The following is a 490,126-nucleotide window of genomic DNA, read 5'->3' on the forward strand; positions in this document are numbered from 1 at the left end:
CCTCCCAATCCACTATCGGTACTTTTAGGTACCACTAGCACCGGTCACCGTTTTCGTCGAACCCGTCGCTTGCGATGAAGGATTCGGCTGCTAAATTAACCCACAGACACAGCCCACTTAATATCTCGCTGGATCTTCTCAGTGGGTCGCTTTCCGACCCGGTGGTAGATTTTGCGAAGCACTGCTCTTGCTAGGGCTAATGTTAGCAACGTCCTTTGGTTAGAGCCCTGTGAGGTTACTCACCTGATATAACCCTCTAGGTTAACAGGTAAGGTAGGAAAAAAACATACCATTGCTAGCTAGTTGCAAGTTTATCTAACAAGTAATAGACGTGACGTGAGGCATTTTTAATCACGTACGAGGTGCAAGATTGTCGCACCTGGTCAAAAGCCAGGCGCCGAATGTCAGTTCCATTAAGGTAATGGATATCATCCCGGTGAAACACTTGAGCAATTAAACTAAGCGGTCGGTTTGTTCATTGTATGTTCGCTGCTTTCGTAAGAGCTGATAATCTTACAGAACAGAACTGAAAGTTTCACTACAAGTATAGTCTTAATAAGTATAATATTCTCTTGTTCTGTTTTTATTTGTATTTTCGCTACTTTTACTGTTCAGCAAAACGTTCTCTGGTAATTTTTTATAAATAAAATAAATTTCGATTCCATTGAACATTTTTCATAAAAGTCAAAATAAAATTTACCACTATTCGTAAAAGCCCAAGTCCTAAATAAACAGGCCTTTTATTTCTTTTCATTTTAAATATTCGCTATTTAATTTATGCCTTAAGATGCCTGATATAGTACCAAAACTCGTATATATGTATCGTATATATATAATAATGTATTATCTATATTACACCGCAACATACCTGCTATATTTTTACATTTTCTAGAATTTCTGTAAATTTAACGGTTGTCTGGAAGAGATCGCTTTTAGCGATAAGACCGCCTATTGTTTTTTTTTTTTTTTATGATTGAAGGATTACTGCTGGCTTTCCAGTTTCACCAGGACAGGTGGGCGAGCAAAGGCTCACCGCCTATTGTACAAACGTATCTGCTTTTTTTGATTGTTTTTTTAATGTAAATTGTGTTTTGGTGTGCAATAAAGTGTATTCTCTCTCTCTCTCTCTCTCTCTCGTCGATTTATTAAATTGTGAAAACTAAAAACACGAATATAAAATTCTTTTAACTTTATTTTTCAAGAGGATTACTACCGATTACTAAATGATCTTCAGTTAGTGTAATTCAACTATGTTAATGTCCAAATGGGAAATCAAAAAATGTTTTGTTCATTTATACACATAGTTTATTTTGTTGTTAAATTGTGCTAAATCAAAATTTTCCATTAAACTTTTCTTTACTTTGAAAAAACCTTTACTCTGTAAGGATGTTTAATCTTGTTTATTTTCCTCTGGGAAATCAACCAGCATGTTGTTACTAATGCCGTAAAACTGTGTCGAAGGTTTGCGATGTGTCAGGAATGATAGATTTGAGGTTTAATTTTTTTTTTTAATTAATTAAAATCTAAGATAACGTAATTTTCTTACACCACGAGAACAAAAATTATTACGTCGTGTAAATGCTCCTACAGTTTTGTTTACAGTGATTTTTGATATTGTACTTGCAGAGGCTGAGTAGTCTGTTTGCTGGGACCCATTGATATCAGAACGTGAACATAGCCAACGATTTTGAGAATCGAGTGAGAATAATTGAAATCGAAATTATATTTTCTTATTTTTTTTATTTATAACTTTATATACTAGACAGTATAAAGGCGGACTTAAAGCCATAGGCATTCTCTGACAGTCTACCTTAGGGGGTGCAGAGATGAGCCTTGGTAGGTGTAGTGTGATAGTGATATTACTTAAACATATGTGTATATATAACATACATAATATTTATAGACACAAATACATCATATAAAATATATATAAAAAATAAATATTATCAATTAAATGATTCTGCTAACTCTTTGAGAAACAGTTCTCAAACCCTCGTCTTAAACGCTTCACGTGTAGTGGCCAACCTTATTTTGAGTGGGAGCGCATTCCATAGAGGAAAAGATTAAATAGTGAAGGAAGAATGTAAAAAGTCTGTGGAGGACAGCGAAGAAGAAGATTGTAAGATGAACGAAGATTTCGGCTGTGGTCAGACCCTAAGTATTGAAAGGAAATAGTTAAATAAGCAGGTGGGTTTGGGGAGTGCGACAAAATTTATAAAAATTGTATGACACCTGTTTAGTTTTCAAATCGAATTGGATGACTGATACGCGTTGGAAGTCTTCTATATCGTTCCCTTACTGCTGAGGATCGCGACCACATGTGACTTTCCTCCACTGTGCCCGATCATGGATGGCACGGACCGCATGGTACAGACTACCACCAAGTGCTTCTCTTACTAGATCTGACCATCTGGCTAGTGTTCTGCCCACGGTATGATTGCCTTCTATGCGACCTGCAATTATGAGCTTCTCTAATTCATGTCTGGAAGACCACATGATGTGTACGTAGAAGCTCATAACACGTTCCCGGTAGATAAAAGAGCCCCTTTTTGGGATGCTTCGCTCTCTTAGAATGGACTCGTTAGTTCTCATAGCAGTCCACGGTATTCGTAGCATCCTCCGCCACACCCACAATTCAAAGGTATCGATCTTTTTGCCATCGCGGCTTTTCGTGCACCATGTCTCCGCTCCGCTCCGCTCCGTAGAGGAATATGGGATGGACCAGTACCCGCACCAAGCGCACTTTGGTTTTATAGCGAATGCTACATTGGAAGTAGGCTGCTTCAATTCAAATTTAAAGCATTCTCTCTTCAAATTTACCAACATATAAAGACTTTCTGAAAATCGGTAATATATAGTGTTTGATAATATATATATATGTCGGCGACAGCGCGAGGGATGGCTGAGCGGTAGTTTCCGTCATCAATCGTATTTGGTTGCACTCAGTTTATAAAAGTCAATAAAACCTTTTGAATAATAATTATTGAAACTCAACACACACAACTTTCACAATGACAGGATAAACCGACAGTTTCGTTGCACATACCGACAGACCGACTGACTGACTGCCAGAGACTCACTGACTGAGACGGACCGACCGTCCGAAACGGACTGAATGACTGTCTGACACGGAATGCCACGACTCTGTCCACGTACCGCCATTTTATACTGTGGCGTTACGGAGTCTACCCTTCATTTTGTGATATTTATCAAAACAACATTTCATCATTTAAAATAATAATCAAAACCACCGTCTTAATATTACTAAAAGTCGTTATCCACGACACGGCCATTCTGTCACTTTGACGTTATTGTAACGTTGATATTCCGAACTATTGACCCGGATGCGACATATATATAAAGTGTTACAGGATATATATATATATATATAAGGATTGTGTGGTTTTATGAAACCACGGTAAAAGTGAAACTTTTTTTCACATTATAGACATTTAACTCTGACAAACGATATTTACATTAAACACTGACAAAGACAAAAACAAAATAGAGTGGAGCACTGGTACAAATGTGTAATAGTCTATACACTACACGGTCAGCTGCTGCGAACTATAGGAGCTGCCGACCGTCACGCGACACGCAACACACAGACGAAAAAGTTTGAGACGATGTAATAATTAAAGTTTCACATTAATAAAAACATAAAAAGTATTATTATAAAAAAAGCGTGTATAGCTACTTGAAAATAATTTCTTTCGTCGTTCTAATATTAATTTAAAGAAGGTTATTTAAATTCGTATCCGCGCCGCGGGATCCTTTCAATTAGAGTTCCAAATCCCTTCTGATTAAACCGAGAGCTTCCGTTTTGGAACATAAACTCCAGTCCGCAAAACGTATTCTATGAAACAAATATAATATTATGATTTGAATATGAAATTTTGTTTTTAAATTAATTAACGATTTTGCGGAACTTGATCCGTTAAAATGTTGTGTTGTTTTTATCGATTTCGAATTCGACTACCTTACACTAGATACTTACAAGATACAATATACTAATTCACTGTAAATTTATAACAAATAAATACATTTTTTAGCAGCGAGCTCACCTAATTTGGTTTGAACAGGTTGGGGACAAAGTCTTTTCGCATTATAGTATGTATGCAATGAACTATCATTTAAAGGTAAAGATAATTTAAAGGTATTAATAAAAGTTTAAATTTTAAAGAAGATAATTCTAAATTCAAATTAGGAAAATGTGTCATTTTTATTTATTTTTCGGACTGTCATAATGAGTGAATGAAGAAATTCGATACATTTTAAAATGTTATTACAAAAAAGGTAAAAATGCAACGCAAGCCGCGAAAAACAATTTGCGATGTTTATGGACCTAGTGCAGTGTCTGTGAGAGTAGCACAAATTTGGTTTAAGCGTTTTCAATCCTGAAATTTTGATGTCAAAGATGCACGTCGCTCTGGTCGCCTTATTACGGATAAAATGGATGCCCTTTTTGAAAAGATAGAGCAAAATCGGCATATTAGTAATTACAACGTAGCTGAAGAACTGGGTCACGTACGACAAGAGCGTGCGAAAAAGGTCGTCAAAGGCCGGTCATGCTTCACAGACTGGTGAAACCCGGGTTAACTCGCAACAAGGTGGTGCTGTGTGTGTGGTGGGATTAGTAGGGCATTATTCATTATGAGCTGTTACCAACAGGCAGGACCATGGATTCTGAACTCTACTGCACCAGTTTTTTCAAATGCGTCAAAACTGTTTTGTGGTCAATTCCCAGTTCTTCAGCTACATTGTAATTACTGATATGCCGATCTTGCTCCACTTTTTCAAAAATGGCATCCATTTTATACGTAATAGGGCGACCAGAGCGACTTGCACCTATCAAAATTTCCGGATTGAAAACACCTAAACCGTGCTACTCTCACAAACACTGCACTCGGTCCATAACATCGCAATTTTTTTCGCGGCTTGCATCCAATTTATCGTTTTTTGTAGTAAAATTTTAAAATGTATCGAATTTCTTCATTAGATTCACTCGTCTAACTTTGATACGTGATATCAGTAATATCTGTGTAGCTTGTATTCCTTAAAGTTTCAACATTAAGAACTAAATTTATGTTGATTTATGCATTTCCATTCACCTCCAAATGGCAACTGCCATTATGGGATACCCGAAACTGAGTCAGTACTGTTCGCATAACCGAAAAATGATTAATTTTCAACATCTCACGACAGAAATACGTAAAAATTCTCTCCACGTTTAGTTGATCACAATTTGATTGCCGAAGGACTGTACCTAGCGCGGATTCGCACGAGACATACTATGTCTTGCGTTTTAACTGCGCGGTTTCAAACGCCCACGCGAAATGAAGTCTTTTTATCGAAATCAATCGGCTCCATCGGGCAGAGACTGCGATTTGCTAAAATAAAACATTTGAAGACGTATTACCTACAGCTTACAAAACGGACACTTTTTTTTTCTTACACCCAACGTCCGATCCCCTCCGAGGCCAGAACCCGGATGAGGTAGGGGGGTTACCGCGGTCAACACTACAACCAGACGGCGCGGCTCACCCCAAGGACGCCCAGCCGACGGAGCCTTCGAGGCGAATCGAAGGCTCTGAAACGTCAGCCGTCTCGGTACGGCAGCCCGTCAGGCCGCCCAGACGGTGCCGCTGGTGTCCCGGAATACCCCGCTGGACCACAACCAGCCTGCCGGGTCGGGACGCGATACACCGTCGACCGGTCGCTCTATTACTCCTCGGCAGCGCGCTAGAGTGCTGGTAGCGCACGGCGCGGCCTCTAACCCCTCAGGTCGCCCCTTGACCTTCAGCGGGGGGAGGCCGCCCCCTACAGGGGCTGGGAGGTACGGGCGTATTCCCGCCTCCGGCCCGCGGCTCGACGGCGATGGATCGGTGCAGAAAGGGAAGAGCTCTCCCTCTCTCGCTCCGCCGCCTCCGATGGTGGACTCGTAGAAGTCGAGCATCGCCTTCACAAAACGGACCCTAATTTAATTTAAGTTTTTATAATTTAATTTACTTGATTAGATAAAAGATTATAAAAATAATTTACACAAGAACTTCGAAAGTAAAAAATCGTACTTAAAGATGATGTATGTATCTCTAATCATTACATTTATTTATTTATTTTGTTCTTTAATGTAAGTAAAAATGTTAACCGACTGAGGAATAACATTAAAAATTGTGTTTCCAACTTGTGACGTGACATTGCTTTTTTTTAACCTTTCGCATTCATTAGCTCCAAACTAGGATTTTCTCCAGTATAATAGTATACATTTTAAATCAATTGTCTATGGTCTGTGGTCCCCACGATTTCAAATTGTTATCTATCTACCCATAACCGCGATTTATAATGCAACCATAAAAACTTCAGTGCGAAAAAAACTACCCTCAGTTGCGGCATTGGTAAATCTTCAAAATTTATGACCCCTATCCGGTTTTATTAGGGATTGGACGAAAAAGCCCAGATGTCTCTGATAATCCATTCTAGAAGACGAGACGATCGTCCCTTTCTCCGGAGAACTTTTATTCATAGGTTGTAAACGGTAACTGATATGATACGAGATGAAAAACACTTAAATTACATTTTTTTTTTTATAACAAATCAAAGGTCATGCAGCAATACAATGCGATGCGATTTAACGCGATCAAAAATTAATGACATATCGTCGCTGTCAAACCAAAATCTGCTATGTGCAAAACCTCTATTTTGATTTAACGAGTAAAAACATTTTCGTGTAAAATTTTATATAAATGGTTAATTTTTAAGAACTATATCAAATGAAAGCTATAGATAAATATTAAAGCATAGAGCATAGACACATAACAGTTTTTTATACAGTAGATAGATAGGGCTGTGAACTATACGAAAGGGTCAAAAAGTAAAAATCTCAAAAAGTGCACATTACAGATTTTGGCTTGACAACGACGATATTCTAATATTCAACGTCATCGTTGCTATTGATCTGATGTGACCTGAGAATGCAAAGCTACATCCTGTATGCGAATAAAAATAGTTCAACTGATGCCAATAGAAGTGCCGGACATGAGAACAGTTTTGATAGTGCCGTAAAGTAGGAGTTCAGTTCTCCCTAAATCAGAGAGTGACTCGTGACTCCTCTATATTTTTTTAACACTCCAGCACTAAGCTTCAAAGACGTTTTATGCGGGAACAAAAAAGCGAGCTTCACAATATGATCACGAAGAATCTGGTATAGTTCGAGAACCGTGAAATAACCGAGTTGAAGAATATTTGCTATTAATCTAGATTTAATAATATTTTAAAGGCGTTACGGGTAGCTCGTATAGTTGGTTGTTTTGGTGCGGGCTGTATGGGCCGGTTGCTGATGATAAAGAAACCTTCTGCTTTTTGCTGCAATACGGTTTATTTGTATGTTTATACACTTGATATTTTATGGATATAATAAACACGTCCGCTTGCGGTGAAAAGTAAAAAAGGAAGAGAGTGACATCAAAAATGTTGCCAATCATATAATTTTATTTTCCATACTAAAATGTTGGAGTTGCCAACAGACGTATGACCTAAAATTTAAAAAACAAAGCCACCGTCGCTTGAAACCTGTGTTGTCAAATCCCCCGGATCCACTCTCAGTGCTTTTAAGCTCTTCAAACACCAGTCACCGTCCTCGTCGAACTCGTCGACTATGACTACACAGCCCACTGAGTTTCTCGCCGGATCTGCTGAGTCGATCGCAATTTTAATCAAGCAGTCAAGACATAGCTGGAATAGCCTCTAAGGCTATCAGCCAATAGGGAAAAAACTCACATGACGTCCTACCATCAATAAACTACGTTATTTTAAGTACTTTACGATCGTCCTTCAAACAAACTTTGTCTTAGCAAAGTGTAAGATTATAAAATTGCTAATGAAATTGATTCAGGGGGAGATTGGAGAATACTTTTAGAAGAGATTTTGACTAAATTTGGTCATATCAACAAGTATCCATTGACGGAAATGCTCCTTACTCACTCATTGACTGATGCGTAGACCACCTTCTGTCATGAATATTAGCAAAAGAAGTCAGATGCCTAGTCGCGAATTTACATATTTGCCACAAGTAGACTATTCAAAAAATGTAGTTGAACAACAACTTTTGAATTATTGCGATAGAAAAAAAATTGTTTTGTTATAAAACTAATATATGATCTTTCCATTTATCACAAAAAAAAAATGTTTTCAAATACCCAATTGTCTTACAATGGAATTCTACTCTCCAAACTGGAACTCATAAATATGTCGCGCCTTTAACTAATGTCTTAACGAAGAAATACATAGTGGAATTGCTATAGGATTACAATCAAAATAAGTTATTATGAATGTAGGTTTGTATATCTGTTTGATAGTGTTACAATTATTAGCACTTCGTTAGTCTAATATAATTGAAAATGACAGCCATTTCTGTTATTTCGCCGAAGCGTTCTGGTGTCAGACTGGCTCATAGATTCTTTAAATTGAAAAATATGTTTGATGAATCTTGACGAATGAACGTAATTTTGAATAAACAAAGATAATAAACAGAATGGTATATGATATCCATATAAGCAAGTGCGTTAAGGTTCAACAGAACATTGATTTAAATTATACATTTATTCCGGATTTATTGTATACTAGGCGTACTCGGCCGCTTCGCTGGGCATTTAAAATTAACATTATTATTTATTGTCATTATTATTATTATAGAGTCCAACACTCATATAAATATTAGCCCATCCATTAAGTACATGTCTTTTCTACATGGATACCAAGTTTATTATGGGGTCATGAAATGTGAAAATCGCAGTGAGAAGCCGTTAAATATATAATATTGTGTGTAAACTATATTAATGTATAAATCTACAGTGGTTTTTACGGATGTTCCGTTATAACTACTGAACCATGCATCTGATTGACTTGAAACTTGGTATCCATGTAGAAAATACATATACTGGATAGGAATATTTATATGGGTGTTGGAATCCATAATAATAATGACAATAAATAATAATGTTAATTTTAAATGCCAAGCGAAGCGGGCGAGTACGGCTAGCTTATTGCTATATTACTATACTATAATATTATAAAGAGGAAAGATTTGTTTGTTTGTTTGTATTGAATAGGCTCCGAAAGTATTGAACCGATTTGAAAAATTCTTTCACTGTTTGGAAGCTACACTATTCCCGAGTGACATAGGCTATAATCTTTTTTGAAAAAAAAATAGGGATCCTTACTAAATCTCCAATAATGTAATTCAAGGTGTAAAAAAATTACCTAAAATATTCTTTACATCGCGTGCCCTGCGAAAACTATTGATGATAGAATAAAATAACGTACTATGACTTTGTAGAACACATTATTTACAACTAGTGCCGCGACAGCATATATCTAACTATTATAGTTATGCCGCAATAAGTGTTCTTTTATTTAAATAAATAAAACGACGTCAAATATCGTTTAAATTTTCGTTAAAGACCCGAGCGGAGCCGGAGCGGGCCGCTAGTTTATTATAAAACACAAATGACAAAAATGGAATTAAGTTCCGAACCATTTCATGATTCATCGGAGCGGCCCGCCCCACTTGTTCAAGAGTTGAATGCGAACGACGCGGCGAAGCGAATGCCCAAGTCCGATGAAACTTTCCTCTTAACCTCCCAAACGAGCTCTCTTTGAACATGCCCAATGCTCTACCGCACAAATGCAGCTCCAAAATGAATTTGCAGTATTGCGTGTTTGGAGAACAAACATTCGTCTCAATTTCATTATGAATACATTATATTTTCATCTGCGGAGGTGTTAATGATGTTTTTTGTTTTGGAACGACGTTCCTTATGGGACGATGCGGAGAGGTACCCTAACTGGGAAAAAATGTCCGTAACGTAAGTTTTTTATTAGTAATGCACACAGTGTACGACTTAACTTTGTAATAACGTACAAAAAATAACATATTTTTTTATCATTCATTGATCACGATCTCAGAGCGTTCGTTTGCGCAATACACTAACTCGTATGCAAACAACCGTGAATGAAGTGTACCACAATAAGTTCGCACGTTACCGAATGACCGTGGGTTGTTGCCAAACCTCCAGTTTTATTTCCTTTATACCTCGAATAGAACTTAAAATTACCATTTTTATAATAAGGAACTTCGTTCCTATCCGGTGTCCCACGACACCACACATCTTTTTTTGGTCAGGAGTAAATCGCCGGACTTCCGCCCTCCACTGGGGATGGCGGGTGGAGCATGTTGGAGTCGAACCGACTAAAACCTCCTGTCGTTCAACAACCAACGTCCAAACCTCGCATGAGACAGAACTCATGAAAAGGCAAAGGGGGAAAGTGAAGCGTTTAGTGCGGAGCACATCTCTCCCATCACCCTCCCACTAGGGACGCCGGACCGGCGGTCATCAGCGCCACGACCACCAGCCCTCTCTGTCGGCGGTGCTAATGATGATAATGATGATCTGGAAGGACAAATTATAAATAATGTAGATGAATATTATTTAATTATTTATCCAGCAAACCTAAACGCCAATGTGGAGATAGACTATCCTATAGATCAGCCTTTCCCAAAGTGGGCGATAACGCCCCCTTGTGGGCGCTCCGGGCCTAAAGGGGGGCGGTAACAGACCCAGAAAAAAATGGGAGCGTTGTGTAGAAGCTTGGGAGGTGATTTGTAATTTCTTCTAGGAGGATTCTTAGACACCGACTGAGAGCTCTCGTTATAGTGTTTTGAAGTATGTGAAAAAATGGGGGCGCTAAAAGATAACTTATTCTCAAAGTAGGCAGTAGACAAAATAAGCTTGGGAGCCCCTGCTATAGATCGTCAAATTGCGCGTTCGGTGTAATACGACCGAACATCTTACCAAGCCATTTTTTTTATTGCCCTTGTAGGTAGACGACCATACGACACACCTGATGGTGAGTGGTTACCGTCGCCCATGGGCTTCAGCAATGCCAGGGGCAGAGCCAAGTCGCAGCCTACTGCAAAAAGCAATAACGCCACACTGCACTTTTATTTAAAGTTGCAGTTGAACAAACAGTAACAGTAGTCGTACAACAACCTGGTTCCGCGGAAGTCGGGTTCGGTCCTCGCGACCTTAAAATTTAACATTAACATTTAAACTTAATTAAAGTTAAATTAAGTTAAATTAAAGTTAATTTAAGTTAAATTAAAGCTAATTTAAGTTAAATTAAAGTTAAATTAAGTTTAATTTAAGTTAAATTAAAGTTAATTTAAGTTAAATTAAGTTTAATTTAAGTTAAATTAATTAAAAATTAAAAAAAATAAGTTAAAAAGTAATTTAAGTTAAATTAAGTTTAAATGTTAATGAAAAACATAGAATTGTTTACGCTAATACCAAATTAAACGGACCCTTAATTACAAAGATAAATGTCGCTTATTAAGCGAAATGTCGCTTAAACCAAATAACCTTTTAACCCTCGATATATTAAGCGACTTATGATTCATAATTACCGAGGTCATTTCACTTCAAATAATTTACCAATCTCCAAGTCGGCGGAACAATACTTATTGTCCTCGAACGGAATAATGTCCAAATTGCTGAACTCTGTAAACGGACCTCGAAATCAAAATTGCAAATTAAATTCACTGCCTACTGAATAGAGTTCATTAATCTCCCCGATTCAGAGAAATCACTTAAAGTAAACAAGAACTGTATAAGCACAGTAAATTCCCGGCAGGGCTTCCCCCCAATGAAATACGTACATAATGACGAATTACTTTCACTATGAAGGATTAGTGCCGCGTAATAAAAACCAAACCTCTAAAAATTAACTATATTGCATTCTTATTGGTAGAGTCAGTAGCATCGCCCTACCTATTTTTGCCGCAAGGCAGCCAACCTTTTCGGTTCCATAGATGGGACATCCATTATACTAGTCTTAGACCTCATGTCTTAAGAACTGCTTAACACCAGATTAAGGGTGAGGTCGTCCACCCATCCACACAAAGAGACAATTATAAAATATATAAAAGCTTTTTAGCATTTATTATTGTCTATTGTCTCCTCGTAAGATTTCTGTGAGGACCCAAAAACAGTTTTCTTATAAATCCAGCGAAGCTTGTATGATTATATATTGTCTCCTCGCATGATTGTTGTTAAGACACAAAAATGGTTTTCCTTTTTTTTCCTCCCTGTACTGATAGCCTTGAGAGGCTATATTAGCGTTACCGGACGAGTAGGTAAGCTCACGGGGCTTAAACCTGGCGAAGTTGCCAACACTGATCCTAGCAAGAGCAGTACTTCGAAAAATCTACCGCCGGATTGGAAACGCGACCCACTGAGAAAATCCGGCGAGAAACTCAGTGGGCTATAGTTTTGCTACAAATCCAGAGAAGCTTGTCAAGTACCGGCAGGCAGCACTAACGGGTTTCGAGATTTCATTAAACTATCGTTTTGTTTTTTTTTACAAAATCAAAACAGTTACTGTAATTCCAAACATGAATCGGTAAGAATTATAACATTAATGGCGCGATTTCAATTACGAAACGTATAGATGACTCGATAAGTTTGGCCAAGGTAAAAATGATTCATTCTGTTCATGATTCACATTTGTAGACTAGTTTATTTATTTTTAGGCTTCTTTGGCTTAGTGATAGTGGCTTAAAAGGTGATGATTATTTTGATATCGTTACAAAACTTAATTTACGCTAAGTAACTAAATACGTAGTGGACCGAAAACTTGCATTCAGAATTACTGTTAACATGATTTATGGTACTGGTGGAAGGGCGTATTGAGAAAACCCAAGGTGTAATACAATGTAGATTGTGACTACATGTCTCAAGGTGAATGCCGGTATTTGCGTTATCGCAGATCGACGATGACCTAGTCAACCATCTATCTAGTAAATAAATCTAGTAAAAAAATATATATATGATTTTGCCAGATCATAAATACAGTAACAATTTTTTTTTCCGACATCATGTCTTAATCGTACCAAAATCCAATTTCACTGGTAAGTTTCAGTGGCAAGCTGAAATCGCCATTACTAGCTACCGAAACGAAGTTTAATGACAATCAAATGGACGGCTGACAAACCTTGATTTTTATATAAATATCGATAGATTTAAGGATTAAACGCTTCAAAATAAAGTTATACTCACACTAAGTCAGATATTGATTTTTAGATATGTTCATCTTAAGTCAAACCAAGCCAACCAGTTAGCCATCACCCATCGCCACTACTTCAACGTCATAAAATCATCACAGAAAATTACATTTCTTTATCACAAAATCCCAGCAAATATGTACAATGTTGACAAAGGATAGTATTTTGGTCAAAATAATCAATAACATGATAACGTTATCTAAAATAAATCCAACGATGTAATATCGTTTCCAATGCCAAACCAAGTTCGCGTCCATTATGTTAACGATAGTTAAATAAATAAAAAATAAAAAAATTGCTCAGTGAAAATGGGTGAAAGAGCTAAAAGTCACTTCGGTGATTTTAAGAAGACACATTTCGCCAAACTGCACGAGAGGATACAAAGGAAATATGAAGAGATGCAATGGAAACTGGAGAAATCAAAATCCGTTGACGTACTGTCGACGCTTAAAGATGATTATGCCTTTAAAGAGATCAAATTCGCAAGCACTTTGGATATAACTGCGGAGTCGGACGAAATTTTTGAAGAAGTTCAGAACCATAGTTCCTTGGAAAAGCATACATTGCTAATTAAAGACATGAATAGGAATGACGCTAATCTTGAATATGTTGATTTCAAAGAAGCTAGTATTTCCGAGTCCGAAGGGTTTACTCCTCTTGAAAAGTACGAAAATGGCAGGGAAGATAAATTCTTTGGAGATGACTTTTCTAAAATGAGTCTTGAGTCGTAAGTGCATACTTGAAATATACCATTTAAAAATAACTTCTAATATAAAACTTATTACAATATTGACATTTTTAAATTTCGTAACATTTTTTATTTTATTCTTGTTTTTTTTTATATATTAGTTTCTTGTGTACTTGTGTTTGTTTAAATTCAGCTTCCTTAACAAAGTATAACATGTTCCAATTTAAAAAAAGGAAAGAAATAATTTGCTAAACTCAAGTACATAACGATTGGTCGGTCTGATACTCGTGTGCGCGTCACTCTGCAGGTGCTGGCGGAAGATCAGCGCCGCAGTACCGATTGTTTCTTTACTGTTAGGCATACAAAATCAAACAGGTCGTCGTACCCCCTTACGGGGCACGGGACGGGCTTCGGGGCGAACCCCACTACCCAGGCAGAAGCTCCCTGCCACGCAGGGCAGGGGCGTGTATGCTGCTGGAGGGACGTTGAGAAGGGGGAAGCTCTTCGCAGCGTGTTGATTTGATTTGATTGTTAGGCATTGCTGAGCCGCTAACCGTTTCCAAGCCTCGTTATTTTTGTTTTTATTTTTTGTACCTAATTTATCTTTGGAATAAATGCTTATTATTATTATTATTAATGAACATAAGTATATATCATAAGTATGTTAATGTATATTGTTAATAACAATTCAGTTATTATTAACAGATTAAATGAAGTAGCTTCAGGGAGCGACGGTGAGCTCACGCCCCCGGCGACTCCCCCGAAGATTTCGATTCGCAATAGAATTGGTTCAAAAATATCCGCTGTCAAGGAAAAACGTTGGCGAGAGGAAAAAGTAAAAAATCCGAACAAGGACAGGAAAAGGGAACATCGTGACAAAGTTGAAAAGGTCTTTTTGTATTTACGTTTCAAGTCGTTCCGGATCTCGGTTCTTAAAGCTCTTTTAAATGTTTACAAAACTGCTATTTCCCGGGAGCCGTTTTTTTAGCATTCGAATTTATTGTGCTCCGAACTAATTTATTGAAATCGATCCGAGTTTGAGGGGCAATTACATTATCTGGTGGATCGTTTACTAAAACTTCCTTTCTTTTGCAGTTTATTTTGAGTAATACGACTAAACAGGATTTGAGGAGCTTAAAGAAGACTAAATTGGGTACTGTAACAATTGCACTGATCGACGCTACAGATTTAGAGACTGAAGGCCCCGAAGAAAGAACCCGTATGTTATTTTGTCGATTTAGGTACAACCAAATCATAAGTTATCATGACTTGAAAAAATATCTAAGCTTAAAAATTTCCTTCTCTTATCGAAGCCAAAGATTGCTTGATTAGCAAATACATTAGTTCTAATCTGTTGCAGTGATAAGTGCGCAAAATAAACGTATTGTAACTGTTAAAAATAAAAAAAAGATTATAACACTAATTCGATTAAATTTCTGATGGTACAAAATGTAATGCGATGAGAAAACGATGAAAAGAGAGAAAAATCTTATATATAAAAACTTCTTCTTGCCGATTCATTATTAAAGTACCGCCTTTTTCTTTTAATTTACAACTCTAAATGCCCACTCAGAAATAAACAACACACAGTTAACATTACGGTCACAAATGTTTGAAATTAGACCAACTTTGATTGACTGTCTTGATAAAAGTTTAACATGAATTAGCGATCTCTTAGTAGTACAGGTGAGACGGAATGTAAAATATGTATCCTTTGTATCATTTGCCATTATAACTTGAAATAACAAGCTTGAACTTTACAGATTGGGAACTGAGAAACATAAGTCAAAGACAGCAAAAGGGAATACAACTAAATTGAAATGGCAAGAACTATTCAGTTTGAGTATGTACGAAGACCATTTGCTTGAGTTGTCTCTGTGCGATAAAGATTTCTGTATTGGCAGGTAATTATAGAAATCAATTCCATTTACTGATTGATTTTATTTTCTTAATTAATCGAAGTGAAACATCATTTTCGCCCACGTGATCCATACCTTTCGTAAAGCTTTGAAATATTTGTAAATACGTAAATATGACTGCAAATAATCTGAAGCCGTGCTATCCCGATATTTGATTATTAATGTTACGCGCTGGGATTCGGGATAAATAAAATTTCACCAAAGTACAACTAAAAACTGTATTCAACACTTAGAACACTTAAAATACTCAACAAACACTTTGAAACGTTCAAAAAACACTTTAAAACTCTCAATTCACTTGTTCCGCTTCGCTTCAGGTGATCCGTTCGCTGTTTCGCTTCGAGTAGTTCCGATTACTGACTGACTGCGTGCCATCCCTGCAACCCTTTTATAGTCAATACCTCATCCCTAGAATTATCAAGAATATTCCACACATCTCTAGTAGTAGTTTCCACTATCTGTCAATAGATGGCGTTGTACTTCTTGAGCGTTCTATGTGCTACTAGATACTTCTATATTCGTTCGAGTATTCGGCGATAGATGGCGTTACTCATAACATTAAGAAAATAATTTTGCACATTCAAAAATAACTAATCAATACAACTTTGACCTAGTGCGAATTAATAGAATAAAACAAAAGGCTGTTGCTAATGCTATTGCTGGTAGTAACAAACAAATCGTTACAATAAAACGTTTGATAAGATTGACCCATTTAAGGATGAGATCGATATCTCGTAAAATTTGCTGATATAGATAGCTATTTACTAATGTAACCTTTTTATTTTAGGACTATAATAGATCTGAATAATTTGGATAAAGAGAAGACACATGAAATGCGTCTCAAGATAGAAGGGGAAATATCCGTAGTACAAATTTTTCTATTAATTACAATCAGCGGTATACCGTTACACAATACCATCGCAGATTTAGAAGATTATGAAGCAACAACCAAGGAGCTCGATGTTGTCAAAAAGAAATTTGTAAGACCACATAACATATTTTTTGTTTCTTAAAATAGTTCTGTTGAGATTTAAAGAATTGGTCAGGCTTAGATTTGTAAACTATCATCATCATTAGCATCGAGACCTATATTCTCTCTTTTTAATTGGCGTAGATAGGTAGATCAGTTATTACCAAAATCCAAGGAAATTACGATGTACATATCTCTTTAGCCTTGATCTCTGAGTCTGTTGCAATGAAATCAAAACTGTTTAGAAAAGATACTTCAAATGCGTACTTATATCCTATTCGTCAGGGCACGAGACACTAGGAGTGGGTAATATCGGTTTTGCCGCGTATCGAATCGTATCTATATATCGAGGATCAATATCGGATATTGAATCTATATATTTTCTGAATCTATATATTGATGGATGCTAGTAGATTTTCTCGATTCATGATATTTGAGATTTGAAACGATACGCTGATATAATATCGTAGTAGATATAGATTTTAGTCAACGTTATACGGTTGGTTTTCTGATATCAATTTATAATATGATCTTAAAGTAATAAAAAGAACATGAAAATAAAGATATCAAAAAAACTTTCCTTCATGCTTTTACCAGGCTTAGGACTGGCTACATTATTTTCAGTTTTTAGTATTTTGTGTCTTAATTTAAAATTACAAAATATACCAAAAGAGTGTAGATTTCAAAAGTTTAATACAAACACAAGAAATAAACTCAATTATTTGGATTCAACTAAAAATAGAAAAATGTGTACTTTAAAAATCAAACACAAAAAACTTTTAAGTATTTATAAACACTTGTCCAAAAATTCTAGTTCAAGGTCAAAGCGCGTGAAATTAAATTCAACGATGCAAATAGGCTATACTGCATTCAAGTTAAGGTCGAAAGTTGAAACTTCTTTCCTTAATTGTATCCTGCTGATACGCTAAGAATAATCTACAGACATATGGACTTAAATATAAGGTTTACAATTGTATGGATAATGCCTGTTTCTGTTTCATTCATCACATGATATCCCTATCGTGCGCTCACTCACTCTGGCCGATTCGATACGAACCAAACGAATATTGCTGATATTAACGAATCGGTACGATATGCCGATGCGCATCACATCGAGCAATATCGTGTATCGGCTGATATCGAAATATAGATGTCGATTCACGAATCGGTACGATATGGCGATGCGCATCACATCGAGCAATATCGTGTATCGGCTGATATCGATATATAGATTTCGTGCGGGGCGATATCGGATTCAACGATATTGCTGCGATATATAGATATTGAATCTATATACGATTTATATCACCCACTCCTACGAGACACGCGGTTTCCCATGCAAATTTCGAAAGTGACATAATTTAAGTCGATCTGAAATTTATGCGTTCTTCCCCTTATTTACAACACGTATTGCTAATTTTAAGGCATGGTACCATATCGGGAATTCAAACGAAGTTGGCTGGTTATCTGTGTTGGTATACGGAGCTAAAGGATTACATGCTCAGGACACGTGTTGCATATTAGAACTTGATAATGAAAGGTTACAAACACATACAGAAATCAAAACGAATGAACCTAATTGGATGAAATTATTTAGATTGTGAGTATCTTGTGTTAAAATGCCTCTGCTAAAAGAGGCGAATGAAACTTGTCTTTTTCAAGTAAGGATTATTTAATAATAGGTATAGTCCTCGTTGTGGAAACAATAGTATAAATCGTCGCACATAATCTTGTGCACGGACTCTAGATTGTTGGAATTGGAAAAACACAACAGTAATAAATTTTCAACAGAAATGATCATATTGATCAGATTTAGCATAGTCTTGGATGGGTTGCACAACTATCAATCTTTATTGAATACCAGGTACTAATTAATTTCTATTGTTCGTCTGGACATATTTTAATCAAATTTATAAAAACTGCTTTTAGCATTGTAAATGATATTACTTCAGTAATAGAAGTGACAGTACATGACGAAAAAAGATCTGAGGATATTGCAAAAATTACAATACCATTATTAAAAATTAACAACGGAGTAAAAAAATGGTATGCTCTGAAACACACAACGCAGAGAGAAAGAGCGAGAGGAACGAACCCTAGAATCCTGTTAGAAATGAAAGTCACATGGAATCTCGTAAGCTTCCTACGTTAATAATTTTGTTAATAAAGCTCTAAATATAATTCTAATATCGATAATTCTTGTTACAGACAAAAGCATCGCTCCGATCGTTTACACCCAAACAGACAAAATATTTAGAAACGAAAGCCAAATTCGATAGACATATTTTTGCGAGGAATATCTCAAGGGCAAAATATGTCACTGCATGGGTGCTAAATGCTATCCAGATCGTTAAGTAAGTCCAGACTTTTTCCCATTTTCCATATGGAAAATAATATGTTTATAATATGTTATATGTATTCATTTATTTTATTGTTATAACATATATTCGTATGGAAAATATGAATTGACAAATATTTGTCAATTTCACTTTAGACTAGAATAAAACATTTTCCAATAAAGTTTAGACCCCATCATATCTCAAGTTGTACTCTGAAATGTGCCCTAAGTTGATATTCTAATAGGCCAGTAAAACCTAAAAAACCACTTACCTTTTTAGAACATGTTTCGAATGGGAATCAAGAAAATCAAACGCATTAGCCCTCACATTATGGCTATTATTTTGTTGGTTTTTCAAAATGTGGATGTTGCCACTTCTATTATTGATACCATTCATTTGGTATCGTCCACCGAGATACTATTTAGTAAACTGTAAGTAGCAGTTCTGTATTAGACAATAGTGAATATTTAGCAATGTGACTAAATTACGTTATTATTGAATACACGAATGTTAGGGTTAAATTGTATTCACTCAGTTAATATTTATGTTAAAGGGAAACGTTATTTCAAAGGAATGCCAATTGAAGATGATAATTCCAAGAAAGAGAAGGTAAAATTATTTATATATTTTAATGAAATAAATCTATTGTAATTTGAATCCGACATTTATTTTCTTTTAGGACGAAAAAAACACATCTTTGAGACAAAAGATACAAAGTTTACAGGAAATGGTACAGACGGTGCAGAATTTCATTGGAACGTTTGCGAGTCTACACGAGAGAGTAAAGAAGTAAGTGAATGATGACATGACAATCTGATACCAATACGACTGGAACTTAGACTAGATTAATACGTCTAGTAAAACAAACACTTGTCATACTTTGACACTTTATTTTCTTTTCAGTTTGTTCAACTTTACAGTACCCTTCCTAAGTTTCTTGACCATATTCATGATCATAATTATCGCCTTCGTAATGTTTGTGATTCCTGTGAAATATATCTTCATGGGTTGGGGTAAGTACCTGATCGACTTTATATTTATTATCGATAGCAAACATTCTTATCAGATTACGTTATCAGAGACAATCGTCGACGTCGCCCAAAACACGTCATTACGGATCCTCCCGATCCACTAACGGCGCTTTTAAGTACCACAAGCACCGATCACCGTCCTCGTCGAACCCGTCGCTTGCGACGAAGGGCTCGGCGAGCGAATTAACCCACAGACACAGCCCACCGAGTTTCTCGCCGGATCTTCTCAGTGGGTCGCGTTTCCGATCCGGTGGTAGATTCTGCGAAGCACTGCTCTTGCTAGGGCCAGTGTTAGCACTACTCCGATTTGAGCCCCGTGAGCTTCACCTACATGTTAGGGCGAAGCTGAAATAGCCTCTAAAGGCTATCAGCATTGGTAGGAAAAAAAAGCGACAAGCTAAGTTTTTATAAAATTTTGAGAATCCATTCAAGTCACTTTAGTTTTTAATGCTATTATTAATACTGAGGTTTATCTCTATTTATATAAAATACGATAAGTGTTCATGACAAAAAAAATCACTCTTCTTTCGGTTACTTCAACTTGAGCGTGCTTGTTATCATTATAATAATAATAATAATATGTATAATATTATGTAAGCAAAGAGATGATGAACTTTAAAGACGTAAGTCCTTGAATATATATCAATTGAGTTTGAAATGTTTATCAATTTTTGTGGTCAGTGTGAACGATGTAACCTATACTCTTCATCCACCTGAGTGGAACAGTGGCTGCTGTCGGAGTTTCTCTCGATCTACGTTACAAACGTGGACACTTCATTATATCACAGGAAAGCATGTAGCCTAGGAACATTTGTTTCAAGCCACAGTCCCTCTATGAAATAAGGATGCTCTTAATTTTAAAAATTCTCCAAATTGTCTCCGTACGAATGTTTTTTTTTAAGCTATTGCATAGCTTTTATCGCAGGCCTTGAGCGCGGCGACCGAATTCATGAAATTCCGTAACGAAAAAACCTTACACCCCTCACTCCGCCTACCATGTAGCTGGCGTTCAACACATTCACACGTTGCGCTTGTGTAGTGTTTGTGAATAAGCGCGTGGCGCGACGTCACACTGCGTGCGCATCATGAAAAGTCTGCCCATCTCTCTTTCGCGCGGTCTAGCTTATGAGTGTGAAGGGGACAGTTAAGGTTTTGCTTTTATTAATGTTTAATATAGCGTGGTCTTGTTGTAATATTGTTTTAATATTAAATTATCATTGTCTAATTATAATTGCATATGTTGACAAAAAATGCTATGCAATAGCTTTACCGTGGCAGTTCCCGAGTGCCACCCTTTTTTTTTTATAAAATAACAATAGAGAATTTATGTTTAAGGTGTACACAAATTCACAAGAAAAATTCTTAGGCCGAACAGAATTCCAAATAATGAAATTCTGGATCTGCTCTCCCGAGTACCTGATGATGAAACGTTGGTGAGTAGCTAATGATCTTAAGAAGAATTACAAACGGTACAGCTCATTGTCCACCCGCTTTCGCGTGATTAGCGTTATTCAGAAACCACAACGTTAATACCGCCTTGAAACATGAGTTTGTATGGTTGAAATATTTTACACAACACGCCCTGTATTGTAAGCCCGGATAAGTAAGTAACTCCATCATGCCTCCTTCTGTCGTGAAGCAATCATGCGTTCTGGTTAGAAGGGTCGGACAATCGTGATACGATACAAATGAGACTGTAAGCTCATGACTCAAGACAAGGGCATTCACCCTACAGGCTTCAGCTAATCACTCAAGACCCCGTGGGCCGTGAAATTGTTCACCTACCTAAGACAAAAGGCCTAGTTGCACTGGAATCTTTCTCAAAACCAACGGCTATCTCAACCTTGCAAAAAACTGCAAAAGGATTCTCTATTAATAAAGAAATAAATTAATATAAGTTGGTTTAAGGAAATTTCAAGAGAGAGAGTATTCAATATTTTTTTGGTCCAAATAATAAATTTTCATTTCATTTACTGTTCAAAAAACAGTGTCCTTCTCGAAATAGCCCTCATGTAACCCATATAATATGAAGAATCTTGTTTCACAAGCCATCGTTCAAAAGCATTCTTTAACTTATTTACTAATTTTCAGTCGTTTTTGAATAATCACTCAACGTTACCATTATTTTCAGCTTGACTGTGAAGAGCTACCTTTGGAGGAACCAGAGGAAGACGTAGTAGAACCATAAATATTTGAAGTGGTACCCTTATGGAACACGTACCCTCTAAAATCAAATAAATAGTGTAAAATTAAGTTAAGGAATTGAATTTAAGAAATGTACAGAATTATGAACAATAAAGATGTTTCCGGTCCCAATTCTGTTCCTTTTTTAAAATTGACGTTGCTCTCTTTCTTGAAGTAGGTACATATTTATTAATTCCAGAGTTAAATATCGAGGGTGACTGGGAGAACTAACTTAAATTATGATGATTTCATACCATATAGGAAACGGAACACGGGACTGATTCGCGGTCGAAATAGACTAGAATAAATAATACCTACACGTCCGGACTTAAAATACTTCCTACCAACAAAAACATAAAATGTGTTAAACAAAATCCATGCCATGAATCGCACTTCAAAGTCTTGGTTCAATATTCAAGCTCGGTGGTCACGGCAACCTTGTCAACCAAAATAGCCGAATATACATAGATAACACACAATTGAAATTTATTCAAAAAGCCTTTTTTTTTCAACATAATAATATATTTTTATAGCCTTGTGTTTCACTAATGTTTACTCGTATATTACAAGGCAAGATGATATATAATATACACAGGTTGCCGATCACTGGTCCAATCAATCGCTAAATCCATTAGGAGAGCGGTAACTATGTGATAGTTGGATGTATTGCTTCCCTACCTACACTTATCACCTTCGCACAAATGACTCATTACGGATCTTCCCGATCCATTAACGGTGTTTTAAGGTACCACAAGCACCGGTCACCGTTCTCATCGTACCCGTCGCTTTCGACGAAGGGCTCGACGAGCGAATTAACCCACAGACACAGCCCACTGAGCTTCTCGACGGATCTTCTCAGTGGGTCGCGTTTCCGATCCGAAGCACTGAGCAGTGCTAGAGCTTGCTAGGGCCGGTGTTTTCTTTTTATAATTGAAGGATTACTGGTGACCCGGAGGCCTTTCCAGTTTCACGGGTGGGTAAGTAGTAATTCCCCTAAGGTAGACTGTTAGAGAATGCCTATGGCATTAAATCCGCCTTTATACTTTCTAGTATAAGAAGTTATAAATAAATAAATAAAATAAATAAGTAAGCAAAGGCTCAGCCAGGAGGGGTGGGATTTGCTAACAGCTGCCCGAGTGCCTTCGAAGGAGACCTAACAACTCAAGAGTAACTGCTTCGCGAATGAATCTGCTACCGGATCGGAATCGTGACCCGCTGAGAAGATCCGGCGAGAAGCTTAGCGAGCTGATGCATGGGTTAGGTTGCATGTCGACCTCTTTTTCGAGTTCGACGAGTAGGGTTACCGGAGTCCCTAAGCTTGCTCCTATTGTTAGAGTTGAAGGCGTCCATAAGGACGTGTCTAGGGCAACGACGGTGACTGGCTCCTGCGCGATCAAGATTCGGAGAGTAGTCAGCGGCAGTAACGATAAGGCGATTATCATAGGGCCAGTGTTAGCAACACGTCCGGTTTGAGCCCTGGGAGCTCACCTACACGCTAGGGTAACGTTGATATAGCCTCTCAGGTCATCAGTATAGGTAGAAAAAAAAACGAATAACTTCCACGACGTCTGACGTCTTTTACAAAAGTATTGATAGTAAGGCGTATCATAAGCCAGTCATAGATATTATTTATTTCTACCGCGAAGTAGTAAGAGAAATTAGAAGCGAGTCAAAGTTTCTAATCAAGTAGACCTTTACATGTTCTTTTAAATAGTATTTAATTTTATTGTTACGGAAAGTATTTTCACTACTGATTAGCAGTGAAATTACTGATTAGTATAGGCCAACTCTCTGGCCTGTTGATAAGAAGTGAGAAAGTGGGCCGAGAAATTTAAGATGTTGTATGTGTGGACTCTTGTAATATCTTAACTATATTTCACCATATTTATTATACATATTTATAAAGAGGTTCAATTGCGTATAAAAATTAGCTTGATCAATGTTATTATTCGCAATAATAAAAACACTCAATAACTGTTTTATACATTTAATATAATTCATAATTTATTTATATTTAAATTTCATTAAGTTTGTTTTTCAACAAATCACACTAAATCTACATTAATTCAATAACAAATTTTAAACTAAAAAAAAAAAAAAAACAATATTGCCGTTTCGATCACAGATATTCAGATGCGAGATTTTTTGTAATAATATAAATTTAGCTTAGACTAATATGTCTCTGCCGAGCCTTTCGAATTCGTTTACGAAATATATCATATCCTTGTGATCGAGGGCCGAATTTTGGAACACGATACGGAAGAAATTCACAAGATCTCCTTGAGGCTGATAAGTTACCATCATACTTCCTTCCTTTATCATTAATTCTTTAATTTTAGGGGCAACCTTGTGGAGCCTTTCTCTGTAGTCCGACTCGTTTTCGCAGCCGCGAAGGCAACGCGGTACGTACCAGAACATTATGTTCGTGCATTCCGGTTTTTCAATGACCAATTCGAAGCCTTCCCGATTACGAATCTGTTCCAAGAAGAAGCGCGCGTTATCGAATAGCGTATCGATGTGGTTCTCGAAGCCGTCCGAGCCTTTGGCCTTCCACATGAACCAGAATTTGAGGACATCCGCCCGTCGACCGCACTGGATATGTTTGTCCCCCGTATCGTATGATGTGTCGTAGAATTTGTCCTTCTGGAAGAGGTACTTCGCATTGCACGAGTGTCCTTCCTTGAGAACGTTCTTGTGTCTAATTAGGAACGTGGAGCATTGTTGAGGAGCAGCCAGTAGCTTGTGGGGATTCCACGTGACTGAATCCGCCCTGTAAACGTATTCAATTAGTGAAGCTTCGTCGAACACAAGAATTTCTATAAGAATTATCCTCTCTAATTCTCTTTTTCAAATATATATTTGATGAATTGAAGGTTGTAATTGACAACAAAATCGATACGACTTTAATATTAAATTGCTTCCTTTCGTAAAATATTGCAATGTCCTTACAGACTATAACATTAAAATAATTATTAGTGCAGTTTGGAACTAGTAAATTTATTGAGGTTAATTGTTTTTCGGAGAGTTTTAATGTGTACTTTCAAAATACAACATTTTAAACCCGATTTGTAATTTGATTTAAGATTGATGATATGTCCTTTTTTTAACTGATTTCATGGTTTACAACGGCTTACTTTTTCATTTATCTTTGTATTCATTCATGATCGCCTATCACTGTGCCAATTTACTTAGATTAGATCAGTAGCTTCAAACCCGATAGAGCCGAATCCCTCACCTCACCTCAATACCAGGTGCCGGATCACAGACAGTCCATAGACACTTCTTTCACTTCAAAGCACGACATCAGAAGCAAAAGATAGTATTTAGATTCATCCTTGTTCATTATTTTAGTAAAAATTACATCCATACAAAATCCTACATAGTATTCTTGATATTCGAATGCTTGGCTTATAGTTTCAGACTTATTAATAATATAATACAAATTATTTCAAGAGATCTGATCACACGGTTGCATATATATCCAGATGGGCGGATAAAAATGAATCCCAATTTCAAACTAGTAAGTTGTTGTGTTCAATAATACTCACAATTCAATTCCATTCAACAGATGCCTATGTTTCTTCGACATTAAGGCTCCACCACCCCAAGCGGCGTCAACATGAAGCCAGAGATTGTATTTCTTGCAGAGCGCCGCTATGGGGACTAATGGGTCGAAAGCACCAAAGACTGTGGTACCAGCGGTGGCTGTGACGAGGAATGGAGCAGCGCCCTCCTCGATGCCCTCCACAATTTTAGCCTCTAAATCTTCAACATCGATTTTACCGTATTTATCGGTTTTTATTAAAACGCAGTTTTCATCTCCTATCCCCATGAATGCGGCCAATTTTTTCGTCGAGTAATGTGCTAGCTCCGATGTGTATAGCGTCAGTTTCGGTACAGCGTATACGCCTTTTGTCTGAAAACGAATGCAATGCTATCATCAATATATTATTGTTATAGGCAATTATATTTTGAAATACATTATTTAAAATCACATTTTACTGTGATCACAACGGAGTAGCTACTTTTTAGCGAGCGAAATTATCTATTATTTTTAAAATCGATAAAACTCTGTTTTCAATACGAATAATTTTTAATCTTTATTATAGTTTTGTTAAATATATCTAATAGATACATTTATGATTTTCAATTTCAAAAAGAAATCTTTGGAACAATCATATAATATTATCCACAAATTTACTATTTAAAGTACTTTTAATTTTCTATATGATGCTCTTGCTCACAAAACATTCGTTCAGTTAATTATTGTCAAAACACTAACTATTTTATGGAAGGTTTCTCACAATCCACCTACTGTAGTATTTTCTTCGATTTTCAAGAGTTAAAATTAAAAATACTTTTACAGTTCAATCTGACGTTTAATATTTCCGATGCTTCAAATAATTTACAGTTTTCTTGGTCACGGACTCTACCACGGACTACTCTATCAGTAGTAGTTAACCGTCGACATTTAAGTTTAGTTCTGAGTTAAATCTGTCAAGGATATTCCAAACGTCGGAACTAATAAAATGAAAATAATAAACCCGAAATTAGAACCGTAAAATTAGATTTAATTAACTTATATTAGCTGATACGCGAGATATCTTAGATATCTTTTCAATAAAGCCAACGGTAATTCTTCATTGAATTGCTTTTAGTTTTGATTGTAATTATTTAATGCAATTATTTAAGAAAATCGAGCGAATAAATTTCGCGCCATAACGTTCTACGTAACTACTTCCGGTACGCGACAAACATGCATGATCTAAGGAGAGGTCATTCACCGATTAATAAATAGAACCTTGACTGCGTGTAGATAGTCGTGTTAGTAAAATGTAGCGTTGAAATTAGGCATATATTTTTTTAAGGCTAATAAAATAACTGCAATTAATTCTTTAAAAGTGAATGTACTCAAAATTAAGTATAGCTTTGCGTAATCACCAGTGTACTGGTACTGAGCCCGTATTTTGACGGTCACTATTACGTTCTGCCTATTAATGCCGCGAAGCAAATACGAGTGTCAATTTGAAGGGATTTTCCTTGGACTTCGATTATAAGTTTTAAGGTGGTAATATTAATGTTGTATTTTCTTTGGACTACCGTAGACACTTTATTTTTTTACAATTTATTTCTCTGCTCATATTTATTTCTTACGATTTTCGACGTTCTCGTGGTCACGGACGTCGATCAAGCGGAGATTGTGAACGAATGAAAAAATATATATGCGAAAATACTTCCCCCATCACTATCCGTGGGTATCATAAATAGTACTAAGATGTATACCCGATAATTAATAATTAATGGGTAGTGGTTCTTTTTTTATGAGGGTAGATCTAATACTTGTCAACTCACGACCGGTCATCGAACCTATCGCATGACCAGTTTTCAACCATCCTTTGAATACAGTACAATCGCCAACCCTGGGGCGCTTTGTGAACCCAAATTGGCATCTATAGCCATCCAGCCTATTTCTGTTGCGACGTAATCATATGACCCGGTTTGAAGGCTAGAACCGCTATGCAGCACACTTGAGACCTTAGTCTTATTATTATATTAGGATTGATATATATGTCACAGCGTAACTTATTCATATAGCCCCTTGGGTTATCAGAGAATAGGTAGGAAAAAAATAAGAAAAAACATCTTCATGTTTGGCTGGTAGTTTGGTTTTTTTTTATTGTTTAGATGGGTGGACGAGCTCACAGCCCACCCGGTGTTAAGTGGTTACTGGAGCCCATAGACATCTACAACGTAAATGCGCCACCCACCTTGAGATATAAGTTCTAAGTCTCAGTGTAGTTACAACGGCTGCCCCACCCTTCAAACCGAAACGCATTACTGCTTCACGGCAGATCGTTACGTCTATGAGTTCTGGAAACAACGTAATACTGGATGGACATCACTTAACACACAAATAAACCGTTAAGGTCGCACGTGGAAAATATTATAGCTTAATTATGCTCTAATATTTCATCATATTGATAATGCATTTATTATGTAAAAAAGCAGGGTTAAATATCACGTTATTCTGTGTAGGATAGTGTATATAATACTTATTATTGTGTTTTTATTGCTTTACTATCGGACTCTTGAATTAGATAGTGATTTCAAATTAGGGATATCCGATAGTGATGCAGGCAAGAGAAAATCGGTTAATAATAAAATAACCTTTTGTTGACTTTAATATGTATTTTATAGGGATAGAAATTATAAGATATAGAAATTTTATTTAAAAATCGATAAAAAGTTTGAAAGGAAACAACAATATTAATCAATATATGACATTGACACTTAATCTATATTTGATATGTAGATATTTGTTCAAAAAGAACACGCGCTACCGTTTGGGAACGTAGGTAACTCTACTTCAGTTCATATTTAGGTCAAGGCCAATTTGTCTATTTTACTTGGTATATTACGACTGAAGTCTTCATCTCTTGTGTACATGCTTAATACAATGAACTAAGTTAACAGATTTGACAGAAAATCACAGACAGCGTGTCCGATTTTACATTTAGTATTGTAGTACCTACACCTGATTTTAGTGACGTAAAATTGAATTTTTCTTCGTTTTTTTTAAAATTCTAATTCTGTCAAAAATAAGTAAGTAATTGTTGTTTCTTCGTTTCAAAGTGGATACATGATTCTCCTGTTTAATTAACAGTAAAAGAATAACACTAAATGTTTTTTTTTATTTTTATTGCTTTGATGGGTGGACGAGTTCACAGCCCACCTGGTGTTAAGTGGTTACTGGAGCCCATATACATCTACAACGTGAATGCGCCACCAACCTTGAGATATGAGTTCTAAGGTCTCAGTATAGTTACAACGGCTACCCCACCCTTCGAACCGAAACGCATTACTGGTTCACGGCGGAAATAGGCGGGGTGGTGGTACCTACCCGTGCGGACTCCCAAGAGGTTCTACCACCAGTAATGTTCCGATTTTAGTGATGAAATCATAATTTGGAATAAACGCCACTCATGCCCTAATAATCCTAGCTAAAAGTAACATCAAAAGGGCTGTGAATCCAGCACCAGAACAAAATTCATCTTTGTTGATCTTTTATTGTTTGCAAATTTTAATATTGAAGCAAACAGAATACTCTCATTTCGAATGTATGCTTTATAAATTAGTTGTTATGTAATTAGTCGTTATCTTTGGGTTATTTTTAGCAACAGGTTGCGCAAAAATAAGTAGCCGTCCAAAAAAACGAACCGAATTAACGCGACGAAAGCCAAAACTGATTTCGGTTTTAGTGTTAATTAAATAAAGTTGTTATTATTTTAAACAAGGCTTTCAATTGAGCGCTATTTTGAATCGAGGTTAAGGTGAACGGACGACTTCCTGCAAAATTCTCGAAATATCCAGTCGATTGTGGTGTGGCATTATCGTACGAATTACAAAACATTACGTATTTACAATCGCAAAATTTGTTTGATTTAAATTAGCTAGATCGTCAATGTCATACGTTCGAATTAAAGGCTCTACATAAAAATATTATATTCGCATATTTTGTTTGTTGTTTTTGTGACTTCGCGCCTTTAGACAGATTTTTATGATCAATGGGGGAATGCGGTCGTATGCTAGCTGTTTATATGCAAAGAATGCATCACCACGGCTGCATTACTGAGTTTCTCGCCGAATCTTCTCAATGGGTCCCGATTCCGATCCGATAGTAGATTCAGCGAAGTACTGCTCTTACTAGGGCCCGTGATAGCGGTGCACGCGAATTTGGAATAGCCCTTTTGACTACTAACGATAAGGTTGAAAATAACATGGCTGAAGGCAGTTTCGATGTAAAAAAGTTCAAAAACATCAAGATCAAATTATGAAACAACAAACGATCACGGCTAACAATGCACTAATGGTCGACTTGACATTGTCTATGACATTGCCGTTTCTATACTATTACGATAATTAAATCTAATACGTATGTAATAGTGTTTAATGAATGTATTTTTCAGTAAATGGACATTAAAGTTTGTAGAGGAGAAAATACATAATGTATTCATTTACAGTTGATGTCGGAAAAATTACTATGTTGTGATGTCCGTTATAAATCAAAAAATGTAGCGCAATTTCAGAATGAAATATTAAGGAATATATCTATTGCCTATAAAACTATCAACCGCCATTTGTACTCACTCGAAGAACAAAAGTGACGTGATGCTTATTATTTGTTGAGTTGAGTTTGAGTGAGTTTGTTTCGCCGGTTCTTCTCAGGACTGTGGCTTTTTTTGGAACCGGTGGTTGAGTTAACATTGTTATTTATATTTTGACATTCAACAAGTGTGTTATACTGACATCTAAGTTGATATAAATGATTTTGAATTTTGAATTTTGTGTTCATGAACTCAACCGGTTGTTATCTGTTTTCATCGATCAATGAAAATGGTCTTTAGTCGTTTTAAGTAAGACTTATTAAAAAATATTGTGTTCGAATTTTTATACTAGCATTACCCTACTAAGTCACGGGTGCGGTTTAAACTCGAAACTTCGACTTTTGATGTTAACTATCAATTTGATTTTAAATAGAAATTTAATTCCTACACAATTTATCTTAATCAATGCACGTTTTTCTTATGTAACTTAAAATTGTGTTACTTTTCCTTTTAAATTATTCTCTACATTTTCACGTAATCGTGTTGAAATTATGTTAATTTTATTCCCGCCATAATTGTTTACGTGGCTAATAAACAGGTTAAATAAATTGCAGTTGATTTATTATTACTGTTACAATTTTCAGTAACATTGAAAATTAATGTTTTTTTCACATGAAAATACATTCTTCAATATTAACATTAAGCATCACTCACCTTTATTTCAGGATAGAAATGGAATCTAGCGCAGCTGATGGCATAACCGTTGGCAATGGAACCACCCGGGCAAAATATACCATCACCTTCTCCATCTTTCCATCCAACGAGTACCCTCATCTCCTTTAGCACTTCTTCCTCCATTAGAGTAAAAACTGGTGCAACTTCATAGGTATACACGCTTGGATTGAGGGCATCTGTCAGCCATTGTCCGACCAAGCCATACGGGTCCACGGATGAATACAACTGATTTACGAAATACGGATGGGCTGTGTTCACGGAATATCGGGCCACCTGGAGAATTATATTAAGAATTGGGTTTTATAAAATGTTGATACCGGTACAGTAAAATCGTAATTGGACAATTATTGATTTTTATAAATGTACCCGTTGCGTTAAACCGCGCCAAATTTTCACCAAAGAAAATTCTACAAAATTCTTTAATCGATAAAAATAGTCAATGCGTGTCAATTTCTTTTCAATAACTTTCATATTATTATATTGTTACAACTACAAAATGTTTGCAGGAAATCGCTTGTGAGATCGATATTTAAATTTAAAATTGTATTCGAGTTACATAAAGTGCTTATTAAAGAAGATTCTAAGACACATTAAGTTTATTTTACGGATCAAAATTCAATTTCAAACTGATTAAAACGCGGGTACAGAAAAAGTTTACTAAGTTTTCAACATTAAAATAAACTGTACAATCTCCTCCTTAAAGTACTGGTCTGCATTAACCCTCCTCAACTCCAGATACGTCAACAAATGTGACCAATAAAATCAAACAAAAATACATACGGGCTTAGAAAGATAATTGTTAAACTATATAATAGTGATCTTTTCTTGTCCGAGTCATAACTGTGTCAAAGAGAAATATTATTTTAAATTTTAAAATTCATTTGAATACACCAACTAACGTTACAGTAGTTAAAAAAATTGTGAAGGTTGGTATTAAATGCAAGATCGTGTTAAATTTTAAATGCAACGCGCAATTAAAGTTTATCGTAGAGTTTTAAGTCCGGATAGTAAGTTAAGTAGTCAAGTTATTATGGTTGGACCAGCAAATACGATTTTGCTAATCTTACCTGCTCTAGAGACAGTTGTTTTTTATTAGATTTCACTGTTGTTTTTGATTAAAAAATCTATTTACATAGAAAATTAACACAAACAAAATATAATTAAACAAAAATCCATATATTGTAATTTTATAAATTACCCTACTTTTAATTTTGTAAATTATTAAATACTGGGACACTTTAAATTGAAAATTAAATTATTTAAAACCTTGGTCTTTTCAATCATTTTGACAGTTTCTACATTTCCAAACACAACCATCAAATTATTTTAATTACACTTACATCAGCCATGAGTCCCAAAAGTTCATCGTGAGAAATGGGCCCATCTCTAGGTTTCAAGTCGATGGCTTTCTTGATCTCCGACGGTACAGCCCATTCCACCACCTTAGAAGTCCTCAGGGACCTTCCGAACACTACCCTTTCAACCAGCAAATCCACTGCCCGCCTGATAAAATCTTCATGCTTAGATCTCTCTGAGAGTGACTTGTAGAGGGTTCTATCAATGCCCAAGTCCTCTCTCTCGGCGACTATAAGATCTGAATCGGCAGGCATCGTGATCTACTTTAGTTGGTTTTGTGCGAAATTAAATATATAACATTTGTTCGGTTTAAGCTTTGATAGGAACAAGAGCTACGGCCGGCCGCTTGAGACAGTGCCGCGGTTTTGGCTCGTCAGTCAATACGTGGCCTTCTTAAATACAACTGAACGACGTCAATTCACTTCGTAAGGTTATGTTTTAGCAGTTTTTATTACTAACGTAAACAAACAACTGATTTAATTTTTTTTTTTTTTTGATTCATGCTAGAAAATACGTCTCTCTCTGCTGCTTTAAGTCATTCGGAGAGGATAAAGTAAAGGCGATATGTGTTCTTGCTTGATTGAATACCAGTGCATTGATTAGCGTCACACTGTCAAGAATTTATGCAAGAAAGCAAAGCATCCTAAAGTAGGTCTTCCTAAAAAGAAGTTAAGTTTATTGTTTTTTTTCACAATTTTGAGTCTTGAATTGAAATTTTTGCTTGGAAGGCTATTTAGCTTCCGGTAGGCTTACAGTGTTATTAAAAGTAAAGGTATTGATTTCCTTTTGGAACGAGATACCAAAATTATATGCCCTTTTGAGGCTATTAAAATGGTAAAAGTTTCCTGATTGTAGTAAGTCGTAACAGCCCTATTTATAAAACTTTACAGACTGTCCTTTACATTAGGAAGTGACTTTTTTGAATTCGACTGTTTTTATCAGTAAATTTGTAGATATTAATTAAGACGGCTTTACAGACAGTTGGTACCTTAAATCAATTTTTTCCCTTTTATTCGCCTTGACTGGTACTTTTTTGTTTAACCACGCTAATTAATGTTTGATGGAGGTCAGTTGGCTTCTGTGACTAATCACCTGCTGCAAGTTTTGTCACAAAAAAAACCCAGCTGGTGGTGTTCTAAAATTTCTGCATTATTTTTCGTGTTTAACGAAGTTTATGTAAGATGCAACTGTGACAGAGAAGAACCAAATCGTTAACCTATTGCTGCATACTGAGAGAGGCGAATCGAGGTATGTTTAACTGCAAACAAAGCTATTGACGATGAAAATAAAGTCATTGTAGTATTGGGGTTCATAATCTAAGGGCGACTCAGCGTGACTAGGGTCGCGTGACGTGCCTTGGAAGCGACATATGTCCAAAGACCTATGACCAACAGTGGGCTAAAATAGGGCTGTTAATGTATCTAATCTCAAAGTGGCAGCTTGAAAAAAATCACAAAATCTTTGTTTTGAGTGGTCAATAGGTCAATAAATAACATGTAAGGATCTGTTTGAAGTCGTCGTGGCCTAAAGGATAAGACGTCCGGCGCATTCATATGCATCGGTGTTTGAATCCCGCCGACATGTACCTGTTAATTTTTCCAATGACATGCGCACTTAACAAACGTTTCGGTTCGAAGGGTAGGGCAGCCGTTGTCACTATACTGAGACCTTAGAACTTATATCTCAAGGTGGGTGGTGCATTTACGTTGTAGATGGGCTCCAGTAACCACATAGCACCAGGTGGGCTGTGAGCTCGTCCACCCATCTAAGCAATAAAAAAAAACCGGGGAAGTCTATTGTGAACATTTGTTTAGTACGTATTTCATTAGAAAAATTGGTACCCGCCTGCGGGTTTCTAACATCGGTGCATCGCTCAACACGAATTCACCGGACGTCTTATTCTTTAGGCCACGACGACTATAAATTATTAGTATTATAATAAATAAGGCCATCTTATACTATCTTATATTAGATTGTAGGTTCAAAAAGCAATTTCTACAACAATGTTATTATTTGAAAGCACGTTAAGGCAGTGCAAAGTCTAAAATCCATACAATGAATTTCAGTGACAAAAATATCATGATCATTCTATAACACATTATGAACTCAATTTACTTGTGCGAAAAGCGCCGGGTATAGTTTCATGCGATATATATATTTTTTTTATATCATTAACCATTATTGATTTCCACGTAGTGCTTCATCATCCCTTTAATAACTTTTGAAGATGTAGCCACGATGCAGCCGCTTGCAGCCCAAGCCATTTCTTTGCGTGTCATGATTAGTAACACATTATTTCTCTTACCTAATCTCTGGTAGCCTCGTGTGGCCATTCCAGCCACGCACATTTTGGTAGATGAGCTCATGGGGCTCAACCCGGAAGGACTCGCTAACAAGCCCTCGCAAACAGTGTTTCGCTAAGAAGATCCGCCGAGAAACTCAGCAGGTTGTGTTTATGGACTAGGTTTCATGTCCAACTCTTAGCCGCATGCGATGCAAACACAAATAATGGTTTGAACAGTAACACAAATAAAAGCCCGTCTTTTTTTTTCTCAGACTAATAAAGCAACTTTGGTTAGATAACGTACCTACTTTTCGAAGGCGTACAATACGGCCGCAAATCGATATTAAAATATACCGGCTCACCAACAACCCTGATCGCATTTCTAAATGTGCGCCTATCACCTTGCTGGTAGAATTTATTCAGAATTAAGCACTGTTTCTTGCATTCAGTTTTTGATGTGTCGATGTTAAATGTGACCCAAAAAAAAAACAGATTTCTTTGAAACCTCTTCGTCTTTTGAAATCAATTTGAATCATATTTAAGGCTAATAAGGTCAAGCTTACGATGCTGCTTCATCAGATTGGACAGCCTTTGGCAGATTTCATTCACACATAAAACATCCTCATCACTTCCTAGGATACTGGAAACTTCACATCACCCAGTTAATTGATTTAATTGTCAACAAAACAATTTGTTAGATAAAAAAAATATAAGACCTTAAGACAGGAATTAAGTGTAGTAAAATAATGCACAAAAACTAGTTTTTATTATTATCAACTACTTAAATACTAATGAATCGGAAGTGAAAAACCAGTTCGAGCTGCAGGAACTAAAATAAAAATCGATACAAAAAAAAATACGCATTGAATGATTTATTTATACAATTAATATAATTTTGCGAACAGAGACATATCATTTACAACAGCCAATTTTACATCTTTAAAATATTTACCGAATTCCTTTCACTAATGTCATACTAATGCCGATTGTCAATAAGTTGGTGGCAGGACCTCTTGTGAGTCCGCGCGGGTAGGTACCACCACCGTAACTATACTTGAAACCTTACATCTTATATCTCGAGGTGGGTGGCGCATTTACGTCGTAGATGTCTATGGGCTCTAGTGACCACTTAACACCAGGTGGGTTGTGAGCTCTTCCACCCATCTAAGCAATAAAAAAAATAAAAATAAACTTGTTCCGAGGGGAGTAGGAATGGTTCATACTTCATACTTTGCCACGCGTACCTTTTTTCTTCTTCGTCGCTTTCATCATTTCTAAAGGTCGTGTCCTTGAAACTTGACCGTGACCTGTCGGAAATTAGTATAAACAGTCTTAAAGGTGACGTTATGTGGTCCCGAGTCCTGACTTATCTGCAAGGTGTTTTAAGGACTAGCTCGTCTCTAAACTAACTACCTAATTCTTGGAATGGTAATTCTTTTACTGGCTGATGTACTGCGGACATTGGGTTTCTCATATCCAGCGGTTAACCTAAAATACTATGACCACATTGCTTCCGTGGGGTTCGTAAAGGATTCAGTAGAGAACACGAAGCAACGTTCGAAGTCACAGAATCAGATGGTCTTGCAAAATTAAATTAAATAAACATAGAAGAGACATTATATTATTTGAACAAAGATGTAATACCAAAAAATAGCGCTTAGTCATTTTACGTAGACCTAATAAAGTCTTTAGATGTTATCGAGTTAATGAAGAAACTTGAAGAGATCGGGATTGAATGTACAAAACTAGGTATCCAATCGTGCTTAGTAAATCGAACACAAATAATATAGAACGCAAAATATGTACTAAAGTAATGTAGTCATTAAGGAATCCCAAAATATTCAATGTTGGATCCGTTATTATTCTTCGTCTATACTAATAGCATTGTTGGCATTAAAATGTATTTGAAGAAATATAAATAAATTCCAGCTGACACGGTGGTGTAATAGTTAACATCCTGACTGTTGCGCTAAGGGTCGTGGGTTCGATTCTCACATCTCATCATCTGGTTTGTTTACTTTTGTCTATGTTATTGCTATATATTTAAACGTATGTATGTTTGTCAGTCTCTGGTAAACCATATCATAGGGAATCATAAATTGGGTCTGGATGCGTGATTTGTTCCCAATTATTATTATTATTACATTAAATGCAGACGATAGTAGAACTGTCTAAAATAGATTCACTCAAATCTCCTCACTCTAAAATTTAAGAAGCCCACACGTGTGGTTTACAGAGTTATTAAAATATATAAACCGAAAAACAAACAACAAAATTCAGAGCATGTCCTTTTCCAAGCGCTTTTTCAAGGTCCGATTGAAGTAAGACACGTAGCGCTCAGAAAAATATATGTACGGAACTCAAAGAATTTAGCGACAATTATGTGATGCAATTAGAGTTAAATTAATACAATACAAAGAAAACGCAACGCAAATTGACATTGAATTGAATGTCATTGTCCAATCAAATCTGCCCCCTCAATTACAAGCATTTATTCCATTACAGCGTCTACGCGATTCGATTGTCTCATATCCGTCAGGAGCAGCAACGGTTACGTGCAGATAATAGTATGACCACAATTTTATTTTTTCTTGTTAAGTTTTATAAAGATGTCCCAAACGACTATTGTGCGCTATGAAATATCGTCTTAACTAGAGGTCGACCGTTGTTTTATCTATGAGTAAGCTTATTGAACCTGCAAAGCACATGCAGATTCTACAAGAAAAGGCGTTTTACATACATCGCGGCTTAAAGAATAAAACTGCCGTTGTACATTTTAATTGAGACTATACTCTCATTATAGTCTTCTCGAATTCTTTGAAAAAGTTTGAACTCTTTTATCTATATAGGATTTATAATCATGTCTGATTACAATTTTAAATCAGCCTTTACATTTTTTTCTTCTTTATTGATTTATGTACCTACCTACCATTCGCAATGTCATAGGCATTTGTCGAGTGGAGCGAATTTTCATTTGTTCGTTTAATACATCTTCAGGTTTAAACGTGTATTTTTTTTATTAGCCCACACGCGCCCTTTACTGGACATAGGCCTCCCTTAAGGTTCGCCACAACAACCGGTATTACGCAGCCTGCGCCCAGCGGGCTCCCGCTGTATTAATAGTTGTCCATTCTATCCAATACCATTTCGCGTTTGTAAAAGTACAAATCTGTGGAAAAATAAAAAATAAAATTATTGGACTTGACTACTTGGGCTTTTTCATAAGTCAACTGAGCTATCAATAAATTCCTAACATTATATTGAGGAGGTATTTCATCTAATTTCATCCAAAATCGACGGTGTTGTTTTATCTCATTTATTTTCATTTTATTTCTATAATCTGTTTCATTTTACTCTTTTTGCAAGACAGCTTCGGTCTTTGTTATAAAATATTTGGCTGTATGGGCTATCTTTCTTTTATCCATTAATTTGACAAAGAAGTGAGCAAAGTAAGTTGTCCCTAAAATAATCCACATGGGCAATAATATCTAAGGAGATTGTTAAGAGATTCTGTTAATTTCTGTTCGATTTGAGCTAAAACAATCATATCCTTTTAATAAAAATAAAATGTCAGACGGTCAATTTAGTGATTACGAAGAGGATATTTCTTTAAAGGTTAAGTGCGTAAGGGTATGTAAATATCTTGATATTTCTCAGTTCACGAGATTTTTTTCAGCTTATTATTCTACTACCACTATTAAATTAATGTCCCAACAAAATGAAATTTAAAATAAGGTACAGCGCCAACTTTTTGTAGCACTAGGTGCACAAAAACACGTCTGAATATGAAAATAAAAACTTGAAACTTGCAAACATGGTTTTCTTAATTACCATAGGAGGCAGGCGAGTATATGAGCGGACCTGATGATAGGTGCTCAACGTCGTTCATAGAGATAAGATATGTCAGTAGTACAGCCAAGACTATCAATCAGCCGCTTACTGATTATTGAAAAAAATTGTTCTCATTTTTACCTATTACATACTTCTGTTCTATTTTGAAAACCAGTGACAAACTTACAATTGCAGAAACCTATTTCAGACAAAAAATTATAATAATCTATTTCTATTAAAACATTTATAGGAATCTTTAAATCATATGTTCAAAAGCATTCTGTTCTGATGGGCTCTTCAATTTCTGCTTTTGAAATTAATTTCCTTATTAGGTGTATTTAAATAAATTTAATATTAAAGTTTACAGATGTACCTGAGATCAAGAACATAAGTAGTGATGATGATGATGATGATGATGAGGATGATAATAATGAACTGGATTCAGATCAATATTTCCTTGACTCGGATGACCCTACACAAGGTACAAAGAAAAAAGATAACTTCAACAGCCAAGCTCCAACAACAAAACTCACTTCCTATCAACCCACAGAAAAACTCTTTAAAAGATACATAAACAAAATAAATGTGGACAAATATGAACCCATGTCAAATAACACTGAGAAGTTTATCGATCAGAATGATAGAAAAAAAGATAATGAGCGAATTAGGATTAAAGACAAACATGATAGAGCCACAGCTGAACAGGTCATGGACCCGAGAACTAAAATGATCCTATTCAAACTACTAAATAGAGGCATTATCAATGAAATTAATGGTTGCATATCTACAGGCAAAGAAGCTAACGTGTATCACGCTACCTCAAAAGACGGACGGGACTTTGCCATTAAGATATTCAAAACATCAATATTAGTGTTCAAAGATCGAGACAAATATGTATCGGGCGAATATCGATTCCGAAATGGCTATTGTAGATCCAATCCACGTAAAATGGTTCGCACTTGGGCTGAGAAGGAGATGAGAAATTTAGTCAGGCTGTACAATGCACAACTTAATGTGCCCGAGCCTATAATCTTAAGAAGTCATGTTTTGGTTATGACCTTCATGGGTGAGGGAGGATGGCCGTCGCCTAAATTAAAAGATGTGGAAATATCACAGTCAACAGCCAGGTCATTATATAGAGACTGCATAACAATGATGTGGAAAATGTATAATATATGTAAATTGGTACATGCTGATCTATCTGAGTACAACTTGCTGTACCACAAAGGGAATGCTGTTGTTATTGATGTATCACAGTCTGTTGAACATGATCATCCACATGCCTTTGAGTTTTTAAGGAAGGATTGTACGAACATATCAGATTTCTTCAGGAAACGTGGTGTGGCAACATTGACTGTTAAAGAGTTGTTTGATTTCATAACGGACTCATCAATAAATGTGAATAATTTAGAAGAATGCCTTGAGAAGCTATCAGATAAAGCGGCTTCACGAAGCTTTGAGGATATGACAGCACAAGAACAAGTTGAAGAAGAGGCATTTAAAAATATTTACATTCCTAAAAGACTTACTGAGGTATTGAAAATAAAAAATAATAGTTTAAAAAAACTAAAAAACACGCTTATATAAAATTCAACTAAAAAAGTAGAAAATAAATTTTAATAAATTTAAATTGAAAATAGTGTAATATATATTTTATTGTAAAAAAGCGTGTTTTATAGTTTTTTTAAACTATTATTTATTTTTAATTTTTTAGTTAAATTTTCTATAAAAGTGTATTTTTAAAACTATTAAGTACTTTAACATCAATTTCTGCCTTATTGACTAGATAAAAATTATATAAATTGAAAAAAATCTTATTTTGCCAATTGAATAATGGAATAATCTTATCATATTAGTGTATTGTCATCGGTCCTCGATAAAACTACAAAGTTTGAATGAAATTTGGCTGTTTAAAGTGGGTCAAAATCGCGTCTAAAGGAGTCAGTTAAAAACATACATACAAGTGAAGTTAATATAAAGCGTGTAAAAATTAAGATATTTTTTAAAGCTGCTTATACTTATTCAATAATATATAGTACCGTACAGTGTGAAGGTGTCCATAACAATGTATGGTGCATGATATGCTATGCTATGTGCGGTGCTATGAGCTATAATAATATACTATACAATATTATATTATTGTGTAGTCTGAAAGCAGCTTTATGCTAACATTTGCTTAATACGTTATATTTTTTAATGCTTGTTGACAAAGCAAACAAGTATGTAGACTTCATGATGTGAACTGGCTGTTACTATCCATAGCTCTCCCATAAATGGCTATTGTTACGACTGACTGATTAGACGAGCTGTTCTTGAACACTAAAAATATGATTAGCAGCAACAAAAAACTACTTTTATGTTTAATCTTGTCCTTTTTTTAAATATGTTTCTCTGAAGGTTCTAAAACTGTTGTTACATAAAAGACGTGAGATTAATCCTTAAAAATAAGTTGTTTTTGGCACTTGCCAAAAGTAAAGAAAGTGGGAAATTGTTACTATAATAGGACATAGATGGCTAAACAAACTCATCTAGTCATTGTAATAGAATCCCAATTCAAATATTAAAGTTATTATTAGTTGATCAAGTATGGAGCCAATCTGTTTCTTTTTTTATTCATGAAGCTTATAAATTGACAGTTTTCTTTATATTACCTATACAACATATTATCGCCCTAGGGATCATAGTTGATGTGTAGATTGTTAATGAAATGATGCTTGGTTGAATTTTAATAAATCAATCATATCCTACTAAAAGCGAGCTAAATGTGAGCATTTCCTACTAAAAATTATATACATTTGGAAAAAGATTCTGCAAGGGATGTATTGTAGATCATTATTGAAAACTTTTGTCTAAATACTTCAAGGCACAAGCAAATATTTAATCATTTAACAAGTTAATCATGGAAAAAATTTAATCCTACAAAATTTACCTTTTTTCCTTAAAGATACAGGATTGTTTGTATAATTGATTAATAAGATACTTTTCAAACTTTAAATTGCTACATGCTGCAACTCACATTGACGGTGGAACCTAAAGTGCTCTGTAATTTCCAATTCTCAATTACAGGTGATAAACTATGAACGTGATATAAGTAAAGCAAAAAAGGGTGACACAGAGGACTTAACATACAAGAAAATAGCAGGATTCAAAGAAGACCTATCAGGAACTGCCAACAGACCGGAGATTTTAGAAGAAGATGATGTTAGTGGAAGTAGTGACAGCTCTGAGGATGAAGATCGAGATGAAGAATCAGGTTGAATGTTCTTTTACATATTAATTTTCATTTAATTTATGGTTTAGTCGGTAGTCGGTTTTGCGGGGCGGGCCTTGCGTGGCTGAAGCCGCGCGCCTTTCTCAAGGCGTAGTCTCCCAACAGGAATTGGAGGAAGAGACCTTGAGATTGGACTTCAGTATTCCTCATCAGTCATAACCCGGTCTGTTACCCCCCTCGACCGGGTATCCGTAAAAGGATTCCCCAGCGTTTCAAACTATTAAACGCATTTTAAATTGACATGGAGTTATTTAGCTTTAACTGTAATGGCATTTTTATGTCAGAATAAATTAAAAACATCCACATTTGCAGGTACAAAATTCAAGAATAGCGCGCGTCCTCGAGACGAGTCACCAAACAGTAAGAAATCAAGAAAGAAAGCGATAAAGGAAGAAAAGGCGGAAAGGAGGAAATCTAAAACGAAGAAACACGTAAAAAAGCGCAGGGACAAAGGATTCGGCAGAAAATAAAGTTGTTTTTGGGCTATATTATTGTTTTTCATAATAGACAACAATGAACGGGTTGACACGATTCCCATTTTAATAAAATCACAATCAACACGTTTTCAAATTATAAACTTGTATAAATACAGTAAACTGTGTTTTTGCGTTTTTAAAATATGAAAACGTTTGACTGTTGCCGAGGACATCTGTATCGCGAATCCATTTACTACCAAATCGGAATCGCGACCCGCTGAGAAGATCGAGCGAGAAATTCAGCGGTCTGATGCAATCTACTAGATTTCACGTCGAACTCTTCGAGCTCGAAGAGTACGTCTGCCAGGGTCCCCGTGTCTGAGCCTATCTTTAGAGCTACAACCGTCTAACAAATGTGAATCAGTAAGGACCTGACGAGAGCAATATACAAAGTATCATCATCATCATCATCAACCTATAGCAGTTCAGTGATGGACATATTGGACTCTCCAATTGCATGCCACTCAGAACCACCTTCGGCTTCTCTCATTCATCTGCTGCTAGCCACGCTGTATAAATCGTCACAGGCTGAGGGAGTCCTGCACTAGGTTTGCTAATTCACGGTCTTCACTCAAAATCTCGTTTACTCCAACGGTTATCGGTCCTTCGGCTAATTCGGTCAGCCCATTGCCACTTCAGCTTACTGTGGTATGCTGCTCAGCTGTATTCTTGTTGTTTTTACCCAACTGCAGTGTGTGCCCAAGATGATATTTTGAGTGGAGTTATTTTTTTACTGGATTGAAATATCAATAAAGTAATGGAAGACAGTTCTTTTAATAATCAGACAGATAACCATTTTTAACCCTCTCGAATATTGTCATCATTATTTATACCTTATAAAAATAAGCGGCGAATCGGTTTTTCTTTTACCGTTGTTTTCTAGTCTATTTTTTAAGTGAAAACTTCTTTAGAATCGTTGTGAAAAAACGACAGGTAAGAGACACAAATACAAAAATGTGTAGGATGAAGCCAGCAAAGAATGAGACAGAAATATACATACTATTTAATACAGCGCCATCTGTGAGATTTTTTAATACTAACGTGTGTATGAAAGCTCTTGTAGTGAATTTTAATTTAGGATTAAACGTGAAATTAAAATATCAATTCACAGAGGGCGCTACCTTACAATTATTTACTAATGACAAAATTTTACATATACTTAAGACGTTTAGGATAATTGAGTCGACTATTATCAAAGGTGGCAATCTGTGCATTTGGACAAAAAAATGTTATTGATATGTCAATACAGATTGATTTGAATATAATCGTCTCCTTCAAAGAATACGGTTCAAAACCTGCATTAAATAAAGGTTAATACTTAACCTGTTATTTATCTAAGATGTCGTTCAGAAGAGTTTTGTGACTGCCAATGTCAATAATTCGTTTTTCTGATTTACCAATAATTGTCCAAAAGTCACATTGCCGGCTTTGATAATAGTCGACTCAATTGTATTTTAATTTTGGAAGGTTTCACTTCTACCACGTGTGAATTGCACACATTTTGTTTTTTTAAATGTTATGAGCTTATGAATGTAAATTTCATTCAACTCAATAATAAGCATAGCTCTCATGGCTGAGCCCACGGAATAGATAAATAAGGTTGGAAAGGCCTTTGCTCTAATTTTGTATTAGAACCAGTGTCGCCGCTTCATCGCCACTATTTTAATTTCTACACATACACACACTGTGATTACAAGTATTTCGCACACAACAAAAACACCCACACATAAATCTCAGGACAGATATTCGTTCGCAAACTAGCACAAAACACCCGTAGGCATACACACTCACACACGCAAAAAGGCAATAAAAATGTTCATACACGCTAGTGCTTGATAAAATCGATATTCTTTATCGATAAATTATCTGATGAATGAATGGAGAAAATGAAACATGAAATAAATATTGAAAAAAAAACTATTTTACTTTTATTAATTACAAATAGTCACTGTCGCTGGAATAAAACGTATTTGTTAAGCAGTTGGCGCTTGCTATTAATTGCGAATGAATTTTTCAGAACTAAGTGTATTCTGATTTTTTTTATGGTAAAATCATTTTCAGTAAAATGTTTAGAGCAAATAGTACTCGTCTTTGTCTCCAGTTTCCTCTACCTGTCACGTCAATCCATTGTTCCCTGGCGTTAGGTTCTTTAGGAAACCTAAAATTTTTTATTTACTGCATAAGTCAAATGGCATTTTACTTAGATTTTAATACGTCTTAGACAATATAGTAAATACCCGTAAATGAGAGGTCTACATGTCCCTTTATATTATACCTTCACTTTAATTCAATGATAATAATTCAATAATAATAATACATATTTATTTTACTCAAAATACGTCTCACTAAGAATATACTAGGTATCATTAATTAAATATAAAATAATGCAAAAATTATCCATGTCAAATGTAAATATAGTCGAGAATTCTGTCGATGATTTTATTTCACCACATGGTCACCTCACTATCGACAAACTAGCGCCGTGCACCACGGCCAATCAGGGCAAAGGCCGAAATTTCAAAGATTGAAGTGTAGAGAACGCAATGCATGTAGTACATTGGAAGCTGACTTGGTCATTGCGTTCATTGGGCGAGAACACATCGCGCAATGTATGCTATTTATAACTTGCTGCAATAATATTGTTAATGTTTGGAATTTCATAATGCTCAGTATATTTTTATGTTTTAGACAAATAATATTGTAATTAAATGGTAATTTCGACTTACCGATCGAAAGATATACCTCCTCGCTCTATACTTGAGGTCTGATTTTTTGTTTTACAAGTTATAATTGCACAACACGGCACTATAAAGCGGAGATCTGTTCGCCCAAGTATTCCGAAGCGCACTAAACGCGATGAATGAAAGAATCGGTCGAGTTATGTTTGTTCGATCATAACTGTGGCACGCTTGCCCCGCCTACATTACCATTCCAACCTTATTTATTTATTCCGTGGCTGAGCCAGTGCTTACCCACCTATTCTGGTGAAGCTGTAGTGGCGTCTATGTCACCAGCAATCCCTCTATCACAACAAAAAGAAGAAAGTAAGAGATTAAACTGTCAATAACTGCTTGATGTCACCTGTCAACACTACATTTAATCAATGTCTAAAAATTGGTGACAAAAGTCAAAAATGGAATTGAATAATTCACCACACCACTACATTTTGAAATTTCAAGTTCAAAACGAGTTTTATTACAAAAAGTGGAATATCTAAATTACATTCTAAACATGATTTTAAGGCATTCAAGCATTTAGGAGATGGCTTCTCACAATATTGTCAAAGTTTTGCCTAATGTAATTGACGTCGAATGGAAATTAGAAGTAACAAGCTCGCCCAACGCAAGCTCGGAAAATGTGTTGTATACTGTTACATTGAAGACTGATGATGGAGGCGACGTTAGGTTCACTTGTGGAACTCAAGAGCTGCAAGATCTGGTATACAAATTAAAAGATTTGGTCAGACATTGTGAAAGAACGAAATGTGAACTTTCTTGAGAAAAAGTGGGTGTACTAACATTATTAATATGTGCTTGTGCAATAGTACAGCTTATTTTTAATAAATTATTTTGTAAGTATATCACGTTTTTCATTAATTTAAAGCGTTCATTCTACTGTCGGAATGAATTATTAATCAGCAGAATTCGCCATTGGCGGATATGTGTCAGATCGTAATGTTGAGTAAAACGAAGCTACAGCTTTTTTCAATTTAGTAGTACCAAGTAGAAATGATTAATTTATACACACAATAAATATTAGATACCAATGTTTTTGGTTTGATTTTTATCCATCTTCCTCAGTTCAGTCCAATATAATTTTGAAATTTAACTTTTACAATATTTTCTTGGGTTACATTGTTATCATTACATTGTTCCTGATGCTTCAAATACTTTACAGTTTTTGTTATCACAGAGGCATAACAGTCATAAGAATAGTATTTTTTTTTTTCGTTATAGCTGAAATGGACACCTGGTGTTAAGTGGTAGCTGGAGCCCATAGAGATCTACAATGTAAATATCGCCACCCACCTTTAGACATAAGTTGTGATGTCTCAGTTTTAACAGTACAAAGGCTGCCACCCTCTTTCAAACTGAAATGCATTACTGCTTCACGGCAGAAACAGGTGGGGTGTTGGTGCCTACTTTGTGAACTCGTAAGATGTCCAGTAAATTTGTGCTTTTACTAAAATAATTGGTCTTCACCCAACCAAATAAAATTATTTTAATACATAATTCTGTCTAACTTTTCTGACCCTATTTCTTTTAAGTTTATTTAGATTCAAGCTTGATATAATAATTGATAAATCTAAGAACTAATGTTAAGAAAAAAATATTGCTCACATAACAGGAATATTGTTATAATGAAGCTTAAATCTTACCATAGTTATTTAGTTGATAAAATTATGGTCATATGGGTATCAATACAAACCTGAAGCTCGTGGATATTAAGTGAATGCTGATTCCCATTTTGAGACACTGAGGTTGAAAAAGTCTGTCCCATCCATCAAACTGGAATACAAAACATTACACTGCAGAAATAGGGAAGAAGGTCGTACCTGTGTGGATTATATGCTATATTTGGTTGTATACTATATTTATATAATAAATATTTATTAATTTGATTGGTTAAATCTATCTTCTATCTTCTTCTACTATATATATATAAAATGAATTGCTGTTTGTTAGCCTCACTAAAACTCGAGAATGGCTGGACCGATTTGGCTCATTTTGGTCTTGAAGTATTTGTGCAAGTCCAAATAAGGTCTAAAAGTTTACATAAATATTAAAAATGCTCGGAATTAAATAAAAATAACAATTTTGTTTTCCCTTTGATGTGTCCCCGTCGGATGTTTTTTTTTTTATCGATTGAGGCTCTACGAAGTCTGCCGGGTCAACTAGTATTTAATTATTCTGTTACCATTCATACTAAGTAAAAGACTTAAATGGATTAATTATTTTATTTGAAACAATTTTACCAAATCAATACAGAACTCCTGGAAGTTAGTCATAAAAAATACAAATATCAGAGTGAAATATATAAAATGTAGAAAGTAATATGTTGAAACTATAGATATAATATAATTCTGCAGCAAGACTAAAGCCATTAAAAAATAAAATACTATTGAATATCAATCCTTTTGTGTATTAAACGGCTATTAACATATTATTTTGTGATAGAACAGGCAAAAAAATGATAGCCAAGGTATGTATTTGCCCTGTATTGTTGAAAGAAGGGTTACTATAATTGTTTGACATTATCTTACTATCTTTAGAATACTTTCCAAATTTTATGTTTTTTTTTTCTACAAAATTGTACAGTGAATTTTTTATAATTGGGCCTAGATACAAAATTAAAAGTAGAATACAAGTATAATAACATCTGCCATATCAATATAAAATTATGCTAGCCATCCTAAAGATTAGGACTAAATTATTTTTTTTAAATTTTTTAAAAAAAATTTGAAATCTCAAACTAATAATTATTCCAAAGTACACAAAAAATAATATTATCTATAACAATTACATGTCTATAAAATTTAATAAATCATGCTAATTCATTTGTGAAACCCTAAATGCTAATGTTTGTCACACATAAAATAAGTAAAAACTATTGACAAACGATATTTTACTGCGAGCGAAATCTGGCAACTTGTTTAATTAGCATCTATTATAGTTCATGGACATAGGCAATGGTAAGAGTACAAACACAGCGCTGCCTATGACCAAGGACTCATCTGGAGTTGTTGTAAAAAGCACATTGCAATATCGAAACACAGCTGCTTATTTCAGAGTATGAGTTAACGTGGCGATTTTATTCAAAATACTTAGACCTACCAAATAAATATTGATGGTAAAAGTGTATTTTTTCAGTACAGGTAACATTTCTATAACACGGTAGATACGTCCCTACAGTCCCGTGTTGTGCAAAACCATGTTATATGAGACTAGAAGCCAGTACAAAAAAGAGAATAATTTTTCTCAATGAAACATTTAAACTTTGCCTCTTTTTTTTTTTGGTCAGGAGGAAATCGCCGGACTTCTGCCCTCCCCTGGGGATGAAGGGCGGGGCATGTCGGAGTCGAACTGACTAAAACCTCCTGTCGCTCAACAACCCACGTCCGAACCTCGCATGAGACAGAACCCATGAAAAGGCAAAGGGGGGAAAGTGAAAAACTTTGCCTCTAAGTCTTTTTTTATCTATTATACATAAAAAATAATCAATAAAATTTCGGTTATTCCTTTTAATTGTGTTCATAGTGAGTAATGTCATTTTCTAAATAATTTTAAATAAAAATCCTCCCCCAGCCTATTATTAATAATAATTCTCTATTAATTTTAGTATATTCTAACCATGTAAATATTCTATGTAAATTTTTATCTATATTATTATTTATCTTTAAAGTAGTTAGTCTAACATATTTGTTTGTGCTGTTCTTAAAATTAAAGATTCGCGTATGGAAAAACTGATCAAATTTATTTGTATTTAGATTTTTATTTCTCTAAGCGCCTGCTATTTTTTTGCAGACTGTGACATTGGCAAAAATTTACACGCTTTATATTAGCTTCACTTGTATGTATGTTTGTTTGTTTGTAACTGACTCCTTTAGACGCGATTTTGACCCAGTTTAAACGGCCCGATTTCATTCAAACTTTGAAGATTTATCGAGGACCGATGGCAATTCAATATTTTAAAAAATAATTGAATAAATTTAAATTCAACTAAAAAATGATAAATAAATAAAATTAAAAAAAAACTGAAAAACACGCTTTGTATAAAATTCAACTAAAAAATAGAAAATAAATTTTAATAAACTTAAAATGAAAATTGTGTAAAAAAATATTTTATTGTAAAAAAAAGCGTGGGGTGCATGGTGTTATCATAATATACATCGATCGTAGATCTCGATGATAATATAGTTATAAATATTTTTCTGACAGATATGAGTAGAAGAATTATTATTTCAATAATATCTTAAAAAGCACCCTACAAAATAAAAAATATTTTTTACACTATTTTCAATTTAAATTTATTAAAATTATTTTCTATTTTTTGGTTGAATTTTATATATTGCGTGTTTTTTAGTTTTTTTATACTATTATTTTATGTTGTTGTTGTTGCAGTCCTAGGGTACCCCGCTGGTACATTGGGCCCTCACACACAAGTTGTCTCCACTCGATCTTGCCTTATTTTTATTAAACAAAATCTCGTCATCGTGTTGTAGAAAAGAGTTTTGGGGAAATTTTCTTTCCGTGTTAAAGTGGAATCGTGTTGTAAAATACCGTATTATAGAAAGGTTACCTGTACTTCGATACGTAGTTCATGTTTATTTTGATGACTAATAATACTAAGGTAACTAGAACAATTTTTAACATAAATTCGTAACATTCGCAACATTCTCCATACCTTTCCGATATGTCATTATGTCGTGAGATTAACATAATTAATTGAAACGAAAATTTATTAGCACCACTAAGCAATTTTTTTTAACTATGCACTAACATATTAAACAATAAATAAATAAATAAACTTCAATCGCTTATGTATTTAAATGCAAATATAAAAATAATTCTACAGCCTTAGCATCTAATAACATTTATTAATTAAAGAGCAACATTTTCAAACTATTGAGTGTTTGATTTTCTAAATATTTTGCATTTGCATGACAACATTACAAATGACGGTGCAAGCAAATATTAATACTACTAAAAGGATACCCCATCCAGCAGCTGTCAATCTTTTATAATATTATTTACAAATTCGCGCCACCCTTGCGTACATAATCGCGGGAAAAATATTTGACAGTTTTGAACTGTCAAAATTTGCAATTACAATTCCTTCGGTCTCCTTATTTATGCAACAATAATTAAAATAACACACCTATATATCCCGATGATTGAGAGCCACTGAGATAGCCTACTCGTAGACATAAAATATTATGAATTATTGAAAAGGAACATGTACCTATTGAACATTATCGAGCAATGATTACACGTCGAAAAAAAACAAATCTAAATCAAATAGCCCCTTAGGCTACCAGCGAGTAGGTAGGGAATAAAGAAAAAAAAACATCTTCATTATTTGCTTCGTCGCGACCAAGTCTGTTCTTAAGCCCTCGCAGGTAGTTTAAAGAATTTTGCCGCAAAGAAGTAAGCATTTCGGTTTTGAAAGTCGGGACGCTATTAACCGTTACGAGATTTCGACCTCATGTCTCAAGATGATGGCTTTTATATTATGGTGTCTACAAGCTCCGGTAATCTAATACCAGTGTGCTTAGTGCGAGTTTCTTAACGTTCTCGATGGCATAAAAGATAAGCCAATTTTGTATGCAATTGGAACAGCGCCCCTAGCGGCAAACGTACGCAAACGATCCCATTCCATACAAATATGAGTTAACTTTTACGCTGTCGAGAACATTAAAAAACTCGTACTAAGCACACAAGTGAGCTTTGAGCTTGTTTGCTCATTTAGAACAAAAAGGTCATAATCGTAAAGGAAGAGTTGGATTAAGAAGTATTTTGATCGGTTATTACTTACACATTGTTCGAATGGAAAAATTCGATTTATCAAAACGTATTTCTTTTATTTGAATCGGATTAATTAAGATTAATAACCTAGGACTAATAATTATAATTGAAATAAACATACATATTACATAAGACTAAACTCGTAGTTTGTGTACTTATAAAAATAACTTTGGCAAGAACACTAAAACAAGATACTTATTTAATACTAAAAATCTATGGTCAGTTTGTCTTTTGAGGCGTCATGCCTAGACATCGAAAAATTGAGAAATTATGCTACATGAAACTTTAAGTTAATTAAAATTACAATATTTTTAAGATCTAATATCCTCCTTAACCAACATTAGGCGTTTTCACGAAGTACGTCACAAGAGTCCCTTTGCCCTTCACGTATGTCGGTCCCCTACACTCGCATTTGTATCCGGCGTTCATTAGGACTCTGTATTAAAAAAAATATATATATTATGAAAAAGTCATTTATTTTTTTTCGGGCCGAGGGCCGAACCTCCTACAAGGTCCCCGCGCCTAGGGGGCGCGCGGGGTATGTGAGACTCAACGATCTGCAGGTGCTGAGAGCAGATCGCGGGCCCAAGGATTTTAGGGCCCACCCACTAAACGACTCCCTTGCACTCTTACACCCGACGTCCGATCTCCGTCCGGGGTCAGAACCTGGTCAGAATAGGGGGGTTCCCGCGGTCAACACTACAACCAGACAAGGGGCGCCACGTCATGAAAATGTCATAGTCTAACTATATAACACTTTTACGTACTGTACTGTACGTGTAAGTAGGTATGGGTGTTTACGTGGATAGCGGAGCCCATAAATTTCCCTTGTAAGTGTCCCCACCCAGCTAGAAACAGTGTGTTTAGTGCGAGTTTTTTAACGTTCTCGATAGCGTAAAAGTTAAGTCAAATTTGTATGGAGTTGGAACGTTTGCCTACGTTTGCCACTAGGGGCGCTGTTCCAACTGCATACAAACTTGAGTTAACTTTTACGCTATCGAGAACGTTAAAAAACTCGCACTAAGCACACAGAAGTCCGAAATATGAGTTGTATAGTTCCACGGTTGCCCCACCCTTCTTATTGGAATGCGTGTCTGGTTCGCAGCAGAAACAGGCAGATTTTTCAGGTACGTAGGTATCTATCTAGTTTAAATCGTCATCTGAATTACCATAATAATGCAATAATCGTTTAGTCCTTACTTAGCAGTGTCCTCGGTGACTTGGATCTTTCCCATGATGCCGGTGGAGTCCATCCTCGATGCGACGTTCACGGTGTTGCCCCATATATCGTACTGAGGCTTCTGGGCACCCACCACCCCAGCTATCACCGGCCCGTGACTTAGTCCTGGGCAGATAATACGTGTGAATCGCACGTGGTCATCGGGACCTCATGGTCTATGGAAGAATTATGAGTATCTTTTTGTTTTGTGCGGTACAATTAAAACAACTTTTATAATCTCGCCTAAAAACACCCCAACTTTAACAGGGAATATGGTTACCGCTTACCTAACAGCTGGGATCATTTTATCGTGAAGATAAAAAACAAGTCAAACAAACTGTCAGACCTCGAGTTTTTGTTAGTTCGTTTTATGTGAAATGAAACTTAAAAGTCTGCGAATATCTTTAAAGAGAAATGTACAGTAGTTCGCACAATATTTGAATGTCGACGAAGAACACCTTGGTCCTGCGTGACCACGGAATCTGTCAAATATTCTAAACATCAGAAATAAAAAATCACAATAAGAAAACGATGACTCGCGAAAATAAAAATAAAAACAATATTTCTACGGTATGTTCCATGGGGAAGCTCTGAGCAATTGTTTAGAATGATCTCGTCATCTCGCTTTCATCGCCACACCACCCACTACGGGAACAGAATTCATTCCTCCAACTTGGAACCACTCACAGTCCCAGAATTTTTACCACTCCATCTGGTTATGATATTAACTCCCGTTTATGGTACTATGTCGGTCTTCAAATGACATTTGAATCGGCATCCGAGTGACTGCAGATATCCACCTGGCATCCCTAATGACCAACAACTATGTTCAACTCACACCTTCCTTCGACAGAACTTAACCATATACCTAATACTCTAATACCTTGCTCTCCAAACCATAGTTATATTAACTAATAACAATACCTTTGAGCTCTCCCGCAGAAACAGAACTAGATTAATGATGAAACTTCCTCGTGACTGGAGATCTGGCTTTAAAGAACATAATACGAAAATCAATTGCAACATTAGGTATACAACTACCCGCCAACCTCACCTATTCTGAGCTTAAACCGTTGGAACGACTCCCTGTTGATCTGGTCGAGTATGGTCATCAGCGCGAACGCGAACTCCACCAGGATCGCGACCGTGTGCTCCTCCCGTGTGTTCGCATCCTGTTAAAACAATATAGTACTCACATCGAGATATGCGATGCATCCCGCACAGTACAGCATTTTCATTGACCACATAACCAAAGAGCTGTTTTTGATCATTCACCGCAAAATATTTTTTTTAATTTTAACCACGGTAACTTTTGCGTACAATTTTGCTTTAGCTTTAGTTTAACATCTGGAATATTCCTGGCATTTTATTTATTTATTTATTGCATATATGGATGTACGAACTCCCAGGCAACCTGGTGTTAAGTGGTTACTGGAGCCCGTAGAGGTTATCTACAACTTTAATGCCGCCACCCACCTTGAGATATAAGTTCAAACTCAACGGCAGAAATAGGCTGAATGGTGGCAACTACCCGTGCGAAATCACAAGAGGTCCTACCACCAGTAATTACGCAAATTATAATTTTCCGGGTTTCATTTTTATTACACGATCCTTCACCGCGGAAGCCAATCATGAACATTTGTTATGTGCGTATTTCATTAGAAAAATTGGTACCCGCCTAGGCGCCTGCGGGATTCGAACACCGGTGCATCGCTACACACGAATGCATCGGACGACTTATCCTTTAGGCCCCGACGACATTCAAAGACCTTTACTGACGGTAAGGCGTACAGTGCTTTAGAAGACGTTGTGCGAAAGCTATAGAAGGTTCAAACCAACCTAGTGAGTGGCGGCGTCACGTTGCGGCTCGTGTCTATGGACGCTGGTTACTTAAAATCAATAGGTACGCAACATCCATGATCCCCATATCGTTATGTTATAGGGATTTGGCCGAAGGCCTTTTTAAAAAATGAAATTAAGGAAAAATAGATTTATTTAATTAAATTACAATAAATTGGGCTCAATTTAGGGCAAGTGTCACGCGCGCGGATGATGGTTTCAAACTGACTTGAATTATACGAGTAATTATAAAGAGATTATAAAACTGCTGACTTTGTGATTTGTAATGGGGTTCCTTAGCACTATTGTATACGGGAACCATTTATAACAGCCCCGGGGCCGAGAGTAAACTTACCCCAAAAGGGTTAAGTTTAGGAAAAAGATGTACGGAGTTTTGGCACACTAGGGGAGACGGCGGCGACTTCCGATAATTCTTCGGTTTTTTCAATATTTAATTTAGTTTTGAATTTTAAAAGACGGTGACACGTGCCCGATTTTACAACATTATAAAAAAGAGCTAAAATAAAAATAATAACTATAATAGAAATAATTATGGTTGTATATGAATAATATTCGCCGTATAGAACAATATGCGGCTTTTCATTAATCGTATCTAAACTTTTTATAATATTATTTATCTGTGTATGTTGTTGGGAGGTGATAGAATCAAGGTTAAAATTAGATAAATTTAATAAAGGCAATTTAGTTTTGTATAGAGTTACAGAATTACAGCAAGAGTCGTTTAAAAGGTTGAAATTTACAATAATTGGTTGAAATTTTATTATCTTTGAATATTTTGGTATTAACCTTGAATCTTTATAAAATGCTACACAATGTATGGGAAGGTTAATGATGCCTGTACCTACTATTATTATCTCTGTACTGGGTTGGTCTTGACAATCTATGGAGAGTTTATAAGGTTCTGTCATTACAAAGACCCACCTATTATTGGACAGTGGTTGCAAAATATCTAAATGACCTCCAAGAAAATTAGTTTTACAAACATTAGGTACAGAGTTTAAGGCTTTAGAAATAATTTCCGATTCGCAGATCGGAGATCTAGAACTGGAATAGGCATCTATGTTTTCACAAATGTAGTTTAAATTATATATTACCTTACAACTAATTAAACTATTCAACTTACAATAATGATTTCTATTTCTAGTGATGGCGATATATTTAGTTGATGGAATGATAGTTGCGTATGTTTTGTTAGAAATAATGACTGGATATGGAATACTATGGTATAAGTGATAATCTTTTGAATCGACAAGTGGTACTTTTAGAACAAATACAATTTTATTGTTATTATAATAGGAAGCGATTTCAGATACATTCATTAGTGTATAAATATTATCTAATGACAAACTTATGGGGAATTGGTGATAATCAGCCAAAAATCTATAATTGTCTACAAGCTCTGAAAACAATTGTTTCGGGGTTATTATAGACGGATATAAAATATTTGACTTGCTGAACATAATTGCGTTAATAATATCTTGTAATTTAAACGATAGCGTTAACAAACTGCTCTCTAGAACGTTCAATATTTCGTTAAGTTTTGACCTTTGAAGTAGATTGTCGGAAAGTAATGTGGAGTTTTGTTGTGCATGCATTAGAGTATCAATTGCACTGTTTAGCTGTTGTTCATTGATATTGATTTTATTTAAAGTATCTTTAAAAGAAGAGATGGTTGATGTAGTTACCAAAATATTTTGTTTGATTAATTTAGATAATTTAGTTTGGTCTTTTTCTATAACTTGAATGGCATTACTATAACGTATGGCATCGTTTTCGTCCATTGTACCGAACAGATGTTTGGACAAAGTACCGACTCCACCAAACCAGGCCGACCTTTTAGTTCTAATTTCGATTAAGTGTGATATTGATTCAAAGTCGCGAACTATGTCATTATATCTTATTGATAACGGCTGGTGTAAGTTTAAACATTCGACATTGGAGTAGAGAGCACTTTGCCTACACAGAAATTTTGAACTGCCTATCACACCGTTCAGATTTATAATGTGTGGTTGTATGTAAGAAATATCTACAGGAACTATTACACTAAGATGTCCGTCTATTATTTTGAGTGACCCGATAGGGTCAAAGTATATACCAGATGTATTCATTGAGGGTTCAATGAATGTTTCGTGTGCTGAAGACAAGGAACTGTAAAGGAATAATAACTATACTAAATCTTAATATACGTATCTTACTATAGTTATGTATTAAATATAGTTATCTATTAAACACTTATTAAACATATATAATAATAATTTCATGCATTACATCGGCGTGCTAGTTTTATTTCATCATAGTGATGAATTACATGACGCCTATTTATTAATAAGGTTAAACTATTCCTACCGTTTAATTTAATTACTTTATAAGGACCCTTCCAGATAGGTGAAAGAGCCTTGCGCATTCTGAGGTGATTTTTCAAATAAACGTAGTCGCCAACATGATAAGTTACTGGGCGAGTGTGGGCGTCGTAGCGGGCCTTGGAAGACTCTTTAGATTTCAGTGTATGTTTAGTAGCTTGTTCCCTAGTGACTTTAAGGCGATGTTGCAGCATTCGGATATAATCAGGGTAAGTTGCATTTGGAGCTGGTTCATAAATGGAGTTTGGAAGAACGGGTTTGTGACCGAAAATTAACTCGTAAGGCGTATAATTTGTTGTTGAATGGGTTGCAGTATTATATGCCAACATGGCTGTATATACATATCTTGGCCAGTTGTCCTGGTTTTCGGATACGTAGGATTTCAAATACTCTTTCAATGTAGAGTGGCTCCTTTCTAATGCACCTTGCGTCTGTGGGTGATAGGGAGACGACCAGAGCTGTTTAATTTTTAAGAATTTGCATGTTTCTTTAAACATTTCAGAAGTAAAATTTGAACCCTGGTCGGTTAAGATGGTTTTGGGAATGCCAAATAAGGAAATAAAGTGAATCAGACAATCGCTGGTTTCTTCAGCGGTAGTACTGCGAATGGGATAAGCTACAGAATATTTAGTCAGATCGTCTTGAAGGGTAAGGATGTATTTAATTTTTGCTGTACCGGATTCGGGGAGAGGACCAACTATATCTAGGGACAATCTTTCGAAGGGAGCTGTTGAGGTGGTCGTTATCTGCATTGGTGCACGGTTGATTTTCCTGAGCGCTTTATTAGTTTGACATTGATTACAGTTTTTAACATAATTTTCTATTTCACTACGCATGTTCTTCCAATAGAATTGTTCCCGGATTTTATTGAACATTCTACTAGAACCGAGGTGTCCGGCGACAGGTAAGTCATGATTTTCGCGGAGAATTTTTTGGACTTCGGTAGGGCAAGGATAGTATATTTTATTCCTATAAATGTGTATTTGGATACCGGTATTATGGAATAAGTGAGCAAGTATGTTGTAGATTTTTATATAAATATGTTTATCGAACGGGTTCTTGAAGTCAGTGATGCTTATTTTATCGATAGTTTCATTCATGGATATTAAATGGTTTCTAAGGGCTTTTAATGACTCAAAAATGTCACTGTAGGTGCAATTATCAAAGTGATGTACCTTTATAAATAGAAAGTAATAGTTTTTATCATTAAGTAAAAGGTTTTTGTAGGAAAGTAAGGTTTTCTCTGAATTCGTGAATGATTCTGAATCTGGTGAATTTAATAAGATTTCTTGAACATAGGGAATTGACTCATCTAAATCAAGGGATGCAGGTATTACGATAGTTTTGTGTTGGCTTTTTATTATACTATCATTATGTTCAAAAATGGCTGTATCGTATTTAAAGCTTGAAGGAGTTTTTAAGAATTTAGTATAGGTGTCGTCGAGATCAGGTAAGTTATGGGGGCTTATTAAAGTATTAGGTTGTTGTAGAATAGGAGCTTGACTACTAGAAGGTTGGGGTTCATTTTCTATTATTGGATTTTGATCAGTGATTTCAGGTACAATTTCTGGTTGGAGCAGAGTATCAGGTAAATTGTTAGGACTTGGACTTAGAGGCGTAAAATCAGGGACTTCGTCATTAAAGGGACTGATGTCTAATGGACCCAGATCAATCAGTTCATTTTCATTTAAGTTTTCAGGATTTTCGGTATAGACAGGATTAACGGGATAACGAGATAGAGCGTCAGCTGCTGAATTTAATTTGCCTTTTCTATATATAATTTCGTATTCAAATTCTTGTAGTTGGAGACGCCAACGTTGTAGTTTGCTACTTGGATCAGTATGGTTAAATAGCCATTTTAGTGGACGATGATCTGTTACTATGATGAACTTACGACCAAATAAATACGGTCTAAAAGAATTGCAGCCCCAAACTATAGCTAGCAACTCCTTTTCGGTTGTGCTATAGTTAATTTCACATTTATTTAGTGTTCTGGATGCATAGGCTACAGGGCGGTCTTTACCTATAGGACCTTGCGAAAGGATAGCTGATATTGCATAGTTCGATGCATCGCAAGTAAGGTTGAATGGTTTAGTAAAATCTGGGTATATTAATACAGGAGAGGTAATGAGTTTATCTTTGAGCGTTTCGAAAGCTAATTGTTGTTCGTTGGTCCAAAGAAAAGATGCATCCTTTTTCAAGAGGGATGTGAGTGGTTTTGATAGTTTGGAGAACTCTGGGATAAAGCGTCTATAGTATGATATTAGTCCTAAAAAGGATTTAATGTCCTTGGGGGATTTTGGGATTGGAAACTCTTTAACGGATTTTATTTTATTAGGGTCTGGTTTTAGTCCTTCCTCGCTAATTATATGACCTAGGTAGCCGACTTCTTTTCGTAGAAATTCACATTTGTCTGGCTGTAATTTTAGGTTAAATTTACGTAGTCTATCGAATATTGCACCGAGGTTTTCAATGTGAGTTTTAAGGTCATGAGAATAAGACACAATATCGTCTAAATACACAAAACAGCGCTCACCTTGTAGGCCAGTGAGCACATTGTTCATTAAGCGCTGAAAAGTTGATGGGGCATTTTTTAGGCCAAAGGGCATCCTTGTAAATTCAAAGTGTCCTTGAGGGACACTAAACGCGGTTTTGCAAGCGTCTTTTTGATTCATTGTTATCTGATGAAAGCCAGAAGCGAGATCTAATGTTGTGAAGTACTTTGAGTTTCCTAATTGGTCAAGAATTTCGACAATGTTAGGTATGGGGTAAGTTTCACCAATAGTAATATCGTTAAGTTTCCTATAATCAATTACAATCCGCCATTTCTTTTGACCAGAGGCATCGGTCTTTTTTGGGACAATCCATATAGGCGAGGACCAAGGAGATAGAGAAGGTTGTATGATTTTTTGGTCGAGCATTTTTTGTATTTGTGAGTTTACTTCTTGTTTATGAATCTCAGGAAATCGATAGGATTTGACATTAATAGGTTGATCGGAAGAAGTTCTAATCTCATGTTGGATGGCGTCAGTCGAGGTGAGTAAGTCATCAGGGAGGTGAAATATATCAGAATATTTAGAGCACATATCGTAAAGGGCTTCACTTTCTTCGCTATTTAAATGTGATACGCGTAATAATTTAAGGACATCATTAGTTCTATCTAAGCAGGTTTTAGTTGTGATTTGCGACTTACAGAGTTCATAGTCAACTGGAAGTAGAGTAAGTTGAAGTTTAGAATTTATAATAGCAGGTTTTTCAGAGGTATTTAAGACAGTAAGATTTACGCGATTATTATTTTTTACCTTCACTAAGCAATTAGCAATATAAAGTGTATCACTTACGTGTTGATCAAGAATGAGACCTTCTCTTAGCTCAGGATTTGTAACTGAGCACTCAACAGTTACCTCTGAGCGAGGCGGAATTTGGTAAGTGGGATCCGTGAAATTGAGTTTAATTTTATTTTTATTTAAGTAGAGAATTTGGCGATTGTAATCTATAGAGCACTGAAAACGGGTAAGTAAATCTGTGCCTATTATTCCGTCATAGGGTAAATCTATTTTGTCTATTACGTGAAAAGTGAAAGGAATTGATTCTTTTCCAAATATAAGTTTAAGATCAAAACTACCCAAAGTAGGTACGGGGTCTTCCGTACTATCTATACCTTTTAATTTAATTATATTATTTATGAGATTTATGTGTGAAAATGATTGAATAGATGTTTTTTTTATGAGGCATACGGAGGATCCAGTGTCAACAAGGAAAGTAAGCGGCTTGAAGGATATAGATGTCGAAACAAGTACATGGGGTAAGGATATTTTACTAGAAATACAAGATAGTTCATAAATTTTACTTTCGTTTTGTTTTGTAATTGTATTTTCAATGATATTGCGTTTGTGTTTTGATATTGGATGAATGTAGACACTTGCTTGGGGCTGGTTACCCGTGTGGTCTTTGGAAATTGAATTACGGACACTTGTTTGGGGCTGGTTACCCGTGTGGTCCTTGGGAATTGAATTATGGACACTTGTTTGGGGCTGGTTACCCGTGTGGTCCTTGGGAATTGAATTATGGACACTTGCTCGGGGCTGATTACCCATGTGGTCCTTGGATATAGAAAAGGTGTCTTTATCGTTACAGTTAGCTTGAAGTTGCGGTTTGGGCCTCACGAGACACCTTCGTGAGTCCCTTATTCGTTTAAATTCTGATTAAGATTATCTTGTGCATAATCTGTGCTAGATGATGGTTGCGGCTCGAAATCATCGTAGGTATAATTTTCGTCAACTAAACAGTTTACGCGAGCAGGATTAGGTTTAAAGTTTTCTTGAATTGGACGTTGTTGAAAATAGGGTTGAGGTATTTTGAATCGATTATTATTGTATTCACGTTTTTTACAGGTGTCGATTGTGTGGCCTTGGGTTTTGCAGTAACGACAGTACAGACCTTGGTTGCTTTGATTGTAAGGTCTCTGTATTTGAGGTTGAGGCCTAGGATTTCCGTTGAAGTTGGGAGGTTTGGAGATTTGGAAGGGTTTTGGGGACTGGCGTTGTGGCATGGAAGGGTTACGTTTGTTAAATAAATTTAATATTTTCTCCTCGGCAATTGCTAAATTAATAGCTTCGTTGAGGTTTAATGGATTTTTACCTCTGACTAAATTAGAAATTTCAGGCTTAAGGCCGAGTAAAAATGTATGAAGAGCTAAGTCTTCCATGGCTGCTACGCGGCCGCTAAGCTCAGACTTCTTTTTATTGGATAAGGTTACTTCTGTTAATAATTTTGAGAGGCAAGTTTCTAGGCGTAGAGAAAATTGGCTGACGGGTTCACTAATGCCTTGACGGCATTCTTGCAAATCGGTTAATAAATGGGCGTAATGCTTTCTTTTCCCAAATTGTGTCTTTAGAAAATCACGTAACTGGTCCCAGCTACTGAATTCTTTTATTGAACAGGCTATTTCGGCTTTTCCCTCTAGTTGTGATAATATAAATTTAAAAAGAATTTCTTGTTGTGGTTCTGACGCTAATTCAATGGCATTACTACAGTTAGAAAGAAACGAATTTAATTTCTCGCGTGTTCCGTCAAATGGTTTAATAAATTTAAATAATATAGCAATCGTTACGTTATCGGTTTTTTCTAGTTTAAATTGAGACTCTTTTTGAGACATAGCTAAAAGTAATTAATACACACAAATGAAATAGAATAAAATATAGTGAACAATGATACTATACGGTGTAATAGGCAGCCACCTAAGTAACTTGATACACAGATAGCGTTGAGTAGTTAATGCAGGTGTGGCAAGTGACAAGTATAATTCTAAGAATTGACCCGTGAGAATATAATGTTAAAAACAATATTGGCAACTTATGATTAATATTATTAAAATTATTTTCTTTTATATTATTTCTAATTCTTCAATTCGTCAAACACGGATTTTCAGTCACGATGATTCACTTTAATTACGCACTTGATTATTTTCAACTGATATTGATATGCACTTTCACTATGGAGTAAATTGGTAAATAAATTCACTTACAGGATCACGCAGCAACAGAGGTATAGGAACATGACTGGTTCACCTTGTTTTCTTTCAGGAAACACCACACGCCTTAGGACTCGCAGATTTTCCACAGGAACAACAGGTAAGTTTGATAATTATTTTCTTTTCAGGAGCGTAACGCGTAACAAGACGAAAGCAAGCTACTTTCGTTTTTAAATAATACGTTTTTCAGGAAACTGGTATATTTTATTTTTTTCAGGGTCGAGACTAAGTGTTCGCCAGGATAATGCGGCGTATTTGAGCACGAAATTCTTCTTAATTATTGGAATTAAGATGGATATGAGTTTGATGCACTTCTTGACACTCGCGGCAAAGTCACTTTAGTTTTCACTTTTGGTTTTTCACTAATTAATGAGCCCGGACGGAGACGTCCCAGGGATACCTTAACCTTCGGTATCCCACCGCTGCCACCAAATTGTTATAGGGATTTGGCCGAAGGCCTTTTTAAAAAATGAAATTAAGGAAAAATAGATTTATTTAATTAAATTACAATAAATTGGGCTCAATTTAGGGCAAGTGTCACGCGCGCGGATGATGGTTTCAAACTGACTTGAATTATACGAGTAATTATAAAGAGATTATAAAACTGCTGACTTTGTGATTTGTAATGGGGTTCCTTAGCACTATTGTATACGGGAACCATTTATAACAGTTAGCAAAAATAAAATGACTCACGATCTGCTCTTCTTTCCCGGGACTCAGCCCTGACGCAATCATGTACGTGCTTCCTATTGTCTTTATCTTTTCTATACAACTGAATTTCGGTTTTAAGAGTAACTGCAAAAGATATATTGAGATTAATTTAAAACATGAGCGTGCAATATTTTAAAAACGTCACATTTATTTTTTTATTGCTTAGATGGGTAGACGATCTCACAGCCCACCTGGTGTTAAGTGGTTACTGGAGCCCATAGACATCATATCAATGAACAATATACCACAACCTAAGAGATAGATAATATACCACAATAAATTTATTGTCATCACCTAGGAATATCTTGACCAGATTTATCTGTTTAAAAACGCCTTCACATTTCGTTCAGTTTTCAAGCGTACTTTTGACGTATAAAGACTAAAAGCGTTATTGTGCACTAGTGGACGGTTCACCTTGTCGAAGTCGCATATGATTTCGTTGAGCAGCCTCAGGCACTCGAGCCCTTGCTTGTTGACGTCGGTCTCGTCGTAAAACTCCTTGTAGTTCGGTATCGAAGCGAACATGACCGCTATACTCGAGTAGCGCTCGTGATAAAGGTCCTCCTGTTGGTCAAACCAAAAGCTATACAGGGTGTCCCAGAAAGAATGGATAATCCTGAAACACCTCATAGTAGAGCTATTGGGGACTCAAAAAAAAATTACAAACAAATTTCATGATTAAAATTTAAGTTCAGATTAACTTTTATAAAAAACTAGGTGTACCCGTCCGCTTCGTTGGGCCTTTAAAATTAACATTATTATTTCTCACCCCCACAAAGATTCTCATCATTAACGCCCCCGCAACTGGTGTAGGGGGTCCAACACTCATATAAATATTAGCCTACCATTAAGTACATATATTTTCTACATGGATACCAAGTTTCAAGTGAATCGGATGCATGGTTCAGTAGTTATAACGGAACATCCGTAAAAACCACTGTAGATTTATATACCTAGTCAGGTCATAAATTCTGTCACATGTTTAATATAAAATAATTGAAACAAGTTTATTCAGTATGTAACCATTTATATACCAAAATGAACTTAACAAAACATAGATTCTTATGACACTAAAGTTTATTCAAAATGACCTCCGTGATTTTGAATACAGGCCTTCAATCTGCGCGGCCAGTCGTCTATCGCAACACGAACGAGGTCCATGTCAATATCGGCGACTGCCTTAATCAAGGATGTCTTGAGTGACTCCAAATTGGGATGAGGCTTTGAGCACGCCTTTTCCTCCAAGTGTTGCCATATCTTGTAATCTAACGGATTCAAATCTGGACTGGAGGAGGGCCAGTCTTCGTGCCGGATGAAGTCGATTTCACGCGCCGCCAGCCAGTCTTGTGTGCTCTTCGCTCTATGAGCTGGCGCCGAATCTTGTTGGAATACCCAGTGCCTGTTATTGAACATGGTATGAGAAACAGGTTTCACAAGGTTCGTCAGGACTGTATTTTGATACACAACTGCATTCGTTTTTACACATTTCTCACAAAAATGTACCTCTGTTAAGCCCCAATAAGAAACTCCCAACCATACCATGAGCGAGGATGGAAAATGACCTCGTTGGACACGCTGAATACGGTTGCTCGCTTCTACACTACTGTGTGCGTACATCTTATCATTTTGTTTGTTGTAGCTCTCTTCTACGGTAAAAATTTTTTCCTCCGAAAAAAGTATTTCCCAATATTTTTTTCCCGCGTACCGCTTCAACAAAGCGCGGCGTCTCTTCAGTCTCAGGTCCATTAGACGAGCATTGAAACGATGTCCTGTTTTTCTTCGATATGCCCGAAGCCCTAAGTCTTCATTTAACACCCTTTTCACCGTGGTTCTGCTTAACCCCATCTGAAGGGCCAACAGTTTCTGCTTACGTTTGGGATTTCTTTGAATTCGCGCCTTCACAGCTTTTATCACTGCTGGAGTCCTAACAGACCGAGGGCGACCACTTCTTGACCTGTCATCTACATTAGAGTCTTTATTGTATCGTTTGATGGTACGATAAACGAATCTTTTGGTTATATTAAAATTTTTCAGTATGTTAAAAATTTGAATTGGCGCGTAACCGCAACGATGCAACGCAATAACTGCAACACGGTCTTCTTTAAGCGTCCACTCCATATTTAAAAATGAGTAAAATTCTAAAAGTATACATTTTTATTTTCATGAACATTTCGAAATTCGAATTCAATAAACTTTTTTGTGGCTAGCATTCTAAAAGAAAAGTTTTTACTGTGTGACAATACTTATGACCTGACTAGTTATTAGTATAGATTAGTATAGAAGACAACTGACCTCTGAAGCGACTGACGTGAGGAAATGCTCAGCGACGTGAGCCGGTAGGATGTTCTCAAGAAGAATCTGGAATATAATAAACGTGTTTTGACTAAAATATCATCAAGCATCAAATTCCTCATCAGCCATCAGGCATCATCAACATCAGCCAGTCGACGTCTACTGCTGAGTACATGTTTTCTCAAAGACTAACGTATAACATAACAAAAGAATATAATGTTTTTTTTTTTTTTTTATTGCCTTGGTAGGCAGACGAGCATACGGCCCACCTGATGGTGAGTGGTTACCGTCGCCCATGGACTTCAGCAATGCCAAGGGCAGAGCCAAGCCGCTGCCTACCGCTTACCTATGTCAGTTAAAGACTCGAGACTATAACGCTAAAGTAGTTTTGATTATGTCCACGACACGGAAAGACCGAAAAAAATGCTAGGTTACGTACATAATCTAATTGCCAGGAAAAACAAGTATTACACACACTACAGTCGACACAAAAAATAGTTTTATACACTGAAAACCGATCTTAATATTAGAAATATTTATTTAACTACAGTTTCCGCCGCAGCATTACATTAACATTGCGTGGGCGAAAGCCTATCTTAACAGCAGGAAAAAAGTTAGCTTATATTCTTTAAATCGGTTCAGAGGCTTGGCGTGAATCAGTATTAGTAATATTTTTATTATAATATTTTAAAGTCGTCGTGGCCTAACGGATAAGACGTCCGGTGCATTCGTGTTGAGCGATGCACCGGTGTTCGAATTCCGCAGGCGGGTACCAATTTTTCTAATGAAATACGTACTCAACAGATGTTCACGATTGATTTCCACGGTGAAGGAATAACATCGTGTAATAAAAATGAAACCCGCAAAATTATAATTTGCGTAATTACTGGTGGTAGGACCTCTTGTGAGTCCGCACGGGTAGGTACCACCACCCTGCCTATTTCTGCCGTGAAGCAGTAATGCGTTTCGGTTTGAAGGGCGGGGCAGCCGTTGTAACTATAATTGAGACCTTAGAACTTATATCTCAAGATGGGTGGCGCATTTACGTTGTAGATGTCTATGGGCTCCAGTAACCACTTAACACCAGGTGGACTGTGAGCTCGTCCACTCATCTAAGCAATAAAAAAAAAAAAAAAAAAAATTTGCTATTTAACATCTAAAATCTAAAGTAACAATGTAATTATCACAAATTCATGTCTATATTTGAAAAGATTATATGAAAATCGCTTCGGTAGTTCCGTAGATGTGGCGAACAAACCAACAGACAGAATAGAATTCTACAAATTGCTGACTCGGGCCCTATTACTCATTTCTATTTTTACTACTACTAGTGGTCACCCGGTAGTCGAAATTCGACTATAATTAATTGAAATTATAAGTTTGTACACTTTTATGATTCTATTTTCAAAGACTATTTAATATACTTCTATAATCAAAAATTTCAGTAAGACTACACTAAAGAAAAATATTAATAAAGTCAAACAATATTTAATCTATTCTCAATTTGACCACAGACGTCAAGAACAAAAGTTTGACAATAAATAAATAGTATGCATGCGTGTGTGCGTCAAATACATGGTAGTGTGTGTAATGTTTTTTTATTGATTTAATGTATTTAATAGTAACATCCTGCACTCCTTCTCTATATTTTCTATAAGTGTGGGAAATTTCATACTCCTCTTGATTCTTGAATGTACATAAACGGCGGATTCTACCGTTTTAAAAGATCGATAAAGATGCATACCTTGTTAATTCCTCTCATAGTCTCGACTTCCTCCTGTTCGAACTTCAACTTGTCTTTCCAGAGGAAGTCAGTGCGGGAGGTGAACTCTATCTGGCGGTCGAGGATGTGCAGCAGCACCGCCAAGAATATGAGGATCATGCCTGTCTTCGCGGCGTACGGGAACATCGAGAACCTCCAAAATTATTCAAGAAAAATCAATTACAATGCATCAATGAGAAATAAATAATAGTTTAAAAGAACTAACAAAATACGCTTTTATAGAAAATCCAACTAAAAAATAGAAAATAAATTTTAATAAATTTGAATTAAAATGATATTATCAAAATAACCCTTCTACTCATATGTGTTCATAAAATATTTATAACTACTGATACCATGCACCCCACGGTTTTTTTTTTACAATAAAATCATTTTTTCTTACACTATTTTTAAGTCAAATTTATTTTCTATTTTTGGAGTTTACTCCTTTAGAATCGATTTACATATATAGGCCCGGGGTATGAAAATTATGGGGACCAAAATCGTACTAGCATGTCACACGAAATGCGTTATGCGCCTGATTGGCTCCTGATTGCGTGATGCGTGCGCGCGCCAATCAGGAGCCAACGCGCGGCCGCGTTATCGCAGGTGACGCCGGGCTGCTGCGCCGGCAGTCCGCCACAAAGCCTCGTACTGATCGCGCGTTTCTCTCATTATTGTATTTTCATATATTTGTTAGTCGTTTGTTTTGTGTCTCGTTAATTTGTTAATAATCTGTAGTGTATCGTGTTGTCGTAATATAGAACTATTTCTCGTATTGTTTCGTTTAATTTTTTATATCCAGTAAACTCCAGTCGTGCGTCGGAGCGGACACACACACTTTTTTTAGTTGGATTTTCTATAAAAGCCAAATTTGTTAGTTTTTTAAACTATTATTTATATTTCATTTTTTAGATGAATTTCAATTTTTTCAAATTTTTTTTAAATATTGAATTGTCATCGGTCCTTAATAAGTATACCAAATTTCGAGTTAATCCGACGTTATGAAGGGGGTCAAAATCATGTTCTTTTTTTATTTTTTTATTGCCTAGATGTGTGGACGAGCTCACAGCCCACCCGGTAACACCGGGTGGGCGGTGGGCTGTGAGTGGTTACTGGAACCCACAGACATCTACAACGTAAATGCGCCACACACCTTGAGATAGAAGTTCTAAGGTCTCAGTATAGTTACAACGGCTGCCCCACCCTTCAAACCGAAACGCATTACTGCTTCACGGCAGAAATAGGCGGGGCGGTGGTACCTATCTATGTTCAAAGATTCGGTTACAAGCATACATACATATGTAGCTAATAAAAGCGTATCAAATAGACAAGCTCGCTGAGTTAAGTAGATTCTTTTGAGAGCTGTGGCTGTTTACGAAATCCTTGCTACTTAAGTCTGTTAACACTAAACCTACCGACAACTCTTGTATACATGTTCCTAGCGCACTCAGTCAAATTAACCCAACAACGAAATTTGCCTTATAATTGATGACAATTTAAATAGCATTTGAACAATTAGCCGCCTAATCACGTCTCTCCTCAGTTGCCCTTAGTCTGGTAATTTTGCACTAATAAGTATAAGTTCAAAGAATAATTAAAATACTAAGGCTGTGAAGAAATTCTGATTCGTTAAAGAGCTTAGTAATTTTAACGAAGCTTCACACACCCGTACCTGCTCATAAAAAAATAATATTGGATGTGTATCTAAAGTTAGTTTACGGACGATAGATTTACGTAATAAGGTAAAAGCTCCTAATACGGCGGTAGTCAAAATCGCTTCCTATTACGGTGGTATTTCTATTTTCGACATTTATTCTTGTTTTATTCAGTTTAAGCTCACCGAAACGGAATCTATTTATTCTAAATCTATTACTTCATAACATAACTGACATTTTCAAGTGTAGCATATAAACAACACTACAAGATCTATCAGTTTGTAGCACGGCATCAACGTGAGAGGAGTTTCCATACAAACGCGGAACAAAAAAATAAGTACACTAATATTTAGATACTAAGTTTTTTGTATTAATAAGTCGTTCAACTTTGTTTATGTGTTATTTATAGCATTTTCCTACTATTATACTTACTTTTTAAATAGCTTGTTTCATATATGTAACTCATTTTTTACTCAAAAAATCAGAAACAAAATACCGCCGTAATACGGTACGAATTTTATAGATTAATCCTAATACGGTGGTATAACTCCGAAATAGGAAATATACTGGGCATATTTAATTGTTTATAACTTTCAATTTATTAAGTTATTGAATTAGTTCCAAGTTTAGTTGGAATAATTATTAATCTTGTAAATTAGAAACCATATTCTGCGGTATGTATTATTCATTAAAAATCTAGTTAAATATGAAAACTGTCGAGTGCAAAATGTTGGTTTCTTAGAAGGGGTAAAAATAGGAAGGTGTATTTTAATTAATCACAAATCATTTATTTTGTATAACTGTTGACTTGAGTTTTACACATCTGGGCCAAAAAACTGTTATCGTTTGATTAAGTATTTACATTCTTTGTTTATCGAAATTTTTATGGGTCAGAATTAGGATTAAAAAAATACGAGTAGTTTTCCTATTACGGTGGTAGTTATTTCCAGGTAACTCTGTGTTAGGTTCTATGATCTCCTATTACGGTCATATTCATAGAACATAAAATTACAAGTTTTAGGATTCCGTAGAAATAATAGAAAGGTTATTTATACTTATTTTACACAAAAAGATAATACAATAAAAACAGATTTAAAGAATGTCTAAATACTATGTACAAAGGCGAGCTTAACTCTTCATGAGTTTTCTTCCAGCAAACCCTTTTCAGAGAGAAATACGATGTATAAGAGGGGAATAGTGTACAAGTGAAAGGTTATTAAAATATATTAAATACAGTGGATTTCATTAATAACGACCTCGGTTATAGCAACGTCGAACTTACGTCCCTTGAATTTAAAGCATACTTTCGTAAGAAATTCATTCGATAAGAGCGACTTTGGATACTATAGCGTCAATTTCGGGTATAGCGATTTGTTTTTATGAACCATTTATGACAGATTCCCAGAAATCCCGTACAGATATTTCTATTGAGTCGGTAAAGGCACAAAGACTCATTCATAAAACTATTAAACTTTCTTATCTTTTGTTTACATTCACAGATGACCATCTGTGAAACATTCACAGATGGTCAAGCAAATGCTTTGTTTGTTTGTTCCTAAGCAGTCCTCAATAAATTTACCATTAAGTAATTCTATTTTGTTCATCTTAAATATGTATAGCTCTATTCAGACAGCAGTGGCAGCGGCCGCCGCATCAGCCACCGAACATTTTTATCCTTTCAAGCGATACTGATCTATAAAACAATGTAGATAAAGTTTAAAATTCTTTCAAAGCTGAAAGTGCTCTTCGCACCTTTTTTTTCTCCTACCAATGCTGATAGCCTTGGCAGGCTATTTCAGCTTCCCCTTGACGTGTAGATGATCTCATGGGGCTCAAACCGGGAGTGTTGCTAACACTGACCCTACGAAGAGCAGTGCTTCGAAGAATCTACCACTGGATCGGAAACGCGACCAACTAAGAAGATCCGGTGAGAAACTCAGTGGGCTGCGTCTATAGGTTGATTTCTTCTTCGAGTTCTTCATCGCAAGCGACGGGTTCGGCGAGGACGGTAACCGGTGCTTGAGGTACCTAAAACACCGTTAATGGATCGGGAAGATCCGTAATGACGTGCTTAGGGCGACGTCGACTGTTTACCATTCGGTCCACAAGATCGGGTAGGCCTTCGCATCGCTGTCGGCCGTTGCCACCAATGTCTGAATTGAGCCGAAAACTTCACTTACCTTAAGTTTACCATTAAGTTTAAGTCTAAAAAACCTTAGTTACTCCTTATATCATCAGCTATCTATTAGTGAAAGTCTCGTCAAAATCGGTCCAGTCGTTCCAGAGATTAGCCGGAACAAACAGACAGACAGACAAAAATTGTAAAAAATGTTGTTTTGGTGTATGTACCGTATATATATATGCATTTATATGCATGTGGTAAAAAGCGGCTATTTCAATATTACAAACAGACACTCCAATTTTATTTATGTGTATACATTCGAAATTCCCTAGAATTCTCATGTTAAAATACAATCCAAATCACTTTTAAACGCGGTAAAAATGTACTCTTCTTTCCGAGCCGACCTGTGTGAATACACTGTTATACTTACTAGGTACATTTGTATTATAAATTTCATTAAAAGTGGTCAATTAATGCAAAACTTACAATTTAACTTCTTCACATTTATATTATTTACTTAATAAATATTATATGTTCGGAACTTAATAAATATAATTTCTGACCCTCTGTATTAGGAACCGTCTACCGCAGTAATAGGCTCTGACCTCAGTCATACCTCCGTATTAGGGAAAATCGACCCGGCTATTTAAAACATTTTTTTAAATAAGTAATTTCTAGAAAAGAAACATAGACTCAAAAGTAATACGAAATTTAAATTCCATTTTTGACGATGAAAATTTTTTCCATCTTTAGAAATACTTACAAATGCTTATTTTTTTTTCTTACTTTCAAATTTTGCGAAATACCTCCGTAATAGGTGCTTTTACCTTAACGTCAGTAGCAGAACTATTCGAACTATTTCGCGTTCTCGATTGCACGCTCATACGGAACGTGACACTTGTTCGTGCGTGCAGCCGTAGAAGTTATCACGTCAAAATCCAGACACATTCACCATTATAGATACATTTAAATGAACATGTATGAACTTAAGTTTTCAACTGATTAGACTAGAAACCGAAACGACACAATCAAATTTATTGTATATATGTATGTATGTAATATTGTATGTATGTATGTGTGTATTTTCTTTAATAATGTATTATTAATAGTACACCGCGATATACCTGCTGTATCTTTATCTTTTACAGAACTTCTGTACATTAAACGCTTGGCTGGAAGAGATTGCTTTTAGCGAGAAGGCCGCCTATTGTACAAATGTATATACTAAACTTGCTCACTGGTTTTTTTTTAAATATTGCGTCTTAGTGTACAATGAAGTACATTCATTCTCTCTTTTTCTCTCTGAAATTTGAATTACTCACTCATACTCCATGTCCCCGCTAAAATATTCGCTGAAGACCTCGGCGGAGACGAACAGCGTGATGTGAGCGGCGAGGGTGATGCACATCATCAGCAGCTTGAGCACGTAGCCGATCCGAAGGAACACCGAGATGGAAGCCAGAGTGAACACCGAGCTGTACACGTAGCTCTGGAAGATATGGGCCACGTGAGACGTGCTTGGACAAGCTGCACTAAAGTACAATTTTAATTTGGACCCTTGAAAAGGATTTGTACCCTAGTGCTGAGACGGGCCGTGCACTCGCAGCGAACCGCAAACCCAAAAAGGCCCCAATTTTTCGAGCTGTACACGTAGCTCTGGAAGACATGGGCCACGTGAGACGTGCGTGGACAAACTGCACTAAAGTACAATTTTAATTTGAACTCTTAAAAAGAATTTGTACTCTAGTGGTGAGACGAGCCGTGTAATCGCCGCGAACCGCAAACCCAAAAAGGCCCCAATTTTTCAACTAACTCATATCGTCTTTTCGCATTAAAATTGTACAGTTTCCACAAATATTCGAAATTGAGTTAATATGCGGAATCATTTGGTATCCCCAGTATTTTTCTCATAAATACCGTCAGAAGAGCGAAGTTTAGTTTTAGTTTTTTTTTTTTTAGTTTACCTATATTTTGACTACTTATTAACAAAATTAACACATAATTTTATCTTACTTTAAAAGACAGATAATGTTGCTGGTAAAAAAAAAATGCTCCAAAGATGATTAATATTAAAAATATCATATTATTATGTTAAACCTTTAAAACACTCCCCTGTAAAATTTAGTAAGTTTTTAGATTATACAGTTTTAATGCAAGAAGACGGTATTCGCGAATGACTTCGATGATGAAATAATAAAATAATCTCATAAATAAGTAGGTAAATCGCAAAATTTATAACCTTTATTTTTATTTTTATTGCATAGATGGGTGGACGAGCTCACAGTCCAGCTAATGTTAAGTGGTTACTGGAGCCCATAGACATCTACAACGTAAATGCCACCTTGCGATATGAGTTCTAAGGTCTCAGCATAGTTACAACGGCTGCCCCACCCTTCAAGCCTCGTTCATTCCATTCGTAGCGAACCGCAAAGGCCCCAATTTTTCAATTAACTCATATTCACGAATGACTTCCTTGATAACATAATGGGATAGAGAAAAAAGTCGCAAAATTTATAACTTTGCGTAATCACTGTTGGCAAGTCGTAATGTCAGCTGGTATTGGTGGGGAACAGAATCCTCCCTATTTCTGCTGCGATACAGTCATGCGCACTGGTTTTAGTGATTGGTTGGATAGTTGTGCCGGCGCGGGTCCACAACACGCCCTACTATTATTATTATTTTTGAGTGGACGAGCTCACAGCCCACCAGGTGTTAAGTCGTTACCGGAGCCCATAGACATCTACAACGTAAATGCGCCACCCACCTTGAGATATAATTTCTAAGGTCTCAGTATAGTTACAACGGCTACCCCACCCTTCATACCGAAGCGCATTACTGCTCCACGGCACCTAACCGTGCGGACTCACAAGAGGTCCTACCACCAGTCGTATCCAACAGCAGGCGGTGTTCTGTGGGTAGCTGGTTAACGCCGAAGAAGTCGTGAGCTCGTCTGCCCATACAGTACCATAAAAAGTGGGACTTATATCTGACTTATACTGAGATTTCTTTCAGAACTCACCGGCGCCGAATCGAATTGATTCAACCTCGCCAATTCTTCGACCGGTGCAGCGCTGATGTTGAATTCCTCCGATATGTTTCGGTTTTCAGTCGCATTCGTTAATTCGATTGAATCGTCTTCGAATACGTATGTTTGGAACTGGAATTAATGAAGAAATAACAAATGAATCTTGGAAAAAATGAATATTGCGTATATTGGAGCTAGACGATGGTCCACTGTGGCTAGCTCTGTCTTAATGAATAAACAACAATTTATTGTTAAACGCACTACACGACCCGGTTTTGGGAACAGAGTTCTTATTGTGGTATTCGGTAAGTATCACTAGGTGAAATGTGAGAAACTTCACACAAGGAGAAGGCAGCTGGGCGCTGGAGAAACATTTCGAAGCTAGTGCCTGAGCCTCAAATGAATTTTAATAATACCACAAATTTACTACTACCTATTTCTATTAAAACTATTTCTGTCGCAAAGCATTTCCGGTTTAAAGGGTGCGACAATTACAATGTTTACAATAGTAATGCGAATCTATTTCAGCTGTATCCACTGTTTTTAATTTTAATGTCTATGAATTCCAATCAAACACGAAAGACAAGCTCCGTTTAAGGATAAAAAACAGTCTGAATTGCAATTTTTGTTTTATCGTAATCTTTACATTAATACTAATAATTTTATGTTTCGAAAGAAATAACACACTCTTGAAACATTACGTAAGTTAAAATAGACTGGTGCACCCTTCATGAGTTTCTAAACTTACCAAATTGATAACCGCACAGGCTCCGATCAGTGCGACGGACACAAGGAACATCGTTAGCCTTATGAAGCGATTGCTGGCTACAACCTAATAAGAAAACACAAAAAATAAATAAAGAAAAATGTTAGTATTTTATTCGGTTTTCGCGTCTAGTCGTAAACAAACGAAAACTACTTTTGCGATTTTATATATACTAGAGGTCCCGCAGTAGTCGAAATTCGACTATAATTAATTGGAATTGTAAGTTTGTACACTATTATGATTGTATTTTAGACTTCTATAATCACAAATTTCGCCAAAACTACACTATAAAAAATATTAACAAAGACAAATTAATATTTAATCTCAATTTGACAACAGACGTCAAGAACAAAAGTTTGACAATAAATAGTATGCATGCGTGTGTGCGTCAAATACATGGTATGTAGTGTGTGAAATGTTTTCTTTATTGATTTAATGTATCTTTTATGCATAATTTAAAAAATATATTAGCATTGTGCACTTCTTCTCTATATTCTCTATAAGTGTGGAAAATTTCGTCCTCCTCCGTCCGCGCAATTTTCGTAAAAAGGGATACAAAGTTTTTGCTTCACGTATTAATATATAGATTTTTTGTCGTTATATTATTTCCGACAAATCGAACCCTACAGTTTTCGTGGTAATTGAAAACTTAGATTAAAACGTAAAAGTTGTTTTAGTCAAACGATAACACTTATTCTTAAAACAGAATTGAACTAAGTATTATTTGTTACCTACGGTTTTGGCGTTCGTACGTAAAATTAAAACAACATGTACAACTGGTCGGTGACCACGAAAACTGTAAAATATTCAACACGTCAGAAATAATTCAACGAAAATAACAATTAATGCGAGATTAAATCGTAAATGTAGTTAGAATTAAAATTTAACTTGGCCACACAATGGATAGATTGAAAATAAAAATTAGTACCCATGAGAATGTTGAGATCGATTTGTTTTTTTTTTATGAAGAAAGGATTAATGATAGTCCCGAAGGCCTTTCCAGTTTCACCAGGACAGTTGGGCGAGCAAGGGCTCAGCCAGGAGGGGTGGGATTTGCTAACAGCTGCCCAAAGATCGATTTGTATTAAGCTGGTTTAGCTTCAATACTAATCTCCAAGCTGTATAACCAATCCCGAGTTTACAAAGAGATCACACTACGGCCTGAGTAGGCTTAGGACTACTCCTCTGAACACAAAGAACTTTTTTTATTATTATTACGTGACTACGTAAGCCCGACCCATCTGATGTAGTTACAGAAACCCATAGACATGTCTGTCTCCACTGACCTTAAGACATAAGTTCGTAATCTGCCTATATAATGCCTGCGCCAACATTCAAACCGAAATGCCTAAATGCTACGTGGCTGGAAAAAACAGAATGTTGATGCTTACCTGTGCGAGCCCACAACTCCTATCCCAAGTAATAGGTAAGGTTGCTTAAAAAAACCAGTTCAATTTACCTGTCCAGGCTTTGTGCATGTGTCGGCGTATAAGTCGTCCATGATCGGTACATCCGAGAGCGGACGGAGGCCTCTCTTGAAGAGATTATCATCATACCAAGACAAATACACGAATACCATCAACGTTACAAACGTTGGACCGAACGACGCGTACAGAACTATGCCCCTGGAAGTTAAAGGAGTCATTTAATCATTAAAATAGAACAGTCGTTGAGATGAAATGAGACACGCTGCCCTAAGCTTTGCAGTCATCAGACATTAGTCAACTACGCTCGCGTACTCAACAAATGTTCACGATTGACTTCCACGGTGAAGGAATAACATCGTGTAGTAAAAATCAAACCAGCAAAATTATAATTTGCGAAATTACTGGTGGTAGGACCTCTTGTAAGTCCGCGCGGGTAGGTACCACCACTATTATTGCCGTGAAGCAGTAATGCGTTTCGGTTTGAAGGGTTGGGCAGCCGTTGTAACTATATTTAAGACCTTAGAACTTATATCTCAAGGTGGGTGGCGCATTTAAGTCGTAGATGTCTATGGGCTCCAGTAACCACTTAACACCATGTGGGCTGTGAGCTCATCCACCCATCTAAGCTATAAAAAATATAAAAAAGATCCCGAGTGCGATTTCATATTTGTATACCAATTGGTGCCATTTCGACTTATTGTTAGCCAGGCTTGTTGGCTTCTCTACCTAAATAAAACCGTATATTAAACAGTTCATTTTTCAATCTAACTGTATTGCTATAAATCTTTAATATATTTCAAATACTGTACACACTTACTTAACCTTCTTAATAATTTTGATGACTCAGTTTATTTTAATCAGAGCGTCAATTCAATGGGTTGTATATGCCGCTATTCTTCATCAATCTCGTATGTCCATAATTTGTCGTAGAATTTCTCGGATTTGCTATCGTAAGGTGACAATAAAATCTGACCTGACACGCCTACAAACTTTTTCCTCTAAATTTTTTTTTTGTTAATCATATCGATATATACAATACAGGTAAGTTTAGTCCACCAGCACATGTTCACAGCCCGCAATTTCACATTTTTAGTAAATATTTTAACTATTAAACAATGAATGAGTCAGTGAACGAGTAACTGATTGATTTAAAGAGTGAGCTACTTAACGAGTCGTTAGCTCGTCAACCGTACAAATTTAACATTGAAATCGGTGTTTTCTGAGCGCTATGACATGTCCTTCTTCAAACGAGGCTTACGGAGAGTACTTTATGGTAGGCAGCGGTTTGGCTCTGCCCCTGGCATTGCTGACGTCCATGAGCGACGGTGACCACTTACCATCAGGTGGGCCGTATGCTCGTCTGTCTACAAAGGCAATAAAAAAATATCTCAACTTACTTCGGTACGGTGAGTAGTTGGGTGAATGCCAATAACGTGAACAGTAGCGATGCGCAGGCGATGTTATACTTGAACTGCGTGTCCGATTGGTTCCTATATTGTCGTTCCTGATTGCTGTTCTTGAACCAGAGCGTCACACGGTTTATGCCTTCGGTGTTGTTGCTACAATAATGAACTATAATCAAGATCCGAAATGTACTTTTTTATTTTAGGGCTAGCATCGATCAAAATTTACATGATCACCAAAACTTTGGTTGCTCTGCGACGCACTTTATTAGTATCTGTGTAAGTGTCTTGTTTACTGGTGTTAGGACCTCTTGTGAGTTCGTGCGGGTAGGTACCACCACCCTGCCTATTTCTGCCGTGAAGCAGTAATGCGTTTCGGTTTGAAGAGTGGGGCAGCCGTTGTAACTATACTGAGACCTTAGAACTGATATCTCAAGGTGGGCGGCCCATTTACGTTGTGGACGTCTATGGGCTCCAGTAACCACTTAACACCAGGTGGGCTGTGAGCTCGTCCACCCATCTAAGCAATAAAAAAAAAAACAAGTTTTCTTTTCCTTGACTTTGATTGTTGAAAACTTTATGTAGTATTCAAACATTTTTCTCATTTATATATGTGTCTAATCATATCGGTTCCAGTTTGGCTGTCCAATATTTGGACGAGGTGCCGCACGTCACGCCCGGCATCTACCACAATGTAAGCCCTGGCTATCGTATCATTATACACAAAAACTTAAACATTAGGAGAGATATCAATCAGCCTTAATAATTAACTTTATTAAACGTGACGTCATGAAACGATAGTAAAAGTAAATTTATTTGTTTGGTATTCTAATATTAAAATTTAAAAATACGATTACATTTCCCTTTGCATATTCCGTTGTTTTTTTTTCTTCGTGAAATGATTTCATTAGACCAAATATTTATTTGCTACTGTAAATTAACATTAGAGTAATTATCATCTGTATGCCCATGTAATAGTTATTTTATTTGGAAATTAGTAAATTTGTGAATTAGTTTTGAGAGACGAGGAGGTCAATATTTTTTATAGACATTTTTCTCAAATTACTCGACGTTTTCTCTAAAAACGCAAGTGTAATATTAATTAAACTCACCTGCAGTCACAACAATTGGTACGCTGAGGCAGTAAGTTCTGTTCGATCATTGCTAAGCTCTGAAAAAATTAAATAAATTTATTTAGTTTGTAATCTATGGTGCTGTCTAATTGCGATTTGAAATTAAAATTGCACTCGGCCGCAACGTAAAGATAAACTATAATCGAAATCTAAATTGGGAGAATTCTCCTGTTTTTTAGATCCAGGCTAGTTAATCTGGAGCTGGATTTCACATATACAAATTCACAAAAAATATCACTCAAAATCTATATATTATATAAAAATGAATTGCTGTTCGTTAGTCTCGCTAAAACTCGAGAACGGCTGGACCGATTTGGCTAATTTTGGTCTTGAATTATTTGTGGAAGTCCAGAGAAGGTTTAAAAGGTAGATAAATATGAAAATGCTCGGAATGAAATAAAAATAACAATTTTGTTTTTCTTTTTTTTTTTTTTTTTTTTTTTTTTTTTTTTTTTTTTTTTTTTTTTTTTTTTTTTTTTTATTCAACATAAATGAAAGTACATACTTGTTGAACGTCAAAAGAACTACCGCCAATTCACAAGAACTAGCCTCCGTCCTGAGAAGAATTGGCAAGAAACTCAGCGGGCATGTTTTTTTTTTTTTAATAAATTGTTATTTATTAATTTTTTAATATTACATTTTTTTTTAAATATGAGTTTTTTACAATGAGTATTATAACGTAACAATTACCACAATATTGGAATGCCCGGAGCGAGCAACTCATTCCCACTTTGTGCAATCTTCTAGATAATCATTGACTTTATAGTAAGCTTTATTGCACAGATGTTCTTTAACAGTTTTCTTAAACCTATGTATATGTAGGTTCTGAACATCTTGTGGGATTTTGTTGTACAGGCGCACAGACAAACACCCGAATGAATTTCGTATCTTATGTACCGTACTCATCGGCACAACAAGCTTGTGTTTGTTCCTAGTATTTCTATTATGTATGTCCGACTTTTTAGGAAACTCCTCAATATATTTACGAACATACATCAAATTTTCAAAAATGTACTGGGATGGCATAGTGAGAACTTTAATTTCTTTAAATTTCTCCCTCAGGGATTCCCTTGAGTGCATGTTATAAATAGCGCGTATAGCTCTTTTCTGCAGAATAAATATCGTTTCTACATCGGCCGCATTGCCCCACAGCAAAATGCCATAGGACATGACACTGTGGAAGTAACTAAAGTAAACTAAACGAGCCGTGTCCGCGTTTGTTAACATTCTAATTTTTTTTACTGCGTATGCTGCAGAGCTGAGCTTACTCGCCAATTTATGAATATGAGGTCCCCACTGCAGTTTGGAGTCCACTGTTATACCAAGAAATACGGTTGACTCAACAAGCTCCAATGATTCCTCAGAAACAATTACATCACTATCCACTTGTCTCACATTTAAAGATGGTTTAATACATTTTAAAGTAAATTTAATACATTTAGTTTTCTTACTATTCAATAATAGGTTATTGATACGGAACCAATGAACCACACACGAAATCGCATCATTCACTTCGTCATAGACTTGTAGTTGTCGTTTAATTTTAAATAATAAAGATGTATCATCTGCGAATAATACGACCTCGTGTCGGGACTCAATAAAACTAGGTAAATCGTTTATATATATTAGAAATAAAAAAGGACCCAAAATAGAACCCTGAGGTACACCCATTTTCAACAAGGTGCCTGAAGATCTATTACCTTTCACATCTACTGTTTGTATCCGTCCTGTTTTGATGTGTCACCCGTCGGATGGATTCATTTTGTTTTTTTTACGTTTATTTTATACAAAAGTTTAAGTCTTTGGGTCATGTTTTTTTGTCTACAATATTTTTGAACTTATTCGATTTTATGATACACAGCCTACAATTTAAAATTTAAGATTTTACACTCTACTCATAATGTTCAAACTTATAATTTCAATTAATTATAGTCGAATTTCGACTACCGTGGGACCACTAGTGAATCTAATAGGGCAACGCTAACTTAATACAATAATAATGATGGACACTTTCACACAAAACAACAAACAGCTGTTGAATCGAGCGGCCATTTTGAAGAGAATTTGATTTAAAATGTTTTAAATCCAATTTCACAGTTTAGTTGCTCCATTGTGGCCGTTTTAACTTTGAAACAGTTTAAACTCCGACAGAGAGTACAACTATGATTGAAATAACGAGTTAATGGTTATTGATAGTTTAAATATTCTAGTTTTTAGTTTGAACTACGAATAATATGGCGGGCTTAAGATATATCTCAACACTCATAAAAGCAATACTCACAGAGATTCCAATGTTTTTCGCTAGAGTAGAATCAGTTATGTTAGCGAAAGGTTTGTCCGCTCCCCAACATTCTACGTATTTTGTCATTCTACTCGAAGGACGAGATCGCGAAGGGATCCCGGGAGTAGCTGAAAAGAATCGGAACACCCGTGATTACCAAATACTATATATTATATACATGCATATGCATGTGCTATATATATTTTTTATTCACGTGTAAAAATGTGATATCATATTATAATACGTAAGTTCTTGTCTGTAATGTGTATAATATATGTACACTCTTTGTGTGTGTGTGTGTGTGTGTGTGCGTTTGTATAATATGTATATAATATTTTATCATATTTTTTTCTCTTTTTCTCAAATAAGATGCACCTACTACCGCTCTCTAAACCAACCTTGATTGACTTAATGATTGAATAAATTATGAGACTTTGATGAAAAACTTTGATAAGTGAAAACACAAAATGACGAAGATGAACAAAGACACAAACAAAAACTAGGTTACACAAATTTATTAAGCAATCTGCGTGTTGAATGATATTTTTTATTTTTATTTATTTGTATTTTTTTTTCGATTTTCACTAGTCACGAGAGAATATACTTTCTAGATTCCCACCAATAACTCTAAATATTTATATCTCAGAAATAAACTACTATTTCTTCAAAAATTTATACTTTAAATAAACGTTACTACAATTAATAAGACAATTTTTTTTATTTGCAAAATAGCTTTTAAAAAAATAGAGCTTCATTTATATTCTAATTATGTCTATATAATTATGCTTTAATACTTTAAGAGTTGTGGCCAATTATCGATCGAATAATTATGGTACATTATTCAACGTGAAATTCTTCACTGTGAACAAACTTGTGAAGTGTTTTAGGGACTACAAGCTACCTGAGTGCTTAATATGCCTTACCATACTTTAAAATAGACCATAGACTGTAATCAGGCAGATTAAGCTCGAGAATAGACAACAGACAGTCTTTAAATATGATGAAAAAAGAAAAGTTCCTTTCCATCGGTACATCCCGGCCGATACTTTAGATTCATTAATAATTGCGACCTTGGTTGGATGATTCTTGATTTAATGACCCATTTATATTTAGTCGTATTCCTCAGTAAGTAATAATACGAGTAAACTACACAATGTAATTGATCTCGACAACAATAAATCATGCTCAATCGAACAACACAAGAAAAACATAATAACAATAAATATACATATAAACTAACACATCGATTCAATCGATATTGTACTTATCATTCGAATGAATAATCGTTTCGGGATCTCGTCGATTGGCGATATATTACCTTCGTAAATCAAATGAAAAATTAATTTATTAGATGTTTTGTCACAAAACAACACTAAAGATAATCATTAACCGACTTTTAAAGTCGAATACATTGTATATGAAAGTTAACTATTTAGTGTATTATACTTCAAAGAAAAAAATAATTAAAATCGGTCTACCTATGACGCAGAAATCATTGAACATACATACAGTCGAAAAACCTTCTCTACTAAATTTGATTAAAATATAAATGTTAAATGTGCCAAAAAATCCTAAAAGAGGGATAGCAGTATCAGCTAATTCATTACTGGTGACCTATTGTGAATCCGCACGGGTAGATACCACCGTCCTGCCTATTTCTGCCGTGAAGCAGTAAAGCGTTTCGGTTTGAAGGGTGGGGCGGCCGTTGTAACTATACTGATATATTGTAACTATACCTTAGAACTTATATCTCAAGGTGTGTGGCGCATTTCCGTTGTAGATGTCTGTGGGCTCCATTAACCACTTAACACCAGGTGGGCTATGAGCTCGTCCACACATCTAAACAATAAAAAAAAAGAATGAGATCTGACTGCCTAATGCAATTTTCAATTAAAAAAAAAAGTAACAATAGTAAATCCTAACGCTAAACCTATTTATTAGACCCACTGAGTTTTTCACCTGATCTTCTCAGTGGGCCGCGATTTAGATCCGGTGGCAGATTCTCACACTCTCAGGTTCAGCACCGTGAGATTTCCTACCAGCCAGAGTGGAATAATTATAGCGAATATGTACGGGGAAAAATACAAGTGTTTGTTTTAATGTTATCTTAAGCAACGTAGTGTATCTAGCTCGCGTGTATTACTATCAATAAATTTATTGTTCAAGCGCCGAAGTCTGCAATTAACTTCAATGTTTTCAAACAGATGGAGTATCTCCTTCATGAAACCAATTTTAAAAAACAGTTTGGTGCAATAAGCGATAAAAGCAACTTCTGCGTACCTTGAAATTTCCCTATTAATCGATGATTATTGAGTAACTATAACTACCATACAATTACATTCGAAATGACTTCTTTTTCTTGGTTATGAATATAAAAAATAATAGTTTAAAAAAACAAAAAAATACGCTTTTATAGAAAATCTAACTAAAAAATAGATAATAAAATTTAATGCATGGTATCAGTAGTTATAAATATTTTATGAAAAAATATGAGTAGAAGGGTTTTTTTGATAATATCCTGAAAAGCACCCCACGGTCTTTTACAATAAAATCATTTTTTCTTACACTATTTTTAATTCAAATTTATTAAAATTTATTTTCTATTTTTTTGTTGGGTCTTTTATGAAAGCGTATTTTTTTTAGTTTTTTAAAACTATTATTTATTTTTCATTTTTTTCTTGAATTTCAATTTTTTCATATTTTTTTTTGAATGTTGAATTGTCATCGGTCCTTAATAAGTATTCCAATTTCGAGTTAATCCGACGTTTTGAAGGGAGTCAAAATTATGTTCAAAGATTCCGTTACATACTAACATACGTCTGAAGCTAATTAAAGCGTATTAAAAGTACGTTTTGTCAAATCTTATTTATATCATGATTCATACTCACCAGTTCCCATGATAGGGCTGATGGCTCCAATAATGGAACCACTTCGACTCTTTGGCTTAATAGCAACCGCGCTTCCATTGCTGAGGCCTTCACCAGAGCTGGTCGCCACATGACCACTTTCAAAGGCCACTGATTTTGGACCGTCCACTCTTACCGAAGCTCTTCGGCTCAGGTCTGTAAAAGTACGTATACTTTTATTAAATTAACTAAAAGGGCTTCGAAAATAACCAGTATTACCACGTTTGATTAGTCTACGATTGAATCGGTAAGGATGTATATTTTCGATCTAAATTTTATAACTTTAAACAAAAATCTTATTTAAAAAAGATCTTTAAAAAAATATAACTACAAAAAAATGGCAACCTCTCAATTTACAAGCTAAAAGATAGTGCAATTTTCTGCTACACGTAGTTACAAAAAAGATAATTTAAACTTCAAAGCTCATGAAGTTCTAACAGATATGGGAATAAAAAGCACGCAGGTCTTCAATTTAGGAATAGGATAGAGTGTAATTTGTTATAAATGATATTGTAATGATGTTACGATTGTACATATAGTTTATAAGTGTATAGAATCTACACATGCCAATATTACAGAGAGGTAAACTATACAGCAGTCTTTAAGTCTAATGGAAAAAATACAGATACTTTCAACAAACATGAACTGATAATCCTCGTTGCTCGCTAATTAAAAATTTCCCAATTTTTACTTTCCTCACATTGGCACTGCTATTCTGTTCTACAGATTATAAAATTGAATCCAAAAGTCGAAAAAAGTCGGCTTATCCGGAAGGTTAGTATAAAATAAAATATAAAATTCGATTCGAATTATTATTTATTACTAGAGGTCCCGCAGTAGTCGAAATTCGACTATAATTAATTGGAATTGTAACTTTGTACACTATTATGATTGTATTTTATACTTTTATAATCACAAATTTTGCCAAGGCTACACTATAAAAAAATATTAATAAAGACAAACAATATTTAATCTATTCTCAATTTGACCACAAACGTCAAGAACAAAAGTTTGACAATAAATAGTATGCATGCGTGTGTGCGTCAAATACATGGTATGTAGTGTGTGTAATGTTTTCTTTATTGATATAATGTATCTTTTATGCTATAATTTAAAAAAATATTAGCATTGTGCACTTCTTCTCTATATTCTCTATAAGTGTGGAAAATTTCATACTCCTCCGTCCGGGCAACTTTCGTAAAAAGGGATACAAAGTTTTTGCTTCACGTATTAATATATAGATTCAATTATTTATTTTATTTAAAGCGTACTAAAAATTGTATTGTATAGCTCTAGATTACTGGACATACGGCCCGCCCGGTGTTTAGTTTGAGAGTCCATTGACATCACACAAAGGCGATACCGCCACTAACTTCGACACATGAGCTCTGAGTTTCCAGTGTACGTACTAGTATGGAATCATTCGAACTCCAATTCAAAATTTTCAATGTACACATTTCGCTTTCAAGGCTCATAAATAAATCGTTTGTTATACTCTATTCCAATTACGAAGTCCCTTTTGACACTTCTTAGAACGTAACTCTTCACGTTTCGCTTAATTTTAAATAATAATCATTTTTTGTTCATGATCGTAAAAATCATTTCAAAAATACACAATCAATCTAAATTCTTATACAATTAATTCACACACACAATAACATAATAATATCTGTCTGTTGGCCGTGTGGTGTCGGCCTCGAAAAAGAATAACACCTCCCCTTCTCCTCTCGTGAGTGTCGTAAGAGGCGACTAAGGGATTATCCAGAGCATGGGCAGCAGCGTTCTCCGAGTGTCATAACAGCACACTGCGATCGCCAATCCGCATGCCAAGCGTGGCAATTATGGCACCCCCCCCCCATGGCTGACACAAATAAAAAATGGCCCCGGTCCCCGGCAGCTCCGATATTCTTCCTGGCTACGGTAGCGGTCAAGGTAACGGCGGGGCGGGGGGTGCTAAGAGTCTCCGGCTACCATAGATCTATTGAGGTTCACAGGGATCCGCTGGATGCAGGCAGCGCAGGACCGCTCTTTGTGACGAGGCTTGGGGGAGGCCTATGTCCAGCAGTAGACGTCCATGGGCTGATAAGCTAAGCTAAGCTAAGCTAAAACATCTGTCAAACGGAACTTCGTAATTGGAATAGAGTATAGGTGCAGAAACTTACCACCGACAATTCTAATGGACTCCGTTCGCGCTGGCTCCACTCTCATCGACTCTGATCTGAGAACTTTGACGCTGTCTTCAACGAAGCTGTGCTGCGAGGGTACCGGACTAATGTTGTCCTTCGCTCTCGTCGGTGACGTTTCTTGGTACAACGATGAAACAATACTGGCTTTGCGGTCTACCGTGCATATGGAGAGGCGACCGTTTTCCGAAGGCTTCTAAAATTATTAGTTTTGAAAACATGAACGATTAGCATCCAAATAAATCTTAATATGGCATTGTTCTTGAATTAGAATCACTGGTTTTTGACATTTCATTAATAATCTTACACGTAATGAATAACGCAAAACATTTAATTAAAGTGTAATAAAAATCAAATCCGCAAAATTATAATTTGCGTTATTACTGGTGGTAGAACTTCTTGTGAGTCCGCTCGGGTAGGTTTTTTATTTATTTTTATTGCTTAGATGGGTGGATGACCTGGCCCATAAGCCCACCTGGCCCATAAGCCTACAGACCACCTGGTGTTAAGTGGTACCACCAACCCGCCTAGTTCTGCCGTGAAGCAGTACGGTTTGAAGGGTGGGGCAGCCGTTCTAACTACACTGACACCGAACTCATATCTCAAGATGGGTGGCGGCAGTTATGTTGTAGATGTCAAAGGGCTACAGTAACCACTTAACACCAGGTGGGCTGTGAGCTCGTCCACCAATCTAAGGATATAAAAAAATAATGAAACGTAGCAAACAAGCTGAAAGGTATATCGGAAGAGTGGTAAGATTATCAAGATATCGGAACCCCAATTTGTCACGCTTATCAAATGCAAATTGGGAAAGACCCTCCGTGGAATAGAATTACGTTTGGAGTTCAAGGAAATGTTGTTAAGGGAATTCTTCGAGTGGATGTAGCCTAAGTGTTTGATTGAACTATTAATACGTATAAAATTATTCTTAAACTCGATTTTACCCAAAAAGAAACATTAATAAAAAGGTAGATTTAAAAACATCTTTAAATAATAATCGTATGTATGAAGCGAGCTTAATCCATTTGTATGTTTTTTGGACTAAATCACACAACCAAAGGAATAGGATGTATGTGAGAAGAAAAAGTGTACAACCAAAAAAAATAATTTTCTTACGTTCTGTTAAGCAAAGAAAAACATGTCATAAAAATATATAAGATTGTCCTGATGCTATATTAACAAATAATTAATGAGGGATGTGCAAAGTATCACTGCACATATACGGCAGGTCCCTGTCATTGCCGGTGTCCATAAATATTCGTATCGCATTTCATCAAATTCAGCTAGTCTAATGACGTAACAAAAAAAAAATTTAATTTTCATAATAAATAAACAACTAATAATGTATTCCATTAGTGTTTCACAACGCTAGCAATTAGATGAAGAACAACGCTAATCCGCGTAGATTCCGGCCAGAGAACATTTATCACTCACCTTTAAGACGTTGTAATTCATCTTGTCGCTTACTGAAAATTGTGTGAACGTTTCCAACGACCGGTTTCGTGCGTAGAACATTTAATATGGCCTATCTAGTTTTTTTAACTCAGTGTGGACAGCTTTGAAAGCAAAAATCGCGCGCAAACAATTAACCTAATTTAAATGAACACACTCGCTGGAGCATTCGCATCTAGATTATGTGTTGCACTCATGATAATTAGATGCGTTCGAGTTCATTCTCAATTATTGAAGTGAAAACTTCTTTAGAATCGTTGTGATTTCAAACCGGATGCAACGGAAAAAACGACAGATAAGAGACACAAATATAAAAATGTGTAGGATGAAGCCAGCAAAGAATGAGGCAGAAATATACATACTATTTAATACAGCGCCATCTGTGAGATTTTTTAATACTAACGTGTGTATGAAAGCTCTTGTAGTGAATTTTAATTTAGGATTATACGTGAAATTAAAATATCAATTCACAGATTTACAATTACCTTACAATTATTTACTAATGACAAAATTTTACATATACTTAAGACGTTTAGGATAATTGTATTTTAATTTTGGAAGGTTTCACTTCTACCACGTGTGAATTGCACACATGTATTTTTTTTTTTTTTTAATGTACGTAATTATTGCACGTAACATGTGATGAAACGCCAGTCAGTCCACGGAAAACGAATAGACTCCAGTGTTGTAAGGTCTTTGCATAGATTGCAGCGATATAATTTTATCAATATGTATATGGTATTTTATAGATCGACAACACATCTCTTTCTACATATGTATGTATATGTGTTTATATTATTAATTTATTTCAAGAAAATATTAAATGAAACTTTTTGATTAGGTTCTTCAAGAAGATCTTGATAATAAGGAAGTACGTTGCTGAAAGTGTATCCCGTATCCCAAGCGCTCACGTTTTTTTTTTATTGCTTGGATGGGTGGACGAGCTCACAGCCTACCTGGTGTTAAGTGGTTACTAGAGCCCATAGACATCTACGACGTAAATGCGCCACCCACCTTGAGATATAAATTCTAAGGTCTCAAGTATAGTTACAGCGGCTGCCCCACCCTTCAAACCGAAACGCATTACTGCTTCACGGCAGAAATAGGCGGTGTGGTGGTACCCGCGCGGACTCACAAGAGGTCCTACAACCAGTAAACCACATTTTTTTTAAATAATAAGCTTCATTAATTAATTATAATAACTTCGTTTTTAACTTTAAGTTTTTTTTTTGTTGGTGATCCGTTTCCCATTATTTATCGAAATTAAAAAAGGGCGTTGTAGCAGTCGTCAATTTTATGATTTACCTTCGGAGGAACAATAAGGTACGTTTCCACTTTGTGATCAGCGAGGTAACCCTCACGCGACGCACCGTCTCCTGGTTCGACTTCAAATTTTCCACCTAGCTGGAGCATCGTTGCTTTCGTAATGTGCACACGCCTGTTAAAAAAAAGTTAAAAGTTAAAAGTTCTTAACACTTACTAATGTATACTGGTTCTAGGTACCCCTACAAAGCAATTAATACAAAAGACACTGCACACAATGTCGCACGTATAAACCAAAATTCAAAAAAAATTATATCGCTATCTTTTTCTTCAGACCTATCCTTAAAGTAAACGAAAAGGACAACTGTATTTCGAACTGAAAATACCTACAGTAGTCGAAATTGACGTTTCATATAACACCGTTTCAGAAAACGGAACCATAGTTGTTTAAATACTTAAAACTACGTATATTAAGAAAATAACAAGAATAAAAGGATTTTCTTCATCTAAATATGTAGAAATAAGACTTCGAGTGCTTCGGCGAAAGCTTGCTCTGTTTAACATACTGGAAACTGGTACTTCCTATTATTAATAACGTACTTACTTATTTAAATAGAATAAAAAACCAACTTGAATTAATACAGATAGATTTTCATTCATGAGCTTTATAAAAATAGCAATCAATCACTTTAAAACTGGTAGAGTTTACTTTAAAAGGAGGTATAATTACTTTAAAACTGACTGGTAGATAATGCCTTAGGCATTGAGTCCGCCAATGTAATTTTTACATGAAGTGTAATAAATAAATAATAAAACACTAAAATGTTTGTTCAGCTTCAATAAAGTTATCGTTTAAGCAATTCTTTTTAAGATCAAATTGAATGTACACATAAAACACAGAAAGGAAATATTTTATGTGCCGCATTGAATTCAGACACACAAACGGTAGCGAAATGAAAAAAAAATTACAATTGTTTTAACCTTGTTTAACTTTGTCAGACTTGCGAAGAAGCTTTTTTTTGTTGTACGTAAATAGCCCGTCTGTTTCTTTTGAAGTTTAACAATTGTTTGAATTAGGAACGAAATTAACAAATTGTGATTCTTTATTGTTAATCATCCAATCAGCTAATGTTTTTTTTTGTTTTTTGTAATTGGCTTGGAGAAATGACGAGTTGACTGCCTAATGGCTAACAATAATCAGTTTCATGGCGGTGAAAAGATCGCGGTAAAACATTACGCATTCACTGATTTGTTAATCTTTAGACATGAGTAGTACCGTGAGTAGTACCAATTTTTTGTTATTCTAAATTGAGGATTAGTACGAGACATTGCAGACAAATCAACGTAGTAACCACGGTTTCCCAGAAGCAATAATAATGACTCTCCTACCCTTCAAACCAAAACGCATAACGGTTTGGGCGAAAATGAACAAGATTCTGGTGTTTTAAGCTTTGGAAGATTCAGACCACGTTTTAGTACCGTGAGACCAGCATGCCTCCATGGAAATTGATTTGCTTTCAGAGCAGTCTACTGCGGAGCAACAGATTTCAATAGTTCAAATTCTGTAACCTTTTACCTAGATGTGACGAAAACTAGGTCAGAGAGATGAGAACTCTCCTTCTAGACAGTTCTACAGTACTACGACCTGATCGATCTGACTTCCCTTCGTTGGCATTACAAAGTCCTAGAGAAAGAAGGGAGAGAATAAGATCGTTCTTTTCGTAATTTGCATGTTACACTAATTATGTTTTTGCGTGTGACGTGCGACATTGTAGTTAATAGCTTTGGCGATAAGTAAGTATATTATAATAACTTCTTCACATTTCGCAAGGACATAATTAAAATTACTTTAACAAAGCTTTTAATTTTATTAATATGCCATATGTAAGCTCATTTAGGTCAAATATTGCAAGCTAAATTCGAATCACTTCGTCTTACGGGTTAAAATTTTACATGTTGTTTCAGTTTTAATGGTAATACATTTTAATGATTAGCGAGAGTTGAATTGATGTCGTCCAGGATTTATTCCACGCAAAGGAAGTCTTCAACCAATATTCCGGTATCCGGGACTAAAATCGGTATTACCATGACGCGATTGCTGTACTCGGATTTTAGTCCTGATCAGGAAACAGGATCAAAACACCTATAGTGAGCATCGCAGATTTTAAAATGTTATTTACCATAAACTTATACCGTTTAATCTCACTAGAACTCAAGGACATCATTAATGGTAGGGACGCAGCCAAACTACTGCCCACTATATCAAATCTAGGTGATCGGTAACATATGAAAGTAAAAATCAATTATCTGAGTACAAAGAAGTGCTAAAGTACGCTAAGCATTTTGTGTTTTGTGCTTTATATGAAATTACAGCAATGAAAAATTCTATTTAAAAATCTGTTACGAATGGTAATGAATATGAATTCTTATTAAAACGAAAAAAGCTAACACCATCTACCTGCTACGAAGAAAGCATAGAGCTTTTGTGAAATAAAAGTTTTCACTTCATAACGAGATGTGAGCTTAGTCACACAGCGTTGGAAACAAACGCTTTTGCACAAGTAAATTTGTTGAAAATGAACTTTTCAAAAAATGAAAAGCTTTTCTTAGTCTCGGAGTTGTGTTTGTTTATTTTGTGCTATAATAACTTTTGCATAAAAAATGTACATAGCCTAACTAAAAATACTATAGGAGTACCTGAAAATTTCTTTTGTTTCTGAATAACAGGCTACTAGCTAATAGGTAGGGAGAAAGAACTGGTAGTTGAGGCATAAAGTATGATAAGCAATTATTCTAAAATCTTTGTGAGAGAACACACTATACATAAACGCATACCCGGCAATACCGCCGGATTCCATGTGATTCGCCAACGTGACGTCATCGCTCCAAACGTCGAACTGCCACTTCCGAAGTCCCAACACGCCGCAAAGGACGTTCCCAGTATGGATTCCGATGCGCATGTCCACGTTAAAGCCTGTCGCTTCACGGACGAATCTGGTAAAAAATGAAAAAATTTGGTACCCTGGATGGTTCTTCTTCCTATTCGTACACTCTTGACAGAGTGGTCGTGGTCATGCATCAGTCGGATCCTGCGATACCGATGCTCTCGCGATGCGACGCCATGTGGCACGATGTTTCGCAGAGTGAGAGCAGTCATTTATGTTGGAGTGAGTCACAGATTTTATGAGATCAGTCCATCCTGGATGGTACATTCATTCAACTCAAATAAAATCGACGCTGGACTTATCAAATATGGACCATACAGTAGAACATCGAGGATACATCCATGAAACAGCGCCAAGTTCCGATGGCATAGAACCACTAAGCTTATAATTTGGCCTTCTCTACCAAGAAGTGAGTGGTGGTAGGACCTCTTGTGAGTCCGCGCAGGTAGGTACCACCACCCTGCCTATTTCTGCCGTGAAGCAGTAATATGTTTCGGTCTGAAGGGTAGGGCAGCCGTTGTAACTATACTGAGATCTTAGAACTTATATCTCAAGGTGGGTGGCGCATTTACGTTGTAGATGTCTATGGGCTCCAGTAACCACTTAACACCAGGTGGGCTGTGAGCTCGTCCACCCATTTAGCAATAAAAAAAAGTGCAACCAGAACAAGATTTGAATAGAAAAAAACGTATTTTTCATCATCTCCTTTCCTTAGCACTCTTTTTTCAATGGCTGAGGTCCGCCGATTACCATGCTACAGTTCGATTTAACCCTTAATTTTACAACAGCCATCTGCCTGACGTTGGCGGGAGTCTATTTGTTTATTTATTTTATTTATTTAATAAGTTGCACCAACAAAGTGATCACCAATACAAAACATTGACAAACTGACAAAAGTTCATGGCAGATGTCACCTCAATTATAGGCGCAATCGACAGTGCATTAACAACAACAAAAAAGTTATATAACTAAGATTTGATTACATTTGATTAATTGCTTAAAATTAATTTATATTTAATTGGGAAATGATCCGCGACAGATTTTTCTTGTACGTTGTGAGACAATTAGAAAAAACATCTATTTCACTTAAAATTGTTTAAAATGACAAGCGGCCCGCTCCGGCTCCGCTCGGGTCTTTAACAAAATTTTCAACGATATTTGACGTTGTTTTTTTTATAGATATGATTATTTATAAATTTAAGAGTTTGTGGTAAGCTATATTACGATGTAAATAAAACTGCTAATAGTGGAGAATTGGAAAGAATAGCATATACTGTGTATAATAGATTCATCTATACTATACTAATCTATACTAATATTATAAAGAGGAAAGATTTGTTTGTTTGTATTGAATAGGCTCCGAAACTACTGAACCGATTTGAAAAATTATTTCACTGTTTGGAAGCTACACTATTCCAGAGTGAAATAGGCTATATTCTTTTTTTTATTTTTTAAATAGGGATCCTTGCTAAAACTCCAATAATTAAACCCAAGGTTATTCAAAACTATCTTTATAATTTTCTTTTTTTAGTAAGATGACGGATATAGAAGGGTTGATATGTGTGTATTATGATTGTTAATTTGGATTTTTTTATTAAAGACCCGAGCGAAGCTGGAGCGGGCTGCTAGTTGTTTATAAATGTGTCTGGGAACATTGATTTTTCCGTCTTTTGTGACTTATGCTCTACTAAATTACCTGATAGCGTCAATCATTTGTAGGCCCATATTGACGCAGTTGAAAGCATGGTTAGGTCTTGAAACTGGCAAGCCGGAGACGCAGTAGTAGCAATCACCCAAGATCTTGATTCTCATACACTGATTTTCCTATGAACATGAAAATATTTACATTATAACATTCATAAAATGAACTATATTAGTGTTCCAACTAAATTAAAGCCAAATAATGGTCTTATTCATAGGCCAATAAAATATGTGTAGCAGGTAGCTATCAAATATAAGAAGATTTTATTTTATTTTATTTTTTTATTTCTTAGATGGATAGACGAGTTTACAGCCCACATGGTCTTAAGTGATTACTGGAGCCCATAGACATCTACAACATAAAGGCGCCATCCACCTTGAGATATAAGTTCGAAGGTCTCAAGTTTTTTTTTACTGCTTAGGTGGGTGCACGAGCTCACAGCCCACCTGGTGTTAAGTGGTTACTGGAGCCCATGGACATCTACGACGTAAATGCGCCACCCACCTTGAGATATAAGTTCTAAAATCTCAGTATAGTTACAACGGCTGCCCCACCCTTCAAACCGAAACGGATTACTGCTTCACGGTAGAAATAGGCAGGGCAGTAGTACCTACCCGTGCAGACTCACAAGAGGTCCTACCACCAGTCATATTTGATAGATATTTGACAAATGTCTGAATTGCGTTAATTACATTTTCATGATTAGTTCGCATATATGTATCAGTCAGTAAGTACATAGGTATCAGGACCGTCGGTCTACCGGGAAATTTCACCCTCTCAGTAGAAGTCTTTCCTTTGTCGTTAACCGCTAAAAACGTTTATTTATAATTCAGCTGAACAGACATTCATCCATCACTCTTCAGCTTGTTAAAACTATTGATTATTCATGCCGTCAGGGCATGAATGACGGCGTGCGGTGGCTCTGCACCACTCCGGTAATAGCAAATCGTTGTTACAACTTAACGATAAATTACTGTGATGAAAAATTTAATGTTCTTGCTCGTATTTTCGGAACAGAATCTCTAATCGCAGATTCAGATTATTCGCGGGCCAAGGAGCTAGACGGAAAAAAGTGTAACAATGAAAAACCACACCAAAAACTGACTTTGTACTGATTTTTGAGGCACTTCCCGATCAAATAAGAAACTGAAATTTGTTTTTATCGATTTTTATTATTTTGAGAATATAATATACACAAATATGTTTATAAATTTAATGTTTATTTATCTATTTTTATTGTTTTTTTTACAAACATAGGTAAATCGACATGCGCGTAAATTTTTTTAATTTATTTTTTAACAACTTTATACGACTTTATTTTTTATTGAATGATTACTACAAATACAAAAAAAGCTCGAGCGAAACGAACTAGGTTTCAACCGGGCGTCCATAAGATACTTCACTTCTTTTTTTTTCTAACTCTTCTTCTGACGTCAATCCATTTTAGAAATAGTTAAAGGTTTTTGAGTTGAATTTTGTGGTCGACTCATTACCACAAAATTCCAAATGATGACCTGTAGATTTTTGGGATGCGAATGGAGTTTCATCTTTACGAAACTACATCTCGTGAGCTAGGTATATGAACACTGATCCTCTTAATTAACGACTAAAAGAATCTAAAAAAAAACTGAAACATGAGTCACCTATTAATGTAAATTAAAAATGATTTTTTGTACTCTAAGCTATTCATCCGATTATAATGCAACACGGTAGAGTTTTTGGCACTACTATATAGAAGGTTTCTTCACGTCCTCACGGATCCCACGTCCTTACCCATCAAATCCAATAACCATTCGCTACTGCGGATCGGATTACAGTATTCATATAAATTTATGTATTTAATACACTCTCCTCTTTAGTGAAGAAAAATCCAATTACATTTTAATTGATATATTTTTATTTAAAGAATGAACAAAGCATTTCCCATAAATCAGATCCAATAGGACAATGAAATCTTCGCCTAAAATTCATGTTCCTAAATATTATTTTTGTTTGACCACATTCTGGCTATAATTTCATTTTCTTCTGGGACATTAAGTTCGATTTGCTTAATGGTTTTTTTTGGGTCATTTATTTATAACAGCGTTCTGCTTTATCTAGTATTTTGTCTTTATTACACTAATTACTATAAATTGTTTGGAATTCATTTTCACTTGAGTGGACCATTAAACTATTATTCTAATGTGTTGAAACGAAATCGCTTATTGTTAGTGTAATTGTATTTGATTACTAATAATAAATAATTTGTCAAATTAATAATATGATCGTATTTAATTTTGATATTAGCGGGTGATGGGATCGCAAATCCAAAAATCAATGCGACCCACCCGCCTATATTGTCACTATTCTAGAGTATTAAATCACTTTTTCGAGGAACAAATCTAGAATGAACATTCAACAAATGTTGAATTTCTGATACTGAGAATCTTTAGCTTTCTATGATACAGCAATCACGCAGTGTGTAAAAACAGGATTTTTCTGCTTATTGTAGTAGTCCCAAAAACGAAAGCATTCGAAATTTGATAAAATTTTACAAAAGAACCGTTCCTTTGATACGCTTTATTGACAATTAATTATAAGAAAGCCATTGAAGAATTCAAAACGGCGACTTCAGAACAATTTCCTTTAACAAACAATCAAATTATAACACTACACTGAGTATTCGTTACCTCTTTAGAGAACAAACTAGCAATTATGAATATTTAATTCAATTAAGGACGGTGAATGTATTTTATTTTTATTTTTTTCCTTACCTAATTGCTAGTTGGCAGTTTAAGGAGTTATTCCAACTACTTATACTACTACTACTACTACAACAACCTCATAGACTTTGGCTACCACTAGCACAATGTATTACTAACATTGCCGTCAATGTAATAAACATCATAAACATCCAAACAAAATAGTATGTCATTGTATCCATGCAAGATAGATTGGTATTTTCAATAAATTATTTGCTGCATTCTATGTGTTAACGAATCAACGTCGCGTCATACATTGATGGCTGTGATTGGCCAACGATGACGTCATATCGCACGAACCAATAGCAAATCAGGAAACGCAATAGTGGCACCAACTGTCAAAATTAAGAAAAAAGATGGACGCGCATGTCAATTCTATTTTTGTAAAATAACTAAAACCAATTTAATTTGTATTTGAAGAAGTAAACGCATTTATTCAATTTCCTGGCCACCTCAAGATACCTATAAGAAATAAACATACATACGTCTTTATTTATTTATTTTATTATTATTATTATTTTATTATTATTAACGCAATACTATGCTCTTCAAACGAGGCTAAAATCAGTCCCCAGGCTTGGGCAGCTTGGCTATCTCCCTATTACTGACAGGACCAACTCACCACTACATAGACTTTAGGGTCACTGACTTCGAAGGCAATAAAAATGGCGAATTAAGGCTTAAGGAAATTTATGATCGAATTTCTGTTAATCCTGGAAATCAGATTACCGATTCCAATTTTACAAGCCCTTTAAAATGAAAACGAATTATGATATTGACCCGGCGTTATAATCTAAGTTAGAAATGAAGCTAAACGAATTTTCTCAATTCATTCACGAACCGAGGCGAGGTATTGACTCGTATTTATTAAAAAAAAAGATGTGTGGTCTCGTGGGACACCGGATAGGAACGAAGTTAGTTTCTTATTATAAAAATATTAATTTTAAGTTCTATTCGAGGTATAAAGAAAATAATTATTCGGGTATACATTTTTGGAGTTTACTCCTTTAGAATCGATTTACATATATAGGCCCGGGGTATGAAAATTATGGGGACCAAAATCGTACTAGCATGTCACACGAAATGCGTTATGCGCCTGATTGGCTCCTGATTGCGTGATGCGTGCGCGCGCCAATCAGGAGCCAACGCGCGGCCGCGTTATCGCAGGTGACGCCGGGCTGCTGCGCCGGCAGTCCGCCACAAAGCCTCGTACTGATCGCGCGTTTCTCTCATTATTGTATTTTCATATATTTGTTAGTCGTTTGTTTTGTGTCTCGTTAATTTGTTAATAATCTGTAGTGTATCGTGTTGTCGTAATATAGAACTATTTCTCGTATTGTTTCGTTTAATTTTTTATATCCAGTAAACTCCAGTCGTGCGTCGGAGCGGACACACACACTTTTTTATTATGATTTTTTATTGATAAAAAAAACTACTTTACAAAGTTATCAACTTTATTTTATTCACAATGATTTATGAAAAATATATAATAAAAATATGCTATTTTTTGTACGTTACTACAAAGTTAAGTCGTACACTGTGTGCATTACTAATAAAAATCTTACGTTACGGACGTTTTTTCCCGGTTAGGGTACCCCTCCGCATCGTCCCATAAGGAACTTCGTTCCAAAAACTTTATTTTTACAGACCAACATATTGAAAGTCTTATTTAAAATTATATCAATAAGTACAATTAGATGTTCATAGATCTTATATTTCTTTAACCGTTTTTAATTATAAATGTATATATATCAGGAGTCTCGAATAAAATGAAGTATCGCTCACTTAGTCGTCGGGTTCATCGTAATAATTGCTGTTATTAAATTTTGTACCCGGATCCTTCCCGTTCGAATTATTAAAGCAATAATTATAGTGGATCAGAATTTGAAACTATGATTATAAAATTAGAAATTAAATTTCAAAATTTACACTTTACGAGACTGTAAAATGGTTGTGAAAGTAAATCATTTTTCATAGATTACTATACATGGCTATGTGGTGTCCACTTCGATAAAGCGGCACGACACGAGAACCCTCTCATCGTAGCCGCCGGTAACTACATTCCCGATCCTGCGGACAGAATGGAAAGCAGTCGACGTCGCCCCAAACACGGCATTTCGGATCCTCCCGATCCACTAACGGTGCTTTTAGGTACCTCAAGCACCGGTCATCGTTCTCGTCGAACCCGTCGCTTGCGACGAAGGGCTCGACGAGTAAATTAACCCTCAAACACAGCCCACCGAGTTTCTCGCCGGATCTTCTCAGTGGGTCGCGATTCCGAGCCAGTGGTAGATTCTGCGAAGCACTGCTCTTGATAGGGCTAGTGTTAGCAAATTCTCTAAAGTTGATTCCGTGAGCTAACCTACCCGTCTGGGTGTAGCTGTAATAGCCCCATAGGCTACCAGCGAATAGCTAGGAGAAAAATCAGTCAACAGAGACTTTGAAGTCACTTGTATTGGACATCGTACCATCTAACGCGCCATATTCATATTACGATTCTTACCTGTGCAATTTGATCGAACCTCCCGAATAGTTCGTTCAGAGTCTTCACCAGGTCCGATGCGCTGAGTCGTTCCGACAACGGCGTGAAGTTCACGATGTCGGCGTACAGTATGCTGACGTTGTTGTGCCTCTGCACGTGCATCTTGTGGAAGCGTGTCTGCTTCGACGTGTCGACGCACGCGTCCGCCATTTTCAGCATAATCGAACGTTTTACCTGCCAACAATGTATTCAAAATGAGCGGTCAAGTGTAAATTCTTGCATAATTTTTTTTTTATTGCTTACATGTGTGGACGAGCTCACAGCCGGTGTTAAGGGGTTACTGGAGCCCATAGACATTTACGACGTAAATGCGCCACCCACCAAATGAGATATAAGTTCTAAGGTCTCAAGTAGGTATAGTTACAACGGCTGCCCCACCCTTCAAACCGAAACGCATTACTGCTTCACGACAGAAATAGGCAGGGTGGTGGTACCTACCCATGCGGACAAGAGGTCCTACCATATGTCCTATCATATGCTAAAACCCGTAACAAACATTATGGTAAAACTTTTATACACTAAATTCAATTGAGAAAATATGCTCTGATCTTCTTGCAGGCGCTTGTGGCAACCAAATAACCCATTATTATGTACCTAAATCATTCAGATGTAGACAGATAAAGCTGTTATGAGAGAATACAATAATAAAATTAAATGTTATTGACATGAAGAAATACATGTCTTGAATCGAGAATTCCTTCCATTAGGTCCGCGAGCATGTTTATTTGTGTCTATGCTGTAAATAAACACGAGGTGATGTTTTACAAAAAAAATAATTAAATACAAATTAACGTTTATTGAAACGCGTATTGGTTTTCTTATGGAGTTCACGTTTTCAAAGCCCCTTAAATAGAGAGAGGGCGTGCGGTGTATGTGGGACTTGACGTTCTGCAGATGTTGGGAGCAGACCGCGGCCCCAAAGACGTCTTAGGGCCCTAGCGCACGAAGCGATTCTCCTGCGCTCTTACACCCGACGTCCGATCTTCGCTCGGGGTCAAAACCCGGTCAGAGTAAGGGGGTTCCGGCAGTGAACTTTACAACCAGACTCACGGCGCCCCCCGGACGCCCGACGGACGAGTCATCGAGACGATAGTCGACGACCAACGACGCCGGTCTCCGCGGTACGGCGACCCTACCAGACCCTACTAGACCGCCCCGGCAATGCCGCTGGTGTTATAGGATACCCCATAAACTTTGTTTATTTTTCACTTATATAATGGATCCTCGGCACTTGGAGCATATGCATCATGAAATTATTGAAAAATATTTAGAACGATTTCTAAATTCTCTTGAGAGTGACCTCAAAAATATTGTTTACCAACCTCAAGACACGGTTAGTGTCCTGAATTGTCATAACCGTATCACCGATTAGCACATTTTGAACGCATGCTGTATGAAGGTTAAGCTCAGTCTCACAAATTCAAGCTATTCACTTTTCGTGAATCGTAAACATAATTAAAACTATTTTTACGGTTTTAATTTCGCGTTTTCTATTGTCCTTTTAGCTTTTTCCGACTCTTCGAATATTACTTTACAGTTTTCGTAGTCACGGACGTCTAAAGTTTAATTCCTCCAGTTTTCGTCCATCGTCCTAACTACCATTTAGTTTTTTATTTTAATTTAATTAAGAATAAAATATCTATTGACTTTATTTACTGGGAAAAACGTGACATACCACAGAAAATTATTAATCACTTAAATCGATTACCCTGTGGCGGGTAGCTATCATACAACACAAGATATTTGACAGATGCCTGATAATCGACATTGTCAAGATAAGCTTGCATATACACCTACAAGTTCCGAACAGCTACGTTCGGGCCTTCGATCTACCGAGCAATATCACCCGCTCAGTGGAAGATCTTCGCCTCCGCTTCCTCATCAAAAGCGAAGACATTTAATTATTTTTTTTATGATTGAAGGTTTACTGGTGGCCCTGAGGCCTTTCCAGTTTCACCAGGACAGATGGGCAAGCAAAGGCTCAGCCAGGAGAGGTGGGATTTGCTAACAGCTGCCCGAGCGCCTCCGAAGGTGACCTAACAACTCAAGAGCAGTTGCTTCGCGAATAAATCTACCACCGGATCGAAATCGCGACCCGCTGAGGAGATCCGGCGAGAAACTCAGCGAGCTGATGCATGGGTTAGGTTGCACGTCGAACTCTTTGCCGAGTTCCACAAGTACGCTATACCACAGTCCCTAAGCCTGCTCCGAGTGTTAGAGCTGAAGGCGTCTAATGCAAAGGTTATTGGATCTGATGAATCTATAAGGACGTGTCTAGGGCGTCGACGGTGACTGGCTCCTGCGTGACGCATAGCCTTATCGAAGTACCGTTCCGACGCTGACTTCATGTATTTCCTGATCGATTCAAGGCCCAGGTCATCGTGTAGGTCAACGTTCCTCACGAACCACGGAGCTCCGACAGCTAACCTGCAAAAGCGGGATTGTAGGGTTTGGAGATTTTTGAGTTATGCATAACAAAATACGAAATGCGGCATCGAAATCTCGATTATACTGTCGCATCGGTAATCCCGCCTACTAAGCCAGGATGTACGATATTTTCACAGCATACCTGATGCCATGTTTGTGCCATTCCGTTTTTATATTTTTTACAAATTCGAATCGAATCCTTATTTCTCCATCTTATTCCCATATCACAATAGTTTCTTTATCGCAACCGTTAGCACGAAGTTGCCAAATTTGAATCGCTGCATCTTCGCATCCCACGACACGAGTGTACCGGGCGTCTTACCCATTTGCTCGCTTGCGCGTCGCTCGGGTTCATTAGTTTAATTTACAGTTTCTGACGTACGAATATTTACGTTCGAGAACACGGTCATCCGTGACTAGCACTAACAGGGGAACAGTTAGCTGGAACCGTCGACAAAAAAGAAACGGCTTTCTACCAAGCGGACGTGCGGTCTTGTAGACATCTTATTACTCATACCTGCCCATAATTCCACCTCTGACGTCACTGCACTGACCGTTTTTGCGTCATCGGATTACGTTTAGGAATGCCCCAATGGCAGATGACAAATGCTTTGATCTTTAAATTAAAACCCGAACTAAGCAGAAGTTTTTAACATCTTTGTAGCATTATTAATGTGGACCGTCTTTTTTGACATCCTTGTGTATATTATTTTGAATTTATCTGCGGTTTTTTCATTTTCTTTTTCTATACTCTATACTAATATTATAAAGAGGAAAGATTTGTTTGTTTGTTTGTTTCGAATAGGCTCCGAAACTACTGGACCGATTTGAAAAATTCTTTTTCCATTAGAAGCTGACATTGTCCCTGATGAACATAGGCTACTTTTTTTTATTTTTTTTTTATTTATTTTTTTGTTTCATGTATGTTTTAATGTTTCCGAAGCGAGGGCGGGTCGCTAGTGTTATAATATAATCCTTTTAAAAATAATTAGGTAGAAGTGTTAATAATATACATTTATATTATACAAGCGGGCCGCTCCGGCTTCGCTCGGGTCTTTAACAAAAATTTTAAGGATATTTGACGTTGTATTATTTTTTTTAAATAAAAGGACACATATTGCGGCATAACTATAATAGTTAGACATATGCTGTCGCGGATGCTGTTCTACAAAGTCGTAGTACATTATTTTATTCTATCATCAATAGTTTTCGCAGGGCACGCGATGTAAAGAATATTTTAGGTATTTTTTTACACCTTGGGTTACATTATTGGAGTTTTAGTAAGGATCCCTAATTTTTTCCAAAAAAAATTATAGCCTATGTCACTCGGGAATAGTGTAGCTTCCAAACAGTGAAAGAATTTTTCAAAACGGTTCAGTAGTTTCGGTGCCTATTCAATACAAACAAACAACCAAAACTTTCTTCTTTATAATATTAAGTATGATATATATTATATATGTACCAACCTTCTGTTTTGGTGTTACACAGATACTCATAGGCAAAGTTTCTAAATCAATTAACATCGCGAGTTGAAGAAAATAATTGCTGTTAATTTCCCTTCGGCGCCTTTTTCGACAATATAAAAAAAAAACGAAAAAACAAATATTGATCCCTAAAATTCAACCAAAGGTGATAGATACTATTAGCCATTATCATAAAATAAACCGCACGTACGTTATGGTAATTATTTGAGCAAGACGTAAAAAAAAGTTGTTGTTTTAGTAAAATTAACGGCCTTGATCTGTTGACGACCGTCTCACAATTGAGCAGCCTTGAGCACTTCTTAACAAGTTAAACGACTTTATTAATTTACGTCTCTATGTCTTAGGTGAGATGCAAAACGTAACTGGACTGCTAATCGGTTCCTACTGGTAATCGGTAAAACCTACCTTGAGATATGAGTTCTAAAGTCTCAGTTTTATTGTACAACGGCTGCCTCGCCTTTCAAATCGAGACGCGTTACTGCTTCACGGCAGAAATAGGCAGGGCGGTGGTTTTTTAATGCATCAGAAACCAGGGCTGCCTCTCGCTGGGTGTGGTATCGTTCGATTGCTACGCTGCCTGCGAAGTCATGGGTAGGTTGTAGGTATTAGTATGTTGCGATGGATGTGACATCCTTGCCTTACTAGCGACTAGATTTCGTTCGATAATCGAATTAAATATCAAATGAAATCATCTTTTAATCTGAACATCCTGATCAGGATATTAGGTCAAAGTACCAAATTAAAGTAATAAAATTACTGCATTGTCATTAATATTTGTTAGGCGCGTAAATTTAGGCAGGTGAAGCTACACTACAGTAGATTTTTACCGATAGGACGTTCTGTAAGCCCGCACGGGTAGATACCACCGTCCTGCCTATTTCTGAAGTGACGCAGTAATGCGTTTACTACTACTACTACTACTGTAGGGTCGAGCAGCCGTTGTTCTATAAAACTGAGACTCTAAGTCTCAAGAATGTGCGGTAATTACGTTGTTGATGTCTATGGGCTCAGGAGCTCGACCACCCACATGAGCAATAAAAAAGGTAAAAAATCGTGTTATGATTCAAGTTAATTATTGTTTACGCTTAAAAACACTAAGACGTGTTGAAATGTGATTTATCGGAGAGGTCACAAATGCGGAGGCCGTTTTACGGACCGGCCCGATAACAATAACCGCTTATTATCATTCGAACACGTCGTCTGTCACGTAGGCTGTTCAGGAAACCGATCGAATTTATTATTTGATGTAGTTTATTATATTTAAATTCGTGCTTTGTTTGTCATTCGTGACTAAAGTTACGTCGGCTATGTTGTAGTGAATATTTCTTTTTAATAATTTGTGTTCATTCTGTTTCCTACTACCGGATGTTTACCGCCACCACTTTTTAACATGAGTCCTGAGTCTCAGTTTTACAGTATTTGATCCACTCTCGTAATAAAAGTTTGGTGGTGAAAATGGTGATAACTTACATGATAAGTCGAAGAAAAAATGTATGTATACAACTAAGTTGCCTTGGATTAATCTGTCAAACTCATTTTGATGGACATTCCATAACGTGATTGAGGTGAGTTATTTGTAGGGCCATTTTTTTTTGTCACGAGGAAATCGCTGGACTTCCGCCCTCCACTGGGGATGACGGGAGTCAAACCAACCAAAAACTTCCTGTTCTTGTTGCTCAACAAGCCACGTCCGAACCTCGCATAAGACAGAACTCATGAAAAGGCAAAGGGGGGGAAAGTGAAGCGTTTAATGCGGAACACATCTCTCTTATTACCCTGCCCCTCGGGACGCCGGACCGACAGTCGTCGACGCCACGACCACCAGCTCGCTCGGTCGAAAAGCTATCCGAAGCCCGCCTAGATGGCTCCGGTTAGAATGGGCTATCCCATGAAATACCTTGCTGTGTCAGAACCAGCGTGGGTCAATGATACTCTTGTGTAAAACGCGTGCAGAGCAGCTTGCACGTCATCTTTCTAGACCCCCTCACCGGTCCCCAAACTGATATATGAAGAAGACCCGAAGCACATAAAGGGCCAGGGCGAGATCGCCTCCCTGGCCCTCACTCGACGGCGGCGGGCCTGTGCGTCTCTCATGCGCCCCGCCACCTCCTTCTGCGAGATGGTGCACTCGCAGAAGTCGAGCATCGCCTTGCACGACTCGTCGTCGCCGAGCATCGATGCCACAACACTCGGCAACGACAAGTCGTTTCCTATTTTTGCGACGAGGTCACGACGCCACGGTTCGTACGATAAATGCCTTAAAACGAATCGAAATGTTCAAAGCTATGCATGTTCAAGCATGTTCAAAGGCCACTGCATTACGTTCGGCTCGTGTGTGAGGACGGGATTATTTGAAACTAGTCTTCAGAGTCATCATCAGCATAATAATCACTCTATAGCAGTTCAGTGTTGGTCATAGGCATCTCTAATTGCACGCCACTGAGCATGGATCTGGGCTTCTCTCATCCAGCTCTTGCCAGCCACCCTGCATAGATCGTCACTCCACCGAACCTGAAGGCATCCTGCACTACGTTTGCCAATCAGAGTACGTCCCCTCAAACAGACGGTACAAATCAAAGAGACCACCAAAATCTACGACGTCTAACTGTTTGCAGGTCGTACGATTGAAAATCGAACGGCACGCGCAATTATGGTCTTATAGGAAGGCGGGAACGGTCTGACAGCTACATATACCCTATCTCAGAACAGACACACAAAACACGATCTTAAAAAAACAACTAATATTTTCAATATAGGTACTATTTTCATATCATATTTAATTACAATCTAGTCTGCTACGTAAACAAAACTATTGTAAGACGACGCTGCTTAGCGCTTTTGCTATTGTTGTTAACAATTTAAGAGGGGGACGCTTTGTTTATGTAATTTAGTAAGAAATAAATAAATTACTGGGAGCAAATGATGTACAGTCATCCGTCCCTAATTTAGGATTTCCTGTGATATGGGTATATCAAACGAATATTTGCCTGATCTGGGAATCGAATCCACGACCCTTGGCGCAACTGTCAGGGACTGAAACTGCTGAACCCTCGAGTCAGTCTCGTACTCGTTATATAGCCGTTGTTAAGTCGTTATTGGAGACTATAGATGTGATAATGCGAAAACTACCTTCACATATAAAGTCCAGCGTCAGTTTTGTTGTATAACGGCTGACCCACCCTTCAGGCCGGAAGACATGTTCAGACCAGAGCGGTAGAAACAGTCAAGATGATGGTACCTAATATGCAGGCCCACAACACACCCTACGACCACAAAAGGCCAGCTGGCCATTGCAAAGAAGTCGTCGTGGCCTAAAGGATAAGACGTACGGTGTATTTGTATCTTGCGATGCACCGGTGTTCGAATGCCGCTGGCGGGTACAAATTTTTATAATGAAATATTATGTACATGTACACGATTGACTTCCATGATGAAGGAATAACATCGTGTAATAAAAATCAAACCCGCAAAATTATAATTTGCGTAATTACTGTTGGAGGATGTCTTGTGAGTGCGCACGGGTAGGTACTACCACCCTGCTTATTTCTGCCGTGAAGCAGTAATGCGTTTCGGCTTAAAGGGTTAGTTAGTCTATACTGAAACCTTAGAACTCATATATCAAGGTGGGTGGCGGCATTTACGTTGTAATGTCTATGGGCTCCAGTAACCACTTAATACCAGACGGGCTGTGAGCTCGTCCACCCATCTAAATAATAAAACAAAAAGAGATATAAAATGATAATCAGAGACCACTACTGTTTTTGTTCAGTGATTCTCTTAATCGTCTTTTACAACATCCGCGGGATAAGATGGGGTGACGATGTTTTAGGCTGATCCGCATTCTAATTCACATTATAAATGACAATATGCGCTGGACCAGAGTTCGTTTAAAAAAAATGAATCGATTCAACTTTTAGGGCCACATTTCTTCCCTTTTAACGTTAACCGGGTAACCGATTCTCTATATTTCCAGTACTGAATACAGTGAAACCATTTCACAAGACCAAAAATGTGTCCATGTCTACATCTTATCATTAGAAGGCTGTAATTTGATTCACCTTGTAGCTGCGTGCTTGCCTAACGTTTTAGCGTGTTGGCTTCATTGTCAAAGCAAAAAAAAAACGCAATAGCAATTGTATTAAGAAATGATGAAGTTCCTACGATTATGTAAGTAATCATTTGGCACGCGATATTTGAATAGAGTTCTTTTTTTTTCTAAGGCTAAGAAATTACTAATTTTGTATTTTTCTGTATTAGAATTTGAAATGCATAGAAATTGCTTCTAAGACTAAGTCTCTTAATTCATACAAGACATTGTCCAAATTGCTGTTTGTAAGTCATCAGGTTTGAGCCCCGTGAGCTCACCTACAAAAGTTAGGGTTACGCTGAAATAGCCTCTCAAGGCTCTCAGCTTAGGTAGGAAAAAAAAAAAATTTTTGTAAGTGCATATGATTACCGACTAAGTAAATTTGAGAATCGCTCATATAGCAATCATATTTTGGCTCGATGCAATATTAGACAAAATTAAACATTTTTATTGAAGTCAATGTAAACTAAAAACTAATTTAAAAAAATACCAAGCTAATAACGATGATGATTGAATTCGAAAAAGAAAATATTAATAACTAAAAATATTGGAGTTTTGTTTTTCCTGCCAATGTTTTCTTCTCTGTAATTTGATTTTTCCAAGAACAGAATCAATTTCAATATTATATTCGATTCGCGTTATTATTAAATCACTTTGTTGATATCGATAAAGGAAAGGGTGTTATTGCTCGGTAGGCTGACGATCCGAATGTTGTTCGGATCTTGTTGATAAGCTAACTTACCTTGAAAATGTTGTTAGCACGATTCAGGTTTTTGCCGTATTTTTTCTGTTCTATTATATATTATTATATCGTTAGTGTTTTCTACTAACAATATTTTTTAAACTTAGTATTATTATTTTTTCGAGATATAGAAAGTAAAAATACTACATTGCCACTACAAAGATACTTTTAATTTTTATTTTTATTTTTGGGTTGGTAGCTGGTGTAAAGTGGTTTTCGGAAGGCATAGACAACTTAAATTGAATACCGTCTTACTACTCACTCACCTTATCACATAATGCTAAAGTTTCAATTGTATCCATTAATGGTAGTCTACTATCAAAGCGCATTGATTTCTTAAAATAATTGAGGTCCAAGTCTCATTTTCATACAAATAAGGACTGAAATGAATCAATAATATAAATTAGCGGTAGATGGGGGTCTTTTGAGCAAGCGGGGGGGGCTCTTTTAGCACCTGAGTTCGCTACTGATCATTATCGATCATTTCATATCTATTATGCTTCCTTAGTACTAAATATGTCGGCTGATTGTGAAAGAGTTTGATGTCATATTTATCTGAGATGTTTCGCTAATCACTGCGCTATATTATTAACTTAGATATGCAATCGTAAGCACGACCATCTAGCGCCCTTCTAATCACTAGAGCCCATAGATACCATAGGTTCGACGTGTAACTTAACCCACAGGTACAGCCCACTGAGTTTCTCGCCGGATCTTCTCAGTCGGTCGCGATTCAAATCCGGTAGTAGATTCTGCGAAGCACGGCTCTTGATAAGCTTCCTGTTAGTGACAAAGTCAGGTTTGAGCCCCGTGAGATCACCTACTTGCCCGGTTACGCTGAAATGGTCTCTCAAAACCACCAGCTTAGGTAGAAAAAAAAGATAATATGAACAAGGTAAAGTTTTACAGAAATCTGTCATCCAAAAACCAACACTAATTATATACTTTATCGTCTATTTATTCTGCAATACAATTACACGCAAACTGGATGGATTCAAGGCGAAATGAATCATGCGTCACGCCACATAGAGTGCAAAATAATGTAGGGCTTACTTGGAATTTCGTCTTGTGAAATCAGGATATAATTAGCTTTTAGAGTGTTTTCCAAATGACAAATGCGGTTTAATAAATTCGTAGTGATTATATACCCCATTTACGTTATGATCAAATTCTTTGAATCCTTCGATGTTAAATAATATGAAAATATGATCATAAATAATTAACAACATTCAGCTGAACAAAATTAAATTCCTTTGTACAAAAAGTAGCAAAGGAATTGAATTTTCTAAGTTTTATAATTACGGGAAGTGGCAAAAGGATTATTTTGAAAGCATCTTTGTAAAGGAAATTGCAAAACAAATTTAATCGGTAAGATAAGACTGGTTAAAATAACTTTTGTTTCGCGTTTACTATCAGGAAAATTCGAAAATCTTCAATAGATTTCTATATGCATTATTTCCGGTATGTGATTTTTCGCCATTTCCAATGGGGGTTAGCTTCGCTGTCTTTCATTTTTCCAATACCATGCTATCTTTGATAATTCAAGTTTTTCCTTCTTTTTTATATATAAGTATTTACTAACAATCACGCCACGTTAACTGGTCCCGTGCTAAGTTCGTAAAGAACTTGTGTTACAGGTACCAGATAACGCAAATAAATGTAAGATCTTTATTATACACATACATATATTTAATATACATCCATAACCCTGGAAAATACATTTTTATATTTATCATACAAATATCTTCCCTTGGCTGGATTCGAACCCGCGACCCCCTTATGTAGTGACCATGTCACTTACCACTACACCAGACGGCCGTTAATATAGACCAAATTATTCAGTTCACTTACGTGAACGTTCACACGTTCTTACGAATCGATCCGATCCACTAGCATGTTAGACGCTTGTAGCTCTAGTACTAGGTGCAAGCCTATGCCTCTGTTCCTGTGGACCTTGGTAGCCAGACTCGTCGAACCCAGTCCATAGAACCAGCCCGCTGACTATCTCGCCAGATCTCAGCGGATCGCCATCTGGTAGTAGTAGGTCTTACTGGTGGTAGGAACTCTTGTGAGTCCGCACGGGTGCCGTGAAGCAGTAATACGTATCGGTTTGAGGGATGGGGCAGTAGTTATAACTGTATAGGTAATTGAGACCTTAAAACCTATATCTCAAGGTGGGTGGCGCATTTACGTTGTAGATGTCTATGGGCTTCAGTAACCACTTAACACTGGGTGGGTTGTGAGCTCGTCCACCCATCTAAGCAATAAAAAAGGTGGTGAATTCGCGAAGCAACTGCCCTTGAACTGTGAGGTCTCCTTCGGAGGTGCTTGGGAAGCTGTAACAATTTCCTGTAGCTTTTCAGATTCATTCGTTGCGAATTGTTGAAAACAGTAACAATGTGGGTCAATTACATATCAACCCCGAAAACTCTTGTCAGATCAAACACAGCGGTGATATGTTATCTACCTGATAATGTTACAAACAATGACCGGGTTACACGTGAGCTACTTATCTTGTGAGTTTTCCTTGTGTCAAATTGTGTGATATGAGGAGATATCACGGAATTCTAAGTAATGGCCGTTTTAGTGCGATGTTATTATTATTGTTTTTTTTTTTTCCCTACCTATGCTGATAGCCTTGAGAGGCTATTTCAGCTTCACCCTAACGTTTGTAGGTCAGCTCGCGGGGCTCAACCGGAGAGTTGCTAACACTGACCCTAGCAAGAGCAGTGCTTCGCAGAATCTACCACCGGATCGGAAACGCGATCCACTGAGAAGATCCGGCGAGAAACTCAGTGGGCTATATTATTGTTATTAATTTAACTCTTTTTTTTTACTAGGAACAAATCAAATTTACTTGAGGTAGGACCTCTTGTGAATCTGCACCGGTAGGTACCACCACCCTGCCTATTTCAGCCGTGAAGCAGTAATGCGTTTCGGTTTGAAGGGTAGGGCAGCCGTTGTAACTATACTGAGACCTCAGAACTCATACCTCAAGGTGGGTGGCGCATTTACGTTGTGGATTTCCATGGGCTCCAGTAACCACTTAACACCAGGTGGCCCGTGAGCTCGTCCACACATCTAAGCAATAAAAAAAAAAAAAAAAAATTGTATGAATGTGTCGTGCAATTCCCGTATTTAGAATTCGGATTTACTCAAAATGGCGAAATAGTCTTCGTAGCGAGACGATATTGAATCTACTTTTGAGATTAGTAACCCTAAATCTCAGTTGGATTGCTTATCTGCTGCGCCACATTTCAAAACGGAACGTATGATAGCTTCGGAAAAAATACGTAGGGTGTTAGTACTTACCCGTGCAGGCTTCCAACAACTCATCTTAACACCAAATAAAAGATGATAATCCAAAAGAACTGATTTTCGAAAATCGGGTCACGGCAAGACCAAACCACTCGTCGTGGTAAAAGGCATAGTAAAAAAATATATTGGAATATGCGGACTCACAAGAGGTCCTACCACCATTAAGAACTGCCTACCGCTAAAAAAAATCGGTTGTCTGTAAAGTAAACATAAAAATATAAAAAAATATTTTAAACATTTATTATACGATCACAATATATTCTCTGATAATATAATGTTTATAAAAGTTATTATTTTCGCAAATAAAGTGCCTTTATTTGTAACATACATTCAAGCCAATGTACGTCCATGTTATTCAAACACAAGAACAAATATTTAATTGTAAACCGGCTTTTACAAAAGAATACTAATTATATTGCCAATTGAATGGATACTACGAGTTTTTCATAATTAGACGTTTAATTGATGTTTTCGTAAGTATTTGACTCGATAAGACTTTTTTTTCTTGCTTAGATGGATGGACGAGCTCACAGCCCACCTGGTGTTAAGTGGTTACTGGAGCCTCTAGACATCTACGACGCAAATGCGCCACCCACCTTGAGATATAAGTTCTGGTCTCAAGTATAGTTACAACGGCTGTCCGACCCTTCAAACCGAAACGCATTACTGCTTCACGGCAGAAATAGTAACAATCGCACTCAAGGAAATAATAATAAATTTAGGGCCATTGGTATGCGAAACTATCAGCCCGCACAGATGCAGGTGGGTAACTGGCTTTTTTCTATTTTTAAGTATTCACGTATCCCGGATCTAAAGTAACTGGCATATAATATACATAAATTGAATGATCACAAAATATGTGACTCACTTCAACATAAATTATTGCTATAACTCTGCGAAACATCGTGCCACATGGCGTCGCATCGCGAGAGCATCGGTATCGCAGGTTTCGACTGATGCATGACCTCGACCACTCTGTCAAGAGTGTACGACTTGGAGGAAGAAGAATTGAGCGGTGTATCTCCAAACTATCAGCCCACCCAGATAGGTACCCGGCTCCTTTTTATTTCTAAGCAGTCATGTGTTCTGAATCGAAAGAAACTGGCATATACTGTACATTAATCGAGTGACAGTTCTCATGTCTCAAAGGTAGGTTTACGCATTGACATTTTGATGTCTAAGAGTTCCAGTAAGTACCTAACATCGGAGCGATTGTGACCATTTTCACCGTCTATGTAGTAAAACAATAAATTGTTATAGTCAGAGATTTATTTATTACTCAAGAATTCAAATTGGATTGTGAAATCTACCAGTTGTTTAGTTGTTAATGGAGCCCATGGGCATCACCACGTTATTTTTTGGATATGAGGTCTAAGTCTGAAAAGTATTGTTTAATTTGCCACCGTTGAATGCAAAACGCATAGGTAATTCTTCATCGGTTGATTAAGTAAGATTGTGGTATGATCTACTCATGCGAATACATTGCGCGCTACCAATAGTCATTTAATTTTATCTTAGAAGGCAGACTAGCGCTGGAATCAAAACAATGTAATCACTTAAAACCAAATGGCCCCGTATGCTCTTTGTTCTCATAAGAACAATATAAACATTCAAATGATGTTGTCCATGGGCTTCGATAACCACTTTACACTAGATGGGCCGTAACCATGTGTACACATCTATGCAATCAAAAAAGCCTCAATAACAAAATCAACGTAATACATAGTTTCCTCATAGATGGTATTCTAGTGAAAAAAGATAAAATGACGTTAAGTTTCTTTTGCACGATAAAAAAACCAAAAATACGATATGACTAATACATAATATAATAGGCGAATAATATATTATTATGACAACGAACAGCGATTTAAGTTGAAATAAAACATTATGTTGATTTATATTTGTAAATTGATTGGAAACAAATCATGCGGAGATTACATTGAACATAAATGAGGTCATATATCATGACATGTGTGCTTAGTGTCGGTTTTTTAAAGTTCTCGATAGCGTAAAAGTTAACAAATATTTGTATGGAGTTGGAACGTTTGCCTACGTTTGCCGCTAGGGGCGCTGTTCCAATTGCATACAAATTTGAGTTAACTTTTACGATATCGAGAACTTTAAAAAACTCGCACTAAGCACACAGAACGAACGATGAACCATACGATTCCAATTGTATGGTGTTATCGTACAATCACAAGCAGGAAAAACTTATCGATAGCAGAACTTAATACGATAAAAATATATTTATATACTTTCATAAGTTCTGACAGAATTGCAAATGGTACATTAAACTCTTTCTTGCAACGCAATATAATATATTATCGAGCGAAGACCTCAAGTTAGTTAACGGTTTCGCAAAACATACATTAATACGTATGTGAAGCCACAGAATTTTAAACATTTAGACCTGATCAAGATTTTTTGCTGCAAGCGTGCTGACAGCCGTAACTTTAAGTAAATATAGAGTGGGTAGGCCTCCCTCAAGGTGGACTGATGATCCATATAAGGTCGCCGGAATCACACTGTAGGCAACGGTTGGCTACGATAGGCAGTGGCTAAAAAAAATCGCCGGATGCAGACAGCATCGGAGCGATCGTTGTGGTGAGGTTTCAGGGAGTCTACGTCCAGCAGTGAACGTCTGTGGGCTGAAGCATAGATAGAGCTAAGACATCAGAAAATTCAATGCCGCTATCAAAATTGCCGACCAAATAAAGGCGGCTCTAAACGGTCCCGTTAACGAGTGCACAAGAAGGACTGCGGTACGCGAGGAATGGCGACGTCTGGTGAAGCGCACCACCACCCGAAGTGATGACCACGACCACTCTGCCAAGAGTGCATGCGACTGAGAAAAAAAGATGTGTGGTGTCGTGGGACACCGGAAAGGAGCGAAGTTCCATATAAAAAATAAAAAATAACTTCAGAGGTGTCAAGGGACACCCGGATGGAACGAAGTTCCTTTCGATTAATTAGTGAAGGAATTGTAATTTTTTTTAAGTTATAATAATAAATTACGGCATTATGAAGAAAAAAAAAACAATACTATGAACTAAATTACTATTGTTGAAACGCTATCTCGAGAAACTGTACTCATTACGCGGACCAATCGGATACGAGCAATGTCACGCGATAAGCGCCTACACGTTGATTGGTCAGAATGACGGATCTAAAAAGTGTCGTGACAACTTTTCGTATGAAATTTTTCCGTCTAGCCCCCTTTCACAACGCACATTTTTTTCAGTTCGGTCGCGCAGCAAAATCCCTATCTCCTACAAGCCTGCCGTAAGGAACTTCGTTCCAAAAATCAAAATTGGAACACAAGAGAAGTTTCAATTACCTAAATTAATTAAACCAAACTTTCACAATACAAGGTAAACGAATAGCTTGTTTATCGACAAATTGTAAACAATACAAATCTTATCAAGTTGCGTTTTATTGATAACACAAAATCGCCAGGCCGATACTAATATAATAATTTCATAAAACTTTCTCTCAGTTACATCATTATTAATGATGATTTAGTGAAAATCAGAATATTAATTTACAGTTAAGGAAAAAAACTTGGTGCTTACGCTGTGAATGTTTAATTATTTGAATGCTTTTTTTTTAAGTAGTTAGGTAAACGAACTGAATGCTAGTAATGTGGGTGATGCAGCTCAGCTTGAATCATAAAGTTTCAATTAAGGAAACGGTGCTAAAAACGAGCTATTCAAGCTCGAATTAGTTTTTTTTTATTGCTTAGATGGGTGGACGAGCTCACAGCCCACCTGGTGTTAAGTGGTTACTGGAGCCCATGGACATCTACAACGTAAGTACGCCACCCACCTTGAGATATAAGTTCTAAGATCTCAGTATAGTTACAACGGCTGCCCTACCCTTCGAACCGAAACGCATTACTGCTTCACGGCAGAAATAGGCAAGGCAGCGGTACCTACCCGCGCGGACTCATAAGAGGTCCTACCACCAGTAAAAGCTGAAAGTAAAAAAGTGTTAGCTTCGCGGCAAAAATAAGCGAGCACCTAATTAAATGGTATATCGAAACCTAATTAACTAGTACGGCGTAGACAGAGCTGATAAGTAAAGATACGAAGGCATACCCCCTGACGCCCACTCAGGTAGGTGAATCACCATAATTCAGGCGTATGTAGGTCCCTCAGAGCGATGCGCCGTCGCCACAACCTCACAAGACTCTGTCAGGCCGACGCAAGCGCACGTATCGAACTAAGCCTTGTACAGTTGCGAGTTATTTCATAATAAAATGACAGTTCCCCTATTTGTGATGCAAGTGTATGTGTTTACATAAAACGTGTTCTCAAGTGAATGATTATTTTGTTTCGGTGTTCAGTGAAGTATTTTTGTTGACAATGTTTCCGAGAATACAAGGACTGGTATGTTAATATTTTATTTTTTTTTAAATAGAAAAAAAGTAATTCAAAATTTAGATCTGTATTTTTTTTTTTTATTGATTGCATGTTGTTTGTAAGTAACTAGCTCTCTTTTTACGAGAAAGTGAAAAACGTGTCGATAATTGTTACCAGAATACGCGCTCGCACTAATCATAAAAATCTAATCGATTAGAACAATGAAATCTCGTTTTCTATTTATGAAATCGACCCAATTTTATAATCGGACGTCGCCTAAACATTCTTTTCACGTATTTAAATAACGATTTCACCGAACGTTAATATGGGTGAAATTTTTAAATTAATATCACGTATCACGCAATAGAACTTCTAACGCATTTATTAGACCTCGATTTGAGGAATCCGCAGCTATTTTACTAATTAAAACGTTAGGCATGAACTTAATAATAAGAGAACTAAATTACGAACACACAAATATTAATCTCGGAATTGAGATTAGTTAATTATTATTATTCCATTTAATGGTGTCGTTAACAGTAGGAAAGAATGAAATACACAAGCTTCGAATACTTTCATCTACTCTATATTAAATTCTATAGTATATCAGGTTATATACTATATTATATATTGTGCTTATACTCTGACCGGTCACTAAAAATAATATCTCAGCTCTGTAAAATATAAACAGAGCGATAAAAAAATATTCTTATCATTTGTGATTTATTGTGCTTCTCGAGTAAAATAAAATTATACCATGAACATGTAGGTAAGTGTGTACTCTGAAATGAATCACCGTTACGCATTTTGAGGAAAATAAACATTATTAGCTCGATTAATTCTGTGAACTATGAAAGAAGTTGTTTTGTATTGAACCTTTTAGACTTATGCGTGAACGGTTAAAAATTTTCAAATTTATTATTAGTATCTGGAATACTTTTACTGAAATAAATTTGTACATATTTAATATTTTCACTTATATAACACGATCTTTTAATTTTAAAACAGTTGTACATTATCAAAGATGTTGGGTCAATTAATAAATACACTAGCCGTTATATCTGTCAACAAAATATAGTAATATTTATTTAAATTAAGAGGATACGATAAATTTGTATTTTGATGCTTCAATATAAGAGTATTCACATAACAATGAATAACAATAAGGAGAAAAAACTAATCTAAAATACTGTGAAGAGAATAAACTAAAATTCCAGTTGACTCATTTCGGATGACTCAAGATAATTGCAATTAAAGGAAAGTTATTCGTCATACAAAAATCTACACAGCTTAGTTGCTCAGACAATAACGTGAATATTGTGTGGCTTATGAAGATCCATTTCTATTGTGTACAATTTTTTTTATTTATAATGTACAAACAATTCAGAAACATAACAAAAGGGAATTGAAAGGAAACATTTTGTATATTATCTACATATTTTTATTGCACTCACGGGTGAACGAATTCACTTTACACCTGTGAACTTAGTGTGAGTTTTTTAACGTTCTCGATAGCGTAAAAGTTAACTCAAATTTGTATACAGTTGGAACAGCGCCCCTAGCGGCAAACGTAGGCAAACTTTCCAACTCCATACAAATTAAAGTTAACTTTTACGCTATCGAGAACGTTAAAAAACTAGCACTAAGCAAACCGATGCTAAGCCATTGACATCATGACGTGTGTTCCGTAAACTACTTTGAGGCATGAAATGGAACTAGTGTCTATATAATTGAGTTGGAATACATGACGCTGAAATAGGCCCATAGCTCTAACTGTCATAGCTCACAAAACACCCGACCAAAAAGTATTATACATAGTCTTAGTCTAACATAAGCCGTCTTATTAAATCTTATAAAACAATGCACTTTTGTCACTATTATACATAGTGTATACTACACATGTACAATAAAATATTGTAGTACGTATAATGTAAGAATACTACTTCAAGTTGAGTTCGTTCAAGTTCAAGCACCTCTTCATATTAGTACATCATAACAATGGATAGATCGATAAAAAATTCTTCATGGAAATTATTAAAGGAGAATTAATCTGGTTAGCTTCGGTGATATAATATTTGAACTCGCTAGAGCTAAAATGGAGATCTATGTTTTTGAACACCGTGTCAACTCGATACCGAAGTTCCAACAAAAACACCAGTTTCTTGAGGTTGAGCTATACGATTTCATCTTTATAAGGGTTTGTACACAAAACTGCGCATTTTTTTTTTATTGCTTAGATTGCTGGACGAGCTCACAGCCCACCTGGTGTTAAGTGGTTACTGGAGCCCATAGACATCTACAATGTAAATGCGCCACCCACCTTGAGATATAAATTCTCAGGTCTCAGTATAGTTACAACGGCTACCCTACCCTTCAAACCGAAACGCATTACTGCTTCACTGCAGAAATAGGCGGGGTGGTGGTACCTACCCGTGCGGACTCACAAGAGGTCCTACCACCAGTAAGCATCGGGGCGATGCGAATTTGCAACGCAGATAACTGCAACACGAATTGCTGAAATACGATTTCGTGCGGCAAGGATTTTCCTTTCCACAATTGACTTTCAATTCCACAATCCTTTAACATCGCTGGGATGCGCGATGCGAATCAATTCGCAAGTTCTTTCGGTGCGTCCTGGGAGCTCGTAGATTTTTACTATGTGACGTCGCATCGCAGTTTTGTGTACAAGCACTAAAGCCCTGTTCGGACTAGGCGAGTATTTTAGTCGAGTACCGAGTAATTGAGTGACTAAACTACTCGGTACCCGCCCGAAAAAACAGAACAAAATGGATTGACTTGACTAAATGATTTACTAACCTACTCGACTAAATTTTTGGTGTTCAGACACATTTAGCCACTAAATTACTCGGCACTCGACTAAAATACTCGCTTAGTCCGAACAAGGCTTAAATCGATCAGAGGTGTTATATAACAGCCGGATAAACAACGATGTAAATAAAGATTATGCCGTCAAATCAAATAGATTTAAGTTTTTTATAAATGCTTTACAATTCAATAGGCGTATTATATAAGTTTTTTTTTTACCAGGCTTAATTTAGTCATAATTACTGGTTCTCGATGGTAAACAGGTCATGTGTAACTTGTTCTTCGAATAAGTTTCGGTTTTAATAACAGAATTCATGGTCAATATATTAATGTCTCTGTTGTATGTGGTGAATTTGATACGTTTTTAAGTTGTACATTATTTAACACGTACACCGGCGGGGTAATTATTTTCGTAACCAGAAGTCAGATTTTATTAATTATTTAATAATTACCGATGTAGAAATCAGAGGATCGTTTAATATAAATCTGTCAGACCGTTGTGAACATTATGCATCCGATAGCGATAGTAATATCAGTCAACAGGTCAACGATCCATTTTGATTAAACACAAATAAATGTCAATGAAAATTGGTCGTTATGCGGTTGGTGGTTGCAAGAGACACGTATTGTAAATAAATCTGTATGCCTTAATAATAAATGGTATGGATAGTAAAAGTTGTTGGAAAAGGTCGTCTTGTGAGCCCGCACACGTTAATTCCACCACCCTATCAACTTCTGCCGCAAAGCAGTAATGCGTTCCGTTTTGAAAGGTAGACCTTCGCTATACTATAAAATTGAGGACCTTATTTCTTAATATATACGGGCATTCACCTTCCGATGTCTGCAGGTTCCAGTAACTAATTTGGACTGATTTTGTTCTCGGCTCATTCATTCAGTAAAGTAATTAATAATAAATATTTTAAAGTAAATAATTAGTAAAAATAATTCAGTAAAGTAAATAGAAATGTAGATAACGTCAATCTAAACGAAAATTATTAATAAGCCTAATAATCCATTTCTAGAAATTGTTACGCAGGCTTAATTCGAAATCGGCTTAATCGAAGTCGTCGTGGCCTAACAGATAAGATGTCCGGCGCATTCGTGTTGAGCGATGCACCGATGTTCGAATCTCAGGCGGGTACCAATTTTTCTAATGAAATACGTACTCAACAAATGCTCACGATCGACTTTCACGGTGAAGGAATAACATCGTGTAATAAAAATGAAGTCCGCAAAAATTATAATTTGCGTAATTACTGATGGGAGGACCTCTTGTGAGTCCGCGCGGGTGGGTACCACCACCTTACCTATTTCTGCCGTGAAGCAGTAATGCGTTTCGGTTTGAAGGGTGGGGTAGCCGTTGTAACTGTACTTGAGACCTTAGAACTTATATTTCAAGGTGGGTGACGCATTTACGTTGTAGATGTCTATGGGCTCCAGTAACCACTTAACACCAGGTGGGCTGTGAGCTCGTCCACCCATCTAAGCAATAAAAAAAAATAAAAAAACTTATTTGCCCACACGTAACCATATTAGGTCTATTTGCGTATGCTAAATGACGTATGTAATCTGTAGATGGATAATGACGTTATAAAAACATAAAAACCTTAATTTGTTTTCACACGCACGCGGTACAAACATTGGTTTTTAATCAAAAAAAATATACAATTTCCTTATTTCTACCTGAATTTTACATCGAGAAAAAGACGTGCTTCGTAGATCTCATTTTATGTTCATCTTATGAATTGCTTGTTTTAATTATTAGTGAAATAGTATATGGTAGTAACAATGCCTATATTGTATTTTTGTTTCCGTTATACAAATCATTACCCTTTTGAAAAATCATATTTATTGGCTTCTGAGTAAGTCAAACTGACGTTTAGTACTTACTAGATAAGTTAATTTTTGACAGGAACTAAATTAGGTCAAATTAGGCTGGGATATCATCTGATCCAAAGTTTCGCTCATAACTGTAACAAGTTGAATGACGACGAGTCGTTTAGATGCAAAAGGCTCTAAGGTTGTTTCATTAGTAGCTACATTAACTAAGTGTATTATATCTTAGAGCTGTAACGGAATTGTGGTAAAAAAAATAAAGACAGCGATAGTGTTTAGGTAAGCACATATACCAATCTGACCAACCATTACTATTTGTTTTCCCCTAAAAAAAACATTTAGTTTTATTCTGTCGATTTTTACGAGAATCACAGGCATCATTGTTTAGGTAGTAGTACTTGTAGAAGGACTTGATATCGAAAGTTCTATCAAATCATTAACATAATATAAGCTATAATAAAAAAGGATTCTATTCGACATAACCGCGACTGGTCTGAAAAGTCTATGATGATGATAATGATCATATTAAATATACCTATGAGTATAATTTTACAAAACGGTAAACGTTAGTTGATGGACATACAGACAGCAAGTATGCAGCTTTGAGTAAAATAATAATAAATAAAAACTCCATTCATATTTCTATTGAATGCTATTTATACATTGAAAGAAAAAAAATACTTCGAATCTTCTAAATCTAATGGAATTTAAATGCAAACTAACGATCACGAACTATCACGTGTTCTACTAGAGTCGATGAGATCCTCAGTCACAAAAACTGGGTGCGTGAAGTTTGTGCAATGAACTTAACAGCATTCCGGTTGTCGTGTTTGTTCACTCAACTGAGAAACTGGTTGTGCAAGGCTTCTACTCGCCACCTGTCACGTACTCACGCAGGACGGAGCTAATTAGATTCAATCCGATGCCTAACTCTAGTAAAAAAGGGTCTTATGACGTTTTCGAAATATTTGAGTACTTAATTCCAATGTCGTTAACAAAGGCCACGTGATTCGAATAGGGCGTAAGTGTAATTGATCTTAAGGTTCATTTCGATGTTTTTGTGGTGTGTGAATAATACTGTTACCTACATATGGCAGCAGTGCAAAATGCGTCACTTGATTGTTTTGTTTTTTTGTTTTTTTTACTTTACATTACTTTTTAAATGTTATTGAAATATATTATGCACGTGAGTTATAAAGTTGCTCAACATTTTTGTAATTTAAATACGGCTCTGAAGTGTCTTCAAAATTTAAATTTGGTCCCAATTAAATTTTGATTTTTTGTTTTGGTACATAAATGTATAGCAGCAATAAGCTTCGATAGTCATAGAAATCGTTTACGCGCGTCAAATAACAGCCACATCTCATAGTAAGTTGATTCTGCAAAGTACTGCTCTTGCTAGGGCCAGTGTAAGAAACGCTTCCTGGTTTGAGCCCCAAGAGCTCACCTACACGTTAGGGTTACGCTGACATAGCTTCTTAAGGCTATAATATCAGCTTAGGTAGGAAAAACACAGCAAATTGTAAGTTTACAAGCGCCCGTGGACATAGTTAATGCCATGAACACAACAACGTATGTACAATGCTTACGGAGCTGGCTACCTGACCTGAAAAGTCCACCGGAAAGAGTAATCCTTTATTCTCTAAAAAAAAACAGCGCTACTGTTAAAAAAGGGACAACTTCGAAAATTTGTTAACAACTTCTAACAACAAAGGAAAAATTCTCCGTATTTTCATTTAGAAAAAATAAAAAATGTTTCTAATTTACTGTGCCAACATCCGAATGTTCACAGAACAAAGTACATTTTTATGAAGAGACAAAAACAAAACAGTTAATTACAAATTGTCTCCTCTGTATTTCAACCCATTTTTCCTTTTTGTTTGATTTTTTTTTTGTTTCGTGGCCACTGAAGTACCTACTACCTAAAAAAATGTTTATTTGAAATGTCAACACCAAGCGCGTGGACGAAATGTAATACGTAAAACAAATCCAAATGCTGAGGTCGAATTTCGATTACTGGACGAAGTTTATAAGAATAAAATTTTGTAAAGCAATTATTTTTTTCGGCACCATGTCCAATGCAATGTAGATTCACATAGTAGTATTATTGTATTAAAATTTTTACACAATTTCTTCTGTATTGCACAAACTACTTTTGATGGTCATTCTCAAAGTAATACGTACCCTAGAGGATTGAGATGATTATTGCTGCCTAACTAATAAAAGCGTAAGTCAAATTTTCTTCTCTTTTTTAACGCAGAGAAAAAAATCAACTAAAGATTTTATCAGGAATGCATGATGCATTCACAAAGAGCTAATTAATATGTATAACGCATCGTTTACCTATTTCATTTCAGAAAATAATTTTTTTTGTCTCTTGTATAAATAAAATAATGTCGACTTGCGTGGTATTGTTAGCTAGACGACGTTACGGATTTAGAAAATTTATATACGATGAATAAAAAAAGCGCACTTGTGAGATCTAAATAAGGATCAAGACAGAGAGTGAAAATGAAAAATTAAGTATTACTTCGTAGCTTACTTCAACGTAGTCGAAAGAACCCTTCAATTTATAATTGCTTGGCGCCACAAATAAGACTAACGACAGTACGTACGCGAATAGGGACTCATCTATCCATGGCACAGAATGCAGCAAACAGCTGACTCCAACATGAAGACACTAAAAAGGTTTCGGAGTTAAAAAGAAAATGTGTGTGTGTGCAAGTCACACACGATAGAAGTGAAACTTATAATATATAAAAACAATTGCAAGGGGCAACCACTCCGCAGTGCAATGGAGCAGTCGCACCCCGGGGGAACCGCCTGCATGATCATAGTATCCCGACGCCAGGTAGGTATGATTTAGTAAGAGAAATACGAGAACGACTATCAACTGTGTAACATCTCGTCACCGCGATTCAGGAATTGTTGAATTTACGTGCAGCGACATCTGTTGATAACAAACTAAATATAAATAAAATAAACATGGCGCGTAACGAAAGAAATTAAGATGGCGCGTAACCGAAAAACGTTACATACGTTTTTTCCTCCCTACGTCGATAAAGAAGTTTCACTTAAAAAACACTCGATAATTTATCTTTTTATCCCTTTCATCGTAATCTGTAAACAGAACCCGAACAAAGAGCCCCGACAACAAAGCCAGCTCTGACGACACACGTCTCCGTTATTCAAATTAAGACAACGTTTTCCTGGTTTGAATATTTCATCATAGACGACCTTAGTTTGTGGCATTGAACACGGATAAGTAACGCTAACATAACCGTTGCTCAAATAATAGACTTGTGACCAACATTCTTTATACTGCAAGCCTTTTTGGGTCAAGAGATGCTTTTGCTCGTCGAATGACCATTGCGATTGCGAGTCCGGTCAATGGCACACAAACATAAATCATTAGAAACATAATTTAATAATTGTATTTTTAATTTTCGACTGTTTTTCGTTCATGTATCCTTTTGTGTTTTTGTGATGTTTTAATTATTTGTTTTGCCTGACGCAATTGACAACTGCTAACTAGTTTTCTGTTTTGATTTGATCTTGTGATGTTTTAATTGTTTGTTTTGACCGACGCATTTGACAACGGTTAACTAGTTTTCTGTTTTGATTTGAAAGTGTATTAATTCGTGGAATTTCCATCGAATTCTCCATCTCCGTTGATTTAAACCATCAAGATTTAGCAATCTTTTTTTTACATTATAGATTATAGATATTAGAATATATTAGGAAAAAATAGGCAATCAAAATTTACGCACAACGTCCATATTTAACAAATAATATTTAGATTTTATTCGTTTGAACATCATTGTAGCGAGAACTATCTAGAAATTATCCTTTCTTTTTTTTTTTCAAATATTATCACAATGGAATATCATACAAAGAGCTTAACGAATTTGTCACGTTTATTAAGTAAATAACACTGTGTATGCTCCGCTGAGCCTTATCGTGTCTTTGAACTTACCTCTGCCAATAAGGAAGGGAAATAAATCCGTAATATCTTTAAAGTCAATAACCTACAGGAAAAGTATTGTCTTCTTGAAAAGTTTATTAAGACATCACAACTTTGTTTTAGTTTCTCAATACTAATATGGACTTTTTCTGAATTTAAGCGTGTACACCTCAAATAACTTTAAACTAAGTAAGATTGCTCGAGCAAATATAAATTTTTGTGAATTGTTTAAAAGTGTTTTGTGGTTGCGTTTAAAAATGTGTTGTTGTATGTAAATGTTTAATCAATACACTAACACATCACAAACTACTTTTATCATATTCAAATAATTATTTAACATATTTGTTGCGGAATCCAAACTGTCCATGGGCTCCAATAATTTAATATTTATTATTAATATACAAATGCTTATTATTATTATTATTATTTTAATATCAAGCTAAATTCTGTACTTTATATAAAATTATTATTAGTACCAAACAGACAATGTGAAATTGCATTTTACGACTCAATAATTTAATCTTATGTGACAGATTGTGGGTGGACATACCTACTGCCATCGGCAACGTTATCTGCATATACTGATATAGTCTGTGGTATAAGGAACTCCCGCCAAAACTGAAACATTGAAAATGTCGCTCTCAATGCTCCAATTGTAAAACATACGTTAATTTTCGTTAAGGACAACTTGAATAATAATAATAATTGCGTTATTCAGGTAAACATCGACAGGTTCATGGTCGACGTACCATCAAGTTTACTTTTTAACCTAATTAAAAACTTTGTAATTACAATGATCAGGCTAAATGACTTAAAGTCCTGAATTTAAAAAAAAAATCGTCGAATAGAATTAAAGATAACAATAATTACTTTCAGAATAATGCGCGCTAAATTACATGTAACTTCACAAAGAAAGTCACTAGGTCAATTTAATAGGTGTGTTTTGATAACGACTGCTAATATTGTGTCGCGTTGACAATTTAATTCGCAGTCTAGTCATATCTTGACAACTATATTGTGATATAATGTTTGATCGCTCGCAATGAACGTATTCATAAATTTCTGACACCCATTAACTTCTGCAAATAATAATAGTTTCAAAAAATCATGGATACTTTTGCCTTTTCTGCGGTGCTCAAATCACAGATAGTATTTTAAATAAATAAAAGAACCTTATACTAAAATGGTTGCAAATATATTTGTAATATATTAGAGAAATTAATAAATGTGATTATCTACTGAGCGTAAAGTTAGAATAATAAAATTTCGAGTTTGAGCTTGTAATATTGAAAACTTTGACTGGGATATTTTAGTTATAATTCGAATACACTATCCTAACTGTATTTTTGAAACAGGCACAAATCTTAACGAAACATAGAGCTGATTTATAATGATGCTCTACTTACTTAGAGGTACCCACCAAATTCCACCCCAGGGCTATTTTGGATCTGTGCTTTTCTATAAAAATAAAACAATCTTAATACCGAATGCATATTATATTGCAGCGAGCATGTAAATGACAAAACCTTCGGTGTTTCAAATTGTGCACCGCGCGAAAAATTATGAACAGATCTCTTTGGTCGTTGCTCGGTAATCTAGACTTGTCATACTTTCAGTCATGCTGTTTTTTATATTTAAATAATAATATTGTAAATCAAGGTACAGAGTTGTTCATACAACGCTCATAGCATCCGTATTGGAAAAAAGCAAGGCCTGGGTTTTTTTAACGATTATTCACAGTGATGAAAATGCATTTCGAATCGGTGTTCAAGTTATAGAGGTAAAAGCGCCGGTAAAGACCTATCTGAGTAAAATACACTTTGATATGGAATGTTTGGTTATTAGGTATATATTTGGATAGGTAGAACCGTGCACATTACTCGCCTAAATTGTTGGTCTTTGACCGAGTATCTCAGTGGAATTGAATTTGGGAGGAGGTGAGGATCGTAAGCTTTTAAGCTAATCAAAAAAATATATACATCAACATTCATTTCTTTTAGTGAATTAGTAACATTTGTATAAACTTTAGACTAGATAATATTTGAATATAGAATTATTTGTAGATTAAAATAGTCACCAAACAGCACCAGTGTTATCTATGTTAGTACTTCCGTCATTATTTGGGTTCTGTTGATAAAGAACTACACGCTAATGCGTTCTGGACCAAGAATTAAAAATTTACAAATCAGACTCATTTTCAATATTTAATAAATATTTGAATTCTTTATCTCTAATTCAGATATCTTCAATATTTACAAGACGCTTCAAAAAAGCGTCAAAAAAAAACAATTGACTTAGCCTCTGTATAATTAAAGACAAAGAAACATCTAAGTTGGTTATACGAAATGTCAAAACACATTTTAAATTAGATTTTGACAACTTTAAATGCATCCTCCTCCTCGAGTCGTGTTCCTCATGTCTGAGGGTCGTGACCACCATCACCCATGAGCTTAAATGCTTAAATGCATATATATGGGCAAATCGAAGAGTAGCGGTATTAGGAATGTCAATGACAATGTTCCCATTAAACTACTGTAATGAATTGGGAAGAGGTCAAAAGAAAACTTGAAAAATGTGTGTTGAAAAATTTTTCTATTATAGTTTCACATATTTAGAAACGAGAACAATGTTTATTTTTTGTTAGCTTTGTTTTTCTATGAGTTTATTGTTTCTTTTTGCATAGCCGAGTTTGATCGTAAAATGTGTTACGATATTTTTTTTAAATACTAATACGTATTCTCGTTTTGTCTTTCATATCGTATGTCTTTCATATGTCTTTAAAAAAAATCGAATGTTAAAAAAAAATTAATCTAATATTTAAAAAAAATAAGACATACCCGCTGAGTTTCTTGCGAATTCTTCTCAGGACAGAAGCTTTTGTGAATTGGCACTAGTTCTTTTTGACGTTCGACAAGTATGTACTTCCATTTATATGGAATAAAAAAAAAAAGATTTGATTTGATAATAATTCCATAAAAATGTTTTGATTTAACTGTTAGCTAGTAAGAGAACTGTCCAATAAGCAACATTATAAACGCTGTAAGCGTACTGACGTAACATGACACGGTTATGTAAGCCGACTTGATAACTCGAATTACATATCATAAGTAAAGGTCGCGAGCATAATATTGTCAATATATAATATTACAATCACTAATATTCAATAACGAAAACTCTCTCAAGCAACCGATGAGAGATAAAGTAACAACGGAATTTTTGACTATAGATAATTTAGGGCCAAATATTTTTTTTTAATTGATAAATGGTTCTTGATAAAGGGTTCGTTGAAAGCGTCCACGTGATCAAAATAACGAAGCAACCTTTTTAAGGCATATCAATATTAAATAAGTACGTAATATTTTAGAAACACCTTCCTTTCTATACATATAATCGTTCTAAACCGGACGCGAGCGTCGTAAATGATCGTAAAAGCGAATAAAATCTTCTAAACAAATGTCTTTGAATGCAAATACGCGTGCGTGTCTATGCCTGGTTTGAATTTCAAAATTGTATTAACGAATATACCGGTCCGCTCGAGTGGAGATTTGGTATTCAAATAAAATAACGCGATAGTCAAAGTTTTTTTTATTGGAACGAAGTTTCTTATGGGACGATGCGGAGGGGTACTCTAACTGGGAAAAAACGTCCGTAACGTAAGATTCTTATTAGTAATGCACACAGTGTACGACTTAACTTTGTAATAACGTACGAATTAGTAAGGCACACAGTGTACGACTTAACTTTGTAATAACGTACAAAAAATAATCTTTTTTTATCATACATTGACTACGATCTCAGAGCGTTCGTTTGCGCAATACACCGTGACTGAAGTGTACCACAATAAGCTCGCACGTTACCGAATGACCGTGGGCTGTTGCGAAACCTCCAGTTTTATTTTCTTTATACCTCGAATAGAACTTAAAATTAATATTTTTATAATAAGGAACTTTGTTCCTATCCGGTGTCCGACGACACCACACATCTTTTTTTTTTATATACGACTATACACAATTGCTACTAGTGATGTTTCGCTATGACTACAGCATACTACACCAAATATGAAACCAAATATAAACTATACCATAGACGAAATCTGCCAGACATCTTTCCTGAAATACCATAAGAACAAAATTAGCACTAAATTATTAATCGAATATACAACAGACAAATAAACAAATCTATATTTTTTATTTATACATGTAGTTGAGTTTTTTTTTTAAATATGTAAGGTATATGAAATATTTAGTATAAAAAGCTATTAGAATAGTCCAGAGCGACTACGGTATGTATATGTGTACCAACTTCGGAAAAGGCAGAAAATTTACAAATTGTCGTGCAAAACTTTTTGTAAATTTCAATCCAAAATACGACTCGCGCATTTTATGACTACCGAAATATTTAATGAAGATTACATATTTATTTTATACTAGTTGACCCGGCAGACTTCATAGTGCCTCAATCGATAAATAAAAGACCTAAACTTTTGTATAAAATAAACTTAAAACAAACAAAAGGAATCCGTTCGACGGGGGACACCTCAAAGGGAAAACAAAATTGTTATTTTTATTTAACTCCGAGCATTTTCATATTTATCTACCTTTTAAACCTTTTTTGGACTTCCACAAATAATTCTAGACCAAAATTAGCTAAATCGGTTCAGCCGTTCTCGTGTTTTAGCGAGACTAACGAACAGCAATTCATTTTTATATTTATAGACATAGGTAAATCGTTTTCGAATTTAGTATAATCATGTAAGGGAATCTCTTAAAACTGCATTTATCAAAGCATTGTTTTTTCCTGATTCCCGATTTCCAGACTTTATTATCACTGTTTAAAAGTAAAATTCTATTGGCGCGAAAAAAAAAACGACAACAAAATTGATATGCCAAAATTATGCGTCCGAATTTAAACAAAGCGTACATTCCATATGTGCTGAGCAGACGGCGGGTATTTGTGGAATGTGGAGCAGACTCCCGGGCTGATTCATCCCGGATGACTGTGTCATCGTGTTTACATTTGAAATAGTTTCAGCCGGTATGCATGTGCGCTTCGATGACAAAAAAGCAACGGCCGTCTGGTGTAGTGGTAAGTGACACGGTCACTACACAAGGGGGTCGCGGGTTCGAATCCCGCCAAGGGAAGATGTTTGTATGATAAATACATAATGTCTTTTCCAGGGTTATGGATGTATATTATATATATAATATGTATGTGTATAATAAAAATCTTACATTTATTTCCGTTATCTGGTACCTCTAACACAAGTTCTTTACGAACTTAGCACGGGACCAGTTAACGTGGTGTGATTGTTAGTAAATATTTATTAAAAAAAAAATATTGATGCTTTTTATATGTTCAGAGCCTTAATCAGTCAATCCTTACGTATTTCTGTGCGTATTTCGATGTGAGCAGACGTATTTCATGCCTACAGTATAGTGATATTTTTTTGTAACAAGAGTTGGACCTTTATCCGTCCGCCGCCATAAATATAGGTTTGAGAAATGATTTAAATTTCCCGTGATAAGCTCTGTCTCATTAATTCTTATTATAAACGATACGTTAATTTGATCGCGTTATCACATACATATGCGCCTTAATTTCTGTCGTTTTGTTTGTCTGATAACTTCTGATTGTAGTGTAACCTATATTGATAAGATGTAGGAAGTGAGAGGTGAGATTGTTTACGAAGCCTTCGTGGCCTGAATGATAAAACGCCCGTTGTACTTTTAAAGAGCGATGCGACGGTGCCGGTGTTCGAATCCCACAGGCAGGTACCAAATTTTTTTAATGAAATTTGTATATACACACAGTTATTAACTATTTCCATGATCAAGGAATAATACCGTGTATTAAATATGAAACCTGCAAAATTATAATTTAAGTACTGTTTACTGGTGTGGTAGGGCGTCTTTGGAGCCTGCACGGGTCACTACTCTGCTTATTTATACCGCGGAGCAATAAGGTGCTTCGGTTTGAAGGGTGGGTGGGAGACATCGAAAAGATATTCTATTTATTTGTTTTTGTTTTAGTCAAACTATCGAAACCCTTAATAGTTCATATTTTGTAAAAATCGAGTTGAAGGAGGATAAAGCGTTCACGTTTTGTTTTTGTTGCATCGACAAACAACTTTACCGATTCAATACACACAGACAACAGACAGCCCTCGTGTCTCTTTCTGATAGTATATTTTTTTCCGTTCAAACTGCTTCACGGCAGAATTAAAATGGACATTAAATAATAACATAGTTACTAATATTACCGTTAGTCAATTTACAAGAATCAGTAAAACATGACCGTAGTAACCGACGTAGATAAATTTCTGTAAGCGGCACGTAAAATTTCATATCAAAATAATGCCACAATATAATAAAGTACATATTATTATATTTTAAATGAATATAAAACATATTATCATCAGCGTCTTTAGTCGGTGACCTACATTACGTGAATATGTATAATATGTGTATAAAATTCCAATGCACATTTACTTGTTTGTGATAAGGACTGATACTATAGGTCATTGACACGGTAGCTTTTATTTCTGTTTTTTTTTATAAAAAAAATTATTTACTGATGTTGTTTGAAACGGGAAGCAATGAATTACACTAGAAAGAGACAGATCTATACGATTTCGCTTGCGAGAAAATGAGACAGCATTCTTCGCGAATTCACATGTTTTTATTTTACTTTTTGTTTACTATCTCAGTTGATCATTATGTAAAATATTGTGTTGGAGCCTCGCTTCCTTAAGCCACGGCTTTAATTGTACCCTAATCTATCATTGATGGTATAAAAGTACGGAAGAATAGCTACATGATCTTCATTTCTGTCGCAAGACAATGACGAGGCTCGATTCAATCCTGCCGATCTTTGTTTTTTTTGCCCTTGTATGCAGACGAGCATACGGCCCACCTGATGGTGAGTGGTTACCGTAGCCCATGGACTTCAGCAATGCCAGGGACAGAGCCAAGCTGCCGCCCGCCGAAGAAAAGACTATTTCGAAAATAGTCATACAAACTATACACATACAAAATTGTTCTTATGTAATTTGAGGAATAGTTTAGAAGCGCATATAAGGCAAACATATTAAGAAATATAATTCTCAAATAAACTTAGAACCATAGATTCACCAACCTAAATTGAACATTTCGTGTTTCCAAGTTCCTTTTTATTTCTACCTATATATTTTACCTTAAGGCTGAAAATTCCCGAAATCCTTCCTTAGGGATGCTGGAAACATTAAAGACAAAAACCGGCAATTTTTTTTAAGTTTTTAGGCTCGTCCGCTTTAGGCTCTGAGTTGATGAATGCTATGCGTAATTATAAGCCCACTGAGTTTCTTGCCGGATCTTCTCAGTGGGTCGCGTTTCCGATCCGGTAGTAGATTCTGCGAAACACCGCTCTTGCTAGGGCCACACTCGGTTTGAGAACCGTGAGCTCACCTACACGTCAAGTAGAAGCTGAAATAGACTCTCAAGGCTATCAGGATAGGTAGAAAAAAAAAGTAATTATAAATGATATAGAAGATATAGGCAGAGATAACCCTACAGATAATAGAAAGTATGAGAGAACGACAAACAACACGGTGTCAGTGTAAAATCGAGTTTTGTAAGAGTCCGTCACATGTTAAGAATTTATATCTTCATTGCATAACATACGTTGCATATCGATTTAAATATTTATGGCGAATTATTGATTATCAAAGAATTAAATCTAATACTTAAAAAAAAACCGCTACTCACTCCCTATTATTGATTCTCTCACAGACAGACACCGTTTACAACACCGACCGAAAAAATGGGCTAGGGCAATTTGGAATTGATAAAAAAGTTGTTGATCATTTTACCTAATATTTCGTAATCCCAACAACGTTTCTTTGTAATTGTCACGTAACCCATATACATTAAAAATTTTATGATAATATTATCTCAGCTAAAGAATACAGCATGAAATAATTTTGTTTATCTTGTACCTACATTCATAAATCTACAAATCCATATTTCATAATTTGTTTTGACTTCGTACGAGGAATTGTATTAGATAATTGCGTTATTTACTTGTAATATAATAGCTTTGTTTATTTCCATTCATTTCTTACGGCAATTTATGACCCAATATGAATATTTTAAATAAGGCGCACAGTTTAATGACTTGCCACATTAGCGATACTCGATAATCCGTCATATATTTTACGACATACCGATTCTTAGGTTGTAACCTTTTTGACAGACTATCATATAACCGAAAAGCTCATAATTGAAACACGAATAAATACTAAAGAAATTATCAAAACAATGGGCAGTCGTGTCGCGTGAAGCGATCTCTTCCAGGTAACTGTGTAAGGAAAGGATTTTGTGGCAATTAAACAAGTCAAGACAAATTAACAAGTTGTCTTGAATTCTTTATGTTAAGATTTATATTACTTACGTAGATCGTTTGATCATTAAATTGATGATTGTGTTTTGAACTGATGATGTCCCATAGTTAAAAAGTTGTGGGATCAGTATGCTTGCTATCTTCCGTAAAATGCTATATTGAATTACTGACTACATATCTATATCGACGCTTGAAAGGCAAACGCGACTAAGCGACAATGCGTGAACTTTACAGTAGACTAATTTAAAGTTGAAATATCTGAAAACAAAATTTATTTTAACGAATCTAGCTGTTGTAGAATCTAGCTAGTAGCTGTAGGATTGAAATGATTTTAATAGACCTAGAAATATATTTTTTTGCACATTAAATATGGTTATTACCTATCTTTTATGTACAAAGCAGTTATTATCGCTTAGTCATGTTTGCCTTTCAAGCGTCGATATGTACGTATACAAACATAGAAAATTTTATATTTATTATCACTAAAGATATGTGATATCTTGTATCAGGTCATCCTCTCAAGTATGTTTTATAACAACCGACCCACAGTTCAATCTAGTACGGATGATTGCTTGACACCAGAGATATTGGTAATTGCTTTATTGTTTTACTAACACTAAAATACTTAAACAACGTCGCTGTTCATTCACTGGTAAATTTCGTAGTCACGTTTGCGATACCGACAGAATAAGACGAAGTGGCCGCCAAAACAAAATAACCTACCACACAAGGCAATTAAATATTTGAAATGCCAGTGGCATAGGTCGTCATGGCCTAAAGGATAAGACGTCCGGTGCATTCGTGTTGAGCGATGCACCGGTGTTCGAATCCCAGGCGGGTACCAATTTTTCTAATGAAATACGTACCCAATAAATGTTCACGATTGACTTCCACGGTGAAGGAATAACATAGTGTAATAAAAAAAAATCAAACCCGCAAAATTATAATTTGCGTAATTACTGGTGGTAGAACCTCTTGTGAGTACGCAAGGGTAGGTATCACCACGCTGCCTATTTCTGCCGTGAAGCAGTTATGCGTTTCGGTTTGAAGGGTGGGGCAGCCTTTGTAACTATACTTGAGACGTTAGAATTTATATCTCAAGATGGGTGGCTCATTTACGTTGTAGATGTCTATGGGCTCCAGTTTCTACTTCATACCAGGTGGGCTGTGAGCTCATCCACCCATCGAGGCAATAAAAAAAAACGTTTGCGATACCCACAGAACAAGACGAAGTGGCCGCCAAAACAAAATTAAACCTACCACACAAGGCAATTAGGTAAATATTAGAAAGGCCCGTGACAAATGGCAATATGTAGGTACGGTATACATATTTACTAGATTTTATTAGTCTTGACGAAGTCTCTGACTACCTGGCGATTAAAGAAGGTCGTAAAGCATCATGTTTCATTTTAAGGAGGTCATGCGAAACCGCCTCTCGAGACAATTATGCGGACAGTAAGTTGAAGGTAACTCGAAATTATCTCCAATGACATCAAAAGACTTACTCAATAGGTACTTTAATTACCTCCAAAAATTCACAAGATTGTTGAGATTTTTTTAATTACCTACCTTAATTTAATAATATATAGAAACAGAAAATAACATCAAACATAAAAATTGTCTGAAGTGACATGCGACAGCAATATCGAGATTAACCCACAGACACAGCCCGGTGAGTTTTTCGCCGGATTTTCTCGGTGGGTCGCGTTTCCGATCCGGTGGTAGATTCTGCGAGCACTGCTCTTGCTAGGGCCAGTGTTAGCATCACTCCCGGTTTGAGCCCCGTGAGCTCACCTTCACGTCAAGGAGAAGCTGAAATAGCCTCTCAAGGCTATCAAGTAGGAGAAAAAAATTAAAATGTATGTACACTGTACCGAAAAAATCCAAAACTAAAAAATTACTTAAATGATCTTCCAAACGTTTTTTTACGCTTTATATTTAACTACTATAACGTGATATACAGCATTAGAATTAAAAAAAAATTAAACACTAAAGTTTGTTAATGAAACGAAATTAATAGTAAATTCTAGTTCAACATCATCTGATATGATTATGTAATTAGAACGTGCGTAACATTCATGATTGTAATGACGTTGGCCGGGTGAACTACATCGGTAATTAATATCACAATATAAAATAGCTCCCATCATTTCTGGTCATTATTATTCAAACATTTATTCGAAATTCAAAAAATCTTTGTATCATTTACACAAATTTCAATTTTGTTTTATTTTGTTAACGCTATTTGGATTAGTTCAATATTTGAATTTGGAATGCTCAAACTATTGAAAAATATTATAAATCTATTTAGAATACGCTTTCGTAGATGTCGACAATGCGTATATACACACAGATTGGGATTGTTTCGTAAACAAAAAACACTATTGTCTCGCTACAATGAGAAACTTAACTTCGCAACTGGAAACAGTAGAATTGTTAGAGGCAGCAGTCATTACTTGCCAATCCATCGATGCAGTCGTATTCAATGATAATAGTGAAATTTGTTAAATTTTAAAGTGACTTTAAAATTTTATTTTCATTCAAATTTTTTTGAATATTCAAAATATGCTAAAACCAGTTTGAGCAAATTACTATCGTTCGTTCCTAATTTAAATTTGAAATTCAAAATTCTTATATTTTATGTAATGTATTCAAATATAATTATTTTGTAAGAAATTCAAGAATTCAATTCGCTTAGACAAAATATATTTATTAACCCCTTATGAATCAAGTAATAAAAACATTTGATGATGTTTGAATTGCATGGTAAAATTAATTGAAAACAACGAATTAATTTGCAAATCGAACGACATAATACCGGCGGTCTAATTAAAATTTTCATGCACGGAAAACTGTATTTTCAATAAATATAGCTACGAGTTATTTTTTTTATAAAAATAATATTTTGCCTGAAACTATTCTTGACATACGAAAATGAGGCGTCACATCGTGTTTTACGGCTGTTCGGATGATGAAGACGTTTGCAACGTGATGTCGAACTATCAAAATGTTAGACGCGAGTCGAAAATGATTGTTCTAAGAAGATCGGTGAGTGACTCAAATATAATCGACCGTATGTTTTAAAAGAGGAGGGCACGTCCCAAGGATACTTGGATGGAGTGAGAGGAGGGTCTGAATGCACAAATGACGTATAGGTCTGAATGGAAAAATTGAACATACCGAGCCAATCCCACGTAGTGGGATAGAGGCAAGAAGAAGAAGTAATTCTTTTAAACTTCGCATCTATATTAGAAACACTGCTATTAATAACTTAATATATAAAAATGAATTGCTGTTCATTAGTCTCGCTAAAACTCGAGAACGGCTGGACCGATTTGGCCAAAATTATGGTCTTGAATTCTTTGTGGAAGTCCAGAGAAGGTTTAAAAGGTAGATAAATATGAAAATGCTCGGAATTAAATGAAAACAACAATTTTATTTTAAGTGTATTTTATACAAAAATTTAGGATTTTATTTATCGATTGACGCACTACGAGCTCTGCCAGGTCAGCTAGTAACTTATAGGTTTTGTTTGTAACTATATATATATATTATTATAAGGTCACCTCGACACTGCTGGGGTCAATGCTCGGTTTTAAAAACATGTACATTATGATTATTTTCCTTGTGATGGAAGGATTCCTTGTGGCCTTTCAGTTTTAGCAGGATATATATTATTGTACCTTTAAACTTAATACCCACATTTAGGGTAAATTTCACTTCAACAATATAAAATTTCCAATATATTATTGAGACGTAATAAATCATCTGTATGAAATTGTATGTAACGATCAACAAACAACAATCTAGATGTCAATAAAAATATAAACATACATCACACATGAAGTACCATGCAAATTCAATTGAATAACGCATAGCATAAAAGAAACACAGAACTAATAAAAAATACCTAAAAACATTTGTTATGGTGGTATTCAAAATTATGTGAAGTATTTTTTTACTAACTAACAGTAAATGAACTCATGAATCACCTAATCATAGGTCAGAGAAACCGCAATTATCACACCGCTGCTGAACTTCAGAAGACTGTGAAAGATTCCGACATCCGCTAATTACTGGAAGGGTCTTGAGTCATTCCCTCATTTAGAACAATAACATAGATAAAACAATCTCACTTCCATTAATCTTACTGCTCTTCAAACCTGCTTCGTGGTTGTAATAAAAAAATCGGTGCACCAACATTTACGGGTCGGTAACATATCCCATTATCGGTTCATTTTTTGTGTTGTGATTTTGAATAATTGATAAAACCTATTTATACATTATTAAAAGCTAATACAGCATAACCTTAATAAAACATGCTAACTCTACTTAAGTGCCTCTACTCAACTCTACACAAATATATAATAAAGTGTAGCCTTCACAATAGATTTATTCTCGTAAAAAAACCTTTTAAGCTTTATTTCACACGTGACTTGAGTGAGCTACATTCAATCTGACCTCCTTTTGTACTCAAGAGAATCAATTTAAATAGTTTACCGCGAGATACTGACACTAATAATACACAGCAAGATTATAAAGACCAAATTGAAAAAATACCGTATAACAAAGTAGACTGGCATTAACTTCATAACGTTTTTGAGAGATATACTTATATGTAACTCATCGCCTTGCGCTTACATAGTAAAACTCAAATCCGCAATTTTACTGGCGTTTAATGGCCCAAGTTTTGGGAGCACGCAAAGGTAAGCACCTCTCTACCTATTTCTGACGCGAAGTAACAAGTTATATTTGATGCTAGAGACAGTTGTTATACGAAATTATATTCTAAATTAGACCCTTCTCAATGTGGGTGACGGTATTTACGTTGAGGTGTCTATGAGCTCCGTAAGTTAACACCATGGTGGTCCCACGGCCTATAAGATCGTTCAAGTACCGAAGCCAAAAAAAGGACGACTTAGCCTTTAAATTCAAAACAGCTTTTTCATTTGGCCAAACTTATTAAACCGGAATAAATGTATTTGTTCTTGTAAAACTGTGCCTGATAAGTCTTCGGCCAATACATTAGCTTATGTGTACTTGAACGGATCAACAACTTCCCCGACGCGGCCACATGTAGCAAATTTAATTGATTTCCAGCATAGCTTTTTTTACCGATTTTCATACCGCTTTTGATAGGTTATAACATGACCCTTTGATTAAATGGGACAGCCTCAAAATCTGCACCATATGCACGATGAGAATAGTAGGGAGCTAGCAGTTTAGGTCACGAGCTAGACCTTGACTCACTGAGTGTCGTTCAGTACCGGAACGCTCCAGTAATAGTCCATCTTCAAATGTGCGAGTATAATAGCTTTGGTGATGGTGGGGATATTTGACCGCCTCGTTTATCTTAATGATCTTGGTCATTATACCACAAGGACCGAATATTTTCCAATTTACTATTCAGTCTTCAGGATCCAGGTCATCCTAGGCGTACGTACTAATCTTTGTTCTTTTTCAGAAAACACAATACTATCTGTGGAAAGACCCTATTATTTTAATACATTCCCTATTGTCCAGTACAGAATAATTTACTATTTAAATAGCTAAGCTATTAATAGGTTATTTTTATATATAACTTAGCCATATAATTTATTTACAATGATGCATTAAGTAATTTATATATTAGAATAAGGGAAATTTATGAATATTTGTTGCAGAAGTCTTTCGAAACATTATTGCGTTATCTCGAGACTTAAGGTCATGGTTCCTGAATTCAACCGTTCACATTTTCCGAAGGCCAATGTCTATATAACCAAAATACGACTTTATATTTATTAACCATAAGATTTATTATTGCTCAAGTTTAATATCGTTTAATTTCATTCCGAAAAATAAGTTATTGATTCTTTTGAATCTCAATTAGAGATTTAATAGCAATAAATTAACTTTCGATGCTGATACGATTCGTTTTATCATTGAGATTCAGTGGTATACAGATACACATAAAATGTGTTATTATTTTGAATCTTGAGCTAGGGTGCATTGACTTCATTTTCCTGAAGCGCAAACGATTTTGGGCTGGGTGTCGCTTATATCGCGAGATGAGCTTCCTGACCTGTTTTCTGAATTATCGCGAGCCAAGTGACGACTGCTGGTAAATTAGCTGGTAAATTAATGACGACTGCTGGTAAATTAATTACAAAATCACAGCCAACCTTTTAATTCGGAAAGTATAATTTTTGGGTATTGCAAGTAAGATGTTGCTTAACCCTGAGGAGCTTACCAGTGTAGTGTTCAATAAAAAAAAAAAAAGTAGCCTGTCGTAGATGCTTCCATTATTCTAAGTTCACACAACAAGAGCGAGTTTCGTAAGTTTTTTTTTATGATAAATCGAGCTACATAAATCGGTCGTCGGTATTTTCAGCACAAAAATAGAACATTTTTTATCTAAAACTATTGTTATATCGTTTTTTTTGCTGTTGTAAATAAATGAAATGGCAATCGGCGCACCGGTACACAGTTCGGAATCTGTTTTTGTAGTCGCTTTGGAAAAGATGGCGTAAGTTTTCTTGATAACCTCCGGTAGCTACTATCCACTGTTTTTGAATTCGATCCTATCACTAATTCTTAATCACATTTGTCAGTAATAATACAAAATAAGATATTCTAGAGAAAATTAAAAAAAGCGCCGGTTCAACGATCGCCATGTGCAGCTTTTGTCTATAACAATATCGTATATTAAGTTTGGGTATACATAAGTAATTTCAAATGCGACTTAAAATAATTGTGATTCTCGATGAGGCAGATTGATTTTCCTAACCGAACCAAGAGGGACACAGAGCTAAGTAAAACGTTTGACTGTTGATAACTTCAAAACGATAGAGCAGTTAAATGGCTTCAAAATAACATAGAGAACTTTAAACTGTAAAATGAAACCATAGGAAGCCGCGACATCATCCGGTGCTTCGTTATCGGATCCTTCCTAACGCCGTCGTCTTCCTTTCCCATGGAACGATATCGGCCTTTGTAAATGATACCTCTTGTGCGGCTTTATTTTTTTTTTTTTTTATGGCGCTGACGGGTCTAGGAGTTCGTCTCACACGGTAATAAATAGTTACCTGAACTCAAACATATCAGCGTGCGTGCGTGCGGCCATCAGCTCACTTAGTTTCTCGCCGGATCTTCTCAGTGGGTCGCGTTTCCGATCCGGTGGTAGATTCAGTGTGAACAACACTCCAGTTTAAGCCCCGTGAGCTCACGTCAAGGAGAAGCTGAAATAACCTCTCAAGGCTATCAGCATAGATAGGAAAAAAATGCGGCCATTCACCCGGCGACTTGAGGTTTATGTTTCAATTCTACAGTAATTATTCGCTCGTAGAAGTAAGGGGTAAACAAAATTTAAGTACGTGTTTCATTAGAAAAATTGGTACCTTCCTGCGGGATTTGAACCCACGCACTGTCACATAACTCGACACTGGTACACCGGGCGTCTTATCCTCTAAGCCACGACGACTTTAAACGCTATAAGAATATGTATTGTAAATACTTGGACAAATTGTTGCTGAACAAATAATCAGTTGGTATTGTGAGCTATGTGTAGGTACAGTAATTCTGCTACGAAGCGATCATGCGTTAATGTTTGAAGAACAACCGTTTACAATGCAATTAAAACCTTCACACTTATGTGTGAAAGTTTTGATTTCTATGGGCTAACCACGCAACACGTGAATCGTGAAGACGACCAAAACTATGCAACAAAAAAAATATATCAGTATTTCTGGAAGCTTATTTTTAAAAAAAAAAACACGTCAAAATACGCGAATTTATTAATATCTGTAATCTAAATTCCGGATAACATCACTGGTATGGAGTGAAGTGTTCTGCTTCGCTTACAGATACTGCCGTAGCAACGTGTCACCTTGACACAACTGGGAATATGTATGTACGCTGTGTGATCAATATGATTCGTAATCCTTGGCTTTACGATTACTGATTGATAAGCACTATAGAACACATAGATATCACTATCCGCGTCGGCACATCAAACATGCCAATCCAACTGACCTCCAATTTTTATTAATTCACAAAAGTTTCAAACATCACGCTGAAATTGCCGTAACACAAGCCGTGGGAAAACCGTTTCTGATATTTTTACTTTATTATTGTAATCGTGATTATCTATTTCTTGACTGTATATTCTGCTCTTCTCAATCATTTCACTCTTAACAGAGTGGTCGTCGTCATCCTGTAGTGATTATAAATAGTGACACATAATTATTATTTTTTAACAAAACTCATTTTGTTAACAGTTCCACTCTGTGACGGAGAAGAGATCTCAGAACAATGATTGTGGCGAGAACAGCGTCACGATAGTAACAGAAAAGAAAATTGAAGACGACGGCTCAGATTCGTCCAGTGGAGAGAATGTCGAAATTGAAGGTAAGTCAACCGATATTTTTAATTCCATCGACAGAGCCTACGAAGTGATAGAAACATAAAATTAAACAAAAAAAATGTTACTTTAAACTAAAAACACAGACAACTGATAAAATTTACGAAATCGCGCAAAACATACAAAATTAAAATGTAGTATCTTTTTATTTAATTAGATGGATGGAAGATGTCATGGTCGACCTGGTGTTAATTACTGGTGGTAGGAACTCTTGTGAGTCCGCACGGTACCATTAACGTGCCTTTTTCTGTCGTGAAGCAGTAAGTAGTGTGTTTCGATCTGAAGGGTGGGGCAGCCGTTGTAACTATACTGAAAACTTAGAACAATCTCAAGGTGAATGGTGGCATTTACGTTGTAGATGTCTATGGGCTCCGTTAACCAATTAACACCAGGTGGACTGTGAGCTTGTCCACCCATGTACGCAATAAATAAAAAATTAGCCACCGAAGCCCATAGACATAAACAATATAAATGCCACCATCCATCTGGGGACACGAGTTCTAAGTTTCACTTTTACAATACAACGGCTACTCCACCCTTCAAACCGAAACGCATTACTGCTTCACGGCAGTAATAAGCAGGCTGGTGGTAATATAACAAAACGTATATCGCCAGCAGTATCGATTACAAAGAACAGCTTAAAAAACGATACATTGAACTCCTAACAAATAAAATTTGAATACTTATTGTTAAGAAAACATATATTGAACTCTAGTTTCATTGCGCATTCACTCGATTTCTAGAGCAATAAAATAAAACACTATTTTCTTTGTTGCATTCGTTGTCATTGAGAAGAACGTTTACCCTATTCGATTTATTTTTAATCTTATTTACACAATCGATGTTGTGATGAAAACATTGGTTATCTAGTATAACAATCTGGATCCTCTTCACTTTATCTGACATGTGGACTTTATGTGTAATAGGTTTGGTTGTAGTAACCGATATTCATTTAGCTCCAGTTCTCGGCTTTAGAAATAACAAGAATTCACGAGAAAGCTTTATAATATCGTATCTGAATATTTAATAACATTCATTATTATTTTAGTATCGATACGAATGTTTTAAATATGAATTCTCGTGAAAGCTTACATACACGTTTTCATGGATACAGAAAAGAACATACATACATTTCATCCAGAAAAAAGTCTATATTCCGTGAATTTTTATGATACTTTTTTTCCTAAATCAATGTGACTGAAGTAGTGGGTAAAAGCTAAGGGTAATATAACCTGAAGTCAAATATGTATTGAAATAAAATTTGCATACGTAAATTTCAATTATTCATTAATTTATAATGCGTTCCAAAAATTCAATTGACGTAAATTAAGTGTTTGAGTAGGTGGATTGACAACGTATTGGATGAAAGTCGAGAAAACAGGGATGGATTGCCACAGCGCAGCGCTTTTTTTTATGATTGAAGGATTACTGGTGGCCCGGAGGCCTTTCCAGTTTCACTAGGACAGGTGGGCGAGCGAAGGCTCAGCCAAGAGAGGTGGGATTTGCTAACAGCTGCTCGAGCGCCTCCGAAGGAGACCTAACAACTCAAGAGCAACTGCTTCGGGAATGAATCTACTACCGGATCGGAATCGCGACCCGCTGAAAAGATCCGGCGAGAAACTCAGCGAGCTGATTCATGGGTTAGGTTGCACGTCGACCTCTTTGTCGAGTTTGACGAATACGGTTACCGGGGTCCTTCAGCCTGCTCTTAGTGTTAGAGCTGAAGGTACTATATACTAAACTACATTAAAAATTTGCACTGAGGACACTCGAATTTTCGTATCCAGTTCGACAGCTATATTGTGCGTGGTCTGAATATGGACAGATTGACTGTTAACTTGGGGAAAAAAATGAACAAAATAAATATGCAGAAACTACAAAATCGCGAATAAGACAAACCATTTTGTTGTGTACACTATAAGCAGATAGAATTAAGGGCTTTAACAGCACGAAGAAAAGCTAAAGCATGATAGGACTGGGATCCTCTAATGGAATGTATATTAATAATGGGTGTAGGTGTTAGTAGTTACAAATAGACGGGTGTTAGACAAGGGTCAAACATCTTCGCTATAGCAGTTTTGGTATCTTTTAGTACATCGTACTGGTAATAAACGAGTTAGGTACTGCATTTTATCAAATCTAAAAACAGTGACCACGATAACTGTAAAGATATTAGACTTCTTTTCTTTATAATTAATACTAGCTTTTGCCCGCAACTCCGTCCGCGTGGAATAGGTACTTTAGCACTTTTACTGGTGGTAGGACCTCTTGTGAGTCCGCGCGGGTAGGTACCACCGCCCTGCCTATTTCTGCCGTGAAGCAGTAATGCGTTTCGGTTTGAAGGGCGGGGCAGCCGTTGTAACTATACTGAGATCTTAGAACTTATATCTCAAGGGGGGTGGCGCATTTACGTCGGTAGATGTCCATGGGCTCCAGTAAACACTTAAGATCAGGTGGGCTGTGAGCTCGTCCACCCATCTAAGCAATAAAAAATAAAAAAATAATAAAAAAAATTAGCATAACGCTAAGTTTTATCCCACACTTCATTTATGTAGAAAGTGAAAATATTTTTGAATTATAGTATGTAAAGGAGCTATCTAAACCCCTATTTTGAAACATTCTTTATTGGTGCTCCACTTGTATTGATCTTACCGTGATGTTATTTATATAGCCTATAGCCTTCCTCAATAAATGGACTATCTAACACTGAAATAATTTTTCAAATCGGATCAGTAGTTCCTGAGATTAGCGCGTTCAAACAAATAAACTCTTCAGCTTTATATAATTAGTATAGATAATGAATATAATAGACTCGAAAATAAGCCTTAATAGCAGTTTCAATTATGTTTATGACTAGCAAACGAGCAGCGTAGGAAAAATAATGAAGTCAGTTATCTTTAAATAACGGAAATCATTTGTCTATCTTATTAATCATTCAAAATCTGACATCATCAAACTAAACTGTAATTTTATACTTTATGTATTCGGCTTAAGTGTGCTATCAGAATTTCGGTGATATCAAAACGTCATCCCCAGTGAGCCAGGATCTGATTTGTCCATGATTCACGTTTCCATGTAAACTGATCCGTAATCTATGACGTGTTTATCTTCTAATTTCGTGAATAAACCTTTTTCAAATAATTATAAGTAATGTCAACATTGAATCAACAATTTCTGGAAACGTAATAATTGTACATAGTTAGTAAAATTTTCATTGTCTACTTAAAATAACAGAACAACTTGGCGTCGCTCGGTGGAGCAGGAGCTAAGGGTCTTTCTTGGGCATGACGTGGGAGGAGCTAGAAGACTGCCCAAGACCGATATAAATGGAAAAATTTGATTCGAGCCCTACACCCAGCAGAGGGTAATAGGAAAGAATAATGATGATGATGATGACTTAAAATAGAGTTCATTCCATATTTATTTGGCCGCGTACCATCCGGCTTTGAAATGAGCTCCCGCCCACAGTATTACCTAAGAACTCTGATAGGTTTAAAAACGAGATTTGAAAACAGTCATCAGTGGTATGCATCGATCCATAAGCGACTTAACGCTTCCGCTTGTGTGGGCAGCAAACTCAACCGCATTCGATGCCAAAAAATACCCGAGATATATTGAAATTATGTTTTCAGATAGCACTAGATGAAATATGGACAAATCAATAGTGTTAAATTGTGTTCAATTACATAGCTATCCTACTGCTATATCATATAATATACTATTCACATAGTATATATCGTCTCAATTACGGTACGGTACTCAGGTTTCTACTGGTAGTAGGACCTCTTGTGAGTCCGCACGGGTAAGTACCACTGCCTTGGCTATTTCTGCCGTGAAGCAGTAATGCGTTTCGGTTTGAAGGGCGGGGCAGCCGTTGTAATTATATTGAGTGAGACCTTAGAACTCATATCTCAAGGTGAGTGGCGCATTTACGTTGTAGATATCCATGGGCTCCAGTAGCCACTTAACACCAGGTGGGCTGTGAACTCGTCCACAAACCTAAGTAAAACAGAAATGTACAGACCTCGGTCACAACTTAAAAACAAAGAGTACCGTGAGCTCGGCTAATCGACAATAAACCAATTGCATTACCTTTGTAACCTAAAATTTGTTTAAATTTTTTTTTTGTTAATTTTTTAATTCGATTATTTCTTATTCAAATTAGCAATTAGAATTATGTTAGCGTAAGTCTTCGACCAGCGATTGATTCGCTCAAACATGTTTGTTGAGATTGAGTAATTTTCATTATAATCACACGGGCATCTGGCGATAACAAGTCCACCTTGAAAGTTATATCACGGTGCTAACAATGAATAACGCAACATTATTAATTGCATTTAAAGTACGTCATTGCATTAGTAATTAGTTATAAAACAGGATTTTAAAAGGATAATCACGATGGATTCCAACAATGTTTGTATTTTAAAAATCCCCGCCTAATAAATCTTGTGGTCTTGAGAAGCAATGAAAACATTTCGATGCCTTATTTAATCTCAGAGTTGCCACAGCTATAATTCCCCTTGATGTCAAAATGAGCGACCACTTCTATCATTGAAAGCTGAAGGTAATACCATTTCAACAGTCACAAAAGGAAGAAAATCGGGAGTTTTTTTTCCCCAAATAAGATAAAAATACATACAAAGAATCTCTTCGTTTGTTTGTTGGCTTGCACAATAAATTTTGTAGCAAACGTAAAGTAACAAAATAAAGTCGTAAATATTGTAATAATAATATACATAACCGGCTTTGTCGGTCAGAACATGTATAATAATTATAATTAAAAGTATCTTGTGTTGATTCCGGGTAAAGACTATCTTTGCGCGAAATTACCAAATAAACAAACCAATGTCGTCATTTATAATTGATGTACTTCCTCGTACCGAATAAAATACGCTGCGTACGCTCAAAAATAAACTGAAGTCATATGTTTATTTCGTTTATTGGTAAAAATTTATTATCGTCATGAATCATGCGTTTAAAACGTACGTAAATATGGATTTTTTTTTCTTTAATAAATTTTTTTTTTCTTTTTATTTAAATTAACAATTACATTTTTTTTGTACAAAAGTTTTTTTTTTATTGCTTAGATGGGTGGACGAGCTCACTGCTCACCTGGTGTTAAGTGGTTACTGGAGCCCATGGACATCCACAACGTAAATGCGCCACCCACCTTGAGATATAAGTTCTAAGGTCTCAAGCTTAGTTACAACGGCTGCCCCAGCCTTCAAACCGAAACGCATTACTGCTTCACGACAGAAATAGGCAGGGCAATGGTATCCACCCGTGCGGACTCACAAGAGGTCCTACCACTAGTGAATTGAGAAAAAGGTAAAGTGTTGAAATTCATTTGTGTGAACAGGCAACATGAAATTTAAAGATGTATACAAGTGGAGGGACAGCCCTCCAAGACTTGTTAGAGTCCAATCAGCCATAGATGGTAGTGGAAACTAGTGACAATGTTAACTATCACTTCAAATGGGTTTAATTTATAACCAGTGTGATATTTGTATGAAACAGCGCGCAAACGAAGCCCCCTAAATTTTACAGCTCTATTTTGATGGAGTTCAGACGTTCCTGTGGCTTTCATGCCTACACCCCAACACGTGGGGTAATGAACCGACAACTTAAGCCCCAAAAGAAAACTTTGTCGATACATCAACATTCTGATGTCACACAAAACAAATACCAAAAGTTTATAATTTATTTTTAACAAAGCCTAAACGTAAATCTCATTTCATATTCTGAACGAATCTTCAACAAGTCAATAACAAGACGTAATTTGCTGATTAGTATTCTTGTTAAGTAATTCTTGTGTAGAACGACAAAAACTGGTATTTTTTTTTAGGCGCAACGAATGTTCATACGTCAAAATGTATGTACTGTGACGATTTTTTATTAATCTGTTAGCAACCCAATAAATTTTTGTTTATCCATACATTAATACGTAAAGTAAAAACTATGTACCCGTTTAACGAAAATTGCGCGGACGGAGGTGTATGAAATTTCCCATGCTTATAGAGAATATAGAGAAGGAGTGCAGAATGCTATTTTTTTTTTAAATTAAGCGTAAAAATACGTAGATCAATAAAAAATATATGTGGTGCCATCTCCCATGGGATGTTACGACAGTAATTCATTGTGATGTAAATATAACTACTAACATAGGTCTAAGTCTTATTAACAATTTATATGAGTCATGGTTACTTGCAATAAAAAAAATATTATTATTATTATTATTATTATTATAAGCACTACCATCTATTTGACACACATATACTCTTTATTTCTTGTTACTAAAAATCGTAAAAGGCCGTTCGATGCCTCCCAAAGTACGAGTAATAGCGTCTTATTTTTTATTTTCTATTGGGTTGAGCCACTGGGCCGCAACTCCCAACGCACGTCCTTCTCATTGTTTAAGGGCGGTTGTAATGTTATTCTGGTAAGTAGACCATGAAATCGTGTGTCAATTGACGTCACATCAACGATGGAATAATTGTTATCAACAAATTGAAAAACATACTGCAATTGTATCTACATTGCAGATATGCGAGAAATTATAGTGTTCTTATTTTAAAATTGCAAGTTGGTTCAAATAACTAATTTATATGAATATAAAAAGGACTAGTTAGTGATTGATGAAAAGGAGCAAATGATTTACGAGTTGCTAATTATAGCCAAAAACAGAGCCCTAAGAATTTCCTAGTCAACAGAGAAAACAGTACAATTAACAGTCTTCTACATATTTTTTAGACAAAAACAATGTTAATTTCGGAAAGGTTTTCATTGATAGCACTAAAGCTCATTAATAGCCACAAACAAACTTTTAACAAACAAGTAGTCTATTTACGTATTTAAGTATAAATATCTTTTTTTTATTTTTTTTTATTTAGTATATCTAAACGCTATTAATAAATATAGTTTCCTTATTTCTCATCCTAAGAGAACTGTATTATCTCAGAAAAACGTTTATTCTTCAATATTTCTTTTAAATCTAAGTAGATAAGTAAATAGTTGCTAACTTGTTAAAACTGTAAAAAAAATGAATAACTTACGTTACTTTTTGAGTTAAATTTGGTTTTAAATTATACGGACTAAGCAAAAAAAAACAAGTATTTACAAAAACATTTATATATTACATGAATTTTAAATAAACATTCAAGGTCTTATTTCCATCATTACGACAACCTTCCAGTGAGTATTTCGTCACGCACATGTAAGAGCTATAATTATTATTACATATTATTATGTTATGATATTATCTCAGACTGAAAATGTGTTAGCGAAATCGAACAAAATTATCAACCAAGCCACTGGATTATGATTTGTCGACGTCTTTCTCGTGCCGTTCACTACCAGGACAAATATTATCCCTTTGAGCCCTAAACGCGTCATTACGGATCCTTCCGATCCATTAACGGTGTTTTTAAGTACCTCAACCACCGGTCACGGTCTTTTTTTTTTTTTTTTTTTTTTTCTCGGGCCGGGGGCCGAACCTCCTACGAGGTCCCCGCGCCTAGGGGGCGCGCGGGGTATGTGAGACTCAACGATCTGCAGGTGTTGAGAGCAGATCGCGGGCCCAAGGATTTTAGGGCCCACCCACTAAACGACTCCCCTGCACTCTTACACCCGACGTCCGATCTCCGTCCGGGGTCAGAACCCGTTCAGAGTAGGGGGGTTCCCGCGGTCAACACTACAACCAGACACGCGGCGCCACCCCGAGGACGCCCGACCGACGGGTCGTCGAGGCGATAGTCGACGACCAACGACGTCAGTCTCCGCGGTACGGCGGCCCTACCAGGCCGCCCGGGCGGTGCCGCTGGTGTTCCGGGATACCCCGCTGGGCCAGAACCAGCCTGCCGGGTCGGAACGCGATACACCGCCGACCGGGTTGCTCTTCAACAGTATGTTCGGCGACGACAGCGACGACGAAAATGCGGACCGCATCGCAGTCCGCAGGCGCCGACGCGCCGTCACGTCCTCCTGGTGCCAGCGCGCTAGAGTGACGGTAGCGTGCGGCGCAGCCTCAACCCCCTTAGGTCGCCCCGTGACCATCACCGGGAGGAGACTGCCTCCTCATAGGGGCTGGAGCTGGACAAACGCCCTCCTCCGACCCCCGGCCCGACGGCGGCGGCACGGCGCCGAGAGGGAAGAAGAGCTCTCCCTCTCCCGTTCCGCCGCCTCCTTCTGCGAGATGGTGGACTCGCAGAAGTCGAGCATCGCCTGCCAGGACTCGTCGCTGCCGAGCATCGTAGCCACGACGGTCGGAAGCGACAAGTCCGGTCCTATTTTTGCAACGAGGACGCGGCGCTGCTCCGCGAAAGCGGGGCAGTACGCGAGCGTGTGCTCCGCCGTGTCCTCGTTGCAGCCACTGCAGTGGTGGCACTTCGGCGTCGGCTCCCTCCTGGCGACGAGGTGCAGGTAGCGACCGAAACAGCCGTGTCCCGTGAGCACCTGCGTCGCTCGGAAGGTGAGACGTCCTCGGTCGCGATTCACCCAGTCCGAGAGGACCGGGCGGATCGCCTCGACGGTCCGTCGCCCGTAGGCGGGGTCCGCCAGGCGGCGAGACCACGCCTCGAGCACGGCACGCCGAGATTGAAGCTTCCGCGCTCGAACTTCCACCGCGCCAGGACGCGGCTCCCCCCTGGAGCGGAGATCGCATCGCCACGCGTAATCCGCAGCGAGCGCCTCCGCTTCCAGGTCCCAGGGAGGCGTCCCAACATAGCACGCACGCCGCCTCGAACGAGACGGTGCGGTATCCACGAACCGCCCTGACCGCAATCGCGCGCTGCGGACGTCGCAACGCCGCAACGTTGTCGCGGGTCAGGGCGTGGCACCACACGGGAGCCCCGTACAGTGCCATCGACCGCACCACCCCCGTGTAGAGGCAGCGCACCACCACGTCAGGCCCTCCGACGTTCGGCAACAGCCGACTCAGCGAGCCGGCGGCCGCCATCAATCGGGGACCTAATCTCTCAAAGTGAGTGCGGAAGCTCCAACGACCGTCCAGTACGAGACCGAGGTACCGTAATCCGGTCGCCTCGATCTCGACGCGAACGCCTCCGATCACAAGGTGGGCCCCCTGAGGCGGCGCTCTCCGGGCCCCGTGAAACAACAGGGCCTGGGATTTATCGAGCGCCACCTCCAGACCCAGCCTTCGGATCCTACCGATGACGAAGGCCACCCCCGCGCAGGAAAGACGGGCAGACTCTCGCAAGTCCCTCCCCCGGGCCACGACCAAAGTGTCGTCCGCGTAACAAACTACGCTCAGACCCGGAAGAGGAGCACTTAGGGCGCTACGCAGGACCCAGTCGTAGCCGATGTTCCACAAGAGAGGGCCAAGGACCGACCCCTGTGGAACACCGCGCTGGACGGGGAAGCGGAGCACCGCCCCACCGTGCCCGGTGCACACGACCGACCTGTCCTCGAGGTAGGACCCGATCAGCCGACGGAGATACGCAGGGACGCCGTGATACTCCAGCGCCCCTGCGATCACCGACCAGGGCAAGGTGTTGAACGCGTTGGCGATGTCAAGGGACACCGCCAGTGCAACCCCGCCCCGGCCGACAGCCTCATCAGAGAGGGCACGCACGCGCATCACCGCGTCGATGGTCGAGCGGCCCTCCCTGAATCCGAACTGCTCCGCTGACAGATCGGGACCCACCCCCGTCAGATGTTGGACGATGCGGGCGGCCACCACCCGCTCGAGCAATTTTCCCGCCTCGTCCAGCAGCACGATGGGACGATATCCCGCAGGTGAGTCCGCGGGGCGTCCCTCCTTCCTTAGCAGAACAAGTCTGCCCGTCTTCCACTGCTTCGGAAACCGTCCCGACTCGAGGCAGGCTTCATAGAGCCGCACGAGTCGGTCCCCAAGGGCACCGAAGGCCAAATCCCAGACCCGGCCGTGAACACCGTCAGGGCCGGGGGCCGCGTCCTTCCTCCGCATCCTCGACACGGCCGCACGAATCTCCTCCTCCGAGAAGCTCGGAGGGACCACCTCAGCAGGGGCATCACCGCTCACGCTACTGCGTGGTGGCGTGCCCATGGAAGGGGGCTCGAAGCCCCTCTCCATCCGCGGGAACAGCCCGGAGACAATCTCCCGCAGCTGCTGAGGCTGGAGATGTTCCGTCACCGGGAGCGCCCACGGCCGCAATTTCTTGCGGACCGTTTGGTACGGGCGCCCCCAAGGATCTTGGTCAAGCGTCTCCAGGAGCGTCTTCATGCTCTGAGACTTGGCCTCGCCGATGGCCCGCCGCAGTGCCTCCTGCTTCTGACGGCAGTCGGCATGCAGGCGGGTCGCCACCTCCGCGAAGTCCGCATCGCGAAGGCGGCGACGGCGGTGGCGGCGCGCCCGCACGCACTCCTCTCGGAGGAGCGCGATCTCGGGCGTCCACCAATACGCACCGCCACGCGGAGCGCGACCGCTGACCCGGGGCATCGCAGCATCGCAGACGCGACGCATCGTACCCCGGAACCATTCGGCCTCCAACTCCACGTCCACTAGACGCGCGGGCATCGGCGCCCACGCGGCCACTGTGGCCGCCTCCACCGCAAGCACCTTGTTCAGGCGCTTCAGTGCCCATCGCGGGAATGATCGGAGAGCACTACGCGGGAGCTCCTCCTCACCGCGGGCGTCTTCGTCCGGCGCGTTCAACAAGGTGGAAACGGAGAGCTCAAATCGGACGAACCGATGGTCCGAGAGCGTCTCCGCCCCCTCGAGAACACGCCAGCCACGGACACGGCGTGCGGCGGACGGAGACGCGAACGATACGTCCACGTGTGATTCCCCGTTCCACCGCACGCAGGTCGCGACCGAACCTCTGTTCAGAAGACAGAGGCCGGTCGCGAAAGCCCACTCCGACAGGAACTCGCCGCGCGAGTCCGTGCGGGGAGAACCCCACGCCGTACATTTAGCGTTGAGGTCCCCCGCCAGTATCACCGGGCGAGACTCGAAGCGATGAACCAACGCCTCGAGCCCGCCCAGGAACCGCTCGAACTCAGCGAGACTCCTGTTCGGAGAGAAGTACACCCCGATCACGACGGTTTCGTTGACCCTAACGACGACGTACCCGGATCCCCTGGCCACCATTCCAAGGGGGGGTAACGCCGCAGACTGTCGCATCACGATCGCCACGGAGCCATCAACATCTCCGGCCCAGGAATCCTCCCGGTCGGGAGGTACGAAGTATGGCTCCGCAACGATCGCGACGTCGATGAACCACTCCGCCATGGTGTGGACGAGGAGATCCTGCGCCCTGGCGGAGTGGTTCACGTTCGCTTGAAGGAAGCGATGGACGTGATCCATTATTGAGGTGTCACGTCCATCGCTCCCTCGTCTTCCGTCCCGCCTTGCGGCCCGACGGCCGCGGCGGGAACTGACCGGCCGGCTGTATCACAGGCAGCCGGCCCTTCCTCTATATCTTTCTTCTTTACCGTCACCGTCTTCACCGAACCCGTCGCTTGCGACAAAGGTCTCGACAAGTAAATTAACCCATAGACACAGCCCTGAGTTTCTCGCCGGATCTTCGCAGTGGGTCGCGTTTCCGATCTGGTGGTAGATTCTGCAAAGCACTGCTCTTGCTAGGGCCAGTGTTACCAACACTCCCGGTTTGAGCCCCGTGAGCTCACTTACTCGCCCGGTTACGCTGACATAGCCTCGCAAGGCTATCAGCTTAAGTAGGAAAAAAAATCCCTTTGACTTGGAACTATAGCGGTCGTCCACTATACAAATGCCTACCGATAAAGAGGTTAATAGGCCGTTTGTTGGTAAAATTTTAACAAAAGCAAAACAGTTTCTTTGTAAATTAATATATTTAGTATCGGTAGAGACTAATGATGCTTTGTGTCTCCTATATTTAACCAGCACAAAGACAACATTACTATTTCAAGGATAAGTCGCTGAACTCATCGATATGTCTCCCGGGTCTTGGAGTGAGTGGCGACATAGGTTGTGGTATCAATGAGTTTCACTTACCAATTACAACCATACGAACCATAATCTGAGACGTCCGATTGTGCATCAGGAAATACCTTTTCAGGGCATATGGCCCTACACTACAAATAATGGCTTCTTTAACTTCATTACTGATTGTAGGACGTCTTTACTGGTGGAAGGACGTCTTGTGAGTTCGCACGGGTAGGTACCACCATCCTGCCTATTTCGGCCGTGAAGTAGTAATGCGTTTCATGTTGAAGGGTGGGGCAGTCGTTTGTCAGTAAAAACTAAGATCTTAGAACTCATATCTCAAATTAGGTGGCGGCATTTACGTTGTAGATGTCCATGGGCTCCGGCAACCACTTAACACCAGGTGGACCGTGAGCTCGTCTAGCCATCTAAGCAATAAAAAAGGCGTTTGATCTCCTCCACAGCTTATGGATATAAAGTGCAGTTCCACTATGACGCATCTAAATGCCCCAGATCAAAAAGTCTGGGTTAACCACAACACCACAGTGTCAAGTAGTAAACGATATCTATTGTCTATCATAATTTAGTGTGAAAGAAAACCTATTTTAAACAAAATTAGTTAAAATTACGATCACGTCAACATTACGGATAGCGCTAAGCAAACCCGCGTACCTTTCTCTTTTCGCCTGACACGGTTCTGTTTTGTCTGACGCAATCCCACGGTATTGCATCTCGTTTGATAAGCGTTGTTCTGTTGTGTAAATTCCAGTGAAATGCGTTTTTTTTAGCCAGATTCAGTAGACGGATCTTGTTTTTTTTTTATAGCTTAGATGGGAGAACGAGTTCATTGCCCGCGTGGTGATAACAAGAACCCATAGACATCTACGACGTAAATGCCGCCACCCACCTCGAGACATGAGTTGTAAGGTCTCAGTTTTAACAGTACAACGGCTGCCCCGCGCTTCAAACCTAAAGGAATTACTGCTTGACGGCAGAAACAGGCAGGCTGGTGATACCTACCCGTACGGACTCACAAGAGGCCCTACCACCCGAAGATTAAATTGAATGCTCGTTGTAGGGCGTATCATGAGCCCCGCACAAGGTACCACCTTCAGAATAAGACGCCCAATGAACTCATACTGAATGATACGAATGTACCAGTATTAGTGTACAAAAAAAATGGCGGCATAACACGACAAATGTGAAAAGTTCATTACAACTATAATGAGACCTTACAACTTAAATCTCAAAGTGGGTGGCGCATTTACGTCGTAGATCTCTATGGGCTCCAGTAACCACTTAGCACCAGGCGGGCTGTGAGTTCGTCCACCTATCTAAGCAATAAAAAAAACAGTACACATATCAGGAGCATAACTATTCGTACCTCGTTAGAAAACGTAGTAAAATTTTCGAATTAAACATTACCTTAATATCATTTTATTTAGATAAACTACGCCTTAATTCTAACTTGTGTCGCCTGCCGCTTAAACCCTACCAATTTATGTGAACATATTTGCTTTATATCACCAAACTGATGATCACTTTTTTGGTGCAACTTAATAAATAAATAAACTTAACGGCATCATCATCATCATCATCATCAACAGCCCATAGTCGTCCACTGCTGGACATAGGCCTCTCCCAATCTTCACCACTGAGCCCGGTCTGCGGCTCTCCTCATCCACTTCTTGCCGGCCACCATGAAATACACACAAAAACGGCATAATACGGACGATTTATTTATATACGTACGTGGGATAATACTTTTTATAATACCTTTTCAGTACTTTAGCAATTAGCTTACTAAAGGTGTACCTGTTTCATTAAATGAATGTATTTCGTAAATTTAACAAAAATAACTTTTGTTCGACTAGTCTACATTGAATTTGAATATAGTTTTAATTTATAGTCGGATCTGATGTAATTTTAGTGTTTTTTTTGTTCAACAAAAACTTGAATAAAATTATTATTATTTTCAAACGCGAAACGCGAGTGGGAAACAGTGTAATTAATTATATTATTATTTAAGTACCAGCTAAATTTGACGAATCTTATTATGAGTATACACTTGGACTATTTTTATTACGTATTTGTATTTTTAATTAATTCGCAACACACAATGGGCTAATAATATATTTTTGTTAAGAAATAGTGTATTGTATCAAGGTTAATGAGACTCATGGGAGTAGAGTTCTACTTGGAGCTGGGCGATTGGCTAGCCTCACTCAAAACATCAAACTGTCATCTCAAATGCAGAACTTGAACCATTGACATTCATGTGAGCTACTTACTCATCGAACCAGAAAATACGATCGCTTTGTCGCGGGTTTTTTTCCTACCTATGCTGATAGCTATTTCAGCGTCACGCTAACATCTAGGTGAGCTCACGGGGCAAATCGTAAGTGTTGCTAACACTGGCCCTAGCAAAAGCAGTGCTTCGCAGAATCTACACACCGGATCGGAAACGCGACCCACTAAGAAGATCCGGCGAGAAACTCAGTGGGCTGTGTCTATAGGTTAATTCACTCGTCGAGCCCTTCGTCGCAAGCGACGGGTTCGACGAGGACGGTGACCGGGACAGCCGGTGCCGTAGTAATAGCGACGCTATGATATGACACCATTAGGGATTATAATATACTAAGGTTGCAGGATAAAAAATATAAAAACCCTCTTATCGTCGCCGCCAATAATTACACATCCAATCCTGGTAAAGAGGCAACGCAAAGCCACCGTCATCCGAAACATGTCTTGTCGAATACACCCGATTCACTTTGGGTGCTTTTAGGCCCCTCAAGCACTGGTCCTTGTCGAACTTGTCTATACGAGCGAGCTAATCCATAGACACAATGAGTCTCTCGCCGGATCTCCTTAGCGGGTCGCGATTCCGATCTGGTGGTAGATTCTACGAAGCTCTGCTCTTGTTAGAGCCAGTGTTAGCACTTCACCTACCTAGACATTACGTAGCTAGAATAGCGCCTCAAGCTACCAGCTAATAGGTAGGGCAAGAATAAAATATAATAGTCCATAATTGTATTTATCGTGTACCTACTCGTCGATTTTCGAGTAAAGAGAGATGATTGGACATCGTAAGACACATCTTCCTCCTCCAACACTAAATAACAATCACCAAATTGTCAAAAGTGAAACGACTAAGAAGTAGAAGTCATGCAAAAGCACTTGCTTTGGACACGAAAAAAAGCTTTATCACGTTATTATTAAAAAAATAAAAATGGTTAATTTTTGTTGTACAAAAATGTACGACACACTGTGTGCATTACTAATAAAAATCTTACGTTACGGACGTTTTTTCCCGGTTAGAGTATCCCTCCGCATCGTCCCATAAGGAACTTCGTTCCAAAAAGCGCTTATAATTTGATCTTTCTTTTACAGACAAAACCCTGCCCATCGTAGGACCTCCAGCATTAGTAACTTCAGAAGAAGGTCACGCAGCCCAGTGCACTTGTCCGAACTGCGATGAACTTCTATCCAGATTCTCTGAATGCAGTATTTGTTTAGAACCCTTACAGGTGAGATATTCGCGCAACTAAAATCATTTATAGATTCGATCTTTTGTTATTGTACAAATATTTTTAATAAAGCTGTGCTTACATTATATATGTTTATGTATGTTATAATATGTACTATGTCTATAATATGGAGGAGCCCGTTACCGCCGGCATATATCTTAAATGCAGTGGTAATTTCCATTGTTCCCGAGTGACGGTGACCACTAACAAGCAGGTCGGCTATACGCTCATCCACCTTCGAAAGCAATAAAAAAATCGAATCCTAACTGCCACCATTTTGTGAAGTCGTCGTGGCCTAACCGATAAGACGTCAGGGGCAATCGTGTTGAGCGATACACCGGTGTTCGAATCTCAGGCGGGTACCTATTTTTCTAATGAAATAGGTAATCAACAAATGTTCACGATTGACTTCCACAATGAAGGAATAACATCGTGTAATAAAAATTAAACCCGCAAAATTATAATTTACATAATTACTGGTGGTAGGATCTCTTGTGAGTCCACGGGGGTGGGTATCACCACCCTGGAAGCAGTAATGCGTTTCGGTTTGAAGGGTGGGGCAGCCGCTGTAACTATACTTGAGACTTTAGAACTTATATCTCAAGATGGGTGGCGCATTTACGTTGTGGATGTCTATAGGCTGCAGTAACCACTTAATACCAGGTGGGCTGTGAACTCGTCCACCAATCTAAGCAATAAAAAAAGCATTTCTGTAAACATCACCGCATCAATAAAACTCAGCTCCTAATCTCCTCAAAGGAATCCAAAAAGTTTCAATTAAAATTTCGACTGATTTAAAACACAATTCATGTTCTTGTACGGCTTTTTACATAATGTTTGTGTCTCTAAAGTAAGAAGAAGTCTTATGCAGGAGAGCTCAGGTGCTCCTCACTAAGTCGAGGAAGTTTTAACTACTGGCAACACCTACGATGATAGTGTGGATTTTATGAACTGTACGTGCCGTTTCGCAATGTCGAATCCGTTTTATTTCTAAATACAAAGTGAAACTAGTGGTTTCGGACTGTAATTTTGGTTATCTTGTATGTATGTACGTGTGGCACTAATTTCAATCAGAGTCGTCACTATTAAGACAAAACGCTCCTTCGGTTACACCCGCGTTAAATTTTTAATTCAGAAATATCGAAACATGCTGCATATTCTCAAGAGAGTTGTTGATGTCACTTTCTTGTCCATAAACTACCAATCGATTTGTTAAATCCCGTTCTTACGGATCGCTTAAAACCTCTTTCTTCCTCAACCTCATCAGATTTTTGTTCTTCCTTTTTTTTTTATTGCTTCGATGTGTGGACGAGCTCACAACCCACCTGGTGTGAAGTGGTTACTAGAGCCCATAGACATTCACAACATAAATGCGCCACCCATCATGAGATATAAGTTCTAAGGTCTCAAGTATAATTACAACGGCTACCCCACCCTTCAAACCGAAAGGCATTACAGCTTCACGGTAGAAATAGGCGGAGTGGTGGTACCCACCCGCGCGGACTCACAAGAGGTCCTACCACCAGTAGTTCCGGTGTTTTGTACCGTAGGTTATATGGGAAATGTTCTTAGGAATTGTTCAAAACCTCTCCATCTCCTTTTAACCATCGCACCTTCCACCATCGGAGCAGAGTTCATTCACAATGCGTTTTCTTTGCATATTTATATTTCGTGTAAAAATCCAAATTTTAATTCCAAATTCGACATTTAAAAGAAGCAACGTTTTCCGAAAATGGTTGGAGTTTGAGCTAATTATAGACACGAGCAGTAACGAAACTTCGTTACACTAAGTACATGAGCCATTAATAGTCTTAGATTCAATATTTAATATTGATACTAACTTATTGATTTTTGTACAGAATTTGGTGTCAGTTGAGTATTTATTTATACGATATTAAAGCCTTATATTTTAATGATAAATATGTGAATATCGCAAGAGTTCAATATAAAGATCGATAAATATGATCCAGGTAAAATTAAGTAATTATTGATGTATTGAGTTTTTTTATTATGCTTAAAGGACCAACTCACCAACTATTTGGTATTATCATAGCCATAGTTATGCGAATAATGCCACTAACCTTGAGGCATGAGATTCCAAATTGATTGTACAATGGCTTTCCCATCTTTGAAACCAAAACGACGCTTCATGCTTGGAATGACCTCTTCCGAGTCCGCATGGGTAGGTACCACCACTCCGCCTATTTCTACCGTGAAGCAGTAATGCGTTTCTGTTTGAAGGGTGGGGCCGTTTTAACTATACTGAAACCTTAGAACTTATATCTCAAGGTGGGTGGCGTGTTTACGTTGGGCTCCAGTAATCACTTAATACCAGGTAGGCTGTGAACTCGTTCACCCATCTAAGCAATAAAAAAAATAAGCAGGCCAGTGGTAATACTCATACTGGATCATCATACGCCCATACGCCCTAATTCCAGTTAATCATCTCGGTGAAGTGAGTTAAGAATGACGATGAAGATAGAATAATGACATTTAGCCTACGGCAGCAAACTCAAGGGCAAAGTCAAATCGGTGCCTACCGCCGAGTACTCTCATGAAACCTCGTTTGAAGAAGGACTTGGCATAGCGCTCAAGAAACACCTTGAAGAAAAGTTCATTCCCGGCTGGAGGGTACATGGCAAAAATATTACGGTGGCCAAGAGCTCGTTAATGACCGTGAGAACGGCAGTCTCGATTATCCTAAAATCCCGCTTCTGTGTATAGACAAATGATAGTAGCTGGTATTTAGGAATCTGGACATCCATGCGTGACCGAGATTCTGTCTAGACGTAACGTTCTGTTTCGCTCTGTTGAGGAAGCTCTCGTTACAAAAAGTCGACCACTAAAATTCCAATGCCTTCGCAAATGTAATTATAGTCCTGAAAAAACAAAGCAAACTTGATTCGCGTCTAATGTTAGATAGGTACACGATTTAATAACTTTACCATCTAAACGGTACCGACTAAAAACTAGTGCTCAAATCGTATAACTATTAAGATCCTTTAACATATTTTAAACATTCTTTAGAAGACCTACCAATATCAAACATAGGCGAAGGATATTCCAGGAATTTAATTAAACGCTTCTCCATGTCAATACGTCCGATGCAATACATTCCTAACATACCCCGTTGTTATGGTTACACGACAACAACTTCAGTGCGGAATTTTGTTTCTTAACATTTGTGATACCAATTTTTGGTCACCTTTAGAATTGTTGTTCTAGGATCTTATTTCAAAAAAATATATGTAGATTCATCATCATCATCTCAGTCTGTCCACCGCCCACTACTGAACTTAGGTCTCTCCAATTGATGTCCAGTGCGGGCGGTTCATTCCCACGTGCAAGTAGGCAGCGGCTTGGCTCTGCCCCTGACATTGCTGAAGTCCATGGGCGACGGTAAACACTCACCATCAGGCGCGCCATATCCTCGTCTGCCTACAAGGACAATCAATAAAAATAACCTGCGTCTAACTTGACCGTGCGATTTTCATTAGGTCATCGGTCCATTTAGTAAGGGGTCGTCATACAATGCGCCTATATTTAGGTTTAAAAAGTATAAAACGCACGCTTAAATAGCAAACGGAACCAATATTTAATGTCATCTCTTTATCCTGTTAATACCGGTCACGGAATATTACAGCGATTTACGTCATTTCGGATCCTCCCGATCCGCTAACGGTGCTTTTAGGTACCTCAAGCACCGGTCATCGTTCTTGTCGAACCCTTCGCTTGCGACGAAGGGCTCGATGAGTAAATTAACCCACCGATACAGCCCACTGAGTTTCTCGCTGGATCTTCTCAATGGGTCGCGTTTCCGATCCGGTGGTAGATTCTGCGAAGCACGGCTCTTGCTATGGTTCGTGTTAGCAACTTCGTCAGGCTTGAGCCCCGTGAGCTCACCTACTAGTTAATACGCTGAAATAGCCTTTCAAGGCTATCAGCCTAGATAGGGAAAAAAAAACAGCGATTTTTTTATTATTACATAGATTGATGAACGAGCTCACAGCCCATCTAATGTTAAATCCTTAGCCCATAGACATCTACATCGTACTTTCCACCAACCACTTTAAGATAAGAGTTCTAAGGTCTCAGCATAGTTACAATTATAGTAATAGGTAGTATAGTATAGGTAGGTAGTATAGTCAAATAAGAAATTATAAAATCACTAGCTGACCCGGCAAACATTGTTTTACCATATATAAGATTTCTAGGGAATTTTTAGTGTAGAAAAAAAAAACTAACTTATTGTAAGTTTGTAAGGATGTGGTAAATAAGTGAAAGAGACATGTAGCGCTGTGAACGATGAGGGAATATATAATAAAAATAACAAAACCTCATTCAACCATATAATACCTCATTATAACAAAAAAAATGTCCAAATAAAAAAAATATGTTAGGGGTGGACAACCCTAATCACTTAGGGGTATGAAAAATAGATAGTAGCCGATTCTCAGGCTTACTGAATATGCATAAAAAATTTCATGAGAATCGGTCAAGCGGTTTCGGAGGAGTATGGGAACGAACATTGTGACACGAGAATTTTATATATTAGATTATAAATGTATGTACATAATTATGTTATATATGTATTAGCATCTGTCCTTAATGCGTGCGCAAACTTTCAGGACAATCGGATTTATTCAAGTCTTCGAAAATAGCGTTGAATGATTCCGTTACATACAAACCTAAAAAATACGTGTTCATATAAGACATTATGTCTGTACATGGTACGCTCATGTTTATTGTCCATTCTAATTGTGCCTTCATGTAATAGAATAGACAAGAGAAGATATATAATACTAAAGAATAGTCTTGACTAAGACTTTTGTAATCATCGTAACTCATGGATCAGCAATATTTTTCGCCGGCAGTAAGGCGTCTTTTAAGCCCGCAAGGGAAGGTACCATCACCCTGCCTATTTCTGCCGTGAAGTAGTAATGCGTTTCTTTTGAAGGATGGGGCAACCGTCGTACTATAACATTGAGACTTAGAACTCATGTCTTATTGTGTTATATGGTTCGACTCACTTGATCTTGTCAAATTTTAAGCGACCACCTAAGAGTTACCAAAGCTATTGTATAAATAAATAAATAAATATAAATATTTACTAACAATCACGCCACGTTAACTGGCCCCGTGATAAGTTCGTAAAGAACTTGTGTTACAGGTACCAGATAACGGAAATAAATATAAGATTTTTATTATACACATACATATACTTAATATACATCCATAAATAACCCTGGAAAAGACATTTATATTTATCATACAAATATCTTCCCTTGGCGGGATTCGAACCCGCGACCCCCTTGTGTAGTGACCATGTCACTTACCACTACACCAGACGGCCGTTAAATTTGATTTATTGATTTATTATGTTCTCTCTACACAAGCATACGTTGAATGTGGCTCGTGATAAACAATAAATAACTTTACAGGGACAACCAGTAGCTCTTAATTAATGACTTAAAATAATTATAAAATCTTATCGATTCGTTGTATTTGCAGTCATTTTGATTTTCCACTAAAACTAGTCTGCATTCGGTTCGAATTATTAAATCGTTGACATTAAAATTGTTTCCTGCACTCAAATGAATGTTATCGTTATTTCAACAATCTCCGAAAGAAGCAATCGTAAAATTAATATGTTGTTTAATTGATAATTCAAGGTTACGGAATTAAATTTTATTTTTTATTTTTTTATTGCTTGGATGGTTGGACGAACTCCCAGCCCACCTGGTGTTAAGTGGTTACTGGAGCCCATAGACATCTACAACGTAAATGCGCCACCCACCTTGAGATATAAGTTGTAAGGTCTCAGTATAGTTACAAATCCCGTTTTCGTGATCTTTTGAGTATCGCACAACTATCTATGTGCTTAGTGCGAGCTTTTTAACCTTCTCGATAGCGTCAAAGTTAACTCTTGTATGCAGTTGGAACAGCGCCCCTAGCGGCAAACGCAGGCAAACGTGCCAACTCCATTTTTGAGTTAACTTTTACGCTATCGAGAACGTTAAAAAACTCGCACTAAGTAAACAAATACATGGCCTCATATTATTATGTTTCCAATCAATTTACAAATATAAATCAACTTAATGTTTTATTACAACTTAAATCACTGTTCGTTCTCATAATAATATACTCGTATTATCCACCTATTATATTATATATTAGTCATATCGTATTTTTGGTTTATTTATCGTACAAAATAAACTTAGCGTCGTTTTATCTCGTTTCATCCGAATACCATCTGTGATGAAGTATGTGTTACGTTCTATTGTCGTGTAACAAAGTGGCCGTAGGATCGTATGGCTTCGATGGTGAGAATATTTTTTTGTTCCAGTGCTGTGGGCCGTGCGTTTGCCCGTGGTGCGGGGGTGTGTGGTGCGCGCGGTGCTCACGACGCATGTCAAGGTGTGCATGGTGCCGAGGTTCTTTGAGGGCACCGGCAGCGCCCTGTCTAGCACTTCAAAGGCTCGTCAACGATCTGATGTTACCGTGCAGGAATTACAGGTAATTAATGGACACACCAAAATGACCATTCATTATGACTATGGACCAAGCAATCTAAGATAATTTTGCCCCTGTTGGCGGCGAGCATACGGCCCACCTGATGGTAAGTGGTTACCGTCGCCCATGGACTTGAGCATTGCCACAAGCAGAGCCCAACCGCTGCCTACCGTTAAGTACTCTCTACAAGCCTCGTTTGAAGAAGGACATGTCATAGCGCTTGGAAACACCGTGGAAAAGAGCTCATTCCGAAGCCGGATGGTACGTGGCAAAAAGATCTCTGGAAACGATGATGATGATACGCGATGTGTCCCAATTTAATGGGATATTTAAGAATGATTCAATGAAGATTTCGACCTTATATCTCAAGACAAGTGGGTCATTCACGTTTTAATATCTATGGATACCAATAACCACTTAACGCCAGATAGGGCATAATCTTGATAACAAACGAAGAGAATGATAGATAACAATGAACATTGAAAATTATTTTAAAACGGAAATCATACATACAGTAAAGTTTTCAAATTAATTTGGTGATGGAATTTTGATTAAATTTTTGATAACGAATACGCAACAAAATTGGTACTTTGAATCAGTTACATAGGTAAACAATCTTCTTCCTATCATTAATACTGTAACTTCAGAAGCCCTTTTTTGAAGATAGTGCATCGTGTAAGCCCACTGGTATAAGTTGGAAGCACCATCCTGCCTATTAAATGGTGTGAAGTTCTGTTTTTAATTTTAATTGAGGTCTTGAAGTGGACGATCGTTTTTTTATTATTATTGAACTTATTATATGATGAGTTAGAGTTCTAAGCCGCAGGCTCTATTGACCAGTTAAGTGAATAAAATCAAAAAGACATCCCTCGACCTATTAAAATTAATTTTCTATTAACTTTAGTAAATTCTAAATATATAAATATTTTCTGTACATTTTTATCTACTAATAATATTTATCTTTAAAGTACATACTTAGTATAACATATTTGTTTGCACTGTTCTTAAAATCACAGACTCGCGTATGGAAAACATGGTCAAATTTACTTGTATTTAAATTTATTTATTTTATCTTATCTTGTCATTTTTGTGTTTACTGTGATATTGAAAAATCAATGCGTAAAGAGTTAGACATTTATCAAAAAAAAATGGAATAAAAAAGCTTCGATAAGTAAAGTTTAAGCGGTAGGCAGCGGCTTGGCTCTGCCCCTGGCATTGCTGAAGTCCATGGACGAGGGTAACCAATCACCATCAGGTGGGCCGTATGCTCGTCTGCCTGCCAGGGCAATAAAAAAAAGCCCGCCATCATTCACAGAATCTAATTGAAAAATTCGCAAAATATGCAACCCAGCTTAAAACTAAATTACCGAACGACCTCGATTTTGATAGACCAATAAATCAAAAATGAAACAAACAAAAATCACCAGACCTTCTGTTTATGAATTCAAAACTAACTGAATCAACAATTTATATTTTTTTTTGCGATTCCACGTGACTTGAAAACATTTTCGATTAAAATTACAAAAGGGCCGTTGACCTTTTATTTGGATTGGAAATTTATTTATAACTATCGGAAATACGTCTGCTCCGTCTGGAGTCTAATATAGAAGTATTTTTTTTTATCCTACCTATGCTGATAGCCTTGAGAGGCTATTTCAGCTTCTCCTTGACGTGTTCGTAGGCCTAGCAAAATTGGCCCTAGCAAAAGCAGTGTTTCGCGGAATCTACTACCGAATCGGAAACGCGACCTACTGAGAAGATCCGGCGTGAAACTCTTTTAGGGCGAGGGCTCTTATCCATTCTTTCTCCCTTCCATTTTATACAATATATTTTATTGAATTTTCATGAAATTGTCATGAGTTCGTGTATGAAAAAAAAAATTGTGGCACAGAATTTCTTGATATGTGCAATCAATTATGGTTGCCTATTTAGAGTCCGCACACGAAGGTGTCAGTTTAAAGAGTAGGTAGCGGGGCTGCGATCCCAATGAAATTGAGATTTTGCTGTCGAGTTGCCCGTGGACTTCAATTTACGCTTAAAATCTATGTTCCCGTCAACCGACATCTCTCTTTTTATAATAATAACTGACAAGGGATGCTTCGTTTTTAAAAATACCCACTTTTATTCTTCAAATTTTCAATTACAAAACCAAAGACAAAATTATGTACGTAAAATGAACTGAAATCTTAAGATGTCAGTGATTAGCCGTGCCAGAGGTGCCGCGTAATTCAATCTCCCTCGAATAGTGAACATAATATTTTTTTTTATATTTTCCACAAAGATTGCGGCAGGCAGTGGTGTAGATATGCCTCTAGTGTTGCCAGCATCTGTGAGCAACGGCCTCTCTAGCATTACATATTTACTATTTCGGCTATATTTATTACATACGGATCTCGGGCCCCACGACTACGATTTTTCCGCGAAATGTTTTAGTTCAGGCACGGAATCTATATATTAATTCGTGAAGCAAAAACTTTGTATCCCTTTTTACGAAAATTGCGCGGACGGAGGTGTATGAAATTTTCCACACTTACAGAGAATATAGAGAAGAAGTGCACAATGCAATTTTTTTTTTTTTTAATAATGCATAAAAGATCCATTAAATCAATAAAGAAAACATTACACACACTACCATGTATTTGACGCACAAACGCATGCATACTATTTATTTATTGTCAAACTTTTGTTCTTGACGTCTGTTGTCAAATTGAGAATAGATTAAATATTGTTTGTCTTTATTAATATTTTTCTATAGTGTAGTCTTGGCGAGATTTGTAATTATAGAAGTATAATAGTCTTTGAAAATGGAATCATAACAGTGTACAAACTTATAATTTCAATTAATTATTGTCGAATTTCGACTACCGGGTGAACTAGTATTACTTATTATCTTGCCTTGTAAGAGACGAGTAAACATTTTTGAAACACAAGGCTATAAAAATATGTGTATGTATGTATGTTAACAAGATGGCTCTTTGAATAAATTTTAATTGTGCATTATCTATATTTGGCTCTTTTGGTCGACAAGGTTGCCGATCACTGGCGTAGACACTTAATTGTCTACGTTATATTAAAAGAATAAAACATTTCAACAAAAATTCTGGTCATTATTTATGTAAATTATTATATAACATAATAAAACGAATCAACGCGACTAAATAACAATTATATTGTCTACAAAATTATAATAATCACCGGACTTGATTGTAATATTTTAAAACCAGAATGAGCCCGCTACTTTAAAGCCTTCGTCAAACAGAACGCGTAATTAGCGCGCGTCAGAGCGTTAAACTAACGCCGCGCTATGACGCCGAGATGTGTTGTACTACAATGGTAACATACTGTCAGACAGAGCCCCAGCGCTATAAGTACGCAACGCTCTGTCGCGGCGCTATGGCTGTTTGTCAGTATATTACCATAGTAGAACAACACATCTCGGCGTCATAGCGCGGCGTCAGTTTAGCGCTCTGACGCGCGCTAATTACGCGTTCTGATTGACGAAGGCTTAAAGCTCTTTAAAATTGGCAATTAATCTAATGGGTTTTGTAGTCGAACTATGTAATTTTACGATATTGACGAAATATCATTGTGAACAAGTAGGCTGTGGGGACTTCAAAAACGCCACTAACGAATTCATTCATCTCAATTAATTTCAATGTTTCCAATATAAACCGCAAAATTGATAACTTGTCCAAAAAAAAACAATAGAGTTTCACAAATAAATGTTTTGTTTTCAAGAAGGTCGTGGACTAGACAATGTTTTTTTATCTTACGTTTGTTATATTCTAACGAAGACTCTAATTTTTTTTTATTGTTTTGGTGGTTGGACGAGCTCACAGCCCACCTGGTGTTAAGTGGTTACTGGAGCCCATAGATATCTGCGACGTAAATGCGCCACCCACCTCAAACCGAAACGCATTACTGCTTCACGGCAGAAATAGGCAGGGTGGTGGTACCTACCCGCGCGGACTCAAAAGAGGTCCTACCACCAGTAAAGATGCGACGCACTGTACTTGCCAGGGCCAGTGTTAGCAACACTGGTTTGAGCCCCGTGAGCTCACTTACGCGTTAGGGCGAAGTTATCAGCATAGGTAAGGAAAAAAAGACTCTATGACAACTTCGACTCTGTTTGTTCAATACAAAAAAGGTTTTATTGTTTCTTTTTGTTGACACAATTGCTTACTTAAGCTTTCATGAATTGGTTCCGTGTGAACCGCTCGTAAATTAAGATATGTCCTAACATTTTTTATGTTGCACAAGGGTTTTAGGGGGATTAAATGACTCTTGTTTTTTTTTCAAATGCTTTTTACGGTTTTTCTTTTAGCTTATTCGAAGCTTTGTCGAATCTCAAATGGATAGGTTAGGTCTGGCTAAAGTCGCGTGTCCTTTATAATTTTGAGGAGATACCGGATTATCGTTTTTTCTCCCTACCTTATTGCTGATAGCCTAAGGTAGGCTCTTCCAGCTACGTGCGAACGAGTAGTTGAGCTCACGGGCTCAACCTGACAGAATTGGCTAACATTAGCCCTAGCGAGAACAGTAGTTTGTAGAATTTCGCACCGGATCGGATTCGCTACCCACTGAGAAGATCCGGCGAGAAACTCAGTGGGTTGTGTCAATGGGCTAGCTTGCTCGTCGCGGAGCTATACGAGGATGTTGATCGGTGCTTGAAGGGCCTAAAAGCACCGAAAGTGGATCCGAGGGATCCGACAAGACATGTTTCGGGCATCAGCGGCTTTGTGTTGCCCCGTTGCCTGGGACAGATATAATAATATCGTAATTATAAATTGCTATGAAAATTTTTCGGAATAACCTCGATCAATCACATGACCCATACCTTAAGTAAGTTAATTATAGAACAGGAATATTTTGAATAAAATTGTGTCACTGCTTGTGACAACATTCGGCCAATTTTGACAGCATTGTTATGTACATAATATCGCATTTTATTTATTTCTATGTATTTTTTTTTCGTGCACGTCTGTTGCCCCGGAATCTCGTTCTATAGCAGACGATCCAATAGGAAAAATGGAATCGAATTTTAAGAACGGTTTACTTACAGAAAAACGAAAAAATAACTTATAAAAATATTACATAATATTTTTTATTAAACTTGACATTTTTTTAGGTTCTTTTCGAGAAATAATTGATTTTTGGTGTATACGGGTAGGCAACACCATTCACCCGAATGCTATTACCGTAGGAATGGTTGCGATAGTGCAACTGGGTAGTCGCAATCGCGGTTAAACACTAAAAAATATATATCGAAAATGATATATGATGATATATTCAATTGAAATACTGGCACCTGGCCGAGACAATATTATGTTAAAATCTCAATTACATACAAAACTGACCGACAAGTTCACAGTCTATTTGGAATAAGAGCCTATGGACAGCAATGCAGCGGCCCACCTTAAGGTTGTCCTTGAAGCTAAAAAAAGACATGATTGCTTCGTGTCAGAATAGACTAATCATAAAAACAAAACGGTTTTATGTAAAACATTTATATTTTTATCGATAAACAATTAAAAAGACTAATTAGCGATTTACATACATATAAAATGAAATTTATTATACGTTTTGTTGCACATTGATTGGCGAAGTTAGTTATCGTGAATAAATTGTTTTTTTGTTGTTGTTATTCGATGTGGAGTTGTTTCTATTTTTTATTTGAATATTTTGATCGTGATCGTTATTATTACACACGAATTTGTTAATTTTATTATTGTTTTAAAATGAATAGCTAAATTTAAGACGTTCTTCATCCTTATACCTCTGTGTGTCTGTATTAACAATGCAATGCTGAAACTCTAGCAATCATCTGAAATTCTAAAAACACGATGACCTTTTTAAAATCACACTGCGCAAGAAATGTTGAACCATATTCCATCAAATGTAATGCCGGAACTCTAGCAACCATCTAACATTCTAAAAACACCATGATCTTATTAAAATCACACAGCGTAAGAAATGTTGAACCATATTCCATAATATCCTATCTACGCCAAATGCTGTTTTTATTACCTTAAATGAATATAAGGGCTCACGGATAGGCCCATATTAAATGGTAAACTAACTATTATTATCACACCATCGCCTAATTCAAGACTGTCAAATTAAAAAAAAAACAATCGACCCATTATTCTTATATATACATACCTAACCGAAAACCTTTGGCTGTTTCGTGAATGAAATAAGTACTTTGTGATTATTGTAATCTGTGGTAACTTTATAATCTTGATTCATGTTAGCTTTGGCGCCCTTTTTCCCTACCTATTCACTGGTAGCCTAAGAGGCTATTTCAGCTTCACCCGGACGGGTAGGTGAGCTCACGGGCTCAACCTGAGAGAATTTGCTAACACTAGCCCTAGCAAGAGTAATGCTCTACCACCGGATCGGAATGGCAAACGACTGAGAAGATCCGGCGAGAAACTCAGTGGGCTAACGCCCTCTAACTAGGCACATAATATAGGATACTTGTCATGACTCCTATTTCTTTTTTTCTATTAATATACTATCTAATATTACTACTGGTCTCATTTTATTGAAATCTCACCACGTCAACAGCGATACCTAATAGTGCAGGAATTTATTTTAAATCTTATTTCCAAAAAAACGAAACTACGGCGCATTAAAGAGAATAGTTAAAATAAACAATTCAGCTATCTGAGCGAACGTGTCAAATTATAACTAATAGTGGATGAATAAACTAGTGGAATGAGCACGTGTGTAAATATTAATATTTCACAATTCTAAATATTAAGAATGACATTGAGATTTTCTTGTTATTATAAAACATCAAGACCTTTAAAAGTTATGACAAATTATGGTATTTTTCTTTGCAACTTATCTGCAGACATTCGTTTTCTTGTCTACCTACCTTTTATTGCTTTGAAATTGTTTTTTTTTATAAACCTCATAATGAAATAGAGAATTTTGCTGAGATGCCAATGGACTATTAAATAATTCAAGAATTTGTGGCACTTTTGCACCATAACATTTGAAAAACGATTAACAAAGAACCAATTTTACGCAACAGTTTCAACTGTATTCTATATCATTATTCATAGGTAGCGAGCTCCGTGGAAAATCATATAATTTGTATTGAACTTTGAGAGGTCGCGCCGAAATGAATTATTGCTCTGACAAAATATACTAAATTTACTAAACAAATAGTGGATTTTACGTAACACATTTTTTTATGTTTTTTTAACAAGATTGGGCAAGACGGATTCTGTCGATTAATTAGAGCCAACAACGATGTGCTAAAAGCTTTACCCTTTAATCATTTTTAGTAAAAAGATTTTATGATGATTTATTTTATTTGGCATTCATAAATAATTGCAGCGTGATATTCATGTACTTAGTGATATCATCAAATACTAAGGGTTTGGCCTTTTGTGTGTTGGTTTAAAGCAAATATGTCTTTGAAATCTGTCAATATTAATATAATCGATGATAGTTCAACTCATTATGGATTAGAATCACGGATAATTCTGCCGTGAAGTAGAATATGCTAAATTTGAAAAAAAAAAGATCAATTCATTGAGGCCACCTGAGATTTCGACCTTGTGTTTTAAGATATCGGAGGTATATTCTTTTTAATGTCATTCGGCTTCCGCAGACAATTAAACCAATTAAACCCAATTAAACATCAAACTATGAGTACATAACGTGCTAAAAACAGAACAGGTGTGAAGACTTTTTTTTATTGCCCTTGTAGGCAGACGAGCACACGGCCCACCTGACGGTGAGTGGTTACCGTCGCCCATTGACTGCAGCAATGCCAGGGGCAGAGTCAAGCCGCTGCCTACCAAAAATCCATTCCATTTGATCCTAAAAGTGTTTAAAGCCTTTACCTAAAATTAACATTGGGGTCTTCCTTTGTCCACAGACGCGGTTGCACAGAACTACTGACAGCAATCACAAGAGTCAAACACGAAGAAGAGTGTAAGTTTGATACGATGATGTGTCCCATCACCGCGAACTGTTGCTCGGTTCCATTCGAAGAACTCTCCAGTCACCTTCAGTCCACGCACAACATCATTGCGGTATACTCGCAGAAGATAAAAATATTAATAGAAAACTTCCAAACGAAACTGAAGAAGACAGCTTGCTGTCGAACGAAATATAAAATAATACTGCTGCATCAGAAAAGCGCTTTCGTAATCAAAGTATGCATTTACAATTACCACGTCAAAGTTGAAGTTATGAGGAGGAAGCTAGGTTATATTGCCGATGTTAAATCGGAAACGAAAAAAAGCGAATACTGCGCTTTAGTAGAATTCCAAAGTAAAGCGCTGAGTACTAAATCGGCCATTTTAATAGAAAACGAGGCTTACGGGAAAAAAGCTGAAGTGCAATGGAGCGATGTGATCATGAAAGCTGAAAACGATGAAGCTATCACGATACACGTAAACATCGGAAAATCAGATACAGATATGCTAAGGAAAGATTGTCGTGAATCGACGTAGCGAATTATTTGTAGATTTAGAATATAAGCCAATAATTTAGGTGAAAAATTTTTCAGATATACCAACGATGACTCAAAAATTTCGGATCATACGAGTAATGTTTAACTTTAACTCTGATCCTATTAAATCAAACATCCACAGTATTGAATTCAATCCTTGATATAGCCGTATCTATCCAATAAAAACTTATCCAATAAACTTTGCTAACTCCATATTATCCAGCTCTTTGTAATATTTGAGTTCACATTAAAATGTAAATTCAATTAATTTCCTTTGTTACATAACATTACTACAGTCTACAGAAAATTGGTTACGTATTGTAATTGTTTTAATCTAAACTTTGTGTTCTTAGAAAACGGTCTCATTAGACTAATGATGGTCTCATTCCGTGTAGTTTTTTTTTAAAATGGTTACATATTTTTACAATGAATATAATATAGCCCATTTAGAAATATTTGGCATTGGCCTACTATGACTGATGTACATTAAATTAGTATTAAATATATTTAAGATGTTTTAACTAGTAACAAAGTAAGACAAATAAATGTTATTTTGATAAGGTTTCCTTTGAAGTTTTATTGACATCTCACAGCTAAGTGTCAGCATTCTGTCTATTTCTCCCATAAAAAAATTATGTGTTCTGACTTGAAGCATGCGACAAACTAAATTTAAAAACTCTTCAGGCAAGTTTCGACATTTAATTCTTAAATCTATAGGCCATGGCGACAACTGAACATAAGGTCAGCAATAAAAAATTAAAAGAAGACGATATAATTCCGACAAAAAAAAATTAAATTCTCCAATAAATATTATATTATGTAAATTTGACCTTCACATTGCCATGAATTTACCTCGCATAAAAATGAAGTCGGAATATCGAAAGAGTGACACTGTGAAAATAGTAGAAACTAGCTATAAAAAAATAAACATTTTTATGTTCACGTCTGTGATAAAAGCGAAATGAGATTCCCCTTTGACACAGGAACCGTTATTATTTTTTTACACGAGTGAACTTAAACTCAATTTCGTCACGTTGAAATCTCGTAGTTGAAATTCGTATTTCATTTTACAAAATATGAAATACGAAAGAAAAAGAAAAAGAAAAGATAAAATATAACATTTAAATAGAACAAATTTATTTTTTATAAGAATTGATATGATAAGATAGACACGACGTAACTTCACGACATAGTCAACTATCCAATTTTACACTCCCAAAAACATGTGCAGACGAACCGGATAGCTGTATAGTTATGTTACCTGTAATATTCTATATCCAAAAACACTGTTCAAAGAAAAATCAGACTCAAAGCTCAGATTCTAGAGAGAAATTTTATATAATGATTGCTTTACATATATATGAAACACTAGCGACCCGCCCTCGCGTCACTTTGGAAACATTAAATTTTATTATTGATAGCTGAGTCCCGCGATGTGACCCGCGGTTATTATCGTACCGCGGGTGACGCCGCGGCGCGATGATAATCTAAAAAAAATAACCTAAGTTACTCCTGATGATACACATCAGCTTAAAATCGGTCCAGCCGTTCCAGAGATTAGCCGGAATAAACAGACAAACAGACAGACAAAAGTTGTAAAAAATAATATTTTGGTGTATGTACTGCGGTATACATACTTACGCCTTTAGTAAAAAGTTATTTTATTATTACAAACAGACATTCCAATTTTATTTATTTGTATAGATGTTAAATAAAGTCCCGGGTACTGTTAGACACCCAGTCTAGGTTAAGTGTTTGCAACTTGCTTACGAATGTCAGCCCTCTTCCCGATGGACGTCTTAAGGATAATCAGCATCAGCAACGTCTGCATTACGTCAGAGTTACTGTTTGTAAAAACTCAGTGGCGTGATATTTATGTACTCGGTGATCAAATACTAAGGTCGACAATATTTTTACAATATAAAATTCCAATATTTGGGGACTAATTTCATACAATCTCCATACAAAACTTGCGCTCTGAATCTTAAATATTTTCTAACTCTTCTAACGATTATTATGATCAGGGCGCTTCCATCATAATCCTTAATTATTCAATTCCTCGTCTCATTTCTAAAGATTTATAAGAATCAAACTTTCAAAGTCAGTCGAAGCAGTAAAACATTCCAAGCGGTAGGACCCGAAATCGGTTAATGTTAATAATCCCTTAGGAACGTAGATTTCTTCAACGTAAAATGTTAACGAGGTTCCTCGGAGATTAAATTCTTTAATCATTGAAGCAAAACGGTAGTTGATTGAATTCTGAATTAAACTGGTAGCCAAGCGAAATGCGACAGAAAGATAAATATCTTGTTGAGATCGATCAGATATTAAATATTGGCATCATTCGTTGTCTTTTGAATTTATAACTTATTTTTAAAAAAAACGCCTATTTCTACTGTATCTGTATCACCTAATATCTAAACGGCGGAACTGATTTTGATGGATTATTATGTGTCTTTGAGTGGGTCTCCAGTGGATTATTTAGAGTTATAATTAGTATTGTAATCGTATTCTACTAGGTATTTTTTTTTGGTTTTCGTATAAAAGTCGTCGTGGCCTAAAGGATAAAACTTCCGGTGCATTCGAGTTGAGCGATGCACCGGTGTTCGGTACCAATTTTTCTAATGAAATACGTACCCAACAAATGTTTACATTTGACTTCCGCGGTGAAGGAATAACATCGTGTAATAAAAATCAAACCCGCAAAATTATAATTTGCGTAATTACTGGTGGTAGAACCTCTTGTGACTCCGCAAGGGTAGGTACTACCACCCTGCCTATTTCTGCCGTGAAGCAGTAATGCGTTTTGGTTTGAAGGGTGGGGCAGCCGTTGTAACTAATCTTGAGACCTTAGAACTTATATCCCAAGGTTGATAGCGCATTTACTGTGTAAATGTCTATGGGCTCCAGTAACCACTTAACACCAGGTGGACTGTGAGCTCGTCCACCCAACTAAGCAATAAAAAAACCGACTCAATTTCACATGAGACAACTCTAACTTGAATTCCTTGAATATGGAACGTTGATTGAACAGAAAACTAATTTAGCACCGCTGCGATTTGAAATTCAATTAAAACGGAAGATTGACGTTAAAAAATATGGCGTATTGATGAAATGAATGTATTCGAATTAGCCATCGTGAAAATCATATAGCTAAAAAATACTTCTAAATGTATCAATCCTACCACATGTGCACTACGTGCGATCTACCACGATCTACGATCAATGAATACGTGTATGTTTTTTTTTACAATGAAGATATTTACATATTTCATCCGGGTATGATTTAATATTTGGCTGACTCCAAATAACCATTTTTATATGTCTGAAGTGTCTGAACAAGTCAATTTGAATTTTAATTTATTTGAATTCCAAAAACTACTTTTTTTTTCTAGGGATCAATCTTAATGTTAATTTTAGTTTGAATTTTTTATTGTTTTAAATGAGTAGGCGTGGTAGTGGACAGACTTGTGCTAAGAGAATATTTCAAGTTGAAATCTTAATGTCAGTCATGACGAAACTTACTTGTGCGGGCGTACAGCTAAAAATGTAGTTAATTTGCGTTCCCTACACAATATTATTTATTTATCGTGAAAGTCATCCTTGAAGAAATATTCATTAACAGAAAATACTTCATAAGGTATAAGATTAAAGAAACGAACATTAGCCCAAATTTATTCGTTTTATACAAACCTTTTTTTTTTATTGTACCTGATGGTTGAACGAGCTAACGGCTAATCTGGTGTTCAGTGACCGGCATATATATGTCTATATATACATCACAACATACATACTGCTCATCTTGAGCCATGACATGGAAGTCTAGTTTGTATTGCACAGCGGCTGTACTAATTTTGAACCTACAATGCTACTGGATAAAAATTTGCAATGGTTTTGTCCATGCTATATGATCCCCCTTACAGTTAATGCATATCCACGGAAATGGAATAATATGTATTGTAGACGCGAGATAAGCAAACTACGAAAATATTTGAAATTTGGTCGTTGCAAATGAAGGACACAGACTGCGGGAAGAAACGATAAGAAGCGGCAGTTCTGCGTTAAAGGAAGGATGCACAATACCTTTATGTAGTCCTTACTGCAGACTCGTACCACTTCGCGATGAGAAACACCAACGATTTCACTTATTTACGTATTTAACATACCAAAGACACGAAGTGCGCGCGCGGTTGTTCAGCCATATTTTTTTCGTCTCGATGTCACCACACGATCTCGCTCGCACGCGTCCGTAGGTAAAAGTGCCGGAGAGGGATGGGACAGGATTTGCAAAACCAAATTAAAATGTTGCTAATTTTCGAAACTTAAAACTAACAGTTTTAAACCAGCGCAACCATGTATATATGAGTTATTTTGGCTTCCGGATCAGAATCCTTCCCGTCGGTATTTCCCCTGCCTAATCGTTGGTAACGTATGTGGCTATTTTAACTGCGCGCTAACTCGTAGGTGAGCTCAAGGGGTCTCAACGTTAAAGGAATTGCTAATACTAGCTCTAGCAAGATCGGTGCTTCACTGGATCTGCCACCGTTTTTTTTATTGCTTTGACATGTGGACGAGCTTAGGGCCCACCTAATGTTAAGTGGTTACCGGAGCCCATAGACATCTACAACGTAAATGCCGCCACCCACCTTGAGATATAAGTTGTTAGGTCTCAGTATAGTTACAACGGCTGCCCCACCCTTCAAACCGAAACGCATTACTGCTTCACGGCAGAAATAGGCGAGGTGGTGGTACCAACCCGTACGGACTCACAAGAGGTCCTACCACCAGTAGCTGTCATATGTCTAATACAGGTTAGTCAGTCGCCGTGCAAGCTTCTAAAGCGAGCGAACTATAGAAACCCATAGACCGGCAACCGTTTTAGGAAAACCATTCAAAATTCAGTGATTTTCCACAAAACGTGGAACTCTATGGTATCATGCTCCCATTGCGTGTCACATCACGGGCACTCGCCGAGTTCGTGATCTTTAAAGCGATTCACTCCAATGTGAAATTTTTAGCGACCTTAATAACACATGTAAATATCCTTTTTCTAATGATCTAATTCTATCAAACGCTACCATTTAACACTTCGATGAGTTTGAATGAAGATATCTCGAAATTAAATTCGATGTGGTCGTGAGACATTAGTACGTTTTCAATTAACAGTTCGAATACTAAACTTGACCTTAGTTCTGATGGTTAGTTCCTTTTTTAATATGATGATGATGATGTTAGGCAAAAGATTAGAAATAATTTAAACCTAAATTAATTAATTAAATCCTTGGTAAGTCCCCCTGAGGTCAGGGCGGTAACCGTCCCGTCTGGTCACTCAGGTAGTGCCGCTAGTGTCCCGGGATACTCCGCTGGGTTGGAGCTATCTGGCCGGGTCGGAACGCGATACTCCGCCAACCGGTCGCTCTTATGTTGTCACTCCTGGGCGGCGCACTGGTGCAAGTAGCGCCGTTCGGCCTTGACCCCCTCAGCGATGGGTCTTGTCTTATGGCCACGTGTACTGTAGTATTGTAGTGTACCCATATAAAAATAATATAAAAATGGCCACTAAAAACAAACAGACTGGCACGCTGGCGATCGGCGCAATGCGGTCCCAAATTCGTGGGTCGGGGCGAGGCAACAGACTAGTACACCATATTATGCAATGGACTGCACCACCCCGACATGGGGGCGACGCACCACCAGATCGGGGCCTCCGAAATTTGAAAGAAGCTGGCTCAACGACCCGGTCGTCACCATCAGCCGAGGGCCCAACTTTATGATATGAGTTAGTTTTGATATTAGAAACTTTTTGATATGAGAATGGTTTGAAAAGTTCCGGCGACCGTCCAGGTCGAGACCAAGACCAAGATACCTCAAGTTGGAAACCCCGTCCTTGATATTAAGTCCTGTAGATATGAGAAAAAAACTATATAATTTTCCCTACCTAATAGTTGGTAGCCTAAGGGGCCATTCCAACTTCGCGCGGACCGGTAATTTCCAGTGATTGTAAATATCATGTAAAGTGTATTGAAATGACTTAAGCATTTTTATCTCGATATAAGAAATGCTCCTGAAGTGATAGAAACCGTTAAAATATGACCAATTGAGTAAAAAAAAAACGACACGCGAAGCCATTTAGCACGAACAAATTTACAAATATTCATTTTTACACATCAAACTCAGCATTACTTTAAAATTCGGTTTATTTCAACGTGTAATAGTGATAATTGAAGATCTAACAAAAATACGTGACGCTACACTTATCATTAAAAACTAGATCTGTCATACAGTTTCAATGTAGGTGACCATGTAAACTGGTTATAGTCTCTTAAAACTGGTTCTTCCACTTTAGCGGTGTTTTAGGTCTGCGTTGACAGTTTTCATTGACCCTTCAATCCAACACACCATTTTTTTTCCTACTTATGCTGATAGCCTTGAGAGGCTATTTCAACTTGTCCTTGACGTGTAGGTGAGCTCACAGGGCTCAAACCGTAGTGTTGCTAACACTGGCCCTAGCAGCAAGAGCAAGAGCAGTACTTCGCAGAATCTACCACCGGATCGGAAACGCGACCCACTGAGAAGATCCGGCTAGAAACTCAGTGGGTTGTGTCTATGGGCTAATTTACTCGTCGAACCCTTCGTCGCAAGCGACGGGTTCGGCGAGGACGCTGAACGGGCAACGCACTGATGTTTAGTCCCAGTGTGCGGAAAAGAGGAACCTAGCTTGCTTTAGCTTCTGGGTTGATTATTAGCTGGTATTTTTAATGTTAAATTACTTTAGTGCTGTACTTCAGTATATAATCCTATTTTACATTGGGATTTTTTAAAATTTCGGATTGGGAATTTTATGTTCCCTTTAAAACATTGCTAAAGCTGAAAAATGCCTCATATGCATGACACATCTACTGATGTTGCTATCAGCCGCGCATAGAACAAATTGAAGACGGTTAAATTTTCGACTGATTGTGGATTATTTATCTAGGAACGCAAGATTTAATGATGATAATGATGAATTAGAGATTATTTTAAATACTTGTAATTAGAGTGACGCACAGTATCAATCGTTTTATTTGAAATTCATATGAATTAATTTGGATTTCTTTCCTTAAAATATTCATGAATTGTTTATACATATTCGACGTAAGTTATCTATACATCTCTACCAAATTATAATCACGAATATTTTAAAAATAATTTTATCAACTCTTGACGTGAGTTATATAAAAAATGAATAGTTTTTAAACTAACGATCTACGTGGGACGCTTACGAAATCCATAATGAATTTTCCTCCCATTATATTTCACTACGATGTTTATTGCTCTATAAACTGTTAAGAGTGCCTCAAAAGCTTTTAATATCAAAGAACATGACCAATGAAACCATTTTTCTTGTTGAATTGACGCTTCAGCTAGGCAAAAGGGATTCTCTTGAAGGCGTCCGTGGTTAAACACCGATCGAGGGTCGCATTTCATTCGTGCTCAATTGTGCGGAAACGCAAATCTATCGATTATCGATATAATGACTCGGCCGGGAGTTTTCGACTCTCGATAGTGGTAACATTCGATACTTTACGAAAGGGATCTTTGTTTGCTTTGGGCCCCAATCAATGAGAAAACCGTATAGGATTAACGAAGACTTCAATCGTATAAGAATAGGTTTAAGTAGAGTATGCTTTTTGTACACTATTATAAATATATTAAAACCATTAAAATTAAAAAAATATATATATTTAAACATTAAAATTATAGAGGCAGTTTTTTCGCTAATAACCTATAATTAGCATTTATAGGATTTAGATTTTATATTAGATTATTAGAAGATATTAAGTATATATATTAAATTAAATCGCTGGTATCTAGATAAATCTGTATATAAATTGTATTTCTTACAAGTGAAACACGATTTGGCTCGACTATAAAACTCACTAACTGTATGTATAACAATGAATAAATCGCTTCACCTATTAAGCATTGACGGAACTACCTTTTTTCTAAGCCATCTAAGCCTTCTTACCATCTAAGCAATAAAAAAAAGATAGTGACTGGCCAAAATATGCGGAGTATCGATAAACATATGTGCACGACTAAAAAAAAGAAATATACATCGCCGTACATATTTTTACGAGAAAATATTTTGTCAACATCATTGGCATTTATTTGAGTTCTTTTTTGAAAACTCCCTACAAAATCAATCATTTATATTCAAGCAGGTTCTGTTTGATTTAATTCATAATATAGTTTTAGTATCGCTCATTTATTATTGAAATTTTTTACATAAATAATTTTAATCGTTTTGATCAAACCAGTTTCCCAAAAGTCAAGGACCGGAACATCTGTCTACTAAAGCAAATTTAATAAAATGTTTTTAAATAAAAAAAATAATAATAATACATTTGGAAGATTAAAATTAAAAACACGTTCATCTCCACTTTTTTTTTTCTGGCCGGTGGCCGAACCTCCTACGAGGTCTCCGTGCCTAGGTGGCGCGCGGGGTATGTGGGACTTGACTATCTGCAGATGTCGGGAGCAGACCGCAGACGCAGGACGTTTTAGGACCCTACCGCCCTAAATGACTCCCCCGCACTCTTATACCCGACGTCCGATCTCCGCCCGGGGTCAGAACCCGGTCAGAGTAAGGGGGTTCTCATGGTCAACACTACAACCACGCGGCGCCACCTCGAGGACGCCCGACCGATGGTTCGTCGAGGCCATAGTCGAAGACCCACGATGCCGGTCTCCGTGATACGACGGCCCTAGCAGGCCGCCCAGTCGATGCCTCTGGTGTTCCGTGATACCCCGCTGGGTCAGAACCAGCGAACCGTCGTAGCGACGACAGCGTAGCTACGACGGTCCGAAGCGACAAGCCCGGTCCTATTTTTGCAACCAGGACGCCCGGGGCAGTACGCGAGCGTGTGCTCCGTCGTGTCCTCGTTGCAGCCACTACAGTTGTGGAACTTCGGCGTCGGCTCCCTCCGGGCGACGAGGTGCAGGTAGCGATCGAAACAATCATGCCCCGTGAGTACCTCCGTCGCTCGGAAGGTGAGAAGTCCTCGGTCGCGATTCACCCAGTCCGAGAGGACCGGGCGGATCGCCTCGACGATCCTTCGCCCGTAGGCGGGGTACGCATCCGGGGTAAATATAATTTCATGAGTAGGTACTGAATAAGTTAAAAATATTTGTATTTTGATTTTTATCATATGTTTCATAAGCAAGGATAATGTTCCATCGACTTTTACCTTACGTTTAACAATAATGTAGAGATGTCCTATCAGCTCATCTCCAAATTTCCCCCTCTGCTCTGTAAATCGTTAACTGAAATTCGTACCGCAGTAGCCAAATTTCCCCCTCTTCTCTGTAAATCGTTAACTGAAATTCGTACCGCAGTAGCCAAATTTCCCCCTCTTCTCTGTAAATCGTTAACTGAAATTCGTACCGCAGTAGCCAAATTTCCCCCTCTTCTCTGTAAATCGTTAACTGAAATTCTTACCTCAGCAGCAATATACGCTGGTATGACGGAGAGAAGCAGTCGTTCCTGCTGCTCCCTCTCGCACTCCAACTTCACGCGCTGTTCAAGACAAGTCCTGGTGCCGGCGAAGGTATTCCGGTGCGCCCTCTCGGTCAGCGCGCGGTAGTACATTCCGATCCCACTCGCGGAGAGCAGAAGCGCTAACTCGCACACCAACTGCGAATGATATTATTAAAATGTAATTTTTAATAATAAAGTTGTTTTTTTAAGTGTAAATTTCTTTAGGATCGTTATGATTCGAATGTCGATGAAATGAAGGAGCGACAGTAAAAAGAGACAGACACATAAATTCATAAGATTTGAATTGGGAGAAAATGAGATAGGAAGCATTATACAGTGTTTCTTATATTCATGGATCTCTTTGTGCTCTGCTTCGTACCTAATATTCGTACTGAATTCATTCTGAATAAATCTGTGACGGGAGCCATCATACAACACAAGATATTTGACAGATGCCTTAATCTCGCTTATCTCGCTTACGACATTTTCAAGATAAGCTTGCACATATACAAGTTCCGAATAACAACATTCGGACCGTCGCGTCGGTGTATCGAGGAATATCACCCGCTCTGTGGAGGATCTTCCCTTTGTCGGTAAACATTCCACAAATCTATGTAATATATATATACGAATAAAATTTAAAATAATTATGAAACTTTGCATCACTATGATCATTACTAAAATCTATAATTATCGTCGTCCCGAAATTTTACATTCGTCTCATTATTTTGAAGCCAAAATTTTTGAAGGTTTCACTTCTACCACGTATGAATTGCACATATGTTTTTTATTAATTGCTTGCACGTAAATGCCGCCACCCACCTTGAGACATGAGTTCTAAGGTCTCAGTGCTTACAGTAAAACGGCTGCCCCGCCCTTCAAACCGAAACGCATTAGTGTTTCACGGCAGAAATATGCAGGAAATAACTTATCCGTGCGGACTCACAAGACCTCCTACCACCAGTAATTACGCAAATTATAATTTTGCGCGTTTGATTTTTATTACACGTTCTTATTCCTTCACCGTGGAAGTCAATCGTGAATATTTTTTAAGTATGTATTTCATTAGACACATTGGTACATGCCTGCATCAGCATAGTGGAAATGCCCAATACGAGTACACCAGGTTATTCAACGATACACTTTTTACTTTAACGTTTTTTTAATGCCCTAGTAGGCACACCTGACGGTGAATGGTTACCGTCATTGATGGACGTTACCAATTCCAGGGGCAAAGCTAAGCCGCTGCCTACCACTAAGTACTCTGCACAAGCCTCGCTTGAAGAAAGACGTGTCATAGCGCTCGGGAAACGCCTCTAGATTCTAGGTAGTATTGGTGAACTCTACTCCGGTGGTGGAAGATGCGATGGTATTTACTCTGTGACTTAAATGATATTGTAGTAATTAACCAGCGCTCACTGCTGTTTACTTGTTAATTACAACAGCGTATATGGCAAAATTAGGTATTGAGGAATCTAAGTAAACAGTTGAGCTTCGTTTAATACAGACGTGTTTATCTTCACCAAATAATGCCGTCCAGCGTCAGAAGCAATTATCAAAGCTATTTTCCTTTAACTTTTATTCCTTAACAATCAAATAAATATATTTTTCTAACTGACCCGGCAGACTTCGTAGTGCCTAAGTCGATAAATAAAAGACCTAAACTTTGGTATAAAATAAACTTAAAACAAACAAAAAGAATCCGTCCGACGCCGACGGGGGACACATCAAAGGAAAAACAAAATTGTTATTTTTATTTAATTCCGAGCATTTTCATATTTCACCTTTTAAACCTTTTCTGGTCTTCCACAAATAATTCAAGACCAAAATTAGGTAAATCGGTCTGGCCGTTCTCAAGTTTTAGGGAGACTAACGAACAGAAATTCATTTTTTTATATATAGACTAGCTGACCTGGCAGACTTCGTAGTACGTCAATCGATAAATAAAAGACCTAAACTTTATTTAATTCCGTGAATTTTCATATTTGTTTACCTTTTAAACCTTTTCTGGACTTTCACAAATAATTCAAGACCAAAATTAACCAAATCGGTCCAACCGTTCTCGAGTTTTAGCGAGACTAAAGAACAGCAATTCATTTTTATATATAGAAGATAGATTACTGGACGACAATCACGTTGATCTAATTACACTTCATTATATATTAAAAAAAACGACATGGTTTTCTAAAATTTTATTTCAAAACAAATGAAAACCACAATTAACTTTTATACGCTTTATCGCAAACCTTCCACTCCATATCCTTTCATTTAACGAAGTCATAGTCTTTAATTATGTAGCCGCTTTTACGGGATAGAACTTAAAACTTTTCATGGGACGATGTCTTGAATAATTTGCCTAAATGTTTTTAACATAAAACTTTGACAGAGATAAACGATTTACGATTACTTTCCCTTTGGCTAAAGCATGTAGGTATGCCTTGATTTTCATGTGACAATAATAAAAATATATGAAATTTAACTTAATTTTTTATTTTATAGAAGTAATAATTATCATTTTTGGTTTACTTTTGTTCGTTCTGATGGAATTATATTTTTTTTCTGGATTACACTTCATGTGTTATAATATTTAAATTGACGACGAAATTAATGTCTAAGGCATCCTGTGCCAAAGGTAATGCTGAGTAATTAAATGTAATATCACTAAAATCATTCGTCAATCGTACAAAAAAAGTACTGCTGGTGGTAATATGTCTTGGGAGTCTGCACGGTTAGGTACCAGTACCCTGCCTATTTCTGCCGTGAAGCAGTAATGCGTTTCGGTTTGAAGGGTGGGGCAGCCGTTGTACTGTACTGAGAGCTTAGGACTCATATCTCAAGGCGGATATATCTACGTTGTAGATGTATATGGGCTCCAGTAACCACTTAACACCAGGTGGGCTGTGAGCTCGTCCACCCATCTAGGCAATAAGTACTTATATACCTGATCAAACATTTTTATTCTTTCAATTTGTACGAGAATCACAGGCAACATTGTTTACTTAAGATGGGAAGTTCTATCAAATCATATTAAATAGCAGTATCTTACCGAAGCCCATAGCTTCGGTAACTTAACATCAGATGGGCCGTAATCTTGTCAACCCATCTAAGCTATAAAAAAAAGTACGTCGTACATTGAATTAATGCGTAAATATTAAATGCCTTATCCCTAATTAAAGGAGCAAATTAATTAACACATAATATTCAGTGAGCCGATATGTGCTTAAAACGGCTAAGTATAAGTATCACGAAGCTTAACAATCTAGTTGATGATGATTGAGAACATTATTATTGAATCGTGCTCATTTTCCTTTGCACAGGTAGTTGAGCTCACGTACGACCTGGAGTAACACCTTACCTATGTAATTACTTACTTTGGACGGCATAATGTGAATTCCAGTCAACATAACTGCAGTTCCAAATCTACAAACCGGAACACACGACTGCTGCACGGCAGAAATAGGCAGGGTAGTGGTACATGTCCGTGCGGGCGTGCAGTAAAAGGTAGAGTCAGTTGACAGGAATCAATTTGAGTGAAAGCTATATTTCCAACGAGTACGTGGTTCCCAAAAAGAAAAGAAAGTAGAAAATCCAAGATTAACTCGCTAGAAAGCTGTGCTTTGGATTCATTGATTCTAATGAAAAATCTGAAAAATATCTTATAACTAGAAATATACATAACTAGCTGTAACCGTCCGCTTCGCTGGGCGTTTTTATTTCTCACCCCCATAAATATTCTCATCATTAACGCCCCCGCAACTGGTGTAGGGAGTCCAACACCCATATAAATATTAGCCTATCCATTAAGTACATGTTTTTTCTACATGGATACCAAGTTTCAAGTCAATCGGAAGCACAGTTCAGTAGTCATAACGGAACATCCGTAAAAACCATTGTAGATTTATATACTAGTATAGATGTCACTAGTCATTATACCGGGCTCACTTTGCTGACCGATCTTGGATTGGACCTTGATCCGATCGCTACAAAACCTTAATAAATATTTAAATTTTGAATCTTTTGTACTTTGAATATACTGAAATTGACTGATTGAATGAACTATTAAGAAATCTTAATATATATAAATCTCGTGTCACAATGTTTGTCCTCAATGGACTCCTAAACCACTTAACCGATTATAATAAAATTCGCACACCATGTGCAGTTCGATCCAACTTGAGAGATAGGATGGTTTTTATTTCGATGAATGGTCGCAATATTTATTAATTAACAATAAAATGATTTCTTATGTTGATTTTTGTTATTAATTGTAAGTTTCATAAGTCTAAAACAGATGGCGCCTTAAATCAGTTTTTACAGACAATTGTTATACTGTGACTTTAATATCTCATAGATGGCGCTGTGCTAAAAATACCAACGTTTCACATAAGCTACAATTTAATGGCATAAGCACCACGTGTTTCTGAGGCTAAAGTATAAGTGAAATTTATTTCGTAGTAAACGCAATACAGTGAAATCCAATTGTTCTTACGTTGACAATTTTTGGTATTAGCATAGGCGGCCGCGAGTTATTTAGAAACAAAAACCTAAGCCACAGCTACAGCAACGTGTGGCCGGGTCTGTTAGTATGTATATATGTAAAGGTTGCGATGACGTATTCCGTGTCAATAATACCTATATGTAGGTAATTGTGTGATAAATACGTCAAGCATATAATAATTATGTACGAGGATACAGAGGAACAGAAAATAAGGTACACAAACAAAGCCATTGTTTCGCTAATTCCCATTCATGCACAGATCTCTCGGAGACAAAGGAAATGCCTTTACATGAAAGCGCCTGACGGGAAGAGATAAGCAATGCTCTTAGCGATTTTGCTATTTCATACGAGCAGGAGGTTGTTAAATGCAAGCGATGCATTTCACATTGGAATTTACGGTGATCGAATCTTCTGGGAACAAATATGAAACGTTTCTCGACTTCTACCATTGTTTATATCAAACTATTTAAATAAACGCGTATGAATATCAACGTTTTAGTATAATTATGTCTTACTAATGGTTCCGCAGTAGTCGAAATTCGACTTTAATCAATTGAAATTTTATATTTATAATTATTATGGTTCTATTGTCAAATGCTATTATACTTATATAATATAACCACAGATTTCGCCAAAACTACACTATACATAAATAATAATAAAGACAAACAATATTCATCGTTCTTTAAACACTAACAAAAGTTTGACAATTGACAATAAACATAGAGTATATTTATATATACCAGAGGTCCCGCAGTAGTCGAAATTCGACTATAATTAATTGCAATTGTAAGTTTGTGATTGTATTTTATACTTCTATAATCACAAATTTCGCCAAGACTACACTATAAAAAATATTAACATAGACAAACCATATTCTATTCTCAATTTGACAACAGACGTCAAGAACAAAAGTTTGACAATAAATAGTCATACGTGTGTGCGTCAAATACATGGTATGTAGTGTGTGTAATGTTTTCTTTATTGATTTAATGTATCGTTTATGCATTATTTTAAAAAAATATTAGCATTGTGCACTACTTTTCTATATTCTCTATAAGTGTGGAAAATTTCACACTCCTCCGTTTGCGCAATTTTCGTAAAAAGGGATACAAAGTTTTTGCTTCACGTATAGATATAGATATTGCGCAGCGGGTAAAAAAAATTCTATATCGATCGAAATATCTTGTCGATGGTGGTTTAAATACTATCGAAATAGGAGCCACTGCACTATCCCCTTCCCTTCTTGATTCGGTGAGCTGTTCATTAGACCTAACATTGTCGCTGCCAACGTGTCATACAAGTCAATAGCACTTCAGGTATGAATCCTTTACACATAAGGTACTTCGTGTTAAGGCCACCATTCAAAACCTTATTGATAATCGATTAAACCGACCCGTCACCGACACCGATGCCCGTGAATCAATCACTTCAGGATATTGACGTACAAAACCCTCACCGTTAATAGGGCCGGTTAAGAAACGATTACATGATCTCCTACAAATCGATTAATTGGTTTATACATAGTACAGCTGAATCTGAGAATTATAGTATTGAAGAAAAATCGCAGGATGATTTTGATAAAAAAAAAAAAAAAAATTGCTTAAATGGGTGGACGAGCTCACAGCCCACCTGGGGTTAAGTGGCTACTGGATCCCAGAGACATCTACAACGTAAATGCGCCACCCAACTTGAGATATAAGGTCTAAGGTCTCAAGTATAGTTACAACGGCTGCCCCACCCTTCAAACCGAAACGCATTACTGCTTCACGGCAGAAATAGGCAGAATGGTGGTACCTACCCGTGCGGACTCAAAAGAGGTCCTACTACCAGTTATTACGCAAATTATAATTTTGCGGGTTTGATTTTTATTACACGAGTAGCTTTTGCCTACGACTCCGACCGCGTGGAATAGTTACTTTGGCATAACGCTAAATGTTACCCCCCACTTCATTTACGTAGAAAGTGAAAATATTTTTGAATTATAGAATGTTAAGGAGCCATTTAAACCCCTATTTTGAAACATTCTTTGTTTGTGCTCCACTTGTATTGGTCAAACCTGATGCTATATAGCCTATAGCCTTCCTCAATAAATGGGCTATCTAACACTGAAACAATTTTTCAAATCGGACCAGTAGTTCCTGAGATTAGCGCGTTCAAACAAACAAACTCTTCAGCTTTATAATATTAGTATATATGTTATTCCTTCACCGTGAAAGTCAATCGTGAAGTTGAGTGCGTATTTCAATAGAAAAACTAAGCGATTAAAACTCTGATCACATTTTAGTCAAACTCATTATTTTTGGTACAAACTTTCCTTTAATTCGAAGTATTTCAAAGATTTAATTCCAATCGAGTCTTTAGTTAACTAACGCTGTGGCTAAAAATTTTCCCATAGACACAGCACCCTGAGTTTCTCGCCGACTCTTCTCAGTGGATCGCGATTCCGATTGGGAAGTATATTTTGCGAAGCACTACTCTTGCTAGGGCTAGTATTAACAAATTCTCTTAGGTTGAGCCCGTGAGCTCACCTGCGCGTCCAGGCTAAAATAGCCCCTGAGGCTACCAGCAAATAGGTAGAAGAAAAAAAACATTGTACCAATTGTTTATATTGAAAGTATAATATATTATTAGCAACATATCAAAATACCAACTTGTAGGTATCAAATGTCCGATTCCCGCAGGCAGCTACCGATGCTTCTAATTAAATACACATGTCCGTAACACATTCTCACAGATAACTTGATGACTTCTAGGATAAAGGAATAACGTCGTATTTTTTTTTTTATTGCACAGGTGGGTCGACGAGCCCACCTGGTGTTATGTGGTTACTGGAGCCCATAGACATCTACAACGTAAATGCGCCACCTACCTTGAGATATAAGTTCTAAGGTCTCAAGTATAGTTACAACGGCTGCCAAGGTTTGATTTTTACTACACGACGTCACCGTGGAAGTCAATCGTGAGCATTTGTTGAGTACGTATCTCATTAGAAAAATTGGTACCCGCCTGCGGGATTCGAGCACCGTTGCATCGCTCAACACTAATGCACCGGACGTCTTATCCTTTAGGCCACGACGACTTCAATAAATAGAGACTTGAATGTGTCTTGAGGTGGGCGGAGGCATCAACGTTGTGATTTCCATGGGTTCCAGTAACCACTTACCACTAGTTGGTCTGCGAGCTCGTTCCCCCCTATATGCAATAAAAAAAACTTAAGCTTAATCCTGTAATTTCCTCCTACATAGTAACAAAATACAGACAATAAGCAAACAACAACACACGCTAAGACTAAACAAAGTTAAGAGCACTGTAACAACTGATTTCATTTGAAACTAAGTTTAAAAAGTTCGTGCAGAGCTTTACAAAAGATAAACGTAACGTTACTTTGTTTATTTCGTACGCGTTGAAACTTAGAACGAGGGAAAACTTTAAAGCTACTTAGGTACACGCGTTTATGTTTTAATTGACTTTGAACTTAGTTTATACTAAGCTACTTGAAGGTAGATGAATAATAACCAAACTGATTCACTAGTTCGCTAAGGGAATTTTATTATACTAGAGGTCCCGCAGTAGTCGAAATTCGACTAAAATTAATTGGAATTGTAACTTTGTACACTATTATGATTTATATTTTATACTTCTTTAATCACAAATTTCGCCAAGGCTACACTATAAAAAAATATGTATAAAGGCAAACAATATTTAAACTATTCTCAATTTGACAACAGACGTAAAAAACAAAAGTTTGACAATAATTAATATGCATGCGTGTGTGCGTCAAATACATGGTATGTTGTGTGTGTAATGTTTTCTTTATTGATTTAATGTATCTTTAAGGCATTATTTAAAAAAAATATTAGCATTGTGCACTTCTTCTCGATATTCTCTATAAGTGTGGAAAATTTCATACTCCTCCGTCCTCGCAATTTTCGTAAAAAGGGATACTAAGTTTTTGCTTCACGTATTAATATATAGATAGTCTCTTCGGCTATTAATTACGAATCTATCTATCCGGTAGCTATCTAGCTATCCGCTACTCCTCATTCCCTAGCTCCTCCGATAGTAGTATTACTAGATGGGTGGACGAGCTCACAGCCCACCTGGTGTTAAGTGGTTTCTGGAGCCCACAGACATCTACAACGCAAATGCGCCACAAACCTTGACATATAAGTTCTAAGATCTCAGTATAGTAACAACGGCGGCCCCACTCTTCAAACCGAAACGCATTGCTGCTTCACGGCAGAAAATAGGCAGGTTAATTCTGCAGATTTTCATAATGTAGGCAGGTGAACCTAGGCCATATCATGCTGGGTCTTTCACCCTCGTTTAGGACATCAGAAGGTGTTGAGGGTTAGTTTCAAGACAAGCAATCTTGATAGAGGGAAATTCAGCGCGGAAAGATAGATAACATAGTAAAAACCTTTAACTGTGGAAGACCGCAGTGTTTCGAGAGGATGAGAACTTCTCATCGTATAAGGCTCATCTGCACCCGAAGTTAAACAAACAACGGCTCGTGAAAAGCTCTATAGTAATGTAGCACAACTGTTTTTTATTAATTTGTGACATTTCTATGTATATAAGTGCACATTTAAATTAGTCTGGTGTATTGCTCCTTTGCTTATGTCGTTTCTTGCTTGCTGATTGTTTTTAACTAGAGGTCCCGCAGTAGTCGAAATTCGACTATAATTAATTGGAATTGTAAGTTTGTACACTATTATGATTGTATTTTATTCTCAATTTGTCGTCACACAGCTACACAATTTGTGCCACAACGTCAAGACAAAAGTTTGACAATAAATAGTATGCATGCGTGTGTGCGTCAAATACATGGTATGTAGTGTTTGTAATGTTTTCTTTATTGATTTAAAGTATCTTTTATGCATTTTTTTTTAAAAATATTAGCATTGTGCACTTCTTCTCTGTATTCTCTATAAGTGTGGAAAATTTCATACTCCTCCGTCCGCGCAATTTTCGTAAAAAGGGATACAAAGTTTTTGCTTCACGAATTAATATATAGATTTCTTTGTTTCTATGTTTTTGTTCCTCTAATGTTTTAACTTGTTTATATTGGTGAAGACCTTTAATCATCTTTTTGTTTCTATTATTTGTTACATTATTATACTATGTTAATTGGCTGTTGGTTCTCCTTGTACTAAATAATCTATATATTAATACGTGAAACAAAAACTTTGTACCCCTTTTTACGATAATTGCGGGGATGAAGGAATATGAAGCTTCCCATGCTTATAAAGAATATAGAGAAGGAGTGCAGAATCTAATATGTTATTAAATTATGCATTAATAATACATTAAATCAATAAAAAAAAAACATTACACACACTACCATGTATTTGACACACATACACTCTTTACACTCTTTTAAACTTATACACTCTTTGTTTACTGTCAAACTTTTGTTATTGCTTAAAATCTGTGATAAAATTGAGAAAAGGTTAATATTGTTTATCTTTAATATTATTTGTCTATAGTGTAGTCTTGACCAAACCTGTGATTATAGAAGTATAATAAATAGTCTTTGACAATAGAACCATTATAATGTTCAAACCTATAATATCAATTAATTATAGTCGAATTTCGACTACTACGGGACCACTAGTAACGGCTAGTTAACGGCCGTCTGGTGTAGTGGTAAGTGACATGGTCACTACACAAGGGGGTCGCGGGTTCGAATCCCGCCAATGGAAGATATTTGTATGATAAATATAAATGTATTTTCCAGGGTTATGGATGTATATTAAATATATGTACATATGTGTATAATAAAAATCTTACATTTATATCCGTTATCTGGTACCTGTAACACCGGGACCAGTTAACGTGGCGTGATTGTTAGTAAATATTTATTTTATTTACTAGTAAATAAATAAATAATGTACGCACCTGATGATAAAAATGCACTTCGGTCTCGGGACGCACCCCAACCGCCAAAGCCGCGTAGGCGACCGTCAGGACAGCAGAGATAACCAACGCTATCGTTCTAGCTATGGGCATCATCGTGTGCACCATCTGTAAACAAAATAATCTGTCTATAAATGGGCAAAGGCAATTTAACCAAGTACCATATTATCTTCAGCTTCCCAACCGATTTGCGTAGTAGCTTTTTTATTGCTTAGATGGTTGGACGAGCTCACAGCCCACCTTGTTTTAAGTGGTTATCTATATGGTATATAAGTTCTAAGGTCTCAAGTATAGTTACAACGGCTGCCCCACCCTTCAAGCCCAAACGCATTACTGCTTCACGGCAGAAATAGGCAGGGTGGTGGTACCTACCCGCGCGGACTCACAGGAGGTCCTACCACCAAGCTTAACGAGTCTTAAATACTATAGAATCTATAACAAGATTTCAGAAATATTCAGTTCATTTCTTTCAAAATGACGATAACGAAACGAAAGAAACAATTTAAAACATAATTCCAGTGATTATGCTCAAATCTTCGATAATTCGGTGAGCGCTAGTTAAACTATTGGTCGACCGTGACGAAGTAATCTGTATGCTTAGTGCGAGCTATTTAACGTTCTCGATAGCGTAAAAGTGAACTCAAATTTGTATGGAGTTGGAACGTTTGCCTACGTTTACCGCTAGGGGTGCTGTTCCAACTGTAAACAAATTTGATCTTAATTTTTACGCTATAGGGAACGTTAAAAAACTCACACTAAGCAAATATTCGAAACGTCGCAAATAGTATAATGACATTTACGAGATAATAAAAGTTATTTTAATTATGTTTACATCTCGCGAAGAATGAAGAAAATACGGCAATATAAATTTCAAATGTTATTGCTGAAATATAAATTAGAAGGAACTTATTATTTAATATCCAGAGTGTAAGTACCTACTATTGTCGTACCTTAAAAAAAACAATGTAATAATTTAAATTAAGTTAACTTAGCGGGAAAATCATGGACGCCGAAAAGGCAGGGCAGATAGTAACGCCATCTAGTTATGATACTGAAAAACAATCCCAACCTATAATTCGAAGTTTGAAATCGCTGCATAAATAATGTACATAATATCTTATCTGTGACATTGTTAAGTGTATTTTCTATGGACACTTAAAATCAACGCCCAAAAATTTAGAGACGATAAAAGTTTAGCCACAGAAAGCATTACATAAAATAAACTAATTAATCCGCAAATTAGTAGCTTCGCATGTTTGAAAGCGAAATACACAATCGCCATTTACATTGTGATTCGCGATCACCTCCGTCGCCGAGAATGGCCGAGTGGTGAGAAGGGCGTACGCCCACAGAAACTAAAGCCCAAGTATGCGAGAAAAAAGCTTGACAAGCAATGCATGGTCACCCTGTTATTGTCACCATCTAACAATTTCTATAAATTAATTATTACCAGATACATTCACCTCATCCAAATGACTAGGGGTGTATTCGAGCAACCAGCAGTCAATTGACAAAAAACATAGAATTAAAAATGACATTTAAAATTTTGATTCTATGATATTTAAAAAAAAAAAATTGTGCTGTCGGGGGACACCGGATAGGAACGAAGTTCCACATAAAAAGTAAAAAAGAATTACGAGAAAAAAATCGCGCGGTGAAATATCGCTGTGCGGAAAACAAGGCCTTATTCCACGGACTTTTTCTTACGGTTTTTACTATCATATTTTTTTCAGTTCGGTCGCGCAGCAAAATCCGTATCTCCTCCAAGCCTTCGTTCCAAGAAAAACGTAAAACTTAAATTAATAAATAACTTAAATTTTCTTTTATTTGCTGTTCGAAAGATCATAGTTGGAAAGTTGAAATTACTTTGTTTTCTTACTTTATCACAATACAAAAGTTCGTACAACCTGTTGCAACAACTCTCGAGCTATAAAACTGCAATTAAAAAGTTCCGTGGCAGTTGGCATTGTGTTTATGGGAGTTCAATTAAGTTACTTATTGTTTTCTTTCATGACATTTCAGAAGTTAAATACAATAAATTGTATCAACAGTCTCTCGGATTGTTCGAAATTGAACGATAAACAGAAAGCTCACGGAGAATGGGTTCCAAAGTTTACCTTACTTATAGTAACATAACTAACATTCCTAATTAAGACGATACAATATGGAGGGTTACAATTTCGCAACCGAATTACACACGTTAATTTTCTAAACATAGTATAAATGAAAGGTGTTTCATTTTTTTTATTTTTTTTTTTTATTGCTTAGATGGGTGGACGAGCTCACAGCCCACCTGGTCTTAAGTGGTTACTGGAGCCCATAGACATCCACAACGTAAATGCGCCACCCACCTTGAGATACAAGTTCTAAGGTCTCAGTATAGTTACAACGGCTACCCAACCCTTCAAACCGAAACGCATTACTGCTTCACGGTAGAAATAGGCAGGGCGGTGGTACCCACCCGCGCGGACTCACAAGAGGTCCTACCACCAGTAAAAAATGTGGACTTTTATTAAAATAAAGGTTCTTAGTCCACATTAGAGAGCTAAATAATATTTATTAACATTATATATACATAGTTTATTATTTTACTAACCAGTTTTTATATACCTAGTCCAGCCATAAGTTCTGTTTTTAATGAAGTAATGTAACTGATATTATTAAAATTTATACCTACATATTTAAGTCTCAGTAAAAAAAAAAAAAACACTATTCGAATTGGCCACCTTTGGCTTTTATACAGGCCTTTGATCTGTTTGGCCACGAATCTATGGATTTAGGCACTGTAGCCAAGGGAACTTTCGCCACGGCTTGCTCCAAAGATTTTTTAAGAGACTCAATATCGCCGTGTCGCTTATAGCAGACCAGGTCCTATATAACTGATCATAACTTGATGTCTAAAGGGTTGAGGTCTGGGCTATATGAGAGCCAGTCTTCAGCTCTTATAAAGTCCGGAACGTTCGTTTCAAGCCAGGCTTGGGTAGTTTGTGCATTGTGACCAGGTGTAAAGTCCTATAAATAGAGTATATGTACAGGCTTATGTACATAAATAGGTTAATAAAAAAAGTTAACTCTCTAACGCTAGACAATTCACTCATTAATTTGTTTGTTAACGTAAATAGATTTTAGTTAAGAATAAACAAGAGTACCTATTAGCCTTTATTTTTTCTGAAGAAAATATCGTTCGACCATCACGCGCGTATCATCAAGTTACTCCTATTTCCACAGGTTGACGTCTACGCAAGTTATGACACAATTTATCAAGATAGCAGGTAAATTGAATCAAGCTCGTACGCAAACTATGAGCTGGTTAGATCACGTCAGAACGTTTTTTTTTATTCCTTAGATGGGTGGACGAGCTCACAGCCCACCTGATGTTAGCGGTTACTGAGGCCCATAGAAATCTACAACGTAAATGCGCCACCCACCCTGAGATATAAGTTCTAAGGTCTCAAGTATAGTTACAACGGCTGTCCCACACTTTTCATTACTACCTCACGGCAGAAATAGGCAGTGTGGTGGTACCTACCCGTGAGGACTCACAAGAGGTCCTACCACCAGTTTTTCTTCACACTATGATGATGGAGCGAAACCCATAAATGGAAACCGAAGCCCACTTTCTAACCGATTTATAGAGTATAGCCGAGAATGTAAAGTAATGTTTTTTCACGAAGAAAATTAAGCTCTCCTCGCAAGGTCGCTCGTGGCATTTAATTTGGACGAAGCCGCGGGGCACGTCTAATCCGCGTTGTTTTTGTGGACCTAGCCTCGTGTAAAAATTATTCAATTTACGAACTGTCCTTTTTCATTATACATATTCGGTAAACAGTATTGGAGTTTCATTTTTGCTTCGGGACTTCGTTTTAAATAAATAAATGAGCAGCTTAACATTTCAAGTGTCAATTTTTTTGCTTGTCAATTGTGTTCACAGATTTATTTATTTATTGCATAGATGGGTGGAAGATCTCACAACCCACCTGGTGTTAAATGGTTACAGGAGCCCATAGACATCCATAACGTAAATGTCGCCACCCACCTTGAGATATGAGTTCTAAGGTCTCAGTATAGTTACAACGGCTGCCCCACCCTTCAAACCAAAACGCATTACTGCTTCACGGCGGAAATAGGCAGGGTACCCGTGCGGACTCACAAGAGGTCCTACCACCAGTAATTACGCAAATTATAATTTTGCGGGTTTCATTTTTATTACATGATGTTATTCCTCCACCGTGGAAGTATATCGTGAAGATTTGTTAAGTACGTATTTCATTAGAAAAATTGGTTAACCGCCGGCGGGATTCGAACACCGGTGCATCGCTCAACACGAATGCATCGGACGTATTATCCTTTAGGCCACGATGACTTCTAATTTAATTTATTATAGTAACTTATCCTATTTGCTTTATAATTAGTATAGTCCCCGGCACGTAACTTGGCAAGAGTCGTAAGATGCGCAGAAGTAGTTTTTTAGGTCTCTTTGGTTGTCAAGCGGGACGCGGGGAAAGACGTAGGACCGTTCCGAGAGCACGATTGGTGAGTCAGTCGACCCTCCCCTCCCGCACCGCGTCCACGTTCCGCTCGCTCCTGGTTACACATGCGCCTACTAAATTGTAGGAGCCCTTTGTTTATATTAAGTTTTTGTTACGAGTTGTTATTATTGTTTTAAATTTAGTTTTTGTTACGGTGTTATTCTTTTAAATTTGTTTGCAATGCCAGGACCAAATACCAATGACCATATAGTCGATTCAGTCACTGAGCGTTTTATTATTTACGCCAGTGACGACAGCGACTTTTCGTTATGTCAACGATGAGGAGCCAACTCCTTCCACCAGCTCAGGTGCTACCATAAATTTAATCTAAGGGGTAGCACTATTAGAAAATGATAGTGACGACGGCGACACATAATTTTTAATATTAAGTATATTTTTTTAAATAAACTTCTTAACTTTTAATTGTATTTTATTTTTAACACCTAATACACTTCACGAATTCCTCTCTTTTCTTTAACTTTCTTCTAAACACAAAGGCTTAAAAACAAATTACGGCAAATAAAAAAATAAATTAAATTATATGCGGGCAATAAAAGTGATCATTTTTTTGTTGCAATGTGCACCATGCGCAACATTACCCCCACTACACCAAAACCTTGCCAACTTACGTGCCGCTTACTATATTATTCTATTCCAATTTAGGTATATATTTAGGTATACTCGTAGGTACTACTAAACTACATTCGATGATCAAAATTCGACTTTAAGGATAAACGTCTAAAGAAACTTTACAATTTAATTTAATTTTATGTTCTCTTTGATTTTGACATTGAAGTTTTGAAAAAAAAAAAACGAAATCCATGTTTTTAACTCGCTTTTAATAGCTTTTTATATAAGTACCTAATAATATTTATACGTAGCGGAATCTTTGATCGTCATTCAATTAACTTTAACTTTAAATTTTGGATACGCATCAGTGACAATTTAATAATTTTATATCATATCATCATTTTTTATCTTGTGGAAATTAATTGTTTGTTCGGTTTACTACTTTTTATTTTTTTATTGCTTAGATGTGTGGACGAGCTCACAGCCCACCTGGTGTTAAGTGGTTACTGGAGCCCATAGACATCTACAACGTAAATGCGCCACACACATTGAGATATAGTTCTAAGGTCTCAGTATAGTCACAGCGGCTGCCCCACCCTTCAAACCGAAACGCATGACTGCTTCACGGCAGAACTAGGCGGGGCGGTGGTACATACCCGTGCGGACTCACAAGAGGTCCTACCACCAGTACTTAAGTATTTTTTTCAAATTTTTAAACTACATAATATATTATTAGAAACAGTAAATATTGTAAATAGCTACTGAACAAAAGAAATGAAAAATAAAATCGGTTGATAAACTGAGGATAAAATCACACTGATCTATTTTGCCCGTGCTATTTAATAAATAAATATGTATATATAGGTATAATGATTGCAAACTTCTTTCAAGCAAATATGATACTTGTTTTAAGATTCCCGAAAGTTGAAAATTCAATACAAGTAAAGACTTAAAAAAAAACCATCGGTCGTACATTCGCCTCACGATCTACAGAATTTCTCTACACTATCACGAACACGATCATACGTGTCAGCGTACTCAGGCGAGAGCTTAAATCGATAGTTTTAAGCTCGGCTGAGTGTCTATAGACAAAATAATACCGATTCAAATTTGAAGGTGACTCCCTATCTTTTTTTCTCCTACATGGGCAGGAAAGCTTGGTGTTAAATGGTTACTTTAGACAATAGACATCGCATCACAACCGAAACAGCAATATTTCAAATCTGATTCAATTCTCAAATAAGCAGAGAAAACGTGTTAATTAATTAAAAGTTTTATAGTTAAAGTTGAGGCATTTCATTATTGTATAACTAAACACAGAAAATAAAATAAAAAATTATAAATCATACAATTCTCTATTTGTTTTAGACAAATTGATTAAATTTTATCAATTTGTAAAAATTTACCATCATTAAAAATAAAATATAGGATAACTAATTTGTTACTGCCATCTACAGGAGCAATGAGAAACTAATCGAAGCGAAGCCATCTAGTGGCCGACGCCCGTAAACATTTTTGTTGATTGCTTGAGTTGCTTAACTATATCTAATTTATGTGTATTATGCAATGGCGGATCCAGGGGGAGGGTCATGGGGGTCATGACCACCCCCTGAGCTGGGTCCAGGACTTAGGTGGACCACTAATTGAATATAATGATTTTATTTATATATTTTGTCACTATACAGATTTTATGTAACTACATACCTTCAATATTTAATTAATTTAATATAATATAATAACTTTGTATATGGCAAACGTTTGGGAACGAACGCATCTAAATTTGACTATGTGACCCCCTCCTGGCGCCAAAGCTGGATCCGCCCTTGGTATTATGTATGACGGAATGTGTTGTGACAATAGTCACTAGTATTTATAGTAGAAAGTGGCGGTCGCTTAGTCATGAACTCTTATCAATACCGACTTAAACATTGTTTACACGCGTTAGACTTACAACAGTCAACCAACTGTGACAATATTAAGAAGACAGTTAACTTTATAGTCATCTTAATTAACTAAATAATATTGTAGCGCCGATACGTATCTATAAATAGTGAGTCTCCGTTCACACCAAATCCATTTCAGCTTAAAGAGTAGATTAGCCGTTATTAGAATGTTGTTTCTTACAGGACCGCGAGTGTCATCACGCTGTGATGTTTACAGGGATCATTCATCAGAAACAGTCATCATTCCAACAAAAAAAAAAAAACATGTTAAAAACTATATACTCGAACAAAAAAAGTCGTGATTAATAATCAATTTGATTATTAATTTAAAATTCAGATCACAGATAAAAAAGAGCCTGCATTGTACATACACAGATCCCTAACACGTTCCTCCGCAAATTGAATTTCGAATTCGTTTCGTCTTTTTGTTGACAGTCTATAAATTGCAGCGATCCATGATGGCCGACATCGCGTTGCTACGAGTCGTGCAGTTAACGCGGGAGACTATATTTTTCAAAAACAAACCAAACACCGAACCTAGTTAATTTTCCATATTATTATTTTTTATGGGATTTTATGACCTGGTAGCTAAGACCTTTAGGTCAAATCTTATTTTAATTTTAATAATGCGTAGCTTTTTTATATGAAAATGATATTATGAGATGATATGAAGTTAAATATTATGAAAGATGGCATGAAGTGAAATGAAAATGAAATGAAATGAGATGAGATGATATGGGATGAAGTATAATCTCAGTAAAATGGTGGTCATTTACTGAGACTTTTACAATGGACTTTTTGGAAGATCCCGAGAAGTTACGTTTAGTAGCTTTGTTTCATTTTCCCACATTTGTGCACTTTCACAGATACTAAACAGTTAATAAACCACCGTTATTACACATTTAAACCTGAAGAAACACTAATGAGACAAAATAAAACAAATCACACAACTTCACTCCACGCGTTCCCGCCAAAAAGTCCCATATTAATTTAAAAATATATTTACTACAGATTAAGTTACATTAAATTCTATATTTTTAATCTACATAATACCATGACAGCTGCAAAAATTAATAATGGATTCTGACTGTTCTGATTTTTGGACGCTTCTGACCATAGATTATACACTCTTCTGACGTCCAAAAAACAAAACATCGAAACGTGTATAGGTAATAATTCGTTTGTTCATCATTTGTTCATGATTGTTCACTGTTAATAATTGTTTGTTCTGCATTTATTTATTTAAAAAAAATATTTAAAAATATACCTACAAGTTAGCCCCTCTAATGCAATTTTTAATATTTTTTCATCCTTAATGACTCGTAAATATTCATTTTCGATTGTTCTTATATAAAACACGTTTGTTCTCTTTCGAAATTACTCGTTTTTTGTTTAATTTACTATTTTTATTAGTTGAATAAATGTATGCAAAATATGTGTACTGCGCATGCGTCAACTATAATGCCTAAACTTTCTACGCGGCTTTAATCGTGAAAAAAAAACAAATATAAATCCTGAAGGAGCAATTAATTGGTATACAGTTTAATTTACCTATCGTATTAAAATGTTATTTTACTAATGTTAGGAATATAATTTCGACTGTGTAAAAAAGTTATTATAATGTATACCTATATTATCTCTTGAAAGATAAATAATGAACATATTTACTTATTTGTATATTGTTGTGTTAGCGTGTATGGGAACAAGTGATACTCAAGACGGCCAGTGACACACTAACATTTATTACAAACATAACATTTCCTCCCTTATCAGTTCAAGACACATTAACTATTAAGACACATTAACACTATTAAGACAAACAAAATTACAAGCTACACATTTAATAAAACTGTCTATAATTAACCCTAGGACGGTTACGTTTAGGAAACCTGGGCTCCCTAATATTTTGGGGCTCCAAGCTCGCCTCCTCTGCCTCGAAGAACAGATCCCCTTCTTCAGAGTCTTCAGACTGCGCGGGTCGACGCACTCCTCGCGTGACAGTTACGTGACTCGGTTCCGGTGACTCCCGATTCGGCTGATTGTCACATGCACTAGAGATTCCAGTGCGGCCGCTCTCCTCTTCCCTCTCCTCAGTTGCACTCTCTTCGTCGTGTGTGTGAGGTCCGATGCCGCTACTATCATCACAAGGCGACGACATCATCCCCGTTGCCGGACTAGCAACGGTTGGAGCAATAGAACCGCTCAAGTCATCCGCCCAGGTTTGACTGGCACCACATTTGGTTTTGCACGAAAACAGCTGTTCAGAGTGCCTCTTGAGTTGTATTGAAGATTTAAAGTCTTTTACAATGTATACGTTTTTACCAATTCTCTTTAATATCACACCTTTACACCACGTATATTTATTATTAACAAGATATTTTTTGTACATAATTACTTGGCCTAGCTCAAAATTTCTGACTTTCCCTCCTTTTGTTTTACTTTGCGTACACTGTTTAGATAAAACATAATCAGTCAACGAAGCAGATGAAGGCGACGGTGGCGAACGCGGGTTCATTAAATCTAAACGTGAACGTAATTTGCGACCAAACACTAACTGTGCCGGAGACATTCCTGTTGTCGAGTGAACCGAGTTTCTATAATCGAAAACGTATTTGTATAGTCGCAGTTTGTTTTCCCTAGCATTTGTACTACTCAACAAACAAGTTTTGATACCCCTTTTTACTATTTTCACATAAGCTTCGGCTTGTCCGTTGCTTGCCGGATGGTATGCCGGCGAAGTAATATGAGATATACCGTTTAGTGTACAAAAATTAAGAAACTCCTGAGAACAAAAATTAGTACCGTTATCCGTAACTACCGTATGAGGCAATCCGTATCTGGACATGTACTCATACATTCTTTCAATGACCGCACTAGTAGTTGTGGAAGCCATCTCGTACACCTCAAGCCACTTGGAGTACGCGTCTACTATGACCAGGTACATCCGACCATTCAGCGGACCTAGAAAGTCTAAGTGTACACGGTAAAAGGGTTGTGGGGGGTATTCCCACGGGCACACCGGAGTGCGCGGCGGAGTCGGTCGTAGCTGCATACACACCTCACATGAGCTAATCATATTTTCTAAGGCGTCGTCTAAGCCTGGAAACCAACATCGAGATCGAGCTTCAGCCTTTGTTTTAACTATGCCCATGTGTGAGGTATGCAACTCTGTTAAAATACGGTGACGCAAACTTCCTGGTATCACCACTTTATGACCCCTCATAACGCAAGCATTTTCAACGGACAGTTGCAATCTACATAAGTAGTAAGGCTTAACTTCTGCGTTAATATTTTTTTTTAGGCCATCCGTTTTGAATATATTTGATGACTTCACGTAATATGCTATCATTGCTGGTTGCGTTACGTAATTCAGTCACCGATATCGGGAGTGCGCCTTGCACTACGAAGCAAACATAAGAGGCGCTGTCAAACGCATCGACATCGACCGCTCCCGCTCCGCGCCTGGTCCCCCCGCCTCGACCACCGCACGCGCCCGCGCCGGCCGGTAGACTCGCACGAGACAGATAGTCCGCACTATTATCTGCACTCTTCACGTACTCGATTACATAATTATAACCACTAAGAAAAATTGCATATCTTTGAAGTCTGTTTGCCGAGACTTCTGGGATGCCTCGTTGTGGGCCAAATATTGAGAGCAGCGGTTTGTGGTCCGTCCTTAGTATAAATGGATTTGACCTGCCGTACAAATATTGATGAAATCGACGAACACCAAATATAATCGCGGTTGCTTCCTTTTGGATTTGTGAGTACCTTTTCTCGGCGTCGTTGAGCGTGCGCGAAGCGAAAGAGATAGGTTTTTCCTGGCCATCGGAACTCACCTGTGATAGAATAGCACCTAATCCATTGGGCGACGCGTCTACAGTGAGAATTATATTTGCATTAGGATTAAAATGGGCCAATACATTATCGGATGCTAACATTTTTTTTATTTCATTAAACGCCTTATCATGTAACTTAGACCAACGCCACTTTGTTTCTTTTTTTAAAAGTTCGTATAATGGTCCGAGAATACAAGATGCATTCGGTACAAAATTCCTATAATAATTTACTAAGCCTAAGAAAGATCGTAGTTGACTAACATTCGTAGGCGCCGGTGCCTTTAATATTGCTTTTATTTTATCGGGTGATTTCCTTAGCCCCTCTTTATTAATGGTAAACCCTAAATAATTAATTTCATCTTGAAAGAACTGACATTTAGACTTTTGTAGAACAAATCCTGCGTCTTGCAACCGTTGTAGGACCTGATGCAATCTCTCAAGATGTTCAGAGTCATTGCGACCCGTTATGAGCACATCGTCCGATAAACACAGCGTGCCGTCCAGGCCCGCTAGCACTGTATCCATGGCTCGCTGGAAAATTGATGGCCCACTAGCTAACCCGAACACCAAACGCGTATACGCGAAGATCCCTTTATGCGTATTGATACAAGTTAACTTTTGGGATTCTTCATCCAGACAAAACTGACCGTAGGCCATAGACAAATCTAATTTAGTAAATTTCTGGCCCCCGTATAGTTTAGAAAACAACTCGTTTACGGTAGGCAACGGATACTGTTCTACAACTAATTGCTTGTTTATAGTAACAGAGTAGTCCGCGCAGATACGGACCGAACCGTCACGTTTCAGTACCGGGACTATTGGTGACGCGTAGTCGGAATGCTCGACTGGTCGGAGTACTCCCAGTCCCACCAAACGGTTTATCTCTTTTTCCACTTTTTCACGCAGAGCAAATGCGACCGGCCGTGGTTTAAAAAATATAGGATGAGCACTTTCTTTTAATTTCAAATTAACTTTATATTTGTTGAATTTACCTAGCTTGTCCGAGAACACGGCGGGATATTGTTCCTGTATTAATTTCAACGTGTCACGGGTAGTGGCACATTTATATACGGGCGCTAGCTGCAGTTCAAATTGTGCGATGAAGTCGCGGCCCAGTAAAGGCGGTCCGCCATCGCGCACCACGTACACGTCGAGCTGGCGCGTGCGACCCCGCCACTCCACTAACAACTGAGCGCGACCGGCGCAACCTAACACGTCACCCGAGTAACTTAATAACTTCTTATTTGTGCTAAATAAGGGAATGTTTTTAAAATGTTCGTTATATGTATCTACGGACATAACGGTAACAGATGACCCACTATCAATCTCAAAGTTCATTCTGATACCATTGACACACACGGCTTCGATTAATGGTTCACCTCGCAAAGATCGAATGTTACAAATTTTACCGTCGTCACCGTCACCTTCATCGTTCTCCTCCGTTACAACATAATTGATTCTTTTGCACATTCTACGCAAATGTCCTTTTTTGTTGCACTTCCTACAAGTGTAACTCGCAAAACGACACTCCGCGGCTTTGTGATTCGAATAACCACACACGGAACACTTTACTTTTGCACTTTGAGGTACACTAGTCGGAGAACGTTTGCCTATTTTGTACAGCTCTGTAACGACAGTCTCGGCAGCAGCGCTTGCAGCAGCAGCCACGCGGGCGCTGCGCAAGCTCTCGGTCAGCTCCACAGCCCTGGCGAAGGTCAGCCCGGCCAGCTCCTGCACGTACATTTTTTCTTTCTCCACGCCCGGCAGCATACCCATAATGAATCGATCTCTTAATGCTTCTTCTACATTGCTGAAGTTACACTGAGAAGTGAGACCTCGTAACCTCGCAGCCCACTGTGATGGTGTCTCCTGGGATAGTTGTGTGGCGTCATAAAAATGATGACGCTCGCCAAATCCCACTGATTTTGGAGTGAAATGGTTGTCCAAGGTACTAACTATATCTTCGTATGGTACTTCTTGAACTTCTTTAGGCAGCACGAGATCAGCTGCCAGTTTGTAGGTAGATTCGCTGAGTGTGCTAAGCAATATGGCCCGTCTTTTGACTCCTGCTGGATCTTTCACCACGTTAATATCGTTCGCGATGAACCACTGTGTGAGTCTGCATCTCCAAGTCTTCCAAGTTTGCATGTTATTATCGAAATTACTTAAATTTCCGAAAGACATTATTTTTTATTTTTTGGTGTGGGTACCTCGTCGCCAATGTTGTGTTAGCGTGTATGGGAACAAGTGATACTCAAGACGGCCAGTGACACACTAACATTTATTACAAACATAACATATATATTACCTATGTGAACTCCCTATCTTTTTTATACCTTCATAACGATAAGTAGGAGGATGGAAAAAATGTATTTGGTCTAACTTAACGCCAATGCACATTATTTCATTATTTTTTTTTAATTAAACTGTATACCAATTAATTGCTCCTTCAGGATTTATATTTGTTTTTTTTTTCACGATTAAAACCGCGTAGAATGTTTAGGCATTATAGTTGACGCATGCGCAGTACACATATTTTGCATACATTTATTCAACTAATAAAAATAGTAAATTAAACAAAAAACGAGTAATTTCGAAAGAGAACAAACGTGTTTCATATAAGAACAATCGAAAATGAATATTTACGAGTCATTAAGGATGAAAAAATATTAAAAATTGCATTAGAGGGGCTAACTTGTAGGTATATTTTTAAATATTTTTTTTAAATAAATAAATGCAGAACAAACAATTATTAACAGTGAACAATCATGAACAAATGATGAACAAACGAATTAATAGAAATTAAGTATAAAATAGGAAAAAAAATTTTTTTGAGGGGCTAACTTCATTCACCTTGTATAGGTACTTAAGGCATGACGAACGTTTTTTTTTTTTTTTTAAATCGTTTTATATAACGATTGCCCCACGGTAAGTAGCCTAACCGCAAATATAGGTACGATGATAATAGCAATCTCACAACAGGCCTCACCAATTAAAATATTTCTTCTTCAAATAAGCGTTTCTAAAAGTAATATTGTCAAAGAACAGATTAAAACGCTCAAGGTCTAAACGGCGACACCTTTGCTTTCATTAAAGCTGTCGCAAAGGAAATATTATGCAAATGAACGCTAATTATGCGCGGCCATTGCTTAAGGAGCTCACTTTTACCGGGGAAGGTTTTGACAAAATTTACCTCGAGTTAAGCAAAATGTTGGCTTACGCATAGAATAATTACCTACAGCCTGATATCGCTATTGACATTAATACGCTTTTTATGAAATTGATCTTCATTTCCTGTTGGGAACGACAACTGGAATGATCTTTCCCCATGTAGATGTGTGCTTCATAGATCGACGTTCAGTTTGGTATAAGGACCTTGCATACATTCAAACTTGCGAATATCGTTAGCACGATTCAGGTTTATGTCAAATGTATTCCGTGATATGCCTATCGATACAGTTTGTTATTTATTTATTTATTTATTTAATCAACAATGTTTCAACAGCATTTAACTAGACACAGGGTACAGAGGATGTTTTCACAAACATGAGCCAATTAAAGAAACACATTATGTTTCCAAAAAATGTTAACATGATTAATGAACACAGGTAGTCCAACTAAGGTAAAGGTATGTTTTTTTTTCTTTTATTTACTATCGGATAACGACTATCTGAAGGACTTTTTGGTGGGAACGCGAGGAGTGAAGTTGTGTGATTTGTTTTATTTTGTCTACTGAGTGTTTCTTCAGGTTTAAATTTGTAATTACGGTGGTTTATTAGCTGTTAAATATCTGTGAAGGTGTACAAATATGGGAAAATGAAACAAAGCCGCTGGACGTAGCTTCTCGGGATCCTCCAAAAAGCCCACTGAAAATATCTCAGTAGTAAATAACCACCATTTTACTGAGATTATATTTCATCCCATATCATCTCATCTCATTTCATTTAATAGCATCTCAGTTGATTAATGTCTCAAATTAATCATCTTCATTTCATTTCACTCCATTATATTATTTTTCATAAAAATAAAAATATATAAATTAAAATAAGACTTGACCGAAAGGTCTTAGTTTCCAGGTCATAAAATCCTTTAAAAAAAACGAATACCTATCTGAAGTTGTTCTAGAGCCAAGTCTTATGATGGTAGTGTTTGAAATAAATCTTATCGGTACGTGATCGATTTCGAACTGGTACCCGTTTGATTGGAACACATTACACCGCAAGGGCAGGCTATTCAACTGCTATTAGAGAATTCTGTTAAATACTAATTATGCCAAGTCACGTTTTCAGCTTTCCATTGTTTTGAGCCGAGAAAGTTGCGGAGATTAAGCCACGATACGCATTTAAGAAAACAAAATTAAGAAAACAAAAAGAAAAAATGAAACCCGCAAAATTATAATTTGCGTAATTACTGGTGGTGGGACCTCTTGTGAGTCCGCGCGGGTGGGTACCACCACCCTGCCTATTTCTGCCGTGAAGCAAGTAATGCGTTTCGGTTTGAAGGGTGGGGCAGCCGTTGTAACTATACTTGAGACCTTAAAACTTGTATCTCAAGGTGGGTGGCGCATTTACGTTGTGGATATCATGGGCTCCAGTAACCACTTAACACCAGGTGGGCTGTGAGCTCGTCCATCTATCTAAGCAATAAAAAAAAAACATTTTTTTGTAATTAGCTATTTCTTTAGTTTCAAGCAATCGATACGCTTGAAGTTGTAAAGAAAATCGGTATCAACCAAAATTTTAAATATGTTCGAATATAATCGTATCGACAACGTAAGTCATTGTGGCTTAAAGGATAAAACGCCCAGTGCAAATTGTATCTTGTGACGCATACGAATCCCGCAGGCGGGTACCAATTTTTATAATGAAATACGTACTTATCAAATGTTCACGATTGACTTCCACGTTGAAGGAATAACATCGCGTAATAAAAATCAAACCCGCAAAATTATTAATATATTATTATTATAGTAGGACCTCTTGTGAATCCGCACGGGTAGGTACCACCACCCCGCCTATTTCTGCCGTGACGCAGTAATGCGTTTCGGTTTGAAGGGTGGGGCAGCCGTTGTACTTGAGACCTTAGAACTTATATCTCAAGGGGGTTGGCGCATTTGCGTCGTAGATGTCTATGGGCTCCAGTAAGCATTTAACACCAGGTGAGCTGTGAGCTCGTCCACCCATCTAAGCAATAAAAAATAAATAAATAAAAATGAAATTATCTGTTGGTTCCATTTGCTTAACAATCACTCGAGGTTATTACTGTTAAAAACTATGACCATATTTTCAATTTAACCTTCACACTTTAGAGTAAGCTCTATTCGAAAGAAATTTAGAGTTCGACGTCCCATAGTAGGTGGTACGTTTTCAGTTTAATATCTTTGGCTCTTAGTACTAGATGACCCGCGAACTCGTCTACAGACCTTATAATGTATTTTTTTAAATCCGATTCGGTATCAAAGTGAAGTAGAATCCTTTTACAGATTTCAAAACTAAGAGTGGCTCTTCAAAAAGCTGAAATAAATAATTAATCAACGAAAATTGTTTTGTCATCAAAAAAACAACAATTATCCTTCTGCATAACTCTAGTTAAGGATTTAGAATTTTAATTAAATTTCGATTGGCCTTTGTCTTTTTTCAAGTCGAAATTGGATATAATGAGAGCTTAAATCAAGCTATGATATAATTTGCGTTCATTATATCATAGCTTGATTTAAGCTCTCATAATAAGTAGGACGTTTATACTTTGTTTAAATAGGGTATGAAAAGCTCGTGTTGACAAAGAACTCCCAAAATTAAGGTGGTGTTACCGGTAGAAAGCAGAGTCAAAAACTGAATTTATTTTAAGGATTTTGTCAGATACATATTTTGTCTGATATAGAGCCTTGGCTGACTCGATGGTAAAGTAATTAGCGGTCGTGAGTGTTGCGCCGAGGGTCGTAGGTTCGATTCTCAGATAGAACAAACATTCGTGTGATGAACAGGTTTGTTTGTGCTAAGTCTGGGTGTTTATTGTCTATATATTATATTTAAAAAGCACATAAATATGTATATCAGTATCTGTTACCTATAATATAGGGAATATTTTTTTTATTGCTTAGATGGGTGGACGAGCTCACAGCCCACTTGGTGTTAAGCGGTTAGCAGAGCCCATAGACATTTACAACTTAAATGCCGCCACCTACCTTGAGATATAAGTTCTAAGGTCTCAAGTATAGTTACAACGACTGCCCTAACCTTCAAACCGAAACGCATTACTGCTTCACGGCAGAAATAGGCAGGGTGGTGGTACCTACCCGTGCGGACTCACAAGAAGTCCTACCACCAGTAATTACACAAATTATAATTTTGCGGGTTGATTTTTACTACACGATGTTATTCCTTCATCGTGGAAGTCGATCGTGAACAGGAATGGTATACTTCAAAATTAAATATATGGAAATTATTTGGTATATTTCATTCTTAAACTCATCTAAATGCCGTTAAAAATTCAATAGTTTCTCAGAGACAGAGCCGAAGATAGACTTCGTTAAGTTCATTCGATTTTCCCATTCGAAGCTTTAACTAAATTCTCGCTTTCTGAAGATCGCGAGCTTCAAGCGAACTTAGTTTTTCTTCGTTTAACCCCTTTCAGAAGCTTCGCAGTAAATCCGGATATATTGCTGTATGAAGTGCTGAGCTCTCGGCCATATATAAAAAATTTACAACATTTTTTTTGTTACCAATTTGCTTCTCAATAAATATCAAACAAAATAGAGATACCAAAGATCAAATTTGTTAAGAATTAATTTGTTAATTCACAAATTAAACAATAAAAACTGTTCAAATCAATATTAAGTGATTTATTAGAAGACTAGCGACCCGCCCTCGCTTCGCTCCGGAAACATTAAAACACACATGAAACCAAAAAATAAAAATAAAAAATAAATAAAAAAAAGTAGCCTATGTTCATCAGGGACAATGTCGGCTTCTAATGGAAAAAGATTTTTTCAAATCGGTCCAGTAGTTTCGGAGCCTATTCGAAACAAACAAACAAACAAATCTTTCCTCTTTATAATATTAGTATAGATAGTATAGAAAATCAATTATTCGAATCTGAACCCGAGATAAATTACGAGAAACGAATTGTTCTTTTTTTCCCGAACTGATCACTTTACGTTAGGGTTAAGGGTATATACAATAGACCACTTCAACACGAGATGTACACTATAAGCTTCTCTGCGATACACAAAATAGAGCTGCAAGAAATCAAGTGTCAAATACTTTTGCGGTAATAGAAATAATAGAAATTTGCGGTAGGCAGCGGCTTGGCTCTGCCCCTGGCGTTGCTGAAGTCCATGAGCGACGGTAACCACTCACCATCAGCTGGGCCGTATGCTCGTCTGCCTGCAAGGGCAATAAAAATATTTACTTACCAAAATTAATACTTTTTTTATTGCTTAGATGGGTGGACGAGCTCACAGCCCACCTGGTGTTAAGTGGTTACTGGAGCCCATAGACATCTACGTAAATGCGCCACCCACCTTGAGACATAAGTTCTAAGTTCTACCCCACCCCTCAAACCGAAACGCATTACTGCTTCACGGCAGAAATAAGCAGGGCGGTGGTACCTACCCGCGCGGACTCTAAAGAGTTCCTACCACCAGTAATTACGCAAATTATAATTTGCGGGTTTGATTTTTACTACACGATGTTATTCCTTCACCGTGGAAGTCAATCGTGAACATCGTGAACAATACTTACCAAAATCAAAGCAAAGAGAGGCAGCGGTGCGTGATTGGTTGCTACAAGAGTACCAGCCCCAAGGCATACTGTCACAAGTAACGAGCCTGATAGCGCCAAGGTCTCACACTCTGCTGCAGCCGGCAGCAACTCCAAGCACAGAACTATGGTGAGCACGAAGGTTATGACCGAGAGAGTCGTGATGGCCTTCACTTGAGTTGACAGTTCCTGTAACAAGAAAACAAAAGTGTTTTGAAATTTCTTAACCGCCACACTGATCTTCATTTCATCATTTAATTATTTTGAAGTTATACTTCTTTAGGCGCGTTATGAAAAATTGATGAGAGTGAAATTTTACGATGCGCGCGCACCGTGACACAAAATTAACAGAATGAAGTTACCCACTAAATCGCTCATTACAATACGACCGACGTAACTTGGCAAGTCTGAATATAGCCGCAGGTGAACTTTCCGAACCGTACCGAGAATTACCGAATTTATACGATGTCAAGAAAAGGGATGTCCAATATGCGTGTTTGAGGATGTTGCTTAATCGATATATTTTTTTCAAATTGATTAAAATTTAAATAAAAAAAACCGCACACGTACACGCACCCTTTTTTTTGTTTGGGTGTCCGTTCTCACACTGATCACTGGGTCACCGGTCCCATGGTTGGAGTGCCTCAATATTAGGTCAGCCAAATAATATTAATTTTAATTTTCACTAGTGACGTAAAAGTAAATTCGGAATCCTGTTATTTTGTAACTTCAATAATTAGGACATACAATTTCGAAAAGTTTCAAAAACTTACTTACTACAAAGCGAATGCAATTGTAAGCTTTACCTACAACCAGTTTTAAGTAGCTTCCTTTTAGCGTTCCCAATAGGTGTAACATATTATTATGTTATACAATTTACCTTAATTAAGTACGCGAGTTGGCATTAAAGGTTCAGATATTATGGAAGTTAAATTGTTTCTGACCTCTCATATTCACAGAGGTTGGACAAATTATATTTCTCACAAGCATTGTATTTTATATTATTGTTTTGTAGGACCCTTGACTGTACTAATCCGCCATACCTCTCCGGGCTCTGTCTCGTATGAGGGTCGGTCGTAAAGGCAGTGCAGAAGAGTCATATATCGGTATAGCGTTAAATGACTCTTCTGCGCTGACTTTATACCACCTAACATCTTAGTAGTCTAATTTATTCCCCGGCAACGCAACGGCAACCACGCAGGTGGTCCGGCAGAAGGTTCGGCAAGAAATGATTAGCTATAGTTAGAATATGTGACAGCATCCTGGCTACTTCTGCCGTTAGTTTTAAATACCTTAACGGTTGAAGCAGTCCGTTTATGGAATGCACTACCCTTATGCATCAAACAATCGTCCTCGTCGGAAATTTTCAAGTTCAGATAAAAATCGCACTACCTTGCACAATAATATGGCTCCTACAATATAATTGTACAAGTTGCTACTTATTTTGTATTTACTTGCATATTTATTTGTATTTAATCGTATGTAAGTCTATCTTATACTGTATTTATTTTTCACATATGTATGTAAGTATATATTTTTATGTATGTAAGTTTATTAAGATATAGCACCGTCCAGTTTGCTTATTCCTCTCCCTGCAAGGTTGCCTGGAAGAGATCGCTTTCAGCGATAAGGCCGCCAATTTATGTCACCGACTATTATTTGTTTTATATGCTTACTCTGTACATATTATGGGGTCAAATAAAGTGTTATGTTATATTTAATTTTGAAGATAAATATTTTCACGGCCGAATTTAATTTTTTTTATCGTAAAGTGTAGTGATGTCATGAATTGCATCTCAGAAGGAAAATCTCAATATCAAATTTCTAAGAATCTGCCGAGAGCAGGCGAGTAATTAGGCAATTCTAGGACAAGTTTGACCGATCAATGTCTTCTACTCTAAAAGCCGACTGGCTTACTCATACGACATTCTACATTATGTCTAAAACGTCAAGAGCTAATTTCACTTAGTATGATCTTAAATAAGTAAAGCTGAACCTCAAGTTTCGAATAAAATACATTCAGTGGGAATGACATTAAGTTTGCTTTGTTTTTACATCCCACTATTAATTTACTAGCCCCTTTACAACCGTTTCCGGCTTACTTTCTCGGGGTATAGTAGGCGAAAATGGTTTTTAGGGTACCGTAGATACCTAGCTAAATCGTAGTAACTTTCATCCAATCTATCTATGTCTAGTATTAAGCGGTAGGCAGCGGCTTGGCTCTGCCCCTGGCATTGCTGAAGTCCATGGGCGACGGTAACTCACCATCATGTGGGCCGTATGCTCGTCTGCCTACAATGGCAATAAAAAAAAATTGTATGAGAGTCTCAGTCAGGTGATAGTCGCTTAATTTTTTTTTCATAAACGTTTTTTGATTTTTTTTTAATCTAAAAAGTTGTAAAGAATTACCACTTTCTGCTGTCTTGCTGAGAAGGAACGGGGCCCTTCCTACCCTTTCTCTACACGCTCTATCTGCATGTATATGTAATAAGTATATAGATACATAGAGCATATATTGATGGGGAGAGTGTAAAAAAATTAGTATTTTAGTATTCCTTTAGTATGGCAATGTAATTTTATATTACAAAAACGTTTTCATGCCTTTATAAATTCACAGACATTAATCAGAATTTACACGATGAATTTACCCGCACATTTTTGTTCTAGAATATTGTATTCACTTGAGAGACATACGTATCATATTTCTTCCCGACAACAACGTAGCAAATATGACGTAACATTGAACATAACAACATAGAAACGATAGATAAATCATGTCCCCAATGTGTTGTGCAACCCTGAAAAGGATCCGAGGGAATTCCGCGAGAGAAGGCCACTCAATGTATACCGAAAGATGTAGAATTACTTGAGAAATAAACGTTTCACGCAAAACGACCGGAAGCTACTCGTAGGATTTTATCCTGCGTTACGGCTAGTGAAAACACAAGGGAGACAAGAACAATACGTACACTTACTTCCATTAGCTCCTAAAGCTCGAACATATATTTTTTTTATATCACAGGCCTCCTTGTGTAAATTACTGGTGGTAGGACCGCTTGTGAGTCCGCGCGGCTAGGTACCACCGCCCCGCCTATTTCTGCCGTGAAGCAGTGATGCGTTTCGGTTTGAAGGGTGGGGCAGCCGTTGTAACTATACTGAGATCTTAGAACTTATATCTCAAGGTGGGTGGCGCATTTACATTGTAGATGTCCATGGGCTCCTGTAACCACTTAACATCAGGTGGGCTGTGAGCTCGTCCACCCATATAAGCAATAAAAAAATTAAAAAAAAAATTTAACTTGTAATTGGCTATTAATTACAGACGACTATATTCATATACTAGCTTTTGCCCGCGACTCCGTTCGCGTGGAATAATTACTTTGGCGTAACGCTAAATTTTATCCCCACTTCATTTACGTAGAAAGTGAAAATATTTTTAAATTATAGAATGTTAAGGAGATTTTTGAACCCCCATTTTGAAAAATTATTTATTGGTGTTCCACTTGTATTGGCCTTGCCGTGATGTTATAAAGCCTATAGCCTTCCTCAATAAATGAGCTATCTAACACTGAAATAATTTTTCAAATCGAACCAGTAGGTAGCTCCTGAGATTAGCGCGTTCAGACAAACAAACTCTTCAGCTTTATAATATTAGTATAGATATCCGTGATTACCCACTACATCAAAAATACACCCCAATACAAGAACATACGCGAGCGAATACGATACCATAAAAGTTGTTTTAATTGTGATTAAAGTGTTGTTGTATAATTTCTACCCAGAGTAAACAACAATTTTAAACTATTAAACACTCGCTAATAAATCCATGATCACCACAGACACGGAAAAGTATCTACTTGAAGCTACTTAGTTCCAACGTAAATTAAGGTTACCAAATGAGATCTTCGAAGCGTCTAGAGCTAATCGACTGACCCCTAATCGAATAAGGCTTGCCTCGGGAGAACAGTTAATGCAATATCTGATGCATCCAGTCTCTGTGTACACTACACGGATATCGTGCTACGAACGTATCGAGTGAAGTGGTTAGAAACTAATCGATGTTAAAAGGACACCAGAAGAGATAATAGCTTTGCGCAGAAATATGATGCACAATGGCACCTTTCTATTTGGGTTCCAAGCAGGGCCTACCCTCAATGACTGAAAAAAAATTATAATCTTTCATTGGGGAAGTCGATCGTGAAAAATGATACTAAGCAAAAGTTTTACGAACTTCGAGACAGCACTTTTATGTATATGAATAAGCGCACGACCCACCCTATTTTAAGTTACTACTCAAACCCACAGAGACCGCCATATATAACAGTTGTCCCGCCCTTAAAACCGGACTGCATTACTGCTTCGCAGCAGATATAGGCGGGCTCGTGATATCTACCCATGCGAGTTTACAAGATGCCTAAGCTAGTAATAATGACGAGATGAATACACCCAAAGCCCCATTACCAAATATATTGTCTGAGTCCGTCCGTAAATTAAACTTAGACCTGACAATCTGACATTTTGAAATAAAATTGCGCGTGCAATCAGTTCAGTAGGTAAAATAGGCTTCGGTAAAGCAGCGCTAATAGGATTGAACTTTACTAGATTCGAATCAAAACATCAAACGTAGGCCATTTTCTTGCCAACGCAGGTCATGTGTCTTGACACACACACTTGATTAAATCCAGTAGAAAAAGCACGAATCGATCAATATTCTAGAAAAAAAAAGAGTTCATTTAAGAAAAACATCGATTTCTTTGGAACAATCTTCTTGCTTAACTTCGAAGATAACAGCGAAGCTAACACTGGAGCTACAAACAGAAACTAAATAATACAACAACCTACAATTATTTTGGACGCTCTACAAAAAAACAATTAATGTAAAACTCACAAAGACGAATTATAATTGCCGATCAAAGCTGTTCAAGCGAACGAAACAAAACGAAAGCCGGTGTCTTGGTAAATTCGTTAATGAATAGACGAATGAATTATACAGGGGGTGTTCTTATGAGGATTGATTGTAAACGAAAAAAGTCCTTAAGCTTAAAAAATAACGTTACTTCTCCTTAATTCAATTTAATGACATCGTTCTCTAGCTTCCTTCCAGACTATAACAATAAAATGTTTTCTGTTCGTTTTCTGGTCATTGCCATGTAATTATGCGAAAAAATGTTTATCTACTTTAGATACTGCACGAAATCTGAATTTACTGGTGGTAGGACCTCTTGTGAGTCCGCACGGATAGGTACCACCACCCTGCCTATTTCTGCCGTGAAGCAGTAATGCGTTTCGGTTTGAAGGGTGGGGTAGAACTTAGAACTCATGTCTCAAGGTGGGTGGCGCATTTACGTAGATGTCTATGGGCTCCAGTAACCACTTAACACCAAGTGAGCTGTGAGCTCGTCCACCCATCTAAGCAAAAAAAATTAAAAGAAATCTATCGAAATCTAACGAAATCTCTCAATTTTTCGAGTTGCAACGATAACGATACTCTCAGACTTACAATGGCGGTTGTAGCACTCGAACGTGACCTCTCCAGGTAATATTCTAACAATATGATGTTTGAAATCGTTGATTCAATTTTTCTAACTGATTATTTGATTACTGATTACTGATTATTAACTGATGGTTAACTCTAGAAGTGATCTTCTAGAGTTAATCATCTCTTTAAGTGGGAAGTATCATGGGGACATCGCTCGTAGAGGCCCCGATAACTTAGAGAAGCTGATGGTAGTTACCTACCCGCTGGTCTGATCTGGTAAAGACGCTCACCGGCCTGCCAATAACCGAGGCTATAAAGACCACCCAGGACAGGAAGACGTGGGAAGCATTGTGCATCGAGTGGTCCACATTTCAAATTAGACACGACCTTCAGCAATGAAGAGACCGATTCAGAAGAAGAAGTGGGAAGCAATGTTATTTAGATTTTTATTATTATTAATATTGGTGGTCCAGTAACACCTGGTGTTAAGAGGACTTTTTGGCGGTAACGCGAGGAGTGAAGTTGTGTGATTTGTTTTGATTTTGTCTATTTAGCGTTTCTTCAGATTTAAATGTGTAATAGCCGTGGTTTATTAACTGTTTAATATCTGTGAAAGTGCACAAATGTGGAATTTCATCAATTCATCCCAGTTGATTAATGTCTCGAATTAATCATCTTCATTTCATTTCACTCCATATTATCATTTTTATAAAAATAAGAATATGAATTGAAATAACTTAAAGGTCTTCGTTACCAGGACATAAAATAACTTTAAAAAAAAGAAACCTGGTGTTAAGTGCATAGGATCTCACAAAACACTACACACCATTTATAATGTCTACCACTAAGAGGAAAGAGCTCATGTTTTCCTTGAATTGTCTATTTATTTTTAAGGTGGCGACTAAATAGATTTTATATTTGTCTTTATAATGTAAGTTCCGCGCTTCGAAGCGTTAATGCCAACTTAAACTATATACTCGTAATATTATATACACGGGTTGAACATTTCTAGCGTCGCACACAATTCCTGCGCTCCTAATTCGCAATGTTCCCCTACAGCTGAAAATATAACGAAAAAAATTCTTGGACATATTTTTTGGTGGATGAACGCCCCTCTCAATGCTAAGTGCTTACTGGAGCCCAAAGATATTAATCATACCACCGTACAACGGGAAAGAAAGGTAGACTTCGGTTTGATTCTTATTTTGTGCTCGTATTTGAGGTCCATAGAAATCTTGATAAGTGTAGATCAGCCTTTCACAAAGTAGGCGCTGCAGGCTTAAAGGGGGGGCGGTAAGAGACCCAGAAAAAAAATGGGAGACGTTGTATAGACCTCTATACAACGTCTCCCATTTTTTTTCTGGGTCTCTTGGGAGGCGATTTGTAATTTCATCTAGGAGGACTCTTAGATACCGACTGAGCTCTCGCTATAGTAGTTTTTAAGTAAGTAAAAAAATGGGGACGAAAAAAAAATGTATTCCCAAAGTGGGCAGTAGACAAAATAAGTTTGGGAACCCCTGCTTTAGATTGAAGTTTAAAAGTATCTGAAATTTGTATCCATTGTTTACTTTTTTTTCTTCTTTTTAAATAGTGTTTATCTAAAGGCGAATTCCACAACATGCCCGAGCTATGTGTTGAACCCGCAACAAGGTAAAAATGCAAATTGTAAAGTAAAAACAAGGATGGAGTTGTCGGGATTGTTGTCAAAGGAGTTGATGCCTTTTCTCTCAACATATTTCTGCAAAAACCTTTGTGTACTTATGTGTGGTTAAAACTCTTGTGTATCTAAACAAAGACACAGAAAGAGACTACAAGTGGAGGTTGAGTTGAGAGTCCCACAAAACAACCACAATCCAAACATTACGATTTTGGGAACTAGACAACTCATTAAATGTGAAAATCGCGGTAAGAACTCCTTAAACAATGGTGTAGGTAGTTACGACTTCTGTCGCAAAAGTGCACTAAAAATCAGCACCAAAAATCATATAAAAATTTAGCAACCACCAATTTAAGTCAAATCAACATTTTTGCAGCAGTTACTAAAGCAGTAATTTGTTTTTAGAGGTCTGTGAGTTGTGGATAGGTCTGTCCTCGGGGAGAAGATTTGGAAAATAAGATACCTCTAGATTCTAGGGTAAGAAAGCAAAAAACAAACCAATCTGTTCATGAATTCGTGTTAAAAGCAATTTCTGCGATCATCAAACCTACTTTTACGGTTTAATTTCGCTTTTTTAGTAACATTATATCATAGACATTTAAACATTGTGCTCATAAAACAGCTTTGACTCTACGGGTCGCGAAAACCGAAGAAAATACAACAATTACTACAAAATCAGTTCCGATCAGATCCGATCAGCCACGAAATGGTTTTCTTTACATGTAATAAAAGAAAACTTTTACTCCACTTAAATAACTGTAAGCAGGAGATTGCGACGTCGCGTCTGAAGATGGCGGCTTTGGACGTTTATTCCGGTACATTTGAGACTTAGTCTAATCGATAAAGCGGCACGACACGAGAACCCTCTCATCGTGGCCGCCGGTAACTACATTCCCGACCCTGCGGAAAGAATGGAAAGCAGGTCACCGTTCTAGTCGAACCCGTCGCTTGCGACGAAGGGCTCGACGAGCAAATTAACCCTCAGACACAGCCCACTGAGTTTCTCGCCGTATCTTCTCAGTGGGTCGCGTTTCCGATCCGGTGGTAGATTCTGCGAAGCACGGCTCTTGCTAGGGTTCGTGTTAGCAACGTCGTCTGGTTTGAGCCCCGTGAGCTCACCTACTAGTTAAGGTTACGCTGGAATAGCCTCTCAAGGCTACCAGCTTAGGCAGGAAAAAAAAAAACTGAGGCGTGATGGTCACAAAAGATCGGTTCGGAGTTAGACTTCGTTAACACTTAACGTTAATAAAATAAAAACACAACATAATTGCCAACGTAAATTAAACAAGAATATTTATTTAAGCGTTGTAACCGACCGCTGTGCGACCACAATGAAGATTCTCCTCGCCTCCGGAGCCTCGTGCTTTGACTAATTAAGGATAGAAATCCCGCAGTAACAACATTAGGTCTGTTACTAAATAATATATAAGGCAATGCTACATGTATTTCGGGACAGTGACGTGTATTTTAGTGTATTTACTCGTGCAATAAGTTTTCGCAAAACTGATCTTCGCGACTGAAGTGGTCAGTGTCTGCATTGTAGTCTTGATATTATTGTTATCTCATCTATCATCCATCTATTATATAAAAAGGAATTGCTGTTCGTTAGTCTCGCTAAAACTCGAGAACGGCTGGACCGATTTGGCTAATTTTGGTCTTAAATTATTTGTGGAAGTCCAGAGAAGGTTTAAAAGGTAGATAAATATGAAAATGCTCAAAATTAAATAAAAATAACAATTTTGTTTTTCCTTTGACGTGTCCCCTGTCGGACGGATTCCTTTTGTTTTTTTTAAAGTTTATTTTATACAAAAGTTTAGGTCTTTTATTTATCGATTGAGGCACTACGAAGTTTGCCGGGTCAGCTAGTTGGTAATAAAAACTTTGAAAAGTAAGGGAGTTAAAGGACTACTTACTTGTGAATGCTGAATGCAGACGATCGTCAGCAATGTGACGCAGCACGCTAATGTAACACACAGTGCTGACACAAATAGCGCGTGTTTGAGTCGGACACAGTATCTTCTGTATAATGCCTCTAGTTCCAATTCCGTTCCCTCCTCTTCTGTGAACAACAAATTAAACATTAATTGATTCTATCATTGAAAAATTTGAACTATAGATAAATTTTAAAACATTCACAAAATTAAATGTGAAGTTCGACTTATACACAAATAGCTGTAAAAGTTTTAAATTCAATTAAGCCTAATATTTTAATGGGAAAATCCGTGAATTATTTATTATTAAAAGTTTATGAAGGAAAACTCGAGTATGACGATTAGAATAAGATTGTACATGTCCATTTTTTAAAGATACAGCTAAGTATAAATCGATAGCTGCCACTTGATAATTATCGAGATAGAAATACCATGGTAATTATTACTGAGAATTATTAGTAAATAATTAAATTAACCTCTAAATATATGAAAATAGCGATTTAAGTTGAATAACTAAAAGTAGTTCAAGTTATATTTTTAAAGTAGGTACTACACTAATTACAAAACAATCGAAATGAAGCCATTAAATCATTCTCATGTTTCATCTTTGTCAGAAACCAATATATTACAACTGAAAAGTTACATCGAATTTTTTTAAATAAAATTTCCAATGCTGTATCAAATATTTTTATTTATCGTTGAAGTTCTAATGAATTTGAACATTCGGGAATGGTCGTTCGGATCAGATTGTGGAAAAAAAATGCGATTTCCTGTCCGACGATGATCAATTGACTTTCCTTCATTTTCCAACGTTCCCAATTATATTTAAACTAGCTTTTGCCCGCGACTCCGTCCGCGTGGAATAATTACTTTGGCATAATGCTAAGTTTTACCCCCCACTTAATTTACGTAGAAAGTGAAAATATTTTTGAATTATACAGTGCTATGGAGTTATTTAAACCCCTATTTTGAAACATTCTTTATTGGTACTCTACTTGTATTGGTCTTGCCGTGATGTTATATAGCCTATAGCGTTCCTCAATAAATGGGTTATCTAACACTGAAATAATTTTTCAAATCGGACCAGTAGTTCCTGAGATTAGCGCGTTCAAACCAAACAAACTCTTCAGCTTTATAATCTAATATATAAAATTCTCGTGTCACAGTTTTCGTTGCCATACTCCTCCGAAACGGCTTGACCGATTTTGATGAAATTTTTTATGCATATTCAGTAAGCCTGAGAATCGGCTACTATCTATTTTTCATACCCCTAAGTGAATAGGGTTGTCCACCCCTAACATATTTTTTATTAGGTATTATGTGGTTGAATGAGGTTTTGTTATTTTTATTATATATTCCCTCATCGTCCACAGCACTACATACCTCTTTCACTCATTTGCCACATCCTTACACACTTACAATAAGTTAGTTTTTTTTTCTACACTAGAAATTCCCTAGAAATCTTATATATGGCAAAACAATGTTTGCCGGGTCAGCTATCTAATATATAAAATTCTCGTGTCACAGTTTTCGTTGCCATACTCCGCCGAAACGGCTTGACCGATTTTGATGAAATTTTTTGTGCTTATCCGGTATCTATGAGAATCGGCCAACATCTATTTTTCATCCCCCTAAATGTTAGGGGTAGTCCACCCCTAAATTTTATTTTTTATTTTTTAGACAAAAAATTTAATTTCTATTTTTTTATGATACAACATACAAAAATACATACAATCCTCAATTTTCACCCTTCTACGATCAACCCTTATTTTTTATTTGCTAATTAAAAACTTTAAATTTTTTTGTGAGAATTATGTTTTAATTTTGTCATGACGTAGAATAAAAAAAATCATATTACTCTGAAATTTTCACCCCTCTACGATCAACCCCTATTTTTTATTTGTTAATTATAAACTTTAATTTTTTTGGCAAGATTTTCATTTTTATTTTGTCATGAATTAAAATAAAAAATCTGATGTTACTCTCAATTTTTCATCCCTCTATGATCAACCCCTATTTTTTATTTGTTAATTATAAACTTTAATTGTTTTAGCAAGTTTTTTATTTTGTTTTGGCATGACTTAAAATAAAAAAAAAAATCATATTACTCTCAATTTTCACTCTTATACGATCAACCCCATTTTTCCATCCCGATTAATATTTTTTTATTCTATGCACAGATCCGCAATAAAGTTGCAAGATGGCAATCAAATATTATAATTGTAGTACGATAAATTCTTATTCAGAGTTTATAATTTCAAGTTCCTTTAATTATGTTTTTTTTTAAATTGAATTTGATCTCCCGCCCTCGCCGGTCGACTACTGATCAACTATCCCCGCCAGGTGTCACCACTCATCCAGCAAACATCACGTAGTAGGGATGAGGACGAAGCCGGTCTCCTGTCTTACTTACTCACTATACATCATAGATTATACACTTAATATATTTGAGAGCTATACAATACTATACATTTTTCAGCCATGTTTTTTTGGTTTTATTTGTGTATCAATAGTATGTTCAGTAGGTCTGAGAATCGGCTACTATCTATTTTTCATACCCTTAGTGAAAAGGGTTGTCCACCGCAAACATTTATTTTTTATTTTAATTTTTTGGATTTTTTTTTTTGTTTATAATGAGGTATTATGTGGTTAAATGAGGTTCTTTTTCTACAGTAGAATTTCCCTAGAAATCTTATTTAAGGCAACACAACGTTTGCCGGGTCAGCTAGTATTAGTATAGATACAAAAAGTCATTTCGTTTCATTTATATTTTCAGAAATAAAAGTTCGCTTTTATTTCGGATTGTGCGTGAGTCGGTATATTTGTTCGTATATTGTGGTAATGTTTTGTTCTCGTTGTGTTGCTGTTGTGTGTTTGTACAGGAAAGAGCTCATTATCCATAGTCATGATAATCGCCTTATCGTTACCACCGCTGACTACTCCCCGAATCCTGATCGTGCAGGAGCCAGTCACCGTCGACGCCCTAGACAGCCCTTACGGATCCATCAGATCCAATAACCTTTGCATTAGACGCCTTCAGCTCTAATACTAGGAGCAGGCTTAGGGACCCCGGTAACCGTACTCGTCGAACTCGACAAAGAGGTCGACGTGCAACCTAACCCATGCATCAGCCCGCTGAGTCTCTCGCCGGATCTTCTCCGCAGGTCGCGATTCCGATCCGGTAGTAGATTCATTCGCGAAGCAATTACCCTTGAATTCTTAGGTCTCCTTCGGAGGCGCTCGGGCAGTTGTTAGCAAATCCCACCCCTCCTGGCTGAGCCTTTGCTGAAACTGGAAAGGCTTTCGGGCCACCAGTAACCATGCAATCATAAAAAAAAAGCTCATTACCCACCTAGTTTGAAGTGATTACCATAAGATGATTACTACCACGCACATATGGACGCTTCACCTCACCCCTTAATTCGCCTCAACCTCAGAAAGACAGGATAAAAACAAATTTTTACCCAAGATATAAGAAATAAATAATTTGTTTGTCTCTCGATCCATAAACAGCTTCAAAAACGAACCCACTCGTATGAGAAAAGTTAAACAATACAAATCGTTTTTCAAACAAACGTCGAATGAATTTATTTGTTACAAAGTATATATTGAAAACTCAATATGGAATCAAAGTTTACGAGCGAGATATTGTTGACTTCGATTAAGCTGTCTGACCCGATTTCGGAGTGTTGTTGATATTACCGACAGAAGAATGAAATTAATCTTTTATAAATTACATGAACATTGTTGTTTGTTGTATTACCCTCGATATGCCGAACTGCCTACATTTTTTGTTTATTGCGTCGATGAGTGTACGAGCTCACAGCCCACCTGGTTTTAAGTGGTTACTGGAGCCCATAGACATCTACAACGTAAATGCGCCACCCACCCTGAGATATAAGTTCTAAGGTCTCATGTTTTAGTTAAAACGGCTGCCCCACCCTTTAAACCGAAACGCATTACTGCTTCACGGCAGAAATAGGCAGGGTGATGGTACCTACCTGCGCGGACTCATAAGAGTCCTACCACCAAGCTTTACGAGTTTTAATGCTATCTATAATGACTGATACTATAAACACTGAAACCTTAGAACCCGTATCTCGAAGTGGGTGGTGGCATTTACGTTGTAAATGTCTATGAGCTCCGCTATCCACTTAATAACAGCTGGGCCGTGAGCTGGTCCACCGATTAAGGTAATAAAAAAACGCGAGAGACACACCCTCTAAGCGCCTTGGTTCTAAGTGGTAAGAAAGCGTTCTATTCCGGTGGCTGATGGCTTAATGATTATGGGGTTAAGATGAAACCAGGTAGATAAAAAGACCTGTATCGTAACAAAGTGAATAATTAATTTTTACCCCGACTTAGAATGTTCATTATGTAGTGAGGTCCATTCAAAGGCCCTTTGCTCAAAGTCAATATCTAAGTTAAACAGTACTGTGCTCTGCTAAATTAACTAATAAATAAAAAGTTTCCATGTAAAATTATAGTAATACTTTAAGCTGCGAAATGTTACTGCGGAAAACTTTAAAGAAAACAGTATTGATATCTGTTATGGGATTTAAACACATCGAGTCGATACAGAAAAACCGAATCATCCACATTAGGCCAACGTAACTTTATTTTGTAAGAGATAAAAAAATTCATTACTTTAGACCGCTGTTCCTTTGTTTACAAGTATTTCCTGATATTGCTATGTTAATGTTCAAAACCGTTCGAAATATATTATGGATATTGTCAATGAGGTGTGGACGCTGGAAATGTGATGCGGTGTAGTTACCAACACTGTACAATAGAGGGACGAATTGCAGCTGGAGTAGAGAGAGGAAAAGAGTAGGAAGAAATCTATAAAAGGGATTACTGATTAGAAAACTCTTTCTTTCTTTCTCTCTCTCTTTTTATACAAAATAGCTTTTTATACAACCCGCTCCGGCTCCGCTCGGGTCTTTAACAAAAATTTCAACGATATTTGACGTTTTTTTTTAAAGAAAAGAACACTTATCGCGGCTTAACTATAATAGTTAGACATATGCTGTCGCGACACTTTTTGTAAATAAATAATAATGTGTTCTAGAAAGTCGTAGTATATTATTTTATTCTATCATCAATAGTTTTCGCAGAGCACGCAGGGATGTAAAGAATATCTTAGGTATTTTTTTACACCTTGGGTTACATTATTGGAGTTTTAGTAAGGATCCCTAATGTTTTTCAAGAAAGATTATAGCCTATGTCACTCGGGAATAGTGAGCTTCCAAACAGTGATTTTTTTTTCAAATCAGTAGTTTCGGAGCCTATTCAATACAAACAAACAAACAAATATTTCCTCTTTATAATATTAGTATAGATAAATAATAAAAAACTGGAGGTGATTAGTGACTCGCACACTAGTATAAAGAAGAGTAGCAATAAAGACAGAAAACCGTAAATACGAGTATTCTATGCAACCTCAGACCCATCTTCTATCCTCACAAACACACCACCAACAATACACCACCCATGTCCAGCGAGACAAGGAGCCCACAGTCCGGGTGGAGGGAGCTGCCCTAAGCCCGAACCCTGCCCCGTAAGGAGTCACGACGATCTGACAAGAGAGCACTGTTTCCCAACAGATCCACTCTCAGTATTATTTGCCGCTTTTAGTACTAAAACTAGGAGAAGGCATAATTCAGGTCACTGAACTTGGTGATGAGTTTGACGTGTAACCTGGCCCATGGTATCAACTCTCCGAATTTCTCAACGGCTCTTCCCAACAAGTCTAGCACAAAAACTAGGAGAAAGCATAATTCAGGTCACTGAACTCGTCGAACTTGTTGGTGAGTTCGACGTAAAACCAGGCCCATGGCATCAACTCTCCGAGTTTCTCAGCGGTTCTTTCTAACAAGTCGCGTTTCCGATCCAGTAGCAATTTCATTCCCGAAGCAGCAGCCCTTGAGATACAATTTGGAGGCGCTGAGCCCGTACCCAGTCGTCCATCCTTGCGAAGTTTTGAGAATTGAAAATCCTCCAGTAAGAAGTTTTCGATCAAATTAAATGTCACAATCCAACCAAGTTATAGAGCCAATTTAAAGTTACAATGAAAGTACGAAGTAATCGCATAATTCCCAAAGAAAACTCAGGGAGTACAACAATGGATTGTTATCGAACAACAGACGGTGCTTGTTCAAAAACGTTGAAAGTTTACGCGCCGATTCGTGAATTTAAACTCGATTTGATTTTCAAATGGATCTCTACAATGTTTCTAAGTACTTAGGGTGTTGAAATATTAAGTATTTGTTTTAGTTTTCTTTAATTGTTAATTATATTGTCATTTCTATCTCGAAGTTTAATAATACAGTTTGGCAACACTACCTAACTTTAATAAGGAAGGAAAATACAACAACAAACTAACATCTATGAAAATAAATGTAAGAGCATTTAAAATAAATATGTATGTAATATTATTGAAATTTATACCTAAATATTCATTAAAGTCAGCAAAAAATAAAAAATAAATTTTAAATGGCCACCTTTGGCTTTACAGGCCATAATCTCTTTGCCTACGAATTTATGGTTTTACGCACTGTTTCCAAGGGAAATTTCGCCACTGCTTGCCCCAAAGATTTTTTAAGAGACTCAATGTCACCGTGTCGTTTAGAGCCGACCATGTCTTCTAAAACTGACCATAATTAGAACTAAAGGGTTGAGGTCTGGGCTAGATGAGGGTCAGTCTTCAACTCTTATAAAGTCCGGAACGTTGGTTTCAAGTCAGGCTTGGGTAGTTCGTGCCTTGTGACCAGGTGCAGAGTCCTGCTGGAAAACCCACGGTATATTTTTAAAAAGTGTATTGCTGAGAGGTTTCACAACATGAGCCAAGACTGAATCTTGATACACTTTGACTGAAGTTATCACTCCTTTTTCATAAGGATGTAGTTTTGTGACTCCTTGATAAGAGACGTCCTACCAAACCATCACTGACGCAGGACGATGACCACGTTGTACCTTTCCGACCACTTGAGCAGCTTCTTTAGAACTCTGAGCGTACACTTTATCATTTTGCTTATTGTTGTGTTCTGCAATTTTAAAATTTTTTTCATCGGTAAAGAGGACATTTCTGTGCCATTCACCTGCGTGTCGCATCAGAAGGCATTTTTGTCGATCCACTCTCTTTAATTGTAAAGATTGATTTAGGGCATGTCCTGTATATTGACGATAAGCACCGAGGTTTAGGTCTTGTTTTATAATACGCGACAGAGTCCTAGCGGGAATCTTCATTTCTCGCGATAAGATTGTTTGCTTTCTAATTGGGTATCGACGAATTCTGGCTTTAACAGCATTAACAGCCTTTGTAGTTCTAACAGCACGCGGCCGCACCGATCTTTTTGGTCTTCGAGAGACTGTCTGGAATATGACCGACGGCTCCATACCCACTTTGTGCAAGGCAATTACCGCAATCCTGTTTTCTTTAACACCCCATTCCATATTGTAATTTGGTAATGAACACGAAAAAATATACATATTTTACAAATGGCGCAAAATCGAAATAAGTTTATAAAATAATATGCGTGTTCCAAATTCAAAATAATTAAAAACTTGTAAAAAAGAAAAGATTTTCTGTAACAGTATTTATGGCCAGACTAGTTAGTTAGTCTAGAATTGTTGGTTTGTATTTTGTATTTTTGAAGTGAAAACTTCTTTAGTCACGTTGACTTTTTAGTAGGGAAAAATCTTATGAATTCGCGTCACGTCAGTAATTTCTGATACCTTGTACAATATTAGTCTGTCTATATATTAACAAGTAAAGTTAAATGGATTTAGAAAAATAATATTAAAACATATAATTTATTGTCATTTCAATTAAATTGTATTTCTATTTTATTAATATCTTGTACGACCGGTAATATATTTAAATAATAAATAAGCCAAATAAACATGTATTTAATTGTTGTTCGGACTGTCAATATGGGAAAACCAGAATGATGTTGATAATTTTAATTTAAACATTATGAACTTTCAAATTTTAAGACTAAAATTCTAAGCTATAGGTTTTTTTTTAGCTTAGATGGGTGGACGAGCTTAAAGCCCTCCTGGTGTTGAGTGGTCCACGGAGCCCATAGACATCTACAACGTAAATGCCGCACCCACCTTGAGATATGAGTTCTAAGGTCCCAGTATAACGGCTATCCAATCCTTCGAACCGAAACGCACTACTGCTTCACGGCAGAAATAAGCAGGGCGGTGGTACCTACCTACCCATGCGGACTCACAAGAAGTCCTACCACTAGTAACTCCTATCGGCAGTCCCTATAACGGTCACTTTGTTTTTTATGGAATTCCGTTTCCATCGTAATATAGGCCATAGTATTGTTGTCATGTATATACACTTGATAGATAAAATTTACTATCACTTAGGTACCTACCAAACTCGATACGAAATATCAGTGAAGATCAATCAAACCCGAGCTAATAATGTGGTCATCCTATGTCTGCACACAACACGTGTTTATGTGTGTTCGTCGATCAACCTTCCTTTTATTATGTTTGCACAGACTCCATCCGGTGTTGGAACAACAATGGATATCCACAAATAAGTCCTCACATTTTCTCCAACAATTGAACAGTTTGAGAAACCGACATATTATTATGATCTAATAGATCTTTTGTTGCTGAAATAAATATCTCTTCTTCTGTAAGGATAATTGAGTTGGTAGTTTTGGTATTTATTATATGCGACGAGTTTTGGGTTATTACGGGAAAAATGTTTATTAGAATTTGTATTTTCTAAAAAAAAACAAAAAAAAAAAACATAAAAATATTGAATCGCCTGCTTATTATAGTTGAAATTTCGTTATTTTTTTGATACATTTTTTTTGTTTTTCCTCTCTCTGTGTTTCACAAAAAGCGGCCTCCGGTTTTTGTTATACATATAAACAATTTAGATTCGTATTTCACAGTTACTGATAAGATTCCAAGATATAAATATGTACTACTCTGTTAAGAAATTAGCGGGAAAAGAACACACACACAATGTTACTTAGAACATTTACACAAAGTGTTACTCATACAAATTTATTTTATCACCTTCAAAGTATGCTCCTTCAGAAATTATACTTGCAGTGCTTAAGCACAGATTAATAAATAGTTATGGCTTAAGTCTTAAGCGCTTGAGTCTTTTGAGAAAATTCAGGTCTTTTGTGACTAGCCGAGTGGCAATATGTTTCGTACGCAAGTAATTATTTAACATGATATCGATCCGTGTCCCACGATACACAGAAAATTCGACGGCTGTCTCTCTCAAACTTCAATGAGGATTTTCAGTCACTGTTTCCTTCATTTGTGCGATGTGAACTTCAGTTTCAGAAGTTGGCCTACCAAAGTGAAGCCAATCTTCTTTAACATCTTGACCGCTTTGGAACGCTTTGTTCCACGCAATAAACACTAGATTTTATAACTAAAAGCAGCACATTAATCTTAATATATGATGCAACTCAAATTCCACGCCCAAAATTGAAAACAGCTGTGCCAATCTAACAACAAAATAAAATTGAGATTAGAACCATTAATTTACCATTGGAACCATTCCCGATACTTTTTCGACTGAATGTGTGTTTGTAAATTTTCTTTCTTTAATATATCTCCTTGAAGCTCTCAAAATTTCACCAACTATGGAGTATCGTATTAATTTGCAGTTTGTTAACTTAGAAATCAAAATCTTTTGAGCTTAACCATGCACTCTTTGCATTGTCTGTTTGACTCTTTAAAGAACAAAAATTTTATAACAGATTAGAAGATTTATGTTTGCAAACGTAGCCTATTTATAAATGAAGAAATGAAGAAGTCTAGTGTAAAGCACTATAAAGCTTTGCCTTCCTGCAGGCATCTTCTTTGATGTCGCATTTCTGGAAATGAGTATTTACAGTCACAGTATTTTTGATCTTATGCTCTAGAAAATAGATGACAGTTTTATATGAAATACAGCAAGTACTGTTTCAATTAATGTAACGCATTTACGTTAATATTAAATTCTCTTTGAGGCTCAAACTGTAGAACATTAGCTTAACATAACATATTTTATAATAGCTTTGCATGGTTTCAAAATGAATTAAGTTTTCCTGAAGACATGAGACTTTTCTTGTATTTTTTAACTTTATTTAAATGAAAAAACACGTCTTAAGATAACAACTTTTATCTGCATGTGTAAACGAAAACAAAAATAAAATGTCAGTTGTAAAATTCGTTCAACTAGAAAATTGTAACACGGGATCTTCAAGAAATCTGCGACTCCGTTCCAATTTTTCTGCACAGATGATGATGACTGTTTAAATTCGTTCACAATTTAATTCGTTCTCCGTTAGTTCATAACGCACGACCGCCACATGACGCTAATCTGGAACGTGCAGTTATGAAAATTGGTTTTCTGCTGCGTCTATCTAGATTGTTCGAAACGTGTTGAAATACAGAAATTGGAGTTGCGCTTAAACTAGAAAAGTTTAAATCGAAATTTGTTTGTTGGAAAAGTATAATCTTTGAAGAACGACCTTAATTTAATACAAGCTGTTTCGCTAAAATTTCAAGCACGTATGTATACAGATTAATCTTACGTTTAAGTTTCCAGAAATCTTTCAATGATTTATAGTTGTTTTCGCATTTATTTTACAGACTTAACAATATCTGATACTTAGTTCATCATTATAATTGACAGACTATAAGACGCATAGTAACAACAAATTTCGGATGAGCAAGAATAACCAAGTAGAGAAACCATTTATTGCAACTGCGCGCCATCAGTCTAGCTGTACAAGGTTTTAAGTCAAACACATAACATAATTGCAAACCTCAAATATGGCGCCACAACGAAATTTCCCAAGTAAGCTAGTTACGGTATTTGTAATAATCCTGTTTGCATAGTACCTAATCTTAAAACTCGCGAGATTGAAATCCAGAAGCATTTTTAATCGTGTCGCGAAAAAAAATGTAATATATAAAAACAAAAGTGTATAAAAAAACAGAGACAACGTTAAAAACGACATAAGTATAACAATACAAGTAGCAAATAGAGTAGCAAACAAATCAAAAGCGTTCATTTAGCCGTATGTATTACACCCAACTTACGAAACCGAGATTATCCGGATTACGAACGTCCGAACACCATATGGTATTGAGTTATGCGAAATAAATCTATTATCGTTTCAATGTTATCTTATAGTATTCGCAGGGATCTCGTTTATCACGACTGTCTCATTGAAAATAATTTATTAATGTGATTTTATTTTCCTAAACTATTTTATTGCCTCTAGTAGTAGTAATTAAGCATTATCGATAAATTTGGTAATAGCTATTTTTATTTTCTCATGCGGCAGATAGAAATATTTGATATCGACCGAAATCAAATTGTCCGGCACCGTACCGAGCGTGTTTGATAGCTAATGATTTGATTTGAAAATAAGTTCCAATTGCCTGATGACCAGACGCTCACAAGGAACTTGTGAGAATATGTGCCTAATTGGATCTAGGAACAGTATCGTGTGCTGAATGGACAATTTGCAATTTTTTGTAGGCAGCAGTACAGCTAATGTCTACAATCATCAGTCAGTTTTTTTTTTTTTTTTTTTTTGCGCTGACGCAGAGCGCTGGGCTTCCGCTCATGCCTTAAGAGAAAGTGGGGTATGTTGAAGGATCCAACTATAATCTGTCCGACTAAAAACTGTCCATATGTCCGAACCTCGCCAAAGACAATACTAAGTCGTGACAATGCAGGTTTGGCGAAGCGAATTCCTTGGTGCCCATATTTTCGCTGCGTCAGCTCCGCTTTACAGGACAGCTGTCTTACTGTCTAAATTGAGGCTCTTCAAAACCCGCATATTAACCTGATAAATAACTCATCCCTCACTGGCATAGCTCATAGGGTCCGAAAAGCGTGAATCACGCAACTTATTTTTTTCGGGCCAAGAACCTCTTACTAGGTCCCCGTGTCTAGGGGACGCGCGGGGTATGTGGGTCTTCACGATCTGCAGGTGTTGGGAGCAGACCGCGGACCCAAGAAATTTTAGGGCTCTACCGCACTAAACGAATTACGCATCTGGGTCATCTAATTGCACTGTTTAATAAAATAGCTACTAATGTATCGTCTGAGTCCCTACGATTAGGACTATTGACTTGACTATGGACTTTTATTATTTGTATTTTAGATTACTCGTAGGTTTTAACCCGAAGCGTTGATGCGTTCAGATTTAAAAAGTAAAAACTAGGGAAAGAGAGTAGTGGGTAGGTAAATAAGGCTAATAATTCTACTTCGGTTACATGAAGATCAGACTATTTTACCCTATAAAACATTGCTGTGACCTCATGCATGATAAGATTAAACGAAATCAAATCTTTTGAAGCTATTCGCAAATTGCCAACCATAATGCACAGATTACTTTTCCACGCGGTTCGTCATCTCATTTTCTTGTCTCATCTGAATGATTTATTTTTCTTATTTTATCTTCAAGCGCGTTCCGACGATTCGTCTAAGCTTTAATATTGGCACGTATTACTATTAGCTACCTCAAGTAAAAACTTCTTTAGCACCGCTAAGATTTAAAACATGATGAAAAGAAAAAGCGACACTAAAAGATGTGAAACATTTACATTAAGATTTATCCTGCGAAAGAATGATATACAATAATTCTGAAGCTTCCACTTCCACCGCATTTTTTTTTAAATAACTAGGATCAAACCACGCACGCTCATCTGGCCCCAAATTAGGATTCCCTGTGTTATGGGTAGCAGAAACTGACATATATACTTATATACGTTTATATTTAAACATATATAAATAATACACACCCAGACAAAGAGCAAGCAAAGGTGTTCATCAGACGAGTGGTTGCCCGATGTGGGAATCGAACCCACGACCCTACGATGTACGCCCAACAGGATCGCTAACCTACACCACCGAGTCTGTTAGTTTTTTTTTATATAATCCCCTTTATATTTTGGTTAGAGCCATGAAGTTTTTTTTTTAATTTACTGAAACGTTGACTTCACTTATGGTGAGTAAATATTTTATTAAATATTGTTACCGAATCCTGGCAACCCCCGACCGAGAGCCAGCGCTAAAACTATAAAAACGATCCCTCGCTGCGCCTTTGCCTCACCGACCGATTAGTCTCCTCCCAGCGATAGGCAAAATTTACGAACGGCTCCTTCGGAAACGCCTCTGGGACTTCGTTACCGCGAATAAAATTCTAATAGACGAGCAGTTTGGATTCCGCGCCAAACACTCGTGCGTACAACAAGTGCACCGCCTCACGGAGCACATCTTAATAGGGCTAAATAGGCGTAAACAAATCCCGACCGGCGCCCTCTTCTTCGATGTAGCGAAGGCGTTCGACAAAGTCTGGCACAACGGTTTGATCTACAAACTGTACAACATGGGAGTGCCAGACAGACTCGTGCTCATCATACGAGACTTCTTGTCGAACCGTTCGTTTCGATATCGAGTAGAGGGAACTCGTTCTCGTCCCCGTCATCTGACTGCCGGAGTCCCGCAAGGCTCCGCACTCTCCCCGTTACTATTTAGTTTGTATATCAACGATATACCCCGGTCTCCGGAGACCCATCTAGCGCTCTTCGCCGATGACACGGCTATCTACTACTCGTGTAGGAAGATGTCGTTGCTTCATCGGCGACTCCAGACCGCAGTAACCACCATGGGACAGTGGTTCCGGAAGTGGCGAATAGACATTAACCCCACGAAAAGCACAGCGGTGCTATTCAAAAGGGGTCGCCCTCCGAATACCACTTCGAGCACCCCACTCCCCAGTAGGCGCGTAAACACCTCCGCCGTTAGCCCCATCACTCTCTTTGACCAGCCCATACCGTGGGCCCCGAAGGTCAAATACCTAGGCGTCACCCTCGACAGAGGGATGACATTCCGTCCCCACGTAAAAACGGTACGCGATCGCGCCGCGTTTATACTAGGACGACTCTACCCAATGCTTTGTAGACGAAGCAAACTGTCCCTCCGTAACAAGGTAACCCTCTACAAAACTTGCATACGCCCCGTCATGACGTATGCAAGCGTAGTGTTCGCTCACGCGGCCCGCACCAACTTGAAACCCCTTCAGGTAATACAATCCCGATTCTGCAGGATAGCCGTCGGAGCACCATGGTTCCAGAGGAACGTGGACCTCCACGATGACCTGGAGCTCGACCCCGTCAGTAAGTATCTACAGTCGGCATCGCTGCGCCACTTTGAGAAGGCGGCACGACATGAGAACCCTCTTGTCGTGGCCGCCGGAAACTACATACCCGATCCTGTAGACCGTTTGGTAAACCGTCGACGTCGCCCAAAGCACGTCATCACGGATCCTCCTGATCCACTAACGGTGCTTTTAGGCAATACAAGCACCGGTCACCGTCCTCGCCGAACCCGTCGCTTGCGACGAAGGGCTCGACGAGCGAATTAACCCACAGACACAGCCCACTGAGTTTCTCGCCGGATCTTCTCAGTGGGTCGCGCTTCCGATCCGGTGGTAGATTCTGCGAAGCACTGCTCTTGCTAGGGCGGTGTTAGCAATTCTCCGGTTTGAGCCCCGCGAGCTCACCTACACAAGCTAGGGTAAGCTGAAATAGCCTCTCAAGGCTATCAGCATAGGTAGGAAAAAAAAAAAAAAAAAAAAAAAAAGCCTTTGCCTCTTTTTAGTGCGTGGCGTTCGTGTGTGCGGTTCTTGTTGAAACATGTTTGGTTCTCGTGTAATTTTAACAGTTTTCGTTAATAGTAAATTGAAATAATTTTGTTAGACGTTTTGTTAATTCAGTGAAATATAATTAGGCCAGTTCTGTGTTATTTATTTCTTTTTGTTAACTACCTCACTTCTGGTCGATAATATCAGAATTGGGATAAAACCACGTGCTTTTGAAAAGTGACGGGACGTCGATGTAGAAAATACAGGCGCGATCATTCTCATCGACGCTGTCATGACCGCTCGAATTCTTGATTTAGGAGTTTGTTGCAATTATCATCGTCGCTATCGTGCTGTGTGTAGGAAGAGCAAGACACCTACGCCGCAGGATGTCTCCTGGCATAGTTCCGTGGAACCGTCGTTTAGAACATAATTATACTCGTGAGATCGTGAGATTAATGACCACTTTACCGGTACCGTCTAATCGCAATACGCTGTCGCACTCTTGTACCGAACGCCACGCGCAGCTATTTTTGCCACCAGCAGCAACGGTTTCCGTCGAAGGGGGTGACGCATGTGCACCTGAGTACCCTGGAACAGCGTCATGCAAATCGGCGGGTGTGTGTAGCAGTGCTGGTCAGCAGATGGACGGCGTGACGAACAGGATTATTGGAGCATTGCAGGTGCTATCTAAACGTTGACAATGGAGGCGCCTTCTGTCTGATTTGTTCACAGACGCAGGGCGTTGTCGCCGACGTGTGAGGTCAGTAGCGAGTCGGCGCCGTGCTCCAGCAGGAGAGCGCAGAGCCGTGCATACTGCGCGCACTGCTCGCGTGCCGCTGGCTGCGCGCACTGCTCGCGTACCGCTGGCTGCGCGCACTGCTCGCGTGCCGCTGGCTGCGCGCACTGCTCGCGTGCCGCTGGCTGCGCGCGCTCATCTACTTCTGGCGCGCATACTGCGCGCACTGCTCGCGTGCCGCTGGCTGCGCGCGCTCATCTACTTCTGGCGCGCATACTGCGCGCACTGCTCGCGTACCGCTGGCTGCGCGCACTGCTCGCGTGCCGCTAGCTGCGCGCGCTCACCTACTTCTAACGTGCATACTGCACGTGTTGCTTGCGTGCCGCTGCATGCGCGCGCTCACCTACTTCTGACGTGCATACTGCACGTGTTGCTCGCATGCCGCCGACTGCACGGTGCTGTACGACTGGCAGTGACGCAGAGGGCGATGTCGCTTAGTCTGCGGCCTGCTGCTGCGGACTACCCAACGGATTATCTATCAGGACGATCGAGCGGGACGCCCGCCACACGTGGTGCAGCCTCGCATCGTGGGAGCAGACTGGAGCTGGGACGGCTGCCCTGCTTTCACATCATCCTTACGAGTGGACCCCGGTGACATGCAGCCGAAATTAATATGTGAAGGTCGAGGTGGGCACTTCGGTGCTTTACTTCCCATTTTTGAGGTTGAGGTGGGCACTTCGGTGCTTTACTTCCCATTTTTGAGGTTGAGGTGGGCACGACGGTGCTTTACTTCCCATTTTTGAGGTTGAGGTGGGCACGACGGTGCTTTACTTCCCGTTGTTCAGTATCTGTATCGGTGAATATTGCCGACAACAGCGCGCTACTGTTTTAGACGTTTCCTGTACGGGCTAACTCAGTAAAGGAATCGTGCAGGTGTCTCAAATTGCGCAGTTTGGGACAGTTGTGCGATATCCATTCTTCTCACTTCAAATGTTTATCTTTGGCTCGTCCTCGCTGCAGATGTAAGAGTGCACGCTTGCGTCTGTAGTAGGGATTCTAAATTTTAGAAAGTTTTAGAGCATTAAGGTCTGGGTGTATTTTTTTTTGTTACGTTACAGAGGGTGACCTTGTTGATGCAAGCTCTGACGTAGCTGGAAGAGATATGCTTCTGCTGAGAGATGAAGCGGTCGAGGACGCCTCGCCGTCAGGGACGGCCGTGTTACCGAATCCTGGCAACCCCCGACCGAGAGCCAGCGCTAAAACTATAAAAACGATCCCTCGCTGCGCCTTTGCCTCTTTTTAGTGCGTGGCGTTCGTGTGTGCGGTTCTTGTTGAAACATGTTTGGTTCTCGTGTAATTTTAACAGTTTTCGTTAATAGTAAATTGAAATAATTTTGTTAGACGTTTTGTTAATTCAGTGAAATATAATTAGGCCAGTTCTGTGTTATTTATTTCTTTTTGTTAACTACCTCACTTCTGGTCGATAATAATATTTTATTAGAGTAATCAAAATTAAGTACGTGAAAGTAATTAGTATATAAGTATTGATCATTTGATTTCTTGACGCAATGTCTCACGACAGAGATATGGTAGATATGGTATCTTTTTTCAGTTTTTGCAACTCGTAGACATAATTAAAACTATTTTTATGGTTTATATTTATTTTATGGTTTATGGTTTATATTTATATGGTTTTGTAGGCAGCGGCTTGGCTCTGCCCCTGGCATTGCTGAAGTCCATGGGCGACGGTAACCACTCACCATCAGGTGGGCCGTATGCCCGTCTGCTTACAAAGGCAATAAAATAAAAAAACTCTAGTTTTTTTATTGTCGTTATAGTATTTTAGATGTTTCGAATGCCTTACAATTTTCACGACTCAAGACAGATAGATATGTTTCAGTGCAGTATCAAAACACCCTTTCGCCGTCATTTCAATCACATTATTACCAACATAATTTGCTAACAAGGTCAGCTACCGTTCGACCAGCACGATAAAAGATCTGACGGAAAACGATTTTCGTTTTAATCTAATCTGGCGCCAACGAGCTGATCATTTTCGCACAATCTGTGTTTCTGACTGAATATCCGACACATGATCGGTAAATCAAACAGAAGTCGCGATAACGTGTCGAGTATTTCGGAGAAAGGTTGCTATGAATTAAATTCGCGTTTCGGTTTGAAGGGTGCGGTACCGCTGGCGGGTACCAATTTTTCTAATGAGATACGTACTTAACGAATGTTCACGATTGACTTCCATGGTGAAGGAATAATATCGTGTAATAAAAATCAAACCCGCAAAATTATTATATAATTTGCGTAATTACTGGTGGTAGTGACCTCTTGTGGGTCCGCACGGGTAGGTACCACCACTCCGCCTATTTGTGCCGTGAAGCAATAATGCGTTTCTATTCGCAGGGTGGGGCAGCCGTTGTAACTATACTGAGACCTTAGAACTTATATCTCAAGGTGGGTGGCGTATTTACGTTGTAAATGTCTATGGGTACTGATGACCACTTAACACCAGGTGGGCTGTGAGCTCGTCCACCCATGTAAGCAATAAATAAAAAATTAATTTAATGAAAATTTCAATTCATTACCACTTTTCTTTTGAATGGCTTCAAGTGATAATCCGCCATATGCTGGCACCATCATCTGATGTAGAAGATGGAGAATTTCATCCTCGTGTCGCAAAATGGACCATACCAGGTCGCGTTGTCTATGAATCCACAAAATTTGAGTAATGATGATTGTTGATTATATTGATATATAGGCTTAAAAAACGAAAATAGGCCATATGGAGTCACGAATAATAATATGTTGACTTATTGGATATATATTCAAACTATCGACAATATTATTGAATACTTAAATTTATTTCAATACCATTGTAGTTGTAACAATCACATAATCCAGATAAGGTAATAATTTTTATAATAGTTACCCTATGCCTATGTTAGCAAACATAGCGATCGTTGACCCCAAAATAAATAAAAATGAACTATGAGCCAAAAACTATAATTACTTTAATTAACTTAAAGCTTTGGAGCGGAATCTTGATTATTTGACTAACTTAAAGAAAAAAACATTTCAAATATACATTACATCGTTCATGCTTAAGTATATACTTAGTCTGGCCATAAATACTATTACAATTAAAAATAAACAAAATATTACATTTGAATTTGGAATCTGTCATTTTTATATGTTTGCTCATTGAGTTTTCTCATTTTGGCGCCAATACATTGTACAATATTTTGCGATATCAAAATGGAGTGGGGTGATAAAGAGAACTAGGTACATTTATGTATTCCTACGTGTGTCTGTAATTACCACCCTCTAAGCAATTGAAGAGCACTGTAACATATGCTACGTAGAACAATACGTAATAACGTTGCTAAATACACACGTTTAGTTCACATGAGACCATTAAAGAAATATTAATCTAGTCTTTGTAAACCGAATTATACAACAATTAAACCATATAGTTCGGTGTATGAACTCATGCGTCCTTTTAAGGTCGTCACGAATATTCCAAGCTGTGTCACTAGTGGAATTAAAACGGGAAGCAAAGTTCGATACGAGAAAAAAACAATGAATGAATTGATATTAAAAATGATATGATTATATAATGATATGATATGATGATCTATACAAATTAATAAAAATGGAGTGTCTGTTTGTAATAATAAAATAACCACTTTTTCTTAAATGCGTAAGTAATGTATACACAGTACATATTATACGAAAATAACATTTTTTTTAAACTTTGTCTGTCTGTCTGTCTCTATGTCTGTTTGTTGCAGCTAATCTCTGGAACGGCTGGACCGATTTTGACGGGACTTTCACTAATAGGTAGCTGACGATATAAGGAGTAAGTTAGGTTACTTTTTTAAACTAGATTCACCCCGCGGCGTCACCCGCGGTACGACAATAACCGCGGGTAACATCGCGGGACTCAACTATTCAATAATAAAATTTGATGTTTCCGAAGCGAAGCGAGGCCGGGTCGCTAGTATGAAATAAAATTCACGGTAGGCAGCGGCTTGGCTCTGCCTCTGACATTACCGAAGTCCATGGGCGATGGCAACCACTCACCATCAGGTGGGCCGTATGCTCGTCTGCCTACAAGGGCAATAAAAATATATAATAAAAACAATGAAAATTGATAAAGAAATTAGCTTTGTGTCTGTGGAAACTCAGTTGCTTCGAACTTATCTACAGTTTTTCGTTGATATTACAATTAAGATGAATAACTACCACTAGCTGTGGAGTTGAAAGCTACGTCACGAAATACATATTTAGAATGTCCGCTCCTTCTGTCCCTTACTTGAACCTTACTTGAAGTTTTCACGGGAAACGATGGGTCGTTCGAACATATCCAAAAGATGACAATGTAACATTGTTCAAATTCTCGACCTAGTAGCCAATTAGAGCGCAACGGACGACGGCATTAAACAAAACTAATTTGTAAACTGTGTCGCTGTCGATTGATTTACTAGGAGTCTAGTAATGAAGCGACCGAGCTCGTACACTATTTAGTAGCGGCAAAATGTGTAATTTACTGCTAAATAGATCTTAAACATTAATGAGAATGAGGACAACAAAGTAATTGGCTTTCCTTTATTGGGGACTGTTACGTGAAGGCGTTTTGCTTTAAGCTAATATAGGAGCATGCTGTTTAATTATTGAAGCTATTTAACCTTTAAGCTATTATAGGAACTTGATTACTGGTGGTAGGACCTCTTGTGAGTCCGCGCGGGTAGGTACCACCACCGTGCCTATTTCTGTCGTGAAGCAGTCATGCGTTTCGGTTTGAAGGGTGGGGCAGCTGTTGTAATTATACTATGACACATTTACGTTGTAGATGTCTATGGGCTCCAGTAACCACTTAACACCAGGTGGGCTGTGAGATAGTCCAGCCATATAAGCAAAAAATATATATATTCAACAAATAAAGTATTCGAAGAGTCGGAAATAACAAAATGAGCATAGTAAAAGCGATATTAAGCCGTAAAAGTATTTTTAATTATGTAATTTAAACGGGACTATCGATTATCTATACATGAATACGTGAAATAAAAACTTTATACGAAAATTGCGCGGACAGAGGAGTACGAAATTTCCCCCATTTATAGAGAACTAGAGGTCCCACAGTAGTCGAAATTCGACTATAATAATTAATTGGAATTGTAAGTTTGTACACTATTATGATTGTATTTTATACTTCTATAATCACAAATTTCGCCAAGGCTACACTATAAAAAAATATTAATAAAGACAAACAATATTTAATCTATTCTCAATTTGACCACAGACGTCAAGAACAAAAGTTTGACAATAAATATTATGCATGCGTGTGTGCGTCAAATACATGGTACGTAGTGTGTGTAATGTTTTCTTTATTGATTTAATGTATCTTTTATGCATTATTTAAAAAAAATATTAGCATTGTGCACTTCTTCTCTATATTCTGTATAAGTGTGGAAAATTTCATACTCCTCCGTCCACGCAATTTTCGTAAAAAGGGATACAAAGTTTTTGCTTCACGTATTAATATATAGATATAGAGAAGGAGTACACAGTATTTGACACACATACATAATATGTATACATATATACTCTTTGTTTATTGTCAAACTTTAGTTAATGCTTAAACTCTGTGGTCAAATTGAAAATAGGTTAATATTGTTTATCTTTAACATTATTTGTCTATAGTGTAGTCTTGGCGAAATCTGTGATTATAGAAGTATAATAGTCTTTGACAATAGAACCATAATAACGTTCAAACTTATAATTTCAAGTATTTATAGTCGAATTTCGACTACTGCGGGACCACTAGTGACATTAATATATCCAATTTATTAATCATAACTGAGTGTAAACTGTGAATACTGACAAGGACAGAGGAAGACTGCTTCAAATCAACGGTCTGTTGTAACAAAATGCTTGACTATTTATTCAGTTTTTTATTATACCAACCCAAACCAAACAATAGCATCCATACCAGCTATTTATGAAAATATGTAAATGCCTAATACACGATCACAAATAACTTCTACGATATATTCGGGTTAAATCGTGTAATAAATCTAAAATTTGCAATTTACAAATTTGCGTTATTACTGGTTGCAGCGAGTATTATGAGCACAGCACCACGCTTATTTCCATCGCGATGTACTTATGGGTTCCGAGTGAAAATATGGTACAGTGTCTCCTATAACCACATGAGAAAAGGTTAAACATGAGCTATTAATAAATGACAATAACAAAAGAGAATAATTATTTATGGCAAATAAACACAGTTTAAATAAAAGTTCCGTAGAGTAAAGAATAGCCCTTTCGTCTGGCTAAAGGCAGAACTATTTGAACGCATTCTGACGGCCCACATAGCTTACGGCAGAGCAGTATTCTTTCTGAAAGAGGCGCTCAACGAAGGACCAGCCTATCTTGGCTTTTACGGTGGTACGATAGAAGGGGGTGCTGGAAAAGCACGGAATGACCCACTAACTCCGCCGACTGATCGACGCCTATCTGGAAGTTACGTCGATCAGGTACAACGGTTCTCAAATTTGCGCGGAACTCCGCAAAGGACGATCCTTGGTTGCAAACTATAGAACATTGGGTATGACTGGGTGCTGAGAATTGATACGCTACGTCACGCTGGTCGTACCTCTGAACCTAAAGACTGAACCTAGAGGTACCACTCCTAGAAGTAAATCTCAGACCATGTCGTATCACGTACTTTTCAAGAGTGCCACAAGGGTCAATGTCCAACATCGTGGATCGGCGTGTCCACCGCATTGAGATCGGAGTTCAATTTAAATAGTCTTATGTTGAACAATTGTTGGAATTGAAAATTTACATTTATAATTGAGCAAGCTTTTTGACAAATTATCAAAGGTATTTTAATTAAAACAAAAGCCAAAATAAAAGCATTAATTATAACGAAAACTAATAGAAAATACTTTTCATACTATTGTGAACCTTAAACAATAGATGTGAGCGCATAGAATCCCACTGTATTATTTTGGTCCATTGCCAAAGTCACGTCAAGGCCAATGACCGTTGTTTTGACTATGATACCACAGTTTCTAAACGTCAGTCAGATCACTATGCTTTAATGTAAACTTTTATTAACATGTAACGCATCAGAAGATTGATGCCGTATCATCATGCATTCCTATTTTTTAGGGCGGCACTGAGATATATTTTGATTCTCGGTAGCCATTTAATTCCAGGTCGTATGTAATTTTTCTGTTAAACATAATATTAAGCCCGCTATGGACTACAAAATAAGAACTAAGGAATGCATAGACCTAGAGAAATTAATTTATTCTCTCTCTTCTTTTTTTCTCTAAAATCAATTTTTATTGTTTAGGTTGGATGGATGAGCTGGTGTCCTATGGTTACTGGGGCCCATAGACATCAAACGTGAATACCGCTACTTACCTTGAGACAAGAATGAAGTCTCAATTGTAGTTGATTACGGCCAAAATGGATGGTGGTACATGGCATTTTCTGATTGTGCTAGAATATTATTATCCAATAATCTCAGACCGAAATTAAACACAATTTTGTATCTGGATCAGAAACGATAAGTTATCTCTATAATTATTCGAGTACTTTCATCACGTGAAGTATGTTATGACTAAATGTCAGCAGGCTAATGCATACTAATTGCACACTTAAAACACATATCATAAAAATTATAAACATGTATACACACTTATATACACCGTTATGTCAGGATTTATTTTCATACTTTCATATTGATTACAACGATTCCTTAGAATGTAATTTTACTGGTTTTATCGTTTTTAACGAATCCTACGTGTTATTTAAAGCTACATTTACGGTTGATGTTAATACAAGATGCCAATATCCTATTGTTTCCATTTTATAATTTCCAACGCTTTGTATACTGTAGATTTTTAATAACACATATATGGTAAGGCATTGATAAATAAAATCATTCAGACATTTTTTATTTTGGTTTAAGTTGGTTGAGTCAACTCATTGGGACTATTCAAAACATTTCTATTCAAATATTGAAACAATCATTATAGAAATTGTGGCGATTTTCAGCTCATGTATAAAGAAAACAGACAGACGGAGTAATTCATACAGTGTACGAGTTCTGACAGTCACTCAAAACCAAGTGATTCAGCTCGTATTTTTATCTATGGTGATAAAAAGCCTACTGAATTTATTTCGCTAGTATCTTTTCTGGCGATATGAACACGTATATATGCAAAAATTCTTAAAGCACTATATCTGATGTCGTTTATTGTATTAGCTCTCATGGCAACTGGCGGAAACCTCCTTACATTCAAAATGTATTTGTCATAATATTATTGGCATCATAAATATGATGGCAGCTCATAGCGTCGCTTCCAGCCTATTTTCATAAGTTGACCACTGTACATGGTGTCTGATCTTGTCTCGCCTGCACCTCATCTTAGTGTCTGATTAACTGCCTTTTTGACTTTTACTGTATAGAGTTTCCCGGAAGGAGAATTGAAACTTAAATTCCTATGCCTCCTATTATCTTCTGATTAAGTACGTTGCGGAAGTCATGACAAATTATCTTGTTATTGATTTATCTGAACCCCATTGTTTTGTATTTTCGTATTGGCGGCTATTCATTCATTATGTAAGAGATACAGTGCTATTACTTTACTTAAGTCTGCCATTTACATCTATTTGTACATAAGTAGCAGGCAAATACCCAAAGATGTAATATGATAGCTTCAATTAGCATTTGATTTCTGACTTACTACTAAATGGGTAGCCTTTAGTTTAAGACGATAGATTTTAGCTAACTATGTAAACGGCAATCGATGATTTTGTATACATTACAGATATCAATATTTTATTTGGAATTTAGGTATCGGCTAACCAAGAATTAAGTGATCGCGGACTTAAATTTATTTATGGATTAGAAAATAAACTTTCCTGCGAGTCTGAAGATTTAATGATACTCTCAATATACAACTCTGACGTTGTTAGTGTTTCGGCCAAAACAAACAGATTAAATTAAAATTGTATGACTGACTGCGGAGTGACTTTGGCGGTGATGCCTTGAGTTCATTTATTTCCATTTGTTAATTGGTGATCGTGGTTTACAGTGACTATGGATTTTCGGGACTGGTACAACGTTGACTCGTCGATGATAGAGATTTGGCGGTGTAGATAATATTCAAGTGATAAGCGAACGTACTAATATCGAAGTCCTGAAACTTAGATTTTCTTCTGCAATATAGCCGTGATTATTTCTTATTTTAGTCAGGATCACTAATGCATACCATAATGGTACCAGGAGCGTGGGGCGTCCTCTAACCAGGTGTACCGACGACTTAGTGCGCACGGCGGGAAGTCGTTGGATGCGGAAGGCGGAGGATGGCATTATGTGGAAGGCATTGGGGAAGGCCTATGTCCAGCAGTGGGCAGATCAAGGCTGATGATGATGATGACTAATGCATAACGTTAACGAGGTTAGCTTTAATGTTGTTACACAGAAACGACGAAAGATAAGTTTGAATAGGTCGAAATTTTTAGTGGATATATACGCCACACAGCGACTAGTCAGTGGGGGGCATTTACATTGTTTATGCCTACGGGCTCCGGTGGTCATTTAAAACTGGTTGCCGTGAGCTTATCTATTCAAGCAATAAAAAAAAATCATAATTTTAGCGAATGTGTAAGGCAGACGAACCAAAATACCAACCGATCAAGATCGATATGCCAATAATCAAAATTGAAGTGTCTTTTATTCGAGTAGACATTTACAGGTACTTTCGTGTATCTATTGGTTTTACGACCGATTCGGAAAGGGGTCGTTTTCAGATTTGGAGCCAAAAGCGAGTTATTTGGTTTAACTCTCATAACCTTAATGTTACCGTAATTATAAGTACAGTAAATTTGTGTTGTCATGACAACAGGCACGGGGTCCTATAACTATATATTCGTAAACATTGTTAAATTAGGAGTTATATGTACATTAAAAGTTACCCCAAATCTCATTCGTATCACTAATTGGAAATTCAAATTCTAACTCGTTTGCTATTTTTCCAGTAATGCGTGTTGAAATTCGGCAATTTTATTTAATCAGTATATAAAACAATAATAAAGGAAAACTAACTGGATATTATAACATTATTAAAAATAAAAGAAGTACGATTTCTAAGCTTTTTAAAAAAGTTTCTATTTAAACTGTCATCCGGGTTGGCGTTATCAAATGCGTAAATGAAAAATATAAATGAATATTATATACCTAATATTATCAATAAATGAGTGATTGACTTGATTGTGATGAAGCATTTTTTATTCAGAGCACGCCTAAATACAAAAAAGTGGAAAATTAGAGAAAGTTTAAATTCATGAAATCGTCACTTTTTTGGCCGCAAAATTGAAAACGACCCAATGCTGTTTCATAAATGTGAAGAATCGAAGGCCGTCGCTTCTTCTTCGTGAAGACATCGACTGCGTAACTCATGATAGAGGTTTCATTCTAAAGTCTTTTTTTTCCTACCTAAGCTTGAGAGGCTATTTCAGCGTAACCTTGACTAGTAGGTGAGCTCACGGGGCTCAAACCGGAGTGATGCTAACACTGACCCTAGCAAGAGCAGTGCTTTGCAGAATCTACCACCGGATCGGAAACGCGTCCCACTGAGAAGATCCGCCGAGAAACTCAGCGGGCTTTGTCTATGGGTTGATTCGCTGGTAGAGCCCTTCGTCGCAAGCGACGGATTCGACGAGGACGCTGACCGGTGCTTGCGGTACCTAAAAGCACCGTTAATGGATCGGGAGGATCCGTAATGACGTGTTTTGGGCTTCTGAAGTATATGAATCGCGACAGCCACTTAATACCTCGACGACCATGAACTTACGTACAGAATTCAAACAACATTCGCACGTTTCGCCCTTGAATTTTTGCTATGAAACCCTAGTTTATTATCGTGAAGCATCGCGTGTGTAATATTCATACACATTATACTCGCCGAGCGCACACTTCAGCTAATTACATTGACCGACCGACCTTCGTAATTCATAATGCGTTGTGACTTAATCGATTAATACATTAAACAAGTTATATTTACAAAGAAACTAGTGCGGGACTCCCAAAAGATCTGAAATTACTTTCACATACAGTTTTCACACCGGCAGATAGGCACAGCCCAACGCACATATTAAAATAGTCATAAAGAGGCACTTTTAAATCGTCATGACTTGTGCATCGATCCGGAATACAGTTTCACCGCTGAGAATAAATAATACGCAAGAAATTCAGGACTTGGTATTTTCCAATCTTCAGTGATCTCTTAATATATTTTTTTATTGCCCTTGTAGGCAACCGAGAATACGGCCCACCTGATGGTGAGTGGTTACCGTCGCCCATGAACTTCAGCAATGCCAGGGGCAGAGCCAAGCCGCTGTCTACCGAAAGCCAAGCCGCTGCTTACCGAGCCAAGCCGCTGCCTACCGAGCCATGCCGCTGCCTACCGAGCCATACCGCTGCCTACCGAGCCAATACTTGATATTCGACTGTATTCATTAACATTTTAAGATTTAAATTCCTTTTAGCTATTGAGCTCGTTTATCCATACGCTAAGGAAAAAAAAAGATAATAACTCATGATAAGTATTCGTTAGTAACAAAATCACTTATTTTACTCTCAGCTACTCAATTATTTATCTACTATATTTACTTATATATTCCAATAAAGTAATTTTGATGGTATTTGTTGTCAATTGAGCTCACAGTACTATTTGCCACCAAGTGCTCACGTGCCCCTAAGGCTATATAGGTAGACAATGCAACTCTGAAATCCGTTAGGTTAGTGCACAATCCATATGAAAGAGAATTTTGAGAAAGAGAGATTGCACACCGAATCATAGTCAACATTGAGAAATAATCAACAAGCCTCTATCGCTTTTCATTACTATTTTATAATTACTTCCAATATTATTAACAATTAGAGATATGTAACATAAACAAAAGTCTATATCCGTCTGAGAAGCAACTTCACAAAGCCCACTTTCCTTGCCTACCCCTAAAGCGTCCTAACCCACTGCGTGTTTGATCAATCAAAAACGAATATAGACACTCCTGTTCAGTTTCCCTCTACAAAAATTAAGTATTAACGTAAACAGAGAAGAAAAATCAATCAATTTCGCAACTCCACGAGACTTTAAGTGGCACCGAATCTCAGATATCTGAGAAAAATACATAAAATTGAAGTATTTGTCTGATTTTTTCTGTTTATTCTGGATAACGCGCGAAACGTTTATTGTTTTTGGGAGTTCTTTTTTTTTCTTGCTTAGATGGGTGGACGAGCTCACAGCCCACCTGGTGTTAAGTGGTTACTGGAGCCCATGGACATCTACAACGTAAATGCGCCACCCACCTTGAGATATAAGTTCTAAGACCTTAGTATAGTTACAACGGCTGCCCCACCTTTCAAACCGAAACGCATTACTGCTTCACGGCAGAAATAGGCAGGGCGGTGGTACCCGCGCGGACTCACAAGAGGTGATCGACCTTAAATTACATTGATCTACAAGTCTGAAGTATTTTCTTTGGTTATCGCGAAACGTAGGCATACACTTTAATACTTTTATTGTTTAATCTCGTGTTTTTCTTTCACTAGATACTTTGAATGTATGGATAATAATACTAACTCGGTGGTCTCAAACCACGAATACGATAAAGTTTTAGCGTGCGCCACAAAAGCGTTTGTAACAAACATACACCTTTTGTCCCGAGAATCACACTTTCGTGGTATTGACGGCCACACTTTCATCCCCAACATCCCTTTCGTATATTTACCTTAACACACAAATGGCCTACGAAAGACGAGCAAAGAATAATTCAAATTAGAATCCAAATAGTATTATTCTCTTCGATTTCGGCAGTAATCCGTGACCACAAAAACTGTAATGTATTGGAAACGTCAGAAATAATGTAATGATAACCAAAAAAAATAGACGAAATTTAACGCAGTTTTAATTTTGATTATTTTATTTACCGAGTACGGCGGCAAGTGGACGTCTAAAAAGCGTATCATATAAAACTAAATTTAACCAAAATGCTATCAAAATTATTTTATGTTTCTGAAACGCGTATGTTCTGTTGCGAACTAGGAAGCGTTCGGTTTCCCCTTTGGAATTTGATCTTGGGCTCGCATTGACATCGGTGTCAATGTCGTGCTTCGACAGTGAACAGTTTATATATAACTCTGCGTAATTGAGTATTAGCACTCCTCACACAACCAAAGCGTCCCAATGGGGAGCGCGCTAGAATATCAGGACAGAACAATTCTGTCTACATTCTTAGCCTATCTATTACAAATCAAAATTACTGTATCCGGGCACTAAAATTCACTCGGATCTCGTATCATTCTCCTGCCCTTCTCCCAGTCAGCTGGGGTCGGCGCAAATGTTTTCTCCTTCCATACTCTTTCTTTCTTAAACCATTTCTTCGCTCACACCCCTCTTACACATATCGTCTTTCACGCAATCCATCCATTTTTTCTAAAGTCTACCTCTTCCTCTTCATAACTTGAATCTATTATTTGAAATTATGTCATATATACACTTGAATTTATTCTTAATTATCTTGATTATCACTTTGTACTTTGTCACCTTGTGAACAATTGAAGACGATCATCGCTAAAGATTCATTAGTATGAATTATATTAGTATATAGCGCTGTATCGAGTTACATACTTTTTGATTACCGGTGACCCGAAGGTCTTGCCATCTTTACCAGAACGCGTGGACTTGAAAAGGCCTCAACCAGGAAGGACCGGGCTTGCTATCTGGGAGTGCCTAACGAGACCTAATCAATCAATGGCGGCTGCTTCGTGAGTGCTACATAATGAAAATGCTATTAGCGCGATTCAGGCATTTGCCAAATATTTTCTATTCTATCATGACAGCTACCTCAGGAGAACTGTCATCGGTCACTGATACGTTATGTTAATTTACAAGTTAGTCAGACGTGTTTAATATGGTGAAAAGGAATATTAATAAAGAATAGTTTAAAAAAACTAACAAAATACGCTTTTATAGAAAGGGGTGCTTTTCAGGATATTATCAAAATAACCTTTCTACTCATATATGTTCATAAAATATTTATAACTACTGGTACCATGCACCCCACGCTTTTATTCCTTTTTTTTTTTTCTTACACTATTTTTAATTTAAATTTATTAAAATTTATTTTCTATTTTTTAGTTGGATTTTCTATAAAAGCGTATTTTGTTAGTTTTTTTAAAGTATTATTTATTTTTCATTTTTTAGTTGAATTTCAATTTTTTAATTATTTTTTTAAATGTTGAATTGTCATCGGTCTTTATAACCATATACCAAATTTCGAGTTAATCCGACGTTTTGAAGGGGTTCAAAATCACGTTCAAAGATTCCGTTACAAACATACATACGTCTGAAGTTTTTTTTTTTTTTTGTCAGGAGGAAATCGCCGGACTCCCACCCTCCACTGGGGATGGAGGGTGGGGCATATCTGAAGCTAATAAAATCGTATTAAAAAGAACTTCCGTCATGATTTATTAGTATTCAAGTTTTCGAAGCAATTGTTTTTCGGTTGGTTTTTTTTAAATTTCCTTCTACATAAAATATTTCCGACATATTCGTTAACGTTTTGCTGATATCAAATGCATTTACATGTCGACTTGACAAAAATCGAATCGTATTTTCTTCTTTGTAATTCAACTTTATTTATTCAATCGTCTATGTATAATAACTGCTGAAACTCCATTTAATAAAAAACCAGAATACACCCAAACTACATTTAATTTTACATAACAAAGCTCATAGTTAAATGTAACACAGCGTAATTACTTCCTACGACTTGTCTTACCTTAACCGCGGTATACTTTATGAAAACTTATGAATTTGACGTGAACATTTTGATATTTGTTTTTATATATACTCGTATAATTATACTTCAGAATGAATAAACAATAAAAGATTAATTGAATTTTCTATGATTTAATAAAAAAATAACATTTAAAACCTTTAATCCATTTTAAAATTAATATAAAAATTAAACAGTATTATTATCTATACTAATATATAAATCTACAGTGGTTTTTTACGGATGTTAAGTTATAACTACTGAACCATTCATCCGACTGACTTGAAACTTGGTATCCATCTAGAAAATACATGTACTTAATGGATAGGCTAATATTTATATGAGTGTTGGACTCCTTAATAATAATGACAATAAATAATAATGTTAATTTTAAATGCCCAGCGAAGCGAGCGAGTACGGCTACTGAACTCTCTTTCCATTCAATGACAGACAGGTGATTTAGTCTAAGAAAAATAATTTTTTAAACTAAAGAGTTTTAAAGATCTTAAGTGATATAGGTTTTTCTTCACATACATAATATGACATACCACGTCAAAATGAATTATCAACTTTTATTTATCTAAGACAAAAATCACTTTAAGAACTATGTACCTACGAATATAACGAAGCCTAAAAACATTGACTTACCTTCGATACTGTCAACGTCCATATCCGCCATGCTTCAATTAAAACTTCACCACATTAAAACATATTCGAAACAAAATCATGAACACGATATAACAGTAGCGAACTCGCAAACTTCGTTTGATATTGCAATAAGCCGCGCGCGTCCTCCCGCCACGACCGCCCTATACGGACTAAACGCGGACGGAAAACATAAAGGGAAACTTATCTGAAACTCTTTACAGATCTTACATTAGTAACTAGCTGACCCGGCAGACTTCGTAGTGCCTCAATCGCTAAATAAAACACCTAAACTTTTGTATAAAATAAACTTAAAACAAACAAAAGGAATTTGTCCTACGGGGGACACATGAAAGGAAAAATAAAATTGTTATTTTTATTTAATTCCGAGTATTTTCATATTTATCTACCTTTTAAACCTTCTCTGGACTATCACAAATAATTCAAGAGCAAAATTAGCCAAATCGATCCAGCCGTTCTCGAGTTTTAGCGAGACTAACGAACAGCAATTCATTTTTATATGTATAGAAGAAGAAGATAGTAATAATGTTTAAAATTAAATTAGAACATCACGCAGAGCAATGAGATCCTATTTAACATGTAAAATAGCAGAAACTTAGAAGTCGTCGTGGCCTAAAGGATAGACGTCCGGTGCATTCGCATGTAGCGATGCACCGATGTTCGAATCCCGCAGGCGATGTCCAATTTTTGTAATGAAATACGTACTTAATAAATGTTCACGATTGACTTCCACGATGAAGGAATAACATCGTCTAATACAAATCAAACCCGAAAAATTATAATTTGCGTAATTATTGGTGGTAGGACCTCTTGTGAGTCCGCACGGGTAGGTACCACCTCCCTGCCTATTTCAGCCGTGAAGCAGTAATGCGTTTCGATTTGAAGAGTGGGGCAGCCGTTGTAACTATACTGAGACTTTAGAACTTGTATCTCAAGGTGGGTGGCGCGTCTACGTTATAGATGTCTATGGGCTCCAGTAACCACTTAACACCAGGTGGGCTGTGAGCTCGTCCACCCATCTAAGCAATAAAAAAAAAGCTCTTTATTGAGATAAAAAAATAAATAAATAAATGTAACGCGTTAATCATTTTTAAACACCTCATAAAAACTCAAATGGTAGAACATACGTAAAAGTACTTAATATGTTATGGCGGAGATCAAAGTTTGTTTACAGCTGTACACGCTTCAACCTAAGAACGGTCGTACAGGAAATTTGGCACTTTCTTTGTACGCGGATTCTTCTTCATGAATAAAATATAACTGACGTTGCAGCTGTTTAATCATCGAAGTGAAGAACAAAAAGAGATACTCAAGACGTACCGAAGAAGCACAACGCGTGTTTCAAAAGAAACATTTCTTTAACTTGTTCTACATATTTAATTTCTACCGCGATCAAGAAATTATATTTCCTTTCAATCCAATACTACCATGCCTCGTCTTCAAAATATTAGAAGACTGTACCTTACTCATAGGTCGTGATTTTAGCAAGTGTGAACACTGTGACATGACCATCTCCAAACGAGACTTGCGAAGAGTATTCAAGGGTAGGCAGCGACTTTGCTATGCCCCTGGGATTGCAGACGTCCATGATCAACGTTAACCGCTTACCATCAGGTGGGCCGTATGCTCGTCTGCCTACAAAGGCAATAAAAAACAAAAACAAAAAACTTGTATATTTGCGTAACTACTAATGGTAATATCGTGAGTTCGCAAGCCTATGTATCATCCTGCGTATTTCATTTGAACTCTGTGGCTACGTTAACCACAAAGAATCTGGTGGGCCGATACCGATCCAATGCATTAGCAAAAAATCTCGTTCACAGCATTCACAATTTTAAGTGGATAAAATTAAACCCACCAAAATTATAATTTGCGTAATTACTGGTGGTAGGACCTCTTGTGAGTCCGCGCGGGTAGGTACAACCGCCCTGTCTATTTCTGCCGTGAAGCAGTAATGTCTTTCGGTTTGAAGGGTGGGACAGCCGTTGTAGCTACACTGAGACCTTAGAACTTATATCTCAAGGTGGGTGGCGCATTTACGTCGTAGATATCTATGGGCTCTAGTAACCACTGAACACCAGGTGGGCTGTGAGCTCTTCCACCCATCTAAGCAATAAAAAAATAAAACAAAAAAAAGATGTAAAAGGCATCCTTCGTCGTATCTATAGGGCTGTGACTTGATCTGCCCACCAAAGTCAATGCACAGATAAATCTACTTCAATTGTGAACACACACGTACACCAGATACCTACTCGTAGTAATAATTTATATGGCAGTAGCGAGACGCGGGAAGCATTCGCGATTCGCAACTGTCATGTCGGGGGCTATATATGAAATATACAACTGGGAAAATGCCTCGCGCCCTACATAACCTAAGCTAAAGATGCTATACTAGAAAACTCTGCTAAAGTACAAAAAAAAGCGAACAAACAAGTGTAACTGTAATTAAATATTTGTATATTATAGATACAGGAATAAATAAGTTATTAGATAGAGATATAAGATGTTTGTAATTGTTATTAGGTTTGGTATTATGGCAGTTTTTTATTATTATTGCATATGTCGCTGTACGATCTCACAACCCACCTGGTATTAAGTGGTTACTGGAGCCCGTAGACATCTATAACTTAAATGCCGACACCCACCTTGAAACATGAGGTCTAAGATCTCAGTATAGTTACAACAGCTGCCCCACCCTTCAAACCGAAACGCATTAATACAATTGAGGTTTTTTTAATAGCCTTAATGGTTGGACTTGGTAACGGCCCATCTGGTTTTAAATTGTTACCGGAGCCCGCAGACATTTATAACGTAAATGCCGCCACTCACCTTGAGACATGAGTTCTAAGGTCTAAGTTTTTACAGTAGATCGACCACCTCAACCCTTCAAACGGAAACGGATTCCTGCTTCACGACAGTAATAGGCAAGGCGGCGGTACCTACCTGTGTGGGCTCGCAAGACCACAGTGTAAAACCAGAAAGAAATTTTAAGAAAAGACGTTAAGGTCTTAGTAATTCATCGGAAAAGTAAATGAAAAGTATTTTCCGACATGTAGTGCTGTACAAGTTTCAAACTAAACCAAAGTTGTAGGAAAACTTATAATTATTGATATAATCCACCTTGTTTAGTCGTTAGATGCCTTGACTACAATTTGGTCGGAGTCATAATTTATATTAAACATATTTGACATTCGGGGTCTAGACATACTAGTATTCGTTTTTGTACGTAATTGCATTTCTGACATTCGTAGCATATGAAAGAACATGCTAACTTTAGGTCGGTGAATGTGGAATATTTTAATACATACAATAGAATTGTACTATTAGAAGTAAAAAGCCTTTAGTGGTATTTTTTACACTACACAAAATCAAATTGTGCGTGGAAACTGCGAGAAAACACGCAAAGGGCCAAATGGCCTAGCCTTTTCTCGAATCAATAGCAAGTATTGATATATACCAGCCTACTGAGTTTCTCGCCGGATCTTCTCAGTGGGTCGCGTTTCCGATCCGGTGGTAGACTCTGCGAAGCACTGGCTCTTGATAGGGCCAGTGTTAGCAACAACGTCAGGTTTGAGCCCCGTAAGCTCATGATATGGTCTCTCAAGACCATCAGCTTAGGTAGGGGAAAAAAATGTTGTTCGAAATCGTGTATTTGTTTTAAAATACCAAAAGCCGATCGACAATCTGACAATTAATTAATTTCGTTGAATATCTAATAAAGTCACGCGGGGACTTTGAAGTCGTTGTGGCCTAAAGGATAAGACGTCCGGTGCATTCGTATCTAGCGATGCACCGATGGTCCAATCCCGCTGGCGGGTACCAATTTTTCTAATGAAATACGTACTTAACAAATGTTCACGATTGACTTCCACGTTGAAGGAATACACGATGTGTAATGAAAATCAAACCCGCAAAAAATTCTAATTTGCGTAATTACTGGTGGTAGTGACCTCTTGTGAGCCCGCATGGGTAGGTACCACCACCCCGCCTATTTCTGCCGTGAAGCAGTAATGTGCTTCGGTTTGAAGAGGGGGGCAGCCGTTGTAACTATACTGAGACCTTAGAACTTATATCTCAAGGTGGGTGGCGCATTTACGTTGTAGATGTCTATGGGCTCCAGTAACCACTTAACACCAGGTGGGCTGTGAGCTCGTCCACCCATCTAAGCAATAAAAAAAAAGCTCTTTATTGAGATAAAAAAATAAATAAATAAATGTAACGCGTTAATCATTTTTAAACACCTCATAAAAACTCAAATGGTAGAACATACGTAAAAGTACTTAATATGTTATGGCGGAGATCAAAGTTTGTTTACAGCTGTACACGCTTCAACCTAAGAACGGTCGTACAGGAAATTTGGCACTTTCTTTGTACGCGGATTCTTCTTCATGAATAAAATATAACTGACGTTGCAGCTGTTTAATCATCGAAGTGAAGAACAAAAAGAGATACTCAAGACGTACCGAAGAAGCACAACGCGTGTTTCAAAAGAAACATTTCTTTAACTTGTTCTACATATTTAATTTCTACCGCGATCAAGAAATTATATTTCCTTTCAATCCAATACTACCATGCCTCGTCTTCAAAATATTAGAAGACTGTACCTTACTCATAGGTCGTGATTTTAGCAAGTGTGAACACTGTGACATGACCATCTCCAAACGAGACTTGCGAAGAGTATTCAAGGGTAGGCAGCGACTTTGCTATGCCCCTGGGATTGCAGACGTCCATGATCAACGTTAACCGCTTACCATCAGGTGGGCCGTATGCTCGTCTGCCTACAAAGGCAATAAAAAACAAAAACAAAAAACTTGTATATTTGCGTAACTACTAATGGTAATATCGTGAGTTCGCAAGCCTATGTATCATCCTGCGTATTTCATTTGAACTCTGTGGCTACGTTAACCACAAAGAATCTGGTGGGCCGATACCGATCCAATGCATTAGCAAAAAATCTCGTTCACAGCATTCACAATTTTAAGTGGATAAAATTAAACCCACCAAAATTATAATTTGCGTAATTACTGGTGGTAGGACCTCTTGTGAGTCCGCGCGGGTAGGTACAACCGCCCTGTCTATTTCTGCCGTGAAGCAGTAATGTCTTTCGGTTTGAAGGGTGGGACAGCCGTTGTAGCTACACTGAGACCTTAGAACTTATATCTCAAGGTGGGTGGCGCATTTACGTCGTAGATATCTATGGGCTCTAGTAACCACTGAACACCAGGTGGGCTGTGAGCTCTTCCACCCATCTAAGCAATAAAAAAATAAAACAAAAAAAAGATGTAAAAGGCATCCTTCGTCGTATCTATAGGGCTGTGACTTGATCTGCCCACCAAAGTCAATGCACAGATAAATCTACTTCAATTGTGAACACACACGTACACCAGATACCTACTCGTAGTAATAATTTATATGGCAGTAGCGAGACGCGGGAAGCATTCGCGATTCGCAACTGTCATGTCGGGGGCTATATATGAAATATACAACTGGGAAAATGCCTCGCGCCCTACATAACCTAAGCTAAAGATGCTATACTAGAAAACTCTGCTAAAGTACAAAAAAAAGCGAACAAACAAGTGTAACTGTAATTAAATATTTGTATATTATAGATACAGGAATAAATAAGTTATTAGATAGAGATATAAGATGTTTGTAATTGTTATTAGGTTTGGTATTATGGCAGTTTTTTATTATTATTGCATATGTCGCTGTACGATCTCACAACCCACCTGGTATTAAGTGGTTACTGGAGCCCGTAGACATCTATAACTTAAATGCCGACACCCACCTTGAAACATGAGGTCTTAGATCTCAGTATAGTTACAACAGCTGCCCCACCCTTCAAACCGAAACGCATTAATACAATTGAGGTTTTTTTAATAGCCTTAATGGTTGGACTTGGTAACGGCCCATCTGGTTTTAAATTGTTACCGGAGCCCGCAGACATTTATAACGTAAATGCCGCCACTCACCTTGAGACATGAGTTCTAAGGTCTAAGTTTTTACAGTAGATCGACCACCTCAACCCTTCAAACGGAAACGGATTCCTGCTTCACGACAGTAATAGGCAAGGCGGCGGTACCTACCTGTGTGGGCTCGCAAGACCACAGTGTAAAACCAGAAAGAAATTTTAAGAAAAGACGTTAAGGTCTTAGTAATTCATCGGAAAAGTAAATGAAAAGTATTTTCCGACATGTAGTGCTGTACAAGTTTCAAACTAAACCAAAGTTGTAGGAAAACTTATAATTATTGATATAATCCACCTTGTTTAGTCGTTAGATGCCTTGACTACAATTTGGTCGGAGTCATAATTTATATTAAACATATTTGACATTCGGGGTCTAGACATACTAGTATTCGTTTTTGTACGTAATTGCATTTCTGACATTCGTAGCATATGAAAGAACATGCTAACTTTAGGTCGGTGAATGTGGAATATTTTAATACATACAATAGAATTGTACTATTAGAAGTAAAAAGCCTTTAGTGGTATTTTTTACACTACACAAAATCAAATTGTGCGTGGAAACTGCGAGAAAACACGCAAAGGGCCAAATGGCCTAGCCTTTTCTCGAATCAATAGCAAGTATTGATATATACCAGCCTACTGAGTTTCTCGCCGGATCTTCTCAGTGGGTCGCGTTTCCGATCCGGTGGTAGACTCTGCGAAGCACTGGCTCTTGATAGGGCCAGTGTTAGCAACAACGTCAGGTTTGAGCCCCGTAAGCTCATGATATGGTCTCTCAAGACCATCAGCTTAGGTAGGGGAAAAAAATGTTGTTCGAAATCGTGTATTTGTTTTAAAATACCAAAAGCCGATCGACAATCTGACAATTAATTAATTTCGTTGAATATCTAATAAAGTCACGCGGGGACTTTGAAGTCGTTGTGGCCTAAAGGATAAGACGTCCGGTGCATTCGTATCTAGCGATGCACCGATGGTCCAATCCCGCTGGCGGGTACCAATTTTTCTAATGAAATACGTACTTAACAAATGTTCACGATTGACTTCCACGTTGAAGGAATACACGATGTGTAATGAAAATCAAACCCGCAAAAAATTCTAATTTGCGTAATTACTGGTGGTAGTGACCTCTTGTGAGCCCGCATGGGTAGGTACCACCACCCCGCCTATTTCTGCCGTGAAGCAGTAATGTGCTTCGGTTTGAAGAGGGGGGCAGCCGTTGTAACTATACTGAGACCTTAGAACTTATATCTCAAGGTGGGTGGCGCATTTACGTTGTAGATGTCTATGGGCTCCAGTAACCACTTAACATCAGGTGGGCTGTGAGATCGTCCACCCATCTAAGCAATAAAAAAAAAATCCTTCAGCACACCAGATGCGCAAAATTAAATTATCACAAACAATTGAATAAGCGATCGTGCATTGCTAAACACCTTGAATGGATATCACATAATTTGACGCCAGTACACGCCCGTGGAAATATTAACGGACTGTGTCACAGGAAGAACGCTGTCAAGGCAACATCTAAAATACTTTTTGAAATAAATTAGTTCTCGTAAATGTGAAATTTACGTTATATATTATTGATTTTGAAAATTGTATTTAAGTAGGAATGAAAAAAAATCGAGATTTCTAAGCACAAAGTTTTTTATTTTTTATTGCTTAGATGGGTGCACGAGCTCAGAGCCCACCTGGTGTTAAGTGGTCACTGGAGCCCATAGACATCTACAACGTAAATGCGCCACCCACCTTGAGATATAAGTTCTAAGGTCTCAGTATAGTTACAGTTTACTATTATTATAATTTTTTGTTGTAATAACAGATACCTAAATGTACTCACGGTCAGGATTAAGTTGTTGCTGGAGCCCACGGTTATCGAAATTTAAATGCCACTAACGACTTTGAGACATGAGACCTAAATCTCAACTGTATACTCGTTGTCCCTTCAAGCATGGTAAGCGGAAATCGAAAGAGGCTTGGTATCTACATGTGCAAGCTTACCACATGTACACTATTGGTAACACAAATAATGCCCTCGCCCGGTGAATCTAGTATGACCCCTCGAGGTCACTAGAATAGATAGGAAAAAGAAGAAATAATAATAATAATTAGACGATAAGATTTTTTCGTCATATTTCTTGAGACTGTGCTAAGTACAAATTTACTAAAAAAATTGATACCTGATTGCAAGATTTAAACATGACTAGTGCTTACAAATTTTAATTATGATTTTAGTAAATACAACTGAAACGTCATGTTTTTTGCTACTTACGATGTTCCTTCCGGAAAACTCAATGTATTTCATTCTTTCCATCTGAAGAATATCGTAGGTGGCCGTATATTGCGTTGAGTTTCTTAGTACGGGCAAGGAAAAAGTTTTGTGTATTATTAATACATTATAAGATATGTCACAAAATAACATGGTATGAATAGAAGAGGTGCTTTCAAATTAATAGTATTTTTAGATTGATTTTATACTCAAAATATTATTTGCTTGCACAGCTACCTTGTAAAGTTGACACTTATAATATCAATATTATTATGATATTATCGGCGGACAAGTCACACACGGTCATCTAGCTCCAAACAAGAATTCCCTGTACTAATCACACTAGAGATTCATATACGTACTTATAAACGTTTAGTTAGATACACATAATGATACTGCTACGCGCTGGGACCCGGGATAATTAAAACTTTCACCGAAGTACAAATTCAAACGCTATTTAAAAGTAGAACCGATTATTTCGTGTCATCTCTGCAACGCTTTTATGTTCGTCACGATGACTCTATAATTATCGAGAGCTATTAGTAGTAGTAGTAGTACTAGTCGTTTCCACGTGTGTTTCCGCTAATCGGTAATAGATGGCGTTACACTTCTCGAGCGTTCTCGATATTTCTAGTTCTTTTGATATTCGTTTCTGCTATTTGATGACTGATGGCGTTACTCTTACCGGCGTAACAATGCTAAACACCCAGCTAAAGCAAACAATTTTTTTCTTCAGGCGAATACCCGATGCGGGAATAAAACCCATAATCATTCTCGAACAAGCAGCTACGTCGCTTACTACTCCACCACCGAATGAGTCACTCATGTCGCTGAACCAAGAGTTTCATTAGTTAACTTAGCCCTTAAATCTGAAAAAGGCCTCCGAAATCCTTAAAAATTTCTCCGATCCTGCTGAATATTTCATTTTGTGGGTAACTCTGAAATAGACCACGATAATTTACAAGGTAGATTGCTCTACTTATTTTCTCTTTGGTTTCCTCCCTCGGCCAAATCTTGTACATGTTGTGGATATGTAAGCCACTTAAGACATAAAAACAATAATTGTTAAAACTTTAGGTAAATTTAAAACAGTAAGGTCGAATCGATGCATTTCTCATTTAGCAAATATACCCGCGTATAAATTATAAATTTGTTCACAAAATTCTAAGTAAATATCTATGATTTTTTTGGCGGGGAATCTTGTAATACTGGCGTTAAAGTTAATTGTGAATCTGCTAGAGTCGGTACCGCCAATTAAATATTTATGTCGCGAAACATTAGGATAAGATGCCTTGCGACGTCATTCGATATTCACGCTATGAACTTGTGGGAAACTCCTTAATACTAGATGGATCGTGAACAAACCTACCCGTGAACACTAAATTAAAAACCTAAAAATGATAACACAAAAAAATAAAAACACCAAATACGAGTATATAAAATAAACCCATATTTTTTTGGTAAATTTGATGTGAAAAACAATACAAAATAGAATTGCCACTTAAATGTAAATTATAAGCACAATAAAGACTTGATGTAGTCAAATATGAATGAAAATACAAGCGGCGTAAGTTACGAGATGGCTCGACGTATGAAATGAAATCGTAGAGAAGGATTTTATTCATTCCTTATTCAGTTTCTTATTTGACTGCTCTCTCGCTGATAACGATTGTAAGAAATACGTGGTATTTAAAAGGGGTTTTACTCTCCTGCTTGCAACTCCGTGTTGCTAATTGATTTTTATTGCCACTTACGTCACGCAGATAAAGACGAGCATACAGCCGATCAGTCACAGTTCAGGTGGGCCGTATGCTCGTCTGCCTACAAGGGCAATAAATAAATAAAAAACAAACGTGTGGCACTCGGAAACTGCCGCGGTAAAGCTATTGCATAGCATTTTTTATCAACTTATGCAATTGTAATTAGACAATGATAATTTAATATTAAAACAATAATAAAACAAGACCACGCTATATTAAACATTAATAAAAGCAAAACCTTAACTGTCCCCTTCACACTCATAAGCTAGACCGCGCGAGAGAGAGATGGGCAGACTTTTGATGATGCGCATGCAGTGTGACGTCACGCCATGCGCTTATTCACAAACACTACTCAAGCGCAACCTGTGAATGTGTTGAACGCGAGCTACATGGTAGGCGGAGTGAGAGGTGTCAGGTTTTTTTCGTTACGTAATGTCATGATTCGGTCGCCGCGCTCAAGGCCCGCGATAAAAGCTATGCAATAGCTTAAAAAGGGTAAAGATACATATAAATAAAACTTCCCCTCTAGAATGCCATGTTAAGAAGAAAAATGTACACTACTAATACTGCCAAAACACTACTTATAAATCGCCAACACAAGTAGACAAAATCCACTTAGTTTCTCGCCGGAACTTCTCAGTGGGTGCCGATTCTGATCCGGTGGTATATTCAGCAAAGCACTACTCTTGTTAGTGTTAGCAATTTCTCTCAGGCTGAAAACTGTGAGCTCGCTTATAAAACCGTATGTAGCGAGAATGCTCCCTCGAGACCACCCGCGATTACATAGGAAAAAACATACACTTATTACCTTGTAATGGAATCGCAATGTAATGAACTGAAAATATTTTTGGTAAAAACTCCATTATTCTTTTTTTTTTTATTGCCCTTTTAGGCAGACGAGCACACGGCCCACTTGATGGTGAGTGATTACCGTCGCCCATGGACTTCAGCAATGCCAGGGGCAGAGCCAAGCCGCTGCCTACCGAATTATATAACAACATCTAGAAATACGGTAAAGTATTTCAATTTCAGCGCATTTTCCGACAGTAAAATGAGTTAATACTTGCGTCATTATCCTCTATATATCCCCGGGAAGCCGTTTATCTATTTAACGTCTCATTTCGTCTATACGAGTTTTTATAATCCCCAATCCAACATGGATGCATCGTAAAAAATTACCAAACTGATTTATTAGCAATGAAATCTTCAGAGATTTTTAGTGTCGAATTCTGTGGAACGCGCTCATTCCACAAATCTTCCTTAGGGTTCTATCGTTAAAATATGTTTAGTCTTTTAGTGATGTGTGTAGTTTTTATTTTTTATTGCTTAGATGGATGGACGACATCTCAGCCCACCTGGTGTTATTGGTTACTGGAGCCCATAGACATCTACAACGTGAATGCGCCACCCACCTTGAGATATAAGCTCTAGGGTCTCAAGTATAGTTACAACGGCTGCCCCGCCCTTCAAACCGAAACGCATTACTGCTTCACGGCAGAAAAAGGAGAGGTGGCGGTACCTACCCGTGCGGGCTCACAAGAGGTCCTACCACCAGAGTGCGGTGTGAACGTTATAAACAAACGTTTCATCGTTTCAAAATCTGTTTCAACATCAAAATTTTCGTCGCGATTGCTTACGGTTTCGGTGGTATAACACCAGAGCCATTATCCAACGATCTAGTGCAAAAAAAAGACGTGTGGCACTCGGAGACTGCCGCGGTAAAGCTATTGCATAGCATTTTTTATCAACTTATGCAATTATAAATCGACAATAATAATTTAATATTAAAACAACAATAAAATAAGATCCGGCGAGAAACTCACTGGGCTAACTTTCAATGAATCTGCTACATTGTGAGTATTCCATTTTGACCTTGCACTCACTAGAGGGCGCTACATGGGATACAGACACGCCTTTGGATGCTAGTTCTAACTCTCATTCGCCCAGAATCAACGGTTTAGCTAGTTTATTTTTAATGCCACTCCAATCACTGAATGAGTAGTAGGAGTAGTGATAAAATTCTTCGACTAAGCGATAGAAAATGGCACGCCCAACGCATTGTAATGTGATATAATTTTCTATTTTACAATTCCGTTTGTCACCGATAGATGGCGCTTGACGCAAAAGCTGAATCGCGCTATCGTTCTGTTACCCACGAAATTATATCACATATTTTGATTGTACATAAATCGGTGTTTAGACTTCTTACTTTAAGCACTACACAAGCGCAACGTGTGAATGTGTTGAACGCGAGCAACTTTTTTTTTTTTTTTTTTTTCCTACCTAAGCTGAGAGCCTTGAGAGGCTATGTCAGCGTAACCCTAACTTTTGTAGGTGAGCTCACGGGGCTCAAACCTGATGACGTTGCTAACACGAACCCTAGCAAGAGCCGTGCTTCGCAGAATCTACCACCGGATCGGAAACGCGACCCACTGAGAAGATCCGGCGAGAAACTCAGTGGGCTGTGTCTGGGAGTTAATTTACTCGTCGAGCCCTTCGTCGCAAGCGACGGGTTCGACGAGAACGGTGACCGGTGCTTGAAGTACCTAGAAGCACCGTTAGTGGATCGGGAGGATCCGAGATGACGTGTTTTGGGCGACGTCGACTGCTTTCCATTCTGTCCGCAGGATCGGGAATGTAGTTACCGGCGGCCACGATGAGAGGGTTCTCGTGTCGTGCCGCTTTATCGAAGTGGCGCATTGACGCCGACTGCATATACTTACTGGTGGACTCTAAGTCCAGGTCGTCATGGAGGTCGACGTTCCTGACGAACCACGGGGCTCCGACGGCTATCCTGCAAAAACGGGATTGAATGACTTGGAATGATTTTAAGTGTATGCGGGCCGCGTGAGCGAACACTACACTTGCATAGGTCATGACGGGGCGTATGCAAGTTTTGTAGAGACGCGAGCTACATAGTAGGCGTAGTGAGGGGTGGAAGGTTTTTTTCGTTACGGAATTTCATGATTCCGCTCTCAAGTCGCGCTCAAGGCCCGCGATAAAATCTATACAATAGCTTAAAAACATTAAGCTTTACATAAAAATAATACTTACTTCATATGTGTCATGGACTTTTTACGAAATAGCATATCTACATATTAAAAAAACCACAAAACTGCTGAATAATATTTTATGTATATAGCGCGCGATAGAAAATCCTTTGAAATAAACGTATCACACTTTCGTGGTATTGACGGCGACACATTCATCCCCAACGACCTTTCGTAAATTTATCTTATCATAAAAATGGCATAGACAATATAAGTTTTCTTTCTCTTTCTGAGAAACGAAAGACGAGCAAAGAAAATACCAATTCAATCCAAAATCCAAATAGTATTTTCTTTGGTTTCTACAGCAAGTAGTGCGTGACTGTAAAATTGTAACGTATTCAAAACGTATGACAGAATATATTAAAAATAAAAAAGGTGAGATATCATAAAAGTAATTTTAATTAAATTATCCCTAGTGCGATTGAATCTGTCACTATAACTCAAAATTGTTATTAGACTCTTAAGTCTTGGTGCAATTTGAAATTTTACACAATGTCTTTGATAGATTAATATGTCCTTTATTATAAATGTTCTTTTCAATTTGAGATTAGACCAACAAAAAATGTATGTTTGAAGCAAATGATTTGAAATACTTATCTTGTGTCTATTTATTACAAAAAATTACTAATCCGAGTTACATAAAACAAAATTTTGTTCAATTTATTTGAAAATCGGTAGGGTGCGAATTGAATTGACACTACTCCGTAATCGCGTCACCAAAAATCTTCTCTCTTGTATATTTCGTCAAAATTAAATTACAACATAAGCTAACCATGAAAATAAACGGTTTTCCATAAAGCTATGGAAAACCTAAAATGGAAAACCATTTGAAATGCGTCACGTTTTGATGCACAATTTTATTATGGTTGAATACATTACTCTCGAGGAATAGCGTATAAAATAAATCATGTTCATTGCCAATTCAGAGCACAAAGATAGTAAGATCGTCACCACTCTATCAAAGATTTTGTGTCGCGTGAAACGACTTTATACGTATTGAGTAAAACGATGTATCTGATTTGTATTACATATATACATAACGATCAGTTGATTTTAAAGGCTATATTTTTTTTTGTTTGTTTTGTTTTTGATCATTTGTTCTATTATAATGATCTATATATTAATACGTGAAGCAAAAACTTTGTACCCCTTTTTACGAAAATTGCGCGGACGGAGGAGTATGAAATTTCCCCCACTTATAGAGAATACATAGAAGGAGGGCAGAATGTTAATTTTTTTTTTAAATTTTGCATATAATTACATTAAATCAACTAAAAAAAACATTACACACACTACCATTTTTTTGACACACACGCATGCATACTATTTGTTTACGGTCAAGCTTTTCTTATTGCTTATAGTCTGTGGTCAAATTGAGAACAGATTAAATATTGTTTATCTTTATTAATATTTGTATAAAGTGTAATTTTGGCGAAATCTGTGACTAAAAAAATATAATAGTGTTTGACAATAGAATCAAAATAGTGTACAAACTTATAATTTCAATTAATCATAGTCGAAATTCGACTACCGGGGGACCACTAGTAACGATTAATTGTTCGTGTATTCGACTAAAGGTGTTTTATGAGTCATAGCAAAAGTCAGCTGACGATCGATATGACAAGCTTACGCTGCAAGCAACATACTTCAAATGTATCGTTACTCAAAGCACTCCTAAACACAATTCGCATTACTACTATCGATGAATACCAAGCTTGATATAACTGACGTGATGGTACTGATTCTAGCTAACGTTTTGTCGTCTTCTAAGATATTCTTCGGAATGAATTGATAGTGTAGAATATGTAGCACGCTGTCATTTTGATTACCTCGTCGGGTAATTGGTTAGCGACCCAATTTCTTCACCACGGTATCAACTTATCACAATTTGTACCATGGAAATAAAACGAGAAGTCTCTTTTGAATATAAGCTTCATATTTGACTAACGCCAATAGAAGTTGTCGAGTGATTTCCTAACTTCCAGAGTACAAAATACAAATTGATGTCCCTTTATTACCTTTTGATGAATGAGATCGAGTCTCCGACCTTAAAACCGACCGTATAGTTGATTCAATCATTGAGCCAGTAAATGACTAGTTACTGATTTTGCAACACGCTTATAAATACAAACTTCACAAGTCGCATAGTATACTACAACGGCCCTACTTGTAAATAAGTATTAAACTATCGTCTTGCAATTATTATTATAAAATTAAAAGATGTATAATATCACATAAACTATACGTCCTTTTAAACATCAAATAGTAACGAATAAGTGTGACATGACCCTTAAGAATGTTAATCAACAGTAGCGAATCCTCGAAGGCTCGATTTAATCTCCCCTACCTCATAAAATCCTTGAAGGTGTTTCAGAGCATGTAGAAATCCCGTATACAGGTCCCGTTAAATCAACAGACAGTCGGAGTGCCTTGACATTCGCCGCAGCATGAAATTCAAATCATAAACCAATTTTACAGTGCGTTAACAAGGAAACGAGCGCCGATTACGATCTGGCAAATTGCACCTAACGTTATTCTCTCACGTTTATCTCGCACGAGGTCTCGCGACGAGACGTTAATTTTTAGATCTGTGACAATTTGTCATATTCCAGAATGTGGATATGGAAATGTAATCATTTTATACGACAAATGAGAAGGTGAATATAGATCAACAAAATGAAAGCCGAAACATTTGAACAGGACTGCAGGATTCTTAAATGTGTTGCGTAATTTTCTTCGTGTTGTCACGAAAATTGCGCTCTCACATACTCTTCATATCTCTTTTCTTGACTATGCTGATGTCAGCCATGTTGGCCGAAGTACAACTCAATAGACTTGAGCCTCTTCAAAATTTGTTTCATACTTGGGTTAAGACAACTTTCTCGCTAAATTCAACTAGTTCACTTATTGTTTTTCCCAGAATTTTTGCATCCTTTTATTATTTTACACTATTTATTATCTTTGAGTTCGTCCGTGATACACATATTTTATTCCTGAGATCATCAGAGAGCATTCAATTAATGAAGCCAATGCATTACACGAGGTTTTATGGTCATTCTTATACAGTTCAGGCCATTCGTTAGAGGAAAGCACTCTAGTACGTAAAAGGTCTGCTGAAATACTAACTTCCATCAAATTCTCGTTTAAAACATTATTTATTCGATTGTCAATGTTTTTGATTATGTTTGACATTTCGCTTTTGCACACATATTCAATTGATCTAAAATAATTAGGTATATGAAATGTATTTATATTCATTTATGTTTACATTAGTATTAGTAGTAATAACGTTTTCACTATATTTTATTACTAGCTTTTGTCCGCGACTCTGTTCGTTTCGAATAGTTACTTTGGCATAACGCTAAATTTTACCCCCGCTTCATTGACGTAGAAGGTGAAAATATTTTTGAATTATAGAATGTTACGGAGCTATTTAAATCCCTATTTTGAAACAATTTTTACTGGTGCTCCGCCTGTATTGGTTTACCTATAGCCTTCCACAATAAATAGGCTATCTAATACTGAAAGAATTTTTCTAATCGGATCAGTAGTTCCTGAGATTAGCGCGTTCAAACAAACTCTTTAGCTTTATACCAACCTCATTTCTTCATACCTAAATAATCCAAAGTAATGAAAAATCTAGATCGTCTTACAGAAATATATCTTGGGATAGACAAAAACTAAAAGTCCATCTTATGTATGGTTCAAGAAAACAATATGCAGTAAACCGTACATCCCATGAACCCAAGAATCCGTATGGCACCAGGAGAACAGATAAAACAAGCGCCAGTCATCCCGGACTTGACCGGTTTATGGATAGTTCCAACTTACCCTTGTTTAACGGGAACTGAACGGGTTTACTTTTACACTTTAACGTATAGATAATAGACATGTTCAACGCAGGTGTAATTATTAACACATGTTATAACAATTGTGAAACGATTTTTTTTGTTACTCCTTTTTTGACAAATTAATGATTTTCAATTCGAAAAAAAAAAAGAAAACCGTGACGATAAATGTCGTAAAGAGTTACCAAACAAATACTAGAAAATCGGTTCACGAACGGTCGAGAATGCAATATTGAAATGTTTTTTTTCTTCACCTATTTAAAAAAACTAGAGGTCCGCAGTAGTCGAAATTCGACTATAATTAATTGGAATTGTAAGTTTGTACACTATTATGCTTGTATTTTATACTTCTATAATCACAAATTTCGCCAAGGCTACACTATAAAAAATATTAACCAAGACAAACCATATTCTATCCTCAATTTGACAACAGACGTCAAGAACAAAAGTTTGACAATAAATAGTATGCATGCATGTGTGCGTCAAATACATGGTATGTAGTGTGTGTAATGTTTTCTTTATTGATTTAATGTATCTTTTATGCATTATTCTAAAAAAATATTAGCGTTGTGCACTTCTTCTCTATATTCTCTATAAGTGTAGAACATTTATACTCCTCCGTCCGCGCAATTTTCGTAAAAAGGGATACAAAGTTTTTGCTTCGCGTATTAATATATATAGATATGTCGCATTTAAAACTTTTTTTTTCTGTAGACGAGAGGATTGCCTCAAACAGAATAGGATTTCGTACAGATGGAAAGCAACAACGACGTAGAGACACGGCAATTTAATAACGCATTCAGCCACTTTAATAATAATTATATATATTTAATAACGCAGGTAATAAAAAAATAAAAAAAAATAAAAAGCAACGTTGAAGCATGAGCTCGTAGGTTTATGGCTGTTCTATTCTTCAAATCTGAATACATAACATCTTCGTGGCAGATATTGGCAGGACCGTGACATAATATACATAATACAAATATACTTGTCGGCACACGTCAGGGATGGCTGAGCGGTAGTTTCGTCATCACTCGTATTCGATTGAACTCAGTTTAGTCAATAAAACTTTTCAATAATTATTATTGAAACTCAACACACACAACTTTCACAATGACAGGATAAACCGACAGCTTCGTTGCACATACCGACAGACCGACTGACTGACTGAGACGGACGGAATAACTGTCTGACACGGAATGCCACGACTCTGTCCACGTACTGCCATTTTATACTGTGGCGTTACGGAGTCTACCCTTCATTTTGTGATATTTATCAAAACAACATTTCATCATTTAAAATAATAATCAAAACCACCGTCTTAATATTACTCAAAGTCGTTTTCCACGACAACTAAAAGTCGTTATCCACGACATACTTATCTGATAAAAACTTTAAGTCTAAATTCAAGAATTGTTCTTTAAGGCACAATAATCGGAATACCCGTTTAGCGTCGCCTTAAGTAAAACGTGTGTTTTGCATAATGGCCGGGAGCCGTTGAGTCAAAGTTTTATAACCTTGGCTCGGGATAGATCAACTTGGAGATGGCAGTTGCACCGAAGTTGAGAACAATAATGGCCATCTGACGTTCACTCCATCTACAAATTCAATATACCTAAGTAACGTTTGGAAGTCATTTCGATTAATGTATACTAGTGGTCCCGCAGTTGTTGAAATTGTAAGTTTGTACACTATTATGATTCTATTTTCAAAGACTAATATACTTCTATAATCACAAAATTCGCCAAGACTACACTATAGAAAAATATTAATAAAGACAAACAATATTTAACCTATTCTCAATTAGACCACAGACGTGAAGAACAAAAGTTTGACAATAAATAAATAGTATGCATGCGTGTGTGCGTCAAATACATGGTACTGGGTATAATGTTTTATTTAATTGATTTAATGTATTTTTTATGCATAAGCTAAAAAAACATTAACATTCTGCACTCCATCTCTATATTCTCTATAAGTGTGGGAAATTTTATACTCCTCCGTCCGCGCAATTTTCGTAAAAAGGGATACAAAGTTTTTCCTTCACGTATTAATATATAGATATCTCAAGTTCTTTATTATGCAGAAGCGTAAATTTTAACTGGTGATGATAGTAGGGTGCTTTGTCGACCATCTACCTATTTCGGCCGCAAAGCAGTAATGCACTTATACACATTTTTGTGGCGTAGATTAGTTTTGTAATTTTGCACCATAACTACGGACTATGGTAGATGCTTAGCACCTTGTCTTTAAGGATAGTCGTTTGGTTAGTTTGATCAAGTAAACAAAATTGACCAATGGGTCGCTAATAAATCTGTAGTTCACTTTAAAGCTGATCATGTCAGCGCGTTATTTTCGTTCGTTTAACATAATCAAACAATGTTACAAAGCGCGCTATTTTAAGGTTCACATGTGATCACTGCTAACGAATCAGGTATGCTAAGTATTTTGTTTGTCGTCGCTGTTGCTGACTGCGCATTGTTGATTAATTTCTCAAGCGGAGATCAGGCTGACGCTTAAGAAATTAAGTCACACGCTCAGTTTTTTTAAGCTATTGCATAGATTTTATTGCGGGCTTTGAGCGCGGCTTGAGAGCGGAATCATGAAATTCCGTAACGAAAAAAACCTTCCACCCCTCACTAGGCCTACTATGTCCCCACCGAACGTGGTCTCGCCTTGTCGCGGCGGTGGGGCTTAAGCGTGCACCCCGATACCGTGGAGCAGCGTTGTCTGCACAGGGGTGCCGTGAACAAAGAAGACTGCACACCGTGTTCCCGTTTCCCACCTTTGCTGGACAAAGGGTGCGTGAAGCGGGAGAGGGCTCCCTTCTGGAGCCTTCTTGGATGCTAGGCCATGTCCCCGGCAGCTCTCTGGTTGCTAAAGGGGAAGGCCTTCCAGAGGGGGGTACCGGTACGCCGGCGTGGCCACATCATGGTCAGACGTGTGAGTCTGTCAGTAATGGCAGACCCCAAGAGGATGAGAAGTGAACCGGAGGGCACTCCCTTCCGGTCGCTGGTTGCCATGTCCCCGGTTGCCTCTTGGCAGCTACAGGGGAAGGCCCTCCAGAGGGGGGTACCGGTTTACCGGCGTGGCTTCGTAGAAGCATACCGTAATCCCTACCGAGTAGGGGACGGGGGCCGCTGATTAGCAGGGGCCGCGAGGATGCGAACCTCTATAAAAAATGCCCTAATCCTAAGCTTGTGACGTGCCCGGTGATGGGATGAGTGGCTGGAGGGAGTCCAGTCGTGAGGGCCGTCCCAGGGGACCGACCCCTGGTTAAACATCAAAGGAAAAAACAAATGATGGCAAAGTTTTTAAAAAATTTACCCCAGGAGGGTACCACCTTAGGTGGAGAATCCCTCCGTGCTTCCATCTCGGTGGGAGCACGCTGCCCCGCGTATTCTGGGGGGGGCAAAGCTTGCCATGACGAAGGGGGCTGTGTGACGGGCAGCGGAAAACCCGTCGAACAGAGACACGCCAGCGCTGACTTGACGCACTCTGGGCACGTCAGTGACAGCGAGGCGGCTGGCTCGAAAGAGACAACCGCCAAAAAGATAAGGCGGAAAAGGAAGACCCAGCGAGTTTCTTCACGCGAGGGGGGAGGGGAGCCAACGTCATCCTCTGGCGCAGATGCCCCGCCGGAGAAGGTTCTGGTAGTCTCCGATGCGGCCTCTGCTGCGGAGGAGATGCCGCCCCCAAAAGGAAGACCCGCCCGGAGGAGGGGCGCGCCGTCACCGGCGCAGTCATCGGCGTCGATGTCTGTCGCCTCACTGGACGGGCGAACGACAGAGGAGGAAGAAGGCGGCCTTCAAGACCCTGCCTTGGTCATAGACAGGGCCATGAGGACCGTCAAGTCATATGCGGCCAACGGCACTAAGACCAAAGCCGCTGGCCGTAAGCTGCGAGAGGTAGTCTCGCAGGTCTCGAAGGTTCTGCCTTCGGTTGCTTCCGCCAATGACCAGGTGGTACAGCTGATGGCGGAGAATTCGAGGCTTCGAGCACTACTTCAAGCCCAACAGCAGCCTGATGATGAGGCTTCTGCTTCGAGTAAGGCAGCGGCGTCGACGCCGTCGCCCGCGTTGCCCCGGGCCACTGGGTTGCGAACTCCACCGGCCCATGTACCGGCAGCGACGTCATGTATCACCGGGGCGTCTCAGAAGCGCCGTTCCCCGGCGCTGACTGGCGATGGGTGGCCTGTGCTGCCGCCACCGCGCGCGGCTGAGCAGCGGCCACGTCTCCCGTCGCCGCGCACTAGGGAGATGACCGCTACCAAGCGGCAGCAAGCACTCGTAGGGCCACGGGAGCTGACTGGAAAATTCAGCCTGGACGAGGTCATCAGTCGCACCGTCCAGGTTGTATTAGAAAGGCTGGACGGCAGGCTGGCGGCCCTCGAGGCGCAGCTCATTGCTCCGGCTGACGCTCGGCGACCGGCATATGCCGCAGTGTCGGGTACTCCAGCCGCTCGCCCCGCCCCCGTACGGGCTCCAGCCACTAGGTTGGGCCCGGGACGGGATAGAACCAAGCGGGGGGGGGGCACCAACGCGAAGTGCCCATCGCAAGCACCCCAGCCTCGTCCGCTGCCTCCGCCCCCGTCTAACATGGACGAAGGGTGGAACGTGGTGGCCCGGCGGGGTGCCAAGAAGGCTCCACCAGCAGCTGCACAAGTTGGTAGAGCGCCAGCGGCTACAGCGGCTCAGGTTGCTCCCCATCAGGGTCGGGCGCCTGTAGCCGCTAAAAACAAAAACAAAAAAAAAACGACGAAGAAGCAACCGCGCGCGCCGCGGTCGGCGGCAGTGGTCCTAACGCTGCTGCCGGCTGCCAAAGCTAAGGGCATGACATACGGAGATGTCATTGCTCGGGCGCGCGCGGCAGTTGACCTGGATGAGATCGGGGCGGGGGAGGGCCTCCGCTGTAGGCAGACAGCCAATGGGGCCAAACTGCTAGAATGTCCCGTTGCCGATAGTCCCGGCATCGCGGAGCGTCTGGCGGCAAGGCTCCGTATGGTCCTGCCTGAAGAGGAGGTGCGGGTGCATAGGCCGGTCAAGATGGCCGAATTGAAAGTGACCGGCCTGGACGACTGCACCACCAGGGAGGAGGTGGCGGCGGCCGTCGCTGCCCAGGGCAACTGTGCCCTGCAGAACATAACAGTAGGCGAGCTGCGCTCCGGTTATACCGGGGCTGGTTCCGTGTGGGTACGTTGCCCGGTGGAGGCGGCCGTTGCCCTGGCTGCTCCTCCGCCCGGGAGACCGTCGGGGGATCCGGGCAGGTTGCGCGTGGGCTGGATAGCAGCCCACGTGCGCCTGCTAGAACCGCGTGCCTGGCGGTGCCTAAGGTGCTTCAGCACTGGGCACTGCCTCGCCAGGTGCGTGAGTGCGGTTGACCGCAGCGGACTGTGCTTCCGCTGTGGTCAGCCTGGACACAAGGCGGCCGTGTGCTTGGCTGCGCCGCATTGTTCGTTATGTGCGGCGGCCGGACGCAAGGCTGACCACCGGACCGGGGGCAAGGCATGCCCCCCGGCCGGCAAAAATGCAATTAGAAATTGGCGCCGCCAAGCTAAGCGTCGCCAAAAGAAGCGGTCGGCCGGGGGAGCACCGGCTGGCACTTTGGCCCCCGCTGAGGCGTTCGAGCCCGATAGCGGGGACAATAGAGTAGGGGAGGGGGCGATGGATGTGGTCCAGGTTTAATGGATCACACCTATCGCTTCCTCCAAGGAAATTTGAACCACTCCGCCGGAGCTCAGGACATGCTGCTCCAGACTATGGCGGAGTGGTCAATTGACGTGGCTGTGGTCGCCGAGCCGTACTTCGTTCCCCCAGCGGACGACTGCTGGTTTGGGGACGTTGATGGCTTGGCGGCCATACATATAAGAAGATCCGCGATGATTCCTCCCCTGGCGATGGTGACCAGGGGCCCCGGGATCGTCGCGGTACAATTAGAAAATACCGTCGTGATCGGGGTGTACTTCTCTCCAAATCGGCCTACCGTCGAGTTCGAGCGGTTTCTGGACGGGCTAGAGGTGATCGCTCGTCACCTCTCTCCCCGTTCGGTAATACTGGCGGGGGACTTCAATGCGAAGTCTGTCGCTTGGGGTTCCCCATCCACGGACGCTCGTGGTAGGCTGTTGGAGGAGTGGGCGGTCGCGGCCGATCTCTGTATCGTTAACAGGGGCTCGGTCGCGACATGCGTGCGGTGGACGGGAGAGTCTATCGTGGACTTGACGTTCGCGAGCTCGTCCATCGCACAGCGCATCCTCGGCTGGGGCGTGGTGGTGGGGGCGGAATCGTTGTCGGATCATCGGTATATCCGGTTCGATCTTTCCGCTCCCACGCCAACACCGGCCGCAGGCGCTCGCGGGGTTAACCCCCCGCGGAGTGCATCCCGGTCATTCCCTAGGTGGGCATTGAAGCTCCTGAAGAAGGAGCTCCTGGTGGAGGCCTCTATGGTGGCGGCGTGGACGCCCATGCGCCCACACCCTTTCGATGTGGAGGCTGAGGCCGAATGGTTCCGCGGCGCGATGCACCGCATATGCGATGCCTCGATGCCCCGGGTCGGCCCTCGGCATTGCGGACGGCGGCAGTCGCCCTGGTGGTCGCCTGAAATTGCGAGATTGCGTGCAGTCTCCATTCGGGCGAGCCGCCAGTGTGCTAGACACCGCCGTCGCCGTCACCTGCGGCGCGACGACCCCGTCGCGTTCGCAGAGGAGGAGACCCGGCTGCACGGCGAATATCGCGCTGCGAAGGACGCCCTGCGGCTGGCCATCAGGCGGGCCAAGGAGCAGAACATGGAGAGACTCTTGGAGGCGCTCGAAGCGGATCCATGGGGGAGCCCGTACAGGCTGGTGCGCGGTAAACTGCGCCCGTGGGCCCCCCCTTTGACTGAGCGACTTCAGCCTCAACAGCTGCGGGACATCGTTTCGGCGTTGTTCCCGCAGGAGCGGGAGGGTTTTGTTCCCCCCGCTATGGGTGAGCCGTCGGACGCCATCGACGGCGAAGCCCCTGCTGAGGTGCCCCATATTACTGGGGCAGAGCTCCGTGTGGCCGTTGTCAGGATGACTGCAAAGGACACGGCCCCCGGCCCGGACGGAGTCCATGGTCGGGTGCTGGCCTTGGCCCTCGATGCCCTAGGGGACCGGCTCCTGGAGCTATTTAATGGTTGCCTGGAGTCGGGACGGTTTCCGTTGCTCTGGCGGACGGGCAGACTTGTGCTGTTGAAAAAGGAGGGGCGCCCGATGGATACAGCCGCCGGGTATCGTCCTATCGTACTGCTGGACGAGGCGGGAAAATTGCTGGAGCGTATTCTGGCTGCCCGCATCGTTCAGCACCTGGTCGGGGTTGGACCTGACCTGTCGGCGGAGCAGTTCGGCTTCCGGGAGGGCCGTTCGACCGTGGATGCAATTCTTCGCGTGCGGGCCCTCTCGGACGAGGCTGTCTCACGGGGTGGGGTGGCACTGGCGGTGTCTCTTGACATCGCCAACGCATTTAACACCCTGCCCTGGTCTGTGATAGGGGGGGCACTGGAGAGGCATGGGGTGCCCCTCTACCTCCGCCGGCTGGTTGGCTCCTATTTGGAGGCCAGGTCGGTCGAATGTACCGGGTACGGTGGGACCCTTCACCGTTTTCCGGTCGTGCGTGGTGTTCCGCAGGGGTCGGTTCTCGGACCCCTCTTGTGGAACATCGGGTACGACTGGGTGCTGAGGGGTGCCCTCCTCCCGGGTCTCCGCGTTATTTGTTACGCGGACGACACGTTGGTCGTGGCCCGGGGGGATGATTATAGAGAGTCTGCCCGTCTCGCCACAGCGGGAGTGGCCCTCGTCGTCGGGAGGATCAAGAGACTGGGCCTCGACGTGGCGCTCAGTAAATCCGAGGCCTTGTGGTTTCACGGGCCGCGGAGAGCGCCACCTGTCGACGCCCACATCGTGGTTGGGGGCGTCCGGATAGGGGTCGGGGTGCAGTTAAGGTACCTCGGCCTCGTGTTGGACGGCCGGTGGGCTTTTCGTGCTCACTTTGCGGAGCTGGTCCCTCGATTAATGAGGACAGCCGGTTCTTTGAACCGACTGCTCCCGAATATCGGGGGGCCGGATCAGGTTGTACGCCGCCTCTACGCTGGGGTGGTGCGATCGATGGCCCTGTACGGTGCGCCTGTATGGGCTGAGCCGCGCAATCGGGCTACTATGGCTCGGTTCCTGCGCCGGCCGCAGCGCACCGTTGCTATCAGGGTCATCCGTGGATATCGCACCGTCTCATTCGAGGCGGCGTGTGTGTTGGCGGGGACGCCGCCATGGGAGCTGGAGGCGGAGTCGCTCGCTGCCGACTATCGGTGGCGCAGTGAGCTTCGTGCTCTGGGCGTGGCGCGTCCCTCCAAAAGTGAGCTGCGGGCGCGGAAGGCCCATTCTCGGCGGTCCGTGCTCGAATCGTGGTCGAGGCGGTTGGCCAATCCCACGTGGGGTCTACGGACCGTCGAGGCGGTTTACCCGGTCTTTTATGACTGGGTGAATCGTGGCCGAGGACGCCTCACCTTCCGTCTGGTGCAGGTGCTGACTGGGCACGGATGCTTTGGAAAGTACCTGCACCGGATAGGAGCTGAGCCGACGACGAGGTGCCACCATTGTGGACACGACCTGGACACGGCGGAGCATACGCTCGCTGTCTGCCCCGCTTGGGAGGTGCAGCGCCGTGTCCTTGTCGCAAAGATAGGACCAGACTTGTCGCTGCCTGGCGTCGTGGCGTCGATGCTTGGCGGCGACGAGTCTTGGAAGGCTATGCTCGACTTCTGCGAGTGCACCATCTCGCAGAAGGAGGCGGCGGGGCGAGTGAGGCAAAGCTCTCCTCACTACGCAGAAACCCGCCGCCGCCGAGCAGGGGGTCGGGATCGGGGTCCCGTCCGTAACCCGGCCCCCTAAGAGCTTCGGGCTCCACCCGCTTTGTGCGGGGAGGAGCTTAGGCGTGGGGCAGCGTGGTAGGTCGCGTTCCCCCGACCGCTCCGGGGGAAGGTGTAGCGCGGCGCTATCAATCGGGCTCTTGGCCCGTCGACCGAGGGAACCGGCGGTCATGTTGCTGGCGGCCGCCGGTCCGGCGTCTGGGGGACGGCGGGATGGATGTAATGTGCTTTGCGTAAACCCTGTCCCGCCGTCTCAATAACTCCGACTGGGTTCCCACCTGGTCCGGGGTAGGGCGCCGGCTGTGAGCGGCAGGAGTTTTTAGTGAGGTTCGACTCCCACATACCCCACCTGCCGTGCGGGTGGGGATCCGGCGATTTTCTCCTGTGAAAAAAAAAAAAAAAAAAAAAAAAAAAAAAAAAAAAAAAAAAAAAAAAAAAAAAAAAAAAGGCCTACTATGTAGCTCGCGTTCAACACATTCACACGTAGCGCTTGTGTAGTGTTTAAAGTAAGAAGTCTAAGCACCGATTTATGTACTATCAAAATATGTGATATAATTTCGTGGGTAACACAACGATAGCGTGATTCAGCTTTTGCGTCAAGCGCCATCTATCGGCGAAAAACGGAATTGTAAAATAGAAAATTATATCACATTACAATGCGTTGGGCGTGCCATTTTCTATCGCTTAGTCGAATAATTTTATTATTACTCCTACTACTCATTTAGTGATTGGAGTGGCATTAAAAATAAACTAGCTAAACCGTTGATTCTGGGCGAATGAGAGTTAGAACTAGCATCCAAAGGCGTGTCTCTATCCCATGTAACGCCCTCTAGTGAGTGCGCGGTCAAAATGGAATACTCACAATCTAGCAGATTCATTGAAAGTTAGCGCACTGAGTTTCACGCCGGATCTTATTTTATTGTTGTTTTAATATTAAATTATTATTGTCGATTTATTATTGCATAAGTTGATAAAAAATGCTATGCAATAGCTTTACCGCGTCAGTCTCCGAGTGCTACACGTCTTTTTTTTCCTTTGTAGGCATGCGAGCATACGGTCCACCTGATGGTGAGTGATTACCGTCGCCCATGGACTTCAGCAATGCCAGGGGCAAAGCCAAGCCGCTGCCTACCGCTTAATACTCTCCACAAGCCTCGTTTGAAGAAGGACATGTCATAGCGCTCGGGAAACACCGTGGAGGGGAGCTCATTCCATAGCCGGATGGTACGTTACAAAAAAGACCTCGCACTGTGGATGACCGCAGTGACTCCAGGTAGTATGGATGAACTTTACTCCGGTGGCGGGCGGTGCAATGGTAAAAACGAGATGACTGTATCATCTCGAACAATTCCTCAGAGCACTTCCCATGGAACATACAGTACAAAATACAGTGGCAACCAAAGTCCCTCCGCAGACCTAGAGGTTCCAAACGCTCCTTGAGAATCAGTTCATGAATCTTTTCGAGTCTATAACTTGGCTATACAATTATGCGGGGTCATTCTATGACATCACTATATTTCTTTTTGAGTTTGTTATATCATACGACTAAGAGTTTCATGGGCGAATAGTTAGCAGCATTCCCTAAGTTATATACTTGCGTGCTGCTGTTTTCAACCCGCGTCTACTGATGGTAGGGAGCTAATTCAGCCCGCATGACTTGACAGACTTTGATTTTGGAGATGTCTCAAGCTTTACGATTTGATGTCTACACAATTTCCAGTTTTCACCAGAAGGGAGCTTCTTATATCATCAATGCAATAAATAGAAATATGGAACAAATTACAAACCATTAAAATATTAATCTCCTGGTTTTCATTTTTTAACTTCAAGGAAACCGTGTATACAAGTTACACACTTCTTTCAGCAATTAACAATGATACCAAATCTAATTGTACGGTTTCAGTGTGAAATTTCAAACTAATATTGTAAAGACATGAACTATGCAAGCAAGTGTACTTACCAAATTTGATTATTAAAACTTATCGTGAATAGAATACTATAGTATATGATATTGAGTTGAGTCGGCTCGCGGAACCGCTGGAGTTACATTAAAGAATAATGAACCTTCGCGGAATGAGAACTCGACCAGAATTGGTGACACTTTGCTTATATTTAATTTTGTATGGCTTCATAGTTCATGACAAACGTTTAAATGAGTCGACTATTATCAAAGCCGGCAATGTGACTTTTGGACAATTATTGGTAAATCAGAAAAACGAATTATTGACTTTGTATTCCATTGGCAGTCACAAAACTCTTCTGAACGACATCTTAGATAAATAACAGGTTAAGTATTAACCTTTATTTAATGCAGGTTTTGAACCGTATTCTTTGAAGGAGACGATTATATTCAAATCAATCTGTATTGACATATCAATAACATTTTTTGTCCAAATGCACAGATTGCCACCTTTGATAATAGACGACTCAAATGTATGATGTGAAACATCTACAGCGCCCAGTCAGACGGTAGACGTTCCTTTCAAACCGGTACAGCTGTATCCGGGAGCCTCTACCCAGGGACGCGAGCTGTGCTCTACGCAAGTCCGGGAACGAGGCCCCGTTTCGCTCTATTGAAGACTCTCAAGATTTTTAAATATAATTTCGATTTACCTTCCAAATGACTACAATACTGAGAACCGGTCGAAAACGGACCTCAAGAATCCCAATACTCTCGGAAGGTTGCTAGGATCCTCCTTTGAATTACAGCGGCACTTAGACGGTAGTTATCACAATATACAAATACCTTAGTAGTCCGTGACCACGATTATGTACACTAAATTATTCGAAACGTGGGAAATAATAAATAACTACAACAACATTAAACATTACTTTTTTCCTTACTCTAACTGCAGTTTTATCTATTTTGTTACTTGTACATGAAATTGTCTTATTATTTTTTAATCATTTATTGTAGGTACATATTACATATTAATCTATTAATCTTATTTTTATTTCAATGACATTTATGACAATTATCATACACGTCACGTGTTAATTCGTGGATGCTCTGAATTGGCGATCACTTTGTTGGTACAACTAATTAAATACATACATAACATGAAAATACACACGAGATCGAAACTATTTTTAATTATATCTTTATTAGTTCGATTGTTTGTATTTCATACGTTCGTTTGTAGTTGATGACTTTTGTAGATGACTTTTGTAGTACGAGTATGTTAAGGTTTCACGGCTTCTGATGAAAGACGCCCGAGCTCTTTAAAAAGTACCTACAAAATTTCATAGTTATTTCTATAATTGACACCTTAAAACCTGAACTTAAGACACATTATGGTACGCTTACTCCTCGGATATTCGACCTACTTCGTGAACACAAGTAATATACCTACAAATATTTTTTGTTACAAAACCTAACTATTTTTCGCGTTCCACGTACAAACATAAAACGGACTGAAAAAACTATAACTCATTTTTATGTTTATTTTCGTGTAACCACAACGTATGTGGCATTTCTTTTCGCGTACTCATCGCTTTTCATAATAATATACTGGCCGGCTAGAACCGTGCACAGACATCAGCTACATAAAATGCATGATGGATTGATTACATCTTGTAATCGTTAATAAATACCGACTATAACTTATAGATGCATTATGTTTGTTAATTTTGTAAGTATTTTTGGATAAGATCAGTGCACTGGATGAGATCACTTATGCGCTTATAATTTTCATTTAGATTATAAAATGAAATAGGTTTTTTTCTTTATATGAAAACATTTTATACTTTTAAAAAAATTAAACGTTTTTAATATTGTAATATTTATTCGCCATCTAACCTAAAACATTTTATTTTTGGATATGAGTAAATTTCTAGAATCAAATGACGTAAAATTTCCCAAAACTATCCTTAACGGCGACGTAGCAAAGTTCGAATCAAAATGAACTTGTTTATACCGGCGATATGACCTGATTCTTGTTAATTCATACTCGTTTCGTTGTATTATTTATTACAGCATCCATTTATTGGGATTAAGTGTATTTTAGACTTTTTAAGAGAAGTATTAACTGTCCTTCGAAATTAAGGCACACATTTGAATTACATTACACGAATCAGATTAACGGATACGTGTGGTTTGTGCGTAGACTTCAAAATATTGACATTAACGTATTTTTATTAGCAATAAATTTAATTACAGATGCCCAGGATACATTCGGGAAACGGTCATCAACCGGGAATATCACGTACGCTGGCCTACAGCCAAATGTCACATCGGATACGATCTTGAGCGTTATTCTTGTAACAGAGACCAGATGCGCGAAAAATGTCCCGTGTCGAATTCCGTGATAATATGGTTATTGATCGTTTTTTTTATACATTTTCCGGTATATTCCGTGACGTTTTGACTAAAATTTTAAAACACTTGAATATAAATGTGGCCTGTAAACTATTCGGAATGCTTGACATTAAATAGAAGAGGTGAAATCCCTTAAAATTATTGTAAAACAGAAACCACGCCTTGATGTAATAAAAACTTAATCTGCGTTTCATAATATGAAATAAATTATTAGAACTCTTCCTAATTAACGCATTAAAGAAAATAATGACTGTATTCAAGAATCAATATCACCTTTTTTTTTTAAATGTCAAATAAGGCAGAAGTAAATAACATTTTTTATTTTTCAAGGTTGTAAAGTTCAACAATATGTCATTTCGTTTAATGTTCACAATATAACGCATAACAATAACGTATGAAACGTCCTAACAGGTGCACACAGTTTAATGAAAGAGCGAACTTGTAAAATCTTTACATCATGCAGAAATCCAACACAAATTGCCCATTACGATTAACGTGTGTGAACCCTGCGCGATTTCGACAACTCAGTTTGATCGTGGAGAAATAATCGGTATGCTCTAGTGATAAGGTTCAACGTTATTTCTCACATTTTGTCATCATCATGTTGTCATCTTGCAGATCTGGCGGTTCGCCCAATCTAATGACAAACGACGACAATTCTCATATTTAAAAAAAAAAAGTATAAATTTGTATTTTGACATTGACATTATTTGACATCTTTATTTTTTACAAATTCTGTTGGAGCCATCCGAAAGTTTTGCAATACTTTCGCCATAGGTGTATTAACTATTTCGTTAGTCATATTCTGAGCTTCGTATCCTTATGATAGGAGTTATTAGATTAATATTAAATTTTCTAAGACAATAATAACTATATTACAATTGAAGAAAAGTAAAATACGGTATTCTCTTAATTCATAATTAAAACTACATTTACAAATAATTTAATTATTTTATTTTTATTCCAAAGTTTTCATTTGTTTATGAGTGATACTCAAAATACTAATAAAAAATACTAAAATAAAATCTATTCCAGAAATAGCATCAATGTGGTCGACATCAATGAAATATTTAATTATTATGGATAAAACAAAACTACTGATCAGATCTTGACCAGATCAGAAACAGGACTACGTGGCTGCCATCTTACAAATAAAAAAATAATACATGTGTGCAATTCACACGTGGTAGAAGTGAAACCTTCCAAAATTAAAATACCTAAACGTCTTAAGTATATGTAAAATTTTGTCATTAGTAAATAATTGTAAGGTAGCGCCCTCTGTGAATTGATATTTTAATTTCACGTACAATCTTAAATTAAAATTCACTACAAGAGCTTTCATACACACGTTAGTATTGAAAAATCTCACAGATGGCGCTGTATTAAATAGTATGTATATTTCTGTCTCATTCTTTGTACACATTTTTGTATTTGTGTCTCTTACCTGTCGTTTTTTCCGTTGCATCCGGTTTGAAATCACAACGATTCTAAAGAAGTTTTCACTTCAAAAAGAATCATGAAAATCTACCACCATAGAAAAGAGTACTGAGGCAACACATACAAAAACATAGTCGAATTGATAACCTCCTCATTTTTAAGTGGGCTAAAAATGAATAAATCTGGTAGAAATCGTAAAACGTGCTCTCTTTTGATCGAACTTTTCACCAATTCACTATTAATATTGACTACATAACAACATTCGCTCAAAAATGCTACTAATTTCGTTCGCTCCGTAAAAAGCTACCAATAATTCCGTAAAATATTCATGGAAGAATAAAAATGTAAAAATTTAAACTAACAATGAGATTGTTTACGTTCAATCAAACGGTAGCTGCGTTTGTATAAATTTCCCCGTGAGCGGTAAGTAATCATATTGAGTTTACCTGAAAAACGGGATTAAATCGAATCAATAGACAGCTCATCCTGTATTTTGACTTTGATACAATACCATAATATAACAATGAGTTTAATATTTCCGTGATGTATTTCATAATGTGTAAATCTGTCGGTTCATTTGATTGGTCTCCTGTGCCAGATTAACGCGGTGTGCGGGCAGATGCTGGCAAAATCTCTCGATTTGAGCCCCGTGATCTCACCTACCAGTCCACGTGTAGTTGGAATAGCCTCTTAGACTACCTCGCTGCTGGAGTGAGACCTCAATAAGCTAACTAGCTTATATCCTCTTAAAAATATCTCACTGTGAAAGTTGTCAAGCAAAAAGCTTACCCTGCATCTGCTGTCACTAAGCATTTATGATAGCATACTTAACTTGGTCCTGAGTCCATCCTAAAATATAGGTAGTTTGGACAAATGCCGCGGGATTTTTAGTCATTCAGGATTCAAGCAGTCTCGAAGCTCATTCATTAGTCCCCAGTCTACCAAAGACATCTTCAAAGCTACTTTTTACCATTTCAGCAATGTGAATAATCTCTTTACCCTCTGTCCATATTATTTCATCATTAAATACCCATGGCTATTTTATATTGGATTGCTACAATTCAGTAAAATATCCGTCCGGCATCCCTAGCTAGTCGTTCAGATACATTGCTTATTTACAATTACGCGGTACAAAGACGCTCTCGAGCTGTTTGGAAACTCGATTCAATGGCTCCGCAAGTTCAATGATGAATCAATTTAAAACGACACAGTTCTCGTTGTTAATATATATAAGGTCGAATGTAAAAGTTACAGAAAAAACGATAATAAGCTGTATAAATGTCCGATAATGCTGCTTTTAGCTTCAATCTAGTTTAGGTTTATGCTTCGAGAGCAAGCTGAGGAACAGAATTTCTACAATCACGGTTAGACAAATTATATTCAAACTTAAAACATTGTGTATCCCTGAAAAGACCGAATTTTTTGTTGATTTACCAAAAAAACATAACACAGTCTTTGATTATTATTACAAAAAAGGGATTGGTTTTTGGGAAGCATTTTTAAATAATTTGCAATTCAAGAAGTTTTTCCGAATTGTTTTAAGCTTCCGCGGCTACACTACAAAGGATTTTTTTCTATTCGACATTTTCCGCTATAGATCTGAAATTGATATTTATAATTTCTGAGCTTTATAATAAAGTTTATATTTCATACCTTTTTGATTGATGAAAGAAACCCCTATTTCAGATCGTAATTTAATCAAAGAACTCAGTCAGTAACCACCAAGTTATTATTTAAATACTTGTGATGTGTTGTAAGATCCATTGTGCATCTGATAATAGCAAAACTGTAGTTATTGCATTGTTTGTTTAAATTCAGTATATATTTGATAGATTTGATAAGCTAATGTTCCAAGATACCCAAAGCTTAGACTAGTAGACAAGTCTTTAAAAATAGAAAATGTTTTCAAATTATATATTTTTTGTTTTACACGAACATAAACATTTACAATTGTCGAAATCTCGGATTGTTTACCCAGCTCTTAAAGAATAAGTACGAAATAAAATCAAAAGGCAGAATCTTTAAATTCAATCCAGACTTCCTACTTCTAATCGGAATGCCTCTTCCGCATTGGTGGCCATGAAGTTCAATTTGCACAGAGTAAATATAAAGAGTGACAGACAGACTTCTCTTAGGGTCGTATTAGTGTTGATTTTTTTATTGACCCTGTCCGGATGTTGGATGAAAGAGTGCAAGAGGTTTTTTTCCAAAGCCAAAAGCTCCGTTTTCCTGGGGTTTTTCTGTCGTATGACTCTTGTCAGAGCGGTCGTGGTCGTCACTCACTATCATTGCTGTTGGCAGATGTTCTGCGCCTTACGAGTAATTGGCACTCTTCTGGTTTGTAGTAAACCCGATACACTCATGTAAACAGATTAATTCCTTTAGTAATTCCAATAAATGAAATTCCTGTAGCTATGTCAAAAACAAGGGTAGTTAGTGATAATGAAAGTAGAATATCTATATCTAGAACAGATCTACAAGCGCAAGATTCTGTTTTATACAAAAACAACATTGTTAAAAGCAGCGTAATATGATTTTAACTAATAATAACACACCCAACTTAAGTAAAAACACACCCAATGTGCTATCGTTGCTTATCGTTTTGTGTCGTTTAATAGAATATTTTTCTACATTATATTTACATGATTATAAAACTTGTATAATGTATACGAAAAACAGTTTAAGAAAATACAATATTTTCGTATATTTTTATTCAAAATTAAAACTCCCTACATTTGTGACAAAATTATTACTGGTGGTAGGACCTCTTGTGAGTCCACGCGGCAGGGTACCACCACCCTGCCTATTTCTGCCGTGAAGCAGTAATTCGTTTCGGTTTGAAGGGTGGGGCAGCCGTTGTAACTATACTTGAGACCTTAAAACTTATATCTCAAGGTGGGTGGCGCATTTACGTTGTGGATGTCTATGGGCTCCAGTAACCATTTAGCACCAGGTGGGCTGTGAGCTCGTCCGCCCATCTAAGCAATAAAAAAAAAAAAAAAGTGTGTGTGTCCGCTCCGACGCACGACTGGAGTTTACTGGATATAAAAAATTAAACGAAACAATACGAGAAATAGTTCTATATTACGACAACACGATACACTACAGATTATTAACAAATTAACGAGACACAAAACAAACGACTAACAAATATATGAAAATACAATAATGAGAGAAACGCGCGATCAGTACGAGGCTTTGTGGCGGACTGCCGGCGCAGCAGCCCGGCGTCACCTGCAATAACGCGGCCGCGCGTTGGCTCCTGATTGGCGCGCGCACGCATCACGCAATCAGGAGCCAATCAGGCGCATAACGCATTTCGTGTGACATGCTAGTACGATTTTGATTGGCGCGCGCACGCATCACGCAATCAGGAGCCAATCAGGCGCATAACGCATTTCGTGTGACATGCTAGTACGATTTTGGTCCCCATAATTTTCATACCCCGGGCCTATATATGTAAATCGATTCTAAAGGAGTAAACTCCAATAATCGAAACCTTAGTTTGTTCGATGCCTAAAAATTCATGAAACCCAAATCCGTTTTTTTTTTTCAATGTTTGTAAATACATCACTTTATGGTCATGACTGATCACAGAGGCATCTGAAATTTCCAATCCACAATCGAAACGCTATTACTCTGATCTTGTTTAGTTTCGGAATAAACGAGCTCATTAATCTTGATTAAAGTTCAGCATTACATTACATTTCATTGTGTTTTTCATTTTAATGCAGAATCATTTTAGGGATTTGAATATTTCTGAAAGACTCCGGTCATCGTATTATCCGTTGCTATTTTAAATTTTGCACATTCACGATCTTACGAAAGTTACGCCCACGGAATATGAAAATAATTTTACGTATTATATTTACTTGTACTAAAAGAAAATAATAAACTTATTTTTCTTACTCCGCAAACGACTATAAAGCATTTAGGATGGGATTTTGATGAAGTAAAGGGAAATATTATGTTATAAGAAATAACCGCTCAACTAAGGCTTCTAACATGTATATAATAATATGATAGTTATTTAGAGAAATCGAACAAGGGAAGATATTCCACCGAGCGGGAGAAATTGCTCGGTAGACCGACCGTCCCGGATATTGTGTTTGGAATATGTATGCACAGGCTTGTCTTGAAAATTTCGCAAGCGGGATTCAGGCACGCCAAATATCTTCTGTTCTATGATAGATGCTGCCACAGTTTTACGTCAGAAATGGGCAGGATGACTCAACCCCATGTAGGCTTACAATGCGCCCTAAATGTACCAGTAAATGTCGGTCGTAATATGCTAATTATAGCAGTAATAGTAATATGCTAATGAGTATTAACTCAGAGAACGTTACGGTCTATTATCCGGTGTATCTATTAATCTGTCTTTACGATTACTTCAAGTAGAGGATGATAAAGATTTTTTTTAATTGCTTAGATTGGTGGACGAGCTCACGGCCCACCTGGTGTTGAGTGGTTACTGGAGCCCATAGACATCTACAACGCAAAAGCGCCACCCACCTCGAAATATGAGTTCTAAGGTCTCAAGTATAGTTACAACGGCGGCCTCACTCTTCAAACCAAAACGCATTACTGCTTCACGGCTGGCTGAAATAGGCAGGAGGTGGTACCTACCCGTGCGGACTCACAAGAGATCCTACCACCAGTAAGATCTGTTCTTTATGAATCAAAGAGATTGATGTGAATGATAAAAGTTCGAAAACATAGGCATTATTCACTTTCATGCCATATTTTCTCATTGCACTCATTAAATCTGAATTAGCAACAGGAACACAGTAAAAAATCACTTCAGCTCATACATACAACGCGAAATGAAAGATCTCAAATAAAAATTTAGAATCTACGTAAACATTTGATTTAATTAATCATAAACAGAATTTTCGATGGAAATTCCAAATGGAAAACTAGAAATAATTTCTGTTTTATTGATGAATTTAACGCATCAGTCGTTCTGAAAGTCTATGGGAGAGACAGTGTAATTAAAATCACATTTTTGTAAAAGTATGATTACGTTCATCGTTTAAGATTTTTTTTTTGTTAATATTTTTGAGGAATCCGTCTGACGGACCTTAACTTTAGAACAATATTTCCATGATAGATTTAGATAAGTAACCAATTGGAATATATTCTTTATTATCACTACATAGTATAAAACAAAGTCGCTTTCTCTGTGCCTATATCTCTATGTATGCTTAAATCTTTAAAACTACGCAACGGATTTTCATGCGGTTTTTTTTAAAAGATAGAGTGATTGAAGAGGAAGGTTTATATGTATAATAACATCCATTAGATAGTGGAGAAATACTGTTCTTTTTGAGGTTTCTAATGTGATGGCGTAAATAATCAAATTTCATGTTTCCGAAGCGAAGCGAGGGCGGGTGGCTAGTAACTTATAAACTACACACACCTATTAATCGTTCATGTATCGCTATCTTATGAGATTTAAAAATATTTTATGTCCGATGCAACCCAGATAAAATTTTGGTTGCAAATAAACCAGTCGTATCAAGTACTTAAATTATTTACGACCAAGAAATTAGTGCAACGTTTTGCAGTTTCACAGACAAATTTAATCTATTCTTTCTATATCTAATATATAAAATTCTCGTGTCACAATGTTCGTTCCAATACTCCTCCGAAACCGCTTGACCGATTCTCATGAATTTTTTTATGCCTATTCAGTAAGCCTGAGAATCGGCTACTATCTATTTTTCATACCCCTAAGTGATTAGGGTATGAAACCCCTAACATATTTTTTTTTATTTGGACTTTTTTTTTTTGTTATAATGAGGTATTATCTGGTTGAATGAGGTTTTGTTATTTTTATTATATATTCCCTCATCGTTCACAGCGCTACATGCCCCTTTCACTCATTTACCACATCCTTACACACTTACAATAAGTTAGGTTTTTTTTCTACACTAGAAATTCCCTAGAAATCTTATATATGGCAAAACAATGTTTGCCGGGTCAGCTAGTATTATTATATAAAAATGAATTTCTGTTCGTTAGTCTCGCTAAAACTCGAGAACAGCTGAACCGATTTGGCTAATTTTGGTCTTAAATTATTTGTGGAAGTCCAGAGAAGGTTTAAAAGATATGCTCGGAATTAAATAAAAATAATAATTTTGTTTTCCCTTTGATGTCCCCCCCGTCGGTCGGATTCCTTTTGTTTGTTTTAAATTTATTTTATACAAAAGCTTAGGTATTTTATTTATCGATTGAGGCACTACGAAGCCTGCCGGGTCAGCTAGTTAATAATAGATTTAATAATTCAATTAATCTAGTCATTGATTCTGTTCTCATAGTATTATTTTACTGCTTTGTGTAATTTTAAAATAGTGTATTTTGATTATTAGGTATTATTATGTCTATAGGATAATTGTAACTGAGACTAAGAACTCATGTATCATAGAGCATGGCAGCATTGACATAGGTAATTGATGTCTAGAGCTCTTGGGACAACTTAACTCCTCGTGGGCCGTGATACGTTAATAAGCAATAAAAAATAAAAAAATATATTCGATCCTTTCATTATATTAAGTACCGTTTTTTTTTTTGTAATTATTATAAACTTTATTTTCTTTTAAAAATTATAATAAAACTTCTTACCTTCAATAACTTCTTTTTGTGCAGCATTTTCGGGATCTGCCATTTTGAAAAAAAAAACGTAATAACAATAAATTATATTACTTTCACAAGACGTTCTCAACTTTAGATATCAATTCGGCATTTTCACGAAAACATATTTATGTCGCTTATACATATGTATGTCGTAGGTGGTAATTTATTGGCACTCATCAAAATTATTGCGATGACGTAAAAGTTAAATTCATTCATTCGATTTAACATATCATTTTTAGGATTTTCGGTTTTCACTTCACTTAAACATTATCGAATTTTAAACTGGACACAACGAAACGGTGCAATCAATGGAAAAAATCGTTCAAAATACAAAGCGCGCCATTTCTCACGGATATTAAAGCCTGTAATTTGTGATTCATCGCGCGTATATATACATTTTTTTTTTTTATTTAGCACACGTCTACATGTCGCCCGTAATGCTCGCACACTGATCTATTTATAAAAACGTGGTCTATAGTAAATAATTGTTTGCAATTGCTATGCATTGTCAAGTTTCAGTAAACAATAGTCAATAGTGTCCTCGGAATACTTTAACCAATGGATTTATTTAAAATGTTGATGAATGATACCTAATAGTACAAGAGGCTCGTCTGGTGCTAAGCTATTATCTGAAGACCGTAGATATGACAACATCGATGTCATCACCTTTGGCTAATATATACCTATACATATGTTAACATCATCATCAGCCCACAATCGTCCACCGCTGGACATAGGCCTCTCCCAACCGAAACCACTGAGCTCGGTCTTCTCCTCTCCTCATCCACTTCTTGCCGGCCACCGTTTGGAGGTCATCGCACCATCTAGGCAGGGGGCTTCCCACGTTACGTCTTCCGCTGTGCGGTCTCCACTCGAGAACCCGTCTGCTCCAGCGATCGTCAGTTCTACGGCTTATATGGCCAGCCCACTGCCACTTCAGCTTGCTGACATTTTTTTTTATTACTTAGATGGGTGGACGAGCCCACAGCCCACCTCGTGTTAAGTGGTTACTGAAGCCCAACATATCTACAACGTAAATGCGCCATCTTGAAATATAAGTTCTAAGATCTCAGTATAGTTACAACGGCTGCCCTACCCTTCAGACCGAAACGCATTACTGCTTCACGGCAGAAATAGGCAGGGTGGTGGTACCGCGCGGACTCACAAGAGGGCCTACCACCAGTAATTACGCAAATTATAATTTTTGCGGGTTTGATTTTTATTACACGATGTTATTCTTTCACCGTGGAAGTCAATCGTGAACATTTGTTGAGTACGTATTTCACTAGCAAAATTGGTACCCTGGTACGCCTGGTATTCGAACATCGGTGCATCGCTCAATACGAAAGCACCGGACGTTTTATCCTTTAGGCCACGACAACTTCATCTTGACGACGACTCTTTGAGTTATGTCGATGACTTTAGTTATCTGTCGAATAACCTCATTCCTGATTTTATCCTTCAGAGAAACTCCGAGCATGGCTCTTTCCATGGCTCGTTGAGCGACCTTGAGCTGACGGACCAACCGTACTGTGAGTGTCCACGTCTCAGCTCCGTACGTCATTACCGGTAGGACGCACTGGTTAAGAACTTTCTTTTTCAGGCACTGTGAGATGTGCGATGAAAAGACTCCACGCAGTCTGCCGAACACCGCCCAACCCAGTTGGATCCTTCACTTAACTTCCCTCTTCAAGCTGTGTTTACCTATCTGTACATATGGTAGTGTAGATCCAATAGGACGCATAACTACCGACAGAAATGGGTAGGGTGGTGGTACTCACCCATTTAGCAGTGAAACTAAGGACGGCCAACCAATTGAGACTCCAATCTGGTTTGTCAAGGTGTTACCACTCTTTCATTTCCGTGCTATACGCGACTAGACCATAATAAATATTCTACTAGGTATCCCTGGTGTATAGGGATACCTAGTAGTCGACATCGGTTTCTCGGAGCTCTACTTACAGGAAAACTGATTTTAGGGGTAGACAAGATATAAAAATCGACCCCTATTAATCAACATAGCTTCTTATTTGAAACTTTCAAAAGACTGTATAAGCTGCGTTTTTATATATATTAAAAAAAAAATTGTAAATACCAACTTGGTATTTTTACGTAATTTATATTTAAACTTATCAATTACAATTGATATTTAAATTTTATTAAATTTAATGTTTATTCATTTTATTGTTGTATCACTGTGGAAAAAAAATTTGAGATAGAATTTTTAAAGCAATTCGGCCATGGGGTTTGGGGTATCAGCGCTATTATTACATCTGCTAAAACTGAATAGATACTTTAATAGATAACCATTTGTACAAAGGATAAAACTTCCTAAATAAGAATAAAAATAAAAACAAACCGTTGACTGATATTCTTGAATGGAAAACTCAAACGATCTGAAACGAAGCACCGATCCATACATACATGTACCTAAGTGTATTCTTAGGCTTATCATAACACTAAAATCATATATCTCAACCCTATAACAATATGAATATTAGGAATGCGTAAGTTATTATTGTAGCCAAAGTAACCTCTACTGAAATAATAATATCACTACACTACTCCTCGTCGAACCCGTCGCTTGCCACAAAGGGTTCGACGAGCGAATTAACCCACAGACACAGCCCACTGAGTTTCTCGCCGGATCTTCTCAGTGAGTCGCGTTTTCGATCCGGTGGTAGATTCTACGAAGCACTGCTCTTGCTAGGGTCAGTGTTAGCATCTCTCCGGTTTGAGCCCCGTGAGCTCACCTACTAGCTAAGGTTACGCTGAAATAGGCTCTCAAGGCCACCAGCTTAGGTAGGAAAAAAAAGTACTTAGTGTTCAGTAACTGAACGGTCGGTTCATTCGTTTGTCATCTACATATTTAGATTCTATATGAAGGGCATTGAAAAATGACCACTGCCAGTTAACGGTCGTCTGCGTTCAATTATTTTTTCCAGTGTTGTGACACATTAACAATGTGACACTCTCACAATGTCAAGTCCGTCTTAGTCTACAATAAGTCTAATCATTGTAGGTCGTATCTCCTCTCAAAGATGTTGCATGACACTAACATCCTAACCCATAGATAATAACCGTTAACATCAGCCAACTGAGTTTCTTGCAGGACCGTCACAACGGGCTGCGATTCCGGCCCAGTAGTACATAGATGCAATCGCGTAGAAGGTGCCTTCAGCTGTCAGGCATCCCTCAGCTCTCACGCAGCTGCTAGCAAATTCCACCCTTCCCGACTAAGCATAGGCTTCCCACCGATCCTGGTGAAGTTGAAAAAACCTCCGCACTATCAGTAATCTTTTCATACAACAATAAATCGTGTTCAACGGGAGTAATCGATACGATGAAAAAAATTTCATCTATACATATAAATAAAATTGGAGTGTCTGTTTGTAATATTGAAATAACCGCTTTTTACTACATGCATATGAATATATACGGTACATACACCAAAATAACATTTTTTACAATTTTTGTCTGTCTGTCTGTCTGTCAGTCTGCCTGTCAGTCTGCCTGTCAGTCTGTCTGTCTGTCTGTCTGTCTGTTTGTTCCGGCTAATCTCTGGAACGGCTGGACCGATTTTAACAAGACTTTCACTGATAGGTAGCTGATGATATAAGGAGTAACTTTTTTTTTGACTAGCTTCGCCCTGCGGTGTCACCCGCGGTACAACAATAATCGCAGGTAACATCGCGGGGCTCAGCTTTCAATAATAAAATTTCATGTTTCCGAAGCGAAGCGAGGGCGGGTCGCTAGTAATAAATATTTTTGAAATAAATAAAACATAACGAACAAAATATTCTTAAGCCGATCTTTGAATCATGGCTTACCGCGTAAACTTTACGCACGCATGTACTGTACTATGCAATTCAAAGTTTTTAATCAATCGAAATCGAACTACGCGATATCGGTTTTCAAAGATAGAGTAGCCGCATAATTTCACTGAATGTCGACCTTAAGTCTTAAAGTAGAGGTAGCATTCACGTTTTAACATTTATGAGTATGCGGCGACCGTCAGTTCATCGATTAATCAGATAAGGTTGCAACTGTCTCAGCTTTACCTAAAACAGACTGATTTTAGTCTAGAGTATTGAACTTTATCCCTTTACAATCACCGTGAATTTTTTAAATAAACTTATTTTTAGAAATGTGTAGAAAATTCACTGTTTTCTGTCTCGTTCGCTCCTCATCTAACTTTAACTATCAATGAACAACGGTCACTGACCCATTTCGCATTCATTTGAATTCAAAGGTGCCATTGAATAGTGGCAAAAATTATTAAATTCGTTTTCTTACGACTTTAATATGTAATGCAACTAATTTATTAAATATTTTTAACGTGACGTAGGTACATAGTTGATACAACAACCTGTTTTAATAAAATTTAAAAATATGATTTCTTCATATTTTCAAATTATACTATCGGCGTTACAATCCTTTTTGAAACGGAATTACGTAAAGCACCATCTACCAGGACGTAGATAAACGAAATAAAAAGGAAAAATTGTAGGAGAGTTCGATTTTTCTTTTTCGATTGTACAATTTGACATTTCATTTCCTTCCAATTAAGTATTTGTCTAAAAACTTATCTGAATTTTAAAATGAGCATTACGAGGTGCTTAGTTCTGAAATCAATACTGTTTTATGTGGCCAATTTTGTGTTTCCAAAAAGTTCATTGTGTTATAAATACTACTGCTTTACTTAGAATTTCTTTCATCCCATGTTGTTCTATTTAATGTCGTTTTAATTGATTATGATCTTAAATAAATCATCCTCACCTCAGCCATTCGCTCTTTATAATTTTTCTCTTTTTAACAGAATCAATATTCTAATTTGGCTGTACGCTCTGATAACTTTGCTTTTCTTGTTGGAACAATAGAACTACTACTGTCAAGTCCTAACTGTCAACTGTCACAATAAAACATTCAAAACATTCCGTTCTGTCATTTCCATTACCTACGAAAAACGGGAAATTGTATTTTAAGTTTTAAAGTAAATTAACCTCATGTGAAATCAATCACAAAACACAAACATCTAAGCTAAATAATTTATAGAATCATTAAACAAATTGTACGATGACCGATCCCGAAGAAAATGTCCATCGTTTGGAGGGAACTTCTGGTGACACCCCAGGTGGTTTAATCATAAGACAAAAGGATAAACCTGCAGATTTTCAATTTGCCAAGCCTTCCTTACTGGGTCTCGATAAACTGGCTGCTGCGAAACGTAAGCAGAATCGCCTTATATCGTTCCAAAACGAAGAAAACGAGGACGAAGGAACGAATGTGGATAATGTGGTGAAAGAACGTAAATACAGAAAGCACAATGAAGAAACCCCCACCTATACTGGCGGTATATCAGAGCAGGCACGGGAAAGACTCATTGAGCGGATGCAGAAGTATGTTTCTTAATTTCAATCATTATCTTACTTTTATGCTCTTAGTTTTGTTGTTTTTCTTAGATTAAAGTCAATTTGTAATTCTTGTAGAGATGATGTGATATCCAACTCTTACTTTATGCTTACAAAAATGTTTGCTTGAATTCAGCATTGGCTGGAATTTTCAAGTCAACCTTAGATTCAAGATAGGGAGTTCAAACTAAAAATTAATTATTTCCCTAATGCTTTTTAACTATACCAATATTTTTTGTATGCAGTAGGAAGTAAGAAATTGTTAAGCCAAGCTGTTAAGGCAAGTTTGTTATCGCATTGAGAAAGATATCTAAAATTCATAGTTGAGGAGTACTTTTCTTAGTCTTGTGGAATGTATATCTTTTATTTATTAATGGTTTCTTCATTTGGTAATTTAAGCACTCATGGATGCATAACATCATCTTGCCTATTACCGCAAAATAATTATAACAAACTAGGACAATTTTTTGATTTGAAATGTATGATAACAGTATTACAACTCAATTGAGACTGATGTCTTATATCAAGTTGCGACAGTGTTTATTATTATCATGAGCATGGCTTTTGGTAAACACAGGTAGGCTGTGAGCTTAGTCATAAATTAATGAAGAGCATGAAATTATGTATTGTTTATTCTTATTTTTTTATCACTAACAAAATTGTGCAGGACGAAATAGGGTTTTATCAAACAAATAGAAATAATATAGTTAATAAGTAATTACGTAACAAAAATGTATAATCTTAAATTATTTAATATGCCATATGTTAGTGTATCAGATCAGAGAATGTGAATAGACCAATAGGAACAATTCGTGGAGCGCTTTCACTACGGTAACATACAGATCAAGGGCCACCCCGAAAGTGACGCGTCGATAGCGCGTCGCGAGATGGGGTACTGAAATAAATATAAAAGGATGGCCATTTATAGGCAGAAACAGTTCCCAGTGAATCTTCGACAAAGAACCATCAGCAAGATAGAAACAGTTCCCAGTGAATCTTCGACAAAGAACCATCAGCAAGATAGAAACAGTTCTCAGTGGATCTTCGACAGATACAGTTCTCAACAGACCATCAAGACAGAAACAGTTCTCAACAGACCATCCAGACAGAAACAGTTCTCAGCGGATCTTCAAGACAGAAACAGTTCTCAGAAGCTCTCCGACAAAGAAACATCAGCAAGACAGAAACAGTTACCAGCAGTTCTCCAATAGTACAGTTATCAGAAAACCACCAGTGAATCAGCTACCAGTGAACCAGACAGTTACCTGTGAAACCTCGCTACAGAAGCCGAAACCCATCGAAAGAAACAGCCGTCTTCTACCAGCGCACAAACAGACAGCAAAAACCATTATTACACGACTCGGAAACAGCCTTACAGACCGGGTCGTGTACATTTCATGGTCCATTCGAGCCGGATCGAAGACAATTTCATTATTCTTTCGAGCCGCGGGTAAAGGATACATTTTGAAAAAAGGAAACTGGAACAATGCCGATAACGCGGTCAACAGGAAGAGGTCGGATCGAAACTAAACAATCGCCGCCCTCAGAAACCACAGCTACAATACAGAGCGTGTGGACAGAAACAACCGCGAATACCGTCATGAGTCTGGTAGCCCCCACAGCAGAATCATCGTGCGCAACAGCCAACATGGAAGCCACGATGAAAGTCGCAGAGAAACCTGGGAACTCAAAAACAGAGGCCGTCAAACAGTATATAGCCAAACAGAATGACGTGCCAACAAAACAGCGCGCCGGTACAGTCAAAACTGACCGGTCGCGAAACAGAAAAGAACAGAAGATAGCCAAAGCTAGAGAAGAGCTCGCCCGCCTACAGGTGGAGTTAGCAGCCGCCCGATTGGCCACGCTCGAAGCTGGATCTGATGACGAAAACAGCGAATCAGAATACAGTAAGTCAGAACTCGACGAAAGAGTGGGCACGTGGTTGGAAACGCAACCCACAAAAATGGAAAATCACGACCGACATAAGGAAACACCGGCGGGAGCCTGCGACAAACAAGACTTCTCAGATCTAACCGCAGCAATAACACTCGCCGTCAAAGCCGCCCGCGAACCAAGATACACAGAATTGCCATTCTTTAATGGAAATCACCAAGACTGGCTATCCTTTCGTGCAGCCTATCACGAGACGATGAATTCATTTACAAAAACAGAAAATATAAACAGACTCAGAAGGAACCTGAAAGGAAGGGCAAAGGAAGCCGTTGACGGATTACTTATAACGAACGCTGATCCGTCCGACGTCATAAGAAGTCTAGAAGCGCGATTCGGAAGACCGGAAACAATAGCCATAACGGAGTTAGACACGCTACGAGCTCTGCCAAGACTAACAGAAACACCAAGAGACATTTGTATATTCTCCAGTAAGGTGACCAACGCCGTAGCTACGCTTCGTGCATTAAATTGCACACATTACTTATATAATCCGGAAACTACCAAAACAATGTTAGAAAAACTCACACCAACACTACGTTACCGATACTACGACTTCACCGCGATACAACCGAAGGAGGATCCGGATCTGATTAAATTTGAAAAATTCATGAAAAGAGAAGCCGAACTGTGCAGCCCTTATGCACAGCCTGAACAGGTGGGGCACTACTCGCAGCCCGCACAACATAACAGACGCACACAAAACGTGCACATAGTCAGTGAGAAGCCATCACGAGCTAAATGTCCGGTATGTAGCAACACTGAACACACCACAACAGACTGCTACATATTCAAGAAGGCAGACTCAAACACAAGATGGGATATCGCTAAGAATAAACACCTGTGTTTCCGATGTCTCAAGTATAGAAATAAAACCCACCACTGTAAACCGAAGACGTGTGGCATTAATGATTGCAAATATACTCACAACAAGATGCTACACTTCGACAGAAAAATTGAAAAAACAGACAACAGTGACAAGGAAACAACAGAAAACATTAATTCCGCTTGGACCGGAAAACAGAAACAGTCCTATTTGAAAATAATCCCAGTCCAAGTACAAGGCCCGATAGGCACGGTTGATACATACGCGCTGCTCGACGATGGATCAACGGTGACACTAATAGACGAAATCATCTGCAAGAAGACTGGAATAACAGGACCAATCGATCCGTTACACATACAGGCGATTAACAACATAAAATCAACGGAAACAAGATCCAGAAGAGTCAATCTCACGCTCAGAGGCCTCAATAGTCGAAAAGAAATAATACAAGCGAGAACAGTTAATGACCTACAAGTAACAGCACAAAAAATACCAAAGGAACAGATAGATGAGTATTCGCACCTACGAGACATCAGTGACATCATCACGTACAAGAACGCGAAACCTGGAATACTAATTGGCCAAGACAACTGGCACATGTTACTAGCTTCGAAAGTTAGACGAGGCAACAGGAATCAGCCAATAGCGTCACTGACACCTCTAGGCTGGGTATTGCATGGAGGTCGCACTCGTACCCTAGGCCACCACATAAACTACATAAATCATGCTAGCGAAACCCAGGAAGATGATAAAATAGAAAATTTGGTAAAACAGTATTTCGCTATGGATGCGCTATGCATCACACCAAGAAGACCAAAAACAGACCCAGAGGAACAGGCGCTTCGCATCCTCAACAGCAATACAGTCCACACAACAGATGGAAGATACGAAACTGCTCTGCTCTGGAAAACAGATAATGTCAGTCTACCAGACAACTACAAAAACTCGTTAAAACGACTGATAAATATAGAAAACAAACTTGATCGTAATCCGGAACTGAAACAGAAATACACAGAACAGATGGAAGCACTCGTCGCGAAAGGCTACGCCGAGCCCGCTCCAAACACAAAAACAGAGAACAGAACGTGGTACCTACCTCACTTCGCCGTCGTGAATCCCCTGAAGCCGGAAAAACTCCGAGTTGTCCACGACGCCGCCGCCAGAACAAGAGGGGTAGCTTTGAATTATATGCTGCTTAAGGAACCGGACGTACTCCAATCACTGCCAGGAGCGATAATGAGATTCAGACAGCATAATATAACAGTAACAGCAGACATCAAAGAGATGTTCATACAAATAAAATGGAGACCTGAAGACAGAGACGCGCTCCGTTATCTCTGGTGCAAAGATCAGCGAGATGACAAGCCCCCAGAAGAAAACAGAATGACCTCGTTGATCTTCGGTGCGTCAAGTTCTCTTTCCACAGCGATATCTGTAAAGAGCTTGAACGCCCAGCAACATGTAGCCACGCACCCGGAGGCGGCAGCCGCAACACAGAATAAACACTACGTAGACGACTACTTGGATAACTTCAAAACTATAAAAGATGCAGTTCACATAACTAAAGACTTTCGTCAAAAACACGAAAGAAAGCCGACCTCGAAAACCTTCTGGACCGACAGAAAGATAGTGGTGGGATGGACAAGAACGGGATCACGCTCGTACAAACCATACGTCGCCCAACGCCTGACAGCTATAGAAGACAGTTCAACAATAAACGGGAGGCGATGGTTACCCACGAAGCACAACTTAGACGACGACGTGACCCGAGACGTCAAAATGCCGTACCACAACGAACATAGGTGGTTCAGAGGGCCAGAATTCCTACGCCAACGAGAGGACCCCTGGCCGACGGAATCGGGCTCAGAAACTACAGAACCGATGGGTGAAGTAAACATAGCAGCTGCAGCACCGGCGGGAGCCTCATGGCCGAGGCGTCGCCATGAAAAGTGGAAGTGCCAGCCACGAAATACACGCATGCGAGGGAAAAGTGATAGCGACATATCCAGGTCCCGACAACGTGGGGCGCATCGTAGACTTCAGAACCAAGGGTGGAGTTCTACGAAGACCAGTACGAAAACTACTGATCCTGCCCATCGAAGAAGACCATCCTGCACCGAGAAGAATGCGACTGACTCGCACGGCGGGAGTAATGTGCAGGACGAAATAGGGTTTTATCAAACAAATAGAAATAATATAGTTAATAAGTAATTACGTAACAAAAATGTATAATCTTAAATTATTTAATATGCCATATGTTAGTGTATCAGATCAGAGAATGTGAATAGACCAATAGGAACAATTCGTGGAGCGCTTTCACTACGGTAACATACAGATCAAGGGCCACCCCGAAAGTGACGCGTCGATAGCGCGTCGCGAGATGGGGTACTGAAATAAATATAAAAGGATGGCCATTTATAGGCAGAAACAGTTCCCAGTGAATCTTCGACAAAGAACCATCAGCAAGATAGAAACAGTTCCCAGTGAATCTTCGACAAAGAACCATCAGCAAGATAGAAACAGTTCTCAGTGGATCTTCGACAGATACAGTTCTCAACAGACCATCAAGACAGAAACAGTTCTCAACAGACCATCCAGACAGAAACAGTTCTCAGCGGATCTTCAAGACAGAAACAGTTCTCAGAAGCTCTCCGACAAAGAAACATCAGCAAGACAGAAACAGTTACCAGCAGTTCTCCAATAGTACAGTTATCAGAAAACCACCAGTGAATCAGCTACCAGTGAACCAGACAGTTACCTGTGAAACCTCGCTACAGAAGCCGAAACCCATCGAAAGAAACAGCCGTCTTCTACCAGCGCACAAACAGACAGCAGAAAACATTATTACACGACTCGGAAACAGCCATACAGACCGGGTCGTGTACAAAAATGGATTGTGAAGTAGAAAAATAACTTAGTAATGGGTACAAATAAAACATATTCATTATATAATTAAAACTGCTTTTATATTTTAATCTAATGTTTTTCTTTCATTATATTATTTCTGATATCTACTTAATACATTGCAGTTTTTGTGATCACAAAATAAGGGTCATAACACATTTCACTGTTTTTACTAATTTCAGAAGAGAAAAGCAAGTAAAGGAAAAAGGTGTACACAATTCTACTCAGGAAGAAAAGAAAACACAGGCCAAAGATGATGATGATTATTATCGTCATTATCACAGACGCGATAGAAGGAACAATGACTACAGAAGGAATCAGGATAGAGATAGGAGGCGAGATAGGGATGGGGACAGTAGAGATAAGGATAGAAATAGAAGTGACAGAGATAGAAGAGATCGTGATAGTGAAAGGAGTAGTTCAAGAAGAAGTTATTACAATCCTAAATTTAAAGATGAACCCAAAACCCCAAGGTAAGTGAATTAATAAGTTTGTCCCAAATAGTAGGGTCATTTATATTTCAATATATTATTACTGCTACCCTGCCTATTTCCGCCACGAAGTAGTAATGTGTTTCTCTTTGAAAGGTGAGGCAACCGCTATACTGTAAAAAACACTGAATTAATGACTCAAGGGTAACAGCATTCACATGGTTGATGTCTTTGGGCTCCTGTCTACTAATTGACTCCAGGCAGTCCGTGAGCTTGTCCACCCATATAAGCAATAAAAAAATTTAACATCAACTACTCTATAATTTCTCATGGATTCAATATTGTGCAATTAAATCTTTTTTTCTTTATTACTCAAATTAATGTCAGTAGCCTGTACGTGTATTATTTATCTTTCAGTATTAGTGTTCTAAAGCCAACAGAAAAGACTGCCTGGGATGATGATGATGATGACCCAAGGTCTACAGTACGCAAATCCAGCTGGGACTTTCCAACACCTCTGCCTAGGGACTATGATCAGCGTAGCGAAAGAGGCAATAGAACAATGCGGGATTATAAAGGCAGACCGTATGAGAACACTCCTAGGGCCACCCCGCATAAGTAAGTTGATCATTCTACCGTTAAGAAGAAATAGGCTGATCTCTTTTTCTAGTATCACTCTATAGACAAGATTCTGTCAGCAAGATTAATCTCCGACAAACATACTACACATGCTTCTTGTTTGAGGTATAATAATGTTCATTTTTTAGGATTTTATGTAACTTTCATAACCTGAAAATTCAATCAATTTTTAGCATTAAATATCAAAATAATTTTGATTTGAATGAAATTATTGATTGAAACATAATATCAGGAATGGGGTGGTTATTTACTGAAACTTTTTCAGTAGTTCAGTAGGCTTTTTAGAAGAACCCGATGCCATAGACACAGCCCACTGAGTTTCTCGCCGGATCTTCTCAGTGGGTCGCGTTTCCGATCCGGTGGTAGATTCTGCGAAGCACTGCTCTTGCTAGGGTCAGTGTTAGCAACACTCCGGTTTGAGCCCCGTGAGCTCATCTACACACGTTAGGGTGAAGCTGAAATAGCCTCTCAAGGCTATCAGCATAGGTAGGAAAAAAAAAAGAAGAACCCATGAAGCTACATCTACAGACAGGTTATAAACCACCATTACATTGAAACCTGAAGAAGCACTAAATGAGCAAAATAAAACAAAATTACGCAACTTCGCTCCTCATGTTGCCGCCAAAAAAGTTTTTTTTTTGCCCTTGTAGGCAGACGACCATACGGCCCGCCTGATTTTGAGTGGTTACCGTCGCCCATGGACTTCAGCAATGCCAGGAGCAGAGCCAAACCGCTGCCTACCTAAAGTGTGGTAAATACGTTTTTACGTAAATACGGTTTTTTGAAAAAAATACTAAGACAAACTATTTAAATTCACTATAAATAGATACACTAATCATAATTATCTCATGATTGTGCTAAAATTGTGTCTGATAGGTTTGCGAGCTCTCGAAGATTAGTAGATGTAGATGATCCTGATTGGCAAGAAGCAGAAAAGAAATTAGATAGAGATTGGTACAACATGGGAGAAGGTAATAATTTTTGTAGTAATGTATTTTATTATATTTTGTTTATTGAGTACCAACATATTATACATCAGCACAGAACATTACAGGTAAGATATTCATTGGTCTCATACTAAATGCTAACACAATTAAGGTACCGACTGCATGCATTGGTAAAAAAAAAGCGGATCATTGTTATAATACTAGAGAAAAAAAATTATATATAAATTGTAGTAGCTGTGTAAAATGAAGAAGTAGATAGACAGATATCTGTCCTCTGGAACTGGACATTTGAAACTGTGCCTTTATTGCGTCTAGTTTTAAGATTACAGTTTAGATTAGATTAGTTTTATTGTTAAAAATTGCATACTATTGCTCTAATTTATCATTCTACTAAAGGTATAAAAAATGTAATGAAAACATTTAAGTGTTATAGTCCAGATATGTAAATAATTAGGTGCTCACTCATAAACTTCTGTAAAACAAGTGATTTGTAACAACATTAGAGAAAAGTATAGAACCCATAGTTGTAAATTGTTACTGTTGTTGTACCCATGAACATTGTTTTACAACATGAATGCCAACAGACATCTAGAGACAAGGTAGAACATATTTTCCATAAAGTTAATGCTAGTTAAAAATTTGGCACAAAAATGGACTGATATATGTAAAATTAAAACATCGATTCGATGGATAAAACATTGACAAGCAAATTTTAGAACTAGAATAAATTTATATATTATTTTTTTCAATCGTCCTTCTGATTATCTAGAAGATTGCACAAAGTGGGTATGAGTTGCTCGCTCCGGGCATTTCAATATTGCAATAATTGTTACGTTATAATACTCATTATAAAAATGAATATAAAAAAAATATATATATATTTAAAAAAAAGATATGCCCGCTGAGTTTCTTGCCAGTTCTTCTCAGGTCGAAGGCTAGTTTTTGTGAATTGGCGGTAGTTCTTTTTGACGTTCAACAAGTATGTACTTTATGTTGAATATTTCTTTTTTTATTTGATTTTATTCCTTTTGATTCAGTAAATATTCTTAGAATTTGTCTACTACGCTAATATGTCATGTAGGTTTCCACCTGAAGAGTGATTCAATCAACAATAATAATTTGTCAGGTGAAGCCGATGAATCGGATCCGTTCGGCAACACGAGCGCGGAGTACATGGCGCGCAAGGAGGAACAAATAGAGAAACGTCGCAACAGGAAGGTGTCCGCTCAGAGACAGCAAATAGACAAGGACAACGACCTCTGGGAACGGAACAGGATGCTGACGAGCGGGGTTGTCCACGCCATCAACGTCAACAACGATATGGATGAGGTGAGCAACTGACAGGTCCTTGTATAGCGCACCGCCGCACATTGTGGTCGTATTCTTTTTTTTTTTGGAGATTTTATGACCTGGTAACTAAGACCTTTTAGGTCATGTCTTATTTAAAATTATATTCTTATTTTTGTGAAAAATGATAATATGAAATGAAATGAAATGAGATGAGATGATATGGTATGAAATATAATCTCAGTAAAATGGTGGTCGTTTGCTGAGGCTTTTTCAGTGGACTTTTTGGAGGATCCCGAAAAGTCACGTTCGGTGGCTTTGTTTAATTTTCCCACATTTATGCACTTTCACAGATAATAAACAGTTAATAAACCACAGTTACTACACATTTAAACCTGAAGAAACACTAACTAGACAAAATAAAACAAATCACACAATTTCACTCCTCGCGTTCCCGTCAAAAAGTCTCGTGGTCATATTCAGAGGTTTATGTTAAACAGAGAATCAAATGAGTATTTTAAAAAAAGAACGTAAAGTACAGATTATATTTATTTTTGTCACAGACTATAACAGAAAACTAACAGGGAAACATAAAAAGTCTGTACAATAAGTTCTGTGTCCTGTGTTCCAGGAGAGCGTTGACCGCGTCCACCTGCTGGTGCACAACATCGTGCCTCCATTCCTCGACGGAAGAATCATATTCACGAAGCAGCCGGAGCCCGTGATACCGGTACGTGTGCATAAACTTCACGTAAAGTTACTGTCTGTATTGCTGTCGGTACATCTGGTGTGATATGGTCACCAGAGTCCTTGGTCACGTGAAGTCGAAGTCTCGTAGCATTGTGTATCCATTGCCCCCCTTTCAAAACGGAACACGGGACTGCTTCACGCGTGGGTCACCGTTCTGCTTACTCGCGCCGCGAAATAAATATGCATCTTAACCCATGCATCAGCCCGCTGAGTTTCTCGCCGGATCTTCTCAGCGGGTCGCGATTCCGATCCGGTAGTAGATTCATTCGCGAAGCAATTGCTCTTGAGTTGTTAGATCTCCTTCGGACGCGCTCGGGCTGCTGTTAGCAAATCCCACCCCTCCTGACCGAGCCCTTGCTTGCCCACCTGTCCTAGTGAAACTGGAAAGGCCTCCGGGCCACCAGTAATCCTTCAATCATAAAAAAATGCAGTTTCGTTTGTATGCACAGATTTTTTAAATATCGATTCTTTAACCTCATTAGTAAGCACGGCTGACATAATTTATGGTTTAAAGTCGAGGGACTCCGGTATTCACTTTATTATTGTCCAGGAAGGCAGTCCAGCCTTACGCCTTACCTAATGGTGAGTGGTCATCGTCGCTCATCGACATGAGCAATGCCACTATTGTAAAAAATATATAAATATATATGTATAAGTAAATAAGATTTTATTTATTTATTTAGTTGCACCAACAAAGTGATTATCAATACAAGACATTGATAAATTGACAAAAGTACATGGCAGATGTCACCTCAATTATACAGACCGTTCAGCATAAGATGTCCCCTGCCTTGAGAGTTGGTAGCATTGCTAACGGTGTTGCAAACAATATATGTACCTTTTACTCCCTATTATCTTGTGTGTAATGTAAAATTATTGTTTTGGCTTCTGTTGCTCTAATAAAGACCCCCTATATTAGTTTTTCTTCAATATCTTCAAAGCACAGATATCGACCTGACTTATTTTTATTATATGTCTAGATAATATATAGCTAACAGACTAGGAAGTTTGTAAATTATAACACAATTTAAATTTTAAATTATTTATTTATTTCATTTTTACTGACAGTAATTATGGTCGAAAGAAACGATTCCAGACTGTCACTTGCATAAGCGTCGTCTGACGTATCCGAATCTGTACTGCTGTCGTTTCTTAGTTCAATTATGAATTTATCCGTAATATTATCCATGCAGCCATCACGTTCATAAAATTTGTCTTCTAAATGTTTTACGTGTTCACGCTGTTTTTGCCAATCCTGAGGAGTTATCGATGAAAAAGCTTCTTCAGTTAACTTCACGATATTACCAGCTTCTTGGCCGACATTATTGCTAGCTACTCGAGATTTGAGTTTTTGAGACGTAGAGGCAGCAACTTCACCTTCTTTAGTTATTCTACTCATAGTTTTCTCAGACATGCCTGAAATAAAGACATAAAATTTGTATCCTTTTATAAAATTTAATATTTATATAAACTCAAGTAATGACCATATTATCGAAATAAATTAAACTCACTGAGATGTGTACTTTTTTATTTTAATTCTATATGTCAGTAAATTCTTATTACCCATACTAAAGGCATTGTGTCTGAAGCTTGTATCCCCATTTTACTAACCTGTCATTGCGGCGACTCGTGCTCGCACTTGATCGAGTCTAATTAACGGGGCTTGGTTTGCCTTTTCTCTCTCACAAAAGGCATGAACCTTCAACACAATCTCTCTTGCACTGTTTTTAAATGGCTTTGGCATGAATAATTTGAAGGTTATTAAATATTAACACAAAAACTAACGGCACACGTCACAACAGACAATCTGACAACAACAGATTGACAAAAATTACAAGTAATAGTGCCAACATCACGGCAGGGGACAACTTACGGTGAACGATCTGTAGGTGCAACGACAGTGAATTGACAACAAAAATAAAATAAAATATATACCTAAAACTTGATTACATCTGATTACTTATGATTAATTTATATTTAATCGATTAATTTATAGTTTTAGTTTCGTGATATCGATTAGAAAGTTTGTTTAATAATATTTTAAAAAACTTTTTAGGTAAAAGATCCTACGTCGGATATGGCGGTAAACGCACGAAAAGGCTCGGCCTTAGTGAAAGCATTCCGAGAACAAAAGGAGAGACGGAAAGCTCAGAAGAAACATTGGAAATTAGAGGGAACCAAACTAGGTAAATGATACCCGCCAATATTCTCTTCGCCGGCTTTACTAGACACATTAAAATTATAACGTCTCTTTTTTAATACAGGCAACATCATGGGAATACAGAGGGAAAAAGAAGAACTCGAAGATGGCCCTACAAGAGAAGCGTACAAATACGCGGAGCATTTAGATAAAGGTATGTACGTGAAGCGCGCTGTGTGCATTTCATTTTCGTTACGAAGTAATTTTCAATCTACTTCCTTTTTTCAATCTGGCAATATGCGTTTGCAACGCCAATGTTACCACCAACCAATATTAATGAATTTATAAAAACCATTAATTATTAGAACCATAAATATTCCGTCTTACATGATAAAATGATGATGAATGAAGTTAAGTTGATTTATTTTAATAGATTTTTTAATCTATTGACATGAAATGAAACGAGATTACCCTAATGTCCCAGTGTAGATGTTTTGAAGGAAAGTGCGAAGCCATATCCAGTGATTTTGTATCATTTTTCGCTACGTACACAGACGCTAAACTGCTAATAAATCACTATTAGTTACTAGCAGAAGCATTATAATAAAATTAACACTAAACATAATAACGTATCGAATGACCCATTTTGAACTTTTGCAATGAAAATGCACGTATCATCTTCATGACTTATTCTTACCAATTAATCTACAGTTATTATACTACTTTTGAAGTGAAAACTTCTTTAGAATCGTTGTGATTTCAAACCGGATGCAACGGAAAAAACGACAGGTAAGAGACACAAATACAAAAATGTGTAGGATGAAGCCAGCAAAGAATGAGACAGAAATATACATACTATTTAATACAGCGCCATCTGTGAGATTTTTCAATACTAACGTGTGTATGAAAGCTCTTGTAGTGAATTTTAATTTAGGATTATACGTGAAATTAAAATATCAATTCACAGAGGGCGCTACCTTACAATTATTTACTAATGACAAAATTTTACATATACTTAAGACGTTTAGGATAATTGTATTTTAATTTTGGAAGGTTTCACTTCTACCACGTGTGAATTGCACACATTTTGTTTTTTTGTTTTTGTTTTGTTTTGTGTATTTTGAGTAATACTTGTCGTATACCGTTATCTACCCGCTATGGTAGAAATAGGTACCAGTAAGGGTTAGTATGATTAGTGTTAACAAACGAAACATTTAACGCCAATTAGCTGCCCGCGACTTCGCCCGCCAACTCGACGCGCAATGTAGGTATTTGTGTCCACCACACGACGCGCAATGTATTTGTTTTATAAAACTTTTCCTTCATTCTCAGAAGCTCAGGAACCGGAATCGAAGTCGGACTTCGTGAAGAAGATGTCCATATCGGAACAGAGGCGCTACCTGCCCGTGTTCGCCGTCCGCGAGGAGCTGCTGCAGGTCATCCGGGAGAACAACGTCGTCATCATAGTTGGTGAGCAAAACGCGGGCTGGTGGGGCGCCGGTGGCGGATCAATATTCAACTTTATTATTACCAGTGTTACGGCTCAATCTCGCTTTCTTGTTGCCATTAAATTAGTTTCGATGTTGCGAATACTATACAATTTTAGTAATCACGGATGATTGGATGATGATGATGCGTATATAATACATGGGGTTAAGGTGCTTGAAACGGGAGCTAAACTTAAATTGGTTATATTAAATTGATAAATAGATTTTTGTAAATGTGTGGTTATTTACAAGGAAAGGTTTCTTGGAATCGTTCCCGTGGTTTTCTCGAATAAGGGTCCGTTCACACAGATCGGCTCAGAAAGGAGACCAGGTTTATATCACGTTAGAAACAGAGTTTTGAGTAAAGTTTATTGAAGTTGAAGTTGCGTTAAACGTCTAACGCTACCGTACTAGAAAGAGACCGAGCGAGAGTGAATGCGTGGCACTCGAACACACGCGCGTAGTATACCTGTTACAGGCCAGCGCGGGCGTTAGCAACGAGTAGCGTCCAATATTTTAATGAAGTATTTAAAAAATATATTATGTATATTTAATTTTCTATCTGTCATTTAAAATATATCTATACTCATACTATTAAGTATAAGTATAGATATATTATTATATATTATATATAATATTATATATTATAAAGAAGAAAGATTTGTTTGTTTGTTTGTATTGAATAGGCTCCGAAACTACTGAACCGATTTCAAAAATTCTTTCCCTGTTTGGAAGCTATACTATGCCTGAGTGACATAGGCAATAATCTTTTTTGAAAAAAGTTAGGGATCTTTACTAAAACTCCAATAATGTAACCCAAGGTGTAAAAAAAAAACCTAAAATATTCTTTACATCGCGTGCCTTGCGAAAACTATTGGTGATAGAAAAAAATAATGTACTACGACTTTGTAGTACACATTATTGTTTACAAAAAGTGTCGCGACAGTGTATATCTAACTATTATAGTTATGCCGCAATAAGTTTTCTTTTATTTTTTTAAATAAAACATCGTCAAATATCTTTGAAATTTTTGTTAAAGACCCGAGCGGAGCCGGAGCGGGCCGCTAGTATAAGATAAATTAATATAATAAATAATAATAAATAAATATTTACTAACAATCACGCCACGTTAACTGGTCCCGTGATAAGTTCGTAAAGAACTTGTGTTACAGGTACTAGATAACGGAAATAAATGTAAGATTTTTATTATACACATACATATATTTAATATACATCCATAACCCTGGAAAATACATTTATATTTATCATACAAATATCTCCCCTTGGCGAGATTCGAACCCGCGACCCCCTCGTGTAGTAACCATGTCACTTACCACTACACCAGACGGCCGTTGAATAATATAAATCGTCCCCGGCAGGCGAGACTGGCAGCGGCAAGACCACGCAGCTCACCCAGTACCTGCACGAGGAGGGGTTCAGCCGGCTCGGCATGATCGGGTGCACGCAGCCGCGCCGCGTCGCCGCCATGTCCGTCGCCAAGCGGGTCTCCGACGAGATGCACACGCGCCTCGGTGAGCACGCACGTCATACACAACCTGGTAGGACCTCTTGTGAGTCCGCGCGGGTAGGTACCACCGCCCTACCTGTTTCTGCCGTGAAGCAGTGATGCGTTTCGGTTCGAAGTGTGGGTAGCCGTTGTAACTATACTTGAGACCTTAGAACTTATATCTCAAGGTGGGTGGCGCATTTACGTTGTAAATGGCTATGGGCTCCAGTTACCACTTAACACCAGGTGGGCTGTGAGCTCGTCCTCCCCAATAAGCAATAAAAAAAACCTAATTTCGTATCCTCCCGATCCACTAACAGTGCTTTTAGGTACCTCAAGCACCGGTCATCGTTCTCGTCGAACCCGTCGCTCGGCGAGTAAATTAACCCTCAGACACAGCCCACTGAGTTTCTCGGCGTTCTTCTCAGTGGGTCGCGTTTCCGATCCGGTAGTATTAGCAACGTCGTCAAATTTGAGCCCCGTGAGTTTTGCTACTCGCTCGACGAATCTACTACAGCCCTTCGATGTTACTAGAATAGGTACATTACATACATCATTACATACAGACCAAACTAATAAGAGCGTGTTGAAAATACGTCGATCAGGTGACGAGGTCGGGTACGCCATACGGTTCGAAGACTGCACATCCCCGAGCACGGTCATCAAGTACATGACGGACGGCATCCTGCTCCGCGAGGGGCTCCGGGAGCCGGACCTGGACAACTACTCCGCCATCATCATGGACGAGGCTCACGAGCGCTCACTGTCCACCGACATGCTCTTCGGGCTGCTGCGGGAGGTGAGTCTGCTGTACTTGAAGTTAAATTGAAATTTGTGTGCTCCGTAACGAGATTGTAGGTACACGACAAAGGGAAGATCTTCCACCGAGCGGGTGATATTGCTCGATACACCGATGGTCCCAATGTTGTTGTTCGGAACTTGTATATTATGCAAGCTTATCTTTAAAATGTCGTAAGCGTGTTCCAAGCGAGATTCAGACATCTGTCAAATACCTTTTTTTTTTTAAGAGATTTTATGACCTGGTTACTGAGACCTTTAAGTCATGTCTTATTTTAATGTACATTCTTAATTTTATGAAAAATGATATCATGGAGTGAAATGAAATGAAAATGATTAATTTGAGACATTAATCAACTGGAATGAAATTAAATGAGATGATATGAGATGAAATCTAATCTCAGTAATATGGTGGTCATTTACTAAGATTTTTTCAGTGGACTTTTTGGAGGATCCCGAGAAGTTACGTCCAGCGGCTTTGTTTCATTTTCCCACATTTGTGCACTGTCACGGATATTAAACGGTTAATAAACCACCGTTATTACACATTTAAACCCGAAGAAACACTAAATAGACAAAATAAAACAAATCACACAACTTCACTCCTCGCGTTCCCGCCAAAAAGTCCCTGTCAAATACCTTGTGTTGTATGATGACTACCCTCCACAGACACGTTATTAAAGCAGATCTAATAGATTTGTCACGCCGAAACATTAGCTGTCTTTAATTTAACTCCGCTCATTTTGAAGCGAAACTTCTTTTAGGCGCGTTGATAGTAAAATTTAGCTCGCAACAGATTCGTTACGGCTAGAGAGAAAATATACAATTTAGGAAAAGCGAGAGTGAGAAAATAGACAGAGCGTCTCGCGAACCACTCGACCGTGGAGATAGGGAAAGAACAAAGCGAGTTAAGTCGTTTCTCTGATACACAGCATTGCCTATTACAAGAGAAATTTGAGGATGAAAAATGAAGAAAACCACAATATTATACACCGCAAAAGAAGTTTCACTTCTTTCACGTGCACCAACTTGCACGAGCACTTTTTTTTGCTTTATGAAGTTCTTCCAACCACGAACATAAGGAAATCGAAGCTCACAGACTCCACTGCCGCTACCCCCAATGAGACATGCGTTCTCGTTAGTATGGTATACATATCGACGCTTGAAAGGCAAACGTGACTAAGCGACAATAACTGCTATGTATATAAATGATAAGCAATACCATATTCGATGCGCAAAAAAAAATTATTTCTAGGTCTAATAAAATAATTTCAATCCTACAGCTAGATTCGTTAAAATAGAATTTTTTTCAGGTATTTCAACTTTAAATTAGTCTACTGTAAAGTTCACGCATTGTCGCTTAGTCACGTTTGCCTTTCAAGCGTCGATATGGTATATGAGCTAAATATGGTCTGAAATAAATGATTATTATTATTATAACAACTGTTCCGTCCTTCAATACGCAACTCACAACAGCCTCGCGGTAGAAATAGGGGGAGGGGGGGTGACGTACAATATGTACGCCCAACGAATAATTATTTATATTGAAAAAAATTGAGTGTGTAATTTCTAATACACACAACCGATCATCGGGTATCTTCGTATATTGTAAATGAAACAAACACAAGGGCACAATTTTCTCTACGCCTACCGTTGAAATGATCGGAGTTGATTCAGCTAAACTGAACCAAGGCCAAACAACATTTGTGGGCCCCGAATAATAATATTATTAAGATTGCTGTCAAACGCAAAGTAGCCTTTAACCGAAATTAATTCAAATCTCATTAACTGAAAATCGTGTTAGGAGTTGACGTATGCAGTTTCAGTTTTAGGTTTAAAAATTGAACCACATCCCTAAAAGATTAATGCAGTGATGTGCTCGCCTCTTTAATACATAATAAGGCACAAGGGTCACCACAGCCAGACAGATGGTCTCCACCGAGGATTCCTAAGCAAAGGAACCCAACTCAACATCAAAATCAAAGTAATAAAACAAGTGAAAGAAACATTGGTTTGTTTTTCAATTTTCATATTCATCGTACGATGATAAACGTCTTGATATTCAACCAATTTCACCCAGGACTATAAAATCGAATTATCGATTTAAAAAAAAAAAATTCTTTTAATCATTTATTCGTTTAAAAAAATTCTTCATTATACATAAATAGAACATTCAAAACTTACACTAGTACATTCACAACAGTCAGCATGGTCACGATCAACGTAAACATCTAATTATGTAAAATAATCATGTAAAAATCCAACCGAAGTCTTATCAGTGACTTAGGCGGCAAAAATTATGAATATTAAACGTCCTTGAGCAGTAAATTCTGTTTAAGTCGAAGTTTTAAGAAAATCATAATACAGTCTTGTAATAGATATTATTGTAGTAATTTTCAGGACTAGGTCGTCACTCTCAGACCTTAAATATTGTCATTATAAACTTACAGTCAAACATAAGAGCAGTAGGCATAACTTTAAAAGAAAAGAAAAAAAAACAGTACCATGTCAAATTCGAAATGACAATTCAAACACGGATTCTAAATTAAAATTTATGTCACCAAAATGAATCGTTCTGAATTCAAATTGGATGAACTTTAAAAACGAAAAAGGTCGGATTAAAAAAAGTAGAATTGTCGATTAAATGTCAGTCAAAATAAATTTCAATGGTAAGTACATAGTTTGTGATGTTAGTCGAACTGAATTTAAAATACTGCATCGACTAACAAAATGAAATTGATGACGATCATTTTTCGTTGTCCAAATTTATGGTCCAATAACGAATTTAAACATTTAAATTTCTTACAACATTTCTTTTTATCTGGAGAATGCTTTCTATAATTTCCTGGTGCCTAATTAAATCTTATGTTGTGTTAGCTAACTACAATTCGCTTAAGATAAACAACGATGTTAACCCAGTAATATCAAGAGTTAGTTATAACTATGACATAAACTATGACATAAATAATAAAATAATAGTTTCGAGCCGATTGGCGTCTTTTTTTGTTTCTTACTTAGGAATGTTTCTTTCTTTTTTAATTTTCTTTCTTAATTTTTTCTTTACATACTGTTATACTAGCGAAATTAATATAAAAAATCGTTTTAATTAAAATACTTTTGAATACTACAGTAAAAACTGTTCTCGAATATAGGCTGGGAAATTTTGGAAAAAAAAAAACGAATACTGGCAGAACAGAGAAATACTCCAAAGAAAATAGTATTAACCAAGTTGAAATTCAAAAAACGAGGAACTATACAGAGCTCCTTAGTACGACCACGAATAATCTGTCATACGTAATCGATTTCTGATGTTGGCCATCTGAAGCAAGCGTAGCATGAATATTTGCCAGCGGTGTTGCCGCTGGAATGCTTTTCTCAAACTGACTTTGCCTTGTCCCTTTTGTTGTGTTGGCTGACGAGCATCACGCCCATGTTCATCCCAACGTTGCCCCATTTAAGAGACTCGCTAATCTGTAACAACGAAATCTTTCATTAGTACTAAAAAAATGTTTGATAAACTGGATTCTTTAAGATTATTTTCTTATGAAGTCGTCTGGCCTAAAGGATAAGACGTCCGATGCATTCGTATTGAGCGATGCACCGATTGCTCGAATCTCAGGCGGGTACCAATTTTTCTAATGAAATACGTACTCCACAAATGTTTACGATTGACTTCGACGGTGAAGGAATAACATCGTGTAATAAAAATCAAACCCGCAAAATTATAATTAGCGTAATTACTGGTGGTAGGACCTCTCGTGAGTCCGCACGGGTAGGTACCGCCGCCCTGCCTATTTCTGCCGTGAAGCAGTAATGCGTTTCGGTTTGAAGGGTGGGGCAGCCATTGTTAAGTTTATTTCGAAGGCGTAGCTATCGTCTACTTCAATTCAAAGCGAACGAAAACGCAAAAACTACATACATATCACGTGAAACCTTAAACATTAACACAAAAGTCATTAGTGAGACCATACAAATTGTTATTGTACAGTTGTTTACCAAAAATCTAAACTCATTAAAATATCTCAACGAATTCTTAATTAGTTACAAATGATCGTCTGCCACCAATGAAATCATATCTTTGTTTACATAGACTGACAAGTAAACTACCCACCTTATAAGAGTCCTGCCGTCATTAACCAATAATAACAGTGAAATTTTAAACTGTAAATACCATTGAACTTTGAAAAGGAATTTGTGAATATCTGATCTTAAAACTACGTCATAATCCGATATCTTATAGATTGGAAAAAATTGTCGTCGGGAAAAATAATAACTTTGATAATGCGATATTTATCACTACATTTGGTTGCTAAGAAAGATATATTATGTAGGTAGATTAAAATTTACGCGTCCATAATATGAGCTTTCATTTGCGATTATATTACATTGTTTCTTTTCTAATGATTATGCCTTTAATAATCAAAATACCATAAAGTTACTTATTCGCCTTTTTGTTTTGATTTTAATTTTTTTTTTTTATTGCTTTGATGGATTGACGAGCTCACAGCCCACCTGATGTTAAGTGTTTACTGGAGCCCATAGACATCTACAACGTAAACGCGCCACCCATCTTGAGATATAAGTTCTAAGGTCTCAAGTATAGTATAGTTAAAGTGTATGTATTAAAGAGTGATTGATTCCTTATTTGTGTCCAACATTGAATATTGTAGTGAATTTCTGAAGTAATTCACAAAATAACAATTAAACAACGTAAATACAATGATGATGATTCATGTTACTGCTTACGTACATCTTTTGTTCCGAATCTAAAACTTATGAATTGCAGAATCAGATAATAAATGTTTATTTTTAAACAGTATACATTTTGATGTTGTCGCTTCCTTGAATCTAGCGAAGTTGCATACTTTTAAACATACATAAACGTATGTATAAATAAATATATATATATACATACATATAGGTATATTATTTGCGGATGATCCGCCTAACAATGATACCAAAAGAACAGAAAGAATTTAATTCCGAAAAAGATATTACATCGTTCACTACGCTTATTTTTCATTGAACTAAACGGAATCAATTTTATGTTTTTTGGTGTGTGCTGTGTGGGTTCTTGTATGCGTTAGGGGGGCGCTGCGATCGGTTTGATCTTTCGCAGATGAAAATCTGCCTGGCTTAGTAACATATAAAATGTAAGAAATATAAAAGATTAAGCTTACAACCTGACAACAGTGACTAAAGAAAAACAATTGAATGTTAGAACAGTTGCGCAGGTCGGTAAATGATTACGTATCCAGTAAGTACGCTATTGTTATAGTTACATGGCATCGTTTTTAATAGAATAACATTTTTAAAATAATGTAACATTAAAGTTTTAAAGAATTATTTTATATCTTACTTTGATCGTCTGTTATTTGTCACAGAGTTGGCAGTCCGTTCTTTTAATACCTTTTATTTCTTTAATGATTTCAATTTTGTTAATAATTTGATTTATTATCAATATTCGTGGAGCGGTTTATAAAAAGAAATTGATAAATCAGATATAACCAAACACTAAGCCCTGCATTGTTTTATGCTGTTTAGACATTATGTACTAAAAAAAATTACGCATATTTTCTTTAAACATTCCTAAACTGGTTTATCCTTTAAAATTTGCATTCATTTTGATTTACTAGTAAACATTTTTTTGCTAGATGTCTGAAAACGGCAAAAAAACTGCATTATTTTATTTATGATGACGGCATTTACATTGTTGATATCAGTATTGAGTGAGCACCGGTAACCACTTACTCCAGGAGGGCCATGAGATATCAATCAAAGCAATAAAAAAACACTTGAAGTCTAATACTCGGTAGTATAGTATGGTATTTAAAATCTGCCCCACTTTCAAACCAAAACACATTATTGCATATACCTGTACAACAAAAAGCAATTAATTTTAATTATAGAATGATATTACTAATATTAGATAATGTTTGGCGTTCAATTATGACATCGTCTTACGCAATAACCGTTTAATAATTAAAATAAAAACTAAAACGAATTAAAAAAGTGGACCATTTTCAAATTATTGTTATTATCGTTACGAAGTGATTGATCAAGAATTTAATAGATTCGTTCCTATACGTAAGTCGAGGTGAATGTACTTTTAGCTTGAAGAATCGTGTTTGTGGTCGGATCGAAGTATTTCTTACCGTAAAATATACGTTCTCGACCACTTTAATTATTAGTTTATATACATGGAACACATAAAATGATACCAAAATTCGTCGCACATGAATAATACACAACGTAGAGTTATATTTTAAACACAAACACAAACTACACAACATTAGTGAACAAATAGACTTTCTAATGATGGATTAGAAAAAAATAAACATTTAAAAAGAGTGGGCACATTGAATTAGCACTTTCTAACACCCGTTGTTTAATAACGAAACTCTCACCGGTATCTTGTTGTCAGCTGTAAGGGTCCAAAGCGCCTCAAGAGTTACCATCAAAAGATGATAATCATAGGTGTTTTCGACGTCGTTAAGCTGATCTGTAAACAAAATTGTTCCTTTGTGCGATCTTTTTTTTTTACTTCTGTCCCAAGACCCCATGCAAGGCTGCGTGAACGATCGCCGGCCGTCCGGTACTCCCCTTAATTTCAATGGCCCTTACTTGGAGTTCACAACGAAGCAAACTTAAACAGGATAGGCGTGAACATACAGAAAGCTGGATGATTTGCGATGATCCATTTCGTCTCGCAATAAGTTTTACTCACGGAACAAATGAAAAGCTGTATTTCGTGTTTCGCGAAATTTAATTATCCGATCAAAGGAATGGACAGTTTTACAGTTCTTCCGTCAGTTGACTCGCAACGGCATGCATTCTCCTTAATATGAATTAAAAGAAATTGATAATTTATAAATACAGTAACGTGCAGATAATAAAAGCCGATGATGTGCAAGAACGTGTTCTTTGTGTATTACAAATGGCGCTGGTTCTCTATTTCCGCTAGTAGGTATGAACAGCTGGACTATGAAGAATTCTAGAACATCATCGAATGTTGCGTTATGTGGGTTTAAATTACCTGTCTCATGCGAGCTTCTTGCGGCGTCTCACCGTAACGGCACCAATGGACGAAATGCAGGGTATTATGCCAGTTTCTCTCGAATCTGGACTTAGTTGCCATATCCAACTGCAATCAGTAGAAGCTTCGCCTTAGTAGCCGTCCGAACGTTCAATTGTGCCCACAGTATGCATAAAACGAAAGCGACGATGCTTTCGTCATCTGAAATAAGATGGTTTCCAATGCTGACGAAGGCCTACGTTTTCGAAAAGAGAACTTGAAAGTTCCAGAAAATGTGCTGATAGACTTAAGGGCTCGGACTTGCGTGAAATTAAACAAAAACGCTGATAAGAAATTTATCGGATAGAATTCTCTAGAAAATATGGAAAAGGCATTGAAGCGTTAATATTTCATCGAACCCTTTTTTGTGTGAAGGAGGCAAACTAGATTTGCATTTAAAATGGAGTACGTTTACAGATAAAAAAATCTTCGCCGAACCAATTGCGAGTCACGTCTTCACGATCGAATTATCAACAATGTTTACTTCACAGTTTATGTATGTTTCATAAACATTAAGGCGTTTTTATAGTATCAACCGGTAGCGTTATTATAACACAACATTATGAAATCATTTAAAATTTTAACACGTGAATCTAAAGGTTGTGTTATGTCATTTCCTTCGAAACCAGTTTCCAATTAATGAGTTCCTTCTGAGGTTGCTTTGAAGATGTTTTAGCGTTTCAACATTGTTACAAACTTAAAGGCCACGTATGGACTTGGCATAGATTATCTTATCGTAAAAATTGACGCGACTCGTAAAATTAGGGGATTTTTTTAAGAATGTATTGACAAAGTGTTGATTTTTTTTTTGCATTGGTACGTATGCTAGTGTGGACTCATAGAGAACGATTTGGTTATAATTAATCACCTTAGATCTGATATCTTTTTCGCTGTTCGGTGTCTCCTGTTTGTCGTCCACGTTGTTGATGCGTATAACAGAGTCTTGCTTCCAGAATGCGCTTAACGTTGTTTTTATCACACGTTTTCTCACACCTTTCTGTTGAACCGTGTACACGTCTATCTGTTCGGGGTTCTTTGTTTTTTCTGTTGGAAAATTAGATAGCATTTGATTAAGGAACTAAATTAATTTTACAATCATTAACCGCGTTCAAATCAGTGCAAGGCACTATCCATTCATCGATATATCTTAAATAGACCGGACATATATTAACATTACATTTTAAATTCATCACACGCCGATATTAATGTAAACATTCAAGCGTAGGCGTAAACGTTTCTACATGAATTATTTACAAATGCTATTGTGTATGCGACCGGCGACGCGACGTGCGGCCATGACTGCACCATGCCAACTTTATTTAGTAAATCTTAGTCTCGCCTCGAGACTCGTATTGTACACACGTATGCATTGGCTATAACGCCCTCATTTCAATGTTTCGCAATTCGTAAATCAGTCAAAAGCGGTTCAATACTAATCTATGATCGAAAACTGTACACACCTTTACCCTTCTTCCACATGGCGACGGCGTACATATGGTAGTCTGGTGAGAGAGTCGAATCTGGCGGCAAAGGGTCTTGAGCTCGCACTTCGAGGATGAATCCTGATTCCAGAACAGCGCATAATATGTTCTGTTCATCGTGCTTAAACCACTTGGTCTCGCGGAGTTTGTGGATGGCCACCGAAGAACCAAAACGTGTCTTCTTGGGGGCGAAAAGTGCTTGAGCCTGGCTCCCGAATCTGGACAGTAGGCCCTTCACCGTCGGCTGCGGCGCTAGGGTCTTTTCGGGCGGCTTGATCTGCTGGAAACTCCGGCAAGTTACGAACCTCGCTTCCATTGAACCCACTCCTGTGACGAATTCAAAAACAATTCTCGAATTCGATAGTTTAGAAATTGTTCTTAATCTTCGCGACTCGTTCGCGGCAAATGTACTCTCACTTCTACAAATCACGTACAACAAGCAGCACTTTCACAATATTTGTGGCGCGTGGTATCGAGCGTATCGCAGTACTCGGTTACATGGAAGCTCACTAACGAAAAACGCGGCGCGCGTGTCGGCCCGCGCTTTATACTAGAGAGGGGGTGAACGCGGGATGAGGAGGTAAAGACGGTCCACACTAGTGCTGGGAACGTAACGTTCAACTCTGTTATTTCGCTTATCGTCCATGTACTATTGAAATTCGACAAATATTTTAATTCATGTTAACAAAATTTTGAGAATTAAAGTAGGTGAAAACAATAGTGTTACTGTACGTACGCAAAGATTTACCAGATGTACTACATAATTATGCCGATTTAACGTACAAAGAACAACCAAACCCGTGCATTTCCAAGAACATTTTTCAAAATTTAAAATATTTTTTGTAATTGAATATTAATATTAAATTCTTCCTTTATACTTAATGTTATTCGTTGACCTACATTAAGTACACGACTACATAAAAATGTGTCATCTATACGTTCCTACCCTATTTTACTGGTGCTAGGACTTCTTTCTTGTGAGTCCGCATGGGTAGGTACCACCGCCCTACCTATTTCTGCCGTGAAGCAGTAATGCGCTTCGGTTTGAAGGGTGGGGCAGCCGTTGTAACTATACCTAGACCTTAGAACTTATATCTCAAGGTGGGTGGCGCATTTACGTTGTAGAGGTTTATGGGCTCCAGTAACCACTTAACACCAGGCGGACTGTGGGCTCGTCCACAAATATAAGCAATAAAAAAAAAATTGAATTGATTATTCGCTTGGGGTCTCCACTTTTGTCCCATTAGTTAGACCGTTGTCGCTTTTTGCAGAATTAAGCAACGAAATTAATTATTAAATGTGATCCACATCACTACGATGCACCGAGGTTGACCTCACTCGGTGCTGAGCGCCACACCCCCCGCAGCACCCCTCCCCTCGAGTCCCCTCTCCCGCCATCGCCACTCGCGGTATGAAGGCGCCAGCCGGCAGCCAACCTGCGAAACAACATTTTTTGTACCGTTTTTATTGCGATACCGTAATAACAATTGATTATACATTGTTGTTTACATGTCGGAGAAACTTTTTCGTTCATTTTCGGTACTTGTAACGTTTCTGTTTCAAAAATGTCAAACTCATCCGTGTAAACTGTGGACACAACATTAAAATATAAAATAGCTAATATTATTATTAATCTGATATCACAAGTGGATTGTGTAGAAATATCGGAAAGTCATTAAAAACAAAAATCGTGATAGGAACCCTTTATAATTATGTTTACAATTAAATAACCTACATTAAGTAATTGAAAGCATACAAAAGAAAATAATCTTTCTTGCTTTCCCAAAACCTCAAATTCCAATAAAAACGTTATGTAGGTATTTTAATTTATTTAAATTACGCACGATTAACATCTTCCAAATGTAAAGATGCTCTTATTATAATCGTATCAGGGTTAACGTTTGTAAATTTGGCAGTAGGTACTGAAAATGTCTCTAATGGCGTCACCGACTTGCTATGGGTCGCGTCTTAGTAGTCAATGCGTTTCGGTTCGAAGGGTGGGGTAGCCGTTGTAACTATACTGGGATCTTAGAACTTATATCTCGAGGTGGGTGGCGCATTTACGTTGTAGATGTCTATGGGCTCCAGTAATCACTTAACACCAGATGGGCTGTGAGCTCGTTCATCCATCCAAGCAATAAAAAAAAAAAAGTTTCGACAGCTTGGGGTATTTCATGAATTTTACTACGCTTACTGACCAGCTTGATTTTAACCGCCAAGCAGATACGAGAAATTTCGATTTCATATATAGTCTTAATATCGACGACAAAAAAAAATATAACAATCACAACGAGGCGTGGCTGTTACATTAAAATAGTACAGAATAATAAGTTCGTGAATGCCATGGAAAACGTGTTTCGAATACCAGTTTTGTAATTGTCGATTCGGTTTTCAAAACTCGAATCTATCGAGCCGGCTAAGACTGACGCGGTGATTCATGCGATATTCTGTTTGCTCCGTGCAAGTTACGTACTAAGCCCATAGATTTTAATGACTCTCTCTGAAATTTAATCATGGTTTTAAATTATTATTATTATTTATTTTTTTCTTAGATGGTTGGACGAGCTCACAGCCCACCTGATGTTAAGTGGTTACTGGAGCCCATAGACATCTACAACGTAAATGCGCCACCCACCTTGAGATATAAGTTGTAAGGTCTCAGTATAGTTACAACGGCTGCCCCGCCCTTCAAACCGAAACGCATTACTGCTTCACGGCAGAAATAGGCAGGGCGGTGGTACCTACTCGCGCGGACTCACAACAGGTCCTACCACCAGTAAAAATTATTATTATTAATTACCAGTATTAATTGTGTTTACGTTATTTGCTTGGTTAAATTTCATTGATAATTATATTTGACGTGATTACCAGTGGTAGGGCGTCTTGTGAGCCCGCACGAGTAGGTATCACCACCTTGCCTAATTTCTGCCTCAAGCAGTACTCATATCTCGATGTGGATGGCGGCGTTTACGTTGCTGATGTCTATGGGCTCCAGTAACAATTAACACTAGGTTGACCGTGAGCTTTGCCACTAATCTAAGTAATGAAAAAATCCAATTTGCCAGTTTAATTTGCGCTCGTGTCGTTCGTGACATAATTGCGTCGCGCGTGCTTCTCATGCGAGATGCCACAAGCTCGCTGCCGAACCATCGATTGAAGTATGTTATCAATGTTTTATGTCATGTCATGCCGGCTTTACACGCTCGTTTCGTTGTCGCGTGTGGCTCTCGTCCGCTCTCGTCGCGTAGTCTCGACACGAGTCCATACCGTGTAGACGCTCGCTGAACTTTTTTATTTATTTTATTGCTTATTTGGGTGGACGAGCTGGTATTAAGTGGTTACCGGAGGCCGTAGACATCTACGACGTAAATGTCGCCACATATCTTGAGATATTTGAAGTCGTCGTGGCCTAAAGGATAAGACGTCCGGTGCATTCGTATCTAGCGATGCACCGGTGTTCGAATCCCGCTGGCGGGTACCAATTTTTCTAATAAATACGTACTCCACTAATGTTCACGATTGACTACCACGGTGAAGGAATAACATCGTGTAATAAAAATCAAACCCGCAAAATTATAATTTGCGTAATTACTGGTGGTAGGACCTCTTGTGAGTGCGCGCGGGTAGATGCCACCACCCTGTCTATTTCTGCCGTGAAGCAGTAATGAATATCGGTTTGAAGAGTGGGGCAGCCGTTGTAACTACACTGAAACCTATGCTACATTATTTAGAAGCGTATAATTATATGAATATTCTAATAATATGAATGTATTTGAATAAATAAACATTGATTTTGGTTTTAATACATACTTACTTCTAAACTTAAATTATCCGGACTTTCTAAAATCGAATTAAAATAATTTACTGATACGGTTCTCAGCCGCTTTCTAATATTATATTATAAAAGATTGGTGGTAATCATAGTATAAAATAACAATCTATATACAGTCAAACCTGGATAAGCGAGAGTTCAAGGGAGCACAATCTCATTCTCGCGTATAGAGGTTTCTCACTAACCCGAGTTTCTCGCTAATCGACCCTCTGAATTTCGTTTCGCGATTTTCCGGATTCAAACGCATTCACTATTTTAGTTCAAATCAGTAAGTATTTTAAGTAAATCACATAATGACAGTACTTTAATTTTCCGTTTTGACATGATGCAGAACAGAACATTCCTTCACAATTGGTTTTCGATAAACTATCCGACAAACAGGAAAGTACACAGGCACACGTGTCCATTCGAAAAGATTGCGATAAAATTATTTATATTAGATATTTAGTTCCACGAAATAGAACAGGTTCAATATTGAGGAAAAAACAATACAAGAGTCATAAAATAGCAGATCTTACATTTTTAATTTGTTTTGTCATTTGTTTCTCCTAAATACTATAAATAAATACAGCTCGACTGTCGCTTATAGAGGTATAGATAAGTAGCAGTCTCACTTACGGAGGTCCATGAGGGAAAAACGGCTGTCTCTTACAAAAGTTTCCGTTTCTCGCTAATAGAGGTTTTAGGAGCTTAAAATGACGGGTCCTGGCTATTACTCTCATTCTTTTCATTTTCTCACTTATCCAGTTCTCACTTACCCAGGTTTGACTGTATATAAAAATGAATTGCTGTTCGTTAGTCTCGCTAAAACTCGAGAACGGCTGGACTGATTCGGCTAATTTTGGTCTTGAATTATTTGTGGAACTCCAGAGAAGGTTTAAAAGGTAAATAAAGATAATAATATGAAAATGTTCGGAATTAAATAAAAATGTCAATTTTGTTTTTCCTTTGATGTGTCCCCCGTCGGATGGATTCCTTTTGTTTGTTTTAAGTTTATTTTATACAAAAGTTTAGATCTTTTATTTATCGATTGAGGCACGACGAAGTCTGCCGGGTCAGCTAGTAATAAAATAAAAAATAAGATATAAGGCATCAATACTTCAAAACAATTAAAGATTTTAAATAACGATAGCTTCGATTCATCAATATACGTATAAAAATGTGCACGACGGAGATTTTTAGACCTTCTGTTCTACAATCTTTAACATTTCTGAACTCTCAAGAGTTTATCGTCATTACGAATTGATCGACTGTAAATAGTTTACTTAAATAATAATAACTAAGCTAACTTATTTACATTCGATATTTCAACATCTAGGAAAGATTAACGTGTACAAATTTGGAGTTGGCAATCCGTGTTTTGGTCAAAATGCGTTATTGCTTTTTTTTCTACCTATGCTGATAGCCTTGAGAGGCTATATCAGCGTTACCGGACGAGTAGGTGAGCTCACGAGGCTCAAACCTTGCGAAGTTGCTAACACTAGCCATTAGCTACCCCACCGAATCGGAAACGCGACCCACTGAGAAGATCCGGTGAAAAACTCAGTGAATTCGTTGTTTTTTTTTTTTTTTTTTTCCTACCTAAGCTGATAGCCCTAGGGGCTATGTCAGCGTAACCCTAACTTTAGTAGGTGAGCTCACGGGGCTCAAACCTGATGACGTTGCTAACACGAACCCTAGCAAGAGCCGTGCTTCGCAGAATCTACCACCGGATCGGAAACGCGACCCACTGAGAAGATCCGTTGAGAAACTCAGTGAGTTCGTTGTTGCCAATACATCATGGCCGCATCAGATTACGTGCGTGTAAAAACAGCAAAGAAACTGGGAAGTTACTCATATGCATTTCACTGTACTATGTTTATCTCAACTTATCAGTCTGAATGAGTTTTATCTACTGTACCAAAGTCGTACATAGTTCTGAGACATGCGTTATCTTGTTGGTGTACTAATAATTATTTTACCAAATTTAATTGTAAATGAATATGTAACTTTTGACCTTGATCCCCGTTCCTTTGTTGGATCTGAGGTCTTTAGAGACGCTTTAAACTTTGTAACACAAAGTATCTCATTGTTTACTGTATTCAATTCTAAGGCCACATTTGAATGATTTGTTACTTCGGAAATGCTTTCGGTAATTATGTTACTTAAGAATCCAAAGATGACTGTGCAATACAGAAATACACGAAAAGTAACCATGTCATATTAAAATTTATTACACATATTTAAGGTGCAAAGTACAATGGCATTAGGTATCTTCCAAGATTTGAAAAAAAATAATAGTCCGGCTGTGTCCGCCCCATTGTCGAAATCTATCAGAACAGAATGAATATTTTGTCATATACGATATTTTTGTGATGTCTATACGTTTCTGGGACCACTTAATATCAGATGGCCCGTGAGATCGTTCACCTGTCTACACTATAAAAAGATAAATACAACGCAGTATCATTCTATAATTATCTTTTAATGTTTATTTATACCAGTCACTGTATTCGTTACTGCGTAATAATGTCTTTGTTAGTCAGATCTTATGTAAAACCATAATATAATAATGGAAATGAGTCTTAAAACTACTTAGATAAAGGACTATTTAGATCATCTATCGATCTACATATTATTATGATATCTTTTAAGAGAGTTTGTGACCTGGTAACTAAGACCTTTAGGTCAAGTCTTATGTTAATTTTTAATCTTATTTTTATGAAAAATGATAACATGAAATGAAATTAAATTAAGATGATTAATTTGAGACATTAATTAACTGAGATGAAATAAAACCAAATGAGATGAGAAGTTATAGGATGAAATAAAATCTTAAAGAAAATCTCTCCCATTTCAGAATTAAATGAAGTTGACAACTGTTATGATAAATTATAATAAATATTGGAAGTTAATGTAAGTGATTTCAGAAAATACCATATGCTTTATTAGGGTTTGTCGATACTTCAGTACTTTATTTTCATGTAACCATATTGGCGATTTAAAAAAATAATACTGTCAATGCGCTTACAGTAAAAGGCAAGAAAAAACAAAAGTTCAATCCTATAAAAGTGATGATAAATCTTATACCTTTAAACGAGCAATTCTTGTATATTAATATATATATAATCTGAATCTCGGAAACGGCTCCAACGATTTTCATAAATTTTAGTATACAGGGGATATCGGGGACGATAAATCGATCTAGCTACGATATATTTTCAGAAAATGTTGTTTTATTCGTGTTTTCAATAACCAACTCTTCCCGACATCTATCGGCGAATAATAATACTATTTTTTTTAATTGAGGGCAACTAACCGCTTTAAAGATACAACAAGATGGCGTTATCAAGAAGAAACGAGCAAAGCTCGGTCATCATCTAGTTATTAATAAAGTATCGTAAGTAAAGTAGTACCTATTACATTACAAGTAAAGTAAAGGTACATAGACGCTACGTACCTACCTACGCGTTGTTTGTGAAGCGAGTCGTGTATCAATGTTTATCAGAAGATTTCTCTCTGATCAGTGACGTAACTGAATACTTGAGTGCTTCTAGACCAATACGCGCTGAGTGACGATCTAACAACCCGCTACGGCACTTGATACGAATGTCGCTATATAGAAATTGAGTTCATAATTCTAGGGTCGGCAGACTAAAGCACATAAGTCAAAATTTTCAATTTATTTTTTATTACATCATCGGTTTACATTTTGCTCAACGCACAATCTGACTAAAGCACATAAATCAAACTCAAGTATTTCATGGCGTATTCAAGCGGCGTTCTGTATCAACCTTATCAAATCCTAATATAATCAAACGAACTAAAAAACATAACTGGACTTATGTTCTAAGGAACACCATAAGTACAAAGTTATTAACGTAAGAAGTCTGACTTATGTTATAAAGAACATCAAAATGTAACATTTCTTTAGAGAAAGTGGTTACTTAAAAATATTTATAACGTAAACAATACTTCGGTAAGTGGTTTTAATTTACTAATGTTGTCGATTGTGCACAGTTTGTTGGTTAGTTGTGTTAGTTAGTTGTGTGTGAGTGCTTAAGTATTTTAATTATTTAAGATGAATATTCAAAGAGGTAAGAAATTAGTTGAAATGGCGTTATCCACTCATCTGGAAAGCAATGAAGGCATATTTTCACATATCTTCAAAATTATGATTTGCAAATTACGTAATTATATCAATATTATATCATTATAAATAGATAATTGTCTTGTCCTTTTTTAGAAAATGTAAATCAACAGTCGATTTTGAACACAGAGAACCTAGTAGTAGACGATCCTATACCGTCAACATCATCAGGTCAAGTCAGTAGTTTAACATACTATTCTGTACTTGACTTCTCTAGTGATGATTTTGTACGAGATCCATGTTATGAATTACCGAGACTTCCAATCACATCAAGTTCAAGTACTTGTGATGAAATTTCAATGAATCCTAATGTGTCTCCAAAAAAGAGTATGCGTACTATAAAAAGAGAAAAAATAAAACGTAACTTAGGACAGGCATACAAAACTTTAAAAGGAAAATGTATATCATATCGCACTATGAAAAAAAAATATTTGAGAAAAATCAAAAAAAAAAGCCTGCTGAGTTTGTTTCGCCGGTTCTTCTCAAGACTGTGGCTTTTTTTGGAACCGGTGGTAGAGATAACATTTGTTATTTATATTTTGACATTCAACAAGTGTGTTACACTGACATCTAAGTTGAAATAAATGATTTTGAATTTGAAAGAGTTACCTGTTTGCAGAATGAAATGTAAAGAACGTATACCATTAGCTGATAGGCATGCCATATTTACAGAATATTGGCAAATGGGGTCATATGTAAAAAGATCTGCATACTTGGCGTCTTTAATGGAAATTCAAGATAAATCTAAGCAAAGAATACGAGCTATTGAACCTGAAAAGCAAAAGCTTAGAATGAAGACATAAAAATACTTTTTTACTGTGCATGGTAAACGTGAACCTGTCTGCCGAGGATGTTTAATGAAACCGTTAGATGAAAGTGACAATTTTATAAAGACAGTTGCTATGAAAAGGAGATCATCCATAGGGGGTTCTCAAACTGATGATATAATATCTATACAGCCATTACCCATATCCATCGAGAAAAAAAATGATTTAATTTCGCTGCTACCTTTAATACTAGATATTTTCCATGAATTTTACATAAGTCTTCCCACGTTGGAAACTCTACGAAATACTGATCCAGATATTTTAGAACTCGATGAAGAAGAAGAATTTTAATTAAACATTGAGTTGTTATTTATATTTATGACTTAAATTATTATAATATATATCTTAATTGTTGATCTTTTTCACTTAACTCATACTATTATTGTGTTCCTTATAACTTAAGTCATCTAATTATTAAATAATCACATTTACATTAAAATATTAAATGTTAATAATAAGTTAGTGTTATAGACTTATATAATTCAAATAAACATTATTAAGTTTGTTAATGTATAAGATTCTAAATAGTTTTTTTTAATTCCTGTAAAGTAGAGTTTTTTGACTTATGTGCTTTAGTCTGCTGACCCTAGAATTATTCTCAAAGGGTAAGAATGTTTTTCAGCAAAAATATACGAATCTATAGAATTAATTGGAAAAAAATAACGACATTTAAATTTCAATAGATTATTTATTCATTTATTTATGTACACACAAAAAGGAAGACATAATACAGAGTAATAGGAAATTTATGTACTTATTTCTTCAAGAAATCTCTTCCAGCAGACCTGCGAGAGGATTATGAGAATAATAATTAAAAGTGATGAGTGTGTGTAGAACAGCTAAAATAACAAATACAACATGAAAATTATAGTAATGCACATACACATAGCAAATATTGTTAAACTTGAATACAAAATATTATAAGTAACACAGTATATACGAAGAGTATAGAACAATGATCATTCGGTTGGTCGGCAAAATAGGATTGGGGCTTTTTGGGATAGGTACAACGTAGATTTGTAGATTATTGTAAAAGCCGCATTTTTTTTTTTGTTATTGCTTAGATGGGTGGACAAGCTCACAGCCCACCTGGTGTTAAGTGGTTACTGGAGCCCATAGACATCCACAACGTAAATGCGCCACCCACCTTGAGATATAAGTTCTAAGGTCTCAAGTATAGTTACAACGGCTGCCCCACCCTTCAAACCGAAACGCATTACTGCTTCACGGCAGAAATAAGCAGGGCGGTGGTACCTACCCGCGTGGACTCACAAGAGGTCCTACCACTAGTAATAAAATGAATAAATTTATGTCGTTTTATCCGATAAATAATTATATTAATACAATACCAGTAAAATAATGACCTTGCGTTAAAAAGATAATTAATTAATACTAGTCTTGGTGCTATGATCGAAATTCAACCTGATCACTAATGCGTCAAGATTTAAATTCATTTCTCTATGATTTTTTTCTTTTGCTTTGTTATTGACTGTTATCTCGTAAAGATGAGGAAAATAACATTCCCAAAAGGTATGTTGATGACAAACAACAACAAATAAAGGAAACAGTGGCACTAAACTCGTTTTCCTTAGCCTATTTATATTATATTTGACTACATAAGTTTGCATTTCGAATCCAGCAACTCTTATAACACACCCAAATAAAAATAACGAAAAATAGGGCACCCAAATAAATTATAGGATTTAAGTTACCTTCTTCAAAAGTTGCATACATAATTGGGGAAGCTGTTTTTTTTTCCCTACCTATGCTGATAGACTTTAAAGACCTTGAGAGACTATTTCAGCTTCTCTTTGACGTGTAGGTGAGCTCACGGGGCTCAAACCGGGATTGTTGCTAACACTGGCCCTAGCAAGAGCAGTGCTTCGCAGAATCTACCACCGGATCGGAAACGCGACCCACTGAGAAGATCCGGCGAGAAATTCAGTGGGCTGTGTCTATGGGTTAATTTACTCGTCGAGACCTTCGTCGCAAGCGACGGTGATTGCAGGGAAGCCGTTATTAAATATTTCTTCCATACATAGAATTATTGTTCCGTGAATCACGGATGACTCATCTAGTCTCGGCCTTAACAGACATACCTTACCGGCTTCACAATGACATGACTGTGCTTGAATTAATCCGTCTAGATTCTAGAACTTTCGATTAAGATAATTGAAGTGTAAGTTAATTCATTATGTTATTAGACGTTATTTAAGTAAGTTGACGTGTGTTTGTGGGGTGTTTATTTTGAAATTATAAAATTATGTTCTATTTACGAGTATGTAAATAGAAAAAAAAAACGTTAAATTTACTTTTTACTGCCTTGATGATTGTGTTGCAAGAACTTTGACATATGAAATATTAATTAAATTAAGACTTAAGACTTAACTCCGCACTACACCAGGCAACAGACCGGAACCGATGGAGGCTGACAGTAGACAAGCTAAAACGGAGTCACGATCCTCAGCAATGAGGGAGCGATGGAGAAGAAGAAGACTTAACTCTTTTTAAATTCAAAAAAATATCATATCAAATACAGTCTCCTGGAACCTCGTAAATCAGAGAGACAGTCCAGTTAAAAGTGAGAACCGTATGTCCGAATGCTGTTGCTCGGAACTTTAATATATGAAAACTTATCATGATTATGTCGATAGCGCGAGTTAGGTTTTTGTCAAAAATCTTCTATTAGATGATGGCTTCATTAATAATTCATAACTCAGCTTTAATATGTACTATATTATACCGTTTCACGCCAAAAATTTTTGTATTATGTTCTAGCGTTAAATTTACTAATTTACAATATCCATTTGACCGATTTACTGTTTTCATGGCACCGGCCGACTTCATTACTAATAATATAAATTTGAAGGAATCTTCATTGAAAGTCGATTAAAGATAAACATCAGCCGGATTTCCAATAAAGAATAATTTTAATGGACATAATGTGACGGATTTTGCAAGTCATTCCAAATCGAACACCTAATATTGCAAATAAACTGGTATTTTATTTGTAATGACGTCAATGGTCATTGTTAAAGTTAATTATTGAAGTTTTTTGCTTATCGATGAAGGACGAAATAAAATTTCACTTGCAGATTAGGGGCCAGAGGCTCTTTTTGATAGGAGTCATGAAGCTCCTGTCAAAAGACAAGCATATTCCTCAGGTCATCTCTAGGTACTACTCTGCTGTAGCGAATATTACTGTGGCCAATTTCTAAATTATGAGTAACGGTAGATGTTTGCAGGGGTATTACCCATTCGAGATTATAATATGTACATGTCGGAAAAACCACAATTATTAACACCATCGTCAGACATCATAGGGCCCAATAGGGTTGATCGAGCCAAGAGAAATATTGAATCCACCGGCTGGTTGGTAAGTGTGATAGCGTCTACACGCCTCCATCGGCTAGGCTCTGTCATAGCACGAAGTTAGCCGAGTTCCGACGATCCCGCAATCGTGCTGCCATCTCTCGGGAATCGTGCTGCGTTTCGTTTAGCTACCGAACTTATGACTGTCTCCAACAGACATATATCCGCACTATCTCAATTAAGTTGGCTTTAATGTTGGCGGGTCGCCGCCCGAGAGCCTGACTTTTGCGAGTGCGCCATCAAACAGGAACAGGCTGTGAGGTGTGAAATAAAATGCTCCTCTCTTCACAACTCCGATGCCGCCGAACCGAGCGTTGCGATAGAAATCTCGCGAAAGTCCCTTCGTATCTCTGTTTGGGAACCGGCGAGTAAAACCCAAGAAGATGTAGAGGCTGCTCTGCGCGCGTCTTGTGAAAGGGTAACTAAGTGACTTAAGGCAGCTTTGCGTCCAATGCTAGTTTCCACCCATTAGAGTAGGGGGTTGGTAAGAGAAGTAGGGAGTGGTAAGGGGTGGCGGCCTTCAGATTGACTGCCGACTAAGAATCCACGACGACGTGTTATCAAAGATCGCGCCTCCGATGTGCCGTATAGGATAGGTTAGAGACATGCGCCCCGCAGAAAAACCTGCCTTTGTTGAATTCCTTTTCATCCATAATCCGAACGTGGGTTGCTGAGAAACGGGATTTGAACGGGAATAAACTCCGACAAGTCCTGGTTACGAACACACTCAAAACATAGGCAGAAGGGTAAAGATTTTTTTAATTAAAATAAAAACGAATTTATTACCACTGGCATTACCGGCAATGCGATGGATTTGATGAATAAACAAAATAAAATACATGGAACGATGACTAAGATTATGTAATAGTATGGTTGAAGGTCTCCCGTTCTTAATGCTGTGGACGCATGTAGTGTTTTTCGGCCTTGCATTTTTTTCCTATAGACGTGTGCCATGTAAATTGTAAGCACTGCATAGTTAAATTAAAATACAAATTACTTATGTTACTCGTTTATTTAATGATTCCAGAAAATTAAAGTACAAAAATGAAGAATTAAGCGAAATTCTGTCGTGTATAGCCTAATTACTGACTAACCTAATTACCATTTAATCCATATCACTATTTTGTATAATTTTCTTACACAGTGCCAAATGCTAACCTTTAGATAGGCAAAAATCACCCTTACGCATTCTGCTAGTTCATGAACTTTACCCACTTATTTTTTTTATTTACTCAAGAACTTACTATATTATTAAGTAGTAAACAAAACGAAAAATAAATTCGTATAGAATTCCCGACCGAGGTCGTCCACTAAACTTCCGGCGTTGCCTCTCGGAAGGGTCTGACAACCAGTTTAAATACTATACTTTTTTTTTTAATATTATAAAGCTGAAGAGTTTGTTTGTTTGAACGCGCTAATCTCAGGAACTACTAGTCTGATTTGAAAAATTCTTTCAGTGTTAAATAACCCATTTATTGAGGCTATATAACATCACTTTCACTTTTCACTTTCTACGTAAATGAAGTGGGGGGTAAAATTTAGCGTTATGCCAAAGTAACTATTCCACGCGGACGGAGTCGCGGGCAAAAGCTAGTTATTAATAAAAACGATCACGCTGGTTTATATTTTTGAAATGAATTAAATATTATATTTTGTACAGATTTTTATCAGCGTAGTTGAGCACTCATGGACATTTATGAAGAGGTGAATAAAACAGATTGGTACCACAACGTGAATGTTGGCGCCCAACTTATGACACGAGATTAAAGTCGAATTTGCATTGCGTTGCGTTTTATTCGGCTTTACTATCCTGTCGTGAACCAACGATGTGCGTCAGCAAGAACGTGATAATAATCTTAATACCACTGTACAGTGTACAGAACATTTCGTCTACATATGTCAAGGGCTGTATTCGAGTTGTGATATTTTTCGACTCCACCAATAAGGCCCTTGTCAGTATTTTTATATCTGCTTTAAAACACAGGATTAGCATTTAGATTCGCATTTGCTCTATTGTAACGAAGTTCCTTATGGGACGGTGCGGAGGGGTACCCTAACCGGGAAAAAACGTCCGTAACGTAAGATTTTTATTAGTACAAGTTTAGTAGTCACACAGTGACTTAACTTTGTAATAACGTACAAAAATAACATATTTTTTATCATTCATTGACCACGATCTCAGAGCGTTCGTTTGCGCAATACACTCTTATGCAAACAACCGTGAATGAAGTGTACCACAATAAGTTCGCACGTTACCGAATGATCGTGGGTTTTTGCGAAACCTCCAGTTTTATTTTCTTTATACCTCGAATAGAACTTAAGATTAATATTTTTATAATAAGGAACTTCGTTCCTATCCGGTGTCCCACGACACCACACATCTTTTTTGGTAACTAGAATTCTTGTCCGTAAACGAATTCAGTCATGTGTATGTATTAAGAAATACGTGATCGGTCCCATTTAACAGATGGCGATTTGGTGTTAAATCGATTCACGTACACGATTGTGTAAAGTTCATTCGTACATGTTAATTGTTAACGTATCGCGCGAACGTGTTGCGAACTGGAAATTTAACTTTTGCAACGTTGTCTTTACGGACATCTATGTCAACATTGCCAATAAGTGTATCACACTCTTCCAATGTATAGTATGCTCTTCAGAATCTTTCTACCTCGCTCTCTCTCTCTTTTAATTATTGTTTTTCTAAGCATTACTGGTGGTAGGACCTCTTGTGAGTCCGCGCGGGTAGGTACCACCGCCCTGCCTATTTCTGCCGTGAAGCAGTAATGCGTTTCGGTTTGAAGAGTAGGGCAGCCGTTGTAACTATACTGAGATCTTAGAACCTTTATCTCAGGTTGGGTGGCGCGTTTACGTTTTAGATGTCTATGGGCTCCAGTAACCACTTAACACCAGGTAGGCTGCGAGCTCGTCCACCCGCCTAAGCAATAAACAAATAAAACACATCTTCGGCTTGCATAGGATCTTAAAACATTTCGTTGTCAGAATTTTATAAAACTACGCGATTTGGATAAAAGATAACGTGAAAAGCAAAATTCATCAATTTTTTTTATTACTGATTCATCACTAGAATCCAGTGAGATTACCACAATATGCTAAGGTTCTTTAGTTCCAAATTTGGTTTGTTGGCAAAAAAAATAAGGGCTATTTATACACAAAGCAAGAATCGTACTAACGTGAATCTATTTCGAATATTAAAAATTAAATTTAAATTAACATTATATATAAAAAAATAACAAGAAAGACAACAACACTTTTAGCAGAAAAATCATTTTTAAGTCCATTTATGGCGCACAAACAAGTTGAGCGGAAATTTTAAGATCAGATAAACCGAATTCATATTAAATGCAGCGTTTGACGTACAAAAAATGTGTATGACGTTTTTAAAACAAAAACATCTTGATAAAGTACTGATTTCGCGACAAGATATTGATTGGAAACACTGAAACATGCCTTTCTTATCCACGATTCTCTATCATATGAAAATGCCATATTAGTCATATAAAGCGTGTAAAAAAAAGCCTGAAAGATTCAAAGAAAACAATGGTTTGTTTGTAAAGCAGTATTTTTATTAATGCTTTAGATTACTTAAGGTCTAGTGGTCATGACTTTCAATAAGTTTAGATGCGAGCTACAAATTTTTATTGTGAATAGGCTTTATAGCATGCTATAAACAAAATCTCTATTATAGTACTGACTTACGATAACTACATATAATACTAAATAAATATGTGACTGCAAACGAACATTACATTTGTAATCCCATAGACAATACATTTATTGCATACTCATAAAAATATTATTTTACGAGATTTCATAAATTATAAATAAAACTAAGAAGTACACTGTATGAATATGAATATATGTATGAATAACCAAGTAGCATATAGCCTTTGAGCTAACGACCTTGATTTAGTTCATGAATCTCTCGACCTTCATCTCCTAATGCCAATGGTCAAATCAAGTACATTATGTACACTGGCTAAAATAATACTTTTAAGCCACCCAGACGTGGGGTGGCGTGCTTGGCACGCTCACCCGCAATAGGAAGCCGGGTGATGGTAGACCGCGTTCCCCCGACCGCTCTGGGGGAAGGTGTAACGCGGCGCCATCAAAGCGGGCTCTCGGCCCGCTGAACGAGGGAACCGGTGGTCGTGTCGCTGGCGGCCACCGGTCCGGCGTCCGTGGGACGGTGGGATGGATGTAATGTGCTCTGCGTCAACCCTGTCCCGCCGTTTCAATAGCCCCGACTGGGCTCCGGCCCGGTCCGAGGTAGGGCGCCGGTTGTGAGCGGCAGGAGTTTTTAGTGGGTTCAACTCCCACATACCCCACCTGCCGCGCGGGTGGGGATCCGGCGATTTTCTCCTGTGGAAAAAAGAAAAAAAAAAACCCTAAACGAATCCACGAAATTGAGAAGACTACGAATGAATTATCCCACTGTGTTCGTGTGACAGGTGAGAGTGTAGGAGACTCATTTATTTATTTAGTCTTAACCATCATGGAATATATCCATATCCAGAGCATAGGCTAGCAAGCCATTAAGTAGCGAGACAGCACGATGTGTCGGAGAGTTAGCGGCGTGCTGCGTACGCGCGTGCGTGGAACTAAGAAGCTGCCGTTGGCGACGCACCCCTCCACACATACATCCGCGCATGTAGCCATCAGGCGTATATAGCGACACTGATTTCAGTGCAGTGAAGTTATCAATTTTGTTATGCAATAACTGATAATAATGCACCATAAGAATCGTCTTCCGTCTCAGCTCAAGAGTATTTAACCCGAGCATAGCAGTCACATAAAGTGATGGATACAAAAACGGATAGTATCCATACATTTTCTTGAATAGGAACCAGTGCCTGGGATGGAGTGGGTGATTTCAGCAGAAGTATCGACTGCTTGGTATTAGTCTTAGACTAGTGCGGTAAAACAATAAGGATACCATTATAGGCGGATAGATGCTGCTGATCATTATTATATACAATCCTTCGGACTAAGATCTTTGCAGTTAAATTTGGGGGTAAAATGAAATTAAGTAGTTTGAAAACTAAAACTGTACCTAAAAATATTACAATAGAACACAAGCGAAAATGAATCAACGGAAAATTTCTACAAAACAAAGGTTTCTGATATAGAACTTGCAGAAAATATCCTTACTACTTCAAACAGTATGAAGGAGATACCTTATTATATGCCTCGACTGTAACAATTCAAGAGTTTCACCATCAATCAAATGAGATAACGTCAGATAAAACTGTCGCAAATTCGATAAATTTGGGTTCTCTTCTTATTACGATATCGACAAGTTATATTCTGCATATTAATCGAATTTCCAGTACCTGTCGCCCATCTACGTAGTAACAACAACTAATAAAGCAGGAATATTAGAAACAATAGAATTTGTATTATGTAAATTTATACCGCATAGTACTTCCACCACGATAAATAATGAAATGCTTTAATTTAGGAAAACATTTCGAATATTATTGTTTTGTTTTCAGTTGCCTATTTCTGTCAAAAATTATCAGTTAAAATTAATACGACCTTCATTGTAAAAAAAAGGGAATCTTATCTTTATTTTTCAACTAGATGACCCGGCAGACTTCGTAGTGCTTCAATCGATAAATAAAAGACCTAAACTTTTGTATAAAATAAACTTAAAACAAACAAAAGGAATCCGTCCGACGGGGGACACATCAAAGGAAAAACAAAATTGTTATTTTTATTTAATTCTGAGCATTTTCATATTTATCTACCTTTTAAACCGTCTCTGGACTTCCACAAATAATTTAAGACCAAAATTAGCCAAATCGGTCCAACCGCTCTCGAGTTTTAGCGAGACTAACGAACAGCAATTCATTTGTATATATATAGATTTAGATACCTAGTGTCGGTTCTTATGTAATGTTGCGTATGAATCGAACTTTCTCGTTCCTTTTGTTTTCTTAAATATTCTTCATATGACTTTCGATTACATTTTCGCAATATCGATAGTGTTGAAGTTGAAGCACGTGACCAACCGATTAAGACTTTATCTATAAAGTTGAGATGATAAGACGTGCTAATTGTTGATAAAATATTCTTTGATATTCTTGTCTCTATTCTACAAAATATTATGAGATTGTATTTTTATATAATATAGCGGCCCGCCCGCTCCGGCTCCGCTCGGGTCTTTAACAAAAATTTCAACGATATTTGACGTTGTTTTTTTTTTCTTAATACAATAAAACTTATTGCGGCGTAACTATAATAGTTAGACATATACTGTCGCGACACTTGTTGTAAATAATAATGTGTTCTACAAAGTCGTAGTACATTATTTTATTCTATCATCAATAGTTTTCGGACGGCACGCGATTTAAAGAATATTCTAGGTATTTTTTTACACCTTGGCTTTCATATTGGAGTTTTAGTAAGGATCCCTAATTTTGTTTTTTTTTCAAAAAAATTATAGCCTATGTCACTCGGGAATAGTGTAGCTTCCAAGCAGTGAAAGAATTTTTCAAATAGGTTCAGTAGTTTCGAAGCTTATTCAATACAAACAAACAAATATTTCCTCTTTATAATATTAAGTATAGATATTAGTATAGATTTCACTGAAAACTTTTTATAAACGTAACGAAAAAGCAGGTGTAACCATTTCGTCTAGTTGAAATTGGCTACCGTTGCATCAGCAATGTCCAACCGATGTCTATCAGGACATTAGAAATTTCAGAAGTACAGCCAAACCACTGTCTACCCTGAATCAACCGCCACATAAATATGAATATTTCTTATTTTATGCGGCTATTATTGACGTTTTGTTCATTTAATTACGTCAAAAATTATAAATTTGTATTACACTTCAAGTAAAGTTTCTAGCACAATACTATCCATATAATAACGACAGTGGAAGGAAGCATGGGTAATTAAAATATTTAGTTTGCGTTTCAAATACCAACATTACTCACGGCGAATTAGCGAACTTTACTGGTTATACTATATATACAAATATATAAATCTATTCTATCGTAATATATAAATCTACAGTGGTTTTTACGGATGTTCCGTTATAACTACTGAACCATGCATCCGATTGACTTGAAACTTGGTATCCATGTAGAAAATACACGTACTTAATGGATAGGCTAATATATTTATATGAGTGTTGGACTCCCTACACCAGTTGCGGGGGCGTTAATGATGAGAATCTTTGTGGGGGTGAGAAATAATGTTAATTTTAAATGCCCAGAGAAGCGGACGGGTATAGCTAGTACATAATAAAACATTCAGATAATTATTATTTGACGTCTAACTGCAATACATGTATTCTTCTTGTTCGTCGCTATACTCTTCGTAGAATGATTGTGGCTGTCTCTTAGTAACTTTTTTCATTACCTATTCGCTGGTAGCCTGAGGGGCCATTCCAATGACGCGCGGACGGATAGGTGAGCTCACGGGCTTAACCTCAGAGTATTTGCTAGCACTAGCCTTAGCAAGCGCAGTACTTCGCAGAATCAACCACCGGATCGGAATCGCGACCCAATGGGAAGATCCGGCGAGAGACTGTGGATTGTGGCTGTGGGATTTTAGTAACGAATTTTACAACCTGGTGCCACTCCTCCCTTCTATATATGTATGTATCTATGTTTCTATATATGGGGCCTTTAAATGTCGTGTTTTTTTAAATTCTCCTTGAACTTTGTTGTCTTATCTTATATACTAAGTAAATACAACGCCAAACCATTATAAAACTATTAAGGTCGGATATTACATTAAGAAATCAAATATACCCAAACATACCTAGATACCGAAGTGTTCTCGAACAGCTGAAACCTAGTTAAACGAATCATTCGTTTACAACAGCGAACCGTTTCTAAGTATTGACACACTTTTGATATCAGCGGTCGAAACTGAAGAGATAATGAGTTTAGAGAACAAACGTTTATTAATCTTTTATGGCTGTTTTAATGTGCCTTTTGATTGATTATTTCAAATTTTTTTTATTGTTTATATGGGTGGACGAGCTCACAGTCCACCTGGTGCTAAGTGGTTACTGGAGCCCATAGACATCCATAACGTAAATGCGCCACTCACCTTGAGATATAAGTTCTAAGGTCTCAGTATAGTTACATAGTAATTGGATGCATCTTTAATAAACCATGTTTCATTTTTGATCTGTCTTTAAGGAAAGTATACAAAAAACCTTCTCAAATACAAACAGTTCAGAATTTCAGTAATACACACAATAAACGCCGATTTTGTCGCACGAAAAGTGAGTTTAGCTTTCGCGCTAATATAAAACCGCCTCCTAATTGTTTCGTGATAGCATCACCTTTACCTCCACGAGACAATCCATTTTATATAATAACTAGCTGACTCGGCAGACTTCGTAGTGCCTCAATCGATAAATAAAAGACTTAAACTTTTGTATAAGATAAACTTAAAACAAACAAAAGGAATCAGTCCGACGGAGGGGGACATCAAAGGAAAAACAAAATTGTTATTTTCTATTTAATTCCGAGAATTTTCATATTTATCTACCTTTTAAACCTTCTCTGTACTTCACTAATAATTCAAGACCAAAATTAGCCAAATCGGTCCATCCGTTCTCGAGTTTTAACGTGACTAACGAACAGTAATTCATTTTTGTAAATATAGATAAAGATAATAATAAAGAACTTTAATGTTCATTATTTTAGAACCAATAATGATCAGTGCCCTAATGTGATTTCCTTATCGCCAATTAAAATGACTTACAACTAAAAACAAATTAATTGACTAATTTGGACACGCAACCAAACGAACAACTAATGAAGTAAATACATTTTTGTAATGATTTACGAATGATTGTAAATTTTAAGGTCAAAATGAACACATGAAATAAATAAGTCAAACAACCTTAACGTGTGTATGTACTCCTACTGTTAAATAAAAATAGTGGCTGACCTACCGTGCTGTCGGTCACGTAAGCCCTTATAACCCTATGCAACTGACTAACCTAAATTAGTCATTAGGTAGCTGATAATAAAGAACAAAATCCTATGTAATTTATATTCTATCTGACAAAATTTGCTACTTATTATATTTTGATGAAAATTCTCATTAGTTCGGAGTAAAAGGCTTTCGCATCAATCGGGATAAGATGTTTCATTGATAACATTGTATTTCACTGCAAATTTATATTTTTTTTTATTTTATTGCTTAGATGGATGGACGAGCTCACAGCCCACCTGGTGTTGAATGGTTACTGGAGCCCATAGACACCTACAACGTAAGTGCGCCACCCACCTCGAGATATAAGTTCTAAGGTCTCTCTTTATTTTATAAGTGGTTAGAGCTTGAATTGCATATGAAGGAACTGAGCTGCGTGTATATTTTGATGCTTACTAGTTTAGGCACAATTTGTAAATGCTTATGTAAAAAACAAAAAGTGTTTTTGTTATCAATTTAAAACGAACATAGTACCTAACAACGTATGTATTAACAATACTGTTTGTTATCTTCACACGAGCAGAAAATGTCATCAATAACCTGACAAAGCATTTCGGGTCCTTTGTCCCCGCGACTGCGTGATACGCAATTTTCCGCATATTTTCTCATTTCCCTTATTGGATCCGAGCTAATAAATTATCGCTATCGACAAGAACCGGCTCACGTCGCCGTGCCAAGTATTTATAGCTGAACTAACTGAAGCGAACCGCCTCCTTCGTTAGGAATTTCTTTGTAGGAAACTGTTCTCGATAATAATGTAAATAATTTACAAGTACGCGACTTAAAAATTATGTTTTAAAGTTTTTTTTACATTATGTAAGTGACGAAGATCGTTAACGGACTCGTGCCTAGGACACCTCTGATACTAAAGGAACTAAGTTCCTGTATCACTTCTGATGCGTCCGTCTCATAAAGGTTGGTATTTAGATCCATTAACGGTGCTTTTAGATACCACAAGCACCGGTCACCGTCCTCGTCGCACCCGTTGCTTACGACGAAGGGCTCGACGAGCGAATTAACCCATAGACACAGCCCACTGAGTGGAGTTTTCAGTGGGTCGCGTTTCCGATCCGGTGGTAGATTCTGCGAAGCACTGCTCTTGCTAGGGTCAGTGTTAGCATCACTCCGGTTAAAGCCCCGTGAGCTCACCTACTAGTTAAGGTTACGCTGAAATAGCCTCTCAAGGCTATCAGCTTAGGTAGGAAAAAAAAAGTTAGTATTTTTGATATTTGTCGTGATCTAAAAAACCAAAACGGTAGTACATACCTAAGTGGTACTTGTTCACGAACGATTTCGAGGATGAAGTTACTACTCAGGTACTACACTATGCAGTAAAAATTGTACCGGCAAAATTTTTCGCAATGTAATTGCAATTGGTAAGGCATATTACTCGTATAAGCAAATAAAATTGAGTTTTAAACCTCAAATCTCAAGGTCGCGCTTCAAAAATCACTAAGTTACATTTAATACTAAGGGTACCGTGAACTTAGCTATTTGCAGCAAAAATACATTTGTGTGCAGAAATAATAATCCTCCATATCTCTTGACCAGTTTTTATTTGTAAACAAAGCTAACTGTCTAATTTTTAGGCATGACTCAGTAACATTATGAAATACAGTTAAACCCAACAAAATTCTTAAAAAACTAAAAATATATTGAGCTGAAAGATAGCGGTTTGTTTCGTATCTTTGTATTCTTTCTCGGGATAATGATGGATTGCATAAGTTTTGCTGTTGGAAATGATAATATTATTATGTACAATTGGCAATTCAAATACTAATAAGATAGTTCCGGCTGGCGTTTGGAATGAACAAAAAAAATGACGACGGCAAAAAATAAGAGTGAATGAACAAACAACAAAATACTCTAAGGAGACAAAAACAATAAAGAAAAACTTTATTTGACACGATCCAAGATGGAGATCGAATGAGCAACTAATAACAAAACAATCGAAATTATAAAGAGGAAAGATTTGTTTGTTTGTTTGTATTGAATAGGCTCCGAAACTACTGAACCGATTTGAAAAATTCTTTCACTGTTTCGAAGCTACACTATTCCCAAGTGACATAGAATATATGTAATCTTTTTTGAAAAAAATTAGGGATCTTGCTAAAACTCCAATAATGTAACTCAAAGTGTAAAAGAATTATCTAAAATATTCTTGGCGTCGCATGCCCTGCAAATACTATTCATGATAGAATAAAATAATGTACTACGACTTTGTAGAACACATTATTATTTACAAAAAGTATCGCGACAGCATATGTCTAACTATTATAGTTATGCCGCAATAAGTGTTCTTTTATTTAAAAAAATAAAACGTCAAATATCGTTGAAATTTTTGTTAAAGGCCCGAGCGGAGCCGGAGCGGCCGCTAATAAATTACAATTTATTTTGAAGGACAAAATAAGCTTCGATTCATATTTTATATTATATTTTATTTTTATAATTATTTTATATTCATATTTAATTATTTTATATTTTCATAATTATTGAAAGAGTATTTTTGATATACATAGTATTAAAAATTTGAAAGTCGTTACCAAATCGAATACTCTGAATACCGGTTACGTAACAAGAATATGGGTGGGTAAACCCGTTCTTGAAACGAACCGTTTTTAGACCATAAATACCAGAATACTTAAATAGAGTCTTAGTTTATAGCTTTTTGATTTTTTCCTCGGCTAATCAGTAAGTAATCCATGTACACCAAACCGTGAAAGCCTTAATCTGTGGATATGAAGTCATAAATCATCACATGATATTTAGTTTAAATATGTTCTATAAACATTCGTTTTGTAATCGATCTATGACAACCAATAAAAAATTTACATATGAGCCTTTCCTAATTGTATTATTGGCAATGCTATTAGCATAATCAAATACTTTCAAGGCTAAAGCGTTCAAAGCTTAAAGTCTCTTACGATCGAACTCTTGCGACTCGACTATGTTGTGATTTTATACAATTTGATGAATATTGATCGAATGAAGGTACAGTTCAGTGAATAAGTGACTGATGTATTTAATTTGTAACAAAAAAAAAATTTCATCGTTCTGCGTCTTAAACTATAAAATCGCGATCATGGCCCAAGCGGCTTAACGCCCGGATCTGATCCAAGAGCTCCCAGGTTCTTTAACTGGGCATGAACATACAATTATATTTCAGTTTTTTTCTCAATGGTATGTCACAGTTTTCGGTGTTTGTTACCACTGTGTTGTCCATTTCGATTCAACGGGGACTACATTTAGGAAGGACAACGGGGACATTTAGGAAATTGACTTAATCGATCGTTACGTTTCAAAGCACTTTGTATCTAACAAAATAATATACCTAATATGTTAAAAATAATTTGCAAATAATAGAATAATACTCAACACTTACGTGCACGACTGTCTGGATAGAATGACAGTCAATAATGGATTAAGTATACTAAATAAATATTTGTCTTTGACCATTTGTGAAATGTAGCGCCTGGACGTTTGTTCGTTTGTTCTAAAATGGCGACGCAGTGTGTGTAATCTTTCAAAGTTCAGAAAAGACTTAGTCATAATGTGAAGTTTAGCGAATTGACGTTATTTCTTTTAGCAAGTATGTTAAATGGAATAATAAATATAGTAATATTGCATTTAACAGTACTGCCAATTTATATTCTGTTCCGTGATTATTCGAGTGATACTTAAATATTAAAAATGAGTACGAAGGAGTTGTTGTTGTAGTCCTAGGGTACCCCGCTGGTACATAGGGCCCTCACAAGTTGTCTCCACTTTAACCTGCCTTGCGCTTGCTCATTGACATCACTCCAGGCACGTTGGCAGTTCTCATCTCACTCTCTACGGTGCGTCGCCAAGTGTGTACAGGGCGACCAGGTCTTCACCTGCCAAGCGGTTGCCACTCAAACGATTGATGCTGCGTTGACTCCGCTGCGCCGTAGAGTGTGTCCTATCCAACGCCATTTCCGATGAGCAATGTCTTGCGCGATGGGATTTTTGGTCACATTTAGTCACATTTACGAAGGAGTACATATATGAAATCGTTCAAATAATCGCTGTGAATGAAGAATCAGTCGTCAAATGACGTTGATTGTTTTAACGAAATTGTTGATGTCTATGGTCTCCGGTAACCACTTATCACCAGGCGGGCTGTGAGTTCTTCCACCTAACTAACCAAAAAAAGTATATACGAGTATATCTGGACTTACTTTAATAGCAAATTTTAATTTTGTCGGTCTTCTGTTTTTAAGAGCGAGTATGTACAAGTCCAGCATCCTATTTAAAATACGATTTACAAATATTCGACTTTTCATTGAATCTAACTAACCTATTTGCATTATTTCTCAAAATTTATCAAAATCACTTTCATAATGATACTTGACAAACACGCCACCAGAGCAGACTCCAAACCCTAGATCGAAGTTAAGAATATAACATTTTTTCCGCGTACCATCACGCAGGATGAAGTTAACCACTCTTTGCTGTTTCCCTATGGTCACAACACATCGTTTCAAACTAAGTTAGAAATTAATTCTGAGCTTACCGTTTCCGTGGAATTGCTGATGTCCATAGGCAACAGTCATAATTTACAAGCGGTATTCTGCCTGAGAAGATATAATATAAAATTTTCAAAATGTCCTTGAATATTTAAACGTCATATAGTGAAATAGGTAGACCTTGTGTGTTGGTTGTACGCGCCTTGACCCAGTTCCGACCTAGTGGAACTTCCATTGTCCCAATAAAACGACAACCTTATCTGAATGACGTCACACAATTTGAAACGATTCTTTCATATTTTTTAAATCGATATGATAGTGGATATCGTCGTTGCAAATTTGAAATCTCCTATGTGTATAAATGTAGTTTTGGAGAAAATCTAATAAAACTACCCCCTGGAAAAAAAATGTATATGCAAATATTTTTTTAGCGCATAGGATACTTTGACCTACAATAAAATGCAAACCGACACTTGGGATTTTTTTAAGATTGACGCGTAATAAAATGAAATATTGAAATATGCACATGGGAGTTTTTGCTGAGTTATAGGTATACAAAATAACTTTCATAATATATGAAAACACCAAAATGTCATATAGGAGATTTTAAATTTGCAAAGACGATATGTAGTTGTGTTTGCGGGATCGTATGGTGGTTCGGCTTATTGTATTGTTGGCGAACTCAATAGATCGCCATTATTTGGATGGATTGAATGCAACTTTATTGCCTACCTGTTGCTAATAACCACGAGGGGCCTCATCAATCGTGCAAAGTAACTGAAACATGCAGAACATGAACGTTAACAAACATATAAATAATCATCTATTTTTTATAACATTAGTGTTCGCTATCAGAGTAGTCAGATTATCATTTATCCTTAATACCGCGTAATAACCTAGTTCGCGTCGGATGAACTCACGACCCTCGCACTAGTGTCAAGGATTAAATCAAATACAAATGAACCCGCCTAATGCAGTTTTTTTATTTATTGTTTTCATTAAATCATTAACTAAAATTGTAATTACCATTAAAACATTTCTGAATTGTGTCGTTACGTAATTATTATTACGTTAATTATTGTGTCGTAATTATTGTATATAATAATATAAATAAGAAGCAGTAATGCGTTTCGGTTTGAAGGGTGGGGCAGCCGTTGTAACTATACTGAGATCTTAGAACTTATATCTCAAGGGGGGTGGCGCATTTACGTTGTAGATGTCCATGGGCTCCAGTAACCACTTAACACCAGGTGAGCTGTGAGCTCGTCCAACCATCTAAGCAATCAAAAAAAAAGACGTATATTACCCAGAGAACGCTGCTGCCCATTCTCTGGTGAATTTTAGTCACCTTTTAGGACATCCACGAGAAGAAATGAGTTCGTCCAGGCAGACACCACAGCCAAAGATAATGGTCGGTGAAAACATTGTTGTAATTTTTTCTTCTAAAAAATCAACTTTTCATATATTTTGTTATTATAACCACTAAAGCTTCTCAATATTTGCTAAACAAATGAAAATATATCGGTCGACAAAAAGGGTACTAATCAATCTTTCCTTATTTATTTATATATTTATATTTATACATTTGCGACTAGAACAAAATACATAAACAAACAGGAAACATAAACATTGTCTCAAATCATATTGTAACAAAACGGTGACTACTGTAAAAACGTCAAGTTTTTTCTAAGTTCGTAGCAGGCAACCTTGTCAAACTTTTTTTTTTGTTTTTATTCAAATGTTGGTAACGACAGTATTTACCAACTTTTTGTTTTATAAAAATTGTTACACGTGCCATTGTGAATGAAGGTTTTGTTTAGACTGAATAAAATCTACTGAATTTTGTAAAAAGTGAGACTGACGTCATAGATTTACAGTAGGAACAGAATGAAAAGGATGTGGTATGAGAAAGGGGGATAATACAGGTCGTAACTTCTATAGGCCGTATTTGGTTTTGATGTGATGGTAAGTCAGTCATTACTATCGTAATAGAAACTTTGTGTGCGTTTAACAGTTATACTATGAAGGCGTCTGCAAACACTATAGTGAAGAAGAACACCGGCTTAGTGTTTTAGTGCTCTGTGACCGTAATACAAATAGGCACATTCCCGATCCTGCGGAAAGAATGGAAAGCAGTCGACGTCGCCCAAAACACGTCATCTCGGATCCTCCCGATCCACTGACGGTGCTTCTAGGTACTTCAAGCACCGGTCACCGCTCTCGCTTGCAACGAAGGGCTCGACGAGCAAATTAACTCTCAGACAACCCACTGAGTTTCTCGCCGGATCTTCTCAGTGGGTCGCGTTTCCGATCCGGTGGTAGATTCTGCGAAGCACTGCTTTGGCTAAAGCTAGTGTTAGCAAAACTCCCGGCTTGAGCCCCGTGAGCTCACCTACACGTCAAGGAGAAGCTGAAATAGCCTCTCAAGACTACCAGCTTAGGTAGGAAAAAAAACAAATAGGCAGTGTAGAAAAAATGGATTTTTTGGAGTTTACTCCTTTAGAATCGATTTACATATATAGGCCCGGGGTATGAAAATTATGGGGACCAAAATCGTACTAGCATGTCACACGAAATGCGTTATGCGCCTGATTGCGCATGTCACACGAAATGCGTTATCGCAGGTGACGCCGGGCTGCTGCGCCGGCAGTCCGCCACAAAGCCTCGTACTGATCGCGCGTTTCTCTCATTATTGTATTTTCATATATTTGTTAGTCGTTTGTTTTGTGTCTCGTTAATTTGTTAATAATCTGTAGTGTATCGTGTTGTCGTAATATAGAACTATTTCTCGTATTGTTTCGTTTAATTTTTTATATCCAGTAAACTCCAGTCGTGCGTCGGAGCGGACACACACACTTTTTTTTCCATCGATAACGGAATATTAGGCGTTTTACTCCTTTTTTTTTGATCAACCTCCAAATTTATCTAGAGCATAGCTACCCAAATCAGGTAATGACATGTTGTACCGTTTCTCCAGTGAGTCAGTGCTGCGTAAAGATCAGAACTAGCCATCAAGATAAAAATTCGGCCCAAATACGCATGTGACTTTAGTCAGGCCTTCATATAAGAACGGGAATTACTTAGAAAACTTGACTTATCAGGCTCGAAATTGACTCGAATTCCAGTGAAATGAATAAACCGTGCATTTTAAGTCAACAACTGCTCACTTTTAATTATTTTAATTAGTGTTGTTAGATGTGGGAGCGAGTGGGATATATATTGTGCACGATACAAACAATTTAATGTCGAGTGCGTATGTAAATTTCTCTGTGTTGTTCTGAATATTGAATATGCACCTTGACCTAATTCGCTTCAACGAATGGTCTGTTTGGAACAAGCTTTGGTTTTTTTTTTGTTGTCGTAAATTGGCAGACGACGCAACTAGTGCTGTCTGATAAAACAAAAACGTTTAAAACCTGTTGGTATGACTTATATTTCGATTTAATTGTCTTCGGTAAAATCCATCTACATACTCGTAATACGTGTTAAGTAACGACATAATTAATTATTATGATTAATGAGATAATAATTAATTAAAAATTTGCGTACTTATTGGGACGTGTTCAGTCTATTCTTTCTGTGTGGAAATGTTTTAATTTGAAAATTAAGATTGCTATTATTACTTCAAATCTCACGGTAGATTTTGGCGTTCCCGCTGTGGTTTCTGTGGGCTTTAGTAATAATTTAAGGACAGATTGGCCGTGTGCTCGCTCGTACACCCATGTAGAGAATTCAAAAAGCTTTCGCAAGAGGCTCGCGTTAACTTAGAAAAAAAAACGCTTTTTGCAATACTGTCAATCGTAAATACAAAATTTCATAACAATCAGCCGAGTTGTTAAGACACGAAAGCGTGACAAAGAAACTAATTATCGCAATTACATGGTAGGGTATGATTATTACCGTGTTGTGATCAGAATTTTCACAATGTTCTAATCGTAAATAACCTTTTCAAACCAAAGACTCAAACTTCTATAACCCCATACCTAAAGATAAGATTTAATTTCACGCAAGTATTTTCCCGGCTCAATGATAACAAGAATGCATTCAGCTATTATTATTATCAGTAACAAAAGAACTGTCGTTCTCTATTAATATTTATGTTTAAACAAAAATATAGTTTTTCTGTTCGAAAATAGAGATTGTTTTGCATCTTCTATCATTGAAACGACTGACGATAAGAGTGTTTTTGTAATTCTATTTTTCTCAAATATTGGTAATACCTTGAAGGTGAACCGAGACGAACGTGTTATTACTTGCTTACTGCACCGCGTTCTCGCATTGTTTACGTTTGTTCCGATTGCACGCTGTTATATACATGTTTATACACATGGAGTTGTTTATGATGAATAAAGGTAAATTATAAAATATCATAATATATATTTTTAAGCTATTGCATAGCTTTTATCGCGGGCCTTGAGCGCGGCGACCGAATCATGAAATTCCGTAACGAAAACAACCTTACACCCCTCACTCCGCCTACCATGTAGCTCGCGTTCAACACATTCACACGTTGCGCTTGTGTAGTGTTTGTGAATAAGCGCGTGGCGTGACGTCACACTGCATGCGCATCATGAAAAGTCTGCCCATCTCTCTCGCGCGGTCTAGCTTATGGGTGTGAAGGGGACAGTTAAGGTTTTACTTTTATTAATGTTTAATATAGCGTTTTATTATTGTTTTAATATTAAATTATCATTGTCTAATTATAATTGCATAAGTTGATAAAAAATGCTATGCAATAGCTTTACCGCGGCAGTTCCCGAGTGCCACACGTTTTTATTTTTTTATTGCTTAGATGAGTGGACGAGCTCACAGCCCACCTAGTGTTAAGTGGTTACTGGAGCCCATAGACATCTACAACGTAAATGCGCCACCCGCCTCGGTGGTATAAGTTCTAATGTCTCAAGTATAGTTACGACGGCTGCCCCACCCTTCAAACCGAAACGAATTACTGCTTCACGGTAGAAATAGGCAGGGTGGTGGTACCTACCCCCGCGGACTCACAAGATCTCCTACCACCAGTACTACATTGCACTGCACTAAAATTCGCATATCAAATAATGACAAAGCATACACGCTGCTTTTAACATATGTAATAACTCATTTTCACTATGCTTAGCGAATAAATGATTTCTTTCTTTCTTCTCTCTCTTCTTTCTTTAGAACACATACTGTTCTAAATGTAAATTAAACTTTGATATCGCTTTATATTATTTTGTTACTAGCATAGCTACATACTAGCTCACAAACGACATCAGCTATAAATAAGCGTTTACCAAAACCTGAATATCGGGGTCTATCTAAGTGAAGTTGCAATTCAATTCTAATAACAACTACCTTTCACGTATCTAGTAAGATACTAGTAAAAAATGAGGAAGAGAGGTATGCTTAAACAATTGCAATATTGGCAAAATAAAATCGAGTTATAAACACTACTATTAAACGGGTTCTTACCATGGTTTTCACTTTCAATCAATTCAGATATTTCAATCGAATCAAATTCATTTGAACGATCGTGATGTTTTGATCGTGATGGTGATGGTTTGATCTGTGTCTGTCTATGTAACGGGATATGTAAACGTTTTATCAAATTCTAGATGGATGAATAATTCGCGAATTACACATGTGAAGGACTGATATAAATATCATAATTGAATTAGTTTAGATTAATATCAGCTCTTACTAAGGCTAGTGTTAGCAAAGTAGCCAGACTGAGCTCGCCTATATGTCCGGTGAAGCTAGAATAATCCCTTGAAGTTAAGAAGCAGGCAAAAAAATCATGACTAAGCTTAGCAGTTTTTTTTTTATGGGTATTTTAGTGTTTATTTCGTTAATTCTTAATCCGTGATTTAAAGTAATGAATTTGTAAGTTAATCGACTTAAAGCACTATAAGAAACATACCTGGTCTTAGTCACATAACAAGATCAAACCTGTATACACAACACGCCCACGCATTTTGATCTCTACCACGTTCCTTTCAGATTTCCTGACAGACGGAATTTATTTTTCCTCCAAATCATGATCAATTCAATGGAAAATTTACCCTAAAAACTTGTAGATAAAGCTTATTCTATGTCACATCTGAATTAGATAATTTACGTAAGAACATAATATATTTTGTTTATGTGACCTACTAAAGTCATTTCGATCTTTCATTCACTTAAACGACTCATTCAGGTTGAACTATAAATCAAATATTTATTTTGAAGATCTTATGGAAAACTGATATTATAATAGTATAACTATGTCGTGATTGGATCCTGGCAGAAATTAAAAACTTTGATATGAACGAATAAGTAACTTATATTTGCGTCCCCGATGTTATTTTTGTTGCCTTACTAAGCAGACGACCATACGACCCGCTGGTGGTGAGTGATTACTATCGCTCATGGACGTCAGCAAATCCAGGGGCGCAGCCAAGTTACTGTTCACCAATGAGTGCTCTCCGCAATTTTTTTTATTTTTATTGCTTAGTTGGGTGGGCGAGCTCACAGCCCACTGGAGCCCATAGACATCTACATCGTAAATGCGCGATCCGCCTTGAGATATAAGTTCTTAACTTGAGTTATTGCTTATTGCTCTAACTTGAGTTATTACTCAAGTATAGTTACAACGGCTGCCCCGCCCTTGAAACCGAAACGCATTACTGCTTCACGGCAGAAATAGGCAGGGTGGTGGCACCTAGCCCCGCGGACTCACAAGAGGTTCTACCACCAGTACATCCATCCATATTTTGTAGTAGGACATAGTATACGTTCTATAGTTATTCACTAGTATGCGAAAGGTCTGATAATGGAACACCGTAAGCACAGTTTTCTTCATTCTTTGTTAGGATAATTTCGTATCGAGATATATTTTGCTTCGGGAAGAGCGAAGTTGTTTTGGAACGAAGTTCCTTATGGGACGATGCGGAGGGGTACCCTTACCGGGAAGAAACGTCCGTAACGTAAGATTTTTGTTTTTTATGGGAATAGCAACAGAACTATACCTTCATATATTGCTTTAAATGTGCAGATGCCCGCTATTACCCAACAGATTTTGACTGAGTCCATACACGTCACAACAAAAGAGCTACTGTATCGAGGTCTCAATTTTTACGGCTGTGTCCAACCCTTTTAACTGGAACGCATTCCTCTTTTTTTTTTATACCGGCAACACAATAAAAGTATTAAAGCTCGCAGATAAAGTTTCGGCCTTTCTGATAAGCCTCGTCAGTCTGACCCTGGACGTAATGAAGCCGGTCACTGACACTGATCGGGTCTTATCAATGTTATACACGACGATGAGTCCTTCGTCGCGGCGGTATGGTAATTTTCCGTATCCTAATTAAAAACAAAACAAACGAATGCCGTATTAACTAACTAACGATAGTAGATATTCGGTCAATATAATTAATGACTAAACAAATTTCTGGCTGGTGTTTAATGCGTCATATAAACAACACTTTTATGATAATTTGCGTTTTTGTGTATTTTTGACCGACTTCAAACGAAAAGTTTCACAATTCGAAGCGTTCGTTACGCCCATAGACTCAGCCCACTGAGTTTCTCGCCGGATCGTCTCAGTGGGTCGCGATTGCGAACCGGTGGTAGATTCTACAAAGCACTGCTCTTGCTAGGGCTAGTTTTAGCAAATTGTCTCAGGCTGAGCCCGTGAGCTCAGCTACCCATCCGCGCGTAGCTGGCATAGCCCTTAGGCTACCAGCGAATACTTAGGGGTTTAAATTGTATTTACGCATATGCGCATTATTCAAGGTAATCACGCATTAAAGCCGCATATGGCTGTGCAATCGGAAGTGTTCAATCTACCGCCTGTTACACTTAAATAACTTGTATAAAAGTATTTTAATCTGCATGTATAATTTCAGTGAAAAAGGCCGTTGGAGCTATCTTAAGTCATATATACATATGTCACACTGTCACACGTGACAAAGAAGTCACGTGTGACAGTTTAAAGAGTGGTGATAACTGAAATTTTCGGACCATATGGTTATATGGCTGGTGTTTCAGTGAAATTAAGTCTCTGTAGCTGGGAGCTGTATTTACGTTATGTTTTCAATAAGTTACAGTACACTTGCCTCCAGATGGGCCACGAATCAGTCTACGCTATAAAAATAATGTTTCGTCCAATATCATTTACTGGTCCTCCTTTGCAATGGACCATCATAATCAATACGGGCAGTCGTGAAGTATCTGTTAACTGTATTCAACTAACTATGTATATGTTTTATTGTAAAGTTTCTATCTATAAATAAATCAATATATCAACATTTCCGCATTGCGCTGTCAAACTTGAAACGGATTATGTACATGACTGTATGTTTTATAGGTCAGTATAATAATATACAAGAAATGAACTCTTTACGGAGTGTCGTGGTCACACGTTTGTGCTGTTAGACGCATGTTGTGGAATGATATCACGTCATTTGTCACGAGTCGAGAATGATCTAGTGTCCCCGTGCAAGAGTCCGCCCACAACCGACTTGATCTGGCGAGTCCACCGCATGGATGACTGCTCTTACGTGATCCGGTTAATACCGCTCTGGCTTCGACGACAAGTCGCTCTATGGAGTCATTGCGTTGCCTTTACTGAAAACTACCTGAAAAACTAAACAGGTATCTTACAGCTACGGACAGTAAAAATACTTCAAATAACCGCAATGAATTCGAGTTATTTATTTTGTTACTTATAAATAATTTCCTCATTATAATTAATAATCTATACTAATATTATAAAGCTGAAGAGTTTGTTTGTTTGAAAGCGTTAATCTCAGGAACTACTGGTCCGATTTGAAAAATTATTTCAATGTTAGACAGCCCATTTATTGAGGAAGGATATAGGCTATATAGCATCACTCTAAGACCAATACAGGTGAAGCACCAATAAAGAATGTTTCAAAATAGGGATTTAAATAGCTCCTTAACATTCTATAATTAAAAAATATTTTCACTTTCTACGTAAATGAAGTGGGAGTAAAATTTAGCGTTATGCCAAAGTTACTATTCCACGCGGACGGAGTCGCGGGCAAAAGCTAGTATTCTATATTGTTCACGTTTGGCTTTTTATACTTTCGAAAATGGGCGGAGAATTTTACGGTCATAGTTTTTTTAATCGAAAAGAAGCATCTTGCTTACTTCTGCTGCGAAGCAATCTTGTACTACAGTTTTTAGATTAGTTATTTATATGAAAACCATTACATAATTTGTCAAGGTCGAGATAACCACCACATAGAGATTTTGTGAGTAATCATTTAAGAGTACTCATGAGCTTCCCTAGTCGTCTACTCTATTAAAGATAAATATCGTTCACAGTTCGCATAAGTACCATTCAAAATCTAGAATGTATTCGATTATGCGGATATAGGTCTAACAATCGATTTAATTGGACTATTTTTCGCGAGATCATAGCGATGTTGACGCAGTTGGCGTTCTCCTATCGGTCTTTATTATATCCGGTTCTTTAATTCAGTCTCGTGTTTTATGTCGTTATTGTAAAATGTTTTGTCTAATCTTTTAAATTATCTACGCTTGAATAAATTTGTCAATTCATGCGAATCCATAGTCGTTTGTGACAAAACCGTTTGAACTATTCGAAACTTTGGAAATCTATAGATTATTTCCACTTATTAAGTCCACTTCTCGACTATAATAAAATCAAAGGCAAGAAACTTATTTTGCGAATTACTGGTGAACTCGCCCTGGTCGCAAAGTGACCACGCGTTTTAGTTTAAATAATATAAAAGAAATGTACACCTGGAAAAGTATACGAGTGAACAAGCACCGGGTTTCGTTACGTTTGAATTTAAAATTTAGCGCTTGTGAAACCGCGTGTCATCCTTAGTCGTCTGTGTATCGCACGCACTATACTATACATATGTATATGAGTTATATCTACTCTCGCACATGTACGAAACGCCACAATCATGTGAATTATCACACATTCATGCTATCTGTTGTAATTCTATTAATAAAGCTCAACAATTAACGCTGAAGGTCAAATATTTATATTGAATGGATAATGTATGTGGATGGTTAACGGAATTTTCACTTTATTCAAAACGTGTTAATTTTCAAAATCGCTTAAGCACTTCAAAATATATATTGTTATCACGAAAATATTTTTGTCGCACTTCACACTTGAATTGCCTGTCCGGGGCTGACTTTTACTTTATATAGTTAATATTGTTTTTTTTTTCCTTGCTATTCTGATAGCCTTGAAAGGCTATTTCAACTTCACCTTAGCGTGTAGGTGAGCTCTCGGGGCTCAAACCGGAAGTGTTGCTAGCACTGGCCCTAACAAGACCAGTGCTTCGCAGAATCTACTACCGGATTGGAAACGCAACCCACTGAAAAGATCCGGCGAGAAACTCAGTGGCCTGTGTCTGCGGGTTCATTTACTGGCCGACCCCTTCGTCGCAAGCAACGCGACGGGTTCAACTAGACCGATGACCGGTGCTTGAGGTGCCTAAAAGCTCCGTTAGTGGGTCGGGAGGATCCGAAATTACGTGTTTAGGACGACGCATACCATTCGGTCCGCAGGATCGGGTATGTAGTTACCGGCGGCCACGACGAGAGGGTTTGACGACTGTAAATAGTAGACTGTGTTACCAATAGAAACGGTAATGTAATTAATGTTGCTTGGAATCACAAAAACTTCGGAAAGCACATTCAACACCACAGTTAAGATAGATACACATGCACAACTAATAGAGCGATTAAATGGAGAGTGATCACGATACGTTCCACTTGTAACAAGTGGGATGAGTAACGGTACGAAATACGTAGTGATTTGAATTCTAAATGATTGCTTTTGATCGTGTCATTGGCACAGCCTTGTTGATTTGATGACAAGCGCTCCGTGAATGAAACCGATTAATAAATAAATAAACTTTGGTAACTACTTAATAAACATTTAATTTTTTTAAGCCATGCCCTCGAGCCACCTCCTTTTAAAAGATTATATGAAGCCCGTAAACGGAATAACATAAATCCCGCCAACTACCCCAAGAACATTTAAACTTCATAACGGCTCTCCCACCTTCAAACTAGAACCCGTGTGTGGCAGAAACAGAATGTTGGAACGCACCCATACGGGCTTACAATACGCCCTACCACCACTAAATGCCAGTTGGAGATCTGTATATTGGCACATAATGCTTAAAGTTACAGTTCCCAAAGAGCAAAACAAGTATACTTTGAAAATGTTTGCACTGTACGCAGTGTAACGTTATTAAAAACAGCTGACAAGCTCGTGTGAAGCGGAGAGAGGTGCATGACCGCTACTAAACTTCGTCCTACATTGCGGGCTTACCAATTTCACATCTCCAAAGAATTTTAATAGATAATTATTAGTTTGATAATTTTCAGTCTTAAAAAACTTTTTAACAACAATTAATATTTACTAAAAAAAGCACTAAAATACTATCAAATAAAAATGCGTCTATACTTCAAGCCAATAATATATAATTCTTCCAACAAATAACCATATGCGATAAATAATTCAATAGTCCACACGATTCTTTCGCGTCCACATTAAACCCTCTATAGCTTCGATATAGTCATCGCTTGCATTGTCTTTGCGAACTTTGCTATTTACGGAGCTGTCTCAAACCATTCTCTGTATATTTATAAGAAGATTAATGCTAGTTTCCATTGCGGTATAAATAGCTTTTCTATTAGCTTCGTTCCGATCATGTTCGGTTTTTGTTTAATAACATCTATTTGTTCATTTTATATGAAAATCAAAAACTAGTTGCCTACGCTACATAGTGAAACAAAAATGAGAAATATTTCATAAAGAAGACTGTCGAATTATCGAAATTTATCGACATAGTTGTATGTCGCGTAAAAAAGCCCATGATATTTTTTTAAATAATCAAATACACAACATCTTACTCGGTATCTATTATAAATTTCGCCATTATTAGTTCCAGGTTAATTTATGTCGTCAGCGACCCTATTATCAAGCCTTTGATATAAATAACATCTCACTTTTGTAGAATCTAATGAATGAGAAACATTTGTTTAATGATTACAATTATTTGTTGCACGATAAAACGGGCTCAACCAATCTCTTCACCAAAATAGCAAACGTGGGTAGCTGTCCATCCACTTCTCTTATTAAATCACCTGTAACACAACTAGTATTAAAAGCTCTCGATTTTGGCATCTACAAGCAAAACATGCACTGAAATCGTTGATGCGTGGCGCCCTGCCAGCTTCGGTAATAAGAGCTTTCTTATGAGAGAACAATTATTGGCAATATTTTTATCAAACATGTTAAGGTCGTTTCCTGATATTGATTATGTTATAGCGTAGTAGAGTCGAATGTCGTGCGATCTGACGGCGTGTCTGAAGTGGTTACTGATATTCGATTCGAATAGATTCTATTCCCGAATAAATTTTATCCTGATTTTAAATGATCAGAAGGATAGCGAAATTTGAGATTGTTATTACAAAACTTAATTTCCTCTGGTGTAACATTTGAGAACCACAGATCACATACCAACATAATAGGTTGGGGAAAAAGTTTCTTCACATTTTTTAAGAAAATTCACCTTATTTTTTAATATAGTTTAGTTACATTTAACTAAAGTATGTAGGTACCATTTTATTCAATAACTTTTTGCCATCTTGTAGGAACATGATCCCATTGCTATAGAAATTTTAAAATGTATCGAATTTCTTCATTAGATTCACTACTCATCTTGACAGTACGAAAAATAATTAAAAATTACACATTTTCCTTGAATTTGGAATTATCTTCTTTAAAATTTAAACTTTTAATGATACCAAAACCAGCCAGATACAAATAGTATAGCCAAAGAGATTTTATTACAAGCTCATACATACTATAATGCTAAAAGACTTTTTGCCCAACCTATTATGTTGTCTTGTACGGGGCATATGTGCATCAACTCTAATCAAATTATTCAATGCTTATTGGAAAAGTACTAAACAGTAGGCTCGTCGCGCATATCACACATAAACAAATAAACGCACTATTTCCTTAATGATTCACCAAAAATCCGAGTTAAGTCAATATTGAGAACAGCTGTCTAATTAATGTAAGAATTCGATTATATTTGTAATGTTTGTCAACAAATATAACTGGCATATTCCTCAATTTAGATGCATTTTTGTAAAGCACAAACAGGTTTGTTTGCTCTTTGTCTGGGTGTTTAATATCTCTGTATAAATATGTATAATCGTATTCAAATATGTCTCAGGTTCCCATAGGTATTCCTAGTTTGAAGCCAGATAACCATGTGTTACTTCTTCGTGGCTATACCGTCGCGGTTTTAAGAAAATATGGTAATATTTATCTATCTGTGGTAAATGCTTTTAGTAATTGGTAGATTAGTCTTAAAGTCTTCCTAGCTTTTGGTTCATGCTTTGCTGTACTCATTGCCAAATTTGTATAATTCATATTAATTATATTGAAACGATTCCACAGCCACATGTTGTGTCTTTAAAGTAAGTACTATGCGAGAAATATTTCTAGCTAACAATAGCTCGTCACGTCTCTTATCAGGTCTACGAAGCGCGTACACAGGACACGAGATGACATGAATTTTTTTTTTTATTTTTTTATTGCTTAAATAGTTGGACGAGCTCGTAGCCCACCTGGTTTTAAGTAGCTACTGGAGCCCATAGACATCTACAACGTAAATGTGCCACCCACCTTGAGATATAAGTTCTAAGTTCTCAGTATAGTTACAACGGCTGCCCCACTCTTCAAACCGAAACGCATTACTGCTTCACGGCAGTAATAGGTGGGGTGATGGTGCCTACCCGCGCGGTCTCACAAGAGGTCCTACCACCAGTAATTACGCAAATTATAATTTTGCGGGTTTGATTTTATTACACGATGTTATTCCTTCACCGTGAAAGTCAATCGTGAACATTTGTTAAGTACGTATTTCATTAGAAAAATTGGTACCCGCCTGCGGGATTCGGACACCGGTGCATCGCTAGATACGAATGCACCGGACGTCTTATCCTTTAGACCACGACGACTTTTCGGTAGGCAGCGGCTTGGCTCTGACCCTGGCATTGATGAAGTCCATGGGCGATGGTAACCACTCACCATCAGGTGGGCCATATGCTCGTCTGCCTACAAGGGCAATAAAAAAAATAAAAAACTTCAAAATATACCCAAAGATTCATTTCTAAATGTAGATTAGGAAATAGAAAGCTAGATAAATTTATTGATTTAATTTATTGAAGACTCCAATATATTAAAAATGTAATCCTCGCATTCTGATTGCGTCTGTCAATACTTGTGACTTTTTAATACGCTTTTTTATAATTATCAACTTAATTTGATTTTCACCCGGAACCAATATCGTGAGAACGTTTCGTATTACGCTTTTAATGAAGATTAAAAAATACATGTTCGACATTCAACGCCATTTGCTTCTTCCTGTAATACGTACAGATAAAATAATTCTAAATACCTAATAACTATACACGGACTTCGACTACTTATCGAACTTGAACCCTGCGGTAGATATGGTTACCACTAAACCAACGTGGCGTTCAGTCACAAGACAATTTAATCTTCGAGTTTATGATTCAAATTGAACGTTATCGCGAATAAAAAACATTGACTTTTCTATTCTAAGCATTAATTTATTTCATATGAAAGAGCGTAGGCTGCAGTTATTTTTTTTTATTTTTTATTGCTTAGATGGGTGGACGAGCTCACAGCCCACCTGGTGTTAAGTGGTTACTGGAGCCCATAGACATCTACAACGTAAATGCGCCACACGCCTTGAGATATGGTTCTAAAGTCTCAGTATAGTCACAACGGCTGCCCCACCCTTCAAACCGAAACGCATGACTGCTTCACGGCAGAAATAGGCGGGGCGGTGGTACCCACCCGCGCGGACTCACAACAGGTCCTACCACCAGTAATTACGCAAATTATAATTTTGCGGGTTTGATTTTTATTACACGATGTTATTCCTTCACCGTGGAAGTCAATCGTGAACATTTGTTGAGTACGTATTTCATTAGAAAAATTGGTACCCGCCAGCGAGATTCGAACACAGGTGCATCGCTCAGCACGAATGCATCGGACGTCTTATCCGTTAGGCCACGACGACTTCATTATTGTATATATTACTAGCTGACCCGGCAAACGTTGTTTTGCCATATACAGTCAAACCTGGATAAGTGAGAAAACTATAAGTGAGAGTAATAGCCAGGACCCGTCATTTTAAGCTCCTAAAACCTCTATTAGCGAGAAACAGAAACTTTTGTAAGAGACAGCCGTTTTTCCCTCATGGACCTCCGTAAGTGAGACTGCTACTTATCTATACCTCTATAAGCGACAGTCGAGCTCTATTTATTTATAGTATTTAGGAGAAACAAATGACAAAACAAATTACAAATGTAAGATCTGCTATTTTATGACTCTTGTATTGTTTTTTCCTCAATATTGAACCTGTTCTATTTCGTGGAACTAAATATCTAATATAAATAATTTTATCGCATTCTTTTCGAATGGACACGTGTGCCTGTGTACTTTCCTGTTTGTCGGACTTACTCAGTTTATCGTAAATCAATTGTGAAGGAATGTTCTGTTCTGCATCATGTCAAAACGGAAAATTAAAGTACTGTCATTAAGTGATTTACTTAAAATACTTACTGATTTGAACTAAAATAGTGAATGCGTTTGAATCCGGAAAATCGCGAAACGAAATTCAGAAGGAGCATTAGCGAGAAACTCGGGTGAGTGAGAAACCTTTATAAGCGAGACTGAGATTGTGCTCCCTTTAACTCTCGCTTATCCAGGTTTGACTGTATAAGATTTCTAGGGAATTTCTAGTGTAGAAAAAAAAATATTACTTATTGTAAGTGTGTAAGGATGTGGTAAATGAGTGAAAGGGGCATGTAGCGCTGTGAACGATAAGGAAATATAAAAATAACAAAATCTCATTCAACCACATAATGCCTCATTATAACAAAAAAAAAAGTCCAATAAATAAAAAAATTATGTTAGGGGTGGACAACCCTTATCACTTAGAGGTATGAAAATATGAAAAATAGATAGTAGCTGATTCTCAGACCTACTGAACATGCCTATAAAATTTCATAAAAATGGGTCAACCGTTTCAGAGGAGTATGGTAACTAGCATTGTGACACGAGAATTTAGACTAGCTGACCCGGCAGACTTCGTAGTGCCTCAATCGATAAATAAAAGACCTAAACTTTTGTATAAAATAAACTTAAAACAAACAAAAGGAATCCGTCCGACGGGGGACACATCAAAGGAAAAACAAAATTGTTATTTTTATTTAATTCCGAGCATTTTCACATTTATCTACCTTTTAAACCTTCTCTGGACTTTCACAAATAATTCAAGACCAAAATTAGCCAAACCGGTTCAGCCGTTCTCGAGTTTTAGCGAGACTAACGAACAGCAATTCATTTTTATATATACTAGTGGTCCCGCAGTAGTCGAAATTCGACTATAATTAATTGAAATTTTAATTTTGTACACTACTATGATTCTATTTTCAAAGACCATTATACTTCTATAATCACAATTTTCGCCAAGACTACACACTGTAGAAAAATATTAATACAGACAAACAATATTTAATCTATTCTCAATTTGACCACAGACGTCAAGAACAAAAGTTTGACAATAAATAGATAGTATGCATGCGTGTGTGCGTCAAATACATGGTAGTTGTGTAATGTTTTATTTATTGATTTAATGTATCTTTTATGTACTATTTAAAAAAAATATTAGCATCTTCTCTATATTCTCTATAAGTGGGGAAAATTTCAAACTCCTCCGTCCGCGTAATTTTCGTAAAAAGGGATACAAAGTTTTTCCTTCACGTATTAATATATACATAGATAGATTATTGTTCGAAAAATTAAATTCATGACGATGCTTTTAAAATATGCTTTATTAGGAGTTATAATATAGAGGCAAGATTGATCACGTGCAGCAATCGAAGCGGCGAATGTGACCTGGTTTTCAAAGATGTCGATACCTTTTAAAGGCCTCAACAGTTTATTTCATATTGTATTTGGCTTTGTATGCTAACGTTACTTGAAAAACAATGGTCACCCAATTAAAACTAACTAGAGGTCCCGCTGTAGTCGAAATTCGACTATAATTAATTGGAATTGTAAGTTTGTACACTATTATGATTGTATTTTATACTTCTATAATCACAAATTTCGCTAAGGGTACATTATAAAAAAATATTAATAAAGACAAACAATATTTAATCTATTCTCAATTTGACCAAGACGTCAAGAACAAAAGTTTGACAATAAATAGTATGCATGCGTGTGTGCGTCAAATACATGGTATGCAGTGTGTGTAATATTTTCTTTATTGATTTAATGTATCGTTTATGCATTATTTAAAAAAAATATTAGTATTGTGCACTTCTTCTCTATATTCTGTATAAGTGTGGAAAATTTCATACACCTCCGTTTGCGCAATTTTCGTAAAAAGGGATACAAAGTGTTTGCTTCACGTATTAATATATAGATATTACGGTTCGGTTCAATTTAGTCCGTGACCACGAATACTTTCAATGTCAGAAAAATCGAAAAAAATGTAATGACAATAAAAAATTCGATATTTAAAACGAAAAGCGATGAAAATGCTATAATGCTGACCAGTCATCGCTGAAATAAGGTGGCCTACTATTGAAATTGGTTCGTAGATCTTAGAATAATGGGCTACTTATTATTATTATTCTTAATGCAGTTACTGTGACTTCGACATATTCGGTTCGGTTTTTTTTTTAATATTTTACATATTACCTCGGCACACAAAGTGATATTTACTTATTTTACAATTTTTATTTTCAAGAAAAGTACTTCTGGTGGTAGAACCTCTTGTTAGTTCGCACGGGTAGGTACTACCACCCCGCCTATTTCTGCCGTGAAGCAGTAATGCGTTTCGGTTTGAAGGGTGGAGCAGTCGCTGTAACTATACTGAGACTTTAGAATTTATATCTGACGGTGGGTGGCACATTTACGTTGTAGATGTCTATAGGCTGTGAGCTCGTCCACACATCTAAGCAACAACAAAAAAAAACTTCTGCTTTACGAATTATTTTAAAATTTTGCAGGTCGTTAAATAATTATAAATACTCTTATTGAAAGGGTCCTTACCACGATAATTATGTTTAGTAAGTTTCCGGTATGCAGTGCTCTTCTAAGTGTCACCAATGAAACTTCAAGCGACCTCGAAGGGTAACACTTTGTTCATCGAACGTGGTCTACCCGTGATAATGGTGCTTTCAACAGCTCCGAAACATCGAGAACTCACAAAAGTTACAAAACGTGGTAAAACTCGTTCGATCATAGCATAGTTATGGTAGGCAGCGGCTTGGCTCTGCCCTTGGCATTGCTGAAGTCCATGGGCGACGGTAACCACTCACCATCAGGTGGGCCGTATGCTCGTCTGCCTACAAAGGCAATAAAAATAAAATAAAAAAAAACTTCTCGTACATTGTATTATAGATTAATGCTCAAATAAGAACAGTTTAAAGATGCAGCTAGCACGCGGAAGCGGGTCGGAAGTGAGTCTGGTGACACGTTGTTTGTTCTCGACTGTGACAGGGAAGCGCATCTTCAAGGTTGATTACAAGTTTTTATTTATTACGATGTTATTTTTATCAGATTGCGACAAACGATTACGTGGAGATCTTGTGTTGTCTGATAATTACTAAACTATTTTTAATGGTTTAACGGGCCTTATGGCAAATTTTTATTTTTTTTATTGCTTAGATTGAAAATTGGTTGGCTATTTCACAGCCCACCTGGTATTAAGTGGTGGTAACTGGAGCTCATAGACATCTACAACGTAAATGCGCCACCCACCTTGAGATATAAGTTCTAAGGTCTCAAGTGTAGTTACAACGGCTGCCCCACCCTTCAAACCGAAACGCATTACTGCTTCACGGCTATTTCAATTACTAGTTATCCACCCACAGATTCGCCTATGTGTGCTGGTGGTTATATCGCGTTGGCGGAAACCCGCGCTCCGCAGTGGAACGATGATAACCTATATACTTTCCGTGAATTTCGTAAAAATCGATTCAGTAGGTATAGTTGGTATGTAGGTATGCGTAACCGACTTCAAAAAAACAGTTTCTCAATGCGACTTTTTTATGTTTGTATTTATTGTTATCGTGTCAAAAATCTTTGGTACTTATATTTCAAATTCTATATTCTAAATGATAAGTTGAAAATTATACTAGGTTCATTAATTACCATCAAATGTTCACACATAACTAAGCCTATAGTCGAATATCTTTGGATAACCGAGCGAAGGCCGTTACATGCCACAATTAATCACCGCGTATCTTAATCGACAGGATTACGTATTATACTCGTAGTCTATAAGTTATCTAATTTTTACGGACAAGGAAATATTTTAATGCAAGGTCAGAAAATCAAAGATAACACATTCCTATGTCAAACAAAATAAATCTAGTGCTGTATATGACGGCGCCAGAGACGGTTGTCCGTTCTGTCATCGTGAAAGTCTTTAAAATAATATTTGTTTCACTTTGATTTACTCCCTTAAAAAATAACTAGATGATGACCGCTTTTTTTTTATTACGCCATCTTGTTGTGTCTTTAAAGCGGTTAGTTGCCCTCAATTAAGAAAAATAGTATTATTATTTGCCAATAGATGTCGGGAAGAGTTGATTATTGAAAACACGAATAAAACAACATTTTCTGAAAATAAATCGTAGCTAGATCGATTTATCACCCCCGAAATCCCCTGTAGGTATACTAAATTTTATGAAAATCGTTGGAGCCGTTTCCGAGATTCAGATTATATTCATATATATTAATATACAAGAATTGCTCGTTTAAAGGTATAAGATTCTCAGCACTACAAAACATGTCGATAATTTCGTTCTGAATGTGGACTCTGTCGACATGCCACCTTTTATGCTAACATCACGCCGCTCGCCCCTACTTGTTTTTGATTCTAGACTAAACAACATGTCAAAGCTTCAATAATAATTAAAGCAAGACCTTAGATTAGGCCATAGGCCCTTGGTCTTTCTGTACAATAACAAAAAATTATTAAATAAATAAAAATCCAAATTATTTTCTTTTCATATTCATAACTGTCATCTATCAAGTTTAAGGGTTCTGGATGCCCACTGAGTTTCTCGCCGGATCTTCTCAGTGGGTCGCGTTTCCGAACCGGTGGTAGATTCTGCGAAACACGGCTCTTGATAGGGTTCGTGTTAGCAACGTCGTCAGGTTTGAGCCCCGTCAGCTCACCTACATGTTAGGGCGAAGCTGAAATAGCCTCTCAAGGCAGCAAGCATCGATAGGGAAAAAAAAGGAGCTGGATGTATAAATCAATAAAACGATGTTTTAGCACGATAACTATATATGAGTCGTCTATTATCAAAGGTGGCAATCTGTGCATTTGGACAAAAAAATGTTATTGATATGTCAATACAGATTGATTTGAATATAATCGTCTCCTTCAAAGAATACGGTTCAAAACCTGCATTAAATAAAGGTTAATACTTAACCTGTTATTTATCTAAGATGTCGTTCAGAAGAGTTTTGTGACTGCCAATGGAATACAAAGTCAATAATTCGTTTTTCTGAGTTACCAATAATTGTCCAAAAGTCATATAGCCGGCTTTGAATAGTCGACTCATATGTGACACTAGCTTGGTTCCAATTATATCGTAATTATACCTTAATACAATTTTAGGCTTCTCTAGTTTTGTATTTGGTTACAAATTCCAGATCGAAAACGGTCAAATTACCCAAGACGAACGCCTCTACGTGTCACTCATTAAAGTTGTAACAATTTCGGCATATTTAGATATATAACATCACGTCTATTATTAACAGAACATGCTTTAGGATATAGTATTGAGTTGGGTAATGCTTACGAAGTCTATTTCTCTGTGCCTTTGGTGACTGTATTAATATAGTCTTTTTTTGATGCTTTTTTGTTGTTTTTGAAAACACGCATGGTTATCCCGACCCAAATTAGAATTCCCTGCGTTATCGGTACTTGAGACTGACATACATAATTTTATACATATATAGGCAATAACCAGACAAAGAGCAAACAATCCTGTATATCGTACGAATGTTTCGAACGAATCGAACCCACGACCCTCGTTGCAATAATCAGGTGCGCTATCTACTGCACTACCAAGTCAGTTATATTGTTGTTATATATTTATTCCCTTTCATTTACAATCTAAGAATAAATTTCTACCGTAGAAATTATTTTTTACTCAAAAACGATTAGCAAATACTAATTTCTCATGTTCATCAGCCATAGACAAGCGGTCCCTCTGGACGACGACTGGATGTCAGTTCGTAATGTCATTGACCTTGCCAAAACCATTGCAAACGAATAATGTAATATGTAGTATTTTCTTCGGTATTTGCAAGTCATAGACATAATTAAAGCTAATTTTACGAATTAATCTCACATATATTATTATTACCGTCCGGTAATGAGCAAACTGCAAAGTATCTGAAACGTCGAAAACATGAAACGCAAGATTTTACTGGCTGTAGGACCTCTTGTGAGTCCGCACGGGTAGGTACCACCTCCCTGCCTATTTCAGCCGTGAAGCAGTAATGCGTTTCGGTTTGAAGGGTGGGGCAGCCGTTGTAACTGTACTGAGACCTTAGAACTTGTATCTCAAGGTGCGTGGCGCATTTACGTTGTAGATGTCTATGGGCTCCAGTAACCACTTAACACCAGGTGGGCTGTGAGGTCGTCCACTCATCTAAGCAATAAAAAAAAAATATGAAACCGTAAAAGTATCATGTTATCATAGTACGAACTAGTCATCGTGTAAACAAAATAGGTTCGTGTAACGTGACTATTTTCATTTCTCTCAAAATTACACTGACTTTGACCTCTTATGATATTTGAAAATTAAGTACGAGAGAACGACTGGCGCCATGTTGGTTTTAGAATTAATGACGTCATTCTCTTCGTTATTATCGTTGTCTTCCATAGTGAGGGTAATGAAAACTTACTTTTCCAAATAATTCCTTTTTTTAAATTTCAAGTGTGGATTGGCAATAGCCGACAGCTGCAAGCCATATTTTGCAAAGCATAAAATTTTTACCCTTCCTTGTCTATATATATACGAAGTTGCATCTTTTGTTAAAACTTGTCCCAATAGATTCACTAAAATGTCTAATGTGGCAAACAGAAATCGACGCGACGATAAGCTATGTTTTCCAAAAACCAAAACTACATTAAAGAATAATAGTATACTAGGTATGAGCGTTAGGATATTTAATAAACTACCGAAGAAATTAAGAGACTTAGATGATTTTAATTTAAAAAAAAACCTAAAAGGTAATCTTATTAGTGAAAATTATTATCACGTGAATGATTTTCTTGGGGATGACATTGAAAATAAATGGATTTTTAATTATTAGTTGAATTATGGATGAATGAATGGTAAATTATATAATATTATAAAAAAAAAAAAAAAAAAAAAAAAAAAGTGTACAACAATAACAGCAGAGTGGTCAACTTCGTTCGGCTGCTCAAACCGGAATGAATGACCGTGTTTATTATTTATAGGAAAAGTGGGGGTAGTTTGTTCACGAATTCTCTTGAATACAGTCAAACAATTTGCCTACATTCATTGTACTTATAATAGTTAATCAATAATTTTAGTTGAATCAACAGTAGTGTTGCGCCAGTATATGCAATATAATATCAAATTTAGTTATCATTATTCTGCCCTTCTCCCAATCACCTGGGGTTAGAGCAACATGTTTTCTCCTTCCATATTCCTCTATAATATACCATTTCTTCGCACACTCCCCTCTTACACATATCGTCTTTCATGCAATCCATCCATTTTGTATTAGGTCTGCCTCTTTCTCTATATCCTTCCACATTCATAGTTAACACTCTCTTACCAATCTCATTTTCATTTCGTCTAACCACATGTCCATACCATCCCAAACGCGCACTTCTCAACTTCTCTGTCACGTGTGCCACTTTCAAACTATCTAGATTCAAAATATCTAATTCAGTTATATTGATATAAATAGAATATAATCTGTTTGCTAAAAAAAAACACTCTCGGAACTCAAGAACGTGTATGGCATTTTCTTGATAGAAAAGAAATATACATCTTATTTCTTGTTCAAATTGTTCTACCGGTCATTCAAAAGCAGAACTCGATTCGATTTTATTATAATCATTAAGAATTAAAAATTCAAATTTAGTTCCGTCTTCTATATTTAAACTGACACGCACAGAAACAGTTGTTTTGCAATGTATTATCTGTACAGTTTCCGCTGCAGACACAATATAAACATAATATTCATGTGGCGTTTCACGCGTTAAATGCATACTGCATTCTATTTTTAAATTTATCAGGGGCGGGCATTGCGTGTCGCATCATTTAATCGATTGCTACAGCTGCGCCAGTAACGAAATTGTTTATTGTAATCGATTATCCAGATGACTAGAGTCGAACTTTACAACGTGTCGTAATTACGAAACATACTAGTGCTGCCTGTTTAAATAAATTCGAATATTAAATTTAAAATAAGAAACTTTACTGTTGGTATTAGCCGCCTTTTTGTATTGTATGTTCAATGGTCATCAGAAATAAGATAACGACCCAAACATGTGAAAAAACAAGTGCTAAGGCTTATAACACGAGCGGACAGGCCGGCTTAAATAGTAATAGCCACTGCAGATGAATTTACATCTTAACCTTTTACAACTAATGGAGACTTTTGTCTTCGTAGGTACGTCCCGATTCAAGTAAATGAATTAACCAAAAGAGCCGAATATAGGTAACACACAATTATTGGTATATATTCAAACAGCCTTTTTTATATATGTATATTCATATTGACTTGTGTTCCTAAAAATTACTCGTCTCCTATAAGGCAAAATAGTAAGGAATATTCCTTGCCTGAACTAAACATTTCGCGAAGCCGTAGTCCAGGAGTCAAAGAGCGCCATTTGGCTTACCATCCGTGGGTTGGAGACCACTGCATTAAACCCATTCTGCCACATTCTACGGTGACGAACATTATGCTTCTGAATAGCCCAAGAGCCCGTGACAGCCAGACCTTCGTTATTTTATAAAAGCTGAAAGTTTCTCTGTGTATGTCTCCAACACAGGTAAGAACGACCCGCGATTATAGAGTTCCGATTGTGGTTACTTGGGCAGGTAACAGGCAGTAAAGGTATATAAAATAGTACCTTAAATTCGTTAAAGTATAAAGGTTTTTTTTTTTAATATTTACTCCAGAATATCTTTAGAAATCATGATATCCGTTGCCGGACACTTTTTCCAGTTGTTACCCCCTGCCAGACACCCTTAAACTTTAATAAGTTTTAATTATACTTTCGTTATACTATAAAAGCTAAATTTTATATATGTTACTTAGGGACTTATAAAAATATGTTACCCCAAGAGCCGGACAGTTTTAATGGTTCTTACATCTTGCCAGACACATTGAGAGCCCGCTGTAGGTGCGAGCGCGAGGTAGCAACTGTTCAAGCGGGTGTGAGCGAGATAGAGTGCTTAGTCTATTGTGATCTTTTAAGATATCCAATAAAAAAATTATTTTATTACGTTCATAGCAATATTATAGAAAATAAAAAAGGTTATTTTAATATTATAAAGTACAAACAAAATATTACATGTCAAAGAAAAATATTTAATCGTTCTTATAATTTTCCTCATTGTCGTCGATATTGAACTGATGAATAAGGCGATATCAATATCGCCTTATTCAGTCGAGTCGGCCTGAGGGTCCTACGAGGGGGGGCATAGCTACTACCGTATCCGATTTGAGAGTACGAGCTAAGCGGTAGTAAGACCTTTGAGAGGGCGCGAGTCCTTCTAAGAAATCAGACCATCTGGCATCTCGGACTTCGGCGATGCGAGACTTTACGTCGCGTTGTAGGGCACGCATTCGAGTACGATTTTCCACTGTAGGATTTGTATGGAGTTCGAACGTTCGCCTACGTTTGCCGCCAAGAGCGCTATTCCAACTGCATACAAATTTGAGTTCACTTTTACACTATCGAGAACGTTCAAAAACTCGCACTGAACATACAAGTCATAACTGAATGCCTGCTGACAGCCGGATAACTTGGAGAAAGTGATCATGACGGGCAAGGTGGAAGGAACGAGACCCCCGTGAATGACCTCCCAGCGGCTGGTATATCCAAATAACCATTTAACTGGGCTGCCAGTCGCAACCGCCCTACGAAAAGCTGAGGACCGGACGAGGTGGAAATAGCTCACAAAACAGACCACGGTCGAGTTTTAAGGACACGACCTTCAGTAATAAAGAAAACAACGAAGAAAAGAAGACTCGCGACTATCGCCATAAACAAAACTACTTCAATACTTAATATAAAACTAGATGATGACCGAGCTTTGCACGATTCTTTTTGGATAACGCCACCTGTTGTGTCTTTAAAGGGGTTAGTTGCCCTCAATTAAGAAAAATAGTATTATTATTCGCCAATAGATATCGGGAAGAGTTGATTATTGAAAACACGAATAAAACAACATTTTCTGAAAATAAATCGTAACTAGATCGATTTATCGCCCCCGAAATCCCCTGTATACTAAATTTTATGAAAATCGTTGGAGCCGTTTTCTAGATTCAGATATTATACATATATAATTTAAAAGAATTGCTCATTTAAAGGTATAAAAAAAAATAAGATAATTTCTTGTGACTTTTAGAGAAGCTGGCCCGACAACATTTCAATAAATTTCTTTGAACGGAATTTTCCTGATTCAAATTCCAAACATTAAAAAAAACAGCCAGAACCGTCTGCCCGTAGTGAGAGATTCTCATCTAAAACTATTCAATTTTAAATTGTAATATAATATAGTACAATAGATTAGATGTCATTGTCCTCAATTGTAATGATTCCGTTACAATCATTCGAAACGCGATCTTTACGAATTCTGATTCTCTAAACAGGCCATAAAATGTGATTCGCAGTCGCCTTCAATTCATTGTTCTCATTGAACATTGCCAAAGAAAGTAAAATAGAGTATAGCAATGTTTTACGAAATAAAATTGGCAGTTTTGCAATGACTATCGTTAAATGTGTGCCGTTATAGGGTCAATTGTTTCACCTTGAAACTACCATCTACTGGACTTTATCCAGCAAAAAAAAACTTCTAGCAGACTTGATCTGTAGGAGGTGGCCTCCCTTGGTGAAATTCCTCCACAAGCAATAGATAGGAGTAGGTGGAAAGAGAGCAGAGAGAAGAGTCGTGATCCACAGCAGTGAGGGAAGGACAGAGAAAGAAGAAGAAAAGAGACAGAGAAGAAGAATGAAATATTATAATTACTCTAGTTCAGTTTTCCGCGCGAACTCAAGAACACAAGCAATTTTGTAAAGTTTATTGCATCGTAAAAATCTTTAGAATATCAGCAGACTTTTGTTCTTATTTTAGCATCTTGTCCTAGTTAACTGTCCACTTAACCTCGTCGAAAATATGTCTCGAAAGCACACAATATGCATCATTTGCGTGATTTTACTTTAAGTAGGGCATAGTAAAGCATGCAGTTCGGCAATAAATGAACACACGGTGCTCTCATTTGCAAGAATTGAGATTTTGTTATTCGTCAATCGAAGACAACGCCTAAATTTGTCTACTGAGCTATTCGTATTAAATGTATTGAATTTAGGCATTAAAAAAAGATTTGTAGGAGAAAATGTTTGTTCAATTGAAATGAGATTTAAATGTAATAGAATCAACATCTGTGCGGTATTTTAGATTGGAGATTAAACAATAGCAAATAGTTTACGTGAATCATTCGGAGTACATACGTGTTTTTTTTTTTTTGCATAATGCCTTCACATCAAACAATCGTTCTACTGATCACTACCATTCTGATCCTTTTCGATAATTGATGACATCACTGCCAACGTTCCATGGCATTTGTCGTTATGTGTCACAGTATATGAAACTGAGACGATTCAGAGCGAGACCTTGGCACACAGATTGTAATCAAAAAAGAAATTGATCACCGATTACTGGAATCAGCTATCTATAGCTTAATAGATTTAAACCATAAACTTTGTCATCTCCGTAAGTTTTAAACACTTTCTTCAATTATATACAAATGCTCAAAACCAGCAGAACTCTGCAGTGACCATCGCTAAATACTCATTTATTAAAAGGGCTCAAATGAATGCCAACATCAACTACTTATATAAAGTTTTCACGTAATTTCGTGACAGGTAAACAAATGCTAAAAATCCTCCCGCGACTTTAAATTTATCTTAGATCTCTTATCCAAAACCTGTATACAGTATTCTAATTCATCATCAGTCTACAGTATTCCATTCCATTATTGCCTTCCTCAAGACAAAACATTATCCACAACTAAAATCGAAATAGCATTTCCTATTAATACATTTTAGGATGAACCATTTTTTTACAATTCCACGGCCTAGTTTTACGGTTTCACAGAGTTTCGTGACGAACGGCAATTAGTGAAATTATTACCAAAACAATCTTCATTGCTTGCTTCACTAAGCATTGCAGATAATTCATGGTATTTCGTAATATACGATGTGATTGGTAAGCCTTAGAAAATCAATTAATCGGTTAAATCTCATCTTTTTAATTTTTTATTGCTTAGATGGGTGGACGAGCTCACAGCCCACCTGGTGTTAAGTGGTTACTGGAGCCCATAGACATCCAACGTAAATGCGCCACCCACCTTGAGATATAAGTTCTAAGGTCTCAAGTATAGTTACAACGGCTGCCCCATCCTTCAAACTGAAACGCATTACTGCTTCACGGCAGAAATAGGCAGGGTGGTGGTACCTACCCGCGCGGACTCACAAGAACTCCTATTACCAGTAATTACGCAAATTATAATTTTGCGGGTTTCATTTTTAATACACGATGTTATTCCTTCACCGTGGAAATCAATCGTGAACATTTGTTGAGTACGTATTTCATTAGAAAAATTGGTACCCGCCTGAGATTCGAACACCGGTGCATCGCTCAACATGAATGCACCGGACGTCTTATCCGTTAAGCCACGACGACTTCAAGTTATTCATCTAATTTATTTATGTAAAAAGCAAATTATTCTCTATTGTATTTCTAAATCCACGAACATTTCGCCTTTAGGAATAAACCTACGCACCAACTTAACACCCCACCGCTAATTATTACGCAGCTTATAAAATTTTGTTACCTTGATTTTAGACCACGATTTCGATTAGATGATATTCATTTAACATGAAAATCCTTTGTGAATAGATGTTAGGTATCTGTTTGTTTATTAAAAAAAAAAAATACAGTGTCTGCTCAAGGACTAATCACGGCAATCGTATGACAAACAGCGTCTTACAGAATTTGATTAAATGATCTTGATAGAGGAGCATACGTCCATCTAGCCTTGTCGTTACGTTCGCGCCAAGATTAGACAGGTGAATTTCAATTTACATTATGTTTTGAACTTTCTACACGTTCGGTATGTATATTACCTAAGAACTATCCAAAGGTGTGATATTGGTGAAGTAAAAATTATCTTATACCTTTAAACGAGCAATTCTTGTATTAATAATAACTATATATAATGTATAAAATAACTATATATATGTATATGTAATCTGAATCTCAGAAACGGCGCCAACGATTTTCATAAAATTTAGTATACAGGGAATTTCGGGGGCGATAAATCGATGTAGCTACGATTTATTTTCAGAAAATGTTGTTTTATTCGTGTTTTCAATAATCAACTCTTGCCGACATCTATTGGCGAATAATAATACTATTTTTCTTAATTGAGGGCAACTAACCGCTTTAAAGAAATAACAAGACGGCGTTATAAAAAAAAAACGAGCAAAGCTCGGTCATTATCTAGTTTTTAATTAACTGCTACAGCTCGCACGTGCAATAAACCCAAATACAAACACTGCAGCCATAAATATTCACTCGAACTTACTTGCATAATGTCTGAGCGTAACCCATCTGCGCAGACTTCCTGGTCTGTGGTGATATTATGCAAATTTACTTCAGTTACGAGATACTGTTATTTACGTTTTTCTAGTATTAGATTTAAAAATTGGTGGGAATTGATATTCGTATTAATATCATTTCTGATCTAGAAGGGATTAGGTTTAGGATTAAGATTAGGGCTTACGATATGGCCGATGTCTGAGTCGTAGTAGATAAGAACTATGTATGCTCTACCACCAGTAAAAATATTATCTAAAATATCATATTTTTCTAGCTATTCATTTTACATCTATAGAAATAAATAAATCTAGAAATAAAAAACCTTGCTAAATTACATGCATAATAAAGCATCACTCGAGAATAGCTCGACCGATGTAATGTTTGATTGTGTTCATAATTTTACCACCTACTACTATTTTGCAAAGTTAGCGTCGAAAATATTTTTGGAAAATCTATCGGTTTTTTTTTTGCAAACAGCTAGGGATAGTCACAGCGGAGGGTAACCAGGTAACTTGAATAAAACCTTTATTACTGCCCGTCAAATAGCTATGTATTTATATTTATATTACATACAACCAAGATTGTAGGCAGCGGCTTGGCTCTGCCCTTGGCATTGCTGAAGTCCATGGGCGACGGTAACCACTCACCATCAGGTGGGCCGTATGCTCGTCTGCCTACAAAGGCAATAAAAAAATTAAAAAAAAGATTAATAAAGAAAATTATTGTTATTGCTTATGTAGATAGATACCATTGTAATAAAACTTCAGATTTTGTCGTACGTACCAAATACTCAAAAATACTACTCTAAGTAATAGTAATGTATACGACAGTGCAGTCACTTCACCGTTTTTAGTGAAAGATTAATAAGCCTCCGTTGCCTGCCCAAAGCGATCGAGAAGATTTCCCCTCAACTATTATAGAAACAAAAAAAGCTACTGCGAAGTGTTACATATAGGTTACCTTTCACATTTTCGAGACTGCTCACATTAAAGAGCAAGTTTCGAACAATGATAAATGAAAAAAAAACACTTTTTTATGTTTGAGAGATTACTGGGTGACCCGGAGGCCTTTCCAGTTTTACCAGGGTAGGTGGGCGAACAAAAAGGGGTGAGATTTGCTAACAGCTACCCAAGCGCCTCCAAAAGAAACCAAACAACTCCAAAGTAACTGCTAAAAAAAAACTTAGCTAACTATGAAAATAGGGCAACTATGATACCATAATCGTCAACGATAAGCAAAACATTAATGTGCGTCCGTGACAAGTTCTTTCAACTTTATTACCGAGGTCCGGAAACTGCGGTTTGGTTCAAAAATGGGAACCGGAAGCATTTCGCTGGCGTTCGATAAAATGGCACGATTTCCAGTCGTAGATTTATATAAAAAATTATAGTATTTATATAAAATTATAATATATCACTACATAGTATAAAACAAAGTCGCTTTCTCTGTCCCTATATCTGTCTGTCCCTGTGCTTAAATCTTTAAAACTACGCAACGGATTTTGATGCGTTTTATAGATAGTGTGATTGAATAGGAAGGTTTATATGTATAATTACATCCAGCGGTGAAATCAATAATAAATTACAGTTTCCGAAGCGAAGCGAGGGCGGGTCGCTAGTTAAATAATATATTAAGTTTATATGAAAGGAGATTTCTTTTTTTTTTTTTTTTTATTGCCCTTGTAGGCAGACGAGCATACGGCCCACCTGATGGTGAGTGGTTACCGTCGCCCATGGACTTCAGCAATGCCAAATTTCTTAAAGAAATAAGCAGTGCCTTTGTACATAATTTTCCTATTACTCTGTACTATGTCTTCTTTTTTGTGTGTACATAAATAATAAAAAAAACGATTATCAACGTTAGCATTATTTATAAATGGGCAAGTCATTCCCAGCGCATGGGCCCTTATAGTTGTCATACGAGTATTACATGATATAGGTTGAACGATAATTCGCCAATTTTAGTCTACCTCTTCGGAAAAAAGATGTAAGAGTCTATTATTAATACTCATCAGTATATTCGTCGAAACTTATGTAAATGATAAGAATGTCCGCAGAGTTCTCATTTCCAAATACATTGACCAAATACCAAATACCACCGAATATGGCGACGGTAACAAAAATATTACAAAATGAAAAATAAGTCTCGAGAAATTTCGTTAGCACGTAATGAAAGTTCAAAACATTGAAACATGTTTTAAAAATAAACTTCAATGTCGGTACAATAAATATTCACAAACGGAGTTGAACTTGTTACGTAGAAGGGTGAACTGCCTTGACGTTTTGCGGAGATATCATTGTTTTACGCACATTGTACTTGAAAACGGAGGAAAACATTATATTATATATTTCAGCCTTTCAACGGTTTGTTGACACTTACGCAGTATGCTGTGATGCCAGGGGGAGTGTAAGGTATTTTTTGTGAGTTACGGAGAGATATTCAACTATTCGAAATCTTATTTAACGTTTTCGGTAAAAGAAATCGTGGTTTTAAGCAATTCTTTTACTGAAAAGACTCGAATTTAATTCAATTCGGGTATTTTTTTATGATTCTATGCTTTATGAAAAATCCGATGATGTGATACAAGCTTAAAACGAGTTTATATGTGTCCTCTGCAACCACAATGCAATTTGATATTCATGTCATGGATCATCTTTTATTTATAAACGACTACACATAATGCATACGTTTGAAAATCACTCCGGTAATCCAACAAGATAATTACATGATGAATACGCACTTAACACGTGATCATAACATAGTAAGTATAATAAAAATATGAAGTCGAAATATTTTTAAATTTGCGTAATTACTAGTAATGCGGTGAATTATAAGTATTTCTGGCGGGAAGCAGTCGTGCGTTTTTTTTTGGACTGCCAATAATCAATGAGCCGTCAGCCCGTTGGTGACAAAGAAAATGGCCTGAAAAACAATGCGGCCTCCGGAGAAATATTTTTTTTTATTGCTTAGATGGTTATTGCTTATTACTTGAGCCTAAATAAGTATCATTAGGATGTTTTTTTTTTTGCTTAGATGGGTGACGAGCTCACAGCCCACGTGGTGTTAAGTGGTTACTGGAGCCCATAGACATCTACAACGTAAATGCGCCACCCACCTTGAGACATAAGTTCTAAGGTCTCAATGTAGTTACAACGGCTGCCCCACCCTTCAAACCGAAACGCATTACTACTTCATGGCAGAAATAGGCGGGGTGGTGGTACCTACCCGTGCGGACTCACAAGAGGTCCTACCACCAGTGATATACACCGTAAACGTAGTAGCATCATAGAGAATATAATTACTGCGTTCATCCACAGTGCGTTTCCAGAGATCTTTTTTGCCGCGTACCATCCGGCCTTGGAATGAGCTCCCCTCCACGGTATTTCCCGAGCTCTATGAATTATCCTTCTTCATACGAGGCTTGTGGAGAGTACTTAACGATAGGTAGCGACTTGGCCCTGCCCTTGGCATTGCCGAAGTCCATGAGCTACCATTCACCATCAGGTGGCCCATATGCTAGTCTGTCTACAAGGAAAATAAAAAAGAGACGCCGCCCTGTAGGAAGGCCTAAGTACCGCTGATCTGACACTGTGGAACGAAATTTACGAGAGCTCCAAGTGTCGGACTGGCAAGGTGTTGCGCAGCGCCGGGATGAATGGCAACGTTTATTATCGGAGGCCAAGACCCACTCCGGGGTCATAGCGCCAGCGCAGTATTAGTAGTGTACGCGATCGAGTAATTAAAAAACTCTCACTAAGCACACTGGCTATAAAATGGCTTTAGTATCATTCTCTGTCCAGAAAGGCTCTTAAGGATCGGTCGTAAATAAAATAATAGCACGAAATTATGTTTTTGTTAATGAGATTGTATTTTAGAATGTTCTAATAGTCGTACCATGTGAAATCCATTTTCGTTCGATACTCTGAGTATCTTCACACAACATATTCTATTTTAAGATCTAACATCCTGCAACCGCGCAATGATTCATCGGAAGCATATGTCTCGAAGAGCTTGAGAATGAATGTTATACGAATTTATCTTGGGGGTAGATTTACAAATATCCTCACGTCCTTTCATATCGAGGGGTTAAAGGCTATTTCGTTAACGACATTTCACTTAATATACGACATCTATCTTTGTAATTAAAGGTGCGTTTTATTCGGTACTAGCGACCCGCCCTCGCTTCGCTTCGGAAACTGTAATTTATTATTGATTTCTCCACTATTTAATGGATGTTATTATATATACTAGAGGTCCTGCAGTAGTCGAAATTCGACTATAATTAATTGGAATCGTTAGTTTGTACACTATTATGATTGTATTTTATACTTCTATAATCACAATTTCGCAAAGACTACACTATAAAAAATATTAACCTTTGCAAACAATATTTAATCTATTCTCAATTTGACAACAGATGCCAAAAACAAAAGTTTGACAATAAATAGTATGCATGCGTGTGTGCGTCAAATATGTGGTATGTAGTGTGTGTAAGTTTTTCTTTATTAATTTAATGTATCTTTTATGCATTATTTCATACTCCTCCGTCCGCGCAATTTTCATAAAAAGGGATACAAAGTATTTGCTTCACGTATTAATATATAGAGATAAACCTTCCTTTTCAATCACTCTATCTATTAAAAAAACCGCATCAAAATCCGTTGCGCAATTTTAAAAGTTTTAAAGATTTAAGCACACATAGGGACAGATATAGAGACAGAGAAAGCGACTTTGTTTTATACTATGTAGTGATTAGCATGAACGATTCGATGTTTTTAATTGAACTTCAATTAAGTTTACTCCATTCAAATATCTGAAGAAGTTTTTTTGTTATGATATGTTTTTCCCAAATTTTAAAATTTAAATGGCTCTCCTGTTAAGTTGCAAAAATGTCGCTTTAACCAAATACGGGGTGAAAGCGTATTCGATATCATGTAGTATCTACATTTATAAACATTATGTCTCTAGTATTAAATCCACAATAATACCGTTTGTTAGCGCGTTCTGTGTGAATGCGAACCCGAAAACGCTATTTTTAATTAGTTCAAGGCCTTTGTCGCTTGTATAAAGATAATACGGTTTATCGTTGTCTACTAATTATATATGTCAACATTTGTTAAAAATTAAACCACAATTTCCAAGATCGAAACTCCAAACATTTCTTTTGTGCTTAGAATATTTTTAAACTAGTCTTCTCGTTTCCAGATTTTAAAATTTAACTTTAGAATATTTACATAGGATTTACTGGCTATAGAATATTTACCGGATATAAAACACTAACATACAATAATAATAACATTGCGATTATTACAACCTCCTATAAATGTGGTGCTGGTCCTAAGCTCGATTTACACTTTAATACTGCACTTCAGTTCCTGACGTCGCTGTGACATTTGGTTTTCTAGTCGTGGGAATAAAAACTTCAGATAAATATATAACTCTCACATTAACGCCAGTTGTTTTGAATCTTTGTTTTTATTAAGGTTTAAATTTATTGGGTATTTATATACTGTACGAAGTTTAAATTAGAAAGGCACATTTTTTTATATTTTTTTAACTTGAATAATGACAGTGTCGGGAATTTGCGTATAATGTCGTTCTCTCCTGCGTATTCTGGCAACTACATATATCTATAAATTATCCGTCGATAAAAAGCATTACAAACCTAAATATGCAATTTACATTTGTTTGAGTTTAATAATGTCCTAAAATTTATTAAATTACCAGTATATATCCAAGTATACATTTTTACTCCCAATGTAATCCAATCTATAACTTTCCATGTTATCAATTGAAACTTCAATGTCGATAATCTAAAGCCCTATATTCCACTTTCTCCGATCGCACGGGACAAGGAAAAGTAGTGTGGGCGTAACAACAACTCTAAAGATACAGAATATATTTTGCACTCAAGTCTAAATATTATGTTAGATAACTGAGAATACTATTCTTAAAACATTGATAACACATCCGTATAAATTAACATAGTTGTTTTCTGTGGTACGTCTTTTATAAGTAACGAATGTTCTAGAATTTTGTGCAGTAGGCATACAAATAAACAAGAATAAATTACATTATCCAAAGTTTTTTGGTGCCACCGTTTTAGGAATCGCCACACTCGGAACACATTACAAAATAAGACGCTAAGACAAACGAAAAAACAAGACTAAAAAACAAACTCTTCCCCTCCAAAAGTGTACGTTTACGGGTGATAGGACCTCTTGTGAGTCCGCGCGGGTAGGTACCACCACCCTGCTTATTTCTGCCGTGAAGTAGTAATGCGTTTCGGTTTGAAAGGTGGGGCAGTCGTTGTAACTATACTTGAGACCTTATAACTTATATCTCAAGGTGGGTGGCGCATTTACGTTATAGATGTCTATAGGCTCCAGTAACCACTTAACACCAGGTGGGCTGTGAGCTCGTCCACTATCCAGAAACTATCCATTGATTTAAATTATTTGATTGTTTGATATACTCGTACTAATCAATTTCACTTGACTAATCTAACCATCCTTTACGTCATCGATTTCCATATTTACGAAGTCGACGGATATCATGGTCACACCCAATACAAACGACCCGGCAGTAGGATTACCGCTCTTATTATATTTGTATTTAAAGGTTATCGGTATGTCGCTGTCGCCTCGTGTAAGTCATGAGGAATGATAGGCGATGTCAAAAAATACTTTGAGAAATTGACTATCAATAACTTAACATAAAATATAATCAACTAAACCATAACCCAAAATCAATAGAAGCAGGTCTAGTAACAGTTGTATCCCACGTGCGCTTATAATCACGAGTCATAGTGATATCATAGGCGGATATTTAAATATGTCGACGACTCCTTATGTGTGTTTCTCTAAACCTTATATTAAGTGAACTTTGATGTAAGTTAAAATTTTGTGCAATTTGAGTTTTTTATAAAATGAACACTTGGATACTTCTCTCTCTCTCTCTCTCTCTCAGAAAAATTCGAAGCTGAATGGGTTTCATATCCATAGCTAAAAATTACTTGGGTGCTACTAAAAACATGAAAATTATGTATATATTTTATCCACGGTGAAATTCAGCTTGTGATATTTGATGGTTTAGTCACCGTATATTTTATCGTTGCTTCATTCAATGTTATCCTTGAAGCTGGAGTATTGACACAATTGGTGAAGTATTGTGTAGTCGATTAAATATAATGTCATACCTTAAACCGACGAACAATGGTTAAGTAATTATTCAAACGGTCATTGATTTTTAGTTAGGCGCAACAATTGGTCGTTTCGCCATCAATAATTAAAACTATTACCAAATCAATTAATAGTACCAGATCACCGCAATATATTATACCATTTTCTATTTCTTTACGAAAATTTTCAGCACATTCCCGTCTAGCCTTAAAATAAAAAATTTGTCACCCGTTTTATTAATTATGTCAATATTATGTATGTACTACCTACTTCCTAACAGGCTACCGATCCTTAGCACTGGTAATGATTTTTTTTTTTTCTTCCTACCTAAGCTGATAGCCCTAGCGGCTATTTCAGCGTAACCTAACTTTAGTAGGTGAGCTCACGGGGCTCAAACCTGACGATGTTGCTAACACGAACCCTAGCAAGAGTCGTGCTTCGCAGAATCTACCACCGGATCGGAAACGCGACCCACTGAGAAGATCCGGCGAGAAACTCAGTGGGCTGTGTCTGAGAGTTAATTTACTCGTCGAGCCCTTCGTCGTAAGCGACGGGTTCGACGAGAACGGTGACCGGTGCTTGAAGTACCTAAAAGCACCGTTAGTGGATCAGGAGGATCCGAGATGACGTGTTTAGGGCGACGTCGACTGCTTTCCATTCTGTCCGCAGGATCGGGAATGTAGTTACCGGCGGCCACGATGAGAGGGTTCTCGTGTCGTGCCGCTTTATCGAAGTGGCGCATGGACGCCGACTGAAGATACTTACTGATGGACTCTAAGTCCAGGTCGTCATGGAGGTCGACGTTCCTGACGAACCACGGGGCTCCGACGGCTATCCTGCAAAAACGGGATTGAATGATTTGAAAGGATTTTAAGTGTATGCGGGCCGCGTGAGCGAACACTACACTTGCATAGGTCATGACGGGGCGTATGCAAGTTTTGTAGAGTGTCACCTTATTTCTAAGGGACATTTTACTTCGCCTACATATCATCGGGTAGAGACGTCCTAGGATGAAGGCGGCACGATCGCGTACCGTCTTGATGTGGGGGCGGAATGTCATCCTACTGTCGAGGGTGACGCCTAAATATTTGACCTTCGGGGCCCACGGTATGGGCTGGTCGTACATCGTGATTGGGCGAACGGCGGGGGCGGGGGTGTTGACGCGCCTAGTCGGGAGAGGGATGCTCAGCGTGGTGTTCGGAGGGCGACCCCTTTTGAAGAGCACCGCTGTGCTTTTCGTGGGGTTAATGTCGATGCGCCACTTCCGGAACCACTGTCCCATGGTGGTAGCTGCGGTCTGAAGTCGTCGATGAAGCAACGCCTTCTTCCTACACGAGTAGTAGATGGCGGTGTCATCGGCGAAGAGCGCCAGATGGGTCTCCGGAGACCGGGGTATATCGTTAATATACAAACTGAATAGTAACGGGGAGAGGGCGGAGCCTTGCGGGACTCCGGCTGTGACGTGATGGTAATGACTCGTTGACCTACTCATATAATTATTTCAGACATAAAACATGTTAGTACATTTGCTTATCAAATGACCTCTTGATTAAGAACTATGTAAGCTAAAATATACAGTTGGAGAAATTTAATGCGTACAATTATTGTGCAATACTGTGTCCCTAAAATTAAAATCAGCAGTACAGTCACAGAGTAGCTACAATGTAAACTTTTCTCCTTAATATTTTATAATTTCGACAATCGATTGGTTGTTTGCCAAATACTTTTCCAGCAAATTTCAGAATCAAACCAGTCGGTACTTGTGCCACGTGGTGTTACTATAAATAGAACCAAACATTATTCACCGCTTGTTTTGTAAGATTAGAATCTATAAATAATTTGGTATTTGAACTATCAAGGTCGAGTTTGAGAATCAGAAGGTTGAAAATTTCATAATACTTGATTCAAACGTTTGTAAACACGTTTGAAGTATGTAGTTTAAATGTTTGTGTTTGGTAACGAAACACGTACATGTTTTGTAAGTTTTTATTGTAGTTGAGACTAATCGTTGGAGACATCAAAATTACTAAAGAGCATGGCATAAAACCCACATTAGTATCGAATCTACTGACTTTACAATTCCACGATTTTTCTGTAAACCACGCTGTTTGCGAATTTCAACACGTAAATTATGATCGAAACCTCAGATTCATTCGGTGCATTCGTGTGTAGCGATGCACCGGTGTTCGAATCCCGCAGGCGGGTACCAATTTTTCTAATGAAATACGTACTCAACAAATGTTCACGATTGACTTCCACGGTGAAGGAATAACATCATGTAATAAAAATCAAACCCGCAAAATTATAATTTGCGTAATCACTGGTGGTAGGACCTCTTAGGAATCCGCACGGGTAGGTACCACCACCTCACCTATTTCCGCCGTGAAGCAGTAATGCGTTTCGGTTCGAAGGGTGGGGTAGCCGTTGTAACTATACTGAGACCTTAGAACTTATATCTCAAGGTGGGTGGCGCATTTACGTTGAAGATGTCTATGGGCTCCAGTAACCACTTAACACCAGGTGGGCTGTGAGCTCGTCCACCCATCTAAGCAATAAAAAAAAAAGACCTGAGTAAAGAGCCTCATGATTTTTATTACTCAATTCTCCCCACGAATATCCAAATGGCCCTTTGAATCTATCCAGTTTCGTATCGTTTTGTGTCGTAGTATTAATCAATAGCCAAAACTACATCCATCCATATACCTATACGGTTAGTTGATCAACGTACGTACGTAATAAAATCATCTCGCTAAGATTTCCACACCAAACTCAATAACATCCGAACGAATAAGCATGTAAGTCAGTTTCCACAGTTTAATATACTACATGACTAAGGAGACTTTTACGATCTTCAACTATTCTACGTGCAGGGCTGTTTCCGCTCTTATTTTCAGTATGGGCCTATCCTGGCTAGGGTTGCCGATTCGATATATAGCTGGGAGTGGCTGTAGGACTAATTGTCAGCCCGTACGGCTATGTATCTCAACCCTACCTATTTCGAACGCGAAGCAGTCGTGCGTTTTTAACGATGCCTGTTATACTATTGTCCTCGTGACTCAAAGTGGACGGCGTATTCATATTATGATGTCCATGGGCCACAATAACCGATTAACATTAGGTAGGCTATCAGTTCGTCGCTCGTCTATTCAATAAATTAAAAAACATTGTAACCCATCCAATCCATATATGGATAATCATGTCCGTTAAGTACTGATAACCCGCCAAACAACACAATTTGATTCAATTGCAAGAGTATTATTTCTTATTAAACTTATTGTGTTTCTATCTAAAGAACTTGCCTATTTCTGCCGTGAAGCAGTAGTGCGTTTCGGTTTGAAGTGCGGGGCAGCCGTTGTAACTATACTTGAGAACTTAGAACCTATCAAGTCATCAAGGGCTCGCTAACTGTTCTTGACATTTGCACCAATAAAAAACATTTTAGCTAAAAGATTCAAACTTTATTAGTTTTTACGTGGCACGTGTTAATTTAATTTAAGAAAGACAAATGAGCACGTGCTATTTAATTGTAAGTTTTTTTGTGTAAAACACACCGTTAATTGGCCGTTTTAGAATCGTTTGCGATAAATACGCAACAAGCGCCCGGGGGCTTGGCTCCAACGTCTGTTCTATATTTAGTTACATAATTCAATGTGTAATCGTATGGTCTCGCGTATATGACACGTATTTCACTGCTCTTGCTAGGGCTAGTGTTAGCAAATTCTCTCAGGTTGGGCCCGTCAGCTCACCGTAGCTGGAATAGCCCCTTAGACTTGGTAACCTTTGGTAGCGTGTAACGTGTTTACGGTGACAGTTTTAACTCAGGAAATTGTTTTAATCCGCTAAGTGCTTTCAGATCTGGTACGCTAAATTTCACAACTTTGCCTCGCCCTCCTGGATATTTCTACGCCATTTATTTAATATTCGAACAGTACAACGGATTTTATGCCATGCGCTTATATCGAAACTAGGCCTAGTAGCTTCGATAACAATCTACTGAATTAGCTACAAACCACAAACTATAACTGATGACTGACTGACTGACTGATGGTAAAGTGGTGTAATGTAATTAAATAAGAATTTTAATGAAATTATTATAAAATTTCAAACTCGATTATCATATCAATGCAGCTTAAAATCCTTTTTTCCCTACTGATACTAGGCTGATAGCCTTGAGAGGCTATATCAGCTTCGCCCTAACGTGTACGTGAGCTCACGAGGCTCAAACCAGAGCGGTGCTAACACTAATCCTAGCAAGAGCAGTGCTTCGCAAAATCTACCACCGGATCGGAAACGCGACCCACTGAGAAGATCCGGCGAGAAACTCAATGTGTTGTGTCTATGGGTCAAATGGGCTAATCACAAAAATGAAAAAAAAATTAAATTAATTCGTTTAACAATTGTAATTAGTCATTAAACCTGCAATCGCGTGACGTCATGAAATTGCGTCCTAACAGCGTGAGCATCGGACATAATTATATTACCGGTAATCTGATAAGTTAAAAGTCAGCATATGTCATAAGTACTTGTGATATTGATCTAGAGACTAAGAACAGCTTTTTTCCCGTAAATTTATAAATATCGGTAAATGTACTTTGTGCAGATATACTCGGTCGCACTATTATCAAATCAATCGCAGTACCTCCACAGCTATTCACAAATTTCCTTTATAAATCACAAACCTACATAATATAACTGGTTTAAATTTTCTCCAAGACCGAACTCGGAAAACAAAACACATCACTCAAAACACACACCGGAAGCACATTCAAATTTTCAATATGTGACTAAAGGACATGGGCCACTCTCCATACATTGGCCCACTAAACGAAGTTCAAGGACAGTAATAAAATTAAGTTTAAATAACAGACTATATATCCCTTTTATTATAAACAAATTAAAATCAATATTGTTCTTGGGGATACAGAGATATTTAAAAAATAAGATAAGAATTTTAGGTTATATCATATGATTTTGCGGTCAATATACTGACACTTTAACATCATTATCAGCTTAAATATTATTTATATTACTATACTTTATGACACAGACCCAATTCAATGAACGCCAAGACTTAATTTTATGCACACAAAAATATAATAAGCAGGTACATCGCAACGAAACACTTAAAAATAACCACAATGCGCACGAGTGCGAAAACGATATAACATCTCCCTGTCTTACTCCTCTCTTTGACGTGATTTCCTTCGTGCAATGCTCCTATACTCGGACTGACACGGTGGGGTTATTAAACAAGTACTTCAACACCTCGACATACCGATAGTCAATACGGCACCGCTGGAGAGATCTAAGGACCACCCAAGTTTCGATGGAATCAAAGGCCTTTTCATAGTCCACAAACGCCAGGCATAGTGGCCGATTATACTTTTCGATCTTTTGTATAATCTGCCGCAGCGTATTTATGTGGTCTATAGTGCTAAAGCCTTTTCGGAAACCGGCTCGTTCGATCCTTGGGTTATATATCTACATATCTATTGTAACGTACCATAGGGACGAACTTTTTCTGTATCTTCCTTAGGTGCAACTTTTACTTCATCCTTTTGTGTTTCTATGATTTCATTTTTATTATTATAAACATTTACATTAAAACTTAGATTTTCAAATACCAAAACGATAATAAATATCAAATTTTATATTATTCTCTATTTTCATGTTTTTCTTTTAAACCGATATTCTTCTTCTTCTTTTTCTCCACCTTATCCCACTATGTGGGGTCGGCACAACTAATTTTTCTCTTCCATTCTCTTCTATCAGCCGTCATCTCAACACTCACTCCTCTCTCTCTCATATCGTCATTCACACACTCCATCCATGTCTTCTTCGGTCGACCTCTTCCCCCTCTACCTTGCACTACCATTTCCATACATCTCCTAGTCACATGCATCTTCTCTCTACGCATCACATGTCCATACCACGCTAACCGTCCGCTCCTTAATTTGTTGTTTACCGGGGCCACTTTCACACTTCCTCTGATATACTTATTCTTTATCTTATCCATTCTTGTTACTCCACACAACCATCTCAACTATCCTATTTTTAATTAAATTATTTAAACCGATATTCAAATAATTTAATTAAAAATAGGATAATAATATTTCCTAGTTAAACTCTTTCAAGTTTAATTGTGACGTATCACTAAATTCGCATTTTTTGTATCCATTTCATACATCCTTCCTTCGTCCATCCAAAAACTAAACACGCCTTAAATAATACTGCGTTTATTAATGATCACGTCATATGGATATTCACCTCTATAAAGAAGACCATTAAAGAAAAGATTCGACAAGTCCAGACGCCACCAGCAACGCATTCGCGCCAACTGTCTCTTTTCAATATCGAATCTGTGACGTCAAACATGATACGGCAATGCAATCCGCATAGAAATAAATTATCGATCAGAATCTTCATGCAATTACAAAACTAAGCATCCTGACATTTACGGCACGTTTCATGCCGCGTTTTAAAAAGTCAGTTTTATTTCATAATACTGACCGATAAGCCCACAGCTCATCTTATTGTCCATGGTTACTTGTGCCTATTAATCATCACCATGTTACTGTTGCTCTCTTCAGACTGGAAAGCATGATTACGGTACAAATTGAAGGGTGAAACAAAACATTACCGAAAATATGTACTTCGCACTACCTAACATTCATTATTTATTTATTTATTTATTTATTTATTTATTTATTTATTTATTTATTTATTTATTTATTTATTTATTTATTTATTTATTTATTTATTTATTTATTTATTTATTTCTTTCTTTCTTTCTTTCTTTCTTTCTTTCTTTCTTTATTTATTTATTTATTTATACTTTATGCACAAAACAAAACTTGTACACAGGCGGACTTAATGCCATGGGCATTCTCTTCCAGTCGACCATAGGGTGGTGCAGAGATAATGCATGGTAGGTGCATTGACAAAAGAATAACAAACAACAACAACAAAACAAAAAAAAAAGAACAAACTCAAAACAAAATCTTCCTTAAAATAACATCTCAGTATTATAGAATACACATACTACAATTCAATATACCTATGTATAAAATATTAAAATACATACATACACATAATTACACACAATAATATAGATGTAAAGTAATAATATATAAATACACATGAAAATACACAATTTAGTATTATAGTTATATTATTATTATTATGTATTCCTACACAACTGAGATTCAGCATCACTTCTCGAAGTGGTCATTCTCGTTTTGATGTCTTTCAGTATTGGTGAATAAATAAGCTTATCTGACCGCGACGGGGCAGCGCAAAGCCGCCATCGCCCGAAACATGTCTTGTCGGATCCCCCGGATTCACTCTCGGTGCTTTAGGCCTCTCAAGCATCAGTCACCGTTCTCGTCGAAGCGAACTAACATAGACACAGCCCACTGAGTTTCTCGCCGAATCTTCACAGTGGATCGCCATTCCGATCCGGTGGTAGATTCTGCGAAACTCTTGCTAGAGCTAGTGTTAGCAAATTCTCTCAGGTTGAGCCCTTGAGTTCACCTACTTGTCCGGGCGTAACTGGAATAACCTCTTAGTCCACCAGCTATAGATAGGGAAAAAAAGACTATACGAATCGTAATTTCGCCTACGCTACTAATAAAATAATTTCATACAAAAACTCGAGCAATGTCGAAAGTCCAAGGGTATTAGGTATACAAAAACACCAGGAATTAAATTTAAAATCAGCGAGTATTGACAAGAATAGAGCTAATCGCGTGCAGCTTTTTCTTTATATAAAAACCTATTAACGTTATTGTAAAGGAGCAGATTTACAGTTTTTGTGCGAGTTAATTTCATGTAAATATCGCAGAGTGTTTAGCGTAGCGTGAAATGAAAATGAAGGAAAAAAATTCTGGCTCAATAAACCTTTTATAGATTTTGAAATAAAATGTGAAATTAAATTCATTGTAGGGACAAAAATATATCGATTTTTTTTGTAAAAAATTAAATATAAACAAAATACAAAATAAATTGAATGCTACTGTTAAATATAAAATTAATCCCGGTAATCAGTATAGGCGGCAAGTATTTTAATCGCGGGTAAGAAATATCGAGATTACTCCGCGAGACTTGGTATCCAGTAAGAAACTCCAAGCTCTTTTAGCCCTGGCGACTTACAATTCTAGTGGAGAAATAGCAACGGCTAAAGCTTCAGCATATTTCTGGTCTTAACCAAGCGAACATTTTATATTTTAATAATTTAATTTAAAATATCTATATACTAGACGTTTTCTACATTGTAAAGGATGACTAATACTAAGCTAAATAAAGCATTTAAAACTTATTTATAATAAAAATATTTGTTGTAAAACCTTGCGTCGGAAGTTTGTAAACAAACATTATACATTACACAACAAACTATAGACATAACATTGAATTTATGATTATCTAATATCTTACAAATATAAACGTAATAGGTACTCCAAATGTGAAAAAACCACTTCCATTGTCAGTAATAAAATAACTAGAATTCAAACACTCGTGGCGGTAGCCTTGATACAACACAAAATATTTGACAGATGTCTGAATCTCGCTTACGACACTATTAAGATTAGCTTGCAAATATACAAGTTCCGAACAACATTAGGACCGTCGGTCTACCGAGCAATATCACCCGCTCAGTTGAAGATCTTCCCTCCATCGTTAAAACTCTCACAGACTAAAACCAAATACGAATTACCTAATTAATAACACAAAATTTAAACAAATGAAAAAATACATTGACTTGAATAAAATAAGAATATCATCTATATAATCGAAAACATTAAGTGCATTATTAATGATAACTCAAAAACAGATGTTGATAAAATTTAAATGAGACCACATAAGAAGCACCTGCTTTGGACTTTAAAAAAAATAGAATCATCAAAGTCATCATTGAATCATCAAGTTCAACTAGAAAAATTTTCTGAGGGTACTGTTACACGGCCTTTCTCAAACTTCTTTTTAAAAAAAAAACAAAAAGTTTTCACAACTGAACTGTCTTTTATTAGACTTCACAATTTTACAACACTATTGTTGACTTCTCAAATTTATGTATGCTCGCGACGGCTTCCAGATTCTAACTGGTTTTCAATACGATTTGATTTTACATGAAAGCTAAAAATGATGACTCTAGTGGAAAAACACAGTGAGCTTGTAAACGAGCTGATTAGGGCAAAGCTGCTTTGTAGAGTAGTGTGTAACAGTACACACAAAAAAATTGTAAATGATAAACTTCTCCTTTCTTGAAGTGGTTAAATTGATGATGTTATTTTAGTTTATATGGGAAACTCCATTTTTTTTTCTGTTCCAGGTAGTAGCTCGTCGCTCCGACCTGAAGTTGATCGTCACATCAGCCACGATGGATTCGACTAAGTTCTCGACGTTTTTCGGTAACGTGCCGACTTTCACCATCCCTGGCAGGACCTTCCCCGTGGAGACGTTCTTCTCAAAGAACCCGTGCGAGGATTACGTTGACGGAGCTGTCAAACAGGTAAGACGTTCCAGAGATTTACTAGTTTAGATTATTATTATTCCAGAGATTTAGATTATCTACTGGCGGTAGGACCTCTTGTGAGTCCGCGCGGGTAGGTACCACCACCCTGCCCATTTATGCCGTGAAGCAGTAATGCGTTTCGGTTTGAATTGCGGGGCAGCCGTTGTAACTATACTGAGACCTTAAAACTTATATCTCAAGGTGGGTGGCGCATTTACGTTGTATATGTCTATGGACTCCAGTAACCACTTAACACCAGGTGGGTTGTGAGCTCATCCACTCACAAAAAAAAAAGATTGATGTGATATTTAAGACATTTCAATTTCAATGGTCCCAGCTTAGAAGTAATTCCGGTATACCATATAACAAAAAAACTGGCCCCAATCGTTGTTCGAATCCGGACCCTGACCTTTAGTATTCAAGATCACGATAACAACTAACCCAACAATGAATTTGTAATTGATATTGTACAGTTTAATAGATCCAAAGGTTATAACGTTATAAGTTAACCAATCTCAAAGTAAAAATGAGCAAAATAAACCTACTTTAATATAAACTAGCGACCCGCCCTCGCTTCGCTTCGGAAACATTAAAACATGAAACAAAAAAAAAATTTAAAAAAAAATAAAAAAAGTAGCCTATGTTCATTAGGGACAATGTCGGCTTCTAATGGAAAAATAATTTTTCAAATCGGTCCAGTAGTTTCGGAGCCTATTCGAAACAAACAAACAAATCTTTCCTCTTTATAATATTATATATAGTATAGAGTATAGATTGTCAACATCGTTCTCGTACTAAACTATGCTTAAGTCACGCTTATCTTTTTAGGATGTCTATATATTGTTAACCTCTAATTTTAATACACGTAGTTTAAAAGCTAAAAAGAAAACCCTTAGCAAGTAACAATTAATTTCATCTTTTTTTTCTTATCCTATTGATACTAGTCAGAGTGTTAGATCAAAGTCATAAAATTGTTATATGGTCTTCAAACCACAATGTGTGAGAAAATTTTCAATCTAGTCGGACGTCTTTTAGTCAATCATATTGACTTTCAGAAATTCTCTTACATACAAACAAACATATGTACATACCGAGCCAATAAGAGTTTTTAAAAGCGTTTTAAAATAAGACATATCGGGTACACTCCATTGGATAATTAATACCTTACTCTTAAATAAAAAAACAGCCTTATTTAAACCTTTAATTTAATTATTTTAAACCTATAATTTTGTTTTTTCTTCCTTAAATAATGATACTAAACCAAATAATTTTACCAATAAATGTATTATTATCAATCCGAATGGGACGCACGTAAAAGTAACATAACCAAATATTACGTCGTTTTCAGACACCCACTTAACAGTTGAAAGTTTCAACGGTATGCGAGTAAAGTAAGCGAACAGACGGTGCCTAGACCACGCAATTTGTGTGTTACCACATTATTACCGTGCTGAGACAAACGTGGAATTTATTATTATTATTTTTTGTTACGAAATACTCATTAGCTCACTCGAAACCGTCTGCAAATCGTAGGCACGTGCTATATTATAGACTGTGTAATGTGATAAACATGTTACATATTATATGACAACTGATAGATCCGACAGACCTTGTCCTGAACACGCGTCTTAAATACGGAAATTTCAAACTGTTATTAATATTCCACAAGGTGGACAGACTTGGTTAAGTTATCTACGAAGTGTTCCCTTACTGAGTGTACACGTACCGCCACAAGTAGAGAAAGATGGAGAAGTCCCTCAAAAGCCGCAAACAAACATTAAGACTTACGTAACCACGACCACTCCGCCAGGAGTGAACGACTGAGAATAATAATTAATATTTCATTAATTAAAATGTTCTTTATGAAACTTACAATTAATAACAATAATCAACATAAGTAAACATTTTATTGTTATTAATTTATAAATATTGCGACCATTAATCGAAATAAAAACCATCCTATGGCTTAAGTTGGAACAAAACACATATTTAAAAAAAGTGTGTGTGTCCGCTCCGACGCACGACTGGAGTTTACTGGATATAAAAAATTAAACGAAACAATACGAGAAATAGTTCTATATTACGACAACACGATACACTACAGATTATTAACAAATTAACGAGACACAAAACAAACGACTAACAAATATATGAAAATACAATAATGAGAGAAACGCGCGATCAGTACGAGGCTTTGTGGCGGACTGCCGGCGCATGTACTAGCATGTCACACGAAATGCGCATAACGCATTTCGTGTGACATGCTAGTACGATTTTGGTCCCCATAATTTTCATACCCCGGGCCTATATATGTAAATCGATTCTAAAGGAGTAAACTCCAAAAAAAAAAGATAAAATCGGTTCAGTAATTTAGGAGTCCATCGCGGACAAACAACGTGACACGTAATCTATAAATATATTAAGATAAAGATGATGACCATACAACTGACCTAATGAAAAGCAGTCACAACAGTTATCTGTCGATAAATTGTTAATGTCAAAGTCAGAATAGGACCGCTGCTTACAAGTAAAGCGTGCTCATAAATACATAACCTTGCTTGAACAATATTTGAAAATGTATTGAAATGAGTTATTAATTGACTCAGCTTACAAAAGGTTGTGTTGTAACATGAATAAAATTATATTAAATTAATAATAAAACGATGTACTTGAAACAAAATTTGTATCTAGGTTATTTATTAATTTTGTGTTTGTACGATTCGATCGATTGACTCTAGTGGATTTGTCTACAATTGAATGAAGATATTTTTGGTGTAACAAAAATAAGACTATATTTTTTTTTACATTGCAAAACTAATTCTGTTAACAAAAATGTGTATATATCGACGCTTGAAAGGCAAACGTGACTAAGCGACAATAACTGCTTTGTACATAAATGATAGGCAATAACCATATACGATGCGCAAAAAATATATATATCTAGGTCTATTAAAATCATTTCAATCCTACAGCTACCTACTAGCTAGATTCTACTACAGCTAGATTCGTTAAAATAAATTTTGTTTTCAGGTATTTCAACTTTAAATAAGTCTACTGTAAAGTTCACGTATTGTCGCTTAGTCACGTTTGCCTTTCAAGCGTCTAATTATAAATATTTACACAAAATATGTAAATTTTTCGTCGTAATATTGGCAACACTGTACCGATCGATGTCAACGACCTACAGTCCCCGACCTACTAGAGAATGAATGGATCTAAAGCATTCCCTCCTTAAGTTACATTTATTGTCCAACTATTTAATGTACATATCTCTATAAATAAACATTCGAAAGATTTCAAATGCTTACGCCTTCGACCGAACTTCACTGGATATCTATAATCCTCATACATTATCAAAGTATAAAAACCGTCATGATAAAAATTCTCGTAGTAATCGTGACATGCACGAATATGTATCATCGATGTATGTAGATAAAATACCACAAAATACCACAAATACCACAAAGGACCTGATAGTAGAGATAAAAAAGAGTAAACATGTTACTCATGTCAAGTCGTCACGGTCTAATGGATAAGACGCCCGGTGTGCTTGTATCAAATGTTGCGCCAGCTTTACCAGGTTTTTTTTTATTGCTTAGATGGGTGGACGAGCTCACAGTCCACCTGGTGCTAAGCGGCTACTGGAGCCCATAGACATCTACAACGTAAATGCGCCACCCACCTTGATATATAAGTTCTGAGGTCTCAAGTATAGTTACAACGGCTGCGCCACCCTTCAAACTGAAACGCATTACTGCGTCACGTCAGAAACAGGCGGGGTGGTGGTACCTACCCGCGCGGACTCATAAGAGGTCCTACCACCAGTAAAAAACCGGGCGTTACCAGTACAACAATTCATCATCATCATCAGGTTGTATCTCTCTACTACTGAATGTAGGCCTCTCCCATAGTCCGCCACAATGAACGAAACAATTACTTCAGAAATAACTTTAACGTCGTGTAAGCTCAAATTGTAATTTGCGTAATTACTATACAATTGAGACAAGAATAGACTTGAAGGATAAATCCGAGTGCTGGCATTCTCGTTGTGGATGGACTTCGATAGCCAATTAACACTAGATAGACCTTTGAGGTCGTTCACCTTTATTTTATTGCCTTTGTAAGAAGACGAGCGTACGGCCCACCTGATGGTGAGTGTCGATGCACTAAAATAAAATAAAAAATCAAGAAATACTTGCATATCTATGACGAAATTGTATTCGTGAGCTTAAGCCGCAGATAGTGATTATTAAGTACGACTACACGACACTTTCTCCGGTACATTACGAAGGTATTATACAAATTTGGTAATCTGCCGCAATGGATTTACAGTCTTAATTGCATGGGTGACGGTTGTATTTACGTCTGGGATCTGCCGATCAGTGTTCCCATGTATATACTTATGCTCGCAAAACAATAATTTCATTTGAGATATATGTATGTACAAATTAAAGAACGTTGTTACAGCGTTTTAGTTACATAGACATTAAAACAACGAGAATTCTACCTTTCTTGATACCTGAGATCGAAATATAATTTATCTACAATAAGGGCTGGCCCAAACTAAGAAACTCAAACCCAGAAACAGGCAGGATGATAATACTTCCTGAGCGGACTTACAATACTGAATGCCACTGATGATTGCGCAAATTTTCTTTCATAATACCATGTCTTCATCGTGGAGGTTGGTCGTACCTGCCTGGTACATGCTTGAAGGATTTGAATATCGATATTTTTTTCAAAATTGTTTTCCGATTACCCCAATAGATTTGAAGCTTGAACTTCCTCCCATTTTGGATAGAAGAAACACATATGCGAGACGGATAGATGTTTCGTACAAATTTTGTCCAGATATAGAATTGCATTAAATAAAATCACATTCTCTCCCACACTTTGAAGACTAGTTTAACTGTCCAACTTTTTAGCAAACTTTAATAAAGGCACATAGTATATTTTTGAATCAATTAGCTATTACTGAATGATATACAATTTAAACAAGCTCACATAACTTCAATCCAAACAAAAGAGTCCTAATTTTAGTTAGCCATATGGGCGCGCCCTTCACACCTATCGATTTCATGGTCCTAATTAAATTTGTCATTCGCTTGGACCAACGGACGTTGACCCGCAGTTTGACATTATTGTACTTACAGGTGTACACCGTATAAAAAGGTGAACGGAAAATAATATAGAATTTATTATTGACGAACGGCAAGATGAGAAATTTGTCGAATAATGTGAAAATGCGACAAACGTATTAATGACATAGAATATTTCTGAAGATCTCGCTTTTACCGCATTAGGATTACGCTGAAATGTATAATATCAAATTGGCTCTTCCCTAAAAACGTTCTCAAAACGAGCACAAAGAGGATGATTGCAGCTCGAACTGAAAAATACTTTGTAAAAGCCGAGATCGATATAAATTTCGCTGCACAGTCTGTAGAGTTCAGTCTGGAGGCTGCGCAGTTCAAGGTTATCCCAAGAGCGCACCCTGCGACCTTGTTCAGTTCAAGACGCTAGACTATTCGTTCTTATATAAAAAAGAATCTACCCCGAGCACGGTCTTAACCTCTTCAGTTTACGGTTGATCTCCAATCATTTCAATTAGTTTAGTTTTCGTCCTCTAATTCACACTAAACAAATAGCTTTTTTCGGATATTAAAAAAGATGGATATCGTGATATCATTCAATATAAAGTAAAAATTATTGTATTTAAATAATAATTAGTAAATTCACGGTGCTTATGTTTTATGCTTATCTAATAAAAACACCGCAATCTTTTAATGTCTCAAATCAAAGCGTCCCCTAATGGACTTTAATATTTAGCGCAGTCGTATCTCCTCATAAACGTCAGAGATGCTACTGACGTCAGCTTATTCAATTGACGCGTCATACGATGTTGTTTTGTACGTATTGCAACTATTAATACGCGTTTCGTAAACATTTCAAAATGTTTGTTTTTATTCGGACATGACATGTCGTCAATGTAGAACCGTGTGCTTAGTGTGAGTTTTTTAACGTCCTCGATAGCGAAAAAGTTAACTAAAATGTGTATGTAATTGGAACAGCGCCCCTAGCGGCAAACATAGGCAAATGTTCCAACTCTATACAGATTTGAGTTAACTTTCACGCTATCGAGAACGTCAAAAAGCTCGCACTAATAAGCACACCGGACAGATCGTATTTTACAAAATTACCGGGTACTTTTTTTTAGGTAACGCAATTAAGTATGACCGGAATATTAGGTCGGAACACATAGAAGTCACAATGTGCAAACCGCCACTCAACTTCAGACGTATCGTCGGATTTGATTGTATCAGCTAATCCCACCTTAAATCTACAAAGCATGATTGCTCAGTGGCAGTAGTGAACAGAGTTGTGGCACGTATCCGTGCGGGCTCCTAAAATGCCTAGTACATTTTCTAGTACATACATTTTTTTTAGTTTAACTTGGTTGTACAAAGGACTTAGGGAAATCAACACAAATTATTGACGAACACATTTATATATTTTTCTTTAATTTATATATCGTATATATGTAAGCTCGAGAAAATCACTATAAATTAAAAAACAGAATTATAATTTTTCCACTTAAACGAGCTATTGTAAAAGTTTATTTTTTCATACTCTCATTTTCACTTTTAGGCTTTACAAATTCATCTGCAGCCAGACGAGGGCGACATTCTGATATTCATGCCAGGCCAGGAAGACATCGAAGTTACGTGCGAGGTAAATACGTTAAAATTTAATCAATATACCTACAAATGGGACAGGTACAAACAGGTGATAATCGGAAAGCGAATAAAAATTACTGTTCGAAATTACCGCAGATATTTTAACGTCGTGTCGTCATTTGGTGCTAAAAAATAAATAAATAAACGAAGAGTTACATAACCATAGATGAAATAAATATACATACCGAATAGCCACAATTGACGTCACGCGTCGTTTTAGCTTGACGTCAAACAATATCAAACCCATAAGACTTTTATTAAGTTATTTAAAAATGGTTACAATGTGTTCGTAATAAGAGAGAGAGAGAGAGAGTGTGTGAATGCTTTATTTATTGTATACAAAATAAATAAAAATCCTTAACATTAAATACAAAAAAGTACAATGGGCGGTATTATGGCTAAGAGAGATCTTTTCCAGACAACCATCAGATGGACAAGAATCACTTTAGACGAACGAATTACACGCGGTATAAGCTAAGTATTTAGTGTTCAAATCAGTTGCTATTCCTATTAGTACCACAAAGCTGAGGTGTGTGCCGCAGGAGGGGTACAATAAACCTGCTCGTTCAAAGCGATTTAGTATTCACGTAGTTACATCTATCGGATCCGATACTATTGTTACGCCGTTAAGAGTAACGCCATCTATCGCCGAATAGTCGAACGAATATCGGAGGATCTAGTAGTGTCTAGAACGCTCGAGAAGTACAACTCCATCTATTGTAAGATAGCGGAAACACACAATACTTGCAGAGATGGCACGCAGTCAGTCAGTAATCGTAGCTACTCGAAGCGAAATAGTGAATGGATCACCTGAAGCGAAGCGGAAGAGGCGAATTGAGAATTTTAAAGTGTTTTATGTGTTGAATACAGTGTTAACTTGTACTTTGGTGGAACCATTTATTTATCCCGAACCCCAGCGCGTAACACTATTTAACATTTAGGGCCGTGTGATCTTCTATTTATTGACGACAGAAAATAAATCTACTTATTTTTTACTCTTGACTTGTTTTACTTTACTTTTGTTAGGTATTAACAGAGAGACTGGGCGATTTAGACAACGCGCCCCCCCTGACCGTCCTGCCGATATACTCTCAGCTCCCCGCTGACTTGCAGGCGAAGATATTCCAGCGAGCGCCGCCCGGACAGAGGAAATGTATCGTCGCCACCAATATAGCAGGTAAAAGACGATCGAATCGAAATCGATTCGGATAATTCGTGTCACTCTAGATCGAATCGTATGCCCTTGCTGCTTACCGGAGTGGCAATTCATGTCACTTAGATCGAATCGTATGCCCTTGCTGCTTACCGGAATGGCTATTCATGTCACTTAGATCGAATCGTATGCCCTTGCTGCTTACCGGAGTGGCTATCGTGTATATGTCTTGGCGTGAATGTGGCCTGCTTTCTTGAGGTTCTACAAACCGAAATCCACGATAGCGCTATCTATGGCTGAAAGACCGTTTGATCCTTCGATTTTGAATTGCCTTTTAGATGCCATAGTAGGCATTATATGGTTGGGAATATCACGTCAACGTATTCTCCTGAATGCGGACCCACTTTTTTTAAAGGTATTCTATGACCTGGTAACTACGACCTTTCAAGTCAAGTCTTATTTTAATTTATATTCTTTTTTATGAAAAATGATAATATGAAGTGAAATGAAATGAGATGAGATGATATGGTATGAAATATAATCTCAGTAAAATGGTGGCCATTTACTGAGACTTTTTCAGTGGACTTTTTGGAGGATCCCGAGAAGTTACGTTCAGCGGCTCTGTTTGATTTTCCCACATTTGTGCACTTTCACAGATACTTACTAAACAGTTAATAAACCACAGTTATTACACATTTAAAACTGAAGAGACACTAAATGGACAAAATAAAACAAATCACACTTCACTCCTTGCGTTCCCGCCAAAAAGTCTGAATGCGGATGCTGAATGCGGACCCAGAACTCACAAAAACCACAAACACACACATGCCCTCACACGTGCACATATAAATCACACTCTGTCTCTGTCATTACAGAAACGTCACTGACCGTGGACGGGATCATGTACGTCATAGACTGCGGATATTGCAAGCTGAAAGTTTACAACCCGAGGATCGGTATGGACGCTTTGCAGGTACGAAGTTCAAATGTTATAACAGGTCTAACAGTCGATTTAATTTGACTGGGACCATCGACACCGCGAGGCTTGAAAGAGAGATCTCAGCGGCTGAATTTCAACCAGTCAATAAATGCACCACGTGATATTATTACACGGTATTTCCTTCGGTTCTCGCGAATCGTTAACAAATTTAACCTACTTTTACTGTTTGACGTCGCCTTCTTTATTGTCATTAGATTTGTTATTTTAGAATATTTGAAAGCTTGCGTGATCGCGGACCGTTGACGTATTTGTTATTTGTCGACATTGAAAATTATGGTAACTACCGTCTATTTTTCTATAAAAAAATTATTGTTACACGATAAAATGAATTATAAAAGTCTAGAAATTATATATTAATATTAGGTGTTATAATTTCCTGTTAACAGATATATCCGGTTAGCCAGGCCAACGCCCGGCAGCGGGCGGGCCGAGCCGGGCGTACCGGCCCGGGCAAGGCCTTCTGTCTGTACACGCAGCGGCAGTACCAGCACGAGCTGCTGGCGTCCACTGTGCCGGAGATACAGAGGACGAACCTGGCCAACACCGTGCTGTTGCTCAAGTCCTTGGGCGTTGAAGACCTACTGGCTTTCCACTTCATGGATCCCCCTCCACAGGTAAGTAGATGTAATAGTAGACGTCCTAATATATTCCCTCAGGTTGAGCCCGTTAGATCACCTACCCGTCCGGGCGTAGCTGGAATAGCCTCTTACGCTACCAACGATTACGTAGGGGACTCAAATGTTCTAAATAAACTACAAACGAACCCGCTTGAAGGGTGTTTTAAAGGATTGTACAGACTGGTGCTAGATCGCATCAATCTTGAGTTTTGGTTGGACGTTAGGATCTTATTGTGTTAGGTAGATGGTCTTAGAGACTGTGTGGTGCCGGCCTAGTATAGTATCATGCCGTGGGTTGTACTGCGACTATAAGATTCAAAGGAGATGGGGAGCAGCGTTCTCTGAGTATTATATCAGTGCTCTGCGATACCCAACAATCATATACTACATCTTTACCAACAAGCATTTACTGGTGGTAGGACCTCTTGTTTACTGGTGGTAGGACCTCTTGTTTACTGGTGGTAGGACCTCTTGTAAGTCCGCGCGGGTGGGTACCACCGCCCTGCCTATTTCTGCCGTGAAGCAGTAATGCGTTTCGGTTTGAAGGGTGGGGCAGCCGTTGTAACTATACTTGAGATCCTAGAACTTATATCTCAAGGTGGGTGGCGCATTTACGTTGTGGATGTCTATGGGCTCCAGTAACCACTTAACACCAGGTGGGCTGTGAGCTCGTCCACTCACCTAGCAATAAAAAAATATCTATATCGTATATCTATCGAGCTATCTATAGTATATCAGGATGATGGTGTCTGCCCAACCCCCTAAAACTCCTACGACCAGATAAATACCACCATCCTGCTCGTTTCTGCCGCGAAACAGTCGTTTCAATTCTAAAAGCGGCACGGTAGACTGAGCCCAGTCTGAGGTCGACTTTCTCCTGGCGCAGGACACGATCCTGAACTCGATGTACCAGCTGTGGATCCTGGGCGCGCTGGACGGCACGGGCTCGCTGACGGCGCTCGGGCGGCAGATGGCGGAGTTCCCGCTGGACCCGGCGCAGTGCCACATGCTCATCGTGGCCGCCGACATGGGCTGCAGCGCCGAGGTGCTCATCATCGGTCAGTCTCCGACTTCCGCTGCTCAGAGCAGAATCAAAACGTGATTTGTTAGAGCGACGCATAATTTTGATACTTTTAGGTAAAACTAGCGGCCCGCTCCGGCTCCGCTCGGGTCTTTAACAAAAATTTCAACGATATTTGACGTTGTTTTATTTTTTTAAATAAAAGAACATTTATGGCGGCATAACTATAATAGTTAGAAATACGCTTTCGCGACACTTTTTATAAACAATAATGTGTTCGACAAAGTCGTAGTACATTATTTTATTCTATCATCAATAGTTTTCTCAGCGCACGCGATGTAAAGAATATTTTAGGTAATTTTTTACACCTTGGGTTACATTATTGGAGTTTTAGTAAGGATGCCTATTTTTTTCAAAAAAGATTATGGCCTATATCACTCAGGAATAGTGTAGCTTCCAAACAGTGACCGTTTTTTTCAAATCGGTTCAGTAGTTTCGGAGCCTATTCAATACAAACAAACAAACAAAACTTTCCTCTTTATAATATTATAAGTATAGATTAAACATGTTTTGTTTTTGTGTCTAGTCTTAAGTACCTACAGTCGTGTTGCCAATTTCTGCCACGAAGCAATCCGGTTCCAGAACGAAGGATAGGACAGCTATCAATCCAGGGCTACGGAGACGTCGACCTAATGTCTTGCCATGAGAATCTGCCCTAGTAACCGATGGACCCTAATTATTACAACAATTTGTTGAGACTAACAAATAGAGAGCAAATACCGCTTCCATTTCCCGGAGTACAGCGACTTCAATTCAAAGGTATTACTTGAAATTTCAGTGTCGATGCTGTCGGTGCCTTCAGTCTTCTACCGTCCTCAAGGTCGCGAGGAAGAAGCCGACGCAGTCAAAGAGAAATTCCAAGTTCCCGAATCCGATCACCTGACCCTCCTACACTTGTACAACCAGTGGAAATCCAACAAGTACAAAATTATAATTGTAAACTAATAGATCGCGCTGATTGGTCTGTTCATAATTAATCGACGTAATTGATTAGTGTAATGGTTTTATGATTAATTTTCACACATAGCAGGACTTGTTGTGAACCCACACGAGTATGCACTGCCACCCTGCCTACTTATGCTGCGAAACAATAATGTGTTATGCTTCGTATGGTGGAACAGCCATCATACTATAAAATGAAGACTTTGGCTTCATGTCTGAAGGTGGATCACGACATTAACATTGTAATGTTCACTTAACACCGGACGGGTCGTGAGAACAATAACTTATTTTAGCAATAAAACCTTTCATTTATTCACCTACTCAGATAAATATGTGCTCTTCGCTAAAGGAAATAACCATATTGTAGCCATTAACGAATATGTCTAATCTGGCGCAAAACAAAAAATGAAAATCACGTCACAAACACGTATAGACGTGGCCTATCTAAGGCAAGCTCAGCCGTTCTTCGCGATGCATTACTCTCTGAACCCTGACCGATACAAATCTAACGGTGTGTCGTCACAAGTCGATCTGTATCCGCTGGGAATCGACCTTCTGTGCGTGCGGTCCGCAGCTACTCCAGTCAGTGGTGCACGGAGCACTTCGTTCACGCGAAGGCGATGAGGAAGGTGCGCGAGGTCCGTCAGCAGCTGAAGGACATTCTGCAACAGCAGCGGCTGCCGCTCGTGTCCTGCGGCACCGACTGGGACACCGTCAGGAAATGCATCTGTTCAGGTCCGTAGAGGGTTTACGTCGTGCGTTTATATTATATAGTTATGATCGTTTTACGTATGTAAATGTCAAATGAATATATTTCTATAGAAATAATAATATCTCGAAATGTCAAGTTAGGCAGGACGAAATGAAACAAAACACGACGGTGCAGGTAATTTTTATATGACATAAAAAATTAAAGCATAGTTTATGATATCGACATTACACTTCGATTGCTTTGGATGGGCAGCCGTCGTAACTATACTTGAGACCTTAGAACTGATATCTCAAGGTGGGTGGCACATTTACGTTGTAGATGTCTATGGGCTCCAGTGACCACTTAACACCAGGTGGGCTGTAAGCTCGTCCATCCAGCTAAGCAAAAAAAAAATAAAAAAAAAAATGAGAAGATCATTTCATCGCTTTTACATTGTCCCACCACCTACCGGAGAAGAATTCATCTACGCTGCCTTTCCAGAGATCTTATCTGACACCGAGCACTATGACATGTCCTTCTTCAAACAAGGCTTATGAAGAGTACTTAACAGTAGGCAGCGGCTTGGCTCTGACATTGCTGACGTCCATGAGTGGTGGTAACCCTTCAACACCAAGCATGTTGTATGCTCGTCTGCATACAGGGGCAATAAAAAAGATTTTCCTAGGCTCGTTATTGCCATTATAATGTGAATTGTCACAGCGTCGAAAATTGCTCTAACCGGAACGTTTCTGCGGAGATGATGATGCCCAGTGACGGATTGAGGCTCGAGGTCACCCTAGACCCTAAAGTGAAACTTTTATTACATCGTCTCAAAGTTTTTCGTCTGTGTTGCATGTCGCGTGACGGTCGGCCGCGGAGTAGGGATAAGTGAAAGGCGCTCGTCAGAGCAGCCCAGGTCAATATGACGGCGCGTATAGTTCGCAGCAGCTGACCGTGTAGTGTGTAGACTATTACTCATTTACGCCAGTGTTCCACGCTATTTTGTTTTTGTTTTTGTCAGTGTTTAATGTAAATGTTGTTTGTCAGAGTTAAATGTCTATAATGTGAAAAAAAGTTTCACTTATACCGTGGTTTCATAAAACCACACTATCTTTTATTTATTTATTATATATTATAATTTTTTTTATAAAAATTAATCTGAACTAATTTTCAAAACAAACTGCGTGTTTTTACTTTTTTCACTTCTGAAATTTTGGCATTTCTAAAATTTCTCCTCCCCTCCCGTCATGTCGTCCTAGGCCCGGTTCTCACTGGTCTAGGCGTTCAAGTCATCACTGATGCTGACCGTGTCGATTGGGCCCGCAGCTTACTTCCAGCAGGCGGCGCGGCTGAAGGGCATCGGCGAGTACGTGAACTGCCGCACCGGCATGCCGTGCCACCTGCACCCCACCTCGGCGCTGTTCGGGCTGGGCTGCAGCCCCGACTACGTGGTGTACCACGAGCTCACCATGACGGCGCGCGAGTACATGCACTGCGTCACCGCCGTGGACGCGCGCTGGCTGGCCGAGCTGGGGCCCATGTTCTTCTCCGTCAAGGAGACCGGCAAGTGCGTACTCGCTCCACCGATACAATCGCTTTAACGTTCTCGATAGCGTAAACGTTAACTCAATTTGTATGCAGTTGGACCAGCGCCCCTAGCGGCAAACGTAGGAAAATATGAGTTAACTTTTACGCTATCGAGAACGTTAAAACACTCGCAATAAGTACACAGGTGCCCGATATCATAACAAGAAAACTTCTTCAGCAATTTGAATGTATTAAACTTAATTGAAGTTCAATTAAAAACATCGAACTGTTGATGCTAATGCCAATTAAGTATATCCCAACCGCCGGTTTGTCTTTGATATTTACAATACAGATATAATAACTTTTTGTAGCAAATATTATTTGTTGTATACATCCAATTTCACTGCGGAAATAATTACGAAGACCTAACTAACTATACTAGTGGTCCCCCAGTAGTTGGAATTCGACTACAATTAATTGAAATTATAAGTTTGTACACTATTATGATTCTATTGTCATAGACTATTATACTTCTATAATCACAGATTTCGCCAAGACTAGGTACACTATAGACAAATAATACTAAAGACAAACAATATTAACCTATTCTCAATTTGACCACAGACTTTAAGCAATAAGAAATGTTTGACAATATACAAAAAGTATATATAATAATATATGTTGTGTACACGGTAGGGTGTGTAACGTTTTCTTTATTGATTTAATCATTTTATTATGCGTAATAAATAAAAAATATTAGCCTTCTGCACTGCTTCTCTATATTAAGTGTGGAAAATTTCACACTCCTCCGTTCGCGCAATTTTCGTAAAAAGGGATACAAAGTACGTATTAATATATCGTTTTTTCGCATTAACAGTGTAAAAGTTCCAAAAATGTTCGAAATTAAGTTAATATGCGTAAACATTTGGTATCACCAGTATTTTTCTTATAAATACTGTCAAAAGAGCGTAATTTAGTTTTAGTCATATTTTTTTAGGTTACCTATGTTTTGACTACTACTAATAAAATTAATACATAATTTTATCTTATTTTAAAAGACAGATAATGTAACTGGTAAAAACTAAAAAATAAATGTTGCAAATAATATTAAAAATATCATATGTTAAACCATTAAAACACTCTCCTGCAAAATTTGTAAGTTTTGAGATTATACAGTTTTAATGCGAGAAGACGACATATAGATCTACTTATGGACTACCTACGTACAGAAATGAAAACAAAAATCTTCGTGACCTCATTAATAAATAAAAATAAATAAATAAAAATGTATTGATATAAAATGTATGTATTGATATTTATGTGTTAGATTTTTTAAGTTACTAACATAGATTATAAGTAATTCTTTCTAAGAAAATGTTATGGTTTAAAAAAAAACTAAAATAAAGTATAAATAAATAAATAATGGCTAATTACCAGATCGAATCGAGACAAGCGTAAAGAGGCAGCGGTCCACCTCCAACGCATGGAAGAAGAGATGAAGGAGGCCGAGGCCAAAATGGCAGAAGATCGCAAGAAGAAAGACGAGGACGTTCCCGTGAAGCAGGAGGTGGCCACCCCGGGGCTGGGCACCCCGCGCCGCACACCGCAGCGCCTGGGCCTGTAGCGGCCCGGGGACAACATTAAAACACTTTTGCAGTTGAATGTCGCGGTTGTTTTATTCGTAACACAAGACTAGACAACACCAGTAACAAATAGATAGATAGAGAAAAGAAAACCTGAGGCTGCTTATCATCTTTTTTATAGCTAAAATGAGTGGACGAGTTCTCGAACTACTTGGTGTTAAATGGTCACCGGAGCTCATAGACATCTACAGCGTAAATGCGCCACCCACCTTGAGATACGAGCTCCAAATCTCAACTTTATAGCACAATGGCAGAAATAGCCAGCTTTTGCGGGTTTGATTTTTATTATACAAAGTTATTCCGTCACCGTGGAAAGGATTCGAACGAAGGCGAACACTAGCGATAACAAGAGCAGTGATTCGCAGAATCGACCACTGCATCGAAATCACGAGCCACTGAGGAGATTCGGCGGGACACTCAATAGTATGTGCCTATGGGCGTCTCGTACGTCAAACTCTTCGTCGCAGGAACTGCCCACAAGAGGGCGACCACTTCGTTGTCATTTTGACAGCTGTCACTAAATCACAGTCTCGAATGCTTTTTTTTTTATTGCTTAAATGGGTGGACGAGCTTCCGCCTACTTGGTGTTAAGTGGTTACTGGAGCCCATAGACATGTACGACACAAATGCGCCACCAACCTTGAGATATAAGTTCTAAGGTCTCAAATATAGTAGGTAGTACATATTTCGTTAGAAAAATTGGTACCCGCCTGGGATTCGAACCCCGGTGCATCGCTCAACACGAATGCACCGGATGACATCCTTTAGGCCACGACGACTAAATAGATAGAGAAGAGAGAATCTGAGACTACTTATCATTAGCTGTTTTTATAGCTAAAATGAGTGGACGAGCTGCCGACCTACTTGGTGTTAAGTACTCACCGGAGCTCATAGACATCTACAGCCAAAATTCCGCCACACACCTTGAGATACGAGTACTATAGAAGAACGCCAGAAATGGGTCGGATTGGTGGTACCTACCCGTGCAAGCTCACAAGATTCCATGCCACCAGTAATTACATGAATTTTAATTTTGCGAGTTCGATTTTTATTGTTACACAATGTTATTCCTTCAGACATTTACATTTTCATATACATTCTCTTTTATGTATATAGATAAAAATAATTGATGAAGATTTAAATTCAGAACCTTATTGCACTGTACGGGCATTAGAAAACACCGGTCCAAAGCTGATACGATAATAATTTATAGAGTGAATACGTACTACAGTAAGTCTGTTCTTGATGTTTCCTAAATTGCAAATCGTCAGTAATTTTCTTTTTTTTTTACCTGATCTTTGGTAGCCTAAGAGGGTGTAGCGGGCTTAGTTTAGACAGTCTGTGTCGAGTCGTCAGCAAATCACGTCGGGGTCACCAATGTGGAGTCTGTGCTTATATAGAGCGTGTGTGGTATTATGTGGTGATAATTATTAATAAGACACGACAGTTTGCAACCTGTTTATTGTGCGACGACTCGACACAGACTGTCTAAACTAAGCCCGCTACAAGGGTATTCTACCTACGTGCGGACGGGTAGGTGAGCTCACGGACTCAACCTGAGAGAATTTGCTAACACTAGCCCTAGCAAAAGCAGTGCTTCGCTGAATCTACCACCGGATAAGAATCGCGACCCACTGAGAAGATCCGGCGAGAAACTCAATGGGTTGTGTCTATTAGTTACGTTACACATCGAACTCTTCGTCGCAGTTAGTTCCCACAAGATGGCGGCCACTTAGTTGTCATTTTGACAGCTGTCAATTAATCAACGGCGCCTTGAATGCCTATAATTTCAGTTTTTATCATCGGATTCGTTTAGAGAAGGACTCTTTCCACAAATAAAAAACGTTTCCTTAAATCAAAATAACTTTATTTACAGTCAAGAAATTTAAATATAAAATAAAAATAATAATTTGAAATCTCTTACGTAATTTTTTATTACATGTAAACACGAAACCAAATTAACGTTCAATGTTTTCATGATCACGAAAAATTTAATATGATTGATAAAATGACACAGGGGACAAGACACCAGATGACAATTATACGGTGCAATCGGTTTGAGGCAACCAGTGTGCTATGAATACTAACTGTGAGCACTCGTGATCACACTGCACGTTACTTTAGAAAACTTCAGTCTCGCTCAAGTGACTTCCCGACCACAATGTATAACTGAACAATTAACGCGCTTTCACGTCGACAAAACATAGGAAAATATATTTTAGTGCTTACTAATAATAATAAAAGAAGATATGTGTTTTCGGACGAAATTTAACACAATTTAATCAAATTGAAACATTTATTTTAATATTTCAACGCTACTAAGTTACTTCGTGTCTGTATATTTTAAGAAATAAGATTTTACTTCGAGACTTTTTATTTATCTTAATGTTAACTTCATTATTTTCTGCATAAACACGTCCACAAACTTTATAAACTTAGAGAGACTAAAAAATCAGAAATGCCTAAGGCGATAGTCGATAATGAACAGCCCTAGTGCTGATGCAGCGATTTTATCGATGATTTAAACACAAATCTTCGTATCTAATTAATTATCACTAATATATTATTATTGGCACGGATTCTTTTGAGTTATAAAATCAAGATGGCCGATAGTTCCGTACGTATGCAGGGAAATCGGTAAACGCAATTGTCGCTCGTGCCAATGAAAATGTAAATGCACTGCCTCCGTGAGCACCCGTGAGCACGGCAAGCGCATATCGATACGGCAAAACCAGGGTGCGGTTTAACAAGAGAACCTCAAATATAGTCGAGCCAAGAAGATCCAAGAAATATATTCTCAATCGATTGTTTGTATCCTTTAAAGACCTTTTTGAGGCAATAAAAACAATTCTACAAATACTAAAGTAAATTACATGTTAAGCTTGTAACGGCGAGACTGGCCCACAGTTTGAGGTCGCGGGAAGTCGATATAATGTCTTAATTAGTACAGATAATTTCACATTCCGACGAGAAATAATTGCCTTAAACAATGTGCTAGCCTCCAAATGACATGAAAACGGTCAATATTTTTAACAAACATTACAAAATTATTATTAATTTTTGTTTATCACAAATTTGCTTTTTTAAACGCGGTATTACTAAATATGTATTCACTTATTCGATAAAACTGTGAACTATGATTATTTTACAATACATTAAAATCTTTTAAAAAATATTTTCACTAAATACAGACTATATGAACTCGAAGCAATGATATTTTAACTTTTAGGCCGAATTATTTTATATCTACAGGCGTAGGAAGATTAGTTTAATTATTTGACAATTAGAAATCTATGACATTGTGTTACGTCATTCTGTCCTGCTTCAGTCGACTGCGAGTGCTAAGAGTGCGAGCAGGACAGACAGACGTCACGGGTTACGAGTGCGAACAAGATAGATAGAGGTCACGTGCGTCACGCCTCGCGGATGGGCGAGTTTACGTCAAGGGTCGCAATAGTATTATTATTTCTTTTAAAAAAATACATGGATTTTCGATTATCCATGTTTTCAGTTTCATTTTTATTTGCGAAATGTTGATGAAAAAGCTTCTCTCAGAAAATTTTACCAAAGGACAACATTATATAAAATTATCAAAATATTCTGTTTTTTTTTTTAAATCATCGTTGATTTTACTCGATTCATAACTGATAAAATTATTTCAAGAAACCTTAGATCGTAGGCAATTTCGAATTTCCATAAACAATTAATCGTATTTTTTTTAACTTAATTTAGTTTCAGATGTCGGTACAATCAATTAAGTTTTCTAATTATAATAATTATTTCAAGAAATTAATATCAAGAAAGGGCGACATTTCGTGTCGGCGGGTCGCGGCGGCGCGGGCCCCTCTCCGCGACAGTCTAGGTGTCCTACGTTACGTTCAGTCCGTGTTTCTCGATATATCTTCTGCGAGCTTCCGCTATCATCTGAGCTTTTCGCTCCTCGAAGCTCAGCTGTCGTTCCTTGGCCGTCTTCGGGAAGGTTCCTGTGGGCGGCGGCGTGACGTACCGCGGCGCCGAGGGCCCGGGCTGCGGTCCGGGGGCCGCATCCTCGGGGACGTACGGAGTCACGCCCTCGAGGAAATTCGTGATCGTCACGTCGACGCTTCCAGTTCTTTCTGTAAGTTGTTATCATTTATCAACTATGGTAACTTTATTACTGCAGTAGACAGCGGACATCTGTGCCCTGGTATTGCTAATGTCCATGAGTGACGGTGCCTCTTTACCATCAGGTAGGCAGTATATCTGTAGGCCTACAACATTAAAAATTGTTATAAGCATGTTGAGTCCGCACCAGACTACCACCGCCATGTTCGGTCCAGGGTCTCACCTGTCGGGGCGGCGCCCTGCGACCGACGGACCTCACAGTTCCCGCGCAGCTATAAGCAGATGTCACAGCTACGGCCCACTATTTTTTCTCTGGTGAGGCAGGTACAGACTTGTCGCACTTTATACAGAGATTTTTTTAAAGGGATTTTATGACCTGGTAACTAAGACCTTTAGGTCGTCTTATTTTAATTTTAATGAAAACTTGATTAATATGAAACATGGCATAAAATGTAATGAACTGAGATGATATGGGATGAAATATAATTTCAGTAAAATGGTGCTCATTTACTGAGACTTTTTTGGTGAACTTTTTGAAGGATCCCGAGAAGTTACGTTCAGCGGCTTTGTTTCATTTTCCCACATTTCTGCACTTTCACAGATATTAAACAGTTAATAAACCACCGTTATTACACATTGAAATCTGAAGAAACACTATCTAGACAAAAAAACAACACATTTGGTAACAGAACAGAGACACTGGTAGGACCTCTTATGAGTCCGCTCGGGTCTGCCTCTTTCTGCCGTGAAGCAGTAATGCGTTACGGTTTGAAGGGTGGGGCAGCCGTTGTAACTATACTGAGATCTTAGAACTTATATCTCAAGGTGGGTGGCGCATTTACGTTGTAGATGTCTATGGGCTCCAGTAACCACTTAACACCAGGTGGGCTGTGAGCTCGTCCACCCATCAAAGGACTCTAAAAAAAAAAAAACATGGCAACACTCGGCGAGGGTGTCCACGCCGATTCTGCGCCGAAACACACCTAAATCCTGGAGGATAGTTTTGAGTGGGACGGCTGGCAACACTTCCTTGACCTGGTTCCCGAGGCGCACGAGCGGGGCGGCGCGGTCGGCGACGGCCCGGACACGCCTCCCCGCGAACAACTCGTCCCACGTCAGCTCCGACACTTCCACCTGGCAAGTTCAATGTGGACACCCTAAGTTAATCCTCTCCTTAATTGAGTTTTTTTTTTTTAAATCTAAGATTTTTTGTTCGTTTTTTGATTGTTTGTTCATTAAATTCGTTCAAATGCCTCATTAGGTAACATTTTTTAAACAATTAGCTGTCAACCAGTTTAATTTGTGTTAGGGTAGATTCTGAAATTGGTATTTACTTCAATTGTATATTTATGTTTGATAGGTAATTTAGGTAATTTTTATTGGCGGTAGGACCTCTTGTGAGTCCGCGCGGGTAGGTACCACCGCCCCACCTATTTCTGCCGTGAAGCAGTAATGCGTTTCGGTTTGAAGGAGTGGGGCAGCCATTGTAACTAAACTTGAGACCTTAGAACTTATATCTCAAGGTGGGTGGCGCATTTACGTTGTAGATGTCTATGGGTTCTAGTAACCACTTAATACCAGGTGGGCTGTGAGCTCGTCCACACATCTAAGGAGTAAAAAAAAAAGTATGTTTTATATGTAAATTGTTTATTCTTATAATGTGTAAATGTATGTGTATATATATAGATATATTTCAATTGATTGGTATATATATATTTCAATTGATTGGTGAGGTGGTATTGTGCCAAACGATTCTTTTCCACCTGATGGTTGAAAGAGATGTAGTCTCACCAGGTAACAACACCGCACGGGACATCACCAGCGCCGCGCGGGACAACAACGTTCAATTGCTGGTGGGAGCCAGCGCTCGCCACCAGTACTAAGCGAAGTAATGGTGTCGTTTATAGAAGTGAATTATGTGTAACTAACTGGTATGTACAGTTCGCGCGCGAGCTCCGAGGATTCGGGGGCTGAGGAAGCGGGCGGGCGTGCACCGCGCCCGACCGTCGCTTCATACCCCCCCGTACTCTCCCAGTACTAGTGTCGACTTTAACGTGAGAGTACGCTTACCGACTCGTTGCTTTTAATTTTGCGATAGCAGTGTTAATTACGCGTGTTTTCTAATATAAATAGTCTTACACTTATAAGTCTTTTTGTTTGCACAAATAGCTATTTAATTTGATGAAAAAGGAATGGCGAGCACTAGCATAATAAACATGTCTTAGCATTAGAGAAACATTACTGGCAAAAGGATGGCTTAATGGAGGATGTTGTCGAATTATTTATTATTGAAGTACGTGAGGAGAGTGACAATAGTACATCAAATTCTTTAACTATTGATTAATCTGATTACGAAAGTAAGTAATAAGATTTCACGTTCATTTTGTTCAATAAGTATCAGTTCACTAAATTAAATTCATACGTGATCAACTGTTTTTTTTTTCTTTTATTTGAAGTACATAAATACCCTTATAAAACTATTTTATAATTTACACTCGCACGGAGGCTTAAGATGTGTTAGTATCGATAGCGCAATATGGACTAATTACAACACTAGCTCATTACGTCAACATTCCTTAAAATTCCTCGGAGCTCGCGCGCGGACTGTAGCTGTACTGGTGACCTCTGAAATTGATGGGTTTGGTTGGGGAAGTGTTTCGCCACAGTACCTGCAGCGCCTCTGCGACGGCGGCCCGGCAGCGGTCCCCGACGTCCCCCGCGTCCCAGCGCAGCGGCGGCAGCGCGTGCAGCGTGTACACGGTGGCGGGCGACAGCAGGAACCACGCCGCGTCGCGCCACGGGAAGCGCGCGCTGTACTGGCGCCGCTGCACCGTCGCACGCGTGAAGGCGCGCTCCACGGCTGCGCGGACATACGAGCCGTCACGTCACAACCACATGGACCGACAATAACCTTACAAATCACATTATTCCACATAGGAAAGATGATGATATTAATTTATCCCTAATGGGAAAGGCAAAGGACTTTAGTCCATACAGCCAGGTCTTGTTCTTGATAATAATTGGACAATTTTTGTAGTTTTAAAGGCCGAAGCCTCCATAGGAAAGACACCTAGCATAAACATTGAGATATATTTGCCCACTGAGTTTCTCGCCGGATCAGTGGGTAGATTCTGCAAAGAACTACTCTTGCTAGTGCTAGCGTTAGCAATACCTTCGGTTTGAGCCCCGTGAACTCACCTACGAGTTCGGTGAATATAGAATAACCCCTCGAGGTTACTAAAATAGTTAAAAAAAAGAGATGAAAATATTTCGAAACGTTTTATGCAGAACTCTCTAAATTTACTTGTATATAATAATAAATATATAAACATACTTTATAGGACAGTTCACTTATAAAATGAAGTGCGTCGATAAATAGCAGTGTTCTGCCTATTTCTAATACAAACAATAATCAAAACAAAGTGACTGTAGTATACTACAAATTTTTCAATCATTCATCAAGATGCGCATACATGCCAGAAAATTTAAGATTGGCAACACAAAACCCAATAACCAAAATGTAAATAGTACTGTGAAGTGATATGATATTAATGGTGGTACCCGTTTATCTCACATGGAGTAAAACTATCGCATTGCAAATTTATAGCCCCCGTTTCATACATAGACAGACAGATCATACCAATTTAAGTTTTCTTTTAAAAAACCTGATTTTTAATAATCTCTATATATAAAAATGAATTGCTGTTCGTTAGTCTCGCTAAAACTCGAGAACGGCTGAACCGATTTGGGTAATTTTGGTCTTGAATTATTTGTGGAAGTCCAGAGAAGGTTTAAAAGGTAGATGAAAATGCTCGGAATTAAATAAAAATAACAATTTTGATTTCCTTCGATGTCCCCCCCGTCGCTCTTTTATTTATCGATTGGGGCACTACGAAGTCTGCCGGGTCAGCTGGTCTTTAATATATTTCTTCTGTGCGTGTGTTTGTCACTGAACTCCTCGTAAACGACCGATTTTAACGAATTTTTGTATGCCTTTGGGTGGCGCCCTGGATAGTTTAGATTCGCAAATCGGCCCGGCAGATGACGCTGCAGTCGGTATCTGGGTTATTTATCTCTACAGCAACTAAACGGCTGGATGGACTTGAATGAATTTTTGCAGGACAACGTCTGTCGGGTCCGCTAGTATCTATACTAATATTATAAAGAGGAAAGATTTGTTTGTTTGTTTGTATTGAATAGGCTCCGAAACTAATGAACCGATTTGAAAAATTCTTTCACTGTTTGGAAGCTACACTATTACCGAGTGACATAGGCTATAATATTTTTGAAAGAAATTAGGGATCCTTACTAAAACTCCAATAATGTAACCCAATGTGTAAAAAAATTACCCAAAATATTCTTTACATCGCGTGCCCTGCGAAAACTATTGATGATAAAATAAAATAATGTACTACGACTTTGTAGAACATATTATTATTTACAAAAAGTGTCGCGACAGCATATGTCTAACTATTATAGTTATGCCGCAATAAGTGTTCTTTTATTTATAAAAATAAAACAACGTCAAATATTGTTGAAATTTTTGTTAAAGACCCGAGCGGAGCCGGAGCGGGCCGCTAGTTGTATAATAATATTAATTTTATACTCGTATAATATTATATTGTTACCGAGTCCTGGCAACCCCCGACCGAGAGCCAGCGCTAAAACTATAAAAACGATCCCTCGCTGCGCCTTTGCCTCTTTTTTGTGTTGGCGTTCGTGTGTGCGGTTCTTGTTGAAACATGTTTGGGACTTGTGTAATTTTAACAGTTTTCGTTAATAGTAAATTGAAATCATTTTGTTAGAAGTTTTGTTAATTCAGTGAAATATAATTAGGCCAGTTCTGTGTTATTTATTTCTTTTTGTTAACTACCTCACTTCTGGTCGATAATAATATATAATAATATTAATTTGAATAAATGATATTAAGTAAAATAATAAATTTAATATTTAATAATTTAAATAATAATTTTAATTCGAATATAGAAAAGGTAAACTCACTGATGGCGACCGGCTGCACATTGCTTTTAATCTGGAATGGCCAATCTGTGAAACGTAACACCGCTTTACCGTTCGTGGGTCCACTTTCTGGTTGTATCAACACAGGCTTTGTTGGCACCTCAGAGAAATGTTGCCTGAAATATTTTTTTTTCATTATTTACAATGTGATATAAGATTATAAACTACTACTTCAACTTTAAGCTAAGATTCGTATGCTTCGAAGTAATGATTCTCTGTATTTCTACTCGAAATATTGAAAAACTATTGTGTTTTATAGAAGAAAAAAAATTTTTTTTATATGTAATTTAAGTACATTTAATTTTTCCTAAACACTTACTTTTTAGAAAATTGTGAGGCGTTCTTTATACCCAACGTCGATGCGAAAAATGGTGGCAACTTCCATCTTTTCAACTGCAAACAAACAGGTAATTTTTAATCCTTCTGAATTAAAATATTCAGAAAATCACTAAGAGGAAGTAGATTAATTCCAGATTCAATTTAAATTGTTAATGTAATGCAATTTTTATAATTATGCAACTAGTTCCAGTTCACAGTTATAAGCAAAACAGGCAAAGGAATCCAATGAGGACCTGCCAATGTTGGAATACAAAAAAAAGATCACCCGTACACTGTAATGATCTACAATTAATATGTCACATCAAAGTGCAACATCTAGTAAGTAACCAACTCTATAATATACTTCGCTGCACAAATGCAAATGTAGAATTTTATATGATGGCGAATTAAAAATACTGAAGCTGTGGCTTAGAATACAAGATGCCTAGAGAACTTGTATCGGGTGATACAACTGTATTAGTATTCCATAGACAGATAACATTTTATCATCCACAATGTAGGTAATCAAAGGAAATTCTGTAATAAAGTGCATATAGTTTTATCAGCATCACGGTGAGGAAGGTTTGAACAGCTGTTATATGATAAATATCACTTCCATTTCCCAAGATGACAGATGGACTGTTCCAGTTACCGCTTAACTCTGGGTGGGAATTGAGCTCATTAACCTGTCTATGCAATAAATTATTATTTAAGTTGATTGTGTAATTAGAATCAAAAGTAATAATTTAATACTGACACTTATGGTACCAAAGACATGTGCAGCTGCAAGAGAATCGAAACATGTCACATAGTTAGCAACCAACACACTACATCTTGGGTCTCTTTGTCCTTTGAGCTTCACATAGACACCTGAAACATATATATTTTCAAAGCATTAAATTTAATTGATAAATTCAGATGACATTTTATTTTATTTTAAAGATCGAAACAGAGAAACATTCTTGAAGGTCCAACTATATTCCAAAACCTTAGTGAAGCTGGGAAGGCAATACAACAATAATACACCAGCAAAAAACAAACCTTAGAAAGTTTAACTAAGGCATGCAAGTGATAGGATATGAAGCAATCCAAAGTAAAACTATTATAAGGTGTGACATAGTGTGTGTATTGTATGATAGTGACTAGTAGTGAGCATTAAATACTACTAATACTTCAAATCCTATTAGATGATTACTTTGTGGCAGAGATAGAATGGTGCAGTAGTTTGAAATCAGTGCTGCCACCCTAGCACTAACAATCAATCGACAAACAGAGAAAGTTACTTAGGAAAATATGGTACCCCTACTGATTTTTTGTATGAAATTGAGTTTAGTAAAATGTAGTAATTAAATATGTGGTTCCAACCAGCTCCTCCCATAGATCTTTTAAATTATCTGTTATACCATAATATGTTGTAATGTCAATGGGGAACCGCACAAATGTTCACCCATCATGGCAACAAAAAAATTCAGGATGTCCCACTTTTCATTCAGACAAATAACACATATCATCCTCAGGCATTAAACACATTTATCAATTTTCAAAATCTTACCAAAAGTCCAACAAGCCAAAGTAGTTAACATGTGACTGACTGCCCATTTGTTGGGCAATATAATTGATGCAATCCATAATATCACACCCAGGAATATTCTGATCACCATCAGAATAACTCCAATTGGTAAATACAGTAAAAATTGCAATGCATTTTCTCCATTGAATCTGAAAAGCAACAAAAACAATAACCATTATAGTTTATATATCTTCTATTCTATTCTATTCTATTCTATTCTATTCTATTCTATATCAGTACTAAATTTAAAAAATCATCATATTGGACATTCATTCAGAACATTTGAAAATCAAACCTCTACCACTGGTTGCAAGATACCTATATTACTGAAAACTAAAATATGACAAAAAAAACTCAGTGGGTGTGATTTTCCTATGTCCCTGGCATTGTTAACGTTCATGAGTGGTAGTAAGCACTCACCACCAGATGGGCTTATCTACCTACTAAGACAATAAAAATACAAAAAAGAAATATAAACAGAATGACAATACATAGTAAATGAAAAGGGGGGGTGAGCGGAAATGATGAGTAATGTAGTAACAGAGAACAGATGAGTAACAGAGAACTTCACTTCCAAACAAACCCATCTAGTAAAAATCTCTTATTGACAATCATTCTATAAAAATTTTGTTAAATCTTTGAAGAAGTAGTCATTAATTTCTGGGATTTAATTGAAAATGTGCACACATAAAAAAGTTACTTGTTCTCTTGATTTCAGATACTAGCCTTTGCTAGATGTTCTAATCTAACCCAATCTGTCAATGTAGGCAGCGGTTTGGCTTTGCCCCTGGCATTGTTGAAGTCTAAAGGCAATGGCATCTACTCACCATCAGGTGGGCTGTATTGTCTTTCTACAAAGGCAATAAAAAAAGGCACATAAAATTTTCATATTGGTATGGTTAAGTTTAATTAAGATTTTAATTTCCTTAAACTTGTCCCCAAGGACTTTCCTCATTGCATGTTATAAACTTATTATAGATTTCTCAATACTATTGTATTTGAAACACAATTGTAAGGTCAAGTGCTTTAAAACAATGTCTCTGAAACTAGAGATTTACATATACAATTAGTTAATCACTCAATGAAAATTTATATTTATTTTATGTTTAGATAATGTTGAAAATATGATTTAATATTTGTTTTTTCCCAATTCACAGTTCAAACAACTGAGACTGAGAGACTGAGAATCTTTCAAGGTTTTAATTATGAATACTGTTCAATGTACCTACTTAATCTGTTGCCATGTCCATAACTTGTATTTGAAAAACATTCACATTTTAGCCTACACATTAACATACATATTGAAGCTGTAAAATCAAAAAACTAATAGACCCAAAAAGCAGCAGATCTAGGGTACTAAAGGTAGAGTGGAGATTTAAAAATATTTACTTTGAATTACAAGGAAATTAAAATACCAGATCCCATGATAGTTATCTAGTCTTGTAATATTTGTAAATAAAATAAATACTACTTTTACTTTTCATGTAATTAAAGTCTCAATGTCGTAGTGATTTTCAAGTATAAGAATTTGTAATTAAAGTCTCAATGTCGCAGTGATTTTCAAGTTTATGAATTTGAAGCAACAACATAATTTCGTGATTAGATTTTTCATAGACTAAATATTGTTTTTATACTCAATTACATTGTTTATTTACATACATTATTCAATGAAATGCTGTGAAATTGTTTATGTATTTGCAATCAGACTGTAAAAAATTAAGATGTGAAAATGTGTAATTTTTATACGTTTTATTTTATAGGGTCGAGTGGGCATCAACTTTCCCCGAACTAAATCACGTAACAATAAATATTGTTAAAATTATTATTGTACCTCTCTTTGTTGATTAACTTTTCTGCCGCAAGAGCCATCACCGAATATGTAGATAGATGTTTTGTTGAATATTTACGCTGTCTGCCATATATTTTTTATAAAATTCTCGATGAATTTATGATCACAGTAGGTAATACATACAGGCAATGATGTGTTCTTCGTTCGACATTTGGCAAACATAAATTATTCCGTTGGTTTGTTTTATTTAGTTACACAAAGGGAAATAATTCCATACAGTTCTGTCTTTTAAAATTGTCAAAATTAAACCGAACCGTTTGGGTGAAAAAGGAAGTGATATTACTGTAGAAATTACTCCGCAATAGTGTTTTTGGAATGAAAGTGAATACAGAAGTTTTGTGAATTGTTTTGTTTAGTTAATTCTGTGCTTATTCAAGTTTAAACATATAAAAACCGTTTAGTGTCCATGAAGGTGAAGGTGAGTACATGAACAAAGTACTGGACTGGGATTCCTGGGTTCTTCCCAAAAATCTACCGAAGTCTCAACAATTACGATATTTTAATACATACACATAACATACAATATTTTGCGATTGATAAGAAACAATTTTTTTTTTACCCTGTTGATGAGCTTCAATTAATTTCACTTTATTATAATGTTTACTTCACAAAGCGGCAAAGTAATACCTGATTATCACTTAAACTCGCAAGAAGCCGATGTTTTTATATTGATAGATAGAAGAGAACCCCATCATTTAACTGAGAAGTTTGTTCATCCCATTTCATTATATTTCTATTTCAGTGAATTTTGTTAAGTTTTACTTATTGTGGAACTAAAACAACTTCGCCTTTTATAACAGAATAGTTATTGCGTGGTACCATTTGCTTATTCAATTTAATAAATAAAAAACACGTGACATTCTGGTATAATGTGCAAGTGACAATTTTAAATCGAGGACTCAATCCTTGAAAGTAAACAAAGAACAACAGAAACATTATTTTAATTATTAATCGAATTCATTTTTACTATTATTCGAATCTTAAGTTCCATGTAGCGTTTCAAACTCTAATTATAGTAAAAAAAACAAGTTCGAACGTTCGTGACAAATTGACCTTGTCTTTTTAGAAAATTATATTAGAAGTTATATCCATGGATGAAATCATGCATGCCCCTGATGATACTACCTGTTCTGAAGGCGAAGACGATCACAAAAAGGAAATTCGACCGAATGCCAACAATGAACAAGATTTTCCTCACCAATCGACTTCGTTCTCTCCGCCTACTCAAATGGAAGAAAAAATGCGTAGAAAACTGCAGTTTTTCTTTATGAATCCAATCGAGAAATGGAAAGCAAAGAGAAAATTTCCTTACAAATTTGTCGTGCAGGTAATCAAAATTGTACTTGTGACTTTTCAGCTATGTTTATTCGCTCATAACAGATACAATCACGTGAACTATACATGGGATAACAGAATCACATTCTCGCATCTATTTTTACTCGGCTGGGACTCTACACGTGAGATAAACGCATATCCACCGGGAGCAGGACCACTTGCTTTGTACAAAATCGATGAGTTCTACAATACATTAGACTATGCAGTTGCCGGTTATACTAATTTATCTAATGCGATAGGCCCATATTCGTACAATGATGAAAATAACTTTATGCCAGATCCTGTCTTTTGCCAGTACAACTATAAACAAGGCATTATTTATGGCTTTAATGAGAGCTACCAGTTTAACTCTGAAGTCTTTGAGACCTGTATAAATTTCACAATTAAAGATAATGAAGATTTCAAATCTGAAGCGTACATTAGAGATGCTGGATTGAACATCAGTTTCTCATCATTAGTTAGAGCAAAATTAATGTTTTCCATCAAAACCATCAACTTCAGGGCTGCCGGTCCCATAACTCCACCAGACTGTTACCGGTTTGATGTTGAAATAATATTTGACAATGAAGATCACGATGGACAAATGTCCTTGTTTCTGGAAGCAGAACCTCACAAGCTAGAATGTAAAGGCGACACAGCTTATGTGACGGATAATAAAATTGACCAAATACTCAGGAGTACTTTAAATATTTTAGTTATTTTGATTTGTGCAGCCTCGTTTGTGCTATGCAGCAGAGCACTCTACAGAGCACAGTTGCTAAAAGAATTAACAGTACAATTCTTTAGAAGACAATATGACAGAGACCTAAGCTTAGATGGAAGATTGGAGTTCTTGAATATTTGGTATATTATGATAATAATCAATGACCTTCTGATCATCATGGGATCAGCTATTAAGGAACAAATCGAACGAAATCAATTCACAAATGATCAGTGGAATGTTTGTTCACTGTTTTTAGGTACAGGAAATCTGCTCGTCTGGTTTGGAGTGCTAAGATACCTAGGTTTCTTCAAGACTTACAATGTTGTTATACTCACGTTGAAAAAAGCAGCTCCAAAAATATTCAGATTCTCAATTTGCGCTTTATTATTGTATGCAGGTTTCATGTTCTGTGGTTGGCTCATTTTGGGTCCCTATCATATGAAATTTAGATCACTAGCAACAACATCAGAATGTCTTTTCTCACTGATTAATGGAGATGACATGTTTGCAACCTTCTCCATCATGTCCAAGAAATCACCAATGCTATGGTGGTTTAGTCGTGTCTACCTATATTCGTTTATAAGTTTGTACATTTATGTTGTACTAAGTTTATTTATATCTGTTATTATGGATGCTTATGATACAATTAAACAATATTACAAAGATGGTTTTCCCAAAAGTGATTTGCAACAATTCATTGGTGAAACAAGGATTGAAGAGGTATCATCAGGATTGTACAGAGTTCATAGTTCATCATCCCTCAATGCAATAATGAACTCCCTTTTCTGTTGCAACATCTACAGAAGTGCATATTCAAAAATTGGGGGTAGAAGTTCAACAGTTAATTTAATGTAAACTTCCATTGTTTTTATTTTTAAGCAATTGTGAAGTTCTTTAAGTGGATACCTAATCTAATCATAATATTATTTTGTAGGTACTTAATGAATATTTGTTTATTGTACAGATATGTACTTTTCAATAAATTAGAGAATGGCGAATTGATTAAATGATTTTCTATCACTGAATATATTAGTTCAGTATGGAAGAATTTGTAAATAAAATAATGAAACATCATTTATTTTAGCATGTGCACGTTTTATGTGATATTGTTTAGTAGGCAGTCTTTTTTTTTTGTAAATTGAAGCAAAAAATCAATTTTATTTGTATATTTCTTGTTATTTAAAATGATTACAATGTTGTAAAATAATTATGAATAAATTATTTTTTCATATAATCTGTGTTTGGTTCATGATTCGTTACAATTCATATCTAGGTTATTCACTCTGAGCTATCATGTGTTGTAACTGGATATTCTTAAATATCTAACTAAAGTTGTTGTGTGTTGCAATCAAGATAGGTCAAACAATGATATTATTTTAATTTCGTTTTTTAACCGGATTTCTATTGACCTGTATTTGACAAACGGGAAGCCTTTCAATAAAATTCTTACAACTTCAAGACGTCAATAAAATCTGTACACATATCAAGGCTCATCATGATAATATATTTATTACTTGAGCCTAAATAAGTATCATTAGGATGTTTTTTTTTTTTGCTTAGATGGGTGACGAGCTCACAGCCCACCTGGTGTTAAGAGGTTACTGGAGCCCGTGGACATCTAAAACGTAAATGCGCCACCCACCTTGAGATATAAGTTCTAAGGTCTCAAGTATAGTTACAACGGTTGCCCCACCCTTCAAACCGAAACCCATTACTACTTCACGGCAGAAATAGGCAGGGTGGTGGTACCTACCCGTGCGGACTCACAAGAGGTCCTACCACCAGTAATTACGCAAATTATAATTTTACGGGTTTGATTTTTATTAGGTACACCTAATAAAATTCCTTCACCGCGTAAGTCAATAGTGAACATTTGTTGAGACCTACGTATTTAGTTAGAAAAATGTTTACCCGCCTGGGATTCGAACACCGGTGCCTCCTTACGGATCCATCAGATCCAATAACTCTTGCATTAGATACCTTCAGCTCTAACACTAGGAGCAGGCTGAGGAACCCCGGTAACCGTACTCGTCGAACTCGACAAAGAGGTCGACGTGCAACCTAACCCATGCATCAGCCCGCTTAGTTTCTCGCCGGATCTTCTCAGTGGGTCGCTATTCCGATCCGGTAGTAGATTCATTCGCGAAGCAATTGCTCTTGAGTTGTTAGGTCTCCTTCGGAGGCGCTCGGGCAGTTGTTAGCAAATCCCAACCCTCCTGGCTGAGCCTTTGCTCGCCCACCTACCTGTCCTGGTGAAGCTGGAAAGGCCTCCGGGCCACCAGTAATCTTTCAATCATAAAAAAAAAAAACACCGGTGCATCGCTCAACACGAATGCACCGGACGTCTTATTCTTTAGGCCACGACGATTTTTATTACTTAGGTCTTAGTTGGAATACTATTAAAGGGTGTTTTTTTTTTAGGTATAAAAACTATAATATTGGTCCGTGCTTTAAAACAAGAAAACAATATCAAGAACAAACATTCTCAGACTGCCTATATAACATCGACTATGGCGTGAATGGTATAAAATAGTATAAATATATTGCTAAAACTTTGCAGATGTCTTTGGGCTCCAATAACCACTTAACCACATAATGGGCTGTGAGCTCGACTACCTATCTAAGCAATAAAAAAAATCCAGCTACGCTCGGGACGGACAGGAAAGCTCACGGGCTCAACCTGAGAGAATTTGCTATTGCGGAATCGCGACCCACTGACAAGATCCGGCGAGAAAATCAGTGGGCTGTGTCTATGGGTTAGTGCGCTCGTCTAATGCCGGCCACTGACATGCGCGTTGAATGCCGTAATGTGAAGGGCCGTCAAATATTCATTCGCAAACCTAGCGGCTGTGCAAATGGGTTCGCATACTCAATTTGCGAACCCGTTTGCGCTTCCTCCTACACTTGTTTACGAATGTCTCACGAATTTCTCCTCCTAATTAAAAATTCGTCAATAGAACATTGAGGAGAAAAAGAGTTTTTAATTCTTTCCCAGACATCATTAACAGCCATGCTCTTTTTATGGGATTTCTTTTGATGAAGATACGCTACACAGTAGACGTCACGAACTATGAAAATGGCGTATAGTATACGTCCGTTACCTTCGCGAATGTGTGGGAGACTACGCGAAGGTTCGAGGTTCGCGCGCTTTGATGTCTGTTAAAAAACCGACACAGCTTGGAAAACCACGAATGCAGCGAAAACTTTGCATAATCATTCGCAAATGTCGTCCCACATTTGTGGGTTTGCGTATTCGTGCGCATGTGAGTGACCGGTGTTACTCTTCGTCGTAATCGACGAGTTCAACGAGGACGGTGACCAGTGCTTGAGAGGCCTAAAAGTCAAATATGAAGTGTATAATCTATGCCTAAAAGCGCCGAATTTATGATCTATATTAACCAATCAATCATCAACAATCAATTTGAATGAACGTACATCATTCATTCACTTACAATTTAATAAATTTAAATATTATGTAATGTTTTTTGGGCATAATTGGCCATTCCTGCACGCAGGTATCCATGGTATGAAAAATACGGCATAGTCACATCCTAGTTCCTGTCACCCTGTTGTTACTAAGTTACTATTTTGCGCTAGATTGAATTCAATGAAATCATTACCTATCCTTTCTTGCCTTAAAGCAATACCTTTACAATGATTTACCATGAATTGGCAATGAAGTAAGTAATAACAAACTTTATTATAATATCAATTTTATTCAATACTAATATACTGTGATACTTGGAACATGCAGAGCAAACGTGCGCGCAAGTCCGCGGGGCATGGGTTGCTGACGGGGGTATAGGGAGACCCAGTGAAACGGTGCCTGCCGCCGCCCGCCGGTCAGTAGGGAACCTGAACCTGGGTGTCACAACTAAACTCCGCCCCAGGAAGCTGTCCCGCCAACCGGTGTAAAATCCTGTCATGCGGTCGTCGTGCCGGAGTCGGAGACCGGAGTGGATCCCGGCGATCGTATGCAGGGTGGACTGGGGGCCCTTCCATGCCCTGCGTCAGCTTCTCGCGCAACCCCGGATCGAGTGTTCATTGTGCCCTGCGCTTTATTCAGGTATTGCCTTGATCTCACCTCTAGCATCCTACCTCTCCAAATCCTTACTCTCCAACTATAATTATCATGAAAGTCGACAAAAGAAAAAGAGTTTTTTCGGCGGATCCCCATTCCACGTTTAATGTGGATTTCAGCAATGTCAGGGGCCTACACAGTAACCTTGACGCCGTACATCACCACCTTGAGACGGCGCAGCCTGCCCTCTTTTTCCTGACTGAGACGCAGATATCTGCCCCGGACGATACGTCGTACCTCGGATACCCCGGCTACGCATTGGAGCACACCTTCCTGCGTAAAGCCGGGGTGTGCGTGTTTATCCGGGAGGATGTCTGCTGTCGTCGGCTTCGGGGCCTCGAGCAACGGGACCTGTCCCTCTTGTGGCTACGCGTGGACTATGGGGGCTGTACCAGAGTCTACGCTTGCCTGTACAGGTCTCACAGCAGTGATGCGGGGTCAGCTCTGTTTGAGCATGTACAAGAGGGGACTGACCGCGTGCTTGAGCAGTACCCATCTGCGGAGGTGGTGGTCCTTGGTGACTTTAACGCTCATCACCAGGAGTGGTTGGGGTCCAGAACCACTGACCTCCCGGGTCGGGCTGCCTACGATTTCGCCTTGTCCTACGGCCTCCCACAACTGGTGACACAGCCCACCCGTGTCCCAGACATTGAGGGGCACGAGCCTTCTTTGTTGGACCTTCTGCTGACCACTCACCCAGCTGGATACAGTGTGGTGGTCGACGCTCCACTTGGATCGTCTGATCATTGCCTTATCCGTGCTGCCATACCACTCTCTCGTCCTAGTCGTCGAACGACGACCGGGTTTCGAAGAGTTTGGCGGTACAGGTCAGCAGACTGGGATGGAATGCGTGAATTTTACGCATCCTACCCATGGGGGCGGCTCTGCTTTTCCTCCGATGATCCTGACGTCTGTGCGGACCGACTTAAAGACGTGGTGCTTCAGGGAATGGAATTATTCATTCCTTCTTCTGAGGTGCCCGTTGGGGGTCGCAGCAAACCCTGGTATAATAAAGCCAGTAGGGATGCTGCACGCCTCAAGCGGTCTGCATACGTGGCATTTAATATTGCTAGGAGATGCCGGGATCCTGATATCTCGGAGAAAAGGCGGAAATTTAACGCCGCCTCTAGGTCCTATAAGAGGGCTATTGCCAAGGCGAAGTCGGAGCACGTTGCCAGAATTGGCGAGCGACTGAATAGCTATCCCTCTGGGAGCCGTGCTTTCTGGTCGCTAGCTAAGGCTGCAGAAGGTAACTTCTGCAGGTCTAGCCTTCCACCACTGCGTAAGTCCAATGACAGTCTGGCTCATAGTGCGAAGGAGAAGGCTGACCTTCTGGTCAAGCTCTTTGCCTCATACTCGACTTTGGATGACGGAGGAGCCACGCCGCCCAACATCTCCCGGTGTGACAGCTCCATGCCTGAGATTCGCATCACACAGCGTGCGGTCAGGCAGGAGCTTCGGCTTCTTGATGTCCATAAGTCGAGTGGGCCAGATTGCATCCCCGCAGTGGTTCTAAAAACATGCGCCCCTGAATTGACACCCGCGCTAACGCGTCTATATCGCCTCTCGTATAATACCAACAGGGTTCCGTCTTCATGGAAGACTGCTCATGTCCACCCTATCCCCAAGAAGGGTGACCGGTCGGACCCCTCGAATTACAGACCTATCGCGATAACTTCCTTGCTTTCCAAGGTGATGGAGCGAATCATAAACACCCAACTTCTTAAGTATCTTGAGGATCGCCAGCTGATCAGTGACCGGCAGTACGGTTTCCGTCATGGTCGCTCAGCTGGCGATCTTCTTGTATACCTCACACATAAATGGGCTGAAGCCTTGGAAAGCAAGGGCGAGGCTCTCGCTGTGAGCCTTGACATCGCGAAGGCCTTCGACAGGGTCTGGCATAGGGCACTTCTATCGAAGCTTCCAGCATACGGGATCCCTGAGGGACTCTGCAAGTGGATCGCTAGCTTTTTGGATGGACGGAGCATCGCAGTTGTCGTCGACGGCTGCTGCTCCGATACCATGACCATCAACGCTGGTGTTCCACAAGGTTCGGTGCTCTCCCCCACGCTTTTCATACTGCATATCAATGACATGCTATCTATTGATGGCATGCATTGCTATGCGGATGACAGCACGGGGGATGCGCGATATATCGGCCATCAGAGTCTCTCTCGAAGCGTTGTACACGAGAGGCGATTAAAACTTGTGTCTGAAGTGGAGAACTCTTTGGGGCGGGTCTCCAAGTGGGGTGAACTGAATTCAGTTCAGTTCAACCCATTGAAGACACAGGTTTGCGCGTTCACTGCGAAGAAGGACCCTTTTGTCATGGCGCCGGAATTTCAAGGAGTATCCCTGCAGCTTTCCGCGAGTATCGGGATTCTGGGGGTCGATATTTCGAGCGATGTCCAGTTTCGGAGTCATTTGGAAGGTAAAGCCAAATTGGCCTCTAAAATGTTGGGAGTTCTCAACAGAGCGAAGCGGTATTTCACGCCTGGACAGAGACTTGCGCTTTATAAAGCGCAGGTCCGACCTCGCGTGGAGTACTGCTCTCACCTCTGGGCCGGGGCTCCCAAATACCAGCTACTTCCATTTGACTCCATACAGAAACGGGCTGTTCGGATGGTCGATAGTCCTGCTCTCGCGGATCGCTTGGAACCTCTGGGTCTACGGAGGGACTTCGGTTCTCTCTGTGTTTTATACCGCATGGTCCATGGGGAATGCTCTGAGGAATTATTCGAGATGATTCCCTCATCTCCTTTTTATCATCGCACCTCCCGCCATCGGAGCAGAGTTCATCCATATTATCTGGAACCGCTGCGTTCATCGACAGTGCGTTTCCAAAGATCTTTTTTGCCACGTACCATCCGGCTTTGGAATGAACTCCCCTCCACGGTGTTTTCCGAGCGCTATGACATGTCCTTCTTCAAACGAGGCTTGCGGAGAGTTCTTTATGGTAGGCAGCGGCTTGGCTCTGCCCCTGGCATTGCTGACGTCCATGAGCGACGGTGACCGCTTACCATCAGGTGGGCCGTATGCTCGTCTGCCTACAAAGGCAATAAAAAAAAAAAAAAAAAAAAAAAAAAAAAAAAAAAAAAAAAAAAAAAAAAAAAAAAAAAAAAAATTATAATAAACCATTTTATTGCCTTTACAATTATTATACAATTATATTCGCAGAGCTTGCTGCTAGAATTATTATATACAGGTGTTTCTTGACGCAAAATTGACGCATTCATTTACAAATTGTTTTAGCATCTGTTACATACAAATTAATATCAGACTAATTAATTAATTAGGAACATAATTTACTTTTGAATATAGACAAATGAATGAAACGACGGAGAAGAAAAAGAAATTGTTAATTTATCAAACAAATCTTAATCTGTAAAAAGTCTCATTTACATTTTATTCTTAATTCTAATAAAATAAATAATAGTTAAACCCTTCCATAATTAAATTAACTAACATAATATATTTTATTTACAAAAGTAATATTTGAATGGCATTTAAAACCGATACTATCTATCTATACCACCACAGATGGCACAAAATTTAATCTGTTTTATGGAATATGACATTGGTTTGAAAACTTTTGGGCGGGAACGCGAGGAGTGAAGTTGTGTGATTTGTTTTATTTTGTCTATTTAGTGTTTCTTTAGGTTTAAATGTGTAATAATTGTGGTTTATTAGCTGTTTAATATCAGTGAAAGTGCACAAATGTGGAAAAATGTAACAAAGCCGCTGGACGTAACTTCTTGGGATCCTCCAAAAAGTTCACTGAAAAAATCTCAGTAAATGACCACTATTTTACTGAGATTTTATTTCATCCCATTTCATTTAATTTCATCCCAGTTGATTAATGTCGCAAATTAATTATCTTCATTTCATTTCACCCCATACATTTTTCATAAAAATATGAATATAAATTACAATGACATGACCTAAAGGGCCTAGTTACCAGGTCATAAAATCCCTTAAAAAAACATTGGTTTAAAACACACGGAAAAAATTAATTGTGGCTGTGACTTTTTGGGCGTATATAAACCCTACAATTTAGTAATAATGTTAGTTATTGTTTACTATACACTTTTACTCTTGCTATATACATTAGTTGTATATTCCGCATAATGCTCGAAACACCTTCTCATTAGCCGGATCCACACCGGACGATCCAAAATGGATCGGCGATCCCGTGATCCGCGATTCAAGATCGTGATGCGTGGATCGTTCTAGGTTGATTCAACAGCAATCTTTTGCGATCCTGACTGGCTGCTCCAACGCGCTCCTGCCGATCCATACTGAAATTACTGAATCAGTTGAATTTTGTCTGGCTATGGATGGAGTCACACGTGCAACGACGGCGACGAATAGCCGTCTCAGCAGCAAGCTACATTTTACTTATATATTTACGGCAAAAATTACGAAAACGAAAAAGACAGTAATGGGTTAAAACAATTTTTAAAAACCGGTTGGAATATGGGACTCGACTTTACAAAGAGTTAATTGATGATGGAGCTGAAGCTAATTTTGCACGAATGACTGCAAATCAAACATTTATTCTCCCTATCTAAGGAAATTAAACGGATACATTGCGAATTACCCATAACGGCGGATCACGCGATTCTAAATCGTAGACCGCGCGCGCCAAGCGACTAAGGCCCCTTTGTGCGTGACCAAAAAACCGACAACAAATGGATCGCACGCGGCGAGGAGCGCGCGCTCTCCGCCGCGCACTTGCATCGCGCGCGGCACGTCTACACTTCACGCTCCGTGGAGCGCGCTCCATGCCGCGCGGGATCGGAGCGCCTTGGATCGTCCGGTGTGGATCCGGCTGTTAAGAAATACATAGATACCATTTTTATTTAACGTAACAATTTTTTTTTAAATTAATAGCTACCACGTTAGGAAAATTAATAAAAAAACTAAAGCTACATCTTTTAAGACTTAGGTACCTTGTTTTTAAAATATTTAATAATATCAGATTGATAACGATAGCTAATGAAGGTAAAAACATCCACACCGCTTACAAGGATACACATAATTCGATAAAATGAATTTAAACACTGATAATTTACCCAAATTTAAGCTCATGTGCATGCAATGTTATCATTATAACAGGGTCGTCGTCTATATTAAAAATTGTGTTTTTATAATATGCTTTGTACGTTTCATAAGCGATACTATAATATCAGCAAAATCAAAATTCTCAACTTCAATTTCGACAATCGGTAATAAATAATATAAATAATAAATTCCTGACACACGTACATTCTTTGGTTAGGAAAATATTGCTTAAATAACATAAACACCAAAGAACTAGGGTTACGTCAAAAACACTGTCAATTAAACAGCACGACATTCAAACTTAACCGAGCGTCTTACACAAATATTTGTCAGTCTGTTCACTTTTTGTCTTCTACGTTTCTATCTTGTGGTGTCGCTCCTAACATCACTTGAATTTCTTGAAGGCTCTTGCCTTTTGTCTCCGGTATTACGAAGAAAATGAATACAAAACCAATCAACATGATGCCTGCGAACATCCAGAATACCTGACCAGATCCAATAGCAGTATTCAAGGCAAGGAAGGTGCTGGTCACCGTAAAACTAAGCAGCCAGTTCAATGTCCCGGCAGTGGAACCGACGAACGCCTTTATGTCAATATTGCAGAGATCGCCAGCCATCATCCACGGGATCGGACCGAAACCAAGAGAGAACGCGATGATGAAAAGAGACAAAGACAAAAGAGGTAACCAGAAAAGACTTTGAACTATATCAGAATTTTCTCCGTGCGTACTTTGTAAGAAGAAAAACACCCCCAAAGCCGTCGAACACAAGCACATAACCAAAGCGGAGAAGAGAAGCAAAATACGTCGGCCTAATTTGTCGACAACCAAACTGGATACAAATGTGGCGATTACTTGGATGACGCCGATGATAATGGTCGCGATCGCGGCCGGAATTGTGGCACCGGCAGCAGCGAAAATCGATGAGGTGTTAAAAATGACCGCATTTATACCAGAGAGCTGTTGGAATATCATCAGTGCGTAACAAATTATTATCGCTTTAATAGACGTTTTCTTCGTAATAGCCGAAACAAATGAAACTGGATTGTTCTGTGCTTCTTCAGCGCTCAGTTTCAAAGAGTCCAGCTCGTAGTCAACATCGTAATTGGTACCGCGTAGTTTAATTAGTGCTTCTCGAGCTTCATCGTTTCTGTTTTTTACAACCAAAAATTTTGGACTTTCAGGCATGAAAAAGAACACAATACCAAAGACAATAGGTATCAGAGTGCAAAGAATATTGAAAAGGAACACTGATGTGTAACTACCCACTGCATAAGCAAATAGAATACCAACTGTGATCATCAGTTGGAAGTAGCTCCCTAGGGTACCTCTGATGGAGTCTTGGGCTATTTCACTAGTGTATGCCGGTGCGGTGACACAGAAAGCTCCTCCTGCAATACCGGTAATGAGTCTTCCGCCTATGAGCATACCGACACTCGTACCAAAAGTTATAAGAAGCCAGCCCAAAGTGAACGGGAGGATGAGAAACAGCATAGTTTTTTTTCGTCCAATAGCATCCATGACCAGGCCAATTGGAAAACAAATTGCAGCAGCACCCAAGTTGATGACAGACCCAATCCAGCTTCCTTCAGTTTCACTGATGTCAAAATTGTAGTCTGTATTGTTTGGTTGTGTTATTTTGAACACAACTGGCGAAGACCAACCAAGCATTGTTCCAGCAGCTAGTGCTCCAAGGGTAGCTGAAATAGACAAATACAAGGTGATTTAAAAATATATATATAAACCCTAAACTGTAAAAATAATTGTAAAATAAGAAAAAATTTAGACTTTAGAATATAGAGTACCTAGTAGATCTTAGAATAGAATATAGATATTTCAAGGTAGGTGGCGGCATTTACGTTGTAGATATTTATGGGCTCTGGTAACCTCCTACCAGCAGGTGAGCCGTGAGCTCGTCGACCCACTTTTGCTTTAAATAAAAAAAAGTCAATACTGAATTTTTTCTACAATTTTCTATATTTTGTATTTTAGGGGTTCTATGTTTAACTGTTGTTTTCTGTACGTTCATTGAATTTTCTGTAATGTGTAGGCTGATTTTGAAAATTATGTTGCTCTTTCTAAAACTCTGCAGTTAGTACTGTTAAATTAAAGAGGGTGCCATCAAATAATTCCTGGAGTACTCTCAGAGGTGACTCCCTGATATGATAAAATTATTACAAAAATGTGCTTGTTTTATACCTGCTAAAGCAGCTATGTATTGAGGTAACTTGCGACCAGAATCTCCCCGAGGACCAACCAGTTCTGTTTGAGAGACACCGAGATTGGCCATCCTGCCGTTTGTGTTTGTCTCGCTAGCACACTGCAACAAATGAATTAATATATTATTAGATAAACAAGTCTTTCATCTCAAGCTTTATAACACTCTTGGACTTGAACATTAATTTGTCAAACTGTAAAGTGTATAAAGTTTGCAATAGGTTTGTGTTCACATTGGTTACCAGATATTTTCAGGAAGCTTACTTCTAGCTATAACTTCAAATTAATAGAACTTACACAGTAAATCACATCAATGTGAATACAAAAGTCGTTGTGGCCTAAAGGATAAGACGTCCGGTGCATTCATATGTGGCGATGCACCAGTGTTCGAATCCCGCAGGCAGGTACCAATGTTTCTAATGAAATACGTACTTGGTAAATGTTCACGATTGACTTCCACGGTGAAGAAACAACATCGTGTAATAAAAATCGAACCCACAAAATTATAATTTGTGTAATTACTGGTGGTAGGACCTCTTGACTCCGCATGGGTAGGTACCACCGCCCTGCTTATTTCTGCCGTAAAACCTTAATTCGTTTCGGTTTGGAGGGTGGGGCAGGCGTTGTAACTATACTGAGACCTTAGAACTTTATATCTCAAGGTGGGTGGCGCATTTACGTTGTAGATGTCTATTGGCTCCAGTAACCACTCAGCACTAGGCGGGCTGTGAGCTCGTCCATCTAAATAAGCAATAAAATAATTTTTTTACAAAATGTACATGTTCTATAGAATAATGCACAATTTTCGGTCTCGCTACAACAATTCTTTTTGCAAGTGTCAAAATATAATGAGAACATGTGACATACTACAATATGTATCTAATATGATATAATCGTCATTTTCAAGTGTTCCTATCTGGAACTCAATTAAAATTAAAGTTTTATGCAATGAAAATATAAAAAAATTGTAATCAATCAATAATATTCATCCTGTTTATCAAAATTTCTCAAATAATTACAAAGTAAATGCAACCAATTTAATTTGGTTAATCTTTTATAACCATAAGATTTATAGTATCAGAAAGTCATATTAGTAATTAATGGTTCTTTTTTTATATTCATAACAACTATATATCTATAATAATTAAAGATAAGCAGGTTATCAGTAAAGAAATAAAACAATAACAGACTGGGACGTATAAACGATTTTATTGTTATTTTTTTAATCCTGAACAATATTATTGTGCATTTGTCTTTGTTTGGTACCAGACCATTATGCTTTCTTGCTCATCAGGATCCTGGTTCGATGATGATTGAAACTTATGGAAGCCCATATTAAATAAGCTTTAATTCTAATCGTAATGTTCGGAAGCTATGTGTCATTATAGCAAAAAAAAAACAAAATAGAACCATGTGGCTAACACTCAAATCTTAATATTACATTATACGTAGATCGAAACACGCAAATAAGAAATATTATTTATAGAAGGGTTTAATTAGTATTTGTTTAATTAATATTAAACAATCAAACTGACCTCATTTCCGGTATTTGAACTTGATTCGGATACAGGGATCGCGGGAAGCAAAGGTTCCCTTTCGTCATCACTACCTCTTTTTCGAAATAAGCACGATCTCATTTTGTCTCTAATTTTACTAACACCTTTAACAATACATAGCCTTGTCAATAAACAGTTTATATATGTTTTACATTTCTATGAGTGTATTTCACTGTTTATTTACTACGTAGGTACGGTATCGGTATACATTTGACGTTTACTGTCAGTGTCAAAGCTGTCAAATCTGACATAATGCTTTTTTAATTCTTCAATACAGCTCTATAAGGTAATATTTTGTAGTAATAGGTTTAAGCCATTTCAGTTTTTCGGAAAGCTAAATGGGACAAATATAAGAAGATGATGTGACACAGCACGGTTGGATGAGGTAAAATGAGTTAGTCAGTCAGTCCTCAGTAAAATGATAAGAATTGACTGAAAACTCAATGGACTCGGGTCCGGGACTCTACCATTTTACAAGCTATGATACAAAATAGTCAAGGAGCCATTACGCAATATTAAAATCTGAACAAACACTAATAAATAAAAATTCCCATTATCAAAATAATATGCCTCGTGTTACCTCGCATATCTATGCTCTGCACAAAGGGATTGTTATATTTCACATTCATCAAAGAACATTATTATTGTTATAACTGTAATTAATTGTCTTAAATATAACGTATTATCTGTGATAAATTGCTAGCTAATTCATTAGTTATTCCAACTAAAATGAAATTTACAACCTAAATTTTATATTTTTACATTTACAATTACTATATTACTATATTACCGATCAAACGAAATATACCTACGATTATAAATATATATATGTGATACGATTTAATGGATGTGAGCAGCGTGTTTGGCTACTAAATAATTTTGATCCTGTTATTTCTAAGTAAGTATTTTAAGTATTCTGATACATAGGAATAAGTGCCTAAGTATTTATTATTTAAAAAAAAACAAGTTGTTTCAGAAATTCTGTGTGAAAATGCGGTACAATGTAATTTTGTCATATTACACACTACTACCGCACTTTCATAAGTTTATTTTGCATCGAGTGGTGAGTTCGACTTTTGCGCATGCAGTATGAACGTGAACGTGAACGTGAGACATGTTGAAGTCCTTCATAACAATTAGGGCGTAAAAACTGGCATAAAAAAGGAAGGAGAAGATGCTGGGTGAAATAACGGCTTCTGTTGAGAAGTTGAGTGTCGCATATAAACGTACATTTTCGGAAATATCTGAGAATGAATTCGAATCGCTTCAATCATTTTACTTATGTAAAAGATTCACAAAAGTATTACTGGTAAGGAACGTTTAGTGGTTACACTGTGGTCATTGGATAATGAGAAAAAAACTCAGCTCAAGATTTAGAAGAGCTCAAAAGGCGCGAATTACGCTCTGCACGTGCAAATCTGTAAGGTCGGTCTATAGAGTTTGGCGATCCAACCACCAACGAAGCTACCCGACTTGCCATCTTACCAGTTTCGAGCAGCCAAATCGCACCATCCGTAGACATATTATTCATTCAGAATTCTTAAGAACATGAACATTTCCAAGACGAAGCCACGACGAAGACAAAATCACGATGTGACATTTCGAAATTTCGTAATGGCGGTTTGTTTGTTCGCCGACTAATCTGCTCGGTAACCACAAACAGATTAAATGTTGCTAGATGACAGCTAAAACATATTACGATCGCAGCTAAAAGCGAAACCCAAAAAATTTTCGAGGCCCACCAATACGAAGATCATGTACACAGCTGTCGATTGTTTTTTCAGCCGTCGTTTTCCAACCGCAAAACAGCGTTAAGGAAGTAAACACCTAATGCCCACTGAATGTCTAAGATATAACTAAAAATCTTCAGACATACCAAATCGGAATACACTTGTAAAACCTCAAAACAGCGTTAAGGAAGCAAACACCTAATGCCCACTGAATGTCTAAGATATAACTAAAAATCTTCAGACATACCAAATCGGAATACACTTGTAAAACCTCAAAACAGCGTTAAGGAAGCAAACACCTAATGCCCACTGAATGTCTAAGATATAACTAAAAATCTTCAGACATATCAAATCGGAATACACTTGTAAAACCTAATTGATTATACCTCGTCTTATTAAAGAGATAGTTAGAATGTAGGCCGCTTTACTTGATTGCATTCCACTAGCCGCAACCTAATCAAGCGATTAAGAACAATTGCTATAAAACCTTACTACAAAACAGCTTTCCAACACAACTTTACGAATCAATAAAATGTGTTAATTTTCGAATTCAGAGCAGAAATATAAAGTTTCTGTATGCCTCTAGAACATTACCATAAGCGTGTCACTCAGCCAAGGATTCGATATTTGGTAGCTACATATACCTATCGAGGAAGCTGAGTTTTCAGATTTTCAAAAGTGATTTCATGATTCAGGACCATATCGGTAGGACCATATTTTCCCTACTTATTTGCTGGTAGCTTATGAGGCCATTCCAGCTTCGCGCTGACGGGTAGGTGAGCTCACGGGTTCAATCTGAGAGAATTTTCTAATACTATAGCAAAAGCAGTGCTTCACAGAATCTTCCAAGCCCGTTGTCTTTAGCACCTATTCGCCACGGACGTTTCTGTACTCTTGCTGACCCTTCAAAATTAGGTATTTTACGTATCGTGCCTTATCAACAAAATAAATTCCATACACCAGTAATATTGTATATAGAGCATGGATTGTCATGTTGTCATAGATATCGTAATTCGTGTGTTATCTCTTATCAGTTGTCGATCGAGATAAATATGTTCTACATACATGTTTCAAAGCGTTACAACTTTCAATGTTTTCTTTAAGTTATCGTGTTTTTACAGCAGATTATTTTATGTTAAAATGATATTCACAATTTCGCAGCATTTTTTAGAGACGATTACTCAAAGTTTGTTTTGAAAAAAAAAAGACCAACAAAGAAACAGAGTTGACTGCTGCTTCTATCATAAAAATATTTCAAATAATATTTCTATATTAATACGTTAACATTGAACTACATAAGTTACATAGTATATGAATTTAACTAAATATTGAATGAATAATTAAGTGGATTAGCGAAATAGAATTTTTATTGACCTTTAACACATAAAGCGAATTTTTTTGGATTGTTTTTGCTATCGGTTATATTATCAAGTGCACGCGAATAGAATGCGCATTTTCATTAAATCAAAAAGAGATAAATATGTATAGATTATAGATCCACTGGTAAAGTCATTGACCTTTGTGGCATGATGCCTGAAATTATGATCACGAACAACCTTTTCAACTTGATAATCGAATTCGAATTACTTGCGTGAAAAGGAAAATAAAATAAGGAACTTATTTACCGTTGCGATCGATGTGATAATGTTCGCTGTAATCAAACCTCCAACTACGTGAGGTCCGAAGAGCGGAACCGTCATGGCGCCCAATAAATTCGACCCGAACATTTTGAATAAAGCGCGGGTAAAAATAATAAAAAACACGGTGGCACTCGAAGATCGCCAATCAAAAGTAATCTTAGATTTTGAAGTGGACGATTTCGAGATGAATTCTTTTTATCTAAAACATATTTTTATGACAATCACCGATAACTAGTGATGGATTTTGATATTCCTATGACTAGAATCTCTTGTGAACATCGATAACGTCAAACCGATTCCCCATTGCCTGTCCTCGGATCTCCTGCAACCTCATATCTAACTAAGTGAGCTCGCGTTGGTCCGATTTTGATAGTAAAAATAAAACATCTAAATTCACATTTTCAAGTATAATAAAAGCACAAAGATATACATATTTACATATAGGTTCCCATATCGTTTGCTTTACTGCAAACAAAGTTTAGTATGCTTTTTAAAAAAAAAATGATACGTCTCAAACCCTTTTGTCTTAAATGTGATTACGGGGCTTCGATCAACAATGTTGATCGAAGTTACGGGGTGATACATAATAAGCACAGTTGTGGATAACACTGAATAGCGTATTTTACATAGATCACAAATCATATATTTTGAGGATTGAAAGGCTATTTGCTTTAAGCAAAATACAGGAGAACCATTTAAAGGTTAAAGTTTGGAAAAAATATCATGACAAAAAAAATACGGTTATTTGAATGAAGTAAACATAATTGAAATTCAATTTAAAACATCGAACTGTTGATGCTAATATCAAATAAAACGCACCTTTATCTACAAAGATAAATGTCACGTATTAAATGAAATATCATTCACCCCTCGATATGATAAAAAGGAATAAGGGATTCCCTAAAGTTTTCTGAATATCATGAAATTTTAGTATGCAATTTTATTCATATAAGATTAACAATATAAGATTTTCTGTACTAGGGACCGGATATGTAAATATGTATACATACAAACATATAAATGTATGTCGTTACAAAACTATAAACTTTCGTTCTTATCTGATCTTTTAGGTTTTTTTGATATTGTGATATGATTATGATGATGTGACTATATTTTATCGTTTCTTCTTTGTTTTTGTGTTTTGATGTCGAAAATAATCAAAAATTTGGGTTAAAGATGTTGAATAGCGGGGAGTCCTCTGGTTAGAGCCCCGTGAGTTTACTTACTCGCTTACGCTGGCACAAACACCTGGTATACCAGCTTATGTAGGGAAAAAAAGGAAAGGTTCGCTGAATACAAGTATTTGATACTCAAAAGGAGACCCCCATTAAATAAATAATAGAATTTGTTAAACTAAACACCCAAACAAAGAGCAAAATAAACTGTTCTTCACGGGAATGGTTGGCCCCTTGATCATATACACGTCAGTGTTGACCTGAAGTTTAGGAATGATTGCAAGGTATGTTTTTGCTTTTACACAACGATTCAAACATGCAAGAGATTCATGGGTGGTATCATAATTGTTTTTATCATACTTTATTACATGTCCTTCTTGTAAAATTGATTAAATAAAATTATCGTCGATTTTTATGACATTATTTTGATAAATTATTATTATCCAACACTTAATGAGCTGATATTAAAATTTTATTATAACAATAATAATTCGATAATAGGTACAGTAACCATATACGTATATTATAATAAATAATGTAAAAGTACACTGTTGATTACTGGACGTCTTGTGAGTCCGCCACTGAAGTAGGAAACTTATATAGGTCTATGGAGTCCGCACGGGTCGATACCACCACCCTGTCTATTTCTGCCGTGAAGCAGTAATGCGTTTCGGTTCGAAGGGTGGAGCAGCCGTTGTACTCTACTGAGACGTTAGAACTCATATCTCAAGGTGGGTGGTGGCATTTACGTTGTAAATGTCTATGGGCTCCGGTAACCACTTACCACTAACACCAGGTAGGCTGTGAGTTCGACCACGCATTTATGCAATAAAAAAAGTCATTAAGGTTTATTTTAATTTAGCCTTCGAATTTCTGTCTGAAATCTGAAGGTACCTGAAGTTTCTTTAAGGTTAGTCTGCTTTATAAGGTGAAAATGAAAGACACGACTCAGAACCAAAATCTACGATTGCAATAAAACCTCTAGTTACATAATACGTACAAAGTTTCAACTAGAATATTAATTATATATTAGGTAATGTTTCCCTTGGTAGCCTTTTACAACAATTACTATTATGATGTTATTCTAGTATCGTCAATTCCGAGGATTCTTTGAGTTGTTTATTGCTAAAATAATCGACCTAAACCTATTTGGCCCAGAATCTTTCCTTAAATCCAAGTTACACTTACTTGGTTATATATTTGCATTTATTTTTTGTTTGTAATAAACGCAGATAGCATTTTAAATTACCTGTGTTGCCGACTTCGGATACCACTTACTGTAATAGTAGATTTTTTACATAATAAAATAAGTATGTTTTGATCTAATGCATATAATGTAAACATATGAAATGGCGACAGGTCTCTGCAACAGCATGCGATCGTAGAATGCCTCTTCAGCTTGAGGGGAAAAATTTACAAAACGATCATTAAACCTGTCGTGCTGTATGGATTTGAATGTTGGGCGATGAAAGTAAAGCATGAAAGAGAAGTGCATGCGGCAGAGATGCGAATGTTGAGATTAATGGGTGGAGTGACAAGAATGGACAAGATAAAGAATGAGTATATCAGAGGAAGTTTTATGAAAGTAGCCCCGGTAATCAACAAATTAAAAAGCGGACGGTTAGCGTGGTATGGACATGTGATGCGTAGAGAGAAGATGCATGTGACTAGGAGATATATGGAAATGGTAGTGCGAGGTAGAGGAGTAAGAGGTCGACCGAGGAAGACATGGATGGAGTGTGTGAATGACGATATGAGAGAGAGAGAGAGAGAGAGAGAGGAGTGAGCGTTGAGATGACGGCTGATAGAAGAGAATGGAAGAGAAACATTTGCTGTTCCGACCCTATCTAGTGGGATAAGGTGGAGAAAAAGAGAGTATATAATGTAAATTGTTAATAAGGCAAAGTACCGTGAGCAACGCATCTATGATTGTCTGTGCGAACTAATCAGTCGCGCCTAGTTACGCTGTCAATGTATGTCAATGTGGGTTCATTTAAATTACAAAATAAAGAGTTTTAGCCCGTCTAATCTGTGTCTAATTATGCACGTCCTAACATAAACATTGCGTAATACAAGTCATTAATTAAATTGGATAATGTGTATTGTATGTGTAACACGTAATGTGTATTCTACAGTTTCCGAACCTTACATGTATGTAATTAAAACAATTTTTTATTTTTTATTGCTTTGGTGGGTGGCCGAGCTCCCGGTCCACTTGGTGTTAAGCGGTTACAGGAGCCCATAGACATCTACAACATAAATGCCGCCACCCACCTTGAGATATGAGTTGTAAGGTCTCAATATAGTTACAACGGCTGCCCCACTCTTCAAACCGAAACGCACTACTGCTTCTACTATCGGACAAAATATATTTTTTTTTATTAAACGCATGATTAAACATTGAGGTTGGTTTAACATTGTTATTAGTAGTGATCATCCTGAATTCTAGTAGAGCGGCCAGAATTGCTTTAGTGTTTCTTCAGATAATAAATAATAGTGGGCTATTAATTATCTCGGAGAATATTTGTGTGAGAAAATAGAAGAAAATCAATGGGCGTTTACTGAAAAACCATTTTAATGAAAAATGTTTAAAAAACCTAAAAAATGAAATTTTCCATATGCGAAACATTATCAGATAGTCTGTACTGCAGGCATCATATTTTTTTATTGTCACTGTTTATGACAAACCTTCGTCATTGTTCTTATCTATGTAGATATTATACAATCTTATAAGATCTCTTAATTAAAACATATATTATCTAGTTATAGCTATAAAGTCTAGGTTTTTTTTTTCGATACCATTAATTACCATTAATTCGTTTTGGTAGAATTTACCATGATTATCAATAAGTTCTTCTCAAATGCTTGAAATGTCACACTGGATTCACAGTGTATCATTTGAACTGCAAATAAAAATTGAACTTGTAAATTTCATATTGACGATAAAACTTTCACTAACTTTCATAAAACTTTTAAATATTCTTATAACATGATTGTATAATCCAACAAAGATTAACAAAATAGAAAAAATATTTTTAATTAAAAAAAATAATAATTTATGATTCATGGCCTTAGTCACAGTGCAAAGGAATTCACAAGTAAACATGTAACATTCAAAATATGCAATCGAAACGCCGTCTTTGATTGCAAAACATCAAATAATTTTCCCGGTAAATAAATTTGCAGAGTTAACTGAGGAATAATGATGTCGTGTAATATACCAGCATGTGACAAGGCGACCTTTCTCACATCCGTTTCCGCCCGGACGAAGTGTATCCGCGTTGTTTGATGACAGTTTTCAGTTGCGAAAGTTTTTTCATAAATAAAGCAGATTTTTATTTTTTATGATCTAAGCTACATAAGTATGAGAAATCATTTCTAGCACAGCTATCAATGAGTCTAGACCTGTTTGCTGAAAATATTTACTTAAAGATAAACTTCCTTGAATCGTTTTATCGTTCCTTCGCTTAATAATAAATCGACTATCAGTTTATAGTTTCGGAATTAATGCTCTCGGTGTTTCCCTAGCTCTGATAAGTCTCTATGCCTATCAACTTCGTAATGGTAAGATTAATGGGACCAGGCCCACGAGACTAATGCCACGCGGCACGTTGATTCAGCCATCATTATCTCGATAGTTGTGTCGGCGGTTTGGTAGCGAAAAGTTTCGATTAAATTCTGAAACTTTCTTTATCTAGGGCTAGGGCTTTGCTGCAGGAAACAGTTATCCTTGACACGGCGCGTATCGTGAGGAGGTTTCTCTCTCTGGAGCTCTAACCACTGGCGGCTTTTGTTGTAAATACTGCCACCATTTGCAATGTGGGCGAATGAGCTTGCCTCCTCAACTATTGTAATAAAAACAAAATCGTCAATCATATAGTGTTTCAGATTGTTAGGCCTAATTTACTACAGAAAGGATTTTTTATTGCAACAGCGCCGTTTATCTTCTGTCCTTATTAAAAAATGACCGAAAATTATATTTGTGAAATTACGATATGTTATCATTCGATGTACTAAGAAAATGAGATTAGATTTCTTGTAGATATGCTCTGAAGATATGTAATTATAATTGTTTTGTAGATAACCAATTTAACTGTACCCATTGTCTACGTCTCTAGCAGCTGCTATCAATCCAAACTAGAAATCAACAAGAAAGTTTTATTCAATTTAGACTGTAACTGTTTGGTTATAAATTAACATCCCTATTCGACCTATAGGCTGCATCAAAATACTGTAAAAATTATTTCTGCGTGCAAAGAAACGTAAATGTCAAAATGTACTTTTTTTCAACTATCGCTATCGCTTAAAATAGTTAAAAAAACGATTTATTTAAATCATCACAATAAAATAATCACTCTGCGACTATCGAATCTTGTGTTTCTGAGATACAAAACTTTGGTGTGCTAAAACAGTATACCCAAGTTTAGCAACTCATAGACAACATAGGGTAACTCCTAGATTAGAGAGTAGCTAGCGAATTAACACACTATTCAAAGTGACCGAATAACGTCTTAGACGTCCGTAATTACGAAAGTTGGAGGGAGCTACGCATTCTTTGAATCACGGTGTGGGTACTTATATCCAGTTAGAAAAAAAAAAACTGTCAATTATGAAACCACATTCCCGTACGAAGGACTAATTTACGATCAAAGAATGATGTTTTCTCTCGCGCTCTCTCTCTCTGTGTGTGTGTAAAATATGCAAAAGGGTTCGTCAAAACCTGCCTAAAGAGTTGTTGCCAAATTCAAAAGTTCGTTGACATTGCTTCGTTCGACACGGCGGATTGTTCAACAAAATAAAATTTATTTTTGATCAACAATTTTATTAGCTCTTATAACAATAATTTTTAAAGATTTTTGGAGTTTACTCCTTTAGAATCGATTTACATATATAGGCCCGGGGTATGAAAATTATGGGGACCAAAATCGTACTAGCATGTCACACGAAATGCGTTATGCGCCTGATTGCGCATGTCACACGAAATGCGTTATCGCAGGTGACGCCGGGCTGCTGCGCCGGCAGTCCGCCACAAAGCCTCGTACTGATCGCGCGTTTCTCTCATTATTGTATTTTCATATATTTGTTAGTCGTTTGTTTTGTGTCTCGTTAATTTGTTAATAATCTGTAGTGTATCGTGTTGTCGTAATATAGAACTATTTCTCGTATTGTTTCGTTTAATTTTTTATATCCAGTAAACTCCAGTCGTGCGTCGGAGCGGACACACACACTTTTTTATTACTAATGTACATGCAACCCAGGTTTTACCACGCAAAGAAATTTTCAAAAAGTCGTATAGCATACCAACATACCAACTTTAAGGATGTAGAAACTCACTAAAACATATGTTAGCCCTGAAAACTCATGAACAAATCATGATACGTACAAAATTAGGTTTACCTGAGAAATAGGAAATATCTGAGCACGTACTCATTTATAGTCGCAGGTTTGATAACGTTCAACAACTGTATCCGTAATTAATATCTATAGCTATTAAATGGAAGACCAAGCTTCATTTGTTTTCCATCGAGATCACAATAGATCATATTGAATTTATGACATCGACTATATTGAAACAATTGCCCATTAAAAAATCAATTAATGTCGTACGTTAATAATAAACAAAGTTTATGCGTTTTCATTTACAATTGCCCTATTTGGTATATTTTATTAATATGAAAGAATGAAAACATATCTTGAACTGGACAGATGCTATCTGTAGTGAAGTCATTAGACTCTTAGCGGACCAGTTCATTCGTATCGGGCTATACGACTGTGCCGATGTACAAAACCCGCAGAAAGATATATAGCAAGTTTTGTAATGAAATACGTACTTAAAAAAACATGTGTGCAATTCACACGTGGTAGAAGTGAAACCTTCCAAAATTAAAATACAATTATCCTAAACGTCTTAAGTATATGTCAAATTTTGTCATTAGTAAATAATTGTAAGGTAGCGCTCTCTGTGAATTGATATTTTAATTTCACGTATAATCCTAAATTAAAATTCACTACAAGAGCTTTCATACACACGTTAGTATTAAAAAATCTCACAGATGGCGCTGTATTAAATAGTATGTATATTTCTGTCTCATTCTTTGCTGGCTTCATCCTACACATTTTTGTATTTGTGTCTCTTACCTGTCGTTTTTTCCGTTGCATCCGGTTTGAAATCACAACGATTCTAAAGAAGTTTTCACTTCAAAAATCTCACAGCGTTGTATTAAATGGTATGTATATTTCTGTCTCATTCTTTGCTGGCTTCATCCTACACATTTTTGTATTTGTGTCTCTTACCTGTCGTTTTTTCCGTTGCATCCGGTTTGAAATCACAACGATTCTAAAGAAGTTTTCACTTCAACAATGCGTGTAATAGACATCAAACTCGCAAAAGTATGATTTGCGTAATCACTGGTGGTGGGGCATCTTGTGAGCCCACACGGGTATAGTACCAACCACCACTACCGTGCTTATTTCAGCTACGAAAAGGTAACGCATGCCAGTTTGAAGGGTGGGACAGCATGTCTCAAGGTGAGTGATGGCATTTTTGTTTTTGTTCACGTTTATTACGGGCTCCGGTAACCGCCTAAAACGAGTTAGGCCGTGAGCTCATTCACCCGTCAAAGCAATGTAAAAAAGCCTTCGATTTTGACATTAAAAAATCGAAATAAAAGAAATGCACCCCAGATTGAACAGTGAAAGTTTTTTTTTGTTGTTTTTTATATTAAGAACATTAACAAAAATAGGTTGCTATGTGCTTTACGTAACCTTGTTTTTAGGTATCAGTCATTAGACAAAGGGATTATGTGTTAAAGTGAGCTCTTCACAATTATTTATATCTTTAGGTTTTCGGTTACCACAAAAAAAAATACTAAAAATTTTACTAAACGACAACGAATAATTCAACGAACTTGTTTATGTCATTATATGTACTATGGACGTCGAAAGACATACATACATAATATGGAGATAATAACTTAAATGTTCGTTTACGAATAATAATTAGTTATTCACCTTGAAAAGTGTAAAGAGTATTGGCAGGTGTTAAATCTCTATGAACAAATATTACGAACAATATAACTATTGTTCAGTGTAATTATAATATCCTAATAAATTGGATTTGTATAAATAAATAAATATTTCTCATCATTAGAGCTAATTAATTGTATTATCGAAATACAATAGGATTTCCATGTTTTGTTGTAAATAGAACATTTTGGTTACCATAATCAAGCATCCAGGTATCAAGCTATTTAGTCGTAATAATCATCTTGTTAAGAATTAAAAATTGACCTAGAACTGATGCAATTGAATGCACAGCGTGGACTGAAGTTCGTTGGCACTATGAGAAACATTCATTCGAATTTTTTTATTTTTTATTTATTGCTTAGATGGGTGGACGAGCTCACAGCCCACCTGGTGTTAAGTGGTTACTGGAGCCCATAGACATCTACAACGTAAATGCGCCACCCACCTTGAGATATAAGTTCTAAGGTCTCAGTATAGTTACAATGGCTACCCCACCCTTCAAACCGAAACGCATTACTGCTTCACGGCAGAAATAGGCGGGGTGGTGGTACCTACCCGTGCGGACTCACAAGAGGTCCTACCACCAGTGACTGTGAATTATATTGAATTATAGCGAATTATAGCTAACCTTTAACGCCCTGCGGCAGAAATGGGTAAGACAAAAACGACACGTTATCTAGTTAATCTAGTATGCTTATTATTATCTGTAACGCTCCGAATATTGAATATTATAGAATAAAACCGTGCCTAGCACAAAATGTTAGATAACACACGTTTCACGGTTTATAAGTGCATTGTTTTCTCGTATAATGTTAATACGGTAATTATTTCGACTCTATATTTAGTTTTCACTAACTTATCTCTGGTTCTGCAAGATAAACATGTATTTATGATAACTAATTCGATTGATAAACAAATAATTGTATTTTAACAACAATAATCGCGGACCCCCATTAATTGAATAATTAGGCGGTTGTAAATTCAATTTGATGGATAGGTATTAGGGCAATTAACACAGTAGCTACACGAAACTAGACACAATATTTTGATCAGGTTCGTTTTTAAAAGCGAATAGAAAATATTATACATAGGGTCGGATTTAAACTTAATGCCGCTCCTGGGCACCGAAAAAAAATCCGGCCCAATACTGGAATTTTACCTAAGCTTATAGCTTTTATATTTTATTTTTCAAAATTAAAATATCTACATATAATAATTTATTGCGGAAACTTTATCATATGTCATATATCCCAAAAATATAAATAAATATTTGTTTTTTTCCTAACAATTATAAATTTTGACTAAGGGTGACTCATAATTATATTATAAAAAAAAAAACGATTTAAATTTCTTTAATTACAGAAAATAGAAAAATCGATTATTATTTTAAATCTCCAAGGAAATAAATTGATTTTTTTTATTGCCTTTGTAGGCAGACGAGCATACGGCCCACCTGATGGTGAGTGGTTACCGTCGCCCGTGGCCTTCAGCAATGCCAGGGGCAGAGCCAAACCGCTGCTTACAAATCATTTTGATTATTATTTTTTACCAAAAGTGCCAAAATTGTAATTCACAAATAATGGATAGATTGAATTTCTTGAATTATCAATTAAAAAGAAAATTATTAATTATTAGAATTAATAAATTATATTGTGCAATCTTGATAAGACTAAAAAAAAAAGTTTACTTTCAAAAATTTGCCGCCCTAAAAAATTTGCCGCCCTGGGCACTTGCCCCGACTGTCCCTAGTGTAAATCCACCACTCGAATATATTAAGTGTATAATCTATGTCCACCACTGATTGTAGGTACAACATGTTTTAATATTAGTAAAAATCGACAAAAAAGGCTTCAAAATGCTAGCATTTTTTTTTTGGATATTAATTCATTTATCTCGTCAAGGCCACGAAGATGTCGCAGACGTCAAAGTCAAATCAAAAATAGGCAAAGAAATAAAGTCAAACGGCTTTAATATTTACAGAAGTGTTTAGGTATGAACGTTGATCGTTGCTAGTTGCAACATTCATTGTTATAACTGCAATGGAATTTTACGATACCTCTTGCTTAGGGCAACAGGCTATTATCGGTCAGTTTTACTGTTCTTCGTGTACTTAATTATCTTAAAAAAGTTATCATTAAAAAGAGTTCTCTTTGTGCGAGTAGCAAATATGCGTAATATGTACAAAATTTTACTGTTTTACTGTAAGAGGGGCATAAATCTTTTATTTGAGGGTAGCCTCAGTATTTTGAGAGAAAATACGAAACCAGTAAAGTGATACATACTTAATAAATATATGCTCTTATAAGAGTCGTAACTATGTAGTTTGTATCATAGGTATTTTTATTTCCATATATTATAGAATTGATGATACAGTCTGTATATAATTCGAATGATATTAATATTATGTTATGGTAGTTGTTCAACTTAAAACATACTAACAGGCTCCTGTTCATAGCAAGGCATACAAAGTTATTTCTTTCAGTTTTACGTCTAATTTTATACTCATTTTACGATCGTCTTCATTATCAATATTGCATTGCATTAAATTTATTTTACTGCACAAACATTTTAAAAATATAAAAGGTAAGACTATGTGCAGATTAAAGTTAATTGAAAATAATACACAATTCGCATAAAGAATACAAAACTCACCAAAAATATTGAACAAGTAGGTACGGTACATAGATGTTTCACGAAAATTAAAAAAAGCCCTTTTCGGCCAGAGAAATTCTCGTGTTTCAAATTAAGTACATATTCGAACTATTTTTAATATTTCGATGTTTTCTATTTCACGTCAGGCAAAGGCTGCCAGATAGGCGGCCTATTTTCCTGAATAACGCTAGCGCACTGACCGGCTCGCGTACTCTCTGCACTCCAAGAAAATATGTGACAGTGGTATGACGCATTAATACATTACTTTATCGCCATACCGGCTTATTTTATTTCGATAATATGTAAAACACTCAAAAGAATTCTGCTTAATAATACATAATAGCGTCATAATATGCATAACACAAAACGTAAAAGAAATACACATTTTACAAAGAACAAACTTAAATGCTTGTTTGTTTCCAAATAAAACACATGTTATGTTTCTTATTTTCTTAGAAGCTAAACGATCCCACATAACCGAAATCACGTGGCTAAATACATCAAATATATAATAAGCCAAAAAGAAAGAAAAAAAAAACCGAAATCAGAAGACATCAGAGTATACCATAAGATTTTAATTGATTGTTTATTTTTAATTCCAAACAAAAAAGGTTCACAGAATTTGATGGTTTTCACTATGGTATTAAGAAATGACAAATTAAGTTTAACTCTATGTTTTATTTTCATATTCGAACATAAACAATACAAGGTATAATTAGAAAGTACATCGACTTAAATGATGCTAAGCATAAATAGGGTGTGCTTCGTTTAAATAGGTTTACAACCAAAAAATTTGCATTCTTAAATAGAATCGTGTTTTGTTTGTTTTCGAATATTTTAAAATATATTAGGTAATTCTCGTTTGGCTTTAAATTCATACCTTTATACCTATAAGGATTTCTAAGCTAGCGGTTTTTAGGTTTAGGTTATGCGGTATAAAATTTAACACACTATTACTGAGCTATAATAATATACGTATCTAATAAGTAGCCATTCACCTATGGCGTGACTACGTTCACTCAAAATTAACACAAACCTAGTATACTACTTAATAAGGGTTCTGAAGACTACAAATAAGGGTAATTAAACTCGGAAATCAAAAAATATTAATCACGAAATGAAAAAAAAAACAAAGTTGATTTATTTTTTTGTGACGCGACGGAAATAAATTCATTCACTCAAAGAGTTATAGAATACTAGCTGACCCGGCAAACGTTGTTTTGCCATATATGTATAAGATTTCTAGGGAATTTCTAGTGTAGAACAAATAAAAAATAACAAAACCAAATTCAACCACATAATGCATCATTATAACAAAAAAAATTGTCCAAAAAATAAAAAAAAGAATGTCAGGGGTGAACCCTTATTACTTAGAGGTATGAAAAATAGATAGTAGCCGATTCTCAGACCTACTGAACATGCATATAAAATTTCATAAAAATCCATCAAACCGTTTCAAAGGAGTATGGTAACTAACATTGTGACACGAGAATTTTATATATAAGATTATCATTTTGTCTTTTATCCAGAGTTTAAATTTCGAGGTATATTTCCATTATAAATTAAAAGCATGCATATTCTACCACGTCTGCTAATTTGCTGCCGCGAAGAAATGTCAATGAGCGAAGTGCGAACAAAGCAATTAGATTCACACAATCATTGCCGCGGCCGACCTCTAAACATAAAAGTCTCGATTTTGTCTTAAAAATGACAAATATAAATTTTCCGCATCCGATTCTAAAACGAGCAATGAAAAACGAATTGATTAGTTTTTACTCGAGAATGCAAATTAGTTAATCAATGTTTGTTTTAATTTTAAGATTTAAATTAAATTTTCTGACAAACGTTTGTCTATGGAATTAGCGTTTTGACTATTATTTTCTTTATAAAAAAAATTCTATTAGATATGAATTTCATTTTAATTCTCCTATAAACGACCAGAATCGGCTGTCGTTTGAATAAAAAAAAATGAATATATTAAAACATGAAGTTCGATAAGGTATATTTATTTATCTGACTAAAACACGCTTATTCATGCTTAATGAGGCATTTTGAACTGCGCAATCTGATTTAGATATTAATCTTTCAAATTTCAAAACGGATACATACGTCTTGTCGAGTTGACGACAAATCGTAGCTTTTAGATCGCATACCTACTGAAGATCTGCCGTTCGTATTTTGATTTAGATAAAAAAACATTCAGTTTGATATTACTAATGTAATATAATATAGTCAAAGAATTTGTAGATTAATTAATAATGAACATCTCTAACGAACCTATTCTATGAAAAATGACCAAAGCACTTTTTTCTTTGATAATATTCAAGTTGAAATTAGGTTTTTCCTTTGACAAAAGGTAAAGGCTACGCCACAGTCTTATAGGCAGGTCATAGGCAGACGCGTATACATAATGCTTAAGTAGGGTAGGACTCTCACGAGATAATCAATGGTCCCTTTGTTATGGGTCTCCTCTGTGTGTCGGTTTTTGGACCGGCAAAGGATCACTAAAAATCGATGTGTTATCTGGCGTCTTTAGAAAGTGCGATTATGACCACACTCTCTAACTCAGGTTATTTCGGGGTTTCGGATCGCTTCTCGACCGGGACGCCCTCCGCGGAAGGCGTCACATTCCCCCGACTGTCTTGGTTGAGTTCTGTCTCAACCGAGATTTGAACACGGATACCTGATCGGCAGGTTTCAATCGATAGGACTTAGACATGCACCGCCTCCCGCCCCTAAGGCGTGCGACCCAAAAAACCGTGTGTGCTGAGATAGACCCCACATAGTTTTATCATACGTTTTTAAAAGTCGACTATAAAGTAGGTACGTGTGGAAAGTTACAGTGCATTCACAATTCGGTTCACGTTATCTAACTTTGAGGATCAAATGACACAGATAATAAAATGAATGTTCATCAATGAGAGAAAAATTGAGTCAAATTAATTTCCCTTTATTTTTTCGCGACGAAGGGCTCGGCGAGTAAACTAACCCACAGACAGCCTACAGAGTTTCTCGGCGGATCTTCTCAGTGGGTCACGTTTCCGATCCGGTGGTAGATTCTGCGAAGCACGGCTCTTGCTAGGGTTCGTGTTAGCAACGTGGTCAGGTTTGAACCCTGCGAGCTACTACTTCGGTGAAACTAGAATAACCCCTTGAGGTTACTAGAATAGGTAGGAAAAAAATTGTTTGTTGAACGAAGTAACTATACTGATATCTTAGAACTTATATCTCAAGGTGGGTGGCGCATTTATGTTGTAGATGTCTATTGGCCCCAGTAACCACTTAACACCAGGTGGGCTGTGAGCTCGTCCACTCATCTAAGCAATAAAAAAAAGAAGTGAAACAAAACAAAAGTATCTGTTAAAACGATTCTTCACCAAATAATCGTACGTAAATAGTGGGGTCCCACAACCCTGATTGTTTCTGTCGCGACGCAACCTTGCTTTCCGAGTCGTAGGGTGGGACACTTACCTTTTTTTTTATATCCTACCTAAGCTGGTAGCCTAGAGAGGCTATTCCAGCGTAACCGTAACTAGTAGGTGAGCTCATGGGGCTCAAACCTGACGACGATGCTAACACGAACCCTAGCAAGAGCCGTGCTTCGCAGAATCTACCACCGGATCAGAAACGCAACCCACTGAGAAGATCCGGCGAGAAACTCAGTGGGCTGTGTCTGAGAGTTAATTTATTCATCGAGCCCTTCGTCGCAAGCGACGGGTTCGACGAGAACGGTGACCGGTGCTTGAAGTACCTAGAAGCACCGTTAGTGGATCGGGGGGATCCGAGATGACGTGTTTTGGGTGACGTCGACTGCTTTCCATTCTGTCCGCAGGATCGGGAATGTGACACTTACCGGATCCAATCTTACACTACCGGATCCATTCTCGGTGCTTTTAGGTCCCTTAAGCAGAGATAACCGTCCTCGTTGAACTCTTCGATTACGAGATATGAGTTCTAAGGCCTCAGTTTGTATAGTACAACGACTGCCCCACCCTTCAAGCCGAAATGCATTACTGCTTCACGGTATTTATAGGCAGATAGCCTACCTGTGCGGACTCACAAGACGTCCTACCACCAGTAATTAGACAAATTATAATTTTGCGGGTTTAATTTTTATTACACGATGTCATTCCTTCACCGTGGAAGTCAATCGTGAACATAAATGTCAAGTACGTATTTCATTAGAAAAGTTGGTAGGTACTCGCCTGCGGGATTCGAACACCGGTGCATCGCAAGATACGAATGCACCGGACGTCTTATGCTTTACGTCACAACGACTTCAAGATTCTGCGATTCTACGAATTACTGCTCTTGCTAGGGCTAGTGTTCGTCCTACACGTCCGGGCGTAGCTGGAATAGCCCCTTAGACTACCAGCGAATAGGTAGGAAAAGGTGGGGCAGTCATTACACTATACGACTTAGACTTCGCGGCTCAAAGTGAGTGTTGGCGTTCACGATGTGATGTCTAGGATCTCAGGAATCCACTCAACACTAGAGCCGTGAGTACGCTCAAATATGTAATAATAATAAAACGAAATAGATTCTTACGTCTAATTTATTATAAAAAAAAATTCTCTTTTCTGATTCTAACCTATCCACCACAGAAGAAAGAACAGTATATAAATACCAGACCTCAAAATTACTCGAAACGTCAAAAATAATGAACGCGAGATTAGACCGTCAAAGTTGTTAATTTAAGATTAATTAATATTAATCTAATAAAATCAATTAAACCGATGAAAGAGTTGCCCAGAGGGAAAAAACAAATGGTTTTGTAAATGTACATTTGTTTTCAAAAGTTTATTGAATTCATATTTCCACTTTGGTTTTAAAATTATAAATTATGTAATTATTTATTCAAATGTGTCAATTTCAAGTTATAAAAAAATAATATGGTGTTGTAATTTTAGTTTTTTACTGATTTCGTAAATTGCTCATCATTAGATCATTTTTACTGTTTCTGTAAATTTCAAATAAACTATTCCGTGGCCCAGAGGTGTTTGTTCTTTTTGCTATTAAGCTTGACAGTTCACTTTAAACCACAACCCCAGTTACCCATCTTCAAAATTTAAAAAACGAATTTGGAAGAGCTGAGAAATTACACGAATCACGAAAGGCATTTTTCCGAGAACAACAAAATGGCCGGCTCACCCTACATTAATATATCAAAACAATACAATCTACTCACATCAGTGTAAAAATCATTCGGAACACTTTTCATTGTAACTAAAACCGGATCCATTTGCACCATTTTCTTTTGTTATCAAAAAAACCAAACTATGTACACAAAATTCAATTCAAAAATGACTTTTCTCGAGGTCAATTCACATTTGAAGTCCACGCGACTTGACGCGACACTGGACACAAAAATTAAACTTGATCGCTTTTATAGTCAAGGATTATGTTCCCATGTTTTTCCTTGAACATTTTGTCTTATAAATATCAAAGACTCTTGTTGTATCGCTGCTTTATTAAAAACAAGTTATTTTGGAGCCTTGAGGGCTTTATCTAATTGTAGGTATTTTGCAAATGTCAATTAATATTGACCAGACAGCGATGGCGAGGATATGAATTCGTGAATTCCCATATTTCTGATACTGAAATTCTTCTTAATAGAGTTAAATACTAACATTTAACGCTTTAGTTGAACTAATAAAGCTAATAAATTGTTTTTAATAAAGCAGTGATACAACAAGAATCTTTGAAAATATCATAAGACAAAATGATCAAGGAAACTTTTTTATTTTTCATTGCTTAGACGGTGAATGAACTCACGACCCGTCCGTTGTTAAGTAGTTACGGGAACCCAAAGATAACGTAATTACAATCACCCGCCATGAGACATGAGCTCTAATTCTCTGTTCTATAGTACAACAGCTGTCCCACCCTTCAAAACGAAATGCATTACAGCTTCACGGCAGGAATTAACAAGGTAATTGTACCTAAAAGACGCCTAAACAAAACCAACTGTAATTAGGTAAATAATATATTACGTATATGATATATGATTTTAAATATATTTCGCTTATATCATAGATAATTCGAATATGAATGCACCGGGCTTCATATCCTTTAGACCACAAGGATTTCAAAGGTAGCTAGTAGTAACACTTTATACTTTAAAACTATATGGTATAACGGCACTGACTGTCTTACCTATTTTTGTCGCCAACTATTTAACTCTCTATCTAACTCTAAACCGGGAGAATTCTATCAAGTCAGAGACAAGTCTATCTGTAATTACTAAAGTAATTAGTAAGTCGCAAGAATTGTGCCGAAAGATTGTACTAACGACGCTATTGCCTTTTTGGGAGACCGTAGAATGACATGAATACCGCCATCCAAAAACATTTAGTCGAGGAATCATTCTGTTTTCTCGAACAATGGCTGTCTCATCCTTCAAACTGTAATGCGGATGGACGACGTAAAGAAAGAGGCACTGGATAAGTGTGTTGAAGAATCTATATTTCACTTAGATTTTCTAATCTTCTGTATCGATATTTTTTATAATGTTTTATTGCTTACGTTGGTGAACGAGCTCACGGCTCACCTGGTGTTAAGTGGTTTCCGGCGCCTACAGCGTAAATACCGCCACCTACCTTGACATATAAGTTCTAAGGTCTCAGTTTGTACAACGTCTACCCCGCCCTTCAAACCTAAACGCATTACTGCTTCACGGCAGAAATAGACAGGGTGGTGGTACCTAACCATGTGGACTCACAAGACGTCCTACCACCAGAAAATATAACGAACGATCCTTCCAGCGATGCGTAACTTTCACTGGTATCCATATAAAATATCGCCTCCTGTCCTATCCTAGGCCTATCGCCCTATCCATATAAAATATCCAGCCTCGCAAAAGCCGCAACCAAGCAATAAGACATACATAAGCACGACCACTCCGCCAGCAGTGTACTACTGAGAAGAAGAAGATATAAAATATAATAGCATTTATGGCTTTGTTAATGGTTTTAGTGAATAATTCCGACAAATGGGTGTATTCAGTGTCGTATTTCGCGATAGATACAGCGACGCGTGGCCGGGCTTATCTAGTTGTTTTTACTGTGTATTTGCTTAATTAATAGGCGAGGTAACGGTCCGCCTATTGTCAAATATTGGCTATGGCCAATTTACACCATGACGTGGATACCGATGACAGTTTTCAAAGACATAATTCGAAATCTCCGGGCTCACCAGCAAACCGAAACAAAAGTTTCATAATTTTTTTTTGTTGCTAGATGGGTGGACGAGCTCGCAGCCCACCTGGTGTTAAGTGGTTACTGGAGCCCATAGACATTTACGACGTAAATGCGCCACCCACCTCGAGATATAAGTTCTAAGGTCTCAAGTATAGTTACAACGTCTGCCCCACCCTTCAGACCGAAACGCATTACTGCTTCACGGCAGAAATAGGCAGGGTGGTGGTACCACCCGTGCGGACTCACAAGAGGTCCTACCACTAGTAATTACGCAAATTATAATTTTGCAGGTTTGATTTTTATTACACGATGTTATTCCTTCACCGTGGAAGTCAATCGTGAACATTTGTTGAGTACGTATTTCATTAGAAAAATTGGTACCCGCCTGAGATTCGAACACCGGTGCATCGCTCAACATGAATGCATCGGACGTCTTATCTGTTAGGCCACGACAACTTATAAAACTTATTTATGCAGACTTATTTATGCATAATACACAAATATAAAGACTGCTGGTGGTTTAACGTCTTTTGTAGTATCACCAATCTGGTCATTTCTGCCGCAGTAATCGGCTTCGATTCGGTTTCGGGTCGTGGTGCCGTTGTATTGCAAAACTGAGACTGATAATTCATGTCTGAAGGTAGGTGGTGGTATTTACGTTGTTGATGCTTATGAGCAGCGGTAACCACTCGACACCGGTTAGGCCGTGAGCTCCTTCACTCATCTAATCAATAATTTTAACAACAACAATAATATAGGAACGTAACAGGTCTGACGCATCAAATGGGTAAATCAAAACACGTTTTTTTAGACTCTGCTTCAACGTCTGCCAATGTTTCGAAGGCTACATATAATTCAGACGTAGATTTTAAATCGGCCCACGTTTTTACCCGCTACTATTTAGTCATTAAATACGAAATAGTTTAATGGTTTGTTTGTTTATTAAACAAAATCACGTTCCGGTATTCTAAGGCAAAGGCACGTGTCGTGATCTAGATTATGACAATTTCATACGTTTGTGTATTCTTATAATGTATTACTCTAGTCAAATTACTGGTGGTAGGAACTCTTGTGAGTCCGCACGGGTAGATACCACCGCCCCGTCTATTTCTGCCGTGAAACAGTAATGCGTTTCGGTTTGAAGGGTGGGGCAGCCGTTGTAACTATACTGAGACCTTAGAACTTACGTCTCAAGGTGTGTGGCGCATTTACGTTGTAGATATCTATGGGCTCCAGTAACCACTTAACACCAGGTGGGCTGTGAGCTCGTTCACACATCTAAGCAATAAAAAAAATGTAATTTTTAGTCGTCAGTCGCAGCGTTTCGACTATTGCTGTCAGACAGCATCGATGTTTTAAAATCTGGATTAGTGTAATAAAAGAAAAGATCGGATCATTTAATTTAGCAAAAGTTAATTTAGGTAGTTTCGACTCAATATAATTTTTGTATAATATTATATTTTTGTAAAGTACTAGATTTTACATGGGGCTTCGCTTGCGTTACTGTAGGAAAAAAAAATCCCACGAGAATTTGACTGTGTTATGGATGAAAGGTAGCGTATGCATCTCTTATGTACCTTTGACTGAAGATGATGACTTCACTATGATCGGCAAAGAAGCTAATAGGTGAAAGTGTATCAAACAAACTCATTATCGCATATACTTATATATTACAATAGTATACATTATTATAGCAATTTTTTTATTGTATACCGTAGCACCTAGACACCCCCTTGAAATTCCAGTTAGATAGGTACTTTAAGTATAAACTACTGTGTATTTTTGCAACAATATATTTTCTTGTAAGGTTACGCTGCCAGACACAACACAACACCGCCTTTCACGGCAAATAAAATGTTGCAGTTGTTAAAAAGTTCAGTCGACAATGTATCTGCAGAAGACTGCTGAAATGTGGTAACGAAATGCAGAAAACTAATGGAAGAAGATTAGGAGCGGGGCGTCCGATTTGATAATATTTGCGAACAAGAGTAAGAGTTTATAATTTTACAAGATTATTTTAGCGATTCAGAAACTGATTCAAATCTGGATTTGGGGTCTACTCATTTAAGAGATAAATGTATTTTATGTTAAATTATTCGTTTAGTTTAGTAACGTTTGTAATTAAATTAAATCCATTTATATGTTACATTAGCATAGATAATAGTAAGAAACGTCGATTTTTTTTATATCCTGGAAACCCTAGGAATGTCAGTTTGACATATGTTGCAGAGATCAAGCATGGATCAAGCCACTGAAGTAAGGTCTATGGATCAAGCTATCTTTTAAGAAATCTATGCGATGTCGTTATTGCCAGCGCCGAGTTTATTGACGTGTCCATGATCATGGTCAAGGCAGGACAAAGGTGAACGTTTTATTTATGCAACTCTCGACGATGTATCTCTGTGTATTTATTTCTGTGTATTTCTGTGTATTTATTGTGTTCGTGAATTTGAAATAAAATACACTTACTTCCAGTGTCTTACTGTGTTTTAAAAGTTCATACATAGTTTCGTACATTTTTTATTACACTCGCGCGCGCTAGACATAAAGTACTTAACATGTCGATACATAAAATCAAACGAATATGAATGTACATAAATATAAATATTATAACGTACTTATTTTGTATGAAGATTTTGTTATTTATTCGAAATTATTAATTAAAAAATAACATTTTTTAACTGTGTAAGATACGAATGTACGAGTGTTGCGAATAAATAATATCCCAGCCTCAGATCGTTACGAAACACCGCATTGTTCTGACTTCCAATACGCTTTCTGATAACTTCTAGAAGGAACGAACATCATGTAATAAAAATCAAAACGTCACAGTATAGTAATTTGCATAATTACTGTGACGCGACCACACCGCTGTTTATTCCTAATCATATCTTCATGTTTGAAGAGTGGAACAGAATTCGAAAATAATTAAATTATTGTACTGTCATCAGTACTTGATAAGTTTTTTGTTGATTCATCTCGGTGATTCCGAATCGGTAATGATAATGATAATTAAACAATAATGTGTCACATTGATTCGTAAAAATAATATGCTGTTTTCAGTAAGCGATTTCTTTGAAGTACCTAGTTATTTTAAAACGTGTTAATTTATATATTTTATTTTTTATTGCCCTTGTAGGCAGACGAGCATACGGCCCACCTGATGGTGAGTGGTTACCGTCGCCCATTGACTTCAGCAATGCCAGGGGCAGAGCCAAGCCGCTGCCTACCAAAAGTTATTATAAAGCAAGAAGAAAGTATTTTTCGAAATACTATATGCGGCTGACATTACTAGTGTTCTTCTCTAGTTGGACTATAGGTTACGGTACTCATCGTTTAAGTACACCCAGGAAATCTTAAATACTAGTTTTTTTTTTAAATGAAAGGATTACTAGTGGCCCCGGGGCCTTTCCAGTTTCATCAGGACAGTTGAGCGAACAAAGGCTCAGTAGGGAATGGATTTGCTAACATCCATTGAGCCCCTCCGGAGATCAAACTCAAGGGTAGCTGCTTCGCGAATGATTCTCGAAATACTAGATATTCGTCATTTTGAAACTAAGCAGAAATAGCCTTTTTTTCTACCTATTCTAGTAACCTCGATGGGTTATTCTAGATTCACCGAACTAGTAGGTGAGCTCACGGTTCAAACTGAGAGAATTGCTAACACTAGCCCTAGCAAGAGCCGTGCTTCGTAGAATCTACCACCGGATCGAAAACGCGACTCACTGAGAAGATCCGGCGAGAAACTCAGTGGGCTATGTCTTAGGGTTAATTTACTCGCCGAGCTCGGCGTCGTCGCCGTCGCCGTCGCTTGCAACGAAGGGCTTGACAAATAAATTAACGAAATAAGCGAAACACGAGTCTTGCTAGGGTTCGTGTTAGCAACGTGGTCAGGTTTGGGCCTCACGAGCTCACCTACTAGTTAAGGTTACGCTGAAATAGCCTCTCAAGGCTATCAGTTTAGGTAGGAATAAAAAAAAAGATGACCGTTGCTAGGGGTACCTAAAAGCACCGTTAGTGGATCGAGAGTAGAAACAGCCTTAACAATCGAGCGATTGATTCGAATGACGCTATCAACGCGAGAGTGGTTGAAATCGATTATCATGAAAAGTGCTCTCATATAACATGAGTGCCGACATTTTTACGAGGAAAACCTCCTTGTATAAATCATTATCAGTACTTCGGTTAATCCGGAACTACACTGCTAAGTCAGACATGCGTCACAATAACCTACGTGCTCACACACATTCGCGTTTTACATCTACAAGACGATAAACACGTTGAGTCTAGAAGGTCGTATGTTCAAAACCGGCTTAACATAAAATCAGCTTTGCAATCGAGGAACGTAATGCGGTTTTCGTATTCACACAAACGGGACATGCGTTCTTTTAATATGCTAATGCATGAATAATAAATACGTGAAGTGTATTATAACGTGGTTCCCCCCGATACGATCATCACAGGAAAATACTAAAATGTTATTGCGTTTCGATGGAAATCTATTCAATTTTGAAAATCACAGATGTCACAGAAATAAAGACTGTTTTTCAATGAAATTATGTGGCCGCGAGCGTCGCCGCGTCGTACGGATATGCAAACCAAAGCACAAACACGATTTAGGCGAGTCATTTTTGATTATAAAGTGAATATCTACGGATAATTTATACTTATACGAGTAAGACAGACTCACACAATTTATGGATAGCGTTTTGGTATTAAGTGGTCACCATGCCAATCCACCTTCAGACATAAAGTCGTAATCTGAAATACACTTGACACAGGTGGTAGGACCCCTTGTGAGTCCGCACAGGTAGGCACCATCACCCTGCCTATTTCTGCCGTAAAGCAGTAATGCGTTTCGATTTGAAGGGTGGAGCAGCCGGGAGTCCAACACTCATATAAATATTAGCCTATCCATTAAGTACATCTATTGTCTACGTGGATACCAAGTTTCAAGTCAATCGGATGCATGATTCAGTAGTTATAACGGACATCCGTAAAAATCATTGTAGAATTATATTAGTATAGATTCCTCAAAATTTGGAGCTCAAGGTTGAGCCCGTGAGCTCACCTACCAGTCCGCACGAAGTTTACCAATGATTAAGTAGAAGAAAAAAATACATATTACAAAATGCAACTTACATTTGCGAAATTTTAATGATAACATTATTGATTTTCCAAAAAAAAGTGAGTCAATCGCTGCAACCTCGAAATATTGTTTTGACAAAAAAAAATCAAGGTAATGTTTGTATTGATATCTTACTTTTATCAATTTCAATCTCAATTCAATATTTGAAAGTCATTGAAGAAATTATGTAATCAATAAAAATTCAATTGTTATAGATTAAAATATGATTTAACGCCATCTATCGAATCATCTGGACATCAAGTTTGAATTTATCGTCAATTTATCAATGCCGATCCATCCACACTGATAATCCATCCACCTGGCAGATACATTCTTGCGAGACTGGAAATAAATATGTACATATAATAAACGAATTCGAAGTCTAAGTCTTCCGGCACTGTTTTTAATTGAAATTAAATTGTAAATTAGTTTTATAATATAGTATTAAGTCAGTAAAATAGGCGACGAATGTTGCCCAAGGTGCTTTTCCACTGCACTTAACCCATAGACACAGCCCACTGAGTTTCTCGCCGGATCTTTTCAGTGGGTCGCTTTTCCGGTGGTAGACTCTGCGAAGCACATCTCTTGCTAGGGCCAGTGTTAGCAACACTCCGGTTAGAGCCCCGTGAGCTCACCTACACGCTAGGGTAACGTTTGAATAGCCTCTCAAAGCTATAGGTAGGGAAAAAAACGGCACTTTCTGCTGTTAAATTTTCTGTATCTAGGCTCAATTCTTCCAACTTCAATAGCAACACAAACGATCTTACTTTTTAACACATGAATCGGTGAACAAGCTCACGATTAATCTGGTGTTAAGTGGTTATTGTCGTAGGTACTGCCTTACGGTAGCTTGTGGCTTACGGTAGTATCAAGACAGAACCTCAGTTCCCATGAAGCAATTATGTTATCAGAGACAAATCACACACATCTGGCCCCAAACTTGGATTCTATCTACTGTGGGAACCAGAGACTGATAGACGTACCTACTCATACACATTTAAATAAATATATGTTTGCATATTAAATACTCAGAAAAAGAGCAAAAGAACTTCGTCACGAAATGTTCATCACATTAGTTTGCGCGTTTACCAAAAGCGAGAACCGAATCCACGATCCTCGGGCCAATAGTCACGGGCGCTAACTTCTGTGCCACTTAATAAATACCGACAAAAATAGAAAAGTCCCATCACTTTGTTGAGATAAAATACTTTAAGCGATAAAAATATGTTTAAATAAAAATGGAATATTCATACACATATTTTGTTTTTATCTTTCGGTATATTAAACATAATACGAAGCAATAACGAGAGACAATAGTATGAAATGAAAACATATTATATTTCTTTCACGTTATTTAAAACAAAAGGGCGTTTGTATTTTTTTTTATTTACAAAATGTCTCTTTAATTAGCACGTATCGAAAACGTGTCTCTGTAATAATATCTTTCGTGAGATGCATACAAATGCGCACTGCAACGAATCGATGAGAAACATCTATAATATATTAATACGTGAAGCAAAAACTTTGTATCCCTTTTTACGAAAATTGCGCGGACGGTAGAGTATGAAATTTTCCACACTTACAGAGAATATAGAGAAGAAGTGCACAATGCTAATATTTTTTTAAAATAATGCATAAAAGATACATTAAATCAATAAAGAAAACATTACACACACTACATACCATGTATATGACGCACACACGCATACACATTATTTATTGTCAAACTTTTTTTTTTGACGTCTGTTGTGAAATTGAGAATAGATTAAATATTGTTTGTCTTTATTAATATTTTTTATAGTGTAGCCTTGGCGAAATTTGTGATTATAGAAGTATAAAATATAATCATAATAGTGTACAAACTTACAATTCCAATTAATTAAAGTCGAATTTCGACTACTGGGGACCTCTAGTTTAAATTAAAAGATCGCGTCAGTTTATTGACAGCTTGATGCTTACTCGGTATGTTATAATATTTCAAGGCTTACTGGTGGTAGGACCTTAGACCACAGGGTTTTGTGAGTCCGCACGGGTAGGTACATATACCACCACCCTGCCTATTTCTGTAGTGAAGCAGTAATACGTTTCGGTTTGAGGGGCGGGGCAGCTTTTGTAACCATTCTGAGACCTTAGAACTCATATGGATGGCTGCCTTTACGTTGTAGATGTCTATGGGCTGTAAACTCGTCCACCCATCTAAGCAATAAAAAAAATAACACCGGCACTGTGTGAAATGTCCTTCTTCAAACTAGTTTTTAGAAGAATACCTTACAGTCAGTGCTTCCTGGCCACTTTAAGCCACAAACTATTTCCCCAACGTCATCCACAGTAATAGTTTCCTTAACTTATTTAATGTTTACAGAAACCTTGTCCCAAAAACGACAAATCATAGTCCTCGGAAACACTAAGTAAGTCGTCGTGGCCTAAAGGATAAGACGTCCGATACATTCGTGTTAAGCGATGCATCGGTGTTCGAATCTCAAGCGGGTATCATTTTTTGTAATGAAATACGTACTCAACAAATGTTCACGATTGACTTTCACAGGAATAACATTGTGTAATAAAAATCAAACCCGCAAAATTATAATTTGCGTAATTCTAGAGAAACCATGTCAGCGTCGCCGGGCTAGTAGGTGAGCTCACGAGGCTCAAACCTGATGATGTTGCTAACACGAACCCTTGCAAGAGCCGTGCTTCGCAGAATCTACCACCGGATCGGAAACGCGACCCACAGAGAAGATCCGGCGAGAAACTCAGTGGGCTGTGTCTGTGGGTTAACTTACTCGTCAAGCCCTTCGTCGCAAGCGACGGGTTCGACGAGAACGATGACCGGTGCTTGAGGTACCTAAAAACACCGTTAATGGATCGGGAGGATCCGAGATGACGTGTTTTGGACGACGTCGACTGTTTACCACTTGGTCCGCCGGATCGGCTATGTAGTTACTGGTGGTTATTGAGTGATGCCACTATACCACGGTAGCTTTTAATTATTACATTTTATTCATTTCATACAAAAAGGGAATCTAAATATTGTCATGGTTAAGTAATTTAAAGATGCAGATCGCGCACAAGCGAGTTCTTATAGCCTTGACATAGACATTGTGACGTTTGCAACATCACTAGTCTGATGACGTCGGGGACAATGGCGTACTTTATGTATACAACTATTTACATGTATCTTCTTCGGTTTTTGCTACTCGAAGACACAATTAAAACGATCTTTACGGTTTAATCATAAAAGTATATTTCGCTTATCCTGATATTCCAATAATAACGAATAAAGTCTTAGCCGTCCATGTTCATGAATTTAATTGTTTCATCATCATCATCAGCCTATAGGAGTCCTGGACATAGGTCTCTCCAATTGCACGTCACTGAGCACGATCCTCGGCTTCTCTTATCCAGCTCTTGCCAGCCACCCTGCATAGAGCGTCGCTCTACCGAGCCTCACCGTCGTGACCTATGCAAGTGTAGTGTTCGCTCACGCGGCCCGCACTAACTTGAAACCCCTTCAAACCATTCAATCCCGTTTTTACAGGATAGCCGTCGGAGCCCCGTGGTTTGACAGGAATGTCGACCTTCACGACCTAGGCCTAGACTCCATCAATAAGTATCTACACTCGGCATCAATGCGCCATTTTGATAAAGAGGCACGACACGAGAACCCTCTCGTCATGCCCGCCGGTAACTACATTGCCGATCCTGCGGACCAAATGGTAAACGGTCTACATCGCCCAAAACACGTCATTTCGGATCGTCCCGATCCACTAACGGTGCTTTTAAATACTCCAAGCACCGGTCGTCGTTCTCGTCGAACCCGTCGCTTGCGACGAAGGGCTCGGCGAGTAAATTAAGCCACAGACGCAGCCCACTGAGTTTCTCGCCAGATCTTCTCAGTAGGTCGCATTTCCGATCCGGTGGTAGATTTTGCGAAGCACGGCTCTGGCTAGGGTTCGTGCTAGCAAAATCGTCAGGCTTGAGCCCCGTGAGTTTCATCTACTAGCTGGCGACGCTGACACGGTCTCTCTGGAGTCTACCTCTAGATCATCAGGTTAGGTAGGAAAAAAAAGAGTTTTAATTTGTACTTTGGTGGAACTTTTATTGAACCCCAGCGCGGAACAATAATATAACTCGCTGACTTTTGGACGAAGACTATACTACAAGGCTAACGACGACTTTAAAATTTCAAAAATAAGTTTAGTTCCAAAATTACAAATTCCGATTAGTACATAGTTTTCCAATTAAGTACAATTAAATAAATAAATAAATAAAAATAAAAAATAAAAAAAAATAAAAAAGCCTTTTATTTCTTGCTTTTCATACCAAAAAAAAATTTTCATTATTAATATGCATGCAAAATAATTCACATTTTTAAATTTATTATCCAATATTCAAAATAATTAACAAAATAATTTTTAATTGAATCTTGATTATTATTTTTTTGATTATGTACATGTTATGAGTGATAAGAAGTATTGAATTGTGTTCTTATTTTAAGAAATAATATACATAGCATTTGGAATAATTTTTACATTTAAAAGTACTAAATATTAATTTAATTGGTTAAATTAGTCAGGGTTTATTTATGTTAGCAAGAACCCTCTCAATGAAAGGTGAAGGCCTCCTCCAGAGATGACCAGTACTCTCTATTCTCTGCCGCTCGCGGCCATTGTACACCTGCTACTTTTATGATGTCATCTACCCATCGTGTAATTGGTCTACCTCTTTTCCTCTGTCCTAGTGGACCGCGCCATGATGTTGTCTTTGCGGTCCAGCGGTTGTCGCTGAGCCTCGCTACATGTCCAGCCCAACGCCATTTCAGCTTTTGTGAATAGCTGAGAGCGTCGATGGCTTTTGTTTTCTGTCTTATAGTCGTATGGCGGATCCTTTGGATTTTCTTAATTTTCAAGATGCTTCTTTCCATGCTCCTTTGACAAGATATAATTTTATTTTTTACTTTTCTGGTAAATTTCCATGTTTGACAGGCGTATGTTAATGAGGGTAGTAGGCAGGTGTTCATGACTTTCGTTTTCATCCGTATGGTCATATCGCTTTTGAGTATTTCTTTGAGACTCCAGAACTTTTTCCATGTGTTGTTGATCCTTCTCTCCACTTCCAATTCATTATTTTGTTGGTTGAATGAAACTTGCTTACCCAGATAAATGTAAGCACCGACATATGCTAAAGAAGAATTTTCAAGATATATCGGTCTTTCGATATGGTTCGTCATGATATTGGTTTTTGTTAGATTGATCTCCAAGCCTACTTTACGACTTTCTTCATGTAGAGTGTTTATCATTATTTGCAGTTGGTTAATACTTTCTGATAGCAGGGCTATGTCGTCGGCAAATCTCAAATGGCTCAAGTAACATCCATTTATATTTATGCCAACTCTTTCCCAGTTTAACTTGCCAATGATGGACTCTAGCACCGCTATGAAGATGGTCGGCGAGAGTGGGTCTCCCTGTCGTACGCCTTTTCTTATTTGTATGGGTGGCCCTGTAGTTTCCAGCTTCACTCTGCTAGTGCTGTTGTCGTAAATATTTTTTAGGACTTTTATGTAATCTAGTGGTACTTGTTGAGAGAGCAGAGTTTCCCATATAGATGAGTGAAGCAGAGAATCAAATGCTTTTTGGTAATCGATAAAGACAATGTAGAGTGGTCTGTTGAACTCTTGGTACTTTTCTATCAGCATTTCTAGTGAGTGTATGTGGTCCAGTGTTGAAAAGCCTCTTCTGAAGCCTGCCTGTTCGATGGGTTGGTATTTCTCTGTGCTTTCTTTTATTTTTTTCTCTATTATTGAGGAGAACAGTTTATATAGTGAAGGTAGTAAGCTTATCGGTCTGTAATTACTTATATTATTAGGGTCTCCTTTTTTGTACAGTAAGATGATATCAGACTCTGACCATTGACGAGGTGTATACGAGCTGTTCAGTATCTGATTAAATATTAAGTACAATTAGCATACATAAAATTGGAAACTATAGATTAGCACTCTATCTTTTTTGGTCACATACTTTTTGCTTAATTCACTGCGTCAAAGCTAATAGCAAACCAGTCTAGGTTTACTTTGGCTTTGAAGCTAAGAAGAGACGAATATTTTAATTTTAGAATGCGGTTGTAACATTTCTTGTTAATTTACGATGCTATTCCGTCATTGTGGATGACATTTATTTTTTTATTAGAAGCTTTTGTATATATCTACCCATGGGAGTTGAGCACCATAATGATTTAGTGATTTTATGTTTAGGAGAAAACTGCAGAATTTCTTTTTACACGTCGGGGACGGTGGGCGAAACACAAAGAAGTCGGTTATTTCAAAAAAAAATAAGAATCGCCTCTATCTCCATAATCTCCATATATCGGATAAAATAGCAAATATATCGCATGTTATCGTAAGTTGATTTAAAATTTCAGGTTTTCCACCTGTTGTAACTTTGCTTATTACATTTTTTTTTTGCTTATAATACAAGATTTTTATTCAGTATATACGTATTATTTATTGCACGGGCGCACGTGCACGCAATCATTTGCCTGTCTACCATCGCAATAAAAAAAATACGCTTACAAAAACTACAAGCATAGATTAAACACTAAATATATTTACTACAACGTACCTACGTGTTTACAGAAACTATTCGCACTCGTAACATAATAGAATTATAATTCCTATCTTAATATTGTAACTAGATTCTTGTTAACGTCTGAGCGTTAACAAAAAAATATGTCGCGGTTACATGTTTAGTTACAGTTCTGTAAACTATGGCAGAGTAAAAAACGTTTCTGACCTAAGTGGGTAATGGAAAATTCTTAAATTAGCGCGCCTAGAAGAGTTTCCCACAATGTATACTAATCTTTTTAATAATTATAAGATTGTACTTTCATAGACAAATATTCTGTATCTCAGTGTGCTTTGTGAGAGTTTTTTAACGTGCTCGATAGCGTAAAAGTTAACTCAAATTTGTATGGAATTGGAACGTTTGCCTACGTTTGCCGCTAGGGGCGCTGTTCCAACTGTATACACAAATTAAGTTAACTTTTACGCTATCGAGAACGTTAAAAAACTCGCACTAGCAACACTGATTATGAAATCAACAAGTGAATGCGGAGAACAACTTTGACACATGAGGATGAAGCCTTATTTGTATTATTTGGTTGGTTCATATCTCCATTATATAATATTTAGCGAACAGACACAAAGGCCGGTGAACAAAATAGCCAAAAAAAAACAAAAAAAACGAAACATGGTGAGAACAGTCAGTAATGAACAAATTACTCACAAATTAAGCCAACTTAAAATTAAATTTCCGTACTCACAGAATATATTGAAATAGGTTAATGTCTAGACTTGATTCAGGCATTTCAATATGCATTAAAGTTGTACTATTACATGTTATTAGAACAGTATTTCTAGACGATTAGTTAAAGGTGAAGAATCAAGTTATGAAAATACCGGTTCTTCAATTCTGATCCAACAACAAAAATAGATTGTTTTATCTCGCAAAAGATTTAAAAGGCACAAAATAAAATACATTTTTATTTATTAATATTCATGTAAAAGTTTTTTGTTTTATTTTGTTGTAAGCGTTGCAAAATACCAATCCGAACACTAAGAGAAAAAAACTTTGTAATAAATTTTTTTAAATAGGTATTGTGGCGAATACATACTTATGTTATTATTACAAAATTAACGTTGTGACAAGAAATCGTAAAACGGACAGTCACGTAGTCTGACTTTAAAGTAATTTGTGAACGGAGACATTCTGGTGTTTGAGATTAAATGTATCGACTTTTAAAACGACAAAGACATCTTAAGGTACAGACAGCAGTCAATAAAAAAAACTAGATTGCGATAAGTATAAAATAATAATGTAGATGTGTTTGAATATTGACAAGTGGCATGCTCGTTTTGATTGACGCGTCAGAAACGGAATTCAAATACTTTTTTTTTAAGTCAAGGATCACTAGTTGCTCGGAATCCTTTTCAGTTTCACCAGGACAGGTGGGCGAGCAAAGGCATAGCCAGCAGGAAGAGATTTGCTAACAGCTGCTTGAGCACCTCCGGAGAACTAACATCGGGGCAAGGGCAGCTACTTCGTTACTGAATCTACTATTGGATCAGTATCACAACCGACTGAGTTTCCCGCCGAATTAAGAATCCAAATCCTCTAACGGGTACGAATTCAAAGTTAATAGAACCCTAAATCATTGTCTAGATTAGTCTAGAATAAAGAAATAACATAATCTAATGAAAATTAAAACCGTAATAATTGCAGAGCTACTACTACTATACTACTACTCGCTACTATTTCTGCTGCAAAGCAGTCATGCCCTGTTTGAAGGGGGCACCACCTAATACAAGAGAGCTGAGACTTCTATCTCCACGTTTCAGGCTGAGTCGCGGCGTGTATCTGGTCATATAAATGGACTTCGATAACCGGCCGGCTTTGGAATGAACTTCCCTCCACGTGTTTCCCAAGCGCTATGACACTTCCTTCATTAAACTAGGCTTGCGGAGAGTACTGTCAGTAGGCAGAGGCTCACCTGTGCCCCTATAATTGCTGACGTCCACGGGCGACAGTAGTCACTCACTACCATATGGGCAGTGTGTTCGTATGCTTACAAAGACAATAATAAACAAAAACTACTTCACACAAGGAAGGGTCTGTCTATTTATAACAATAAAATTAATGATGACTTCAATTGATTTTATTACTTCGTTTCTTTTCCTAAAAGTTTGTAGTTGCAGTCACGCTTCGAATACTGCTATGATTGTCGAGGTCTCAGCTATTTTAACGAGACGTTTACACGTGATTCCTTGTATTTTAGTGATTACATTTGAAATACAAGAAGATATCGCATTAAAATAATCTCCAAAATAAAGCTCGCGTATTATGTGTATTAAATTGATTGATTAGCCATTAAGACAATTGATAATGACGAAGATTTAGACAAAATACATTGATGGGTTTTTCCGTTACGAAAAATTATCAATTTTAAGAATACAAAATTAAATAATCATATTATTGCTTTAAGAATGTCTAAAACATTTATCATCACACATGAACCTTGATTGGCACTAATTACCGTCAAATAGTCTATTCATCCCTTTTGATAAAATCAGTCAAAACCCATTAAATTAATAATTTGAAAACAATGACAATCGTGGAAATTGATCAAACCCAATAAATTCATAAAAATTATTCAAACATATGCTTACTATGCATATACAAAAAAAAAACGATAAGATATTCAGAAGGGCATCCCTAGGATATATTCGACATACCTTTTCAAGATTCGTCGTGCAAGCATTCTTTTCAGAGAGAACAAAGCCAGCATTATCAAAACACTCCAACATTTCACGTCTGTAACTTTTTAAGCCGTCGTCACAATTTAAATCGACCATTGAATACTAAACGCTGTATCCGATTGTGTACTGCACGTAACACTTTAAGAAACCAACTGAATCGAAACACGTGCGTCAGAACATTGTGACGAGTTTGGAGTTAATTTTCAGAGCGGCCATTCTAGGAATTTCTATTTTCTATGTTTTCTCTTGACCACAATATGCGGTCTGTAATAATTATGAACTATGTTTTTTATGTTAAACTAAAACTGTAAAACGTTCTAAAATACGCAAGTACGACGTAAACTGAATTAGAGTTTAAAATAAGAGAACACTCTTTTATTTTCTTAGATAGTAAATGATCACATGACGTTATAACAATTATACGACGTTACAGCAAATAAAAATAAACATTTTAATGAATTTGTTTTGTTTTTAATTAAGGTCAGCATCGATTTGGTAAATGGCAAAACTGTTCAGGCATGAACAGAAACAGAAACAGCAAGTTATCGTGGAGTAAAGAAACTTCACATACGCACACACATAATAATAATATATAGACTTTGAAACATTACCGCGCGAAAACTTCTAAAATAAACCTTAAATTCTGAATACAAATTCTCAGTAAAGAAAATGAAGATAGCGGTAGCATTTTTCAAATATGACACTAAATCAACAGAATTACTGCGTAATGAGTAATTTTGTTTGGGTTCACTTTGTTAGCAGATTTTTGGAAACAACTTTGATATTTATACCTAGCAATAATAAATAAACATTTATAATAACACAATGTCGCGTGACTGTTTTCATGTTGATCTCAATCAATCCATCCATCAAACGAAGATTATTCATGAAATTATTATGAATTCGACCCTTGTGTTCAATCGATTATCGAGGTCTTTGAACCTACAAGCCAACAACTTCAGCCGCTTAGCCAGCTATACTTTCTGAATTGATCACGAGATATACCTACATTTGTATCTATTACACAAAGATTTGTACAGGTTTTTGTTTGAGTTGCCGCTTCTATGATTTATTTTAAGTCTAATCTTGTAAACTATATTAGAGCCACCGGAATTTAGAACTATAGTTGTCCGTGACGATGAAAACTGATCGAGTCTATGTTATAAATGAGTTTTCTTCAACGAAGCCGCTTGTAGAGCGAAATGTGGTACGATCGACCGGTTGGTCTAGTTGGTTAGATACTGACTACTATACAACGTGGTCCGATTTCAATTTAGCTATCTTCGCTACATTTATTCGCCATTTGGGTTTGTCTGCCTTCTGCAATTTAAAGCCCGGTAAACAATTCCAGTTCGGTATGAAATTTTCTTTCATGGTTAGGGAGTGGTTCTATCTGTTCCTTTTTCAAGGCGTAGTCTCCTACGAGGAATTGGGGGAGGTAGGTCGTACCCCCTCGACCGTATATCCGTAAATGGATTCTTCTTCTCAGTCGTTCACTCCTGACGGAGTGGTCGTGATTATGTATGTCTTATTGCTTGGTTGCGGCTTTTGAGAGACTTCTCCATCTCTCTCTATTTGCGGCGGTACGCGTACATTCAGTAAGGGAACTCTTAGTAGATGACTTAATCAAGTCTGTCCATCTTGTGGGGGATCGACCGCGAGAGCGTTGACTGCCTACTCTTCCTTGAACCACTAAACGTTCCAATGAGCGTAAATGGATTACACAGCGTTAAAAAAAAAGGAGTAGTTCTGTAATACTGAAAAGAATTAACAAGAGAAAAGCTGAGACTTTTAGGTCGAACTTTGATGTTTGTAACACGGTTTTATTAGCTAGGTATAATCGTATGTTTTGTTTTTATGTAATGGAAATTCTGTAGATATCTATGGTCTCCGCTAACCACTTAACACCAGGTGGGACGTGAGCTCCTCCACCCATCAATAAAAGTAAAAAGACGCTGCTCATCGAGATATGAGTTTGGAGACCCAACACTAAACATTAAACTTAAAAAAATGCCCGTTTAATAATAGAGAGTTAAACATCCGAAAAAGGCTCTCTTCCATCTGCCGGGAACGTGTTATGAGCTTCTTCGGACACATCATGCGGTCTCCCAGACATGAATTAGAGAAGCTCATACTTAATTGCGGGTCGCATAGAGGGCCAGCACGCCGTGGGCAGAACACCAGTCAGATGGTCAGATCTACTAAGAGAAGCACTTGGTGGTAGTCTGTACCATGCGGTCCGTGCCACCCATGATCGAACACAGTGGAAGAACGTCACATGTGGTCGCGATCCTCAGCAGTGGGGGAACGATATAGAAGAAGAATTAGTAAGGACGGGTTGCAGATGACCCTGCCTTTTACAATCCCACCAGGACAAGAACAGCTGTTCTACGGAATACGGAATGAGATCTAATGTCTGACACTTATAAGTCTTGAAATAGTACATGAGAGATTGATTTAAAAATTTGTGTGCTTAGTGTGAGTTTTTTAACGTTCTCGATAGCGTAAAAGTTAGCCCAATTTTGTATGCAGTTGGAACAGCGCCCCTAGTGGCAAACGTACGCATATTTTTTTCTTACCTAAGCTGGTAGCCTAGAGAGGCTATTCCAGCGTAACCTTAACTAGTAAGTGAGCTCACGGGGCTCAAACCTGACGACGATGCTAACACGAACCCTAGCAAGAGCCGTGCTTCGCAGAAACTACCACTGGATCGGAAACGCGACCCACTGAGAACTCCCACTGAGAAAAACTCAGTGGGCTGTGTCTGAGAGTTAATTTACTCGTCGAGCCCTTCGTCGCAAGCGACGGGTTCGACGGTGACCGGTGCTTGAAGCACCGTTAGTGGATCGGGAGGATCCGAGATGACGTGTTTTGGGCGACGTCGACTGCTTTCCATTCTGTCCGCAGGATCGGGAATGTAGTTACCGGCGACCACGATGAGAGGGTTCTCGTGTCGTGCCGCTTTATCGAAGTGGCGCATCGACGCCGACTGTAGATACTTACTGATGGACTCTAAGTCCAGGTCGTCATGGAGGTCGACGTTCCTGACGAACCACGGGGCTCCGACGGCTATCCTGCAAAAACGGGATTGAATAATTTGGAATGATTTTAAGTGTATGCGGGCCGCGTGAGCGAACACTACACTTGCATAGGTCATGACGGGGCGTATGCAAGTTTTGTAGAGTGTCACCTTATTACTAAGGGACATTTTACTTCGTCATCGGGTACTCGATAACGTAAAAGTTAGCCCAATTTTATATTCAGTTGGAACAGCGCCCCTAGCGGCAAACGTACGCAATTTTTTTTTTTTTTTTTTTTTTTTTTTTTTCCTACCTAAGCTGATAGCCCTAGCGGCTATGTCAGCGTAACCCTAACTTTAGTAGGTGAGCTCACGGGGCTCAAACCTGACGATGTTGCTAACACGAACCCTAGCAAGAGCCGTGCTTCGCAGAATCTACCACCGGATCGGAAACGCGACCCACTGAGAAGATCCGGCGAGAAACTCAGTGGGCTGTGTCTGAGAGTTAATTTACTCGTCGAGCCCTTCGTCGCAAGCGACGGGTTCGACGAGAACGGTGACCGGTGCTTGAAGTACCTAAAAGCACCGTTAGTGGATCGGGAGGATCCGAGATGACGTGTTTTGGGCGACGTCGACTGCTTTCCATTCTGTCCGCAGGATCGGGAATGTACCCGCGGTCTGCTCACAACACCATGCAGATCGTTGAGTCTCACATACCCCGCGCGCCCCTTTTGCGCGGGGACCTCGTAGGAGGTTCGGCCCTCTACCCGAAAAAAAAAAAAAAAAAAAAAAAAAAGGATCGGGAATGTAGTTACCGGCGGCCACGATGAGAGGGTTCTCGTGTCGTGCCGCTTTATCGAAGTGGCGCATGGACGCCGACTGCAGATACTTACTGATGGACTCTAAGTCCAGGTCGTCATGGAGGTCGACATTCCTGACGAACCACGGGGCTCCGACGGCTATCCTGCAAAAACGGGATTGAATGACTTGGAATGATTTCAAGTGTATGCGGGCCGCGTGAGCGAACACTACACTTGCATAGGTCATGACGGGGCGTATGCAAGTTTTGTAGAGTGTCACCTTATTTCTAAGGGACATTTTACTTCGCCTACATATCACCGGGTAGAGACGTCCTAGGATGAAGGCGGCACGATCGCGTACCGTCTTGATGTGGGGGCGGAATGTCATCCTACTGTCGAGGGTGACGCCTAAATATTTGACCTTCGGGGCCCACGGTATGGGCTGGTCGAACATCGTGATTGGGCGAACGGCGGGGGCGGAGGTGTTGACGCGCCTAGTCGGGAGGGGGATGCTCAGCGTGGTGTTCGGAGGGCGACCCCTTTTGAAGAGCACCGCTGTGCTTTTCGTGGGGTTGATGTCGATGCGCCACTTCCGGAACCACTGTCCCATGGTGGTAGCTGCGGTCTGAAGTCGTCGATGAAGCAACGCCTTCTTCCTACACGAGTAGTAGATGGCGGTGTCATCGGCGAAGAGCGCCAGATGGGTCTCCGGAGACCGGGGTATATCGTTGATATACAAACTAAATAGTAACGGGGAGAGGGCGGAGCCTTGCGGGACTCCGGCTGTGACGTGACGGGGCCGGGAACGCGTTCCCTCGACTCGATATCGGAACGAACGGTTCGACAAGTAGTCTCGTATGATGAGCACGAGTCTGTCTGGCACTCCCATGTTATACAGTTTGTATATCAAACCGTTGTGCCAGACTTTGTCGAACGCCTTCGCTATATCAAAGAAGAGGGCTCCTGTCGGAATGGGTTTCCGCCTGTTCAGCCCTAGTAAGATGTGCTCCGTGAGGCGGTGCACTTGATGGACGCACGAGTGTCTGGCGCGGAATCCAAACTGCTCGTCTATCAGAATTTTGTTCGCGGATACGAAGTCCCAGAGGCGTTTACGACGGAGCCGTTCGTATAGTTTGCCTATCGCCGGGAGGAGACTGATGGGGCGGTAACTCGCGGTTTCGTTCTTCGGTTTGCCCGGCTTGTGTATGCCGATAACGTCCGCTTCTTTCCACGCCGCGGGAAAGATGCAGTTCGTCATAGCAGCATTTAGTATGGTGGCCAACATCGTTATCAGTTGGGCTGGTAACAATTTAAGCGCGCGGTTGCGGATGCCGTCGGAGTCGGGAGCTTTCCGTGGTTGTAGGCTATCGATCGCCTCCTTAACCTCGGAAGTGGTAATGGGGGGTAACGCGTCCGAGGGCGGCAGGGAAGCTCTGCGCTCGACCTCCCTGTCGACGAACTCGGTGTGTTCGGGGTCCGCGTGTTGAGTGCTGGTGGTGCACTGCTCTTGCAGTGCATCGGCCAGCAACTCTGCCTTGTCATCGTCATCGTAAGCCGGTGATTGGCCTGAGGGGCGTACGAGAGGCGGCATAGTGGCTATAGTTTCGGACTTGAGGGTCCTAGCTAGTTGCCAGTATGCTTGGTGAGTGGGCGCGAGCTCTTCTAAATAACTATCCCAGTTTTCGTTTCGGGCGTCGCTTAAGCGGGATTTGACCTCCCTCTGTAAGCGACGCATCCGAGTCCGGTTTGAATCCGTGGGATATCGATCGTAGGCCCGGATTGCCGCGTTTCTAACTCTTACGAGGTCCCTAAGATCGGGGGAAAGTCTGATGCGGTGGAAGCAGTCCTCCACATCGACTTGCTTAGAAGATCTTATGATCGCCGTCGAGACGTGATCAGTGAAGATGTTTATGGATTCGACGGTATCCTCGGGGGATGGAGTTGAATCCGGGCCGCAAGGGAGGGTTAGTGGAGCAGTGTCAGCTAAGCACGTGCCCAGCTTCTTCCAATCCACCATGGTCCTCGTATCTGGTTCGCGGTTGACTGGGCGACCGAGCTGCATGACGACAGGTCGGTGGTCTGAGTCGAGTTCTGACATTGCCTCGATGGAGCGTAAGCGCAGAGTTACGTTCCTCAGCAGTGCCAGATCTATTGTGCTCGGACGACGCGCGGCGTTGTACGGATAGCACGTGGGGGTCGGGGGGTTGAATATTTCGAATGTGGCAAACGTACGCAAACGATCCCATTCCATACAAATATGAGCTAACTTTTACGCTATCGAGAACAATAAAAAACTCGCACTAAGCACACAGAATGAAAACATTCACTGTCATACATCGATGATGAATTAAAAAAACCGAATCTCAATATTCAACATCCCGTATAACAACTTTTCTCGGACAACTCAAGACATTTCCTGTTACACCACAAAATAAATGTACCACGATGAAACCTGTTCCGCGTAACTTTCTCTTAAGTATATAATATTTTCTCTTTGACAAACTTGTATGTATGTATTTGTCTAGATTCTAGACAGTCGTATTGAAATTTTAGATTAACTCACATATTAGATCTATAGAATAGCAGAAGCTGTAATAAACAGATGCCTAATTTGTGTTGTTGTAAAATTTATTTATTTAACTAGTAATTCCGAATTTATTTACTGGTGGTAGGACCTCTTACGAGTCCTGCCGTGAAGCAGTAATGCGTTTCGGTTCGAAGGGTGGGGCAGCCGTTGTAACTATATTGAGACCTTAGAACTCATATCTAAAGGTTAGCGGCGGCATTTACGTTGTAGATGTCTATGACACGAAAATCAAAGCAAATTTTTTTTATTCAACATAAATGAAAGTACATACTTGTTGAACGTCAAAAGAACTACCGCCAATTCACAAGAACTAGCCTCCGTCCTGAGAAGAACTGGCAAGAAACTCAGCGGCCATATCTTTTTTTTTTAATATTAGATAAAAAAAAAATATTAGATTTTTATTAAATATTCATTTTTACAATGAGTATTATAACGTAACAATTATTACAATATTGAAATGCCCGGAGCGAGCAACTCATTCCCACTTTGTGCAATCTTCTAGATAATCATTGACTTTATAGTAAGCTTTATTGCACATATGTTCTTTAATAGTTTTCTTAAACCTATGTATATGTAGGTTCTGACATCTTGTGGGATTTTGTTGTTCAGGCGCGCACACACAAACCCGAATCAAATCTCTCTATGGTCACAAGACGCCTATTTAGTTTTAGCTCATATTTCCAACAGCCACAATTTTAAAAACAATTAACCAAGTAACCTTTTCATTTTAGTTAAAATACATACAGCTTTAGAAAATGCAAATTCTTGAAGTGTGCAATTATGTCAACATAGCTATGGTAATTTACCGAGAGGTGAGCGAACTGAGTTTTCCTCAAGTCGCAATTCTGTGATTCTTCATTATATACATAATGTAGGTATGTTATACTTAGTCTGGCCATAAATACTGTTACAATTAAAAATAAACAAAATATTACATTTGAATTTGGAATCTGTCATTTTTAAATGATTGCTCATTGGGTTTTCTCATTTTGGCGCCAATACATTGTACAATATTTTGCGATATTAAAATGGAGTGGGGTGATAAAGAGAACCGAATCGCTGTGATTGCATTACACAAAGTAGGTATAGAGCCAAATGCAATTTTTAAAACTCTCCATACGCTTGGTATTAGTAAAATGTTTGTGTACCGGGCTATTAATAGGTGCAATGAGACCTCCTCTGTTTGTGACAGAAAAAGATCTGGGCGTCCACGTAGTGTTCGTACGAAAAAGGTGGTCAAAGCAGTAAGGGAAAGAATTCGAAGAAATCCTGTCCGAAAGCAAAAGATTTTATTTATCTCGGGAGATGAAGATAGCACCTAGAACCATGTCGCGTATTTTAAACGATGACTTAGGACTTGCAGCCTGTAAGAGACGTACTGGTCATTTCTTAACTGATAATTTAAAAGAGAATAGGGTGGTAAAATCGAAACAACTACTGAAGCGGTACGCAAAGGAAGGTCATAGAAAAATTTTGTTTACGGATGAGATTTTTTTTACAATTGAGCAACATTTTAACAAACAAAATGACCGTATTTATGCTCAAAACTCTAAGGAAGCTTCTCTAGTCGACAGAGTGCAACGTGGGCACTGTCCGACTTCAGTGATGGTTTGGTGGGGTATTAGCTATGAAGGAGTGGTTGAGCCATACTTTTGTGAAAAAGGTATCAAAACATCGGCACAAGTGTATCAAGATACCATTCTTGAGAAGGTAGTGAAGCCCCTTAACAACACCATGTTCAATAATCAAGAATGATCCTTCCAGCAAGAGTCGGCGCCAGGTCATATAGCTCGGTCTACGCAGTCTTGGTTGGAAACGAACGTTTCGAACTTCATCAAAGCTGAAGACTGGCCGTCGTCTAGTCCCGATCTTAATCGGCTGGATTATGATTTATGGTCAGCTTTAGAGAGTACGGCTTGCTCTAAACGCCATTATAATTTGGATTGTTTAAAACAATTCGTACGATTGGCAGTGAAAATTTTTCCCATCGAAAGAGCTTCTATTGATAACTGGCCTCAACATTTAAAGGACTGTATTGCAGCCAATGGAGACCACTTCGAATAAGCTTTTTATACTTTAAATTGTTTTATATTTATGTATTAAACTAACATACCTACTGTAAAAGTAATAAATGTTATTTGCAATATATATATTTCTTTTATTTTATTGTAACAGTATTTATGGCCAGACTAAGTATACTTATGTATATGTTTGCCTACTATTATTATCTAAAACAATCATCATGATGACACTTAAAGCCATTTTTACGATTTAATCTCGCGTTTTTTATTGTCTTTATATCATAGGTATCAACTTTTCGAATACTATACAGTTTTCTTAGTTTCGCCGGACATTCTCAGTGGGTCGCGATTCCGATCCGGTAGTAGATTTATTCGCGAAGCAATTGCTCTTGAGTTGTAAGGTCTCCTTCAGAGACGCTCGGGCAGTTGTTAGCAAATCCCGCCCCTCCTGTCTGAGCCTTTGCTCGCCCACATGTCCTGGTGAAACTGGAAAGGCCTCCGGGCCACCAGTGATCTTTTAATAATAATAAAAAAAAAAAAGTTTTCTTAGTCACGACTTCACGAGGGACAGTTCACCGTTGACAACAAAAAACTCGAGATTAAATCGTAAAAGAAGTTTTAATTATGTCTACGACTCTCTAAAGTCGAAGGAAATACTATGATGAACGTTCTACAGTTGCTCCTGGCTGAGCCTTTGCTCGCCCACCTGTCCTGGTGAAACTGGAAAGGCCTCTGGGCCACCAGAAATCCTTCAATCATAAAAAAAAAGACATTGCTTTTTTGAGCATAGCTCAACAATAATATAATTTCATATAAATGACTCCTGACCCCCAGGCCGCAATTGTTTCAATTACCGGTCGTAGAGGAATAGTTGATTCTTGACCTTCGAGTTGAAACATCAGGCCGAAGTGTCAGTTGTATTATATATTATAACGGCCGTTCCATAAGTCAAAGCGGAATATGACTGTTTCGCGGCAGAAATAGCCAAGATGGTTTTACTTCAAAATTTTTATTACGCGATACTATTCCGCTGTCGTGAAGCCTTTCTCGAAAGCCAAGAATGCTCTACATACCGTGTACCGCCAAGAGAATAAGCCAATCTGTCCTCGAGCAACTTCGCGTAGAAAGTCGTCGTGGCCTAAGGGATAAGACGTCCGGTGCATTCGTATTGAACGATGCACCGGTGTTCGAATACCAGGCAGGTACCATTTTTTCTAATGAAATACGTACTCAACAAATGTTCACGATTGACTTCCATGGTGAAGGAATAACATCGTGTAATAAAAAACAAACCCGCAAAATTATAATTTGCGTAATTACTGGTGGTAGGACCTCTTGTGAGTTCGCGCGGGTAGGTATCACCACCCTGCCTATTTCTGCCGTGAAGCAGTTATGCGTTTCGGTTTGAAGGGTAGGGCAGCAAATGTAACTATACTTGAGACCTTAGAACTTATAGCAAGGTGGGTGGCGCATTTACGTCGTATGTGTCTATGGGCTCTAGTAAAAAAAAATGAGCCTGTCTACGATTTACAACCAGAAGGTTCTTGGTTACTTTGGTCACATTGCGCGGCGGCTACCAGACAACCTTGAATAATTGGCTGTGGGGGGTAAGGTAGAAGGGAAAAGACACCCCGGTCGGCCGCCAAGCCGTTGGTCAGATCAGGTAACCGCGCTCACCGGACTCTCAGTTACGACCGCCCTGAGTGAAGCCGAAAACCGAACGAAATGGAAGCTGATAGTACAAAGAGCCACGAAGGCCTTTCAGGGACACGACCTTCAGCAATAAAGTATGCGATTAAGAAGTAGAAGAGACGTACCTTAACAAGTGCAAATTACGTACATGTTTTTTTAGAAAATAAACAAATAGTAACGACCTGCGGGATTGAAACTGGTACAGTCGCATCACTTGAAACGTGTACACCGGCTTTAGGCCACGACGACATCAGGAATACTTTAAAGAATGGTTGAAGATTATTTGTTATGTATGTCCCTTTTATTTTTTGCACCATTCTATTTCTATTGATTTATTCATTACTTAACGCATGATACATACATGATACATATACCTTAGAATTGGCTCCACTTATTTTAACATTCTATAATTATATCGGTCATCATAAATATTTAATAATAATGAAATAATTTTGAAAATGAAATGGAATGAAAATGAGGTTGTTAAGAGAGTGTTAACTATGAATGTGGAAGGATTTAGAGGAAGAGGTAGACCTAAGAAGAAATGGATGGATTGTGTGAAAGACGATATGGGTAGGAGGGGAGTGAGCGAAGAAATGGTATATGATAGAAGAGTATAGAAGGAGAAAACATGTTGCGCCGACCCCAGGTGACTGGGAGAAGGGCAGGATAATGATGATGATGATGAAATAATTTTGTCTAGTAATGTAAAAATTACACAAGTTTCATCACCTACGTAGATGTTTCTGTCAGTAGTTATGATACAATGCTGTAATTATACTATGGCTGCCATGGTATCCCCAAAGAATTAAACTAATATATGTATAATACAAGAACGAGTAAATAAATACATAGATTCACAAGAAGTCACCGTAAATCCGCGCTTAGGAAAATAGAGGAAAATTCACTAATAAAACCCACTTGTAATGTCCTTTACTGGTATCACGGTCGTTGATGAACGAATAATTAACATTATTTACTCACTTTTTCGGGTTTTTACACTCAACATATTAGCAAGTATATTATTAAGCTTTAGTAAGCGGCTCTGACTGTTGTGCCAAGGGTCGCGGGTTCGGTTCCCACATCGGTCAAGCATTCGTGTGATGAACAGGACTGTTTTCTCTTTGTCTGGGTGTTTATTATCTATATAGATATCCTAAATTGGAGACAGATGACCGTGCGTCATTTGTTCCCAAAAAAAAAACAAATATTTATACTGACAGTGTTCTCTGACTCTGTAACTGCCGTATTCATGATTGAATTAAAACTACAGCACATGTCCCACGCGCTATTCCTCCTATTGTAATAGCGGATGTGACTTGTGGAGCTCGTTAAAGGCGATTGTTAAATGTATTTTTAAAGACTCTGGGCTAAATTTGTCGTTTGGGTTGTGTGAGCATTCTTTGGAAACGGGTTCGAAGATACCAGCGGGCCAAGTATTGTTGGTATGTTGCTATTGTACTTACAGCGTACAACAGATGTGTTCAATGCTCGAGTGCTCTAGTGATATAAACGGAAAGCATGATTACAATTAATTTTTTAATTATTTGTGAACGCGCAACGAACGTAAATAAAATTGAGAGCCAAATGAGCGGGCTCAACCTTATAGTGTATAATGCTCGTGAAAACTTTTAAAGAAAAAACAGTTTAAAAAATGCAGCTGTTTTTGATTAAATTTTGTGTTTTATCTCGACACTAATCAGCTTTATTTTATTTTAATTTTTTATTATTATCTAAGCTGATGGTCTAGAGAGACTATGTCAGCGTCACCGGGCTAGTAGGTGAGCTCACGGGGCTCAAACCTGACGATGTTGCAAAACGAACCCTAGCAAGAGCCGTGCTTCGCAGAATCTACCACCGGATCGGAAACGCGACCCACTGAGAAGACCCGGCGAGAAACTCAGTGGGCTGTAACCAACGCTACCAATCTTCGTTGCTGGATACAATTCTAATTCTCGTCTCTCTTCACGTAATGTGAACTGTGTTCATGTATGTATTGACGACGGCTATTATATTAGGTATATTATAGTATAGCAATGTATTTATCAGTGTCAAGCTGTCAACATTGTCAAAGGCGCACCCGATTTAAGCCGTTTTCTCGTTTAATATTGGTTTTACTCCTAAACCCGACCAATAAGATGCCGATTTCCTACTCGTGAACTAAAATGGCCATTAAGAACGAACAATAATAAAGCACACGGCACAAATAATCTCCGTGATGACGTAATGTTCACATGCTGTTACTTAAAACTTCACATATACTCAGAGCAAAGTTGAATGATCCTAAATGCCATACATTATAAACGGCCGTCTGGTGTAGTGGTAAGTGACATGGTCACTACACAAGGGGGTCGTGGGTTCGAATCCCGCCAAGGGAAGATATTTGTATGATAAATATAAATGTCTTTTGCAGGATTATGGATGTATATTAAATATGTGTATGTGTATAATAAAAATCTTATATTTATTTCCGTTATCTGGTACCTGTAACAGAAGTTCTTTACGAACTTAGCACGGGACCAGTGTACGTGGCGTGACTGTTAGTAAATATTTATTTATTTATTATTTATTATATTTTTTTCTAAATTTGCGAAAGGCATGGTTCTTTTATTAAAATCATAAGTAGGTACGTCTATGTCTTATCTTTTATTCGTTTGAGTTAGAACAACAAAAAAATGTTCTAGAATATTTTTTGTATTGCAGCGGTCTTATTATCAAAAATGAATTTGCTATTTCTATACAATGCTATAACAATAAATATTTGCTCAAATCATCGTCCAATAAACTTTGAACTCACGCTCTGATTTGTCGTTCATAAGCAATGTAGATAATAAAATATACCTATGTCGTGGATAACGACTTTTAGTTGTCGTGGATAACGACTTTTAGTAATATTAAGACGGTGGTTTTGATTATTATTTTAAATGATGAAATGTTGTTTTGATAAATATCACAAAATGAAGGGTAGACTCCGTAACGCCACAGTATAAAATGGCGGTACGTGGACAGAGTCGTGGCATTCGTGTCAGACAGTGATTCCGTCCGTCTCAGCAGTGAGTCTCTGACAGTCAGTCAGTCAGTCAGTCGGTATGTGCAACGAAACTGTCGGTTTATCCTGTCATTGTGAAAGTTGTGTGTGTTGAGTTTCAATAATTATTATTGAAAAGTTTTATTGACTAAACTGAGTTCAATCGAATACGAGTGATGACGGAACCTACCGCTCAGCCATCCCTGACGTGTGCCGACATCAGAAGTGGGATCAGGACTCTACTCTCACTGGCGTGACGTGTTTGAACATGTTCGAAGTACAGCAAAAAAACATGATGCAGATCAGAATACTAGTAGTGGTACGCCACAAGAGCGTGAATGCAGCATACGTAAGTCGTGTAATAACGTCTCGGTTACCTCGATGGAAGATCTGAGCCACAAAGAAATCGTCACATCTTACGTTCTGGCTCATGTTGCCCAGTTTGACTGTCGACTTCATCACATGGCATTTCCTAGCGGAAATACAACACGTAACAAGCTATTGCAAGAAACTAAGGCAAGTGCAAATCTCAAGTGAAACTTCGATCGTAATAATGGATCTGTCATGACGAGTGGGTAGTTCCGACTAGAATTATTTTAAGCGGCTGACTTCTGCTAGAGTTACATGGCACTAGTGCAGTAAACCAGGACATGAGACTGTGAATTGTCGCTGAAATTTTAGAATCTACTAGATTCAATACCAATAACACTACACGTTCGATGACTTCGGGCTCCAGCAAGCAAGCAAACAAGAAAGCAAGCAAGTTTCCGTGGGGAAGAAAAATTGACACATCTGAAGTCGTCGTGACCAGTAAGATAAGACGTCGGGTGCGTTCGTGTCTGGCGATGCGGCGGTGTTCGGGTTCCGCTGGCGGATGCAGGTTTTTCCGGTGAAGTGCGTGCTTGTGCGTGCTTGACAAGTGTTCGCGGTTGGCTTCCTCAGTGTGGGAGTAACATCGTGTAGGAGAGGTGGAACCCGTAAAATTGTAGTTTGCGTGGTGGCTGGTAAGATTTGTTGCGGTAAGAAGTTTGCATGGTGGTAAAATGTCTTGTGAGTCTATACAGGTAGCCGGAGGTGAGACTTCCGCGGTCGCGGCCCACCCAGTCCGCGAGAACCGGGCAGATCGCCTCGACGGTACGGAGGCCGGCCGACGGGTCCGCCAAACGACGAGACCACGCCTCCAGCACGGACTGCCGAGATTGGAGCCCCCGCGCTCCGGCTGCACTTGCGCTAGGGCGCGCCGCCTCGTAGGAGACTGTGAGGTATCCTTGAATAACTCTGACTGCGATCGCGCGCTGCCGGCGTCACAGCACGGCGACGTTCTCGTGGGTAAGGACGTGGCACCAGACGGGTGCTCCGTATAGTGCCATCGACCGCACGGGTACCATCACCCTGCCTATTTCTGCCGCGAAGTAGTGGTGTATTTCGGTTTGAAGGGTGGGACAGCGGTTGTAACTATACTGAGACCTTAGAACTTCTATCTCAAGGTGTGTGGTGCATTTACGCTGTGGATGTCTATGGGTTCCAGTAACCACTTAACACAAGGTGGGCTGTGAGCTCGTCCATACATTAAAACGAAGAGCGTAATCAAACGAAATTAGATACGAAGTTTAAAGGGTCGTTTAAAGTAGTTGAAGTATTGGATGGTGACCGTTACACATTCAAAGCTTTAAATTCAAAACGTACTTACAAATACCCACATGATAGGCTAAGAAAAATACCAGCATGACACATACCAGTCGAGGTTGATGTAAATGATGATGATGAAGAGCAAGCTTAAATTGTGGTGAAAACTCGAGTAAGGATAGTCTATCGGCCGTATTGTGTTCGACCGTACCAGTAGCTATTACGTAGTCGTAGCCCGGTAGAAATCGGTGTCTCTTGAGGCAACTCAAGTAGTCCGTGGGTGCGCGGTGCGCGTTTGGCTCTGGCGGAGGTCGGGGTCTGTAAAGACCATCGTGTGTAGTCAGCGGGTGATGCACACGGGCGATCCACGCGGTGGATGCGCATCATGAGGGCAATTGCGATTGCTGGTCGGCTGGAGAGCCGTGGCGTTAGATATTTTTACTCGGAAGTTTTCTTTGATCTGAGTTCCTGTAAGCTATGCCTGATTTGTACAGAGTAAATTTGAAGTTTGATGAACGACTGTGGTACGTGCTCTGGCTGCTGAATAGTGAACTTTGTATACCCTATTGTTTGATTTGGTTAAAATGGTATTAAAACAGTTTAAAGCTTTGATGACTTTAAATTTTCCGATAAGTCGTAAAGTGTAGTCAGGAGTGATCGAGCGGAACAAGTGTTCTCGTGGATGTTTTTGATTGTAGGTTAACCATCACACGAGGACATGTACAATCAGGAAGACCATGTCGCAATCAACACGTGATTGCTGCAGCCAATACGAGATATGGGACGCAAGCACAGTCTGTCGGCGCTCGATGGGTCAACTATTCACCGGGCGAGCGGAGCGACGTGCCGGTAGCTGCGTAATATCGGGCAATTTTGGCAAATAAGAACAATCTGGTGAGTCGTATTATTTTTATTTGGATTCTGGTGCCGAATGCTCTCTTGTCAAGAAATCTATTAGTAGTAGCTTCATAATTCAGAAATTTTATACGATGGTTCTCATAAAAGGTTTCTGTTGTTTTGACTCAAAACTGTACGGAACAAATCCTATGCGATGGTTTATTGCTTACCTATTGTATGTAATGTATTATCTGATAGTTGTTTTAATCGGTTCAGTGAGATTGAGCATTCAGCGAAATAGAACTCTTAAATCTAGTGTCCTTATTCGAAGCCCAGACTTGCGTTATTGATGACCAAGCTCGCGATGAGCTCATGGAATTGTTCTTGACAAGAAGTGCTAGAAGCCGTACATCTTTTGAAGTGAAAACTTCTTTAGAATCGTTGTGATTTCAAACCGGACGCAACGAAAAAAAAAAAAACGACAGGTAAGAGACACAAATACAAAAATGTGTAGGATGAAGCCAGCAAAGAATGAGACAGAAATATACAACATACTATTTAATACAGCGCCATCTGTGAGATTTTTTAATACTAACGTGTGTATGAAAGCTCTTGTAGTGAATTTTAATTTAGGATTATACATGAAATTAAAATATCAATTCACAGAGGGCGCTACCTTACAATTATTTACTAATGACAAAATTTTACATTTACTTAAGACGTTTAGGATAATTGTATTTTAATTTTGGAAGGCTTCACTTCTACCACGTGTGAAGCCCCTTCGAATTCTTTGTAATTCGCGTGCCATATCCCAAAAGGTTTTTACTTAAAATGATACTGAAAGTAAGAGATTAACTTTGACGAGACCAGAACATTGGAAATTTAGTAAAATTCGATGTTGAATTTTGTTGAAATGAAGATAGATGGCTTTAACTGGTAATAGAACCTATGATTACATAAGGTTGCCTCTAAGTAGTGCTACTGACGAGACTGATCAGTGAGGTGAGAGTATCTCCATCGATTGGTACAGCGGAGACCTGGGTCTCAATAGACTATTGTTGTGTTGGTCTGCTAATGACCTTGACTCTATATTGTGAAGTGATGTGTATTGGTTTTATCATTTGTTTTAATGATAATGTGGGTGGCAATATCACTAGCTGCGCCGGCAGCCAGGCCAGGAGCGTTCTATACGATTTTGTTGACACTAGTGATGTAGCAGATGTAGGATCAAATGACCACGATACAACTGACTGATTAAAGTAAGGATTTTGTTGTCCTATTTTGTGTGATTAGTAAAGAACAGTATTCAGTGTTATTTATGACTGGTAATTGAACACCTCGCTCGATTTAGGTGATGTGTTCGTTTTATTGCCGGATGGAGGCATTGCGATGTGTTTTATGGTTGAAGTGGGTACTGGATGGAAGTTTCACTTGCGTGCCGGATGGAGGCCTTAGGGTTTTGTGTTGAAGTTGGGTACCGGATGGAGGTCCCACTTATTTGCCGGATGGAGGCAATAAATAGTCAAGAGCTACTCGATGGAGATGGCACTTGAATTGGGTTATCGTCACTCGATATAGGTGGCATGGCATGAGTTACTCTCACTAGATGGAAGTAATTGTAACGATAGTTTGTGGTTGATACATAATACTGATGAAATACTGCTCAGATTGAGTTGTTTTGTAATAACTCGGGTTTCTAATGCTTATTGAGCATTAATGAAATTTTTCAGTTGTATAGTGTTATCACTAATAGTTGGGTAATTAAGTTATCTACTCACACAGGTTAACATAGTCTGTTAAAATTCTTGTTGAAAGCTAACGTTATGGTTTGTAATGAAACGAATCCCAATCCTCAATCGTGAATGAATCAGGACTGGCCGAGACGAAACCTGTTAGATATTGCAGAAGGTTGTTTTCCTTGCAGGAGCGTCACACAGGGACGTGTGACGTGTCAGAATGGCCGTGTCGTGGATAACGACTTTTAGTTGTCGTGTATAACGACTTTTAGTAATATTAAGACGGTGGTTTTGATTATTATTTTAAATGATGAAATGTTGTTTTGATAAATATCACAAAATGAAGGGTAGACTCCGTAACGCCACAGTATAAAATGGCGGTACGTGGACAGAGTCGTGGCATTCGTGTCAGACAGTGATTCCGTCCGTTTCAGCAGTGAGTCTCTGACAGTCAGTCAGTCAGTCAGTCGGTATGTGCAACGAAACTGTCGGTTTATCCTGTCATTGTGAAAGTTGTGTGTGTTGAGTTTCAATAATTATTATTGAAAAGTTTTATTGACTAAACTGAGTTCAATCGAATACGAGTGATGACGGAACCTACCGCTCAGCCATCCCTGACGTGTGCCGACACCTATATTTTCTTTATACAAACAAGCAATAGCTTATTTCAATACAATTATAAAACATATCTGTACATCTAAATAGTGCGCATTCCTCTAACGAAAAGCATTTTTTTTTATAGAATTAACACGTAATTCAGTCTAGAATTGATTTTAGGTTTGAACGTCGATACAATTACTTTCATAATTGTATTTTATTATTATTCGATTTGTTTACGTCACTTCATTATAATTTAATGCAACCATCTGATTTGTAGTCATCGTAATCATCTTAAATTAGTGAGTAATATTCTTAACGAATGCTCCATGTATCAGTTATTTCAAATTCATTAGATATAATCCGAATCATTTCGTTAAATAGTAACCGGTCATCGTAGCGAAGGTATTTATGATGTATAGTTATTTCCACGTTATGTCGATACAGCTTTCGTAGTCACGGACGACTGTGAAATATTCGAAATGCAGCAAATAAAATGATAGTAATAATGCGAGATTAAACCGTAAAAATAGGTACCTTTAATTATGTCCTCGACTCGCAAAATCCGAAGAATAATAATACTATATTATGAAATAGATTATAAATCTTTGGAAACTCATCTATTTGTAGTCTGTACCTGATTATTTAATATGAACTTTCGGTGTAAATCAAAGTCGTTTTGGGTCTAACATATGATAAATAGTTCTCCTCAATTAAGATCTAATGGCACTTCAAGATTTAAATGGAAATATCCACTGTCCGCTGCAAAAGGCGCTAAATATAATCGCAAATAAACACCTCAAAAAGGATTTTGTCATGTTTGATTATTTTTTTTATCTAATAAAATATTGACCCGGAACTATTTATTGAACAAAATCGATTTTAAGAAATTAATTTAAAACCATCCAGTTTCTACTTGTCTTCATAAACAATACTGCTTAAGTTTTTTTTAATACATTTAAATCGTACACCGAAGGCGTTAATTAGTTGATTTATCGTGGGTTTAGATAAAATAAATATCGCACACACTTAGTAACAGATAATAGTCGTGATGTAAAATCGGAATAAAAAAAAAAACACACAGGCGTTTGTATTATGCACTCACAAATCTATATTACGTAAATTCGACAAAATTACTACAACACACGTCCTTTTGACCTTTAATAAAGACTCACCTTTCGCTCCAGCAATCCAATCATCTCCGCCGGCTGGCTACCATTTCTTTCAGCCATTTTATGCTTAAAACAACCAAATAAAACTTAATTTTTGTGTATTATTATTAATTTGTTATTTTCGTTTTAGAAGCGCGTGGTGAACTGTATCTGTCACCCCACTTTGGTCCACGCATGCGTTGAACTGCACAATGGACATGTCCCCTGTTTCTTGATAATGTCTTTAAGGACGAGTTTCGTATGTTTAGGGTTCCCTTCTGGGGAACTATTGTGATAATATCGAAGCATACGTGATTTTGGTTTTGCTTTTTAATAATAATTGTTGATATAGATGTTATTAATTTTAGTTCTTAGTCGTTGATGGTAGTTCACCCTCGACATATTGCTAGTGACTCATCTAAATTCAAACTATAAAGTAATAGAATTCTTATAGAAGAATACATAAGGAAGTCTTTTACTTAAAAAAATATGAAGTAATTAAATTATCAGAATCTACGGAAAGGCGGTGATTTCTAGCTTAATTAACGACTGCAGTTAACATCTGACAAAGCGACAAACCTTGGCCCATATATATCGATTTCATATTTTATTAAATTCTTGTTAATCCATAATACAAAGTATTAATGTGGTTATAAAATTAATACATTATTGTATTGTTTATGTACACGCAAAATAGTAATAGGAAAGTTAGGGCAAATACGATGTTTATTTCTTCAAAAGATCTCAACCAAGTTTCAATAGGGCCCCAAGAGAAATATGAAAAGAATAAAGAAGGTGATAAATGATATTTATTCATTTAAACACAATAATTGTGTACATACTAGTTCGTAGTATCGAAGTTCGGTTGGGACGGACTTTGTTCAAGTATCGAACATAATTCTTAGAACTATAACGATACACAACTATTACTAAGCCCATTAAATAGGGTGTTGTTTTATTTTTCTAAATCAAATGAAACTTATGTAATTATCTTTCCGCAATATCTACCCCAATTCGTTTGATTTTAACACGGTTCAGATGTTCTAATGGTTAGCATTACTATTGCTGACGTGAACATGGCTAGGAAACACAGTCGCTGGCTTATTTGCCGTAAAGACTTAGATGCTTAAAAGGCAATAAATTAGACGGAACCATTAACGATTTAAGCTATAATATGGCATTTTCATCGTTCTATTTGTTCGATAGCCTTATAACTCTGGGTCTTTTATCAGTTATGACACGAACACCAATTAAGTTGATATCTGCCATATTTTGTTAGCATATTTTAATAACAAGTTCGTAATATATTTCGTCTATTGGCAGTAGTGCTGTGACGTAAAAGGCATCGCTTCAACTCTATATGATTGAAAATGATAAAGACTGGCATATGTTCTCGTTTAGAACACAGATACAAATATATATTATGCATGTCCCTCTTTTGATATGGTTTCAAGTCTTGTCTTCGTCAACATTAAGCCATCGAACGTTGAGTCTATACCTCATTCATTTATTTCCACATCTTACGATCTAGGGTTTACTTTTCTCCGCTGATCTGACTAAAGCATCCCTCGCATTCATGAAATATGAAGAGTTTAAAATGCATTCCATTTTGGGTAACACTTCGATGCTAAGTTATAAAAGTTTGAGCTCTTTCGATAAATTTAGCATACGCAGTGAAAACAGCAGCTGTATAATTATATCAAAATGCAGCTAGGAGCTTTGGCTAGGGTGCTGTTAGCTTTGAACACACATCGTTTAAATTTAGTTTAATGTTAAATGCAGTGTTTTGATGCAAAATAACAATATATAACAGAACCCTGCTAAGAAATCCCGTTGCGTTTTAAAGTTTCTATTGAAAAAAAACTGAATTTCACACATAAGCTGATAATAGATTAGATATATTATGACGATAATCCAATAAATCACGTTACGTTATCGTAAATCAGATAAAATATGTTTTGTATATTTTATCACGGAACTGCAGCATTATTTGGTGGTTTTTATAATAAAAGTCTGGGTGAGTTAACGCCGGTGTCAGTCAGTGCTGCTGGTCTAACTTATCATTTTAAACCGCTTCCAGATAAGCAGAAACTACAGTTTTGTCAGTACAAAATGTACAATCATAGCGAATGTGTTTTTATGCATTTTAAACGATCCAGTTTGGAGGAAAGGGGACCAATACGGAACGGTTTAAGAAATAAAGATGTTTTATTGGATAGGTAGACTCAGGGAAGCTCAAAGCCCACCCAATGTTGATTGGTTACAGAGGACCATAGACATGACATTACCCACCTCGAAAGTGTGCAACGGTTGCACCACCCACCCTTCAAGCCGAAATGCATTACTACTTTGCGATAGAAATAGGCAGGGTAATGTTACGTGCGGGCCCACAAGGCGCCCTACCACCAGTATAAAGCTTATATTAATAACTGTAGTACAATGAAGTACACTTTCTATATGAGTTTAAATAAACTTATAATTCAGCTAAATAAACTTCAGTGCTACAGAGACATGTTGGGGAATTTTAATCTTTGCTTTGATAATTAACCTATTTTGACCTATATTAAATTATATTAACCTATATTAATTACTTATATTAACCTATTACACATGAACAAAATAAAACATTAGTATTGGTAATACCTTCATTTAAATCTGCCAACCGTTACTAGCAATAAATAAATCGTCTCGGCTAACCTCTTTCTGCCTTGACGAATTCTAAAGAAATACATAGGTTAAATTAGGTATTGACATTATTTATCACGATTTCGTTTCTGCAAACACTATAATAAGTCAGTAAATATTTTTGAGTGATAACATTTTATTTACTATATCATTTCGTGTTATCAGAGAGTCGACCAGAAATTGACCCGATGCAATTGCACAACATACGTTTAAATATGTACCTATATGAAGATAAATAAATCTCGAATAGCGAATGCGTATTCTCATTAAGTCATTTTTCTCACTCATTTTAAGTGCTTTAATTTAAAGTTCTTTTTACTGGTGGTAGGACGTCTTGTGTCTGACTATCAGTGGCGGGCTGACCTTCGTGCCCCGGGGGTGGCACGCCCCAGCCCCAGTTTGGTCAGAGCGCGGAGGGCCCAATCTCTGCGGTCCGTGCTGGAGTCATGGTCCAGACGGCTGGCCGATCCTTCGGCTGGTCGTAGGACCGTCGAGGCGATTCGCCCGGTCCTTGTGAATTGGGTGAATCGTGACAGAGGACGCCTCACTTTCCGGCTCACGCAGGTGCTCACTGGGCATGGTTGCTTCGGTGAGTTCCTGCACCGGATCGGAGCCGAGCTGACGGCAGAGTGCCACTATTGTGGTTGCGACTTGGACACGGCGGAGCACACGCTCGTCGCCTGCCCCGCACGGGAGGGGTGGCGCCGTGTCCTCGTCGCAAAAATAGGAAACGACTTGTCGTTGCCGAGGGTTGTGGCATCAATGCTCGGTGACGACGAGTCGTGGAAGGCGATGCTTGACTTGCTCGAGTGCACCATCTCGCAGAAGGAGGCGGCCGGGCGCGTGAGAGACGCGCAGGCCCGCATCCTTCGAGCGGGGGCCAGGGAGGCAGATCTCGCCCAAGCCCTGGCCCTCGAAGTGTTTCGGGTCTCCCTCACATGTCGGCCTGGGGACCGGCGAAAGGAGCCTAAGACGACGTGCAAGCTGCTCTGCACGCGTTTTATGCATGAGCATCCGGGTGATCGAAGGCCGGCTGTCCTCAACCCACGCTGATTCTGACCCAGCGGGGTATTCTGTAGGATAGACCATTCTAACCGGCGCCATGTAGGCGGGCTTCGAATAGCCTGCCGACCGAGAGGGCTGGTGGTCGTGGCGCCCACGACCGCCAGTGCGGCGTCCCGAGAGGGAGGGTGATGGGAGAGATGTGTTCCGCACTAAACGCTTCACTTTC

General features: G+C 37.7%; 11 protein-coding genes, 1 long non-coding RNA gene and 1 other non-coding gene across 30 annotated transcripts; 5 read left to right on the forward strand and 8 right to left on the reverse strand.

Annotated features, from left to right (window-relative positions):
* Window positions 1-9,859: 9,859 nt before the first annotated feature.
* On the reverse strand, window positions 9,860-13,276 carry LOC134199742 (uncharacterized). Its single transcript, XR_009974362.1, has 2 exons — window positions 13,113-13,276; window positions 9,860-10,448 (listed from the first exon to the last, which is right to left on the reverse strand). It is a non-coding gene; the product is annotated as an uncharacterized LOC134199742 (long non-coding RNA).
* LOC101739480 (multiple C2 and transmembrane domain-containing protein) lies at window positions 13,140-22,380 on the forward strand. The gene is made up of 14 exons (XM_004932852.4): window positions 13,140-13,844; window positions 14,511-14,694; window positions 14,901-15,046; window positions 15,569-15,709; window positions 16,512-16,704; window positions 18,119-18,294; window positions 18,624-18,828; window positions 18,903-19,048; window positions 19,313-19,464; window positions 19,587-19,642; window positions 19,713-19,822; window positions 19,937-20,046; window positions 21,400-21,497; window positions 22,196-22,380. Exons 1-14 carry the CDS (start codon window positions 13,426-13,428, stop codon window positions 22,250-22,252), a joined length of 2,193 nt encoding a protein of 730 aa, XP_004932909.2. The 5' UTR covers window positions 13,140-13,425; the 3' UTR covers window positions 22,253-22,380.
* Window positions 22,381-24,219: 1,839 nt separating this feature from the next.
* On the reverse strand, window positions 24,220-32,816 carry LOC101739336 (cysteine sulfinic acid decarboxylase). Its single transcript, NM_001309562.1, is given in 4 exon segments — window positions 24,220-25,018; window positions 25,797-26,164; window positions 31,068-31,361; window positions 32,429-32,816. Coding segments are annotated over 4 exon segments (1,536 nt in total). The 5' UTR covers window positions 32,699-32,816; the 3' UTR covers window positions 24,220-24,414.
* A 5,263-nt stretch (window positions 32,817-38,079) lies between these two features.
* On the forward strand, window positions 38,080-45,884 carry LOC101739095 (serine/threonine-protein kinase RIO1). Its single transcript, XM_038014006.2, has 4 exons — window positions 38,080-38,358; window positions 38,920-40,092; window positions 41,626-41,812; window positions 42,143-45,884. Exons 1-4 carry the CDS (start codon window positions 38,296-38,298, stop codon window positions 42,298-42,300), a joined length of 1,581 nt encoding a protein of 526 aa, XP_037869934.1. The 5' UTR covers window positions 38,080-38,295; the 3' UTR covers window positions 42,301-45,884.
* Window positions 45,885-47,249: 1,365 nt separating this feature from the next.
* On the reverse strand, window positions 47,250-287,536 carry LOC101737606 (adenylate cyclase type 2). Of its 3 annotated transcripts, none has more exons than XM_012696130.4 (25): window positions 287,075-287,536; window positions 217,985-218,130; window positions 208,918-209,124; window positions 190,277-190,402; window positions 179,836-180,030; window positions 98,079-98,291; window positions 92,829-92,956; window positions 91,023-91,181; window positions 88,230-88,362; window positions 85,452-85,668; window positions 83,272-83,445; window positions 80,384-80,511; window positions 78,082-78,140; window positions 76,964-77,125; window positions 75,599-75,764; window positions 74,122-74,205; window positions 73,368-73,505; window positions 71,671-71,837; window positions 66,551-66,722; window positions 64,807-64,872; window positions 62,929-63,078; window positions 62,497-62,598; window positions 53,105-53,222; window positions 52,032-52,176; window positions 47,250-51,267 (listed from the first exon to the last, which is right to left on the reverse strand). In XM_012696130.4, the coding sequence occupies exons 1-25, from the start codon at window positions 287,115-287,117 to the stop codon at window positions 51,162-51,164; spliced, it is 3,504 nt and encodes a 1,167-aa protein (XP_012551584.1). In that variant the 5' UTR covers window positions 287,118-287,536; the 3' UTR covers window positions 47,250-51,161. The 3 variants fall into 3 exon arrangements, with proteins under 3 accessions (XP_012551584.1, XP_062527252.1, XP_062527253.1); XM_062671268.1 differs by having other exon boundaries at window positions 217,985-218,127; window positions 287,075-287,530; XM_062671269.1 differs by lacking the exon at window positions 287,075-287,536 and adding an exon at window positions 248,909-249,069.
* On the forward strand, window positions 114,204-170,918 carry LOC101738865 (uncharacterized). 4 transcript variants are annotated; one of them, XR_009974361.1, is made up of 6 exons: window positions 114,204-114,563; window positions 139,794-139,923; window positions 155,229-155,365; window positions 161,712-161,881; window positions 169,776-170,669; window positions 170,708-170,918. XR_009974361.1 is itself a non-coding variant. In XM_004932847.5 (5 exons), the coding sequence occupies exons 1-5, from the start codon at window positions 114,465-114,467 to the stop codon at window positions 170,353-170,355; spliced, it is 1,116 nt and encodes a 371-aa protein (XP_004932904.1). In that variant the 5' UTR covers window positions 114,283-114,464; the 3' UTR covers window positions 170,356-170,918. The 4 variants fall into 4 exon arrangements, 2 of the variants coding, with proteins under 2 accessions (XP_004932904.1, XP_004932905.2); XR_009974360.1 differs by lacking the exon at window positions 114,204-114,563 and adding an exon at window positions 133,989-134,586; XM_004932847.5 differs by having other exon boundaries at window positions 114,283-114,563; window positions 169,776-170,918.
* A 4,455-nt stretch (window positions 287,537-291,991) lies between the features above and the next one.
* Window positions 291,992-403,460, forward strand: LOC101737321 (pre-mRNA-splicing factor ATP-dependent RNA helicase PRP16). Of its 2 annotated transcripts, none has more exons than XM_038014206.2 (21): window positions 291,992-292,485; window positions 298,360-298,650; window positions 299,026-299,226; window positions 300,124-300,218; window positions 301,321-301,523; window positions 302,113-302,211; window positions 304,288-304,417; window positions 304,496-304,585; window positions 305,704-305,841; window positions 307,238-307,390; window positions 307,971-308,164; window positions 387,868-388,047; window positions 394,699-394,782; window positions 395,814-395,964; window positions 396,816-396,913; window positions 397,327-397,554; window positions 398,444-398,615; window positions 399,417-399,558; window positions 400,155-400,315; window positions 401,598-401,838; window positions 403,236-403,460. In XM_038014206.2, the coding sequence occupies exons 1-21, from the start codon at window positions 292,163-292,165 to the stop codon at window positions 403,420-403,422; spliced, it is 3,561 nt and encodes a 1,186-aa protein (XP_037870134.1). In that variant the 5' UTR covers window positions 291,992-292,162; the 3' UTR covers window positions 403,423-403,460. The 2 variants fall into 2 exon arrangements, with proteins under 2 accessions (XP_037870134.1, XP_037870135.1); XM_038014207.2 differs by having other exon boundaries at window positions 305,707-305,841.
* Window positions 297,562-297,667, reverse strand: Mir3330 (microRNA mir-3330). Its single transcript, NR_107610.1, is given in 1 exon segment — window positions 297,562-297,667. It is a non-coding gene; the product is annotated as a microRNA mir-3330 (primary transcript).
* LOC105842458 (uncharacterized) lies at window positions 303,258-304,293 on the reverse strand. The gene is made up of 2 exons (XM_012695645.4): window positions 303,843-304,293; window positions 303,258-303,647 (listed from the first exon to the last, which is right to left on the reverse strand). The coding sequence occupies exons 1-2, from the start codon at window positions 303,973-303,975 to the stop codon at window positions 303,271-303,273; spliced, it is 510 nt and encodes a 169-aa protein (XP_012551099.2). The 5' UTR covers window positions 303,976-304,293; the 3' UTR covers window positions 303,258-303,270.
* LOC119629177 (uncharacterized) lies at window positions 310,281-317,272 on the reverse strand. 3 transcript variants are annotated; one of them, XM_038014209.2, is made up of 4 exons: window positions 316,699-317,272; window positions 316,107-316,282; window positions 315,200-315,307; window positions 310,281-311,634 (listed from the first exon to the last, which is right to left on the reverse strand). In XM_038014209.2, the coding sequence occupies exons 1-4, from the start codon at window positions 317,033-317,035 to the stop codon at window positions 311,539-311,541; spliced, it is 717 nt and encodes a 238-aa protein (XP_037870137.1). In that variant the 5' UTR covers window positions 317,036-317,272; the 3' UTR covers window positions 310,281-311,538. The 3 variants fall into 3 exon arrangements, with proteins under 3 accessions (XP_037870137.1, XP_062527254.1, XP_037870140.1); XM_062671270.1 differs by having other exon boundaries at window positions 311,534-314,665; window positions 316,699-317,261; XM_038014212.2 differs by having other exon boundaries at window positions 311,534-315,400; window positions 316,699-317,261.
* A 1,826-nt stretch (window positions 403,461-405,286) lies between the features above and the next one.
* Window positions 405,287-416,464, reverse strand: LOC101737172 (lipid droplet-regulating VLDL assembly factor AUP1). Its single transcript, XM_038013899.2, has 8 exons — window positions 416,284-416,464; window positions 414,435-414,601; window positions 413,640-413,752; window positions 412,884-412,957; window positions 412,547-412,680; window positions 410,215-410,405; window positions 408,529-408,679; window positions 405,287-407,556 (listed from the first exon to the last, which is right to left on the reverse strand). Exons 1-8 carry the CDS (start codon window positions 416,319-416,321, stop codon window positions 407,309-407,311), a joined length of 1,116 nt encoding a protein of 371 aa, XP_037869827.1. The 5' UTR covers window positions 416,322-416,464; the 3' UTR covers window positions 405,287-407,308.
* A 635-nt stretch (window positions 416,465-417,099) lies between these two features.
* LOC101738635 (mucolipin-3) lies at window positions 417,100-419,573 on the forward strand. Its single transcript, XM_004932846.5, has one exon. The coding sequence runs from the start codon at window positions 417,392-417,394 to the stop codon at window positions 419,192-419,194; it is 1,803 nt and encodes a 600-aa protein (XP_004932903.1). The 5' UTR covers window positions 417,100-417,391; the 3' UTR covers window positions 419,195-419,573.
* Window positions 419,574-422,035: 2,462 nt separating this feature from the next.
* Window positions 422,036-486,462, reverse strand: LOC101738505 (facilitated trehalose transporter Tret1). Of its 10 annotated transcripts, none has more exons than XR_009974366.1 (4): window positions 486,235-486,449; window positions 429,683-429,803; window positions 425,556-429,183; window positions 422,036-422,071 (listed from the first exon to the last, which is right to left on the reverse strand). XR_009974366.1 is itself a non-coding variant. In XM_038013752.2 (4 exons), the coding sequence occupies exons 2-4, from the start codon at window positions 431,335-431,337 to the stop codon at window positions 427,823-427,825; spliced, it is 1,584 nt and encodes a 527-aa protein (XP_037869680.1). In that variant the 5' UTR covers window positions 431,338-431,360; window positions 486,235-486,374; the 3' UTR covers window positions 425,545-427,822. The 10 variants fall into 10 exon arrangements, 7 of the variants coding, with proteins under 7 accessions (XP_037869680.1, XP_037869678.1, XP_037869683.1 ...); XR_009974363.1 differs by lacking the exon at window positions 486,235-486,449 and adding an exon at window positions 467,093-467,268; XR_009974365.1 differs by lacking the exon at window positions 486,235-486,449 and adding an exon at window positions 450,668-450,994.
* Window positions 486,463-490,126: the final 3,664 nt, after the last annotated feature.

This window comes from Bombyx mori, chromosome 11 (assembly GCF_030269925.1).
Source record: "Bombyx mori chromosome 11, ASM3026992v2".
Classification (NCBI taxonomy): Eukaryota; Metazoa; Arthropoda; class Insecta; order Lepidoptera; family Bombycidae; genus Bombyx; species Bombyx mori.

What these genes read in the sequence shown, in the direction of transcription:
- LOC101739480 (XM_004932852.4), top strand. Translation starts at nt 13,426, where the DNA reads ATGGGTGAAAGAGCTAAAAGTCACTTCGGTGATTTTAAGAAGACACAT. An exon ending in TCTAAAATGAGTCTTGAGTC is followed by an intron (nt 13,845 to 14,510) that starts GTAAGTGCATAC and finishes TATTATTAACAG; the next exon opens with ATTAAATGAAGTAGCTTCAG. An exon ending in ATGTTATTTTGTCGATTTAG is followed by an intron (nt 15,047 to 15,568) that starts GTACAACCAAAT and finishes TGAACTTTACAG; the next exon opens with ATTGGGAACTGAGAAACATA.
- LOC101739095 (XM_038014006.2), top strand. Translation starts at nt 38,296, where the DNA reads ATGTCAGACGGTCAATTTAGTGATTACGAAGAGGATATTTCTTTAAAG. An exon ending in TAAAGGTTAAGTGCGTAAGG is followed by an intron (nt 38,359 to 38,919) that starts GTATGTAAATAT and finishes TTAATATTAAAG; the next exon opens with TTTACAGATGTACCTGAGAT. An exon ending in TTCCTAAAAGACTTACTGAG is followed by an intron (nt 40,093 to 41,625) that starts GTATTGAAAATA and finishes TCTCAATTACAG; the next exon opens with GTGATAAACTATGAACGTGA.
- LOC101738865 (XM_004932848.5), top strand. Translation starts at nt 134,473, where the DNA reads ATGAGGCGTCACATCGTGTTTTACGGCTGTTCGGATGATGAAGACGTT. An exon ending in AGAGAATGTCGAAATTGAAG is followed by an intron (nt 139,924 to 155,228) that starts GTAAGTCAACCG and finishes TTTCTTTTACAG; the next exon opens with ACAAAACCCTGCCCATCGTA. An exon ending in TTACCGTGCAGGAATTACAG is followed by an intron (nt 161,882 to 169,775) that starts GTAATTAATGGA and finishes CTTTGTCCACAG; the next exon opens with ACGCGGTTGCACAGAACTAC.
- LOC101737606 (XM_012696130.4), bottom strand. Translation starts at nt 287,117, where the DNA reads ATGGCAGATCCCGAAAATGCTGCACAAAAAGAAGTTATTGAAG. An exon ending in CAGCGTATATTGCTGCTGAG is followed by an intron (nt 98,292 to 179,835) that starts GTAAGAATTTCA and finishes CATTGTTGGCAG; the next exon opens with GTAAAACGTTCGATTATGCT. An exon ending in CTATGAGAGGAATTAACAAG is followed by an intron (nt 64,873 to 66,550) that starts GTATGCATCTTT and finishes ATTATATTCCAG; the next exon opens with ATTCTTCTTGAGAACATCCT.
- LOC101737321 (XM_038014206.2), top strand. Translation starts at nt 292,163, where the DNA reads ATGACCGATCCCGAAGAAAATGTCCATCGTTTGGAGGGAACTTCTGGT. An exon ending in CCTAGGGCCACCCCGCATAA is followed by an intron (nt 299,227 to 300,123) that starts GTAAGTTGATCA and finishes TGTGTCTGATAG; the next exon opens with GTTTGCGAGCTCTCGAAGAT. An exon ending in CGCGGAGCATTTAGATAAAG is followed by an intron (nt 304,586 to 305,703) that starts GTATGTACGTGA and finishes CTTCATTCTCAG; the next exon opens with AAGCTCAGGAACCGGAATCG.
- LOC105842458 (XM_012695645.4), bottom strand. Translation starts at nt 303,975, where the DNA reads ATGCCAAAGCCATTTAAAAACAGTGCAAGAGAGATTGTGTTGAAGGTT. An exon ending in ACGAGTCGCCGCAATGACAG is followed by an intron (nt 303,648 to 303,842) that starts GTTAGTAAAATG and finishes TCTTTATTTCAG; the next exon opens with GCATGTCTGAGAAAACTATG.
- LOC119629177 (XM_038014209.2), bottom strand. Translation starts at nt 317,035, where the DNA reads ATGGAAGCGAGGTTCGTAACTTGCCGGAGTTTCCAGCAGATCAAGCCG. An exon ending in CATGTGGAAGAAGGGTAAAG is followed by an intron (nt 316,283 to 316,698) that starts GTGTGTACAGTT and finishes ATTTTCCAACAG; the next exon opens with AAAAAACAAAGAACCCCGAA. An exon ending in AAAAAGATATCAGATCTAAG is followed by an intron (nt 315,308 to 316,106) that starts GTGATTAATTAT and finishes TACTGATTGCAG; the next exon opens with TTGGATATGGCAACTAAGTC.
- LOC101737172 (XM_038013899.2), bottom strand. Translation starts at nt 416,321, where the DNA reads ATGGCTCTTGCGGCAGAAAAGTTAATCAACAAAGAGAG. An exon ending in GCCTCACAATTTTCTAAAAA is followed by an intron (nt 412,681 to 412,883) that starts GTAAGTGTTTAG and finishes AAAATATTTCAG; the next exon opens with GCAACATTTCTCTGAGGTGC. An exon ending in TGTGCAGCCGGTCGCCATCA is followed by an intron (nt 410,406 to 412,546) that starts GTGAGTTTACCT and finishes ATGTCCGCGCAG; the next exon opens with CCGTGGAGCGCGCCTTCACG.
- LOC101738635 (XM_004932846.5), top strand. Translation starts at nt 417,392, where the DNA reads ATGGATGAAATCATGCATGCCCCTGATGATACTACCTGTTCTGAAGGC.
- LOC101738505 (XM_038013750.2), bottom strand. Translation starts at nt 445,510, where the DNA reads ATGTACCGTACCTACTTGTTCAATATTTTTG. An exon ending in CTACTTGTTCAATATTTTTG is followed by an intron (nt 431,361 to 445,479) that starts GTGAGTTTTGTA and finishes GTATTGTTAAAG; the next exon opens with GTGTTAGTAAAATTAGAGAC. An exon ending in ATACATAGCTGCTTTAGCAG is followed by an intron (nt 429,184 to 429,682) that starts GTATAAAACAAG and finishes TGTCTATTTCAG; the next exon opens with CTACCCTTGGAGCACTAGCT.